This window comes from Pseudoliparis swirei, chromosome 2 (assembly GCF_029220125.1).
Source record: "Pseudoliparis swirei isolate HS2019 ecotype Mariana Trench chromosome 2, NWPU_hadal_v1, whole genome shotgun sequence".
Lineage (NCBI taxonomy): Eukaryota > Metazoa > Chordata > Actinopteri > Perciformes > Liparidae > Pseudoliparis > Pseudoliparis swirei.
This window is the reverse complement of record NC_079389.1, coordinates 1,291,251-1,808,148: the sequence shown is the minus strand read 5'-3', so window position 1 is coordinate 1,808,148 and position 516,898 is coordinate 1,291,251. Positions and strand designations below refer to the sequence as shown.

Genomic DNA, 516,898 nt, shown 5'->3' with positions numbered 1-516,898 from the left:
CATCTCTCCATTTTCTTTGATGCTGTTACATATTTTCTTTCATTTCTGAAAAAAATGGCTTGGGATCACAGGCAGAACGATAAGGCGCTTTCACTATTCTGTTGTTGTTGTTGTTGTTGGTGGTGGAGAATTAATTCATCTTTCCTCTCAATGTTGAGTATAGAGAGCTTGAGGAGCAAGATTTTCTCTTAATTTCTTCAATTTTCTTTCATTTTAATCACTTTTTCAAACTCTGAAGTCTGCTGCAGCCTCACTTCAAGCGTTGCTTTCAAATTTTCTTTGTATTTCAAAAGTGTTTCAACAAGAAATGCGTCATTGGGAAAAAACAATCTCCTTGGTTAGAGTCTCCTGGCCCAGACAGCAGCAGCACATTAAAACAACAGCAGATACATAATGTCACACCGGCTGTTTACCTCTTCTTTGATATTTTACATCTCATTTACGACGCTTCAGTTCACAGACTTGTGCCACGCCGTTCCCCCCAGGTCACAACTAAAACATTTAGTTTTTGTCTTTGATGGAGACATTTTTTGAGTCACAATTTATTTAATCCCTCAAGGCATCAATAAAAAAAGATTTAGCAATTATTCTCGACTGGGAATTAAATTAGAAAACGTGCTTAAATAAGACAAATAGCAGATTTCTGAAGTCGGTGTTAAAGCAATACAAACACGTATGTGTGTGTATTTGCAATGCCTCAGTTAAAACGCCTTTACATTCATGTTGTATGACTTTATATGTCATACAAATGGTCATGTTTCCTCACTCACCTCTATATATATATATATATATATATGGCACTCAGCATCCACAGTCCAACAATAAATAAATAAATAAACTTGGGTCCTTCTTCACACCAAGCCTCACACACTATCCGAGGTCGAGGAAACGGCGCTGCGTCATTGCACTTGTATAAAAAAATAAAAATGAATATAAAGATAACCTGATGAATCCTTTTTGGTGTGAATTTAGAATAAACTCTGGCTCCTCATGCACACACGGTCATAACTCATAATGACCACTTGTTAGCAGTGTTGCTCAGTTGTGTGGGCTTCAGCGAGGCACTGCAGTTCTGTCAGAACTGATTGATGCCTCTTACAATACGTACAATATGCAGACATGAAGGTGCTTGTGTTAGGAAACATCTATATCTGAATCGGCAGCAATGTTACAAATCATTCAAATGTCTTCATATCTCTTCACTGTTTATTCTGCGCATTCTGCTTGATTCTAGTTGAGCTCTTTTTAGTCTTCATTTCATTTGATCCTTTTTGAATCCTAATTATTGTTTTTCTTCTGGAAAGGTGGAATCTTGCAAATGCCAAAAGGGAGCACTAAGAGGAGGCAGAGGAACCGGCATAGTACCCGTCTCACGTTAGTATCCGTCGTCTCACGTTAGTACCCGTCTCACGTAACACTCTTTGACGCCAGTTTGAGCAAACGTAACAAGAAAGTTATTCTTATAAAATGTACCAACTGCAGTTTTAAGTTCATTTTATTTTTGCTAAACACAATTTGTCTGGTAACATTTCAGTTGTTTACTTTCCTCTCATCTTCTGGATACATTTCTAGGAGATGGACCCTTCATCTTATAAGTCCATGTACAACAAACCCAGAGAATTGTTATTCAAGACACCGCCTTGACCCTCTTGTCACATCCTCAATATTTGAAGCATCTTAAAGTCCCTGTTGTGATATGGGCTAACGGAGGAGATCAGAAGAATGCAAAGTGGTGGCGGAACAATTTTTAAAACCCGTAAACAGAATTTCGACAGACGCATGAATGAATCAAACATCATCACGAGGAAAAAACATCTTAAAATTGGCAAACTAGTCTAAGCCAGCCGCTGAAAGTATGCTTCCAATAGACGGGATAATTACACTAACAGCCTTTCCTGGGAGGCCTCTTTGGATGTTCTTCAAGGGTTTAAGTGCTGCTCTCAAGGTAGAGATAGAGCAGACCGAATAGATTCATTGGTAAATAGTAATAACAAACCACACCGCTTCTGTAGGGGCTTCTATTTACTCAGTGTCTCTGCTGTACATATCAATGTGTGGAGCTGGGTGAATAAACCTCACTGTGTGCGGGATCAATGGAATTCGAAATGACTTCTTTACATAAAAAGCTCCTCTCGGGCGTCTCCCCACTGGGGTTTATGTCTCTGTGTTTCAGAGAGAAAGAATGAGACGCAATGAGTGTTATCTTCTCGAAATATAGTTAATTAACAACCAACCAATTGTTGAAATGTGGAGAGCGGTCTGAAAGAGAAGTTATGCCCCCTGTGGATTTTCATGAGGAAAGACATTACGGCACAAGATAAGAAATAATGTAGAGCGAGCTCTTCATGTCTGTGTCAGGGCTCATTTCACAGCTACTCGGTAAAGAGATCAATTATTTGACACAACATATTAACTCTGGTGATTGATTTGATTTAGTATTGATCCTAAAGTGGTTTTATTACTTAGTCAAGTTAACATCGACTACGCTCTTAACCCTAACAAACTACTTTGGTTGCCTAAACCCGAGAAGGCACTACTCATGTCACAAGTGTCCAGCTGCGCTCGTCCAGCATTGTTGGCAAAACATGAGAACAAATAATGTGGCGTAATTCATAGATACATACGTCCACGATTTCGATTATTCTGGTATCCACGTTATCTTGAAGGAGGATGAATAAAGGCCACTAAAGCAGTGGTTCTTAACCTTATTGGAGGTACTGAACCCTGCAAGCTTCATCAGAGCATTAGCCAAACCCTGTTTTTTTGATGTAACGCATTTTTACTAAGCAACTCAATCATTGGAATCTAATGCTGCGTTCACACCTTCGCAACGCTTTAACCGCCTTGAGTTCATGCGCACGACTGGTTGTGATTTATTCGTGTCATTCGCGCTTTAGAGTGGGCGGGGCTTATCTCTGTGGCTGTACTCCGTGGAAACAGTTATCATTTCAGCCATCCACCATGGAAGAAGTAACCACTATTACTTCTTCATACTTGTTGTGGACATCCCACAAATGTCAGAACATCTAACGCCCTCGTGTCTGGGCTCACAACGTTAATATTATATATTTATACATAACATCACCCGTAGGCTCACACAGCTCGGTTAGTTTCACAGACTGTCTGGATAATTGCCGCTTCCAGTGGTACGAGAGTAGCAGCAGCCGGATTCACCAACGGCACAACGTCAGTGATGACGGGCGGAGCGCCTCAACGCTGATTGCGTTGGCCGTTTTTTCCACTTCGCTATATTTATTCTATTCACGTCTGTGCATGGACTTCACAACACTTCTGGTGTGAACGCAGCGTAACACGGCGAAGAAAAATGGTGTGTTGCCAAGATGTTTTTTTTTTTACGACCGACAAAAACGGCCCGAGATTGCTAGTGTGAACCAGGCTATGTGTGTATGTCTCGACCCCCACCGAACACCTGAGGGTGACTCGCCGAACCCCTGGTTAAGAACCCAGGTTAAGAACCACTGCACTAAAGAAAGGTGGAGGTGGAGGAGGGTCCAACGAACAACGATCCTTCAGCCAGGAGACGTTCTGTCACAGTTCTAGGGGTGATAGTGCAGAGACTTGCTTTAGTTTGAGGTCTGAGGGTTCTACCAGGGAGTGAACCTCCTTTCCTCACTGTGTGCTTCTTCAGAGGGGCTGTCGAGTCCAGTGTCATTCTCAGAGAGCCTGTGGCACTATCAACAAGATGATCAATCTGGGACGGACTAAAGTTAGACCAGGAGTCCTCCCTAACCCTAACCCAAACAAATAGTCTGGACCCTGGTTGACTAGCTGCTATCACGAAACAACACATTAATCAAAGACTTTCCTCTTGATGGTCTTATAGTTAGACCTGAACCAGGTTCACCTGGTCCAGACCTAGAGATGCTGCTATAGGCTGATATGCTGTTGGGGGACGCTTAGGATACACTGAGCACCTTCTCCTCTTCTTTCTCTCTCCTCTGTTCCTCGGTCTTTTCCCTTTTTTTCCCCCCTGAAAGGGTTTTTTCTATTTATTTGGGGAGTTGTTCCTGATCCGTTGTGAGGTCAGAGGTCAGGGATGTCACATGTGTACAGATTGTAAGGCCCTCTGAAGCAAATTCGTCATGTGTGATATTGGGCTATAAAAAATAAACCGAATTGAATTGAAAATGGAATCTCTTTGCTCCCTTGTTTCTTTCTTGCTGCTCAGATCTGTGATCTTATCCGTGAGTTTCATAATCCATTGCACCATTACCCTTCAACTATGTACGACCGGACTGTGAGATTACGTCTGAACAGATTGGCCACCGACATACACAACAGCAGCTCGTGTGTTGGCCTCCCCTGATGTCTCTCGAACGAGCCAATTATTTTAAGGCAAATTGAGATAGAACACAACGCGGAACATTTTCCATGTAACCCATCTATCATCACTTACACCGGTAATGGACAACCTCATGTTCACGCTCTCTCACTCCCACACGGTAGAGTTGGACCATTTATGTCCATCCATTGACTTTCCAAGCTTATGTCTGGAAACTGTGTCAACAGATAGTATCGATTCATCCAATTGAGTTGGGACTACTTCAGCTCCCTTTAACTCATCCAACTGTAAAATAGCCACAGCTGTATAAATCATTCACCCTGCCTGAAGGTCCCAGACCCCGCTCCAAGCTGTATAACACATCCAGACGTGTGTTGGTTTAGAATCCGTTCAAACAGTCTGCATAGGCCAGCGTGGTTGTATCAGTCGTACTCGTATAGCCAATCCTGTAGCCGGTGGTCCCTGTGGATGGTTTCTGGTCTCCACTCAAAGATGATTACCTGTTGGGTTTGCAAAATGAAAGGACAGAAGAGAATCAATAGAGAAGGGAGGGAGGGTAAACAGAAGATTTGATACAAAATACATTGTGTTATTCATCATAATGTGAAGATACATGTTTTGTTCTGTCTGTTTGCAAAATGAGTTCAATTATGTCTCATATGTGTTATTAGTTATAATTTCAACACAAGGGAACTGTTATGAATATGTTTCTTTTGAATGATGAAAAAAGAAAGAATATCATTTGTTCTCTTTCTCAAAGCCATCACCTGTCGGTGCCAAATGTAATTTTCTATTTCTCAGCAGCCTGGTCTCCTGTAAATAATATCTATTACGTTTCGAGAAAAACATATTTTTTCTCCTGAATTCTAGGAAGTCCAGGTTTTCTTATTTGTATTCAACATACTTATTTGAAGCCAAACCATGTTTTTACCGTCTTGTTACCGCCACATACAATGTGTTTAACCATTTTGTGTCAGGATGTCGTAGCCAGAGAGAGAGAGGACTCAAATGCCGACAATTCTTCCAAAGAAAGATTTAATTCTTTGCTTACAGGCTTCACACGCAACCTGTACGACAAACACGAACTAAACGGCACCACGCCACACTGGGGAATGTGAAAAGCAGGGTTTAAATACACAGGGAGGTGCAGGTGATTGGACACCGGGGAACGAGACACAGGTGGGCGGGGCCAGCAATCACACAGGTGGAAACAATCAGGACCAGGGCAGACACACAGGGACAGGGAAACAGATGACACTAGGACTTCAAAATAAGACACAAAACAAGACAGAAACTCCGGATCATGACAATTTGTTTAAAACTGTGATAACCCTGGAGAAAATACTGCTTGCTTAAAAAACCGGACAATTTTTAAGGATATTGACCGTTGTACATGTTCCTCCATTTCTCCAGGTTGTGGTTGTTGGATTTCTGGCAGTGTCAGATTATATCGTAAGCATCCGGCCCTCCAGGTGTGGTTTGGTTTCAGCAACAAAAGCACCTTGAACTAACGGTCAGGGAAACACTGTTTTCAGTCCAGTATTAAGTAAACACTTTGCTTTGTGAAACTACCAGAGTTCTTTGTGGCCAGGCTTGTTGCCTGTATACGGACAGAAGACCTCATCATCTTGTCTGGACGTGTTCGAGGCTGATTGTGAGGAGCTACTGGCAGCTGTGGGAGGAGTTTAGGTTTGGGGGCGGGAGAATGCAGAAAGGTGTCACGACTCAAAAAACAGGACCCAAAAGCACGACTCCAAAGTTCAGGGCAATCAAAAGGGTTTATAAAAAAACAGAAAATCACAGCTATGCTGGAAAAAGACTTGAACAAAGTACAAAACAAAATCACAACTATGTTGGAAAAGCAAACCAGGACAAAAGACTACACTATCAAAAACGATCAGGAAGAGACAAGAGACAAGACGATGGTAGACACAGGCTTAAATACAGGAGGAAATGGGGAACAGGTGGACACAATGAGGGGAGGAGCAGACAATCACACAAACGAGGAAACACCGGGGCAGGAAATAAAGTTTCTGAAAAAAGAGAGGACAGTTACTACAAAATAAAAGCGGACGTGGAAAACAGGACTAAAACTTAAAACTTAACATAAACGACGAGACACGACAAAAGGCGGCCATTTCTAAACAACAATGACGGCTCCTGGAGAAATTATATCCTGCAACAGCATCAATTATATCAGAACTGGAGAGTATTTCTTCATTGGAAGAAGAGCAAAGAATGAAACTGAAGATGTGTTAAAACTCCACCAATTTCAGATGATTGTGTGAAAGAAAGCACCTTGTGGGGAAGGTTATAACAAAGTAGGGAAACACATTAACCATATTGTGAGTGAATGTTTTGCTAATAAATTTAGAATTAAATCTGCTAGTGGATTTGTGAGTTGAAAATAATTCCTTGTTCCACTGATAAATAAAAATAAAATACCAATAACACAGAATATGGTCGTTACAGGAGCTCTAACGTACTTGATTTTAGGACAACAACCTTTTCCCAACCTAAAGAATACTTTATTATTAAGTTAGCTTTCAGCTGGATAAAAGCTTATTTCCCCCCCATTATTCTTACTGCTAAATAAATGTGCAGTTTCCTTGGGCCTGTCGTGAATTAGATCCAACATGACTTACATTCAGCACAACCACATATCATATCTCATCTTGGCTCAATCCCAAACCCCTTTGATCCGCCAGTTTGTCATGTTCTCTCATCAAGAACGGCACAGTTCATGATATTCAAACTCTTTCTATGGGGCTGAAATTCACAGATGGAGGCGGGCGCATGTCAAGATGTATCTGAGATTCCCATACGGGATGGACCTATGCAATATTTATGATTTGACTGTGTGTATTTGCGTGTATATGTGTGTTTGTGTGTGTGATTAATCCTGTGTGCTCGCCTGACAAAATGAGGCATGTGTAATGAGTGACTGCCCCTTGATTTGCTCCAGTTGTTTAATGTTAGGCAAACACACATAGAAACACATGCAACACATCTAACAAACTAGAATGGGCACTCGGTAGAGCGCATACCTTCGCATATCACAAGATTGGGCATTGAGTTATGAACATTTTGGCATTAGTTGCATGCCAATTGGATATAAATTGACCGCGCTATGGTAAAAAGAAGATGTTGACCTTTTCATGACCTTGACCATGACCTTTGACCCGATCGATCCCAAAATCTAATCAAATGGTCTCCGGATAATAACCAATCATCCCACCAAATTTCATGCAATTCAAGAAGATTTTGACCTTTTTCATGACCTTGACCTTTGACCCGATCGATCCCAAAATCTAATCAAATGGTCCCCAGATAATATCCAATCATCCCACCAAATTTCATGCGATTCGGTTTAATACTTTTTTACTTAAGCGAATAACACGCATACAAATAAATAAATAAATAAACTAGAATGGGCACTCGGTAGAGCGCACACCTTCGCATATCATAAGATTGGGCATTGAATTATGAACATTTTGGCATTAGTTGCATGCCAATTGGACACAAATGTATCGTGCTATGGTAAAAAAAAGATTTTGACCTTTCCATGACCTTGACCTTGACCTTTGACCCGATTGATCCCAAAATCTAATCAAATGGTCCCCGGATAATAACCAATCATCCCACCAAATTCCATGTGATTCAAGAAGATTTGACCTGTTCATGACCTTTGACCTTGACCTTTGACCCGATCGATCCCACAATCTAATCAACTGGTCCCCGGATAATAAACAATCATCCCACCAAATTTCATGCGATTCGGTTCAATACTTTTTGAGTTCTGCGAAAGATTTTGACCTGTTCATGACCTTTGACCTTGACCTTTGACCCGATCGATCCCAAAACCTAATCAACTGGTCCCCGGATAATAAACAATCATCCCACCAAATTGCATGCGATTCGGTTCAATACTTTTTGAGTTTTGCGAATAACACGCATATAAATAAATAAATAAATAAATACATGGCGATCAAAACATAACCTTCCGGCATTTTCAATGCGAAGGTAATAAATACACGGCGATCAAAACATAACCTTCCGCATTTTCAATGCGAAGGTAATAAAAAAAATGAATACTTCAAACTTTATTTAGCTATATTACCTTGATGTCCAACACACACTTTGGGTAGGAGTGATCAATCCAGGGTTGGACATGTCGTCCATAGAGACGTCTCCCTTCGAGATGATGGGACTATATGGCAGCTTGTGGCGATAAAAGCTAATTCATTTTTGATATTGGGGTGCACTGTCCCTTTAAGTGACAACAGATTTGCTTTGTGTTTTAATGTCTTGTACGTGGTGTTCTTCTGTCTTGATATTTAGAGCAAACTCTCTGGTATAGGAGCACTTCCATGGCGCTCTGGATCTCAGAACATTCGTTTTGAAGTCCTTAAAGTGAAATGTGTGGTCTGACCGTGGGCTTCCCGAGGCAGAGATCAGGCGATGAGACTGAACATGTCCGGCCCTCTCTGCGGGGGAGGTAATACACCTGCACTTCAGCCTCCGGCCTGTGGCTCGGCCCCCTGCTGTGCTTCCTGTTACAGCGATCCAGCCCCATCATCCGCCAGCAGCACACTGAACAAAGTCACCTCTGAAAACTATCCTGCTTTTGCTTTTTCTTGAATTATTGTTCTTGAATTCTCTTTACTTTCTAATTATTAAAGAATCAGCTGAACTACGGAGCCGATGCGTTCTCAGGCGACCTCCATTTGTGAGTGACTTTTGATAGCGGTATAGACCAGAAGGAAACATTACCGTCTAAATTGCCATCCTGCTGCCTGTATAGTAAATCATTTTCACATAATGGCCGAGGTATAGCTATTAGATGTCATTAATTAATGAAATAAATGGAGTTCAGTTTCAGTAAGTGTTCATTGAATCAACTGAAGATATAAAATATAACTTCATATTTACTCAACAAAATGTTTAAACGTTTCTTAAATATTCGTAAGTAGTCATGTCAAAAATAATTTACCAGTGTGAACTTATTCGGTTTAAGCAGATCCTTTACGAGTGGCGGGCGGGGCTACGGGCGAGGAGTCCTATCCCACAGGTTTCCACTCGCGTTCTCATTGGCTGAAGCTTCCCGACGGACGACATGCAGATAATTAGCATGTAGTGGAGTAGACGCAGTAGAGTATGATCTAAAATCTAGATTATATTGTTATCATACAGGGAAATACATGTATGAGAAACTGGTGCACATGCTGACACTCAGTCTTATCATGAGACAGAAAACAGGCTGCTAAGGAGTAAAGCACTAAAGCACTAAATTTATTTTCCATAAGTACATACATAACGTATACATACTGACAGACATTAACAACAGAAAAAATGTACGAATGGAGGACCGTCCAAAGACCGAGGTCTGTAGGCTCCTCTGAGATGAGGAGTTGAATGGCCCCGCCCCTAACCCTTTAACCCCCCCCTCCCAACTACTACAGGCACACAGACAGTACACACACATATGGATGAAAACATAAAATGTCGTACAAGCAACAACAAAAAAACCAGAACAGGAAAAAGAAAAAGAAAACCAAAAGAAAGAGACATAGTAAAAATAATAATAAAAGACAAATGTGAACGACTGATAACTTAGAAAAAAATAATAATATCACGAACATCAAATTATGTATATACATTTTATTTTAAATATTTTCCCTCTATTGTACTGTGCCGCCAGGCTGTATATCAATATTAATAACCTTCAAAATGAAGTGAGATGGCGTTTAAGTCGAGAACCAAATGCCTTGGTGGTGGATGCCGATTTGACCTTGTCCGGAATTTGTCTCCAGAGCTTTGGACCTCGACAGATGAAGCTTTTAAATACAATGTCGACTGTATGTTTATTTATATGAATGCCACCACGCAGCCGCGTGTTGTGGTCGTAGACATTTGTGTTCCTAGTGAACATACGTAACAGATTGTGTGGCAGATTATTATTCATAAATTTGTACATAAAAATTCCTGTCTGACACAAATGTAGATCTGTAAATCTCAGAATGCCCAATCTCTTAAAAAGCGGCTCAGTGTGTTCGTTGTTCTTCACGTTGCAGATGATCTGCATTCATATGTTTACAGTTATGTATTTGTGCATAACATGTCCCTCTCTCTCCCTGTTCTCCCGACACACAAAAACACATAAGCAAAACACACACACACACACACACACAACACACACAAAAACACTTTCAGGAAGCTTTCTGATCTCACAGGAGGCTGCTGATGGGTTTTCCTGATAACATATGATAGTGCCCTGAACATTGCTCAGAGGAGACATGCACAGATACAGAATTTATCAAATAATAATAACAACTCATAAATATATAAGAGGGATGAGACTCTTTAAAGTCTGAGGTCCCCCTTTCTGTCTTAATGTATGCAGCAGTCTAAAGAAGGAGAATGGCGAACGGTACTCGTCTGTTTATTACTTATTATATAACCGACATGTTGCAACTTTAAGAGCAAGAAAAAAAGAAAAAAGGATTCAGTGTTCCCTCTGGAAATAGTATTCCTGGTGGTGTGTATAAGGCTATCGAACAATATTTAGATCTTCATATAGGGAATTAAAGATTTACTGAAAATAAAATGTAAAAGCTGGATACATAAAATGTTAAAAAGTCTAGATTTGTATAGGATTTCATAGATTAGATAAAGTAGAATAGAACATAACATTCATACAGCGCCCCTTTGTCAGGTACAATAAACGGATGTGATGGACATGATATTGAATTCGACCTCACTTAGGACTTCCATTACAATAACAACCAGTATATTGAACATAAAGAATAGGAGAATGAAGATGATGTAATTTGAATTATATTGTGGCTCTAAGGGAGCTACTAGAAAGTGTTCAGATGTAGTGTGATACAAACACATTGGACTTTTCTTCATTCCATGCTGTAATAAATAAAAAATGAATATTGCATATCGCATATTGTAAAATGTTAATGTATATTGACTGCAGGCTATTTCAGTAAAAGCAAATATTACGCAGTAATGAATGGATATGTTTCAGAAGGCACTCGAGCCTGACTGATTGTTGTGGGTCTCACACGTGTTACTCTTTTTTTTTTCAGCATGACAAATGCAAAGCTTTACTTTGTTAACAGGGCATTTAATTATATTAGCATTGCATTTATTTAAAACAGGGGGCAACCACAAGCAACACATCACAAGTAAAAGAACAGGGCAGCAGAGGCCAAAAGACTTTTATTTTCTAGGAGTCAAGCTCCAAAATCACTGGATCCTACATTTCCCGTAATGCATCTCATTACCATCTTTAACAGTAATACCCTTTTTAATGTTATCTCAGTATCTCACACTGTTGGGAGGATGACCTTTGCAATTGAGTTTGTTCGGAGTGTTGTTTTCGGGGGATGGAGAACGTGAGAGCGTGTGGGTGCTTATGCTGAAAGGGAACGCAAATAATCCTACAAACCTAATTTTAGTCGAGTGACCTTCACAAAAAACATTAGATAGAGAGTTTGTTTGCAAACTGGCCAGTTGAGTTCCATGCGGTGGCTATGCCATTTTGCAGGACTTGGAGGGGCAGCTGGGAAGTTGGGACTTCCAAATCCATCCATCCATGTACTATCCAAACCGTTTTTTTTACGAAACGCGGGGATCTGGATCTGATCCCAGCTGACATTGGGCGAAGGCAGGGTTCACCCTGGACAGGTCGCCAGTCCATCTCAGGGCACATATAGAGACAGACAACCATTCACACCTACGGGCAATTTCGTCCTTGGACTGTGGGAGGAAGCCGGAGAACCCGGAGGGAACCCACGCTGCCTCTGGGAGAACATGCAAACTCGGGATAGATTGGGATCCGAACCCAGGGCCTTTTTGCTGTGAGTCGACAGTGTGAGCCACTACACCACCGTGCAGCTTCCAAATACAAGATTATTCAATTCAATTCTGTTTCTTTTCTACATCCCAAAATCATCAAATTATACATTTTCCTTTAGAGGTTCATTCATTATCCAGCGAAACTCCACAGTGATGCCAATACCTTCCCCAGGGCAACTTCTCTTCAAAACAAGCAACAATCTGATGAGGGAATTACAGGCTCAAAAGTGTGCGTGGAAAAAGAGGCCTTGCCTTCTATAGTGCCTCGTTAGGAAGAAGAGATAAGTTACAGGTGGATATTCAATTACACCTTTGCTATGCAGCCTTGGTCTTTCGCAGCAGTGTTCCTATTAGAAATCTCCTTCGTCAAAATTAGGCTGTTGCTGCCTTGCCTGTTATTCTGAAAAATGTAGGCAATTTAAAGTAATTTGCATCAATGCATAGTTATGTTTCTAGGTTTAGGGATGCATTCATATATCATAGAGGAACCAGGCAAGGGCTTCAGAACTACAGAGAACATCTTATAATCTTAGGGCCAACTTCCAGTATTCTAAAATAAGAACTAGTCTGGGTGCAGAATAAGGCAAATCAGTATGGGATTTAGAGCGTGTGTAATGGGTCCATTAAGAGTGACAAATGTGTTTTGTAATCTCTCGCCACTGGAGGAAGGCCAAGGTGTCCTTTCAATCAACTCAAACCCTTCACTTATTCTTTGGCAGTGTCATCAACTCCACCTCCAAGGGTCCAGAAGAGATGAACTGACCAATTCAATCAAGCCAAAGCCGGCCCCCTGGTTTCCAGTTTGGTCGCCAACCATGTTTGAAGGTATTCTCAATAAAAAAAGATGCTAGAAGAACTGTGAGAAGCCCACCAGGAGGCCCATCAGCCTTAAAATCAAACCTACCCTTAGAAGATATGACTCTACCTTTTGAAGATATGACCCTACCCTCTGATGACATGACCCTACCCTCTGAAGATATGACCCTACCCTCTGAAGACATGACCCTACCTTTTGAAGACATGAACCTACCTTTTGAAGACATGACTCTACCCTCTGAAGACATGACCCTACCCTCTGAAGACATGACCCTACCCTCTGAAGACATGACTCTACCTTTTGAAGATATGACCCTACCCTCTGAAGACATGACCCTACCCTCTGAAGACATGACTCTACCTTTTGAAGATATGACCCTACCCTCTGAAGATATGACCCTACCCTCTGAAGATATGACCCTATCCTCTGAAGACATGACTCTACCCTCTGAAGATATGACTCTACCTTTTGAAGATATGACCCTACCCTCTGAAGATATAACCCTACCCTCTGAAGACATGACTCTACCCTCTGAAGACATGACTCTACCCTCTGAAGACATGACCCTACCTTTTGAAGACATGAACCTACCTTTTGAAGACATGACTCTACCCTCTGAAGACATGACCCTACCCTCTGAAGACATGACTCTACCTTTTGAAGATATGACCCTACCCTCTGAAGATATGACCCTACCCTCAAAAGACATGACTCTACCCTATGAAGATATGACCCTATCCTCTGAAGACATGACTCTACCCTCTGAAGATATGACCCTATCCTCTGAAGATATGACCCTACCCTCTGAAGATATAACCCTACCCTCTGAAGACATGACTCTACCCTCTGAAGACATGACTCTACCTTTTGAAGATATGACCCTACCCTCTGAAGATATGACCCTACCCTCTGAAGACATGACCCTACCCTCTGAAGACATGACCCTACCCTCTCCACAACACCGGCCAGCGGACACCTTAGTGACTGAACAAGTCCCTTTTCTCAACAGGTGAGTAAATGAGCATGAATGTGTGACTGATTGCAAGCATGATACTTTGTATCAGAGACAAAAGACTGAGCAGATGGAGCATCTTGCAGCAGCTCAGCCTTCTTTTGGTAAATAAGTAGTTATATGCACAGCAAAATAGTTTCATAGATGATTAACTGCATTGAAAATAAGTTTGTGGAGAGAGGTCATTTATAAATAAATCACAAAATACATTTCTGAATCCCTCTGTGAGCAATTATCAATATTGAAACTAATCCGACCCAAAAAAGAAAAAGAACGTCTTCTTTCTTTCTGAGCTGCTTTTAGTGGTATGTACCATATGAGGTATCACCGTGTCCACGCATACACATTTTTTTGCATTTACCAAGAGGCTGGCTGTGGCAGCTGGATGCACTGACTGGACTTTAGGACACCACCATCCTCAACAAGCCGACAGATCATCCTTAGCTTAGGAAGGATTTGCAACTAACCCCAATTTTGTCTCACGCTGGAAATGTAAATAGCAGCTTTATATGAGTTGCTGCTGCAGTCCTGGAATGCTGACGTGTATCTTGGCTTACACCAGATAAATAAATGAAGACATACAGTAGATAATCAATTTTATATTCTGACTGATGCTAATAAAAGGACAGCGCATATCATTCAGGCTATTTTGGTGCAGTGTTTTCTTTCTTTTTTTCCAGCTTGTTTAATTGTCTCTGTGGATATATGACTTGACAACACACTGCTTACTGGATCTACTAACATGTTTTGCCACTGACGAGGATTTTGGGGTCTGCAGATGCAAGTATGACCTTCACGCTAATTGGCGGTAGTGCAGATGTATAATTAGAACAAAACAATGAATAAAAGTTATATGACGTGATCATTTTCTCTTTGCTAAAATAGCTTTCTCTACGAGCCCAACAGTACGTGTGGTAAGTGCTGATGCTGTGAGGGCATCGCTGCAGATATAAAGCGTCTTGGTAGATTACCGGGGAGTCGTAACAGTTTCTGCTCCAGCTGTTTCATTTTCCAGACAGAAGATGGATGGATGTGTGCCAGTGGGCACTGCAGATCAGCATCTGTCAATGGAAATCAAAGTCTCTGTGCATCAATTCTGGTAATTGCCCTTTCGGTCCAGATGACGGACATGGCCATTGATAACAATCTCGCCGAGTGCATCAATAATGCAACGTCTTATCTGCACTCTTGTGGGCCGGAGATAAACGGAGCAATGTGAGGGCCCTATTGGGCATTGAGAATTCTCTCTGAAGGTAATTAACTGAACCGACAGACATTCAATTATTGGCCGCACAGAATGACCAACAATTTATCATAAGATATGGAAATTGACAGGTATTATTCCTGTTAATACGTGTATCCTAAATCTGAGTACCTCTGCATTACGTTAGCTTCCAACAGGCTGTTATATGTATTTAATGAGAAGATTTGCACAACCTCTCCTTGCTTTACATCAGACGTGTACGACTGCTTCCCGTTTGTTCATTAGTCAAGACAAATCCTGATGTCTGACTCATGTCCTCCTAGGATATCTGCATTTTATCAGAATATACGTATACCACAGAACCTAATGGAGTATATTCATCTCCACAGTGTAACACATGTCCCTGTAAAATTACAGTACAGTACTGGTCGCTGTTTTTTTTTACGGTGCCGCTACTGTAAATGTATCCAACAGTGTATTACTGTTAATTGTACGACAGTATTCTACAGTATGTGATGCGTACATTGTAATACTATTAACTTGCTATGAATACACTATTTCTAGATAAATATAATAATCCAGCTACCCTAGACTTTTCAAATGTTACTGGACTGAATGGATCCAACTCTAATGAAAATAGTTTTTTATTGGATTTCAAGTATTCAAGGGATACAAGGTGTATTTTAATTATTCAACGGGGGGGTTGCGCGATGAAATGCAGTTGTAGCCCATTTACTAAACAAGAAAATCATGACTAACAAACCAAAATAAACAGTGTTCTGTTTAAAAAATAAGTTACACCAGGAGGAATGTTAATAGAAGCAACTAAATAATTTAATGGACGAATAAAATGGCCGGTATCATAATATTTAAAGGTTGACTTTAGGGAAACATTGTTCATCAGCTTTGACTGTTTGTCAAAACTGATGACTCAAAGTCCACCTCCTCTCGCCCAATCAGAGCCCTGCGTTCTGTCCTGTGGTCCACCCATCAAGAGCAGCTTGCTCCAGAACGCCACGATGGAGCGACTTCTCTGTAACGCGCTGGGTTAGCCTGAAGTCTTATTTCATCCATTTAATGTTCCTGCTCCCGGCCACCACAGTGGACCAGCCTCACATCCATAGCTGTGCTGGATGAGCTTCCATGTGGCCCTCCACCCGGGGTGGCATTCGGTCCTGCTGGTTTGGCTAGGTGGTCGGAGGATGCCGTGGGCGGTGATCGTCTCAAGGCTTCGCTGCACTTTATGTAATCCCCATGTTTCATTTACTCGTCAACAACGGAGAAGGAAAGAAGGCCACTAATCCGTGAGAAAGGATGCTGGTCAGAGGAAATGAGTGCTGTTGCAGACTTCCCTTCCAATGAGCCATGTGACTCGCTGTGACAACAGACACTGTTCACTTACGAGTCAAGCTAAGGCGTAATGTCTAACAACTTGCAGTCTTTCTCCGGACCTACAGGGGGTTACTCATCTGGTTGTATAGAAGTCTATGTTTCATGTTAAAGCTACATTCTCTCTCCTAACCTCCAGGGGGCCACTCCTTCGGTTGTATAGAAGTATATGCATCATGCTGCATTCTCTCTCCTGGCCACTAGGGGGCGACTCCTCTGGTTGTACAGAAGTCTATGATTCATGTGTTAAAGTAGCATTCTTTCTACTGACCACCAGGGGGTGACTCCTCTGGTTGTATAGAAGTCTATGCTTCATGTTAAAGCTACATTCTCTCTCCTAACCACCAGGGGGCTACTCCTTCGGTTGTATACAAGTATATGATTCATGTGTTAAAGGTACATTATCTCTACTTGTCACTAGGGGGCGACTCTTCTGGTTGTATAGAAGTCTATGCTTCATGTTAAAGCTACATTCTCTCTCCTAACCACCAGGGGGCTACTCCTTCGGTTGTATATAAGTATATGATTCATGTGTTAAAGCTGCATTCTTTCTACTGACCCCCAGGGGGTGACTCCTATGGTTGTATAGAAGTCTATGCTTCATGTTAAAGCTACATTCTCTCTCCTAACCACCAGGGGGCTACTCCTTCGGTTGTATATAAGTATATGATTCATGTGTTAAAGCTGCATTCTCTCTACTTGTCACTAGGGGGCGACTCTTCTGGTTGTATAGAAGTCTATGTTTCATGTTAAAGCTAGATTCTCTCTCCTGACCACCAGGGGGCTACTCCTTCGGTTGTATATAAGTATATGATTCATGTCTTAAAGCTGCATTCTCTCTACTTGTCACTAGGGGGCGACCTATCTGGTTGTATAGAAGTCTATGTTTCATATTAAAGCTAGATTCTCTCTCCTGACCACCAGGGGGCGACTCCTCTGGTTGTATAGAAGTCTATATAAATGACTTTTCTTCTCTCTTGATTCTCTCACTAAACATTGTAAACATGAGTTTATGTCTCAATCTCTAGTTTCAAGTCTTCTTCTATACAGCATGATGTCATCATTAATACGTAATGGTCATTTAGAGTCACACAGAGCCTAAAGCAGGGGACGCTCTCGGGCGAGCTTACTGTGATTGACGGGCCGTTACCAGAGTCGTATACGGCATTGCTACGTCACTCCTCCACATTCTAAATATGGTCCCTTCTGTTCATTGGTTGCAAAAAAAGCCAAGATAGAGACGAGGAAATCGCCACACTGGAGGCCTTTCCTTATATATCAGTCTTTTGTTAAACTGTGACTTTCCCAAATTGACCAAAATGGATTCTGCTAATTTCACGAAATTGGTCAAACTGGACGTTGTGTTGTTTTGTCCCCATATGAACGATGCAAACTGACACACACACACACACACACACATCCACTAATACACTAGTATTCAATGTTATTTCTGGGATCTTTTTAAAGAAACTCTTTTGAACCTGAAGTGTGTCACTTCCTACAAACACTTCCGATTTGTACAGTGCCGAGTTCGTCTTCAAAGGAGGAGACTGAAGGTCTGACTGACAGTGAAGAGGAACTTTCCCAAAATAGCAACTCAGTTGAACACGTTTTCTCACTGCAGGTGCATATCGCGACTGTATTTACACGCCGCGCCTGTGGGACGTGGAAGTGAACGGAACATGTGAGAAACAGAAATAGCGACAAGAACTGAGAACAACAACGGCGGCGCTTGCTGCGGGGCAGATTGAGGACGTCGGGAATTTGAAGCTGCAGAATTAATTTCACGCGTGAAAAAAAGGATGCAGATATCATCTTACAGGCTCTGGAAGCCGAGCTCGATTCATATAAAACGTGTCGATAAAGGGACATGCTATACATATATTACTACTAGAACTGGTTTTAAACAAGTGTGTTCAATATATTCTTTTGCTTCCATGTGAATTCGCTGACATTAATATCCTCTGAGGGGACACATCATGCATAAAGACACCAGTTTTGGAAAACTGTGCTTCACACCCATACAGCAGCTCCAGACCCAGGGTTAACACACCGTTTATTCTTTTTATAAACCGAGCCACACACACACACATCCACACACACATCAACACACACCCACATGCCCACACAGACATACACACACACATACACACACACACACCCACACACACGCCCACACACTAACACACACACAGACATATACACACACATACACACATCCACACACACACGCACACCCACACACACACACATCAACACACAACCACACACACACATGCCCACACACTAACACACACACACACACACAGACATACACACACATCAACACACATCCACACACACACACACACACACACATGCCCACAAACTAACACACACACAGACATATAAACACACATACACACACATACACGCATCCACACACACACATACACGCACACCCACATGCCCACACACTAACACACACACAGACATATAAACACACATACACATACACACACACATACACACACATGCCCAGACACACACACACATCAACACACAACCACACACACCCACACACACACACATGCCCACACACTAACACCCACACACACATACACACACATCCACATGCCCACACACACACACACATCAACACACACACATGCCCACACACTAACACACACGCACAGACACACATATCCACACATCCACACACACACACACACTAACACACACATACATGCCCCCCCCCCCACACACACACACAAGTTGCCCAGTGAACAGCTCCTCCTCAGACTGAGTCATGGCGTGTGTCCAGCCCGTTGGAGGACATCGTCACACACGCGGACCGGGTGCTGAGCCATTAGCAGAAGTGGGTCTGTGTCCAGTCACGAGTTGACCGATGAGCTCGTTACCCAAACAGAACAGCTTCATACAATAAAATGAAGCAAGGCTCCACTTCCAGTAGCTTTGCTTTCATTCAAAGTGAGCGTGTTTGACTGCGTGGGCGATCGATCGCGTTGAAGTCCGTCTGCCTTCTGCTAACGCGGCACTTTGTGGTCGCTCTTCTATTCCTGCTTTTCATTGGCCGGTAAAATGCCAAGTTGTTTTTTTAAATTATGACCATAATTATGAATACATGTGGATTTAAAATGGAGGGTGGGGGGCATTAGTCAGTGAACTCCTGCTGTTGGCCTCGTTGGACTTTTCGAGATCTGGTCCGCGCCCGAAGCAATCGTCACGATTCCTGTTCAGTATTGTTTGATGGAAGTAAAGCGATGAAGGAAACATGAAGTACACGCTTTAAAACAGATTTCCTGGGTTCCAGGGAGGTTTTGAGCCCCCAGGTTACACACACACACACACACACACACACAAAAACGACCACTATAAATAATTGACTGTTTTAAAACCTGGAGTTTGATATTTCTTTCGACGAGGAGGCGGAGCTTGAGCGGAGCGGGTCAGGCGAGTGTTTCTGTAGAGCACATTTCATCAACAAGGCAACTCAAAGTGCTTCACATAAAACCATTAAAACCAGAGACCAGTCCCAGACCACCTGAGGGGTCGGGATGGTTCATAAGCAGATCACACATGTCGGCCCTAAACCATGCAGTGCCTTATAGACCAGCTGCAGGTTCTTCTAGAAGCTAACTTTACCGTTAGCTTGCAAGCTAGCTGGGTTAGCATGGTGTAATTCACACTGACTGGTTTGAGTTGTGATGCTAACGCTAACATGCTGAAGAAATATCAGGAAAAGAGCACAACCCAATCTTCAGAGCAGCAAAGGCCTGTCTTCTTCTTCTTTTTCTTCTTCTTCTGTATTCTATCATCAATAACATTTAACCAGTAATATATATATTGCTATTAACTCATTTCCCACATGTATTCTTTATTATAAAACCTCAATGTTTCCCTACCCCGTGTGGTGGAGGAGATAAAAAGGTAGAACACATCCCGTCTCTCAGAACACCATCTAGTCATTTAATAGTCACAACACTGGGATTTGAATGAGACGCATTGAGGTTAAATAACGTATTTGACTCCCAGTGGGGTGTTCTTTTATTCTAATAAATTTACTATGGTTCTGAATAATATATATATATATATATTTATTTATTTATATATATTGCTTTCTTCAAATATGAGAACATTCCTCTGCGGTCCATGTGTAGCAGGCTCAGCTCTTAATTCATTACGTCTCACTGCGAGGGCTTTTCTCTTCATGGATTTAGGCTCTCTCCCTCTGTTCCTTCCATAATTACAAAAGAAAAGTCTGCAATAGAGCGGTGCATTAATAACTTCCTGTCCGCCGTGCACCCACAATGCACCCTGCAGCGAGACGCAGCCGAGGATCCACAGGAATGTGTAAAAGTCTCAGTTCAAGGTTGAAACTGTGGCTCTACTCTCACACAATGTGCACATAAAGAGAGTGGTGCACAGGGTTCATACACATGTTGACCAATAGATGTCCATGACCTTTACATGACCTTTACATGACTTTAAACCAAATTTCCATGACAAAACATTTTGTGAAATTTCCGTGTCTACACGAGTATACACCTTAAAAAAAATACATAAAAAGAGAATTAGAGTGTGCTGCTGCATGGGCTCGGCTCTGATTAGATCTCGAAGAGAAGCCAGAGAGGTAATCACAACGGAGGCCATCGGGTCAACCCACCTCGTTCACCGTTGAGCGGAGAGCGAGCGGTTCCCACGCGTCCTCTCACGCCAAAGTGGACGCTCACAAGTGGACGCTCACAAGCGGGCCACGCAGAACGCGGCCGGAGAGCAGAGAGGAACGGCCTCGCTCGTCGAACCATTTTTTCTCGGCTCATTTCGGTTGATTAGGAAAGCTACGAGCAGTTAAACGGTTTATATACTCCGAAATGCAGCAAATGTGTTTGAAGGGGAAACATTAGCTTGTTGGAGCATTTTGATGGAGAACCATTCAGGACAATCTTCACTGATATTGATTTTGCAATGTAATATCTGCCATTATTCAAACATTTTCATGATTGTGTTGAGACTTTTTCATCACTCGGTTATTGTGAGGGAAATACTGGACTCTGGACTGTGGGAACAGAATGAAAGTCAACTGGTTCGTCCCTTTTGTTCAGCAAATTCAAAGAGGCACATATTGTAGTGTCTTTCGTCGCCATCTTTGCAACCAGAAGTGACATCAGAGGGCGGAGCTAAGTACAACCAAATGCTGGATTGGACATTTTCTGGCGACCAAAGGAAAGGTCACGATTTAAGGTGCGTTCACACCAAAAGCAAAACAATTTTTTCGCACAACCGAATCCCCTGAAAAGTCAACGTACAGACGCTTGTGGCTGCAATGGACGCAATATTTTCCCGGGCGGGGCGTTTGGAGCGACGCGATGTGGCCGGCGCGTTTACAGCGGCGCAATTTTCGCCCCGAGTTGAAATATTTCAACTTTGAGGCGGTCATCTCGCAACTCGGGCCAATCAGCTCTTGAGTTCCGCTCTCGTAGCGCTGGAAGCGGAAGTCTTTCAGACGTAACGGTAACTTCATCGGTGAAAGTGACCGAGCTGAGTGAGCCTACGGGTGATGTCATGTATTAATATATATATTATATTAATGTCATCAACCCAAACACGAGGGCGTTAGTGTGTGAGATGTTCACACCAAATATAAAGCAGAACTAGTGGTTAGTTATTCTGGTGGATGAAGGAGATGATAACGTTCTTAACGGAGACGAGACGCGGGGATAAGCCCCGCCCCTCGCGGAGGATCTCGACGCTCATGGCGAGAACACGGCGAACGGTCGAGCGAGTAAACTCACGCGTTTTGGGCGACGCGAAAAATCGCTTCGCTTTTGGTGTGAACGCAGCTTAACTTTGATAACCTGAAAACACTTTGAGAGGGACGGGACTCCTGGACATCATTTCAAACGAGGACATACGATTACAAACAAATAAACAACGCTGCACCAGCTCAGCGACAAGTGTGGGAGTCCATCGAAGACCGGATCCGTCTGGGGGAAGAGCCGCATCCTCCTCACACTCATACGCCGCTGTGTTCGCGGCGAAAACACAAAAATAACACCGCGTGGCAACGTGTGGAGCGGAGGGGGAGATTTATTGAATGAGTATGCACAGCTGTCAAGCTGGCTGGCTCAAGTGGAACACATCAGATGTGTGTGTGTGTCCAAATATTATTTCCTCAGCTAGGGACTGAAACTCAGAGAAATTGAAAGAAAAGAGAGAAGAAGAAGAAAAAAGAAGAAGAAGAAGAAACGAATAAAGCGAATAAACCTGCGGACTCTCTGGGAATGGAAAGACGAGTCGGGGATGGAGAGATGCAGACCCGCCTTCGACTTCCCGATTAGAGGAGAGACAACGCATCACTGCGGTCTCTGATGGACAGATTGTGACTTCAGAGGGTCAGGTGACTTCACAAGCTCAGGTTTCTGCTGATACAGCACTGCCCTCTGACCGAGGCCCCGTCTCCTCCCGCTCAGCTCGAAGCTCCCGGCTGCGTCGGCGGGGAGCGATTCGGTCGTGCGGATCAAAGAGGATTCCATCATCGTAACCGCGAAAAACAAAAAGGAACACAGACGCAGGGTTTGAACGAGAGCAGAGCGGCACAGGGGGAAGAGACGAGACGCATTTGAAGGAATTTCTGAACATCATGGGAGGTCATTTAGCGATCCTCAATTTAGACTTCACCCAATGTCTAAAGAGGTCATAAATAACATATACCTCAGTCAGAAGAAGCACAAATAGAGAGTGTCTACAAGTGACTTAAAAGAGAAAGGTTGTTGCGTAACATCAGCATGAAGAATATGCAAGAAGAAGGGCGGGATGAGGGGCGGAGACAAAGAGAGGCCGATTCCTGGAAGTCTGCCTGTCGTCGAGCATCACTTTGTGAAGTGTGAAGGTTACATGATCCGTGTGACACGCAAGCTGTGAACGATTGCACACGCCTGTGCGTGCAACCACACATGTTCAACGAGGAAGTTAGGGGTTACATGGCAAAGATGCCGAGAGCCTATCCTGCACTTAAAAATGAAGATATTATTATTATGATCTTTATTTAAAAAGGGACCATGTACAGTTAAAACATAACCATTTGATGCTTTGTACCAGAGTGTAGCTACACAGCTCATTAGCATCTGTAGTCCCTTGACAGACCATAATAAATATAATACATAAGCAATAACAAACATAAAACAATAACAAATATAAACCATGCTCACTACATGTGGGGCTGATGGATCATGGAGGTCTGGATCGTGATCCATGCCGACTACCAACAATTCACACACTCTGTCATATTCATTGAATGTGTTGTAACTCAGTAATGCTTCATGTTGTACACATTACATCTATTGTTCTGTCCATCCTGTCCTCCTCTGTTCTCTCCTTATGGTTTCTCACCTCTTTTCCCCCTGAAAGGGTTTTTTCTATTTTTTGGGAATTGTTCCTGATCCGATGTGAGGTCAAACAACAAAATCTAGAAAAAGCCTTAAAAGACATCAATTGGGATGATCTTCATAAATGTGAAAATGCAGATATCTGCAGCGACTCTTTCCTCTCTCAAATCAAGGGGGTAATTTTCCCTTTCTCCAGACAAGGGAGCCGTAGGAGGAATAAAACCACCCTTCCCTGGCTCAACCCAGATTGTGTACACTTAATGAAGCGAAGGGATATGGCTCTCAAAAAATCCATAAAATCAGGGTTAAGTACAGACAGACATATTTTCACAGCTACCAGAAACAAAGTTACGCTGGAGCTGCGAAAGGCCAAAGCAGATTTTTTTATAAAAATTATTGAAAATGCTAGGGGGAACAGTAAAACAATCTGGCAGAATATAAACAAGCTAACAGGGAAACAACATAAGCAGGATAATAAAGGCCTAGAACTAAGAGTTGACAATCAGCTGGTGCGGGACCCCGTTATTCTGGCACAGGAATTAAACTCCTTTTTTATTAAATCTATTGAAGATATATCTAAACAGTTCATTTCACCCGTGTGCCCTGATAGTCCGGTAAATAGAGCTGCAGACAATTCACTGATAACATTTTGTATTCAAGAAATCACTGTGACAGAAGTCATTAATATTATTAATGCTTTGAACAACTCTAAAGCCAAGGATATCCATGGTCTCGACACCAGCTTTTTTAAATCACACAAGGAGGCGCTGGCACCCCCAATCATGCACCTAGTGAACCTATCTATTAGACACTCGATGGTTCCTGGAGCATGGAAGATGGCCTCAGTTATCCCTGTGTTCAAATCGGGGGATAGCTCCGATATGAACAACTACAGACCAATTAGTATTTTGCCTAGCATCTCTAAAATTATAGAAAAATGGATCGCTAAACAAATAATAGAATTCCTTAATAATGGTCAAACCCCCCTGCACCCCATGCAGTTTGGTTTTCGACCGCATCATTCCACGGAATCTGCACTGGTTATGCTCATGGAGAAATTAAAAAGTTTATTAGATAAGAAGAGCTGCGTAGGTGCTGTATTTTTAGATTTAAAAAGAGCGTTCGATACAGTTAACCATGATGTGCTACTAAGCAAACTGTTAGGCTTCAACTTCTCTGATCAAGCCATCAAATGGTTTGGATCTTATTTATCCCATAGAGAACAATGTACTGTGGTTGATGGTGTCAGCTCCTCTTACCTGGGCTGTCCAGTAGGGGTCCCCCAAGGATCCATACTGGCGCCCATTTTATTCTCTCTTTATATTAATGACTTACCTGACTCTTGCTTCAATGTGGATGTTCAGCTGTATGCTGATGACACGGTCATTTTACGGTGGCCAAAAATAGTGAGGAGGCAGCACGAGTGCTCTCTACTGCTCTGAGTCATATTCAAGGCTGGCTCACCAGGTCCTGTCTCTCATTGAACACGAAAAAAACAGTGTGTATGTTCTTTTCTAAGCAATCCTCAACTGTTGCACATTCTAATGTGTTTTTGGGAACTGAGAAACTGAATGTTGTTAATAAGTTCAAATACTTAGGCATTATGCTTGATTCCACACTCTCCTTTAGGAGCCATGTTAAAATGATGTCGAAAACCATAAACTTCCATATACATAATTTTAAACAAATAAGAAACTCTCTATCGACTAATGCCGCTTTGCTGTTTTTACACTCTATGATACTCTCACATGTGAGTTACTGCTTAACCAGTTGGTCTATGACAAGCTCAATAGTTATTAAACCGGTCGAACTACTCTATAAAAAAGCATTGAAAATACTGGATAAAAAACCATTTAAGTATCATCATTGCTATATTTTAACCAAATACAAAATGTTAAGTTTTAATAATTTTAGAAAATTCACTTCGGCCTGTTTGATTTTCAAAATACTAAATGGCCTAGCGCCACCCCCCCTTAAAACCTTTATCAAACATCGATCTATTAACTCCACTCTGTCCACCAGAGCTGTCACAAACAGGGACTGTGAGGTGCCATTTAGAAAAACCCTGTTTGGGCAAAATGTGCTGTCCTTCAAAGGATGCATGATGTGGAACAGCCTACCTCCTTCTATAAGGGAAAGCCCCAGCCTGGTCACCTTCAAAGGCCACCTGAAGGCATGGCTCAGACTTCATCAGCCCTGTGACCATTAGAGTTAATCCGCACGGTATCCAAATGTCTTGCATGCACCTTTTTATTAATCTTTTTTTCTTCTTTTGTATTACTGTACTGTCATGTGTGACAAAAATAAAACAATGACAAAAATAAAACAATGACAAAAATAAAACAACAAAAACTAAAACAAACATAAAAAATTACAAACATAAAACAATAAAAACAAAACAATTGCAAACATAACCCGATAACAAACAACAATAATTAAAAAAAACACACAATAACACACATAAAAGAAACATAAAACAATAACACACATAAAACAATAACAATCATAACACAATACAGACACATGTGCTTATGATATTAAATAATTATATTACACATTGTTGAACACTGGATTCAGATTGTTCAATTACAGCTGTATGCAGCGTTCTATAAACACAAAATCTATGAATAAATAAAAATAACTGAAGGAGTGCCGAAGTACGTAAGAAATAAATCCCGGTTGACTTCTCGCTCCTGTGGAACGCGCAGCGCCTGCTGGCTGAAGGTCACAGTGTGAAGCGTCCACTGCTGCGTTGGAGTTGAAGATTATTTTCCACCGTCTGATTTATTTGACGTATTTGCGGTCCAGAGAAACGTCTTTTATGAGACTGCCGTGTGTTCCCCGAGCGAAGCGAGAAGTTACGCTGCTGCATCCAAACTGCAGCCAGAGAAAATGTGTTTTGTTCCAAAGTAATTGAATATGTACTTTAGTGGTGTGGGAGACACAAAAGTCATGTTTCCATTCACCCAAGCACACACTGCGTGTATCGTCGATGTCTCGAAGGCACGAAATGTCGATTGCAGTCTGGAACCGGCCTTGTCGGAACCTTTGCTTTCGAGCTTTGCCGTCTTCTTCATCGCACCATAAAACAACTCTCCAGCTCACGTGTGCTGTGCACCGTGTCGTCCTGCTGCAGCCAGATGCTCGGCATCACTCCCGCTTCCTGCTGACATCCGGCCGTTCGGCCCGTCGGGCGGCGACACGCTTGCGGAGCGCCTTTCATGAATGGAAAGGTTGCATCTCCCGCTCTCTCAAAGTGGACACGGTGGCCTTCAAAGGATTCCGTGCTCAGAAGAGCTTTTTACTTATTGATGTGGAGATCCACGGGGGCGGCGTGGACCGGCAGCTGACGGCCGCTGCACCATCACCGCCTCACGGGGAGGAACACAGGACAGGTGGCACGACACGGCTCCTAAAAACAACACGCTATCTTGTCAAGATTATCTTTTTAAAATGTCCCTGCAGTCCATTTATTATTGTTTATTTAAACCTTTATTCAACCAGGTGATAGAAACATAAGAAACACATAGTTACAAACCAAAAAACACAGAATAAGACAAGTTAAAATTAAGAGACAGTGATATAACCAAATTAAACCCTCATGTTATGTTGCGGGTCATATTGAGCTGCTTCAAAGTTTGAAAGTCTCGGAGAATATTTGTAAGAACTTTTTCGATATAAAACTTCTTGTGCTTACCTTAATTAGTGTGATCAACGTAAAAATAAAATAAAAATAATATATATATATATAATGTATTTGCACCCCCCCCTTGCAGGTTTATATTACAGATTTGATGTCCAGTGAGAGTGATGAGGCTATGAGAGGTCAGAAGGGATATACAATGTTTTTATTGTTTTCGAAAGTTCATAGGTTGGTTCAATCATAAAGTGATTTTGTTCTGTAGTTTTGCTGCATATAACACATACGATAACACAACAGACCGAATGTTAGCATCATCGTGATATGTTATGCTCATTTGCACTTTATCACTGAGATAAAGACAAACTAGTTCAGTGTCAAATATACCATTCAATGGGAAACAATACAATAATAATATATATTAATGCAAAGAATAGAGATGTCGATAGTTATTAATTATATTTTAAATTCAATCATTCACACTCTCACTTACAGGAGACAGTTTATAACAATAGCTAGCTAATAATGCCCCTGTTTAGAAACAGACATTTTTGGGAAAGCTGCCTCAATTTCTTTCTTTTTATATATTCAAAAGCAGAAAGTGGTACCAGTTCTTTGAGTTTTAAATTATTCTGCAACGTATTTCAGAATAAGGCTGCAGACGACACCAAAGCGTTCGGATGTAGTTTGTGTTCTCATATAATAACACCACCACGAGACCGCCTCGAGTTATAGGGTGAGTACTGGACCAAGACCTTTTCTTTAAATGCCAAAGAACAGACTTCTCATCTGAGCAGGAAATTGCTAGTGACCTGGACGGAGCACTGGGAAGAGACGTAGTCATTCTAAAAGAACACATCCGGGTTTTGAATACAGTGTTGTTGTTTTTTATTTCTTTAAAACGGAACACTGCAATTGCTATTCATTGCTGTGTGTGCACGGTAATAAATGCGGCTGATGTTTTTTCTTCTTTTCTTAGCACGGTTCAGCAGAACTGTGTTATTCTGAGTTATTCTGTCTTTAGAATATGTCAGTTATTGTGGATTATTTACTGTTTTTAATTTCTGTTTTGTATTGCATATTTGTTTATTTATAATACTTGTTTATATCTTCTTCTTTTTAATATGTCTCTTGTTTGCACTTTACACTATGCTGCTGTAAATCCTGTAAATGCCCCCGCTGCGGGACTAATAAAGGGTTCTCTTATTTTAACTCTAGAGAGGTCCAGAGGATAAATGATCACAGACACAGCAACGGAAAAGAGCAACATGACTTCCAGAACACAAAATAATATGATGACATATGATTCTGTGGTCTTTTTGCATCGTTAATGACAGTGAAGCTGTTGTTCACCATTGGTCTGGGAACCATGTGGACTGAAGTGTATGGAGACATCCGGGAAGTCAAACAATGGTTTACCCAGCGTCTCGCCTTGAATCTTTTTTATTTTGTCACTTACATTTTTATTATTATTGTGTAATCTTCAGTTTGGCATCATGGCACTTACGCCATTTTGTTTTTTTGAGACAGAAGTGACCATATTTGGAGAACAGGGTGGGTCATTTACTGCCTGCAAAGCATATGCTAAGTCATGAGTCAACACTAGTGCTAGCTAGCTTAGTTGGTGAGTAAGTACATGCACGTTAACATGTGACATTAGCTCGGATGCTAATTGTGGCTAGCGGAAGATATCCTGGTGTACCACCCTGAAATATGTCAATTCTTATAAGTAATTTTGAATGTGTGTGTCAAGTCAAACATGATTTTATAGAAAAATATATAAAAACTAAGAAAAAGATATATTCAAAAAAAATTGTAAATTAAAGCAATTTGGAACGTAGGGAAATAATCGCAAATTAAAATATACAAAGCAGTTGGCAAAATACTTGAACTAACATCCAACATGGGAAACGGGGCAGAGCTAAGAAGCCACCGGAAGCAACAGCTCTACCTCAACAGTCTAGGTAGAGCGACAGATCAGGACAGGCAGAAGAGAAACGTCTACAAGTCCGGAGAGGCAGCCAATAAGAGCGGCTCTGTACTCTGCTGTTGGACGACTGTTAGCGCGAGTACTAGATGTGCCACGGGGCGCCGCAGCCGCTCACAGGACACAGGGAAGTGTTTGTTGTGTGTATGAAAGGTAGCTGGTTTGTTTATGGACTGATTGTGCAGTGAATTTGTATATTATTTGATAATCTCATGTTGGAGGCACAGCTGGGATAACGGTGGTGAAATATATAATATAGAAAGTCAGAATGCACTTTATCACAGATTAAGATGAGTGTTTTTGCTTTTTACAGTTAAATTGAAATGTGTTTTCTCTGTTTAAAGGTTTTTCACCTCATTCTAAATAATGAAGCTTTGCTTTGTGTTACGGATTGTCACATGACTTGGAGTGAACTTACCTAAATAAAAGGAGGAAAAAAAGAGCAAAATGTTGTGGTCTAAGTGGAATTCCAGTTTTAAATCTGTAGACGGATCTATTTCCTCTCAAGTGGGAAAGAGCAACAATCCAAAGGACGTAACTTGATAGTGTTGTTCCTATATTTAAGAGTGTTGATCAGTGTTGTTCCTATATTTGAGAGTGCTGATCACCTGTGCACATTCTAACTGTCACTTTGGAAAAGAGCGCTGTCTCTTTAAGAGAGGGGCGCTAGCTCTTTAAGAGAGAGGGACGCTGTCTCTTTAAGAGAGGGGCGCTGTCTCTATAAGAGAGAGGGATGCTGTCTCTTTAAGAGAGGGGTGCTGTCTCTATAAGAGAGAGGGGTGCTGTCTCTATAAGAGAGAGGGATGCTGTCTCTTTAAGAGAGAGGAACGTTGTCTCTTTAAGAGAGGCGCGCTGTCTCTTTAGAGCGCGCTGTCTCTTTAAGAGAGGGGTGTGAAGGGCAGGTGCTGTAAGCAGGCTGAAGACGAAACAACGTATGCTTGCTTTAACCGGGAAGTTGTGAAATAAAAGTTGCAAAACAGAAGAACGACGTGTTTCTGAACAGTTCATGTTTCGGGTGCAACACTTACAACACAACGTACTTAAAAAATTTAAAAACTACAACCGAACTCTGAACAACGCCCTGATAACAACATCATGGTTGTCATCTGTCGATCACACGGTACTTTACTGAGGCAATAAATCAAGTGAGAAGTGGGACTACACAGCTGGACTTGTCCTGGCAGAGGAGTAGCCCCCTGCTGGCAAGCCTTTGTATTGGCTTCACACAGACCCGGCGCTTGGGTTTGGGTTGAAGTTATAGATTGAGTTATGTAACAGGCTGTCATCACCAAAGGATCAGTAACAAGAGGGATATATATTAATATCTTTTATTATTTCCAGCCCACAGATTGTGTCTCTGCTCTCCACCACCTCTTTACTCAGTCCCTATTCAATTTTCAATTCAGTTTATTTGTATAGCCCAATTTCACAAATTACAAATTTGTCTCGGAGTGCTTTACAATCTGTACACATAGACATCCCTGCCCCAAAACCTCACATCGGATCAGGAAAAACTCCCAAATAACCCTTCAGGGGGAAAAAAAGGGAAGAAACCTTCAGGAGAGCAACAGAGGAGGATCCCTCTCCAGGATGCACAGAACAATAGATGTCATGTGTACAGAAGGACAGATTTAGAGTTAAAATACATTCAATGAATGTGACAGAGTGTATGAATAGTTCATAGTAGGCATATTCCACGATGGAGACCTCCACGATCCATCAGGCAGATGGCGGTAGAGAGGCGGAGTGGGCGGAGTCTCAACAGTGGGCGGAGTCTCAACAGGACAGTGGCGTAGTCAGGAGCAGGAACTCCACGACCCAGACCTCGATGCTCCATCAGGCAGATAGGATCTATGCCGTCTCATAGGGTCCGATGACCCCATGAGACGTGAAGTCAAAAGGACTCCGGGGAGAAAGCAGAGTTAGTAACGTGTGATTGAGAGATGAAAATTCATCCCTAAGGAGAGAAAAGAGGAGAGAGGTGCTCAGTGCATCCTAAAACGTCCCCCGGAAAGCTATAAGCCTATAGCAGCATATCAAGGGGCTGGACCAGGTGAACCTGATTCAGCCCTAACTATAAGCTCTGTCAAAGAGGAAGGTCTTAAGTCTACTCTTAAACGAGGTGACTGTGTCTGCCTCCCGGACTGAAATTGGAAGCTGGTTCCATAAAAGAGGAGCTTGATAACTGAAGGCTCTGGCTCCCATTCTACTTTTTAAGACTCTAGGAACTACAAGTAGTCCCGCATTTAGTGAGCGTAGCTCTCTAGTGGGGCAATATGGTACTACAAGCTCCTTAAGATATGATGGTGAATCACCAATCAAGGCTTTGTAGGTTAAGAGAATAATTTTAAAAGTGATTCTTGATTTTACTGGGAGCCAGTGCAGAGCAGCTTGTGCAGGAGTGATGTGATCTCTTTTCTTAGTTTTAGTGAGAACACGAGCTGCAGCATTCTGGATCAACTGGAGGGACCTAAGAGATTTATTAGAGCAGCCTGATAATAAGGAGTTGTAGTAATCCAGTCTCGAAGTAACGAACGCGTGAACCAATTTTTCTGCATCTTTTTGAGACAAGATGTGCCTGATTTTTGAAATATTACATAGATGAAAGAATGCAGTCCTTGAGATTTGCTTTACGTGGGAGTTAAAGGACTGCGCCTTTATGGAGACAGACGCACAGATATACACACATTGTCCTCAGCTGGGCTGATTACCAATCAGCCCAGCTGAGGACAATCAGACACCATTCCCATGACTACACCCCCGCGACCTCCACTTACATCATCATATAGCTGACCAGCATCATATCATCTATAATACTCTTTGTGCCCATATTTCCTGAGTCAAATGGTTATTGTCTGCTCAAAGTCACCCACTGGTTGAGCCGAGAGTCTCTGTGATGAAGACGTACAGCTTGATAACATCCGTGGTGTTTCACTGCGCTGTGGGTAAATGTTCTGATTCAAAGTTGTTGTATATGCAGAGGCATGTAATATTAATTAAATGCCCCTTCGTTAGGATTTTGTGGAAGTTCATGATCGAGAATGAAGGTAAAGTAAAAGAAAACTAGAACGGGCACTCGGTAGAGCGCATACCTTCGCCGCAGCCACGTTTTTGGTACCTTTTCATGACCTTGACCTTGACCTTTGACCCGATCGATTCCAAAATCTAATCAAATGGTCCCTGGATAATAACCAACCATCCCACCAAATTTCATGCGATTCGGTTTAATACTCTTTGAGTTATGCGAATAACACACAAACACACACATACAAATAAATAAATACACAAGCTTCCGCATTCTCAGAATGCAAAGGTAATGACTGTAAGTGACTTGATGGTGAGCATGTCAGAAGACCTAGTTCTGGACTCAATCTAAAATATCTATATCAATAAGCTGATTATCACTATAACATGTATGTAGCTAGATTCAGAAGACTTGTTTCTCTCTTTAGTTTTTTAGTATATCTGATTGTTGTTACAGTGTCTGTACAGGTCTCCGTAGAAAAAACAATCAGACAACTGCAGTTTATTTCCCTTGGAACCAACAATGTGGACCACATGCCTGGTTCTCAGAGAGCCTTTTTTACTGGCTTCCTGTGTCAAATTATTCATCTCAAAACATGATCATTGACCCATAAGAGCTGAGGCAGGCTTGCTCCCCGTCCCCAGGGTCCGGACAAAACATTCAGAAGAAGCTTTCAGTTTGATGCCACTGCTTTTCCTGAGGTCATTTAAAGTTATACTGTGAATATATATGTATATCTATATGTATATATGTATATCTATATATATATACACATATATAAACATATTCATATATATATACAAATATGTATATATACTTATATAAACATATTTATAAATATATATATATACATTTGTATATCTATATATACTTATATAAACATATTTATATATATATATACAAATATGTATATATATGTATATAATATACACAGGCACGTGCACAGATAGAGCCCTAGTGGTGCTCAAGCACCAGCCCCTTTGCCCTGGATGAGAAAAGTGCCCTTTTTGCTGGAGCCCACTTTTTTCATTCATCAGTATTTAAGAATAAAAGTTACTCTCTCTGTCATCAAGTCCCCCCAAATGTGTTTTAATATCCGACGGGGCATTTATTTGAGTTCCTGTGAGAATTTCGCCCCGACATGCTCCGCAGATCATGACGTTGTTTTGTGATAAATCAACCACAACATTAGCGCTGCTGAAAACATGACGCCACAACTGGTCCGACGTTTCCTAAAAAAATAAACAAACAAAAACTCAGTGATTTCAAAGCCTCGTCCAGCTGTTTACTGACGTTAGTTATGTTTAGAGAATAGAGAGAGGGAGAGAGAAGAGAGAAGAGAGAGAAGAGAGAGAGAGAATTCTTATTCCGTTCTATTTAAAGTAACATTATGCAACAATTGTACCTTAAAATAACAGCTTGAAAAAAATTGTGCCGCTACAATGATTTTTAATATGGCGATTTGTGCCTCCGCCATTGCCATCGGGGGTCTGTGGGGAAATAACTCTGCTATGTAGGATTCTGGGGCCGCCCGATCCGGGGCGGATGTACTTCGACCTGCTTTCTGGCAGTGATTACGCAATGTCATATAGTGCCACTCCACGCTCGCAGCTACAGTATAAAGGCGAAGCAAGCGAAGTCTCTTGTCATGAATTACACGTTCCAATGTAAATTATGTTTTTGGTGTTGTCAACAATATTGTATTCGATCACACGTACTCCACATTCAAACATTTAGAAAACAACGTATATAGGCTGAAAACGCGATCGTATTTCATCTAAACTAAATGTTGTCATTCTTTTGGTTATGTTAGCATTCATCTCCGATATCACAATGAATAAAACTATGCAGTCATATTTATGTAAAATCTTTGAATATTCTTACCTTATCGGTTGACATCATTTCTTGGTTTCTGACTTCGTCCGGTCATCAATACAAGTGTATGCGAGGCTGCATCTATCGTAACTGGGTATTTACGACACTGAAGTAAACGTTAAATACCTCCAAAACTGAAGGGGGCGCTAAAAGCGAAAAACTCCATTATGGGGCTTTAACAGGGGCTTGTCTAGGATTTGCGTGGCCAGACTGAAAACAAAATCATAAGGCCTCTCTTGTTCAGAGGGCCGGGCCAAATGTGGAGGCCCCTTAGTTTGAGGACCACTGCTCTTGGCTGTTGATGTCTATCAATATCGCTCATTTTGAAAATGAAGTAAGAGGGCAATTCGGATCCGTATCAGACCAGCGAGGAGGGCAATACGTGGCTGGCATGACGACCATTAGCCAATCAGAACGCTTGTACTGTTGTTGCTATATAATAATTCATCTTTATTCATAAAGAAAATGTAAGCTAGTGGTCTGATGCTGCCCAGAGGAAAAGAAGAGACGCAGGTCGAGGACAGCATCATCAGTGTATTGCTGCTTATGCTTCAACTCTGTCTGCATTTTTTTGGGGCATTGGGTGCCCTTTTTTTGGTTTGAGCACATGCCCCCCAAAATGTCTGTGCACGTGCCTGAATATACATATAGATACATACATATATATATTTACAAATATAGGTGCCTTGAACACTAAAAGTGATTTCTTATGAAAGTCAAAGCATTCCTCACTGATCAGGGATCAATAAGTTGTTTCTGACCCAGACAAAAGGCGCAGGGCCTGTTGAGGCTGACAGCTTGCTGCCTGTTTGCAGAGCTGCCTCTATGACACGATATCACTTAGATCCTGTTATGCAATCCGGTCTACACGGGAATGAAAGCAAAAGCGTCATTCCTGTGCCAGCATCTGTCCCCACGTGTCCAGATTATTTGAGGACACCTTCTTTGGATGCATCATTAACATTTACAGTTATTTAGTTTCATCACCGCATTGCTGACTGTTTATAATCTGCCCCGTCGAGGGACTCGGCTGCAGCGTTGCTGCCAGATGAATAAACCGCCCGCTCCGCGCAGCACCGGTCTCTCTCGCTCTCTCTCTCTCGCTCTCTCCATCTCTCTCTCTTTTTACGCGCGCTGGCATCATTGGCTGAGAAGCGCGCGCGAGTCACCGAGCACACGGACGCACCGGTAAACGGCTCCGTGACGGCCGCTCTCTGCTCCCCGGTGATCTCTCTCTCCGGCGGCTCGTTCTCCTCCTCCCCCGACACGGAGCTGTCCGCGGCGCGGAACCATGAATCAGAGCGCGGGAGCAGCGCAGCACAGCCGGCGCTACTCCAGCGAAGAAGACAAGGTGAGAGCGGCGCCGCCGCCACCACCAACACCACCACCACCCTGCATGCATCCATCACCACGGAGCCCGGCAGCTGTTTAGTGTGGCACCGTGGTGGCTTTTAACTGTGACACACAACTCTCAGAGGGGGATTAAAGTTGTCTGCAGCTCGGAGAAGTTGTGGCAGAAGCAAAACAACCACGTGGAGCGGAAGTTGTGAACATCTGATCTGTTATGGCACAATGCAGGACATCTCTCCCCCCCTCCCTCCCTCCCTCTCTCCCTCCCTATCTCTCACTCTCACTCTCCATCCCTCTCTCTCATACTTTTTATTTAATGATGTATGGTTTACAGAACGGCCCATATTAACCCTCCTATTACCTTTAGGGTCCATTTGACCCCATTCGATGTTTAACATCTTTAAAAAAAATGATTGACATAATTTTGTTTGCTTCATATTTAAAGACTTTTCCTGATTTATTAGGTAACAATTGGGTAAACAGAAAATGTACACAATGTTATGTTTTCAATGTCCTGAACACAACTTGTACGCATCGGTGTTCTTTGGGGTCAATTTGACCTCAGGCTGTTTTTCACTGTGTAAAACACAAGAAATATCAACTTTTTTATTCATTTAAAGGGCTGTTTAGGTCGTCAACAAACAAACATAACGGATACACCACACACTTAAACTTGAGGAAACAATATTAATTCTAATAATATCCTGTAGGTTTTAATTGCTGGGGTCAAATTGACCGCAAGGGTAAAAGATGTTAGTAAATTTGAAGGTAACAGGAGGGTGAACATTTGATATTCAATAATATCAATATAAAAGGTATTTAACGGGTGTGATGGACTCTGTTGCTCGGCTAGATGTGTTTGAATATAGCAGAGTGTGTAGCTGAGGCTAAAAGTGAAGGTCGTGCTTCCCATGGCACCAAACTCGATGGATGAGTGAGAACAGGTCTTATGAGCAGGGACGTCCGGCCTGTGGGTGGCGCTACTTTGTTCACAAGCGTTTCATGGTCTTTTTAAAGGTCAGCATTTCTTAACTTTGATGGGCTCAGTGGTGAGCGGGATCGTCCTTCACTCAGAGGGTCGGAGGTTCGACCCCCGGCTCCGCTAGCCCACGTTGACGTGTCCTGGTGGACAGGCGGTACCTTGTTAGCTCCTCCCATCAGTGTGTGAATGACGTCATGTGTCGTGTTAAAGTGCTTTGAGGAGACGGAAGACTCGAAAAGATCTCGACAGGTACAGGTCCATCAGTCTAAACTGAGTCAGCCAGTTAAAGATCTGCAAAGTGTCCCTTAAATTAGTAAAACCACAGCCAGACAATACCTTTTTCTCATTGAAATCCAAACTTTTCCCGCCTTTCTCCATATTGCCTTTTAGCTTCTACAATCCACACACAAGCGAAGTGTGTTGTGTCGAGTCTCATCTCATTTGATGAGTTTCTGGAGTGCAGGATGAGTCATCAAACATTTAAAACTGAATTTGTGACAAATATTTGGCGTACGATCACAAATAAATGAACATTGAACACAGGGACACAGGATTTAAACCGGGAACACGTATCTACTTCCTACTTTAAGGAGTGCCTGCACTGCACATGCTGATGGGATGATACCAGTATAGCAAACTAGGAGTAAACACAATTAGCATGGGTATTACCAACAACTGGGAATTATCACGTAGGCATTTCTTATGCAACATTTTGTGCATTACCATGTTTAGCTAGTGCAGTGGTCCCCAAACTACGGCCCGCGGGCCGGATTCGGCCCGCCTCCACATTTGGACCGGCCCCCTGAACAAAACCAGAGACGCGTTCCGATTTATTATTTTTTCCACCTGGCCCGCTGCCGTTGAGATTGCAGTGAGATGCGGAGAAAATGTGAAGTGGTGCTCTTCGCAATAAAACATCTTTGATGGACGTGTCGCGTCTCGGCCAATCAGCGTTCAGATGTCCACAGCGTTTGGGAAGTTAGGTTAGCTTGAATGTTAGTCCGCTACATCTGCTGCTGTCACGCTGCACGGTGTAGCGATACTAACAAAGTACCCGGACGTTAAAAACGATGTGATTTAGCATATTTTTAGTATCGATACTTCATTAAAAGAGCGATCAGAGCGCACGCACTGCTCCGTTAAATGCTGTCGCTGTGAGCGCTGCGCGCGCACAGGTGAGCACACTCTCACTTCTCACTAGCACCTCCCCCCCCCCCCCCCCCCCGGCTGGTCCTCCAGCAGACAAGGGAAACGTTATGTGGCCCTCTCAGGAAAGAGTTTGGGGACCCCTGAGCTAGTGCAACACGTCAACGTGTTACATGACGTTCAAAGGACAGCCTTCCTGCAGTTTGGGTAGTCTCATGATGCTGAACGAGAGGCCGAGTCGAGTGTTGGTGGCAGTCGATAGAAAGTCATGAGCTCTGTATGTTCTACATGTGATGCAATGTGTCTGAAGGACGGAGACTGATGTGGGTCCATTGGACCTGGCTGTGTCTGATGCCCCTCCCTCCTCTCTGCCTCCATCTGCCTGATGGATCGTGGAGGTCTGGATCGTGGTCCATGCCGACTACCAACTATTCATACATTCAGTCATACTCATTGAATGTGTTTACGTAACTCTGTAATGATTCATCTGGTCACATGACACCTATTGTTCCGTCCATCCTGGAGAGGGGTCCTCCTCTGTTGTTCTCCTGAAGGGTCCTTACCTTTTTTTCCCCCCTGAAATTTTGTTTTCCTATTTTTTGGGAGTTGTTCCTGATCCGATGTGAGGTCAAAGGTCAGAGGATGTCGTATGTGTACAGATTGTAAATCCTTTTGAGGGGAGTTTGTAATCTCTGATATTGGGCTGTGCAAAATAAAGCTGAATTGAAAATTGAATTGAAAATTGATTTGAAAATTGAATTGAAAATTGAATTGCCAGCCGAATGGACCAACGGACCGACCGACTGCTGTTTCTAGAGTTTATAGTGACAGATTATACTTTCTCAGAATTTATTTCAATCATCTGGGCTTCATGCTAGAGTCCGTGCGTGTCTCTCAGTACATCCAGCATTGTGTAGCCATTGAAACCTGCTGCAGAAAATGAGGACCCTTGTGTCACTGCCTCTGTGGGCTGAGAGAGAATGGTTGCTGGGGGCGACCCAGTTATTCATTTTCATGCCCCCTCCAGTTTATCCATTTAAGTGAGATTGTGAGCCGTAGAATTTTTCTTTTTAGACGAAAAACTTTTTACAACGACACTTTCTGAACAATCTGAGTACGAGAAACGTAGTTTATGAGTTTCTTACTTCATCACTGCCGTCTGTCTGAAGCACTCATTTTCTTCCAGTGTTAACCTGCGAAATGTATTTTTCTAAAAATAGATTAGTTTTCTCAATGTTTTAAGATAATTAGAGTTAAGACTTTGACACATTGGTGGTCTTTTTTTGTGTGCAATTAATTCACACGTCAATCCACTTATTGTAATGCGTGAAAGCAACTCGCTTCTTTTTTGGAACGAGGGAGAAAAGAGAATTTTTAAGATGTGTGCACTGCAAACCACAGTTATGGTCAAATAATTCGTACTGATTGGTAGATTGCTTTCATCCCACATCGCTTAGTTTCCCCAGCAGGAATCTTGTTATCCAAAGCAATATGTCATAGCAGTGGCGGCCGGTGACATTTTTCGGGGGGGGGGGGGGAGAATCCTTAAAGTTTGTAATTTCAGGGGTAGAAGTTTGACAACCTTTGGTACTGGTGCTCACGGTAGGATAATAGCACACAAAAAGTTGGTCTAAGCATCTCAATGTCGGTGTTTGTTCAGAGATCGCATGCCAAAAACAACCAGACGCCCCAGATGTTTGTTACATAGACGCATAAAGTGTCATTAGAAACTGTTATGCAGGTGATTATACCAAACATGTGTCGGCAGAAGAGCGAAAACATTTGTATACCAAGAAAAGCCTTCACTGCAATCTTTGCTCTTCTTTAAAACAAATAATAGTCTCTTTATTTCCGATAGAACTGATACTGTTGCAACAAATACCCCAAAGCCACACCCATCCTTTCAGGAATGACTGGTCCGTACATCGGCTTGCCCGAAAGGAAACGCATCACTTGACACTTCATGCGATGTGTAATCCTGCAATTCTCTTGGCAACGCGCGACATCGCGAGAATCAAAGTTGCTTTGCGATGTAAAGCCAAGACATGCCAATGCCACTCTGGCATGAGAGAGAAGAACGTATCCTGGACTTTGAAAGAGCATGTCGTGTGTTGCTGTACAAATGGAACATGGGGAACGGCAGCGCACACAGAGAGGGACGGCCTCGGGTGTGATTTAAGGGGAATTCCCTCGGTACATAAGTGCTCACCAGAGAGAGGCCCAGGCGCCACAGGGAGCTCCCACTGTGGGACAGATGGGGGACAGTCAGGCCTCGTGTTGCCCAACTCCCTGCAGAGTCTTCCCGAGGAATGAGACTAAGGCCACATTTACACATAGCCGGGTATTTACAGAAACGAATATTTCTGCCCCTCCGTTTTCAAAAATAACATACACAAGGGGTCGTTTTCAAAAAAGTTTCTGTTTATATGAACCCGCATAAATGCGCCATCATAACTATGCCAAACCTGTAGTCGGCAGTGTAACGAGAAGGATAAAGACATGCAAACCAATCAGAATTCTCAAAACCAACCAACTACGAAAAACACGACCAACTTCCTTTTCCTTTAGAGAGTAAATATGGCGCGAGGTTCATTTGTATGGACAGACAGCGAAGTGGAGCTGCTGCTTCAAGTCGCCTTAGATTATAAGGCAAATAAAGCACTCGATAATGTGGATTGGGAATCATGCCAAACTAAATATAGGGATATGTTGGCATTGTTCTTAGAACAGTACCCTTCCGAGACCTCCGAGGAGTATCCTCATGTCAAGGAGGAAATAACTCGGGCGCACCTACACTGTAAAATGTAATAGTAAAGTTTAGTTAAAAAAATTAGTGAGCTTTACTCATTTCTGCTTACTTTGTTGACCTTACTTTAAGAAACTTAGTAAAGAACACTTTTTGGTGAGCTTTACTTTAAAAAAATGAGTGAGGCGGACTCGGAAGAAACTCGGGTGCACTCGGCAGCACTCGGCTCGAATACACATGCGCAGTCGACCACTGAAGACGTTCTTTGATCGAGAGGGATTGGCGGCAGCGAGAAGGCAGTGCAGGTGTGCGAGTTACTTTCAGGAAAATGTCAGCGTCTCAATAACGTTTTGCCGTTCATGTCCGAAGTAAACATCGTCGTATCTTCGCCATATTGTTCATATGTATACTCGTAGTTGAATGTTAACTTTACGAAGCGTTTAATGTAAGCTAGCTCGACCGTCAAAACAAACGAGTCACAATGTTAATGGCGGACATCGTCGTGGCTGTCTCACTCGTGTGCATTAACGCAGCACTACGTCACACAACGCTACTGTCACTGAGTTAAGAGTGAATGCAATGTCAGGTTGAATGTAACTATAATGTAATGGTACTACTTTATAGACATGCGGAGTGATACGAAGGCATGTGTGATCAGAGGGGCGTGTACAGTCGGCAGTCCGCTCTTGGAGTTACCGAATCCAGTCAGTCACGGTGTTATGTATGGTTAAGCTAATAAAGATACTTGGAGATACAACGGGCTCAAAACCCTATTATTCCATAACACTACAGTAACGAGGAATAATTCAACCACAACCGTATGATGGAGAACTTCGCGGCCACAGCGAATGTGGTACAACGTTTTTTTATTTTTTACTTGAACATCATTTCTTATTTTGTGATATTTAATGGAAATGACATCCATTATAACCAATAGCAAGTTTGAAACTAAGCTCCCTGCCAACCTCCCTACAGACTATTTATGACTTCAATCTATCTATCTATCTATATCTAGGATAAGCATTTGTAATCATATTTGTCTGTGAAATCTTCCATTAAACTGATGGCTTTTTAGCCGTAAAAATGCATCTTGACGAGGAGTTATTTGCAGTTTGACTAATTGCTTTTGTTGTTTCTTTTGTAGGCTTTGAAAAACCTGGCAATGAATTGTAAGTATTGCTTATTTTCTTCTACACACTACTGCATAACACATGGAAGCGTTGCCAGATTGAGTCCATGTCTTCACACAGTGTCTCCTGAGACGACCATGAAGGGCCGATGAGGGGAGCTGATGAAATCTGTTCAATCTAGAAGCCACTAGTTTTCTGCCCAGTGTGATGTAGTATGTTGTAATGTGTTTACTGTAGGTCTAATATGACTACATCTTAATTTATTTCTCTTTCCGTTAGATTCTGGCTGAGTTCTGTCGCTTATCAAGCAAAAATCTGAGTTGCAATCAGAGTTCTTCAAAGATCTCGACAAATATACTCCTCGCTTCCTGGAGAAGTTCAAAACCCAGAGGGGGAAAGTGTCGGACAGAAACTTGAATATCTGCAACAAGTCACACCTGGGGTAAGTTTCTCAAGCAGTCATTTTCTTTATGTGGTTAATAAAGTAGTGTCACAGCATTGCATGCAGAGCTGTCAAATGATTGTCCTTTAACACTTGTGAATTGTGTGTGTTTAAAATGTTTTTTTAGAGTACAGATGTGACTGGGAGGTGAACAGCAGTCCTCCGTAGCTCTCCCTTCATCCTTGGAGATGACAACGCAGACTTCTTCAAGAATTTGTAAGTAGACTTTAGTCAAAATTATTTAATTCCACACCACAGGATGCCCAATCTATCTCATGTGTTCTGCCTGTTAATCTTTTGGTATTGGCTACTTCTCTTCCAATCAGTGCTTCTATACTTTTTGATTCACTTATCCCTGATTGGGGCCCTTTTAGTGGGATCTCCCGTCTTTCCAGTCGGGTCCAGTTGCAGCTCTCTAGTCGCCCCATTCAAAACCCAAAGGCCTTCAAAATAAAAAATTACAAATCATATCACACCTAAATGGGCATCTGTACACCTTCACATGTCTCCAATGGAGAACGTCGATGGCGCCGCGAAAGGTCGCCTCGGTGTGTTGGTGCGCGATGTTTTTTATTGTTTTCGTTTTAAATACTGTTTTCTGCTGGGATTCCCAGAGCTCTTTCACCAGAGAGGAGCTCTTGAATATCAGGGGAACAACTCCAGCGGATTTACTTCCAACGTTTTTAACTTCTGTGGAGTTACTGGACATTTTGTAAAAGGTGTGCTCACCTTCGCCACGTGGTGGCCGGCGGAGAGGAAAGCGTTCGGGCGCTTATGCCACGGAACGGGATCTCGTACAGCGCTGCCGGGCATATTTCTCTCCAACGTCCGCTCACTGTGCAACAAACTGGACGAACTCCAGCTGCTGGTGGGGAGAGACAGAGACTTCTCCTCATCCTCCGTTCTGTGTTTCACGGAATCATGGCTTAGTGGCTCGATACCAGACTCTGCGCTCCAGCTCGCTGGCTTCCAGCTATTCGAGCGGACCGGGTCTCGGAGCTCTCCGGTAAAAAAGGGTGGAGGAATCTGCTTTTACCTCAACAACGGCTGGTGCAACGACGTAACGGTGATTCTACAGCACTGTTCGCGGACCTGGAATCTTTATCATCCACTGCAAACCTTCTACTCCCACGTGAGTTCGCTTCATTCATCCTGGCGGAGTTTACATGCCGCGGGGAACGTGCACGAGGCACAGCGGACCTCGCTGAACAGATACGGCGTGTGGAGCGGACCTTCCCGGACTCTTTAGTTATTGTACTCGGGATTTTAACAAAGGAAACCTCAGCCACGAACTCCTAAATATAGACAGTTAATTAAATGCCCTACCAGAGAGAAGAGCATTCTGGACCACTGCTACACAACAATCAGCAGGGCCTATCACGCCGTCCCTCGAGCTGCACTGGGAAACTCTGACCACGTCATGGTTCATCTGATTCCTCATACAGGCAGAGACTAAAGCTCTGCAAACCTGTGGTGAGGAAGTTCAAGAAGTGGTGAAGAAGTTCAAGAAGTGGACCAGTGAGGCTCTGGAGGATCTGGGCGTGCTTTGACTGTACTGACTGGGATGTCTTCAGGACTGCTACCAACAGCCTGGATGAGTACACAGAGGCTGTAACTTCCTACATCAGCTTCTGTGAGGACAGCTGTATTCCATCCAGCTCCAGGGTGAGTTATAACAACGACAAACCCTGGTTCACAGCGGAGCTCAGGAAGCTAAGACTGCAGAAGGACCAGGCATTCAGGAGTGGGGACAAGGACCTGTACACAGAGTCCAAATACAGGTTTAGCAAGGCGGTGAGAGATGCTAAACGTCTGTACTCTGAGAAACTGCAACAGCAGCTCTCAGCAAACGACTCTGCTTCTGTCTGGAGAGGGCTCAGGCAGATCACCAACTACAAGCCCAAATCACCCCACTCCATGAACAATGTGCTTCTGGCAGACGAGCTAAATGAGTTCTACTGCCGCTTTGAAAGACAATGGAGCAGTCCTGAGACCATCCCACACAGCCCCACCAACAAGCCACAGACCATCAGCCCACCTCCCCAGCCCATCAGGGGCTCACACCTCTGGAGCACCCTCCATCAACTCAGCGACGCCTCGTCATCCTGGAGAGAGCAGTCAACAGGCTGTTTAAAAGCAGAACCCCGCATAAGCAGCGGGCCGGACTCCGTCTCCCCTCCACCCTGAAGCACTGTGCGACCAGCTGTCTCCGGTGTTTACCGACATCTTCAACACCTCCCTGGAGACATGCCACGTTCCAGCCTGCTTCAAGGCCTCCACCATCATCCCGTCCCAAAAACCCAAGATCACAGGACTCAATGACTACAGGCCCGTCGCCTGACCTCTGTGGTCATGAAGTCCTTTGAACGCTGGTCCTGTCACACCTCAAGACCATCACCGACCCACTCCTGGACCCCTGCAGTTCGCCTACAGAGCCAACAGGTCTGCAGACGATGCAGTCAACATGGCCCTTCACTACATCCTCCAGCATCTGGACTCCCGAGGAACCTCGCCAGGATCCTGTTTGTGGACTTCAGCTCTGCCTTCAATTCCATCATCCATCCCTGTTGCAGGACAAGCTCTCCCAGCTGCACGTGCCCGACTCCACCTGCAGGTGGATCACAGACTTCCTGACCGACAGGAAGCAGCACGTGAGGCTGGGGAAACACGTCTCAGGCTCCCGGACCACCAGCACGGGTTCCCCAAGGCTGTGTTCTCTCCCTCTGCTGTTCTCCCTGTACACCAACAGCTGCACCTCCAGTCACCAGTCCGTCAAGCTCCTAAAGTTCGCGGATGACACCACCCTCATTGGACTCATCTCTGGCGGGACGAGACCGCCTACAGGTGGGAGACTGACCACCTGGTGACCTGGTGCAGCCAGAACAACCTGGAGCTCAACGCTCTGAAGACAGTGGAGATGGTTGTGGATTTCAGGAGGAATGCAGCCCCACCGCCCTCTCATCCTGTGTGACTCCCCGTCGGCTGTGGAGTCCTACCGCTTCCTGGGCTCCATCATCTCCCAGGACCTCAAGTGGGAGCTGAACATCGGCTCCATCTCCAAGAAGGCCCAGCAGAGGATGTTCTTCCTGAGGCAGCTGAGGAAATTCAACCTGCCAGGGAAGATGATGGTACAGTTCTAGCCGGCCATCGTTGAGTCCATCATCTGCTCCTCCATCACCGTCTGGCACCCTGCAGCCACAGCCAAAGACAAGCGCAGGCTGCAGAGCATCATCCGCTCGGCCGAGAGGGTTATCGGCTGCAATCTGCCTTCCTCCAGGTCCTGTTCACTTCCAGGTCACTGAAGCGGGCCAGAAAGATTGTCGCCGACCCTCCCACCCTGGACACTCCTGTTCGAGTCCCTCCCTCGGGAGGAGGCTGCGTCCATCATGGACACGTCCTCCCGCCACACCAATAGAGTTTTCCCGGCGGTCGGCTCATCAATGGACCCGGGACTGACTGACTGTCACCCCCAGGACTACCACCTCTTCTTCCACCTTCCTCTCTCCTCCTTCTTCCCGCTCCTTCCTCTTCCTCCTCCTCCCTCTTCCTCCCACTCCTCCTCCCTCCTTGCGTTGATTGTTGTTTGTCATGTCCAAATGTTGCACCTTCCACCAAAAAAAATTCCTCGTTTGTTTGTGAAAACATTCATTCTTTGGCAATAAACCTGTTTCTGATTCTGATTCTGATTCTGATGGTTCTACTAATATCTCCTGTTACCAAAAAAGGGTTTTCACTTGTAACATTATCGCTATTTCTTTGTTGCTTTTGGGCAATATGCTCGCTCTCCTGCCACAGGAGGTTCAGGAGCAGTCAATATGATGCAGGTGTGACGGCTGAAGATGGCAGGTACCTGTTCAGCCTCCTGTGGTAGGAGCACATTTCCCAGAAGCAGCAGTGACAAAGAAATGTGGATGTTTACCACGAATATGGTTGGTTGCCCACGTATTAAACGTTGGTCTTTCTTTATTGAAGGTGTGAGTTTAGGATGGCATGAAGCTTCGACTTGACCCTATGGAAACAGCAGAAGCCACGAACGGGTCCTGATCGGGGTGTGTTGTGATGCAACTGCATCGACCTGTTCTCAGGCCCTTCTACATTCTGTTTTTTACATTTGCTCTATTATTGTTGTTCCATTCAAATATCCCTATTTGTAAATATGATAATTCATATTCTTTATTATTAGCTTTTGCAATCATTCAGTGAATCACATGATCAATGAATTAATCATCGCACTCACTCCTGAGAATCTTTCACTTGATTATCTAATAATATCAGAATCCAGGTAACCATTGTGTGTTCTACCATAGAAATGCAATGTGAAATTTGACATGTAATTGTGTTTTTTATGCTGCTCTTGTTATTAGGACTCTGATGACCTTCTGGATGTGTCCCACACCTCCATTGGGACCCTGACGGTGCTGAAGACATCGTGGCCTCCTCACTCGCTGAACCTGGAGTCTACAGCTACTGCCATCGTTTTGGGAGGAACAGTCGTGATGGGTGACCGTGATAATCTTCCCCGTGCCGTGTGGCTACTCTTCGGACTTATTTACCCCTGAATTCGGAGTATCCTCAACGAGTGAGGAACACCTTCTGAATTTATTCATAGAGTGCTTCTCACTTGGACCAAAAACCCTAAAATACAATCACTCAAAAATCTACTGATGCCATAAGGGACTGTGTTCATGATGTGCAGTCAGGCCGAGAACTTCACCCTTCTATCTCCAATTGAACTCTTTTCTAGAAAATGTCTGTTTTTGTTGTTTTCTGTCGTGAAATTTAGCAAATGCCGAAAACGCTGTGTTCATCATATTTCTGCGTTACAAAACCTAATCTGGCAACATGTTCAGCGTTTTAAGCACGTTGTTTGAGTTTTAAAACATGTGTTTTTCTTCTAAATAAACGTTGTCTTCCATTGTAACTGTTCTCCTTCTTTTGTTTCAACAACTTACAGTTTTTAGTTCAGCTTACTTGATCATTTTAAGGCAATCGGTTTCCTCACTATTTCTAAGTAATGGGATCTCATTGACTGGTAAAGTTAACTAGTTCTTATTAGTACTGTTTACTTAATATAACTTGGATCTTTTAAGTTAACCTAGTAACTAATAATTGTTAAGTTAACTATACTAATGTTTACTGCAATTACATGAGTTGCCTAAACTTAGTTTCTTTTAGCTTTAAGAACTTAAAATTATTGAGCTACTTTACTTAGAAATGTTGAGGCAATCGGTTTCCTCACCTTTTTCAAGTAAAGTCAACTTATTACATACTTAAAGATTTTTAAGTTACCTTCACTCGTATCTTTTAAGTTGTCTGAACTGACATATTATGAGTTGACTTAACTTATGTTTACTCCAATTACATCAGTTGCCGAAACTCATTTATTTTTAGTTTTAAGAACTTAAAATTATTGAGCTACTTTACTTAGGCATTTTGAGGCAATCGGTTTCCTCACCTTTTTCAAGTAAAGTCAACTTATTACATGATTAAAGATTTTAAGTTACCTTCACTCGTATCTTTTAAGTTGTCTGAAATGACATATTATGAGTTGACTGAACTTATGTTTACTCCAATTACATCATTTGCCAAAACTCATTTATTTTTAGTTTTAAGAACTTAAAATTATTGAGCTACTTTACTTAGAAAATTTGAGGCAATCGGTTTCCTCACCTTTTTCAAGTAAAGTTAACTTATTACATTTTACAGTGTAAGCAAACTAACTGTAAACATAGGACGCTCACATGACGTGAAGCATTTTTAGTCGCATACTGTGACGTTTGACAACCTAAAACTCTGTTTGACTTAGTTCACACGCAAACACAAAAACGGAGTGTTCAGAAATCTCCACTTTGGCCGGAGTTTTTAGAAATGATCGTTTTCCGTGATAAAACCTCAGTTTTTGTGTAAATGAAAGGCCAAAACGCATGAAAATATATGCATTTTCCCATCGTGTAAACGGGGTCTAAACCAGGACCTTTTTCTCAAACCGACATACGGAAATAAATCCCTGACAGCGTATCAAGTTGTCCAGGGGTTGCTCAGACGCTCTATCGAGCGTGAACACTCTTGTAGCTTTATTAATGTTGCTCGACCAGCATGAACCACGCAAGAGATCATTCTCGAAGCTATTCTGGAAATTAGTTAACTTTGTTTATCAGCTCCTGGAACTTGTCGAGCATTTAGATTTATGGGCGTGGAAATATATTCAAAGCTGTCTGGGAACTTTTTGTCTCTTTGGATATAGAAAAAGGACTTCATGAAACTAAAGTGCTTTTCACCTTTAGAGACAGAAAAGGCCTATAATTTTGCAAGCACTTTATGGTGTTTGTAGAGTAGCGGTGCTTCTTCATGTGAAATATATGTATGTTTTTAGATAGATGCCAGACATCTAATTACAATTATAAGACCACTGCTTACACAGCAGGACAAATCCAGCTGTCTGCTTTTTTTTCATGACGTTGGCTTTACTCCACAAATGAAATCATGAGAAAAAACCCTTCAAATTGGTTGGACTCTGACTTAACCTCTACCATCTGGACGCTTTGCTTGTTGTATATAAGCTTCTTAGATTGCATGAAGCTATTGTAATTGGACAAAACAATTAACAATTTTCAGTTCTTGTCACCAGATGAATCTAAACACTGAATTATCCACATTTCCATTTTTTTTGTTGCCTTTGCCATCTCCAAAGAAACGGAGGAGTATAAAAAAGAGATTTCTACTCTGATGACGTTCATGAAGCGCTTGAGGGAGGTGTCAAAGCAAATTCTAACAGCGTTGGTTTTTAATATTGCTCGGGTCTTTCGGTGTCGATGCCCTATGAAAGGGTAACGAGGGTGAAACAGCTGGAGAGCCGATGTGGGTCTGAAAAGAGATGATTGTGAATGCAGTTTCCCATCAGCTCGCGCCGCTTGTCTGTGAGGCGCATGGAGAGCAACGCTAACAAGACGGGTGAAAGGCAGACATGCTTTGCTGATCATTGTCTCATTGTCTCGAGTGCAGGTGTGGAGTGTTCTCATCATTGCATGTTGTCCACAGGATATAAATGCATACTCTTGGCTGTGTACAATTCCAGCAGTTGACATTTCTTGCATATAAGCGTTATAGGTGTTTTCCGGCTGGAAAAATAGGAGTCTATGAGAAAATGACTCAACTTCTCTCATGATTTATTCCCTCAGTAAACATTGTAAACATGAGTTTGTCTCAATCTCTAATTTCAAGTCTTCTTCTATACAGCATGATGTCATCATTTAGTACATTATGATCATTTAGAGTCAAATAGACCATAAAGAGGAGCTTGCTTTCGGTGATTGGCTCATCTCTGCAAAACTCCTCCGCATTCAAAATATGGTAACTTCTGTTCATTGTTTGTGAGAAAACAACAACAACATGGTGACGGCCCTTATCCAAGAAGGCCAAACGGATTGCAGAAGCTTCAAAACGCCAGTCCACAAACCAATGGGTGACATCACGATGACTTTGTCCGCTTCTTATATACAGAATATAGTTATGAGTAGAAATTATCTCGAGACAACAACAGCCATCAATGATTAAAAAACTCTTGAGACAAAAAAAAAAGAAATCCTTTTCAATCATTTCATCCGGGACTGATTGTACCGATGGACTCTGATCACTGATAGCAGCCGGCCCGACTCTTTGCAAGTCACCCTAAGTCTTGCACAAGCTGATAGCTCGATAGTTTTGAGTTCTAACAATATCCATGTGTGTTGTTTGTATTCATTATGACATTTTGGGGGAGTGGCTTTGGAGAAAGGTCGTCTGTTGTGTTAGCTTAATTAACTTTTGGTTATCTATTTTTACATCTAATTTGTGCTTTTAAATCACGGTCTTGTTGTTTATTGTTAGTTTCCCAAGATGACCAACCCCAGCTCTAATTAAGGACCCTAATGCATGCAAGTCCAATATTGACTTGTTTTGCTCTGTTTTTGGTCTTAGCAACCCTTAAGGAAATATCTTCTTTTAATGAAATTGCTGCTCTAATTATAAACTTTGGACTTTGAAAAAAAGTAAAAGCCCCGAACCCTTGCTTCATGAAATCTCCACAATGATTAAATCATCACATTTTGACTGCATTCTAAGCGGCTTTCCAAGAAAACACATCAACCGATCAGTTCAAGTTGAGTTATTTGCCTATTGGGGTGATGATCCATCCCAATATCCATTTCTCGCTTGGCAACATATTTCCTGACCAAACAATTCTATTTTTCAAAATTGTATGCCGAGTTACTCCACACTGCACTTTGACACCCACGGTCAGACAGAAGCGGTACATTACTGTAAGGACCAAAACTAGGTAATAACTAATTTAAGACTTTTACATTCACTCAGATCCCCTTCCTGTGTAACACAAGGATTTCTAACTCCAGCCGTGTCCATGGGTGCACTTCCATTTGGCTGCTACAGGGATACAACACATAATCGGCGACTGGATTTGCCTATAAATCCCAAACTTTTAATTACACCGGTTGCCGTTAGTGTGTTGGATCCCTTTTGCTTTCTCAATATTCTGCTTTTTTTCTCAAAAGGTGATTGAATTAAATCAAGAAAAGCTTATAGCTGCCAATCCCTCATATCCATCAGTATTTTCTTCTGCCCTTTTAAAGCAGTCAGTGAGGCGTGCAGAAATAATTGAGCGCTTTGCAGTTGCCCCCTCTGAAAAGTCCTGTGAGCCAAACTCGGCAATCATGCAAGCGTTCTACAAAGGACAGCACCTCTGCCTGTCAATCACAGGGTGTGCTTCTCCTCATGCCACGGAGACGCAGTTGAGGACGATTTCCTGATGAATGGTGATGGAGGAGATTATGTTCAAATGGAGTGGAAAGTGGTGGACAAGAGTCGCTGAAAATGTGAAGAAACTAACATTCATGAATAGAAATTAAGTCATGAATTAGATGTAAAGAGTTCATTCAATAATTGTCCCAACATGGACATCTCTGTAACTTCTTACTTTAGAGATATTCCTCAAGACTCTAACCCTGCTTTTGTTATTATTTTATATTATCCATATTTCTGCCTTTATCATGGCATATCCACTGACATGCGACATTCCCATCCCCCCCCCCCCCTCACCCCCTGCATGTGTGAGATGGTGTTAAAATGTGGTAAACCTACACTGACGAGGAACATTTTCACGTCAATCGGGATTACTGGCAGGCTGTGACGTACACGCATCACAGGAAAGAAAGCACGAGATGCAATGAGCCATCTGGTCTTGGGATATTTAATGGAAATGGACTTGTTTAATAACCTCTCATATTGGTCTGTGGCAATTTGGAAAATGTGGTTTCAATTATATTTCAAAGTTTCCTTTCATCAGAAAAAAATACCCCAATGCAAATTTGGAGAAACATCACAACTATATGTTTCCACATACGTAGGGCACAAAGGTAGAATGTGTAATAGCTCAGGCTGTTCCCATTCACCTATCGTAGCGATACCAATACACAAACAGTTTGTACAGTATGTAATCCATGTAATGGTGACCCAGGATGTAAAACGAGTGGCAAACTCCAAGTCCAAAGGGGTCCAAAAACACCGGTCACCCAGGAGACTGATGCTATTGTCCCGTATGAAACCAGAAGTCAACTTAGATTTATTTGAACTTAACTTGAGTTTAAGTAACCCCACTTCCATAGTTTAGTTTTAACCCAAACTAATCCTGGGAAGATGGACGTTTATTTTGATTGTATGCATGTGACGAGCGAACATTGGCCCATATTGCTGGAGATTCATAAGAGAAAAATTAACTTTTCGTAAGATACGATAGAAACTATTGTATTAAAATATGCTGACCCGCAAGCTGACTATCTGCTGTTTACCAACATGCTGATGACTCACAATGCATGATGTGATATATATATTCATTACTCTGTTAAATCTTTTTTAATCATACGTTTGAGTCAGTTTTCAAGTAAAATGTAAATTTTCAAGCAAATATTTTGAGCATTTATTTGGTATTTGCTGGAAAAGAGACCACTCTCAAGGGCCTTAAGTCAAAACCTCAGAGTATGATTAACCTGTTAACTCAAATATTATTTGAAAATGATCAAGGACAACATCCTTCTCAAAACATTACGATAACCAGTGCAATAACTAGTTTTTTAAACATAAAGCATTCGTTCAAGCCATAAGCAAAGAGTTATTTCAAAGATAAGGAACTTCAAGACATAAGCAGCATGAGGAACAACAGTACGTCCTTGCTCATACAGATTCTTACATTATTGGAGGGAAAAGGACGAGATCTCTTCGGTCTTTATGAGTAAGCAATTCACCTTTCTCAATTTCCGTTGAAATTGGTAAAAACTGATGCACTCTGGGAAGCACATGCGTTAATTGAAATCCCCTCAAAAAACATTCTTCAGGAGCGGTTTATTGTTCTCCCAAACAACATCCTTGAGAAACAACTTTAAAAACTGGGTCAGTCCAACAGTTTCCCCAACAAATTAATTATTCTCAGCTGTCGAAAAAAATGTTTACTTTGCAGATTCAAAAACGCAATTATGTTAATGTCAGGTATTTATACAAGACGTGGGCTCAATACAACATACATTTGCATTTCTTAAGAAATGCTGTATAATTCCTGAATGAGTTTATGTGAGTGAGACTAAACCTAAATATCATACTTGCAGCTCTGATGTTTATGGCAATGTTCTAATACCTTCTATGTACTGGATAGCATTGTATCAATGGCATTTAATATACACTGTTCAGAACAAATAAAGTTGAAAGGTTTTGTGAATTGTGAGGAATGCCAAAAGTATATTTATCTTTTTCTAAATTGTTTTTTACTTATCTTCTACCATTCCATAACAAGTTTCTACTAACGAGCTGATAAAGGAGGATAAATATCATCATTTTAAAAAAGGACAAAAAAGTATTGAGTTTTTTAGGGACACATTGAACGGGAAGTGGAAAGCATAAAAATAGAACAAAGCAGCTTTCTGCAATCAGGCAATTTCATCCAAACTTAGCGCGTTAGCTCGTGTGGGGAGGTAACGGAGCTCCAGAGGTTCTTGGAGGTTCCATCTTGGGGAAGGGGTCAGAATCTGAGGAGCTGAGTTCCAGAACCATGTATCTATAAATCCTTATGTAGAGTCACTTTCCTTGCTTTGAAATGACATACTGCATTATTAGTTGTCCAGTTCTTAGCTGCAAAAAATATCACCTATTAATGGGATAAATCTGGGCCAGGAGGAGTGGTGGCAGCAGTAGAATGATTTGTTAGGAAAGGTGAGTAATGAGCTGACAAACCCGCCGTGCACCTCCATTAATCGTGATCAAGGAGTCATATTCAGGTAAGGAAACACCAACGCCATCTCATTCCTCCTTTGTGACGCGATGTCAGATTCCTCAGCGTCACTTCTGAGCGCACGGGAAAGCACGGCGAACGGTCGTGGGAAAAAAAAGAGTTTAACATTGTGAATTACAATAAAAACAGTTGCTTAGGTTTCGGCACCAAAACCACTTCAGGGTTGGGCTTATTAGAATATGAATAAGTCAAACGTACCATAAGTACTGACATTGTCACAAATATTGCTAACGTAAAAACTAGAGTCTATAACTGAGACCATTTAGATTCAGTTGACCCAGTTGTAGCTGTAAGTTAAAATATGGCAAAGATGTTCTTCATTCAAAATAACTTCCTATCCTACTTCAAATAAATCCAACACACATAGATCAAAAAGCTTTCTACTGTCTTTCAGTCGGGGTTCATCTCGCATGAACAAAACACATTAAGTTAAAATGTTCCACCAACCTTAAGTATTTTGGAAAATGTCAAAGAAATAAAGACAACGCCAACTTTTCTGTTTCTCTTTTAACCTTTGCTCCGACAAAACATGCTGTAGTAGAATGTTATATCACACCGTGTGTGTCATGTTAACACACAACGATACATCATGTGCTCCCCTGTCTCCTAGAAATTATATGCTTTGAATTTGGAACAGTAGCTTTATGTTTAGAAATAAACCTGAATTATTGAGGAATTAGAAAGTTAAAGTTACACTCTAAAAATCATAAAAAGAGAAATATAATACTCTGGTCTTCACTGTATCCCATTTTGTAATGTACTAGATGTCTTTGTGTATTTCATAAATCTATATTGTGATGACGGTTATGCCACATAGTCTGTTTTGTGTAAACCATATAGCATTTTCAGTTGTGGAATATCCAGGAGTTGCTGACCTCTACATACTGTGACATGAGCTCTGTCGTCTAAAACCAGTCAAGAGAATAGAAGCAGCGGGTAATGATTCATCATCTACTCTCTAGAAGCACCAGATGGTGTCTTAACTGTTGAAATTGGAAGCAAATGAAAATTTCTTTTCAACTACAATGTTGGCTTCAAACCAGAAGAACAGATGCTTTGAGATCCTTCTTTCCATTTTACTAACTAATCGTAATATATTGTTGCATAGCAGACCAAGAATATGTTCACTGAGCCCTCTGTTCCCTCTGTCCCATGTTCCCTCAGCCAAATGTTCCCATCGCCAATATGCTACCTCTACCCTATGTTCCCATAACCCTATGTTCCCTCAGCTAAATGTTCCCATAGCCCCTATGCTACCTCTACCCTATGCTCCCTCAGCTAAATATTCCCATAGCCCCTATGCTACCTCTACGTTCCTTTACCTAAATGTTCCCATAACCCCTATGTTTACCTCTACCCTATGCTCCCTCAGCTAAATGTTCCCATAGCCCCGATGCTACCTATACCCTATGCTCCCTCAGCTAAATGTTCCCATAGCCCCGATGCTACCTATACCCTATGTTCCCTCAGCTAAATGTTCCCATAGCCCCTATGCTACCTCTACCCTATGTTCCCTCAGCCAAATATTAACATAACCCCTATGCTATCTCTACCCTATGTTCCCTCAGCTAAATGTTCCCATAACCCCTATGCTACCTCTACCCTATGTTCCCTCAGCTAAATGCTCCCATAGCCCCTATGCTACCTCTACCCTATGTTCCCTCAGCTAAATGCTCCCATAGTCCCTATGCTACCTCTACCCTATGTTCCCTCAGCTAAATGTTCCCATAGCCCCTATGCTACCTCTACCCTATGTTCCCTCAGCCAAATGTTCCCATAACCCCTATGCTATCTCTACCCTATGTTCTCATAACCCTATGTTCCCATAACCCTATGTTCCCTCAGCTAAATGTTCCCATAACCCCTATGCTACCTCTACCCTATGTTCCCTCAGCTAAATGCTCCCATAGCCCCTATGCTACCTCTACCCTATGTTCCCTCAGCTAAATGCTCCCATAGCCCCTATGCTACCTCTACCCTATGTTCCCTCAGCCAAATCTTCCCATAGCCCCTATGCTACCTCTACGCTATGTTCCCTCAGCCAAATGTTCCCATAGCCCCTATGCTACCTCTACCCTATGTTCCCTCAGCTAAATGTTCCCATAGCCCCTATGCTACCTCTATCCTATGTTCCCTCAGCCACATGTTCCCACAGCCCCTATGCTACCTCTACGCTATGTTCCCTCAGCCACATGTTCCCATAACCCCTATGCTACCTCTACCCTATGTTCCCTCAGCAACATCTTCCCACAGCCCTATGTTTCCCCAGCCTAATGTTCCCTTAGCCCTATGTTTCCTCAGCCAAATGTTTCCTCTGCCCTATGTTCCCTCAGCCCTATCTTTACTCAGCCCATATATATTGAAGCCCCTCATCTGTCTTGGGACCGACTCTTGGGAGAAATAGTACTAAAAATAGTTGATGATATCATTTCGATGCTAACAACCTCACAGGCGGTGGGAACACATTGTTCCATTACTCCGAGTTATGATGCCAATCACAGGGTAATGTATGGAGTGCTGAGATTAGAGGACACAATGTCGCAACGAGTTTTCACAGCCTGTTTTTTTTGGGCTTAGACTGCGAACAGTAAATAACTAACACAATTTGGTGAAAAATGGAGGAAGAAACCGTCTTGTATCTTCGTTTGAAGGCATCGTGGCGATGATGTGCTCCAGTAACACCGAGCAACTTGACAGATTATCCATTAACAGCACTCGAATGTCAGTCACTCAATGTCACAAACTGTTTCAGCCTCTTGAAACATTAACACATATGCTCTCTAGCTGCCTCGTAATTATATTTTATTAAAGTGGAGGAGAATTTTAATTTCTGTGCAACTTTAAAAGTTTTGATTTTATCGTTCTGTGAGAAATGGCATATTTCCTAGTCGATTGTTGCAAATCAATTTGTCTCGTTGTTCACAAAGTCAGGCAAACAACTCATACAGCTGCACACGACATGTTACAGTCCCTTCTGCAGCTGGCTGAGCCCAACGAACCAGAAGAAACAGATATCCGTGAACGCAACGCACAGAAAAAACCCACGTGCGCAAAATCAGATTTTGGATACCTGTCAATTCTAATCACACATAATACGATACGGCTGCTTTGTTATAATTCCAGTTGTTCCGTGAGAGGGAGCGATTTGAATAAGTCAGCCGCTGGAACGAAGGTGCCTCCTCCCCACTTGTTAATGGCAATTGTCAACCCATGAAAGGCTTTCCAGAACGGGGGAAATGTGCCGACGGCTTCCATAGCAACTCGGGAAAGGGAGGAGCTGTTGGAGCAGATCTGTGAAATGTGCTGGAGACACAAACAATGCCTGTAAACATATGGAAAACAGAAAGGGGGGATGACTGGAAGAGAATCTATGAAAAGGATTAGCTTCAGCCTCTTCTCCTGGTGGCAATTTAACAACTGTTAAAAAAATTAAAAAAAGATTCTCAACCACAAATAAACTGAAACAAATTGGCACATTTTTTAACGTGTGGAAATGAGGTTGACTGTATTTTGATGCGAATTGACAAAAAAACAGAAACCGTTGAACTGGAAATTATGTTCTTCTTTCTAAATTACTTTTGGATCAAAGATTTTGCCTTTAAGCCTACTTCCAAGAGATATTTATGAAAATATATGTATTTATGGAGAGGCAAGAAACGCTCACATGGATATAAAACTTTTAAGGTGGAGATTTCGATTTTTCCATTAAGTCGTTAGACCCCAGATACATCGTGATATAACTCGAAAAATCAGGAACAACTCCCAAACAACCCTTCATGGGGAAAAAAGGGAAGAAACCTTCAGGAGAGCAACAGAGGAGGATCCCTCTCCAGGATGGACAGGTGTAATAGATGTAATGTGTACAGAAGGACAGATTTAGAGTTTAAATACATTCAATGAGTCTGACAGAGTGTATGAATAGTTCATAGTAGGCATGGACCACGATCCAGACCTCCATGATCCATCAGGCAGATGGAGGTAGAGAGGATATACTCAAGATAAAGCAAAAGCTTCCGACATCGAAGCAGATCAAGCTTCCAAGCAACATGAAACAGCTGATCCGGGTGACATAACTAGGGAGATAAAAGAGCTAAGAAGTGATCTCAAGGGGGAGACAGGGAGTTAATCACATGGGTCAAGGGAACTCAGTAACACAGTTCATCAGGAAACTCCTCAAAAGTGAGCCGCCATTACCACAAGACCTGGATCTGAAAATACAGCGGGCTCATAGGACCCAGTCCTGAAACCCAACCGAGACCTATCATAATCAACTTCCCGGAGTTCACAACCAAGGACTTGGTACTAGAGATGCACCGATCAGGTTTTTTGGTGCCGATCACCGATCACTGAAATCAGTATCTGCCGATCCGATAATACCGATCACCGATCACGGTGTCGATTGAAGCATTCTATTTATTGTGTAGCATTATTGCCTAGGATTATGCGGAAATACATATATAAAGCACCTCAAACATTAAAGAAATTACCGATTTCTTTAAACATTTAGGACTTTTAATTTGAAAAATCTCTTAATTGCGACAGTAAATATGTTTGATTGCCAGGCTAGGGGAAGTCAGGGACGTCCTGAACACATCTGAATCAGTCGTTGCCTGGGACTCTGAAGGAAAACATATCTAGAGTGCCTCAAATATTTAAAAAATGACAGATTTCTTTTACCATTTAGGACTTTTACTTTGAAAAATGTCCTAATTGATACATTAACATTGTTTGATTGCTATTGTAGGGGATTTCAGATATGTATGGAACACATCTGCATCATTCATTTCCTGGAACTCTTGGGGAAATCTATATACAGGACTTTTTTTAACATACAAAAGTCTGACTTATTTTTATAAACTCTTCCTTGGTACAGTAAAAATGTTTTAATGTTAGCATAATTTAAGCTAAATCTCAGAAACGATCTATAAAGATATAAAATCAGTTCATTGTTTACTTTTATATGTTAGTGTATGATTTGTCGTCATCTTATTTTGAAAAATGGATGTTGTTTTACGTGGTTCTTTCTGCTAACTTTGCTAAACCGGATGTTGTTACGTAAATCCTTCTGCTAACTTCATCAAAACCCTCGCGCGCTCCCGTTCGAATGCGTTTACCGTCAACATCAGTCTTTAGGGGCTCAGAGCCTCAGACATGTGAGTGTCGGCTGAGTTGACCCAGAGATTCAACTCGGGGGACGGGGACGCCGCTCGGTGCGTGAGGATCCCCTCGTGGACCTCTCACTCTGCCGGCCCTCGCCGGGCGCATTTACTCCGTTGCAGTTCGCTGCGATTGAAACGTCTCTGATAGTTCTCGCAGATGTTACGTCATCTGATCGGCCAAGTTTGATCGGCCGTTTTGAGAACGCCGATCAAAACCGATAATGGGAATATCGGCCGATATGGATCGGCGCCGATCAGATCGGTGCATCCCTACTTGGTTCTGAGAGAAGCTTGGAAAAAAAGGGTAACAGAACCCTCTACTTCGATCATGACTATGCAACTGAGATGGTCAAGAAGCGAAAGGAATACAACGGGATGAAGAAAGCCTTAAGGGAAATGGGGATTCATTTCCAAACACCATACAGGAATATCTGGATCCACTGGGATATGAGGACCCGGACGTACGTCGGTGCACTAGAAGCACAGCGGGAGCTGAGGAGACGCGGATTCCCCATGGAAGAGCTTGAGAATACCGAAGGAAACACGGCTCCCGGAACTTCTGGATTTTCCATAGATGGAAAACACCTTGAATGACAAATTAGAAAAGAAACTGAGATTCACATGACAAACTTTGTATAAATCGAGCCCAACAGCAAAACAGATGTTAACAATGCGCCTCAGGAAGCAACAAAGTACCAGTTATAGAACACAGAGACGCCTTAACTAATAACATAACCTACAAACCAGAAGAAATGCATCAACTTTAACACAATGAAGATAACATGAAACAATACTTGTCATCAATACATCTTCCTTCCATCGGAAAAAAATACAAAATGAAGAATTAACAAAAAAAGATTTGGACTTGGTGATTAGTAAATTGAAAAGAAATGAATGCGACTGTTTTCCAAATGAGCCCCGGATGCCAGAATCCTTAAATTAGACACTCAGCAAAGCTGTGGCTCCACCATCATGGAGAGAGGCTCATTCATCCCAAAAGAAGGCACAAATAAAGAATGTTGTCAATCCAATCACCCAATTTCTATTGGATGTAGATTGCAAAATGTTTACAAATATAATCTCAAAAAGAATAGAACACTTTCTTCCCAAATTAATAAATGAAGATTAGGCAGGATTTATAAAAGGTCGACAAACACAGGCTAAAATTAGACAAACCTTATATATAATAGAACAGGCTAATAAACCATCTCTGGTCAGTCTCGATGTGGGAAAGGCGTTTGCTGGAGACGGCTTGTCGTTTCTGTACAGAGTGCTAGAAAGGCTGGGTTTTAATAACCAATTCATTAGGTGCGTCCAATCTTTATATATACCACTATACCACTAGAATAATAATCAATGGCCACATGTCAGGTAGTTTTAAGCTGTCAGACACCCGCCAGGGTTGCTTCCTTAGCCCCTCCCTCTTTGCAATATTCACATAGCCTCTGGCTCAAGCTATCAGACAAAGCTACGAGGTGAAAGGGATAAATATAGCAAAGAAGGAACATATAATAAGACTTTTCGCAGATGACATTATTACCTATCTCCAAAATCACAACTCTTCAATTCTAAAACTTGTGACAATTTTGGCTGATTATGAATTAAAAAGGGAATATCAGCCCAAGGTAATGAAGTGTTAATGGGTGCATACAAACAAATCCTCAAACTTGGTCTCCAAACTGAACAGGACTTTAGAAAAAAGAAACGGAAGAAACACACTATACGTAAAACTGGGAAGTAGAAGTGAACAATGAACTGTCGGAGGGTGATCGGCATTCCATGTGTAGAATGCAACAGACTTCCATCAGCTCTAGAAGATGGAGGGAATTTGGTTGGAAGAACTTAATCCTGTTTTTCATTACACCCCACAAACATAATCCACTGGGTAAAGAGCCGCCGTGCTGGAGAGAGATTCCCAGGGAACCACGGATTGAGTACCAGGAGTGATACCTGGAGACATAATCCAACGGAAGGACATCAACCTCTTTAAAATCCCGATACTCGGAAGCCAAAAGGCCGTCACAAGGAGCTGGATGAACAGTGACCAGTGGCTGGACAGTAGAGCGAATATACTCCATGGAGAAATGTACTCGGTTCCTCCAGATCAAAGGAGAGACCGCTGAACAACGCTGGGCAAACGGACTGTATACTAGGGAAAAGATGACCTGAAAACAACAGATCAAAAACTATAAAGAGCATTTGACGACACCCTATTAACTTACTTTACTTCATTTGTTTACTTTAATGTCTTTTTCCCCCCCTCTGTCATTTTCGTTTTTTTGTTTGAGTGTAAAAATACAAAAATCTATGAATAAAAAGTAAAAAAACACAAAAAACTAAAACTTACTTTTGTTCTTCACCTTCAAGTGCACTGCATGTACTCAGTGACCCATGTTGTGCTGTTGTTGAACCTCTGAACACTTTCCTTATTTTCCTCACACACACACTCACACACCATCTCATAAACAATATTGATTACGCTAAGCCTCCCCTCCACCCCTTTCTACCATCTACCATCTTGTCCTTCATTGCACCTCCACTCAGACACACCTGATTACACCGAGGTTTACATGCTCGCTGTGTGCACTCGCTGTCTGAATAATATATTTTTTTAAAACGCGTGTTATCCTCTGCCGCCGTCGGACGTCCCGCAGAGCGAGACGACGGAGGGCGGTCGTCCGGCCTGCGAGTGAAAATGCGACAAGCGGCGGTTTTAATGCGCCGCCTCGTTATGCTAACGCTACCAGGGAGAGAACTCCGTGGGACGAAGACACGCATGAGCTTCAGTCGGCTTTGAAGAAGCTGAACATGCTGAAGGAATGAATCCACAGTGGGGGCTGTGTTTCCCCTTAGGTCTAAATGGGTACGCACGGAATGAAGTGTACTGTGTGCATGCAGTATGCCCCTCTTTCACATCCCTCTCTCGCTCTCTTTTGAAGAAGCAGAGTGCGATGCATTGATGCTCACGGTGCGTGGCACATCCTCCGTGCTACATGTCACAATGTGTGAAGGAGTTGTCGAGATAAGACGGGTGTTGATACGTCTTCGACACGCGCATGGACTTTTTTTTAAATTATGGTATCTTAGACTCTGTCTTTCCATCCGTGTCTTGTTTTTCGTCGGGTCAATTATTCGTTAAAAAAAAGGACTTTGAATTTGATTTGATCGAATAAAACTCGATTGATTAATTGATTTTGATGTTTTCTGGCAGTGAACCACGGGTCAGTTTAGAGATCCACTGTGGTTTCAATGAACTAACGACAGCAAACTGCTCTACTATCTTTATTTGTGTTCCTGGAGTTTGTCATGGTACTACACCTACAATTCCCAGAATGCCTTTCAGCACAGTGTGAAGCCGCTGCTGTCTGCTTGTGCTTTTCAGGGGACTGGCTACCTCCCATTAGGGCAAGCCATGAGGAGACTGCATGATGACTGGATGGGGTGAGATGGAGTGAGACAGAGGCAGGGACGGGACATGTGGAGCTGTCGTCTTCATCTTTTTTAAATCTAAGTGCTAGCCACTTATATTGGCTGATTTTAGCTCGGTCTCCTAAAAACGTTCCAATGGGACAAAACTGAATTGTCAATTACATTTCCGGGGAAAAGTATTGTCTCCCAGATCAGGTTTGTTTCTGACGCCTCACAAATACATCGTGTTGGGAAGGAGGAGGTCGGGATGCGGCTGGCTGGGTCAAACAAACCTTTCACCGCGGAGACAGACAAATAGATAGACAAACTCCCCTCAGAGAGCTTTACAATCTGTACACATACGACATCCCTGATCTTTGACCTCACATCAAGAACAACTCTCAAAAAAACAGAAACAAACCTTTCAGGGCACATGGGAAAAAGATAAGACCCCTTCAGGAGAGCGAGAGAGGAGGATCCCTCTCTAGGATGGACAGAACAGATGCACAATAGATGTCATGTGACCAGATGAACAATAGATATCATGTGACCAGATGAACAATAGATGTCATGTGACCAGATGAAGAATAGATGTCATGTGACCAGTTGAACAATAGATGTCATGTGACCAGATGAACAATGACAAGATGAACAATAGATGTCATGTGACCAGATGAACAATAGATGTCATGTGACCAGATGAACAATAGATGTCCTGTGACAAGTTGAACAATAGATGTCATGTGACCAGATGAACAATATATGTCATGTGACCACATGAACAATAGATGTCATGTGACCAGATGAACAATAGATGTCATGTGACCAGATGAACAATAGATGTCATGTGACCAGATGAACAATAGATGTCATGTGACCAGATGAACAATAGATGTCCTGTGACAAGTTGAACAATAGATGTCATGTGACCAGATGAACAATATATGTCATGTGACCACATGAACAATAGATGTCATGTGACCAGATGAACAATACATGTCATGTGACCAAATGAACAATAGATGTCATGTGACCAGATGAACAATAGATGTCATGTGACCAACTGAACAATAGATGTCATGTGACCAGATGAACAATATATGTCATGTGACCAGATGAACAATATATGTCATGTGACCAGTTGAACAATAGATGTCATGTGACCAGATGAACAATATATGTCATGTGACCAGTTGAACAATAGATGTCATGTGACAAGATGAACAATAGATGTCATGTGACCAGATGAACAATATATGTCATGTGACCAGTTGAACAATAGATGTCATGTGACCACATGAACAATATATGTCGAACAATAGATGTCATGTGACCAGATGAACAATAGATGTCATGTGACCAGATGAACAATAGATGTCATGTGACCAGATGAACAATAGATGTCATGTGACCAGATAAACAATAGATGTCATGTGACCAGATGAACAATAGATGTCATGTGACCAGATGAACAATAGATGTCATGTGACCAGTTGAACAATAGATGTCATGTGACCAGTTGAACAATAGATGTCATGTGACCAGTTGAACAATAGATGTCATGTGACCAGATGAACAATAGATGTCATGTGAACAATAGATGTCATGTGACCAGATGAACAATAGATGTCATGTGACCAGATGAACAATAGATGTCATGTGACCAGATGAACAATCGATGTCATGTGACCAGATGAACAATAGATGTCATGTGACCAGATGAACAATAGATGTCATGTGACCAGATGAACAATAGATGTCATGTGACCAGATGAACAATAGATGTCATGTGACCAGATGAACAATAGATGTCATGTGACAGATGAACAATAGATGTCATGTGACCAGATGAACAATATATGTCATGTGACCACATGAACAATATAGATGTCATGTGACCAGTTGAACAATAGATGTCATGTGACAAGATGAACAATAGATGTCATGTGACCAGATGAACAATATATGTCATGTGACCAGTTGAACAATAGATGTCATGTGACCAGATGAACAATAGATGTCATGTGACCAGATGAACAATATATGTCATGTGACCAGATGAACAATATATGTCATGTGACCAGATGAACAATAGATGTCATGTGACCAGATGAACAATAGATGTCATGTGACCAGATGAACAATAGATGTCATGTGACCAGATGAACAATAGATGTCATGTGACCAGATGAACAATAGATGTCATGTGACCAGATGAACAATAGATGTCATGTGACCAGATGAACAATAGATGTCATGTGACCAGATGAACAATAGATGTCATGTGACCAGATGAACAATAGATGTCATGTGACCAGTTGAACAATAGATGTCATGTGACCAGATGAACAATAGATGTCATGTGACCAGATGAACAATAGATGTCATGTGACCAGTTGAACAATAGATGTCATGTGACCAGATGAACAATAGATGTCATGTGACCAGGTGAACAATAGATGTCATGTGACCAGATGAACAATAGATGTCATGTGACCAGATGAACAATAGATGTCATGTGACCAGATGAACAATAGATGTCATGTGACCAGATGAACAATAGATGTCATGTGACCAGATGAACAATAGATGTCATGTGACCAGATGAACAATAGATGTCATGTGACCAGTTGAACAATAGATGTCATGTGACCAGTTGAACAATAGATGTCATGTGACCAGTTGAACAATAGATGTCATGTGACCAGATGAACAATAGATGTCATGTGACCAGATGAACAATAGATGTCATGTGACCAGATGAACAATAGATGTCATGTGACCAGATGAACAATAGATGTCATGTGACCAGATGAACAATAGATGTCATGTGACCAGTTGAACAATAGATGTCATGTGACCAGATGAACAATATATGTCATGTGACCAGTTGAACAATAGATGTCATGTGACCAGATGAACAATAGATGTCATGTGACCAGATGAACAATATGTCATGTGACCAGATGAACAATAGATGTCATGTGACCTGATGAACAATAGATGTCATGTGACCAGATGAACAATAGATGTCATGTGACCAGATGAACAATCGATGTCATGTGACCAGATGATGTCATGTGACCAGATGAACAATCGATGTCATGTGACCAGATGAACAATCGATGTCATGTGACCAGATGAACAATCGATGTCATGTGACCTGATGAACAATAGATGTCATGTGACCAGATGAACAATAGATGTCATGTGACCAGATGAACAATAGATGTCATGTGACCTGATGAACAATAGATGTCATGTGACCTGATGAACAATAGATGTCATGTGACCAGATGAACAGTGATATAAACATGCATCAACATCAGTGGCCTCCTATCTTCTTGGTCTTCTCAGCTGACTCATAACATTAACATCCTCTTCACGCCGACAGCTTATCCCTCATTATAACTTTACTCATCGCGATGCTATCTGATGCAGCATATTTTGAAGTGTATTCAAAGTATGCCTCTATGTGTTGTTGTTACTTGACACTACTGTGCCATTCACATTGTAGAAGAAGACTGCAACATGAAACTCATCCTCATACAGCTGTCTTATGAATAGTCACTTTGTTGTGCTCCTCCTGTGTCTCAGCAAAAAATTAGATTTCGGCAAAAATCTACAGAAGTGATGTAAAATATGTGATATGTAAGCTAACGTTGACTCCTGGTTTCACACAGACATGGACGGCGGTCTCCTGGGTGAAAGCCCCTTCATCTCGTAGACCCCAGCCCTCTAACCGACTTGGCTTACGAGGATTATAGATACGTTGATGTGGGTTATATACATATGATTGTGCATTACTTTTAGTAGGTAAAGCTACAGCCTGAACCTGCTCGATTTTGGTGTTTCTCCGGTCTTCAAAGTTGAAAAAAGCTGGCAAGTTTCTGTCTCTGATGGAAAATGATGAGTTTAATGCCACTGTTTGCTTTTTGAGCGACGTTGTCCACCATTTGAACCAACTCAACTTGGAGTTGCAGGGCAGGGATAAAACAGCTTGTGGAGAAGCTTCATGCTTTTCAAAGGAAGCTCTCACTTTTCTCTGTTGATCTTTGTCCTGGGAGGATGCTCCACTTCCCCACATTGAGGAGTTCTGGCCTACAAATTACAGAAATGATGTCAGGCTTCATTGACTTGTTGAAAAACAACTTTGCCACAAGGTTTCATGATTTTAGCACCCCCAGTGGAGTTATGACATTTGTAAAGGATCCTTTCTCTGTGAACGTTCAATCTGACTTTGCATTGAAAGGAAAGGAACTTTTATCCTCTGTGGATGAGGGGCCTTTACAACTGGAAACCATTGACATTCAGTCATCAGGTGACTTGCGACAGTCATGGCAGCAGGCAGGTTTTGAAAAATTCTGGACCCATGAAGTCAGCCGAGAGAAATTTCCGAACTCAAGGGATCTTGCACTTTTTGTTCTGACAATGTTTGGTTCAACGTACACTTGTGAGTCATCATTCTCACACATGAATGACATTAAAACTCACAATCGCACATCTCTTACTGACCAGCATCTACATGACTGCATGCGCATTGCCCTGACAACTTATATACCTGACTTCACTGCTCTTGCCATGTCAAAAAGATGCCATTTCTCTCATTAGATGGATGAACAGTGACCAGTGGCTGGACAGTAGAGCGAATATACTCCATGGAGAAATGTACTCTGTTCCTCCAGATCAAAGGAGAGACCGCTGAACAACGCTGGGCAAACGGACTGTATACTAGGGAAAAGATGACCTGAAAACAACAGATCAAAAACTATAAAGAGCATTTGACGACACCCTATTAACTTACTTTACTTCATTTGTTTACTTTAATGTCTTTTTTTCCCCCCCTCTGTCGTTTTCGTTTTTTTGTTTGAGTGTAAAAATACAAAAATCTATGAATAAAAAGTAAAAAAACACAAAAAACTAAAACTTACTTTTGTTCTTCACCTTCAAGTGCACTGCATGTACTCAGTGACCCATGTTGTGCTGTTGTTGAACCTCTGAACACTTTCCTTATTTTCCTCACACACACACTCACACACCATCTCATAAACAATATTGATTACGCTAAGCCTCCCCTCCACCCCTTTCTACCATCTACCATCTTGTCCTTCATTGCATCTCCACCGAGACACACCTGATTGCACCGAGGTTTACATGCCCGCTGTGTGCACTCGCTGTCTGAATAATATATTTTTTTAAAACGCGTGTTATCCTCTTCATTGCCATCGGACGCCCCGCAGAGCGAGACGACGGAGGGCGGTCGTCCGCCCGCGAGTGAAAATGCGACAAGCGGCGGTTTTAATGCGTCACCTCGTTATGCTAACGCTACCAGGGAGAGAACTCCGTGGGACGAAGACACGCATGAGCTTCAGTCGGCTTTGAAGAAGCTGAACATGCTGAAGGAATGAATCCACAGGGGGGGGGGGGGCTGTGTTTCCCCTTAGGTCTAAATGGGTACGCACGGAATGAAGTGTACTGTGTGCATGCAGTATGCCCCTCTTTCACATCCCTCTCTCGCTCTCTTTGAAGAAGCAGAGTGCGATGCATTGATGCTCACGGTGCGTGGCACATCCTCCGTGCTACATGTCACAATGTGTGAAGGAGTTGTCGAGATAAGACGGGTGTTGATACGTCTTCGACACGCGCATGGACTTTTTTTTAAATTATGGTATCTTAGACTCTGTCTTTCCATCCGTGTCTTGTTTTTCGTCGGGTCAATTATTCGTTAAAAAAAAGGACTTTGAATTTGATTTGATCGAATAAAACTCGATTGATTAATTGATTTTGATGTTTTCTGGCAGTGAACCACGGGTCAGTTTAGAGATCCACTGTGGTTTCAATGAACTAACGACAGCAAACTGCTCTATCTTTATTTGTGTTCCTGGAGTTTGTCATGGTACTACACCTACAATTCCCAGAATGCCTTTCAGCACAGTGTGAAGCCGCTGCTGTCTGCTTGTGCTTTTCAGGGGACTGGCTACCTCCCATTAGGGCAAGCCATGAGGAGACTGCATGATGACTGGATGGGGTGAGATGGAGTGAGACAGAGGCAGGGACGGGACATGTGGAGCTGTCGTCTTCATCTTTTTTAAAACTAAGTGCTAGCCACTTATATTGGCTGATTTTAGCTCGGTCTCCTAAAAACGTTCCAATGGGACAAAACTGAATTGTCAATTACATTTCCGGGGAAAAGTATTGTCTCCCAGATCAGGTTTGTTTCTGACGCCTCACAAATACATCGTGTTGGGAAGGAGGAGGTCGGGATGCGGCTGGCTGGGTCAAACAAACCTTTCACCGCGGAGACAGACAAATAGATAGACAAACTCCCCTCAGAGAGCTTTACAATCTGTACACATACGACATCCCTGATCTTTGACCTCACATCAAGAACAACTCTCAAAAAAACAGAAACAAACCTTTCAGGGCACATGTGAAAAAGATAAGACCCCTTCAGGAGAGCGAGAGAGGAGGATCCCTCTCTAGGATGGACAGAACAGATGCACAATAGATGTCATGTGACCAGATGAAGAATAGATGTCATGTGACCAGTTGAACAATAGATGTCATGTGACCAGATGAACAATATATGTCATGTGACCACATGAACAATAGATGTCATGTGACAAGATGAACAATAGATGTCATGTGACCAGATGAACAATAGATGTCATGTGACCAGATGAACAATAGATGTCCTGTGACCAGTTGAACAATAGATGTCATGTGACCAGATGAACAATAGATGTCATGTGACCAGATGAACAATAGATGTCATGTGACCAGATGAACAATAGATGTCATGTGACCAGATGAACAATAGATGTCATGTGACCAGATGAACAATAGATGTCATGTGACCAGATGAACAATAGATGTCATGTGACCAGATGAACAATAGATGTCATGTGACCAGATGAACAATATATGTCATGTGACCAGATGAACAATAGATGTCATGTGACCAGATGAACAATAGATGTCATGTGACCAGATGAACAATAGATGTCATGTGACCAGATGAACAATAGATGTCATGTGACCAGATGAACAATAGATGTCATGTGACCAGATGAACAATAGATGTCATGTGACCAGATGAACAATAGATGTCATGTGACCAGTTGAACAATAGATGTCATGTGACCAGATGAACAATAGATGTCATGTGACCAGATGAACAATATATGTCATGTGACCAGTTGAACAATAGATGTCATGTGACCAGATGAACAATAGATGTCATGTGACCAGATGAACAATAGATGTCATGTGACCAGATGAACAATAGATGTCATGTGACCAGATGAACAATAGATGTCATGTGACCAGATGAACAATAGATGTCATGTGACCAGATGAACAATAGATGTCATGTGACCAGATGAACAATAGATGTCATGTGACCAGATGAACAATAGATGTCATGTGACCAGATGAACAATAGATGTCATGTGACCAGATGAACAATAGATGTCATGTGACCAGATGAACAATAGATGTCATGTGACCGGATTGAACAATAGATGTCATGTGACCACATGAACAATAGATGTCATGTGACCAGATGAACAATATATGTCATGTGACCAGATGAACAATAGATGTCATGTGACCAGATGAACAATAGATGTCATGTGACCAGATGAACAATAGATGTCATGTGACCAGATGAACAATAGATGTCATGTGACCAGATGAACAATAGATGTCATGTGACCAGATGAACAATAGATGTCATGTGACCAGATGAACAATAGATGTCATGTGACCAGATGAACAATAGATGTCATGTGACCAGATGAACAATAGATGTCATGTGACCAGATGAACAATAGATGTCATGTGACCAGATGAACAATAGATGTCATGTGACCAGATGAACAATAGATGTCATGTGACCAGATGAACAATAGATGTCATGTGACCAGATGAACAATAGATGTCATGTGACCAGATGAACAATAGATGTCATGTGACCAGATGAACAATAGATGTCATGTGACCAGATGAACAATAGATGTCATGTGACCAGATGAACAATAGATGTCATGTGACCAGATGAACAATAGATGTCATGTGACCAGTTGAACAATAGATGTCATGTGACCAGATGAACAATAGATGTCATGTGACCAGATGAACAATAGATGTCATGTGACCAGATGAACAATAGATGTCATGTGACCAGATGAACAATAGATGTCATGTGACCAGATGAACAATAGATGTCATGTGACCAGATGAACAATAGATGTCATGTGACCAGATGAACAATAGATGTCATGTGACCAGATGAACAATAGATGTCATGTGACCAGATGAACAATAGATGTCATGTGACCAGTTGAACAATAGATGTCATGTGACCAGATGAACAATAGATGTCATGTGACCAGATGAACAATAGATGTCATGTGACCAGATGAACAATAGATGTCATGTGACCAGATGAACAATAGATGTCATGTGACCAGATGAACAATAGATGTCATGTGACCAGATGAACAATAGATGTCATGTGACCAGATGAACAATAGATGTCATGTGACCAGTTGAACAATAGATGTCATGTGACCAGATGAACAATAGATGTCATGTGACCAGATGAACAATAGATGTCATGTGACCAGATGAACAATAGATGTCATGTGACCAGATGAACAATAGATGTCATGTGACCAGATGAACAATAGATGTCATGTGACCAGATGAACAATATGTCATGTGACCAGATGAACAATAGATGTCATGTGACCAGATGAACAATAGATGTCATGTGACCAGATGAACAATAGATGTCATGTGACCAGATGAACAATCGATGTCATGTGACCAGATGAACAATAGATGTCATGTGACCAGATGAACAATAGATGTCATGTGACCAGATGAACAATCGATGTCATGTGACCTGATGAACAATAGATGCCATGTGACCAGATGAAGAATAGATGTCATGTGACCAGATGAACAATCGATGTCATGTGACCAGATGAACAATCGATGTCATGTGACCAGATGAACAATCGATGTCATGTGACCTGATGAACAATAGATGTCATGTGACCAGATGAACAATCGATGTCATGTGACCAGATGAACAATAGATGTCATGTGACCTGATGAACAATAGATGTCAGGTGACCAGATGAACAATAGATGTCATGTGACCAGATGAACAGTGATATAAACATGCATCAACATCAGTGGCCTCCTATCTTCTTGGTCTTCTCAGCTGACTCATAACATTAACATCCTCTTCACGCCGACAGCTTATCCCTCATTATAACTTTACTCATCGCGATGCTATCTGATGCAGCATATTTTGAAGTGTATTCAAAGTATGCCTCTATGTGTTCTTGACATTACTGTGCCATTCACATTGTAGAAGAAGACTGCAACATGAAACTCATCCTCATACAGCTGTCTTATGAATAGTCACTTTGTTGTGCTCCTCCTGTGTCTCAGCAAAAAATTAGATTTCGGCAAAAATCTACAGAAGTGATGTAAAATATGTGATATGTAAGCTAACGTTGACTCCTGGTTTCACACAGACATGGACGGCGGTCTCCTGGGTGAAAGCCCCTTCATCTCGTAGACCCCAGCCCTCTAACCGACTTGGCTTACGAGGATTATAGATACGTTGATGTGGGTTATATACATATGATTGTGCATTACTTTTTGTAGGTAAAGCTACAGCCTGAACCTGCTCGATTTGGGTGTTTCTCCGGTCTTCAAAGTTGAAAAAAGCTGGCAAGTTTCTGTCTCTGATGGAAAATGATGAGTTTAATGCCACTATTTGCTTTTTGAGCGACGTTGTCCACCATTTGAACCAACTCAACTTGGAGTTGCAGGGCAGGGATAAAACAGCTTGTGGAGAAGCTTCATGCTTTTCAAAGGAAGCTCTCACTTTTCTCTGTTGATCTTTGTCCTGGGAGGATGGTCCACTTCCCCACATTGAGGAGTTCTGGCCTACAAATTACAGAAATGATGTCAGGCTTCATTGACTTGTTGAAAAACAACTTTGCCACAAGGTTTCATGATTTTAGCACCCCCAGTGGAGTTATGACATTTGTAAAGGATCCTTTCTCTGTGAACGTTCAATCTGACTTTGCATTGAAAGGAAAGGAACTTTTATCCTCTGTGGATGAGGGGCCTTTACAACTGGAAACCATTGACATTCAGTCATCAGGTGACTTGCGACAGTCATGGCAGCAGGCAGGTTTTGAAAAATTCTGGACCCATGAAGTCAGCCGAGAGAAATTTCCGAACTCAAGGGATCTTGCACTTTTTGTTCTGACAATGTTTGGTTCAACGTACACTTGTGAGTCATCATTCTCACACATGAATGACATTAAAACTCACAATCGCACATCTCTTACTGACCAGCATCTACATGACTGCATGCGCATTGCCCTGACAACTTATATACCTGACTTCACTGCTCTTGCCATGTCAAAAAGATGCCATTTCTCTCATTAGATGGCAAATGTAGGCGAATTACATGCAAGTTAATAGGCATATTAGTCAAGCAAGCAACTAAGGTTCATTTTTGTAACAAAGATGTAATTATGATGTTATTCACCTCATATATCCACTTAATGTTTTGCTTGATGTGGTTTGGTTCAGCTGGACTGAATATTGAGGTATCTGAGGCTATTTAATTATAGACAGATATGCGAAATGCAGTGTGTCTGCATTGTTTGTGTACTTTTGGCCACAGCAGATTAACTGATTAACCCTGTTATTGTTTAAAGAGGTGCACAATTGGACTGTTACAGTGATTGTTCCGTCAGTGATTATAGTTAAATGCAGTTTGAAACATTTTGATCTCATTAATTGTCATGCATTGTTATGTTATAATTCAATAGTTGGTACAGCTATGTACAATAAAGTGAATGTTTTTGTTCGTGAATTGCATTTCTCCAATGGCTTGGTTATTGCTCACCTGGTTTGATTTTTGAATCCTTGGGCCTATGTTTTTAAGCACTTACAAAATAGAATATTGACTCCTTCAGTATATATTTGTAATTTCTTTATTTGTTACCGTGATTACTCATATCCTCCGGCCCCTGACTTTGCCTCAGTTTCAAGAACCGGCCCCAGCTCCAAACTAATTGAAGAGCCCTGCTGTACACGTCTGTTTATCAGGCGTCCGAAGACGAGGCGGTGAAAACCTTCCTGCTGGTTTAATTATTTTGGAGCATCCCTTGTCTCACTTGCCCTGGGGTGCCTCTAGTAAAGCATGCAGAAAAAGAATCAATGCACTCATCTATGCTTTCCCCTGGTGAATGGAACCCGGAGGCAGAGGGGTTGGACCGTCTTCTTCTCCGAGGGTATCTCAATTAGCCGACGTTCACCTGACACTCTGCCACAGGAAACTTCCCCTCATGCTCTCCGACGCTGTCGAGGTTTAGACGGCACGCGGTCCTCCGTGGCATGGAGAGACCGAGACAAACAAATCACATACAAATAGTTGTTTGCTGCGGTTCGGAGGTTTGAATGCTAAACACACCTTCAACACACCGTAGACAAGGTTCATACACATGTTGACCAATCGACGACCATGACCTTTCCATGACCTGTCCACGACTTTAAACCAAATGTCCATGATGTGAAATATCGGTGTATACATGAGTAAATACCTTAAATGACAAATGAATGAGAGATAGTCTCATAGTTTGATTAAAGAATAAATATTCATATACATTTGTATTCTTTCAATCAAACTCAGCGGAAATTAACACATGAATAAAACACATTTCCAGGACTTTTCCAAAACTTTTGGGATTAAAATGTTTTTCAAGGACTTTTCCAGGCCTGGAAATAACCATTTTTAAATTCCATGACTTTTCCAGGTTTTCCATGACCGTACGAACCCTGCGTCCCTGGCTGTTGCGGTTCCGGTGAAAGCTATGAGACCGGGCGCTTTTCTTAGGGGGATGGAAATAAATCCCCCACACACACACATTTCACACCTGAAGGATCTATGATGTCAATCATAGACTGTCACATCAAAGCGGGGCCTTGGGGTGTATCCACACGTTGCTGGCCTAATTGATCTTAGCTCAGATTGAATGCAGTCGCTTTTAAAATCACTAGCAGTGACATGGAAGAAAAACACCTCCCTACAATCCACACATTTTAACGCAGAATTATAAAGTCACGTGAAGAGATCAGAACTAAAACACGCCGGTCGGTTTTCATACATGCGTGAATGCAATAGCCTGTTTTATGAATCCACAAAGAAGTGCTGTCGCCATCCGTCCAATCGGCTTCATTGCCATAATTCAGCCTGTTCAATCGTGATATTGAAGGTTCATCATGGAAGGAAAATAATACTGAACTTTTAGGAAGAAGAACAAATCATTGAGCAAATCTTGAGCTCAGTGATCATTGATATAGCAGTAAACAACTATTATCTACGTAAAGAGATAGTGGAGTAATGTCTACCTGGACAAACAAGAGTTTTATATAAAGACTTCTCTAGCTTGTCCCCAGAGGAGACATGCCAGAGAATATGAATTATATATATATATGAACATATATATATTGTAACACGGATGCTTTCAATAGTCCTTGAAGAATAGCTTCTTCCACAAAGGGCTCTTTGAGAAATGAGTTGTTAATGGAACCCTGAGTGTTACAAAGAGCCTTTCTTCCAACTAGTGTTCTTCAGAAGCCGAAAGGTTCTCGGCAGAACCTTTGTCTGACTCTTATGCCCGATAGGATCCAAGAGGTTCCTTTTGGTAAGAATTGTCTTCAGTTCCCGTGCTGCGCTGTCTCCACCTGTCGATGGCTGACCTGCAACCTTCTGTCTTCCTCGTGGGTTTCTTCTCTGAGCACTTTGAGGACTTCGAGGGTCCTTTTCTATTCTACCATCTAATGTACTGCAAGTTATTGTTTGGATAATTAATCATTCACTCAGTCTTGCACTGATTACTTAAATAATGCAAAACTGAATTTATTCCAGTGTGCATATATATACATGTGTGTGTGTGTGTATACTATGCCACTGCTATAGTGTATGGGGTATTTATAAACCACAGACTTGGTAATGGTTGGCCTTAATTCTTCTTCTGAAGCGTTAGTCTCCATGATCCCGTCCTTTGTGACACAACAACGTACGTTTTGCTGAAAACAGTTGCCTGTTAATCAGACGAGTGCAGCTGTTCTCCCTCAGACGAGCCTTTGCAGCCCCAGAGACCGGATTGACTCACTGGGATCTGGAGGGGAAAGTGCTGCAATGTCTAGTTACAACCAGTGTGGGGCGCTCTCACACTGAGAAAAAGCTTCCTCTGTGCATCGGAGTAAGTGATTACCTCTGCAATAAAAACGCTGTGGTTCCAGTGTGCATGTGGGACTTCTCAAGAGTGTGTATCAAATATCTGTAAAATGGTTACACATCATAATAATACATCCACTGTGTGAATAGTCGTGGTGTGTTCATGACCTCTAGTCTGTTCTCGGGGTCATGGAGCGATCTCCATTCACACACAGTGACCAACGTGCAGCCGTAGCCCGTGAGAGGCCGAACCGCGCCGTTGCTCGATGCCGGTAATACCTGCTGTCGGTTGTGGCGTCTTCCTTCAGGGCGAGAAGTTGACGATCAAAAGGTTGTTTAGGGCCCGAGGCGTGAGAACACGACGTCTCAGGCATCGAGACGGACGCCTCCTCGCTTGAACGCCGGCGAGCTCCCACATGAAGCCTCGTGCTGAGGAAAAGGATATCAGCAGCGTGTCGGTTCTGGATGGGTTTCTGCACTCGGGGCCTCGATTACCCTTCGCTCCAACCGCTCTCTTTCCTCTTGTATCTCTTTCCCGGAGAGCTTCAATTCATTGGCAGAGATATCAAAAGGCTGCATTCAGGAGATGTATAGCTGATAACATAACCCTCCGAAGGGAGCTCCATCACACCGGCTTCCAGCATATCATATCACGGAAAAACCCCGATCCTGAATACAAAACTAAAGGGAAGACGGCGTAAACAGGCAGGGGAGGTCGACTCGGCTGGGCTTCTGTAGTTCTTCTTTATCCGCGGCAGGATTAGGGTCCTTTCAACCACAATAACCACGGCTCTGAAAACACATCCAGGGATTGTAGGAACTTCCCCCAGCTGTTGTCTCTCCCTCCCCTTTCATGTACGTCAAATCCTTGATGGGAACGGGACCCCGATGGAGAGCATTGCATAAGGTCCTCATTAATTCATGTTAATAGTCTCAGCCCAGGCATTTAGGAAATCCTGATTAATAGTCAGACTATTCATAATGGGGGATGGTCAATTTGCCAAGCTGAATTAGATGTAATGTACTTAGTCTAGTGTCGTGAAAACGGATATGATGAGCGTCTCTGTACTCTACATATAAGAACAATGCAACTCGCTGACTCAACCGACTGTGACAGGATCAATAGCGTCGATCGGCTCAGCTCTTTGCAGCTTTCAGCCACTTTTCAGCTCCACTGTCTTGGTTCACTGGTCAGCGTGAGTCCAGAGCAGCTGTCACTGACTTCTCAGCTCTGGAAGTCACACACACACACACATGTCGGTTATACACCACCGCAAACAAAGAAAGAGGTCAACTATCGGCAGGCAGTGGCTGGTGAAGCCATGTGCAGTCACAACAAGCCAAAGGGAGAGCGCCCAGTTTGTGACCCACAAATGACGGTACTGCAGCGACCCTGTAAAGTGGGCTTTGTCTTTGGAGGGGTCGTCAACCCTCTCGCTAGCATTCACAGTAATGGTGCGTCCACACCAAAAGCGATGCGATTTTTTCACGCGACCGAATCCCATGTAAAGTCAACGTACAGACGCGTGTGGCTGCGATAGACGCAACATTTTTCCGGGCGGCGCGATTGGGGCGTTTGGGGCGACGCAATGTGGGCGAAGCATTTACAGTTGCGCGTTTTCAGCGGCGCAATTTTCGCCCCTAGTTGAAATATTTCAACTTTGAGGCGGTAATGTCGGTAATTATTGCGTGAACACGGCAAATGGTCGAGCGAGTAAACGCACGCGGTTTGGGCGACGCGAAAAATCGCATCGCTTTTGGTGTGAACGCACCTTTAGGCATGTGCACGCTGGTCGAGGTGCGTGCCTGTGATTGGTGGAGCAGAGGGGAGGCGGGGTTAACCCGTCTGTTAGACGAGTACCGTGTTGTTGCGCCTGTTCGTGCTGTAGAATAAGAGTTCCTCGTCAGTGTGTTGGAGAACGCGAACAATAAAATATTCCTTCAAGGACGTCAACCTGTTTCCTTGCCGCGAGCGAGTCAAACGTACCGAAGCGTTACAGTCCGTTTGTTTGGTACCGTGACCATTGGTCTCCACCAACTCTTGGGTATCTTTAGCTGCTGAATGCTCCACTGCGTCCAACAGCAATAGTTGCGTGAGTGACTTTGTATGTCTGACGTTTGGATCTTGGTGGTTTGTGTACGATGAGTTTAAAAAAGATGCTGCTGGTATCGTGGTTGATCAAAGTGGTGAGAGTGAACCACAAGAACTAAATACAACTGAGCCCTGAAGCCTAAACAAAGTGTCTAAAGGCACTGTAGCCCTCTGTAGAACCGTGGACTCGATATAAGAAGTGGACATAGGAACTGTGACATCGCCAATTGTTTTGTGGACTTCGATATTTAAAGCCTTGAGTTTGGAATTTTGCCCGTCGCCATCTTAGTTTTTTGCAGTTGCCATCTTGTTTCACCCAAGATGGGGAGCCAAGTACAACCGACGTGGTTCTCAAACTTTTTCTGTCATGCCCAACTTTGGAGGAAGCAAAATCTTCACGCCCCACCGCCCCAACTAAATTATCTATGTTGACTTTTTATTGAAATTACTTGCATTGTTATAACAACAAGTTAAGTTATACATGTGCAAATAAAGCACACTGGCGAAGAAATAGCTTATAGTGGCTGCAACTAACCTGGATATCTTTTCAAGATAATAACAATGTGTATAACAACCGGTGAAAAACTAAACAAAACAAGTTCAAATCTGAATTAATGACTGTACTTTGAACTTGTGTCATATGTAAAGTTCTCAATAAAAGGTCTTTCATCGTTTCTTCCTGCGCCCCACCTGTAGTACCACTGTGCACCACCAGAGGGGCGCACCCCACAGTTTGAGAACCACTGGTCTAAAAGGCACTCAAGCCCTCTGTAGAACCATGGACTATATAAAGGAAGTGGACATGACATCGCCAATTGTTTTGTGGACTTCGATTTTGAAGCCTTGAGTTTGGTATGTTGCCCGTCGCCATCTTGGTTTTTCACAGTCGCCATCTTGACACGTAAACGTGACCCAAGAACGCTGAATTGAAGAAGACTTGTCACGAGAGATGGAGACATACAGTAAACTCATGTTTACGATGTTTACTGAGGGAATGAATCAAAATAAGATAAACAAATGAGACAAACAGATTGTGCAGAGCATTGGAAAAATACTTTTATTAACTGAAAGAAAAATGATCTCTCTGCAGCAACTATGTGCTAACCCAGCCCTTGCACCCTCTCTAAGGGTCCTAATGCTATCCTGAAGTAGAGGTATTGATTTATAAAACCCCTCAGACATCTTTTATGAAAAGTTCCACGATTAGAAAAAAAACCTCTGACTGCTTTCCTTCCAGCGGAGTACCATGGGATGTCTTGGCATCCGTCGAGCCTTTCACGGACCGCCGTGTTTCTGAGCACATCTCTGACTCTCGGAGGCCCGTCCATGCGCCATTTATTTATCTATTCGCTGCACTCAGACATGTTTGGCCATCCACGTCTCCGGTGTGGGGGCCTCTCACCGAGTGTTTTACGCTCCTCCAGCACTGAGCAGCGCTTTTTCAAACTTTTCCTGATCCGATGTGAGGTCCCGGATCAGGGATGTTGTATGTGTGTACGGATTGTAAAGCCCTCTGAGGAGAATTCGTCATTTGTGATATTGGGCTGTATAAAATAAACTGAATTGAATTTAAAAGCAGCGCGAACATTCTAATAATAGCGTAAGAGCCACACGTGTGTTATATGATGAATCAGAATTTCAGGAAAGTTTATCATTTTATTTCTGAATTACAGAAACATTTATGTTAAAGACAGACGCTCCCTGGACAGAGATTTAATGACGTTATGACAGCAGCAGGTGGAAAGCAACAAGCTGAATTAGGCACTAGAGCACATCGTTTTTCTATCGTAAGATATTGTAACATACCGTGTCATATCGTATGATCGTAAGAGTTTATTTATTTTGTGTGTTTTTTTGCTACATCAAATACAGACAAAAGGAAAAGGATACGATCTTATGTTATTTGCGTCAGGAAAAGGAACTTTTCATACTCTGTCATATTCACTGAATGTTTATGCAACTCTTTTCCATCCGATCCCCTCAATGCCACTATGCTGTCTTCATCTCGGCACACCGTCATTACACTTCTTTTTCTTACCTATTTCCACTTGGAGCAAAAGGACTGAACCTAAGAAACTGGAGGTGGACCTCTTTGATCTGGAGCTGCTGATGGAAAACAGCGCACACGGCACCTCAAAGGAGCGCCAGTTGGTTCCATCCGTCCCTCTGATGATTATTTGCCCTTTATTTCCCCCCCACCAGTCTATTATTCATCTGGATGATCCCCCACGTATCTATTTCCAGCCACCAGGTCAGTCATATGCTGCTGATAATTGAATCCTCGGATGGAATGAGCATATTTACTGGGGCTGCTACGCCATCTGTTACACTGTCTCTCTAACCTTATCAAAATCAAATGGGCAGAGAAATATTCTGTGAAATATCAAATGCACCACCGGGGGGGCTTTGTCTCATATCTATGGAAATGTGTGTTTTCTGCAGTCAAAGTTGCTGCCCGGCAGCCACTGCATCCTCAGTGTCAGTGAGACAGGAGCCGTTTGGTTCCATTCAAACCACATCGGATCAAGACCTTTTAGGAAAACAAACACTCAGCCGGTCGGAAGCTTGTTTTCTGTCTTCCATATATTATTGTCGAAAAATACAGGGGACACATGGCAACAGCTGTTGAAGAAGCTGTTCTTCTTCAGCATGTCCTTCTGACGGTGAGCTGCTGTCAATGCAAATACACGTTATCCAGTATGTCCCTGAGAATACACACCATACTACTGTGAACTATTCATATACTGTCATATTCAGTCATATTCATTGAATGTGTTGCAACTCTGTAATGCTTCCTTCTGTGCACATGACAATTATTCTGCAGTCCATCCTGGAGAGGGATCCTCCTCTGTTGCTCTCCTGAAGGGTTCTTCACATTTTTACTCTCGTTTTTTTTGATCCGATGTGAGGTCAAAGGTCAGGGATGTCGTATGTGTACATCTTGTAAAGCCCTCTGAGGAGAATTTGGAATTTGTAATATCGGGCTCTACAAAACAAAATAAACTGAATATGTGCATTCTGGATATTGCACTGCGAGACAATTGATTGGGCTAGAGTTCCTAGGACTGTGGGTTTCAAATCCATTAGGAAATCTGCTTCGTAAAATTTTACGAGGACTGAAATGCTTTGAAACCATCCGTAAGTCTCAAAAGGACTTGGTTTTTTCACAGAAGAACTACTCAATGGGTGACCTTTAACTCCATGGGCTACCTTTTAACTCTCACTGGTGCCAGCTAGCCGCTGACTGCAAAAGTATTTGTGACCAAAGCCCACACTAACTGCAACATAGTCAGGTTTATTCATCTATAAATGCTGTTCAGACAACAAAATGAAATGTTCAAGTATGTTTTGAGGGAATCGTTCCATCTACTGCTGTATAGTCGTCATCCTGGAGGTTATAATGTGCCTGCTATCACTCGTATGTTAAGGAGTGACTTTTCTAAGGTGCAAAAATGCAGGGGTGATAATTAAAAATTTCGATTTTGTGAGAGAATAAGCCCATTCATGCAAAGTAGTGGCATGCATACTTAAATATCATATGACTATAGCATTTAAATAATATTGATACTACATCATATGCTCCAGCTAAAAGTTAGACAGGTGTGCTGTCGATAAACGGATGCGATCCAAGACGTAGTGGGACCTTTGCATACATGTTCCATGCGTTATATGAGAAACATCGTGGGCAAGTCGTCATTGGGAACACGTGTTGGCAGAAGTTATACATCGCAGACTCAAAGACAGAAGAAGATCCTGCCTTCACAGTCTATCTGGGTGATTATAGTCCATTGATCACTTAAACCATCAGACTGGAGTCTTATGGATTCCACACCTTGTTACACTCTATATTCTTCTTCTCAAAGGACTTCAGAGAATGCATTGCTGTAGATCCACATTCATGTCTCCAGAGTTGTGTATTGCATTATAAATGTTTGTTTTCTAGATCATATATCTTTTTATCTCACGTCTTTTAGGTCCAGGCTATAGCAAAACCGCCGTGTTATTTCGTTTGTGAAAATGCACTGATTGTCAGCGATGAGTTATATCATCGGAATTGAGATCAAGAAAATGCCAGCATGTTTTGTAGTTGAGTCCTCTCTTGGTTCCATCCTACCTCTCGCCAATCAGAAGTGGCGTTCACTTCCTGTTGTCTGTCAACTTCCTGTTCTCATTAGACAGACTCCTCGTAGGTTGTAGCGGTGGTCATGTTAGGAGACGAGCTCTCTGTCGGTCTCCTATACCTTCCATCACCTAACTGTTGAATCCTAATTAAGCAACATTCAGTTTCAATTTATTTGTATAGCCCAATTTCACAAATTTGTCTTGAGTGCTTTACAATCTGTACACATTGACATCCCTGCCCCAAAACCTCACATCGGATCAGGAAAAACTCCCAAATAACCCTTCAGGGGGGAAAAAGGGAAGAAACCTTCAGGAGAGCAACAGAGGAGGATCCCTCTCCAGGATGGACAGATGCAATAGATGTAATGTGTACAGAAGGACAGATTTAGAGTTAAAATACATTCAATGAATATGACAGAGTGTGTGAATAGTTCATAGTAGGCATATTCCACGATGGAGACCTCCACGATCCATCAGGCAGATGGCGGTGGGGAGGAGTGGGTGGAGTCTCAACAGTGGGCGGAGTCTCAACAGGACAGTGGCGTTGTCAGGAGCAGGAATTCCACGACCCAGACCTCGATGATCCATCAGCAGATAGGATCTATGCCGTCTCATAGGGTCCGATGACCCCATGAGACGTGAAGTCAAAGGACTCCGGGGAGAAAGCAGAGTTAATAACGTGTGATTGAGAGATGAAAATTCATCCTTAAGGAGAGAAAAAAGAGGAGATAGGTACTCAGTGCATCCTAAACGTCCCCCGGCAGCTATAAGCCTATAGCAGCATATCAAGGGGCTGGACCAGGTGAACCTGATTCAGCCCTAACTATAAGCTCTGTCAAAGAGGAAAGTCTTCAGTCGACTCTTAAACGAGGTGACTGTGTCTGCCTCCCGGACTGAAATTGGAAGCTGGTTCCATAAAAGAGGAGATAGGTACTCAGTGCATCCTAAACGTCCCCCGGCAGCTATAAGCCTATAGCAGCATACCAAGGGGCTGGACCAGGTGAACCTGATTCAGCCCTAACTATAAGCTCTGTCAAAGAGGAAAGTCTTAAGTCGACTCTTAAACGAGGTGACTGTGTCTGCCTCCAGGACTGAAATTGGAAGCTGGTTCCATAAAAGAGGAGCTTGATAACTAAAGGCTCTGGCTCCCATTCTACTTTTTAAGACTCTAGGAACTACAAGTAGTCCCGCATTTAGTGAGCGCAGCGCTCTAGTGGGGCAATATGGTACTACAAGCTCCTTAAGATATGATGGTGCATCACCAATCAAGGCTTTGTAGGTTAATTTTAAAAGTGATTCTTGATTTTACGGGAAGCATGGTACATGATACTATTGAATCAAACAATACCCATAATGCAATGGGAGAGTAGTGTGCCGGCGCCACTGGGAATCAACATTGCACTGCGTGGGGATCTTCAGCTCTGAGCTGCTCTCTGCTCATTGTCTTTGGTTTGCTGCTCAATGTGATTAAGTCCCAGAGGCCCTCACACACTCCTCGAGAACGAGATTGTTGTGTTGTCTAGCACACCCTGTATGAAGTAGCAGAGAGTAAAAAAGTGAGTGATGAAGAGTCAAACATGTAGCAAGCCAAAGAAACCTGAATATGTTGCTCTGCAAGCCGGCACTAAAAACTAATCACCAAAAATGTTGCGAAAACTCTGTGTATACATGAGTATGTATCTTAAATGACAATAGTTTGATTAAAAGAATAAATATTTATAGAAATGTTCATTCTTTTAATCAAACTGTCAATGAACATACAAATATGACACATTTCCATGACTTTTCCAAAACTTTTGGGATTTAATTTTTTTCATGTACTTTTCCAGGCCTGGGAATAACCATTTTAAAATTACACGGCTTTTTCAGGTTTTCCCATGACCGTATGAACCCTGATTTTAGTATTTATATGACATTGTAAATACTTCAGTTGAGCCACAGGGCTTGATGGCACAGAGAGAAACTGAAAGGGGAACACAGTGTGGTTGTCTGATTTCTACTGCATTGCAATTTCAAAATCTTCATTACGTTTATAAGTCTGCTCACTCTTCCCTCCTTGCACTCTCTGCTGCACTTTTATGGGCGCAGCGTCGGCTGTTGACTGATTGCCAATCAGCTAGAGCAGCTGGCTGATTACCAACCAGCCAGCAGCCGAGGCCAATTACAGACCCCACCCCCACAGCTGCCACAATCAGCAATAGTATTCTTGCATTGACCAATCAAGCACATGCACAACGTTGCTATTGGTTGAGGGTGGGCCAGTCAAAGTTCACGGGCGATGCAAATGAGATTTTGTCTCAGGATTCAAATGTTTCATTTGCCACTTTGTTCGCATTGAATGGAAGTGAATGGGTCAGCTGACTAATAAATGTTTATTATAAGTAAGGTTGGGTCCCGAAAACCGGACATTTCGGTGCTTCCTTTCGGTGCCTGAGCCGATTGAAATTGAAAAAAAAAATGCTATTGAACTTCTCTGGTGACTCCGCCCTGTTAGCGGGTTAAGATAGCCTATCATTTAACTTTGAAAGCAGAGGCATGCGCCGTGTGTGACTACGTGAGGCCGTGCGGAACACATCAGCGTCAGGCTGGGCGCGACGGGGAGACCGTCACCGGTCCCCCTGAACACGTGGAGACCGATGATGACGAGAGCAGCCTTGACTCAGAATAGTACCGTAACGTTGATTGCAAGTCTTGCATTCATAAAAGTAGGCCAACAAATAATAAATTATCCATTATAACCATGTTTAAGCTACGAGCACGACAGTCTGATATCCGTTTTTTATCAGTACGGCCATCAGAACGGCTTTTTAATGTCGTCATTGTCAATCATCATTTTGTGTTTTTTTTTTTAAAGTATCGTTTCAGGCACCGTTTAGGTATCGTTTTAAGAGTACCAGTTTAGCACCGGTATCGGAAAAAACCCAAACGATACCCATCCCTAATTATAAGAGCAGCTTCTTAAAAATGGTTAATCTTCTTTCAATTTCAAGTGGTGCTTTCCTATCAATGGGGACATCTGGGATAGCTAAGTAGGTTCTCAGGCATGAACTTTTTTGCAAACCAGAAAACCTGTGACTCATTTCCAGTCACTCTGAAGTGACATAATGTGGATTCCGTCCAGCGAATCAGAAATTTGGAATTGCAAGATCTCACCTTGTTAGCTGGAAGAAAGAGAAAAACAGAAAATACTAGTTTCCGGTGAGGGCACGAATATATAATTACTACATCTTAGCAAATATAACACACAGATGTGAATGTGGCAGCCAGAAGTCCAATCTTCATCTGCATGCATCATATGTCTGTGCCTTATGAAACATGCATGCACACACACACACACACACACACACACATACACACACACACAGTCTCTTGGGATGGACAGTGCTGAGAGCAAATAGACCAGAAGGGGTTGACAGTCTCGGATGGTCAAAGCTGAGATGGGGAAAATGTGCAGGACTGATGTACTCGAGCCCTGGGCATTGAACAATTACAAAGAGACTCCCCTCTTTGATGTGGGATCTATTAGTGGGCCCACAGAAGTATGCGTGCGTTTGCTGTCTGAGGGAGAGCGAGAAGCACCACTGCTGAGAAGCACCACTGCTGGCAGTGCATTGTTCCGCCTCTTTCCTTCAATTTTTTCCCTAATGAGCAAGGAGTAGCAAGACCTCGCGACTCACTTCTACCTCCTCAAGGTCTCCGCCTCCACATGTACGCAGCCTGAATTCTAATTTAATAAGGCTTAAGGCTATACGGCTCACCAGAGTAGAAAAAAACCCAAGCCAAGTATATTCTCACTCTGACAGACTTAACTTAAGTAAAACAACAACAACTAAACCCTGGCCATCGTTGTTTTTTATATCAAAAAATAAGAAAAGCAGTTTTTATATTTTTCTGTGATGACTCAAAAGACACAATAACATTTATGTTTTGTGATTATAAAAGGTACACATCCAACGTGAGCATGAATGTCAGAGAAACATAAATTGAAAATAGTAATACTGTATCTCTGGATTGCTTGAAACCTGGCTTATTGGACCATTGGGCAATAACAGTTAGTTGGCCCGACTTCAAAAAGAAAAATTCAGCATGTTACTACACGTGTAGTTTGAGCTTTGCTCCATCAGGTGGAACGGAGAGTAAAACACAATTAGAAAGTTTTGAAGAAATAATATGGATCTGTGCAAGCCATGAAATTGTGAGACGACATCAAAGCCAGTCGGTCAGTACGGGAGCAGAATTCCAATCCACGCTCAAGCCCAGAGCCCCAGTCACGTTCAACTCAAAATCGAATGAATACTGAGACCGGGATGCAGCCACTGTGGGCAACTGGCATCAGTTGTTAGAGTTTGTGGAGGTAGGTAGACTGACAGGCTTCTTACACATTTTGACCCATGTATTTCCAGGGCTTTTCCATGACTTTAAACCAAATTTCCATGAACAAACTGAAATCTCGGTGTCTACATGAAAAAGTGAGAAAATGTAGTATTTAAACAATGTGAATTCCAAAGCATACAGTATACCTTAAATGAAACAAATTAATGAGAGACAATACTTTGATTAAAAGAATAAACGTTTATATACATGTTTATTCTTATAAAAATGTATATAATGTTTTTTCTTTTAATCAAAATGTTCCTTTATATGCAAATCCATCTGTTTGGAGTGTAAATAGTGGTTCAGGCTTTTGTCAGACAGAAAGAGATCGGTCCTTCAACACGTTGACAACGTGACTCTTGAAGTGACGGAGACCCAATGAACAGATGAGCGTTTGCTTTCAACACAAGCGTCACATATCAGACTGGCATCTTCGGATGATTTAAAAGAACAATGTGAATTGTTAACCTTCAGTGGCCACATTACCACCACAGTTAGGGCGTCACTTTGTTACAGCATCGGGTATCCGCGCCTGCTTGTACCGGAGAGAGAGACGCGCTTCTCGGCGTAGCAGTTGCCCTCGCTGTGGTGAGCTAGCCGGTGATGGAGGAGCCGTAGCTCTGCTAGCCGTAGCTCCACTAGCCGTAGCTCCGCTAGCCGTAGCTCTGCTAGCCGTAGCTCCGCTAGCTCAGCGCTGTGATGTCTGCTTCCTTTAGCACGGCTTGTTAATGTCGCCTCTCTCATGTTTGACATGTCTAATGTGTTGCCACCACACTGAGTAGCCAACATTTAATCTACACTTCTCTGTATAGAATATCCAGACCTTTTCCCGAGCTATGGCCAGCGAACTTTCCAGTTAAGGTGCGTTCACTTGCAACGGGAAAAAAAATTTGCGCCGCCAGTAAGAGAGCGTATGCCGGTTTATATTTTGAGGGTCTTTCGTTCAAAAACAAATTAATTATTTCAAACTCGGCGTAAATGAACATGTGAATATAACAAATGTCCATGACTTTTCCCAAACTTTAGTGATTTAAGTTTTTCCATGACTTTTCCAGGCCTGCAAATAACCATTTTAAAATTCCGAGACTTTTCCAGGTTTTCCATGACCGTACGAACCCTGTAGAAAGGTCCACTTGGACATTTCTAGAAGGCTGTTGGACACGTTCAACTGTGTAGACTCTTTGCAAGCCTTGTTAGCTGTGGTGCAAAATTGGTTTCTTCCATTTTAAGGGGACTTAAACAAAAGAAAGAATAATCCAAGATGTCCGCCCAACATTGTGGCTCAACGCTCACCAGTGAGATGTCAGGTCGATCAGCCCTGTTTGCAAGTTCCAAATGGCCAGTGGTGGAAGAAGTGCTCATTTGACTCGTTATGCTCAAAGAGTGTAATCATGTGATATACTGTAGCTAATATATTATCTTAAAGCATCGTCAAATATAGTATTACTGCGTGATGATTTTCCATTCACATGTATGACATATTCTAAGCTGTCTGAGGCGAATATATCACAAATCTAGGTGTGTAACGGTCCGTATCATCGATGTAAAGCAAAAACATTGTGACATGTTATCATCTTTAAGATACGCCTTGGTTTAGAAATTTCCAAGCCACCTCGATGTTAATTCAATTACACTTATTTTATATAGCCCAATTTTATTTTTGTGGCTCAAGCTAGATGGGGCCAGGCCCTGTGGCCCTCTGTTGGCCAGACGCCACTGCTGACAGGTAACTCGCTCATCGCCGATTGTCATCCTGCATCATTCACGTCTACCACAAGGGGGACGCTCCTCAATGCTCTAGCTCACAAAGAAATCACTGATGATTGGCAATATTATAAGACCTCAAATCCACAAAATGTCATGAATAACATGGTAGAGACAGTCGCATGCTCCCGGGTGACTGGCGTGAACGTGGGGCGTCTGTACATTAATGGCTCAGGGTCAATTCCCGTGGGCGTACTGTTAATATTAATCTGATTTATTGAAGGGACCGTAATGTCTAGGTTCCGGCAAAGCATCAGAAGAGACGACACTTTGCCTGTGAGGAGACAGAGATATTGTGTCTGCAGCTCAAGGGCAGCTACACGCCTGACAGTATTCAACATTCACACTTGTTATCAGTATTTACACATACCAAGAGGGGCGCACGGCCAACAGACAGCCCCCACCCGGGGGTACGAGGGATGGGATATGCACCTGTGACGAGATCTGGGTATAAAAGATGGAATCTTGATGTGCTAGAAAAGGGTGTGGTTTTCGGGCCTCGACTTGCATGTTGAGGAGAGCTCCCCGTGGTTTGTACTTTGCTTTTGATCAGTGAATAAACGTCTCCCTAAAGGAGAGAACTATAGCAGACTCGGATTATTGTATAAGCTCTTCCAGGCGGTTCAATTCTGAATTACGTTACAGTACTGTCACACACTTTTTAACGGACTTAATGAACTGATAATGTGCACCGGGTTGGATACAAGCAATTTTAACAGGTTTGAATCAGCACAAATTCCAACGCTGATGTGCACACAAGCATATTTGTATGACTATTGAAATATTCAGCAGATGGGTTAGGGCGAACAGATTTCACGGTCAGCAGATGGATTTATTTCACATCAGCTTTTGAAATCAAGCTGAATCACATACTGTATGCGTAACATCCTGTGGTTGGTTTGTTTGCTTCCACCTTTTAAGGCGGTCTCACTTCGGATGTCTCACTCACGCCAGCCCAGTTAGGTCTGTTTTAACCGAAGCAAACAGGACAAGTGTGAAATGCACCCTGAAGGGACTCTACCACTTCGCTGAAGTCGTGGTGGCGCCCTTCGACTAATGGCTAGATTACCGATGTAAAGTGAAACATGAAGGTAACTGTGACGAAGAATTTACTCCGGAGATTAGAATAACAATACAACTCCCAACACTGCTATTTTTACCATTCAATCTATACGGAAATATACAAAATGGTTTTACAGTCCGTACACATGGGGGTTTCATTCTTTCTAAAAGTGGACCAATCTCATGTTGACATGTGAAATATTATAAAAGGTTGAAAACAGTCCGGTTACCATGAAAAAGCTGTTTGTTTCTCCATGTTTACCATCTATTGTGTATCAGCTGCCACTGGTTCCTATCAGAGTGACACATTGGCTCAGTCTGAGCTTCACTATACAGGACCGCCAACAAATATGTAGTTTACACCCTTCTGTGACACTTTGGCATTTTAAAGGGAATCACTTTGTTGCTTGTTATGAAACATTTTCATATCGACAAATATTCTCTCAGCGTTGATGACATTCTTCTTCTGAGAAGACAAAACAATTATTTAAATTGTCCCTGTCAGTGGTTATCACACTTTAATGCTTTCTAAGTTCTCAGCATCTTGGTCGGAAAAGATGAAAGCTGCAAGAACTAACAATATATTTTTCACAGCATGCCGGGTCAATGTTTGCCATTTACGGGGAGAGAAACCAAATAGAAGAAATGCCACTAAATAATTAACAACTGCATTTACAAACCAACTTGTGACCTCAACCTCTTTGCAAGACCCCTATTGAACGAAAGGGGAATACCACTCACGATGTGCATTTTAAATGAGGAATTAAAGAGCGGACGAATGTCTTTGATTGGGCGAGAGCTTAAACTGCTCCTCATACGTGAGAGCATTAGCATAATCTGTCCAGTTGATTATGTTTGGGCAGCGGTGACATACAACTCCGGCCCCTGTGATTAGGCTCTGAAGGGCTAATGGCCGACGCGGGGCGAAAAGCAATCAACGGAGCAGATTAAAATATGCGACAGCAAACAAAATAAGGAAGGTCGAAGACTACCGGAGCAGTGAAAGCGCCGCGTTCCCCCCTCTGTTTGCCAGGGTGGGTCGAGAGATGCCGAGTGACAAGTTAATAGAGAAGTCCATCACCCCCTTGTCCCCATTCTCCTGGCTGATGAGTTCCACGTTAGCTGGTGGACACTGTCCCGGCAGCGGAGATAACCGAAAGTGAAAAGCATCTGAGGCTGGGAAATTGTGTGCGAGTAAAAATTAATATTCACGGAAAACATTGACATCTGCCCGATATTGCAAAGGGCGATGAGTCACAGACACGCGTCTTCGTGGTCATGTTCCCTGAACGCATCCGGTGATAAATGAGGGAGGGTTCCATATCCAACCACATTTTTGCTCAATCCGCTTTCATCGCGCTGCGAGAAAACACAAATCGTGAAAATTCACTCTGAGCCGAGCCGAATCCGAAAACCGATGAGGCCGCGGACGCCCCCTGCTTATTGGAGACAAACGATGTAGCGGAGCCCGTCTGTTCACAGGGATCTGTGATGAATCAGGCCAATACCACGGGTGTTCTTCCGGCACCAATGGACCCTTTGAGGTCAATTGCTATTGAGCAGTTTGTGGCAGACTGTGCTGCAGTTTCTGGAAGGGTGTTTTGTGAATTTTAATTATTTATTGCTATGGTAACAGCCATACTGTAAGTTGCCAAACAGAGTGTGAGATAGCCTATGCCATTTTCCCCCTTGTCTTTTATGAACATAGCAGATGACCCCTAATCATGAAGCAGCTGCTGAGGCGAGCTGCCGTTAGCTAAACTCACTGGCCGCTTCAGCTGCATTACAGCTCTAAATCCTGAAAGTACCTTTCTCTGTATGTATTTCATGTGTCATAATCAAACGAGACATGTTTAATGACATGTGTGTACTAACTGAGAGGATAGTATTCCCATAATAACAGACAAATTGATCTTCCTTTCCTTTCCCTGTAACAAAACAAGACCACTACTCCCTCGGACATTGTCACATACAACACAAATATTTTAAAAGGAAATTGTCATCAATTATATTGCATTGTGTAATTATTTCCTGGCATGTATGTATATGTATGTATGTAAGTATGCATATATTCACCGTACTTTTTTTGTTGGTGTAAATCTTCTCCTAAGTTGAGAGGTCCGTTGTACTAGTCCATGGCTTCTTGATCTCTCCTGACACATTTATTGTTTTATATAAATAATGATCTGGATTTAAGCACTTATGAGTGTACAAAAAGAAACTTATATAATACCGTATTGCATTTCAGTATTGCCCGCAAGTTGGTGAAGCGTAGGCATTGACTTGAGTGGTTGGGTGGTCTAGGTCTTCTCTTGAGTTTTCTCCCGACACACTTCACCAACTCAGCAACCGACCAAAAGCTTCTCGCTTCGACTACGATAAACACGCTTTGATTACCAGCTATTACCCCCTGCCTTGCATCCTTTTAAGTGTTCCAAGAAACTCTCCTGACAATTCTGGGGTAAAATAACGTCTCCAAAGAATAACAAGGATGTATCGGCACTAATTCGTGCTGCAAACACTCTACCTCCCACACACTTAATTGTATCACCCAGCCTGAGATAGACCCGAGCGCTATCCCCCAGAGATAAATCAAGGCATGAAATGTAATGCAGTCCTAAGCACCTTGTAAATTACCCCCCTCCCCCCAATGCTATTTTACCAGAATTACACAGCAAAGTATAAGGTTCAGGAACATAACTAGATTGTTCACACTATTAAAGCATCAACAATAGTCTGTGCGGCTGTTGATACAACCATGTCCAATATGCATTGGATTTTATAGCCTTATCACTAAACCTCCAACGGGTTCAAACAGCTTGCTGCATTATCAGTGAAAATGGTTTATTTCCCAGTATGCATTAGTGCAAACGGAATGCGAACAGTCAAATGACTGTTTTCCTCATTTCAAATCATCAAACATGGTATATTGTATAAACCGCCGCCACGAACTCATTTAAATCCATCGAACGCTCTGAGGCAAAACAAAGCGAATGAGACGGTTTCCAAGGAGCATAGTGGCCTCGTCAGCTCTGATAGAATGTTCTGCTGCGGAGGTTAAATGTATTTAATTACTGTACATTTACTCCCTATGAGGAGCAAAGGAGGCAGTGAGGCCACTCACTAGGCACTAGCTAGGCACTAGGATGCTATTAGGAGTCTGGTGGACAATGCTCGAGCCCTTAGTGCTTTGAGTTATTGGCCTGCATGATATGGGGCTAGGTGTGAATGCTTTGATCTGAAACTAAGAAATTAGACATCACTGTTTTGACCTGATGGTGGTGCTCGTTCCTCTAAGGATGGACGTAGTGTTCATCTTCTGGGGCCAAGAATATCTGGGTGCATTTCAATGGGAAACATCCGTAGAGCGACAAGAAAGGTTTCCAAGAGTCACTGAGTGCACAGAATAAATATCTATATTTGTCCTTAATAAAAGTTGACATTTTTATTTGAAATACAGTTTGCAATCATCTTTCACCCCCATGAAAGTGGTTCTTTTGAGTACAGAGAAAGAAATAAATCAAGTCTTTTCCAGCTCACAGAGTTTGACACTGCATATCACAAGTGCTTAGGTTGAGGCAAATCAAAGGTTTTTTTTATGCGGCGGTTTTACTCAAGGATTAAAAATGTTTTGCAATGTGTCTTCTCATAAATAACCACGCATATATTGTAACAGGATACTAGCGGATTCTCACAGGTCAGGTCAACCTCTTTATGATTTAGTATTTTGAAATCAGTCTAATGCACTGTGCAAAAGGCCTCACAACCAAAGAAATATCACTTCCGCAAGTTTGGGGATCTAATTCTTCATAAGTCTTCATACGGCTGATGGAATATTGAGTTTTAGAACTGGTTCATTCAGCTCCAAGCTTTCAACAGCTGGCACAAATTGCGGAGCCATAACAGTTGGATTAGAGGCTATTGACTGGCTTGAATAGACCGGAAAACCAAGAGTTACGAGTCACACACAGCGGTGAGATATGAACGATGATTATACTTAATCATCAAGTGGCTGGAGAAAACCAAAGTTCATAGAAATATAAGTATTTTACCATTTTGCCTGTGATTCCTGTTTTATAGCACAGCTCCATGTGGATGTGATTTATTTCTCTCGGGGACGTCAAATTAATTTAATTTGACATGGTCAGTGATTTTTTTGCCAGCCCCTTGATAATTTAAGTCCCATCCAGAGAGAAGCTTTATATTTTAAAGGCTTATTTCTGTGATTTTGAGCATACAGAGCTGCATTTCGTTGAGTTGAATAAGCTTCAGCTATCTGAGACGACTGATGACGGAGAGAAGGATTTTGCTCTCCTGATGAATGACAATATTCAGAGAGTTATTGAATGGGCTGGTAAGATGTTACTAACATGTCGTGGTAAAACCTCTCGACTTGGGGTGCAACACCAAAACCAAAACCAGCCTTAAAATTACACCTCAGGGGGTTGTGTTTGGGTGTGGCATCTCCTCAGGACCAGACATGACCACGCATAGCAGCGGACGCACCGATGTCTAATCAGTAGACATCTAATCAGTTTATTTTATTTTATTGGCAGCTGGAAGGGTGTTTGCATGTCTCGGTTATGTGCCTGAAACCAAATGTTTTCACCATGCCAGAACAGAACCATAAAAACGGTTAATTATGTTTTTCGTTGCTTCAAGAGGATCGGAAAGGGGGGGGGGGGATGTTGTGAGCAAATGAAATATGAGGGACGATAAATGGTCGCAGATAGATAATAAAAACCGGCTAGCAGTTGTAATTAAGAATGTTTACTTACATTTCCCTTTCAAAACACATCTGTTGTTGCAAATGAGATGTTTATGAATCTAATTTGTAGACAGCAGACACACATTTTAATTTAGACTTATGATGAATCCAATAATCTTCCCTCAGTCCGTCTTTCTGTCCTGTTCTCCGCCACCTCTTGATAACAAATATCTTGCTCTTTAATTTCGACATGCATTAATCCCTTTAGTCACAAGCTAACCTAAGGGTGTCTTTCTGCTAGTTGGTGTTGGACAAGAAGCTGACAGTGGGTTCACCAGAGCTTTTGAGCTTCAAACAGCTGCTTGTTGCTACTGGAAACAGGGGTGAGGAGAGTGGTGAGACTGAGGGTGCTTTCACCCCCAACTTTGCTGTGAAAGCTGTCAATGTAACCCTGGAACAGACCAAACAACAACATTGGTCGACGTCCAATGACTGGACTTTATGATAGCAGATATGTGATTTCCGCATGATTTCATAAGCTAAACCACTCATAAATCCATCTGCTGATCGGGAGATTAGCTCAGCAGTTTAAAAGCTCATATCAAATGCAGCTTCTAATAATTTTAGAGACGTGCTGGTGATGTCGGTCGCATGATTTGTATTCTACTCATGTGCATTACCTTTGCAGATTCATGTCACACCAAAGCAATTCAGTGGTATGTGATGATGAATGTATCAATCACAGTAACTCACCGCATAAACGATGGTTATGGTCAAGGAAAAAAAAAGTGTAAGAATAGCCCTCGAGTCAATGATTTTGCTCGAGGGCGGCATGGAAATGGTTCATACACTGCAAAAATAAGTAAGATGAAATATCTAAAATCAAGACAATATATGCTTTTTTTTGACTGACAAGATATTTCTTCTTACCAGGAAGTTTTTATGTTGGAGCATTTCACTTGTTTCAAGCGTTTTAGTCCTTTTTTATACGGGATTAAAACTTATTAATTATTAATGTTTCTGAGCAAGTTAATGCTTGAAACAAGAATCAGCATAATCATTAGGCTGTTTGATCAACACTGACAAGTACAGAACTGCTTTGTTAAAGTCAGACGTTCTTATTTCAAGCTTCCCTTCCTTTCCATCTCTTTACAAATTAAAAACAGATAACGACTCAATGGAATTTATTGTTTTATTGCCAATGTTAAAACACAGCACAGCAATGATGTATTCTGAGACATAATACAGAACACAATTGTATATAATAGACATATCTGGGGAACACACTATGAGTCATTTGAACTGTTGTGCAATTCTATTATATCCCCAAGATGGTGTTTTACTTTGGCTCTTGCTGCTGATTGTGTAATAAGAGGTAAAGTCAACCCGCTCTTCAGCATCCACTAACTCAGTGGCCTGTGCAAGGTGTGCACCCAGCGCCGCCGCTCCCATAACGCGCACTACGTGCTGTGCGTAGGGCACCAAGTCCTGAAGGGGCACCACAAAATAGGCAACCAAAAAAATCCTCATAGTTATAATAATTATAATGCCGATATTATTTCAGTTTAGTAATATTAGGCACCTTTTAGGCATGTATATCACAGAACAGGCAGAACAAGAGATGCTTAGGGCACCAACATGGCTCGCGGCAGCACTGTGCACCTCACCTTGATAAGCCATGACGTTTCTATTAAAGCATTCAGTTTGAAATGGTTGATATTCCAAACATTAAAACCTAGAATCAACAACAAATCTGTTTTTCACCAGTCCAAATTCTGGCATATTACCATTCAGTACTTTGGTAAAGATCATGGACTTTTGAGTGATGTATTTATAACCATGTATCACAAGCCATTTGACTAATACAGCGTGGTTTACTTCATTGAAGCCGAGGAAGTCTCTAAATGTTCCACGTAAATACTGAAGATCTTCAACCTCAGATACAGTTACCCTGTATCACGAAAATTACGTTCCCCCAGAACCAAAACGTAATTTGCAATTACTTTTGACTGAAACGTATTTCTCTCCAGATTACGTTTGTATTTCACGTATTATAAATACGTCTCTAATCCACGTATTTTTGCCGTTTGTTGTCTCGCTTTTCTACAATGCTGTTATGAATTGAAAAAAAACTTACTCTAGACTTATTTATTATTACTTTATGTTGTATCGCCTGCGTATTATGATAGCAATAGGCGTGTTTACTTCTCATAAAACAAAAAAATCAGGTACCCGGAATAATCGAGGAAATAATTTGGGAATCATTAATAAAACATGACTTAAAACGTGATTCAAAAATAAATAATTGAACTATGAACTAATTGAGCTATGAACCTGGGACATGTGAGGCACAGTCTCCCTGCAACGGTAATAACTACCTGAACATATGTAAACCTCTATCCATAACGTCAGGTGAAAATCACCTGAAGACAAGCCAACCCTCGATGCTCAGTGAGCAGATGAGTCATAAATTCACCCTGCAATAAACGATGAATGTGAATTCTCAAGATCAGAGAAAAAGTGTGCTTTTTTCAATTCATAAAATGTAAATTTACTACAGTGTCAAATATTTGTAAACTTTCCTACATATTGAGAAAAAAAATCTTTAATATTTTCTTTCAAGACAAATGTACTTGTTTTTAGTGTAGCATTACTGATTTTAAGACATAGTGCCTATAACATATAGCTTTATTGCAAGATGATGGTACTTATTGCAAGATTATGATGGGCACCTTTTCCTACATATTGAGAAAATAATTCTTAAAATGTTTCATATTTTCAAGACAAATGTACTTGTTTTTCATCTGGCCACACTAGTTTTAAGATATTTTTGGGTTCTTCAAGGCTAGATATTTACCTTCGCATTCTGAGAATGCGGAAGGTTATGTTTTGATCGCTGTGTATTTATTTATTTGTATGTGTGTTATTCGCATGTTATTACAACTCAAAAAGTATTAAACCGAATCGCATGACATTTGGTTGGATGATTGGTTATTATCCAGGGACCATTTGATTAGATTTTGGGATTGATCGGGTCAAAGGTCAAGGTCATGAAAAGGTACCAAAAACTGGCTGCGGCGAAGGTATGCTCTCTACCGAGTGCCCCTTCTAGTTGTATTTGTTTTAAGAAAGTCAGATTTTCTCTTGGCAGATAATTTGCCTTATTTCAAGTAACATTCCCTCATTTTATTACTTTTTTTCTTGTTTTTGGAAGCTGAATTTTTGCAGTGTACACAAGATGAAAACATGAATGTCCTTCAAAGAAATAGAGCCGGTCCCAGTGGATCGACGACTAATTGTGTTCATGGAGATTCTTGACAGCGAATGGAGGAACAGGAAAGGCACCAGACTGACAGACAGTAGAGGTGACTGTTCTCATCCGGGAGAAAAGTGAAGCCAGAGAGCAGAACGCTGATGCAGAGTCTTTGTGTCGCCAAAAAGTAGACGAGGTTTGAAACTGGGCTCACAAGAAAACAACAGCACGGGTCCATTTGCCTGCAGAATCATGCAACAATGATGAGTGCTTGTTAGACTCTGGAAAAAACACCCCGGAATTCTTAAAAGTGCTTGAAAGAAACTCATTCATAGAAAGTGGTGTCCAACAATGTCTAAAGACGATGTATTTAGAGCCGTTCCCAAAGGCCACCCTCTAAAGGCCGTTTTTTTCTACACCGTGGTATTGTTACTCTTTACCTGCCAAATGTAAAATCTCTGAGTGTTTCTTCTGCCGAGATGCAGACAATGCAATGTCCTCGGTTCAAGTCCAGCCAAGAAACCTTTGTTGGTTTCCATTTCCTGCAATCGCTCTCCCGTCCACTAATAAAGTCATAAAATATCGGGTTTTTACGCCTGGCTGAGGTAGAAATGTTGGTACATCAATTAAAACATTTCAATGTACCTTAGTCCTTACATTCCTTAGTCCTCACATACGTTAGTCCTAACATACCTTAGTCCTCACATAACTTAGTCCTCACATACCTTAGTCCTTACATTCCTTAGTCCTCACATACCTTAGTCCTCACATTCCCTAGTCCTCACATACCTTAGTCCTAACATACCTTAGTCCTCACATACCTTAGTCCTCACATACCTTAGTCCTCACATACCTTAGTCCTCACATACCTTAGTCCTCACATACCTTAGTCCTCACATACCTTAGTCCTCACATACCGTAGTCCTCACATACCTTAGTCCTCACATACCTGAGTCCTCACATACCTTAGTCCTCACATACCTTAGTCCTCACATTCCTTATTCCTCACATACCTTAGTCCTCACATACCTTAGTCCTAACATACCTTAGTCCTCACATACCTTAGTCCTCACATACCTTAGTCCTCACATACCTTAGTCCTCACATACCTTAGTCCTCACATACCTTAGTCCTCACATACCTTTGTCCTCACATACTTAGTCCTCACATACCTTAGTCCTAACATACCTTAGTCCTCACATACCTTAGTCCTCACATACCTTAGTCCTCACATACCTTAGTCCTCACATACCTTAGTCCTCACATACCGTAGTCCTCACATACCTTAGTCCTCACATACCTTAGTCCTCACATACCTTAGTCCTCACATACCTTAGTCCTCACATACCTTAGTCCTCACATACCGTAGTCCTCACATACCTTAGTCCTCACATACCTTAGTCCTCACATTCCTTAGTCCTCACATTCCCTAGTCCTCACATATCTTAGTCCTCACATACCTTAGTCCTAACATACCTTAGTCCTAACATACCTTAGTCCTCACATACCTTAGTCCTCACATACCTTAGTCCTCACATACCTTAGTCCTCACATACCTTAGTCCTCACATACCTTAGTCCTAACATACCTTTGTCCTCACATATCTTAGTCCTCACATACCTTAGTCCTCACATACCTTAGTCCTAACATACCTTTGTCCTCACATAGCTTAGTCCTCACATACTTAGTCCTCACATACCTTAGTCCTCACATACCTTAGTCCTAACATACCTTTGTCCTCACATACCTTAGTCCTCACATACCTTAGTCCTCACATACCTTAGTCCTCACATACCTTAGTCCTCACATACCTTAGTCCTCACATACCGTAGTCCTCACATACCTGAGTCCTCACATACCTTAGTCCTCACATACCGTAGTCCTCACATACCTTAGTCCTAACATACCTTAGTCCTCACATACCTTAGTCCTCACATACCTTAGTCCTCACATACCTTAGTCCTAACATACCTTAGTCCTCACATACCTTAGTCCTCACATACCTTAGTCCTAACATACCTTAGTCCTCACATACCTTAGTCCTCACATTCCTTATTCCTCACATACCTTAGTCCTAACATACCTTAGTCCTAACATTCCTTAGTCCTCACATACCTTAGTCCTAACATACCTTATTCCTCACATTCCTTAGTCCTCACATTCCCTAGTCCTCACATATCTTAGTCCTCACATACCTTAGTCCTAACATACCTTAGTCCTAACATACCCTAGTCCTCACATTCCCTAGTCCTCACATACCTTAGTCCTCACATACCTTAGTCCTAACATACCTTTGTCCTCACATAGCTTAGTCCTCACATACCTTAGTCCTAACATACCTTAGTCCTCACATACCTTAGTCCTCACATACCTTAGTCCTAACATACCTTAGTCCTCACATACCCTAGTCCTCACATTCCCTAGTCCTCACATACCTTAGTCCTCACATACCTTAGTCCTAACATACCTTAGTCCTCACATAGCTTAGTCCTCACATTCCTTAGTCCTCACATACCTTAGTCCTAACATACCTTAGTCCTCACATACCTTAGTCCTCACATTCCTTAGTCCTCACATTCCCTAGTCCTCACATATCTTAGTCCTCACATACCTTAGTCCTAACATACCTTAGTCCTCACATACCTTAGTCCTCACATACCTTAGTCCTAACATACCTTTGTCCTCACATAGCTTAGTCCTCACATACTTAGTCCTCACATACCTTAGTCCTCACATACCTTAGTCCTAACATACCTTTGTCCTCACATACCTTAGTCCTCACATAACTTAGTCCTCACATACCGTAGTCCTCACATACCTTAGTCCTCACATACCTTAGTCCTCACATACCTTTGTCCTCACATAGCTTAGTCCTCACATACCTTAGTCCTAACATACCTTAGTCCTCACATACCTTAGTCCTCACATACCTTAGTCCTAACATACCTTAGTCCTCACATAGCTTAGTCCTCACATTCCTTAGTCCTCACATACCTTAGTCCTAACATACCTTAGTCCTCACATACCTTAGTCCTCACATAGCTTAGTCCTCACATTCCTTAGTCCTCACATACCTTAGTCCTAACATACCTTAGTCCTCACATACCTTAGTCCTCACATTCCTTAGTCCTCACATTCCCTAGTCCTCACATATCTTAGTCCTCACATACCTTAGTCCTCACATACCTTAGTCCTCACATACCTTAGTCCTCACATACCTTAGTCCTAACATACCTTTGTCCTCACATAGCTTAGTCCTCACATACTTAGTCCTCACATACCTTAGTCCTAACATACCTTTGTCCTCACATACCTTAGTCCTCACATACCTTAGTCCTCACATACCGTAGTCCTCACATACCTTAGTCCTAACATACCTTTGTCCTCACATAGCTTAGTCCTCACATTCTTAGTCCTCACATAGCTTAGTCCTCACATTCTTAGTCCTCACATACCTTAGTCCTCACATACCTTAATCCTAACATACCTTTGTCCTCACATACCTTAGTCCTCACATACCTTAGTCCTGAATATCTGTTTCTTTCCCCGGATGTTTAAAATGATGAGCTCAAAGGGAGTTGCAATTGATTTTTGCGAATTGATCACCCTCTGGCTACTGCCTGGCAAAAAAACGGAATATTTGTTGCCTGGGGAGACCGTACCTGGTGTTATTTTACCTGGTGTTATTGTTATTGTACCTGGTGTTATTTTACCTGGTGTTGTTGTATCTGGTGTTATTTGACATTCAAATTAATTGAGTGTGTTTCCATGCCTACACCTTTTCTCTATCGATTAAAGCTTAACAGTGGCCAGTCACTGGGGGTGGAGTTAAACTTGAATTTAATTTCTCCTCCATGATGTTGACGTCCTGCATGCCATTGCAGCACGGTTAGTACTTTCCTACTTCTGCAAGGCCCTCGGGACTCAAACCACCGAGCCCCTTGTTGTTGCTCTGCTCGTTATCTCCTTCCAGTATCAAAGGTCACCGGTTTCTCAACCTGCTATTAAACTCCGATGGATCCCGCTTTAACGCCACATCGGACGACATTGTTATCCACCCCGTCGGCCGCCCCAATCATTTAGCCTGGACGGCCCGGTGGCTCAATGAAGATTCATTATGATCCCGGAGCTGACAAAGGTCCACGATACCTCTCGTGGCAGCAAATGGCGAGGAGAGGAAGCACACGCCATCGGGAAACTCTAACTACCTCGACACGATGTCGGCGCAAAATGCTGGTTTGGTTTTGACGGGATTCATGCAGCATCACGCAGATGAAAGGTATTATTAAGGCTGCGAGGAGAAGGTGTTTGCTAGTCATTGCCGTGTTATGTTGTGAGGAGATGAAAGGGAACCCTATTAATGTCTCCTGGAGAAAAACATCATTTTCAGACGTTTTTCTTCTCCAAAAAGATCAGTTGCATAATAATCTGTGTCTTCACTCTTCAAACAGAGAAAAAAACCTTTTTATTTCTAAATCTGCTTTCGTGAAGTCTAAAAAATGAGTCAGCTGACCCCCCCTTACTGTAATAGTGCTATTATTTGTGTTATTGTGTTACTGCTCATCTCCTTTTCATGTGTTTTTATATAAAGGCTCTTGAACCCTTTTATAGGATAGCATATGGTTTTGTGGTCAATGATGCATATCGACACATACATTTAAATGTGGAAATTGCAAGTGTATTCTTCTTCTTTATTTGCATTCGTTTAGTTTTGTGGGAGCCCACTGGAAAATCGCTTTAGTACGATATTTAGTTCAGTAGCTGTGCTTCGACTTGAATAATAAAATAAACAAAATGATCTCCTCTTAAAGTAGCAGTTCAACTTTCCAACGTGAAAACCCGACATATCTAACTTCCATTCCTACTCGTCCACTAACTTCTTAACAAACTGACTCAGCGTTCACCTAACAGAGGAGAGGTATTGCAGTTGAGAAAAGTTTTCTTGAATTTAAGCATTATATTTGCTACATTCAACTCTACCTCCCATGAGCCAATTACTTCATCACCATTCTGTTGGTTAAGCAACTTTAGAAAAAAGTGCCAGAACGTTAGATTCCTTATGATGATAAAGTATGCTGTTGGGCTGTGGTCGGTGTTTGCGCCTAATGTCCACCCATTAATTGTTGATAAATTAACAACCACTGGGGGTGAAATTGTTTTTCAGAAGGTTTTAAATAGGTAATTTAACAAAGTTGGAATGATCTTCTGTCGTTACTTTGGGTGTACGGAGCATATTCTATCTAGTTTCTTGTAGTGTAGTTTAACACACACACACACATACACACACACACACACACACGTTGCCCTTCTATTAATTCATTTACTGGACTACAGCTGGACTCCAAACAATGAGTAACCTCCTGAATGGATGCACCTTTAAAACAAGCCTCACAGAAATATGGCTTCATGGACTTCCAGAAGGAATCCATTAGAGACGGTTTATTTTTCACCTTGAAACAAGCAGCAGTTCAATCAGAGAGAGACGGTTCCATGGACAAAGGATCATGTTTATTGTGAACAGATGATATGCAGTGATGAAGTCTCAGAGTCTTGGTCAAAGTCAAAGTCTCAGCGCTTGGACTCTACGGGGAGATTTGTAATTGAGGCTGATGAGCTGATGGAATGATGAGTTGAAGCTGATGGATCCGTGAAGACTGGGTGGCGATGTGGAGGTGGAGGGGTGCGTAGCAGCAACCTGAATGAACTGAAGGTAGAGAGACAGCAGCGAGACGATCGGCTCGCCATGTCATCGTTTCCCCGTGCTTATTGGATAGAGTGGACCAGCTGGAGTCATGACTGCCGGCGCCGAGCGATGCCGGCGAGTGAGCAATGAGTGAGCATGTGTGGGAAATGATTAGCAGACGTAGGGATAAAAGGCTGGCGTGAGGGGTGTGGTCTTCCTGCTAAGCTTCTATGTCACAAAACAATCTTAAATCGTCGTCAACATTGCTATTTTTTTGGAAAAAAACGTATCGAGAAATATATCGTCCGACAAGTTATGCAGATTGTCCTTGTCTTCCAACATGATCCATATTCACTTGAAGTCTGACATGATGTGTGATGGCAGCAGCATGTGGTGACCTCATCACTGTTAACAAGGCTTTCAACTAACAAGATGATCTCAACGCCATCTCAACGACGACACTGTTGCATGCTGGTTCATCTGATCGTTGCTCGAGGTTATGATGTTGAGGGTAGGCTTGACAAATTCTCTGTCTAGGTGATGTTTCCAAAGTCTCTGGGGTAATAACGATCCTCTCCAACATCTGGAGCGAGGACATTAAGTTGCCGCATCATTTCAAAGAGTCTGTTTTCACCGTGAGCGAACATCACAGGAAGTGATCTGAACAGTCGGGGGACGTGAGGGCAGCTTAGTGGAGGGTTTTACATGTTCTACTGGGTTTCACACGAGATATGTCCAGCAGTCTCCCATGGGGAACGTCCTGTATCTGTTTGGCCATCCTAAACGTCCTTTACTGCTCTTCATACTAATCCTGACTTCAATGGGTTTATACTGGAGTTAGTTAGCGACGCATCTCATACATATGCTAATGCTGCAAATATGATTTGAGATATGTTTGTAAGTTTACTGTACAAAAGGCTAAAAAAGGGATTAAAAGAAGATATATTTCTATTGTAGGGGTCCAATTATGGAATAATGTTAAAATGGATATAAGAATGGTGAATATATATACATATATATAAATATATAAATATGTATATATATATATATATTATTTTTCTTTGTTATTTTTCTTTATTTTATATTTTCTGATTTATTTGATATTAATTTAGGATAGGAATATATAAGCATTTTTTGCTTCTACCTATACCTTTTCAGTCTTTCTGTTTTGTAAATTATATAGAATAATATTGTATTGTATTTGATTGACTGAATAAAAACACACACACACCCAATGCATTGCGAATATTCCCAATGCTTTACTCGCGTAAGTTTATTCGCTTGACTATTTGTGGCTTTTCGCTTCATTCGCGCCTTAGACGGGGCGGGGCTTATGTCTGTGGCTTTACTCCGTGGAAACATCCCACAAACGTCTGAACATCTAACGCACTCGTGTTTAGGTTCATAACATTAATATCATATATTTATATATTCATACATAACATCACCCGTAGGCTCACACAGCTCGGTGACTTTCACCTCTATGTCTGAATAACTGTCTCTTCAGCTCCACTAGAGCAGCAGTTAGATTCACCATCGGCGGAGCACCTCAACGCTGATTGGCTTTCGCATCAAAATATTTTTTACTTGAGGCGAATATTCACAACGGATACTTCGCGTCAAACGCGCCGCCCGGCAACAATGTGCGTTTATCGCAACCACTCGCGTCCGTACGTTGACTTTGCATGGGATCTACTCGTGCTATAAATTCGTAACGCATTTGGTGTGAACACAGCTTAAAGGTGCCTCATGCACTGGTCTGGGGACACGAGGGCCACTGACCGAGCATGAGGAGCTAAGAGTGAGAACCGGTTGCGTTATATGACGATCAAGGCTTCAGACTACGAGCCACGAAGAAGGTTAACTAAACAGCAAGCAATATATCCTAATCCAACAACATGTCTAATAACATGTCTGACCTTATTTTCACAAGGCAAATTGTACTAATTGTAATTCTGCAGATACATCAATTGATTGCTTTTCAATGAAATGACAGCAAGTGTCCGGGATGGGGAGAATGCCTTTAACTGACTTTCCTTTACTTTCATTAAAAAGCTCATTGAAAGGAGACACATTGGCCGATAGCATCTCTGCCTTTTGTCTGACCTCAATTTGGCTCTGCAAACGAGTCTGGAGAAGCTGTCTGTGCATGAAAACTCACTTTGTTATAATCCGTCAGATTAATTCATTAAATCTGGTCCAGGGTTTTCTTTCCTTAATGTTCTGGATTGTTCTTGTGGAGCCGGTGTGGACTATCGGACACGGCCCGGAACACTTCTAATTAGTGTTAGCAGATTTCTGCGTGACACCATCTGACAGCCTTTTAGGACAGGAAACTAAAGCTGTTATACTAAAAGAACAGAGAATTAAATGCTCAGCATTTGTATGAAACATCTTGAAATAACAAGTACAGTTGTATTGATGGCGACCTCTGATCGGCTAGTTAGGTCTATGTTGGAAAAAAACGCATTTACGAATTAAGCCACGGCAGAGGAGTCTCAAAAACCCACAAACAAACAAATGCACTGCGATCCACAAATACACATATTTTAATTTATGTATGTGCATTGGGATGTATTTGTAAATCGTTCTGCATACATGTGTGAGTTTATTTATAAATCCTTCCGTGTGCATTTGTAAATCAAATATATTTGTTCTGTGTACATTTGTAAATTGAATACATTTATGAATTGTTCTCTTTGTGTTTGTATGTGTGAGTCTCTCTGTGTGCATTTGCGATTATTGAGACTGATCTGACCCCATAGATCCAACCCAAAGGCTTTGGGCCGTCCTTCATGTTATGTAAAACAAGCGGAAGACTTGGTGTTAAATATGAATTTACATTAAAATATTGTATAGATTGTACCTTTTGTTTATCCGTTGTTTGGGTTCAGCAGCATTTGTAAGAAAAGCTAGCCAACCAAAAGGGTAGATCGCAATGCAATATTTCAAGTGTTATTATTACTGAGCGGGTAGAAAACCAAAGTTTAGAGTAAATGCTTCTTCTTTTCCACACGCTGCCGTAGATAACGGCTCACGATGACATGAACAGAATAGTTGTCGAAATGTGTCGAGATGTTTCCGACACACTGACGTAACAACAGTCGCCGACTGGCTGACTTCACAAGCTATTGGCTCTGACTTGTTCTGGTTGGAGTTGATCAGCTTCAACGTGACGTGAGAGAACTTTGAACTGCAAGATGCCGACAACTGAAGACATACAGTCGATTCACGAGAGGAGACTCGCCCCTCTGACGGTCTTTTGAACTTCAGAAACACACATTCACTCCAGGGATGTTGCTTCTTTTTCTTTGCAAATGAGCTTCACTGAGTAGAGACAGCAACATGCAGAGTATTGAGACCAACGTTTGAATCAGGCTTTTGGGCAATTAAGAGCAATGCGCTCTGGCTGCTGGAGAAGTTTATCATTAAAACTATCAAAATCTGCATATTTGAATGTTTTTTATGTCCACATATAAAATGTGTTGGAGTGCATCGTCGAACGCATGTTGTGCAATGTGATTGGCCGGGTGCCTGTTGTTGGATTGATTTGAAGTATTTATTAACATCATGTTAATTATTTGGTCTTGGGGAGGATATCAAGTCAAACAACTTAGTCCAGTCTCCACCTGTGTAGTTACAAGTCTTTTTGGATGATGTCATATTGAGTCTAAACTCAATAATTCAGTTTATTGCATCATTACATCACAAACTCTCCTCAGAGGGCTTTACAGTCTGCACACATACGACATCCCTGACCTTTGACCTCACATCGGATCAGGAACAACTCCCAAAAAATAGAAAAAACCCTTTCAGGGGTGAAAAGTGAAGAACCCTTCAGGAGAGCAACAGAGGAGGATCCCTCTCCAGGATGGAGAGAACAATAGATGACATGTGACCAGATGAACATTCAATGAATATAACAGAATATATGAATAGTTGGTAGTCGGCATGGACCATGATCCAGACCTCCATGATCCAGGAGACAGAAGGAGGAAGAGAGGAGAGCTGCTGGCATGACTGCAATTATGCAATCATGTTTACTGAGGAATGCATTACTCCAGTCGACTGCAGCTACCGTCAACACTGATTGGACATCTGCGGCAGATTTCCCCTTCCATGATTTTTGACATGACACGCACATATGCAGAGCGTTAGGGGAAAAGAACGCCACCTATGGATTTACACCCAAAGAAATAAAAGTTTAACGATAGTTTGAGAATTGTTGAGGACGTAGCTTCATTCATGAGTAGGGATGGGTATTGTTTGGGTTTTTTCCGAAACCGGTGCTAAACCGGTACTTTTAAAACGATACCGGTGCCTGAACCGATACTTAGAAAAAAAAAAGCACAATGAGGGTATTAAAAACCTCTTCCGCCATATTCCCTGTAAAAGCCGTTCTCATGGAGCACTGACACACAACGGATATCAGTTTGTCGCGCTCGTAGCTCGTAGCTACGAGCTAAGAGCTAGCTTAAACATGTTTATAATGGCTAATTTATTATTTCTTGCCCTACTTCCCATATGGCCCTCGACACACACACACACACACACACACACACACAGCCCACCACAACCACCCGCTTTACCAAACAGGCCGGCTGCGCCGGCTCGATAACGCTCAAACACTGAGCGGCGAGCAGCTCTTCATGCGCGGAGCCTCCAGTGTTAATGTGACGCTTCCCTCCGGTATATCTTTTGCTTTTGGGGCTCCGCTGTGTGCGGAAGCTGCCTCAGATATACCATAAAATGAAAAACACTTGTGATCTACACTCAGTAAGAACGATACGTCATATTTATTTACACGAGAACACAAGTGCGTTGATCATTAAAGAGAGGTGGAAACATCGTGAAGCTTTTATTGCAATGTTTAATTTTAGCACCGTGGCCCAGCATCAACGTTTGACCATGTTTCCTAAGATACCTGCTGCAGATAACTAAAGTAGTGCTTTATTCATGACTGTTTATCATCCATCTTCAGCTCTACTCGTCCTGAGCCAGACTCTTAGATTAGATTAGATTAGACTTTATTCATCCCCAGGGTGAAAAAAAGAAGAAGAAGAAATTAAAGTATGTATACGGCGTGCAGGTTTATTAATGATCAACACAGATTTATTGATGAGCAGTTTGAGGAGGATTTGGCGAGAGGAGATTTATTATGAAGTCTAATAGCAGTGGAATGTTCTCCTGTATCCTCTTCAGGTTTTGGACACAGATAATAGAAAGAAGAAAATAATAGAAATAGATAACATAAACCAAGCTGAAGGAAGTCAGGTGCAGCTGTTAAAGAGCCCACCTAAAGAGGTTAGGGTTGATGTCTGGGTCAAACCAACACAGGACCCAGGGGACCACTGCTTCCAGTCCCACGTGAATCCAAAGGTCTCGTTGACTTAGTTTGACTTACTTTTCATACGTAACTTTGGAATTCATGTTCATGTTAATCCTAAAACAGCTCCAAAGAATCATAATTCCTAAATCTGAATGATATACCTCCCTTCACGCTACTCTCCACCCATCAGATCCTAGACAGTCGAACGCGGAGACATCTGGACGGATGTTGACTTCCATGTCTCTTCCTTTCATTTCCACCATCGTCCCGGTCCGGTGGTCTTCTTGTCCGGGTCTTTGAATGTCCTTGGCACCACGTCATGTTTGTCTCACGACTTATTCTTTTACCGGACGTGAACAAATCTCATGATGAACACTTATCACCAAGTCAGAACGTTTCAAAACAACTCATTCAAACCCAAACCAGTCTGTTGTGAACCTCACTGAGTACCTTTGTGAGTTTGTTGGCAAAACAACAGGTTCTTCACTTCAGGCGGTGCGCTGACGTAGTAATAACTACTCTTGATGGACAAATGCTCCGAGTACAGTTTGTGCAGTAATGTCGGCGCTAGTCCTCTCTTGCTGCGACAACTGTGACACCACATGACAGTTTCAGTGTTGAGAGCAGGACGAATGACTCTCGGCAGAGACTGTACGCGGTCTGCATTTTGTCCCTTTCGTTTCAGGTTCTGATAGAGCATGCATGGACGAGAGACACCCAACGCAGGGACAGAAGATCACTCAACACGAATAAGTAGATCAAGCAAAATGTATTTTTGTCTAATATATCAAGGTCCTACATGCTATAATATACCTTTGTTAGAAAAATTATGGTTTTAGTTACAGGAAAGTTATTAATTATAATTGACGTGCACATTATTCAATAGAAAATATGTTAAACTTCTGGAAAATATTTTCTGTTGAATAATGTGCACGTTCAATTTGATAATTGAGAGCTGATGACCTCACTGTGTGACATCACAGATGCGGCTTTGATCCCATCAAACTGTTTCACCCAAAGAGTGTGTAAGTAGGGACCACATCATCAGGTTCAGAGAGCAGGACGAGACGCCGCCCAATGGTGGGACAGAAGAATCGCCCAAACTTGACGCCATAAGGGTGGCAGGCACCGTTAAACTTTAACTGCAACGATCTTTTTCCTTTTCGCTTCAGTGTTGAGAGCAGGACGAATGACTCTCGGCAGAGACTGTACGCTGGTCTGCATTTTGTCCCTTTCGCTTCAGGTTCTGATAGAGCATGCATGGACGAGACGCCCAACGCAGGGACAGAAGATCACCAACACTAATAAGTAGATCAAGCAAAATGTATTTTTGTCAAATATATCAAGTTCCTACATGCTATAATATACCTTTTGTTAGAAAAATTATGTTTTAGTTACAGGAAACATAATTAATTAATTGACGTGCACATTATTCAATATGTTAAACTTCTGGAAAATATTTTCTGTTGAATAATGTGCACGTTCAATTTGATAATTGAGAGCTGATGACCTCACTGTGTGACATCACAGATGCGGCTTTGATCCCATCAAACTGCTCACTCCAAAGAGTGTGTAAGTAGGACCCACATCATCAGGTTCAGAGAGCAGGACGAGAGACGCCCAACGCAGGGACAGAAGAATCGCTCAACTTGACGCTATAAGGGCGCCCAGGCACCGTTAAACTTTAACTGCAACGATCTTTTTCCTTTCGCTTCAGTGTTGAGAGCAGGACGAATGACTCTCGGCAGAGACTGTACGCTGGTCTGCATTTTGTCCCTTTCGCTTCAGGTTCTGATAGAGCATGCATGGACGAGAGACGCCCAACGCAGGGACAGAAGATCACCAACACTAATAAGTAGATCAAGCAAATGTATTTTTGTCAAATATATCAATTTTCAATTTGTTATAATATACCTTGTTAGAAAAATTATGTTTTAGTTACAGGAAAGTTTATTAATTATCAATTGACGTGCACATTATTCAATAGAAAATATGTTAAACTTCTGGAAAATATTTTCTGTTGAATAATGTGCACGTTCAATTTGATAATTGAGAGCTGATGACCTCACTGTGTGACATCACAGATGCGGCTTTGATCCCATCAAACTGCTCACTCCAAAGAGTGTGTAAGTAGGACCCACATCATCAGGTTCAGAGAGCAGGACGAGAGACGCCCAACGCAGGGACAGAAGAATCGCTTCAACTTGACGCCATAAGGGCGCCCAGGCACCGTTAAACTTTTAACTGCAACGATCTTTTTCCCTTTCGCTTCAGTGTTGAGAGCAGGACGAATGACTCTCGGCAGAGACTGTACGCGTCTGCATTTTGTCCCTTTCGTTTCAGGTTCTGATAGAGCATGCATGGACGAGAGACGCCCAACGAGGGACAGAAGATCACCAACACGAATAAGTAGATCAAGCAAAATGTATTTTGTCAAATATATCGTTCCTACATGCTATAATATACCTTGTTAGAAAAATTATGTTTTAGTTACAGTAAAGTCATTAATTATCAATTGAATGCACATTATTCAATAGAAAATATGTTAAACTTCTGGAAAATATTTTCTGTTGAATAATGTGCACGTTCAATTTGATAATTGAGAGCTGATGACCTCACTGTGTGACATCACAGATGCGGCTTTGATCCCATCAAACTGCTCACCCAAAGAGTGTGTAAGCAGGACCCACATCATCAGGTTCAGAGAGTAGGACCCACATCATCAGGTTCAGAGAGCAGGACGAGAGACGCCCAACGCAGGGACAGAAGAATCGCTTCAACTTGACGCTATAAGGGCCCAGGCACCGTTAAACTTTAACTGCAACGATCTTTTTCCTTCGTTTCAGTGTTGAGAGCAGGACGAATGACTCTCGGCAGAGACTGTACGCGGTCTGCATTTTGTCCCTTTCGCTTCAGGTTCTGATAGAGCATGCATGGACGAGACGCCAACGAGGGACAGAAGATCACTCAACACGAATAAGTAGATCAAGCAAAATGTATTTTTGTCAAATATATCAAGTTCTACATGCTATAATATACCTTTGTTAGAAAATTATGTTTTAGTTACAGGAAAGTCATTAAATTATCAAATTGAACGTGCACATTATTCAATATGTTAAACTTCTGGAAAATATTTTCTGTTGAATAATGTGCACGTTCAATTTGATAATTGAGAGCTGATGACCTCACTGTGTGACATCACAGATGCGGCTTTGATCCCATCAAATTGCTCACTCTCGCTTCAACTTGGGACGCTATAAGGCGCCCAGGCAATCGTGTTAAACTTTAACTGCAACGAGATCTTTTCCTTTCGCTTAGTGTTGAGCAGGACTACCGACTCTCGGCAGAGACTGTATCATGTGGTCTGCATTTTTGGGTCCTTTGTTTCATAGGTTCTGATATAGAGCACATGCATGGACTAGAGACGCCCAACCAGGACAGAAGATCACTCAATACTTAATAAGTAGACTGCCAAATGTATTTTTGTCAAATATATCAAGTTCCTATTATAATATACCTTTGTTAGAAAATTATGCTTTTAGTCATATGGTTAATAAATTATCAAATTGAACGTGCACATTATTCAATATGTTAAATGTTATTTTCTGTTGAATAATGTTCAATTTGATAATTGAGGAGCTGATGACTCACTGTGTGACATCAACAGATGCGGCTTCAGGGCTTATCTCTGTGGCTTTACTCCGTGGAAACATCCCACAAACGTCTGAACATCTAACGCACTCGTGTTTAGGTTCATAACATTAATATCATATATTTATATTTATATATTCATACATAACATCCCCCGTAGGCTCACACAGCTCGGTGACTTTCACCTCTATGTCTGAATAACTGTCTCTTCAGCTCCACTAGAGCAGCAGTTAGATTCACCATCGGCGGAGCACCTCAACGCTGATTGGCTTTCGCATCAAAATATTTTTTACTTGAGGCGAATATTCACAACGGATACTTCGCGTCAAACGCGCCACCCGGCAACAATGTGCGTTTATCGCAACCACTCGCGTCCGTACGTTGACTTTGCATGGGATCTACTCGTGTTATAAATTCGTAACGCATTTGGTGTAAACGCAGCTTAAAGGTGCCTCATGCACTGGTCTGGGGACACGAGGGCCACTGACCGAGCATGAGGAGCTAAGAGTGAGAACCGGTTGCGTTATATGACGATCAAGGCTTCAGACTACGAGCCACGAAGAAGGTTTACTAAACAGCAAGCAATATATCCTAATCCAACAACATGTCTAATAACATGTCTGACCTTATTTTCACAAGGCAAATTGTACTAATTGTAATTCTGCAGATACATCAATTGATTGCTTTTCAATGAAATGACAGCAAGTGTCCGGGATGGGGAGAATGCCTTTAACTGACTTTCCTTTCCTTTCATTAAAAAGCTCATTGAAAGGAGACACATTGGCCGATAGCATCTCTGCCTTTTGTCTGACCTCAATTTGGCTCTGCAAACGAGTCTGGAGAAGCTGTCTGTGCATGAAAACTCACTTTGTTATAATCCGTCAGATTAATTCATTAAATCTGGTCCAGGGTTTTCTTTCCTTAATGTTCTGGATTGTTCTTGTGGAGCCGGTGTGGACTATCGGACACGGCCCGGAACACTTCTAATTAGTGTTAGCAGATTTCTGCGTGACACCATCTGACAGCCTTTTAGGACAGGAAACTAAAGCTGTTATACTAAAAGAACAGAGAATTAAATGCTCAGCATTTGTATGAAACATCTTGAAATAACAAGTACAGTTGTATTGATGGCGACCTCTGATCGGATAGTTAGGTCTATGTTGGAAAAAACGCATTTACGAATTAAACCACGGCAGAGGAGTGTCAAAAACCCACAAACAAACAAATGCACTGCGATCCACAAATACACATATTTTAATTTATGTATGTGCATTGGGATGTATTTGTAAATCGTTCTGCATACATGTGTGAGTTTATTTATAAATCCTTCCGTGTGCATTTGTAAATCAAATATATTTGTTCTGTGTACATTTGTAAATTGAATACATTTATGAATTGTTCTCTTTGTGTTTGTATGTGTGAGTCTCTCTGTGTGCATTTGCGATTATTGAGACTGATCTGACCCCATAGATCCAACCCAAAGGCTTTGGGCGTCCCTTCATGTTACGTAAAACAAGCGGAAGACTTGGTGTTAAATATGAATTTACATTAAAATATTGTATAGATTGTACCTTTTGTTTATCCGTTGTTTGGGTTCAGCAGCATTTGTAAGAAAAGCTAGCCAACCAAAAGGGTAGATCGCAATGCAATATTTCAAGTGTTATTATTACTGAGCGGGTAGAAAACCAAAGTTTAGAGTAAATGCATCTTCTTTTCCACACGATGCCGTAGATAACGGCTCACGATGACATGAACAGAATAGTTGTCGAAATGTGTCGAGATGTTTCCGACACACTGACGTAACAACAGTCGCCGACTGGCTGACTTCACAAGCTATCGGCTCTGACTTGTTCTGGTTGGAGTTGATCAGCTTCAACGTGACGTGAGAGAACTTTGAACTGCAAGATGCCGACAACTGAAGACATACAGTCGATTCACGAGAGGAGACTCGCCCCTCTGACAGTCTTTTGAACTACAGAAACACACATTCACTACGGGGATGTTGCTTCTTTTTCTTTGCAAATGAGCTTCACTGAGCAGAGACACCAACATGCAGAGTATTGAGACCAACGTTTGAATCAGGCTTTTGGGCAATTAAGAGCAATGCTGGAGAAGTTTATCATTAAAACTATCAAAATCTGCATATTTGAATGTTTTTTATGTCCACATATAAAATGTGTTGGAGTGCATCGTCAAACGCATGTTGTGCAATGTGATTGGCCGGTTGCCTGTTGTTGGATTGATTTGAAGTATTTATTAACATCATGTTAATTATTTGGGCTTGGGGAGGATATCTAGTCAAAAAACTTAGTCCAGTCTCCACCTGTGTCGTGACAAGTCTTTTTGGATGATGTCATATTGAGTCTAAACTCAATAATTCAGTTTATTGCATCATTACATCACAAACTCTCCTCAGAGGGCTTTACAGTCTGCACACATACGACATCCCTGACCTTTGACCTCACATCGGATCAGGAACAACTCCCAAAAAATAGAAAAAACCCTTTCAGGGGTGAAAAGTGAAGAACCCTTCAGGAGAGCAACAGAGGAGGATCCCTCTCCAGGATGGAGAGAACAATAGATGACATGTGACCAGATGAACATTCAATGAATATAACAGAATATATGAATAGTTGGTAGTCGGCATGGACCATGATCCAGACCTCCATGATCCAGGAGACAGAAGGAGGAAGAGAGGAGAGCTGCTGGCATGACTGCAATTATGCAATCATGTTTACTGAGGAATGCATTACTCCAGTCGACTGCAGCTACCGTCAACACTGATTGGACATCTGCGGCAGATTTCCCCTTCCATGATTTTTGACATGACACGCACATATGCAGAGCGTTAGGGGAAAAGAACGCCACCTATGGATTTACACCCAAAGAAATAAAAGTTTAACGATAGTTTGAGAATTGTTGAGGACGTAGCTTCATTCATGAGTAGGGATGGGTATTGTTTGGGTTTTTTCCGAAACCGGTGCTAAACCGGTACTTTTAAAACGATACCGGTGCCTGAACCGATACTTAGAAAAAAAAAAGCACAATGAGGGTATTAAAAACCTCTTCCGCCATATTCCCTGTAAAAGCCGTTCTCATGGAGCACTGACACACAACGGATATCAGTTTGTCAAGGCCAGAGCTCGTAGCTACGAGCTAAGAGCTAGCTTAAACATGTTTATAATGGCTAATTTATTATTTCTTGCCCTACTTCCCATATGGCCCTCGACACACACACACACACACACACACACACACACAGCCCACCACAACCACCCGCTTTACCAAACAGGCCGGCTGCGCCGGCTCGATAACGCTCAGACACTGAGCGGCGAGCAGCTCTTCATGCGCGGAGCCTCCAGTGTTAATGTGACGCTTCCCTCCGGTATATCTTTTGCTTTTGGGGCTCCGCTGTGTGCGGAAGCGTCTCAGATATACCATAAAATGAAAAACACTTGTGATCTACACTCAGTAAGAACGATACGTCATATTTATTTACACGAGAACACAAGTGCGTTGATCATTAAAGAGAGGTGGAAACATCGTGAAGCTTTTATTGCAATGTTTAATTTTAGCACCGTGGCCCAGCATCAACGTTTGACCATGTTTCCTAAGATACCTGCTGCAGATAACTAAAGTAGTGCTTTATTCATGACTGTTTATCATCCATCTTCAGCTCTACCTCGTCCTGAGCCAGACTCTTAGATTAGATTAGATTAGACTTTATTCATCCCCAGGGTGAAAAAAAAGAAGAAGAAGAAATTAAAGTATGTATACGGCGGTGCGAGGTTTATTAATGATCAACACAGATTTATTGATGAGCAGTTTGAGGAGGATTTGGCGAGAGGAGATTTATTATGAAGTCTAATAGCAGTGGAATGTTCTCCTGTATCCTCTTCAGGTTTTTGGACACAGATAATAGAAAGAAGAAAATAATAGAAATAGATAACATAAACCAAGCTGAAGGAAGTCAGGTGCAGCTGTTAAAGAGCCCACCTAAAGAGGTTAGGGTTGATGTCTGGGTCAAACCAACACAGGACCCAGGGGACCACTGCTTCCAGTCCCACGTGAATCCAAAGGTCTCGTTGACTTAGTTTGACTTACTTTTCATACGTAACTTTGGAATTCATGTTCATGTTAATCCTAAAACAGCTCCAAAGAATCATAATTCCTAAATCTGAATGATATACCTCCCTTCACGCTACTCTCCACCCATCAGATCCTAGACAGTCGAACGCGGAGACATCTGGACGGATGTTGACTTCCATGTCTCTTCCTTTCATTTCCACCATCGTCCCGGTCCGGTGGTCTTCTTGTCCGGGTCTTTGAATGTCCTTGGCAATTCACGTCATGTTTGTCTCACGACTTATTCTTTTACCGGACGTGAACAAATCTCATGATGAACACTTATCACCAAGTCAGAACGTTTCAAAACAACTCATTCAAACCCAAACCAGTCTGTTGTGAACCTCACTGAGTACCTTTGTGAGTTTGTTGGCGAAACAACAGGTTCTTCACTTCAGGCGGTGCGCTGACGTAGTAATAACTACTCTTGATGGACAAATGCTCCGAGTACAGTTTGTGCAGTAATGTCGGCGTTTGGGTCCTCTCTTGCTGCGACAACTGTGACACCACATGACAGTTTCAGTGTTGAGAGCAGGACGAATGACTCTCGGCAGAGACTGTACGCGGTCTGCATTTTGTCCCTTTCGTTTCAGGTTCTGATAGAGCATGCATGGACGAGAGACGCCCAACGCAGGGACAGAAGATCACTCAACACTAATAAGTAGATCAAGCAAAATGTATTTTTGTCAAATATATCAAGTTTCTACTTGTTATAATATACCTTTGTTAGAAAAATTATGTTTTTAGTTACAGGAAAAGTCATTAAATTATCAAATTGAACGTGCACATTATTCAATAGAAAATATGTTAAACTTCTGGAAAATATTTTCTGTTGAATAATGTGCACGTTCAATTTGATAATTGAGAGCTGATGACCTCACTGTGTGACATCACAGATGCGGCTTTGATCCCATCAAACTGCTCACTCCAAAGAGTGTGTAAGTAGGACCCACATCATCAGGTTCAGAGAGCAGGACGAGAGACGCCCAACGCAGGGACAGAAGAATCGCTTCAACTTGGACGTCATAAGGGCGGCCCAGGCACCGGTTAAACTTTTAACTGCAACGATCTTTTTCCCTTTCGTTTCAGTGTTGAGAGCAGGACGAATGACTCTCGGCAGAGACTGTACGCGGTCTGCATTTTGTCCCTTTCGTTTCAGGTTCTGATAGAGCATGCATGGACGAGAGACGCCCAACGCAGGGACAGAAGATCACTCAACACTAATAAGTAGATCAAGCAAAATGTATTTTTGTCAAATATATCAAGTTCCTACATGTTATAATATACCTTTGTTAGAAAAATTATGTTTTTAGTTACAGGAAAAGTCATTAAATTATCAAATTGAACGTGCACATTATTCAATAGAAAATATGTTAAACTTCTGGAAAATATTTTCTGTTGAATAATGTGCACGTTCAATTTGATAATTGAGAGCTGATGACCTCACTGTGTGACATCACAGATGCGGCTTTGATCCCATCAAACTGCTCACTCCAAAGAGTGTGTAAGTAGGACCCACATCATCAGGTTCAGAGAGTAGGACCCACATCATCAGGTTCAGAGAGCAGGACGAGAGACGCCCAACGCAGGGACAGAAGAATCGCTTCAACTTGGACGTCATAAGGGCGGCCCAGGCACCGGTTAAACTTTTAACTGCAACGATCTTTTTCCCTTTCGTTTCAGTGTTGAGAGCAGGACGAATGACTCTCGGCAGAGACTGTACGCGGTCTGCATTTTGTCCCTTTCGTTTCAGGTTCTGATAGAGCATGCATGGACGAGAGACGCCCAACGCAGGGACAGAAGATCACTCAACACGAATAAGTAGATCAAGCAAAATGTATTTTTGTCAAATATATCAAGTTCCTACATGCTATAATATACCTTTGTTAGAAAAATTATGTTTTTAGTTACAGGAAAAGTCATTAAATTATCAAATTGAACGTGCACATTATTCAATATGTTAAACTTCTGGAAAATATTTTCTGTTGAATAATGTGCACGTTCAATTTGATAATTGAGAGCTGATGACCTCACTGTGTGACATCACAGATGCGGCTTTGATCCCATCAAATTGCTCACTCCAAAGTAAAACAGTGAATATTTCAAGGGCTTTTATTGTGAAAAGCTAAGAATGAAGAGAGCGGATCTGCGCTGCGCTGCTTTTGTCAGGGTTGAAAAGAGAAATGAAGTTAGTGGTCTTGGCATGTTGATGACTAATACAAGTGTACATGTTGAATGGGTCCTGTCAGGAGCACTTTGTGTCTTGTTTCCTGTCTTATTTTGAAGTCCCTGTCTCTCGATTCCTCTGTTTCCATGCACTTCCTTCCCTGTGATTGTCTGTCTTGTTTCTGATTGTTTCCTCCTGTGTGAATATTTAGCCCCGCCCTCATTGTTTCTACCCGTGTCTCGTTCCCAGTGTATTCAGTCTGTGTCTACTGCTTGTTCGTTGTCAGATCGTTTTGGTTTCCTCCGGTTGCCAGACTGTGGTGCTGCTCGGCTTGATTGAAACCTCTTTTTTGACCTGAATCTGATCCTGTGTGCAGCTTTTGGCTCCACGTTTTGCCCTCACCCATAACCGAACGATCTGACCAAGAAGATGAACCCAGCAGACAAGATTTTTCCTGAACGATTCCGTCAGGCCTTTGAACACATTTCAAAGTGCCCGTTTTGCCCGTAACACGTCCATTCTGAACCACGTGTTGCCTGATGCTATAGGTCTATTCACAGTGATAACTCTCACCGAGAAACAAACTAGTTCCACAAGTAAAAAAGTACAAAAAACAAACAAAACAAATCGCACAAAACAATGTCCCCAAGCGGCGAAAGGCCTGAAGACGTATCACGGTCCACAGTCCACAGGCAATACTTGCTGCCTATGAGGAGTTAGCGGGTAGCAATCAGTGGTCATATTGGCCAATATCGGCCTAATGTATTACACCTGGAGAGTTATGATCACAAATGTGTCCAGCAGGTAGAAACAGGCAAACCATGAGCCTCTCAAAAGACCCATCACACAGTTAAAATAATCTCAATAACACAGCAGCTTCCCATATATAACTTGATGTCAGTCCTCTGCCTGTTTGCACACGGTGACCCTCTTTCTGTCTGAGATGAGTAATGAATCCGTCATCGCTCCACCTGCACCAGACTGCTTTACGTCCCTCGGTTTGTTTGCAAAGATTACATCCTTCACCTCGCAAGCCTTTTTATGCAAGCAGAGGACAATCTCCCCGGCCCGCTCTCTCTTAATATTCACCGTCCCAAATAACCGCTGAAGCACAGCATTCTTCCCTGCTTTTATGCCACAGAGATGTCAAGTGGTCGCAGCTCTACACTCAGAGCAAGGTGATGTAGTATCTCTCATATTCAGCCTTTGGGATATTTATTAGAATATCTCGATCTGCCAATTCATCATGTGAATGTTGTTCCCGTCTGCCAAAGAGCTCGGTGAGATGTGGAATGGAAATGGAGCATGAACTTTGCGTTGTCGATAGATGAGCAGACTAACATTTCATATAGCCAAGAGGCCGACACACACAAGGAGAAATGAAGGTGCCACCTGGAACCGAAAATAGTTCTTCAGAGTGATGCCATAGAAGAACCATTTCTGGTTCCACAAAGAACCTTTGAATCCAGGGTTCTCTAAAAAAGAACCATTTCCTCAGAGTTTTTTTAAATTTTTTTTAAATGGTTGATTTAATAAGGGACAGTGCACATTTATAAAAACATTGCAGTAAATGTGCCAGAGTTAGCCAAGAGGCTATTTTTCATCTGTAGTCCCAATGTTGCTGATGTTAAGAACAAACTTAAAAACATAAAATTACAAATACAATCTACAGATAAAGCAAATAAAATAAGAGAGAACAATGTTAAAATGGACAGAATAAAAACATATTGTCAGAGTTCTTCAAAGGACCTATAAAGGTGTCTCAAATAACCTTTAAAATGGTTCTTTAAGGCACCATTTCTGGTTCCACAAAGAACCTTTCAAACCAGGGTTCTTTAAAGAACCATTTCCTCAAAGAGTTATTCAAAGGACCTATAAAGGTGTCTCATAGAACCTTAAAAATTGTGCTTTAAGGCACCATTTCTGGTTCCACAAAGAACCTTTCAAACCAGGGTTCTTAAAGAACCATTTCCTTCAAGAGTTCTTCAAAGAACCTATAAAGGTGTCGCATAGAACCTTTAACAAATTGTTCTTTAAGGCACCATTTTCAAAATGGTTTTTCAGTAGGTGATGGTTCTTAGTAGAACCACAAAGCCTTTTAAAAGAAACATTCAAGAACCATTATTTCTCTGTGCGTATAAAGAGCATTCAAGACCACCTGAGGCTGGAAATCAAGCCAGCTTGGTATCACATCAGGAGGTGCTCGATTACAAATCTTCCTGTGGAGTCAAAGCACCAAAGATTCTGTCAAGACTTCATCATCACATATCATCTGTTCATAATCAACAATTATATGTACTTAATCTGATTTATCTCTCCTGATTAAACTATACAGAGGGAACATTTTTACATAACTCTCCTGATTAAATTATATTAAGACAAAGAATGATGGCCAATTAAGGGCACGGCGGCTTTAATGTGGCAGGTGGATGCCATCTCAGGTCGCTTCTCTGACAAGCTAGCAGTTGGAAATCGTTTCCCACCCCAGAATAACCAATCTCTGTTGAATCTGATCATTTGTACCTGCTGTTTTGGGTTAACAGCAATATCCCTCGGATTGCTTATCGGTCATGGCGATAACATTGACATCTGCTTTAAAAAACAGACTTCTGCCCAATACAAGCAAATGGCAGAGGTGCAGCAGGCAATTCGCCAGCGCAACATCAGAGTTGTGCCAAAAGCTTGGCTCAAGGCACTTGACATTGTAAATGTGGGGCTGTCTCACCAAATAGAAGCACATCCAAAACACCATTTTAAACTGTTCTATCCAGCAACTGACAGCCAATGACAGCAGCAACCAATGACATGTGATAATCCATAATTACATTCATCTCTAAGTTACCCACGGCCACTACAAATACATGCTATCCATGCTACGTGGGTCTTTTCCTGAATGGCCTTTTCATCATCAACTCAGAACATCAAGTGTCTCCACCTGAGATGTGGTTAACAAAGAGCTGGAGAAGAGAGGGTTCGTCCTGGCGTCCTATGCGATGGAGCATGACGGTGATACATACTCTATAACACAAAGAGATCTGAGGATATCCGTGACTAAAAATGCAATGTGTGCAGCAGGAACTCAACAGGCAGCGACTTCATATTGTTGAAGCTGAAAATGGCAAGAAATTGCAAAAGAATAAATAAATAACCACTGATTGAATAAAAAGAAGAAGAAAAAAACATGGCACCAACTAAACATACAGTCGGATGGGTGAAATGTGGCAAATTGGGTGCCACTGTGGGTCAGTGGACAGCAAGTCTGTCTTTCAATCAGGGGGCTGGCAGTCCAATCCCCGCCTTAGTCGATGTGTCCTTGAGCAAGACTCTTGACCCTGAGTAGCTCCCTGTAGATGTGTCTATGGTTTATGAATGTAACATGATTCTAAGTCACTTTGGATAAAAGCGTCAGCTAAATGACACATAATGTAACTTACCAACAGATATCTGACGATGTTCACTGAGAAGCAAATAAGAAGTAACCATACGTGTTTGGGCTTGTTGTAAGGGTTGAATGATGGAATTCTGGGTCCTGATATGCTGAAGGAATTCCTGTCAAAATCTGCCCTTGTTTCCAAGAAAAAATACCTGCAGGAACTTGGGGTTGCCACATATACAGTATACAGGACTGTCTCAGAAAATTAGAATATTGTGATGAAGTTCTTGAATTTCTGTAATGCAATTAAAAAAACCAAAATGTCATGCATTCTGGATTCATTACAAATCAACTGAAATATTGCAAGCCTTTTATTCTTTTAATATTGCTGATTATGGCTTACAGCTTAAGAAAACTCAAATATCCTATCTCTAAATATTAGAATATCATGAAAAAGTATACTAGTAGGGTATTAAACAAATCACTTGAATTGTCTAATTAACTCGAAACACCTGCAAGGGTTTCCTGAGCCTTGACAAACACTCAGCTGTTATAAATCTTTTTTTTTACTTGGTCTGAGGAAATATTAACATTTTATGAGATAGGATTTTAGAGTTTTCTTAAGCTGTCAGCCATAATCAGCAATATTAAAAGAATAAAAGGCTTGCAATATTTCAGTTGATTTGTAATGAATCCAGAATGCATGACATTTTTGTTTTTTAAATTGCATTACAGAAAATAAAGAACTTTATCACAATATTCTAATTTTCTGAGACAGTCCTGTATATATATATATATATTAGGGCTGGGCAACGATTACAATTTTTAATCGCGATTAATCGCATGATTTCCCTGATTAATCACGATTAATCGCATTTGGATACGCAAAATCCAATAATTAATTCAAAAGTAGTGTATAGCGCACTTCTATTTTAAATGATTAAACATCTCTCTTGTTCTGCCTGTTTTGTGATATACATGCCTAAAAGGTGCCTAATATTTCGAGACTGAAATAATATCGGCATTATAATTATTATAACTATGAGGATTTTTTTAGTTGCCTATTTTGTGGAGCCCCCTCAGGACGTGGTGCCCTACGCACAGCGCATAGTGCGCTATGGGAACGGCGGCCCTGGTAGTAGTTTATAGCATGCCACATTTTTTAGGTCTCAAAAGCAGGACATGTCCGGGGAAAACCGGACGTCTGGTCACTGTAACTAATCGGCCTGCAGTCTGTAGCTCTCCACTTCGCTGTGGCATTAGTTAGCTTCTCTTGCCTTTGTTGATCTCCTCCCTGCAGCGTCGTCTGCCGAAGCCTCGCTCCACTGTGTGTTTGGTTGTATGATTTGCTGGCATCAACGGTGTGTTTAGCATTTAAATGATATTTAAGACTGGAAGTACTCCGGTGATAAGACAATTCATCTTGGCAGTGTTACATATGACTTTGTTTCTGTCGACTCCGCCGTCTTTAAGAACTTTAAATTGAAAATGGCCATTTAAAATCTCCGTACTCTTCTCCATGTTTGTTAAACCGCGAATGACTTTCTTTTCCGGTTCCGCAGCAATCAGTAGCAGACTTTTACAAAATAAAAGCCTGTGAGGAACACACTTTTACAATAATAAAATAAATAATAAAACCTGCGTTAACGCGCGATAAAATAATTGTCGGCGTTAATTAATTGATGCGTTAACGCAAGATTAACGCGTTAACGTGCCCAGTTTTAAAAATTGTTGAAATAAATTCCCCAGGTCTGTAAATATGTATTTGTTTAATTCACATTTTTTATAATTTAAATGTATTTAACCAGGAAAAGCCTTATTAAGATTAAAAATCTCCTTTACAGTGTCCTGGCCAAGACAAACAGGAGCACACTAAACAAAGTTTCAGACATACAACATAAAATAGTCACAGACAATAAAAAAAGAAAAAAGAAAGATATGTTTTTTATATCACAGCATGAGTTAAAACTAAGACTCAAGTCATCATATCCCAGTTCACACAGGTGGACACACCTCAGTCAAAAAACAACATCTTCAACCAGATGTATACTTATATGTACTGAATTCAAGTTTCTCTCTTCCATTAAACTAATGTAAACTCACCGCCACACGCAAGTCAATGGTTGGGTTTCTGTTGCCATCGGAGGCCATTTTGAGCAAAGGAACCATACGTTGATGTTTGCCGTCAGATTCTGGAGGGTCACCCCCGGCAATCTCCTCCTCGCTGGAGCTGCCGCCTAGAGCCAAACGCACTGAAAAAAGAACCTCTTCCATCCGCGCTAATATTGTAGAATTCCATTTCCACCGTTGGGAACGCAACTCATTTTCTATTCAAGCAAACGCCGCCACGTTCACGTCACTGGATGCAAGAAGAACATACTTCTGCTTAGTTATACCTCAAATAAATGGTAGACCTAGTGAATATGAATGTCATTAGTTCAATCAGGAGAGACTTGTTTTTAGAGTTTAACAATAATTTATTACAATTGAATGGTGCCAAGTCTTTGGCGATTGGACTCCATCCTGAATTAGGATAAGCTATCGGGGTCGAGATGCTGATACTCTTCTTCTACACCACGGTGGATGATCAAAGAAGAGTCGCTGTAACCCGATGAAGAAAGAGGGGCAGGACTGAAGCTGATTGGAGGAGCCCGGTGAGGAGTCGGGTCTTTTCAGTTTGAGCTGAAACGACAACTGACAGCAGCAGAGGAGAAACTATTTTAAAAGATTGCCAACGACGCTGTGATTGGCTTACAGTCCTGCGCTGCCTCCGATTGGTTCATCCATCGTACCCGCCCCCAATCAGCTGACGGAGTAATTGCTGCAACACTAAGAGGCTGATTATGAGTGAACAAGAGTGCAAAGAGGGTCTTCCTTACAGAACTTCCGCTTGAGCTTCATGAAATGATTTTTTTTCCCCGTAGATATGTGTCTAATTTGTTCTTTTGTACGTGGGGATGAATCTCACTCTGTGAATCGCTTATTATGCTAAATTATGCCGGCAGTCACGCTTTCCGATTCGGAAGCTATCTGGTCTCCAAACCCAGTGAACCCAATCTCTGGGAGGAAGAAAAATAAAATCTGGAGGCTTCATTTCAGACAGAGATTGGGACTGAGATTAACTGATCCATAACGCCGCGCACTTCAACGCCCAACTTCACTTTTACAGCTGCGTATCTTCAAAACAGCAGCTGGCACAGTGCTTCAGATAGCTGAGAACATTTGAACTAGAAGTAAAAAAAATCACATTCCACCGTCTCAAAGACGAAGCGAGGAATCCAATGTGCACTTCAGTTTGTTGGAGCTCGTCGGGGGAATGCTTGGCCTCTCTCGACAGGTGAGCCGGCGATATACAGTATCGTCGTATTTGGTATCTGTTGGATGGCGTTGCCGTGTAACCGAGACGCCTTCGAGCACGCTGCTGACAAACAGCAAGACCTCGCCGAGACATTGTTCAGAAAGGCAAGACTTCCTGTCGGTAGCCCATGCACCATTTGCTTCATGTGAAAATAAAAAACTGGCTGACTCGATGTGGACAAGTGTGATGAAGTGTACCTATTCCGTGTGACATCCTCACCACTAAATGTGCGTCCCGTCATCCGCTTGAATGCATCGGAGCTATATTGACAAATGTTGAATCCAACCAACCTTAACCACACCTGTCCTGATCCGCTGTGAAGTCCTGGGACAGGGATGTCGTATGTGTAGAGATTGTAAAGCCCTCTGAGGCAAAATGTGGGCTGTATAAAATAAACTGAATTGAATTCTAACACTCCTTTTGAATAGAAAAAGGCAGCCTGGTTTCAGACCTCAATTACCAACCTCGCTTTTCTGTTTCATCAGCTATTCAAAAAGGTCTTTAGGGAGAGAAACCGATCATCACTTGGAGATAGATAGCTGGATAACTTGATACAACCATAAAACATGACAGGCTACTCTGCCTCACCACCGACGCATCAAGCCACTACGAATGTACCGATGGGAAACTAGCACCCAGTCTCTGGCAAGTTTAGAACTGACCCTAGAGGGGAGCCGACGCTTTAGGACCACTGACCGAGCGTTAAAATGGTTTCAAGGTGTCACGGTTTCAAGGCTTTATTTGACATTTTTGCCAAGACCAACAATCCAGACACATTGGAACTCTAGTCCAGGGCTCAGAGTCAACAGTTTAGAAATAACACTTAAAAAACAAAATATAAAGGAAAACACTATCCAGAAGTGCTAAAAAGGTGTACACGATGTTGGACATCATCTTGAGAAGTAACTGTTCGAGCGTCATATTTCTTTAAGCAATATTGTTCATTTCAAAACGCAATGAATTCACGTGCCAAACCCACAACCTGAGCCGGCTCTCAGCTTGAGTCTCACTGCTGAAGCCTGAGCTTAGAGCAGGATGACTATGAATTGCTGGAGAGCCAAAATAAACCAAAGCCTGCTCGCCATATTGATTTTATTACATTGATTACAAGTCAAATTAGTTTACAGCTTGTTCCAAGTGGTCGAAAATATATGAATTCAGTTTAAATGCTCCGTGCAGCAGCCTCTGTCTCAACTAAAAATGATGTTGGTGGGAGAGTTTCATTTTATTCACTAATGATTTGTTATGTTATGTGATTACAAATAAATGAAGATTATGGTATTTTGTGGTCAAAATGGTGCACGTCTTTAGGGTTTTTAAAGCGTCGGAAAGTTTTCTTTGAGTAACTTGAACCGATTTGGATCTAATTACATTTAGTTGAACTGATTTGTATTTGCTTTTTTATCGTCGATAGAACTACCTAATGGTTTCCTTTAGTGGCAATTCACATGTTTTTTTGTTGGTTTAATGGATACATAGCATCGTTCCAACGACTCTTTAATGGCACATTTTCACAGCAGGGGGCTGACGAGACTCACTGGATCCCAACACGCGGGAAATGTACACTATGAGGAACATAACGGGCCCTCAGCTCAGCGGATCATTGGAGGCCTATGAAAAATGATCTGATGAAGAGAAAAATCACAATGGCAAATAATGTTACCGGACGTGTAATGAGGGTTGCCCTAGTTAATGAAGCTAAAAGAGACAAAGGCAACACAAACAACATGATGTTGAATCTGGACTGGAAGAAAAGTCTTGTGTGTGGAAAATGACTTACACAATGTTAATATGGAGACGCTGCAAGGACTAGGTGTAAGGCAGAAGAGTGGTAGAGTAGAACTAGTCTTCCAATCTGCTCCCCCCACAATGAAAAGACTTGGAAAGCAAATAGATCCATAAATACACGGACAAGGTTTTCGGTAGCTTGGGGCTATGTAAGCAGATGGATTTATCTATAGCGCCGCTCTGTCACTGCAAATGAAATACGGCCTCATAATTGATGTCAGAAAGACAAAGAGCTTGATATGCGTCCAGAAATGGATCTGGTCTTCAGAGCATTGTTTGGTTTACTGAGAAACATTTCCTTTACTGTCTTAAATCACATGTACTAACCTATTTGTGGTAATATTCTAGATATTGGAAATACCTCTATATTAAAACATGTCAATTTTGCAATTACTGTCAATGATTTTACACATAAAGCATTTGGGGTCTGCGGGACATCAAATGATGAGAAAGTAAAACGAGTGTCAACAAAACACAACTAATGTCTAATGTCAGGATCACTACCTCAGTTAATATTGTAAACACAAGTTTATGGTCCCAATAGTTAGTTTGAGGATTTCTTCAACACAGCGTGATGTTCATTGAGTAAAGTATGGTCCATTAAGAGTCAAATAGAGCATAAATCAGGGTATGCTTTCGGGCGGGGCTACAAGGTGATTGACAGGTCTCTACCGGAGCATCGTCTCATCTGGGAGTTGTCTTGTTTGTGTCTAATAAGGTTAGTCCTTTCACTGTGTCGATTCAGTTCACATTCTAGTCACATGTGGTTTTACTTTGCTAGTGTGACACTTCCTGTTGAAGAAAAAACATTCTGGCAACAGTCAAACACCAAGATGGCAACAGGCAAATGCAATTTCGAGACTCTAAAACCCACAATCCACAAACCAATGGGTGACCCCACTGTGACTGTGTCCATTCCTCTACTGCCTAGAGATGGCACTGATTGGACCATTACATATATCCATTACAATCAAGCTATAGGACTCTGCAGCCATCTTCCCATGTCCACTCAGCTCTGTAGTTCCTGAAATATTATCATGATTCCGTAGCCAAGCCTGGTTTTCTGCTTTCTATCCTAGATTGGAACCATTTTTATCGTAGACCAATGAGCAGTCGACGTGCGTATTGATCCCTGAAGTCCTTGCAGCTGCTAATTTGTGACAAACAAATGCTCAGGTTGTCGAGCAGGACATTGAACCTTGGTGGTCCTTTTCATTTTATTTTACAGAGCATTGTCGCTGCAGCACTTTGCTTACTTCCTCATCATGTTCAACAATATCACGCTGAATGGTTTGATAAAAGAAGCGAGAAGAAGAGAAAGACCTTCAAGTGTTCAAACAAATAGCATTGAGCGGTTTTCTTTGGAAAGTGGCGGATTACAATGAAAGAACTATGGTAACAACTATTCAAAGGGTTGCTGTTAACTATTTTACAAAGTGTGATACCATCAAACAAGAATCAGCTCACAAACTGAAAAGTATTAAGTACCAATCTTTAGTTTGTCTTCTGACATAGCGATGGGTCCATTTGCATATACTGATACTTTTTTCCATATAATCTCCTTCTGTTTTAGAGTATCAAACAGTGAGTTCAGGGTCGCCAGGGAACAAACACTGTTTTGCTTCAACACATTTTTAGTCTTACGGGCGACTGTGGCTCAGCGGTGAGCGGGGTCTTCCTTCAATCAGAGGATCGGTGGTTCAATCCCCGGCTCCGCTAGCCCATGCTGATGTGTCCTTGGGCAAGACTCTTAACCCCAAACATTGCTCCTGTAGCTGTTCTACAGTGTGTGTAAATGTGACTTAGTCCTGATTGGCAGGTGGCTCCTCCCATCAGGGTGTGTTGGGTGAATGATGTCATGTCATGTAGTGTTAAAGCGCTTTGAGTGGTCGTAACACTAGAACAAGTGCTCTACAAGTACAGGTCTATTCACCATTTACGTACTTTATCAATGCCCAAAGGGGGAAGTTGTGCCCTCCGTGTCTCCTCTGATGCATTCATAGGCTCATCACTCAACCAGTGCACTGATTGGTGAAATGAGTCTTGACCAAGGACGCTTCAGCAGGTTGCCGTACTGGGGGATTCTATTTCCTTTGTGTGGCTGTTTTTGGCTTTATTTACATGATTGATTGATGTGATTTCTCTCCCTTGCTGTGTAGGACCTGGGACCTATTGGACCAGAAAGAAACTGGAAGGGCATCGGTATCTCCCTGCTGTTAATTGTGGCGGGGCTTTCTCTCATTGGTCTGTCCATCATTCTGCTGTCAAAAGGTGAGGCTGCCTACAGCTCCAGGGCCACAGAGTTTGTGAAAGATGAATGGAGGATTGTATGTAAGCGGTCCTTTAACTTGATATTCCAATCATTCATGAAACATGAAGCTTTCTCCAGATGCAGTAGAGCCACTTGTCTTTGTCGAGTCTAACCTATTCCTTCATAACATTACAGTTTCCTTGTGTGTGTTTGTATGTGTAAAAAGTGCTAATAATATCTGTTGTTTTGATTTACCCTGGTTTCAAACCTGTGAAGCTTGATTCTAAGACTTTAAAAAACACAGTTGGAGTGTATTGTTGTCGTTGTTGTATGATTGTTGAATAGTAATTGACAGAAAAGGAAAGGTGTTTTCTCTCCCTTCTGTAGATGATGATGGTAAACCCTTCGGTTCACAGTTGACACTGGATGACCTCTTTCAAAGAAACTTCCAAATACATGACCCCGATGCAAAGTGGATGAGTGGTAAGTCACACTCTAACACTGTCCATAATTATAAAGTCATATGAAACGTTGTCATGTGTGTTTTTTGTCTACATAAAAGCCGTGGTTGTTCATAGTCATGGTAAACAAACCTTCATGAAGGTATTTCATTCTTTACAATATGCTACGTTAGTTCAATGTAGCGGTCGCTGGGTTTCTTTTCTCACTTGTTCCCTCTGAGTTGAGGCAGGAGACAAACAAGGCCAGCGGTTTTGATATCAATATATATGATCTTTATACCAAGATGATTAAAATACACCTTGTAGTTGCAATGATATTTACAATTAATCTTCTTTCTGTGGATTTCTTAAAGTATGACTCCCAAGTATGTTCTTATTTCTTTATGGTCTTGTTTCTACATGTGATCACTCAAACATCTGAGCAATAGTCTGAAGTTAATGATTAGAATCACAAATGTTACAGATTGAATTAAGAGAAAACATTTTCAATGTGAACTGCAGTATGTAACCGATAGAAATATATCTTATCCGCCTCCATAACACCATGTGCCATCTTAACGCCGTGAGTGTTCAGAGAGCCCATTCATCAGTGTGTTTCCAGGCTGGGGCCTGAGTCCACGATTGGAAATGAAACCCAGAAGATGTGTGAGTCACCGTCTGTGGTCTGGGTTTCTCATCACAATGCTCACCCACACAACTCTTCTCCTTCAGACACCATGAATGGAATGGTGCTCGTAGTATCGGTGCTGTCAAGATTGGCAGGAGTGCAGAGGCCGGCTCCTCTTAGGCCAGCTCAGTTTTCCACTTCTGAACACTTGACCTTGCCCATGTGCTCCCCTCTTTCATGTCTCTGGAGGACCGGAACACACAAGTCCTTCGAGAAAAACTTCCAAAAGTTTTTTTCATATATTGGCTGGATTCTCCCAAACCATCTTTCTTTTTTAGTGTGCAGTTCATGAAAGGAATTAAATCTCTGAATGATCCTTACAGCACAGAATACAACCCAATTGGCAGTTTGATGTGATTCTGACATATACTAACAATCGGTGAGCCAACAGTTGTCGGTTCTTGGCAGTTTGATTCTTGAATAAGTATTTGATGTGAAGCGGGAAAAAAAGCTTAAACGCTCAGTTTATCTGCAGAATTGAGTGATGGATACCACATTGAATCATTAAAAAAAAAAGATTAATATTACAAATATTGATTAATACAGCTTTAGGTAAAAAATATATTAATATACCGACTCTTGTAAATTGTATAAATGAAATCACCGGAATACAATATTCTTATCGTTATTCTTTTTTCTGCTCTTGCATTAAATAAATACTTGCAAAGTATCCATCTGTATATTAGTTACTCAGCTTGTGTGATTTCATCACGCAATGAACGGGGAAAAAAGGACAAAAGTCTCGATGAATTGCAGTATAGGGATGCCGCGTTTCACAACAGCAAAACACACACACACACACACACCTACACACATTTACTTCAATTCACGAAGCCCTTTCTCCATTTTTGGATCCTTCGTTCTCTGTGGAGGCAAATTTGTTATCTGTGATATTGGGCTATAAAAAATAAACTGAAATGTATTGGACTGTTTTCTTGAAGAATTCAGGATATCACGGGGGGAGTAATGAAATGGTAATTTAGTGGGTGGCTTATTCCTACAAAGGGAGGGTTGGTTATCTTCTTCAAAAACATGTTTGCTTTTTTTGTTATAAAAAAATGACATCCTGAGAGCAATCAATGAATCAAATGCACAAAAAGTCAAATGGGTGCCTGTCTCATAAAGCCATCCAATCATTGTCAGCGCTGATGCAGCATTTATAGCTGATAACATCGTCCCAACCGAAGCAGTAGTGTGAACCCCCCTCCCCTCCCCCTCCCGCTGAACCCTGTGTGACTCGGCTCAGCCGTCGCCATGTTGAGAGCTGTGTGGAGTCACTGCTTGTTGCCTTGAATTATTTCCTGTTGAGCGACTCAAAGCTTCTCTCATCATACTTTCGGGGACGGCCGAATGGAGCGTTCAGGGCGGCTGTCATGAAATGACGGACAACCAAGATGCACCTCTGTAATAGCTCAATAATGAACCAGCTGAATTCACAGGACTTGAGATGTATCATAAACTGTAGCTTACAAGCAATAATTTACTTGCGTGCCAATCGACTGGCCTATTGGAGGACAGTGATGAAAGGGGAATGATTACCATCAGCTCCAAGAATCACAGGAACATACTGGGTTAAAGAGGTGCACTGGACTTATCACGACAAAATAAACAGCTTAAAAATAATAAGGGTCAGAACATAACTCCTAATTCCAATGTTCAAACCTGCAATCACACACCCACTCTAACCTAAGATTTTAAAGGGCCATAGCAATACTTTATCATCGCATGTCCACTAAGAGTTGGGAGACTCGCAAGAGAGAGTCTTTGTTTGACAAACTCCAAAAACACTGGACCATACAAGTCCCAGGATGCAACTCAGTGGCGTCTTGTTGTCGGTCTCCTTGTCTGGCCGTGCCCATCAGATATAACATCATTAGAGGTTATGGCCTGCAGAGTCACAGGAGACATTTCACATTGTGCTGTCACAGCAAATAACATAATCTTCATGTGTACGGACATCAAATATGAAGGTAAAATGTCCACTTATTTAATGCCTTGAACTTGAAATTATTGATACGTCTCTTTAGAGTCAAATAGACCAGGAAGCAGGGTATGCTTTAGGGCGGGGTTACCTTGTGATTGGCAGGTCTCTACAGCGATCGCAGTGGTGTTTCACCTCATAAAAGTTCATTGCAACGTGTTTGTCCCATTTCTGTACTCTGCTCAACGCTCTGGTGTTACTTCTGGTTACAAAACTGATGAAAACCGCTAACTCGAGGCTTCAAAACAGCTCTCTCAAACTCTTGTCTTCGTCCCACCCGCCCGTCAGTTGGTGTGAGAGCACCGGCATCGGCGTAACGGCGGATTTTCTTTCATTCTTGGCTTTACAGAACGGTGGCAAACCATCTGATAGCGGGGACACTTTTAATCACAGCTGAGATTGCGTTGTCACCTTTTATCCTCCGAGGGTTTATAGATGGAACTGTTGTCAACTCAGGAGGACAGTAGCCCCATTTTTCAATTACATTTGCCGTGAGATGTTTTATACAATCATCGATTTGACGCGTGCCCTGCATATACAACATGCAGAGGGGATGTGGTCTGTTTCACGGCGGGGACGGTTTCCAAATCACAATAACCTTTTTGAAGATTCCTTTTCTTATTGAAAACAAGCAATCCATCTGTCTATCATATTAATGTTCCCGTCGTTATAGTCTAAGTGTTTTCAGTGTGTGCTAGTCTATAGCCTTCTTGTCTGAGATTGATGCCTTTAGAGCTTAGTCATTGACATTTATATGAGATGGGGACCCTGGAATGATTTACACCTGTCAAATACATTAATGGGATTCCGGCCTCCCTGAACTGTAATGTTGTTAGGGGATTACATTAGAGACACTTCTGTCATTGTTTCCACTGTTGGAAGTTGAAGTGTAATCTCCCTGAGCCCAGCTGCCGGAGACGGATCCTCCTAAATGAGTCTTTATTGTTGTTGTTTTCGTCTCTCTTGTCTCACACTCTTCTCTCAGGGGCCATCCCAGGCATCGATCGCTCTAATCATTTTTTTCTTGCGTGTGTTTCTTTTGCGAATCAATTTCAACCCCTCCCAAGAATATTAAATGTTGGCTTTCAGTACAATCAACAGAGGAATTCTGTTTGGTCCACTTGAGGCGTCCTTTTCCTACGGAGGGAGCGATGTTTCCCAATATCCCAAATTATAATGTACATTTTGGTCTTGTAGCGCAAGGTGTGGGTGCAGAACGTAGTGCCTCTCTCCTCGGTGTCGGGACTCTAAAAGTAACGAAGAATAAGCTGGTGGAGGGGTTGAGTAGCAGAGTTTATCACAATATTCTCAAGCTACGTTTCCTTATCTGAACTGCTTTGTCTCTCATCCTTAACCATAGTCTGCCAGGACAGGGTGTCTAAAGGAATAAACCAGTGAAATGTAAGACTTTTTAAGACTTTTTAAGACCACGTCTAAATAAAATTTAAGACCTAATTTACGATGGAAATATACATTAATCTAAATTAATTATTCAAAGTAAACACACTGATGTCTGTTCAAAATTAACAGTATGGTGTAATGCAAAAGGATAACACAAATGTCATTGCTATTGTAAATTATATTTATTAATACATTTTCAGAACATTTAAGTCCCATGAACAAATTTCTCTAAAATTAAGTAAATATATTTAAAAAATACATGCAACATAGTTCCTTTTGAACAAAAAAAATCCATAAAATAACAAATAACATTTCCAGCAGCTTTTAAAATGCAAATTCATTTACATAATAGAATGTGAGTGAGTGAGTGTGAGTTCTCATGTCTCTATGTGATGGATGTTTGTGCACAGGTTCATGTCTACTCCTGAGCTTTTGTGAATATACTAGGAAAACAATCCTTTTCAAACTGTATTAATATAAAAATTTCCAGTTGACATTTGGTCCATTCTCCTGGAAAAAAGAAAGAAAAAAGGCAGACATTAGCCAAACAACAGTCACCACATCTCTTATGACACCACCACTTCAGATTAATGTCAGACTGGATAAATAGGAATGAATACAATTTTTACAAATTAAGCAACGTGAGCCATCCCTTGAGCCTAGTGAACACTATGTAGACATATTGACAGGTAAACACCACTCTACTTACTACCATTCTAAAACTATTTTTAATTAGTCTAATTAATGTGTAGTGCGCCTATGCATAGCTGTTATTAACTTGACATGAGTAAAGCTTAACTATATGAAACACATACTCATATACAAGAGGATAGTTAATACATATATTTATGTTAGACTTACTTTGAGGTGCTGAAGTAGGTCCTGGGCGGTGTCATGGCCCATGAGCTCCACAGGATCCTGACTGGACGTGGTCATTTCACCAATAACGCACATGAAGTCCAGCTGTCTGCTCGCGGTGGTCTGGTCCAGAGTCTCGTGGAACAGAATGAAGAACGCACTGCAGCGTTGGTCTTCGGTGATGAGCTCTTTGTTGCAAGGCGCTGGATTTCCTCCGGTGACCTCCAGCGTTGTAGTTGACGTCGTTGCGGGCGGCGGAGCAGCAGCTAGCGGCGGAGCAGGAAATAGCGGCGGAGCAGCAGCTCGCGGCGGAGCAGCAGCTAGCCCCGCGGGCTGCTGGCGGCCTTCGCTAGTCTCTGTGCTTCTTGCTCTGCACGTGAGATTGAACCGCTGGAAAGACTCGCGACACATAACGCAGATTCAGAAGCATTTCACCCACCGTGACCAGAAACACTCGTTCTTTTCAAGCCGTTGTTGAACTTGCATCCTGCCATGTTTTCTAAAGTAGCCGATGCTTCACGTTGTAGGGGATGGGACCGAATACGCGGTGCTCACCCGTGTGCGCGCATCACGGCAGCTTCGATGCCGGCGCGCACATCGCTCTGTCGCGCGAGCCGAGAATTGTTTGCGGGGGGTGGGATTTCACCCTGTTATAGGGGAAACACTGGAGTTGATAAGCGTGTCTTCTTGTCTGATCAATACGCAACTGTGAGGTGCGGGAATGGACCGAGCGGACAGCTGCTGATCACTCAACAGCCCGCCCTGCTGAAATAGACAGTGCGCGCACAGCGCGCCAACATATTTTTTGGGAGCACCGAAGACCCATTTTGACCCAGGAAAACCCCTGGACATGACACCCAAAAAATTGAAGACCAATCCAATCTGAATTTAAGACAATTTAAGACTTTTTAAGGCCTTATTTTTAGGAAAAGCAATTTAAGACTTTTTAAGACTTTTTAAGGACCCGCGGACACCCTGCAGGACCACCGTTTTTACAATCCCAGACTTAATTCAATTCAATTCAGTTCATTTTTATAGCCCATTCTCACAAATTACTAATTTGTCTCTGAGTGCTTTACAATCTGTACACATAGACATCCCTGACCTTTGACCTCACATCGGATTAGGAAAAACTCCCAAACAACCCTTCACGGGGAAAAAAGTGAAGAAACCGTCAGGAGAGCAACAGAGGAGGATCCCTCTCCAGGATGGACAGAAGAATAGATGTCATGTGTACAGAAGGACAGATTTAGAGTTAAAATACATTCAATGAATATGACAGTGTATGAATAGTTGGTAGTAGGCATGGACCACGATCCAGACCTCCATCTTCCATCAGGCAGATGGAGGTAGAGGTGGAGTGGACGGGGCATCAGCAGCGCCATGGCATCAGACCCTGCCAGGTCCAATGGACCCTATGAAACGTGAAGTCACAAGGACTCTGGGGAGAAAGCAAAGTTAATAATGTGCAATGAAGAGATGAAAATTCATCCATAAGTAAGTGAAGAGACCACGATGGTTGCAATGCACAGACATTGCAGAATATATTATGAAAATATTTACATAACTAGGCTAGTCTACAGCCATGCTAGCGGGTTCCTTGGGGCTGACTTTAGGCCAAACATTGCTTTGAGCTAAATGCTGACATGTACTCGCCAAACCAATGTTACATTATTGATGTTTAGCAGTGTGCTAGTGGTGTTAGGATCCGTGTCCGGCTCCTAGTGTGTGCTGCCTTATTCTTCCCCTCCTGTCTGTTGTGTTATTGCGGTTGTAACAGCTTCCGGGTCGTTACCCGTGGGTTAGGGTTAGGGTTAGGGTTAGGGTTAACCCTAACCCTAACCCTAACCCCACGAGCACAAAGGATACCCAGACCACGACAAGGTTCCGTTCGATACCATGTTTAATTGTCGGCACACAACACTCAGCAGACCGCAAGCCTGCGACTCTGCTCACTCTCCTCCCTCCCTCCAGCTCTGCTGCCCTTTTTATATGAGCAGCATTGGCTGCTGACTGATTGGCAATCAGTCAGAGCAGCTGACTGATTAGCAACCAGCCAGCAGCCGAGGCCAGATTGGGGACAGCTGCCACATATCCCCACCACTTGATTTAGGCCGGGGCTCCATCCAGGCTAACCTACTCCCCCTCCCCCCCATGAGAGCTGGGGCGGAGGAGGGGGCTCTGGGGAACCGGGCTCAGGACGTGGGGGCTCTGTGGGACCGGGCTCAGGACGTGGGGGCTCTGGGGAACCGGGCTCAGGACGTGGGGGCTCTGGGGTCGACCGGGACGGGGAGCTGAAGCCTGCCGGGATGGGGAACAGGGAGCTGGGACCGGCCGGGATGGAGACGGAGCAGGGGTAGCTGGCGCCGCCGACGGGGCCGGGGAACCGGGGCCGGCCTTCCACCAACTGGTCCAAGGGAACAGGGGTCATCGGCAGCGCCGACGATCCGCCGGGTCCTGTTCCGGTCACCAGTCTGGTTCCTGTGAGGTGGAACATGGAGTCCATGTTCATCCCGTTCGAGTCCAGGAACTTTGAGTTTGGTAGAGTTGCCCTCCCGACTCCGGCGAAGGAATAATTGTAGTCTTTGTTTTGTTTTACTGTTTGTTGGTTTTTTTTCCCTTGCTAATCAGGAAAATAAAGTCCTTGCTTTATTTTCAAAACTGCAGCGTGAGCATGCGTTTGGGTCCTCAACACCACACACTCTAACAAGTAGGTTAACATTTCCCCCGATTATGGCGCTCGATTAAAAGTTAAGGGGTCACCAACGGGCTTACACTCCATCCTGAGGGAGGCCTGGACGTGAGCACCAGATGTCAAACCGTCCAATAGCTGTTGATGTTTCACTCGAAAGCAGAAACGTCCATGTGCACAGCGGGGGATCGGCAAAGTCAGAGGGAAAATTCATGAATGTACAATATGTGAAACATTTGTAATAACCATTGAATGATGATGTCATTGAACACAATCCAGAGTTTTGAAGAAACATCTCAAAGGGTTTCTGGTGGTGGGGCCGTATAACGTGCGCAGTCTTTGGATGTTAAATGTGTGCTTCAATCTATCCTTAACTTAAGGTGATTGCCTATAGAATTGACTGAAAACACATCCTTGTTTACCCGTTGGTCTGAATTAGAGGGCCAGATGCTGGCGGTGGTCGGGGCTTTTTCGATTGTATGCAAATCCCATCAAGTGGCCTCGTAAATAATGCAAACTTTTGAGCCCCGCGCGACTGCAAATCCATGTGGCTGAGGTTGCCACGGCAACACATGCACTATATTGTGAATCGCTTAAAGTCAATTGAGGTGAATGCAGTGAAGACTGCTCATCCTTCGTGGAGATGGCCTCGCTGTCATCGCGCTCTTGTCGAGAAAATCTTTTTTTCAGCCAACTGAATTATTTAGAAAGAGTAAGTCCGTTTATTTATTTCAACATGCTTTGACGTCTAATAACATGTGATAGTGCTCCTCCAGAAACAATAATCACAGACATAATCTCACATCTAGAATTCAGTTGACAACAAATCAAGTTTCTTGGCACAGGGCAAATCTATTAGCAACGTTGCTGATTCAAATGCTCAAACCCTTTAGAAACATTTAAAACACATATGATGAAATGATCAACAGTCTGTTTGTACTTTCAGACGAGGAGATCATCTTTCGGAGTTGGGATGGAGACATTATGAAAATCAGCACGCAGAGTAACGAGACGGAGCTCCTGCTGAAGAACACCACGTTTGTAAGTGTTAACGTCCATCTTTGTTTCTTAACCCTTGTGTTGCCTTCTGGTCATTTTGACCCGATTCAATATTTAACCCTCCTGTCGCCTTCGGGTCAATTTGACCCGATTCAATGTTTAATGTCGGTGTTCTTTCGGGAGTCAACAAACAAACATAAAGTACCTCACACTTAAACTTGGAAAACAATATTAATTCTAATAATTTTCTGGAGATTTTAATAGCTGGGGTCATGTTGACCTCAAGGGTAAAATATGTTAGTAAATATAAAGGTAACAGGAGGGTTAAACATTGAATCGGGTCATATTGACCCGAAGGCGACAGGAGGGTGAAACATTGAATCGGGTCAAATTGACCCGAAGGCAACACAAGGGTTAAACCCTGAGACATGTTTCTAGTTTCCCTCTATTTCCACTGGGGTCCATAAACTAACATTAACAAGATGATATCAGTTTAGAAGATTTATATAATTTTTTATTAAATTGGCTTCATTAAAGCAGTGGTTCTCAAATGGGCGAACGTGGACCCCTTGGGTTAGTGAAAAGGCCCTCTCGGGGGTACGTGAGATTTGTTTAAAATGTAGTGAATGGGATATCATAATTCACCCTTGTTCCTGGTGTAGTTCTTTACACAGTTATTAATGTAATGAGTCACACACATCGGTGTGACTGTTCCGGGATCGCGGTCCCTTTAAGTGTTGTGTTGCTGTTTGTGACGTCGAGCCCCATGCGGGTTTGGGATCTGGGCAGCGCCATCTTGTGTTCATTCGTTTTGATATACGGAATAAACAAGACACACACTTGTGTGCTCAACTTGAGGAATTGTGTTTTGCGTTTTAATGCAACTTCCACAAAAATATATTTAAAATGAGCATCCAGTAAAAAAAGCCTTTGGAAATAGTTATATAATAAATATTCATTAAAATATAAGTAAGTTCATAAACTGAGTTGTATGTTATGATTGAATTATATTATTATGATATATTATATGCAAAATGCTGCACATTACATATTTTTTTCAAACCCAAAATGCTACATAACTCAAAAAAAGGTTGTGAACCATTGCATTAAAGAATATTAAATGACAATTATCAACAACAGAAAAACAATTGTTTGCAGAATTTTATTTTCTGCTTTCTAATCTTTTGAGAGCATGACTCATTGTTACTACGACAACTCAGCCTTTCCCCTCGGCAGGTGTTGACCCCGCTAAGGTCAACTCAACTTTCACTGTGAATTGTTTCGCCCCTCTCGGTTTTGTAGAACGACGTCAGCGTTGCATTGAGAACATGCTCCTTTTGTTTGTGTCTCGGGAATTATTGAATTTGAAGAAATCTCATCCAAATTCTTCCACACAGGCAACTTTTAAGGCGTCAACGTTTGCAGTCTCTCCAGATCTGAACTACGTTCTACTGGGATATGACGTCAAGCAGGTGAGAGCCTCTTATTATTATTCTGCCTTCATATATATATATATATATATATATACAGTATATATATATATATGTGTGTATACTGGTGTTTGGCTTGGGGACAACATGCACATAACCAATCTATCTCTGCCGAGTCAATGAGTTAAAGCCAACATTGACAGGAACAAGCGGACAGAAGCGTTTCCTGTGATGACGGTATTTGTCTGAAAATGGTGTATGCGCGTCAGGCTGAAGTTGACACTTGTTACGGCAAAATGTGTCCGCACCCAATTTTGAGTCTTTTTAAACTGAAATGACGAATATCAAAGAACCAGAACTTGTCTATGAAATCATTTATTCCTGCAAAAAGAATCACAGTTACACGGAGTCCCTCAGGAGTCTGCCAAAGGTGAACTGAAGAGTCACCGTTACACGGAGTCCCTCAGGAGTCTGAAAAGGTGAACTTCAGAGTCACAGTTACACAGAGTCCCTCAGGAGTAGGGTTGGGTACCGGAAACCGGTGCCAATGTGGGCACCGGTTCCAATACAACCGGTGCTACCCGGACCGAAACGCAACACACATTCCGGTGCTTCCTTCCGGTGCCTGAGCCGATTGAAATTGAAAAAAACTATTGTTGTGAACTTCTCAGTTGACTCCGCCCTGTCAGCAGGTTACGATAGCCTATCATATTTAACTTTGACAGCGGAGGCGTGGCCGTGTGTGACTGCGTGAACCTGTGTCGACAGGGATGGATTAACCAACGGGCCTACCGGGCCCAGGCCCAGGGGCCCATGAGCTCAGGGGGCCCCTGTGCCTGAGCCTCCGCGCGTGACATTGCTGTGATTAACATTGTATTGATATGAATATGATGATATGACACGATGCGCCGTAGCCGGTATATGCTGGGCTTAAGTCCTTCATGTCAGTAACAGGGCCCCAATAGTCCTAATCAGGGATGGATTACCGAACGAGCCTACCGGCACCAGGGGCCCCTGAGCTCAGGGGCCCGTGAGTTCAGGGGGCCCATGAGCTCAGGGGGCCCATGAGCTCAGGGGGCCCCTGGGCCTGAGCCTCCGCGCGTGACGTCGCTGTTATTAACATTGTATTGATATGAATATGATGATATGACACGATGCGCCGTACCCGGTATATGCTAGGCTTAAGTCATTCATGTCAGTAACAGGGCCCCAATAGTCCTACTGAGGGATGGATTACCGAACGAGCCTACCGGCACCAGGGGCCCATGAGCTCAGGGGGCCCCTAAGCCAGAGCCTCTGCGTGAAGTAGCTGTTATTAACTTTGTATTGATATGATGATATGACACGATGCGCCATAGCCAGTATATGCTAGGCTTAAGTCATTCATGTCATGGTCATATAATTCGCGTTATGTTGTCGTTGTTCCATACGGACTGTTTTGTTAGCAATGTTTAAAAAAAAAAGTATATTTAAATATATATATAGAATTTCTTTTTTACTTCTTTTTTTGTTTGTTTTTTTTTTGCGGGTGTGGGGGGGGGGGCCTTGACACGTCCAGGCCCAGGGGCCCGTGGTTTCTTAATCCGTCCATGCGTGTCGAGCACACCAGCGTCAGGCTGGGCGTGATGGGGAGACCGTCACCGGTCCCCCTGAACATGTGGAGACCGATGATGACGAGCAGCCTTAACTCAGATTAGTACCGGAATGTTGATTGCAAGTCTTGCATTCATAAAAGTAGGCCAAGAAATAATAAATTAGCCATTATAACTATGTTTAAGCTAGCTCGTAGCTCGTAGCTCGCGCTAGCTACGAGCTACGAGCGTGACAGTCTGCTAGCAGATGTGTTGATGTCCAGCGGTCCCGGCTGTATACCCGGTGTTACCGGGAATATAATGACGGAGGAATAAAGACCGTGGGGCGTCACTTTGTTTCAGTGTAACTCTCGCTGTCAGAAGCAAAACTTTATTTGTCACGTGTCATCTTCATTACCTCTAATTGGTTGTTCTCTTTGCCCATCAAAACAGTGACAGGATTAACCCTATAAGGTCTGCACATGACAATATATATATATACACACACATATCATATAATGGAGAACATATATTGTGTTTGTTAACAGTCTGATATCCGTTGTGTGTCAGTGCTCCATGATAACGGCTTCTAGGTCTACAGGGAATATGCCCAAAGAGGTTTTTAATGTCCTCATTGTGTGTTTAAAAAAAAAAGTATCGGTTCAGGCACCGGTATCGTTTTAAAAGTACCAGTTTAGCACCGGTATCGGAAAAAACCCAAACGATACCCATCCCTACTCAAGAGTCTGCTCCGCCAATGTACGTCCACTTAAAAATGCTTATTGCTACTCGTGATTGTCATTCTAAGTACCTGTTGTCGTATGAGTTTCACTCAAGGGAAGGTCTGAAATCTGTTTAGGTGACGAGTCGCTTGTGTTGGAGCACTGGAAGTGTAGCTGAGTGTTGGAGCACTGGAAGTGTAGCTGAGTGTTGTGTTGCCATGTCTGAATATTCATGAGCATTCTTTCCAAATTGATGAGGACTTTGAGGAGAGAGGGGGAAAGAGAGAGAGAGAGGGAGGGAGAGAGAGAGGGAGAAAGAGGGAGGGAGAGAGAGAGAATCAGCTGCTCCAAGGCCACGGCTCTTGGAGAAACTGATGTTGTGGGACTTATTGCTGCCTGATATTTAATCTTCCAAGCGAGAGTTAACCTTGAGCGAGACACACGATAACAAACTGTTTAAGCGAAATGTAAAGAAGAAAAAAAGCGTTAGATTCTCTGTAGGGTCCTTTCCATTATATTGTCAGTAAATTATAACAATCTTTTAGTGTAATTAAAGTTACTCTGCGAACACACATTTGGCCTTGCGGCTCGTTTAGGTCGTTCAAATACTGGACACATGTTTTTAAATTGTTGCCCGTATTGGTCATCTAGACACAAAAACATGGAAAAATAGGTTGAAAAAATATATAATTTTAAAGTTATAATGTGTAACAATGTCCTACAAAAATGTATAAATTGACACAAAGTAATGCCTCTCAATCATCACCTATGACCCTCTAGAACAGGGGTGGGAAACCTTTTGGCGATGGGGCCACAATGACTTTGTCTCGATGACACCACCCTGTCATACAAGTCCTCTCCTCGTGTTGTCCCCTTTAGAGATTTCATTGTCAGAGATTCTTCCGTTATCTCAAAATCTTAATTAATTCCTCTAATAAAAATCAAGAGCTGAGCGGTGTCTTATACGTTGTTACTTTCATCCAGTGCTAACGAATATAGCTTAAAAGACTCAGTTATTTTGTCTTACTCGCTGGCTAAGTCTTCGTCAATTAGTTATATACGCCGAGTCCTCCACTTCTTACTCTTTTTCCATTTCAGCTTCAGATTCTTCCTCATGTTCTTCATGTTCCTTCACATCAGACTCTTCTTCCATTTGTGCAGTAGGTGGTGTGGGGGCTTCTTCAAAGGAAGCATGTGGTCTGGATGTTCAGCCCCTGGGATGGACCTGGCCACCTTCCCAAAGGCCCTGCCTCCTCCTCTGTGCCTCCTTCTCTGTGGCCTCAATGTTCTGGCCTCTTCCGCGATGCCTCCTGTCATGGCCCCGCTGAGGCCCCCTCTACCCCTTCTACTCTCTTTCTCATTCTGTATCATCGATTGTGGAAATATGGATCGTGGTCCATGCCGACATGCCTCATTATTCATAATTAATATCATATTCATTGAATGTGTTTATGTAACTCTGTTCATCTGGTCACATGACATCTATTCTTCTGTCCATCCTGGAGAGGGATCCTGCTCTGTTGCTCTCCTGACGGATTCTTTACTTTTTCCCCTGTGAACGGGTTTTTTTCTTTTTTTTGGGGAGCTTCTCCTGATCCGATGTGAGGTCAAAGGTCAGGGATGTCGTATGTGTACAGATTGTAAAGCACTCTGAAGCAAATTTGTGATTTTGGGCGACACAAAATAAATTAAATTAAATGTTTGTCAACTGGCACAATAAATTCAAGATTCAAGATTCAAGATGTTTTATTTGTCACATACACACACAGGGTGTGCAGTGAAATGAAAGTGGCAATGCTCAGCAGGAATGTGCAAGGGCAACAAGTACACACTATTTACAAATAAAAAACAACACAATATTTACAGTAAGTGTGTGTGTGTGTGTGTGTGTGTGCCTAAGAGGGGCAGTTGTGTGGGTCTATGTGGGGGTCCTGGTGAGGTCGGAGTTCACAATCCTGATGGCCTGAGGAAAGAAACTCCGTCTCAGTCTCTCTGTTCTTGCAGCGTGACTACGGAGGCGCCTGCCTGACCGCAGCAGCTGAAACAGTCTGTTGTTGGGGTGGTGAGGATCCTTCATGATCCTGCCTCTGGTTCTGCACCTCCTGGTGTACAAGTCCTGCAGGGTGGGGAGTGTAGTTCCAATAGTGCGCTCAGCCGGACGCACTACTCTCTGCAGAGCCTTCCTGTCCTGAGCGGAGCAGTTGCCAAACCAGGCTGTGATGCTTCCTGTCAGGACGCTCTCTACAGCTCCAGAGTAGAAGGACTGAAGGATCCTCTGGGAAACTTTAAATTTCCTCAGCTGCCTGAGGTGGTAGAGCCGCTGCCTTGCCTTTCTCACCAGAGTGTCTGTGTTTGTTGACCATGTCAGATCCTCGGTGATGTGGACTCCCAGGTATTTATACCCGCTCACCCTCTCCACAGTAGTCCCGTTAATCCCCAGTGGTGAGTACGTCCTCTGTTGTTGTACCCTCCTAAAGTCCACAATCAGCTCCTTAGTTTTGGTGACATTCATGATGAGGCTGTTGTCCTGGCACCAGAGTGACAGATCAGCAACTTCCTCCAGGTAGGCCTTCTCGTCGTTGTCGGAGATCAGGCCCACCACCACTGTGTCATCCGCAAACTTGATGATGGTGTTGAGCTGAACCTGGCCACACAGTCATGTGTGTACAGGGAGTACAGTAGGGGGCTGAGGACGCAACCCTGGACGGATCCTGTGTTCAGGGTGAGGGATTTGGAGGTGTCTGCCCACCCTGACCACCTGTGGCCCGGCGGTCAAGAAGTCCAGGATCCAAGCACACAGGATAGTGTTCAGTCCCAGCTCAATCAGCTTGCCGGCCAGTCTGGAGGGGACTATGGTGTTGAAAGCTGAACTATAATCAATGAACAGCAGTCTCACATAGCACCCCTTCTGGCTGTCCAGATGAGAGAGTGTGGTGTGCAGTACCTGGGAGACAGCATCATCCGTGGATCTGTTTGGGCGATAAGCAAACTGCAGCGGGTCCATGGAGGAAGGAGGAAGGCGCAGATGTAGTCCTTTATCAGCCTCTCAAAGCATTTCATGACCACCGAGGTGAGGGCCACGGTCGGTAGTCATTCATACATGCTGGAGAAGCATTCTTGGGCACAGGGACTATAGTGGATCTCTTGAAGCAGGCGGGGACCACGGACTCAGCCAGGAGAGGTTGAATATTGTGGTGAACACTGGAGCTAGCTGGTTAGCACAGGTCTTCAGTACTCGCCCAGATATGCCATCTGGACCTGCAGCTTTCCTGGTGTTCACCCTCAACAGAGCCCTCCTCACACTGTGCTCGGTCACAGAGAGTGTGTGTTCATCCCCAGCGGTAGAACTCACCTCGGCTACGCTAACGGTGTTGTTGTTAGCTGGCGAGCTAGCGCTGTTGTTGCTAGCCTCAAACCGTGCATAAAATGAGTTCAGGTCGTCCGCTAGGGATGCGTCGGCACTCACCATTGCGCGGGGTCTGCTCTGGTAGTCTGTGATAGTCCGTAGCCCCTGCCATAGGCGCCTGGTGTCGCGCTGCTCCATCTGTGATTCCACTCTGTCTCGGTACCTCCTCTTGGCTTCCTTCACCGCCCTCCTCAGTCCATAGACCGCTGCCTTGTACTCGTCCATGTTGCCGGATACAAGAGGATAATATAAAACATACAGTTATTGATCAACACACCACCACAGGTTTTATAAAGTACAAAAGCCTGATATATTTGTAGACTTTTATTAATCACTCACTAATTCATGTGAGTGATATATATGCACCTACCAAGCTAAACCTGCAGTCAAACAAAACAATCTTTTTTCCCTCTTACATTTGCAAACGGGGGGGGGAAGAAGTCGACGGTCTGAATCAGTTGAAGCGATCAGTATTTGCTCTGCTTCAACTACTCCCATCTTCTCTTCGCAGAAACTTTGACCCTTCCTGCTGTCACACACAGCTGCACTCCCAGGCTGCTAGACTCTTAAACTAGCCCCTCCAGCCCAGCCACGTCTCCTGGGTGAGGTTTAGCTGGCTTACGAGACAAGTTGGCCACAGAAAAAAAAAATGATTCCATCACTGCATCCGAGTGTCTTGGATAGGGTTGGCGGCCACTCTTGGCTCCCAGCAGGTACGGCCAAGTGCCCACTAGACAACAGACATTTAATTTAGCCTTTCAGAATCTGTTAGGTAGGGTCATCACCAGGCTTGGATACCGGCAGAATATATAGCAGTAATAACCTAGGAACAAGTTATATCCAGACTTCTCCAGGCAAGAACAACATGCAATAGATCATGTGTGTGCCGAGAACTATAGAACAAAATTGCTAATTGTATTGTTTTGCTCACAGCCAGTCACCTCAAGCGTTGGTCCGTTTTATGCAACATAGTCCCGTAATGTAGTCATCGTGACTCACCCGTTGGTTTGTTGACTGCCTTTATGAAGCTTTGAGTTCGTAGTTTTGGCCGTCGCCATCTTTGATTATAGTCTTCACCATATTTACTTTTTGCAACCGGTGAACAGAAGTTTCCAGAGTTTGGAATGCGGAGAATTGACGTAACGACGCCATTTACAGCTGAGGTAGAGGCAGCGACCTGTCAATCCCAGTATCCCGGCTCTAAAGCATACTCATCTTCATGATCTGTTTGACTCTAATTGGACCATAATTTAAATGAACATCACGCTGTTTTGAAGAAGACTTGAAACTAGAGATTGAGACATAAACTCATGTTTACAATGTTTACTGAGGGAATACATCAAGAGAAGTACAGTCATTTATATAGACTTCTATACAACCAGAGGAGTCGCCCCCTGGTGGTCAGAAGGGACAACGTTCACACCAACGCAGCATACCAATAATAATGTTTGCATTACCTTACTTGCAGGATAATTTATGGTTATTCGTTTCATTCACTTAATCTGCGCCGGAGAGGAATGGTTTATCTCCATGGAAACAGTTATCAACTAAGCCACTGATTTCCACCATCAACTGTGGTAGAAATAACTACTATTGCTGCTTCATACACATTTTGGAAAACTCCCAGATATCACGGGAAAGTAAACATAGTCTTGTCTGGGTTCATAGGATCGGTGGATTTCAACCCAAAGTAAACATCATTTTGCTGTAATAAAAAGGATGCTGAAATATCTTCATAATGAGTCATGTATTAAGTCAGGAATTCATGTTTTCTTAGTTCTCTCCGCAATATGACAAGCAGACAACTTTTGAAATACTCGTTTTCTTAATGGAGCTGTGATCGGTCGGTGCTAGGCTACGCTAACATTGTGCTAACACTCCATCAACACTCAAAATAACGTCATGTAGGTGCAAAGACGACAGCCTGGTTATCGTTTGTACGCGGTGTCAGCGTTATTGTGGGACGTTGTACATTGTGTTGTTTACTTCCTTACTTTTGCAAAGGGGATAAACATGACATCAACCTTCAAACCCTTTAGAAGCAGAGCAGCCCCAAGCATCCCACTGTGATATGTGGATAAATCCCAAACTTGACAGGAATAATATTTCTTTTAGAATACAGTATAAATCACTTTGTTCCCATTCTTATGAGCCAAAATACGTTTGATATGTCCCACAGTGAATGCATACAAGTGAATGTATATCCCTTATTGGGATTCATTGGTTGGCAACACATGAATAAATCCCACCTCCATGGTGGTGGTGTCATTGAGGATCAGCACTCTGAGCCCAAACATGTCTAAAAATAGCACTAAACAAACAGTGAGTTTTGTTGCCCAGCAACTGCAGGTTTGCGTCAGCCTTTAACGTGGCGTTTAGCCTGTGTCGATGGAGATGGAGGATGGTTTCAATTCAATTCAGTTTATTTTATATCGCCCAATATCACACATTTTGAATTTGGCGCATCAGCAGGGCCGTGACAGGAGACCGGCCCACCAGGCAGGAGGCATCAGACCCAGCCGGGTCCAATGGACCCTCTGAGACGGGAAGTCACAACGACTCCGGGGAGGAAGCAGAGTTAGTAATGTGTGATGGAGAGATGAAATCTCATCCATAAGGAGAGAGGAGAGGAGAGAGCTGCTCAGTGTATCCTAAACGTCCATAAGGAGAGAGGAGAGGCGAGAGGTGCTCAGTGTATCCTAAATGTCCATAAGGAGAGAGGAGAGGAGAGAGGTGCTCAGTGTATCCTAGACGCCCATAAGGAGAGAGGAGAGGCGAGAGGTGCTCAGTGTATCCTAAACATCCATAAGGAGAGAGAGGAGAGAGGAGCTCAGTGTATCCTAAACATCCATAAGGAGAGAGGAGAGGAGAGAGGTGCTCAGTGTATCCTAAACGTCCATAAGGAGAGAGGAGAGGAGAGAGGTGCTCAGTGTATCCTAAACGTCCATAAGGAGAGAGAGAAGAGGAGCTCAGTGTATCCTAAGCGTCCATAAGGAGAGAGGAGAGGAGAGAGGTGCTCAGTGTATCCTAAACGTCCATAAGGAGAGAGAGAAGAGGAGAGAGGAGCTCAGTGTATCCTAAACATCCATAAGGAGAGAGAGAAGAGGAGAGAGGTGCTCAGTGTATCCTAAACATCCATAAGGAGAGAGAGAAGAGGAGAGAGGTGCTCAGTGTATCCTAAACATCCATAAGGAGAGAGAGGAGAGAGGTGCTCAGTGTATCCTAAACGTCCATAAGGAGAGAGGAGAGAGGTGCTCAGTGTATCCTAAACGTCCATAAAGAGAGAGGAGAGGAGAGAGGTGCTCAGTGTATCCTAGACGTCCATAAGGAGAGAGGAGAGGAGAGAGGTGCTCAGTGTATCCTAAACGTCCACAAGGAGAGAGGAGAGGAGAGAGGTGCTCAGTGTATCCTAAACGTCCATAAGGAGAGAGAGAAGAGGAGAGAGGAGCTCAGTGTATCCTAAGCGTCCATAAGGAGAGAGGAGAGGAGAGAGGTGCTCAGTGTATCCTAAACGTCCATAAGGAGAGAGAAGAGAGGAGAGAGGTGCTCAGTGTATCCTAAACTTCCATAAGGAGAGAGAGAAGAGGAGAGAGGTGCTCAGTGTATCCTAAACATCCATAAGGAGAGAGGTGCTCAGTGTATACTAAACGTCCATAAGGAGAGAGAAGAGGAGAGAGGAGCTCAGTGTATCCTAAACGTCCATAAGGAGAGAGGAGAGGAGAGAGGAGCTCAGTGTATACTAAACGTCCAAAAGGAGAGAGGAGAGGAGAGCGGAGCTCAGTGTATCCTAAACGTCCATAAAGAGAGAGGAGAGGAGAGAGGTGCTCAGTGTATCCTAAACGTCCATAAGGAGAGGAGAGGAGAGAGGTGCTCAGTGTATCCTAAACGTCCATAAGGAGAGAGGTGCTCAGTGTATCCTAAACGTCCATAAGGAGAGAGGAGAGGAGAGAGGAGCTCAGTGTATCCTAAGCGTCCATAAAGAGAGAGGAGAGGAGAGAGGAGCTCAGTGTATCCTAACGTCCCCCCTCAGCCTCTCAGCCTACAGCAGCATCTCTAGGTCTGGACCAGGTAAACCTGATTCAGCTCTAACTATAAGACCATCAAGAGGAAAGTCTTCAGTCTACATGAGGTGACTGAGTCTGCCTCCAGGACTGAAGGTGGAGCTGGTTCCATAAAAGAGGAGGAGCTTGATACCTGAAGGCTCTGGCTCCTTCTACTTTTTAAGACTTAAGGAACTACAAGTAGCCCCACATGTAGTGAGCGCAGCGTTTGTGTTTAGGGGATGCGCTCAGACACACGATAATCAGGCCGATCGGCTGGCGCTCTCCTGCTGATACGCAGCACTTTTCATTTCAATATTTCAGCATCTTCTATTGTTGTGAGCAGATTCTGGTACAGAGGTGGAATCGTTTGTTATCGATGTTACTCAGGCAGATATAATTCAAATGAATAACATGAGGCAGCATTTTTGAAGAGAGGGAGCCAATTTACACAAATTCAACGGGCAATACAAACTAGTAAATTACTTCTCCTATCTCACTATAATGGAACGAGTCTCGTCGGTCCTTTGACCCCCGTTCATCCGATCAACTTTACACCAGGCAGATGAGTTGTTGTGGACCCAAGGAAGTGCATAATAGAGAGCGAGCTCTTCAGACACCAGGATTTATGTGTTAATAGTATATTATTTCAGGCTGTTCTCAACCAGCATTCGTAGCTAAACCTAAAACAATAGTGTTGATATCCCTCTAAATAATTGTGTTGGTTATCCATGTAGTCATGAACCGGGAGATATAAAGTCAGAAGAACCTGTCGAACCTGAACAAGGTTCTGATCCTGAACCGTCGTCACCATCCATCAGTAACTCGTTGTGTCCTCAGAGGTAATCTCATGAAGATAAGGGCCTCTGGCCTCCAAGGTGTGGGTCCAGAGATAGAAGCAGGCAGCGTGGAGAGGGCCCCTGTTAGCCAGGGTCCCTCCAGTAAGGGACCGAGCATTGATTTAAACGGAGCACAAAGAGAGCTGTTGTGATTACGGGGAAACACACTTCTGATGCCATTTGTTTCTGCATTTAAAATCAGCTGGAATGGACCAGGCTCAAGCTGAGAATGCATCAGATGGTGACGATACGGCGCTGATCCGGGGCGGCGCTGCGTGATTATCATCATCATCATCATCATTGCACCTGGTTGTATGCATAGTGCAGCACAGTTCTGCCTCAGCTTCTGCAGAAGTTTCCACCCGGTGGAAAATCGTGAAAATGCAATTGCAAAAAGATAACGGAGCCAACGGGGACCTCGCAGAACGTTGATGGTTTTTAAAGGATTCAGTCAGATTTTGTCTTTTTTTCACTTCGCCTCCTGATGGTCGTTCAGAGTTTGGAACGGTTTTGAGAAATATGTTTTAGCAAGTTTTGGATTAGAATTAAAGTTTTGATTTCGACAGGTTGAGGTCACACACACACACCGCCGGCATTCACCAACCAAATGGTGTTAAATCATCTTTTGCAGCTGTTGCCCTAAAACATCTGTGTTGCCTTTAAGGCTTTTTCTGTTTGCGTTTAGTTTAATTGTTGTATTAATTCAAAGAGCTAATTAATATCCATACAATACTACGAATCTGTCTTCTGAACTGCGGTTTAACTGGGCGTTAAGTCAGAGTTCAGACACACGAGAACGCGACAACTGTTGTGCACCGACAGATATGCTAGAGAGGTTCATGTCATTTATGTTCGCTTTCTCTCATTCCAGGCTTCCTGATTGTTTTCACCTGTCATCACACCTGTTTCCTATGCTCATCAGTGTCAGCCCCGCCCCTGATTGGTCCCACCTGTGTCTTGTTACCATGTGCTTAAATTCCCCTGTCTCCCAGTGTTCCTTGTCAGTTCGTCTGGTCTTTTGCCATGATCAGGTCGGGTTAGGTTGTGCTCTTGAAAAGTTTTTGATCCCTCACTACGTGAGCGCTTTCATTTTGTTCACGGCAGAACCGAAAAATAAAGTACTTACAAATACTTTATCTCTGTCTCCCGGGTCGTGCAATTGGGTCCTACTTCCTAAGTGTCTGAGATCGTAACAGAACGAACTGACCACATTATGGACCCAGCCGACCCAAGAACGCTTCACGCCGCTCTGTCGGTACAGGGCGTGACGATTTTTCATCACGAGGAAAAACTGGACAAAGTCAGCCGGGAAATACAAGAGCTGAGAGGACGCCAGGCCGGGGTTCAGGAAGAATTATCTACACAGATGCAACAACTGGTTGCCCAAATGAATAATTTTTCACTCATCAACAGACTGCTCCTCCGGTGACGTCATCCACAGCTGAGAATTTGCCTGTCAATACTCCAGCTGACGACCCAGGTCAGGCTGTTTCCTTCCCGTTACGGCTGGCTCTTCCGGAGAGATTTTCCGGAGACTCTTCGAATTGCAGAGCCTTTCTGGTACAGTGTGATCTGCATTTTCAACACAACCCAGCAGCTTTTTATCTGAGCATGGTAAAGTGGCGTTTATTGTGTCTCATTTAACGGGAAGAGCTGCAGCCTGGGCTACTGCAGAATGGTCTAGAGACACCGAACTATGTTACTCATTGGCCGATTTCATAGAGACTATGAGGCGCATTTTGACCACTCATCGCCTGCTACGGAGGCCAGCAGAAGACTGTTTCAAATCGTCAGCTCAACCGTCAGGTGGTTGATTATGCCATCGAGTTTCGTACAGCAGCAGCGGACAGCGGATGGAATGTTCCGGCTCTTCGTGACGCCTTCATGACAGGACTTTGAACCGATAAAGGACCAGCTGGCTCCACTGGAGACACCCGGGATCTGGAATCCCTCATCGCTGTGGCCATCCGGATCGATAACCGTCTTCGAAAGAGAGAGGGCGTCGACGCAACCGAGATGTTATTCCCAGCTTCCAGAATTCGCCTCGGAGGGTCGCGCCGCCAGCGGAGGATTTCCAGCTCATGTTACCGGACCATCAGAGGACTACACTTCCGAATGACTCCGGTGAACCCATGCAGCTTGGAAGAACCAGGCTTTCTCTGGAGGAGAGGCAGCGCAGTCACGGGAGGGTTGCTGTTTCTACTGCGCCAGCCGGGTCATCAACTCGCTTCATGCCGGGAAAGATCGTGCTCACCAGTCAAAAGGAGGGCGCTGGTGAGCAAGTTTCCAGACTTCCTCCTCGACCTGTTACTCAGGTAGACATTTGTATTAACAATCAGACCATTGACCAGGGTGTGTTAATAGACTCAGGGGCTGACGAAAGCCTTATAGACTGGGGCCTAGTCAAACAGCTAAAATAAAAACTGTCCCGCTATCTCATCCTGTTAGTGCCAGTGCCTTAGACGGCCGCTTGTTGTTCACAGTTACCCATTGCACTGAGCCCATACGGATTACTATAAATAAGGACCATACCGAGAGCATGCAATTTCATATTTGAGTCGACTCAGCACCCGATTATTTTGGGGTTTCCTTGGCTGAAGATCCACAATCCTCACATAGACTGGCCTTCAGGGAAAGTTAAGGAATGGGGAGAGGATTGTAAGGGCAGGTGTAAACTTTCGCAACCTGTTAATGCACCAACAGACTCTAGTAGGATCATTATAGATCACCCTGACTATCCTGATCTACACAAGGTACCTTCCTGTTACCATGATTTAAAAGAAGCGTTTAACAAGTCTAAAGCCTTGTCGTTACCTCCTCACCGAGATTTTGACTGTCCCATTGATCTCTTACCGGGAGCCTCCATTCCCAAGGGGAGACTTTACTCGATTTCGAGACCTGAGAGAACAGCAATGGATGAATACATCTCCTCTTCACTCAAATCAGGGATTATCCGTCCTTCATCGTCTCCAGCCGGAGCGGATTCTTTGTGGGAAAGAAAGACGGGTCTCTGAGACCTTGCATAGACTACAGTCCACTAAATGACATTACGGTGAAGAACCGCTATCCTCTGCCACTCATGTCATCTGCTTTTGAACTGCTTCAAACGGCCAAGATATTCACCAAGTTGGATTTAAGAAATGCATATCACTTGGTTAGAATAAAACAAGGGATGAGTGGAAGACTGGATTCAACACTCAGAATGGTCACTATGAGTACTTGGTAATGCCTTTTGGACTGTGCAATGCACCGCTGTTTTTCAAGCTTTTGTGAATGGGGTTTGGTGGGAATTCTTGAATATTTCAGTGTTTGTGTATCTGGATGACATACTGATTTTCTCCCCAGACGCTAAATCTCATGTTAACCATGTCCGCCAAGTTTTGCAGAAACTACTGGATAATCAGCTATATGTCAAGGCAGAGAAGTGCGAGTTCCACACAGAAGAGGTGTCTTTCTTAGGATACATAGTCTCACCTAATCATATCCAAATGGATCCTGCGAAAGTCAGTGCAGTATCCCAGTGGCCCACACCAGACTCCAGGAAAAAGGTTCAGCAGTTCCTAGGATTTGCTAACTTCTATAGGAAGTTTATTAGGAATTTCAGTTCTGTTGCTGCTCCTCTGCATGTTCTGACTTCTCCTAAGGTTCCCTTCAAGTGGACCCCCCAGGCGGATCTTGCTTTCAAACTTCTCAGAGATAGATTCACCTCAGCTCCCATACTCACCATTCCAGATCCCCAGCGCCAGTTTATGGTCGAGGTGGATGCTTCCAATGAGGGAATTGGAGGAGTACTGTCTCAACGTTCTGCAGAAGACAACAAGATGCATCCATGTGCTTACCTGTCGCGGAAGTTGACAACGGCAGAGCGGAATTATGACGTGGGAAACAAGGAATTGTTAGCTGTAAAAGCTGCCCTCGAGGAATGGAGACACTGGCTAGAGGGTGCAGAGCAACCGTTTTAGTCTGGACAGATCACAAGAATCTAGAATATATAAGAAAGGCTAAGCGTCTCAACTCCCGTCAGGCCAGGTGGACACTTTTCTTTAGTAGATTCAACTTCACACTCTCTTTTCGTCCCGGTCTCAGAATCAAAAACCCGATGCTTTGTCTCGTCTTTACGATCCCGAACCACTTGCGGTAGAGCCCAAGACCATCCTTCCACTTAACCGGGTGATCGGAGCCTTTTCCTGGCAAGTGGAGTCAGACGTTAAAGAGGCAAATGTCATGAATCCAGCGCCTAGCGAGTGTCCCAACAATCTGCTGTTTGTTCCTGAGGCTCTTTACTCCAAGGTCATCCACTGGGCTCACTCATCTGTGCTTTCGTGCCATCCGGGAGTAGCAAGAACAATGTTCAGGATTCAACAACGTTTCTGGTGGCCATCCATGAAGAAAAGTGTGGCCGAGTATGTAGCGGCTTGTCCGGTGTGTGCGTGTAATAAGACCTCATCTCAAGTTAAGATGGGCTTGCTCCAGCCACTGCCGATTCCCCATCGTCCTTGGTCACACATTTCGATGGATTTTGTGACAGGATTTCCCTCATCCAGAGGCAAGACTACGGTTCTAACAGTGGTTGATCGATTTTCAAAGATGGCTCACTTCATCCCATTGACCAAGCTTCCCTCTGCCAAAGTCACCGCAGAGGTCATGATGAATCACGTATTCAGGATCCATGGATTCCCTAATGACATTGTTTCCGACAGGGGTCCACAATTCATTTCCGCCTTCTGGAAAGAGTTTTGTCGACTCATAGGTGCCACCGTCAGCCTGTCATCAGGATATCACCCTCAGTCAAATGGACAGTCGGAGCGTCTGAACCAAGAACTAGAGACTACGCCACGTTGTCTCGTCTCCCGAACCAGACCACCTGGGTGACCACCTCACATGGGTCGAGGTTGCCCACAATACCCTTCCCACGGCGGCCACAGGTCTCTCTCCATTCCATTGTGTCAATGGTTTCCAGCCTCCACTTTTCCCTAACAACGAGGAAGAGGTGATGGTTCCATCGGCACATGCCATGATCAGACGTTGTCGCAGAGTTTGGGCTGGTGCTCGCCAGTCTCTTCTCCAGTTCAGCTCGGATGAAGGCTGTTGCGGACGTTCATCGCAGGGTCGCTCCCTCCTACAGTCCAGGCCAAAAGGTTTGGCATTCTACCAAAGACTTACCACTCCATGTCGCCTCAAAGAAACTGGCTCCGAGATTTGTGGGTCCGTTTCCAGTGTCCAGAGTCATCAACCCGGCGCACGCTTGCAACTCCCAGGACCTTGAGAGTGCACCCAACGTTTCACGTTAGTAAAATCAAGCCGGTGTGTGAGAGCACACTTGTTCCGCCTCAAGCCCCTCCACCGCCCCAGTTCTTTGAAGGGGTGACGTTTACAAGGTCCGTAAGCTACTGGAGGTCCGTAATAGGGAGGGCAAGCAATTCCTGGTAGACTGGAAGGGTTACGGTCCTGAGGCTAGAAGCTGGATAGCTGCTTCATTTATCGAGACAAGACTCTTATCCACGACTTTACAATCAGCCTGGGCCATCAGGAGTTGGCCCTAGAGGGGTACTGTTGTGCACCGACAGATATGCTAGAGAGGTTCATGTCATTTATGTTCGCTTTCTCTCATTCCAGGCTTCCTGATTGTTTTCACCTGTCATCACACCTGTCTCCTATGCTCATCAGTGTCAGCCCTGCCCTGATTGGTCCCACCTGTGTCTTGTTACTATGTGCTTAAATTCCCCTGTCTCCCAGTGTTCCTTGTCAGTTCGTCTGGTCTTTTGCCATGATCAGGTCGGGTTAGGTTGTGCTCTTGAAAAGTTTTTGATCCCTCACTACGTGAGCGCTTTCATTTTGTTCACGGCAGAACCGAAAAATAAAGTACTTACAAATACTTTATCTCTGTCTCCCGGGTCGTGCAATTGGGTCCTACTTCCTAAGTGTCTGAGATCGTAACAACAACAGAGTTTATTTGCTAAAAAAAAAGAACTAAACTGTTTTGTTTGAACTTTTAAAAATGATTTTAAGATGTACAGAATGCTCAACCAACACAAGGGAAACACTTTATAACACTAAACAATGTAGTTTAGTTATCTAAACCTTGTGTTCAATTATTTAACCGAACAACATTGTGTTTGTGGTCATTAAAAAGAAAAAATTCAGACCCAACCAGGACCTGCTGCCCCTGTGTCTGCTACATCTAATTAGTGAATAACCAGGTTAACGACAGTGTTGTAAACTCAGCCGGCGGCACCGTGATAATTGAAGAACTTATTGCACCGGGAGAGTTGTGAATCAGCTCTGAATGTTGTGCTCTGCACACGGTGACGTCATGTACTGTAAGCCTAATTAATTATGGATTTATTGGACGGTAATTAGGGCTCTCCGGCTGCCGTCTGACTGCACCGGTGTCTGTCGAGGACGCAGAAACATTGGTTCACATACATCCTTAGTCTGTGGATATTAGAGCAGTGCAGAGATCGTATTTCAGTTATTCATGGGAATAATGAGAAGCAGATATAATTCTTTATTGACCATCAAACGGATTCAGATGGATGCATTAATGCACTGATAAAGGGGATTATCAGAGTTGGAAATCAACGTAAAGATGGAACATTTCTACTTAACGGTTCATTTTCACGTTGATTTGCTTCTCTCTGTTATCTCCATACATCTCATGTCTCTTCAATCCATGAAGTTCCATCACTTCCATCTCCCTCCAGCTCCATGCTGTCGTTCTGTCCTACGTCATACAACACGTTCTATTCAGTTTATTTTGTGTAGCCCAATATCACAAATCACGAATTTGGCTTTACAATCTGTACACATATGACATCCCTGACCTTTGACCTCACATCGGATCAGGAATAAAACTCCCAAAAAATAGAAAAAATAACTTTCACGTGGAAAGAAATGAGACCTTTAGGAGAGCAACAGAGGAGGATCCCTGGATGGACAGAAGCAAGAGAAGAGGAGATAGGTGCTCAGGGTATCCTTAAACACTTGAGAGGGGGGGGGGGGGGTAGCTGCTACCCACAAGCCCATTTCATCCCCCCCTCCTTGGTTAGAAAAAAGACTTTGTGATGCCATAGGAACCGGCACCAGACTTTGTTGGTATGTTTCACGGACGCAGTTCTAAATGTAGCGCGACCACATTATTGTATTATTGTCCCCGTGTCTAATACCGGGGAAATTGCTTCCCCCCCCTCCAGTTTTTGGTGTATGCGTAATGCGATTGGCCGCGGGAACAATTTGGGTGTCTGGCGAACTAAGCGGGCTTGAAAATGAGCTTCGAGACGGCAGGATTCAATCGAGTCGCCGGCAGACGCGTTAATCGTCAACGTGACAGCCCGGATCCACGGAGAGTGATGGCCGGCCGCCGCCGTCGCCGTCTCACGCCGTCTCGTGAATCCATCACAATCGAGCCGAGCTCTCTCTCCGTCGCACTGTACTGCCGCGTCGAAGCTTCACACGCATTCTGCCGCCTTCCGTCTTGCTTTCAGTGCAGAATGTAAAGAGCACTGCGAGTGTCCTTTCCATTCGTTCGGGGGAAAAAAAGCACGTTAATGCGGCCGCAGAGCGCCGGTATTCATCCAGGATGCAAACGCATTCAGGAGGATGGATGGTGAAACAGAAATGAATGAGCCGCACGCTTTGCCAATTGATTATTACTTTGACACAAGAGGACTCAGAACTCTCTCCAGGCCCACCGAGGTTCGAAAGGCGCATTGTGTTCTATAGGTGCGTTACGGTCTGTAAAGCACCCTGTGATGAACCGGAGCGAGGACCAATGAGACGACGGCTGTAACAGTATTAATGACGTCAGCGGCGTGCTAGAGGATGGAGGTGAGGAAGCGGTGGGGTTGGGGATTGGGGGGGGGGGGTAGTCGTGTCTTCAGGTCGGTCGGGGTCAGATGAATGAAGCGGCACCGTAGGTCATCCGTCCAGCTGTGAATGAACCCTCGGTGAATATAATAGAGTCAAATAGAATAGATTAGAAAATAATATGTTGTGTATTAAATTCATCTCAATTAAAAAAGACAATCACAGTTGTCTCTGTGACATTTAAGGTGTCACAGCTCGTACGTTGAGTAATGGGCAGAATACAGTTTTTTCGTAGTACGTCGATTAATTCCGAGCACACGGTGTTTAGGACTCTGCAGTATGGGATATCATGAATGCGTCACACTTGCATCTAGAGCCGGGAGGTGAGATCCGGTCACAGGTGGTCTCTCTGAGGCCAGGTGTGAACTGACGAGTCCCAGGAGGCCGATGCAGGGAGATGGGAGCGGAGAGTATCGCATGGGACTGGATGAGAGGGGATGACAGGAGGGAAGAGAGGGCGAGTGAATACCAATGAGCAGAGGGGGGGTGGGGGGTCGGGGGATGGGGTGGGGGGAGCTGAGGTGAGGTAGGATAGGTTGACCAGGTGCATAAGAAGTGGACCTCGCCACTGTGACGTCACTCATTGGTTTTGCGGACCGGCAATTTGAAGCCTTGAGTTTGGCGTTTCGGTCGTCACCATCTTGGTTTTTGTTGCAACCGGAGGTGACACGAGGGGGCGGAGCTAAGTACGACCGAACGCTGAAAAAACATTTACATGGACACCGACATTTTACAATGACCTTCAATGAAGTGAAAACGCACATCGCTGTGGGAGCAGCCTGCCAATCACAGAGGAAGCGCCCCGCCCCTAAAGCATGCCACGCCTTTTGGTTTGATTCTAAATGAGACCATGATCAGGGTCAGACGATGAAGATGATGATGATGATTTAATGATGATGATGAAGATCATGCCGATGATCATGATGACGACGTTGATGACGATGAAGATCATGACTATGATGACGATGATGATTTAATGATGATGAAGATCATGACGATGATCGCGATGATGATGATGAAGATCATGACAGTGATCACGATGATGATGATGATTTAATGATGATGACGATGAAGATCATGACGATGAAAATCATGACGATGATCACGATGATGGTCATGACGATGATTTAATGATGATGACGATCATGACAATGATCACGATGATGACGATGAAGATCATGACAATGATGATGATCATGACGATGATTGAGAAACGTATGCATCTGCCCGCCTCTCACTCTTTTTCTCTCTCTCACTCTCACTCTCTCTCTCTCTTTCATGTCATTTCAACAGCTGAGATCAGGCGAGCTTTGTTGTCCCTTCATTCTAAAATCCAAATCGGTGCTGTGTTATTGTTATAACTGTCCAATTAAATACAGAGAGCCTCATTTCGCTACAGAGCGGAAAACTGGAAAAAAATTAAAATAAAATAACACCGAGCTGGTTGAGGGAAGGAAAACAAAAAAAGCTGGCTGGTACCAAAAGAAACATCACAAAAAAACATGTTTACCCTCAGAATGCTTTTTACTTGTGTTATTACTTTGAGAGAATATCTATTCTGGTGTCTATTCTATACACACATATTTTTCTTCTTCTGATGTGTTTTAGATCTTCCAGCACTCATTCCTGGCCTCGTACCTGATCTACAACCTGTACACACGGTAAAACACCACCACAGCACGGCAGTGTGAATAATACAGTGACACACAAAGACGTCGCCGTGACAACGTCATGCTGCGTTCACACCAGAAGTGTTGGGAAGACTCGCGGGAGTTTACCTGCTTGACCCTTTGTGGCTTTTCGCGCACGTCATTCGCTTTTCGCTAAACTCACGCCTTAGAAGGGGCGGGGCTTATCTCCGTAGCAACAGTTATCATGTCCTTCATGAAGAAATTACATTACATGACAATTAGCTGACACTTTTATCCAAAGCGACTACCAATCCTGTTACAATCAAACACCGTAGACACAGATACAGGGAGCACTTCAGGGTTAAGTGTCTTGCTCAAGGACACATCGACTAGGGTGGGGATTGAACCACCAACCCCCTGATTGGAAGATGGACCTGCTGACCACTGACCCACAGTCGAAGAACTAACCACTAGTTCTGATTTATACTTGTTGAGGACATCCCACAAACGTCTGAACATCTAACGCCCTCGTATTTGGTTCATAACATTAATATCATATATATATATATACACTACCGTTCAAAAGTTTGAGATCACTTAGAAATGTCCTTATTTTTCAAAGAAAAGCATTGTTTTTTTCAATGAACATAACATTAAATCAATCAGAAATACACACTATACATTGTTAATGTGGTAAATGACTATTCTAGGTGGAAACGTCTGGTTTCTAATGAAATATCTCCAGAGGTGTATAGAGGCCCATTTCCAGCAACTATCACTCCAGTGTTCTAATGGTACATTGTGTTTGCTAATCGCCTTAGAAGACTAATATCTGATTAGAAAACCCTTGAAAACCCTTGTGCAATTATGTTAGCACAGCTGAAAACAGTTATGCTGGAGATATAAGCTATAAAACTGGCCTTCCTTTGAGCTAGTTGATTATCTGGAGCATCACATTTGTGGGTTCGATAAGACTCTCAAAATGGCCAGAAAAAAAGAAGTTTCATGTGAAACTCGCCAGTCTATTCTTGTTCTTAGAAATGAAGGCTATTCCATGCGAGAAATTGCAAAGAAACTGAAAATTTCCTACAGCAGTGTGTACTACTCCCTTCAGAGAACAGCACAAACGGGCTCTAACCAGAGCAGAAAGAGAAGTGGGAGGCCCCGGTGCACAACTCAGCAAGAAGACAAGTACATTAGAGTCTCTAGTTTGAGAAATAGACGCCTCACAGGTCCTCAACTGGCAGCTTCTTTAAATGGTACCCATAACGCCAGTGTCAACGTCGACAGTGAAGAGGCGACTCCGGGATGCTGGCCTTCTAGGCAGAGTGGCAAAGAAGAAGCCATATCTGAGACTGGCCAATAAAAGAAAAAGATTGGTATGGGCAAAGAACACAGGCATTGGACAGAGGAAGATTGGAAAAAGGTGTTATGGACAGATGAATCCAAGTTTGAGGTGTTTGGATCACACAGAAGAACATTTGAGATGCAGAACAGGTGAAAAGATGCTGGAAGAGTGCCTGACACCATCTGTCAAGCATGGTGGAGGTCATGTGATGGTCTGGGGCTGCTTTGGTGCTGGTAAAGTGGGAGATTTGTACCAGGTAAAAGGGATTTTAAATAAGGAAGGCTATCACTCCATTTTGCAACGCCATGCCATACCCTGTGGGAAGCGCTTGATTGGAGCCAATTTCCTCCTCCAACAGGACAATGACCCAAAGCACACCTCCACATTGTGCAAGAACTATTGAGGGAAGAAGCAGGCAGCTGGTATGCTGTCTGTAATGGAGTGGCCAGCACAGTCACCAGATCTCAACCCCATTGAGCTGTTGTGGGAGCAGTTTGACCGTATGGTCCGCAAGAAGTGCCCATCAAGCCAATCCAACTTGTGGCAGGTGCTTCAGGAAGCGTGGGATGAAATTTCAACAGATTACCTCAACAAATTAACAGCTAGAATGCCAAAGGTCTGCAATGCTGTAATTGCTGCAAAAGGAGCATTCTTTGACGAAAGCAAAGTTTGAAGAAAAAAATTAATACTTCAAATACAAATCATTATTTCTAACATTGTCAATGTCTTGACTATATTTTCTATACATTTTGCAACTCATTTGATAAATAAAAGTGTGAGTTTTCATGGAAAACACGAAATTGTCTGGGTGATCCCAAACTTTTGAACAGTAGTGTATATTTATATATATATTTATACATGACATTGAGCTTTGCATCTGCCCGCCTCTCCTCTTTTTCTCACTCTCACTCTCTCTCTCTCTTTCATGTCATTTCAACAGCTGAGATCAGGCGAGCTTTGTTGTCCCTTAATTCTAAAATCCAAATCGGTGCTGTGTTATTGTTATAACTGTCCAATTAAATACAGAGAGCCTCATTTCGCTACAGAGCGGAAAACTGGAAAAAAATTAAAATAAAATAACACCGAGCTGGTTGAGGGAAGGAAAACAAAAAAAGCTGGCTGGTACCAAAAGAAACATCACAAAAAAACATGTTTACCCTCAGAATGCTTTTTACTTGTGTTATTACTTTGAGAGAATATCTATTCTGGTGTCTATTCTATACACACATATTTTTCTTCTTCTGATGTGTTTTAGATCTTCCAGCACTCGTTCCTGGCCTCGTACTTGATCGACAACCTGTACACACGGTAAAACACCACCACAGCACGGCAGTGTGAATAATACAGTGACACACAAAGACGTCGCCGTGACAACGTCATGCTGCGTTCACACCAGAAGTGTTGGGAATACTCGCGGGAGTTTACCCGCTTGACCCTTTGTGGCTTTTCGCGCGCGTCATTCGCTTTTCGCTAAACTCACGCCTTAGAAGGGGCGGGGCTTATCTCCGTAGCAACAGTTATCATGTCCTTCATGAAGAATTTACATTACATGACATTAAGCTGACACTTTTATCCAAAGCGACTACCAATCCTGTTACAATCAAACACCGAAGACACAGATACAGGGAGCACTTCAGGGTTAAGTGTCTTGCTCAAGGACACATCGACTAGGGCGGGGATTGAACCACCAACCCCCTGATTGGAAGATGGACCTGCTGACCACTGACCCACAGTCGAAGAACTAACCACTAGTTCTGATTTATACTTGTTGAGGACATCCCACAAACGTCTGAACATCTAACGCCCTCGTATTTGGTTCATAACATTAATATCATATATACAGGACTGTCTCAGAAAATTAGAATATTGTGATAAAGTTCTTTATTTTCTGTAATGCAATTAAAAAAACAAAAATGTCATGCATTCTGGATTCATTACAAATCAACTGAAATATTGCAAGCCTTTTATTCTTTTAATATTGCTGATTATGGCTTACAGTTTAAGAAAACTCTAAAATCCTATCTCATAAAATTTTAATATTTCCTCAGACCAAGTTAAAAAAAAGATTTATAACAGCTGAGTGTTTGTCAAGGCTCAGGAAACCCTTGCAGGTGTTTCGAGTTAATTAGACAATTCAAGTGATTTGTTTAATACCCTACTAGTATACTTTTTCATGACTGACTGTCACCCCCAGGACTACCACCTCTTCTTCCACCTTCCTCTCTCCTCCTTCTTCCCGCTCCTTCCTCTTCCTCCTCCTCACTCCTCCTCCCTCCTCCTTCTTCTTCCCTCCTCCACACACGTCACTTTAACATGCACTTTAACAAAAACACACCACTTGAAGCACACACCCAAACACTTCACATTATTTGTTGTCTTTCTGTCGTGTTGATTGTTGTTTGTTTGTCATGTCCAAATGTTGCACCTTCCACCAAAAAAAATTCCTCGTTTGTTTGTGAAAACATTCCTGGCAATAAAACTGTTTCTGATTCTGATTCTGATTCTGATTCTGATTCTGATATTTCTGCATTACAGAAAATAAAGAACTTCATCACAATATTCTAATTTTCTGAGACAGTCCTGTATATATATACACTACCGTTCAAAAGTTTGAGATCACTTAGAAATGTCCTTATTTTTCAAAGAAAAGCATTGTTTTTTTCAATGAAGATAACATTAAATCAATCAGAAATACACACTATACATTGTTAATGTGGTAAATGACTATTCTAGGTGGAAATGTCTGGTTTCTAATGAAATATCTCCAGAGGTGTATAGAGGCCCATTTCCATCAACTATCACTCCAGTGTTCTAATGGTACATTGTGTTTGCTAATCGCCTTAGAAGACTAATGGATGATTAGAAAACCCTTGAAAACCCTTGTGCAATTATGTTAGCACAGCTGAAAACAGTTATGCTGGAGATATAAGCTATAAAACTAGCCTTCCTTTGAGCTAGTTTATTATCTGGAGCATCACATTTGTGGGTTCGATAAGACTCTCAAAATGGCCAGAAAAAAAGAACTTTCATGTGAAACTGGCCAGTCTATTCTTGTTCTTAGAAACGAAGGCTATTCCATGCGAGAAATTGCAAAGAAACTGAAAATTTCCTACAGCGGTGTGTACTACTCCCTTCAGAGAACAGCACAAACGGGCTCTAACCAGAGCAGAAAGAGAAGTGGGAGGCCCCGGTGCACAACTCAGCAAGAAGACAAGTACATTAGAGTCTCTAGTTTGAGAAATAGACGCCTCACAGGTCCTCAACCGGCAGCTTCTTTAAATGGTACCCGCAAAACGCCAGTGTCAACGTCGACAGTGAAGAGGCGACTCCGGGATGCTGGCCTTCTAGGCAGAGTGGCAAAGAAAAAGCCATATCTGAGACTGGCCAATCAAAAGAAAAGATTGGTATGGGCAAAAGAACACAGGCATTGGACAGAGGAAGATTGGAAAAAGGTGTTATGGACAGATGAATCCACGTTTGAGGTGTTTGAATCACACAGAAGAACATTTGTGAGACGCAGAACAGGTGAAAAGATGCTGGAAGAGTGCCTGACACCATCTGTCAAGCATGGTGGAGGTAATGTGATGGTCTGGGGCTGCTTTGGTGCTGGTAAAGTGGGAGATTTGTACCAGGTAAAGGATTTTAAATAAGGAAGGCTATCACTCCATTTTGCAACGCCATGCCATACCCTGTGGGAAGCGCTTGATTGGAGCCAATTTCCTCCTCCAACAGGACAATGACCCAAAACACACCTCCAAATTGTGCAAGAACTATTTAGGGAAGAAGCAGGCAGCTGGTAAGCTGTCTGTAATGGAGTGGCCAGCACAGTCACCAGATCTCAACCCCATTGAGCTGTTGTGGGAGCAGCTTGACCGTATGGTCCGCAAGAAGTGCCCATCAAGCCAATCCAACTTGTGGAGGTGCTTCAGGAAGCGTGGGGTGACATTTCAACAGATTACCTCAACAAATTAACAGCTAGAATGCCAAAGGTCTGCAATGCTGTAATTGCTGCAAAAGGAGCATTCTTTGACGAAAGCAAAGTTTGAAGAAAAAAATTAATACTTCAAATACAAATCATTATTTCTAACCTTGTCAATGTCTTGACTATATTTTCTATACATTTTGCAACTCATTTAATAAATAAAAGTGTGAGTTTTCATGGAAAACATGAAATTGTCTGGGTGATCCCAAACTTTTGAACAGTAGTGTATATTTATATATATTTATACATGACATCCCCCGTAGGCTCACACAGCTCGGTGACTTTCAGCTCTCCGTCTGAATGTCTCTTCAGCTCCACTAGAGCAGCAGTTAGATTCACCATCAGTGGAGCAGCTCAACGCTGATTGGCTCTCGCATCTCGGCGTCGGGCGAATTTTTCGCCAAAATTATATGTGTTAATATTTCAACTTGAGGCGAAAGAGGCACATTTTTCACGGCTCGCAATTCGCGTCATTCGCAACCATTTGCGTCGCAACTTTGCTCATGGGATCTCCTGAATGCAGCTTTAACTCAAAGAATCCATCCTTAGAGGATTTAGTGTCAAATTCCAATCCTGTTTTTGAATCACTTAAGATGTCGCGTGTTGTGCTTCGTCCTCAGAGAGGTGCGGGAGCTGAATCCTCCCGAGGTGTCGGATTCGGTCCTCCAGTTTGCCTCGTGGGGCGTTCAGGGACAGGACCTGGTGAGTTTACGGGCCCCCGGACGACGGCAAGTCGGTCTGAAAACGATGACTCTTCCTCTTCCTCGTTTGATCCTGGAGCAAAGATAGTTCATATAAATTTGATATTATAATTAAAACATATTCACATTTTCAACAATAACACACTAACTTCCATACATCTCCACGCCAAGCAGAGTTTTAACTCATTTCCAACACGGAAACCCAAAGCACAGTTGATACCGACCCACAATCCTCCTTGTTTACAAGTTTAATGGGTGTAATATTCATAAAGGAAGTCACTCAGTAAACCTGCATCATGCAGCGATCATGCACAAATTATCCAGGAATATGTTCGACCAATATGAAACGTGAACGAAAAGCTGACGCGTTTCTGAGCATTCATTGGTTGGAGGATCTTTTCGGGATATTGAGGCCAATAATGAATCATTAACGTGGGTGTTTAGTCTCGGCACACTGTGGAGCTGAAACGATTTGCTGACTCATCAATTAATCGATGGACAAAAAAGTATTCAGCAACCATTTTGATTGTGTTTGATTATTCAAGCAGAGATCTCAATATTATATATTATATAAGCAACTATTTAAATAGGTCAGTTTAATGTTGATTTCTCATCTGTTTCTGCTCCAATTATTGAGAAATAATAACTTGGGCTACAAACTGCTGCATGCGGAAAGGTGAAAAGGACGTTGTGTTTGATTCTGTAAAATAATTCACTCATAGAACCCGTCCTGCTGCGAGGTAAAGGCTCATTACTATTCCGTTGTGTCGAGGAAACACAAACCACGACGTCTCGTTGTGACCGTGCGGCCCGTCGACCAGAGAATAATCGCTCCATTACTTCCTCCGGCGCAGACAGGGGAAGTAATTAACCGTTTGATAGCGCGTGTATCTGCTTTCCTCGGCGTTCCTATACCTCCGCGTTATCACCGGAGACGAGACACCCGGCCGACGCGTCTCCCATCAGTAAGAGGGTCCTCTCTTTGCTCGGCGGAGACGTTCCGCCTCCTCCGTCCTTGAGCGCCGCGCCGTTAACTTCAAGAATAAAAATGCATTAACGGTTCCTTCTATGTGCAATAAGGTGTATAGGTGATTTGTACTATGTGTACATGAATGGTTTTTATACACTATAATGCAGTACTTATCACACATAAATATATATATATGTATATAAATTGTCTACTTGTTCCACAGATATATGTATTTGAAAACAACATTTACTACCAAACGGATGTTCAGAGCAGCTCGTGGAGGCTCACGTCTTCTGGACAGGAGGACGTCGTCTTCAACGGCATCTCAGACTGGCTGTACGAGGGTGAGCCGTTCAGAACTCATCTGTGTTTATGATCTATAGGCACACCGCAAAATGTTCTACGCCTTTTTGTATGACAATTGACAAACGTGTAGGACAATACATTACATTACATGTCATTTAGCAGACGCTTTTATCCAAAGTGACTTACAATAAGTGCATCAACCACGAGTACAAACTAAGAACAACAAGAATACAGAAAGTAACATTTCCTCAACATAGTCAAACAACAAAAGTACCATAATAAGAGCCATTTAAGTGCCACTGAAATGCTAATCTGTGTTTTAATCCAGATATAGTCGGAAAAGATGTGTTAGTTTTCGGCGGAAGATGTAGAGACTTTCTAGTACAACCTTAAATAGTATGTAATCAACAGGGCTCTGTGTTCTGACCTTTGCTTGTGGGGTTAAGGCAGACGCTAACACTGTTAATACAGCTGTGACCCCTCATGGGAGGTCGGGATGGACGGGGGGGGGGGGGGGGACCACAGTTCACAATCTGTTCATGGTGATACATCGAACCTCTGTCGTGTTATTGCTCAGTGGAGTAACGAAACAGGGAAAGTAATAACTTTTTCACACAAGGGTTTCCTAAATGTGACCCTCCCAGTCAAGAACACTGTAGTGTCATTACTATTTTTCGAGGGAAACATATTTTCTCAAAGATTTGATTTTGGCGTATCACACATACGTTTCATTAAAGTCTGAGGTCGAGGCAGACGGATGGATCGGACACTTTCACCCAGGAGACCGACCTTTGTGTCCTGTGTGAAACCAAAAGTAACAATATATACATTTACTAAACCTATCCAAGTAGATCTGTTGCCTAAACATTAGCCATCACTGAGAATGTACTTTTGAAATGGCAAAAGCTGGTGAAACACTATAACTCTGAAATGCACTAATGCAGACATGTTGCGAAAAAAACCGTTTCTTATCAGAAACAGAAGTGTGTCGAAAAGTTGTGAAAACATACTCATTGTTCGCAGTAACGTTCAATGCCAACATTTTATTCACAGAGCTGTTTGTGTTTTCTCCTGCTCTAAACAGAAGGTTATACCTCAGGCATCTCTTTTATGATTCTTGTTTATTGCTACTGTAAAAACTCCCCCGTTGGATAACATCTGGACCAATATTTTATTCCCCGACACGTATAGAATAACCTGGGATTAAAAAGAGGAGCGTGGACTAACTTTGGCATTAATCAGCAGGAGCACTGAGTCCCTCTGACGTGGTCTGATGTGTTTTTCTCCTGGGGTTCCAGAGGAGGTGTTGCACACGCAGGTTGCCCACTGGTGGTCACCTGACGGCTCCAGACTGGCCTACCTCACCATCAACGACTCCCTGGTTCCCAACATGCGGCTGCCCCGGCTCACGGGCTCCCTCTACCCCCGGGGGAAGGAGTACCCGTACCCAAAGGTAACGCTGACGCTGCGTTCACAACCAAAAGCGTTGCGTGAGTTCACTTGCTCGGCTTTTCGCTTCATTCGCGCCTTAGAGGGGGGCGGGGCTTATCTCTGTGGCTCACCCGTAGGCTCACAAAGCTCGGTGACTTTCACCGACTACGACTGAATGACTTCCGCTTCCAGCTCCTTCAGAGCAGCAGCAGTGAGATTCACCAATGGCGGAGCAGCTTAACGCTGATTGGCTTTCGCAACTCACCGTTGGGCGAATTTTTCGCAATTCGCGTCATTCGCAACCATTGTACCATCGTACGGAAACTTTGCTCACGGGATCTACTTGCGTGAAAAATGTGCAACGCTTTTAGTTGATTGACCCTGATTGGCTTTCGCAAGTCGCCGTTGGCCGAATTTTTCACCAAAGTTTCAATATTTCAACTTGAGGCGAATAAGGCACATTTTTGGCGCCGCGCAATTCGCGTTATTCGCGCCTCATCGAAAATGTGCGTCATCGCAACCACTGACGTCTGTACATTGACTTTGCATGGGATCTACTCGCATGGGAAATTTCTCAATACTTTAGGTGTGAACGCAGCATTAGAGCACTAAAAGATGAAAGTACCTCTCCATTCAATTGGGTTATGACACGGTTCTGATGATGATGCAGATTATTAAAGGTAACAGTTCACTGTGGAGTAGAGCAGCACGAGAACATGCTTCAGCTCACTGTGGACCTTTGGTGGCCCGCTGCCCATTTTAAAAATACAATACGAGCATGTTTTAAATAAATTACGCCGCATGCATGGCCTAGTTTGGAAAATTTGATTTTCAACTTCATCAAGCTAAATCATCTTCACTCCTGTTAATCTCAATTTTAGATTTACATATTTACAGCAAACATTTACGGTTAATTTATTATTTAGTGGATGCCATCGAGGCCATGAACATAAAAGCAAGTGTTGTCAGTTCTCTGCCTGTTTTAACTTTACTTATGCACATATTTACACATAACATCATCATTTTCTGTGGCACATGGAGTTTTTCTGCTCTAGAAATATTGATCATTTTACGGAATAACGTTCGAGAAACAACACAGTCACTAATATTTTAATATTATAAATCAAAACTGTTTGGCCTCCACAGTGGAATTAGTGCATTCCACTTAAAAGCTGAATGCACTAAAACCTGCAACTCCATTCAACCAGCTCCATGAAAAAACACCATATAGTCTCAATCTTATCAGTCTAATCAGTCTCAATAATTGAAAATGCACACAGAGAGACTCACAAAAGCAAACACAAAGATTCACATATGCGAACAGAACAATTCACAAATAAATTCGATTTACAAATGAGGGCGACATCTGATTGGCTACAGAGAGGTCTATATTGAAAAAAACGCATTTGTGAATCGAGCCTCGGCAGGAGAGTCTCGACAACCCACAAACAAACAAATGTGTAGCGATCCACAAACAAACAAACGTATAGCGATCCACGAACATTCTGTGCTTTGTAATGTTTTTGTGAATTGTTCTGCGTGCATTTGTTCTCTTTGTGTGCATTTGCAATAATTGAGACTGATCTCACCCTATATACCCAATAAGGTTAGTAAATCCTGTCCTTGTTTAATTCATGTGGCTTGGCTTGCTTTGAACAGAGATGTGTGGCACTGGGAGGGATAGACATGTGATGCATGCACGCCTTCCTTTGATGTGCACTTTCAGCCCTTCAAAATGTCTCCCAGGCGGGAGATGGGTGCTGGGAGAACAGGGCAGTGAGGGTCATCGGGGAAAGGGCAGCCTCAAGTGTCGCTTCAGGCGCCATCGATGGGGGAAGGGGCTTAGGATAGGAAGGCATCTAATTCATGAAGCACTTGATGTTCACCTCCCCAACGCGCACACACACACACATACACACACAGAGGAGGGTTGGTGTTATGACATCATTTGATTAAATGAAGCAGAGATTTTAAACTCTCTGAGGACACGATGCTGTGTGGCAGATAGACTTCGGCTTCAGTCACATGGGGCTGATGCAGAAGTACCTGAGAGAGTCGGCCTACTCTTCACGAGTATCCAGTGTCTGAACATAAATAAATACCTCATTACTGTCACCTGCAGGACTGCTGACAAGAGGAAACACGAGCATGTTTACACATGAACCACGTCGGTGTTCATGGCTTCCTTCATGTTAGCATGTCATCACGTTGCTGTTAGAATTGAGCTAAAGGCTATTTATATATTTTAAATAGGACCCTTGAGAGTTTAAAGCAAGGGAGGACAATCTCTTGTCCTCATTGGCCACATGAGAAGAACAGTGTTTAGTCTGAAAAGTGTGTTTCTCTTGTGGTGATGGCCACATAGCGGCATAGAGATGGTTCCCATGACAACCACCTGATTCTTTTGTTTGAAGTTTGAAATGTGTACAACTTTATATATGAGGCTGTGAACAGGTGTGTGTGTGAGAGAGAGAAAGAGAGAAAGAAAGGGATTAACCTCTTCCACTCCACCCCCATTTTCGAGCAAAAACGCCTAAAATGATCTGACGAAATTAAAATGGCTGTAGTTTCTGAACCCCTCTGAATAAATTTATCAATGAAGGCTTTCTAGAAAGATTACCCTTGTCAATACTTGTGAAAGTGTCAAAAATCCTTTAGGTCATACAGAAACAGAGCAGTGGGCCTTTGAAGTCAGTAAAAATGTAAGATTTTTGTCCGCCTAAAATAATAAAGTATATTTCAGTATAAATAACTGCCTGTGATTGTATCTGTATAGGAAAAGGACAGTATAGGTGTGTAACTGCACTAGTACTAAACACCTGCTTCAAATTTGAAGAGGATAGGACAAAGTATGACAATCCTACATTGTTTTTCATGAAAAGATCCAGGCGGAGCTCCAAAAAGGACATTTGCAGACTCCAAATGCACACATGGTACCCAAATGATATTATAAGACACTGAAGGTGTTTTCCTTTACATGTTGATATGGAACAACATATACCAATGTAAAGAACTGTAATATCACTGCAAAATATAACTTTTACTCCAAGTAGAGCAGATGTATTGCTAAATAATATATACATATAAATATATACTACATATATATATAGATATATATACACACATAGTGACATATATATGTAGTATATATACGTATATAGTACATAATATATATACACACACAAATATATATGTATGTATAAACATATATATTTCTATACATGAACATATATATTCTGTAAGGAGAAGACTGGCTGCGCCCACGTATTTCAGAGGAGTTCCGTTACGTGTGACTCAATTTGCATATGCAACACGTCGTTAGAAAGCCGTAAGTCTCCTCTAGAGTAGACGAAGGGATTGACAAGTCTAACCTAACTTTTACTTAAAAAATGTAGTCAAACAAAAACGGAGCAAATCACCGTGTTCATGGCCTGGCAAAGACAGCGCGGTCTCCTGGCTTCAACACGTTACTGTCAGGGAAGACACAGCGCACCAAAAAAAAAGTTTTTTTGGAAAACTTTTTACCATTTCTGATTCCGCTAGCTCTTTGCTAACTTCCGCTAGTACTTCCGCTAATACCTCCGCTAATACATCTACTTAGAAAGTGTATTCTGTATATTTTCTCCGTCGAAATGTTGCAAGACCCGACTTGCTGCATTTATCGCGACTTTAGACATTGTGTGTTTGGGCTCCTCTTGTGAAAAATTATTACGAAATAAAAGAAAATGTATATGTTCTTTGCAAAGATGAGGATGTGTTGAATGCTGGGATACCAAACATGCCCATGTTTATTGACGTGGTCTGCGTGAGCAAGCCGTTTAAAGGGAAGGGGAGGGTCTTAAGGACGCCGGCGTCCTCAGTGGAGTGGAAGAGGTTAAGAAAGACTGTCTCACATTTATAAAGAAAGAAATGGTCTAAACTTGACACTTCGGATCTATTAGCCTCCACTCCCACTGAACAGCATCCTTGTAATATACATTTGTCTTTATGTTGATTTCAGTAAATAAGGTAAGCAGAAGAAGTTTTATCCAGAAAAAGTACTTTTAAACTTTTAACCGGTTCAATTTGACCCGCAGCATAACAGGAGGGTTAATAGATATCTGATCAGAATGATCAATGAAACTTTGAACCACAACGTTGTTTATTTATTTCTCCAGATTGAACCATGACAGACATTTTTCAAATATATTATTGTATTAATTCAACATTCTTTTGATTTCTATGAGAAGGCATTATCGTGGGATGTTTTTTGGGGAGGTTTGGATATTTAATGGCGCTCGTAAATTAAGTTAAGATTGTAATGAAATCACTTTTAACTCAATATTTTCTGTCAAATGATTAATTACCACTTGCCGAACAGGTAAATCATGCAAACATCTGGAAACACTCTGGCTGTAGGGTAGTAAAGGTAAAGTATCGGGGAAGCATATGTACATTTAGCACGTCGTCTGCTCTCGGGTGTGTTTCATCCGTCAGATTACTTACGTGTCACGTAATGTGCGGCTAATGGCGCCGATACAACAGAACGGAGACGCTCCAGAAGGCCATCGAGACGGGTTGGAGAAGACCGGAATAACAAACAGTACGGATAATGTGGTCATGAATGTGCAATACATGCTGTCATCCTAGATTTCCCTTGTCACGTAGACTAATGAGCTCCATTTTTTGGAGCGAGGTTTTAAACGAGTGACTGGCCCCGGGGCCCGCGCAGCGCACAGCAACACACTTTGTTTTCATATTCTCATCATATTCTCTGTATGGAAGCATGAGAAAGAAAAATAGAAAAGCCGGTCGCCGGAGTGCATTGCAGTATATTAAATCAGATTAGTGAAGGTAATGGCACATTTGTGGCGTGTTCGCTCCAGATGGGACAAACCAACCCGACGGTCAGACTCTACGTGGTCACTCTGGACGGCAGCGCCCTCACCACGGAGCTGACGCCTCCCGGCAGTCTGGAAAAGAGGTACGACTTCAACTTTTTAAGGGCTCGATCACACCAGACGCGCCTCTCAAAAATGCGTAGCCCGTAAAACCGTTGATTCCCTACGGTACGGCCTTTCAGACGCGCCTTTTAAACGCCACGCGGCGCGTTTATCTTGCGTTTTTCAGGCGCGCTTAAAAGTTAAAGTATTCTCAACTTTAAGCGCGAGGCGCGGAAGCGCACCGCTCATCAATGTCACACTCGGCCAAGGCGGCCAATGGGATCAAGCAGGAGGCCCAAGGCAGCCAATGGGATCAAGCAGGAGGCCCAAGGCAGCCAATGGGATCAAGCAGGAGGCCCAAGGCAGCCAATCGGATAAAGCAGAAGGCGGGCTTTCCTTCCGGTTTTCCCGACAAGAACCTCATATTAGCGGTATTTAATGAGGAGGGGCTATATCATTCTAAATCTAAACATGACTCAAACTGACTCCTGCTCGGTCGGAAGTGCAACTGAAAGCTCGTCATCGAGACACAATTCGCGGAATAGATGGTGGTATTCGCCGTACTCTTTCCTTTCTTTTAAAAAAATATCTTGAACCCCAAATCAACGGTTGGTTGCGCACGCAGCTCCGCTCCACAGGCGCACCGTTTTGCCCGGCGCATTTTTGCCTAGGTGTTTTTGGTGCGGCTGCGCTTGTAAAAGTCGCGTCTGGTGTGATCGTGCCCTAACGTGTGTTTTATCGTGCGCTCGCCACTCACCGCGACTACGTGTTCCTCAGTGAGTTCTACGTCACCATGGTGAGCTGGGCGGCGCGGGACGGGCTGAGCGTGCGTTGGGTGAATCGAGCTCAGAACACGTCGGTGCTTTCGCTGTGCGACGTCACGACGAGCGACTGCATCCAGGTGGGGCCGGTAACGGCGAGAAGTGTTTCCACGATTTATATATGCGCGATGTTCTGACTTCATCTTCCCGACTCAGAAACACGTGATGACGTCAGAGACGTGGCTCGATCGTCAGGTGAGTGTGTCGGTCCATTTTCATTCATGAGCTTATCCATACCAGAGAGTGTATGTTAGACATGGTCGACGGGGTTTTCTTTGGATGTCGCCATCAAGTTTTTTGGAACCAGAGTGAAGGCGGAGCTTAGTCCAATCTATTGCTACATAAGACATTGATCGGCGACGGGTTAAAGTTGTCATCAACCTGTCAATTACAGTAAAGCCATAAAACATCCTCTATTTTATGATCTGTTTGACTCTAAATGACCATAACTTAATAAATGATGACATCATGCTGTATAGAAGACTGGAAACTAGAGATTGAGACATAAACTCATGTTTACATGTTTACTGAGGGAATACATCAAGAGAGAAGTAGAGTCACTATATAGACTTCTATACAACCAGAGGAGTCGCCCTCTGGTGGTCAGGAGAGAGAGTGCAGCTTTAACACATGACTTATTGACTTCTATACAACCAGAGGAGTCACCCCCTGGTGATCAGGAGAGAGAATACAGCTTTAACACATGACGCATCGACTTCTATACAACCAGAGGAGTCGCCCCCTGGTGGTCAGGAGAGAGAAGGCAGCTTTAACACATGAATTATAGACTTATATACAACCAAAGGAGTCGCCCCTTGGTGGTCAGTAGAGAGAATTCAGCTTTAACACATGAAGCATAGACTTCTATACAACCATATGAGTCACCCCCTGGTGGTCAGTAGAGAGAATGCAGCTTTAACACATGAAGCATATACTTCTATACAACCATAGGAGTCACCCCCTGGTGGTCAGGAGAGAGAATGCAGCTTTAAGACAAAGCATAGCCTTCTGTACAACCTGATGAGTTGCTGCCTGGTGGTCAGTAGAGAGAATGCAGGTTTAACACATCAAGCATAGACTTATATACAACCAGATGATTCGCCCCCTGGTGGTCAGGAGAGGGAATGCAGCTTTAACACATTATGCATATACTTCTATACAACCAGAGTAATAATAACCATGTTGACAGTGATGAATTATAAAGGGCAGAGAACACATCATATTTATGACCTACTACTAACTATTAATGGCAGTGTCTATATGTTTTCTGTCTGCTTCCCCAGAACGAGGAGCCACTCTTCTCCAAGGATTGCACAACGTTCTTCATCACTTCGCCCTTAGGACACGGTGGTCGCGGGACATTCAACCATATCACCATGATCTCTAACCAAGTACAACCATTATAGTTCAATCAAATGAACACATTTAGTTTGATTAATGAGCTGCATAATTGAAACTCCTTGTTTAGATTTATTCGTGTAACCCTCTTATCAGTCCTGAAGCCATTCCAATTATTCACGCCGCTCATGTGATTCCATTTGGAGTCTCAATTCTCATCATTTTAAACTATATTCTTACTACATTTCCTGAAACACCAGAGAATTAAGAATTGCATTCGGTTGAATAAATTACGTAGAGTACCGTAGGTGCACCGGGGGCAACGGGTTCTGTTCCAGATGAATTCAGTTCCTGGAGATAATAAGTGGAGCAAAGGTTTTAGAATGAAAGGCAAAATGTATTTACGTGACACAGTTCAGCAAGAAGGCGATTCAAAGTGCTCGACATGAAACACTGAAAGTGCAAAATAAACGCATTATAAATAAAATAGATAATCAGGGAATTAAAGTCTGTATGAACAAATATTGAATATATTGCAGCGGCAAACCGAACAGTCGACAGCCTTGATCTGGAAGAAGTGAGAGTTCTCTTTGTGGGAGTTTGTTCCACATTGATGGAGCTCAGAAACAGAACTCTGCTTCTCCAGCTTCAGCTCTGACTCTTCGGGGACGGACCCGTCCCGGACTACCTGAGACGGCTGCATTGGTGCATAGTGTAGCAGAACATCTGGACTACACCATTCACATCTGTGACAGACAGGGAGACCTCAGAGCTGGACTCATGTGATCCACTTCATGGTCCTCAGGGAGGACTCGAGCAGCAGCGCTCGGATCCAGCTGCAGCGCTGCAACACGTTTCTTTAACGGAGACCTGTGAACACGCTGTTGCTCTAGTCGAGACCAAATAAGGCCGCACACACTCAGCCTCAAGGAGTGCTGAGCAGTAAATAAGCATTAAGAAACGTAGACGCTAATCTCCCCATCTTAGCCTTCAGAATCCTTTGGAATCACGTCGAAAAGCGTTAACTTTTGAAAAGTTGCAGTCATTTGAATTTGACATGTCACTTTCTGTGGCCGGAGAAGGGGTTCTACTATAAGAGTTTGAGCGTTGTAAGATGAACTTCCAGCTGCATCCAGAGTATCGTTCCTCGGCATGAGGAGCATCAGACCCACGTGACTGCAGCGCCCCGCACAGGGACGCCGTGAGGCCTATTGTAAGGGGGCTTCAGCGCCCCTTAAGCTAGCTGTTTGCTATTTTGTTAGAAACTCTCTATTATTGTAGTAATATTTGTTGCCATTGAATGGTATATTTGAAACTGAACTAGTTCATCTTTATTTCAGTGAACATATCCAAATGAGCATGAAATATGAGTACGCCCCTCAAATTCTGTCTCTAACAACGGAAAACATAATGGCAAACATAAACAGTCATGGCTCCCTTGGGGCTCAGCCCCCCCTTCTTTGAATCCTACAAACGCCCCGGTCCTCACGCTCATGTTTTGATCCCTTCTGTAACAACGAGTGGACCAAAGAAAATACAAGTCGACACAGTGTCCCGAGTGTTTAATGAGGAGTGGACTGTTAAATATCACACAAACGCTCTCACCATCTCATACTGGCCCGGCCCGTCCCTCAGTTGCCCCCACGTTATTTGGCTATTGGCTATCGGCCCGGCCCTCCACAATATTTTCTGTTCCTCATGTGGCCCCCTGGGAAAAATAATCGCCCACCCCTGAATTAAGGTGATATAAGGGCGACTCTGTAATTGATGTCTGTCTCGGCCTGTAGTTACTAACGTTACGGATTAGAGGGCGCTGACTTGTATCCAAAGACAGCCCCCTCCGTGTTGTCTTTGTTTAATCCACATGAGCTGCTCGCTGCTATACTCACTACGAGGTGTATCCCTTTAAGACCGCGGCGGTTATGTGAGGTTGGCGGAGCGGTCAGTAAAATCAACGCGCATTCTTTTCGTGGTGTCACATCAATACTTTCTTTTCTTGAACAGCAACGGCAACATAAATTCAACAAAAAAATCCTCGCCTAATCCTTCTATTCTTAATGTGCGGTTGAACAATAGTTTTCCCTTTCGCTCTCTTGCCAAACACACCTGGCTGAACTCGGTTGACGTCTGCATGTAGAGTTCACGCCCCCTGACGTCATCATCTGCATCATCGTCGTAATCATTTCAGCAATATGTCAACATGATCACCAGAAGATCATCATCTATGATCTATGGGCAGTAGCACGATTACAATGGGTGAGATATCGGTGAACACCGATCAGTGTGAGGCTTCTGCAGAGGTCGTGTCGACTAGTCTTCGTCTGCTCTTTCTCGTGCTTCTCAGTCTGAGGGTCAAGAGGTCAACCTCCGCCACCTGACCTCAGGAAGCTGGGAGGTCTCTCAAATTGTGGCCTACGATGAGAGCACAAACTCACTGTAAGCACGAGTTATTGACACCATGCAATATTCACACCATATCATATGAGACACGATGTGAACAATATGAACTCTCCAATAACGTGTTTTTCAGTTATTTCCTCAGTACGGAGGACGGCTCAACACAACGGCAGTTCTACAGGTACCACGTCCATGTGTCTTATAGAAAGGGATGGGTATCGTTTTTTTCTTCTTTTCGATACCGGTGCTAAACGGTGCCTGAACCGATACTTTAAAAAAAAAAAGCACAAGACGACAATTGACAATGAGGACATTAAAAACCTCTTCGGCCATATTCCCTGTGAGAGCCGTTCACATGACAAAAAAACGGAGAGCACTGTCGCGCTCGTGAGCTAGCGCTAGCTACGAGCTAGCTTAAACATGTTTATAATGGCTCATTTATTATTTGTTGGCCTACTTTTATGAATGCAGGATTTGCAATCAACGTTCCGGTACTAATCTGAGTTCAGGCTGCTCTTGTTATCATCGGTCTCCACGTGTTCAGGGGGACCGGTGACGGTCTCCCCATCGCGCCCAGGCTGACGCTGATGTGCTCCACACGGGTTCACTAGTCACACACAGCGCAGCCTCCGCTCTCAAAGTTAAGTGAGAGGCTGTCGTAACCTGCTGACAGGGCGGAGTCACCAGAGAAGTTCACAACAATAGTTTTTTTCAATTTCAATCGGCTCAGGCACCGGAAAGAAGCACCGAAATGTGCGTTGCATTTCGGTCCGGTCCTATAGGTTTCGGTACCCAACTCTACTCATAGAAGAGGAGAGGTTCATTAAAGTCACTGTGAGGAACTTTGAGTTATGAAACAATTTAAATCTGAGGCCTCCACATGACCTCGAAAAGTGAACGAGACCATCAGTGAGGAGATGCTTATTTCTATAAAGTTAATGCTTTTGGCACAACAGCAGATTAAATCATAGATTTAGAGAATCCCCTGAATCTAAGATGCAGAGATTTACAACATTTAATAGCATAGTCCACTGGAGTGAGTCATGCTGCTCAATAGTTAAGATTCATAGCAAACATTTACAGAACATTGGTAAAAGAAAAATGCTTATTAATGTTATGAGAATATGAGAAGTTTGTTCCAGTAGAACCAGAAATGGTGCCTTAAAGAACCATTTTTTCAAGGTTCTTTGAGACACCTTTATAGATTCTTTGAAGAACTCTAAGGAAATGGTTCTTTAAAGAACCTCGAGTTGAAAGGTTCTTTGTGGAACCATGAATGGTGCCTTAAAGAACCATGTTTTTAAGGTTCTTTGAGACACCTTTATAGGTTCTTTAAATAACTATTTAAGGAAATGGTTCTTTAAAGAACCCTGGTTTGAAAGGTTCTTTGTGGAACCAGAAATGGTTCTTCTATGGCAGGGGTCCCCAAACTTTCTCCTGAGAGGGCCACCTAACGTTTCCCTTGTCTAATCTCAGCAACAGCGGGCCAGGTGAAAAAAATAATTAATCGGAACGCGTCTCTGGTATTGTTCAGGGGGCCGGTCCAAATGTGGAGGCGGGCCGTAGTTTGGGGACCACTGTTCTATGGCATCACTCTGAAGAACCATTTTTGGTTCCAGATGGCACCTTCATGTTTGTGTGTGTAGAAACAGGGAGATGTGAAAACCCATTTAATGCGTTTAAATACAGTCAAGATGTATCCAGTACTGCAATGCATCAGGGGATATTTCTCTTAACAGTTCTTCAAGTGTATCTTTTGTAAATCCTCAACCAGAGTCTCCACCCTGGATCCATCCCATAAAGAATGCCTCACCTGCTCGCTCTTCCAATCGAAGTGCACCTCCGACGACGCCGTGGTCAGCCCCGACCACCAGCACGTCATCCTCAGCTGCAGAGGTAACGCCACCGAGGCCTCGTCCCCGAGCGGGGAATTCATCCACAGCACGTTTCAGCACCTGGTTCAGTCGTATCACATATTCATCACATTGAGATATTGTCAGAGGGTTAATTATTATTGAATAAACTCTGTGTCTTAATTATGTTCAGTTTGAGAGTTCCCAATCTTCCATTTCCCGCTAAATTGAGATTTGACATTTATTAATTAACGCCAGCTGAACGAATAAATACACACCCAATATTCATCTTAAAAATCGATGTAGCATTTCATTATGAGAGAGTGATTACTGTACTCAAGGGATTACAGTTAATTGTCAGCTATTACCAAAACTATGTATATTCAGCTTGGGTGTTTTCGGGTCTCTTAAAGGAACAGTTGACCTCGAAATGAACGTTACATATTCTCCTCTTACCTGTATTTGTAAATCTATACAGTTTTGGAGTGAGTTGACTAGTTTTTAGAGATATCTGACTCATCTCTAATATATCAGCTGAAAATGTACTATATTGATATACAGCACGACAGGTAAGAGGACAAATATGTATTTTTGTGGTTGACCTATCACCTTATGGTTACATGTGTGATAAAGCTGACCTGAAGCCCCTCCCCCTACAGGTCCTGGAATACCCCAAACTACTCTTCACAGACTAAGTGATATGACCAGTAAGTACTCCTTCAATCAAATGCATCATTTATATCCATTAATTATGTTTTGGGTAGATGTGGATTTTCTAAATGTGTGCCTGAAAGGTGCGTTAGTCAATGGAATGAAATCAAACTAATTTTTATTTAAGTAACTGAGATCAATAAATATGTTGCATGTGAGAGTTTTCTTTTCCTCTTTTCTTTTTCTTCTTTTCTTCTTTTCTTCTCACAGAGCACACGAGCGTGGAAACAAACTCGGCACTGAGCGCCGCCCTGCTGGACAGGAGGATCCCCGAGTGGAAAAGAAGAACCGTCCTAATCAACAACTTTGGTACGACAATCCTCTCCAGCGAACATTATCTAACCTCTCATTCTGTCCTGGTTCAGTAATGAGCAATAATAATCAGAATTGAGAAAGCAGTGCAACCTTTCTCATGATGTGTCTCCATGCACACAATAAACTGGGTGACTCAGACGAGTCATATTGCGTATGCGACCTGCTTCCTGTTAATACATTTTTATATTTCTCCCTTATTTATTTTGAATAACTTACTTACGTGAACGATAGTGGTCATGAAATGATCTGCCCTTTTATGTTGTTGCACTAGAAACATCAATGTGAGTCAGTCCAGCACTTTATTTCAAACTGAAATATCTGAAGTATTAAACTATCGGAGTTTTTAATTTAAGGTTCATGACCAAAAAACATGCAACACTCGTGAATTAGCAATCATCAGCATGTTAGCAAGGTACCATGATAGCTTCATGGTAAATGGACCTGCACTTGTTTCTCGTCTTCCGACCACTCAAAACGCTTTAACACTACATGACATCATTCATCCATTCATACCCTGATGGGAGGAGCTACGGTTCCACCTGCCAATCAGGACTAACTAACATTCATACACTGTAGAACGGCTACGGGAGACATTTTGGGTTTAAGTGTCTCGCCCAAGGACACAACGACGTGGTGTTGACGGAGCCGGGGATCGAACCACCGATCCTCTGATTGATGCCCCGCTGAGCCACAGTCACCCAGTAAATAGCACGCTGACGTCAGCGTCTAGCTTCAAATGGTCAAAAGCTCCAAACTGTTCCCACCTAAACGCACGGCTGGTGGTACACACCTCGAGCAAACAGGTGCACAGCTTTTTGAGCTGATTACGAAACTCCCCCGTAATCAGAATTGCCCAATTGTTTAAATTAGAGGCTTGCAGCTCACCATAAGGCTGCCTCTTTCTAGTCTGTGTTTATCATTAGTGACGCTGTGAAACACATTAAAGGCCTTTTAATGAGAAACACAGTCAAATGGGAGCTCTGACATCAAACGTTGAGTGCACAGAGGCCTATTTTGTTTTTGTGTTTATTGCAGCTTTATTTTGGGAGAACGTTTTGATTCATTCGGGTAAGTTCAGGCAGTTTGGCCCCAAAGACAAAACACTCGTTTTATAGGCTTTGTTTTCAATTTTCCAGTCCATTATTGTGTCTGATAAGTGATATTCTCACTTATCCTTCAGTAGCAGTGCCATGACTGCCTCTTTATTTGACATCACAAAGGTTTCTGAACATGTGTGTCCATCTCCAGAACCGTCCCATCTTCTTCACACTATTGCCGGTGACCCCGAAGGAGGGCTTTGTCGAAGTTGGTGCAATTTTGGACAAAATATGAATAAACTTGTAATATAGAAGCAATCAATGCTCTGTGCAGCCGTCCCCGACAACGCCGCAAGCAGCATCTTCCGGAAGCCGAGCAATCGGCCCGATCCAAGTGGGCCCGGACCCCCGTCGTCCTGAGCTACTGTGTTGACCCGACCGTGCATGTTGTCAGAAGGATACACAATGTTCATTGCAGGCCAAAATTTCCCAACCTGACTCATCTTTACCGTAAAAATCTCTGGCCTGAATGTTAAAATGAATGTTATTTTCTGGAGGATATATATATATTGTATGTATATGAGAAAAAAAATTCATAATATAAATAACATGACATTGTGTTTTGCAGCACTTCGGCTGGAGTTGATTGTCCCAATAGGTTTGGATGAAACAAAGGAGCACCCGCTGTTACTGATTCTGTAGGTGATTTTTTTTCTTATACATAATAAAAATAAATCGTTAATGTATTAAATGAAGAAGCTGAGAATCAAATACTTTCTGAATGAGATTAAAATGTGTGTCTTAAATCAGACGTTACTAACTTCCAACCAACTTTAAATGTTTGAGTCATGTGACCTAATGTTTTGGTGTCACTGGACCTACTGACCAATATTATGTTATACAAATGAACCAACGTGTATATATATTCTGGGTTTATTTGGATGAAGAATGTTCATGGAATTCTTGGACTAAACTCAGTGTCCTCTCACAGTGACAGCGCCCCCGGTGGTCAGGCTGTGACGGACCGCTTCTCTCTCAGCTGGGACTCGGTGCTGGTCAGCTCGGACGGCGTCCTGGTGGCTCGTCTGGACGGCCGGGGCAGCGGCTTCCAGGGTCAGAGGGTCCTGCACGAGCTCCACCAGAGACTGGGAACTGTGGACGTTCAGGACCAGATCCCAGCGGTGGAGTGAGTTTTTCTTCTGTGAAAAAACCTGAGAACAAACCTTCAACTGTAGGTTCTCCAAATGTGGCTGACATTGATGCTTCCTGTATATGTGTGTATGGAAGGGCCTTTTTATGAGTGGATAGTGTGCATTTTAATAGTTTTATCCGTGCCGTTTCCCCGTAGCTGTGCTCTTATGAAATATGATACGCCTTTATTGATGCCAGGAGGGGAAATGTGGGGAAATTACAGCCGCACAATGAAACAAAGAAGTAGAGAGACGTGGAACAAGTAGAAAAGGAAGAATAAGTGGTATAAGAAAATGTATTAGGAATGGAAAAAGAAAAATATATAGAAACTATAGAACGAAAATAAAGACAGAATTCTGAAGTAGTAATAGTGAAGTGATATTCATAATCATATAATATGAAGTGATTTAATATTTTAAAAGATGTCTAATTCTGTATAATTATAGCAGGCTGACATACGGGGAGTGTATATATTTCCGTTTTAGTCTGTCATTTTAGTTTGTCATACATTTATATCTTCTGGGGAATATTGCTGGATTTAATACTGATAAAAAAAATTGTAAGTGAAATATAGTGTTAATTGCAATAATTTTCCCTTTTAAAGTACGATTTAATAAGTGGTAACACAATTGTTAGCTTTGACACGACATCCAACTATAATGTAAGGATTCTGTCTGTATGTCTTTCAATTATATAATAATATACATAGTGTTATTCATGCATATAGACTCAAAATAGTCTTTCCATGTAGGTTTAGTTAGTTGTGAGGTTTACCTTGGTTTCCTAAAAGTAACCGGCTTAGCTACGTAACAAATTTAGGTTAAATAAGTTCTTGTTGACTTGTTTTGACACGGGACAGAAGGACAAGCGGTGGTCTTTGGACTCATTGGGATTGATTGAGAACAAGTAGCATCTGGATAACTATAACGCTAAATAGCTAACTATGAAGTTAAAGAGCTAACTATAAAGTTAAAGAGCTAACTATTAAGCTAAAGAGCTAACTATAAAGCTAAAGACCAAACTATGAAGCTAAATTGCTAACTATAAAGCTAAAGAGCTAACTATGAAGCTAAAGAGCTAACTATGAAGCTAAAGAGCTAACTTTGAAGCTTATGAGCTAACTATGAAGCTAAATAACTAATTGTGAAGCTAAATAGCTAACTCGGAAGCTACAGACCTAACTATGAAGCTAAATGGGTAACTATAAAGCTAAAGAGCGAACTATGAAGCTAAATAGCTCATTATGATACTACACAGCTAATTATGAAGCTACATAGCTATTTATGAAGCTAAAGAGCTAACTAGGAAGCTAAAGAGCTAACTATGAAGATAAAGAGCTAACTATGAAGCTAAAGCGCTAACTATAAAGCTAAAGAGCTAATAAAAAGCTAAATTAGCAACCATTCAGCTGAATCTCTAAGGTCAAGGATTTCTGCCGCGTCTCCTCATTAGAAAGGGATCACTTCATGTTTGTTTTCTAGTTAACTCCCTCTACATTCTCAGGCACCTAGTCAGACTACCCTACATCGACGGCAACAGAGTTGGAGTTTATGGAAAGGTAACACAACCCCTGTATCAATGACTACTGTTTCGTACCCAACAATCTCTAAACGCCGCCATGTTCTGTTGGTTCCAGGCGTATGGAGGATTTATTTCCATTCTCCTGCTCCTGTCCCACAGCTCCTTGTTTCCGGTGTGGCATCGCTGTGGCCCCCATCACAAACTGGAGACTCCATGGTATCATAGAGCCATCGAGCATCACACATACTTCCAACATCACACTGGTCTGAATGTGTGGCCTATGTATCCAAAAAATGTGACAAAGACATTCAAACAGCCAGTAACCAATTATTCAATTATTATCAGTGCTGACGTATATTCTTTATCCCATTTAAGCTGCACGCCATGGTGATGGGATTTGATTTAAGAGCAACGCTAAACCACCGATTCAGAATGTCAAACAAACTCAAAAAAGCAAATAAATGGAGCGACATTAATAATCAATGGCATGTTCTAGTTTAGTGAAGAAGCCATTCTGAATCCTGAAAGGCATCAGAAGTGTCGTCGTGAATGAATAGTGAGTGAATTAAAACAGCTACTCACAATATCTCTGTTTCCTTTTGTCATCCTGTCAAAGGGTCGGCCTACACGGAGAAGTACTTTGGCTCCGCGGCAAAAGAGGATCACAAATACCAAGTAGGACACCAGTCATTGTTCATGTAGAAAGTAAACAGCTGGAATGCATGTTCATTGTACTCTCTGTTTGACTTTGAAAGAGTTGAGAACTTACTGTGCCTGAATGCAAAACATGAGAAAAGAGACACAGGAGTCGATTTTGTTTCCACAACCAGCACAAAGCCCCCGGTGTCATTTCCATTCATATTGGGGGTATTGTGCAGAGCGGCTAGGTGGAAAAGGAATCCCAGAAAACAATTGTCCTTTCGGCCAGTCACATTTCTCAGATCATACCTCTGAAACAGGTCAAATATTTCTCAACTAGAGAGGAAGGTTCCTCCAGAAAATAGGTGTGTTCCCATTCAATCAATCAATCACACTTGTATTACAGACTCAAGGTCCAGATAGTACAACACATTAAAATATAATAAAATACATAGAAAATCACAAGTAAAAAACAAACAAAGAACTACACATGCTTTATAAATAAACAGCTGTACCAGTGTCTCCACAGCTGGAACTGGTATTGTGTAGTGCTGAATTTTATATTTTATAAAAACATGATGATCTCATTTTCGGAGTCATCAACCCGGCAGATAAATGTGTACATTAGGTTTCTTAAAACCGCTTTGAAGGTCTTGACTCCTGCAGCCACAAACATCTCACTTCAACAGTATCCTCATGGCATCATTTACCATTCTATTGTCACACTACTAATTTTAAGAAAACTTTAGATACTTAGATGCGGCACATTTCCGTAAAACAGAAGTTGGCACCAGAGGCTATGCAACGGCGACAGTTCAAAACAATGCACATTCAAATATGTGAAATTCAATTCCACGTACATGCATACGCTCATACATACACATTTGCCATCATCAATGTATTTTGTTTCTTTAAATAAAAAATTTAATAATTTTTAAAAAAGCTCACACTCACATGTACACATTAATTTTTATTTCTTTCTTTTTTTTTCTTCTTTTTCCTCTGACTTTATGATGTTGTGTCCACTGTTTGGTCGTCCACACTGTTTCGTCATCCTCTAGTGTTATGTCAATGTATTGTCTTTTGTCTTATAATAAAAAATGAAAATAGGCTCAAACCAGGTTGTTGCTGTGCACCTCAAATCTGCAGCCGCAGATACGTGGCATCTTTTATCGTTACGCGTGTTTGTTTGCTTGTGGAGAGATTGATAGTCCGTTCATGGGTGGCCTTTTATGAATCAATCCCTATGCCAGTCGGAGCATCATTTAATTGACGTGCGGTTTTCATAAAGACATGAGCAAAACTCTCAGTTCACTTTCAGCTTCTGACTCAACGGAAGAATTTGAAAACACTGATATTGGCCTCTGGCTTAATCCCAAATGGACCTTTTTTCTCATTTCCACCTCATAGCAGAAGAAGCCGCGGTGTAACTATTAATCATGGCCGCATGCCGGCTGCATGGAGCAGGTTGAGCCCATGCTGGCTCACCGGCATGACTTACTGAGACACTGTCGACGTGATTCATTCTTCTGCTGTTACAAGTCAACATGCCTGCTGTGAGACAGAGCTACAACAATGACCATCCATTTTCCAATTGAGGAGATTACATTGATTCACAGCACAGCGACTGAGGCTCATGGGTATTAAAGCGCTCAGAAATGTCTGCTGTCCCAAACCGGAAGAACAGAGATGATTTCTTAGAAGCAGTGTTGACATGTTAAATAACGGCAATAACTTAAACCTATACCATTGTGAATACTCCTGGAGCTTAAATATCATTGATGGATGGCATAATTCAATTAATAGGAAAAGGGAATTCATAGCATTCGAGTATTTTTTTGTAATTGTAATTCCCAGTAATTAAAAAAATACATAATAACAAATAAATAGTCCCAGTGTCCCTCCAGTCCCAGGGTCCCCCCAGTGTACCCCTAGTCCCAGTGTACCCCTAGTCCCAGTATCCCCACAGTCCCAATCTGCCTTCAGTCCCAGGGTCACCCCAGTCTCAGTGTCCCCCCAGTCCCAGGATCCCCCCAGTGTACCCCTAGTCTCAGTGTACCCCTAGTCCCAGTGTACCCCGAGTCCCAGTGTCCCCCCAGTCCCAGGGTAACCCCAGTCCCAGTGTACCCTCCATCCTAGTGTACCTCCAGTCCCAGGGTCCGCCCAGTCCCAGTGTTCCCTTTAGAGCAGGGGTCGGGAACCTATGGCTCGCGAACCATATATGGCTCTTCCGGTGACGGCATATGGCTCCCAGACAATTTTGAGTTGAAAAAAAAAGATCTCCCGCCCGCCCCCCTGTAATTTTCTCTATCGCGCCAGATTACAGCAGAAGTAATTTAAGGTCCCTTTTCTTAAAGAGCACTTATTTGTTCTTTTATTAAAGTTAACGTCTGTTTTTGATCGTATCTACACACCAGCATGTCATTTCTGTCTCTACGTGTCGCGTTATTTAAGGTCCCTTTTCTTAAAGAGCACTTATTTGTTCTTTTATTAAAGTTAACGTCTGTTATTGATCAGCAGCATGTCATTTCTGTCTCTACGTGTCGCGTTAACACTTCTCGGCTCTCCCTCACCTAGCATCATGCAGCACCAGAAATCGCATTCAAAGCAAGACATATTTAATTTATTATACGTAAAAAATACGATATGGCTCTCAATGAAATATATTTAGAAATATTTGGCTTTTATGGCTCCCAATCAAAAAGGTTCATGACCCCTGCTCTAGGGCCTCAAACCCTAAACCCTCTGGGACTTATGAGGTCACCTGGTAAATGGTTGAGTGAGAGACGGTGAGGGATTAAAATAGTGTAAATATGAACAGCACTTTACTGCAACATATCACGTAACCGTGACAACGTTAAAAAAAAAAGATGTACTATTGTGTGTATTTATTTTAGATTTGTTTACTCCCTGATTTGAAGGGACATCAAGGAGATGAGGTTTATTTTTTAATAATCTATTCATTAGTTTGTGTCAAAACATCCTCAATGGAAAAATGAAATGTTAAATAAATCAGTTTCATAAAGTTTCTGCTGGCTTTGCTCAGATTTCGTGTGTCTTTACGTTCCATCTTGTTTCAGTGTATTAATATGCCAGGTGGAATACACAGGTGTCGAGTTGGTTGTTTCACTTATTTTGTTGCGTCGCCATGCTTCCACTGGTAGAACGGTGCCACATTGCAATGAATTGTGGGTAATTCCCTTGGGCAAAAAGTCTAGAGAAATGCTGACTCCCAGAAAGGGTTCATAAAGAGCTCTAAATGTCTGCCACAGAATCCTCGAGGATTTGACCGAGGGACAACTCAACCCTCACGTACTTTACGGGACTTCACTGTAAGTCTGTGAGTCTGTGAGGGGGCGGAGCCTGGGAATACCTTGAATAAGATCTTTGTTTAGACCAGGGGTGCTCACACTTTTTCAGCATGCGAGCTACTTATTATGTGACCAAGTCAAGGCGATCGACCGACGGGGTGCTAGTGAGTCGCGCGAGCCGAGAAGGATTGTTGACGGGGGGTGCTAGTGACTTTTTTTTTGCTCCGTCCCAATGCGCGCAAACCGGTGTCGGAGCTCCGCGGCGCACGAGACGGCGGGCAGAGGACTGTTAACGCGACACGTAGAGACAGAAATGACGTGCTTCTGCTGTAATGTGGCGCTATAGAGAAAGTGACGGGGGGGCGGGCCAAATTTTTTTATGTCATGCGATCTACCATACAACGCCGCGATCGACTGGCAGGTCGCCGCGATCGACCGGTCGATCGCGATCGACGTATTGAGCACCCCTGGTTTAGACGATGTTACAACTCGTGCTATTTCTGTCCATGGAGGCTCATGCCAGCTTCTGTCTCCAGCAGATTTCCAGTCTGCTCAGAAACATCACAGCGCCGAGTCCTCCGAGCCTTCGGATCATCCACGGCACAGCAGACGGTGAGTGTACATGTCGGCTCCGGTACGCACAACAAAGCGGACGCCATGTTAGCGGGCGTATTGGCAGCTGGCAACATTTTAGAATGAGATTTTTTTTTTCTTCGTCTTAGCAGCTGTATTGAAAATTGACTTCAAAGTACACCACACACACTATGTGTGCTATTTGGTTGTGAATATTATCTTCGTGTATCTTCCATTTGTATCACTGCTAATGCTGCGTTCACAACAAAAGCGCTGCGGATATTCGCAACGCTTTACTCGCGTGAGTTTACTCGCTTGACCATTTGTGGCTTTTCGCTTCACTCGATTCGTTCGCACCTTAGAGGGGGCGGGGCTTATCTCTGTGGCTTCACTCCATTGAAACAGTTATCATGTCCTTCATCCACTAGTTCTGATTTATACTTGTTGAGGACATCCCACACACGTCTGAACATCCAACGCCCTCTTGTTTGGGTTCATTACATTAATATCATATATATATATATATATTTATACATCACATCACCCATAGGCTCACACATCTCAGTGAATTCCACCTCTAGTCTGAATGTCTCTTCTGCTCCACTAGAGCAGCAGTTAGATTCACCATCGGCGGAGCAGCTCAACGCTGATTGGCTCTCGCATCTCGGCGTCGGGCGAATTTTTCGCCAAAGTTAAATTATTTCAACTTCAGGCAAATTAGACGAATTTTCGCAACGCTATTGCTGTGAACGCAGCTTAAGAATGCGTAGTAATGAATTTGTACATGCAGTCATGTTTATGTGCTGTCACATGATATGTGTGCATGGGTGCTTCAGTGAGACTTGATGCTACCTGGTCACAGACATGTGCTTCTCAACATCACGGCTCGATACAGAGTTTAACGATACACGTGATGAATTATGATCAGCTGAGCGTGTGTTTTGGCTCGACAGTTGAGTTTTCATTAAACGCCACGCGGTTCATTTAATTGAACTGCTCTCTTTCTTTTCAGCCTCTGTTCATTTCCAGCATTCTGCTGAGTTGGTCAAACTGCTGTCTGCGTCCAATGTGAACTACACTCTGCAGGTGACGGCGGATGTTTCTTCTCTGACTATATTTTATTAACATCATGTGTCAAAAGGGTTAAAGCAACAGCTAGTAACTTAAATAAGAAAATTACTCTTTGTCATATTTGCTCATATCCAAATACCGCAGTATGGACGTGTGATACGACTCACAGATTTATTCTTCAGTGTCTGACGTGTGTGAAAGTCAGAGGAATTGTTGATCAATTTTGTCACTTCCGTCGATACTCACGTAATAAAAGTCACATGAACCACTCATCTTGTCCAAACCCTTCGTAAGTGGATTTTTTTCTTCCTGTCAAGACAAATGATTATTTTTTTAAATACATTTTCCATGTAACAATCGACACGTCCAAAAGTGACACGAGAGAGATGCCTGGAGTTTGAGTGAGGTCATCTCTAATGGATGAGTTGGGAGTCAGAACGTGTCGATCCCGACTCGCACAGGAGTCGCTCTGTGAAATCCGTGTCCTCCTAAAGTCATTTGCAATATATCACCTCGCTCAAAGGAAAACAACCAATGAGAGCAGAGGAGTGTCTGAGGTTGGTCACTGCTAGTGAAGCTTGTGAACTCAAACTGTCAATAATCTGTCACTTTATTCTCTAGTTTCATAAAGTTATTTTGAATAATGTTTAGCTGTGAGATGAGAATCTTACTCGTGCCATTTGGAAGAAACTAAACAAAGCCGAATAACCAGATTTGGATACATATAGTATATATATATAAAATGAATATATAGATATCTATATATATATATATAGATATATACACAGTATACATATTCATTTTGTATATATATTCGTTCATATATATATATAATACATAAATATATATATATAACACATATAAATAATATATATACATACAAAACGAATATATACACTGTATATATATATATTTGTATATTCGTATATTTGTTTTATATGTACCCATCCATTATTACCCACTTGATCCAGGGTTTTATATATATATATATAAATACACTACCGTTCAAAAGTTTGGGGTCATCCAGACAATTTTGTGTCTTCCATGAAAACTCACTTATATTTATCAAATGAATTGAACATTTCATAGAACATATAGTCAAGACATTGACAAGGTTAGAAATAATGATTAATATTTGAAGTATTAATTTTGTTCTTCAAACTTCAAGCTCAAAGGAAGGCCAGTTGTATAGCTTATATCACCAGCATAACTGTTTTCAGCTGTGCTAACATAATTGCACAAGGGTTTTCTAATCAGATATTAGTCTTCTAAGGCGATTAGCAAACACAATGTACCATTAGAACACTGGAGTGATAGTTGATGGAAATGGGCCTCTATACACCTATGGAGATATTTCATTAGAAACCAGACGTTTCCACCTAGAAAAGTCATTTACCACATTAACAATGTATAGAGGGTATTTTTGATTAATGTTATCTTTATTGAAAAAACAGTGATTTTCTTTGAAAAATAAAGACATTTCTAGGTGACCCCAAACTTTTGAACGGTAGTGTATATATATACAAATATATATATATATCTATATATATATAGATATATATATATATATACATATAGGGACAGTTTGAACAAACATGACAAACAAGTTTAAGGACTAACTAACTAACGTGGACATGCTTTAATGGACGTGGTTTCATCAGACATGTTTGCGTATGAAAAAGAGAGAACGTCTGATGTGATTTATGATCTGGTCATCTTACGGTTCAGGATCAGATGGTTCCTGATTTAAATGGGCGCTTAACATTTCATCACTTGTGCGCCTTAAATGACATTATGGGGTGGAAAGTCAAAGTTGGTTGAGAGTTTAGTTGTTCCCAATGCTCAGGTACTGTGTGTAGCTACTGTGATGGAAACATTCTTCATTGATTGTGTTGTTACTGTGTTTTAATTTGTGTGTAATGATTCCTTCTGTACACATTACATCTATTGTTCTGTCCATCCTGGAGAGGGATCCTCCTCTGTTGCTCTCCTGAAGGGTTCTTCACTTTTTCCCTGATCCGATGCGAGGTCAAAGGTCAGGGATGTCTGTCTACAGAATGTAAAGCACTCTGAGACAAATTAGTAATTTGTGAAAATGGGCTATACAAATAAACTGAATTGAATTGAATTATTCTGAAGCGAGATGTGAAGATCAAGTACATTTGTTACACGTTAGTTTAGCTGAGCATAACAACAAGACCCTGTTCCAGCTGGTCTGTGACCCAAGGCAGTGAGTCAATCAGAATGATCCTCATCCAGCAGGTTGCACGTTGCTAGTTTGCTGAGTTTGATTGCTATAAACAGATAAAAGAGATTTACAACAAGTGTGAATTCCTGTTTGTCGGATGCGTATACACACTCATACCTGCAAACTCATGAGGGGTGAAAAAGGTGACAATGGGGTGGGGGGGGGGGGGGTGCAGACTTTTGTTGTTGTCACCACACCACATCCACGTTGTTTGAAGCCTCAAAGCTTTTAGAACCACAACTACAGTCATTTTATTGTTCTGACCACAAATCTAAATAATGATAATAAACAGTTTAAGAACAAAAGGTCCTCCGCTCTGACTCAGCCCTGTAATGATGGTAATAACAAATATACATTGTCATTATATATAATATGGTTAAAGTCATTCATGAACCAACTTCCTTTTTTTTGCCTGAACAGTCCTCATGGACTTCTCCCTGAATCTGTTCTGTCTCTCCCTGTTTGTCACGATACTCTTATTATAACTTCTATACATATTACATACCTGCCATAAATATCATGATACCCGATACCAGAATTCAATACAATACCATAAAAACAATATGGTACCATAAATACGATACTGGTATATTTATCTATAATAGTAATAAATAAAACATCTGTATGGTTCACTTTTTACCAACTTGTTCAACACTTAACAAATGACAGTAATATTAGTATTAATACAGCCAGATATGAATGAAACTACATTGTTCTATCATAGCATTGATTATACACTATGAGGCCGTTAGTCTCTGACCAGATGATACACAGTTCATCAGGATGAGCAGCTGTAGTTACACAACTTTACAGACTGAAACATTTCACTTCTGGCATCTTTTTATTTGTTCAGCCGAAGTCGGTCTCTAAGCTGCGCCACTTCTCTCGCTGTGAGCTGCGCAGCGCAGTGTGCGCAGACAGCTCGACACGGAGCAGTGCGTGCGCTCTGATCGCTCTCTTAAAGAAGTATCGATACAAAAAATATGCTTCATCACATCGTGTTTAACGTACGGGTACTTTGTTAGCATCGCTACACCGTGCAGCGTGACAACAGCAGATGTAGCGGGCTAACATTCAAGCTAACCTGAACCCCCAAACGCTGTGGACATCTGAACGCTGATTGGCCGAGACGCGACACGTCCCATCAAAGATGTTTTATTGCGAAGAGCACCACTCCACACTTTTCTCCGCGTCTCACTGCAATCTCAACGGCAGCGGGTCAGGTGAGCCCCCCCCCCCCCCCCCCAAAACAAAAACTCTTCGGATCTCCACGATTCACGTGGATGACCTATTTTGAGTTCAAAACGGTAAATTTCACCGAAAGGTGACAAGTTTGCAGGTATGCACACTTGTTCCCTGAATGGAGTTACAGTCAACACTTAGGCTGCGCTAACATTACAGCTGTTCCATCAACACTCAACATGACATCATCTCAGCATGATTTATTTGACCATAGACCACAGGTATCAAATACAAGGCCCGCCGCATCGCTTTATGTGGCCCCTGGCGGCTTTAAAGACACGTGATCACCTTTTCTTAAAGAAATTGAAGAAAAATATCCCGTGCTTTTATTTTGAAGGTTTTAGATTAAATGGATTCATGTTGTAATATTAGAGACATTTTCTTATGTACAATATTTCTCCACTCAAATAAACAATAATCCAATGCAAAGAGAGTTATTTAACAATATGTTCGAGGAGTTTATAAAGTGTTTCCGGCCCTTTAAGAGGGCGGCCATGATGCTCATTTGGCCCACGGTGAACATGAGTTTGACGCCCCTGCCATAGACCGTCTTTGGGTCGTACACATGTATGCATATGGTTTCCTCTGGTCCCCGTACAGATAGTTGCTGCTGTCGTAGAGCTCTCGCTGACTACAGGCAGCGACCATGTCTTCTTCCCCCATTTCTGATTCAACGACGTTCGATTTGAGACGCGGAGTTGAGGGCTTTGCGTTTTGGTGTCAACTCGCCTCGACCCTCAACAAGAAAGTCGTGGCGTCGACACCGCAGCGCAAACACTGTTGAAATGGTGAAATACAGGGGCATCGATAGGCCTGTTTTAGGGGTTGTTAATGATTACCTGCTTATATTTAGCTTCACTTGAGGCAAATTAGAAACTGTCTCCAGTGAGAGAGACTGAACGAGCGAATTCGAAATACAAGAAATAACTATCAACATCTCTCTATTCTTTGTATTAATATATATTATATGTTTTATCCATTGAATTCTATATTTGACACAGAACGAGTTCATCTTCATCTCAGTTATTGTGTCCAAATGAGCACAAAATATCTCTGACCCTGAAGTTCTGTCTCTTGTATTATAATGGAAGGCAAGAAAACTACAGAACAAAATCACTTTCTGATTGAACCGATCTATGAACTGTCTGAAACGATGGATATGAAACAATGGATATGAAACAATAGATATGAAACAATGGCTATGAAACAACAGCTGTGAAACTGATTATGAAACAATATATATATCAAATAATGTACTGTATATGAAACAATGGCTATGAAACAATAGATATAAAACAATGTACTGTATATGAAACAATAGATATGAAACAATGTACTGTATATGAAACAATTATATGAAACAATGTACTGTATATGAAACAATGATATGAAACAATACTGTATATGAAACAATGGCTGTGAAATAATGTACTGTATATAAAAGAATGGATATGAAACAATATACTGTATATGAAACAATGGCTGTGAAACAATGGATATAAAACAATGTACTGTATATGAAACAATGTACTGTATATGAAACAATGGATATGAAACAATGTTCTGTATATGAAACAATATATATGAAACAATGTACTGTATATGAAACAATATATATGAAACAATGTACTGTCTATGAAACAATATATATGAAACAATGTACTGTATATGAAACAATGGATATGAAACAATAGATATGAAACAATGTACTGAATATGAAACAATGGATATGAAACAATGGTTATGAAACTATGGATATCGGGGGCCCCAAACATACCCAAGCGTACTGCTGCCCTTGGGGTTTAGCCCCCCCTTTCTTTGAAACATACAAACGCTCCTGGTGGAATATACAAGTTTAAATGAATGACACCTTGTTTCCTATTTCCTGCTGCCTAGATTTTCCCAGACGAAGGACACAGCATGGCCTCCACCAAGAGCCAACACTACATGCTCAACTCAGTGCTCACCTTCTTCAAGCTCTGCTTCGACGAGGAGGAGCAGGTTGTCGGCCCGGAGAAATCAAAAGGGGACGACTGACGCCTGGAAGCTCCTGGAATGAGACTGAGAGGCTGAGGGGTTTCCAGAAGCTTCCGTGTGTAGATGGATTACACCTGCTGGGACCAGCCTCTGGATCCCAGGGGTTGTGATGAATACTTGTTGATAATAATGTGTCAGATTACACTTCTGGTTTGTATCATATTACTGAGTCAGGGAATCCCAAAAAAAGATTATTTTTCCATTTTACAGTATAGTTTTTGCTAAATGCTGTAATCTACTGTGAATATTTATATTTACCGCAAAGGAAAGTATGTAACGTAACATTAGAGATCATATCACAAAACAACTTCTGCAGGTGCCTTTCCCTCATAAGTCATCACGTTAGCTCAACCGTATAGCCAACACAGAGTTCCCAGACTAAACATGATATATAATCAAATAATGAGAATTAAACTGAGGATTACAGAGACTGGTTCCTCCACCACATCCCAGTCTGCCGTATGGTGGTTTTATTCACCTCCAGGAGACCTCAGCCCCATTGGGACTGCATCTATTTCTCATGCTATGTATTGTTTAATCAGCTCACTTTAACTTTTCCAAATGAAGTTTAAAAAAAGGGTTTTGCTGCTCTGATAGATGCATGCTTAGAGTTGGAAAGGTTCTCACTTTTTCATGTACTGTATCCAGCGAGATTGGTCAAAATGTATATGAACCCTGCTGTCAGCAGACCAAGACCCAGAAGAAGCTTTTCAAAAACCATCTACAGGCTGTTGTTGCTCCATTCTGAGTTCACATATCTGGGTAACACTTAACAATAACCTTCACAGATGAATTGTAAACTGATGATGTTATTTCATCTTTATTATTTTCTCCGCCGGGAGGAAGATACTTGCTCTGTGTGTGTGTTTGTTTGCGTTTCTATATCCCGGTGGGGTCCACCTTATCACTCACACTGTGGGGACCAATTTACCCCGGTCCCCACGGGGTGATACAATCAGGTATGTGTGTGTTTGAAGACGGCCACATACTACAACACTGCTTTAACCCTCCTGTTACCTTAGGGTCAATTTGACCCCATTCAATGTTTAACCCTCCTGTTAGCTTTATATTTACTGACATATTTTACCCTCGGGGTCAATTTGACCCCAGCAATTAAAACCTCCAGAAAATTATTAGAATTAATATTGTTTTCCAAGTTTAAGTGTGAGGTACTTTATGTTTGTTTGTTGACTACCTAAATAGCCCTTTAAATATATAAAAAAGTTGATATTTCTTATATGTTTGACACAGTGAAAGACCTGGGGTCAAATTGACCCCAAAGAACACCGACATTAAACATTGAATGGGGTTAATTGTATAATCATCCATTGCAACTTTATAATAGCATTAAGGAAATGGTTATAGAAGGTTTCTAAACTAATTATTAATCATTAACAAAGTTGCATAAATACCTGATCCATCTTTATATGTGATGTTTATAGGCGGTTTCCCAAGGTTTATAAATCCTTTTGTTATCATGAACAAATACGCATTACAGTATATGCGATGAAGTGCAACAATAAACTGTTGTAACTAAAAAAAACATCACATAATTACTAATTGTCAGTGTTTGTTAACAGTCAAATAACCATTATCTAACGTGATCAACTATCAATTTATCTTTTATTAATAATAGTTCATAGAACGTGTGATTTCACATGAACTATTCACAGTTCCCACGGACGGACGATCACCTGATTGCTTTGAACTAAAGAAGCATCATTTACAAAAGAAGCATCATTAACTAAAGAAGCACCATTTACTAAAGTAGCACTATTTACTAAAGAAGCACTATTTACTAAAGAAGCATCATTTACTAAAGAAGCATCATTTACTAAAGAAGCACCATTTACTAAAGAAGAACTATTTACTAAAGAAGCACCATTTACTAAAGAAGAACTATTTACTAAAGAAGCACCATTTACTAAAGCAGAACTATTTACTAAAGAAGCATCATTTACTAAAGAAGAACTATTTACTAAAGAAGCACCATTTTCCGTGATTTCTGAGCGGATATATGGACGTTTATTTCCAATAATGACTCTTTGATATTTCCCTGGAATCAGAAACTCCACCGCAGTAACACTGATTGGAAGACCTTTCTAAAGGATTCCAATCAAAGCTGAATGTTTTTTCCCCCCAGAATCCCACTCTGTTGCTTTGACTGTTTATGGCCGACTGGATTCTTCACTGTTACCGGCAGCGTTCACCATCCCAGAATATGAAAAAGTGTTTCAAACGGTGCGGAAAGCGAAGACACATAAGTTGTATTAATACCGGTGTATTGTGTACAGCGTGCTTTGTCTCCATAACCAGATCACGCCTCTCGAGTAGGATAGCAAACTGACCATGATCCTGTGCTGCTTACACTTCTGCACTTGCTTGTTTCTGTCATATTTACTGGCATTTGTATCCTTGGGGAAAATGTATACGCCAAAATAAATTGCTAAACAAGACAGCGTTTCCTTGCCTTTCATCGTCTGCCGTTGTGATCAGAGGACGAAGCAAAATGAAACAGAATGTCATTCAAAGCCCAAATCACCTGATGTGGATTAAAAAGTGCTGACGGTGCACTGCTGACCTGCAGAGCTTAAAGGAATCAGCCGTGACAGACGGTATGTTACTGTTGCTGTAATAAACAGCCGAGTGTCAACTCTGAGTATTGTATGGCTATAATTTATGGTCATTATTGACGATACAGTACTGTCTCTAGTACCTTATTGCTTTTATAACACGGTTGCATGTGATATTATGAATAGTAAGTCAATAGTGAGCTGCCTTTCAGCACAGAATAGTTGTCGCCACCAAACGTTGTGTATCGCATTTCAGTAGCCGAGAGAAAATAGTCCCAGAAGTCCGAATCTGTGAATATCTTTCCAACTTTACCGAACTTTGTTTTGTCGTGTCCCTGACGCCTATGGGTTTTTACAACGCCAACAAAAACATTGACACCAGCACCGACTCAACGTTCCGACGCAACTGCTGATCCCTAGTGGTCACCCTTTGCATTGCACACAGTGCCATAGAAATCCCACAGTATTTCATTCATACCATCTCTGGTTCTGGTCTTCAGGTCTACAGTATTTCATTCATACCTTCTATGGATCTGGTCTTCAGGTCTACGGTATTTCATTCATAGTGTCTATGGTTCTGGTCTTCAGGTTTACAGTATTTTATTCATAGCGTCTCTGGTTCTGGTCTACAGTATTTCATTCATACCTTCTATGGATCTGGTCTTCAGGTCTACAGTATTTCATTCATACCTTCTCTGGTTCTGGTCTTCAGGTCTACAGTAGTAGTAGTAGTAGTAGTAGTAGGAGGAGGACATTATAGATGAATAAAGTACACCTTGTGAATCACTCTCAACCGATCAGAATGCTTGATTTCATCTACCTGTATAATAAATATATATATATATATATATCCGCCAACATTACTCGATGTAACATGTATTATTGAGGTTTTTGAGGTACATTATATATATGCCAATATTACTAGATGTAACATGTGTTGTTGAGGTTCTTGAGGTTCTTGAGGTGATGGTGATTGGGGCACCAGAGTGAAGGGCAGACAAGATCTTAAGACTTAAAATGTTCTCCAAAACCATCTGTTAAACCCTGGCTTCCAATGCCAACACATGGTCAAATCACCAACATACTATAATCAAGAGAGGAAAGACTCAGCCGAATGCGTTGATATGCTCGTTCTGTTTGTGGAGAACATTTTGGTTGTCTAAAAATGTCTCATTCAGCTTTAGGTTGTACTGAGCTTCATCCTCGTTTCACTTCTGGTTCCAGAAAAATGAGATGCCGAGGTTCAAATTACCGATTTCCATTACAAAGGTCTACTTGATATGAAATACCTAACCCTATTATGTCATCAAATGAGTTTATTGTTATTGCTCCATTTCATTGTATTCTACTTTTACTCCTCACTCACATTCTTGCCAATAGGTTGTGTCATTGAAGAGTGTTTTCACCACAGGTTGACGAATACGTCACCTGCTCAGCCATCGAGGCCAGTGATTGGAGGCACAGGTTAATGCGGTATTGAGGCAGCCATGATATTAAAAAGTAAATCAAATAGATATATTATATTATCAAATAATTCTTAAATGTAGGAGTCCCAATGCCATGATGATGCCTCTACTCTGTAATGCAAGTCCCAAGGTGAAGAGACAAATGAAAGTTACTGTGAAAAGCTTTTAACTGGTTATGAAACATTCTCTTTCTATACGAGTAAACCAGAACGTTGGTGAAACATATTACAACTATTCTTATATAGTTGTTAAGAATATAAAAATACATACATAGTACCCGATGTCCCTCACATTGTATTTAAGGCCCCGAAGCACCATACATTGTGTCCTTCTATGGCAGTGTGGCCCTGACCAGAGAGAACAGCACATGCACATGCTCACCCACATGCTATGAAACATACTGACATCGCCTCATAAGGAGCACAGACAGGTACAAACTCTTCTTCACCTTGGCCAGAAGATGACACATCCACACAGGGAGTAAAATTAGACACGCTGGGGAATACTAGGCAAGAACTATGCACAACCCCCCCCCCCCCCCTCCACACAGGGAGAATAACTAGGAACCCCTGGCTCTGACCTCACCCTGACCGCAAGTCAAAGAACTTGTTTGTGTAAGCAACAGATAGTTTCAAAGCCTTTTTAGTTTCTATTATGTTAAAGAAACCAGCACCTCCTTAGTAGAAACTGCACAGCTCCTGCTTTTGATGGAGAACAACATACACACACACTGATTATGACGATGGCGAGAAGATCATGACCCAGAGGGTGGGACCACCCTGAGCTCCATCAGAAGGTGTTCAAAGTCTAAACCAGGAACACCTCCATCTGTTTAACCAACCACTGCTGCTGTCGTGAGTCTGAGCTCCACCGATGAGACGGACACAGTTTAAACCGAGTGACGTCATCTATATTATCCAATCACGCTTGCTCTTAAAGATTATAAAGAGTCACGTTCTCCATGAGAACTTTAGTCTGTTATCGAACGATGCTTTTAGCTGACTTCATCCAGTCCCGTGCTGCACGTTAAATATTTTGTTGTCTTCTGACTTTATGTTCTGCCACACTTGAATAAATCCACTTTTTTATTTTATTTTACTTTGCCGTCCCGGTCATCTTTTCCCAACCTTCGACATAGTTATTCTCATTCTTAAGGTGCGTTCACACCAAAAGCGAAGCGATTTTTTGCGTCGCCCAAAACGCGTGAGTTTGCTCGCTCAACCGTTTGCCGTGTTAACACCATAAGCGTCGAGACGCTCCGCGAGGGGCGGGACTTATCTCTGTGTCTCGTCTCTGTAAAGACCGTTATCAACTCCTTCATCCACCACGGAATAACTAACCACTAGTTCTGCTTTATACTTGTTGTGGACATCCCACACACTAACACCCTCGTGTTTGGGTTCATGACATTAATATAATATATATATTAATACATGACATCACCCGTAGGCTCACTCAGCTCGTTCACTTTCACCGATGAAGTTACTGTTACGTCTGAAAAACTTCCGCTTCCAGCGCTACGAGAGCGGAACATCTAAATGCTGTTATGGTGGTCATAACATTATAATATATAATATTTGTTATTGTGTTCATGACATTATTGTCCGTCTTGTTCTGATTCAACAGCGGCGGGACAGCGATGACGCGCGGAGCAACTAGAGAGCTGATGGCCCGAGTTGCGAGATTACCGCCTCAAAGTTGAAATATTTCATCTCTGGGTGAAAATTGCGCCGCTGTAAAAGCGTCGCCCACATCGCATCGCCCGGAAATATATCGCGTTTATCGCAGCCACAAGCGTCTGTACGTTGACTTTTCATAGGATTCGGTCGTGCAAAAAAATCGCTTCGCTTTTGGTCTGAACGCACCTTTAGGCTTTATGGAGGTATTCCAGTGCTTGAAAACCACTTACCACGTTTGGCCAAAAGGGGCTCCAACAGCAACACTATTAGAAGGTTCCTTAACATTGCATCGAAATCCAGAACAATCAATATTGCAAGAACAAGTTACCTGATTCAGTTATCTACTCTTTAGCAGCGTAACTCATTGCTTTTTTCATAGTCTTTTTATTTATTTATAATCATCACTAGAGGACAAAAAGCTCAACCCCTTTCCCTTTTGAAAACAGCAAAAAAGAACAAGAACAAGCATTACAAAATCCATCCGAAGAAGAAAAATCAACAGCTGAAAGGAAAACAGGAACATTAAATGGTACACAACATCCGGGTCAAATGAATCCATCCCCATAGACTAAACGATCTATGAGATCTGACGTCTCAAAAATATATTTATGTACACACTCTGCTGTATTGGTACTGTACAAAATGTGACAACACTTGACACGTTTCCCTGTAGACATGCAAACACCTTACTGACACTGTAAAATTGTTCGTCTTAGGACACCCATTGGCGTTAATAACCACCGCGGTTCATTATTATTATCTTCTTAAATACGAGAATATCCAGAAATAAGGAAAACGTCTCTCGACTTCAAGAAAGCTCTTTAATCTTAGATGAATCTATGAGAGAATGTTACGAGGAAAAAAAAGATTTAATGACGTGTGTTCCTCAAACTGAAAATGACTATGGCCAATATCCATGACCTTCATATAGAATGAATAAGTCAGTCATGATACAGCTCATGTAGTGTTGTTGATATCAAACTGACTGCAACGCTGTGTCTCGAGAACCTGAGTGGACATCGGTTAACATGACACTGCTGATGGATGAAGTACGATTACAGTAAATTGAACCTCATAAGGCCGTGTCCATGTCTACACGAGACCCTCTGCACGATAAAGTGTGACCTAGAAAGACTGTTGTTCATTCAGGGGCGGAGTGTTTCAGCAGGAATAGCACATATTCAGGAATCAGCTTTGCTTTAGCGGTTAACTAGCATTTCCTTTGTGCGAGAACACAACAACCAAAAGGAGAGGTGAGATCCTCCCCCCCCCCCACCGAGTCCTACCACATACGGGACTAACGTGGGCAGAATGAGTGAAGCCAGCGAGGTGGGGGGAAAAAACCATGCACTTGTGGATGACTGCAAAAGAGATTGAGGCCGGTCTTCCGTGCGCTTTGCCAAGAGACGGAGCGTCCCGAAATCGAAATGACTCAATGCTAGAGGGCAGTTCCCGCCTTGAGTCCCGGCCTATGCGAGTGTCACTGTTTGTATCCTTCAGTTATCTTTTCAACACATCTATGCACAGTCACACACTGGAGTTCTCTGTCTCTCTCACACGGCCACACACACACACACACATAGACTTGAGCATGAGCAGCTCGATCCCATTGTTCAAGTCCCGCAAAATACTTGGTCCAAACGTTAAAGGCCTTGACGGATTTTTAGCTAAATTCTTCAAGCTCTGCCAAAGGTCTGGCCCTCAAAAAAAAGCCTCCCGCCTACTCCTCCTCCTCCTCCTCCTCCTCTTCCTCCTCAGGCAGCGGTAGCAGCTCTTCCTTCAGACAATCCCTGTAGAAGCTGGTCAGTGTGGCGTAGAGGTGCTGGCGACTCTGCTGAGACAGGAAGTGGCCCTCATCCGGGTAGATCTGGCGGGTGAAAGGTTAATGTGTAAATTACTGGACAGAGGTCTGCGGACACACAGACTGCATATGTTATCGAGGGAGTCTTGAAAACTGCTGCTGTCTGTATTTACTGATACTAGCCAAAACGGCTCTAATCTAGGCGGCAACCTTTGTTTCTGCCGAGTGAAGCCAGTGTCTTAAAACTTCCGTTCTCTCTACTGGCAATCAGACCACGACTCCTCTGGTTGTATAGAAGTCTATGCTTCATGTGATGAAGCTGCATTCTCTCTCCTGACCACCAGGGGGCGATCAGAACAAGACGGAGGACACACATCGTTGTGGTTTGCGGGCACCCAGAGCTCCTTAATACCTCTTATGAGTACCGGAATCGCAGAGAATGAAACAGGCACGGGTGATGTTATGTATAAATATATATATATATGATATTAATATTATGAACCCAAACAAGGGCGTTAGATGTTCCGCCATCGTAGCTCTGGAAGCTGAAATGTTTTTAGATGTAGTCGGTGAAAGTGACCGAGCTGTGTGAGCCTACGGGTGATGTCATGAACCCAAACACAAGGGCGTTAGATGTTCCTATGTTTGTGGGAGGTCCACAACAAGTATAAAGCAGAACTAGTGGTTATTTCTTCCGTGGTTGATGAAGGACAATATTACTTTTCACGGAGTAAAGCCATGGAGATAAGCCCCGCCCCTCGCGGAGCTTTTGGTGTGAACACGGCAAATGGTCGAGCGAGCAAACTCACGCGAGTAAAGCGTTCCGAAGATTCACAACGCTTTTGGTGTGAACGCGGCATCATTAACGCGGTAAAAAGGATCAAATGATGATGTGGAATTTAAAAGTTGTTGCTTGTGGCGACAAACCCACAGAGACGCACGACGGAACTTTACTGATTGCAAACAGGATGTTTTTGTTCAGTCTCACATTGGTTTTTTTTAACTTTTAAAAGCTACTGTACACTTCGTGCGTAGCACTGGTGAACATAGTCGAGCAATTATTGTGAATGGAGACCAAGACAACGCTTAAAGAAGAGTAAATATGAGATATTAATCAAGTTCATCTTTATGTCACGAGTTGCTTGTTTATAAAACCCGTAAACCATTTCTACCTTCTCTTAATAATCTACTCGGTCGCTGGGCGACCTGGTAGTTCATTGATTAGTTTAATGTACTTATTTTATTAGTCAGGGGTCACGCACAAAGCACATTAGTCTTATAAAAGGAAAAGACGTCGCACACAAGATTTAGCTCCGAGCTCATTTGCATCGGCAGTTGCTGGGCAGAAAGTATTAATCATTCCTCCCCAGCCCCCTTCACACCAATTGTCAGCATATTTTAATAACACCACAATGATGATAGTGTTGGGGTTGCATGTGTAGAACTCAAAATCAGGTAAATAAATTAATTATTAAAATGTATTTTTACCATTAACATTAATAGTTAGCTTTTGTCTGTGCTTATAGACATTGTTATACATTGTTACACTTTTCTCAATATTCAAAGAAAGACAATAAAAGACAATTTGCAAAATGTTCCATTGTCTAATGACCAATGCATGTCAACGTAAGTAGTAGATGTTGTTCAATTGTCTTTGTACATTTGAAAGAAAAGTCTAAAACCATCTCTTGCTTTTGAATTGTATGAAAATAAAATCATTATTTTCAACTCAATTAAAATGTAATGCAGTTATATTGTTATATAAACCACAGGAATCTCGAATTCTCTCATTGTTATACAATCATCCTATTTATCTTAAGTTATGTAGCTCCACATTTCTACCAGAAAATTTGTCAAATATCTCTTTCATTGTTTCCGTTTTCCCATTGAAGGGGTTAACAAAAGACCTTTTATTTGGCCTTCCTGAGTTGCATTGTACGCTTGTTTCTATCCACTCATCAGTTGCTTTAGAAATATTTGTCAAGGCTGCCGCTCGTGTCTTCATTAAATGGCAGCGGATTTCATTCAGCTATGATAAAGTGTTTCTATTGTGTCTCTGGGGTATAACTTCAGTGAACGTCGATATAGGCTGTTCAAATGTTTATCACATGCGTTCTCATTACCAGAAGTTGTATAAGTCCATTTAGTTTCTTTTTCAAAATAACTACTTCAATTTCTATACTTTGACAACTTTCCAATTTGACACCATTTTTCTAATTCTGCCTATTTACACGACTGCAATGTATTTGAGATAAAGCAATCAATGTGGTTGAAGGTTTGGACATTCAGCTATATTTCAATGGATATAAAAACAATATGGCATTAAATGTTTCAGAGGCTCAGAAGTAATTGGACATACTGATATTTTTTAAGTCTTCCAACCATAGTCATCACCAAACCCTGAGTTTCCTCCCTAGAGATGTTTTGCAGGGCTTTACTGCACTACACTTCAGTTGCTTCAGACCTTGCTCTCTTGGGTTGAGATCAGGTGACTGAGTTGACCATTGAAGAATACTCCATTTCTTTGCCTTAAGAAGCTCTTGGGCTGTTTTCACAATGTTAGTTTTGCAGCATTTTGGCTGAATCTGAGTAGATAGTAAAGCCTCATCCTGCTACTTCTATCAGCTGTGACATCATCAATGAACACCAGTGGCCCAGTTCCATTGGCAGCCATACCAGCCCATGCCATAGCACCGCCTACAGCATGTTAACCTGAGGATGTGGTTTGCTTCGGGTCAGGATCCGTTCCTTTTCTTCTCTAAACTTTTCTCTTCCCACCATTCTGGTACAAGTTAATATTGGTTTCATCTTCCAAAGAACCTTCGTGGAAAGCAGATCAGGCGCAGTCAGATGTTTCCTGCCGGAGTCTAATCTGGCCTTCCTGTTCTTCAGTGTTTCCGGTGGTTTGTTGTAAACCTTCTGTATTCAGGTTCATGAAGGCATCTCTTGATAGTAGACTTTGACTTTGAATGTCTGAACTGCTTTATTTATGAAAATTAGCAAAGTATAATACATGTTTGTCATTCCTGTTGCACTCTATATAATTGGGGTCAACTAAGACCTGCTAGTGATGTATTTCTATTTTTTTTTAACATGTTTTATTTAACCTGCACATTAAATTGCACATACATCAGATAAATAAGCAAATAAAACATTCTTTGCAGCTGTTGATTTATTACAATTACAATAGAGAACATTGTAAGCCATTTCAATTTCAGGGATTTTAATTTGATTACACCGAATGCTACCTTTAAAAAAATCTTGACCGTCGTTAGACAGCATTTAACGGAGCGGAGCATTGCGTGTGCTCTGATCGCTCTTTTAATGAAGTATCGATACTAAAAATATGCTAAATCACATCGTGTTTAACGTACGGGTACTTTGTTAGTATCGCTACACCGTGCAGCGTGACAGCAGCAGATGTAGCGGACTAACATTCAAGCTAACCTAACTTCCCAAATGCTGTCGACATCTGAACGCTGATTGGCCGAGACGCGACACGTCCCATCAAAGATGTTTTATTGCGAAGAGCACCACTTCACATTTTCTACGCGTCTCACTGCAATCTCAACGGCAGCGGGCCAGGTGAAAAAAATTATAATCGGAACGCGTCTCTGGTATTGTTCAGGGGGCCGGTCCAAATGTGGAGGTGTAAAGAATATATATTTTAGCTTAGCACAGCCTAGTATTGTTTGCATAAATATTATGTGTAAGATGGAAAACACTGAATGGAAGTTAAAATCTCCAGCAGAGCACTCTGGCGCCTGACTGATCTAAAGAAAGATAACAGTGACACTTGGTGAGGTTTTGTGAGCCCCCCTCCTCCGCACCCACACATTCCGGAGGTGATCACATACAAAGAGCTCTCTATACTCTCAGAGCAGGGGAAGGGAACAGAGACATTTACCTCACCGGACCAATAGATAAGGAAGGGTCCAGATGTGGCCATTATTCTCCTTTAGACACTTGAGGCCCCTCACTGACCCCCTCACTGACCCCTCACTGATCCCCCTCACCGACTCTCTCACACCCTCACACTCGCTCACACACTCACACATGGGAAGAGGCCCCCCGGTGTATGGACGACCTTCTGAGTAGATCCAGGCCTCATCCCTGCACAGATAAGGCCCCGAAGGGAGTCTTCTTTAAAGACAGGAACCGAGTAAATCAACTCTCCTTCTCACACTTTCTTTCACAAACATGTGTACTCATTGGCAGACGAGAAGAACCAATGAAGGAGCGACAGCGATGGAAGCAGAGGAACAAGAACCAATGAGAAGACACCTTCCTCTTTACCTCCTGACCAATCAGAACTGGTCATTACATTACATTACATGTCATTTAGCAGACGCTTTTATCCAAAGCGACTTACAATAAGTGCATTTCAACCTAGAGTACAAACTAAGAACAACAAGAATACAGGAAGTAACATTTCCTCAACATAGTCGAACTACAAAAGTACCATAAGTAAGTGCTATCTAAGTGCCACTGAAGTGCTAATCTGTGTTTTAATCCAGATATAGTCGGAAAAGGTGTGTTTTCAGTCTCCGACGGAAGATGTAGAGACTTTCTGCTGTCCTGATGTCGGTGGGGCTCGTTCCACCACTGAGATCGTACGCCACCGTGTTTCGGACGGGTGGAAACGAGAAGATCAGTTGGGTGTCATCAGCATAGCTATGGTACGAATGACAGAGCCGAGAGAATTTGTGTACAGAGAGGAGGAGGGACCAGGACGGAGCCTTGAGGAACCCCAGTAGTGAGAGGACAAGGATCAGACACAGATCCCTGAGATCCCAATAAAGGGAGAGGAGAGAGGCTGCTCTAGCAGGTGAAGCTGCTCAGAGACAGCAAGGAGGGCGCCGTCTCTGTCAGTGGCCGGCCTTGAACCAGACTGGTGAGGTCAGAAGGTTGTTACTGTGGAATAGGTTGTGGTTGGAAGAAAGGTTGCTGACTGTAGTTTGGTTTCTTCAGGAGGTTTGACTCCTTCACTTCAGAGAGAGTTGGGAAACAGAGAGTTAGAGAGGGCTGTTAATAAGATGGGTGAGGAAGGTCAGAAGGTCAGAGAGGGAGGTGTGGAGAGGGAGAGAGGGAATGGGTCAGGAGTGAGGAGGGAGGGTGAGAGGGGGCGGAGAGGTCAGGGGTGAAAGAGGTAAGAGGAGAAGAGAGGGGGGGAGAAAGAGAACAAGGGGGGATGAAGGATGAAAGGAGGGTGAGAAGAGGGATAGAAGATGTATTTGTAAGGAAAGCGTATGCCTGTAATCTTGTTTGTAAAGACAAAAAGGAAGCGGGTGTGAGGAGGAGGAGGAGGGGGGAGGGAGAAGGAAGAGGGAAAGAAAAAAGAGAGAGAAGGTTTTAGGAGGTTAAGACTGGATTTGAAGAGAAGAGGGAGAGCAGAGAAGCTTGAGAGAGAGAGGATAGAGAAGAAGAGAGGAGAGATGATGAAGAGCCCGCTCGACTTGTTTTTCCTCTCGATGTTTTCTTTCATTGGCTTCCAGGGGGGGCTCTCCTCGCCGCACCGGTGTCCACCAAACCACGGAGCCGAGATTTTTTAAAAGAGGTCTAAAAACAAAGAGACAAAGAGAGGAAGAGGAGAAGGGAGAAGTGAGGGAGAGGAGCAGGGAGAAGGAGTGAGAAGCAGTCAGCAGAGAGGAGGGAGGACAGAGGGGAGGGACAGAGGGTGCAGGAGGACAGGAGGGCAGATGAGTATGTTCAGCAGGTGCAGAGATACAGGTGAGGGGTCAGAGAGAGAGAGCGAGAGAGTGAGAGAGGAAGAGAGAAGGAGAGGTGGAGAGAGAGTCACAGGAGGTTAGAGGTAGAGAGGGTAGAAGAACAAAATGTAGTCAAGGTGGTTGGGTGAGAGAGGAGGGAGGGGAGAGAGGAGGAGAGGGTTAAGGAGAGGTTAAAGGTAAGAGATCATGTCTTTCATGTCGGATGGGACAGTAAAGGAGAAGTTGAAGCGGGGCCGGAGGAGAGAGGAAAGCTGGAAGTCAAAGTCTAGCTCGTCCAGGAAAGAGGAAAAGTGAGAATGACAATGCAGAGAGAACATGGATGAGTGACCGATGAGTAAAAGATGAAAGGATGAAGCTCAAAAGTCAGTGGAGTGGGGGGGTGGTAGGAAGGGGGACCAGGTGAGGGATGGTGAGAATGTGAACCCCGACAGAGACCTGTGGTGTGTGTGGACCAGAGGAAGGAGAAGGAGGAGAGCGAGAGGAGATGGTTGGTCAGGCAGTGATCCTCAGTCAGTGAGAGAGAGCAAAGTCCTGCTCCAGCCCCAGCAATCGGCTGAGATGAGCGTCGGGTGTTGGGTTGGCTGACTGACCAAGCAGGAGGCCTGAGTGGACCAGGTGCTGTGTGTGTGAGAGGAAGGGTAGGGAGGGAGGGGAGGGAGGCACATGAAGGAGTAGTAACAGAGAGAGTACTAGTAGATACACTGGGACATACAGGTATGGAATTCACAAAATAATTCACAAATGAGAACCCCGCGGACTCCAACGGAGACAACGGAAGATGTGTTCCTATGTCTTTGTCCTCCAGTCTTGATTTGTCCTCAGTCTCCCGGTCTCTCGTCACACTGTAGCTACAGCTGGTCGAAAACCCCTGCGGTTAAAACCCCACCAGTTATGAGTTTACCTCAGCCCGGCGTTCCAGCCCCTTGGCTTTTTAGCTTTTTTGGTATCAATAATGACCACAAAATGAAACCAGGACGATGACAAGTCAATGTGTCAAATCCAAAGACACGAACACAACACAACACTCTCACAACACCCAAAACCCAAAAACAGACAGACAGACTAACAATCAGCTTTATAGCAACACATACAACAGTAACTTTATAGATAAAACTAGTTTAAAAAAAGGACTTAAGTAGAAGTAGTAGTCAGTAGTCTCGCCTCACAGGTATGCATGATGATTATGACCGTTATAGCCTCTGCTAAGGCGCGCCTCTGGTCTGAATCTGAATACTCTGGTCGGACTGGGGGGAGGAGGGGCATATGTGTATCTGTATCCTTCCTTTCTGAATAATAAAATAATAGTAAGTAAAGTAAGTCTACTTTGTTTTTTCAGTGAGTACCGTCCAGGTGGTGTGTCGCTGTCCAACTCCAACAAAATGGTAGCAAGAGAATGGTTGTGAAAGCCGGTCCAGAGACCTGAGGAGGACAGCACCTGAGATCCCAGACGGACCACTTGATCTAAGACCCGCTCCAAGAAACTGATCAAACTGCGCGGTGTCCAAATAAGGTAAGACTGAACCTGTTTATTTCAAAATCAGTCAAATTGAACACTTTAAATTTGATCAAGAGTATTGGATGTGAGTATTGGAACTGCCAAATTTTTTGACTTGATCTAAATAAGATAAAGCGTAAAAAGGGAAATCACGATACAGCCTGGCATAAAAAGTCCCCAATAGGAGGCCAGTTTCATTAAGCTGGAAGCCGAGTTCGACGAACAGAACCCGCATTAGAAGTCCTCAAATTTACTGAGGCCGGCCACAAGGCTGGAAGTCGACCCCCCGACGAAGTGAGGGCCGCATAGTGAGTCCTCAAATTTACTGAGGCCGGCCACAAGGCTGGAAGACGACCCCCCGACGAAGTGAGGGCCGCATAGAAGTCCTCAAATTTTCTGAGGCCGGCCACAAGGCTGGAAGTCGACCCCCCGACGAAGTGAGGGCCGCATAGAAGTCCTCAAATTTTCTGAGGCCGGCCACAAGGCTGGAAGAGCAGAGAGCAGAATAACAGAGCAAGAACAGTGACGGAAGAATTCTTTTTGAAGATAACTATTAATTAGTAGAGTGTGCGACCATCTTTTACTTTTTGAAATGATGTTTTAAAGAAATGCATTGTTTTGCCAAATTTTTGATTTTCCTTTAAATTAACTGATTAATTGCCCGGCTAGTTCAGTCGGTAGAGAATGAGACTTTTAATCCCAGGGTTGTAGGTTATTCATTTTTAAATTGATCCTCTTTATTTTATATAGTCATCTATTTTATATTTTTATTATAATTTCCCCTCAGTCTCTCTTAAAGATTTGACCCCTTTCAAGGTATCGGACTGGAGGGGGCCCATGCATGATGTCTACTTGTATCCTTATTTCTGAATAAAATGCTAATAAATGTAAAGTAGAAGTCTACCGCTGTTTTTCCCAGTGAGTACCGTCCAGGTGGTGTGTCGCTGTCCAACTCCAACAGAGGCGGGCCGTAGTTTGGGGACCACTGGTCCAAGGTAAACTCCTCAAAAGTGATCACAACCACTCACTGTGTGAAGCAATTTGCCTTTATTGTGTGTTGATCAAGTTATCTTCTGTCCCTTCGTTTGAAGCATACATTTGAGCTCCGGCATTGGTCTCCCATTATTGATCACTTCACGTTTGGATTGAAAGTCCAGTTTTGAGAAATGTTTGATCGTAACGGTGTTATTTATCGGAGGGCGTGTGTTATCAGAAAACGTTCAGGTTATCGTGTTAACCCATTATTAAACTGAGCATATCGATTTTTAATCCATTATTAAATTTAGCATATAGCTACGCTAGCTTAGCTATAGAATCTTCCATTTTCAGCCCCCTACATTGAGGCAGAGGTTGTGTTTGCCTCCCCTCTTAATGTGGCTTTATGTCAGCTCAGCAAATTCAGCGATTAGTGCCATTTGTTTCATTGTGTAAACCAGCTTTCACTATATAAATAATCTCCATTGCCATCCAATTTAGCTGATGACGTTCAGAGTCAGACCGGTTCAGAGGCTGGTCGTCTGTCTGGGTCACAGGCTACAGCTATCACGGCTTGTACACCTCCTCATATCTTTGTGTTCAGGCATCCTCCACCCCATCTGAGAGTGTTCTCCACGGCTGGAGACACAATAAGTCCTGAGAGATCGCGTATCCTCCCGGAGAAAGCAGACATGCTTATTTTTCTGCACAAAAATTGTTGATGATCCATACAATTGATGGTTGCACACTTGGTATTTGCCACTGCTAGTTTCATTTTTGGCAGCTCAGTTCATATACCCTTTAAAAAAAAGGAAGGAGCACTGTAATTTCTAGGAACATGTTTAAATTAAACAGAATACATTTTATTTAAGTTATGTAAGTTTTATTTTAAGTTCAAGAGGAAAATGTATAAATGTTTTTGGTTATTTAATTTTTTAAAAATGTGTATGTATACATACTGTGTGCAGCATTATAGAAAATTATTGAAAAGAAAATTAATGTAAATAAACCCATTTGTGCTCTTTTTTTCACCCCTTGCCCAATAAGAATCGATAAAAAAATCGATATCGAATCGATAAGCAGGAATCGATAAGGCATCGGAATCGTTAAAATCGTATCAATTCTCATCCCTACTACCAAGTACTGTGTATCGAGTACCGTGTATCGAGCACCGAGTACCGAGTATAGTGTATCGAGTACCGTGCACCGAGTACCGAGTACAGTGTACAGTATACCGAGTACCATGTATCGAGTACCGTGTACCGAGTACGGTGTATCGAGTACCGTGCACCGAGTACCGAGTACAGTGTACAGTATACCGAGTACCATGTATCGAGTACCGTGTACCGAGTACGGTGTATCGAGTACCGTGTACCGAGTACCGTGTTTCTAAAAGACACAATTAATCAAGATTAGAGTTTATGAACAATTACTAAAGCTGTGCAGTCGATGACACGATGCTCCTCGTGCACCAAAGATCCTGGAAGTTTTTACTAGTATTTCAGTTTTTTAGTGTGAATCATTCTGCTCTGATGTTTTATCGCTTTGGTCTTGGTGCAAGCTGTGTGAGCCTCCAGCAGCTTTCCCAAATGAATACATTCCTATATAAATCACTTCATACCGTCAAGGAGAGATCCACAGTTTGGAATAAATCAGAATGATCCTTTGATATTTTAAGTGGATTTCTCCTCCACCAAATTGCCTGAATTTAGATGATCAAGTCCAAACAGTTAAATGACTGCTGTGGAAGATGATCACCCGGTTCTTCACACTCTATCTCTTTGTCTCTCTCCAGCCTGTGATTACTCAAAGCTCTTATAGAAGAACATTCAATTGACTGTGATGGTCTGTGGTGATTATGACACGTCTGGCACCCCAGTAGCAGTGTTTGCACATATTCTGATTTGATACATTTGGACCCTTAAGAATAGTGTTATTTACATGATCTTGTATGTGTGACATTATACAATACATGCTTTAACTTTATCTGGTCACATGACATCTATTGTATTTCTGTCCATCCTCTGTTGCTGAAGGTTTTTGACCTTTTTTCCCCCTAAAAAAGTTTTTTAAAGAATTTTTTGGGAGTTGTTCCTGATCCGATGTGAGGTCAAAGGTCAGGGATGACGTATGTGAACAGATTGTAAAGCCCTCTGAGGGGAGTTTGTAATTTGTGATATCGGGCTGTATAAAATAAACTGAATTGAAATACACGTCTATCACAATTGCATTGTAAAGATCGTCTCTGCGATACACACCTGCATCGAGTAGTTTGCTCCAACTTTCACAAGGTTCTTGACGAGCTCAGCAGTATGCTGGAAGTGGATGTTGGCTGCGAATAAATAAATACAAATGCAACACGTCAGCAAGATTCAGACTGAATCTTTACTGGGAAAAAAATACGAGACAATCATATTGCAGCAGGATGGAAATACTTCAACAAACATGCACTCAACATGCATGGCTCACCAACCACGGTTGTTGTCCTCTGGATATCCCAGCATCAATTTAGATTACCCATCTCCCCTTTTTATATCTTTTGATTAGAAACCATTGGCCTCTTTATGTCCCAGGGTTGCATGCGTCTTTGTGCTCAGAGCCAGACGCAGCCTTTTCATTCGATCTATTTCCTCTTACCGTCTGCAGTGCCGTGCACCAGCATCAGCTTCTGCTCCCGGAGAGCTTGAACGTTCTGCAGCACGCTGGAAAACTACAGGGGGCGGGGGGAATCAGAAGTAGAGGGGAGATAATAATACATTTGTTTATATGCTAACTTAATATTGAATAAAATGCAAGACAAAAAAAGAAGTATGATTCAATTCAATTCAGTTTATTTGTATAGCCCAATTTCACAAATTACAAATTTGTCTCGGAGTGCTTTACAATCTGTACACATAGACATCCCTGCCCCAAAACCTCACATCGGACCAGGAAAAACTCCCAAATAACCCTTCAGGGGGAAAAAAGGGAAGAAACCTTCAGGAGAGCAACAGAGGAGGATCCCTCTCCAGGATGGACAGATGCAATAGATGTAATGTGTACAGAAGGACAGATTTAGAGTTAAAATACATTCAATGAATATGACAGAATGTATGAATAGTTCATAGTAGGCATATTCCACGATGGAGACCTCCACGATCCATCAGGCAGATGGCGGTGGGGAGGAGGAGTGGGCGGAATCTCAACAGTGGGCGGAGTCTCAACAGGACAGTGGCGTAGTCAGGAGCAGGAATTCCACGACCCAGACCTCGATGATCCATCAGGCAGATAGGATCTATGCCGTCTCATAGGGTCCGATGACCCCATGAGACGTGAAGTCAAAAGGACTCCGGCGAGAAAGCAGAGTTAGTAACGTGTGATTGAGACATGAAAATTCATCCTTAAGGAGACAAAAAGAGAGGAGATAGGTACTCAGTGCATCCTAAACGTCCCCGGCAGCTATAAGCCTATAGCAGCATATCAAGGGGCTGGACCAGGGCAAACCTGATTCAGCCCTAACTATAAGCTCTGTCAAAGAGGAAAGTCTTAAGTCTACTCTTAAACGAGGTGACTGTGTCTGCCTCCCGGACTGAAATTGGAAGCTGGTTCCATAAAAGAGGAGCTTGATAACTAAAGGCTCTGGCTCCCATTCTACTTTTTAAGACTCTAGGAACTACAAGTAGTCCCGCATTTAGTGAGCGTAGCTCTCTAGTGGGGCAATATGGTACTACAAGCTCCTTAAGATAAGATGGTGTATCACCAATCAAGGCTTTGTACGTTAAGAGAAGAATTGTAAAAGTGATTCTTGATTTTACTGGGAGCCAGTGCAGAGCAGCTAGTGCAGGAGTGATGTGATCTCTGTTCTTAGTTTTAGTGAGAACACGAGCTGCAGCATTCTGGATCAACTGGAGGGACCTAAGAGATTTATTAGAGCAGCCTGATAATAAGGAGTTGCAGTAATCCAGTCTAGAAGTAACGAACGCGTGAACCAATTTTTCTGCATCTTTTTGAGACAAGATGTGCCTGATTTTTGAAAGATTACGTAGATGAAAGAATGCAGTCCTTGAGATTTGCTTTACGTGGAGTTAAAGGACAAGTCCCGATCAAAGATAACGCCAAGATTCTTTACAGTGGTGTTGGATGCTAGGGCAATGCCGTCTACAGAAACCACATCACCAGATAATTGATCTCTCAGGTGCTCAGGGCCGATTAAAATTACTTCGGTTTTGTCTGAGTTTAACATCAAGAAGTTGCAGGTCATCCATGTTTTTATGTCTTTAAGACATGCTTGAATTTTACCGAGTTGGTTGCTCTCCTCTGGTTTTATCGATAAATATAGTTGAGTATCATCTGCATAACAATGAAAGTTTATGGAGTGTTTCCTGATAATATTGCCCAAAGGAAGCATGTATAAGGTAAATAAAATTGGTCCAAGCACAGAACCTTGTGGAACTCCGTGATTAACGTTGGTGGTTATCGAGGCGTCATCGTTTACAAATACAAACTGAGATCGATCTGATAAATAGGATTTAAACCAAATTAGTGCCGTGCCTGAAATGCCAATCGACTGCTCCAGTCTCTGTAACAGGATGTCATGGTCAATGGTGTCGAATGCAGCACTAAGGTCTAAGAAGACCAGGACAGAGAGGAGTCCTTTATCTACTGCCATTAAGAGGTCATTTGTAATTTTCACCAGTGCTGTCTCGGTGCTGTGGTGTTTTCTAAATCCTGATTGAAATTTCTCAAATAAACTATTATGATGTAGAAAGTCGCACAACTGATTTGCGACCACTTTCTCAAGGATCTTGGAGAGGAAGGGGAGGTTAGAGATCGGTCTGTAGTTAGCCAACACCTCTGGATCCAGAGTGGGCTTCTTCAGGAGAGGTTTAATAACAGCCACTTTGAAGGAGTGTGGTACGTGGCCTGTTAGCAGAGACACATTGATAATATCTAATAGAGAGCCGCCAATTAAAGGCAAAACGTCTTTAAGCAGCCTCGTCGGGATGGGGTCCAAGAGACAGGTAGACGTGTTCGAAGTAGAAACCGTTGAAGATAATTGGTCACGGTTGATGGGAGAAAAGCCCTCCAAATATACACCAGGGCATACAGCGGTTTCCAAGGCCATTCCACTTGAGGACAGATTGGCACTGGTAATGGGCAAGAGAATATTAATCTTGTCCCTAATAGTTACAATCTTTTCATTAAAGAAGTTCAGAAAGTCATTACCACTGAGGTTTATAGGAATGCTCGGCTCCACAGAGCTGTGACTCTCTGTCAGCCTGGCTACAGTGCTAAAGAGAAACCTGGGGTTGTTCTTATTTTTTTCTATTACTGATGAGTAATAGGCTGCTCTGGCATTACGGAGGGCCTTCTTATAAGTTTTAAGACTATCTCGCCAAACTAAGCGGGATTCTTCGAGTTTAGTTGAACGCCATATGCGTTCAAGCTTTCGTGATGTTTGCTTCAGTTTGCGGGTCTGAGGGTTATACCAGGGAGCAAACCTCCTCTTCCTCACTGTCTTCTTCTTCTGAGGGGCTATCGAGTCCAGTGTCATTCTCAGAGAGCCTGTGGCACTGTCAACAAGATGATCAATCTGGGACGGACTAAAGTTAGACCAGGAGTCCTCTGTTATATTGAGACGTGGTATCGAATCAAATACAGAAGGAATCGCTTTAAATTTAGCTACAGCACTGTCAGTTAGACATCTGGTGTAGAAACTTTTGACTAACGGAGTACACTCCGTAGTATAAATTCAAAAGTTATGAGGTTGTGGTCTGACAGAAGAGGATTCTGTGGGAAGACGTTCAAATGCTCAATGTCAACGCCATAAGTAAGAACAAGATCAAGCGTGTGGCCAAAGCTGTGAGTGGGTTTCTGTACTCTCTGATAGAAGCCAATCGAGTCCAACAAGGAGATGAATGCAGCACTAAGGCAATCATTATCAACATCCACATGGATATTAAAATCTCCAACAATAATAACTTTATCAGTTTTAAGAACCAAACTTGATATAAATTCTGAGAATTCAGATATAAACTCTGAATATGGACCTGGTGGGCGGTACAGAATCACAAATCGAATTGGCTGTAGTGTTTTCCAGGTTGGATGTGAAAGACTAAGAACAAGGCTTTCAAATGAGGTGTAGTGTAATTTTGGTTGAGGATTAATTAATAGGCTCGATTCAAAGATGGCTGCTACTCCACCTCCTCGACCGGTGCCTCGAGGAATGTGAGTATTAATATGACTTGGAGGAGTCGATTCATTTAGGCAGACATATTCTTCATGGCTCAGCCAGGTTTCAGTTAGGCAACATAAATCAATGTGATTATCTGATATTAAATCATTTAGTAACACAGCTTTAGATGACAGAGATCGAATATTTAGGAGACCACATTTAATAGACCTGTTTTGTTGCACTGCTGAAATAATGGTGTTAACTTGTATAAGGTTATTGTGTACGACTCCTCTTCTGCTTACTTTTGATTTATTTAATTGAAGTGGCCGTGGGACAGACACAGTCTCTACTCTAAAGTCATGGGTGGGTAACTGCTCGAATGGAAGAGTAGAGAAGGGTGTTAAACTACAACTCTGCTCCCGGTTCCTGATCTGAACCCTGGGTTGTCATGGATTAAGTCCGGTGATCAACTTGGTCATATTCGCAGAAATGAGACGCGCTCCGTCCAACGTGGGATGGATGCCGTCTCTCCTCATCAGATCAGGCTTTCCCCAGAAAGTCTTCCAGTTGTCTACGTAGCCCACATTATTCGCTGGGCACCACCTCGACAGCCAGCGGTTGAAAGACGACATTCGGCTATACAATTCGTCTGTCTGCAAATTTGGGAGAGGGCCAGAGAAAATTACGGTGTCCGACAACGTCTTGGCATAAGCACACACCGATTCCACATTAATTTTAGTGACTTCCGACCGACGGGCTCGGGCGTCATTACCACCGGCGTGTATTACAATCTGACTGTATCTCCGCTTGTCCTTAGCCAGCAGCTTCAAACAAGACTCCACGTCGCCCGCTCTGGCCCCCGGGAGGCACACGACTCTGGTCCGCGGCTTCGCTATTTTCACGTTCCTGACTATAGAGCTCCCGATAACCAGGGTGTGTTCCTCAGCGGGTGTGTCGCTGAGCAGGGAAAACTGGTTCGAAACGTGAAGTGGTTGGTGCACAGCGGGCTTCTGTGTAGACTTACTACTCCTGCGAACAGTTACCCAACCACCCGGCTGCACGGTTACCGCCGGAACAGCTATCAGCTGACTGTAGCTCAGCGCCGACTACGGGAGAGGGCGGGCTAACTAGCATAGCTGTCTGAGCTTCGATAGCGCGGAGCCGTGCATCTAACCCACTTAGACCTGCCTCCAACCTAGCAAATAAACTACACTTGTTGCATGTATCGTTATCATTAAGGGAGGCAGAGGGATAACTATACATGAGACACACTGAGCAAGAGGGAGCGGGAGGGAGAGAAGAAGAAGTCATGCTCGCTGCTGAGCTGGCAACCAGAGCTTACCGGAAGAGTGAGATGATGCGTTCATGTCACGTTAAAGACATTGTGGTACGATTGCATCCTGCCCTGATGACATGTCACCTACAGACACAGTTATTCAATCCAATTAGAGATCTTCCATTGATAAAGTGGCTCCCGTTGACATTATTTTGTCTACGCTTGGAACAGCACGGTTTGCAAAAAATTGTGAGAAAACAAACAAACTGTAAGCAGTGGATTTCTTGTTGGGGAGAGATTTGTTGGTTGGTTGTTTACAACATTCTCAGGGGGGAAAAAAACATCCCTTTTGTTCTCCCTCCCTCTTTCCTATCGCTGTGATATGGAGACATGGAAACATCTCGTCTGAGCAGGAATCCAGAGAAAAGCCGGGGAACACTTCTATTTTTTTACGGCGGCTTATAAAGAACATGTGGTGAGACACGGCCGATGCTCAGTTACTAAAGAGAGACGAGTGACAACGTCCCATGGAGCATTGCATTGTTATACATAATCCTCCTCGATTGTGTGTGTGTTTGTGTGTGTGTGTGTGGGGGGGGGGGGGGGAGGGTAGGGGACACACTCAACAAGTAGCCTGGATGAATTGAAAATAAAACAGTGGCAAGAATGATGTAAATACATTTGTTATTTTAGGTTCAATGTGGAGGATGATGATTTATGTTTGATTGATGTCCGTGTTTTTTTGTCCTTGTCTGATTGTTAATATAGTTGGTTATTATTGTAGTGTCATTTTTATTTATTTGTTGTTTTTTGCGATCTGGTGATGCGTAACTTGTGAAAACTTAAATTAAATCAATTGAAAGAAAGACAGAACATGTGGGGCATGGCGGCACGCACCTCATATCTGCTGTCATCCCGTAGCGGCAAGCCGAGGTACCTCTCGGAGAACGCCGATGCTGCAAAACGAGAAGTGAGAGAGTCTTAAGGGGGGCGGGGCACCGAGACCCGAATGAAAGGGTTGGATACCTGTGAGTCCTCATAGTCCACATGACACCTGTGAGTCCTCATAGTCCACATGACACCTGTGAATCCTCATAGTCCACACAACACCTGTGAGTCCTCATAGTCCACATGACACCTGTGAGTCCTCATAGTCCACATGACACCTGTGAGTCCTCATAGTCCACACAACACCTGTGAGTCCTCATAGTCCACATGACACCTGTGAGTCCTCATAGTCCACACAACACCTGTGAGTCCTCATAGTCCACACAACACCTGTGAGTCCTCATAGTCCACATGACATCTGTGAGTCCTCATAGTCCACATGACACCTGTGAGTCCTCATAGTCCACATGACACCTGTGAGTCCTCATAGTCCACACAACACCTGTGAGTCCTCATAGTCCACATGACACCTGTGAGTCCTCAGAGTCCACATGACACCTGTGAATCCTCATAGTCCACAAGACACCTGTGAGTCCTCATAGTCCATATGACACCTCTGAGTCCTCATAGTCCACACAACACCTGTGAGTCCTCATAGTCCACACGACACCTGTGAGTCCTCATAGTCCACAAGACACCTGTGAGTCCTCATAGTCCACATGACACCTGTGAGTCCTCATAGTCCACACAACACCTGTGAGTCCTCATAGTCCACATGACACCTGTGAGTCCTCATAGTCCACATGACACCTGTGAGTCCTCATAGTCCATATGACACCTCTGAGTCCTCATAGTCCACACAACACCTGTGAGTCCTCATAGTCCACACAACACCTGTGAGTCCTCATAGTCCACATGACACCTGTGAGTCCTCATAGTCTGTAATACTGATGGTAAGATGTGTTATGGTTCTATGGGTTGACTCGGGTATTGCTTTTGGGACGTAGGTTTCCTTTCAGAAGCAGCTGTTGCCAGGCGGAAGAAGCTTTTATTTTGAAGCCACGAGAGGACAGGAAACAAAACCCAAGACTGTGACAAACATTTTTCTTCCTGACACTTGGGTTGAATAAATGAAGCGTGAATTCAACATGATGGTGGACTCGTGGAGGGACCCTGAACTCACCGTAGAGCTTCCAGTCCGTCACCGGTGACATGGCACACGCACATTTGAAGAGGCTGTCAGTGGACTTGAGCATCATTAGTGTGACGTACGCTCCATAACCCTGAGCAGACAGACGGAAAACACATGTCACAAACAAGCATTTTAAAAATGCATAAGTTATATACTGTCATAAACAGATGTACAAAGTCTTCAACCACCTTCAACACAGGCTCACCTTTCCAAACACTGCTATCCGTGTCCGATCAATATATGGCAACTTCATCATGAATCTGGAGGAAAAAGTTAGTCATTGATTTAATTATATTACCTGTTATGTATGTATTTTTTTCAGTTTACTGTATGGTTGCACTCAAAACTATACAAGTTGTGCAAAGTAATGAGCAAATATAGTTAGATGAGAGAAGTAAAAAAAAAAAAATGGTTGCTGTAATATCTGTGGCATATAATATATAATATCTCTTTGAGCTGTTTCTTGAGGTTAGCGGAATAAAAAAAAAGAAGTTATTTGTTTAAAAACCCCCAGAAAAAAACACATTACACTTAAGTGTATGTAAAAAAGCAAAACATTACACTTAAAAAAAAATAGATTACACTTAAAAACCATTACACTTAAGCTCTCCAGTGATCATGTGATTGATCACGTGGATAGTGTGAGGAATAGCCAATCACACACCAGGTTTCACCCCCCTATGTCAGTTTAATATATTTTAAGCAAATGCATTGGTCTGAAATATTGAGCAATTAACAAATCAAATTAACGATGTGTCCGTGTCAAACAAAAGGAAATTGACGGGAAAATGAAAAGAAAGCCCAGCTGGAGAAACACTTCCTGTTGGTAGACGAAGGACATCGGAGCAAAAGGAAAACACTCAACACAAAGTGGAATATAATACCGCGTTGACAAGTGCAGACAGTTAAGATGCATGAAAAGAGATCCCAAACAAATGCAACGGCGGCTTTATTCCTCTTGTTTGCACTTCCGAGGAATGAAAAAATAAAATGAAGCTGTGTAAATTCCAATCAAAAGTGTGTATGGAGCAGCAGCTGCAACTGGTATCCGTAGTAACTGTTCATCCGCCAGTGCAATCACGCTCAAAGTTCATCACAAGTGACATTTGTGAAGCTATTCTCCAAGGGATTTGCATGTTGTTGTTAGAGAGGAAGTCATTCAGTTTGTCCTTTTTGAAAGTAAAACCGGGTTTAAAGTTTGTTACGTTACAATGCGTTCCAGATCTATTCTGCATTAATGACTGTTTTATGATATGTATCATAATGTTGTTGTGATGCGTTCAAATGCAATCTTGGAAAATGACGAGAAAACCTGAGGCGGATCATCAAGGGTTAATAATATGTTTACATTAAACAGTATGAAAACATTAATAATGGAGCGTGGGTTGAAGTGCATTGGGTTCTAGGTTGTGTATTAAGCCACGTTGATGGGCTAGCGTGATGTTGATAACCCCAAATGGCTCCCAGTAGCTGTGTCTACGGCGTGTGGATGAGTTTGAGATCAAACGTACTCCACCGCTGCGATCTGGTCCTGAACGTCCACAGTTCCCAGTCTCTGGTGGAGCTCGTGCAGGACCCTCTGACCCTGGAAGCCGCTGCCCCGGCCGTCCAGACGGGCCACCAGGACGTCGTCCGAGCTGACCAGCACCGTGTCCCAGCTGAGAGAGAAGCGGTCCGTCACAGCCTGACCACCGGGGGCGCTGTCACTGAACAGGGTGCAGGACACGAAAGATCAACAAAAACTCAAGAGAAACCCGACGAGTGAAATCAAACAGCTGGAGCGGAGAGCGATCGCTCCAGAAGCTCTAGGTGAGTTTGATGGAGATTGGTTTGCGGGCTCACAGCAGCAGCTGGTCTCCATGAATAACTTAACTCATGATTGCCTCGTGACTTTAATTTCAAAGCTCATTTTACTTCTTGTTAACAAATCACAACCAACACGTAATTGGTCCGTCTCTCAATGATCTCTCATCCCTGCACATTGGTTCCTTCTGACCACATAAATCCTCACAAACTGCCCACAAACGTATTATTTCATTTTGTAATAAAAAGCTCAAATCCAAAAACATCCAGGCACCAAAGTTTTGAGTAACTGGAACACACAAAAAAGGAGGAAGTGGTTAGTTGTCTATTTGTTTGGCACTTTCTGCTGCGGATGAATACACATTTAGTCCTACAATGACACTGAAGAACAAGAAGAAGAAGAAGAAGGAAGAAGAAGGAAGACAAAGAACAAGAAGAAAGAAGAATGACAAAGAAGAACAAGATGAAGAATAAGGAAAAAGAACAAGAAGAACCAGAAGAAGAACAAGAAAAAGAAGAAAAAGAAGAAGGAAGTAGAAGAAGAACAAGAAGAATGAATAACAATAACAAGAAGGAAGAAGAAGAAGAAGGAAGAAGAAGAAAAAGAACAGGAAGAAGAACAAGAAGAAGGGAGAACAAGGAAGAACAAGAAAAAGAAGAAGAAGAAGAAGGCATAAGGAAGAAGTAGAAGAAGAAGAAGAAGGCATAAGGAAGAAGTAGAAGAAGAAGAAGAAGGAATAAGGAAGAAGTAGTCGTATCTGCTCTCCCCTCAACTGACTGCTTCTCACTCATGCATCCTAACTCTGCCGCAGACACTCTCCTCTCTTCCCTGTCTTCATCTCTTGATTCTCTTTGTCCTTTTAAGACACGACCGGTTCGGAAATCCTCTCCTCTCCGTGGTTGTCTGACTTGGTGCGCGCCGAGAGAGCCACCCTGCGAGCGGCGGAAAGAAAATGGCGCAAATCGAATCAAGCGGAAGACTTGCTCTTCTATCAATCTCTCCTCTCCTCCTTCTCTTCCTCTATCTCTGCAGCCAAAAGCTCGTTCTACCTGACCAAAATTCAGTCTTCCTTCTCTAACCCCAAAAAACTCTTCTCTATCTTTTCCAACCTCCTTGATCCCCCCTGTCCCCCTACTCCTTCCACCCTTTTGCCGAGCCACTTTGTCGACTACTTTACAAACAAGATAGACGACATACGCTCCTCCTTTACTAATCCATCTTCTATCACCTCACCAACACTAACTTCTTCATCCCCCTCTCTTTCCTCTTTCACCCCCTTGTCTCCCAATCAAGTTCTTAGCTTGGTGACCTCCGCCCGACCGACCACCTGCGCCCTTGACCCCGTCCCGTCTCCCATTCTCCAGGCTATTGCTCCTGACCTTCTGACCTTTCTCACCCATCTTATTAACAGCTCCCTCTCAACTGGCTGTTTCCCTAACTCTCTGAAGGAGGCGAGAGTCAACCCTCTCCTGAAGAAACCCACGCTCGACCCGTCTGAAATCAGCAACTACAGACCGGTCTCTCTTCTTCCTTTTCTCTCCAAAACTCTGGAGCGAGCTATCTTGAGCCAAGTGTCCTCCTATCTCCACAGTAACAGCCTTCTTGACCCTCACCAGTCTGGATTCAAGGCCGGCCACTCAACAGAGACTGTCCTCCTTGCTCTCTCTGAGCAGCTTCACACTGCTAGAGCAGCCTCTCTCTCCTCTGTCCTTATCCTTCTCGACCTTTCTGCAGCATTTGACACCGTGAACCACCAGATCCTGATCTCTTCTCTTCAGGATCTGGGGATCTCAGGCACTGCACTCGCTCTGTTCTCTTCCTACCTTAAAGACCGCACCTACCGGGTAACTTGGAGAGGATCTGTGTCTGATCCTTGTCCTCTCACTACTGGGGTTCCTCAAGGCTCCGTCCTGGGTCCCCTCCTCTTCTCTCTGTACACAAATTCTCTCGGCTCTGTCATTCGTTCGCATGGCTTCTCCTACCATAGCTATGCTGACGACACCCAACTGATCTTCTCGTTTCCACCGTCCGAAACACAGGTGGCGGCACGAATCTCTGCCTGTCTGACTGACATCTCTCAGTGGATGTCTGCTCACCATCTGAAAATCAACCCTGACAAGACCGAGCTACTATTCCTTCCAGGGAAAGGCTCCCCCACCCACGACCTGACTATCAACTTCAACAGCTCTGTGTTGGCCCCTACCCTGACTGCCAGGAACCTCGGGGTGACACTCGACAGTCAACTCTCCCTGATGGCCAACATCACTGCGACGACGCGTTCCTGTAGGTACATGCTGCACAACATCAGGAGAATACGTCCTCTTCTTACTCAGAAGGCGGCGCAGGTTCTGATCCAGGCTCTGGTCATTTCACGCCTTGACTACTGCAACTCCCTCCTGGCTGGTCTACCCGCTAAGGCCATCCGACCTCTGCAGCTCGTCCAGAATGCAGCAGCTCGACTGGTCTTCAGCCTCCCGAAATTCACCCACACCACTCCGCTCCTCCGCGCTCTCCACTGGTTACCGGTGGCTGCTCGCATCCGCTTCAAAACACTGGTCCTGGCGTACCGTGCTCTAGACGGATCGGGCCCCGTCTACATCCGGGATATGGTCACACCGTACACCCCGGCACGTTCGCTCCGCTCGGCAACAGCCAACCGACTTGTGACTCCTGCACCTCGAGCTCATCACTCTACATCCAGACTGTTTGCTGTCCTGGCTCCTCAGTGGTGGAACGAGCTCCCCACTGACATCAGGACAGCAGAAAGTCTCTACATCTTCCGCCGGAGACTGAAAACACACCTTTTCCGACTATATCTGGATTAAAACACAGATTAGCACTTCAGTGGCACTTAAATAGCACTTACTTATGGTACTTTTGTTGTTCGACTATGTTGAGGAAATGTTACTTCCTGTATTCTTGTTGTTCTTAGTTTGTACTCTAGGTTGAAATGCACTTATTGTAAGTCGCTTTGGATAAAAGCGTCTGCTAAATGACATGTAATGTAATGTAACTGGAACACACAAAAAAGGAGGAAGTGGTTAGTTGTCTATTTGTTTGGCACTACTTTCTGCTGCGGATGAATACACATTTAGTCCTACAATGACACTGAAGAACAAGAAGAAGAAGAAGGAAGACAAAGAACAAGAAGAAAGAAGAATGACAAAGAAGAACAAGATGAAGAATAAGGAAAAAGAACAAGAAGAACCAGAAGAAGAACAAGAAAAAGAAGAAAAAGAAGAAGGAAGTAGAAGAAGAACAAGAAGAATGAATAACAATAACAAGAAGGAAGAAGAAGAAGAAGAAAAAGAACAGGAAGAAGAACAAGAAGAAGGGAGAACAAGGAAGAACAAGAAAAAGAAGAAGAAGAAGAAGAAGGCATAAGGAAGAAGTAGAAGAAGAAGAAGAAGGCATAAGGAAGAAGTAGAAGAAGAAGAAGAAGGAATAAGGAAGAAGTAGTCGTAGAAGAAGAAGGAATAAGGAAGAAGTAGAAGAAGAAAAAGGAAGAAGAAGAAGAATTGTACAAGATAGTATTTTAGTTCAGAAGAAAATAAAAAGAGTTGATCAGTATGTGTGTGTGTGAGTGTGTGTGTGTATCTCTGGTACGTACATCAGCAACAGAAGTCCATAGTGACGGGACTCGGAGAAGTCCGGTGGGTACGAGATCTTCAAGGGTAGATCTGAGAGAGACAGATACACTATTGCGTCACCAAGTCACCGTCACTCCTAACATTGTGGGAACCGATCAAACGCCTGGAAACGCTCACCGAAATGTTCCATCTGCACGGTTCTGAAGTCGGTCATCTGGATCCGCTTGAGCATCAGAGCCGCCTTCAGCACCGAGTTGTTCTCCAGGATGTAGTAATCTGAAGAAGAGGAAGGGAACGGCTTTGAAGGGCGAAACCAGAGCAACACCTTGCTTCTAATAATCAAAGTGTCATTCAAATGACCCGTGATGACCCGTGATGACCCGTGATGACCCGGGCTTTGTGTCTGGGGGGCTGTAATGAGACGGAAGGCGTCGCTGAGCCGCATCCTTACGGACATCGTTTCATTTTGGTGGTCAATACAAAAGGTTCGGGGAGCCCAGAACATCCCTGGATTGGAGACAGTTCTAAATTGTAATGAGTTATAAGATTATCATATGAAATATGCAATCAAAGACTTTTCTATCCCAGAGCGTTACACGAGAAGCTGAATACGTTTTGTCACCAGCGTAATGGAGCTGACCTGTATGCATCTTTCTAATCGCCACCGTTCCCCTTTCATTGCAGCGCGGTGATGACGGTGATTCCAGTTAAACTTGGACGAGCACAATGAAACCCGATCGCTGGGATCCACTCCCAGAGCCCAGCAGCTCGTGCTGTCCTCCACAACAAGGGGGAGCCGGCATTTTTCTCCACATGTAAATAAACAATGACTCTATGGTTTTCAGCCCCGCCCCCATTCAAGCCATCTGTAGGAGCGGCCGAAATGAAATTGAATTCATCCAGCACTTCTAATGGAAAAACCCAAAATCAATAGGCGCCTCATTATGAAACCCGCCGGGGGCCTCGAGTTCCCAGCTGTGTGGATGCAGAGGCCCTCTCTAAATAACCCCGGGCAAATTGCTTGCTTTTCTGCGGCACAGCTGTTAACATTTGGGGGGGTACAAAAAGAAAAATCCGCTAACAGATAAGCAGCCATGGGTAACAAGAAGTTGTACTGTACGTGTGCTAGGGTTGTCACGGTACCCACAATTAGAACTTTGATACGATACCTGCCATAAATATCACGATACCCGATACTTACGATACGATACCACAAATACGATACGATACTCGTATATTTATCTATAATAGTTATAACTAAAACATCTCTATGGTTCCCTTTTTTCCAGCTTTGACCATTTGTTTATTTGTAGATGTGAGTCTTTCTTACTCCATCCCACCATGTTTCACCACATTTCTCTCTCTCACACTCTCACACATTCACACACACAAACACACACACACTCACCTGTTCACACTCCCATATATAAAGTTGTACACATTTCAAACCTCAAAGAATCAGGAGTCTTTTTGCTTGTTTCACTCCTTCTGTTCCAGCTGGACGCAAAATAATTCACAATCACACACACTAATACTTTGTTTTGCACAGGAACCTCAGATTAAGGTGTTGAGTGAAAAGTTAGCCACAATAGGCACATTTTTGGGAAATACACCAGTTAGACATGAACTGTTTGTTAAATCATAAATGATGCCCGTCATGTCTCGGCACACGGAATGGATTCCTTACTTGAGTCATTGAGGCTGTGTAGGATGACGGTCGGTTCTCCGGGGCCTGAAAGGAGAAGTGAAAAGCCTGTGAGTGTCATTCAATCGTTATCCTGTTGCTCTAATCCCCAGCGAAGGATTACCTGTGCTATGCAGATAGTGGAGGACAATTCAAAAAGAGAGGAAAAAGCTTCAAACATCGAAGACGTTTGCTCCCATAAAGCAGCCACACACAAAGTCAAATGCAGGCTGACGTGTTCTGGTCACCTTCCATGCTTTACCCGCATCAAGTAGGGGTTAAAGGTCACTCACATCGCCTCCATTACAGCCCCGCACTGTCACGTTTGGTGAATTCTCTTCATTGTCTTTTTGTGACATACTTAAGTCTCTTCTTAAGGTGCGTTCACACCAAAAGTGAAACTATTTTTTCGCGCGACCGAATCCCATGAAAAGTCAATGTACAGACGCGTGTGGCTGTGATAGACGCGATATTTTCCCGGGCGGCGCATTTGGGGCGTTTGGGTCGACGCGATGTGGGCGACGCGTTTCCAGCGGCGCGTTTCCAGCGGCACAATTTTCGCCCCGAGTTGAAATATTTCAACATTGAGGTGGTCATCTCGCAAGTCTGGCCAATCAGCTCTTGAGTTCCGCTCTCGTAGCTGGAAGCGGAAGTCTTTCAAACGTAACTGTAACTTCATCGGTGAAAGTGACCGAGCTGTGTGAGCCTACGGGTGATGTCATGTATTAATATATATATTATATTAATGTCATGAACCAAACACAAGTGCGTTAGTGTGTGAGACGTCCACAACAAATATAAAGCAGAACTAGTGGTTAGTTATTCTGGTGGATGAAGGAAATGATAACGGTCTTTACGGAGACGAGACACAGAGATAAGCCCCGCCCCTCGCGCAGCGTCTCATGGTCTGAACACGGTGAATGGTCGAGCGAGTAAACTCACGCGTTTTGGGTGACGCGAAAAAGAGTTTCGCTTTTGGTGTGAACGCACCTTTAGGATGGCAGGTTTCCCTCAGCAGCTGCGGAACAACTGGACTGGAACTAAAGCTGCGTTCACGAAAAAAAACGTTGCACAATCTTCACGGGAGTAGATCCCATAAGCAAAGTCAACGTACAGACGCGAGTGGTTGCGATAGCCGAGAATTTTTCGCCGGGCGTGGCGCCAATAAAAATTTGCAAATAAAGCAGAACTAGTGGTTAGTTCTTCCGTGGTGGGTAAGCAAATTGATAACTGTTTCCACGGAGATAAGCCCCGCCCCCTCAAAGGCGCGAATCAGAATCAGAAACCGTTTATTGCCAGGAATGTTTACACAAACGAGGATTTTTTTTGGCGGAAGATGCAACATTAGACATGACAAACAACAATCAACGCGACAGCAACAGTGCAATGTGTGTATTAACTTAAGTATAAGATAAGATAAAGTGCTCGGACAACAAATAACGTTAAAGTGTTTAGGTGTGTGTTTCAAGAGACATGTGGGTTTAAGTTAAAGTGTATGTTACATGTGACGTGTGTTTAAGTTAAAGTGCATGTTAAAGTGTCATGTGTGTGGAGGAGGCCTCCAGGAGGGGGGAAGAAGAAGAAGAAGAAGAAGAAGAAGAAGAAGAAGAAGAAGAAGGAGAAGGAAGAAGAGGAGGAGGAGGAGGAGGAGGAGGTAGTCCTGGGGGTGACAGAGTCAGTCAGTGGGGGACCCGGGCTCCATTGATGAGCCCGACTGCCGACGGGAAAAAACTTTTGGTGTGGCGGGAGGTCTTTGTCCTGATGGACCGCAGCCTCCTACCAGAGGGGAGGGACTCCAACAGGGAGTGTCCAGGGTGGGAGGGGTCAGTGACAATCTGAAGCGAATGACGCGAAAAGCCACAAACGGTCAAGCGAGTAAAGTGTTGCGAATATTGGCAACGCTTTTGGAGTGAACGCGGCATCAGGCCGCGTCGCTCTCGGCGTGGCCTCTCCTGGACTTCCTGTCGGAGGGCTGCGTTAGCCTCGACCTTCTCGTTCCTTCCACCACTCGCATGTCACGTTATCCATTCATGGAAACGTACATGTAAACGTATATATCAATAGAAATAAAAGTCCTGTGTCAGGCCCGACTCATCAGGGTCATGTGAACTGGACCCCCCTCCTTCAAGCTTCCTCCTTTATTTTGTAATGCTCTGGGGGAAAGGAGCTGTGTTAATATCCAAAAAGTCGTCATGTGAAAAACCCAAACGCTTCTGAACACGAAGCACCTTCGTCTGCCGGAAAAAATAAATTGAAAGCACAAACAATATGACGAGTCACCCTCTATTAAACCAGCCGCTCGTCGCCGCGTTCACGCCACCGAAAAGTAATTATACACAATAGAGCGGCTGTTTAATTTTATGCCTCTCAATTGGAACTGATGAGAGATTAATTGATGACAGTTTGCAATGAGCCCGACATCTGCTGGATGGGTTCAGACGGAGCAACTGATGAATAAATTAGGAACATGAAACACGGAAGAACACAACATCCCAAAGACTTTTACGACTCATTTAAGTGCGACCATCTGCAGGCGTGTGGTCCTAAACTCTGCCTATTTTAGACAATTTTTTCATTTTGAGGTAAAAAGCTGAGGGAATTCGAAGCTCCCCAGCATGTCGAAAGTGTCACCTCCGGAATAACTCCTATTAATATTTCACTGCACACACCAAAAAATTAAAAATTTTGAGAAAGAAGAAACAGAAGCTTCTCTAAATTGTAAAGTTAACCCTAAATAAGAAATAAGTTGACAAAAGGAGGTGACAGAAGGATGTCGAAGACGATGCAGTTGGCATTCAGACGTCATCATTTCCAGAAGAGAAATGTGATATTCTATCAAACTTAGATGCAGGGTTCGTACGGTCATGGAAAACCTGGATAAAGTCATGGAATTTTAAAATGGTTATTTCGAGGCCTTAACAAATCCTTAAATTAAATCCCAAAAGTTTTGGAAATGTCATGGAACATTTGATATATTCACATGTTCATTTAGGCCGAGTTTGAAATAATGAATATGTTTTCAAAAGAAAGACGCTCAAAATATAAGCCGACATACGCTGTCTTTGCCACTCTGCGAGTGAACGCACCTTAACTGAAAGGTTCAGTAGCCATAGCAACAGGAGCTCAGGGCTAATCTACTATCACGTATTCACCGAGATTTCACAAAATCTCGTAGAAATTTGGTTTAAAGTCCTGGACACCCATTAGTCGACATGGCCGTAGGATCTACGGGCGTGCTTGGACTGTACTGACTGGGATGTCTTCAGGACTGCTACCAACAGCCTGGATGAGTACACAGAGGCTGTAACTTCCTACATCAGCTTCTGTGAGGACAGCTGTATTCCATCCAGCTCCAGGGTGAGTTATAACAACGACAAACCCTGGTTCACAGCGGAGCTCAGGAAGCTAAGACTGCAGAAGGACCAGGCATTCAGGAGTGGGGACAAGGACCTGTACACAGAGTCCAAATACAGGTTTAGCAAGGCGGTGAGAGATGCTAAACGACTGTACTCTGAGAAACTGCAACAGCAGCTCTCAGCAAACGACTCTGCTTCTGTCTGGAGAGGGCTCAGGCAGATCACCAACTACAAGCCCAAATCACCCCACTCCATGAACAATGTGCTTCTGGCAGACGAGCTAAATGAGTTCTACTGCCGCTTTGAAAGACAATGGAGCAGTCCTGAGACAATCCCCACAGCCCCACCAACAAGCCACAGACCATCAGCCCACCCTCCCCAGCCCATCAGGGGCTCACACCTCTGGAGCACCCTCCATCAACTCAGCGACGCCTCGTCATCCTGGAGAGCCGTCAACAGGCTGTTTAAAAGCAGAACCCCGCAGCAGCGGGCCCGGACTCCGTCTCCCCTCCACCCTGAAGCACTGTGCTGACCAGCTGTCTCCGGTGTTCACCGACATCTTCAACACCTCCCTGGAGACATGCCACGTTCCAGCCTGCTTCAAGGCCTCCACCATCATCCCGTCCCAAAAACCCAAGATCACAGGACTCAATGACTACAGGCCCGTCGCCCTGACCTCTGTGGTCATGAAGTCCTTTGAACGCTTGGTCCTGTCACACCTCAAGACCATCACCGACCCACTCCTGGACCCCTGCAGTTCGCCTACAGAGCCAACAGGTCTGCAGACGATGCAGTCAACATGGCCCTTCACTACATCCTCCAGCATCTGGACTCCCGAGGAACCTCGCCAGGATCCTGTTTGTGGTCTTCAACTCTGCTTTCAATACAATCATCCGTCCCTGCTGCAGGACAAGCTCTCCCAGCTGCACGTGCCCGACTCCACCTGCAGGTGGATCACAGACTTCCTGACCGACAGGAAGCAGCACGTGAGGCTGGGGAAACACGTCTCAGGCTCCCGGACCACCAGCACGGGTTCCCCCCAAGGCTGTGTTCTCTCCCCTCTGCTGTTCTCCCTGTACACCAACAGCTGCACCTCCAGTCACCAGTCCGTCAAGCTCCTAAAGTTCGCGGATGACACCACCCTCATTGGACTCATCTCTGGTGGGGACGAGACCGCCTACAGGTGGGAGACTGACCACCTGGTGACCTGGTGCAGCCAGAACAACCTGGAGCTCAACGCTCTGAAGACAGTGGAGATGGTTGTGGATTTCAGGAGGAATGCAGCCCCACCCGCCCTCTCATCCTGTGTGACTCCCCCGTCGACGCTGTGGAGTCCTACCGCTTCCTGGGCTCCATCATCTCCCAGGACCTCAAGTGGGAGCTGAACATCGGCTCCATCTCCAAGAAGGCCCAGCAGAGGATGTTCTTCCTGAGGCAGCTGAGGAAATTCAACCTGCCAGGGAAGATGATGGTACAGTTCTACACGGCCATCGTTGAGTCCATCATCTGCTCCTCCATCACCGTCTGGCACCCTGCAGCCACAGCCAAAGACAAGCGCAGGCTGCAGAGCATCATCCGCTCGGCCGAGATAGTTATCGGCTGCAATCTGCCTTCCCTCCAGGTCCTGTTCACTTCCAGGTCACTGAAGCGGGCCAGAAAGATTGTCGCCGACCCCTCCCACCCTGGACACTCCCTGTTCGAGTCCCTCCCCTCGGGGAGGAGGCTGCGGTCCATCATGACTAAGTCCACCCGCCACAACAAAAGCTTTTTCCCGTCGGCGGTCGGGCTCATGAATGGACCCCGGGACTGACTGACTGTCACCCCCAGGACTACCACCTCTTCTTCCACCTTCCTCTCTCCTCCTTCTTCCCGCTCCTTCCTCTTCCTCCTCCTCCCTCTTCCTCCCACTCCTCCTCCCTCCTCCTTCTTCTTCCCTCCTCCACACACGTCACTTTAACATGCACTTTAACTAAAACACACCACTTGAAGCACACACCCAAACACTCTCACATTATTTGTTGTCTTTCCGTCGCGTTGATTGTTGTTTGTTTGTCATGTCCAAATGTTGCACCTTCCACCAAAAAAATTCCTCGTTTGTTTGTGAAAACATTCTTTGGCAATAAACCTGTTTCTGATTCTGATTCTGATTCTGATTCTGATGTGTCTGGACCCTGAGGCGACTCATCGGCTCAATGGGTGGTCCTCTAGCGTTGCCCAGTGGGAGGTTCTATAGAGTTGCCCAGCGGGAGGTCCTCTAGCGTTGCCCAGTGGGAGGTTCTATAGAGTTGCCCAGCGGGAGGTCCTCTAGCGTTGCTCAGTGGGAGGTTCTATAGAGTTGCCCAGCGGGAGGTCCTCTAGCGTTGCCCAGCGAGAGGTCCTCTAGAGTTGCCCAGTGGGAGGTCCTCTAGCGTTGCCCAGTGGGAGGTCCTCTAGAGTTGCCCAGTGGGAGGTCCTCTAGCATTGCCCAGTGGGAGGTCCTCTAGCGTTGCCCAGTGGGAGGTCCTCTAGAGTTGCCCAGTGGAAGGTCCTCTCGTTGCTCAGTGGTAGGTTCTATAGAGTTGCCCAGTGGGAGGTCCTCTAGCGTTGCCCAGTGAGAGGTTCTATAGCGGTGCTCAGTGGGAGGTCATCTAGAGTTGCCCAGTGGGAGGTCCTCTAGCATTGCCCAGTGGGAGGTTCTATAGCGGTGCCCAGTGGGAGGTCCTCTAGAGTTGCCCAGTGGGAGGTCCTCTAGAGTTGCCCAATGGGAGGTCCTCTAGCCCAGCGGGGCGGTGACCCTCCTCAGCTCTGCTGTGCTCTATGTGTCGTGTCCCTGAACAATATTTTACAAACAGCATTCCCGTGACGGTTTCCATAGCCGTTAACGAGGCGGCCTACCTTTGCAGCGCAGGACGATGTGCTGGTGGGCGGGGCTGATGTCGGCGTCGAAGTACTGACAGTGAGCTTTGTTCAGCTCGCACGTCAAACACCAGCGTGGGAACAGGCCCACCGTCTTAACGCTGAGGACACACGGGGGACACACATTGTAAGAGAGACGGGAGGAGGAAGCTGGCATTGCTTGATCTTCTCATCGCGGTCAAACTGTGACCAGAACCAGCGATAACATATCGGGCTAAAGGCCACACCAGATGCAGGTCACCGCTCTCATCATCAGAGGAACTATTGAAATGAGTGTAACCTAGAATTATGCTGCAGTCTACATCCATGTTTTTCCAAAATAATGATATCCTTTCAGACATTTGTGTTGAATTGTCATTATTAACGATTGAATTCTTGAGTACAATTTTTTTTAAAAACTGCTTTGTAAAATCAAAGTGACCTTTGACCTTCAAATTCAAATCCAAATCATCCTTTGGATACGTCGGTGCTAAGTTTGAAGAGATTCCATGCCGGAGTGGGGTCATAGTGACCTTTGACCTTGTGTTAAATTGTCATAATTAGCATGTGTATTGATGAGTTATGGTGAAAAACCTGTTTTATGAGGTTACGTTGACCACCAAATTATCATCATCTCAGACATTTGTACCAAATTTGAAAAAAATGTCACGCTGATTAGAAAACAGGTAAATATATAACGCCTCCATTACCGGCTGAGGCATAAAAAACACTTTCTATGACTCCCACGTCTATAATGCATTACACAAATATGTTTTTAATGTGTATTAAAGTGCTAATAGCACAGCGTGTATGAAAACAATCTCAACACCGTATAAACTATTACAAAATGACCTATAAGTCAAGTATCATAATATTTCACAATTGCTGGTGACTCACTGACATTTTTGTTGTTGTTATTGTAATAATCACGATGTTATCCAACATTATAATCCTGTGTGATACTTTATAATCACTGGCTAAACCCACCTGAACAGTTGGCGTCCCCGTGGAGAACCTTCTGTGCTCAGGAAATACCTGTAAAGAGAACACACACAAACAGGCATGATCAATCAAACACGGAGCACCGTTATCTACTTCTTTAGGTTGAACTAATACATGTGTGTGTGTGTTTCGACTGAGCCAGGTATCCATGGAGATATGAAGGGAAAACATTCATGTTCATGTCTCCAATGTGACCCATTAGTGGAGAGACGGTGGATAATAAGAGAACAGACGGCTTATTGTGTGTTTTTTCTAATTTAGTAAACGCGTCGGACTCACAGGTTGTCAGTGTTCTCGTCGTAGGCGAGGATCTTGGTCACCTCCCAGTTCCCTGAAGTCAGATGTCGGACTTCGTTCTGATCGGCTCTGAACTGAGAGAAGCGCAAGAAGACGAGTGTTCAGGAGTCTACAGGTTACTCGTAGAGACGTGGGGAACCTACAGTGTTCCCCACGTCTGTTACACAACATGAACCACTTGTTATGCAACATGAACCACTTATTACGCAACATTAACCCTGTGTTACAACATTAACCACGTGTTACAACATTAACCACGTGTTACGCAACATTAACCACGTGTTACGCAACATTAACCATGTGTTACACAACATTAACCATGTGTTACGCAACATGAACCACTTATTACAACATTAACCACGTATTACACAACATTAACCACGTGTTACACAACATTAACCACTTGTTACGCAACATTAACCACTTGTTACGCAACATGAACCACTTATTACGCAACATTAACCACGTGTTACACAACATGAACCACGTGTTACACAACATGAACCACTTGTTACACAACATTAACCACTTGTTACGCAACATGAACCACTTATTACGCAACATTAACCACGTGTTACTACATTAACCATGTGTTACTACATTAACCATGTGTTACTACATAAACCACGTGTTACGCAACATTAACCACGTGTTACACAACATTAACCACTTGTTACGCAACATTAACCACGTGTTACAACATTAACCACGTGTTACACAACATTAATTATCTTTGATCGGGACTTGTCCTTTAACTCCCACGTAAAGTAAATCTCAAGCACTGCATTCTTTCATCTACGTAATATTTCAAAAATCAGGCACATCTTGTCTCAAAAAGATGCAGAAAAATTGGTTCACGCGTTCGTTACTTCGAGACTGGATTACTGCAACTCCTTATTATCAGGCTGCTCTAATAAATCTCTTAGGTCCCTCCAGTTGATCCAGAATGCTGCAGCTCGTATTCTCACTAAAACTAAGAAAAGAGATCACATCACTCCTGCACTAGCTGCTCTGCACTGGCTCCCAGTAAAATCAAGAATCACTTTTAAAATTCTTCTCTTAACGTACAAAGCCTTGATTGGTGATGCACCATCATATCTTAAGGAGCTTGTAGTACCATATTGCCCCACTAGAGAGCTACGCTCACTAAATGCGGGACTACTTGTAGTTCCTAGAGTCTTAAAAAGTAGAATGGGAGCCAGAGCCTTTAGTTATCAAGCTCCTCTTTTATGGAACCAGCTTCCAATTTCAGTCCTGGAGGCAGACACAGTCACCTCGTTTAAGAGTAGACTTAAGACTTTCCTCTTTGACAGAGCTTATAGTTAGGGCTGAATCAGGTTTGCCCTGGTCCAGCCCCTTGATATGCTGCTATAGGCTTATAGCTGCCGGGGGACGTTTAGGATGCACTGAGTACCTATCTCCTCTTTTCTCTCCTTAGGGATGAATTTTCATCTCTCAATCACACGTTACTAACTCTGCTTTCTCCCCGGAGTCCTTTTGACTTCACGTCTCATGGGGTCATCGGACCCTATGAGACGGCATAGATCCTATCTGCCTGATGGATCATCGAGGTCTGGGTCGTGGAATTCCTGCTCATGACTACGCCACTGTCCTGTTGAGACTCCGCCCACTCCTCCTCTCTACCGCCATCTGCCTTATGGATCGTGGAGGTCTCCATCATGGAATATGCCTCCTACGAACTATTCATACACTCTGTCATATTCATTGAATGTATTTTAACTCTAAATCTGTCCTTCTGTACACATGACATGTATTGTTCTGTCCATCCTGGAGAGGGATCCTCCTCTGTTGCTCTACAGAAGGTTTCTTCCCTTTTTTTCCCCCTGAAGGGTTATTTGGGAGTTTTTCCTGATCCGATGTGAGGTTTTGGGGCAGGGATGTCTATGTGTACAGATTGTAAAGCACTCCGAGACAAATTTGTAATTTGTGAAATTGGGCTATACAAATAAATTGAATTGAATTAACCACGTGTTACACAACATTAACCATAGAGAAGCTAGAGAAGCTTTTAAAAACTGGGTTTTATCAGGAAAAGCAAGACATGGTCCAGAGTGCGAACACAAGAAACACACAAATGCACGATTTAAATATGCTGTGCGCTTCATTAAAAGAAATGAACAGGCCATGAGCGCAAAGTCCATGGCCAAACATTTTCAGCAGAATAATGCCCTTGACTTCTGGAAAGAAGTTAAAGTTGTCAATAACATGAAGACGCCTCTGCCATCCAGTATTGATGGGGCAGTTGGTTCGGACAGTATTGCAGATCTGTGGAGTAAACACTATAGGGACATTTTCAATAGTGTTAAGAGTGACACATTTAATATTGGTAATGTTCCTAATGATGCTGGTGTGTGTAGTAGACCTGATGAAGTGTTGTATGCTATTGAAAAATTGTCATTAAACAAAGCATGTGGCCTTGACCAAATAACAGCAGAACATCTGAGGCATGCTAGCAATAGGTTGTCAGTGTTACTTGCTGTATGTTTTTCTGTTTTTTTAATGGACGGCGTACTTCCTGACTCTTTGCTCACTGTGTTGTTAGTGCCAGTAATCAAAAATAAAACCGGTAAAATATCTAGCATTGACAATTATCGACCAATTGCTCTGGCCAGTATACTTTCTAAAGTATTAGAACGAATCCTCTTAGATAGGCTTCAAGATTACATCTTAACCACTGATAATCAATTTGGTTTTAAAAGTAAACATAGCACAGACTTATGTATATATGCACTGAAGGAAGTTGTTAGTAAGTACAGGAGACATAACACCACAGTATTTATGTGTTTCCTGGATGCATCTAAAGCTTTTGATCGAATTAATCATTCCAAATTGTTTGTTAAATTACAAGAGCGAGGGGTGCCACCATATTTAATTAGGATTTTGCACTTTTGGTATGCACGTCAAACCATGCGAGTTAGATGGGGTAAGAGTGTATCTGCACCCTTCCTAGTGACAAATGGTGTCCGACAAGGTGGAATACTGTCCCCTGCACTGTTTAATCTCTATATGGATGACCTCTCTAAGGAGTTAAAAAAGTGTAAGACAGGATGTATGGTGGGAGAAAGTCTCATTAATCATCTCATCTACGCTGACGACTTGGTGGTCCTGTCACCCTATAGTGCTGGCTTACAGCAATTGCTCAGAGTGTGCTCAAGGTATGGGGTGCACTATGATATCGAGTTCAACTCCAAAAAGAGTGTTATCATGATGGCAAAAACCAGGGAGGATCAGAAGCTACATTTTCCTTCATTCTTTTTGGAAGACCAGGAGCTAAATGTGGTTCAGAAATACAGGTATTTGGGTCATATCATCAGGAACGACCTCAGTGATGATGACGATGTGCAGCGACAGTGTTGCAGACTGTATGCACAAGCCAACATGCTGGCACGTAATGTCACATGTGTCCAGAAGATGTTAAAACTGCTCTGTTTCGAGCCTACTGTACTCCTCTGTATACAGCCCACCTGTGGTGCAGTTATAGTAAAGGGAAAATGAAAAAGATGCAGGTGGCTTTCAATGATGCCTTCAGAATCCTGCTCAAGCTTCCGAGATGGACAAGTGCAAGTCAGATGTTTGTGAGCCGGAATGTTCCCACTTTTCATGCTGTTTTGAGGAATTTCATGTATAAATTTAAATGTCGACTAAATGTTTCAGAGAATGTAGTTATAAAAGCCTTGGCTGACGCAGCACTGAGTGATACCAGGTATTCGTCTTGTTTCTGGAAGCAATGGAACAAATGTTTGTATGTTTTTTAATCCCGAGTGATTTTTTTTGGCTGCAATGGCTGGACTGGTGTCCTCGTATTGTATTTTATATATTGTTGTTGTATTTGTGTTTGTTGTTTTATGGACCCATGAGTCTGGAATAAAGATATATATATATATATATATTAACCATGTGTTACGCAACATGAACCACGTGTTACACAACACTAACAGCATCATGACTAGTCGAGGCTCAGGGAGGACCACCGGCTGCACACGGCACTAAAGCGGTCCAGCCAGGTCCATGCTTGGTCTCCATGCTTGGTCTCCATGCTGGATCCGGTGACCGGGCCGTCACCTGCGTGGTGAACATGGCGATGTGATGGAACTCTCCTCGCCCTCCTTGTTTGACCGGGACCGTCAGGAAGAATCTGCTGCCGTCTCTGGAGAACACGGGTTCTTGGTTCTGCAGTAAAGCAAAGAGATGAGCGGCACCGGTCAGCGTGGTCCACAGAACATCACATTCCTGGAAGAAGAGTCCTAAACAGCATGAATTAAAAACATGACGACATGACGTGTCGGACCACTTGTTCAGAGAGTAACTACTACGTTCTTATGGTAATACATGTCTCTTCTGCTGTGAACCTGACCAGACTCGGACCCGGCAGGGAGGGAACAATCAAAGCTGCATTGTGGATAATTTTAGATCCACCATCTTTGCAGCTTGACTGATAATGGAGAATAAAAAAATCTGGATTTCCAGACGTCTGGTGCATACATTTTGTTAATTTTTTTCTTTTTCTTTTCATCTGGTGAGTCTAAAAGTTCACGTTTATGTTATTTAATAATAATAATAATAATACATACAATTTCTATAGTGCTTTTCAGAATACTCAAAGATGCTTTACAACACATTATTACAAAATCCTAAAAGCTATGCATTAAAAATAACTAAAATTACAATAAAAACAAACGATAAAAGCAAATAAGAACGTAGAGAGCACAAACTTCCAAACTTCTAAACTCAGTACAGATGGAGTGACTACAAAACGACACGTACTACAAAAGAAGGACAACATAATAACACAGTACAAACTCCACACGCAATCACAGCGAGGTCTCGGGGAAGAAGCTCCGGCTCTGGTGTAAACGCAGTCATGGAAAAGAAACACTAAATTGTCGGCGTGGCCCTGAAGCCCACGCACTTCACATCCATATTTACGTTCCCTCGACCTCTCCATTCAATGTGCTCCACCACGGAGGTTCTGTGAGCATCGACACGCCGCCGCCATGTTGAGAGCTGCGTAGAGGCAATGGAAACGCTTCGGATGCCGTATTGAGCAGAAAGAGGAAACACTGCCTTCAATGAAGTGACTTCAACGAGAACAGATCCCACGACCTGGATGCACAATAATGAACCCCTGACAACAATCTAGCGGTTACAGGGGCTAGTCGTAGTTTTCCTCTTTTATACATGTATACTGTAGTCTTATAGTTGGACCTGAACCAGGTTCACCTGGTCCAGACCTACAGATGCTGCTATAGGCTGATAGCTGCTGGGGGACGCTTAGGATACACTGAGCACCTCTCTCCTCTTCTCTCTCCTTATGGATGAGTTTACTTCTCTCCATCACACATTACTAACTCTGCTTCCTCCCTGGAGTCTTTGTGACTTCCCGTCTCAGAGGGTCCATCGGACCCGGCTGGGTCTGAAGCCTCCTGTCCATGCCTCCACATATCGCACTCAGAGAACACATTCTGTCTCAGATGGAGAGCGTTTACCCAGAGTGAGACAATCTGACGTCAATAAGCTGTTGCGTAAAGCCTCCAGAGCAAATTGGAAAAAAAAGAAAACCGACAGTCGACCGCACTCTCTTATTCTTCTTCTTCTTCTACGTCTTCTTCTTCGGAGGAGGAGGAGCCAAATGGTACAGTGCCATGTTTTAACCTCGCTGGCGTGTATTCGATGCCGAGTTATTGAATGTCAGTCACGCTTACCAGAAGTCCATTTTCACGAGAGGGGTTTTCAAATGTCTGTTTTTTTTTTTCCAGTGAAAACATTCCAAAAAAGCTCATTTCATGGATGACCTACACCAACCGCATGGAAACACGGATTTAAAATTGCGGCTGCTTTGATGTTTCAACCTGTCCTCATCCCCCTAACAGCTCTTCATTATCTCCGGGGGAAAGCTCTATTATTCTTCTGTTCCTGAACCCGACAGTTGGAGATGAAGTGGCAGGTCGGACACGGAGCGCTTCATCGCCGCCACTTATCCCGTGTCGGCGTCATGCGGTGAGAGCCTCAGACGGGAGATGGGTAATTGGGGAAGTTTTCCTTTTTGTGTGGAATATTTTTTAAAAGATACTGAGATAGAAATTAATGACATCAAGTGAAATTATAGCAGTGGAGCGCATGCTTTCAGAAAATATATGAAGTGCAAAGCACGACACGGAGAGCACTTTACCTGCTTGGAGAGCCAGAGGTCGGAGCTTTCTTCATGTCTCTGGGAAAAGAAGACGCCACAGCAAAATGTCAGTCTGCACTTAAAACACCAGATCATCAGAAACCTCCTGTGTTCACTCCTCCTCCACTCCTTCACTCCTACACCCTTACACTTCTACACTCTTAAGGTACACCAAAAGCGAAGCGATTTTTCGCGTCGCCCAAAAAGCGTGAGTTTACTCGCTCGACCATTTGCCGTGTTCACGCTATAAGCGTCGAGACGCTCCGCGAGGGGCGGGGCTTGTCTCAGTGTCTCGTCTCCGTAAAGACCGTTATCATCTCCTTCATCCACCAGAATCACTAACCACTAGTTCTGCTTTATACTTGTTGTGGACATCCCACACACTAACGCCCTCGTGTTTGGGTTCATGACATTAATATAATATAATATATATATATATTTATAAATGACATCACCCGTAGGCTCACTCAGCTCGGTCACTTTCACCGATGAAGTTACTGTTACGTCTGAAAGACTTCCGCCTCCAGCGCTACGAGAGCGGAACATCTAAACGCTGTTATAGTGGTCATAACATTATAATATATATTATATGTTATTGTGTTCATAACATTATAATATATATTATATGTTATTGTGTTCAGAACATTATATAATATGTTATTGTGTTCATAACATTATAATATATATTATATGTTATTGTGTTCATAACATTAGAATATATAATATGTTATTGTGTTCATAACATTATAATATATATTATATGTTATTGTGTTCATAACATTATAATATATGTTATTGTGTTCATAACATTAAAATATATAATATGTTATTGTGTTCATAACATTCTAATATATATTATATGTTATTGTGTTCATAACATTATAATATATATTATATGTTATTGTGTTCATAACATTATAATATATAATATATGTTTTTGTGTTCATAACATTATTGTCCTACTTGTTCTGATTCAACAGCGGCGGGACAGCGCTGACGCGTGGAGCAACTCAAGAGCTGATTGGCCCGAGTTGCGAGATGACCGCCTCAATGTTGAAATATTTCAACTAGGGGCCAAAATTGCGCCGCCCCAAACGCCCCAAACGCGCCGCCCGGAAAAATATCGCGTCTATCGCAGCCACAAGCGTCTGTACGTTGACTTTTCATGGGATTCGGTCGCACGAAAAAATCGCTTCGCTTTTGGTGTGAACGCACCTTTAGACTCTTACACTTCTACTCGCTACAAATATATATACTTACATATATGTATATATACATATATGAAAGTATATATATATATATACGAATATATATACGTATATATAAGTATTTATAGAAATATATATATATATACACACATATATATTTATATGTATATATATTCATGAATATATATATATATATATATACAGTATATATACACATACACTACCGTTCAAAAGTTTGGGATCACTTAGAAATGACTTTATTTTTCAAAGAAAAGCACTGTTTTTTCAATAAAGATAACATTAAATTAATCAGAAATACACTCTATACATTGTTAATGTGGTAAATGACTATTCTAGGTGGAAGTGTCTGGTTTCTAATGAAATATCTCCATAGGTGTATAGAGGCCCATTTCCATCAACTATCACTCCAGTGTTCTAATGGTACATTGTGTTTGCTAATCGCCTTAGAAGACTAATGTCTGATTAGAAAACCCGTGCAATTATGTTAGCACAGCTGAAAACAGTTATGCTGGTGATATAAGCTATACAACTGGCCTTCCTTTGAGTTTGAAGTTTGTAGAACAAAATTAATATTTCAAATATTAATCATTATTTCTAACCTTGTCAATGTCTTGACTACATTTTATATTCATTTGATAAATAAAAGTGTGATTTTTCATGGAAGACACGAAATTGTCTGGGTGATCCCAAACTTTTGAACGGTAGTGTATATATAATTTTGCCCTGTTTTATCGTATTTTTTTATGTTTATGTCTGACAGCTTAGCAACCTGCACAACTACTTCCAGCATGTGTGTGTGTGTGTGTGTGTGTGTGTGTCAGTGATTGGTTCGTGCAGGCCACAGCAGAGGTCACTATATTATAATAAATCGGGTGAGAATGATGAAACGTGGTGGTTTTGGACACGCTGTGCACGCCGACCCGCCGGATGCTGGCGTCCACACTCAAAACAAGACTTAGTGTCTCGCTCCAGTAACAGATGGCACTTTTCTACCTTAGATCCTCCAGAACTCACTGCAACACGGCAAATGGCAACCACTCAGAGAGGGAGAGAACTCTCTGAAGGTAGCGCGGACGTATTGATTCTATATTCAGAAGCCCGGTACCCCGATACAAAGGTTTTCATTTGCACCGGATCGGCTCGGACTCTTTTCTCCAGTTAACAAAAGTGATTCTGGTTCTCTGCATTTCTTCAGGCAATAGATTAAAAGTCTCCTTTTTCACCCAAAGACAATTATTTTTCTCTCTCTCTACACACACACGCGCTCACCGTGATGCAGGCCCCGGTGGTGGTGTCGCACACAGTCAGGATGGAGATGTTCTGGGCCCGGTTCAACCACCGGACCGATGTCTTGGTCCTGCTGATCCATTTCACCATGGTCACATAATGTTCACTATGAGGAAGAAAAACATACACCGGAACAACGGCGGTTATTTATCACCTGTACGTTACATTCCGGTTAAGGTTATTATCATTGTGTTCGTTGTGAGAACCATTTCAAACCGTGACGCTCTAGTTCCCCCTCTAGTGTCAGTGTCTGCTCGTTGCAAACATACAAATGTTTTATTAAATAAACTTGCAAAAACCCTATTTGTTTCACAAGCTTGTTACGTAAGCGGCATGAATAAAATCACGTAACTACGTAATTGCATTGTGAATACGTAATAAAACTCCAGTGCAACAAAGAGAAAGTCCTATTGGTTGGACCCACCGCCCTCAGACTTTGTCCCTCTCTGTACTTCCTGTGTTCCTGACCACCTTTAATAACTCGGATTGGTTTGCGTTGACGTTATTCGAATGCTAAACGGTGCCTCGAGCTTCGGTATCAAACGACTTTTGGGGTTTTACCAACAGTCAGTTGGTGATTGAACCACGGATGTAGGTCAACACATGTGGAGGTTGAAGAGACGTCTGTTTTTGAAAGATCTTGACATCGAGTTAGAAGGGTTTTGGGATTTCAGTGATGGAAACCTGATCTGAGGTTTGTAAAATACATTAAAATGACAAATGCATATTAATTTACTATATATATTCTACTTATGTCTGTCAGATCTTTATTTGTATTTAAATGTTTTAACTTTTCTATTTATTTTCTTTTTTCTTTTTGTCATTTACAATGTTTTCTCGCGTTCTGTAAAGAAAATATCAAAAAAGACAAATGCAGCTGCATGCATTGTGAAATAATAAAACAATAGAACCGTGGAGGCTGGTATTTGCAACACACATTGTTCTCCCATAAGTAAAGGTGCAAAGTGCCGAGTAAGCAAAAAAACTGACCATGCGATCTTTTAAACATAATGTCCACGGTCTCCTACGGCCGATGCAAACAGTCCTCTCACCGTAGCTTGAGCGTCTCCGGAGGCATGAGCTCCAGCGTGTGCGTCGGCCCGTACAGGTTGACCACGTAGAGCTTCACCGCCGGGTTGGGTTGGCCCGCCTGCGCAACAGAACCAACAGACGAAAGCCCCGCGTCATCAAAACGCTCCCCGAGATCGGTGATTGGGAAGGAATAACTCAATGAGAACATCATGTAAACTCTTTGAAATGTAGTTAAGACAACCGTGCATGTGCAGTGGACCTTCACAGCAGACTTATACTAGCAGTGCATTGGAGAGACCGTCACTGACGCAATAGTAAGCAACGGCAGTAAATAACTTTTTCCCTCCACCTGCAACAAATCCCCCTCTGAGGACGTTTCTATCGGAGCCTTTTCTTTACAGGAAGCACAGGATGTCAGAACAACAGGCGGCGATGGCCGCTGCACGACTGTGTATTATGTGCGGTGCGTCGCCTCCGATGGAGCGAGGCTTCTGTCAGTGGGGGCGTGGGGTGTGTGTGTGAGGGGTGGGGGGGTGTGATTGTTCCTCTTCTCTGACAGTGGGCAGCCTCCCTGTGTGATGGATTTGAGGCACCGGCTGGTTTTCTTTCGGCTTCGCCGATTTCAAATTGCGTAAAAAAAGAAAGAAAGTAAAGCTGAGATCTGAGAGTGTTCCAATACAAAGCGAAACCACTTGATCCACAAGTATTGCAGATGTTTTCATGAATAAAATTCCCTACTGGCTTTGTTCAGGGCTATTTGGATTTGAATTATTCTATGAACATGTGTTATAGAAGATAACTGAGGACACAGAGATAGCAACCTTAACAAGCCTGTCTAAAAACACAACGATAACTGTGTTTGTCTACCGTCTGCAGATGGAAATAAGATCTTAATCTGGAACAATACACACCTTTTCTTTGTGTACCTTTTTATCTCTCACAAAATAAATGTAAGAAACTCAACATATGTGAAAACACAATGTGAAAGGGTTCAATTAAAACACGGACAACTCCCACTGTTAAACAACGTGGTCTCGACCTGTCAATCACACGGTAGCCCCGCCCTGAAAAATACCCTGGTATTATGGTCTATTTGACTCTTATTTACTGTCACAGTTCATCTCCACACCTTCCTTTATGAGTAGTTTTCATCCTGTCTGTCTCACTTAGGCCACGTTTACACATAGCCGGGTATTTACAGAAACGAATGTTTCTGCCCCTCCGTTTTCAAAAACAACGTCGTACACACATGGTCATTTTCAAAAAAGTTTCTGTTTATATGAAACCGCATAAATACGCCCCCGGGCGCCATCATAACTATGCCAAACCTGTAGTCGGCAGTGTAAAGAGAAGGATAAAGACATGCAAACCAATCAGAATTCTCAGGACTCGAGACCTCCGAGGAATATCCTCATGTCAAGGAGGAAATAACTCGGGCGCACCTGACAACGAAAATGAAGGCAGTCGACACTGGACGTAGGAGCCAGTGTTGCCAGGTTCGCGGTTTTCCCGCAGAATTGGGCTACTTTTGAAGTGTTGCCGCGGGTTGAATTTGTTGTCCGCTGGTTCGGGTAGACCTATTTTGCATGCAAATTACATGAATATCTTTAAATAAAAATCCATATTTTAAATGAAATAATTTATTTATACACAAATCCTACCAAACTGACTCCAGATCAGTACGTACACACATGGACATTGGACACGTCCACATACACACACTTTAAAAGCAGTGTATATGGTTTGGCACGGGCATATTTTGAGTTCTGATATTGGGCTGGTTTTGTCACAGACCTGGCAACCCTGGTAGGAGCAGCCAAACTAACTGTAAACATAGGACGCTCACATGACGTGAAGCATTTTTAGTCGCATACTGTGATGTTTGACAACCTAAAACTCTGTTTGACCTAGTTCACACGCAAACACAAAAACGGAGTTTTCAGAAATCTCCACTTTGGCCGGAGTTTTTAGAAATGATCGTTTTCCGTGATAAAACCTCCGTTTTTGTGTAAATGAAAGGCCAAAACGCATGAAAATATATGCGTTTTCCCATCGTGTAAACGGGGCCTTAATCTCACGTCGTTCCAGATCCTGCTTCCCACCTCGTTAGTCCAACTCCCTTCACCTGTCCTCTCACCTGCCTCTGGCCACTCCCCCCTCGTCAATCCCTCATTCCCTTCACCTGGTCCTCATGTCCGTCTCACCTGTTGCCCAATCCCTCGTTAGTCTCTGTCTCCTCAGGTCCCCTCACTTGTCCTCTCTCAGATTGTCTTGTGTTTTTCTGACTAAGCCCTTTAGCGTTCCACATTGTGTTTATATATTTCCGTCTCTTCTGTTCCTGATGTGACTGAGTAAAGATCATTATTTGCAGTTCTGTCTCCCGAGTCGTGCTTCACCCTCATACTCCCGGGACATTTACTAAACAAACACCACTCAGTATTGAAGAAGACTTGAAATTAGAGATGGATTTATAATGGGAACAAATCAAGAAAGTTATTTTCTCATAGATGTCTATACAACCAGAGGAGTCGCCCCCTGGTGGACTTTAGAAATAATTCACTTTTTCCTGGGAAATCGTGTTCACAAAAATAGACCGGATGGATGTATGTGCGGCAGAAGCGGGCATCATGGCCACGCCCACAAGGAGGTTAATAGCTTTATTGATAATAGCAAGTTGAACACTGATTAGCTGGTGCTATTTAATGTGTGGCTGCTACCTTCTTATTGGACCAGCAGTGCAAGGATCGGGTAACCAGAATTTTGTTTGCAAACAAGAGTATCTTCCAGAACGGTTCCAGATATGTTATTCACATTGCTCTGGAAGCATGGCTCAGTGTCTTCACAATAGTGTTTACCTTGGGGTACGGGTATTGCTTCCCTTTGGGGTAAGTCACGCCGGTGAAGCGAGGTAAAGCCATGTTGGGCACCAGGCTGTCATTGAGGACCAGGAAGGCCAACCTCTCTCCGTCAGGTGACCACCAGTGGGCCACGTGGGTCTGGAGGATCTCCTCTGTTTGGGAAGGAAACACAAAATGAGCTGTTTCATCAAAACCCATCTTGAAATGTAAAGATCAGATAGAGTGCCATCGCCATAAAACACAAATCATTTCGACACATAATCACCGAATTCAAGCTGCCAACGTTTAAAAAAAGGGTTCTCTCTAAAGCCGGTGTTTGGTGTGTCCTTTCTGGGCTCCTGTAGAAACATGGCCGACTCCTTACAGAGGCGTCCCTGTGTGGTTATGAAGGGCTCATTCTGAGCTCACGAAAACCCAATGGTTGTTAGTTTCAGTAGTTATGAATATTTCCATTTCTGCTGGTCCTTTAAAGCTGGCTTCACTATGTGTGGAATCGTTATGTAATTTATGTATTTATTTGACCCGACCACTGGGGGGCGCCAATGACGAAGGCTCTACTTACAGCAGCTTTAAAACCTAGGACACTTCGGCCGTGTACATTGTCCATGTGCATATTTGAATATCTGTTATTGAAACGACATTTGTAATAATTATTAATTAGCCTCAGCACTGAGGTTGAAATGTAAATAAAGTGTCAGCGTATATGTAAGACAATAACGTCGACGCATTGCACTAAAAATATACATAAAGTATCCATCTGTGTCGACACTGAATATTGTAATGGCAGTGATTATTTTAATTAAAATAAGGAGGACACTCATTATACATAACATTGATGACCTCACTCATTTTGGTGACAATCATCACTGCTACATTATCATACTTCAAAAATACAACAAAGAATAAAAAGTCAATAAGAAGAAGAAAAAGAAAACAACGGTGCCGCCGCTAGCCTTTTTTATTAGATTTACATAATATCCATCTCTCCCGAGAGGTTGGCCAGACTGGCTAAGTGCTTAAAGCACATAAAGCGACTCCTCACACCCAGAGGGGAGATATCTGCACAGGAACAAACATTATGAATATTTAATCACTGCCTTTTTATGAGGTAATGTTCCTGAACTCGGGCATTTACGGTTTAATGAGACAAGTCTGCCAACACTTTAAACCAGAAGTCATCCGCGTTGCACTGTGGGAAATGTTGTTTTTCAACAAGTCACGCCCGGACATCGCGTTCCCGTTTGTCAGGTTCCAGCAAACAGCGACCAGACAAAAGGTTTTAGGGCTAGTTTGGGTCGCATGTACCTTCGTAGAGCCAGTCAGCGATCCCGTTGAAGACGATGCCTTCCTTCCCGGAGGACGTGAGCCGGAGGGAGTTGCTCTTGACGTCCGATTGGTAGTAGATGTTGTTTTCAAATATGTAGATCTGTGGAACAGACACAAAGCCACGACTTCAAAAGACAAGGCAGGAACGGGCCAGTGAGGAACAGGAGCTCAGCTGCATGGCTGGACAAGTCTCAAGTAGAGCTGCTTCGCAACTTTAACAGCGGTTGTCTGGAAAACACCCGATACCTGCTGGAGCAGCCAGACTCTTCTGTTCGGATGAAAGGAGTACGGCAGTGAGCTGTATGAGTGGGAATAAGTCCAGAGGCCTAAACCCAAAGTCTGACACAGGTTCAGGTTACTTTATTTGTCGACTTGGTTCGCAGTGGAAAGTGAAGCATTCACCTTGACAGAACAATACAATCGACACAAAAAAAACAAGGCAGCCATGATGAGAAGAGAACCCAGAGCCACCAATCAGTGCAACAAAGCTGTCGTTATAGCGCTTTGTTCTGCACCGTGGTTCTGAATGCCTCCGACTCGAGGGAAGAAGCTGTAAACTCCCCGTGCGATGGGTGGGAGTCGTCCTTTTTTGTTGTTTGGGCCCCCCCTCAACATCCTTCACCCCCCCAACGCACCCCGCCTCCACTCTAATTCAAGTACGTCCACAGTTTTCCATCACACAAATGTGTTTTCTAATAAGCACAGGAGGGTGTCGCTTCCATCGATATAAACGTCTTACTTCTCTATCGCTCAATATTTGGAATTACAGTTCCTATGATGCTTTTCCAGGATGTGAAAAAGATTTTTAATTCTGCCACACAAACAGTACAAACACAACTATGCTTAGCGTAGCGTATAAATGTAAAAACAAAATCCAACTCCAACTAGTCAGACAAACACTTGTTGGCGTTACACGGACCACAGTCTGTCTCAGGAACTGGAAATAGTTTCTTAGGCTTTCCAAGGAGGCAGAAGTCTGTGGTCATGTGATCTTACATCCAGTATTATTGAATCCTCAGTCAGCAGGGCCTCCTGCTGCCTGGCTGGATAGCATCAAGGTAGCATCCGTCCAGAGAGGTGATTGTCTATCAGCAGAGTTAGAATCTATAATGTGAGGGGCTCATTACTGCCATCAATTCTCCAACTGAGAGGCGAGAGTGTAATCAGGCGTTTGAGTCTCACTGCAGGTTTGATCAAATGATAGAAGTCGGGCTGTGATTGAAATGTAGGTGTTGTTGGTTTTTATATACCGACACACAAAGACAGTGAGCATAATGTTGGCATTGCTTTCAGTCATAACCGTCCTACAAATCTAAAAGCTTTGGGGGGGAAAATGGTTTGTGAAAGAAAAGCAGTTCCTTTCCGACATTATTTGACTTTTCTTTTTTTGATTACTGTAGGCCTTTACACGGAGGAAGCGCTCAACACTCGAAATGTTACACGACAATCTCAAAGCTCTGGCCATGTACTTCTAGAGACACAAGTAGAGCTGGCATAGTGCGAGTCGTATGAAAAGACCCCAAAACCAACAATGTCCCCTGGCGGCTCTCAGCAACCCACAGAAAGACTTGTTGTTGGGAAGCGGTAGGATGGAGCCAGAGCCTTCAGGTACCAAGCTCCTCCTCTTTTATGGAACCAGCTCCACCTTCAGTCCTGGAGGCAGACACAGTCACCTCATGTAGACTGAAGACTTTCCTCTTGATGGTCTTATAGTTAGACCTGAACCAGGTTCACCTGGTCCAGACCTAGAGATGCTGCTATAGGCTGAGAGGCTGCTGGGGGACGCTTAGGATACACTGAGCACCTCTCTCCTCTTCTCTCTCCTTATGGAAGAATGTTCATCTCTCCATCACACATTATTAACTCTGCTTCCTTCCTGGAGTCCTTGTGACTTCTCGTCTCATTGGACCTGGTGGTGTCTCATGCCTCCTGCCTGGTGAGCCGGCCTCCTGCCACGGCCCTGCTGATTACAATTGAAATCAAACGGTTCTGGAAACAGAATAGGCAAACCATGAAACCTTTCGCCATGATTTCAAGATGAAACAAGAGCACTCCTTTTCATAACTCATTCATATTATACTACTTGTTTAGATATAGAGGGACTTACACTCTCTGATGCATCTGATACCCAGTGAGCCAATGACAACTAACCACCCGTATATCTGCTTTCAAGATCTTAATATCTCCAGGTTGTATTCCTTAGTATCAAAGTCATCCAGTGATAGTTGTCTGTGGTGATATTGCATAATTATGGATGAAAGCCAATTCTGCATAGATGTAATGAGTCAATTTGCCAATGTTAGCAAATATGATCAAAAGAAGGGGTCTCAATTACGGCACAAAAGGCTACTCACTGAATCCATGGCAACATGGCTGCATTGGGGGACAAATGCATTCACGAATGATCAAAGACATTCAAATAACACCTAATTGGAAAATGTGTGTCCATCCCACCGCTGAAGGCGTGATGAATGGCATATTCCAAACGCGAAATTTCCGGCATCCTAATGAGGATAATAATAATAATAATCATCAGTCTTATATAGCGCTTCTCTAAGTACCCGAAGTCGCTTTACAGAGTCCAGAGTCCAGTAGTCATACACACACACAGTCATACCGGTGGTGGTAAGCTACATCAGTAGCCACAGCTGCCCTGGGGCAGACTGACAGAAGCGTGGCAGCCAATCAGCGCCTACGGCCCCTCCCCCCACCACCAACATTCATTTATATCCATACGATGCTGTGCATGTCTTTATGATGGTGGGGGAAACTGGAGTACCCGGAGTAAACCCACGCAGACACGAGGAGAACATGCAAACTCCACAAAGAAAGGACCTGGAACGACCGGGATTCAAACCCAGGGCCTTCTTGCTGTGAGGCGACAGTGCTAACCACTGAGCCACCGTGCTGCCCCCTGGATGCAACAAATTCCCAAATAATTGCTCGGCGGCACACAGCGACGTAATGTCATTGTTTCCAAAGATGCACTTCTGGCTAATGATGCCGTGTATGCTACTCAAGAGCTGAGCTTTCACATCTGTCTAGGAGCTCCCACCTCTTTATCACCATAATGACTTCCTAACGGAGTCGTGTTTTGATTTATGCTCAAATATTACACGCTGAAATGTGCAAATATGGACAAAGCTGCTCTGCTTTTCTTCTTCTTTTTCTGTCAACGAAAAAGCCTCCCCATCTGTCCAGTGTAGATACGTAAAAAAGGTATGATGGGAAAAGACGTGCATCTTATTGGGTTCCCACATAAATCTTCGCACATTATGAGCAGAGCGGGCAATTCTGAAGTATAAGGGCATGGCACTAAAACCATTTATTGTGTGTCCTCGCAGTCTGAATGCAGTAACAGCAGACACTATGACATGGCCTTCAAATTGCTGCGTTTTATTTGTGTTTTTCTGGAGAAAATTTGACGTCAGATAAAGCCAGCAAAAAATATGCTGGAGCTGAAGGCTACATTATGAACTAATGATTTTCTGTGCTGGACTATTTCATTACATAATGAAAGGAAAACAAGCGCATGTGTGCTTACTGCTGATTCAATGCGTTGTCATTATATGGATGGTAATTGCCAGCCCAGTGGCCAGGAAAAAATGTAGGCCGTGTGCAAACAACGAATCATACTCTCTCTCACTCTTTCTATCTCTCACTCTCTCGCAGTCCGAACTCTTCTGTGCTGTCTTTATACGGCCTTTTGGTGCATGTGGGCGTGCCCCACCGGCGAGCTCTCTACCACCGCTTAGCACGGTGCTGATACAGGAGATACAGCTGATAACGCCATCACGACCAACAGCTTCCTGGTGGAGTCTTGGCGCCCACCAATATCAGATCAGCACTGTTACCACCATTTGCGCTGTTACCACCATTTGCGCTGTTACCACCGTTTGCGCTGCTACGACCGTTTGCGCTGTTACCACCATTTGCGCTGTTACCACAGTTTGCTTCTGTTGCCACCATTCGTGCTGTTACCACCGTTTGCGCTGTTGCCGCAGTTTGCTCGGTTACTGGCGTTTGCGCTGTTACCGCAGTTTGCGCTGTTACTGGCGTTTGCACTCTTACCGCCGTTTGCGCTGTTACCGCCGTTTGCGCTGGTACCGCCGTATGCACTGTTAGCTGCGAGCCGTGTGTAGGCTATCCCAGTCATAAATATGCTATGTGTTTCCTGTTGAGCACCTTTAACCAAGTAACTGAGTTTCCTAAACCTAGCAAATCAATTCACAACGTTGACCCTCTGTTATTGTGTGTTTCTGCAGCTGAGACATGAGGCTGATATGAGACGTATTGATGACAGATATATTTTGTTCAGAAAATGACGACACTCCATGAAATCGTAGTTTTAGGTTGTCATTGCAGTCTAACATGGTACAGTTAACTTGAAACCTGTTGACTTACAAATAAACATGTATCTACAGTGAATTACTATGAGACACAAATAAGTAACTTCATAAAAAAGTACGAGAGTTTTAATCTTCACTACTGTCTTTAAAGGCAGTGTGAGGCTGGAGAATGTGACCTCACCAGTTGTTGGCCTTGCACTCCCCAGGCGGCGTACTGCAGGACCGAGTTCACCACCTCAGGAGGGTCCAGCTCCCAAACCTCCCTGAAGAAGAAAGACGACAAGCAATGTCATCACAAACATCTCGTGGCTTGGAAAAAAGTGTGTACATGTTTTATCGACCAAAATATTAATCAATAAATAGTTGGCAGACTAATGAGTAACAAAAATAGTTGCAGCCATGAAATCCACACAACACTATGGCCTGTAATATGAACACAGAAAGGCCTTTAATACTATCTCAGACCATCTATACAAATACATGTGGGTGCAGCTACTGAGTGTTTTAAGAGACAAATGGGGGATTTGTTCACACGCTGTCAGTTTCTCTTGTTCCAAAAACAACGAGGCGCAAATTTAAATCTGCAACGAGTTGGCGACAGACTCAGAGTCTGATGTCAGCAGCCAGACGACCACCATGAACAGAACAAGATACCATGATGCGCCGGGATGGCACAAATATCTGAAGAATCTATCACAAGGCTTTGTAAAATAACACTTATATTTGAAAAGGCAAACAACGTTTGAATCCTCTCCGATTAGTGGTGGGAATCCTGCCCGCCCCCGTAACTGACACGGCAGGAAGTCTTACTGCTAGCTTGTCTGGGATCAGCGCTTTGGACAGCAATGTTGACACTTTGTGTGGGATGAAGATCCAGCTGTAAATCAGCAGGCTGCTACAGACTACTGGCAGTCATAACTGCGCATGCATATAGTTCACACTGCTGAAGTTCACAGGCCGTATGATCTCACTTCCCGACAAGAGAGATCTTCAATGACGTGTATGGCAAATAAATGTCCATACATCCACTTCAGAAATTAACAGATCGCAGACCAGCCAAAGCACAGCTCTGAGGATACCATGAAAGAAATGGTTTGAGATCTGATGGAGGACCTGTTCCTTTTGAACCAAAGCCAGACTTATTCCTGCTAGTTCGACTCACATTAATGTATACGGTTCCATCAATGGCAACTTATGCTAGGCTAACGGCTAAATGACCGGGGTCCAGTACAAACAGTAACTGTGACTGTAGCCCCTAGTTATTTGGGCTAACTGTAGCCCCTAGCTCTTTGGGTTGACTGTAGCTCCGAGCTTCTTTGTGCTTACTATAGCCCCTAGCTCTTTGTGCTTACTATAGCCCCTAGCTCTTTGTGCTAACTATAGCCCCTAGCTCTTTGTGCTAACTATAGCCCCTAGCTCTTTGTGCTAACTATAGCCCCTAGCTCTTTGTGCTAACTATAGCCCCTAGCTCTTTGTGTTAACTATAGCTCCTAGCTCTTTGTGCTAACTATAGCCCCTAGCTCTGTGTGCTAACTGTAGCCCCGAGTTCTTTGGGCTAACTGTAGCCTCTAGCAAAGGAATAAAGCAACCAACAACTGCATAGCTTGCATGATAATAACCCTGCTTTCAACATCTGTAATCAAAGTTCTCCAGGTGAAATTGTCCAAACATCAAACATAAACTACAAATAGCTAATAGCACGAACTGTGACCACTAGGGTGACCAGACGTCATCTTTTCCCCGGACCTGTCCTCTTTTTTGGAGCTGTTCCTGTTCCGATGTGAGGTCAAAGGTCAGGGATGTCGTATGTGTACAGATTGCAAAGCCCTCTGAGGGGAATTCGTAATTTATGATATTGGGCTACAGTGGAACTTATTTTTGGTATAGGGCCATCCAATCATTTTCAGCTAACATCCCAGTATGACTCAATGCAAAAGACGTATCAACACGCATTTCTACTTTGTAGTTAAATATTTAAAATGTATTTCAACACTGACATAATAAGGACATCTTATTCAGACAATTCAGTGCATTATTATAATATATATATATATATATATATACAGAATGAATAGCTTTGAATATCAGTGTTTCCCTAGGTTTACAGCTTCAGGGGGGGGGGATGCTAGGGGGAGTGTGCTCATCTGTGTGCATGCACGTGTCTGCGCGCATCGGGCCGGAGCGCCGATGTGCGCAGACACGCCAGAATCGGAATCGGAGCTCTGCGGCGCGCGAGACGGAGAGCCGAGAAGTGTTAACGCGACACGCAGAGACAGAATGACATGCTGTTGGTTAGATACGCTCAATAACAGAAGTTTAGTTTAATAAAAGAACAAAGACATCTTTAAGAAAAGGGACCTTAAATTGCTTCTGCTGTAATCTGGCGCTAGAGAGAAAATTACAGGGGGGCGGGCCGCCACCCTGATAGAATGGTGGGGGAAACACTGTGTATATATATATATATATATATATATATCATATACATTTTTTGGGATACACTGAGCACCTCTCTCCTCTTCTCTCTCTCTTTATGGATGAATTTACATCTCTCCATCACATGTTATTAACTCTGCTTCCTCCCCAGAGTCTTGTGACTTCACGTCTCTGAGGGTCCATTGGACCCGGCTGGGTCTGAAGCCTCCTGCCTGGTGGGCCGGCCTCCTGTCATGGAGCCAATGTGTGTACCCCGGGCTTGCGGCTGCATTCTGTACGTCAGCACATTGCAACACGTGAACGTCATAAACTCCCATTGAACTTAAGCCTTTACTAATTGTATCTTTGTCAGTGTTCGCCACCCTTGTCGTCTCGCTGATGACAGCGTTTGTTTTGGTTGTCACCACACACACACACACACACACACTGAGGACGGCAATACCTACCGTGTGTTAAGATTATAGATACTGTAGGAGGCCATGGAGGAGTGACGGTACACCTGCAGCAAAACGAAGACACACAGAGAGAGAGAGAGAGAGAGCGTGATTAAAAGATGACTGTCTGGAAACATTAACGAGAGAAGCGGCGGTGTCACGGATAATGACATCATGACAACAACAACAAAAGAAACGAGGAGGAAGAAAGCATCGGGCAAAAACACACTGCTGGCTTTTTTTTCTCAGCGATAGAACATGTAGACAATGCAATTTGCATGGCTGACAGCTGTGGGACGAGACATTTTAATTCCGTCTGAAAAACCCATCATCGGCTCGAGCGCCTCTGTGCCGAGAGCCTGGGAGAGAGAGGGAGAGGCATTCAAAGTGACAGCGAGGTGCATGTAAAGCTGCCCCCCCCCCCCCCCCCAACCCACATGGAGAAGCTGTGGCTGACATGATAATAGACCTCTGACCGTGGCTTGTGCTCGGCTACAGGAACAGCCTATATTTTTGCATTTCATCACGAGGATGACACTCGAGTATTCGGCCCAGACACAGAGCAGCGGAATATATTACACAAGACGATGTCGTACCGCTAATGTGAAAAAAACTCAGAGATACACTTGACAAGACAATGAGCGTAACGGGGGCATAATCACATTCATATAATCAAAGTAACTGAAGATAATAAGAATCCATTTAATTTATCTCGTGCTTTTTAAGGCACTCAAAGACACGTCACATGTTACATTCCTACACCGTAGACACAGCTACGGGGAGCAGGATTCAATGTCTTGCTCAAGGACACATCAACTGGGCCGGGGATTGAACCGCCAACCTCCTGATTGAAAGACAGACCTGCTAACCACTGACCAGATGTTTAATGTGTAGATCATGTCTATTGCACATTACTAACTGCTTCCTCCCCGGAGTCCTTTTGACTTCACGTCTCAGAGGGTCATCAGACCCTATGAGACGTCATAGATCCTATCTGCCTGATGGAGCATCGAGGTCTGGGTCGTGGAATATGACTAGGACCAACTATTCATACACTCTGTCATATTCATTGAATGTATTTTAACTCTAAATCTGTCCTTCTGTACACATTACATCTATTGTTCTGTCCATCCTGGAGAGGGATCCTCCTCTGTTGCTCTCCTGAAGGTTTCTTCCCTTTTTTCCCCTGAAGGGTTATTTGGGAGTTTTTCCTGATCCGATGTGAGGTCAAAGGTCAGGGATGTCTATGTGTACAGATTGTAAAGCACTCCAAGACAAATTTGTAATTTGTGAAAATGGGCTATACAAATAAACTGAATTGAAACTGAATAGATTCAACATGACTCTCTTTGTGCAGTACTATCTGGTCTCTACAGCGTGGCCAACCCCCTGGTTTGCTTGATTTTCGCAGCATTTCTTTATTTTGATCACATTTCTTTAACATTCTTTACGTCACATGCATAGTATCGTGATTTTTCCCCCAGCACAAATGAAGATCTGACTCCATCAGTCGATGGCGGGCACGATGAACGAACAAATCGGAGGCAGCGCAGTTCTTTAAGCCAATCACAGCGTTGTTGGCAATCTTTGTATTTATCTCTGCACAGGAGCGTTGTCATGTTGAACTGAGACTTCAAAGGTGGTCTCACAATCGTCATTCATTCTCTTCTGTGGGTCCTTTTCAGTCAAGAAAGGAACATTTTAAGTCAGGGAAATAGTCGTAGAAAAAAAAACGTGATCGGGCCACAGATTGAAGAATGACAAGCGAACACGGCGAGCTCAAGTCTCAAGTCTCTGATGACGATGTAAAATCCTTGTTCTCCATACAGTGAGTGTACCAACCGATTATGAAGGCATTAATGCTGCGTTCACATTAAAAGCGTTGCGAACATTCGTGAGTTTACTCGCTTGACTATTTGTGGATTTTCGCGTCATTCACTTCATTCGCGCCTTAGAGGGGGCGGGGCTTATCTCCGTGGAAACAGTTATGTCCTTCATCCACCATGAAGAACTAACCACTAGTTCTGCTTTATCCTTGTTGAGGACATCACACACACTTCTGAACATCTAACGCCCTTGTGTTTGGGTTGATGACATTAATATCATATACAGGACTGTCTCAGAAAATTAGAATATTGTGATAAAGTTCTTTATTTTCTGTAATGCAATTAAAAAAACAAAAATGTCATGCATTCTGGATTCATTACAAATCAACTGAAATATTGCAAGCCTTTTATTCTTTTAATATTGCTGATTATGGCTTACAGCTTAAGAAAACTCTAAAATCCTATCTCATAAAATTTTAATATTTCCTCAGACCAAGTAAAAAAAAAGATTTATAACAGCTGAGTGTTTGGCAAGGCTCAGGAAACCCTTGCAGGTGTTTCGAGTTAATTAGACAATTCAAGTGATTTGTTTAATACCCTACTAGTATACTTTTTCATGATATTCTAATATTTAGAGATAGGATATTTGAGTTTTCTTAAGCTGTAAGCCATAATCAGCAATATTAAAAGAATAAAAGGCTTGCAATATTTCAGTTGATTTGTAATGAATCCAGAATGCATGACATTTTTGTTTTTTGAATTGCATTACAGAAAATAAAGAACTTCATCACAATATTCTAATTTTCTGAGACAGTCCTGTATATATATTTATCCATGACATCACCCATAGGCACACACAGATCGGTGACTTCCCCCTCTACGTCTGAATGTCTCATCAGCTCAGCAGCAGTTAGATTCACCATCGGAGGAGCGTCTCAACGCTGATTGGCTTTCGCAACTCGGCATCGGGCAAAAAGTTGCGTCAATAGCAACCACACTGCATCTGTACGTTGACTTTCCTCACGGGATCTACTCGCGCGAAAAATTCTCAAACACTTTCGGTGTGAACGCAGCATCAGGCACATTTATTCCCCAGCGGGACTACAGATGAAAAATAGCCTCTTGGCTAACTCTGGCACATTTACTGAAATGTTTTTATTTATGTGCACTGTACCTTATTAAATAAATCCAGTGAAAAAAAAATGTTTTAAAAACCGTGACGTTTGCATTGGTGGTTTTCTCCTTCTAGCACGTTGTTGGTTGAAACTATCCGAGACACGTTTGACAGCCTGATAACGTCGAAGCCATTGAGCGAGGGAGGTGGCACATCCTCAGCCATGCTCTGAGACGCAACGGCCCCGGCGAGACACTCAGAACGGAAACGCCGATCAATCCGGAGAAACAGCCATTGGCACCTTTTCGTTTTACTGAGGCTGTTACGCCAAGAGGTATTGCGCAGCCCGACGGCACAAATGAGAGCTTTCAGCGCTCCCCGGCTCGCCTTGAGGGGGGTCAGCCACAGGCTACAAGTGTTCTGCATCCTCTTGGAAGGCGGCGAGTTCATTTCGGAACGTTCCCTCAAGGCTTTTCGCCTTTTTATTGCTTTCCTTGTGCGTTATGCCTGTCGGCAGAGCGCACTGGCCGGAACACGACTTCCTCGATGAATCGTAGGACCTGGTTTTTCACAATGACGGATAAATGGGCAGGAAAGAGGTTCACACCCAAAGGGAAACATTTCATTTCCTTTATTAATATACATCACTGAAATATACGGATAGCTGCAATTAAACGCACCATGGTGGGGAAAACAATAGCAAAGAAAGGGCCATTTTTGTGAGCCCACAGAGTTCCCAAGGCTTAGTAGTAACCGTGTTATTATTGAGAATAATACGTCCTGAAGTTTCTATCACGGTTGATGTACGAGTGCGGTTGTCTTTGTCACTTCAGCCATGTTATGCTCATCTAAAGCCTGCAGCGTGCTAATTGTTCATCACATGAGCTAATGAAGGGCCAGATGGGCCTCTCTGTGGGGGCCAACCTGCCCCCTTATTGTTGAGAGGCAGACACATCATTAGCGGCTCCCTGTATTTATGATTTCATTTATCCAACACGAGTCATCAGGGCAATCACTCGAGTCAGATGAGTTAGCGCTTTACCTTACGAGCCGTACAGGTCAGCTGTGCCGGGAGCTTCTCACAACCCAGAGGTCAGACTGCTGTCAGGCGGCCGTCGTGATTATGACGTGAGAAAAGGAGGAAGTCAGCTGACGTATTATTTTGAGCAATACACGCAAACCCCAGGAAACCGGGTTCCTGCGTGACGTGGTGAAGAGATGCAGCTCTATCAGCACTTTACAAATACTCTGAAAAATCAGTTGAAAGCTGTCAGCGCTGTACTCATTATTATTATTATTAACGTTATTATGGCTCGTATTACTTCCTTTAAATGTTTTTTATTACTTCTAATGGTTTTTATTACTTACTTTTAATGGTTTTACGACTTAATTTTAATGTGTTTTATAACTTACTTTTAACGTTTTTTATTACTTATTTGTAATGTTTTTTATGACTTACTTTTAATAGTATGTATTACTTACTTGTAATGTTCTTTATTACTTACTTTTAATGTTTTTTATGACTTACTTGTAATGTTTTTTATTACTTACTTTTAATAATGTGTATTACTTACTTTTAATGTGCTGTGCTGTAGCTTCTCATTGTGTGTATTTTGTGTTCTTCTTACCACATATACTGTTGTAGTGCGTCTTATCCTGTACTGTTTGCTATTGTTTTATGTGTGTTATTGTTTATGTGTGTTGTTGTGTTATGTTTATTATTGTTTTATGTTTCTTATGGTCTGTCAAGAGACTAGATGCTAATGAGCTGTATCTACAATCTGGTCCAGAGCATCAAATGGTGACATTTATGTTTTAACTGCACATAGTCCCTTTTAAATAAATAATAATAACAATAATAATAATAATGATAATAATAATGTCCCATGTGAAACCAAAGGCAACACTTGGGTATTTTAAGTTATGTTATTTTAAGTTATGTTGCTAAATACGTTAGCACTGAACCACGTCTCGGACGTAATGCAATAACGACGTAACATGCCACATAACAACATGTAGTAGTTGTAACCCAACTTGTGCGTTTTTTTACGATTTCAGAGTGATGAATAAAACATTCACGTGTTTCAAGCTGCCGCAGTGCAAGGTCTAAATGCCATTAAATAGTATCGTCGTGTTTTAAAAGAGACGGTTGCTCAACGTTCAATAGATGACCGTTTAGGAGTCACGTGATTTCATCCAGACACCGGGACACGTTGGATGGAAACTGGAGTCTTTCTACCTGCTGAGCAGCAACAGACCAGATTAGCGACGAGCTAACATACACATCGTTTAGCATTTAAACGTCACACCAGTGTGCTGTACTCCCCTTTCATGTTGAATACTACAGAAGATTATAGGTTGATGTACGTAAATGTTATCTACCCCCTACAGAGAACAGAGTACAGCATGATGTTTTACTCCAAATGACTATATTAGGAAACCAAAGAGATGTTAATGAGGCTTATGGCAGTCATAAAGACATTAAACCAAGTATACCCTAAAGCTGTGGGTATCAGCCTAAGCATCCATGAACGGCCCATAACAATAAGCAGGAACATCAATATTGCACACTCTTGCATAGTGAAAATAAATGAGTGTTTCGAGAGAAGAGGATCCACTGAGCTCCAAGTGACTCACATGGACTTTATGCACAGTGTGGCTCCTCAGCGCATCCCAAGTGTTCTGCAGTGGACACAGGGGTCGACTCACTACAAACGTACGGCAGTGTTATGAATATCTCTCTCTGTGTTGTGAGGAACTTTGACTGATTAAGTACACAGTGATTCTCAGAGCTGCTCACACAGCTTTACTTTGTTGAAACTTCCAGATTTTCCGCCACGGGGCCAGAAATGAGCCCAATATTTGTTTGGTGGAACACACCTTGAGACTTTGTCCAGGGCTCATTGGGCACGGTGACCTTGACCTTTTGTCGCTGGCTTCAATCATACTGCGAAAGAAAAGTCGTGACATTTTTAACTCTGTGGCTGTGAGGAAGCATATAATGTCCCGAGAAACAAAAAGGCATGGGCGCCGATGCAACAAAATGGTATTAATATGACGAAGTTGATCTTTGCAAGCCCTTAATGACCATCACAATATGACAACCAGGCTCAGTCTCTAACTCAGGGTCAAAGTCCAGTGAGAGCATCTTTAGCGTCTCAACTGTGACATATTCCTCAGTGAAATGGAGTAGAATCAAATCCTTCTCATTGGATTGGTCCTCTAAAAAGTAGGGGGCGGGGCATAGGCACACATCTCCTTTGTCGCTAAAATATGCAGATTGATTGATGATTGATGGACGGAAGCTAGTTGACACTAGCGTACGTAAGCACACGTCCGAAGAAAATCTTTTTTTTCATTTCTTTAATATATTCTTGAATAGGTGCATGTAAAAAAAATATTGATCTAAATGTTAAGGGTCTTTCCCCAAAGGTTATGCATGTTCCTGGGATTTATTATCCATATTCTGTGATGAACCAGTTCTGAAGTTGCTCTTATAAATTCAAACCGTGTGGATTTTAATTCAAACATTGATGAATTTATTAGCATTCATACCGATCCCATGAGATTACACAACTGTAATTTATTTTCGACATCTATTCTCATCTTTTTCCTCTGGGATTGCCTTTGGAAAGACAAGTAAAGAACAACCCCCGTCCTCACTTCAGCTCACTGCAGAGGAGAGCTTGTCAGCGCATCGACTCCCAAGAGACGTCATCGTATGACGTGGAACTACAACATCGGAGTAACGCACGGAGAGAAAATAAACTGCACGGACACTTAAAGGGTGTCTTGGGAGGAAGTGTAACTACTCGCTTCCCATTGTAACGGGCCCCTTCAGAGACTCAGCAGGAACACACATCGTCTGGTTCTGAGATAATAGGCAGAACTATTCCACTGTCACACTTCCATGTTCTGAACCTGCTTCACCCTCTGCTCTGATTTGAAAACCGTCAATACTTGAACAAAAGGACAAAGACAAAATGCCACTAAAGATTGGTCAGAGAAGTCTAATTAAATAATAATAATAATAATATTTAAGGCACTTCTTGCGACACCATTCCAATTAGGTCCAAAAGTACAAAACACGAGAGCATTCAGACCATCAGACCAACTGAGTAGGCCCGGTTAAAAAGAGACAGCAAAGACCAACGATACAGTCATCCCTCAGAGTGCCTCAAGAAAAGCTTTCCGGTCTAACCTTTACCGAATGACGTCCTTGTGGTTGTTATGTGCAGTGAGGGACTGCTTCGGACTTTACTGGTGGACTCACTTTCAGTCTTGGTAGATCCACTCTGATCTCCTCTCAGACTTCTCTGAATATGCGACGTGACCTGAAAACCTCCTCCTTCGATTCCGACAGGACAAGGTCGCCCATTTGAGGTCGCCGCCTAACAGCGTTAAACCTTAGTGCTGATAAAGGACTCATCTCTGTACTGGTCTTGTTAGAACTTAGTGCTGATAGAGGACTCATCTCTGTACTGGTCTTGTTAGACCTTAGTGCTGATAGAGGACTCATCTCTGTACTGGTCTTGTTAGACCTTAGTGCTGATAGAGGACTCATCTCTGTACTGGTCTTGTTAGACCTTAGTGCTGATAGAGGACTCATCTCTGTACTGGTCTAGTTAGACCTTAGTCCTGATAGAGGACTCATCTCTGTACTGGTCTTGTTAGACCTTAGTGCTGATAAAGGACTCATCTCTGTACTGGTCTTGTTAGACCTTAGTGCTGATAGAGGACTCATCTCTGTACTGGTCTTGTTAGACCTTAGTCCTGATAGAGGACTCATCTCTGTACTGGTCTTGTTAGACCTTAGTGCTGATAAAGGACTCATCTCTGTACTGGTCTTGTTAGACCTTAGTGCTGCATTCGACACCATTGACCATGACATCCTGTTACAGAGACTGGAGCAGTCGATTGGCATTTCAGGTACGGCACTAATTTGGTTTAAATCCTATTTATCAGATCGATCTCAGTTTGTATTTGTAAACGATGACGCCTCGATAACCACCAACGTTAGTCACGGAGGTCCACAAGCTCCTCCTCTTTTATGAACCAGCTCCACCTTCAGTCCTGGAGGCAGACACAGTCACCTCATGTAGACTGAAGACTTTCCTCTTGATGGTCTTATAGTTAGACCTGAACCAGGTTCACCTGGTCCAGACCTACAGATGCTGCTATAGGCTGATAGCTGCTGGGGGACGTTTAGGATACACTGAGCACCTCTCTCCTCTTCTCTCTCTCCTTATGGATGAGTTTTCATCTCTCCATCACACATTATTAACTTTGCTTCCTCCCCAGAGTCTTTGTGACTTCACGTCTCAGAGGGTCCATTGGACCTGGCTGGGTCTGATGCCTCCTCTCATGGCCCTGCTGATGCCCCGCCCACTCTTCCTCTACCTCCATCTGCCTGATGAATTGTGGAGGTCTGGATCGTGGTCCATGTCTACTACCAACTATTCATACACTCTGTCATTGAATGTGTTGTAACTCTGTAATATTTCCTTCTGGTCACATGACGTCTATTCTTCTGTCCTCCCTGGAGAGGGATGCTCCTCTGTTGCTCTCCTGAAGGTTCCTTCATTTTTTTCCCCCCTGAAAGTTATTTTTTTTCTTGGGAGTTTTCCTGATCCGATGTGAGGTCAAAGGTCAGGGATGTTGTATGTGTACAGATTGTAAAGCCCTCTGAGGCAAATTTATAATTTGTGATATTGGGCTATACAAAATAAAGTGAATTGAAATTGGTACCTGTGTTGTTGATTGAAATAATGTAATTTGCGCGCTAGGAAACCAATTAGAGGCAGTAATGGGTTTGGAGAACATCTATAGAATACAACAGTATGATGCAACACCTCTCTGTCAACGGCAACATCTTCACCAGTCCAGAAAGTCTACGTTCCGAATGCCAAAGGTCTTCGGGAAGCAGTCAAATTGGCTTAAGTATGTGTTTGTGAAATGGAAATAAGTCAACGTTGGCTTTTTAAATACTTGGAAACCTATTTATTGCAATCAGGATGCAAACTGTGCCTCTCTGCTGCTCTTTTACGGGCGCAGCGTTAGCTGCTGGCTGATTGCCAATCAGCTGGATGTTTACCAATCAGCCAGCAGCCGAGGCCAATTAGATACCCCACCCCCTTAGCTGCCACAGAGACGTATTTCTGAAAGCAGGTTTCCCTTTAAACTCAATGAGCCCCCATGAGTCAGTGAGTCCTTCCTGTCGCAGCCAACCACGGAATACATGCTGGATTCAGCCCCCGCCCCCTTCTGCACAGCGCCCTGCATGTTGATTCAAAGTTTCTTCATATTGAACATGTCACATGTTCACATTGCACTAACGTGGACGCGGCATGTCGTCGCGTCCCCAGTAGTACACCCATCCAGTGTGAAGTAGATCGGATGAGCTGCAAAGGACACGCGCATGCGGAGGCAGATGTGGACTCGATGTTTCATAATATTCTGCACGAGTACATGAAACACGTCCTTTAGCATCCAGGGGCACAACATCACAAAGGCGTACGGTTTGCTTTGTGTTGGATTGAAAGGGGAAATGTGGATGTGTAATCGTCGGGCGTCACCATTCAACAAACTCATTTCACATGTACTTACAGACGGAGGACCAGCGGAGACGCAGCTGCTGTTCTTCCACCGCACAATGAGAGCGAGACATTTGTTCCTTTCTCTAATATAGCAGGCTCAGCCGAGGCATCTTCCTCGTTTTGTTTTCTGGCATTACACCTGCGACTCCCCACTCGCGTTCCCCATTTAGCCCATTTCTTCTTTCATCAGCAATTTAGCATCGAAGTGGCACACCGGAAAATAAACTCATCTCTTTTTTTCCGAATGAGGAATGAATGATTTTGAAGAAGAACTCCGTCGGCATTATTTCCGAATGCTCTCAAGAGAAAGTTGGGGAACCGACAGCCCGTAAAATAAAAGCAGACACCTTATGATATGCTTTTTACTTTTAACATACAGAACAAACGCTAAGCACACAATTCCAGTTACGCCCTCGACACGCAAACAACGACGACTGTCACTCTGAGTCCCTCAGCGTCAAACCCACACACATCTGTGCCTTCACAGCTCGAAGAAAACTAAATCTTTTCTTTTCATTTTTTTTCCTCCCCTATTTTAGTTTGAGTGGAAAAAAGGAACAGCATGTAGCGAGAGAGAGAGAACATGTACAAGATGTCTCCCACTACATATATGACTGAATCCACCGGTCCACATAGGTGCCATAAGATCACGTTTAACCACCGAGGCTGAAGGGATTCGCGCTGACAATAAAATAATTCTGGCAAGGCAAAAAATAAAAAGAGAAAAAGAAAACACCGGCCTGTTATCAGAGATTATGAGCTTCTATCGAGCCTAATCACCCCACATGCCGTGAGATAACGGGATGTAATCCGACGGAGAGGTGACGCTCAGAGAGCTTTGTCAGGAGACTCCTTCACTTAGTCTGAGCCCATCGATACGACCAGCTGGTGGCGAACTGTTGCTTCTGAAAGACTGTCACACACACCACTGGAGAGGGACACACACACCGCCCTACAACACGTGTGAGGGTGAACTACCTTTGAAGAATACGACCATGTATCAAGGATATTTACCTAAAACGTTGTCAAAAAGAGACACATATTTATTTATTTTTCAAAATGTGTTTATTTGGTTTTTCTTTTTTCTTTAAAAGGAGGAACAAGTTACAAATACAGTAAACATAAAAAACATGCTACCAAAGAGACACATATTTATTAAATGTCAGCATCCTCTACGGCTCACCCAACAAAATCATCAATAAACTCCAATGTGTCCAGAACTCTGCCGCCCGACTGCTCGCCTCCACCCGACGCTACGAACACGTCACCCCGGTCCGACAACACCTCCACTGGCTCCCGGTCGAGTACAGGATGGACTTCAAACTTCTACTCATCACCTACAAAGCACTAAACAACCTGGCCCCTCCCTATCTCCCTGACTCCTCCCCCTCCATGCTCCAACCCGTTGCCTCAGGTCCGCTCTGAAGACCATCAGGACCAAGCGCCGGACCTGGGGTGACCTGGGCCGGGCCTTCTCAGCAGCTGCACCCCCCCTCTGGAACGCTCTACCCATCCACATCCGTCAGGCTCCCGCCCTACCAATATTTAAGCCCTCAAAGCGCACCTCATCCAACTCGCTTTCTCCTGCTGACCCCTGACCCCGATACGACCCACACAGCTCCTCCAGTCTGCTTTCCATCTCAATGTTACCATACATCCTGTTTGTTTGTTTTGCCTGCTTTCTTTTTGTTTTGTTCTGTTTGTCTCTTGTCCCCTGTGAAGCGTCTTTGTGTTCTAGAAAAGCACTATACAAGTCTAAATTATTATTATTATTAAATGTACTTATGGTGGCAAAACGACTGTCACCAGTAAATGATTATCACTTAAAGTCCTCCTCTGAATACATGAAGGACGTTTACAACATGGAGAAGATGATCCGTCTACTAACTGAACAGTTTGTGACATATTGGGAAAAAAGGGTTACGTACATAACTCCTCATAGACCTGATTTTATTTTCATAAATCAATGAATGTAGATTAATGAATAGAAAATAGATGACTACCTAGTTATACATTGTTTTCTTTGTTTCTTTTTTGTTGTGTATTCTTTGTTTTACACTTCTTGCTATAAATATGTATAAGTCAAATGAGCATCCTCTAAAAAGCTGCACATGTTAACTGTCTGAAAGACATTTTTAAATGTCTTAATTGATGCCTACTTAAAATTTTATTTTTAAAAGAAGAAAAAAGAAAGGAAGACGTTGGCGTAAAGCGCAACGCACCGACTCAAAGACTTCACGGGATCAGAGGGACTCGTTTAGCCATCTGAGATCAGAGCCACATCCCTCTGTTACTCCTCTTCATCATTCAGTACAGGGTTTGAGATTAACTGCAGGCGCAGACTCCGAGGAAGAGTTCATAGATCAAAGCCGACGAACCCGCTTTAAAGCCTCTTTGGGCAAAAAGGCAAATCCCTAAAAAGCATTCATGGCATAAAAAAAACAAATCCATATAGCATTCTTTCTAAAATAAGCAAAACACACTGTTTCAGAAGCTACACAGCAGCCTGTGGCGTTGACACGACTCACATGTCGAACGTTTAGCTGACGTCACGCACATCACGACCGGTAACACGCGATAGCAAACAACCATGTGCAGTTCTATCAGGAGAGACGGGTATTTAGAGTTTAACAATCATTTATTACAATAGTATATTGCTATAGTGCAAAGTCTTTTTGACTTTTGGACTCCATCCTGAAGTCGGATAAACTCGGGGTAGAGACGCAGGCAGAATCCCCCCATGGAGTCGAGACACTGGCGGTGGTGGAGAAGAAGAGGCATTGCCATACTGCCGATTGGAGGAGCCGGGGGTGGAGGAGGGTCGCAAAGACCAGAGCTGAAGCGACAACTAAAGGTGCGTTCACACCAAAAGCGATGCGATTTATCTCAGTGTCTCGTCTCCGTAAAGACCGTTATCATTTCCTTCATCCACCAGAATCACTAACCACTAGTTCTGCTTTATACTTGTTGTGGACATCCCACACACTAACGCCCCCGTGTTTGGGTTCATGACATTAATATAATATAATATATATATTTATAAATGACATCACCCGTAGGCTCACTCAGCTCGGTCACTTTCACCGATGAAGTTACTGTTACGTCTGAAAGACTTCCGCTTCCAGCGCTACGAGAGCGGAACATCTAAACGCTGTTATTTTGCTCATAACATTATTATATATAATATATGTTATTGTGTTCATAACATTATAATATATCCATCCACCCATCCATTATCAATACCGCTTATCCTCATTAGGGTCGCGGGGGCGCTGGAGCCGATCCCAGCTGACACAGGGCGAAGGCATAATATATATTATATGTTATTGTGTTCATAACATTATAATATATGTTATTGTGTTCATAACATTATAATATATATTATATGTTATTGTGTTCATAACATTATGATATATAATATATGTTATTGTGCTCATAACATTATAATATATAATATATGTTATTGTGTTCATAACATTATAATATATATTATATGTTATTGTGTTCATAACATTATTGTCCGTCTTGTTCTGATTCAACAGCGGCGGGACATCAACTCAAGAGCTGATTGGCCCGAGTTGCGAGATGACCGCCTCAATGTTGAAATATTTCAACTAGGGGCCAAAATTGCGCCGCTGAAAACGCGTCGCCCCAAACGCCGGAAAAATATTGCGTCTATCGCAGCCACATGCATCTGTACTTTTCATGGGATTCGGTCACGCGAAAAAATCGCTTCGCTTTTGGTGTGAACGCACCTTTACAGCAGCAGAGAACACATTTTAAAGTGTTACCACCGACGCTGTGATAGGCTTACACAACTGGGCTGCCTCTAAATGGTTGGTTCATTCCTCGGCCCCGCCCCCAATCAGCTAATGGAGTAATCGCTGCAAGACTGAGCTTGTGAATGAACCAGCTGTAACGAACGTCTTCCTGTCTGCACTTTCGCTGAGCTACATATCCGTAATACAACTGCGTGAGTGCGGTGCAAAGGTCCTTTAAATGGTGTTCTCGAAACACAGTTTTGGGAATGAAGGCCACGCCCAGAACTCCGCCGATCACCGGAGCCCGAAGTACTTAAACGCGTCCAACCCGTTCACTCCCTGTTCAACTCAGTTCCGACATCCCTCCCCCCACAACCCCGTTCTTGTCTTCCCATTTCTGTCCTTTAGGACTACAGGAGCCTCGGGGGACTCTGCACCGCCACAGCTCATACACTTGCACACCAAATAGAGGCAGCGATTTTTTCTTTGCTTCAATTCAGTTTATTTGTATAACCCACTTTCACAAATTACAAATTTGTCTCAGAGTGCTTTACAATCTGTACACAGACGTGACGGCTTCGTGGAACCGCCATACCGTCATACTTCGTTAAAACAAGGTTTTACTCCTGTAAGTATGTTTGTCAAGTTGTTGAAGTTTCCCAGGAGACCCTTACGAAGGTCTCCTGGGTGAAAGACCTGTGTTTGACCCATCCATCCCAAACTATGATTTGAGATTTCTGACAGAAACAAATGTAATCTGGGTCGGGTAGTTTCTCTCAACACTTAGACTCCGTTTACACGATGGGAAAACACATATAATTTCATGCGTTTTGGCCTTTCATTTACACAAAAACGGAGGTTTTATCACGGAAAACGATCATTTCTAAAAACTCCGGCCAAAGTGGAGATTTCTGAAAACTCTGTTTTTGTGTTTGCGTGTGAACTAAGTCAAATGGAGTTTTAGGTTGTCAAACGTCACAGTATGCGACTAAAAATGCTTCACGTCATGTGAGTGTCCTGTTTACCGTTAGTTTGCTTAGGTGCGCCCATGTTATTTCCTCCTTGACATGAGGATACTCCTCGGAGGTCTCGGACGGGTACTGTTCGAAGAACAATGCCAACATATCCCTATATTTAGTTTGGCATGATTCCCAATCCACATTATCGAGTGCTTTATTTGCCTTATAATCTAAGGCGACTCGAAGCAGCAGCTCCACTTCGCTGTCTGTCCATACAAATGAACCTCGCGCCATATTTACTCTCTAAAGGAAAAGGAATTTTATCGTGTTTTTCGTTGTTGTTGTTGTTGGTTTTGAGAATTCTGATTGGTTTGCATGTCTTTATCCTTCTCGTTACACTGCCGACTACAGGTTTGGCATAGTTATGATGGCGCCCGGGGGCGTATTTATGCGGGTTCATATAAACAGAAACTTTTTTGAAAACGACCTTGTGTGTACGACGTTATTTTTTTAAACGGAGGGGCAGAAATATTCGTTTCTGTAAATACCCGGCTATGTGTAAATGTGGCCTTAGTTGACAGAGCGGTTATTAACAATAGCAGCAACGTTTGCATGCATCCCATGTGTTGATAGGCAAAGAGCAAATCAAGTCTTACAATAAAACTGCAGTTTGGGCCACTTGTAGAAATCACTGCATCCTGTCTCCTATTCCAAATTTAGGAGTAATTACTTTTTCAATCTGATAATTCTCTAATCTTACCCACAATGCATCGAGTTGCCTGAGTTTTTCTTCATATAAACAGAATATTTCTGAGATCTGGCCACTAATTCAATTACAGCATCGAGGCAGCGAGTGCTCTGTTCTTACTTCGGCAAGTTCTCACCAAACGGTTGACAGCCGGGCGGCTTGTTCCAGTGTTTTGTTTTACTCTGGAGGAATTAAACATTCAACACGTTGTGCCTTTGTTTGTATCTCTAAGGCCTTTGTCATGAATAAAAAAAGAACTGAAGCTCCATCAATTATACTGACAGCAGGAACCGCCCGCTACTCACCGGTGTCACCAGAAATGTCCATCAGCTGTACTCTGATTATTAAAGAAGTTGAATACAGTTATAATATTGTTCTTTCATCACCATTAGTAAAAATAGCTGAAAATGAAACCTGAGGAAACAATTGTTTGGGGATTTAAAAAATGCTCGGGCCCATTCCCAAAGCTAATTCATCTTAAAAAATTAAAAACCAACAATTAATTGATGATACCAAGTAAAGTAGTCATGTATATGTTTATCCAAAAGCCTGATATACGGTCTAGTTCTAGTCCAGTAGACGTATCATGGAGCTCAGCGATGGCTGCCATTCACTTAAATATAAAGCAGCAACGTTTATGGGCACGTTGCCTATAAACTTTACAACAGGACATCACACAACTATAAAACTTTCATGGATCCTAATTCATAAAGCAGAGAACAATAAGTGACCCTGTTTGCAGGTTGATGCGCCCCATCAGCAGTTTCTATCTTTCATAATGGTTGGGTGCACCTTATTCACCTCCTTTAATACATCTATGGGCCATTGTGAGCAAGTGTTACTTTTTGAGTCCCTCCTAGTTATTCTTTTGTAAGAACACATTTCAGCGGAAAAAGCCCACAATGCATTGAGACGTGCTAGGAATAGTAGGTATATCCACCTGCAAGGCTCATGTCTGGAGAAGCGCCAATGGGGATCTGGGTGAGGTCTACTGTCTGGGTTTTTCCGATTTACGTGAATTCAGTTTCTATGGTAACGTGGCAATATTCCATACCTCACTTGTACAAATGCTGTAGATTTCTGCGAGAAAAGCGCTGACAGGGCGCTTTATCTGCAGTGATGTCACCGGCGCCTTTCCGTGAAAAAGTTTTTCAACCTGATGCACTTTTTAGTGGCTTCATGAGAAAGTTGGTGAACGAGTGGGTGATATTTCGCTCTTCAGCCACTTACACACTCACCTCGTAAAAAACTATTCAAAAAAAGACTGGCGCTCAGAAAATATTGCTGTCGCAGGGCTCTCAAGTCTCACGCATTGAGCGTGAGACTCACGCATTTCGGTCTTATCTCACGCACTCCCGCCACACATCAAATTCCTCACGCTGAAAAAACCTCTCGGCTATTTAATGCTTGAATGCAGGGGTGCTCAATACGCCGATCGATTGTTTCCGCTGCAGAGCTCCGACGCCGGTCTGCGCGCATTGGGATGGAGCAAAAAAATAGTCACTAGCACCCCCCCCCGTCAACAACTCTTTTTGGCTCGATGCCGGCGCGCGCAACGGTCAGCTGTATCGGGTGCTGATGGAAATCTAACGCTTGCCTGTCTTCAAAACTTGAGAGCCCTGCTGTCGGACATTATTAGTGGGGATATGAAAATGCATCTGTTGGTATCCTGATCATTTACTGCCGTTTGAGTGCAAAAAATTCAAAAAAACTGTGTTCGAAGTGCGCCACTGAAAAAACCAGCAGAATTCAGTGCACTGAAAGTACCCGGATGGTGCACTGCAAACGGGCAAAACATGTCGTGTAAAACGATGGACACTACTCGCCCTAAACGGCCGCCATCTTGGCGACGTAGCGGAAGAGGAGGAGCCCTTTCGCCAGCTTTTCATTTTATTTCTAAAACAATGGCGGACAGCACAAGCGGTAGACCACGAAGCTACAGACCGTAAATGTAAGTATCAGCGGTAATTACACATTGTACTGGTATTACAATGTACTACTAACATGCCATTCTCAGATTAGTGAGCATACCTAGGTAGCATTAGATGCCATTGGCTCTGCATGGCAGTTATGATAAACTAGCTGGGTAATCCACCACCCGGCCAGTCCGACGAAGGTGCACTTTTATCGGACACTTTTCGCTTGACGAGCGGGGGCAGGTCGGCTCCAGGCGCTTGCTCCAGCGGCATGTCTGACGACAGATAGCTATGTCAGTCATCGGACAGTGTTAAACAACGGCTGTTCTGTTAACCAATCGAAATAGCAATTTAAATAATGGATTAACAATGGATATGCTCAGTTTAATAACGGGTTAACATGACACCGCAAACGTTTGCCCACACGCCGCCCGATAATTAATACCGTTACGATAGCTATCTAAGCTTGTCCTTCTAGAAATAATTGTAGCTTTCAATCATCGTTGTGTTTTTTTTTTAATGTCGTGTATGTATTAATTTAAATGTAATCGTGGTCTGGGACAGAGCACTGAATGGCTATCCTATTTCTGTTTCCTGCCCCAGAGACGTTTCCTGGAGGTGCTGGTGCTGGTCCTCTGCTGCCCTCCCGACATCTGGCTCCAATGACCTCTGGCACCTCACATCCACCTCCAGGGCCTTTAAGAAGATGGACCTCCATCGCGTCTTCAGTATCCCGAAGGACCTCTGCACAACACAGCTGGCCTTTGACAGGCAGCAGTTGTAGCTTGGAGGTGGACAGGCTGCCTGAAGGGGGTCATGAGGCAGATGGGTTGGGACAGGCAGGGGGAGCCACCATCCCCAAGGATACAGTATCCTGGTGGAGGGTATGACTGCTCATAGAAGATGGGGCTGTTATTCAGGACCCTGGCATCATGCACTGAGCCCGGGGCCTGTTGAAGGCCCTGGCCACCACCCGATAGGAGGTGGCGCTGGCAAGCCAAAAAATAAAAACTAGACAGGAGATCTCGGGGCCCCAACCGTGGTCAGTCAGTGCCCAGCACAGCCATGAGGGCATTGAATGACTCTCGGGTGAGCCTGAAGTCCACCCTCATGTCACTGTGGCCATCAAAATACAACGCCAGCAGTGGCATTGCAACATTGATACGGCAGCGCCGCCTGGGACTGGGTGGCTGCTGTAGAGTGGGGAGGGAGGGAAGGAAGATTATATTAATATGTAAGTCATTTTATCAATAAAATGTTGTCATTGAGGTTTTGTAGTCTTTTATTGCGTTTTCTGATTTATATTAGAATTGATGCATGTTTGTAACAATAATTAATATGCCTGTGTGTTCAATTGCTCATTGATTCCTGTATCAGGGTGAACTTCACTACAACAGAGATATGTATAAAAGTAGTCAGTCAAAGTAGGCCTATTACTGTGTGAATTCAAGCAGATGATGCCTATCATTTCAGTGGATAATTCTTAAAACTAATTGGAATCTAGGGACAAACATGTACAGATTTGTCATGTTTTATTTCCATATGGTGTGTATGTGGATTGCAAAGAAGAAGGCTACTTCTGACAAAGATAATTGAGAATTTAGCATACCTAGCTAGGAGAATTTAATTGCAACTACTACATGAAGCTATGCTGTGAAGGTAAGGCAAAATCACAATTAAATTTACATATACCATCTCGACTTCAGCCAGAAGGCGGAGGCTCCTGCCGCGATTGTGGAGGTATCGCAGTTTCCACATGGGGTGGAGAAAGGTAAACAAGGGACAACAAGAGGGCAAGAAGTGCATTCATTTTGTCACTTTAAGGGTTAGGGTATCGCAAGCAGATTTGCATACGTCACTCCCGGCTTAATTCCGCGGGTGCCGTGAACAGATTTGCGTCCGTCACTTCCGCCAAGTGGTTAACGTAAGTGTTCCATTTGAGACAGCACTTCATCAGCGACGCAGTGCACTGAATTGCAGTGCACTGCATTGCAGTGTGCGGTAGTAGACACAGCCTATATGTTTGTTTTTAAAGATCCACATCTTTATTGGCCACTGACGGGGTCGGACCTGGATGACATATCTGGTATAGTCAAAAAGTTGGTGTTCGGTATTTTTATTTTTATACGACGTCTTAACAATACCGAGACGATAAAATAACACCTGCTTTATTCCTTCATCCACATCTCTTACATCTGACGTGCTTTCCTTTGAAACGTCGTGAGGCACGATGCGGACAGATCAACAACTGACCAACATTGTTTTTCTGCGTCTATATTTCTGTTTCACGGTGGACAAAACCACCGTCACGTCACAGAAGAGGTGATGGTTGTCCAACGAAACTTACAATCATGTGACATTCATACATGCCTACTACCAACTATGCCATGGCCCTGTTGAGGCTCCGCCCACTCCTCCTCTCTACCTCCATCTGCCTGATGGATCATCGAGGTCAGGATCGTGGAATATGCCTACTACCAACAATGCCACTGCCCTGTTGAGACTCCACCCACTCCTCCTCTCTACCTCATCGTGGAATATGCCTACTACCAACTATTCATACACTGTCATATTCATTGAATGTATTTTAACTCTAAATCTGTCCTTATGTACACATGACATCTATTGTTCTGTCCATCCTGGAGGGATCGTCCTCTGTTTCTCGACAGAAGGTTTCTTCCCTTTTTTCCCCGTGAAGGGTTGTTTGGGAGTTTTTCCTGATCCGATGAGAGGTCAAAGGTCAGGGATGTCTATGTGTACAGATTGTAAAGCCCACTGAGACAAATTAGTAATTTGTGAAAATGGGCTATACAAATAAACTGAATTGAATACACCGTAGACACCGCTATAGGGAGCAACTCAGGGTTAAGTGTCTTGCTCAAGGACACATCGACTAGGGCGGGGATTGAACCGCCAACCCCCTGATTGAATGGACCCACAGTCTATTGTCTATGAGAGACTCATCCATTCCAACCTCAGCTGAGCCTCTTGGACACTGTCGTAAATTCCTGTCATACACGTAGTGAGGATGCGGCTGTGCTGAAGCTATATCTTTGAAAATGTAAAGAACTATTATTTCTGCTGATATCGGATCATTTTCGTGGTGACGCATCCAGAACGCCGTGCACTATTCTTTTTCTTTTCCTCATTACGTCTTCTCAATACAATAAAACCCTCACGTAATGTCAGATCCAGAACAAACAATCAACTGTAAGAAGCGGGGGATGAAGACAGGAATCAAACTTACACGCCGTCACATCCCTACCGAGGCGAAGAAATGTTAATGAATGTTTTATTTCACTCAGCGCACCGGATATGAACCTATTAGAAAAGTAATTTATTTTTCTGAGAAGAACTGCTGTTATTGTCATCAAACAGGTGTCGAGGTCAGGGCTGTTGCTTTGTTTCACGGCGGCTCGCTGCAAGCTGGGAAACAAAACAACGAGAACATAGAGGATAGAGGATGAGCTTTAATGTGGAGAGGACGGAGCTTTGAGTCTGATGGATCCAACTCAAGGTGCCAGCGCTTTGACACGGTGATCAATCGGCATGCAAATTGTGAGAGCACTCGGCCCAAATAAATCAGAATAAAATAATAGAAACAGAAAAGGGCACATGATGGGTCTTTGTTTGTTAGGACCAGCGGTTCTGAACCTTATTGGATGGACTGAACCCTGAAGGCTTCGTCAGTGCATTAGCCGAACCCTTCGCAATTGGAAAAACTAAAACATTATTTGTTCAAAACATAGTTGTATTTGTATTGGTGCACAAAGTGAACCATCAGTTCTCCACAAAATCCCTGAGTTCAAAGCATAAAACCAACCAAACATACAGTAACTCAATGAATGCTGCAGATCAATGGGACTTTTGCTTTTGCCTTTTAGATACGAGTTCACCACTCTCGTATCATTTTCGTAACAAAGTCTGTTTCTTTTCTTAGTTTTCATGTCTACCATCCTCCAAACGATTGGAAAAAAGAAAATGTTGTGTTGCCAAATTGTCGGCAGCCAATTTTTTTTGACGACCGACACTGGTTTAGAACCCGCTGGTTTGGAACCGCTGGTTTAGAACCGCTGGTTTAGAACTGCTGGTTTAGAACCGCTGGTTTAGATCCACTGGTTAAGAACCACTGGTTTAGATCCACTGGTTTAGATCTCGCTGGTTTAGATCCTGCTGGTTTAGAACCACTGGTTTAGATCCCGCTGGTTTAGAACCCGCTGGTTTAGAACCACTGGTTTAGAACCACTGGTTTAGATCCCGCTGGTTTAGAACCCGCTGGTTTAGAACCCGCTGGTTTAGAACCACTGGTTTAGAACTTTGCCATTTTTCTGTTCATCTCCACAATCCCCTGACCGGTGCTTTGTCATATTGCTCGTACTCTCACTCTCTTCACTTCCAACGTTGACATAGAATCCATTCAACTTGTAATTTTGTTTGAATTCTGCAGACAATGTGTTCAAGTCAACGTCCGGCGCGTTGGTTCATTCCCGTTGACCAAACTGTTTGAACTTATTGCCACATCCGGGGTGGGGGCAGTCTTTTGTGTCGCTCCTTATTATTCAACAAAGAGCAGACGTGTACAAAATTGGGGTATCTATTCAACTATTTGTAACACGTTAATGAGATGCAAAAAAAACAACTAACTCCATTGAGCTGATTGCCACTGAAATTAATATTCTGAAGACAGACACATTTGATATCTCAGTAATTAATGATAATATGATAATATGATGATTTCTACAATGTTTATCCTCTCACGAAGCATTGTGTGAACCAGGTGCTGTAAGCTCTTTAACTTCTATCTCCTAAAGGCAGTGGCCATTGCTGCTTTTTCATTTGAGAAAAATAATCAATAAGATGGTTTCAACATTAATGTGTTATAAATGTATTATAAAAGAAGGACACTATTTGAAGAGATTTAAAAAAGGTATCTGTGGGAGCAAATGTTGCCTTGTCTGATGACGTCCGATCTCGGAAGCTAAGCAGGGTCGGGCCTGGTTAGTATTTGAATGGGAGACCTCCTGGGAATACCAGGTGCTGTAAACTCTTTAACTTCTATCTCCTAAAGGCAGTGGATGTTACTGCTTTTTAATTTGAGAAAAATAATCAATAAGATGTTAAAGATAAATATGTTTTTCAGATTAATATATAATGTATACTGTATATATCATCAGTTGCATGTGTGTGCCTTCAATGTTTTCTTAAGAAAACCAAACAATCTCTTTGTTTTACATCAACACAACTGATGGAGAAACCAGACATTAAGCCTCATCCCAGGAGTGTGTAGAACCATCTCCCCTCTCCGGTCCATGGTGAGAATGATACACCGTATAGAAGGATATACATTCATGTCAGACGTATATGCATGTCACTTCATATTTTTTAACTGTCAGATTTAAATCTGCTCTCAACCTGTGATGCAATAACATGTTTTTGTTTAGGTTATTACTGTTATGATGTCATCAAATTTGAGTACCTTTTAAAGCATCATACAGAAAAATGGCATTATTATTGTTAATATATATTTCATAAAAATAAGAAAGCTACCTAATAACTAAAAGCATAAATTAGAACATATATATGGATCCATGTGTCTGAATCATTTGGGGAGTAGTCGATGCTGGATTTGAAAGTAGTAAACTATTACACTAGTCATGTTTATAGGCTCATTCATTTAAAAATGAAAGGCTAATTTCCCTTATCTAAATTTGATAATCTAATTTTTCCTCTGGCACCAGCAGCCATAGACATGAATGTGTATTTGGCATTCATTTTATGAGATCAATTATTTATGGCACTTGGACCCTACAGCAACGCTCTTTAGCCGTCCTGTAGACGTGGCTCTAGAGATGGCTCGTCTGTTAGTAGCTCCACCGTCCACAGTGACATTTATTTTAACTACTGGATGGTGTCTCATGAATTTTGAGTATGCACCCTGACAACTTTGTTGATCCCTTGACTTTTCCTCTCACATCACTAAGAGTTTTATCATGTCTCATATCCTCTAAACGTCTCTCAACATTTGTTAACGACACTCCTGACGACGATAAATCCTGAAGACTAAATGCGGGGCTACTCGTTGTCGCTAGAGTCTTAAAGAGTAGGATGGGAGCCAGAGCCTTCAGGTACCAAGCTCCTCCTTTTTTATGGATCCAGCTCCACCTTCAGTCCTGGATGCAGACACAGTCACCTCATGTAGACTGAAGACTTTCCTCTTGATGGTCTTATAGTTAGACCTGAGTCTGGTTCACCTGGTCCAGACCTAGAGATGCTGCTATAGGCTGATAGGCTGCTGGGGGACGCTTAGGATACACTGAGCACCTCTCTCCTCTTCTCTCTCTCCTTATGGATGAGTTTACATCTCTCCATCACACATTATTAACTCTGCTTCCTCCCTGGAGACTATGTGACTTCACGTCTCAGAGGGTCCATTGGACCTGGCTGGGTCTGGAGCTGGTCCTGACTCCTTGCCCCTGCTTCCTGCATTCAGCCTCTGTCCTGGACGTGGCCTCCTTCTCTGTATCTCCTGCCTCAAAGGCCGAACTCACTGGTCTGGCCTCTTTCAAGATTTTTTCCTGATCCGATTTGAGGTCAAAGGTCAGGGATGTCGTATGTGTACAGATTGTAAAGCCTTTTGAGGGTAGTTTGCAATTCGTGATATTGGGCTGTGAAAAAGAAACTGAATTGAACTTTGGTGATCCCTTAACTCTCTCTCTAGTGCCACCATGAGGTTGACATTTATAGTTTTGAGGTAAATGTGTCAACAATAATTGGATGGACTGCCATGGAAGCTGATACTGGACACAAATAGATGAATGATCACTTCTCCCGCACCATCATCAGATCTACAATTTTGTCCAATAGTTTCTGACTAAAAGTCGGCCTCAGCCATACTGAGCTGTGCCAATTAGCAACCGTTCGCATGTTAAGATGTCAAACTAGGCTGATGAACACTTACATCTACTTGGCATCGGCAAGTTCATACAACATCGGCATTGTGGGCATGTTTCCATGCCGATGTTAACATTTTTCTCGAAGCACTGCTGCACCGACACTTTTTCACTCCCAACTCATCAAATACTGTCGCTTGGTCAGTAGGTCGTTGAGTCACATCACAACAATACAGTCCAATAACTCAACAACTGTCACCTGGGGGAAAGTCCTGTGTTTATTTAACCTATCCATCTTCAGCCTCTTCCTGCTCTACTCGGAACATATCGCCGTTTACACTGCATCAGTTGCTCTAGCTAATAAAGACTTGGATGGTTTTACATGCGAGGTAGTTGAAAGCCCCCCAACGTCTAAAGGGTGTCTCAGTGTCAGACCTTCAGGGGTACTGACCAAGCTGTGGTAGTTGACAACTGCCACGACTGGGTTGGCAGCCTCACAAAGCCTCATGCGTGACTGGACTCTCAGAGTCTTGTTCCAATATTTATGAGTTACCAAATCAAGTCTCCTCAGTTGTTTGCGTTCTAGTTTTTTGAAAAAACAAGTCTCAAACAAATCAAGCGCACCGTCCATGTCTTCGAGACCAAATCAACAAGAAAGTCTCTCCAGTAAAGTCTTCAATCTCAAATGTACTTCTCTGGTTGAAGCTCCATTTGACCAACACGTATACTTCCTTCAACATTACCATGTGCTAAAAATAGAAATGAGCTGGTGGGTATCGGCCACATTGTTCCAAATTGTAAATCTAACCCTTCATGCAAACTGCAAATCGCTTGTGATTAATCACCTTGTCACTAGTCCTCACCGTTGATCGCTTCCAAAGTGGAGGGTTCAATTTGCATATCTCATTTAGCATCCACTCTTTTCTGATAGAAAGCTGGTAATTATGGTTCAGGGTCCCCCGCTGCGCCCTCGTCAAAATGTATCAAGCGCGACAGGACGATGGTGGAGATGTGTATTCAACGCTGACAACTGACTTCAGAATGGGTTTGTCTTACAACGCGGGATGCCATTTCTTACAAACCAGTCAAATGAAATATGAGAGTGAAAGGAGAGTTTGAGTCAGCTGGGTGGCTTTTGATACCACATCTCGTCAAGTCAGGTGTGTAAAAATTGTGTATTTGGTCACAAATATCACACCTGCTTTCCGGTACAAGTGGATATGAATTCCTTTTCAGAACACAAAAACCTGGTTGAATAGAGGGCTGACACATTGAGTACTTGTTAGATTTTTTTAAAGGTAATTAGAAACCCTTTAGATTCCAGCAGGTGCAAATATTTAGTACGGCACTCTCAAAATAAGAGGATACTTAAATCCAGTTAATTTACCAAATTGAAAGACTGACTTTATTTAAAGGAACTGCAATTATTAATGACACTGAATATGCACATGTAAGAGGATAAGTTAGAAGAATAGAAACCCTTCTACCTTCTATTAATGTTAGCATGTGAAAAGATCCTTACATATTGCTATCAAATATACCAATTCCTTTCAACTCATTTTGTACAGCCCAAAATAAGAAATTACAAATTTGCATCAGAGGGCTTTACAATCTGTACAAATACAACATAATATATATGTGCCTGACACTGCATATATGCTAGACGTGTTACAAGACTGCAACAACTTCAATTAGATCATATTAGAGATGAATCATTGTGATTTTGGGATATCTTAACGCTGATTGGTCAAGACTCGTCACATTGCGAAGATCACAACATCAGCTTTTCTCCTTGCCTCACTCCAATCTCAGAAACGGCAGCAAGTTGACCCCCCGAAAACAAAAAACTCTTCGGATCTACACGATTCACGCGGATGACATATTTGGATTTAAAAACGGCGCATTTCGCCGAAAAGCGACAAGTTTGCAGGTATGCGAGACAAATGTCAGCCTGATATCACACGGTTATTAGCGTTCATCTTGGGATATTGAACAGTACTAGAATATAAAATTGTTCAGAGTCATTACTTTTGTGATGTATGCAGTTCAAAACTCAAGTTGATGTCCTCATAAGCTCTCCTTCCAATTCAGTCCACCCAGAATGAGAAAAAAACTACATGAAAAACCAGGTGATGAGATTCCTCGCGAATCGTCTCGCAACGCCGTTTCATGGCCGTCTGAGTGACACATTCCCGATACGATGAGCAGCAATGAGTGGACGGTATGAGACGGATGAAGATGAAGAAACGTACCTGTTTCACGTCATAAGCGAAGAGAACGTATTTCAGATCGGGGGAGACGGAATACTTGGCCACGTTGAAATTGACCTAGGAAATAAGTGACAGAGATATCAACACCGTTTGCAATGTCAATCATTGTCGTCTCATTTTTCATTGAACAGCATGAAAACTAATGTACTTACAAATATAGAGTTGGTCAGGACAATCTCTGTTTCGTTTTTAAGGATGTTGAACTTGATGACGTGGCCGTCACTGTTTCTGTAGATGACTTCGGAGTCTGTGAATAGAAACAGAGGCTTCAAAGAAAAGAAGAATACAAAATCTGGATGAAGAACATTTTAATTTGGAAAAGACAATACAGATGAAAAACATTGAAGCGAAAACCAGCAGACTCTTCTCAGAACTTCGAAGATGCCTCTGCAAACAAATGCTTTCCTAGCCTCACCCTTCACTCAAACTAAATTGCCTTGACGAGACAGCGTTGTTGGTTTTGAGTGAAACGTTCACACTCTACTACCTCGAATGTCATGGCTTGAGGGATTATCTTGATAATACCTTTGTGTCGACACACTTGTTTTCTGGTTTCAGCTCGGACGGTGGACCCAAAAGCAAGACACCAGGCAGCCAGTTAAAAAAAATGAACACACAGGAGCTTTAATAATGCCGAAGCCGGATGAGGCGATACGAAATACAAAGGAAAAACCAAACAAATAGCGGTCACCATGACTCAAAATCTGAAATGTATGCATGTAGACCTACACACACACACACACACACACAAGTTAAACAAAAAACTACTCGGTATGAGTAAGTAAACGTGTCCCTCTCACACGATTAAGCTGTCCTCAAGCTCAACGTACCGACTGAAAACAGAAACACAGACAAGTTAAATGTCCACATTGAAACCCGTTACAGCATAACGTTGTTGCATTCTTTTATGTCGGGAGCCTGGAGCCGGTCCGTGGGTCCTTGGTACCGGCCGCACGGAAAGTTTGCATTGTTTTATTTAAAAAAATTACCACATCAATCTACCTGTGCGTCTGAGCCTCTTGACACGTGTCAAAAGGTTCCGTGATAAGTTACCCCAAAAATGAAGCTCACATGGAGTGACTGACGGTGGTGTCAAAAGTCTGTTTCAGAGAACAACTCTGGTGGTGTTCTGGATTCAAACCAAGGCAGAATATCTGAGATCGCCAACAAAGCTCTGAAACCTGCTTCTATTTCCAACATCCTGTCTTTGTGAAGCGGCTTTCTGCAGTGACAGAGACCAGAACTCAGTTAGGGATCAGACCGGGCATGAAGAACACACTTCGAGTGTCGTTGTCTCATCACCCCGAGGTGGGACCGGCTCGTTGCAGAGAAACAAGCTCAGGGCTCCTAGGAACTCGGCGTAATGGTGAGTATTTTTGGACCATTTTATTACTTCAGAATTTTTACGTCATAATTATTACGTCCTATTTATTACTTTGTATTCATTACGGCATCTTTATTATGTCATATTTATTATGTCATATTTATTAGGTCATCTATATTACATCAGCTTTATTATGTCAGGTTTATTAAGTCATCTTTATAACGTCACCTTTTCACGTTGTGTTTATTACGTCGTCCATATGTGGTATTATTATCACCCACGAGAAAATGACACAAAACCGGTCCGTGGCGCAACAAAAGTTGAGGACCTCTGCTTTAGAGACAAGAAAGACACATTGAACACAGGATGAAGCAGTCAAATAAAATGAAGACCAAGTGGAAATATCATGAAAACGTGAAGAGGCATCGCTCGGCGACAGAGATAAACTTCGTAATCTTAAAACCTGATTCAGTTTTTAACAATTTTAAATAAGTGGTAGACTTGTGATATTAAAAAAGCGTGTGTGGTCAACTCTAACAAAGTAAACCTTTCAATCAGAAGATTGATTCTCAAAGAACGAGCAACATGAGCCTTGCTCGTCACATTCATCCGAACTGAAGCTCAGCAGGGGGCCGTTACCTGGATGATTGGAGTCTGATACAATACTTTTTGGAATACAACATGATACTCTTCCCCCTTCTTCACATGCAGGATGTGGTCCACGTCCTCCTGTACCATGCTGTGGCTGTATCAGCCGCGGTACTGAGACTACTTACAGCCCAACACCTGTTCTTTCTAATATTATGGGGGCTTTCTTGTGAAGGCGGGGCATCAACAATTAGTCATCTCAGCCAGACACGAATATTTTGTCTGTAAAGTAGAAACAGAAGCAGGCTACTCGACATTAAGGAGTGTTTGAAAAAATTTGTTTCTTCCAGCCTTCATCACATCTTTTTTAAATGTCCATGGAAGCTGTACCTCTGTGTTAATGTCTGCTGCTCTGGATGGCCGTGTACGGGCAGCGTTGTGTGTGCAGTTGTATTCCAACCCAATAGCGTGTTACGCAGACATTTTGAAGCTTCCATGATAATCTGTCTTCAAATCATCATCAAATAATGTGTACATTGACTAGAAGGTCCCCACTTGGTAGACGTAGCATGAAGGACCCCAGTTGGGCTACTAGGAAAGTATGTGTGTGTGCATGTGTGTGTGTGTGTGTGTGTGTGAGGGTGATGTCTGGGTCTTTGCTGTTATCCAAATGCCACCGGGACTCATTCATTTTTAAAGAATGGCTTGACAAGAAAGCACAGCTGTCTTTAATGAACACATCTGGTTCTTCCTATACACCTGAGGAGAAAGCTTCCTCTTTATTTACATTGGTTCAACAGGTCAAGTTCCTCCTCCTACTGTTATGAAATCTGGCAGTTGAATTATCATTTTAGCTGTTGCATAAGAAAAATAGTAAACTAATGATATAGGAGAACAAAAGAGGGAACAATATAGCCCTCTAGGACTTCAGTCTTAATGGATTTCACTGGTGGTTTAGAGCTCTCCACAGACTTGTATGTATTAAAAAGCATTTAACAAAACTTTTAAAATATCTCGATCATAAAATATAAACAAGATCACATAAAAAACATCCACAGGCAAAAACTGCCAAATGTGTCAAAATTTGTATCCCTCCAATGACGTCTATTCAAAAGCATCAAAATCATTTTTAATTTGATGCCCAGCAGCGATAAACCTTATATCAGTGCATGAGAGAAAAAAAACTATATTTAGAGGTGATGAAAAAGAAAGTTATTCCTGTGATCTTTAAAACATCACCATAGGTCTTTTCACTGCTCTGAGCTTGTCTCCTTAAATAATGAAATGTTCGTAGCTGAAAAAGAAGACTGATTCAGCTACGAACATTTCATTATTCAAGTAGCTTGCTACGCCTCAAATGTATAAGTAATGTCCTACATCTGCAACCCCATGAATTATCAAATGCCTTGAATATTTTTCCTGCTGTGCCTGACTCCGCAACTTCTAAAGAGTTAGGGTCACCGTCCACGCTTGTGTGGGTGTTCATATTTTAGGCAGGTAAATACAACGTTTTCCTGATGAAAGGCTCCTTACAGCTTAAGATCAGAACATCAATATTTGTCAATATGTTATCTAGACTCATGTTAGCCACAGATATGATTAACATGTAACTGGGGTTTCTCAAAGTCTAGGATTCTTCTACATCTCCTTCCATGCTGGGTCCTACAGAGGCTCGGCAAGACTGCTACCTAGCAGTGGATGTTAGATGAATTCACTGCATAAACCTTTCAAGTGGGAATATTTATTTAGCATAACTCCAAACAATACACACAAATCAATAAAATATGTAGACCTCTTGTAAAATAAATAAAATCAACAGCAATTTTGGCAATTAAAATATTGTTCACATTTTTAAATGTGTACAGAAGATACAACAATAGTTTCTCCTCAAAGCCACAAGACAAACTAATTATACCTAGCAGATTGTAATTTCATTAAATATCAACAGCAACACAATAAAACGTGTCGAAACCGTCTTAATTCATTGTTTGTTGGTTATTTAGGAGCATGGAGGGTAAACATACGCATCCTTGAAAATCATCTGGTCTACGAAAGAATTTCAAGGACGCTTAAGATTGGATGAAGTTTGGCCGTTGAAGGATCCTTACCCGCCCAGCTTGACAAATTTAAAATAACGTGAGCAATAAAGTGTTTGTGATAGCTTTAGTCATGACCAACAAAACCATCTCCTGCTCCATATTTACCTTCGCATTGAAAATGCGGAAGGTTATGTTTTGATCGCCATGTATTTATTTATTTATTTATTTGTATGCGTGTTATTCGCATAACAAAAAAAGTTTTAAACCGAATCGCATGAAATTTGGTGGGATGATTGGTTATTATCCGGGGACCATTGGATTAGATTTTGGGATCGATTGGGTCAAAGGTCAAGGTCATGAAAAAGTCAAAATATTCTTGAATCGCATGAAATTTGGTGGGATGATTTGTTATTATCCGGGGACCATTGGATTAGATTTTGGGATCAATCGGGTCAAAGGTCAAGGTCATGGATAGGTCACAATCTTCTTTTTACCATAGCACGGTCAATTTTTATCCAATTGGCATGCAACTAATGCCAACATGTTCATAATTCAATGCCCAATCTTGTGATATGCGAAGGTATGCGCTCTACCGAGTCCCCATTCTAGTTTTAAATGTATCGATACTCTTCCAGCTTTTGTTGATAAGGGAAAGTAGTTCAATGTGACAATGTGGTTTCATTTAGCAATAAGGTACTCGAGGCAGTACTGTACCGTCAATAATGTCCGCTTCAAGGGTGTCGGCAAACTTTTGAAGGCGCTTCATCAAACAACAGCACCGACTCCTCGTTCAGACGCTGCTAAACACAAACGGTGCGGCTGTATAACAAAAAGCCAAATCTGTTTGCTTCCTGTCCAAAACCAGCAGTTCCAGGAACAGTTTAGTTCTAGTCCTTGGAAGAGGCAGCCGCCAACACAACGCCCCCTGCTTACCACATGGAGCACGGAGACTGTTCATTGAAGATCAAGGACACATGTCGCCAAGTCCAGCCGGCTATCACATCCACATAAATCTTTGCTTCCACAGCAGCGTTGCTACCGAGACAGTCACGCACATCATGTCCTCATAATACTAAAAAAGCAAGAAAAGCACGAGTGAAAATAAAATGCCATTTCACCCCAGGTTGTCAACCGCAAATATACTTATAACTCTTGAAAAGATGTCAGGTGAGTATTTATTCTTGTGTAATTGGTAAACAGCCATACACAGGACTCCTTAAAGATATAAATGAGGCTGGGGTGATGATGTCACCCTTCCAGGATTTGTACTCGGTGGTCCACGACACACATTGTAATTGTCTTTTGAAAACCTTTGAGATTAATTTGGGTTTTAACTGTCAAATTCCAGACTCTGCTGCCATAACTGTCGGGAAATGAAGGATTAATTCTGCCCGCTGACTGGAGGAAGCAGTAAGGAGAAACCGCATTCAGTACTAACTATAGCAGCCGGTAATTATGTGTCACATTTCTTCATGGTGAGCCTAGTTATGACCACGTGAGGAAACGATAATGACACAGTAGATATCAAATGTACATGGTGTGTACACGTAAGGCCTTTAGACAAAGGCGGTGTTTTCTTTGTGCAATTACTTCAAACAATACTGAAGAAAAAAACACCTTATGTGTGTATATATATGTACATATATATATATATATATATATAAAAGAGAGTATTTGATCGTACATAATATCACGTTTAATGATACTCACTTATAAATATATAGACAAGTAGAAAAGCGAGTATTTCATCAATAAACTTGATATATTTAGATATATATCACGTTTAATGATCAAAATACTGATTGGTGCCAAGTAGACATTGTAAAAGGTGTGTGTATTCAATGTAATATTGTCAGGAGGCTGTTGTAGCCAGAGAGAGAGAGGACCCAAATGCCAACAACGTTCCACAGAAAATGTAACCTTTTGCTCAAAACAGGTCAAACCCAAACCAACACTGGGGAATGAGACAAACAGGGTTTGAATACACAGGGATGTGGAGGTGATTGGACACCGGGGAACGAGACACAGGTGGACACAATGAGGGCGGGGCTAGCAATCACACAATCAGGACCAGGGCAGACACACAGGGACAGGAAATACAGGGAAACAGAGGACACGAGAGACAGGGCCTTCAAAATAAGACACAAAAACTCCGGGTCATGACATATATATACATAGCAACAATTACATGTAGTTAAATGTAATTATGGTATACATGGTTGCAACTGCTGTTGTATGATACATGTATTCAGTATTTATACAGGTTTTTAAGACAACTAATACCGTTGTTTAGAGATTGTTATTACGGTTTATAAAAAAGAGTTGGGACAAGACCCCGACTCTAATCACCTGCATCACAAACAGATGTGCAACACACCCATGCTCCAACCTTCTGCCAAGCACCCTCCAGGGCATGCTATGGCCCAGATTAGCACTGAATGTTGTTTACGTGTTCACTTCCCAACAGATACCAAAGACAAACAGCTGCAACACAATAGTTCATGCGTTGCCATGGACACTCATTACTGAGACCCTATTTTGAAACCTTTGCTACACGGCTACAGCTACTGGCTGCAGCCTGCAGGGAGGTGTGTGTGTGGGTGTGCTGGGGGGTGGAATGCACTGAGGAGTGAATTTTAGCTTAACTGAGAGCCCTTCCACTGGCAGAAGACTATACACAGCCAATGGAGTACAGAGTCTGAGGACAAGTGGGAACTCACAATGTAATATGCATAGCACACACTGAATTATTTAGAGGCGGTTGCGTAACGCGTGTCGGCGGTCCCTACGGTTCCACCGAGTGTCACAGCTGGTCAAGCTCAAAGCCAACTTGTTAGAAATAGAACAGGAGTGCTCGGTTGTGCGGAGGCTGACGGTACAATATGGTATCATATGTTGGGGTGTAAGGACTCAGCGCCAGCCACTGCTCCTGGTAAAGGGATTCATTTAAAACGGCATATGTGGTTTGCTGCTTGGACACTTTAGTTTTCATGTTGATGAAAAAAAGAAGCAGAATACGTTTTGTCAGCACTTGCAGCCCATGGACAGGATATTGACAGCCCTCTGTTGGGCCCCTGCTGTACCACAGTACAACCAGTACAACCACAACCAGCAGCACAATTAGACTAACTATCGATGAAGTCTAACGAGAACATAAACACGTCAAATCATTCAATTATTTCTACATTCTTAACTCACACAATCCAAAACAGCAAATACGAAAGCCATAGATTTGAATTTAAATAAATGCCAAAAAACATGAATCTTATCACATCACTTGGTAGGATTGTAATTCATAATCTTGAGAGATTTTTGTCCTAAAACTGGTGGAATAAATTAACCCTTTGGGTGAAAGACTCACAAGCAGATTAATGACACATTTAGAGCTGCATGACACATTATGAATACAACAGACACTCAATACAACACACTATCTGTTGGTGAGGTCCAATGAGTACACTCAAAAAATGATTCAAGCCCTTCTTAGAGGTGACACATTTAAATATTGTTTGATACATTTAAATAAATCAATTACAAAATGAAGATATTTATATTGAATGGGTGTAACACAAAATGTATGAATACTTTCATTTATTAGATTTATTTAGGTTACACTCACAAAAACGATTCAAGCCCTTCTTCGAGGTGACACATTTAAATATTGTTTGATAAATTTAAATAAATCAATTACAAAAATAGATATTTATATTTAATGGGTGTAACACAAAATGTATGAATACTTTCATTTATTAGATTTATTTAGGTTAGATGGTGTGCATATCAACTCAAAATAAATGTGTTTCATTGAGGACTACCCTTTGCGCATGCGCCAGCTGAAAATCAGTTGTTTGCATGAGGTGAAGACACTTTTAGGGCTGTACGGTAGTGTAGTGGCTAGCACTGTCGCCTCACAGCCAGAGGCCAGCAGCAGCACATATAGTAGGAGACTTTTCATGCTGAGAGCCGAAGGCGCGCAATTCCCACCTTAACTAATTTAATAAGAGTATTTTTTATTTTTAAATTATCCAAAATGTGAGAAGACACCTACATTTAATCTCAATAATAAACTTTCTTTATTTGTTTAGCATGCATCACTTACTTAAAATTAAAGAATCGAAATAGAATCATTTATAGCCCTAAAGTAATAATGCAAATAATATTAAACTTTAAATATAATGCTTCAGATGTACTTTTATTAGGGCACAACATGTTTATTTTACATGTTTATTGTATACATGATTAAGTATACAGCTGATCATATCTAAATATTGTATTATTTATTTTTCCATGTATTAATTCCACGAAAGTGAAGACAGTCAAAGGGATGATTTTAATATATTTTATTGAAAATACACAGCTGAATTCTAAAATGAACACAATTAAAATCCTCTCAAAGAATTAATGTAAAACAAATGAAATGAATAAAAAAGTATTACTCGAACTATATATATATGTGTGGTCACTGTAGATTCGCTCTCGCAGAAGAGGTGTGGGACGCTGGCTTTGTATGTGCTTTGTGTCGTATCTCTCCGGCTCTCTGCAGAAGAGGTGGGATTGCTTTGCATGTGCTTTGGAACAAAGTTTGAACAACAGATGTGAAAAACTAATTGTTAACAGCAGATGTTATCAATACATGATTAATATACACTCTATAACACCCTGCGAGGCGAGGAGCGACACAACACTTGGACTCAACACCTGGGCTCCTCTTCCTCCCCCTCCTGAGCAAGGCTGGGGGCGAGCAGCAGGGAGGGGGAGGGCAGGCAGCAGAGTTCGCTGTGGGAGAAAAAAAAAAAAGAAAAAGCGACACGTTGAGAACGACGTTCAGGATGGTGGAACGTGAGGAGCAAAACTAAATAATAACCTTTACTGAAGCTTTAGCCACAGGGAAACAGTCGCTGCAGCTGGTGACTTGGTCCGTGGGCTGGAACAAAACAACTCTTTGTCATCTTCCTTACACAAAGTGTGTTAATGCTTCTCAGTGTATATTTTACCTGCTGCTTTTTCAGACTTAAAATACCCTTTACTTTAATTCTAAGTTGCTATTTTGTTTGTCAGGTAACGCAGAGAAACAATAGCAATATATAGCACACAGCCTGTCAATCAAAGATGTGGCATGTATGAACGTTTTTTGTTCACATGCCACATCCTGAGAAAGGACAACCTAGAGCATGCAAAAAAGAAAACACTTACCATCATAGGCGACATGTTAAATCCTTCAGTTAGTAGGAGAGTAAGAACACATCAGAACAGGCCAGAACACGGCCACAATAACAAACTATTTCAAAGAATCGTGATGGCAGGGAGGACTCTGGTGAAACTGAATCCTCCTCCACACGGGTGGGAAAACCCTGTTGGTGAAGACACATCCGGGGCTCTGGAGACTGCTGCTGGGGATGACCCACAGGCGATGACATTAGATTGTTACCATGTACAGTCTGATTTAAAAAGCTCCGTTTGTTAGAGTAGATCCACTTAGTCTAGTGTCGAACTTGAGGAGACAGATTCAACATCTCTCTCTCCAGCTCCTCCTCCATCACTGGGAGATGAAACATGAACACGAGGTGTGTGTGTGGTACATGGTCACTACAGAGCTGTATGTGTTAGCGAGCTGACCTAGAGTTCTAGATGTGGCTGCAGGGGGTGGACTCCCCCCCATCACCTCCTGCCGGTCGGACACATCTCCTCCCCGCTGAAGGACCGCGGTCAGAGCATTGGTGCTCACGCGATGCTGGCTGAGCAGGACACTCCTCTGAAAGCGAGGATCGGTTTTCATCCTCCATCCTCATCGGAGGGATCCTGCCGCAGATGACCTGATGGGCCCTTTCTGAAGGACACCGCCTTCCTGCCTGGGAAGAAGTTGGTGGTCTTCTTCATCATCTCCTGTGCACAGCAAAACACAAACAAAGCGCATAGACAGAGTCCCTCACGTTAACAGTGATGAGCATTTGTAATAACTAGGTAACAGCTTCATTTATTACACAGATATAGGCAGACGGACAAACAAAACTAAGTGTTTTCCACCTTATTATTCTTTATTCTGCTTAAGCATTGTCATAGAACTTGAACCCATCTTAAACGTGGGGAACTGTAGTAATTACCCATTCAAACTAATATTATTCATAAAGACAAGTCAATGAGTTCCTGTTGATGTTGACCACACACACAACAATATTCATTAAATACGCCCCATTCAATATACTAAACCGATGGTGCTAACAACACACAGTGTTACAATGCTAACCAACACAAGTAAAGTAAACTATAGAAGCAGTTGACCAACATATACAACTGAGAACCGTTCATGAAGTAACTTCATTAACAAAATCGTGCCGACTGTGTGTTTGGGTGAAAAAGAAAGATGAAAGAGAAGCCGCGAGCCTCAGGTGCTGCGCTGCAGGGTCTGTCTCACTCAAAGAACATACATACGGTCTCTTCTCCTCGTGGGGAAACAAGCGCCCCAAAATCCACGTGTGGCGTATTACTGTTTGGTAACTGAAAAAAAGAAAAGAACTGTTGCAAGGCGCCGAGCCCCAGTGCTGCTGCTGTGTGTCCTCACTCAAAAGGGAAACATACGGGTCTTTTTGCGTGTCCAGGGGGGAAAGCGCCCCCAAAAAATCCCACGTGGCCAAAGATATATCGCATCGGTAGTGATAAGCACTACCATAGAGAATGAATGGGAAAAGTTAAGGAAAGTTAAGGACTACTATACACGGCCGTGGCGCCAGAGGGCCGTGGGTTCAATTCCCACTCGGGGTGTTCCTTCTGTGTGGAGTTTGCATATTTTGTTAGTTAGTTCGTTTATATTTTGAGTTGGACAAACATAAATTAATTTAATTTAATGAATATCGTTGTTTTATTTTAGATGTATTTGATACAAATGAGTTGGACTAACTTAATTACATTTTATTGCACTGATGTGCTAAATTTGAGTTGGAGTTGCATATAATTATTGGATGGAAATCCTGCCAACAATTTAATTGAGTTCATCCAATGAGTCATTTCTTTGAGTGTAGGGAACACACTCACTTTTAATGAAGATAGGGTTTTGTGGCTGTGAGCGCATCCAAATGGGAAAACTAGTCAACTGTGACCTTACCTCTGAATATTTCTATGGCCATGTGTTTGTCCAACACACTGATACAAACACTTAAAACCAGTTTTCACTTAAATTAGCAAAATTCAAGAGCAAAAGCTGTCGATCCCCTGACACGATCGCATCACTTCTCTTCATGTTTTGAGAGTTGGGCCGAAGCCTTTGGCATCACTATAATGAGCCTTTTGCCGAGTATCTTGATGTTGAAGGCCACTGTAACAAGTGGTGAACTTTGTGAAACGGCTGTAATTGCGGTTGTTGAGAACACACTCACTCTCAAATCGCCGATGCCCATTGGCATCAGAGATCAACGCACTGGGTACCATCTAACATTTGTTGTGAATGCATCGAGACGGTTGTTGCATTTTCAAAATAAAGTTCTGTTTTCACTGGTGAGTTGGGGAACATCCAAGCCTATCTTTCTGCGGTCAGTCCGGACCCCGCTATCATTTTCGGGATCTGTTCGGATCCTGCAATACTTAGTGCTGTATATCTAGATCGGCAGGATTAGCTTTGTGGTCGATAGAAGCCCCCGTATCCTTGTCTGCAGTCCATCGAGGCCTTCCTCTCTATTTTTACCAGACCCTTTTCACTCTGGCTTGATATGTACTCCTGCTGCTCGCCCTAACATATTCTAACCATCATAATTTGTGTCATGAAATGTTTCTTTGGGTACCTAGGAAACATATGCGGCTTGGTACGGTTTGAATTTATTTCATCCAGATAAAATTATTCCTTTTGGAGTTCAATATGCAATTGTAATAAATTATTGTTAAACTATAAATACCAGTTTTTCCTGATTAAACTAATGTTACAGGAGGGTTTATAGTAGAGTTATTTGAAAGCCTGGCGCATCACTGTGGCCAACCATCGGTATTTGATGCCCCTGGAGTGAGACCAGGCTGCACTACATTAACCCCTGGATGTCTTCAATTTCTCGTTCATGTTTTATCCTAAATGTAGGCGAGGGAGAAGGTGAATTATGAATGTAAAATGTTCATACGTGTACTTCTTTTAAAGTGTAATGTGATCCCTCGTGAGCATTTCAGTAATAATAATGGCCAGAGAAAAACCATACTTCATATCCACTTGTCCTGGTTTGAGGATTCTTAAATAGCCCATTTCCACCAGAGGGACTCTTTCAGGGACCGAGGCTCCCTTCAGGAACTCAGGAACTTAACATGTGTTCCACCTGCACAAAAAATTTGTCTAAATTTAGTTCCTGACCTTAAAAAGTCCTCTGGACCAGTACTTCAAGAAGGCCTAGAAACCTTTAGGCTTGAGTCACTGCCCAAACAGAAACCTACAACTTGATTACAACATGTATTTACACACATAGGAAGCAAGCACTGGCCGGCTCTAAAATATATGTTAGTATGAGGCATGACTTATTAACTTTCACAAAAAAAATGTGGAATACAGAAAGTGTAACTTCGTGTTATCTTAAAGCAACACTATGTAACTTTTGGACCTTAAAATAACAGCTTGAAAAAAATTGTGCCGCTACAATGACTTTTAATATGACGATTTGCGTCTCCGCTACTGCCATCGGGGGTCTGTGGGGAAATAACTCCGCTATGTAAGATTCTGGAGCCGCCCGCTCCATCCGGCGGATGTACTCGACCTGCTTTCTGGCAGTGATTACGCAATGTCATATAGTGCCACTCCACACTCGCAGCTCCAGTATTAGGGTAGCTTTTTTATGTAGCTTTTTGGTGTTGTCAACAATATTGTATTCGATCACACGTACTCCACATTTGCAGTCCCCCAAAACAAAAGTAAATGACTGTGTGCGTCACCTCCCCCTCGTCACCTTTTATAACCCGTGACACGTACAAATAATAATATTATAATACAGGACAACACATGATCCCAACTCAATACAAGTGTATGCGAGGCTGCATCTATCGTCACTGGGTATTTACGACACTGAAATCGATACCTAATTACCTAAAAACCTGAAGGGGGCGCCAAAAGTGAAAAGTTACATAGTGTTGCTTTAAGGATTTTCGACGTCTTATAACTGAATATTAAGCTTTAGTTGACAATATGGATGGGACACCGAAATTCATAACGAGAAGTCTTATTGAGGCAGACTTGGTTCGAGACAGTAAGGAACCCACGGGATCAAACAAAGAGGAACAAAAAGGTGAGTTCTGCTCACAGCTCGTGGCCACTGCTTTGAACGGCGTTTATACAACGGTTACAGATCATAACAATTGTCCTTCTTTCAGCGTTATTTTTAGGGACTCTTTTAGCTACTGCTTCAGAGTAGGCACTCTCCCCATACAAGAGGGACAAAGGCTAAAGATAGTAACAGGGCTCTCACATTTTGAAGACAGGCAAGAGTTTTTTTCAGCGTGAGAAATACGATGTGTGGCGGGAGTGCGTGACTAAAGACCGAAATGCGTGAGTCTCACGCTCAATGCGTGACACTTGAGAGCCCTGTAGTAATGTTAGCACAAAGGCAAACCCAGTAGCACAAACCCAGTAGCACAAAGGCTAATCCCAGTAATGTTAGCACAAAGGCCAACCCAGTAGCACAAAGGCTAATCCCAGTAATATTAGCACAATGGCTAACCCAGTAGCACAAAGGCAAAACACAGTGATGTTAGCACACAGGCTAACCCTGTGATGATAGCACAAAGGCTAACCGCATTAATGTTAGCACACAGGCTAACCCAGTAGCACAAAGCACACCCACTGACCCGGAGTTGCCAATTTGAACTAAAAATGCGACATTTTCATGACGGCTATGTTGCTCGGGGCAGTATGATCGTGGCGTGTAACAGAGATGTCTATTAATTCACATATAACTAAGAAAAGCTTGAGGCGCACAATCAACAAACTCGCCGACCTCCCAGCTGGAGCCGTGTGAGCGGTGGCAGCCTGCTGATGTCACTTCCAAGCGTCGCTGTCAGCCGTGCAAGTACAAACACAAACAGAGTTATTTAGGGTACAGGCCATGTGGTTCTTGGGGGAGCTCCTCAGTGGGCAACCGACAGCTGTCAGCGCTGTTGCCGTTAGCTCTGCTTGCCCGGCTGACGCCATCTTGAGCGCCGTTGAAAGGCAACACAAATACTCCCAATCTCATTTGTAGCTCCGGTAATGCGCTCAGAGGAGTGACTATTTGTACATATATAATCCTATGACAACCTTCATGATTCTACAGATGCATTGCCATGAAGTATTTGCTTAAAAATGTTGATTATCAGTCGCATCCAGGTTCAATTGAAGCTGCTGCAGCCTTGTTTTATGAGATCTGTGTATAGGGTGTGTAACACTACATCACAGTGCAATGCCACTCTTGAGTTTCTACACCTCTCCTGTTTAGTTTAGTTTAGTTTATTAAGGATCCCCATTAGTCTACACCGTAGTGGAGACTATTCTTCCTGGGGTCCAGGCAAAAAACATTACAATACAAATACATAAAATGCAGTACAGCATGATACATTTTCACAAAAACACAGACTTAGAAAACAACGTTTACATTAAAAGTAAAATAATAACACCTAAATACCTAAAATAATAACATAATCTACTATAATTTCCTTTCCGATTATTGCTGCCTTAAGTTTCCTTTTGAAATCACATTTATTTCTTGTTAGTCACACTGTACATTACTGTTTTCTTAAGTGTATTAGTTCTTGGTAGAGGAAAAGTAAAGTGACCATTTAGTGCCTGTCTAGTATTATAACCATGTCTCTCATTTGCAGGTGATAGCTGTAAAGACAGACTGACAGGTTTCTGTGAGGAATACACATTTTTTTTAAACAGAATAAGGCTACATGCCAGTCTTTCATCCATGACAGCCTGGCATGCATATCATCCACACTACTCCTCACTGAGCAGTGAAGTGCTAGTCTTGCCGCTCTGTTCTGAGCAAGTTGAAGCTTACCGAGATCTTGCTTTGATGCTCTAGACCAGATAACAGGACAGTAGTCCAGATTCGACAGAACCAGAGATTGTATAACGAGTCTAATTGTCTTATTAGTTAGCAGATGAGCACTTCTTCGAATGGCATAGATACTATTAATCATTCTTACCACTGTGTTATTAATATGTGTGGACCATGATAGCGTTTCGTCAATGGTGACACCCAACAGTTTTACTTCTTTAACCTGTTCTATAGTAGCCCCCTTTAAAGAGAGGATTAATTTATTATCTGTCCTGAGAGCATATTTCGATCCTATTATCATGTATTTAGTTTTTAACACATTCAACTTCAGCTTATTTTCCATGATCCATTCAGAAACCAGCTTTAACTCTAGTTGAAGCACCTCATTAACATGTTCAATGCTCTCTGACGATACATACATAGTCGTGTCATCCGCATAAATCCCCATTGCAATCCTGTGTGTGTGTATCAGAAGGGATCACCGACAGTGGCTCAGCACAAGCTGCGTCCAATAACGTGCCGCCCATCGCCCGCTGAGCAGACAAGTGTTGAACATTGGATCACGGCCCGCAGCCTCTGACTATTTTTTTTCCCCACCAGAGATAAACGAGTAACATTCTCTCATTAGATTAGCAGATTTAGAGATAGGTGAGCACCACACTATACTCTGCAACGCAAACCTTTTTAGACGTCGTCAATAAGGAGATTTAATCAATGCCTGAGCCTTATTCAACAAGTTATCCTGAATCATTGTAATTGACTTGTTGGGGTCGTGCGAGTGGGTTGGAAGTTCCCGGTACTCCCACAGTTCAGAGCCGCTTCGGTGACGCCTACGGTGCGGAAAAAGAACATTGGCCGACGCTGCTCTCGCGTTGGTTCGTCCATCACGGCGAATGCGCGAACACATTACGGCGCGGCTCGTTTTCTAATTCCTCCACGCCACGAAACGCGCTAATTAATTTTCATCAGAACTGCTGATTATTTATGGATGTGCAGAAGAGCCGGACAGCAAGTTTCCTCTTCTGTGCGCTGAGCATTCCCGATTCACTGCTGGACATGCACGCTCGAGATGCAGTGGGAATTGCTCTCCATTTAGCAACGGGCACGCTACTAATGTGTGCGATGAGGCTCATGAAATATGAACATATTTTAATAGTGTAAAAAGAGAGAATCCACGACTGCAATATCCACAGCAGCGTTGTTTTTCACCCACCAGCAGCTCCACCTTGCGCTTTGCATCTCCTTCCCGAGATCATTGTTCTCCTCTTCCTCACCACCAGCATCACCATCCTCTAAAACATTGTCAGCAACAAAAGCAGGTGAACATAACACCGGCTTCTCTGGAGGATAATGTAACTGTTCCACCTCAGGGAAGCAGCAGAGTACTCTTCAAAGGGGCCTGCACCTGGATGCTGTATTGTTCCCTGCAGTCAGCAGTTCTGCCTCCTACCTGCTTTTCCTCCCCTGAGCCTCCGACGGGGACATTTCCATTACCTCAAGGTCCTTTCATCACGAGGTCACCCCACCGGAACTCTCCAGATGCAGTTGTATCACGTGTACAGAAAAACTATTTGTGCTCAATGACAACATAAAGAAAAAGAGATTTCAACGACACTTAGAACTACACTGAACCTTTTTTGAGGGCGACTCAACTTTTAGGTAACGAGTCACACGCAATATGTCCAAGTTGAATCAACGTGAGGGGCTGCACGGGGGCGTGGTGGATAGCTCCGTCGCCTCCTGCTGCGTTCACTCGCGTGAGTTTACTCGCTTGACTATTTGTGGCTTTTCGCGTCATTCGCGCCTTCGAGGGGGCGGGGCTTATCTCTGTGGCTTTATTCCATGGAAACAGTTATCATGTCCTTCATCCACTGTGAAGAACTAACCACTAGTTCTGCTTTATACTTGTTGAAGACATCCCACACACGTCTGAACATCTAACGTCCTTGTGTTTGGGTTCATAACATTAACAATATATATATAGGCTCACACAGCTTGGTGACTTTCACCGACTACGTCTGAGTAACTGTCTCTTCCATCACTACTAGAGCAGCAGCAGTGAGATTCACCAACGACGGAGCACGTCAACGTTGATATGCTTTCGCAACTCGGCGTCGGGAGAATTTTTCGGCAAAGTTTAAATATTTCAACTTGAGGCAATTTTTTTTCGTGCCAGGCAATTTGCATCATTCACGTTGCCCGTCGGAAAAATGTTGTCAATCGGAACCATTAGCGTCTGTACGTTGACTTTGCTTATGGGATCTACTCACGCGAAAAATTCTCAACGCTTTTGTTGTAAACGCAGCATCCCTGTTGGGCCCTTCTTCGTGGAGTTTGTGCATTGTCAGTGTAGGTTCTCTCCTGGTTCTCCGGCTCGTGTGTGTTTGTCTGTCTCTATATGTTAGCCCTGCCAGAGGGTGAGCCCTGTCTTTGCCCCAAAGTACAGTGCCCTAGCAACCTAGAAGGATAAGCGGTTAAAGATTTTAGACATAAGTCATATTACTGAAACTTGTTTAACCCTTGTGTTGCCTTAGGGTCATTTTGACCCGAATCAATATTACACCCTTCTACCCTTTCCGCTTTTTATTCATTGACCCGATTCAATGTTTCCCCCCTATTATTTTTATATTTACTAACTATATTTTTTCTTTGGGTTAATTTTTTCCAGCCAAAAAAAAAAATTAAAATTATTAGAATTAATATTGTTTTCCAAGTTTAAGTTTATGTTGTTTGTGTTTTGTTTGAAAGAAGACCATCGAATTTAAACATTGGACGGGGTCAAATTAATCCTAAGACGGTGGCGTGTGGATTGATTCTCAAAAAAAATGACCAAAAACAACAAAGGGTAAATCAAGGCAAACCTTTTTAGCAGATGTGGGGATGGGGGAAAACAGATAAATGACAGTTTAACAGTCATAGTGTCAAATAAAGTGTAACTGTCGATCGTTATCGGACGATAGTCAGTAAAAGGATACAATTGGGACATCAGCATCATTGCTTTCTAGTAACCGGTCGTTGATAATGTGATATTGTGAACATCAAATCTGTATTGGAATCAGCAGGAGGAGAACTAATACCGTTAGCAGCTATAGGGAGGTTCCATTAACTCCATCATGAAGCGTTCGAGCTCTATTCAGCTGAAAGGACTATTTAGTAACATTATAACGCTATCATGATGCGTTTCAAGGATATCTTGTAAAATGTGGTTTTCGACAAGAAGATATGTAAAGAGCCATTTAAAGGAGATGCAGAAGTCTGAAGCATCGGGTACCAGCTGCTATAACAAAACAACAACAACAAACATCTGTATACTGCTGACCGACCCGTGACTGATCGTATCCCATTTAAATATGGGGATACGATCAGTCCCTCCGGCTTTGGATTGATTTACTTCACTATAGACATCACTACTGACTGAATCTAAGATCACTTTCTGAGCTCAACGGCTCCTGCTGTATTAAAACATTCTGTCGTTGCTCTACTTGCTGTAAGGTGGCCACGACGCTTCAGGTCGATGGAAATGAAAACGGTGTGGCTTCTGTTCTCACCCTTTTATGTGTGGATGGGTATTATAAGCTAAAGTAAAGGGTGCTGTGTGGATCGCTTTATTTCACTGAGAAAAAGCAGCATTTCAAATTGGTTTTGGAAGTTTATTTTGTATTCACTTCCATCAAAAAACTCAAAGTCATTGGAGCATTCATGAGGAAAATCAAGCACTTTGTTTTCATCCTGGTCCCAACTGGACCAGAAGGAGACGTTTTTGTCTCCATGATATTTGATTGGCTCACTGTCAGTTTATGAGGCCGGGTGGTGCCTGGTAATGTTCCTGACTTGTTTGATATAGCACCTGCTGAACGTCTATCTGGTTGATGAACATAGACCCTCCATCTCAAGCAGTCTCAGTCCTGTTGTTTGGTTCGTACCGGGGTTCAATGGACAGCTTTCAAAAACTGCCGTTTTAACCAAACTGTTGGGAAAATAACTATTTCCACAGGACTGTGAGCTTGCAAATGACAGGATGTTGTACTTTTATGGTCTGAAGGTCTTGCTGGGAGAGGAGGGCAACAGGAAGTCCAACGCTGACGGGTATTCTTCTTCAATCATTGATAAGAAGTTGATCACAGGTACTTCTAAGAGAGGAGAACTCGTCGGCTCATCTGGAGCCCCTTCTCAAAGACAATGAAGGCCTGTTTCTGGAGATAACAACCAGCTCTGGTCGGGTTCGGACCACATCCTGTTCCTGTCTGTCACACTGTATGAATGACAGAGGCTCAGAGAGCTTTGAGCAGCGTCTTGGAAATATGACTTTTCAACTATGCTCCTTCTTGCGAGAATAAATTGCCTGATTGTTGATTTTACACTTGATTTAGAGTCCAATTTTCGTAACACAACCCGACGAGGTTATTGCCGTGAATCGGCACTTTGCACGTCTTGGTCTCAAATAAGCAAACGTGAGATTGGATGGGATTGGATGGCTAACCAGATGATTAGATCATGTAAATGCATCGTCTCTCCGAGACGCACACGTAACCTTTTCTCGCAACCTAATGGGACAACATTGGAACCGTGTAAACTGGTAAATCATGTTAAAAAACACAATGCAAAAACTTCATTACACCAGTAACAATGCAGGTACATGCATCAAAATGAGAAATATGTGCCCGAGTCTGCATCCCTGGAAAGCTGTGAGGTTTCATTGCGCCTCGAGTGTGTTTCAAAAGACAGACGCAGATGAAGTTTAATTCAGACCCAGCTGTCTCTGCGGAGTTTCTATTTTGTTAACATCCTATCACAATGTGGAATTTCTTTCAATATGGTGGTACCACACCGTCTTCCTTCTTGAGATGAAAATAATTCCTACTGAGCCGTATTACGAGTAAGAAAAGCTCTCCGTACTGTGTGTAACCACACACACACACACACACACACACACTCACATCCTTCCTGCACACGGCTCTGCAGATACTTTTATATTCCAGTGCATTGGGGGAAACGCAGAGTCGGCCAAGTGGATGACTGCAGGCTGTATGAGTGCTGGTTATGTGTATTTTTCTATTTAAATTGTACCCACGGCATGCAACAACCACTTCCTGGAGATGGACAGGTGGTACTGGCACGCTTCACTGACTCACTGTAATTGGCATCCGCTGTATGTTGTAAGGAAGCGCTACCTTTTATTTGCTTAAGTGGCTGAGAGGAGCTTTAAAGGTTTCTGAGACGAGCTGTGAGGTAAATAATTACTTCAAGGTTTTTTTTTTCGGAATGAGGGAAAACCCTGCTCAAAAAGGTGTGATAGCACATGTTCCCATTGCCAGTAGGTGCCTCTCTGTTTGTTTTTTCCTGGACGGAGGGGTGACTTGGGGTGACTGTGGGTCAGTGGTTAGCAGGTCCGTCTTTCAATCAGAGTGCTGCGGTTCAATCCCTGCCCTAGCCGATGTTACCTTGGGCAAGACACTAAATTGCTCCCTGTGGCTGTGTCTACGGTGTATGAATGTGACATGTTAAGTGTCTTTGAGTATCTTAAAAATCACTATATATATGAAATCGATTATTATTATTAAAACGCTTAAAGGGGGTATGTATCGTCTCTACCCAGCTGTCAGGTTTTCTCCTAAAGTCATTAGTTCAAGGAATTAATTACTGCAGATTGTAACCTTTCTCACTGAAGACAGAATTCTGATGTTAGTTTTTTTTCCAGTAGGAAAGAGGCTTTATCATGTAAAAAAAAAAAAAGAAGCTTTCTGAACTATGGAGCTGAGTAACTGCAGCTCATTGATTCCTCTTATTCATTCCTCTTCATCGACTGCTGCCCGATACCATCCACATGTGATTTGTATTGCTAACCAAGTGTGGCTGGCACGCTGCACATTATTGAATGTGTTAATCAATGGCAGGAGTCCACCAGTCCTTTCATTAGCAATATAGGACGCACATTAAACTGCAGTCCAATATGCCAGTTAACCCCTTAATTACCTCTGTAAGATTGAAGACACACACTGTTAACGGCTAAATCTACACTTGATGTCACCGTGTTACGAATAACCACTGCAGCTGTTTAAGGTGTTGCGACACTCGATGATGTAGTGCATTAGATTGAATCACATCCCACCCATTTGAATATCTATGTGAAAATGAGGTCTAATAACTAGCATTCTTCAAGCTGCACTGATGTATACTTCCATATAGAAATGTCCATGAATCAGATGACGTTGTGTAATCGTTCAGAGAGATGGACTCACGGAGAACCATTTAGCAACCGTTGTAGGGCGTATTAGTGACAGCCAGACATCTTACTGTTGGCTCAGTCTCGCCGGTCTCATCAATCTTTTCCATCCGCAGCTTGGACGCTGAATTTAACAGAGCGTAGATAAACCCAGTGTACGCTACGTAGAGAGACACATGTGTTTCTCTGTGGCTGGTGGAGAAAAAAACAGAGCGAAAATACTGGGCTGGCATTGATCGTGTAAGGGGAAAACAATCCGAATGAATGGTTAAGGCACTCGTTGTCAAACAGATGTTTAAATCGGCAACTGACCAACTTCATTTAAATCAGGAGAGACTTATTCCAAATTCAACAATAGTCTTTATTACAGCGGTATAACAAAAATGGAATCGTGCATAGTCTTTGGCGTTCGGACTCTCTCCTGAACCAGGATACACAAGGGGGGGTGACCCCGAGTTCTGACCTCACACAGTGCCCCCTGGTGGAGAAAAAGTGAGTTGCTGCCTGGAGGTGGCTGGGGCGGAGGAGGGTCGCCTTCAGGTTCGAGATGAACGACAACAGGCAGCAGAGCAGAGAACTCCTTTCAAGTTTGGCTTAGAGACATCGTGCCGCATCTAATTGGTCGCTTAAAAGTAGACCCCCCCCCATACACACACACACACACACTGGGAGTAATAGGCTGAGACACTTATGCATGACCCACCGCGTCAAGAGTCTTCCTTCCTGAACTACTGCACTCAAAGAAATGACTCATTGGATGAACTCAATTAAATTGTTGGCAGGTTTTCCATCCAATAATTATATGCAACTCCAACTCAAATTTAGCACATCAGTGCAATACAATGTAATTAAGTTAGTCCAACTCATTTGTATTAAATACATCTAAAATAAAAAACGATATTCATTAAATTAAATGAATTTGTGTTTGTCCAACTCAAAATATAAACTAACTAACTAACTAAGAAAATATGCAAACTCCACACAGAAGGAACGCCCCGACTGGGAATTGAACCCACAGACCTTTGGCTTTGAGGCAACAGTGCTAGCCACTAGACCACCGTACAGCCAAGAAAGTGTCTTCACCTTGTAAACAACTGATTTTCAGCTGGCGCATGCGCAAAGGGTAGAGCTCAATGAAACACATTTATTTTGAGTTGATATGCACACCATCTAACCTAAATAAATCTAATAAATGAAAGAATTCATACATTGTGTTCCACCCATTAAATATAAATATCTATTTTTGTAATTGATTTATTTAAATGTATAAAACAATATTTAAATGTGTCACCTCGAAGAAGGGCTTGAATCGTTTTTGTGAGTGTAACCTAAATAAATCTAATAAATGAAAGTATTCATACATTTTGTGTTACACCCATTCAAAATAAATATCTTCATTTTGTAATTGATTTATTTAAATGTATCAAACAATATTTAAATGTGTCACCTCTAAGAAGGGCTTGAATCGTTTTTTTGAGTGTGCTTAAGCTCCATAAGGTGATGGTATCGTCTTCAAAGATTGGCCTGAAAGTCGGTTATTATTAGTTATTGTCAAAAAAATCCCACAAAGACTATATTTCAGTGTGTTTCCCTCAGCATCACCCCAACTCTATGCAGGCATACATCTTTTATATAATAACTAATATGCTTATACAGCTGGGCTCTTTAGTTGTTGGCAAACAGTACTATACCAGGAGTATTATGTGCATGTTTGAGAAACTATTGTCCCTCGTGGATTCATATGAATTGGGTGGTGGTATATGTGTGGGATTGAGTCAAAACATATACTGCAGTATGGATGTTCGTGGCAGACGAGGGAATATGGCAGCCGGTGCAACAGTGTGGCTCACGGATATTTTGGATAACAATAGAGATACAGCAGCATAAGTTACAGCTACACACATCACACAACAGTTCAATATATTATCAGATTTTGTCTTTTTTTTCGGTGGGATTTATTGGCCAATAAGCGAAGGAGAACACCATTTAAAATGCAACGCCATCGGCCAGGCGATGATGTCAGGGGACATGAGGGGGATGGGGAATGAGGGACTATACTGCCCCCTTTGTCCCAAGAAGTCTATATTTAAACCCGCCATGTTTAATTTATCCTTTCACACGGGCCCTGTATCTGGGACCAGAACATCAAGTGAACCCAGGACTTAATGAAGTGGATTGTCACCGCCCTAAGGCAGGGTGCTGCAGGTTGAAGATGGGATATGAATGCCACTCCATAATGCATTGGCCCCTTGGGGGGGAAGGGGGGGGGCAGCAGCACCAAGGTCTGTGTGCCAAGGAGCATGAACTGCCATCCATTTTTGTATGAACTTCCGCAGACTTGAAAATTCAAAATCAGAACCGATTAATGAAACCATTTTTTACCCCCAAATTAATTTAACATTTTTTTTTTCATATTCACAAACGGATATGAAACTTTTTCATCTTCACGAATAAATATTTACAAAAACGTAACTGTGTGTTGCTAAAGATCTTCTGGCTTGTATTAACTTGTGACCGAGTTGAGTCAACCAATAACAACCTCAGTTTTGAAATGTATTCTTGTGACACACAGGGCATGTTACTGGATGAACATACTGGAGGAGGTGGCGTTGCTCTTCAATCTCTGAGGATTACATCATATTGGCTCTCTTTAAACCCACACCAATTTTGGTTAAATGAATGTGCTTTATTTGTCACATTTCCTTTAGATGGTACGCAGAAACATTTCCATTAGATTTTCTTGCTTTCCTAGACGACCCATAACGACTATTCGAAAATAATTCCTACTTTGTTGAGTTCTAGTCAGCTTCTTCTAAAGTGAAGTAGTTTTTGCTACTTTCAAGTGACAGTTCACCTCCAATATCAAAAATACATATTTCTCTTCGTAGTGCTATTTATCACTCTGTATTTGTGCAAGTTGCATAGTCTTGGCGTCGTCTGCCGTCGGGATGTCGGTCTTCTTTACACTTGATTGGGACGATATGTCACTCGGCTTGTGCCACACAAATAAAATACATTTGTAGAACTCAACAGCAATGAGTCTTTTCAGAAATCATAACTGTGGTTCAGGAGAAAGTCTACAGACCTTGATGAGAGCCATTTCACGTGGGAACTATCGTCTTCCCCCTTCGCTCATCACCGTAGAAGGAAGCTTGAATCGAGCTGCTGCCGTCCCACTGTGTGCTGCTACTTGATTATGGGAACTGCAGTATTGAAGTGCACTTATGATATCACCAGTAACCAGTAACATCAGTAACATCAGTAACCTTGACGCCAAACCAACCGGAACAGAATTCTTTAAAGTCGAGACTTTATACCACACCATTGTCGGCGTAGAGATAGACGATGATGTGCTCTCTTTGAACATGTCGCTGCGTGGACATCAAAATCTGAAATGAAAGATCATTGGCTGACTGCGCAGGCAGAGGCTCCTCCCTCTGGAAGACTAACTTGCTGCAAGAGAGAACACATTTATATATTGATCCGCATACTTGTTTATTATATGTTTAGACTGTAGAATATGAGTATCAAATGTTAATCAGGTCTTAATTAGCTTTTTTCTAAGATGAAATATAAGATCTTTAAAGTCATTTTTAGTTTAAAAGCCTTTAATTTAATTCTGTAAAAATATATTTGTTATGATTTAATGATTAAAAACTGTTTATTCTTAAAATTACAAAAATAAACTTGATTGGCTTTCGCAACTCAGCGTCAACTTGAGGCTAGTTTTTCACTTGGCTCTATTTGCGTCATCGGAAATATGAGTCATTCGCAAACCATTCGCGTCTGTGCATTGATTACATCTGCAACGTTGAGCCTTTTCAGTCAGCTGGAGGAAAAAACGCCTTGAGAGAATCTGAGGTACTTAAAGTTCAGCCATAAAAATAACTAATTTTAGAGAGCAAAGGGGCCATATAGCTGCTGAGATGGGTCAGAAATAACCTTTTCCTAATATAAAATGTACTCTGTGTGTGAATGGACTGTGATTGGTGCTTTCTAACCGTCTGCAGGCCTGCTGCTGAGATCGGCCAGCTCTTCTCCGTGACCCAATATTTCTCCGTCTTCCCTCCGCAGGCAGGCGCGAGCCAATCAATACCCTCTTGAGTCACAATCCCACCGCCTGGCCTTCACAATTACAATCGCCATCGGGGCAAACACACCCGATGTTATTATTACAGCAACGAACCGTATTTGGCTCAGAACTATGTTTTATTGTTAATGTGTATTTTTAAAATAGTACAGTATGCAGCATGGTGACATCATGTCATTCCCAACATGAGGTCTAAGTGCCCACATGGGCCTTCAGTATGAATATAAGACAGTCAAATAAGATGCTGCATCAATATATTTTAATAAATCAGCATAATTGATGACGAAAAAAATACCAGAAATACAAGAGGGAATATCCAGCCAAAATTGTTGAATAACTAGGATAATAAATAGTATTTGACTCCAATACAAAGGACTTAAATATAAATCCAGTGTCACAAACAGCTGAGGCGCTCTTTACTGACTTGATGCCTCATATTTTTAAATCCATTTTCTATGTGTTGGTTCTTTTATCTCTTGGTATATGGCCAATACCTTTTTATTCTAATTATGATATCATACTCGCTCACTTTTACAATATTTTTGAGGATTATATTCCATATGCACGTTTGCCTTTTTTCCAATTCAAGGTAATATGGGGTGATGAGTTGATCTCACCCAACATATAAAACCGCCCACATTATGAGAGCAAGTTTGTATCTCAGTTGTTGTTCACTTGCTGGTCAAGAAGCTGACGGTCTCTTGTGGAAACACAAGTTTGAAATGGAAGTTGAGACTCAGTTTCGTATAACGGCGTTTGAAGGTATACGAAACCTAGGAAGACGGAGCCACGGCATTCCTAGACCTAAACGCAGAGAGATCAGATATGATGCAATCACATCATTACATCTTCTAATAAGCAGGCTCAATTAGTTCTGAACGTCCTTATTCCTAAACGACCAAAGACTCCAGAAAACAACGTATGCTATATAACCGTGAGTACCAACGGCAGATGCGCAATGTGAAATGGTCAAAAAATATGGTCAACTTTATGAATTTAAACCAAAACCCTGTTTTAGATGATGGATCGTTCATAGTTTGGGTTAAAATAATATGTGTGAGTTAGTGTTACGTACATTAGGGTTCAGATAAATCAATGTTGACTTCCGGTTGCACGCGGGACACGAACAGCGGCCTCCTGGGTGAGTGTGCGTTGCATCAATCCAACCCCACCTCCCTACGCAGACGGCGTGTCCCGTTGTACTCCGTCACTTCCTCCCTTCGTGCCGACATAACTACTTCGGCCACTAAGAGTCATTACCTTCCAAAAAAGACTGAATATGGCCTGGAGTAAAGGAACATGGCTGAGAAAACTGAACATAAACAAGGTGGACAATGAAAACAGGACGAGGTAAACCTCTTTTGGTTAAATCATGTTTCTCTCACACCAATAATCGATTCATGAAACATGCTTAGTTTAGCTGTGAAGTAGAGAACAAGACAGATTTAACAAAGAATGTTGATCAAAGACCAGATTATGGCTTCAATGTTGATACTAGTACATGGTAAATGGACCTTTCCTTGCATAGGGCGTTTTCTAGCCTTCCGACCACTTGAAGCTCTTCATCACTCCATCATTATTCACCCGTTCATACACTGATGGGAGGAGCTACCATGCAGGGTGCCACCTGCCCATCAGGACTATCTAACCATTCACATCCATTCATACACCGATGGAACAGCCTGAGGGATCAATTTGGGGATAAGTGTCTTGCCCAAGGTCACGTGGACATGGACTAGCGGAGCCGGTCGAACCGTCGATCGCCTGACTGAAGGAGCACCTCGCTCTGCGGAGCCATGGTCGCCCACTCCCACTCTGAAACGAGATAAAGTCACCCCTCTACTTTAATTCTCTCACTATATTGTAAGTGTTGTATATGTACATTCCCACAGGCTATGATTGGATGTTCTGAAGCGGTATGAAGCATTATGAATATCTTATGTCTACCACTTATAATACTTTATAAAACTTGTTATTATATGTTGTCATGATTATGAACATTACAGAGGTTTATGAAGAATATACTTTACATTGGTATTGTTTTTGTGTTCCCAAAATAACTTAACAGACTCTATTAATATGTGGGAAAACTGATTGTCTTATCTTTGCAACATTGCTTTTTTACAATTAATACATTTTTACCTTCGCATTCTGCGGAGGTTATGTTTTGATCGCTGTGTATTTATATGTTTGTTTGTGTGTTATTTGCATAACTCAAAAAGTATTAAACCGAATCGCATGAAATTTGGTGGGATGATTGGTTATTAACCGAGGACCATTTGATTAGATTTTGGGATCGATCGGGTCAAAGGTCATGAAAAGGTCAACATCTTCTTTTTACCATAGCACGGTACATTTTTATCCAATTGGCATGCAACTAATGCCAAAATGTTCACATGACAGCAAGCTCCCCACACTCATGGCAAGTACCAAAGGTATGCACTCTACCGAGTGCCCGTTCTAGTATATTTAGCTTTTGGTTGGGTTCAAGACTTCATCATTATTTATATCATATTGGCTGTTTGTGTTCGTTTTTGGAAAATATGCAACGGCTCTCATAGAGGAAAATAAAGAAATGTCGAAGAAACATGAAAAGCTACTCCTGTGGAAAGGTTCTCACGTATCACATTATTATAATGAGCCTGTGAACAATAGTAGGGGAGAGGTGTGGCCCACTCAGAGGGCCCATTAGCACCGTTTCTGTTGACGATCCCACATGATGAGCAATGAAAGAGCAATCCCTCCCTTTTAATCAGCGTCCCTCACTGCTCTGGCCGACGGGCGCTAAGGGGAGCTTATCGGACGATGGAGAAGAGAGTGAGAAACGGAAGGCTAAACGTAGGGTCCATCGACAAATGAGGATGATTTCCCCCAACCCCAGATACGTCGTCCATGAAAGGATGAACAGACCGAAGAGGGCCATGGACCATGTACACCTTGATATCCGTCTGTGTACTCACAGATGTCCGGTTGCTTTCAGCTCAGGAGCTGGCGAGCCGTAGCACGCCGCCATTAACAACCTTCACGCTCTGACAGCCCTGTGTGTATGTGCTACATGCATCTAAATGCCAGCTAAGACCAACACACATGCACACACACACACACACAAGCAGTCTTTTCTTGCACTGATGCTTATGCGGCAGTCCCCAACACAGCGTGGGAAGTCTCTAATGTTAATTAATGGGAGGCACCAGAGCATGCAAATCCTAATTAACCCCGGAGAACGATGGTGCGAAAGGCATGCGAGTGGAAAAGCAGTCGGGGAAAAAAAGAATGCAATTTGCTTTTTTTCCAAGACCCCAGCGATCCATCTGCAGCAAACCACTCGGCGGATCGTTTGCCGGCTGACAGCAACGTGGCTGATCTTCTGGGTTCCTCGGCCACCACGCTGAGTGGCGGGGGAATGGAGATTAATTGGCGTAATCATGTAGCCAATTAGGGAAAATGAAGGAAAATCAAGGTGGGTTGATTGCTCAACACGAGAAGACCAAACCGAGCTGAACCTCCGAGTGATCGGTCATCCGCTGGAGAAAACCAGTCCGTTTGGAACCAGACCATAATGTGGCACAACGTGATCCCACAGAGGTACGTGAAATACCCAAAACCTCGCACAATGACAACGCACTACGAGGGGGGGGCACTGATGTGCTATTGTTTCATCCAATCAAATCATGCAAGAGACAGGCTTTACTACTTCACCACAGAACTCCTGTCGTGTCAATGTGCTAGCGCTAGGTAGCCAAGTTGCTAGTCAGCCGAATGGCTATGAGAGAGCTACGGAGTATAGATTAGAAAACTTTAATAATCCCCAGTCGAGAAACTCATTTGAAACCAAAAAATCATACATAGCAAAATGTATTTGGTTCAGCAGTCAAAAGTAGAAATAGAAACGCTCAAACTAGTTACAGAGGAAATAAACAACAAACACATGTCACGTGTCGTAGAGGAACAACACGTGAGGCTCTGGGATGATCGGGAGGTCGTGAAATGCCCTTCACCTGCTTTTAGTCGCGATGGTTCGTTGGACCAAAGTTCGACTCCAAAAAATAAAATCTAATTTAAATCAGGAGAATTCAATGTTAATTTCCCCCAAAAATGTTACACAAAGCACAACAGACAAGAAAAACACAACAAGGAACAAACAAAACCAGAAGATGCCCCTTAAAACAGGACCTTCAGAAAGATGCTAAATCTAAAAAAAACGTAAAGGTTTTCATTAGAACATTCTAACTGCTGCTGGAACCAAAGACCTTCTGAGGTTCAGTAGAACACTGAGGCATCAAGAGTCGCTCACTGAATGAACTTCTGAGTCCATAAAAACACGGTGTAGTGGACGGCCTTCAAACAAAATGATTGTTTTTAACCTGGCCCTCGTCCTCTTTTGTATAGTGACCTCATGTAAGTAGAAAAGGGGGAATTCATATCTCATGTTGCAAGAGTGTCGGCAATTAAGTGAGGAAAGAGCAGCTGCATTGTTACCTTTTCCTTACACATACAGCCGGACGATAGTGAAGTAACTGATGTTTATTCACGTTCAACCATGAGCCGTGTTGATGACCACACATTTAAGAGTTTCTCTTTTTCATTTAACTTCCAGAAATCACCATAAGATCAAATAAAACAGGAATGAGCTCCTATGAGTGTAAACATTAATTAGATGATATTCATAAGTACATTCTTACATTAATCACAACATGTTCTCGTTCTTAAAGGGAACACACGGCTAAAAACTAGCATTAGCATCTTATTACAATTCATTTTACAATACTCATGAACACCTTTACCTTCAGTACGTCAACTAGCTAACGTACTTTTTGCGAAGTCATGTTGCGAGATTTACATTTACTTCCGGTCTCGCCGGAAGGGCTTAAAAATAAAAGGACCTAAAACATACAAAAAGGCACTCACAAAATAGAGGCTTAAGGGAAATAAATCGTCACCATGTCAACAGAACCGTTTCAGTCAATTGCACACAGCACCTTTACGGGCGCACCACGCAACCACGCCAAAGAATCCATGTTGCCGGAACGCAATTTTGAACACATGACGCACCCCAATCCACCTAATAAGCTGTGAAGTCGTCATGGTGATTTCATCAGGTCACGCTGTGTAATTTAATTTACACTTATTGAGAAAACTAGTGCCGTGGCCCTTGGAGGGGGGGGGGGGGGGGGCGTTGCTGGACAAAATGCTCGAACCCTGCAAAGCACTCCCTGCTGCCCAGAGCAATACCGCTAGTAAAAGGTGACATGTCGCACGTCTAAACTTGCACCAACTTCTTCAAGATACACTTTGCTTTGTAGCTCTACGTGCACCATATCTGTCCACTTCAGGGTTCAGACACATGTTGGCCAATGGGTGTCCAGGACTTTAAACCAAATTTCCATGACCAAACATTTAAGGACATCTATACATGAAAAAGTGAGAACATGTCGTATTTAAACCAACAATGACAATTCAAATGCATACAATATTAACCTTAAACGGCACAAATGATTGAGAGGCAATAGTTTGATTAGAAGAATAAACATTTATGTCTTTTCAGTAAAGACGCGTTCAATCGCAGCTCAAAAAATGTGCGCTGCGAGTGTGAAAGAGCGTATGCCGGCTTATATTTTGAGCGTTATTCTTTTAGAAGCATATTAATAATTTAAAACTCAGCGTAAATGAACATATAAATATAACAAATTGTCAGGAGTTTTCCAAAACTTTTGGGACTTTTTTTCCCAGAACTTTTCCAGGCCTGGAAATAACAATTTACAAATTCCAGGACTTTTCCAGGTTTACTCCGACGTATGAACCCTGCCACACGCCCGTAAGGTACCAACCAGAATACAGTTTCTGTTGGAGAGCATCAGTGCATCCACACCTCACTGCATCTTGGGTCGCAGCCCGTTCATCGGCGGTCTGGCCGAGAGCTTCGCACCGCATGCCAAATCCCTGATTCAGAATAAAAGGTGTGACAGGGGGAAACCACGCACTGCCCCACGGTGAGAGTAATGGGATGTGTCAGTGCCAAGGTAAGTGGCTCACCCGAGGGAAAAGAACGTGACGACGTCATATGCTGCTCATGTGCCGATACGGATGAGAACGGGTCTCATTTCCTGTTCCTCGAAGGCAAGTTCAAGGGTGTACTTTCCAATAAGGGTTGAGAACAAATCCCCTTCATTATGCTCTCAAAATACTATTTTTGGCACCCCAAAGAGTTTCATATAGTTTCAGTTTGATACACCCTGTAAGATCTGACTGTCCAGCTCCCACGATTCTTATAAGAAAATGTCTGTATTGATGAAAATGTTGATATGTGTCTACGTTGCCTTCAGTTATTAAAGCCGTATCTCGGCACCGTGGAAACGATGCCGGTGGATGATTGTCTCGGAGCAGACTTGTGTATTCCCAGGTGCAAACAGAAATATGCTGTAATCAAAGTGGCAGACGCATCGATCGAACCATAGGCTTGAGGGCCGCCATTCACAAGGTATTCAATATTGATTAATCTGCCAATTGATTTCCAAATTAATCAAAAACTCCTCTTTCAAATTTAAGAAAAGTAGATATATACATTTTCATCAACGGACCACTTGTGAAACCAAAGCTATGCCCTTCTTTCACTCTTATGCAAGTTGTCAAAGTTCCATACTCCCTCTAAAATGAAAGAAAAACATTAAATAATATATGATGTAGACACACATATTTAAATATATTGTTTCATAATGTGTAGAAGACATGCACATCAGAACAAACACTGGACTTTATTCAGAGAATATGAGCAGGGATGATGCTCTGACAGACGACGTGCTGGCTGAGAATCGGTTTGTTCCATTAGCAGAACCAGCATTAGTCGTCTTATGTCATTAATTAGGCCACAGCATCATCGTCAAGGACACAAGGCTCGATAGGTCTCTTTCAGCAGGTGTCAAGTGCATATACACCTTGAAGCATCATTATCCTCCCACATTTCACCTGCTAATAATATATCTCGTAAGGCTATCATGTATAAGGAGAGCCATGGCTCAGCATGACACGTCATTATATGAAGTATTCTGAAGTATTGTCAGATAGATCTTACATTAATATATGGTTTTGTTAGAAAACCACTTAGCTTGGAAAGATTACGGGTAAAAAAACGCGACTAGCATTGGTCTTTCATAAACTGCAAACAGACAGTGAATGGGTTAAAGTTCTAGTAGAAAAACACAGACAACTCCTAGAACGGACATGGCAGAAACCTGTCAATAACAAGGTAGCCCCGCCCTCAAGGGTCCCCTGCTTTTTGGTCTGTTTGACTCTGAATGGACCAAAATCTACTCAATGAACATCATGGTGTATAGAAGAAGACTTGCAACTAGAGACTGAGACATAAATTCATGTTTACAATGTTTACTCAGGGAATAAATCAAGAGAGAAGTAGAGTCATTTATATAGACTTCTATACAACCAGAGGAGTCACCCCCTGGTGATCAGGAGAGAGAATGCAGCTTCAACACATGAAGCATATACTTCTATACAACCAGAAGAGTCTCCCCTTGCTGGACGGTAGATAGAATGCAGCTTTAACACGTGAAGCATAGACTTATATACAACTAGTGGAGAGTCGCCCCCTGGTGGTCAGGAGAGAAAATGCAGCTTTAACCAATGAAGCATATACTTCTATACAACGAGAAGAGTCTCCCCTTAGTGGACGGTAGATAGAATGCAGCTTTAACACATGAAGCATAGACTTCTATACAACCAGAAGAGTCACCCACTGCTGGACGGTAGATAGAATGCAGCTTTAACATATGAAGCGTAGTTTTCTATACAACCAGAGGAGTCGCCCCGAGTGGCTGTTAAAGATAATGCAATTTTAGGCACTTCCAGGTAGGGATGGGTATCGTTTGGGTTTTTTCCGATACCGGTGCTAAACCGGTACTTTTAAAACGATACCGGTGCCTAAACGTTGCCTGAACAGATCCCTTTTTTTTTAAACGCACAATGAGGACATTCAAAACCTCTTTGGCCATATTCCCTGTAGAAGCCGTTATCATGGAGCACTGACAAACAACGGATATCAGACTGTTAACATACACAAAATATGTTCTCAGGGCTCTCAAGTTTTGAAGACAGGCAAGAGTGACATATCTATTCCCCCCCCCCCCCAAGAACGAAACTTTCGGATATCAGTCGCGCGCAATTCCAGGATGCTTTATTTTCATTGGTTGTTGGATTAAATCTTACCCAGATACAACATACGTTTTTTTTCTGATTGGCTATTGTGGAGCCCATTTCTTTTTTTGATTGGCTAATAAGTGGCACCTCACAGCAGAACTCCAGGGGAGCGCTTGATTCCTCGATGGTGAGGGCAGCGCGGCTCATGTTTGCGCGCTGCGGCACATTAAAACATTAAATAGCCGAGAGTTGTTTTTCAGCGTGAGAAATACGATGTGTGGCGGGAGTGCGTGACTAAAGACCGAAATGTGTGACTGTCACGCTCAATGCGTGACACTTGAGAGCCCTGTGTTCTCCATTATATGTGTGTGTGTGTATATATATATATATTGTCATGTCCATACCGTATAGGGTTAATCCTGTCACTGTTTTGATGGGCAAAGAGAACAACCAATCAGAGGTACTGAAGATGACACGTGACACATAAAGTTTTGCTTCTGACAGCGAGAGTTACACAAACAAAGTGATGCCCCACGGTCTTTATTCCTCCGTCATTATATTCCCGGTAACACCGGGTATACAGCCGGGACCGCTGGACATCAACACATCTGCTAGCAGACTGTCACGCTCGTAGCTAGCGCTAGCTACGAGCTAGCTTAAACATGGTTATAATGGCTAATTTATTATTTCTTGGCCTACTTTTATGAATGCAAGACTTGCAATCAACGTTACGGTACTAATCTGAGTTCAGGCTGCTCGTCATCATCGGTCTCCACGTGTTCAGGGGGACCGGTGACGGCCTCCGCGTAGCGCCCAGCCTGACGCTGGTGTGCTCCACACGGGTTCACTAGTCACACACGGCGCAGCCTCCGCTGTCAGAGTTAAATGATAGGCTATCGTAACCTGCTGACAGGGCGGAGTCACCAGAGAAGTTCACAACAATAGTTTTTTTCCATTTCAATCGGCTCAGGCACCGGAAAGAAGCACCGGAATGTGCGTTGCGTTTCGGTCCGGGTAGCACCGGTTGTATTGGAACTGGTGCCACATTGGTTTCCGGTTCCCAACCCTACTTCCAGGTTGGCTTCACTTTTTAGAACCCTCTGGTACAAAGCAAATATTAAACTGTATATCACTTTACAATTGTGAGCAATGCAGAGCACATTTCACGAGGAGTCATTCAGACTGATAATGTGCGAGGGAGATAGCGTATTTTTTCCGTCTGCTACAGAAAAGGAAATCTGCAACACTAATGCGCTGCATTCCCTGGAACACTTCATTAATGTAGCAGATCTTTTCAGCAGCACCGACTTTAATTTTCACATAATTACATGTCTTTATTTCCGGGAGCTGCTCAGTGCTCTGTGAAATTATACAGCAAAGCAGTACGTACATTTTTAAAAAAAAATAATAATAATTTGACTGCAGTGAACGAAGAGAATTGACCGACTGTGCAGCTGACCAATGGTGAGCAGTGTATGAACAGGGAGGTGCAAGCAAAGCTAAATACTCATGTGCACAGTTTGACTTTGTATCTTAAAACTATGTTTGTTTCAACCTTGTGCTAAAATATATGTTTCTTCATAATTCTGTGCATATTTTGTCTTCTCTTTTCTGAGGATTCCTGTCATATATGAATGTTTTAATCCAAACAACAACATAAACCCAACGTAATGTCAATACTATTTAGAAATGGATGATAGTAGACTTTAGGGATCAATGAACTGGAGGGACAAATGAGATTTCAGATGTATTCAAATATTCTGCTTTGAATCATAATTTGTCTCATACGAGTTTGTTTTATTCTATCAAAAGAATTAAATCACCCGGTTCAAAATCCAAACAGGTTAAAATATGAAAACATTCTCATGCTCACTCTCAGACCTTGAGGTCTCCAGTTTACACATGACATTTTTGTTTGCTGCATATTGGGCCGTGATTGGCTTCCAAATGAGCAGTGACTACAATTAGAATAGAGAGACATTATTTAACGTGAGCACCGTGAAAATTTCTCTCTGCAGCAGATGAATGAGGAAACAGGAATGTGCTGTCAGACACGTGCATCGCTCTGCACAATGAGGGTTAAAGGTCAATGGGGTTGAACAAACATTGTATTTATTTCTCTTCTCCACAATTTGGCCAGCCGTAAGATTGCGGCTGAGAATGTGAATTTCCCTCAGATGTAATCCAAAGAACAGCCACGGTCAGACCTGCTTCTGTGGACGCATGTGTGCTCTGAGCATTGCAATGACCAAGCAGTTCATAAAAATGAAACGCAAAACGCTGCCGTTGAAGTTAATGTCTTTCTTCGGAGAGAGGATGAAAAGGTGGAATTGGCTGATTAGAAGGGGAGACTGCGGGAGGCAGAGCGGGTCGTCCACTAATGGCCAAAGAAGAAGTGGACGTTCACTCCCCGGATCCACCTGTCAACGTGTCCTTGGGCGAGCGACTGGACACCAAATGGCTCCTGAAGACGGAGCGTTAGTGTGTGAGTTTGTGGGAATGAATGGATTAGCAGGTTGCTCCTCGTGTGGGAGCCTCTAAAGTCATACCGATGTGGGAATGTTGAGTAGTGAAGGGCTTTGTGTTGAGTCGGAAGACTAGAAAGGTGTTCTGGAAACGAGAGTCCATTTACAACGGTTCTCACCAAATAACAAGTGCATGAAATACTGCAGGCTATTGTGAAAGGTAAACACATTGGAGTAAAACGTACAATATTTGCTTATAAGATATATAGGAGTAGGACATTTTTTTTTTTTATACTTGAGTAGCTCAAAGGTGAAAGTATATTGGTCTAGTAAATGTAATTACTTACATTGCACCACTGTTCAAAAGCCAGTAAAGCGTCGGCACTCACCATGGCCCAGCGGGGTCTGCTCTGGTAGTCTGTGATAGTCCGGGGAGCCAGCCCCCTGCCATAGGCGCCTGGTGTCGCGCTGCTCCATCTGTGATTCCACCTCTGTCTCGGTGCTCCTTTTGGCTTCCTTCCCACGCCCTCCTCAGTCCATAGACCGCTGCCTTGTACATGGCCCATGTTGCGGATACAGGGCCGGAGTGCCATATATAAACGCAGCAGCATACTGGCGATTCACAGCTTCCACGGATGGATTCTTATCAGCCCACGGCTTTTTGGTTAGGAAAGACCCTAACTTTTACCGTGGGGGCGATGGTGTCCGTTAAGCGTTGCTATGAGGGCTCATTGCTACTTCCGCAAACTCGCTGGCGTCACTGGAACTGGATTGGATCATGTCCCAGTCGACGGCGACCACGCAGAGCGATCCTGTAGCTCAGCCTCTGATTGGTCAGACCACGCTTCAACGTTCCTCGTCACTACCGCTTCCCGCTGGGCGATCTTTTGCCGGTACTCCGGAAGCAGAAAAAATGGCGGCATGGTCTGATTTTTCGAGCCGGAGGGAGAGAGACAGCCTTGTAGCCTCTCTTGAATGGCGTATATGCAGTGGTCCAACGTTCTTTCCCTCTGGTAGCACACGTAATGTGCTGGTGAAAGTTCGGCATGACTTTTTAGGTTAGCCCTATTAAAGTCTCCCAGCCACCACCACAGCCAGCGTCGGGATACTTGTTCTGATGCCGACCTTAACACATCATGTAAGGTCCGATGGTGCTACGTCGGTGTCCGCTTGTGGTGGTATGTGAAGACGGCTGTGGTGATGACGAGCTGAACTCACGGGGAAGGTAGAATGGATGACATGAGATGCGTCAGATGTTCCAGGTTCGTGCGAGCAGGAGCGAGGAAGAAGAGTCTTAATGTTCTTGGGGTCGCACCTCACGTTGTTAGTTATGAAGCAAACCCTCCACCCTTAGATTTACCAGACTCTTCCGTTCTGTCTGCACGGAAAACAGAGAAGGACTCGGGTTGGGCATATGACTCGATCCGCACCAGCGGGTCAGCCATGTTTCCGTCAGACAAAAGATATTACAGTCCCTCATGTCCCGTTGAATCTGATGCAAGTTCTAACATCATCCATCTTATTTTCCAGAGACTGGACGTTAGCAAGAAGGATGCTGGGCAGAGGTGGGCGAGTGAGCTTGAACTCTCAGTCTGTTCAATTCGCTCCGTTTCCCTCGATGTTTCCGTCGTCTCCCGTAGTAGCGGCTCCACTGTTGTTGATGTGGTTCGCTCGTACGATCTCTGCCGGCCACGCTGGATCGATGGAAAAAGTGGACAAAAACCCTTGTTTTGCGCAAAAGTTTATGTCCAAAAGTGTGCTGTGGTCGTATGCTGTTAGTGCCGATGTGTTTGTGGCAAAGAAAACATTAAAAATAAACACAAAAACTAAAAGAGCGCACAATCTCCGCGGAGCTACCTCGACGGCGTCTGGACACAGCCGCGCCATCTCTCGGTCCCGGTAATACCGGTTGTATTGGAACCGGTGCCACATTGGTTTCCGGTTCCCAACCCTACTTCCAGGTTGGCTTCACTTTTTAGAACCCTCTGGTACAAAGCAAATATTAAACTGTATATCACTTTACAATTGTGAGCAATGCAGAGCACATTTCACGAGGAGTCATTCAGACTGATAATGTGCGAGGGAGATAGCGTATTTTTTCCATCTGCTACAGAAAAGGAAATCTGCAACACTAATGCGCTGCATTCCCTGGAACACTTCATTAATGTAGCAGATCTTTTCAGCAGCACCGACTTTAATTTTCACATAATTACATGTCTATATTTCCGGGAGCTGCTCAGTGCTCTGTGAAATTATACAGCAAAGCAGTACATGCATTTTTTTTTAAAAATAATAATAATTTGACTGCAGTGAACGAAGAGAATTGACCGACTGTGCAGCTGACCAATGGTGAGCAGTGTATGAACAGGGAGGTGCAAGCAAAGCTAAATACTCATGTGCACAGTTTGACTTTGTATCTTAAAACTATGTTTGTTTCAACCTTGTGCTAAAATATATGTTTCTTCATAATTCTGTGCATATTTTGTCCTCTCTTTTCTGAGGATTCCTGTCATATATGAATGTTTTAATCCAAACAACAACATAAACCCATCGTAATGTCAATACTATTTAGAAATGGATGATAGTAGACTTTAGGGATCAATGAACTGGAGGGACAAATGAGATTTCAGATGTATTCAAATATTCTGCTTTGAATCATAATTTGTCTCATACGAGTTTGTTTTATTCTACCAAAAGAATTAAATCACCCGGTTCAAAATCAAAACAGGTTAAAATATGAAAACATTCTCATGCTCACTCTCAGACCTTGAGGTCTCCAGTTTACACATGACATTTTTGTTTGCTGCATATTGGGCCGTGATTGGCTTCCAAATGAGCAGTGACTACAATTAGAATAGAGAGACATTATTTAACGTGAGCACCGTGAAAATTTCTCTCTGCAGCAGATGAATGAGGAAACAGGAATGTGCTGTCAGACACGTGCATCGCTCTGCACAATGAGGGTTAAAGGTCAATGGGGTTGAACAAACATTGTATTTATTTCTCTTCTCCACAATTTGGCCAGCCGTAAGATTGCGGCTGAGAATGTGAATTTCCCTCAGATGTAATCCAAAGAACAGCCACGGTCAGACAAGCATGTCTTAAAGACATAAAAACATGGATGACCTGCAACTTCTTGATGTTAAACTCAGACAAAACCGAAGTAATTTTAATCGGCCCTGAGCACCTCAGAGATCAATTATCTGGTGATGTGGATTCTGTAGACGGCATTGCCCTGGCATCCAACACCACTGTAAAGAATCTTGGCGTTATCTTTGATCGGGACTTGTCCTTTAACTCCCACGTAAAGCAAATCTCAAGGACTGCATTCTTTCATCTACGTAATATTTCAAAATCAGGCACATCTTGTCTCAAAAGATGCAGAAAAATTGGTTCACGCGTTGGTGCCTTGAGACTGGATTACTGCAACTCCTTATTAGCAGGCTGCTCTAATAAATCTCTTAGGTCCCTCAGTTGATCCAGAATGCTGCAGCTCGTGTTCTCACTAAAACTAAGAAAGAGATCACATCACTCCTGCACTAGCTGCTCTGCACTGGCTCCCAGTAAAATCAAGAATCACTTTTAAAATTCTTCTCTTAACCTACAAAGCCTTGATTGGTGATGCTCCATCATATCTTAAGGAGCTTGTCGTACCATATTGCCCCACTAGAGCTACGCTCACTAAATGCGGGACTACTTGTAGTTCCTAGAGTCTTAAAAAGTAGAATGGGAGCCAGAGCCTTTAGTTATCAAGCTCTTCTTTTATGGAACCAGCTTCCAATTTCAGTCCGGGAGGCAGACACAGTCACCTCGTTTAAGAGTAGACTAACGACCTTCCTCTTTGACAGAGCTTATAGTTAGGGCTGAATCAGGTTTGCCCTGGTCCAGCCTTGATATGCTGCTATAGGCTTATAGCTGCCGGGGACGTTTAGGATGCACTGGGTACCTATCTCCTCTTTTTTCTCTCCTTAAGGATGAATCTTCATCTCTCCATCACACATTACTAACTCTGCTTTCTCCCGAGTCCTTTTGACTTTACGTCTCATGGGGTCACCGGACCCTATGAGACGGCATAGATCCTATCTGCCTGATGGATCGTCTGGGTCGTGGAATTCCTGCTCATGACTACGCCACTGTCCTGTTGAGACTCCGCCCTCCTCCTCCCCACCGCCATCTGCCTGATGGATCGTGGAGGTCTCCATCGTGGAATATGCCTACTATGAACTATTCATACACTCTGTCATATTCATTGAATGTATTTTAACTCTAAATCTGTCCTTCTGTACACATTACATCTATTGCATCTGTCCATCCTAGGAGAGGGATCCTCCTCTGTTGCTCTCCTCCAGGTTTCTTCCCTTTTTTCCCCCCTGAAGGGTTATTTGGGAGTTTTTCCTGGTCCGATGTGAGGTTTTGGGGCAGGGATGTCTATGTGTACAGATTGTAAAGCACTCCGAGACAAATTTGTAATTTGTGAAATTGGGCTATACAAATAAACTGAATTGAATTGAATTGTGGACGCATGTGTGCTCTGAGCATTGCAATGACCAAGCAGTTCATAAAAATGAAACGCAAAACGCTGCCGTTGAAGTTAATGTCTTTCTTCGGAGAGAGGATGAAAAGGTGGAATTGGTTGATTAGAAGGGGAGACTGCGGGAGGCAGAGCGGGTCGTCCACTAATGGCCAGAGAAGAAGTGGACGTTCACTCCCCGGATCCACCTGTCAACGTGTCCTTGGGCGAGCGACTGGACACCAAATGGCTCCTGAAGACGGAGCGTTAGTGTGTGAGTTTGTGGGAATGAATGGATTAGCAGGTTGCTCCTCGTGTGGGAGCCTCTAAAGTCATACCGATGTGGGAATGTTGAGTAGTGGAGGGCTTTGTGTTGAGTCGGAAGACTAGAAAGGTGTTCTGGAAACGAGAGTCCATTTACAACGGTTCTCACCAAATAACAAGTGCATGAAATACTGCAGGCTATTGTGAAAGGTAAACACATTGGAGTAAAACGTACAATATTTGCTTATAAGATATATAGGAGTAGGACTTTTTTTTTTTAATACTTGAGTAGCTCAAAGGTGAAAGTATATTGGTCTAGTAAATGTAATTACTTACATTGCACCACTGTTCAAAAGCCAGTAAAGCAAAAGGAAAAAGGAAAATGTTCCCCTGACATCGTGCCTAGAGTTTGGGTGGACATGCTGAGCTTGTTGGGCCGATTGGCCGATAACTATGGGACGGGCAGTTTGATGGGCAGCTTCTCTTGTCCATAGGCTGAAATACACCATGTTAGTCACATTGGACCAGAAATCATCCGGCTGTAATGTATGGGCCAGTCAGTCTGCTGAGACAGAGACCAAGTCCAAAGTCATGTCTCAAATCTTCTGATCTGCTGCATGCCATCTGGTCTGTAGAGTAAGCTATTCCTTTTAGGATCACTTTAAAAAAACAATGAAAGGTCATTGTTATTGCAACTTAAGTTCAACTTGAGTCGTAGTTGGTAGGTAGGTTGGTAGATAGATAGTTGGTAGGTAGTTGGTAGTTAGGTAGGTTGGTAGGTAGGTAGTTGGTAGTTAGGTAGGTAGATAGGTAGGTTGGTAGGTTGCTTTATTCAACCCGAGGGAGACATTTCTTTGAAGCAGCAGCAATCATGTATACAATATATACATTAAAATCAAATAGCATGAATGTAAATTTAAAGTATAATATTACAATATTCCCAGAAGACTCATTACACTCACAAGCATGCAGCTTGGAATGAGAGGTGTAACAGGTAAACTGTTCCACAGAAAACAGAGGACACCTCCATACCGTGTCCAAGTTTGTCCGGACAAATGTCAATGTCTTTTGCAAGACAATAATGTAACTGTGTTCTGACAATATTCATAAATATGTGTTTTTACCGTTTACCGTGAGCTGTAACAAGAGAGCAATGATAGCCCTGTGTGTGTGTGTGTGGGGAGAGTTCTTGTTCAACAGATCACCTCTGAACTGTATAACCATGTTCAACCTATGTGCCCCGCCCACTCCTCCTCTCTACCTCCATCTGCCTGATGGATCATGGAGGTCTGGATTGTGGTCCATGCCGACTACCAACTATCCATACACTCTGTCATACTCATTGAATGTTTATGTAACTCTGTATTGATTCATCTGGTCACATGACACCTATTGTTCTGTCCATCCTGGAGAGGGGTCCTCCTCTCTTGCTCTCCTGAAGCTTTCTTCCCTTTTTCACCCTGAAAGGTTTTTTTCTATTTCTTGGAAGTTGTTCCTGTTCCGATGTGAGGTCAAAGGTCAGGGATGTTGATGTGAACACATTGTTAAGCCCTCTGAGGAGAGTTTGTAATTTGTGATGTTGGGCTGTACAAAATAAACTGAATTGAATTTGAACCTCCAGGTCTCTCTCGTTTGTTCCCTCTGCTCCTAACATTTATGAAGTCGAGTCATGCAGCCACAGGAGGATTCAAACATTCTTTTAACTCGAGTTGAAATATTTTATCCTGGGCTTTGCTTCAATTTGCTTGGGAATGTTTATTCGCTCACCTTTTGCATGGACTTCACACACACTGCCTCTGAAATTCAATTCCTGCTCAACGTGAGTGCACCTTCAGGCATAAACAGTCGGAGGAAAGGCGGTCCGACTCATCTTCAGCTCCAGGTGGGGGACAGCGAGTCAGATCCCACTTGTTGCATGCATAGTTTGCAAGTATCAAGATGCCGAGGGCCAGTGACCAAATGTCCATATTTGATGCCGTGGTGAGTGAGAGCAGGTTACACTGAGCACCTCTCTCCTCTCTCCTTATGGACATCTAGGATACACTGAGCACCTCTCTCCTCTCCTCTCTCCTTATGGATGTCTAGGATACACTGAGCTCCTCTCTCCTCTCCTCTCTCCTTATGGATGTCTAGGATACACTGAGCACCTCTCTCCTCTCCTCTCTCCTTATGGACGTCTAGGATACACTGAGCACCTCTCTCCTCTCTCCTTATGGACGTCTAGGATACACTGAGCACCTCTCTCCTCTCCTCTCCTCTCTCCTTATGGACGTCTAGGATACACTGAGCACCTCTCTCCTCTCCTCTCTCCTTATGGATGCTTAGGATACACTGAGCACCTCTCTCCTCTCCTCTCTCCTTATGGACGTCTAGGATACACTGAGCACCTCTCTCCTCTCTCCCTTATGGATGCTTAGGATACACTGAGCACCTCTCTCCTCTCCTCTCTCCTTATGGACGTCTAGGATACACTGAGCACCTCTCTCCTCCTCTCTCCTTATGGACGTCTAGGATACACTGAGCACCTCTCTCCTCTCCTCTCTCCTTATGGACGTCTAGGATACACTGAGCACCTCTCTCCTCTCCTCTCTCCTTATGGACGTCTAGGATACACTGAGCACCTCTCTCCTCTCCTTATGGACGTCTAGGATACACTGAGCACCTCTCTCCTCTCCTCTCTCCTTATGGACGCTTAGGATACACTGATCACCTCTCTCCTCTCCTCTCTCTACTCATGGATGAATTTACATCCCTCCATCACACATTATTAACTCTGAGTCTTTGTGACTTCACGTCTCACAGTTTGTACAGATTGGAAAGCTTGCTGAGGGAAATTAATAATTTGTGATCTTGGGCTATATAAAATAAACTGAATTGAATATGCAACATGTTTTACTTCACTTCACCAACTGTCTGTTGAGTCTCTGGCTTCGAGAGCTCAACGTGAGCCGACCGAGTTACTTTCTGCTGTCTGGGTCATTGTGAACACAAAGCGATGGTCTTCTCTCAGCAGATTGTCAATGACAGGCTGAGGGAGGAAACAGACGCTCAGTGGATCACGTGCGGCGGCTGAATGTTACTTTCTCAGTCACGTGCGTCGGTGTGAAAAACACACACACACACACACACACACACAGCAGCTGGAGAAGACGCTGCACGTCTTTTCTTGCATGCGTTCCCGTCGTTAACCAGCTGTCTCACAGCCGTACCCACATCGGAATGACGACGGTTGTCACGTCACGCGGCAGACGGCGCTGCAGTGACGCTTGGTGAACACGTCCACGTACACGGTACTTTTCATTATCTAGCGTCATCTGTGGTGTGATTTATTTAATGGCGCATGATCCAATCAGCAGATGTGCGTTAACCAGTCCAAACTATGGGTAATTGCCGGGTTATAGTCGCCATCGTCGTCCCTGTGTTGAAGAGACAATGTCCTGTGAAAAAGGGGAGCAATTACCAGAGAGATGGCGATGGAGCTGATGGATCACAGGGCACAGAGCAGCAAATGTAATGATGCAGCCCATTTGACTGATGTCACATTGTGGCCCATCCATCTGAAACTTTATGTGGGCGATCATTTCATTGAGAACTAGTCCCCGGATGTTTATACTTCTCCTGTGGGCACTTTCAAATCAGTAGTTGGTTCATTATTAGTTCATAGGTACTACTTACTTATGCCTCCTACCAACTATGCCATGGCCCTGCTGAGACTCCGCCCACTCCTCCTCTCTTCCTCTATCTGCCTGATGGATCATGGAGGTCTGGATCGTGGTCCATGCCTACTACTAACTATTCAAACACTCTGTCATACTCATTGAATGTTTATGTAACTCTGTGATGATTCCTTCTGGTCAGATGACATCTATTGCTTCTGTCCATCCTGGAGAGGGATCCTCCTCTGTTGCTCTCCTGAAGGTTTCTTCCCTTTTTTCCCCCTGAAGGGTTTTTTCTATTTCTTGGGAGTTTTTCCTGATCCGATGTGAGGTCAAAGGTCAGGGATGTCCTATATGTACAGATTGTAAAGCCCTCTGAGGGGAATTCATAATTTGTGACATCGGGCTATTCAAAATAAACTGAATTGAATTGAAACTTGTTCTTAGGAGCCAGATTCCGTTGCCCATCTATTTTGGGGTTCTGCACGTCTGATTTAACTTTTACTTGAATTCACCTTATTTATTTTTTCTGTGCAACTCAAAATAATGTCATGCTACTGCACCCTATTTGCACTTGAGTACTCATTAGATTACAAAATATACCCGTTCAGATGTTCTCTAATGGAGACAGAGATGAAAAACTTTCAAGCCCAACCCTCCAAAGCCTCCGACTTAGGGAAAAGAAATCTCATTTTGGCTCCAAATCCTCGTGATCAATCTTTCCTCCCTCGCCCGTCTGTCTGTTATCTTCTCCATTTGTCTGGGGTCTATTTTGCCCCATCCATCCACAAACCACCCCATAAAGCTGACTTTTCTGGGCGCCTCGTCGCACAACATTGGCGCTCCCTCCATCTAGCCTGAGGTCAGCTCTGGGAATGAGACGGAGCAGAAAAAGATAGTGGAGAAATGTCACCTCGGGAATGAAATATTGATGGACGGGAAAAGGCCTTGCCTGATTCGCCCTTGCCTGTGGGCGTGGCACGCAGTTGATGGGCAACGGAGAGGAAAGCCAAAACAAATACTCTAATCCTGAGGAAAGGAGCCAGACGGAGAGCAATGCGGGAACGCGGAAATCCTATCCAACCTTTTCCCTCAGCGGTATCGTTATCTCCCTCCCCCCCCACACCCCCCTCCCCATTCGGCCAACCATAATCAGATTCCCTTGCACTTCACTTGATGTGGTTTATTTCCAGCCCAAAGCCCTCCAGGCTTAACATATGATCCCTTTCTGCCAAATAAGGGAATCAATACAATGTAAACTAGAACGGGCACTCGGTAGAGCGCATACCTTCGCATATCACAAGATTGGGCATTGAATTATGATCATTTTGGCATCAGTTGCATGCCAATTGGATAGAAAATGACCGCGCTATGGTAAAAAGAAGATTTTGATCTTTTCATGACCTTGACCTTTGACCCGATCGATCCCAACATCTAATCAAATGGTCCCCGGATAATAACCAATCATCCAACCAAATTTCATGCGATTCGGTTTAATACTTTTTGAGTTATGCGAGTAACACGCATACAAATAAATAAATACACGGCGATCAAAACATTACCTTCCGCATTTTCAATGCGAAGGTAATAAGGCGAGGGGAAAATGAAACCCAACATCTGAATTTGCATAATCACGTCGGGCCCGGCTGAAACGCGTCCGCCTTGTTGAGGGCCGAACTGTCAGATCGCGGTTGCAATATGAAGAAGGGCGCGGCTGATGTCGTCAGTTCTTCAGGCTGTCACTCAAGCGGCTTTACGACTCAGCTGTAATAACGACTGCGCCACATGTGTGCTGATCCCGTCACTCCGACGGCAGCTTCGTCTGCCGTGAGAAAACAATGAATCCTTATTGGACCCAAATGCCTTCCAATCAACTCTCCTCCAGACCGACGTATGAAATGAACCGTGTGCATTTCCCTTTGATTCAGTGGCCCTCTCATTCCCATACGTGGCTGAAGGAATGGAGCAGACTGCTCTGGACGCCAGACGGTGACAGTGAGCGTGCTGGATGACTCACCATTGATCCACTTGGCCTCCGGGTCGTGGACCTTGAACTCGGGTTTGAAGAGATCCTCCACGGTCAGCTTGGTGTTGCTCCAAGCTTGGCTGTCAGCTGAAAGAAACAAGCCGTTCGTTGTGAGTCGCCTTGCGGTTCATGTGAGATGTGGTGTTCCACATCGGGGTGACACTCAAACATCGGTTATATCTGTTTTTCTAGCATGCACAGTTTGAAATCCGTCTCCAACGTTAGCTGACCTACTTCCACCTCTCTTCTGTTTCTTTGTACATGCTCTACTGGCATCAAAACACAAAGTTTGTGTTTTCAGGGAAATGCACATATAGATGCAGGGTGGTTTATACAAATGCTTTTCTTTTTTTTTGGGGGTATGTATGTATGTGTATATATGTGTATGTATGTGTATGTGTATATATATATGTGTATGTAAGTATTTGTATATATGTGTATGTATGTGTGAATGTATGCATGTATGTATATATATGTGTGTATGTATGTATGTGTATATATGTGTATGTATGCATGTATGTATGTATATATATATATGTATGTATGTGTGGGTGTGTGTGTATGTCTATGTGTGTATATCTATTTTTATGTCTGACATTTTTGTTCTTGTTTTATGTTTATATTAGGGCTGTGAAACGATTAAACATTTTAATCGGATTAATCACAGGTTTTTGTGGATTAATCATGATTAATCACATATTACCGATATTCTCGGTATATTTTGTGAGAACATACAGATTTATGACAAAAGACGGATATATACATTTATACATTCTTCTAAACAATGGTGCTGCAACTCAGCAGTTATTTAGCAGTTTTCTTCCATATGGAACATTAATACATCTTCATCCTAAACAGAATGTTTAACCCTCCTGTTACCTTTCGGGTCAATTTGACCCCATTCAATGTTTAATGTTGGTGTTCTTTGAGGTCAATTTGACCCCAGGCTGTTTTTCACTGTGTCAAACATATCAGAAATATCAACTTTTTTATTTATTTAAAGGGCTATTTAGGTAGTCAACAAACAAACATAAAGTACCTCACACTTAAACTTGGGAAGCAATATTAATTCTAATAATTTTCTGGAGGTTTTAATTGCTGGGGTCAAATTGACCCCGAGGGTAAAATATGTTCGTAAATGTAAAGGTAACAGGAGGGTTAAACAGAACATTTTTCTCTTGTTTGTCAACCATTAATTCCACCATGATACAATCTAAAGGTGGACAGATTGACAAGTGACTTTTTTTTGCTCGGTCCCGATGCGGCGCACGGAGCTCTGTGGCGCGAGACGGAGATCGATAAGTGTTAACGCAACGCGTAGAGACAGAAATGACATGCTGCTGTGGAGATACGATCAACAACAGACGTTTAGTTTAATAAAAGAACAAAGACGTGCTCTAGAGAACATGTCAGGGGGCGGGCCAATCTCTTTAATGTCATGCGATCTACCGACACTACGCCGCGATCGACTGGCAGGTCGCGATCGACGTGTTGAGACCCTGATCTACAGGAAGTAAAAGTCGTAACAAGGTTTCCGTAGGTGAACCTGCGGAAGGATCATTACCGATGAACAGCACGACCGTCTGCATGAGAGCGGACAGAGTTCAGATTGAAGTGGTGTATTGGAAGCTCATTTTGCAAGTGACTTTTTTTTCGTCCCGACGACCAACAACAGACGGATTGGAAGCTCATTCTGCGCATGCGTTAAATGCGTAAAAAAAAAAAAAAACTAGTTAAACCTGTAATTGGATTAACTGAGTTAACGCGTTATTTTTCACAGCACTAGTTTATATGTCTACAGTACACAATGTTATGTCTGACAAAAAAACTAAAAAGTTGACCCTTAAAACGTACAACAGTTTCTCAGAAAGCATCCTACACGTTAAACATATATGTTCCCCCACTCTGGTCCATCGGTCCACTGGCCGGGCCGTATTACTTTCTTCTTTGTGATTCCAGACGACCTGGAACCTACACCTGAACCTGTCTCAACATCTGCCTCCTCGACGGTTTACCTGTATACCATCCACCACTTCAGACCTTCTGCCTCTGCCTGTTATCTCATGCATCTTCCCTTCTGCGGGACATCACAGACCTGATCCTGCGTGCTGCGTTCCACGGTATTAGAGTCTCTTTTCCTTGTTGTGTCGCTCAGCAGCCTGGAACTTTAAGCTCCATTGATCAATGTTTGTAGAGCAACCATCAATCAGTGGTGCCTTGTAGTGGCACACCCAGAGAGAAGCATCTCCCAATTCTGCACTTGTACAACACAACTGACTTCTTATTGTAGTGACTTCAGTTTTTATATATATTTTTAGCCTATATATATATACATACATATACATACATACATTTATCTATATCTATGTATATATATATATAGTCCACTGTATGCAACTTGGCCCACAAAGTTAAGAGCTAACATTTTCACATATATATTTATATGACTATATATATAGATATATATAGGCCACTGTATGCAACTTGGCACACAAAGTTAAGAGCTATTACCTTCACTTCACTTTCATTGTAAATAAGTCTGCCCCCTAGTGGCCAACATCTGTTTGATGTAGCTTTAAGGTTTTGGTAAATGGATAAAAGTATCAGTTTAGTCCTACAACCTACTCACAACTAAAATTGAAATCAACTATTCTCATTGGCAACACTGTTTTAATGTTTAATACAAGTTTAACATTTGTTTGGCAGACAGATGTGTCGAGTGTCCTTTTATTCCAGAAAGGTACGTACAAACACAAAGAAATCGAAGTGTAACATTTTTTCTTTTCACAGAATAATTAATAACACCATTACTTGGATATAAATGCCTTAAATTATGTTCTGAAAATGTTCATCATTTTTAATGATGAAATGTTAGTTCTCTAGCAGGAAGACAACGCGCCAATGGAAAGCTCGTCCTGAATAGGACAGCTGCCGATAGCGAGCAGAATATCAGGGCCAAGTCATTTTGAATGTCAGCCACTTTGGCTTTCCTTCATAACTCCACACAGCATGTTTGTTTATGGAGGCAATGGAAGTCTAACCAACCGTGAGACACACCAGGGAAGAGCACGCTGCGCGGCCATTGGATTGGGATGATTTTTCTTCTGTGGATACTATTGTGTGATATCGGGCGGTTGAAGGGATTAAGGGGGGGTCTCACATGTCCTGACACAGTTTTGAGGAGTGGGGGTACGTCTCATCAGGCGGCGACCTCCGTGTCTGAAAAGTAAAGCCAACGCAGAAGTGCCTCAAATTTGCATTCTTTCTAAAGGCCACCAGGGGGAAACTCCTTCGGTTGGGAGTTGTCCGTGTTTAACCCTTTCACAGTGTGTTTTCAGTACATGAGTTATTACCTTCGCATTGAAAATGCCGGAAGGTTATGTTTTGATCGCCGTGTATTTATTTATTTGTATGCGTGTTATTCGCAAAACTCAAAAAGTATTGAACCGAATCGCATGAAATTTGGTGGGATGATTGTTTATTATCCGGGGACCAGTTGATTCGATTTTGGGATCGATCGGGTCAAAGGTCAAGGTCATGAACAGGTCAAAATCTTTCGCAGAACTCAAAAAGTATTGAACCGAATCGCATGAAATTTGGTGGGACGATTGTTTATTATCCGGGGACCAGTTGATTAGATTTTGGGATCGATCGGGTCAAAGGTCAAGGTCATGAACAGGTCAAAATCTTTCGCAGAACTCAAAAAGTATTGAACCGAATCGCATGAAATTTGGTGGGACGATTGTTTATTATCCGGGGACCAGTTGATTCGATTTTGGGATCGATCGGGTCAAAGGTCAAGGTCATGAACAGGTCAAAATCTTTCGCAGAACTCAAAAAGTATTGAACCGAATCGCATGAAATTTGGTGGGACGATTGTTTATTATCCGGGGACCAGTTGATTCGATTTTGGGATCGATCGGGTCAAAGGTCAAGGTCAAAGGTCATGAACAGGTCAAATCTTCTTGAATCACATGGAATTTGGTGGGATGATTGGTTATTATCCAGGGACCATTTGATTAGATTTGGGGATCAATCGGGTCAAAGGTCAAGGTCATGGAAAGGTCAACATCTTTTTTTTACCAAAGCACGACACATTTTCTTCCAATTGGCATGCAACTAATGCCAAAATGTTCATAATTCAATGCCCAATCTTGTGATATGCGAAGGTATGCGCTCTACCGAGTGCCCATTCTAGTTTATAATATTTTGGTCACCTAAAAATCATACCTGCAAACTCCTAAGGGTCGCCACACCACATCCACGTTGTTTGGATGAAAGCTTAAGATTTTATAACTGCGGTCTTTTGATTGTTCACGCCTAAATTCTAAATGGATCTGATTAACCTTTTGAAAACCGCCCGATTGTTTAAGGTTTCTGCTCGAAATAACATACCCTGACTAAATAGGGTTTAGCTCTGCAACCAGGAAGGCTATTTGAATAATGTTGGTGTTATAATAAAGGCAACATGTGAGCTTTTGTTCAGATGTGTACATATTAGTATATATGTTAAGAGTAAATAAAGATGAAACACAGCAAAAATAAAAGTTTCAGGTTCGCCATAAAACAATGAAGCACTTTCAGGATGAATATCTCTTGGAAGGATGTACAGCAAAATACTCTCAAAGTTTCAGCATTTTACTTGGATTTTGTATATTCTTGCCCTTCATAAAGATATGTGAGTGAAATGCTGGCTCCTATTTCTCTGAAGCATGTGGCCAGGGGTGACACAGTGGACCTTTGAGGAAGTCTTTATAAGCGCAGCGATTTAGTTCATAGTTATTTTGGTGAATTTCTTGGTGTGCAGCTCAGTGGGGTGAGGGGGTCGTCCTGCAACCCCAAGGTCGTCGGTTCGATCCCCGCTCTCCCCATTAGTTGCAAGTCGAAGTGTCCATGAGCAAGGCACTGAACCCCCAGTTGCTCCCCGGGCGCATCACTGCAGCCCACTGCTCCTTCATAACTAAGGATGGGTTCAATGCAGAGGATACATTTCGTTGCCTGTGTACCTGTACTCTGTGCAATGACAAGAGATTGAATCCAAACCAATCCAATCTTGGAAGGTGCAGCAACAACGGCCAATGGAGCACGTAAAAACATGTGAAACCGGAGCAAATATCAGGAGCCGAGTGTTACCTGGTGTGAGGAGGATGACCGACATGGTGATGAGGGAGCAGACCACCAAGATGACCAGCAGAGCGATGGCAATCCCTTTCCAGTTCCTCTGAGAAGGACTCCCCCCACCCAGGTCCTGCAGAGCAAGAGACATGGAGGTGAGAGTGGAACAGCCAATACAAAGACTTGAGTACCAATGCGTCTTGTTCACATTGCTGAAGTTTAAAAAAACTTTTCGATGTTTAACAACTTGATTTTTGCCACAAACTTGAAATGTTTGAATTAAAAAAAAAAGCTAGATATTTGCTCAGAGGTGAACATGAATGCTAAACCACCGAGGCTAGGCAACACGCGACCGTCCCAATAATTCAACTGCAGCAACTCACAATAACAAGAGTCACATTGAGGCATTGCTTTTTCAAGTCTATCCACTGCACAGTGAAGGAGATATAATTGCTATGAAGGGCTTTGCATGAGCCACACACTGTAAGCCTGGAAAGACGAAACTCGCTCTTTCGGTGCTAGAGTGCTTAGTATTTGCACGGTTGTGTCATTGTTCGGCCGACCGTCCTTTGAGTCAGACGTTCTGACCGGTGGGAAACACAAACGCTCTGCTTGGGCAAAGGGTCGGTGTCAGGGATGCAGCATCCAGCTGGGTTTTGGTTGCTTTTATAATTTTCTTCTCTGTGTGTGTATCAAATTGCCTTGTTGTATATTTGTTTTGTGAAAGGGAGGGGAGGGGGGCTGTAATGTGTATCCTCACCATGTGGCTGTCTGATATGTTATCCTTTCACTCCTTATTTGTGAGGTCTATTGTATATTAAGTCTCGTTTTGAAATTTCTACAAATAAATCATATATTAAAAAAAGGAATACAGCTCCATTTGCATTCAGGAGCTCATACTGACTGCCGAAAGACTTGGTTGGTGCAACTTTAGGAGCAACGGAAGTCAAGGCGGTGGCGGCTGGCGGCGGCGGCGGTATACACTCGGAGGATCACGTTACCGCGGTTTCCCAAGCGGCCTGTAGAACCACGGTGGCCTTCAAGTTATGTCAAATGAGAAAAGGTTCTCCAGTGCCTATGATTAGTTTTTCCCACTCTGGGCTCCTGTGGAAACACGGCCATACAATATGGCGACTGTAAAGAACATCCAACCCGATTTAAAACAATACTTGGCAGGTGATCGGATGAACCGTACGTCAATCAAAATCTTGCCTAAACGAGCCAGGAGGAGAGCGTAGAAACTAATTTTCCTTCGAGAAATTTCCTTTGCTCTTCTTTCAATGAAGAAACAGCTTCCAGTTCTGATGGGGCTGATGCTGTTGTGACCCTCACATAGATTCTGTTTGGCAGGTTAGGAATTAATTTGCATTTAAGGGCTCCATCTTAAACTGGCTGCAGAAATATTTGGCTCGGGCGATCTGAGTGACTGCAAAGTACACCGGGTGTGATATTATCTACAGGGAAATGGCCATCCAGGAGAGTTTGTTAAAGATTCCGCCTGCAACTTTATCTCTTGAGTCCTGGTATCAGAGGGTCTTAAGCGGGGTCTTCCACCACATCTGCAACCTCTGATAAGATGCATTAAGCCCCCCCCCCCCACTATACATTTCTCTCCCTGCCCTCAATTACCCACAAAACCCTGCTGGTGAAATACAGTGTTCACTGACCACCAACTGCATCTTGATTGGCTGGAGGGGAGGCGGGAAAATAAATGATTGCCAATTAGAGCATGGTCTCCGCATCCGTCTTACACTTTCTCTCAAATATTTTCTTAGTGCTCGGTGGTTTAAAAACACCGTAGCTCACTTTTTTTTCCTTCCGATAGACTAGGAATGCCACTCATATTGACTCATGAGGCAATTATGAGTGAAGTACATCCAGTTGTCATTTTCTCACAGACCATATAGTAACAGGACTTTAGCGGTTTAGTGATAATTTTCGACAAACTTTCTTGTACTTGAGTATCAGTTGGACATGGAGCATTAGAGTACATTGCATTTTACAGCCACTATAATAGCAGACACACAGTCCATGGACGCAGTGTTACATCATCCACAGCCCCCTCCGGACTCATAAGACTATTATCAGGACTTGGGCCGCTGCTCATTTCATTAATACCACAAAAAGCTGACGTGTCCTTGAAAACGGACAGAAACTCTAAATTGCCTTTGTGCCTCCATGCATACGATTCTCACTCTCTTTCTTATTCACTTTCTCTCTATCTCATTTGCTTCTCACCCAAATTTCCTATTTAGCCACATTTGAATAACTCAGTCTCAGTTTATTAACTCAATTACGAGGAATGATAGAACCACCGAGAGAATGTTGACCCGCTGAGTCCCTCCATTACCATTATTATACATCTTGCAAACCTATTTGGAGAAATGAGACAGCAATCCTTTATCTCGATCACTGGACCCTCATCATAGGTAAATACATGTCTTCATTTCAACTCTAAATCCATGTCGACTAGAGGACAAGCTGAGGCCTTGGTGCAATATAGTAACTTTCAGTAGGTTTTAATATAATTTAGCTAAGCCCGATGTTGCTTCGGGTCAATAGGACCATTAACTAGCATAAAGCAACCTATATATGCTTTTCTTCTTTTGTTTCTATTTCATTTCTGATATTAGAGGCTGAGAGGAGGGAGGAAAAAGTTGGTGTGGCTCGGACAGACTTCAAAAGAGCAAACACACCACTGATGTCTCGCTTTGGATGTGAAGCCCCAGTAAAAGCTTTTTTTCTTTCCATCCCTGCCGATGATCTTCACACTGACTCTCACCACATGGAGGCACAGGCGGAGATTTATGTTTCTATGTGCCTGAGCCCAGACACACCTTGGTAAATGTACAGCTACAACCGACTCGCACACACACAAACAACACAATTAGGATACACTGAGCACCTATCTCCTCTTCTCTCTCTCCTGATGGATGGATTTTCATCTCTCCATCACACATTATTAACTGTCCTTCCTCCGCGGAGTCTTTGTGACTTCACATCTGAGAGGGTCCATTCGGACCAGGCTGGGTCTGCTGATGCGTCATTTTTTATATTGGGCTATACAAAATAGACTGAATTGAATAATTACAGGGATTGAAAATCAAAAGTTCACCGATACACACGATGAAATGAACGGACACGGCAATTATAGTAAAGAGGCTCTCGTCACATGAATATAAATCATAGGCGTGTGAAGACAGCAACATAAGAGCATAACAGTGCTGCAGAATTGAGTCATAAAACCCTAAAATGCAGTTTTTTTTGGGATGTGGGTGCTCGCCCATTTGCAGAGTGTGCTATATGGATTACAATAATTAAAGGAAAATAATGATAATGTATTTGCTGAGTGTCCTGAACAAAAGTGAGTACTACATGCCTGAATGTGTAAAAAAAAAAGTTTAATTAATTAAAATCCGTAGCTCTCATTTGACTTCCATCAGTTATTATTTATTTATTCAACCCCAGACAACAATTAGAACCCTCATTTAATTAAACTGACTGGCTACAGACGCCATCACACTCAATCAATACGATCAATTATTCATCAGGTCAAGTCGACCACAGAAAAAGTAATGGAACACATTTGTTGTTGGCGGTAGAGCTGAGTGAACAGTGATGATCAGGGTGACTCAGAGGACATGCTATAACTGTTTTCACACGGGGAGTGGTAGCTGCAATGACAAGTAAAATGAGCTTGAAATATCATTTTTTATATTCAAATCATGCTATTTCCCCCCCCCCCCCAGAAATTAAAAGCTTTTTCCATCAGTTGACAGTGTGTCAGTCGTGGTGAGATTATTCCATAACATGTTCAATGATCAATGTCTGGAAGGCATTTAAATCAGAAAAGCAAGTGATGGAGGAAAACCATTGTAGAATGCCTGAAAGCAGTCCCTCGGCTGTCATATGGCTTAGTTGTGTGCTATCGGAGGCCATTTTCTAAAATCACATCATCTGTCTTAGAAATTGCGAGGATTGCCTTCAAAACCGAGAAAACAACTCAGTCTGAAAAAAATACCAACGACTCAAATTATCACAGGAAGCCTTGAATAAAAGTAAAGAGAAAGCACAACCGAAGGGAAGCGGAAACATTCACTATATTTATAGTATTTATGCTGCATTGTATATACATAATTATGTATTGTATGCAGGCCAAGTGAAACGCATCTTTCTCTTCTTGACTGAGTGTTCTTCAGTGAAACAGAATATTTGGTGTACAATTCAAATCCGACAGTTTCCACCGTGTCTCGGTGTGATTAGCAGACTTCTTAGTCACGGAGAAATGTCCTCTTGTTGCATGGCTTCCCTTCCACTGGAAAGCTTTGCAGGTAACACTTTATAATAACCATTATTCATTATAGTAAATTGGTAGTTTATAAAACTTTAGTTCATTGATATTTTACTGTCGACCAATAATTCTATAATAATAATGTTTAGTAATTATATGTATGTTGATAACCGATGTTTCACCAGTTTATTCTTGCGTGCATAATGACTCTTTGTGCTATATTAAGTATATGTTATGGATTTGGTCTGGATGACCCTTACAAAGTTACAACAGCTGATCGTAATACTGTGAAATGCACTTATTGTAAGTCGCTTTGGATAAAAGCGTCTGCTAAATGACATGTAATGTAATGTAATGTGTTGATAAAAATGTATTGAAGTATCTTCATACATAGATAGTTAAAACCTCTTCACTTGTTATCAATTGGTTTCTTGTTCATCATTCTTTGTCATGTTTAAAGATATGTAAATGTAATCAGGTTTACAAGTGTTAATCATTAACACATATGATGCATGTATAGTTCACTAGGTGCGACTGCGCTTCATTAGATCGGTGGATCAATCCCCTACCAGCAGTGGCGGCTGGTGAAATTGGGGGGGGGGGGGGGGGGCGCAGTTGGGCAACACGGTTTAAATAGCACTCAACAATGAGAAGAAAAGAGGTTTTGAGTAGAATATAGTAGAACACAAAGCTTTATTTCAAGAACACACCGTGCTCAACACTGTCCAATAACAACTATCAACACATTAACTTTGGGCATGAGAGGTTCAGAGCAGCTTTAAGAAACATTGGGTTGGGTTTCAGAAGTTTACAGAATAAAAGAGTTTCACCCTCACATGAAAGAGGTTCAGAGCAGAATAGAGTCAGAAAGAGATCACATGTTACATTGGGTGACAGAGCAGACCCACTACTGTAAAGACAAGTAGCCTCCTCTCTTTAAAGTTGGCAAACTTCTCAATAACTCTCTGGTTAAAGTCAATCATGTCTGTAACCAGCCTGTTTCCATTATTCTGGAGGGAATGTGTCTGTTTTTCAGAACTTCTTCGTTGTGTTTTCGATGCCAGTTCGGTCTCCTTCTGCTGCTCTGCAAACAGGGTTAGCTTCATGCTGTTAGCGAGTTAGCTCCATGCTCTTAGCTAGATAACTGCGGCAAGATTCGTGCTTTACACTTGTCTGAAGCTCTTTAGATCCCTCCCCCCGTTGTAGTCCAGAGAGTTTCAGTCCCAGGACTTTGGAACAACAGACAGGGGAAACTAAACAGCGCATGACTCACTGAGCCTCCAGCTAACCAGCTCCGTAGCTCCGTGGAGCTCTCTGGGCTGAGGGGACGATCCGACTCTGATCTGCCGAATAGTCCAATCTCGTGAAATAATAAAACAATGTCATTGGCCAGAGCGCACATTTTTGCGCCCCAAGATTCACGTTTCATCCGCCAATGAGACGCCATCCTTGCCGAAACGACTGTGAAATGTTTGCTCGCTGCCGCACACACAAGTTGGGCCGGTGCCCCGGAAATGGGGCGGGGCTTCTCGCCGTGATAATGAGTGACGATAAATTATATGTTTTCACATTAATTTAAGTGGTTGTTGACAGGCTGACGGTCTCCCACACACACATTTAGCGCGTCAACGCGGTATATTTACTATTTAAATGATTTGGCATATAATGTTTTTGACAGGATGTATTTTTTTATTTTCTTCTTCTTTTTTAATTTCATCTCAAAATTTTAAGAGAGGCGTCACCCTAGCGCCCTCTATGGACGCACCGCCACTGCCTACCAGTCCAGGTCGATGTGTCTTTGAGCAAGAACATCAACCCCAAAAAGTGCTATAAAATGACCATTTAACGTCTCATTATATATACATAATCTATAAACCAACAACATTTTACATAATAATAACACATTATTTATTATCCTTTTATATTTCGTACAATGTCAAATAAGTACAAACTAAAGTGTAATTGACTATTAATTAACAGTGTTTTAATGGTGGTTATTGTAACAATCAATTAGTCGTGTACAGACGTACACAACAGTTTAATGTTGAAACAACACATTTCTTATATCTCCCGCCGCCCACTCATCCCCTACACCAGGGGTGCTCAATACGTCGATCGCGATCGACCGGGGCGACCTGCCAGTCGATCGCGGCGTAGTATTGGTAGATCGCATGACATTAAAAAAAATTGGCCCGCCCCCCTATCACTTTCTCTATAGCGTCACATTACAGCAGCAGCATGTCATTTCTGTCTCTACGTGTCGCGTTAACAGTCCTCTGCCCGCCGTCTCGTGCGCCGCAGAGCTCCGACACCGGTTTGCGCGCATAGGGACGGAGCAAAGAAAAAGTCACTACCCCCCCCCCCGTCAACAATTCTTCTCGGCTCGCGCGCGGTAGGTGAACACACTCTCACTAGCACCACCCCCCCCGTCAGTCGATCGCCTTGGTCACATAATAAGTAGCTCGCATGCTGAAAAAGTGTGAGCACCCCTGCCCTACACACTTCCCTGCAGATTTTCTCAGAGTGAGAGAATGATAAGACATTTAATAAAAATGTTAATGCTGCCTTTGAGATTTGTGATTAAGACCCCGCACATCTTCATCAAACTCCAGCTAATAAGCTTATTCCCCACTGGCTTCCTGTGCACGTGTGTGTGTTGTGTGTGTAGGCGTACATGCAAGAAGCCTGCTGTCAAGTGTCGGGCTATTTATAGAGTCGTCGCCTGGACTCTGACCTTGGAGAGGGTGTGACAAATGACAAGCAGCATTTCGGTCGGAGCCAAAGCCATTTAAACAATGGCAGCGGGTCGGAGAGGGAGAAGAAAAATAACGCCATCTGCAGCGGCTTATTTTTGTTTACCCATGAAATACCATTTCTCACTGCCTTGTGAATCATTGACAGCCACAGCCAAAGCTACGCCGGGGTCGTGAGGCTTAACATGTGAAATTGATCCACTGGCTAACAGGAAACGGCAGGCTTAGCTACCTGTTGTCAGCGAATTGTATTTAGCATTGTCAGCCTTGCCCTCAAGGACACTTCTATTGGCCTTTAGTCCATGTGGGATCATTCTCAATTAGTCACTGTCCCTGCCGTATTGGTTTCAGATACACTAGGTTGTTGACTCGCACGGGGTCGTAATGGCATCAATGTATATTTATTTGAACCATGACCTTATAGCAACAGAGACAGAACGAGTCTCTGGAAAGCGCAGGGACTGTGCTTCAGGGGATTATGCCGCACAGATTTATTTTATTTTAATGAACTCTAAAGGGTGGAATGGTTTGGATTTTTGACGAAATCGCCAGACTTTATAATGCAATCCCCAAACCAATGGGGGACGTCACAATGACTATGTCCACTTCTTAGAGAGTCTTAGGATTCGACACGTATTCTATTTCTGTGTGCAGGACCTCTGCATCTGTTTCTGCAGTAAAGTTGTTTGAGGATGATAAAATACACTTTGCTCGATTAGATAAACCGTAGCCTTACGCACTCTGGGATATGCATCTAACAGTCATATTAAAAAGTGACGGCAAGCGGTATCTCGGCAAATTGAACCATTATTCCCCAACCATCAGTTAGTGTGACCCCGAGCAGACTCAGCTGCTGCCCATGTTAAGTCAATGCCATTGATATAAGCAGTGGAAGGGGAACCGACCTTCAAACAAACAGTTAAAAATACAGAGCGCAGAATGGTCAAGGCAGAGTTAAGCCCTTTCCGCTTTGGCAATTCAATCATTCATCCAAGGATCGGGGGGAGGGAGGGCGGGGTGAGGAGGACAGTGCACAACAGTGAGGTGGCGGAGCAGGAATCCCAGATTCCCCCACCCAGTCATCAAAATTGCCATATGCCAGATAGTAGGCTCATGAGATGGGATGGAAAGTCAAAAAGGACTTCAGGGAGAAAGCAGAGTTAGTAGGATGTGATTGAGAGATGAAAATTCATCCTAATAGAAAAAAGAGGAGAGGATAAATTAGCATCCTAAACGTACCGCCCAGCTATCGGCCTATAGCAGCATAGCAAGGGCTGGGGGGCTGCAAACCTGATTCAGCCCTAACCATAATAAATAAGCTCTGTCAAAGAGGAAGGTCTTAAGTTCACTTAAAAGAGGTGTGTGTCTTCCTCCCCGGACTGAAAAAAGAAGCTTCCATAAAATAGAAAGCTTGATAAAACCCCAAAGGACTCCATTCTACTTTTAAGACTCTAGGAACTACACAAGTTCCGCATTTTTATTTAGTGAGTTCTAGTAAGCAATATGTGCATGACAGCAATTATAATCCTTGAGATGATCATCAGCATCACCATCAAAGGGTTTGTAGTTAAGAGAAGAATTTTAATTGATTTTTTGATTTTACTGCAGCCAGTGCAGATAGTGCAGGAGTGATGTGATCTCTTTTCTTAGTTTTAGTGAGAACACGAGCTGCAGCATTCTGGATCAACTCAATTCAGACTCACCATTGATTTTCTTCTGAAGCTTTATAAAGTCTATATATTTGATTCCCGTCAATAGCCTTGAAAGCTGTGCTCAATAACCTTTTCAGAGTGTAAGGTGCTTTTTTGGTTGAAAAAGAGATGCCAAGAATTCAGTGTGCATGGCCAACAATCCCTGACGTGATCCGAATGCTCCTTTTTTAACCTTAAACTGTACATTTGGTACAGTAGGAAAGAATCACTTAAGGTACGTATCCCATTGATGTGAATTATAATTGGGTTTATCTCTTAAAAATTGGAGCCTGCATGTGTTTGCAGTAGCTTGATGTTGAGGTCCTCTTAAGGATTCAGAGAAAAGTCAAATGTCGTTAATATATGTATACTTGACATTATAACAATATTCAAATAATCATGGCATTTAAAGGTGCCATATTTAAATTAATAACAGCTGGCAGGCCGCTATTTTAAATGGTATTTTGACTGACTACCCTGGGACACTGTTAGCTCGCCAAAGCTGCTTAAGCTAACATTAGCTTGAGGAGAAGCCTTAGTTCACAGAAATATGTAAACCAGTGACACAACAGTCTCCCACACCAATGCGTAGAAATAATGTCCCTTGGTCAGTGGCAAAAGCTTCAAACGATGACGCTCTACGTAGCCCAGGAAATTAGCTAGTGTTAAATTATTCCTGTGACTAGCGACAATAACAACTTGTGTGATTAGCGAGTGACAAACGATTCTAATGACTAGCGACAATAACGACTTGTATGACTGTCATACTTTAAGACCTCTTTGGGACCAGTCACATTCTCCCAGTTCAGAGATCCAGATTCCTGTTTCTGAGTGACAGTCGATTCTTGTGACGAGCACCAATAACGACTCGCGTGACTAGCTCGTGGCAAACGATTTTTTGACTAGCGACAGTACCGACTCACGTGACTACTAGCTCACAAGTTCATTTACTATAACTTGTTAAGACTACTATGTAAGGTATTATTAAATGGTTTCTAGTTTTGAAAAATATTCGTAATTTAGCAGATACTATACACAATATGAGGCACAGCGGGTTCTTTTACTTCATACTGTATATACAATACCTGTGTAGCGTATGTCAATTAAAACAATAACATTGATATTCCATTTCATTAAAAAATGTACACAAAAAAAAACAATGACACTGTCCTTCTTGCTGTGAAAACACAATGATTGTATTCCAATGCTGTAGATTATTTACATACGCTAAATGTAACACAACCATTGATACTCAAAGTTCAACCCAAGGCACAGCGGAGCTGTTATGTCTTGTGTGTAAGTGTCTGTCGTTTCAATTTATATAACGGGAGCTTACTTCTATTATATATTCTCGATGGGCTAGGCATGTGGCAGAAGTGATGCAAACGTGACGCAGTGAAGCAGATCATTCTGCATCCGGCTCGAAATGTTAATTTGAACAGTTGAACAACGGGAGCTGTCAGCCACCAGCTCCTCTGAATTTAGTATTCTAAATACAGGATCAGTCCAGATTGGGGCACACAATTTATATTCAATTTGTTCATCCTCTTCATTTCGCCTGAAGACATTTTTATCTTATTTCTTGTATTAAAGTTTGCTAATTCCAACGGTCGCCTCATTGAAGTTATTGACGCTCAAAAAGAGACTACCGCCTTCTTTTATTAGACAAAGGCCTGCAGAGGATTGAATGAGATATATTCATGTGCGGTCGACCATTAAAGTGGACCTACAGTATGTATAGGGAACAGGGTACCAAATTAAATTCCATTAATCAACCTTTACTTTAAATTTTCTCTGCACATTTAACTGTGATATTACATCATTAACACGGCGGGCGCCGGAGCCTTTTGTCCGTCCCCTGCAGTCAAATCTCTGATTTTAACGCAATTAGACACAGTTGACCACATTCCTTGGCAAATTACACTCCAGGCGGTGGATAACATTATAGGCATTTCCTCTCAATATAAAAACAGATCTCATTCATCTAGAGAAATACAAACTTAAAGGCGAACCCGACATCAGCAACAGCAACAGAAGGCTCACCGACACAAAGCCGAATGGGTTTGTGTGAAGGCAGGAAATTGTCTGTGTGGTTGGAAAGTGGAGCTGTGTAGTTTTTTTTTTTTTTTTACACGTAAGTGACGGTGGAGGATTCAGTGGGCACTGAGCTATAAAATTGCTAGTTGAGAGGGTATTAGTGGGGAAGGAGAGGAAAGAAGGCTGGTTAACGAGGGATTCTTGAGTGGACCCGACTCGGGTAGAGTTCTGACGACACCTTATATCCTAACTAACAAGATAGATTGCTCTTAATCAACTTCCAAAGACACACATTTGAGCATTTTCTCGTCTGAGGCTCAAGATGTCACAAAAGACACTTTCCTAAAATGACTAGTGAGCAGTTTCTGATTTTGATTTTGGGATTTCTGGCTTCCACCAGGGGTGCTAGATCATGGAAAAAAAAAAAATCATAATCACGATTATTTTTTGGTCAATATTGAGGTCCTAGATTATTCCACAAGATGAAATACTGAAAATGAAATACTTTGAGAGATAAATTAAGAGATTCATGAAGAATGTTGTGTTCTTGTAAACACGTGTGCTCCTGTATCCACTTTGAATGTCAAACACATTGTTTGTATAGATGTGAAAGAGGACAATAATGTCACGCCTACAGAGCGAAGGGAGACAAATAGGGGGCCGTGTTTAGCCCCCCCCCCCCCCCCCCGCACCACTGTGCTTATCATACAACTTAGTTTGAACTCCATAGAGTTAGCCAGCAGAAACAACTACGGGACTTCTTATGATTATTGGGGTTATGTAACAGATGTTTCCTGAAACTGGGGAGTTGGGTAACAATAGAAGGAAACTGCATCATAAGTGGGTTCTGAAAATGGTCATCTCGACCCAACCGGAGTAAATCGTGTGCAGGGTTCTTTCAGTAAACTCGGTCCAGAGGAACGGCCGAAAGAGAACTCAACATGTTTGGGAAGCAGGAAGGGTCTGGTTACTGGCTCTGGTCACTGGCTCTGGTCACTGACTGGTCACTGGCTCTGGGCCTGGTCACTGACTCGAACAACCGATCCGATTGGTGACAGGTCTGCAAATATATGCTCAATATGCTAGAAAGCCAAATCAACGTCTCTCTGCTCGTCATTCAGCCACAACAGGCGTGATGTCATGGATAGTTCCAGGGAAAGTCTTGTGCACAGCCACCACAGATTGAGTTTTCGGAGCTCGCCCGTTAGCTGTTGAGACGCTAACCCTAAAAACAACATTTTACTTTCTACGACAATGTGTCTTCTCTACGCTCTGTAGAAATCAGCCAAATTCATTGTTCAGTTTCTTCATGAAAGAAGAGTTCACACGAGGGTAATGAAGGCGCTCTTCGGTAGAGAGGGAAGAGTGCCTTGGACCTTAGTTCTAGTCTGATCCATTGTCGAGCTCACACAATGCAGCAAACGAGAGGTTCAAGGTTAACGGGAGAAAGAAAAGAGAGAAAAGTGGAATACTGTCACATGGAAATATTCTTGTACTTGTTAATTGTGTCGGTGCCATGGTGACAGTCAAAGTACAGCAACACACACACACAGATTCCTGATGCATAATGCGTTAGAATCAGTTATACATGTGTGTGTCATGGCTCAAGTGCAGGTTATTTGTGGGAGACAGAATTGTCAGAAATTGTGTACGACAGCCCAGATTATGTTTAATCAACTTTACATGTGATGTGGTGACGTATCTATCTGTAGAGTTCTATCAATATCACGGCCGTTCCAGATGAGCCTTTGATTATCTGCCCCGGGGGAGAGGAATCGATCTGCCGGCCCTCGCTGCTTACCAGAAGTCCTACAAGTGCAGAAAACCGTGTTTGCTATAAGAGGAACTGAAACTGGGCACTTGGCAGATGATGGACATCAGGCTCCGGATGCGCCCTAATTAAGTTTCACAACATTTAATGGCAAGAAGTGTAGAAACAAACAATTAAGGCTCAGGATCGTGGGTTTCGTGGTGATCCGGGCTCAATGGGAACCAGCTTGAAGCACCCGGGTCAAGACGAAAGAGGACGATATTTCTCCAGTACAGAGTGTTAGTCCCAATATCAGCCAATCACGTACTTTTCAAAGGTTAGTGCATCTTTTAACACCTTTCGGTTGGCTCAAAGTCCTGCTATCAAAATGGAGGGGTCAAATGTCATGAACCCCGGGTCAAAACGTCACTTCCGGTCAAGTCGCTCGACAAGTATTTTCACAATAAAAGTCCCGTCTGTTATTGTCCGCATTAAAGTCACTTCACGGGTTTCAACCGGCTTCGACAATCTGAAATACTAACTAACATTCACTCTCATGCAACATACATTAATTCTTGCCGTTTACATCTGCATAGAGTAGACAGTACCTCTATGCTTCATAACAATATCAATATTCTCCCGAATATTTCCCTAATATTTCATTTAAAGCTCAAGACTACAGAATCAAAATAAACTATTACAACCTAACATTAGAAACAAACTTCATCTGAGCCGAGCAGATGAACGAGGGATTAAGACCCGGCAGGAGGCAACACGTCAATAATAATAGAGTAAACTTTTTCAATATTGGGCAGAAAATGTACAATGGCAAGTTAATTAAACATGTAAATACATCGATGAGATTTAAATAATGAGCATCTGTGTACCGGGCCAGCCAACGGTATGTAGTGTTCCTCTCTATGGACACAACGATGGGGTCACTAGACCAGAATAACCTGTTGTTAGTTTGTTTTGGGGATACAAATCTAAAATCAATCTATCAAACCATTTCAGTTAGAAAGAAGAGGAAGATACCAACACGATCCGAAGGTAAAAAACAATAAAAATCTCGGTGTCATAAGACATTCCAGGCTTCACGCACCGCGGCGAACATGGGAAACACTGACATTAATCGGTGTTCTCGCCACCACATTTCCATAAGACAAAGTACATGTGTGTATGTAATATGTATTGTCACGTCACGGGCTGTCCCTAGTGCCGTCTAGGGTGGGGCAGTGCAAGGGAGGAGTAAAAACTGGCAAACGGGTAAGGTTTAAAATGAACGGGAAGGTTTATTCATTCAAACAAAATTAAAAAAAGTCCATTCCTCAACAAAAAGCGTCCCGGGGGAGAAAAAGGTTCCTTAACCCCCCTGTTACCTTTTAAATTTGACCCCATTCAATGTTGGTGTTCTTTCGGGTCAATATGACCCCAGGCTGTTTTTCCACTGTGTCAAACATAAGAAATATCAACTTTTTAAAATATATTTAAAGGGCTATTTAGGTAGTCAACAAACAAACATAAAGTACCTCACACTTAAACTTGGAAAACAATATTAATTCTAATAATTTTCTGGAGGTTTTAATTGCTGGGGTCAAATTGACCCCGAGGGTAAAATATGTCAGTAAATATAAAGGTAACAGGAGGGTTAAACATTGAATGGGGTCAAATTGACCCTAAGGTAACAGGAGGGTTCAACAAAAAACTTATCTTAAACAAAGTCCTCCTCTGGGTGGTTCTCTTGGGCTTGTCTTCATCCTGGAGGCCCGTCCACTCCTGGCTTATCCAGCTCCTTCCCTCCTTCTGCTCTCCCCTCTGTCTCCTCTTAAGCTTCCCAGCCCTGCCTCAATTAGCTGTCCTAAACACCTGCAGCTGGGTGAGTGGTGAGGCAGTCTGGGAGCTGTAGTTTCCGCCCGAGCGGCCATTTTGACCTGTGGCCGCTGTAATTGAGTGGGAATGTAGCGTCCCTCCACTACCTGTCCCCTTGTGATGCCACGGTATATATAGGTATGGATGTCATGTTTGAATGTACACGGTACATGTTATTGACGTAACTTTATTTTAGTTTGAAAAGCATTTTGAAACAATCTTTTTGAGAAACGCCAATATTTCCCCTTGGCGTATGTTATTTTCACCAAAACAGTTTGAGCCAATGGGAGGTCAGAGTGAGCCTCAGGGGGAGGAGTCACCATGTGTGTGACTGGGGGAGCTCTGACTAACATTAACACGTACATAAGATATTCATAGAGCAGCCACGGCATTATCCATGTAACTGCCTGTATAGCATGGAGCTCTTCAGAAATGTGAATATTGATTAATATTCCACTTTTTTTTACCATTAAAATGTATTGTTGTTGTGTATTTTATTCAGTCAATCATTGCAATACAATACAATAGTATTTTATATAATATTCAAAACAGAGAGACTGAAAAGGTAGAAGCAACAAACGCTTGTATATTCCTATCCTTAATTATTATAATCCAAAAAATCATAAAATGTATATAGGATAAAATAAAATATTAGGGAGGTTTCTGTTATTTTGAACTTGCTATATGGATATGCATAGTGTCTTGAAGTAAAACTCAACATGCATGTAAGAATTAAACATTAGGACTGCCTCAACTTTAATTAATCTTGTGTTTCACATTTTCATCAAGTTCACCGTCCCAGTTGTAGCAAAGAGTCGATAAAACTCTCAGTTGCGTATAAAGCACAAAAGACTATCCTTAAATCCTGATGTCAGACTGGTGATGTGCGAAGGTGTTATTTACTGTGGTTTTTGTAATTATTTTGTATCTATTTATTGGTCTTTTTTGTTGTTGTTATTTACCCCTTTATTCCTTCCGTCCCTTTGTATTGTATCCTTAAAGTTCTGTCTTGTTAATTTGTAAAATCATAATAAATATATATATATATATATGTATCACAAAAATTTAAAAAACTCAGTTGCATCAAGAGCCATAGATATTGGTTCAAATAATGATATCCCATTTCAAATTGAGATTATATAGAAGAGCAGTATTTTTCACTTTACCTTTTCCACTTAATTATTTTTATTTAATTAATTAACTCTGGTATGGTAAAATAAATACTAATTTACTGCCAATAGATTACAATTCTTCAGCATCAAACCTTACAACTGAGACAAGAAATATGCATATAATACGAATACATATAATGTAAATCCACAAGAGAGAGAGAGAGAGACGGTACTATTTAAAATCTTGTTTCAGTCTAACAAAATCCTGGTCCAAATATCCCTGAGCCAGAGGAGAGGTTCTGTACCCGCGGCTCTGGACTACAACGAGAGGCAAATGTTTGAAAAGCTCAACACGAGACGACAGTGCAGCGCACACAGAAAGTGTGTGTTTACCGGGCGCTGTGTGCTTTGGAGAAGAGAATACACAGCAGCAAGGAACACGTCGGAGAGAGAGAGAGAGAGAGAGCATCTCTCTGGACTCTTGATTCCTGCTGTTGTCCATGAGACCGGTACGAGGTTCACTGGGAGCCGGTGTATGGTCCATGTCCCGGCGTTAGAGCATCGACACAGCGAAGGAAAGGCATCCCTATACATGTCAATATGTGTGAAGCCAGTTTGGGGGAGACGTCACCACAGGGACTACGGATCGCTAGAATGGAAGGACTTGTGATCGTAGTTTACCCCATTATTATTGACGTGTTGCCCCCTGCCGGGCCTTCATCCCTCGTTCATCTGCTCGGCTCAGATGAAGTTTGTTTCTAGTGTTAGGTTGTAGTAGTTGATTTTGATATTTTGATTGTAGTCTTGAGCTTTAAATGAATACATATAGAAAGATATTATAATAGGAAATATTAGGGAGAATATTATTATTATGAATGTGTTATGAAGCATAGAGGTACTGTTTACTCTATGCAGATGTCAATAGCAAGAAGTAATGTTATGTATGTGCAATGGAATGTTAGTATTTCAGATTGTCGAAGCCGGTTGAAGCCCGTGAAGTGACTTTAATGCGGACAATATCAGACGGGACTTTTATTGTGAAAATACTTGTTCAGCAACTTGAAGTGACAGTTCACCTCCAATATCAAAAATACATATTTCTCTTCGTAGTGCTATTTATCACTCCGTATTAGTGTAAATTGTGTTAGGTTGAAATAGTTTATTTTGATTCTGTAGTCTTGAAGTTTAATTTAATACATGTAGAAAGATATTATAATAGGAAATATTAGGGAGAATATTGATATTGTTATGAATGTGTTATGAAGCATAGAGGTACTGTCTACTCTATGCAAATGTAAATGGCAAGAATGAATGTATGTAGCATGAGAGTGAATGTTAGTTCGTATTTCAAATTGTCGAAGCCGGTTGAAACCCGTGAAGTGACTTTAATGCGGACAATAACAGACAGGACTTTTATTGTGAAAATACTTGTCTAGCGACTTGAAGTGAAGTTTTGACATTTGACCCCTCCATTTTGATAGCGGGACTTGTATCCAACAGGAAGGTGTTAGAGGCTTGTCTAACCTTTAGAGGAGGTGATTGGCTGATTATCGACTAACACTCTGTACTGGGGGAAATCTCTCTTTCTTCTTGATGCCGGTTAGACAGCAACACCTGTTCCATTCGAGCTCGTACCTGTGGAGCCGGATCACCACGGAACCCACGATGGTGGGCTTTTGGTTGTTTGTTAAACTTTTGTTTAAACTCCTTGCCATTAAATATCGGTCAACTTGATTCATCGCATTCTAGTCCTGACATCCATCGAGCGCCCCGTCACAACTCTCTCTTTAGAGTCTACATCTGTCTGTTATTTCATAGTATTAATTTTCTTGAGAACTGTCTCTCCATACGTCTTCACGCTGTATCTCTGGAGGCCAAAGGAAGAACCGAGTATGAAGGATGTTCCTCAGAAGAAGATGTTGACCAGGCTGCAAACCTCCAGGCCTGGGAAGTGAAACGAATGCGGAAGTACCTTCAACATGCCTTCTTTCAAATGGCCACCGGGAGGCCTTGCCTCATGTTCGACACTCACATTCACTTCTACAGGCAATGTAGCTATTAACTATTCACTTACACTGCCGTTCAAAAGTTTGGGGTCACTTAGAAATGTCTTTATTTTTCAAAGAAAAGCACTGTTTTTTCAATAAAGATAACATTAATCAAAAATACACACTATACATTGTTAATGTGGTAAACTAATATTCTAGGTGGAAACGTCTGGTTTCTAATGAAATATCTCCAGAGGTGTATAGAGGCCCATTTCCATCAACTATCACTCCAGTGTTCTAATGGTACATTGTGTTTGCTAATCGCCTTAGAAGACTAATATCTGATTCGAAAACCCTTGTGCAATTATGTTAGCAGGTAGTGTGTCTTCTCTTTTCATAACTCGTAAGTCATAACATCGGTCCTCAAACCATGGCTGACGCCACGGTGACCACGTCCACTTCTTATACGGTCGTCGTTGGTTACTCCTGAACCAATCGCAATGGATAAAGGTCACACACATACACACACACACACACACACACACACACACACAGGGTCCGACTGATCCTCCTTCCAAATTCCCACCACCTCAGGTTCCACTCCGGTCCGTCCCTCCTCTCCGTGCCACAGCTGGTGTCTAACATTTTTGTAATTGCCTTTTAATCCTGCTGAGGAGGGAACACGTGTCGGCCTCGGTTAACTCGGGGCCGCCGCTCGCCTCGGGATGCGGAGAGCTTATGACTCGAAGCTCGCGAGTGTGAATCACCGAAAATCAAGCGTAAAGAAATTAATCCAAAACCTGAATCCGAACCACGGATGGAAATGTGAACTCTTTTCATACGTCTAGGAAGCAGGAATACATCCTATCCCTGTAGGTCTGATCTGCGTCAGCACGTCAGTGATATTTCCTAAATGTGAACGACAGCTCAGTATTCAGAGAGCCGAGCCGACGGGGCTGGACATTCATCGGATGACCTTTCCCCACTAATAATTATAACCGGCACGCTGCAGTATTTACAGCAGCTTTTCCCTTTCGTGGAACTGAACACAGGATGAAAACAAAGATGGGCGTTCAACATGTGGGTCAGGACCAGCGTCCTCACCAGGAACACATCAAGATGTGTTTTGATATTTTCTCTGACAGCCGTTCTCCTCTCAGGAAACAAGAGGCCTCCTTACACTTATATTTTGATCTGTTTGTTGTTGTTATTTACCCTTTTATTCCTCCCTTCCCTTTGTATTGTATCCTTAAAGTCCTGTCTTGTTAATTTGTCAAATCTAAATAAATATATATATATATATATATGTACAAAATTTAAAAAACTCTCAGTTGCATTAATAGCCAGAGATATTGATTAAAATAATGATATCCCATTTCAAATTGAGATTACCTAGAAGATCAGGATAGAAATCTAAATTTGACATTACCTTTTTCACTTATTTTTTTAATTTTATTAATTAACTCTGGCATGGTAAAATAAATACTAATTTACTGACAATAGATTAAAATTCTTCAGCATCAAACCTGACAACTGAGACAAGAAATATGCATATAATACAAATACATATAATGGCAATCCACGAGAGCGAGAGAGACGGTAAAAAATTGTAATCTCGTTCCAGGCTAACAAAATCCTCCTGACAGCCGTTTGTGACATCACAAGCGACACATGTAAATTAAATGATATACATAAGAAAGATGTGATAATTAATAAGGGATATTCTGAAGAATGTATTAGGAAAACATAAGAGTAAGTATGACCACTGTATGAGTATTATTATTGTAACGTAATGCTGATTGTAAGATGTTTTGTGGGGTTTATAACTATAGGATGACTCAGGTATGAATGAAATGTATTGATTATGGGACGTAGTAGGTTTCTCTCAAGACATCGTAAAAAAAAACAGCCGTTTCCAGCCGGAAGTAACTTTCCTAAGACCGAAAGTTGTAAAGCTATAGCGATCTTTTTGGGGAAGCCTCTCCTCCTTGGAGCCGGTTAGCCGGCAGCATGCTGAGTCATGGTAAGGTGCCTGCAGGCGGCCTAAAGCTAACCGGATGCAGCCGCATGCTGCGCTCACAACAAGAGGAGGTTCACTCGCGGGAGTTTACTCGCTTGACTCTGCGTGGCTTTTCGCGTCATTCCCTTCATCCGAGTTTATCTCCGTGGAAACAGTTATCATGTCCTTCATCCACCACGAAGAACTCACCACTAGTTCTGCTTCATACTTGTTGATGACATCACACACACATCTGAACATCTAACGCCCTTGTGGGTTCTTAACATTAATATTATATATACACTACCGTTCAAAAGTTTGGGGTCACTTAGAAATGTCTTTATTTTTCAAAGAAAAGCACTGTTTTTTCAATAAAGATAACATTAATCAAAAATACACTCTACATTGTTAATGTGGTAAATGACTATTCTAGGTGGAAACGTCTGGTTTCTAATGAAATATCTCCAGAGGTGTATAGAGGCCCATTTCCATCAACTATCACTCCAGTGTTCTAATGGTACATTGTGTTTGCTAATCGCCTTAGAAGACTAATGTCTGATTAGAAAACCCTTGTGCAATTATGTTAGCACAGCTGAAAACAGTTATGCTGGTGATATAAGATATACAACTGGCCTTCCTTTGAGCTTGAAGTTTGAAGAACAAAATTAATACTTCAAATATTAATCATTATTTCTAACCTTGTCAATGTCTTGACTATATTTTCTATTCAATTTTCTATTCATTTGATAAATAAAAGTGAGTTTTCATGGAAGACACGAAATTGTCTGGATGACCCCAAACTTTTGAACGGTAGTGTATATATATATATATATTTACACATGACCTCATCCTCGTCCTTCAGCCACGTCCTGGTCACGTTCTCCTTCAGTGTGAACGACAGCGCTGCAGGCCAGAGGATCACAGCTCCTCTTCCTCACAGTGAGGCCGGCGTCCATCGGTCCCAGACACAACGGCCTCTCTTGGCAAAGGGCGGTGGGACGCTCCGGCGAGGTCGAGCCCTCGCTCAGCTGGCGTCCCGTCTGCCGCTACAGGGGGCGGCGACCGGCTGGAGACCGGCCAATGACAAACAAGTCGACCTGCTCTCGGGTTTTCCTTGCAGGGAAAGTAAAGCCGTGTGTTTCAGAGAGAGCTCCAGGGCTCAGAGCTGTTCATCCCGAGGAAACAGGGATCGGCAGCCATCTTCACCTCTTCCTAGGGCCTGTTTTTCATGATCACTGTCAGGAGTCACTCTCAAATAGGTCATGGATTCATATTCTACCGTCACTTTAGGTCTGAAGGCTCTAGACTTTCCACATGAGCGACCTCGTCTTTGGACCCGCTCCGTTTGGTGACCTCGGACCCAGAACCTTCAGCGCTCCAAAACCGCTGCTCCACCGGGGCGCTGCACACAAATGAAGGTGTCATCTGGAACCGAAAATGGTTCCTCAGAGTGATGCCACGAAGAACCATTTTTGGTTCCACGAAGACCTTTCAAACAAGGGTTCTTTAAGGAACCATTTCCTTAAGTAGTTCTTCAAAGAAACGATAAAAATGTTTCAAAGAACCTTAAAAAATGGTTCTTTAAGGTACCAATTCTGGTTCCACGAAGAACCTTTCAAACCAGGATTCTTTAAAGAACCATTTCCTTAATTAGTTCTTCAAAGAAACGATAAAGATGTTTAAAAAAACCTTTAAAAAATTGTTCTTTATGGCACTAATTCTGGTTCCACAAAGAACCGTTCCTTAAATGGTTATTTAAAGAACCTATAAAGGTATCTAAAAGAACCTTCAAAACATGGTTCTTTAAGGCACCAATTCTGGTTCCAAAAAGAACCTTTTCCAACCAGGGTTCTTTAAAAAAACATTTCCTTAACTAGTTTTTTAAAGAACCTATAAAGGTGTTTCAAAGAACCTTCAAAAAATGGTTCTTTAAGGCACCAATTCTGGTTCCACGAAGAACCTTTCAAACCAGGGTTCTTTAGAGAACCATTTCCTTAAATAGTTCTTCAAAGAACCTAGAATGGTGCCTCAAAAAAAATGGTTCTTCAGTCGGTGATGGTTCTTTATAGAACCACAAAGCCTTTAAAGAACCATTTAAGAACCTTTATTGTTCCGTGAGTCCAAGTGAATCGTTCAGGATGGAATGGTTACGGCGCGTTACCATCAGTGCATTTGTTCACACACACACAACCTGGTACCTACGTTACCCACAATGCAACAGCAACAGTTTGGTCAAACCCTGTTCGTGTGAAACCACATCATCGTTGACTGCGTAACAAGCGTCGTCATTTCCCCAGTAAACATTCTCCTCCTCACACACAGGACGTGTTCCTCGAGCTTCCCGAGTTCCTCTGAGCGCCGTGTGACGTCACACGAGAAGTGATGTAACCACCGCGGTCGCCCTGGAGTCAGAGCTCAGCTGCTGCCAGAGCGACAAACAACTCTCACGTTTCTTCAATACGTCGGACAATCGTTTTCTTTTAGGATTTTTTTTTTTACGAGCCGACTTATTTGAGCCTCTTGGAATGAAATAAAGAATCTGATCGAGTAACACATCTGGAATTCATACGGCAAATATCCATCTTCACTTTCACAATGGTCATCCTGAAAAAAGACAAATCTTAATGCAATAGTCTGTTGAATGTTGTCATGTTGTGATCTAAAGAGACAGAAATACTGGAGAGCGTGGAGCCGCGGAGGATCTTCTGTTCCTCACAGATCACCATCGATGTCACGTGTCCTAATAACCGCCGACTAACCTTAACCACGGACTGCCCAGCAGTGGCGTGTGTCCACTGAAGGCTCCGGGTCCTTCAAAGGACCCTCAGAGTTTCCCTCAGCGACCCCGTTGAGAGCCAGAGAGGCGGCGTGGGGGCGTGGCGGCGCTCTCCTCCCGATGCCCGAAACCCTGACGCCGAGCGGTTTCCAGTCATCGTACTTTGTCGTCTTTAAATATTTGAAATTGTCTCCATTTGTTGTTGTCATCGACTCCTCAGACATGTAAACATGTTGCTGTCCTGCAGCCCGTGTTGCACTGAACACGCCAGATCATTGAGTCCATAGTCACACACACACACACACGTAGAGAGAGACACACAACCACCATGTGACATCAGCTCCCCACGCTGCCGGCCCACAGTCCTACAGCTGCTAATCAAGTCGAATCACACATCAATCAGCACAACTTTTAAAGAGGCCCGGGCCCCCGGGGGCCACTGGACTGCTGAGAGCTGGACTACTGAAAGCTGGCTGAGGTTTTTTTTCTTCTTCATATTTTATTTCCTGGTGTCGTCGGGCCACGGGTTCTGAATTCAACGAGGCGCCCCGCGGATATATCTGGCAGTCTCTCTCCGAAAGGGAAACACGTTCACAGAACCGGCTCCGAAGAGAGAGAGAGAGACGCCATTCGGACCGGACCGCGGGCCGGGCTCCCAGAACACGCTGGAGAGAAGTGATGGCGATGGGGATGATGATGATGATGATGATGGAGAATCAGCCGTTTGTCGCAAAAAACACAGGCGCACGATTGTCAAGTTAAGGGGCGTATGGGGGGGGAGGGGGTATGAAATCAGGGTGAGTTTTATCTGGAAGGAAACATGCGCATATAGAGTGTCCTTTTATTCCCCTCTTAGGATACAAAGTGATTTTTCAGCCACTTTCCCCCTTTCAAGTCCCCCCCCCCCTCCTCCCCACCCCCTGACGGTGCATGTGCCCGCCGGCGTCCAGCATACCTATGGGGGGGGGGGGGGGGGTGCTGACAGCTGACACAATGAGCATCTCCGCGCGCACGGCTGATTGTATTTTTTTTCTTCTCACGTGCAGCCTGACTTGACTCAGCCTCCCGGTCTCTACTCGTCACCGCCCGCCCGCGACGCCCCGCGCCGGGGGGCCGGGGGGCCGGGGTGACCTTGCGGGAGCAGCGGCTGCTCAGAGTTGATAGCGCCGAACCCAGAGGAGTGCAAAGAGAAGCCGGTACCTCGTCCTGCTGCTGGCTCTGGCTCGGCCGCGGGGTCGGCAGCTTCTTGGTGGCCGTCATCGTAAACTCCGCGCGGGATTACAAACTTGGCTGAATCCGAGGGAACAAAAAAAAAAAGGAAAAATAAATTCTCCCAGATACCCCGTTTTCTTCCGCGAAAAGACAAAAAAAGTCAGGAGGACGGAGGACGAAGGAAGGAGGAGAGGAGGACAGGAGGAGAGGAGGATAGAGGAGAGGAGGATGCGGCGAGCAGAGCGCCGTCTTGTCAACTGCGGAATCTTAAACAGGAGTGTGAGCGGGTAAGGAGGCTAGGAGAGGAGGATGGAGGAGGAGGAGGAGAAGAGGGGGTGAAGGGGGTGTGCGCGGATCCGTCACGATTAAATATCTGCGAGGTCTTGGACGCGCGATCGTCTGACGAGAGAGAGAAGCCAACGGAGCGCGTGCGATCACATCAGCCCCCGGACCCGGGGAGGAGGAGTAAGAGGAGGAGGAGGGGGGATAAAGGGGAGGAGAGTTTCAGACACGCTCCTCGTCACGGAACCGAAGAGAGCAGAAGTGTTCTCACATCTCTCCCTCCGCCACTTCTTTGTGCGCGGCTGGGTGGTGAAGGAGAGGAGGAGGGGGGGGGGGCCACCCTGTCTGCCCGTCTGAGTGACGCTGTGACAGTTTTATTAATGGGTGCTGACTTCGCCCCGAGTACCGGAGCCCGGAGCTGTCCGCGGTGCTGAACGCTCATCTTCGCTCCTCGTTGGGCGCGCGCGTACCCAACTCTGCCTCTCCTTTTTTTTTCACCCACATGCTATACATGTCGGCCGTGTTCTCAGTTAGCCTGCTTCTGTTTCTCCACTTAATAATCATGCTGTTGTTGTTGTTGTCGTTGTTGTTGTTGTCACACAGGAGCCTTCACTCGGCGCTGTGCTTAAACGGCCAATGGGAGGAGATTCATAAGAGACGGATAAATACGCGCGAGCCAGAGCGGCAGTCTGAGTCCTTAGCGGGGACGTGACGCCTGTGGCCCCGCTGGCCCTCACCACGGAGCGGCATGCAGGTCCCTGAACCATCGATATCTGATATCTGCATTTGACTTTTGACTCTGAACCACTGAGCTTATTAAGGACTGGGAGGGGCAATAACTCGCGCACACACACACACACACACACACACTCTGGCTATTGCCATACAAGACAACACACAGTGGTGGACAATCAATGTTAAAGATACTTGTACTTAACCCTATATATATAGATATATATTTGTGTGTGTGCTATTGGCCTTTCATTCCTCAGATGGCTGGAAACGAGGAGTCATCACCACTTTAACTCTTTTTAATTTCCAGTGATGCTGGAATAACAGGTGTAAATACCTGAGCCACTAAAGAAGTATTGTTGATCGTTTGCTTCGGTCTGAGCCCGAGATGCATCGATCAGATAACTGTGATGTCACTTCCCTTGTTGCTCTCAGTAATGTTCCCTGGACCAAGTTGTTTCCTGTGAAGATGAACGTTCTTTGAAAGGCTGACTGCACGTCACGAGCAGACGTGGACGTGTTTTGTTTGACGTGTCGGATGCGTGGAAGATGAGGACCTGAGAGACATCGTCAGGCTTCACGTTGCATACGGTGAACAGTTGGAGGATGAAACACTGACTCCAAACGTTCTGCTAGAACTACGGAGAACAGCAGAGCATCAGATCCACCGCCCACTGAGCCAGATCCTCGTTAAGCTTTCCACTGTAGGGAATGTTGGAAATCAGCTCCATGGGACACTTTAAACCAGAGCCTGTACAACAAACTCAACAACTCATAACTGATCACTAAATCAACAAACCAAATATTATTTTGAAAAAAAAATGTTTTCCCAGGATGGTGGTCTTTCTAATCCTAAAGTCCCGTAAATGTAGACAGTTTAAATAACACTGTACACACAGACAAATAAAGGTTCTCAAATGGTTCTTTAAAGGCTTTATGGTTCTACGAAGAACCATCACATACTGGAGAACCATTCTTTCATTTGAGGCACCTTTTTAGGTTATTTGAAGAACCCTCTAAGGCAGGGCTCGCGAGCCAAATATGGCTCTTCCGGTGACGGCATATGGCTCGCAGACAATTTTTAGTTAAAAAAATATATATATCTCCGCCCGCCACCCTGTCATTTTTTCTATAACACCAGATTACAGCAGAAGTAATTTAAGGTCCTTTTTTTAAAGACGTCTTTGTTCTTTTATTAAACTAAACGTCTGTTATTGATCGTCTCTACACAGCAGCATGTCACTCTGTCGCTACGTGTCGCGTTAACACTTCTTGCATGCGGAGCAAAGAAAAAGTCACCTGCAGTAGCAGCCAGAAGCAGCAACAGAAGTCGCAAGCAAGCAGTTTATATATTTTTATATAATATAAAAATACTAAATATCTCAATAAAATATATTTTTATTATATGGCTTGGCTGGCTCTCCAGTCAAAAGGTTCCTAACCCTGGGGAGTGTGGGTTGTCGAGAGAAGAGAAGAGAAACCCAAATAGTACTGTAGTACTATTTATTATTTATTTAACACAACAAAACCACACAAAACCAACGATGACCAAAACAGTCAAACACTGGAATGAGAATGAGACACACAGGGTTTCATATACAGGCAAGGTGAGAGAATTTGGACGGGGGGGACGAGACACAGTGACACAATGAGGGCGGGACAGCAAATCACACAGAAGGAAACAATCAGGACCAGGGACAATCACAGGGAGACAGACGACACAATTCAAAACAAGACACAAACTACAGATCCTAACAGTACCCCCCCCTCAAGGGACGAATTCCAGACGTCACAAGCGTTCCACATGGGTGGGTGGAGGGGAGCCGGAGGAGGGACCAAGGCTGCAGAAGCAGTCCGGGGGGCGGGCCGCAGGACGATCGCCAGGCCAAGGGGCGCGCTCTGGAGGGCGGGCCGGAGGACAAGGGCGGGGAGCTAGGGGACCGGGCTCAGGAGAGGAAGTCACAGGGGTACCGGGGTCTGGGGATGGAGGCTCTGTGGGACCAGGACCAGACGACGAGACATGGGGAACCGGGGATGGACGGGACGGAAGACGGGGAACTGTGACTGATCTGGACGGAGGCGGGATGGGGAGAACCGGGGCCGGGCGGAACGGAGGCGGAACACCGGGGACTGGAACATCGGGACTGGAACCGAACATGGGGCTGGAACGGAACACCGGGGCCTAGAACCAGAACATCGGGGGCTGGAGGCGGCGGAACACCGGGGACTGGAACATGAACATCGTGGACTGGAACCGGTGACGGAACTCCGGGGACTGGAACCGGAACATCGTGGACTGGAACCGGCGACGGAACACCGGGGACTGGAACCAGAACATCGTGGACTGGAACCTCGGGGTCTGGAGCCTGTGACGGAACCGGAACATCGTGGACTGGAACCGGTGATGGAACACCGGGGACTGGAACCGGAACATCGTGGACTAGAACCGGCGACGGAACACCGGGGACTGGAACATCGTGGACTGGAACCTCGGGGTCTGGAGCCTGTGACGGAACACCGGGGACTGGAACCGGCACATCGGGGACTGGAGCCGGTGACGGAACACCGGGGACTGGACCCGGCACAGGGCCAAGGGCCCGGAGGGACTCCCACATCATGGGAGGCTGGCCAGACCAGAACCGGCGACGGAACACCGGGGACTGGAACATCGTGGACTGGAACCTCGGGGTCTGGAGCCTGTGACGGAACACCGGGGACTCGAACCACCAACATTGACTGCAGGGCCCGGAGGGACTCCCACATCTCCTCAAGAAGTACCTGAGAATTAGCTGGCCAGGCAGGAACCGTGCAGCGGAAACTGAAGGCTGGGTCCATTATTGGTGGCTTCGTTCTGTCGTGGGGAGTCCGGGTTGTCGCAGCGAGAGAGGACCCAAATGCCGACAGTACTGTACAAACTATTATTTATTTCCAACAATCACAGACCAGAACAGGACGACAAACACGCGGACCAAACAGTACGAAGCCACACTAGGAATGAGACGAACAGGGTTTACATACACAGGCAAGGTGAGAGGATTGGACAACGGGGAACGAGACACAGGTGAACACAATGAGGGCGGGACCAGCAATCACACAGAAGGAAACAATCAGGACCAGGGCAGCCAATCACAGGGAGACAGACGACACAAGGACTTCCAAACAAGACACAAACTACAGATCCTAACAACCCCTGCTCTAAGGGAATGGTTCTATAAAGAACCCTGGTTTAAAAAGTTCTTTGTGGAACCAGAAATGGTGCCTTAAATAACCATTTTTTAAGGTTCTGAGAGACACATTTATAGGTTCTTTGAAAAACACTCTAATTAAATGGTTCTTTAAAGAACCCTGGTTGAAAAGGTTCTTTGTGGAACCAGAAATAGTGCCTTTAAAGAACCATTTTTTAAGGTTCTAAGACACAATTATAGGTTCTTTGAAGAACCCTCTAAGGAAATGGTTCTTTAAAGAACCCTGGTTTAAAAGGTTCTTTGTGGAACCAGAAATAGTGCCTTAAAGAACCATATTTAAGGTTCTGTGAGACACAGTTCTAGGTTCTTTGAAGAACCCTCTAAGGAAATGGTTCTTTAAAGAACCCTGGTTCTTTGTGGGACCAGAAATGGTTCTTCTATGGCATCACTCTGAAGAACCCTTTTCGGTTCCAGATGGCACCTCCGTGTTTCTGTGTGTATCTACCAACGTAACGTCTAATGGAGAGAGGAAGCCGCTCCTCTGATTTGACCCCGTGACCCCTCCTGCTTTGTTTGGAAGCTCAGTCACAGAGACGAGTCGGTGAAAAACAGCGCGCTCGTATTATCCTAGAAGCCCAGATCGATCCGCGGGCTCCGAGTTGTAGACGAGGTGATCAATCCCACTCTGAAAAGTTAGCCGGTCCGTGTCGGCCTCCGGGCAGCACGGCAGCTGGTTCTGAGAATCACGCGGGCCCATTATTTAGTCATGGCCGCTCCTCTCTGACAGCAGAGTTTCTGTTCTCAGAGGTTTTATCGGTTTTACTAAATGTCAGGTACTGCTTTAAACTCGTTGTACATTTAGATTTTAATGAAACTTCTGTAGTTTTGTTGGTCATGGTCGGATGAATCTGACACAGGGACAAAAGTCAGATGTATTCGGTGAAATAATGCCAACCATACTTCCAACTAAGAGCCCAAATTAAGAAGTTTGAAGTTGTTATCACAATGTCTCTGGATGAAAGTGAACATTTAAAAATCATCCATGGACACCGAGTGGGTCCATTGGTCCATAAAGAAAGTAAATGTGTGTGAATGAAAAGAATACGGAAGCCCTCAACGGACAACATTTTACAATTAGATGTTATACGTTTTCCTGGGAACACATTAAATTATGTCGATAACTAAAGAAAACAAACTTTGTTATCTTAAGATTACCAGATAATAAACCCGTTATCGGGAGAAAACACAAGGTCCTTTCCTCCAATTATTCACAATTTATATTTACCGTCTCATCAGCCCACGGTAAATGCATTTATATGGCCCGGTAGTGACAACACGTCAAAATGAGGACGCAAACTGAGCTGATGATGCAGTAATTAGTAATTACCTGAGTAATTTGTATTTTAGTGGTCTCAGAATCCCTATATATTGATCACTAAAAACACTTGTCATGAAAGAAGCTTTATTGTTATTTATTTTTCATCACGTTTGCCCCCTTGGGCCGAGGACCTTGGGGCAGTTGCTCTCGTGGTAGACCCCAGTCTGTACGCTAATAACCATTTTGAAGTGGATCCCGGACCTATGGAAGCTCGCTACCATCACTGTGAGAAGAAATTAGGACCCTGTAAGTCAGAATTATGACATATTATCTCATAATAATAAAATACTATTTAATAATCATAAAATACTATTTAATAATAATGAGATACTATTGCATTATTTTGACTTATCTCATACTAATGAGATAGTATCTCTTTATTTCGACTTATTATCTCATACTAATGAGATAGTATGTCATTAATACGACTTGAATGTAGAACCCTGGCAGTTATAATTATGACATACTGTCTCATAATTAGAACTTACTATCTCATTATTTCGACTTACTATCTTATAATTATGAGATAGTATGTCATTATTTCGACTTATTTTCTCATACTATTGGGATAGTATCTCATACTAATGAGACATTATCTTATAATTTCGACTTATCTCATAATTTTGACTTATTATCTCATAATAATGACATAGTTTGTCATTATTTGAACTTATTATCTCATACTAATGAGATAGTATCTTATAATTTCGACTTATTATCTCATAATAATGACATAGTATCTCATAATTTCGATTTATTATCTCATAATAATGATAGTATTTTATAATTTTGACTTTTTATCTCATAATAATGAGATACTTTCTCATAATTTCGATTTACTATTCCATAAAAATGAAATGTAATCTCAGTAATACGACCGACAGGTTCTCACAGTGTCGGCACTGTGCTTCCACACTGATCCTCCACAGAGTGAACCTCCTGTCAAATATGTCAAGGATTGGGGAGAGCTGCCAGCGGAAGACCTTCACACTGAGGGCAGACGGAGCATCCCTCTCCACACCCAAAACACTGACGCTCAAATATTGACATCCTGTGTTTGACCCGCTGTACCTTCAGAATGTCAACGACGTGAAAATATTATGAAGTAAACACGGCGTGTAACAGATGTGCAACGAGCACGCGGCGGTTTGTCCTCGAAGGTCAACGGAAGTGTTTGAATTTGAGGTGAAAAGCAAGAGAAAGAGATGTGTTCTATGTGGGCGTGTCAAGTGCATTAGCAGAGCTCATTAGCATAAATCCCTCTTAACCTTTTGCTCGCATTCGCCACTTTCCGAGAGAGGCTAATGGTGTTTGCCTATTTGCAAGAGAGAGTGTTACACACGTTGGACCTGCCCGGATGATGAATCCATGTGATAACCTTTCGATTGTTTCCCTCCCGAGGTAAAGGTTGTTCCTACATGAAGGGGGGGCTCGGTCGGACCACGCACTGTTCTTGAGACTACCGTCGCCGTGCGGCATGTCGCTCCTTGTGTCAGATGCAGGTGCCATTTAGTTTTTAAGGAAATGTACCATTTCTATAGGTCAGTGGTTCTCAACCTTCTTTCAGTGATGCCACCTGTGAAATTATTTCTCAGTCAAGTGCCCTGTGACCAGTGCAACGCCTTTAACTACTAGCACCATTAGCTACTTGCACTGTTAACTACTAGCACCGTTAGCTACTAGCACCATTAGCTACTTGCACCGTTAACTACGAGAACCATTAGCTACTAGCACCGTTAGCTAATATCACCCTTAACTACTAGCACCATTAGCTACTTGCACTGTTAACTACAAGCACCGTTAACTACGAGAACCATTAGCTACTAGCACCGTAAGCTACTTGCACTGTTAACTACTAGCACCGTTAACTACTAGCACCATTAGCTACTAGCACCATTAGCTACTAGCACCATTAGCTACTTGTATTGTTAACTACTAGCACCGTTAGCTACTAGTACCATTAGCTACTAGCACCGATAACTACGAGCACCATTAGCTAATAGCATGATTAACTACTAGCACCGTTAACTACTAGCACCATTAGCTACTTGCACCGTTAACTACGAGAACCATTAGCTACTAGCACCGTTAGCTAATATCGCCCTTAACTACTAGCACCATTAGCTACTTGCACTGTTAACTACTAGCACCGTTAGCTACTAGCACCCTTAACTACTAGCACCATTAGCTACTTGCACCGTTAACTACGAGAACCGTTAGCTACTAGCACCGTAAGCTACTTGCACTGTTAACTACTAGCACTGTTAACTACTAGCACACTTAACTACTAGCACCGTTAGCTACTAGCACCCTTAACTACTAGCACCATTAGCTACTTGCACTGTTAACTACAAGCACCGTTAACTACGAGAACCATTAGCTACTAGCACCGTAAGCTACTTGCACTGTTAACTACTAGCACCCTTAACTACTAGCACCATTAGCTACTTGCACTGTTAACTACAAGCACCGTTAACTACGAGAACCATTAGCTAAGCTACTTGCACTGTTAACTACTAGCACCGTTAACTACTAGCACCATTAGCTACTAGCACCATTAGCTACTAGCACCATTAGCTACTTGTATTGTTAACTACTAGCACCGTTAGCTACTAGTACCATTAGCTACTAGCACCGATAACTACGAGCACCATTAGCTACTTGCACCGTTAACTACGAGAACCATTAGCTACTAGCACCGTTAGCTAATATCGCCCTTAACTACTAGCACCATTAGCTACTTGCACTGTTAACTACTAGCACCGTTAGCTACTAGCACCGTTAGCTACTAGCACCCTTAACTACTAGCACCATTAGCTACTTGCACCGTTAACTACGAGAACCATTAGCTACTAGCACCGTTAGCTAATATCACCCTTAACTACTAGCACCATTAGCTACTTGCACTGTTAACTACTAGCACTGTTAGCTACTAGCACCCTTAACTACTAGCACCATTAGCTACTTGCACTGTTAACTACAAGCACCGTTAACTACGAGAACCATTAGCTACTAGCACCGTAAGCTACTTGCACTGTTAACTACTAGCACCCTTAACTACTAGCACCATTAGCTACTTGCACTGTTAACTACGAGAACCATTAGCTACTAGCACCGTAAGCTACTTGCACTGTTAACTACTAGCACCGTTAGCTACTAGCACTGTTAGCTACTAGCACCGTTAACTACTAGCACCATTAGCTACTAGCACCATTAGCTACTAGCACCATTAGCTACTTGTATTGTTAACTACTAGCACCGTTAGCTACTAGTACCATTAGCTAATAGCATGATTAACTACTAGCACCGTTAGCTACTAGCACCCTTAACTACTAGCACCATTAGCTACTTGCACTGTTAACTACTAGCACCGTTAGCTACTAGCACCCTTAACTACTAGCACCATTAGCTACTTGCACCGTTAACTACGAGAACCATTAGCTACTAGCACCGTTAGCTAATATCACCCTTAACTACTAGCACCATTAGCTACTTGCACTGTTAACTACTAGCACTGTTAGCTACTAGCACCCTTAACTACTAGCACCATTAGCTACTTGCACTGTTAACTACAAGCACCGTTAACTACGAGCACCGTTAGCTACTAGCACCGTAAGCTACTTGCACTGTTAACTACTAGCACCGTTAACTACTAGCACTGTTAGCTACTAGCACCGTTAACTACTAACACTGTTAGCTACTAGCACCATTAGCTACTTGCACTGTTAACTACTAGCACTGTTAGCTACTAGCACCCTTAACTACTAGCACCATTAGCTACTTGCACTGTTAACTACTAGCACCGTTAGCTACTAGCACCATTAGCTACTCGCACCGTTAAATACTAGCATTGTTAGCTGCTAGCACCATTAACTACTAACACCGTTAACTACTAACACCTTTAACTACTAGCACCATTAGCTACTAGCATCGTTGGGAGCTGTGTTTGAAACTGCACTAATGAGTATTTCATGTTTCATTTCCAAATGGCATATGGTGTATAAATCATACATTTGAAATGAATTGTAATCTCAATAAATCCCCTTCCATATCAACACTGTTGATGAACCTTTGTTTCTTCCCTTGCTCTTCCTCATCCACCCAGTGAGTCCACCCAGCCCCCAGAGAGCACCGGGAGACACAGAACACCTTCTGTTCACAGCCCAGGACATGAAAGCCGGTTGGAACAATCTGTATTTCCTGATGATTTCCGACTGATGACCTGCTGCACATTCACAGCTGCTTCCATGTGTGCTCACACAGCCGGGCTGCAGACACACTGATTGCAGGAGCGTTGCTGCGGGATCCGTTACTTCTCAGAGAAAATATCTGCCCCGACTCGTTCTCCAGGCTATAGGAGACTTGCTTTGCTGCATTGCATGTGTGTGTGTGTGTGTGTTTTCTTTCTCAATAAATAGTGAAATAAGACTATTGACTCTTTTTTATTGTTCATGCTGCACCTCTCTGCATTAGACTGTGATAACTGCTCAGGTGAGGTGTGAATTATATGGTCGAGACCGTGACTAGCTGCGCTGGGTGAAATACTTTAAAACGCAGTGGTGGTGGTGGTGTGTGTGTGTGTGGGGGGGGGGTAACAGAGTGGGAGTGAGAGACCCCCCGGGGAGCTGTTCTGCTGAGGCGTCCGCTAGTATTTATGACCCTTGGGCAATTTGGTGGAGACAACCAGGAAGTCCATGAAACCTTCATGGCCACGGCGCCATGCGGCCGAGCCGGAGCGAGGTGAATACAGATTAAACATTAAAGCAGGCTGTCCTACTCTGCTCACACTTTATAATAAAAAAAAACCACATGAATTAAATGTTAAATTCACGGTTAATTACACATCGGTTAATTAGTTAGTATACTGTTGCATAATGAAACATTACTTCATTGTGATTGATTTTTATATTGTTTAATAGAAAGTGATACCAACCCTTCGCATTATAAAAGTACAAAACCGTTCTACATGATCCAGAGCTGAGAACAAAAAGGAGAACTAACTGGAGCTGAAAGTACAACGAGCCCCTAATAACTTTAATATATTTAATTGTCTCATTTGTGTCCCAGTTTTTGACTGTGCATCAAAGTAATGGCTCCAATTATGTCATTAGACAGGATGGATGCGTGTTGACTTTATTTTGGGGCGAAACGCGTCACAACGAGCTGCAGCGAGCGCACTGGTCCAGTGTGACGCGTTCAGGTGGCTCAACCTGCTGCAGACAACATGATGCCTTCAGGTTGCAGTCAGCGCCATTTATTCACCTCTGTGCCCTGGAGGTAAATGAAGGACGCCTGGCGATGTGCACATCCAGGTGCTCTGCAGGTGAATATCACTCCACGGTCTGAGTTATTTCGCTGTTATTCGCAACGCTTTACTCGCGTGAGTTTACTCACTTGACTATTTGTGGCATTTCGCGTCATTCACGCCTTAGAGGGGGCGGGGCTTATCTCTGTGGGTTTACTCAGTAGAAACAGTTGTCATGTCCTTCATCCACCATGAAGAACTCACCACTAGTTCTGCTTCATACTTGTTGATGACATCCCACACACGTCTGAACATTTGACGCCCTCGTGTTTGGGTTAATAACATTATCATATATATATAAATTAGTGCTGTGAAAAATAACGCGTTAACGCGTTATGATTAAATTACAGGTTTAATTCAGGGTTTCTTTTAACGCATTTAACGCATGCGCAGAATGAGCTTCCAATACGTCTGTTGTTGGTCGTCTCTAACCAGCAGCATGTCATTTATGTCTCTACGTGTCGCGTTAACATGTCTCGGCTCTCCGTCTCGCGTGCCGCAGAGCTCCGATGCCGGCGTGTGCGCGCACATCGGGACGAAAAAAAGTCACTTGCACCCCCCCCCCAACAACTCTTCTCGGCTCGCGCGCGGCAGAGCTCCGATGGACGTCACAAAAGCTGACGCTTCATATGGAGTGAGTACCAAACACCATCTCCCGGTACTCACCTGAGTAACTCACTGAAAGAGTTATGTGCACCCCTGTCAGTCTTTTATCAGAAATCTTTATGTTCTCACAAAAATATACCGAGAATATTGGTAATATGTGATTAATCATGATTAATCCACAGAAACCTGTGATTAATTTGATTACAATTTTTAATCGTTTCACAGCCCTAATATAAATATTAGGGCTGTCAATCGAGGTTTTTTTTCTTCTGAAGACTAAATCTTCTAAATGAACGACTAATCACTTCAGACAGCGTGTATTTTAGACACTTGTTTAATTGTATTCTTTTTTAAAGACAAAACTTCACACAGAGCTGTGTTTTCAGAGAGGCTTATACCTATAAAGTGTCAGCGAGGTATTTAATATCGTGGATGATAAATTGTTTCTTCAGTGAAACATCCAGATTAGTAAACAAAGGTGTATTAGAGACCCCATTGGTCCTGTCATCTTTAACACTGAACAGCAGCAGAACCAGTGGCCTTGGTAAACTGACAAATATGTCACGTTAACCCTCTGGAGTCTGGGCTCATTTTCTCGATTTTACAAATCAATGTAAATTCACCTTTTAAAGGCTTTTGCATGTGACACATCCCAGTGTTTCCCCCACCATTCTATCAGGGTGAGGCCCTGCCCCCCTGTAATGTTCTCTATCGCGCCAGATTACAGCAGAAGTAATGTACGGTTCTTTCCTTCAAGACGTCTTTGTTCTTTTATTAAACTAAACGTCTGTTGTTGGTCGTCTCTACAGCAGCATGTTATTCTGTCTCCACGTGTCGTTCACTCTTCTCAGCTCTCCGTCTCGCGCGCCGCAGAGCTCCATGCCGGCGTGTCTGCTCGCGTATCGGGGCGGAGCAAGAAAAAAGTCACCTGCACCTTCCGCCCCGCGTCACCGACACGTCGTCCTCTGCTTCTCTGTGAATATCGAGGAGCAGACGGGAGGAAGGAGGCGGACTGCCGTGGTTTGACACTCACAGGAGTGCAACAACTTCAACGACACCGGAAGTAAACAAAGTTGCGTTAAAATATTTTAGTGCGTTAATCGCGGCCAAATTAATCGCGTTAACGCTGACAGCCCTAATATATATATATATATTTAATAAAAATAAAAAAATATATATATATATTCATGACATCCCCCGTAGGCTCACACAGCTCGGTGACTTTCACCTCTAGGTCTGAATAACTGTCTCTTCAGCTCCACTAGAGCAGCAGTTAGATTCACCATCGGTGGAGCAGCTCAACGCCGATTGGCTTTCGCAACTCGCCGTTCGCCGAATTTTTCGTGCCACGCAATTCGCGTCAAACGCGCCGCCCGGCGAGAATGTTGCGTCTATCGCAACCACTCACGTGTGTACGTTGACTTTGCGCGTGGGATCTACTCGCGCGAAACATTTGCAACGCTGTTGGTGTGAGCGCAGCTTTAGAGCAGCGTTGTTAGAGAAGTCTGAACGTACAGCTGAGGTTCATGGCGCATCGTTACAGTCGGCGACGCACCGGGCTTTTAAGCTATACACACTTTCAAATAAAGTGGGATGATGTAAGGCTTACGGTTTAATCTTTCCTGCAGCACTTTTACATCCACAAAGTCACACGGAAGATGTTCTTTTCATGAAAGCCTGAATAACCAGTTTGAAACAAATGTTCTGAGAAAGAATAAAGACCTAAACATTCTACCGTCAGTGTCAAACTCGTTGAGTGTACGAGTCTAAGTCGACAACTGCCTCCAATTAAAGTGTTTTGCTTTCGCTCCGTCTATTTACCTTCATGGAAAAGCACTTATGTGCTGTATTTCTTATATGAAAGGTGGTATGGAAATGAGGCCATTTCTTATTTATTTATCAGCAATCATATTATCTCCTCCACAAAATGATAGTCGATAGGCTCAGAGATTGAAAAGTTATTCACTTTGTAGTGTGTGTTGAATGGTATCGTAATTATTTCCTCCAGAGCTGAAGGGCCGCCATTTCACAGTCGATTATAACAATGCACCAAACTGTAGCGCATCTGTAGAACCTTAGTTGTTGAGGAGGAGGAGGAGGAGGAGGAGGAAGAGGAGGAGGAGGAAGGCTCAGCCTCATCGTACATTCTCAACTGGTTGAAGCCTGCAGCCGGTCGATGTCAGTGCCAAAGGACTAAGGGCCGTCTGAGGAGTCTCAACAGACGTGGAGTGGGCCTGAACAATCTAATGGGGGAGTAGCTGAGCGGTCGTCCCCTGACCACAAGGTACCCGGTTCAATCCCCGCTCTCCCCATAGTTGCATGTTGAAGTGCTCTTGAGCAAGGCACTGAACCCCCCCCAGTTGCTCCCACTGCTCCTTAATAACTAAGGACGGGTCCATGCAGAGAAGAACTTCCCCACGGGGATAAATAAAGGATATACTGCTCTCTTCTTTCCAAACACATGGGCCAGCGATGATAAAAGTCCCAAAAGAAGAATTATGCAACGGCATTCACGGTGTACATTCCCCTCTTTGCTCTCTTTCTTCCTAACCTTCTCCCGTGAAGAATAAAACACGCTCCGGAATACCAGCAACAACAACAACACAGACGTGTGCGTAATGAAGACACATTATGCATGGATGCAGCGAGAGGAGACACGCAGCATTATTCAAAATCAATACAGCCTCTGGGTCTTTGCACAGGGAGTTTGGGTGGGGGGGGGGGGGGCTTTCGGATCAAAGGCAGGGGCTGAAGCTCAGAGCGTTTTCGCTTCTCAAAAAGCTTGTTTTCTGCATTCTGTGCATCGTGGATCAGCAGAGGGCTGTGTTGGCCCTCGGGCGTCCTCCGACGCCGGGCGCGGCGCTTCATCGCCAAACAGAAGGATGCTTCATTAAAGCCCCTCTGAACCCCCTGATTCATCCCCAAGGCCCATTGCATGATGGGATACCTTTTGGGATCTCAACACTGACGGTGAAAATTGTTCCTGTGAAACTTTTTTTCTTTTCAAATTAGAAAATCGATGGAACATGTTGTATCTGACTTGGTCCATGTTGTCTATGAATGTATGAATAGGAAGTGTTTGAATATCTCATCAGAGGCAACTGTAACACGGGGTTCAGACACATGTTCACCGGGACTTTTCCAGGACTTGAAAACTAATTTTCGTCACCAAACATTTTGTGAAATCTTGGCATGTACATGAGTATGAACGCAAATGACGCAAATGAATGAGACGATAGTTTGATTAAAAAAAATATTTATTTAAATGTTTATTCTTTTAACCAAACTGCATAAATGAACATATGAATGTAACACATTTCCAGGACTTTTCCAAAACGTTTGTGATTGGAAACAAAATTCAAGGACTTTTCCAGGCCTGGAAATTACCATTTTAAAATTCCATGACTTTTCAAGGTTTTCCATGACCGTACGAACCCTGGTAACACATTGAGTTGTGGCCTCAGGGTGAATAAAAACCCACAGTGGGGATGAAATATCAGAGGTATGTGCTGTCATCAGTCAGATACAGCATGAGCGACATATAGAGATATCAATATGCTCCGTCTTAAAATGTATTGCTTCAACAGTCTCATAAAGTCCCGGAGTCGTCCACCAGGGCTCTGGACCGCCACACCGTCTGAGGACTCTGGACCGTCACACCGTCTGAGGGCTCCTCGACGTCAGGACCAGACGGGTCGTCAGAGCGCCGCCTTCTCATTCCGCTGATTGGCCGGAATCGGGCAAATGTTGAAGTGAGGCGAGACAAAGAATGAGAGGGGAAGAGCTGAGAGGAGCTCAGAGGGAGGAACGCCCTGCAGGAAAGGGCACCTGAACGCAGCACAAGCACAGATAGATTCAAGAGCAAGTCAAGTGTGTCGAACAAAGAGAAGCTGGAGCGGTCTGACCCGCAGGCTGAGGAAAGAAACGACTATCTGGTAGTGATTTAGCTTTTTGTGTCATTTTTACGCCGTTTATTCTGTACTGACTGCAGTGGTGAATGAATATTACCTAACACACAGTGATGGAATGGAGATCGACGGGTCGACATCCTTCATGGTCCCGAGTGTTTTGCTGAAGCCATTTCAAGGTAAAGATGGAGGTTAAAATCCTTAAATATGTTATCAAGACACACAGGATGTCTTTAACGTGGGATTTCCGGTGAGATCAGGTTTAGTCTTGATGTCACTAACTCACTGTGTAATAACCTCATTGAAGGTTGATTGTTTTGTGTCGATTGCCTGTTTTTGTATCTGCCCTATTGGTTTTGATGTATGCTTTTTATATTGTATTGTTTGAATAATTCATTGACGTTTTAATCTATTTCCTCCTTATAGTTAAATCTGACTTTTATTTTGATAGGTTAAAAGGAAAAGCACTTTTATTTGATGTTGAAATGCAAACTTGACCGGCTACGGATGGACAAATGCGCATTTTATTTAAAGTTGAATAGTTTTAATGGACCCGTCTGAGGCTAACGCTCTTACGGCGGTGACAAGGTGGTGATTATTTAACAGTTTTAATTCATGTTTATTCACCTAAAGAGAGAAAATAATGAAGTTTTACTAGCAGTAAGTTTCTCGCTAATTCATACACGGGGATCTGTTACATACTGAGTTCATGATTTCTGGAGCCTCAATAATAAAAGTGAATTGACAAACTCGACTGACGTCACTGGTTTTGAACCAGTGCTGGTGGTTTTTCTTACATTTTGTGTGTAGTTAAAAGATCTGTAACGGACATATAAAGCCTGTTGCATCACACGTGTGAAGATTGTCAAATCACAGTTTTATTAAACTGCAGGCAACATGGGAGGCTTGTTGTTGAGATATGCTCTCATATTGTGTACTATTTTTATCTCTATTTCTAAATAACATTTGACATTGGACAACTTGAACTGATTGATGTGACCGATGAACCTGATTTGAGCTGTGTGTGTGGCGTGAACTGTTTATTGAGTGTCAAAAAAAGCCTCTCAGGTGAGGGTGGGGTGCCCCCTTTGGCTGTGTACAACACACAGATCTCTTGTGTGTGTCTCCATTTTAATTCTCCGTCTAGTAAGTCTTACCGTTGGTGCTATTTGTGTTATGTTTTATCCACTGTGCTCTTAGCTCTGCTAAGACTTGTAATTCACTTGCCAAAAAAATGATGCAGACAAAGTCCAATCGGTCATTTGAGCTCTTGAATTGTATCACACTGCACCCATGGGTGCCCCTTCCAGTAGCTTTCTTTATGATGCGGATAAGCCATTCATGAAGAAGTAGGTCAAATAAAACACACCCAGTCTAAATTAACAGCGTATTGGTCACGCTTCTGTTTTGTCTGGTTACCTGTAGAGGCAATAAAAGTACATTATTATTAGTTTGAAACTAGCCTCCTGTATTTAGTTTAACCACCTAACGTACTTAACGAGGCAGATGTGTGTGACCTTTCGGCTTCTGTTGGGCAGATCTGTCCGTCAACCGTTGAGGTTGAGGTCTGACTGATGGATCATGGAGGTCTGGATTGTGGTCCATGCCTTCGACCAACTATTCATACACTCTGTCATATTCATTGATTGTGTTGTTACTGTGTTTTAATTTGTGTGTAATGATTCCTTCTGTACACATGACATCTATTCTTCTGTCCATCCTGGAGAGGGATCCTCCTCTGTTGCTCACCTGAAGGTGTCTTCCTTTTTTTCCCCGTGAAGAGTTAATTGGGAGTTTTTCCTGATCCGATGTGAGGTCAAAGGTCAGGGATGTCTATGTGTACAGATTGTAAAGCACTCTGAGGCAAATTTGTAATTTGTGAAAATGGGCTATACAAATAAACTGAACTGAATTGAAATCTCGCTGCATTCGGCAATTATATCTTGCATTTTCCCATTTTAAGAGATCTAGATTGAGGTTGCATGGGGATACTGAATGTAAATTGTGAGGTAGCGTCAAGTCATGCTCCCATGCTGCAAATATGTTCTCCGTATTTTAAGCGCTTCAATGGAAGCCCATGATGAGTTCAAGCCCGGTGTTTCCTGTTTCCTCCTGGTTGACACCACCAGCGAGCGAACAGTCGGCCAACAGCATCACTGATGAGACTGTGGAGTCCTGACGCTAAAGATGTGCCGTCCCCTAGTTTGACAATCACACACGACCAGACGAAAAGGAATCGAAAGCATTCCTGAAAACTCCCCTGACGGAATCTCAGTGAAGGTTCAACGTGAACGGAATAAAAATGGCTTAAACAAACGTGTACAGACTCTATTGAATGATGCCATCACAAGATGCTCGCGTTCAAGCCGGAGTCAGACGCACAATCATAAACACACACGATCCTCGGAGGAGTCGGAAGTTTTGAGCGAACAGCGGTTCTCAAAAAGGAGGACTTTACAGAAGCAAACTTCTTTTCCACTTGGGGAGAGAGAGAGAGAGAGACTGCAGATGAGGTCACTGAGGGTCTGTGTTGTTAACTTTAAACTAGCTAGAGCTAGCTCAGACATTAGATTGCAACTGCCTTGTGATCAACGATAGCCCAGATAGAAAACCACCAGTGGCCTCTAAGTGGGCCAGAGACTGCAGGAGCAGCAGGAGGAGCAGCAGGAGGAGCAGCAGGAGCCCTCCGCCTGACCCTTCAGAGGGAATATCAGTCCACCCGGTGGTGTGAAATTTAGTCTGGGCTCATTTATTCAAGGTCACAGGGTTCTTTCCAATGAATTTTCTGCCTCATCCCTTTTCTTCGATCCCATCTCTGTTCTCGCTCCTGAGATCGTCCCGCGGCTCCGATTCGCTGGACGTTCAGCCAATGGAAAGAGTCGCTCAGGAGGCTGAAGACGAATCAGCCGATTGGTCGCTTCTCTGGCATCAGCTGCATTTACAACGGCGGTATTTACTGTGTTTCGACTCAACGCCATGCGCGTCATCTTGTTCTGTCGACATTTGCTTGATGATTAAAAGATAAGAGGAGATATAAACTATCAGTGTATTGGTTTTGTCTGGTTGTCTCCTGAAGAGGCAACTATCGTCAGATTAGAAATACATTATTATTAATTTGAAACTAGCATAAAACATATAAAAAACGTCAAAAACATAAATATGCTCCGACAAATAATAACAAGGTAACTAGTAGGGTATTTAAAACCTCTCCGTTAAGCCTGTTATTGATTAGATTGCACAGGAAATATGTGTTTCCAAAAATGTATTTGTATTCATATTATTTGCGAATACCAATCTATTGTAAAGACCTTGAATGCAACTGGAAAATAAAACAATATTTGGATAATATTGGAGCAAAATCTTCTGTAATTGTGTAATTTAAATTAAAGCAATCATGTGATATATGTTGAGATCTAAAGGGATTCATGGAGTTTATGGATTACGGATAATTATATATTCTGCAGGAAACAACACAAATGTCCCAGTCCATCACAATAATATCTATTGACTTCAAGCTTCGATATACACTTTGTGTTATTTACTGCATCATTACTGACTGTGTGATTATGGGAAATTACATATACAACAAACACAAATCACACTGTCATACCCCAGAGGGAGAACAACAACAACAAGTGCCCACATGACTAAGTAGCTCAATGTTTGGGAAATTAAAAGCATTCAAATGTATTGACTTCATGTTTGAGCTCAGAAGCACATTACTGCCGGAAAGTATTCAAAAAGTCAATATGAGCATAACACCTTTCAGTGTGATGCACGGGCTTGTTATGGAGCCAATACCTATGAGGTGTATGTAAATGTGTATATATTGATGTAATTGATCAATCCATTGGGGTCACATATTGAATATTAAATTAATGTTAATATCAATAAATGTTCTTTTTTGGGACCATCTATTTAGGGAGCAGACCACTCCCTTCTTCTCAGAGAACACATGGACACTGACTTGATCATTGTCTTTTTTTTTTATCTACAGGACTACTTATGAATATGTGAATATGTGAAGATGTGACGCCTCTGGCATCTCTCGTGGTGGAGTCTGGGCAACGGATGCAGATGACTGTATGACTTTGTGTTTTGGTATGAGCTTTTATTTCAATGTGTCTACTGATTCGTGTGCATTAGTAATCGTTGATCTTTGTGGAAGTCTAATATTGATTTCTGTTTTCTAGTTGAAGTAATGAAAGACTATTTAAGAGCTTCTAGATTTAAGTCATTTAGCTTTCTCACTAACTTAACTGACAAAGATAAACCCACAAAAACATGTTGAAAAATTAAGTGATTATTGTGTATATCGATTAACACTTCTGATATCAAGGGGGCATGATCCCTGGTCACATGACATCTATTGTTCATCTGGTCACATGACATCTATTGTTCAACTGGTCACATGACATCTATTGTTCATGTGGTCACATGACATCTATTGTTCAACTGGTCACATGACATCTAGTGTTCTGTCCATCCTGGAGAGGGGTCCTCCTCTGTTGCTCTCCTGAAGGGTTCTGACCTTTTTACCCCTGAAATGTTTTTTTCTATTTCTTGGGAGTTTGTCCTGATCCGATGTGAGGTCAAAGGTCAGGGATGTCGTACATGTACAGATTGTAAAGCTCTCTGGGGATAGTTTGTGATATTAATCTGGCTTGAGGATTATGAATTGGCCTCGGCCGTGATAGACACGGGGTACACTCTAGCCTAGGCCCTTTAATCCCAGAGAGCACGGTGGGATGCGTCTCCTCGGAAAAATGAAAATAGCGCCTTTGAGTTAAAATGATCAAATAACTTTGGCGGGAGGAGAGAGAGATTTGTCGTTAGTGGTTTGACAGGAAAAGGAGAGCAAAGACAGAAAGAACAAACGATGAGCGGGGAAAAAGACAGAGAGACTACAGGCTACAGAGCTTAGTCTCTCTCTCTCTCTGAGGAAAACAACAAAGCTGAAGTGAAGACAACAGCCCATCCTGATGGATGGCCATTGTGTGAAGTGCAGGCCAGCGCTGCAGTCTCTCGCCCAGTCAGGATTGTTAGCCACCTGTTAGATGCTATCATCACCCCCCCCCCCCCCCCAAAAAAAAAGGTTTATCAGGATGCACAGAGGTGTGTGCGTGGAAAAGATGATTGTTCTATTGATCCATTCGCCGTCCATCAGGTCGTTCTCAGTGGAGAGCGGCGAGGGATGCCGGTCTGCAGACGGTTGGCACGCGGCCGACACTCTGACAGCTGTTGCGTTTTTGTTCTTCTTTTTGTCGAAAGGAGAAATAAATGTTGACTAATGGTCGGGTCAAACGCCGCGATTCAGGCTGCGGTCCAGCAGGTGCGTCAGTCAGCCAGTTGTGATGGAGGGCCTCTTTGTGCTTTAGAACCAAACGATTGTCACATTGTAGCCGCTGAGTTGTAAATCACCAGGAAACCTTCCAGGGGTCTCGGTGCCGGGGGGGGGGGGGGGGGGGGGCAACGTGTTGCTGTGTGCAGCCGACGGCGTCCGGCCCGCACAGCGGGGCACGCTTGTGCAATCAGAGCGTCGAGTCCTCAAAGTGCTGCGCCACAGGAAGTCACACCAACTCATAGCAAAATTACATCGTCGTCGTCGTCCCCCCCACCCCCACCTTCCCGAGCCGTTTTCGTGTTTTACCTGCGAGGTTCATCGTTTTGAGCGTTTTGAGCGTCTTGAGCTTTTTGAGCGTTCGGAGTGTTGTCACGCTGGCGGAGTGTCAGGAGGAAAACACAAAAGAGAACGCCACAATTACATTTCAACGTCGGCTGAGTTTCACATTCTGGGGTTGTGTTTAGGGCGTGTCTCCAGTGGACCAGGAGGAGCCAGAGCGGTCCACAGTGTGTCGCTCAATCACCACACAGGCAGCAATATTGTGGCTTATTTTCTCCCTTTTGTTTTATTGACTCGTAAAATGTTGTATTTTAATCTGTAAAAAAAATCCTTTGGATCAAGTTGAAATCAACAATCTGAATATTTTATTTCCAAAAGAAAGAAGACATTTCACAAGAATGTTCCTTTCATCTTCAGTTGTTTCTTAAATAAAAATCTAACCTGAATTAAGAGACTTGTTGTGGAAAATATTTAGTTTTTTTACACACCGAGTTTAAAAGAAAATCTAACTAAATTCCTTCATGACGTTGTAAAAAAGTGTCATTAAAAAAGGGCAAGAGATGTCGAGACTAAATCAAACAAGAAGTAGAATCTCATTAATGAGACAATTTAGCCGATACGTCTGCAGAAGAGTGGACAGCTTAAAAACATCTCATTAGCTGCTGCAGGAGACGACACCCAGACCTTGAGCGTCTGAAGAAATGAAATGCATCTGGGAGCGGGCTCCGGGAGTTCAGCTCCACAGATCTAACTTTTAATAGGACTGGCTGCGTGCTGCTCACTGTGCGCCGGGCTTATTCTGCACAGAGCTTATTAAAAACCCATTTGGGAATATGAACATGCTTTGACCAGTTTTCAGCTTCGTATGAGAGACATGACGTTCTGCTCCTCCCCGGGCCGTAAACAACGAAGACCTTCTCCAGGACCGTCTCAGCCCTCTCCACCAGGACCCTCTCCAGCCCTCTCTAACCCTCTCCAGCCCTCTCCAGGACCTTCTCCAGGACCGTCTCAGCCCTCTCCACCAGGACCCTCTCCAGCCCTCTCTAACCCTCTCCAGGACCCTCTCTAACCCCTCTCTAACCCTCTCCAGGACCCTGCATTGCCACTTTCATTTCACTGCACACCCTGTGTGTGTATGTGACAAATAAAACATCTTGAATCTTGAATCTTGAATCTCCAGGACCGTCTCAGCCCTCTCCACCAGGACCCTCTCCAGCCCTCTCCGCCAGGACCCTCTCCAGCCCTCTCTAACCCTCTCCAGGACCGTCTCAGCCCTCTCCACCAGGACCCTCTCCAGCCCTCTCTAACCCTCTCCAGGACCGTCTCAGCCCTCTCCACCAGGACCCTCTCCAGGAGCTTCTCCAGGATCCTATCTAGTCCTCTCAGCCCTTTTCCAGCCCTCTCCAGGACTGTGTCCAGAACCTTCTCCAGCTCTCTCCAGGACCGTCTCAGCCCTCTCCACCAAGACCCTCTCTAGCCCTCTCAGCCCTTTCAAGGACCGTGTCCAGGACCCTCTCTAACCCTCTCCAGGATCCTCTCTAACCCTCTCCAGGACCCTCACAGCCCTCTCCTCCACATCCATTGTCATCCTTTGATAGCCTCTAACTTTCCATCCAGGCCCTCAGCGGACTTTAAACACAGCGCAAAACCTTTGACCTGTATTATTCTTCTTCACACCGTTTTTTATTCTCGTCCTGTCCATTATTATCTGCTCCAACCATCTCCTCCTCTCGGCGCTGCATCCCTGGTGATCCATCACGCCCCCCCTCCCCCTCGCCAAACGGCCTCCCTCGCCTCCCCTGCTGTACCTGAGCCACTATCGCAATGAAATCTAAATTGCTCGCTGCTATTCGTCCGTCCAGGTTTAGAGCCGCCTGCTTCGCGGTTGCCCCCCCCCCCCCCCGACGCCGTTATGCTGGAAACGAGACATTTTGTCTGCGAGGCGGTAAAGAAAATAAATGGGGTGCGAGGAGGGGGGGGGGGGGTTCAGGCTTGGATGTAGTTAAGGTGAAGGTCACAATGCTCAGTCATGGCTGACAAACCCTCTGTGTGTGTGTACATTATGTGTGTGTGTGTAGGTGTGTCTGTACATATGTGTGTGTGTGTGTGTGTGTGCACTCAAAAAAACGATTCAAGCCCTTCTTCGAGGTGACACTTTTAAATATTGTTTGATACATTTAAATAAATCAATTACAAAAATAGATATTTATATTTAATGGGTGTAACACAAAATGTATGAATACTTTCATTTATTAGATTTATTTAGGTTCGATGGTGTGCATATCAACTCAAAATAAATGTGTTTTATTGAGGACTACCCTTTGCGCATGCGCCTTCTGAAAATCAGTTGTTTGCATGAGGTGAAGACACTTTCAGGGCTGTACGGTGGTGTAGTGGCTAGCACTGTCACCTCACAGCCAGAGGGCCGTGGGTTCAATTCCCAGTTTGGGTGATCCTTCTGTGTGGAGTTTGCATATTTTTTTAGTTAGTTTATATTTTGAGTTGGACAAACACAAATTAATTTAATTTAATGAATATCGTTATTTTATTTTAGATGTATTTGATACAAATGAGTTGGACTAACTTAATTACATTTTATTGCACTGATGTGCTTAATTTGAGTTGGAGTTGCATATAATTATTGGATGGAAAACCTGCTAACAATTAATTGAGTTCATCCAATGAGTCATTTCTTTGAGTGTGTGTGTTGTGTCTGCTTGTGTGTTGTGTGTGCGTGTGTTTGTGCTAACGGTGCTCACAGCTAACGGTGCAAACAGCGCTAACAGAATTTACAACAAAATATATAGCAGTTGTGTTGTATGAGGATAAGATTGTTAACGGTGGGGCTGCTCCAACATGAAAATGAGACTGAGGATGGGTGGCAGTGACCTACACATGTGTTTCTACCACCAACCAACAATGGCTGCTTGTTGTTCCATCTCCTGAGAGGCTCAAAAATACATCCTGGCATGGTTTAACAGTCAAAAGGAGGAGGAGGGGGGGGGGGGCTGGGGGGGGGCTCCGTGCACAATGGAACCCTGAGTATATGTCTGAGGTATTGCAGCATTGAGATAAGTGTAAGAGCCAAATGCATGATTTCATTTGTTATAATAATTTAGTTTAAAAAGATTAAAAAAGGTAACTGAATATAAATCCTTCCTGTACTGTTTTAATTTTGACTTTTGCTTTTCAGTGTCCTTTTCAGATTGATGGATTGTTTGTGAAAACTCTTTTCTTTCTTCTTTCAGTTTCAACAGAGTTTCCTTTACTTTCAAAATCCAGGCTACTGATCTATTCAATTTATGCCAATCTGAATGGTAGTTTATCAGTTCGTTCAATGGTTCCATATCTTCTTTGACTTGGATTGCGTTGACTGTGACTTTGTTCTTGGCTTCCAGATCGTTTGGAAGGCTTTCTTCTTTTCTGTCTGGCTGCTCTGGCCAGTCACTTTCACTGTTCAACAAAAAGCGTGGCCCGTTGATCCAGGTTCTCCCTTGGAACAAGTTATTTGCCTTCAGGCCTCTGCTGGCTTGATCTGCATGTTTCTTCTGTAGCTTTCTTCGCAGACAGGTTATGCGCTGTTCAGCAACGCATCGGTTGTTGGGCATTTTGACCTTCTCGTTCCTGAGTGGCAATCCAACACAGTAATGACCACTCTCGAATGTTCTGTGTCTTCTGCACAGAATGCAAAAACTGCTTGTCCTCCTCGGACATCTCTTCTTTGTCATCGTACTTCCGCTCTGTAAAATCAGTGTTGTACTGTTCGACTAGAAGTTTCTCTATTTCCATCACGGAGATCCTATTCACTGAAAGACGAGGTAACTCACTCTCTTCGTCTTTCAGTTCTTTTCTTATGGGTCCGTTCACCACCCAGCCAATGGCGGTCTTGACAGCATACGGCCCTCCATCTTGACTGTTGATGATGTGCCATGGCTCCATTGCTCTCGAACAGTTGGTGCCAATAAGTAGGCCTATGTCAGCTTGTATCTCTGGCAAACTCACTTCTCTGAGGTAAGGCCACTTCTGGATGTCTGACTGCTTCGGTATGTTTCCAGAGTGCACAGATATGTTTCTGTGTGTGAACACCTTCGGCAGGTCAATGAAGCTGGTGTCTTCCCATCCGCACACATCAAGGTCTGAGATAGCTAAACTGTTCATGAGCTTTGGTTCTTCAGGTTTGTTTTGTCCCATGGTGCTGAGAAGTATTCGTGTCGGTTTTCGTTGTAGGTCTTCCGTACAGAAGGTTGCTGTGCTTCCTGGGTCTAAGAAGGCGTATGTGAAGAGAGAAGATACTAGTTTAATAGTTATGGACATTTGAAGTATTGTGGCTCTTGTTTGTTGTTATAATGTTTAAGTATAATTGCTTAGTCCTCCCGTCTAACCAATTAGGGGCCGGGTAATGTAAGAGCCAAATGCATGATTTCATTTGTTATAATAATTTAGTTTTAAAAGATTTAAAAAGGTAACTGAATATAAATCCTTTTCATTATGATTTGAAATGAAAGTTTTAACATATATATATTTAGTATTGTATTTGAAAGCTAATAATTTTTGTTCTATGTAAGCTTTCATCAGAGATCGCCACATCAGTATAAACAGCTGTGGTGTGACTGTCAGTCGTTGTGAGCTCAGAGTTGTTGTGAGCGACATTTTTTTTGACCGTGTGACCATGTACTATACGTTTTTTAGTAAACATCATTTTGTATGAAAGAACTACTTGTGTCACTCGCGTGTCAATTAATAGCTTTTAAGACTGATCTCAAAATAGTGTGGTACAGAAGACCCAGAACTAGACGGAGTGCCACTACAATAAGGTTATGGTGTATGGTGGTCCGCGGTGACTTTCAACCTTTATTCAGAAAATACGTCTGAAAGGACAAATTTCATACTGTACACCACAGCGTATTTTTCATTTAAGCTCATTTATTGTGTCAATCAATCATGACCAAAGTGTGTTTTCTTTGCCCTCACAGTTATTGCTAACAGAGTAATAAACACTACCTGATATATTTTAAGTGGAAAATAAGAATAATGAAAATCAGGAACGTACAATGATTTGATGAGTGAACACTTGCATTCCAGATTGTTAAACGGTTCAGTTCTTCTTGACTGTTTCCCAAATGCACACCGCCTTCAGTTTTCACACCGTGCTGCTGAATAACACGACACACGCAACGGACACATCTTCTATTTTGAGACGGCGTATCGGGTGTTCCTCCTCTGGCTCCTGTCAGCCGCTCCGGGTAAATATTTGTTTGTCTCACTTCGTTTTCCTGCTACACTACACTGTGTTATCAGGATCTGTCTACCATGGTCAGACTGTGTGCTTGAACGTGTACTGTGTGTGTGTGTGTGTTATATAAAGGCACATGTTGCACCCTTAACATGAACTGTTCAGGAACACTTCGTTCTTCTGTTTTGTCACTTTTATTGATCAAGTTCACGGTTAAAACAAGCATATGTTTTGTCTTCAGCCTTCTTACCCTTCACACCCCTCTCGTAAAGAATCAGCGCCCCTCTCTTAGAGAGACAGCACCTCTCTTAGAGAGACAGCGCACCTCTCTTAAAGACAGCGCCCCTCTCTTAAAGAGACAGCTCTCTACCAAAGGGTCAACAAGCAGTTTCCTCGCTTCACAGATAGTACATGCACAGGTGATCAACGCTCGCAAATATAGGAACACATGAATAAACCTTAAACAGACATTCAAAGTAAATTATAAGAAATGGACATAGTTCTATTAAATCGGTAAGATATATGACATAACATATTTAAGGGTGCTACACAGACGTATAGAGGTAAAGGACTATATGGTTACATTATATAATCAGACGGATTAAAGGGGGATTATTGGGAGACACTATAACAGTGTGTAGCGAGTTACTCATCTCCGTGACACGGTGTGCTGCTTAACCTCCATCAGACAGAGGTTGAAGGGAGGAGAATGACTAGAGATACATGCTCACGCCAACGGAGGTTTAGGAAACATGATTATACAGTTAGGATTAAAAAAATAGCGTTGACATAAACTTGACTGATTTACACGTGATAACAGAGTGACTACCGAGTCACGTGAAAACAGAGTGACTACCGAGTCAGGTGACAACAGTTACTACCAAGTCACGTGAAAACAGAGTGACTACCGAGTCACGTAACAACAGTGACTACCGAGTCACGTGAAAACAGAGTGACTATCGAGTCACGTAACAACAGTGACTACCGAGTCACGTGAAAACAGAGTGACTATCGAGTCACGTAACAACAGTGACTACCGAGTCACGTGAAAACAGTGTGACTACCGCGTCAGGTGACAACAGTGACTACCGAGTCACGTGACAACAGAGTGACTACCGAGTCATGTGACAACAGAGTGACTACTGAGTCACGTAACACAAGGCTGACTTCACAAAACAGGTCAACCTTTACTTTTAGCTTCACGCTGGACACAAACAGCTGTCACTTGGGTGAAAGTCCTGCGTTTGTTAGACACATCCGCCCCAAGTAGACTTTCTCACTCACAATGTTCTATATCCGTGGCCCTGAGTGTCTAATGATGACGTGGATGGGCTCACAATGGAGTCTCATACCGACTAAACGGGCGTCTGATACTGACACCAAGGGACCAGCCTCGCTATTCGACGAGTTGAATGTGAGAAGGGGTTGAGATACTCGACTAGAAACCTTTTGTATGTATTAGCTTTGAAAGTGTTCGCTCAATGAAACCAATTACTTCAACTCCTTCACACAAAGATTGACAATGTGCTCTAAGAAAACCCAGTACAAACACACTGAGGCCTGGAAACCCCAAATGATTCACCTAAATCAGATAATACTCATACTCGTAATGTATTATAATTGCGTTATGTATTATTTCTAGGGCTGTCAATCGATTTAAAAAAATTAACTAATTAATCGCACATTTTGAAATTGCGATTAATTAATCGCAATTAAAAGTTAAAAGTTAAAAGTTCATTCTTTTTAAAGACAAAACTTCACACAGAGCTGTGTTTTCAAAGTGGCTCCTACCTATAAAGTGCCAGCGAGGTATTTAATATCGTGGATGATAAATTGTTTCTTCAGTGAAACATCAGATTAGTTTTAAAAAAAAGAAGTATATTGAGACCCCATTGGTCCTGTCATCTTTAACACTGAACACAGCAGAACCAGTGGCCTTGATAACTGACTGACATTTAAATATGTCACGTTAACCCTCTGGAGGCTGGGCTCATTTTATACATTTTACAAAAAAAAATTAATTCACCGTTTAACCCTTGTGTTGCCTTCGGGTCATCTTGACCCGAATCAATATTACACCCTCCTGCCGCCTTCGGGTTAATTTGACCCTATTCAATGTTTAATGTCGGTGTTCTTTCGGTAGTCAACAAACAAACATAAAGTGCCTCACACTTAAACTTGGAAAACAATATTAATTCTAATAATTTTCTGGAGGTTTTAATTGCTGGCATCAAATTGAACCCAAAGGGTAAAATATGTTAGTAAATATAAAGGTAACAGGAGGGTGAAACATTGAATCGGGTCAAAATGACCCAAAGGCGGGGGAGGGTTAAATATTTAATCGGGTCAAAATGACCCGAAGGCAACACAAGGATTAAAAGTGTTTCCCTTCTTTTTAAAGACAAAACTTCACAGAGCTGTGTTTTCAAAGAGGCTCCTACATATACAGTGCCAGCGAGGTATTTAATATCGTGGATGATAAATTGTTTCTTCAGTGAAACATCAGATTAGTAAAAAAAAAGAAGTATATTGAGACCCCATTGGTCCTGTCATCTTTAACACTGAACAGCAGCAGAACCAGTGGCCTTGGTAACTGACTGACATTCAGATATGTCACGTTAACCCTCTGGAGGCTGGGCTCATTTTATACATTTTACAAAATAAATTAAATTCACCGTTTAAAGTCTTTTGCATGTGACACACCCCCACGTGTTATACATCAAACATTCCAGAACAATCTCAGCTCTGAAATGAGCCTCATTGTCCTCGCGCCGTGTCCTCTGGTTGTCTGACTGACAGGCTGCTAAATGAGCCTCACCTGTGAGGTGGGAGGTCCTTTGTGATTTACTTGGTGTTCATTGGTTTGACCAATCACGTTGAAGGTTTCGTGTGTCGCGTTCTTTCCGCGCCGCGTCACCCGACATGTCGCCCCTCCGTTCCTCTGTGTCTCAGAGGGGGAGACGGGAGGAAGGAGGAGCAGGAGGAAACCCGACTGATTCATCCACGAGTTAAACTGATTTCTGCTCCTTATTTTCGCGGAGAAATGATTGTTTTAAAAACGGAAACAGTGTCAAACCGTACTGCCGCGGTTTAAAAAAAAAAAAAAAAAAAGTGCGTTAATTGCGTTAAAATATTTTAGTGCGTTAACGCGGCCGAATTAATCGCATAGATTAACGCGTTAACGCTGACAGCCCTAATTATTTCACTTAATTCCTCACCTTAAAAAGTATCCCTCAACTTCATAAGGTAGATATAGGGTATATAAAAATATATGTTTCTCCCCTACCATTAACTTTCTCCAGTTGAAAGACCACAAAAGAGTACTCTGACAAGCCGTGGAAGTGATAGTTGGTACGTGCCAACCAAGGGAGGGGCAGGGATTCTCGCCTGGAAAGTGCCATGTTCTGTTCACCCTGCCCACACTGAATTCAGCTTTATATAGAAAATAATGGGGTCTGTCTGGATGCACATCACACAGTGTGTTTTGCATTTAGTCCAGTGGCCCTACATCACAGTAAACATTTGGACAACAACCAAAGACTGCTGACAGGTCAATTAAAAAAATGTAAATAGTCTATGTAACTTTAATTCAATAAAATATTCAAGTCAGTCAATCTGTGACTTTTACTATCCGTGTAATGTAGCACCACTTAAATAACCACTTACAACTACAAGCCCCAGCGGGTAAAATCTATCCCAAGAGTGGCGCTATACATTTGAAAATAAATATTGAAATAAACATTGCGTAATGCCTTTTGTCTACTGTGTGTAATAGAGCTGTGTCAGAAGTCACAGGCTAAACTTTCAAAGGAGAAAAGAAGGAGATTCATGAAGGCATGAGACGCGCTCACAGCATTGATGGGAGAAGAGCCTGATTGTGGGAGGTTTCAGGGGTGTCGATTAAGTGATTACAACTATATCATTTTGTTATGCAACCCTGTGTTCAAGAATAAATGAACCTTGTATCCCTGAAGATCGATGCCTTCTAATAGTGTGTTTATTTTATCCGTTGGTGGTTTTAGGTATACAGCAAGCCCTCTTGGTTACTCGTGTTAAACACCTGGCAGAGCAAACATCTGCATTCCGGCACTAAAGGGACCAAATATAAGAAGTGATTAGTCCAAAATATTGCTGCCATAAGCTGAGATATTATGTCAAGTTGTCCTCGGCCCACATGTTTACTTAATGGTCTCTTTCCACTAGGGATGCCTCCAGAAACGTGGTCCTAACTGGGAACTGGTTCAAAATGACTAAAGCCAGTATTGATAAGGATTTGCTATCGGTACTTTAGGAGTTAAGGGGTGAGATCTGTTGTCACAGATGGAACGAAAACCCTCACAAGTAAGGGAGGAAATACCATCATTTATGAAAATATTTGGCCATAAATTTGCAGATGTGCTCAGTTTTCTACCGTTTGTCGAGCACCGTCCGTCCTCGTCCACTTGAGTTAACGTGAGTGATGTCGTGCAGTTTGATGAAAATAGGCTAATCAATGAAAGATAATCACCTCGCTAATAGTTTTTGCTCCGACTGTTTTTAAAACATTTTTGAACAAGAATGTTTACAAGAATAAAAAAGCAATATTGGTTCTTTTCCAAACGAATGTCTTTTCTTCTCACTAAATAATAAAAAAGAACCGATAAGAGTATCGATAAGGAACCTGAACCGATAAGCACAATCAATAAAAAATATATATATATTTCCCCTATGTAGGCGAGTCGCTGTATTATCACTTATGATTATTCACGCAAACATCAAACAGCCTCGGCCCAACGCCGGCTCACACAGGCGAGCTAAAGGCAGTCAGGTGATCTCTGGACCCACGACTTGAAACTGTCCAGGGACTCGTGCATCAGGGCACACGTTACACACTGAAGGATGACCATTGTGCTCTGTGAACACACCAAGACAGTCTCACATTAATATCTGCGTCACATATTGACTGTCGGTGTTATACTGGTCTAATTTATTTTTTTTAGGCAATAATTACATTAATTGTTAACAGACAACCAAACACTATACATCCTCACACACTACTGTTGATATCTGTCATAAACACCTGTCCTATGTTTACAGATTGTAAAGCCCTTTGAGGCAAATTTGTAATATCGGGCTATACAAAATAAACTGAATTGAAGATAGAACACTTTCTTTTCTATATATCATAATTCATCTGAATATCATTTCTCTGAGGCTAATGTGCCGGCTTATTTTTGTTCATCTATTGAAACGTGGCGTTATTCATGGTGAAAATACCGTTTTGCTCCTCTCTCTCTCAGCAGAAAAATGGCAATAATTAATCTCACAAGCCTCCTGAACCAGCCACCAGGGGTTCATGTTCCACAACCTCATGAACGCTGGCGCAGCACCGACGGGTGGAGCGACGGGTGGAGGTTATGGTGCGGTTCGAAGTGACATTCATAACCGGAGACCGTGGACATTCGGTACTGGTCCGAAGGTCCCTTCAGAATAAAGACACTGCTACGAAAGAAAAGACAGCTAAATATGATGGAAATGCTGATGTTAAAGGTCAAGATGCGCATATTAGAGTTGTAAGGAATCTTTAATACTTTAGTCTCAAAGCTGCTATATTTTAAAAGTCAAGATCGTAATACAGATGTCTGGTTTAGACGCATCATTTGGACTCATTTTAGAAAATAAGCCTGAAACCACTACCCTGTTATTATTAACATTGAAATGAAACGTTGCATTTCCACTTCAACTAATTAATTTTCATTTGATGAGAGAAAACTTTTTTATATTTCAAATTCAAATGCAAAACCAATATTTCACATCATTTTTGAAGGTCGTGTCCAACATTTTGTCACGGAGCGTTTTTTTATTTTATTTCAATCTTACACTGAGACAAACGATCTGGTCAAGACTCAGTCAGCAGGATTTAAATGGCTGATTGAAACAATATTTATTGTTGTTGTTTCTAGACAAAACTAGGAGAGGACAACAACGTCTCAATGATGTCATTTCATTAGAGCCAATCCGGACAGAGGTGCCCCTGAACACATCGCAGCATGGCTTTGCCGACTCGGGAGATGCTCTTGACATTTTAACCAATAGGATGTTCAACATGTTTATTGTGGACGTGTTTGTGTCGTAAACAACGTGCTGTTTCTCAGACAAATGCCTTTTTTATTCAAAACTAGTACAACACAAAAGCACTACAAATAATATTAGTACGCTAATATCTCAAGCTAGCTCGGGTTTGTGACCACAATAATTCCAATAACTCCCGTTCACTGATTTAATCGTTTCTTTCACATTCTTTTTTTCATTTTTATCTCACAACATATTTTACTTCAATTCATATTTTTTGGCACTTAGTCTTTCAAAAACGTCATTTTCCGATGGGGTCCCGTCGCAGCATTATGATCACAATGATTGTTATGACTGTGTTGCTCGGCTCTCTGGTTGAACTGCGCTCATTAACTCTGTGCACACACACACATCATACACAATCCTCACTGAAAAGCATATATAGCACATACAATACTCTGGACAATTATTATTTAAATTAATTATTTAATTTTTATTATTTGTATTTAATATTTTTTTGCTTCTCTTTTCTTTCTTGGAGTGAGCACCATGTGATGTGTGTTGTTCTTTGTGTGTCCCTTTTTTTAGCACGTGGCCGCACGGTTTGTGAACGAGGCCCAACGCGCGGCGCCACGTCCGCAGACCAGCGAGGACGCGGCGCGCCGCCGGTCTGCGAGTCAGAACGACCGCGGCTAATAAGCGGCGTCTTTCCACCACCCGTCAGCCACCAGGACGTCCTCCCGGCCCTCATTACCGCGGCGGCGCAGCTGTGAACGCCGCGTGTCATCTCACTTCAGACCCATTGACTGACGCCGGCGCCGTACATACAGGTGAGAAGAGGCACCACCGAGGTGCTTTAATTAGTCCAGGCAGAGCGGTGACGGTCTGATGGATGAAAGGTGTTGATGAACATAAACATCAATACATGCGTGTGTGTGTGTGTGTGTGTGTGTGTGGTTTGGGAGGAAGCGAGGGGATAAAAGGCCTTTGATCAGGATTAAATAATGTCAGTTATTCATAATTACCTGGATCCTATTTCAATAAATATGTGTTGAGAATGTAACCACAGCAGCCTTTTATCCTCGTGTCCCGGGGAAATATATATATATATATATATTTGTGTGCTAGTGGACTTTCATTCCTCAGATAGCTGAAAACGAGGCGTCTTAATGAGTTTCCACACAAAGAGTGTGTGTATATATATATATGTTTATATATATATATTTGTGTGTATATGTATGTGTGTATATATATATATGTATTAACATATACATTATTACAACCAAATCATTATTGCCTGCTTCTCTGATTTTTATTTTATTGATTGGCTTACAGCTAAGAAGAAAACCCAAAATCCTATCTCAAAATTTTAATATTTTTCAGACCAACTCAGGAACCCTTGGCAGGTGTTTAGTTTATTAAGACAATCAAGTGATTTGTTTAAACCCCCTAGTATATACTTTTCATTTTCCATAATCAGCAATATTAAAGAATAAAAGGCTAATAATATTTTGCAATATTTGTAATGAAAAAATGAATGCATGACATTTTTGTTTTTTGAATTGCATTACAGAAAATAAAGAACTTCATCACAATATTCTAATTTTCTGAGACAGTCCTGTATGTATTAACGTGTCCGTAGGAACGAGAGAGGAGTGTTCTCACTAACTTGACATGTATCACAGCGTCACACGAGGAGTCCGACAGGAGGCGGTTCTGTGTCTCCAGGAGCTGCAGACTCTCATTTCCTGACGTCCTCGAGTCCACAGCACTGGTGGCAGTCACAATAAATCCACAGCCTCCCTTTAAATGTTGCTTTTTATTTCGCTTCATTATCTTTTTGAAAACAAAAAACCAAAGCGAAGGGGAAGTGGCGTGTGAATACGAGTCAGTGTCCCCGGCGTCAGCTCTTCAATCGTCTGCCACCAGCGTGGTAAACCATGGATCGGGCTTTCAGCCTTCTTTGCACATGGATGGCGGACGGGTCCGTGACGCCACACCGGCGGATGGGTAGCATGCATGTTGCCTGCATGAGTATCGATTCACAGTCGATCTGGTGTACTTCAGCTTTCAGCTGATCGATGCTCTGCTGCAATTATTAAAACATGAAACATGGCCGGTTCCATGTATGTTCAGAAAAACGTCTGAGGCGGTGGGACTGGAGGGTCCAGCTCAATTAACCATAATCTTTGACCTTAACGGTGACATCTCCCCCCCGCCTGAGGAAGGAGAGTGCAGGAGCGGCACAATTAGACGCTGTTGAAAGACGATATTCACGGCAGACATTACAGTAAATGTAAGTGTTGTGAAAAGACTAACTGCAGCCGAGCCGCACAGGTAGTCACTTAGAAAACCAGATAGTCATGTGAACCATAGAAAGTAGATAATGAAGAGGACGCCGTCATCGTGACGTCATCTGCTGGTTCCTGGGCTGACGCTTTAAACTTTTTAAAGCCTCGATTTCACCGTCGCCCTCTCAGATTATGGCCGTCGACGTCTTTTTTTCGACATGTTGGTGACCTGTCAATCACAGTAGCTCCGCCCCAAATCATACCCTGCTTTATGGTCGGACTATAAATGACCAAAATGATGACATCATGCTGTATAGAAGAAGACTTGAAACGAGAGATTGAGACGTAAACTCATGTTTACTGAGCGAATAAATAAGTCTTTTCTATAGACTTCTATACAACCAGAGGAGTTGCCCCCTGGTGGCCAGTAGAGAAAATGCAGATTTAAAACATGAAGCATAGACTTCTATACAACCAGAGGAGTCGCCCCCTGGTGGTCAGTAGAGAGAATGCAGCTTTAAGACATTAAGCAAAGACTTCTATACAACAAGAGGAGTCACCCCCTGGTGGTCAGTAGAAAGAATGCAGCTTTAAGACATGAAGCATATACTTATATATAACCAGAGGAGTCGCCCCCTGGGGGTCAATAGAGAAAATGCAGATTTAAAACATGAAGCATATACTTCTATACAGCCAGAGGAGTCGCCCCCTTGTGGTCAGTAGATAGAATGCAGCTTTAAGACATTAAGCAGACTTCACTCTTCAGAGTCCGGTTGCCGCCTGACGTTAGTTGTGCCCTTGTACTTCTGGCTATAAACGATGTGAAAGTTAATGTCAGTTTTGCCAAACTGCACCACAGAGACGAACGGACCAATTGGAGAATAGTTTATCAGAGCCGGTAGAATAAGAACGGACTTCTATTCTGCTGCTGAAGCGACCTCGCTCCAAATGTCCTGAAAGGCGGCATAAAAGAATATCGCTCTCCTAACTTTCCCAATAACAATAACAACAACTGTGTAGGAAATAGCCGCCGATAATATTCATATATATTCATACGCGGGGCGGGGGTTGAAGAGAAGACGTATTCCTCTGCGTCTGTGTTCTGGCTGATGGAATGGCTTCCAGGGCCGGGTGAAATATTACAGCTGTCAGTATTCCTGACAGAGCCTTTATTCTGGTCGCCGCTGTTTGATGGAGGACTCCAGCGAGTCTGACACCGTGCTAAATGTCTTCGCCGAGACGCCGGTGGAAGCAGCGCTAATGGCACGCCGGTGTTTGGCCCATACAAGCGGCGGGCGTCGCCCCCTAGCACAGACATTAGATTTTTAAGCCGAGGGATGCAGGGCCAGAGCCATCGGTTGGCCCCCAGTCGGACCGCCGGAGGCGTCCAGTGGTGGTTTCTGGTGGTCACAGCATCCAGTCAGCGGACTCTGAGCTCTGGGTCATCACGCGGCGGCAATCGGCCAATGCCATACCTACAATGTCATTGAGCATGACGACGCCTGGGTGAACGTTACCACGGGATTCGGTGCTGGATGTCTTCTAAATATTCGTCAAGTATGACGTTAGCGTGAGCGTAGCATCTTTTCTTATTCAGAAGACGCAAAGCTAACGAGACTGAGCTTCATTTTGCGACTGAGGGTCAGAGGTCAGCAGGTCCGTCTTTAAATCAAGGGGTTGGCGGTTCAATCCCCGCCCTAGTCGATGTGTGCTTGAGCAAGACTTAACCCTGAGTTGCTCCCTGTAGCTGAGTCTACGGTGTATGAATGTCACATACAAGTCAGCGATAGGACATGTGATGACACGTGATGACACGCAATGACACGCGATGACACGTGATGGCGCGTGATGACACGCGATGACACGTGATGACACGTGATGACATGCGCGTGATGGCACATGATGGCGTGTGACTACGTGTGATGACATGCGCTGACACGTGCTGGTAATCTTCGGTGCTGCACTGTAACTCGGCTGCATAATAGCCTTATAAATCTGAAAACTTCTTCCACAAAACAAATGTTGCCCGAAAATGGACTTGCACTCTTCCCATTTCTCAGTCAGAGTTTCAGTTAATTTCCATCTGCTTTCCAATCATCTGTCCAATCATAATATTTGATGACATCACATTCTCAGTGAAATTCTGTTGCATCCACTCGTTTCCAGCCAGCGCCGCGCGTCCCGGTGCTTCTCCCGCCGGTCGCTCAGTAATTGCCCCGTGATGAATGGCGTCTCCTTGGCCCACGATGAGACATGTCCTTTGCTCTAATAGGGAGGCCTCCAGCGGTGATGATGGACCGTCTCCGCTCCAAACCGCTTCCCGTACCGTGGTTCTGGATAAGCGTCTCTCGGCTAATCCCGTATTCGCACTAAGTATCGAAAGGAAATGTCCTCATTAAGCAGAGTATCACCACAAAGACTGTTGAGAACATAACCTGTTTTTAAATTAGTACCAACACATAATTCACATTATGTATTGTGGAGCTTCCACTCCTAACTACTTTATAGTGTGATTGACAGCAACAGCAACTAAATCCTATTAAGTATATTATTCAGTTTTTTCAATTCAGTTCATTTTGTATAGCCCATTCTCACAAATTACGAATTTTCCTCAGCGGGCTTTACAATCTGTACACATAGACATCCCTGACCTTTGACCTCACATCAGATACACATACATCAGTGATTACATATATAAACAAGCTTCTTTGTGCTGGGTGGGGTTGTCACTTTGTATCACACACTTGAACCGTAAAGAAGTTTAATGACCTAAAATGAAGAGGCACCTGTGTGACCCCACAGGGGAAACTCTCCTGTACCCGACAGATGGACATCGTCATAACTCGTCATATTTCAGACTCATGTCTGTATGATATTATGAGATGTGTTGGAATTCCTTTGAATGGATCAAGTGTTTGAATTTGTTTTTGAACTTAAATCAAAAAGCATGCCCTATCCATGAAGCCACTTCTTTGTCTTTGTTGTCCCAAACCAAATCTTTTGCCTTTAAAATCTATTTTTCATTCATCAAAGTCATATAGTCAAAATAAAATAATTTACCAAAAAACAGGGTAAACGTTCATGTAAACAAGGTCTAGTGCCCCTCAATTCCCAAAAGATGGGCACCAATGAGTGTTGATGGGTTGGACTGAAGTAAGACTAAAGGTGTCAAACAGAATTGATTTATAATGTTTAATATCTGCTTCAAAAACTGTCAAACCAGGCGGGGTCCTTTTTGACGCCAGGGGACAACAGGTGTACGTCAATCAGGGGGACGTGACGAGGGTTTTAAAATGAAATTTTGCCAGACAGATTAGTTGGACCAGTTAGATTCACAATGTAATGTGTTTCAATAACCTTTTAGAAATGAGTATAACAGTCCTGAGAGAATAATAAAGAACAATTAAGAGAATAATACAGAGCCCCCCCCCCCCCCCCCCAGGGGGCGATAGATGGTTCCCCGCACAAAACATTAGCCGAACTGTTTCATGAATTTACTGTTTATCAGATCACAAATGAACCATAAACTAGCTCAGTAGATAGCACCATCCCCCGCTGCAGGAAACGAGTCAGCTGGGAGGGGAGCGTCCGGACCGGCCTGCAGCTGGACGCTACAGCACGTTGAAATACACCGGCTCCCCTCCTCTGGGGATCGCTATGCTGGAAGCCATCAAACATGAAGTAGAAAAGAGCTTTGCAGCACAGCAAGCGAGTTACAAACGCGTTGCTCCTCATCAATGTTTGATGGCGAGTTCATGGACAGAATCAGTTTGCTCTCGAACACACTCCTAAAAAGCTGCATATATATCTTGGAGAGTACCTTTGCTCCCCCACCACTGAGCTCTCATTGGTAATGCATGAGGCTGAGGGGACGACGGCCTCCTCTTGCTGCACAGGGAAGCGCCGGTGTTAAAAATGGATCCCTTAATTACAACCTGCGTCTGACTCCAGCTTATAGAGACGAGGTTTTAAGGACTGCTTCTCTCCACAGGGCCAGGGCTCAATGAACTGCCCGCACACTTTAAAGTGTAAAGAATGTTCCAGTGGACCAAACTGGAGCCTGAACACACCACGTGTTTGCACTGCATGGTGGGTTCAGTGTTCACCTGTATAACTATTTGTGTTTGTGGGCTTTTAGCATCTGAACTTCTGTACTTGTGTGTACAGAGAGGAGTCATGTTGGTGGTGAGGACTTAGGAACCCAAGATTCTCTCCTTTCCTCTGACTGAGTCTTACTGAGTCTCCTCTGATGCTTTTCCTTCTATTTGTCGAACATGATCTGCTGAACTATTTCATATTAGGAAAAAACTGTACAGCTTGGATGTTCTTGATTTACATATCCTGAACGTCAAAGTCTTGGTAGTTATTGGAGGCATTGAGGAAGATAAAGAAAGTCTCCTTTTGACCAATACAACCATCTCCACTGCAAACCCTCGGCTAACCACGTTTACGTACATCTACATCCATTCATCTCGCTTTAACCCTGGTGTTGCCTTCGGGTCATTTTGACCCGATTCAATATTTAACCCTCCTGTCGCCTTCGGGTCAATTTGACCCGATTCAATGTTTAATGTCGGTGTTCTTTCGGGAGTCAACAAACAAACATAAAGTACCTCACACTTAAACTTGGAAAACAATATTAATTCTAATAATTTTCTGGAGATTTTAATAGCTGGGGTCATATTGACCTCAAGGGTAAAATATGTTAGTAAATATAAAGGTAACAGGAGGGTGAAACATTGAATCGGGTCAAATTGACCCGAAGGCAACACAAGGGTTAAGGTGCGTTCACACCAAAAGCGGAATTTTTTTCCGCGCGATCGAATCCCATGAAAAGTCAACGTACGCGTGTGGCTGCAATAGACGTGTTTTTTTTCCGGGCGACGCGTTTACAGCGGCACAATTTTCGCCCCTCGTTGAAATATTTCAACTTTGAGGCGGTCATCTCGCAACTCGGGCCAATCAGCTCTTGAGTTCTGCTCTTGTAGCGCTGGAAGCGGAAGTCTTTCAGGCGTAACAGTGACTTCATCGGTGAAAGTGACCGAGCTGAGTGAGCCAACGGGTGACGTCATCAACCCAAACACAAGGGTGTTAGTGTGTGGGATGTTCACAACAAATATGAAGCAGAACTAGTAGTTAGTTATTCTGGTGGATGAAGGAGATGATAACGGTCTTTACGGAGACAAGACACGGAGATAAGCCCCGCCCCTCGCGGAGCATCTCGACGCTTATGGCCTGAACACGTTGAACGGTCGAGCGAGTAAACTCACACGTTTTGGGCGACGCGAAAAATCACACTGAACTAACGAACAAGTATAAATTAGTGGTATCTGGACATTAACCCCTTGTCTCCTGTACAAATCCATTGTCCTCCTGTGTTTGGCAAAAGCAACGGTCTCTACCGTTTTGACTGATCATGAAACTCCAGAGTCATATTTCCCTTTGCATAGAGAAAAAAACATCAATAGAGCAAACGCACTGAACTAGCGTAGCGCACCTCTGCTCACCCCTCGCTGTATTTTCCACTTTCTTATTGAATTAATAATGTCGACTCCAGGAGATCGATATCAATCCCACATCCATTTGGCCACAATACCAACGCCGCGACCTCGGCTGGAGGTGCAGACGGATTGATCCGTGACAATCACATCGGAGCTCGGTTAATTCACCGAGTGCAGGAGGATCAATCCCTGCCGCTCTGGAGTGGCTCCGTGTTTGCGTTTCGACCGGACAGGAATTGGAGCGGACGGAGAAGAACGGTGAGTACGTTTGGCTTTGTGCGAGAACGCTCATGGTTTATTAAAGTCGGGCAGGCCGAGTGATGAATCACTTCATCGCCCACTGCTGTGGAAAGCTGTGCGTCATGCACCGCGACGACTGCTCCCATCAGTCTCATCTGGTAACGCCATGCTATATGGCGCTCTCTTCCTATTGGCTGTCGTTTGTCTATGTGTGTGTGTGTCTGTGGATGTGATACAGCTTAGTTATTGCTACTAGGGATGCACCGATCTGATCGGCGCCGATCCATATCGGCCGATATTCCCATTATCGGTTTTGATCGGCGTTCTCAAAACGGCCGATCAGATGACGTAACATCTGCGAGAAAAACTATCAGAGACGTTTCAATCGCGGCGCACCACAACGGAGACGATGCGCCCGGCGAGGGCCACAGAGGTCAGAGGACCACGAGGGGATCCTCATGCAGCGAGCGGCGTCCCCGTCCCCCGAGTTGAATCACTGGGTCGACTCAGCAGACTCTCACATGTCTGAGGCTCCCGATAGACTGATGCTCACGGTAAACACATTCGATCGGGAGCAAAGAGGGTTTTGATAAAGTTAGCGGAAGGATTTAAGTGACAACATCCGGTTTTGCAAAGTTAGCGGAAAGAACCACGTGAAACAACATCCGTTTTTCAAAATAAGATGTCGACAAATCATTCACTAGCATATAAAAGTAAACAATGAACTGATTTTGTATCTTTAGAGCTCATTTCTGAGATTTAGCTTAAATTATGCTAACATTAAAACATTTTTACTGTACCAAGGAAGAGTTTATAAAAATAAGTCAGACTTTTGTATGTTAAAAAAAGTCCTGTATATAGATTTCCCCAAGAGTTCCAGGAAATGAATGATGCAGATGTGTTCCATACATATCTGAAATCCCCTATAATAGCAATCAAACAATTTTAATGTATCAATTAGGACATTTTTCAAAGTAAAAGTCTTAAATGTTGTAAGAAATCTGTAATTTCTATAATGTTTGAGGTGCTTTATATATGTATTTCCTCAGTCCTAGGCAATAATGCTACACAATAAATAGAATGCGTCAACCGACACCGTGATCGGTGATCGGTATTATCAGATCGGCAGATACTGATTTCAGTGATCGGTGATCGAAAGCGATTCCTTCTGTATTTGATTCGATACCACGTCCTGACAGAGAGTCACTCTGTGGGAGAGCATTCCTATAAACCTTAGTAGTAATAATGACTTTAACTTCTTTAATGAAAATAATCTCTGCCCATAACCAGTGCCAATATCCCGACGAGGCTGCTTAAAAGACGCTGCCTTTAATGGCGGCTCTCTATTAGACCACTGATCCAGAGTATTATTGAACTACTACAGACGATCTAACCTCCCCTTCTTCAGAAACACTCCATAAACGACAAAAAAGTAATTTTTAATCGCCCTGAGCACCGAAAAAATTGTTCGCCGCGCTCGTTACTCGAGAGCCCCTTGATTGCTATAGGCTACTTATAGCTGGGGGGCGTTTTAGATACTGATTTCAGTGATCGGTGATCGGCACAAAAAACCTGATCGGTGCATCTCTAATTGCTACCTATTTTCGGAACAGAGTTGCAAGTCCTGCAACCCCAAAGTCGTCGGTTCGATCCCGGCTCTCCCCATTAGTTGCAAGTCGAAGTGTCCATGAGCAAGGCACTGAACCCCCAGTTGCTCCCCGGGCGCTTCACTGCAGCCCACTGCTCCTTAATAACTAAAGATGGGTTAAATGCAGAGGATACATTTTGTTGCCTGTGTACGACAATAGATTGAATCCAATCCAAGAGGCATGATTAAAAAAAATACATGCATACAGAAATGAGGAGCAAAGAACATTTGGACCAAAGACCAAGGTAAAAGGGACTTTAAGATCACATCTCGGGTTACATTGGGGACCTTTTTTAAACTTTTCAACAATATATGCAAAGAAAATTACAAAGAAAACATGTCTTTTTACTTTTGTTATTTCAAAATCCAATCATCTTCTCTTCTTGTTCAACCTAATTCGAGTGCTTAGGCTACCTACCTATGCCATCCAATAATAACGTGCCATCCATAATTCAACCTGCAACAAGAGGTTGGTTGTGTGGCCACGGTCCTCTGTAGCCTGTACCACGTCTAAGGACTCTCAAACGCAAAGGAGTTGGTTTGAATCCCTCTCGTATCCGTTTCACTGGGGAACAGCTCCCAGCACCGAAGAACAAGAAAGACCTTTATCGTCATATTACATATAGTTATATACATATATGAAATAGTTCTCTGCATTAAACACATCCTTAGTCATTAAGGAGCAGTGGGCTGCAGCGAAGACCGAGGAGCAACTGGAGGTTCAGTGCCTTGCTCATGGACACTTCGACATGCAACTAATGGGGAGAGCGGGGATCGACCCGACTACCTTGCGGTTGGAGGACGACCACGAAGACAAAAGACGCTCTAACTTCTTATCGGACCTTGAAGATCCAGGTGAAAGATTCAAGTCAGTCGGCATCGCCAGGAAGACTGTTTCACGTTAGTCCTTCAGGTCTCCGCTCGGCTGTCGTCGCACTCTTCTCAATGCGACTTCTGGGATCCGGTCCTGTAAGGACCCGTTGGCTCTCAAAGATGGTCTCTGACACGCATCGGGATCCGACCGACCGACCCCATGCCGCGGTGGCCTGGCTCGTACCGTGCTCCGAGGTGAGGTCAGCTCAATACAGATCATTTTATCACGCCATTCAGACACTTGTCAACAATGTCAGTCATGCCTCACATGGGAAAAACCCGCTTGCTATCAGACATGTGACACCCTGCTCCTCCTCATGTGGTTCACCTCCCACGCTACTTCATCATATGGAGGTGTAACCACCAGAACATGGAAGACGCACGTCAGTGAACACCAGAGAGGACCGTGACTCTCCGGTGGCAAAGCAAAGCGAGACGTCTCTTCAGTGCGAGTTCGAGGCGCCACCTAGAGGTGGTGACCACGAGCTGAAGAGACTGACGCTTTTGGGGGTCTTCATCTTGTCCCCCAAAGGTCTGAACGATGAGTTGCTCCTCACTGTGAAGATACAATGTGTCTTTCTAAAGACTCTTATTCATTTCCTATTTGATTGAATATATTTGCATATGTATTATATATTTGCATACTATTACCCAGAGATTGACCATATCCAACTATTATTATTATTGTCATTGTAGATATTATTTGTACTAAAATTATATTATTCAATGTACAGATTGTAAAAGGTCCATCCTTGATGGTGGGAGGTGACCGCTGGTGGCACCTTCCATCGAGACAGCGAGCCAGTTACCGCTCCTTTCAAAATAAAGTTGCACAGGAAACATACACTTTCTGCACGTTATGGGCATACTGTGTAATTTCAAAATAAACTTACGTAATTTGCGTAATTTACAAAATTTGCGAAATTTAAGTAACTTGCGTAAGATAGTAGATGTTCAAGGGCACCATGCACACACATATCTAGAATGACAATAATCATAATTGGATAATGGTAAATCTCGGAGTAATAGAAGTCAAATTGGCGACAGACTATTTATTACTATTATGTTTGTCTATTTAAAAAAAATATTTGTATTTATTATTCTATTAACCTGTGTTGATTTTATGTTGAGGTTCTCCTTTTCTGTTCGTATTTCACAGCATCCTCCACTTTACCAAATATCAATCAGTGACTTGTGTGTGTAAAAAGTAAAAATTTCTATTGGCAAAGTTGAAAAATCATTCGTCGGACAAACACAGATAATGATGGACGGAAGGTTCTTCAGATCTCTCTCAGGCCTCAGTGTGTTACAAGTGAATGTGTTATTCACATGGGGCTGACACCTGATTCCAGATGGAAAGTTATTGGGGATAGACTGCAGCAACAGATCGGTATCCATGGACATTATCAGAGCTGAGGCAGAGTGGTCTTATCTCTGCATGGCAGGACTCTCACAAGATGCATCCACCCACCCACACACACACACACACATGCTCAGCAGTGATCCTCGTCATCGTCAGGCTCTATACACGTCTGACAGATGAGAAGCCGCAATAGATAGCGATGTACAGTTTGTGTGCCGTCTGAAAGGTTGAGGGTTTTATCACTGTAGCCCCCCCTCCACACACACACACGCACACAAACACACACACGTGTGTGCAATCAATAGATAAAAGATTTAGGAGAGGGAAGTCATTTCTTGTTTTCTCTACAACTTAATGTTTCACAGATCTTTGGTGGACCGGCCTCCTGCCGTGGCCCTGCTATTGTTCATCTGGTCACATGACATCTATTGTTCTGTCCATCCTGGAGAGGGGTCCTCCTCTGTTGCTCTCCTGAAGGGTTTTTAATGTTTCTTGGGTGTTTCTCCTGATCTGATGCAAGGTCAGGGATGACGTTTGTGTACAGCAGGGGTGCTCAATACGTCGATCGCGATCTACCAGTCGATCGCGTGACATAAAAAAAAATTGTCCCGCCCGTTATTTTCTCTATATCACGTCTTTGTTCTTTTATTAAACTAAACGTCTGTTATTGATCGTCTCTACACAACAACATGTCATTTCTGTCTCTACGTGTCGCGTTAACACTTCTCGGCTCTCCGTCTCGCGCGTCGCATCGGGACGGAGCAAAAGAAAAGTCACTTGTGTGAGCACCCCTGGTGTACAGATTGTAAAGCCCTCTGAGGAGTTTGTAATTTGTGATATTGGGCTACATGAAATAAACTACAGTTCAGTTATGGTTGAGTTTCAAACACCTAATTGGCTTTAAGTGCAAATGTTTAACATGTTAACAACATGTATCTAACCACTGGGTCACTAGGTTTTAAATTATAATTTGCGTTTATTTCATTTACCTCCAAAGAATAAATCTTTGGAGGAGAAATCATTGTGCATTTATAAAAGAGCTGCTGTAGACCAGAAACCAGAACATTCTACCGACCTCTACAGACTGTTCTCCCCAACTAAACGAATACGAGCCTTTTATTATTATCCATATTTATGTTTTTTATTTTCGATATTTATGTTTTTTATTATCCATATTTATGTTTTTGTGTCCACACCAACATCCTCAGAAAACTGATTCACTGCCTTTCAAGAGCAAAGAAGGACGTCGGCTGACGTAATTGAGCGGCAATGGAAGGAGGTCGGGGTGGAAGGATGACCAAACAAGGAGCTTCTGCTTAAAAAATCTACTTTGATTCCTAACTTGACGTGGCCTTCTCAACGGCAATGCACCGATATGATACCGGACGTCTGGCCGATATCGACTTCAATAGCACGATCAAATTTGTAGAGCACATTCCAACAAGGCAATTCAAAGTGCTTCACATAAACCATTAAAAGCATCAAAACGTAATGCACAAAGGGGCCGATATAGTCAACTCAATTCTTAGTTTGTATACTACATACATCAAATACAGGGATTTGTTATCTGCAACACAGAGGAAGTTGCTGTATTGACAGAAAATGGAGTAACAAGACATTAGGACACACACACACACAGAAATATAAAGTTGCCATCTGGAACCGGAAATGGTTCTTCAGAGTGATGCCATAGAAGAACCATTTCTGGTTCCACAAAGAACCTTTCTAGCCAGGGTTCTTTAAGGGAACCATTTCTTTAAAGAGTTCTTCAAAGAACCTCAAACGAAAGAAATGGTTCTCCAGTAGGTGATGGTTCTTCCTAGAACCACAAAGTCTTAAAGAACCATTTAAGAACCATTATTGTTCTGTGAGCAGAGGATCTTAACCAGCATCCCCTCCCTGCCTCCAGCTGTCTGACAGGCCGGACTGAGACCGGCTCTCTGATTGACGGGCACGACGAGCCGCCTGTGGTACCGGCGGCGGCGCTCCACTCGAGGTTAGGAACCTCGTAGCTCACGGATTCTGAAACAAGTGCACCAGAGGTTGAATATTTCATTCGGAGCCACCGATATTAAGCCCATGTCAAGAAAGCATCCGTGCAGGAAATTCCCAATAACCTTGAGAAGCTTAGTGGAGCTTATGACGAATAGACACACCGCGTGAGACGGGGCACAGCAGACACAGCACCGGTCAACGCGCTGCCTCCACATACACCTCCAGCCGGTTGTATTGTCCATGTAAACAATTGGAATAGAGCACACATTTGTCCTTTTTTTTTACTATCTCAGGCGAGTAAAGCGTCGTCAGTTCTGTTTGTGACCAGGTTCATACACACGCTGACCAGTGGATCTCCAGGACCTTTCCAGGACTAAATGTCCATGACCAAACATTGTGAAGACCAGTGTATACATGAAAAAGTGAGAAGATGTAGTATTTAAACTAACAATGAGAATTCCAAAGCAAACCGTAGATATACCGTCTAAATTCACATTTTGAATATAACACATTTGCATGACTTTTACAACATTTTTGGAATTTTTTTTTTTAATGACTTTTCCAGGCCTGGAAATAATCATTTTAAAATGCCATGACTTTTCCAGGTTTCCCATGAGCGTACGGACCTGGTTTTGAATAAATAGTTGAAAATTACAGTTTTTTTTAATTATCCGATTAATCAAGAAAATAGTCAACAGATTAGTCGATTATCAAAATAATCGTTCGTTGCATTCCTACTCTAAACCATGTTGAATGTGATTGCACTTGTGATTGTCCATTTGTGTGTGAAACGGTGAATACAAAGTGGAGTGGAAGATGTTCTCTGTTAATCTGGAAAGAAGGAATAAAGTCTCTGAATCAAAATTGCCTTCATCCGTTTTATTCCTTGCAAGGAGAAAAAGTCCATCACAGCTCTCGAGGAACTCTGACACGAGAACGAACAACAGTCTCCGCCTCCTTTATACACATTCAGGTTACACCTCCTGGACCCGGTCAGACAAACACAAGCGTCGATTCTAAAGTATATGACAACTACAAAGAAGAAGTCCTCTCTCCTACACCCTGAAAGGTCAGCTCCTCATCTTCATCAGGCACAAGAGAACTTGCCCACTTAAGCTACGTCTATGGCATCCACCAAAGGAGTGGATCTCAGAGTGTGAAGCAAAGGTCAACCGTGGGTGAGATGAACTCATGTACTGCATCTTTTCAAGTATTGTTGTTTTCCAACCTCCAGCGCCGACATCCTCCGTTGCGTTGGGGTTCTATTTCCATCGACAATAAAACACCCGGTGCCACACTGAAACGCTCTGATGTTTCTGAGCTGTGCTCCTGTCAGCCGTCGGCAAACTAATCACCGATCAGTCGAGCCAGACCACGCCAGCCGAGCAGCAGATGATTGGGCTGGCTGTTTCCGTGAGCAATGGACCAGAACCGCATGCGCTGGGTCCTGGATGACCATCAGCATGCGTGTGTATATATATATATATATATACATGTACATACATACACATACAGTTATAATGCATCATTGGTTTCCTCAGTCCATGGCTGTAGGCCGTATGTTAACACGACAGCGTGTCGTCCAGGTGGAAAGACGAGGTTTCAGCTTCAGACGTGTTTTCATTCTGCTTCCTCCAGGCGGTCCACGGCGTATCGCCGCCCGGATCAAAGCACGCCGTCCCCGCTGACCTTCAGAACACTCAGCTCGCCCGAAATAGCTCCTTCGTCTGGCTTCAGCGAGGGCCGAATGAAAGACATTCAATTCAATTTGTTTAGTATTATTGCCCATACAAAAAATTGTCCAAATTCTTTGTCTAAGTTACAATCTGTACACACATCCTGCCCCCCCACCCCAAACATCGGACCAGGGAAAACAAAAAAATAACCCTCAGGGGAAGGAAAAAAGAAACCTGGAGGAGAGAGACAGAGGGAGGATCAGGATGGACAGATGCAATAGATGTAATGTGTACAGAAGGACAGATTTAGAGTTAAAACATGGCGAGCATGAAGGCCCTTCTCAGTCACTTCCTCGGAGACGTTTCAGAGGGGCTCGGGTTCTTTTATGCCCGGTGTGTATGAGCTTCCTGTTAGTAGCTGGGGTTGGAGAGTGTACATCAGCACTCACCCAACTAACCTCTTGCTGCCGCTGAGCATTGAGCGTGAATATGAACAATGTGTGCTGCACGAGACTCCAGGAATTTACCCAAATCCAGGACTTGTCATGGGATTACTAATAATGGAACACACTAATACATTGATTAGCTTCATGTCCAATCTAATGAAAACAAATTATGTCAGAGGCAATGACCAAAGACAACCTGGTGGTGGGGGGGGGGGGGCACTTTGATGTTCAAGAGCAGTGGTCCCCAAACTACGGCCCGCCTCCACATTTGGACCGGCCCCCTGAACAATACCAGAGACGCGTTCTGATTTATTATTTTGTTCACCTGGCCAGCTGCCGTTGAGATTGCAGTGAGATGCGGAGAAAATGTGATGTGGTGCTCTTCGCAATAAAACATCTTTGATGGGACGTGTCGCGTCTCGGCCAATCAGCGTTCAGATGTCGACAGCGTTTGGGAAGTTAGGTTAGCTTGAATGTTAGTCCACTACATCTGCTGCTGTCACGCTGCACGGTGTAGCGATACTAACAAAGTACCCGTACGTTAAAAATGATGTGATTTAGCATATTTTTTAGTATCGATACTTCATTAAAAGAGCGATCAGAGCACACGCGTTGCTCCGCTCCGTTAAATGCTGTCTGCACGCGCAGTGCTCACAGCGAGTGGCGCGCGCATCGCTCAGCCGTGATGCGCGCACACAGGTGAGCACACTCTCACTAGCACCCCCCCCCCCCCCCGAAAGGCCCTCCAGCAGACAAGTGAAACGTTATGTGGCCCTCTCAGGAAAAAGTTTGGGGACCCCTGTTCAAGAGGCTTGAAGCTGAGGTCGCAGAGAAGCATTAAAAGGAGAATAAATCACGTCTCGTACCATTTGTAGATGTACTCTATTTAAGTGCCTATTTTACCAAATGAACCGGTGGGTTTCAAGAAAGCCTGCGTGAAGGAAACCAAAAGACTAATTAGTCCTAGTTTGTTATTTTATAATCAGGAAATTAGATTTCAAACACGTGATTAAAAGCTTGATGGGGTCTCCTTTCTACATGGAAGATGGGTGAGCCGTCAACGTGCTCCGACATCGTTAACACGCCACACAGTGTGTACGATAAGCACTTCAGAAGGCTCACTGAGACTGCTTCCACTCAGCCCGTCCTCTGGACTGATGCCATTACTCTTCATGTAAAGTTTACTTGCTTCCATAGAGCATCCATAAATTAAGATCATCATGTGCCATGTTGTGTCCCAAATCTAAACTATAGGCCCACACCGGTATTTGAGCGTACATGTTGGCAGTCTTTGTCAACCCAAGGAGCATGATTGATATGTAAATGCAAGTTTATTGGAAAACGTCATTGAAGACGACTTGTGTATCTGTTTGGACGTACCAGTCAGATCATCCTCAGTCAATTATCTTAATATTGTTCTTAATATTTCTGAATTAAAAGCATTGACGATCTCAGACTGCCTGAAACGGATCAATTTATTCTGCTAACACTACAAGCTGAATCAGGGATGCATAATAATCAGCCTTTGTTGTAGCAGATGGCCCCAATGCCATGCGCTGCATCCCTAATAGAAGAGAACACTCTTTGTCTCCCGAGAATAAATGAATGCAACATATTGTTTTTATTCCCTGGCGGTTAGGAGCCTCTGGTCGATCGATCGAGTCAACATTCAAACACTCCGGCCAATGCCGATGGAAACAATAGGCAATTTAAATGTGCCGTTACATCTGACCGGCTACACAAACGAAGCGCTGCAGTGTGCCGTGATGAACGGACCTCCGTCCGCCGGCTCTCAGGGCAGCATGAAGGTCAGGGACGTAAGGCTGATTGTCGCGGTTTTTAAAACGACGCTTTTGGACTCAAATATGTCCTCGCGCTTCCTCCGAGCCGCCACCGAAAGGTCAAGCTCTCACTGTTCCTGTGGCTTAGCACTCAATTAGTTGAAAATTGCCTTCCTGTCTGCTGGGAGCAGGTGATAATTGCCGGCGTACCCCTCCGAGCCGCCGCATATTAAAAATGAGTTATTTAAATCGCATCACCTTTGGAGTGCTTCTCTCTCTTTTATTCATGTCTGTAATTGGGAGGGGGGGGGGGGGGCAGATTTCTAAAAACTTTCCATCACCTGATTGGCTCAGACCATCAGGGCTGTAGTGAAACGCTGGTCGCACTGTAAGAGTTTTCCCATCGGATCACGCGTCTACTTCCAGAGAAACGCACCACGTGTCACATTTAAGTCAAACAGATCGGAGGGGGGGGGGTGGCTGACATCGGCTGCGACCTTTCAAAATCCTGCCATCTCCTGGTCTAACCCGTGCAACGCCTGCAACAGAACGTCGGCTGATCGGCAGGGAGTCGGGGAATCAGACCCCCGAGGTTTTGCTCCGGCTGAAGTCAAGCTCAGCAATACTGAAGGTTGTCATGGTAAAATGTAGTCCTGTCATGTGGAAATGGAGCCGAGGTGATCAGGAGTTGTAGAGTGATTTAGTGTAGCGGGAAAATACGGGGTGGACCAGCCTGCTCTCGTAAAATGAATGGCCTTCCACACGGGGGGGGGGGGGGGGGGGGAGCAGAAGGTCTCAGGGTCTTGATCAAGAGAAGGAGCTAGCCCTTCAGGACAAAGGAGAGGAGACTTCTCCTTTGAACTCGTCTTATATGATCGACAATAAACAGATTTGGATTCAGAGACTTCATTCCTCCTTTCAAATAACCTTCACCTTCAGGGAAAAACTCTCCAGGATGGACAGATGCAATATACATTCAATGAATATGAAGGACAGTACTATAAGCTCTGTCAAGAGGAAGGTCTTAAGTCTACTGCTGGTTCCATAAACAATCAAGGCTTTGTAGGTCAAGAGAAGAATTCAGCTAGTGCAGGAGTGGCATTCTGGATCAACTGCAGCCTGATAATAAGGAGTTGCAGTAATCCAGCTTTACAGTGGTGTTGGATGCCAGGAGACATGCTTGAATCTCCTCTGGTTCCCAAAGGAAGCATGTATAAGGTAAATAAAATTGGTCCAAGCACAGAACCTTGTGGAACTCCGTGATTAACGTAAACCAAATTAGAAATGCCAACCAGTACAGAGATGAGTCCTTTATCTGCTGCCATTAAGAGGTTCAAATCCTGATTGAAATTTCTCAAATAAACTATTATCTGGATCCAGAGTCATGCAAAATTTGAATATTGAGTGCGTGAAGACCTGAACGAAACCGTAAGTGGTTCCAGAAGTCCGGTGACGTGACCGAGCTACTCGTCCCAACAACTCTTCGTGCTTCTTCCTATGTTCTCTTCCTCAGGACATTTTCATCTCATTCTCAGGACTCAGTTTAATTCTGTCGTGAGTTCCTAGATGGAGCAAGGTAGTTCGATCAGGAGAGACGGCTATTTAGAGTTTAACAATAACTTATTTACTATTGCATATTGAAATAGTGCAACGTCTTTTTGGCGATTGGACTCCATCCTGAATGAGGATAAGCTATCAGAGTAGAGATGCTGAGGGAATTATTAGGAGAAGAGTTTCTGTAACGCCGATTGGAGCAGCCTGGGGGGAGGGGGGGGGAGTCTGGTGGGATGGGGGGGTCGCATCGATTTGAGCTGAAATGACAACTGACAGCAGCAGAGGAGAACATATTTAAAAGATTGCCAACGACGCTGTGATTGGCTTACAGAACTGCACTGCCTCTAATTGGTTGGTTCATTCATCGTACACGCCTCCAATCAGCTGTTGGAGTAAATCGCTGCAAGACTAATGCTGCGTTCACACAGCAAAATTTCCCGTCTATCGCAACCACACGGGTCTGTACGTTGACTTAGTATGGGATCTCGTCGCTTTTGGTGTGAACGCAGCATTAGAGACCGAATGTAACGTGTAACGAGTGTCTTCCTCACTGAACTTTAGCTTGAGCTACATTTAAAGTAGCTCATCGTTTATTCATTTATTTACAATATCAAATGGAAATCTTTGGATTTGGTTTAATAACCCACGAAACTCAATTTTTGACTGTTAAGTTATTATGAATAACAGAATTTGTGACGTGGCCATATAATTAACAGAGGTGACAGTAAGACTGATTTAGCCCCCCCCCCCCGGACGTGAGCCATCCTAAAATAGGACTCATTTACTCATCGCGCAGTGACACGGAGAGGGAAGGCCGCAGGAAAGTAAGGGAGGAAGCGAGGTTAGGTGCAGGAGAGAGGAATAAAGGAGCAAACAGTCATCAGGGCAATTAATTGTGGTCTTAACAGCCTTGAGAGCCACGTTCTGGGGACAAGTGCCAAGTCAGCCTTTTCTAATTATCACCGCTTTAAAACAGGACATCTAATCTGTCCACCATCCACCCTCATAAGGGGTTTCTCAATATGTGGCTTATGACCCAGAAGGAGGCGTTATGTGCTACCACTTTAATTACTTGGACAGTACGGCACCAGCGCTGGCTTCAACCCCGAGTACAGGACCGTGTCTAAAAGTTAGCCTGTTTGTTTATAAACGGGTCTTAATCCAATGCATTTATATGCAAGACGTACCAGGAGTTAGTTCATGGTCACTGTACGCACTCCTCCTGTCCAGGATGATGAATCCTTCTTTGCATTACTGCACTGTAAAAACGCAACGTTTGGGTGCCTAGTTCCAAGGATTCAAGGACCATCATAATAAATGGTTCTTGAATCCTTGAAACCAGGTCCATTAATTATCATTATGCAACACGACAAAATGTAGACACAACAAACACGATAAAAGTGCTTTATTTTTTGATGTGCATCGTTACGTTGCATTATCCAAACCGCTTATCATATTCAGGGCGCTGGAGCCGATCCCAGCTGACATTGGGCCAAGGCAGGCAGACATTCATACCTCACACTCACCCCTACGGGCCAGTCAGAGCCCGGTGAGCCTGAGCTGCAGGTCTCTGGACTGTGGGAGGAAGCCACGCTAACAAGGGGAGAACAAACAGACGGACCCCCCAGACCGGGATCCGAACACGGGCCCCTCTCGCTGTGAGGCGGCAGCGCTAGCCACTACACCACTGTGCCGCCTGATTTGCATCATGAGGAGGCCGTGGAGGTAACGGAGCAGATCAGGAGTCTAGGAGAGATTCAGATGAAGCTTCATTTATTTTTACAGTTTAACACGACAGCCAAGATTCACCATCACCGACCAGTTCCCACCAGTTTCCCGAGAGCCCCTTATACACACCATCTCCTCCTATTGGCCCAGACATACCATCTACAATATATGTACACCCCCGTATACCCGCTTCCTGTGGTTGGTACTGTCCGGTACCAGATATTAATACAATCAGGTGGGTTCAATCTTTCGCTCATAATTGTCTGTTTGTTCCCATGAAGACAAAGAGGAACAACTTCCAGCATCCACAGTCCAACAATTAATATATTCAACAGGGTTGTGTGTGTGTGTGTTCTCATTAGTACCTTCATCACATCTCAAATACCGTCCTCAGCTTAGCTAACGGCGGTGCATCCTTACAAACGGCGAAGTGTGATCTGTCTCCGATTGAAGAGCACCGTTTCTTTTCTCAATTGTCTGTCACTTCATACAGGGACTGCCCCAAAGCACACAGTACGATGGAAAGTTAGTCTTACTAGTGCAACGTTCTGTGTCTGGAACTGCAGTCACGTTCAGTTAGAATAATTACGTCTACTTAACTGCGTCTTATGGGGATCGTACTTCTCACATTTATTCATTTGTTTATGTTTTTTAATGGTGTGAGGTTCTGGCCCAGGGGTGTCGTACGTGGACAGATTGTAAAGCACTCTGAGGGGAGTTTGTGATTTTTGGGTTGTACAAAATAAAGTGACTCGTGAAAATCTCAGACTCAAATGAACCTTTTCTGGTATTTCTCTTTTCTAGTCTTCAGACCTCCGACATGACATCATAATTTACCCATTCACACACTGATGGGGAGGTGCCAGCTGCCACTCTTAACTAATCATTCACACTAAGCAATGGGAGAAGTTTGTGGTTAAGTGTCTTGCCCAGGACACATCGATATGGCGGAGCCGGTCGAACCGTCAACCCTCTGATTGAAGGACTCTACCACCGAGCCAACGTCTTCTCTCTGTTATAACAAAGACGTGAATGAAATCAGGGGCAAACCACGGTGAGATCGCCTCCGTTTATCCTACTTCTCAAACCTTGTCCAACTGATTATCTCAATACAACTTATCTTACCCAAGTCAAGTCTCTTTATGCGTCTCTTTTTCATTTCTTTATCGTCAGACACAAATACGCATGGAAGGATTAGAAATGAGAAGCTCCAGTTCTCAAGAGGACAGAATGAAATACAGATACTTTCATGTGGAAGACATTGTTTTGATTAGCAGCCAACAGCTTGACTGACTGACTGATGGATAACTGATAGACTTTATGAGCCATGACTAAATCTATTTCTAGCAATTAAAAGCATGACAAGGAAATTCACCAGAGAATCCATGCTCTCAGAGAGCAGGAGGGAGCCTGATGGAGGCTTGACGGCGGTTTCACGGGTCGAGGCTGTGTCGCAAGTCAAGAAGCAAACCATTTCTGTTAGATATAGTATAGAGGGTTACAATTGTTCACCACGTAGCAATGTAATGTACGTGTTTTGATATTTCCCGTTTAGCTTCTGGCCGAGAACACAGCCATGTGATCCAAGCCGTGTGCAGGTACTCGATATTCCAAGAATTACGTATTGAGAATCTTTCAACACATATCAATGGGGTTGGGAGACATAAGTTCAGTAACAGCTCAACCTGTGTGTCTATAGAAAGATGTGCTCCATGAATGAAGATATCCACGCTGACAGCTGTTGGTAAACTGTGCTGGACTTTTGCGAGACCTGATCCTCCACCAGCGAGCGGGTCAAAGGGTTAGCCTTAACGTAATCCTTTAAAAAAACATCAAGGCTGCTTCTTACTGGAGTTGCTTTGTAAATTATGTCCAGGGTCTTTATCTTTTGGCTAACCTTAACGGGCTAACCAGTGTATTGAATTCAGTTGGGATATTTTACACACAATGGGATCCATTCTCAGTCATCATGAGTGGATGCCTGCTTTGCGGGGACCGGGGAGGTCCCTGATTCGATGGCTCTGACACTACTGCCTCCTCGAAGTCCACATAAACCAGTAAAATCTACCAAAACGTGGTATGTGGGGACTTCCATTAAAGTGTTATGATTATAAAAGTCTTCTGGCAAAATGAACCAGCTCCTGCTACAATAGTTGTCTCCAGGACGACCGTTTGCCGCGATGAAGAACGGACAGACTTCACAAGGCGGAAAAACGAAACCAGCGCAGCGGCGGCTGTCGCGGCGGCTAATGACAGTGTGCCGCGTGGTGGCAGAGGAGTTCACAGGGGAGTCATCAGTGTGCATCCTGAGCTCTAAGATCAGAGGAGCTGGATCACCGGTGTGAAGACGCAGGAGGCATCAGATGCCGGGACGACAAATGCAGCCAATAGTCAGGACAGCGGCGAGGACCAATCAGAGAGGAGCAACCGTGGCTGTCAGAGCAATACTGTAACAATATCGCAGCAACGGGCTCACAGCACTGTACGAACTTGTGACAGCTGAGGAGGATTGTGTGTGTGGGGTCTCCAATTGGCCTCGGCTGCTGGCTGATTGGTAATCAGCCGATTGGTAATCAGACTGAAGCCGAGGCCAATTAAAGACCCCACCCCCACAGCTGCCACTGAACTCAATGGAATGCAGCGTGACACTCGCTGTGTGTAAGGTGAGTGCCCCCGACATGTCATATTGTAAACTGTGCTATGGGCACAGCTGAGACTTTTCTTTACACTCGGACAGGGCACTTGTAAAGGCCTCCGCTTGGCCGCTCAGTGAGCCAGACACTGCAGTCCATGAGACTCAAGTAGTCGCAGCTTCATTTTCACCGGAGCCATAAATCCATCTGAGACGACTATGAGTCACAGACACAAAACAAATTAGAGGTGCCAGTTAAAAGAAGTGTTTGGGAATCTTAAATCCAATGGAAACGTCTGTTTTATTGCTCTCACTTATTTAAAGTGACGGATCATTTACGAATGAAGACACAACTAAGCACAGATAATGTAAATGAATAACTGGATTTAACTTAACGCATCGAAACACGACAGACTTTAACTCCACCAGTGTTATAAACATGACAGACTTTAACTCCACCAGAGTTATTAACATCACAAAGAAATGTAGTTTACAGTAACTATATTCTATCCTTTTTAATTAGTGTGGTAGAGTGTTTCATAGTCAATCCCATGGATTACACCAAAGGAGGTTGTTTTCTTCACTCTAAAATTGAAAAGTTATCCCACCCCAGGTGTGGTTAATGAGGCTTGAGTTGATAAGGAAGCTCTTCAGAATTTGAGAGAAAAGTGTACTCCTCTTTTCCCATGCCTTTCTCCCGAAGCAGTATGGTGAAGTATATTGAAGGAACATTTGATGTTTCAACAATTCACCTGAAACCCACCAACATACTCATCAGCAGAAGGTAACACTTAATAAACTGCATATAACACGTCAACCTAAGAAGGTCTTATCAGCCTTTGGTTAAGCCTTTACTCATAGCTCCAATCTCACTCCTTAAAACCAAGATGGCGACGGCCAAAATACCAAACTTGAGCCTTTCAACCAGTCGCCCACAAATGGTGACATCCACTTTAAAGTCTATGATCACAGAGATTATTTTCGGAGCATCCACCTGCGTGAATGCACTAGCCGACACTGAACCACTGCTCAGAACCCTGGTAGTCAGTGACCCTGTGAATCCCACCAGAACGCCTGTTCCTGTGCCAAAACAAACATGGACGCCGACCAGCAACATCAACAGTTCGTACGCCGTGAACACGCAACTGATAAAGCTTAACATTATGATGAATAGCACTTTAAAATAGTTGTATATTGCCTTACCACTACAATTGTGTGTCGAGTACGTGTCATTCATGAATAGAGAGGAGGGGGCTAAAACAAACTGTTAACATGTAAACAATGAAGACAAGCCATGCCTTAATCACAAGCCACCGTACGGCATGTGCTCAATGCAACACTGCCCCCCGGTGGCTCCCCAAAGCGCTGCAGCTCCTGTGATTCTTATTCCGCCCAGCGTCTCGCTAAGTAAGACTGTCAGCCAATCTCTCCGTCGTCCACTCTCTCTCTCTCTGTCTGTCAGTCAGCCGTGTCCCATTCCCTTATTCAGTCAGTCCCTCGCCTCCTCAGTCTGTCAGTCTCCTGCTCACACGGTCACTCCATCCCTCGCTCCTTATTTGCACACCTCGCTTCCCGCTCTCTCACTCCGCTGTACTTTCTCCCAATCCATCAAAGTACTCGTCTTTGTTGCTTTTTTTGTTTTTTTTGGGCTGTCAGCAGCCGGCTTTGGTGACCTTCTCTCTCTCCCAAAGACATGTGTTCTTCTCTGGAAGCCCCTCTAGTCTTTTGTTTATTGTGTTCGGCACAGCCTTACCGAGCTACTTGGACTTCGCATCTATTCCGGGTTTAATTCTCCTCGGCCTTCGAGCATGTCATTAAGTTCCTTCCACCCATCACTACCTCGTCTTGATGAATGCCACCTCCAGCTATCGAGTCTCCTTCCTCTCTTCCTTTTCATCCATCTCAATGGTCCGTGCTATATCATATTTCTCTGTCCAACATCCTTCATAATTATTGTTGTATTGACTGATTCCACATTCATGTTTCAGTAAGAGCGTGCAGGTCGGGGTAGGGGATTCAAACTAAGATGAGTACCATGGGAAGAATGTTAGCATTGTCAGTGGGAGCTTGTCAGCCTGCTGACGTTAGCCTTTAGCCTCACCTGGCTGTAGACTCTCGGCTTAAAGCCCCTTTCCCATGCACACATGCTGGCTGGGTATCAGCCCGGCAAGGCAGGGATTTGCATCTCCATTATCACACGGCTACCAGCTTGAAGGTGTATGTGTGTGTGTGTATGTGTAACCATGGCTCTGACGGGTGGTCAAAGGAGGTTCTGTGAAAGGGAGGATTGAGGTATACTTTGAGACCTTAAACTCATGTTCACAAGTACCAGGTTCAGAGGGACTGAAGGTGGCTGCCCGCGTAAGACATGAGTTGAGTCTCAGAACATGCGTTTGTTTGAGAGGTATAGAGGAGGCGGGTCGTCATGGGTTAGAAGTAGTCTGCGAGACGTCTGTCACACTTTGGCCCGACTACTCGAGATAGATCTCGAGAACAACTCGACGTGCTCAGTCTGGTAATTGCGACACAATTCAGTACAAAAATAGTTCGATTGCCAATGGAAAAAAGGCCAATAAGTCTTTCAAACCGCGACATCAATCTTTCCTCAACCTCAGACCACATACCATATTCACAATGCTGAGTCACCGAAGAAGTCGAAGAGATTTGACAAACATTGAATGTAATCCAGGGGGGTTTCGATGAAATCAACAATCTGTCTAGCAACGGGGTTGATGTCTGCTTCTTTAACCCCCCTTTCCTCAACAATTCTCCCCTTATCTCCTCCTATCCTCCACATTTGGCTCCCACTCTCTTCCCCCTCTTGATCCCCTATCTCCCTCCACCGCCTTTCTCTAATCTCTCCCGGTGTTCATCCCCCAGGACCCGTGCAGAGGGAGGGAACGCTGCCATAAACATTGGCATTCAGACCAACGCCGCTCATGAATTTTAATACGACACACCGGAGCATGGGGGGCAGCGTTCAGAATCCCCGCATCTGTTTTTTCCGCGCTCGCAGCGAGGGGATAATAACACCTCTCTGACGTCACGGCCCCGAGGTTGCTCTCTCGCAGCGCAGTCCACGGGTGCTCGGGGGAATCAGGTTTTTATCACGCCTGTTTGGGCTTATCTCTGCACAGGGCCTGCCGGGCCAAGGTCAATTTCATGCCTGGGCAAGGGGTGCTGATGCTGCGGTGGAGGATGGATCGCTGCTGTGGGTGGCCCAGCCGATCCTCTCTCTGGCTGCGGGTCAATAGCAGCAAAATATGAACTATAAATGGACCAAATTAAATAGTGTGCCGCTAGAACAGGCAGCACAGTGCAGCGGTGCTGCTGAGGCTGTTCTCCTCTGCTGGGCTGTACGCTGCAGCGCTGGCAATAGAACATAAAATGAGCTTTGTTTGTACAGGAAGCATCCTGGATTAAAGAGGCACACCAACACTTTTTATACATAAGGTCAGTTTACTGAGCACGGGGAGTGCCATTCAGACTGTGGAAACAGCCGTACACTTCTTTTGAGGCTTTCTTCATTCTGAAAAAGATTACATTCGCGTTCATTCGGTCTGGGTTTACCTTGAACCCAAAGATGTCAGATTTAAAGCAAATGTAATGCCGGCATTGCAACCTGGACATGTGAAGTCTGAAAGATGCTATTGGTTCGCATTATAGGACCAGGTGTGTTTTGTATGTAGGGTGTTTGCGTAGTAGTAGTAGAAGGAGGAGTCGCAGTACTAGTGTCGATATAGTAGTGGTCGTCGTAGGAGTCGCAGTACTAGTGTAGATGTAGTAGTCGTCGTCGTAGTAGTAGTAATAATAATAATAAGTAGTCGTGGTAATAGTAGTAGTCGTGGTAGTAGGAGGAGGAGTCGCAGTACTAGTGTAGATGTAGTAGTGGTAGTAGTAGTAGTAGTAGTAGTGGTGGTGGAAGTAGTCGTGGTGGTATTACTAATAGTAGTAGATGTAATACTAGGCACTGTCCAAAGGAGCAGACATTTATAGACACACAGACAAATCGAATAGTCGACTATTTGGAAGCATGTCACTTTGTAGGAATTACCTATGTTGACATTTTCGCAATGATCTTTTTTAGTTGTCAAAATCCTGCTTTCTGACGTATTCTTCATTCATCAGGTGTCACACAAAAAGCTGTCGGACTTCACTCATAACTTTCTGTTCGGCTCCGGTGACTCCACTCTCATAAATCCCCTGTTACACTCATCCTTTGATGTTCAGCTTTAAATTACACACTAATCTCTAAACATTGGCAAAAGCAAAGGAGTCTTTTAACAGGACCTCGGGCCCCGTTCTGTCATCGACCCCTCGAGAATTAGATTCCCCGGCCTCCGACGGCAAAGAGGATGAAGGGGAATCAAGTTAGAGAGCGAGAAGATTAAATGAAGAGAGTGCTGGTCTCAAAAGGTTCTCATTGGTTTGGGCGTTTAGTGTAACTGCTGTTGTGGTGCACCAGAGGCATGTTGTTTGTTATCCTCTACCATCACATTGGACTTTAGGGGGGTACAGTTATCTACATAATTCTATATTCCTGTGTGTCTAGTTTTCAATGCACAATTTTCTATTGCACATGAGGACTGTGTACGTTTGGCCTTTAAAAAGTCATGAAAAAAGATGTTCCCACATAATCCTGTATCCTGGTGTTTAATAAATAATGGTTTTACTTTCTTTTACAGATTTATACATGAATTACCAAATCCTGCATATAGTCAATATATACAGGAGCAATGTGTTTATGTGTGCTTATTTCTTTTGTGGCATTATTGTCCTGACTGATCGCAGTATGAGGCCAATATACACCCATTAAAAAATGGCTGCAGACATGTAAAAGTCTTTAAGGGCAATTAGAGGGGACACGTAGATCAGGGGATCCGCTGAAGTACAGCAGTCCCGTGACTCATGTAGCTGTAATGAAACATGCCCGATTCTTGACGTCACTTGTCAGCATTGATATTGCTGTGGGTTTAGATGTTTATATTGATTGAATATATTGGTTTGTTTAAATATAATGATTCAAGGTTCTGAGAGCGGGCTAACTCACACCTGCTCACATACGGTGGTCACGGCTATTAACGCCATGCCAACTGACGGCAGGATGGGTCGAATGTCATGTATGTAATGTACAAATGACGATTAAAGTAAAATTTGAGTGTAGCACCCTCCCATCACTCGAGCTACCACTGGCTCTAATGTTGAGGCACACCATAACTAGAAAGTTTAGGTACAGTGAATACAATTTTTAAGTTGAGCATCAAGCTTATTCTTTATGAATTCATTGAGGAATACTTTGTGATTGAACTGTCAATGAAATGAGCTGCATCTCTAATTGTTTATTCGTCGGTCACTGCAGAAACAACGGATTCCTTTATGAACAAACTACTGTGAGCTCATGCTAAAGAAGCAGCCTCTTTATCTGATCATGAGGAATTATTCATGAAAGCTGCAACGTATGTAATAACAACAGAGTGGATTACAGCCACCTTGAACCGTGATAAGAAACAAATTACTGCAAACCGTTGTGAAAAGTTCAACGAAATTCCTCTTACCTTTCAAAACTTTAATGGGTACTTTTTTTAACTGCCAGAAGAATTACGACATCAATGATCTCAATGGGTCTTCAGTTCTGGAAGTGGATTCAATTACCTTTCTTTAGCCAGGCTATCAATGAAACCATTAATAATGTCCATATCTGTACTGGTCGGGGATAAATGCTCAAATCAAACATGATTGCTTCACTCTGTTGTGCACGAGTAACCATTTCTGCATAAACGCATTCCTCCACAACGGCGGGCCTGTCCTCTGATGGTTACTGTCATGCAAGATGAGAATTTCAAACAGATGCAACGTTACAGTATACAGTATGTGTAACCAGCATCCTATACTCCTTTCGGACGGATGTAAAACAGAGAAAAATAACTTTACAGACACAACATATTCCTTCACTCATAAATGAAAAAAAAGACACAATTTAAAGATCTCTAATTTCCAAGGCAGTGGATTAGTGGCTTTCTTGCACCGATAGGCCTGGCACTACTCATCCGTCTGTACTGTATTATACTTAACCCTTGTGTTGCCTTAGGTTCATTTTGACCCGAATCAATATTACACCCTCCCCCCGCCTATGGGTCATTTTGACCCGATTCAATGTTTCACCCTCCTGTTACCTTTATATTTACTAACATATTTTACCCTTTGGGTTCAATTTGACGCCAGCAATTAAAACCTCCAGAACATTATTAGAATTAATATTGTTTTCCAAGTTTAAGTGTGAGGCACTTTATGTTTGTTTGTTGACTACCGAAAGAACACCGACATTAAACATTGAATGGGGTCAAATTAATCCTAAGGCGGGGGGAGGGTGTAATATTGAGTCGGGTCAAAATGACCCTAAGGCAACACAAGGGTTAAGCTAACGACGATTAGCGTGTCATTGAGACTCCGTGAAACATTTCTATCTAATGATGCATTCACGTGGAAACAGACAGACGTGAGCTTAACAAAAAAAACACCTTCTGGAAAGAAGCAACTGCATTCAGTGAACTTATTTGACGTCTATGTTGTCACGATTTCCCCACCTTCATAGTTATATTCATCCTGCCTGCATGCTTAATGAACTCTCCTGTCATTCCAGATCCGGTCATCCTCACTTGATTGTCTTGTTCCCTTCACCTGGTCCTCACGCCCTTCCCACCTGCAGCCCGTGCTTTTGGGTTCCAGTACCTGTAACACTTACAGTACAATCTGGCACCACTGTAAGGGTTACAGGTACTGGAACCCAAAAGCACAACACAAAAACAGGAATGTAGGAGGAGGCTCTTCACTTAGTGATTCAGGCAGGATCAAAACCGGGTGGTCCGTCAAACAAGGCAACAAATCTCAAGTCGGGTCAATAGGCAAACAGGGTTGTAACGGGCAGATCAGAATTAGTATTTAGGAATTCTCTGGAGAGTTTGGCAACGACACACAAGACAATCTGGCAGAGGACAAGTGGAAGTGAGGCAGCTAAATAGTGAGGGACTAATGAGGGGAGGGGCTGCAGGTGAGAAGGGCGTGAGGACCAGGTGAAGGGAACGAGACAATCAGGTGAGGATGACAGGATCTGGAATGACAGGAGAGTTCATTAAGCATGCAGGCAGGGTGAATTTAACTATGAAGGTGGGGAAATCGTGACAGTTATCTAATTATGTAGCTACGTTAACATGTAGCAATGAAATGCAGCTTGATAAGTTATTGCAAACATTAACAAATTTCTCCGCATGAGCAATATCTGGTCGTAGATTTGGCCACGAAGGCAGGGTTTTCCTGGGTCAAAATGGGTCTTCGGTGCGCCCCAAATTTATTTTTGATCAGACAAGAAGACATGCTTATCAACTCGAATACTATTGATCAAAGCAGAACGAGGGTTCGGCTGTAGCCTACTTGAAACATACTATTGAGAACATATTCGCTGACATGCACGTGAGGAACAGTTTTTTTTTTTTTTTTTCCATCGCAGACTTTTTTTTGCCTTGAGGCACAATCACACCAGACGCGACTATAAAAAACGCAGCCGCACCAAAAACACCTTGGCAAAAATGTGCCGGGCAAAACAGCGCTGTGCGCCTGTGGAGCGGACCTGCGTGCGCAACCAACCATTGATTTTGGGTTCAATATATTTTTTTTTTAAAGAAAGGAAAGAGTAGGCTACGGCGAACACCACCATCTATTCCATGAGTTGTGTCTCATGGCGAGGCTTCAGTTGCACTTCCGACCGAGCAGGAGTCAGTTTGAGTCGTGTTTAGATTTAGGATTATAAAGCTCTTCGTAATTAAATACCGCTAATATAATATATAATATGAGGTTCTCCTCGGGAAAACAGGAAGGAAAGCCTCCTGCTTGATCCGATTGGCTGCATTGGCCGAGTGTGACATTGATGAGTGCCGCGCCTCGCGCTTAAAGTTGAGAATATTTCAACTTTTAAGCGCGCCTGAAAAACGCAAGAAACCCGCCGCGTGGCGTTTAGAAGGCGCGTCTGAAAGTCGCGCCGTACCAAAGGGAATCAATGGTTTTGCGGGCTACGCGTTTTTGAGAGGCGCGTCTGGTGTGATCGAGCCCTTAGGCGCTCGGGATTTGTCATAGGCGTTCGGGAAAACGGCCTAGGCGCGTGCCCACATTTTCTCTATGCAGGAAAAACCCTGCGAAGGGAAGTCCCACTTTGGCACTGGTGTCTGATCCCAACCCCTGCCAACTTCCCTTTGATGAATAAAGCAATAAGGCTCCCTCCTGACACTGGCTGATCATACTAATATACAATATTGTAATGCCTCACTTTGTAGACACTATAGCCCTTCTGGCTCACTATCCATGTACTAATCACTCGTTCAGACCGGTTTCATATTGGCTAATGTAGAAGTCTTTGGAGAAAGGAATCAATGGATTTGTTGGTGCCATCATCTAATTGCAAGTTTTTTTTCTATATCCACATTAGCTATTCTGACAATGGAATAGGAAATTCCCTCAATAAATATATTGCACTGACCTCGGGTCCACAACATACTTTGTACTCTCAATGGGGAGAATGTCGCCAATCACTGTAATTAGGAAAGTCAATACGGTTTCAGATTTCTTTTTAATACTGACTTTTTCAGGTCAATTATCTTTTTCATCCAATTGGATGCCTCAAGGTTTCATCACATCGACACAGAGCCTTCAGTCTGCTGGATGTGTGAAAGGGCACCATGACACGGGAACTAATGGGTTTACTGATGGTTCACAGGCTACCACATCAGTAATGTTAGGAGGTGTACACGGCAACCATGAATAGAAACATGATCAAGACCAAGACTGCGTCATCAAATCATTGTTTGGATGGCAGCATTAGCTCTGCAGTCAAGGTACCCAATGGAGGGTACAGTTACATTCAGTGTTTCTTTCAAAGATCCTTTGAAAGATAAGTTATTCTGTATTATTTATTTGTTCTGACTGAAGATGTACATTTTTTTATTTTTGGGCACTGTAGATCTTAGAACACTCTACTTAGTCGGACGAGGATAGGGCTTTCGTTCGGGACTATTTTCAGCGACGGATTAATCCGCATTTGGTGCGACAATGATTTTGTATTTTGGGCAGCCCGATGTGTGTGTGTTGGCGTGAGTCAGTGTGTATGTGTGTATGTTCGTGGTGATGAAGGAACATGTTATCCAGTACAACAGTGTGTGGCTCACTGATGTGTTTCTAATAGTCTTTGTACAACATTTTGATGACAATAAGAACAATAAGCAATACCCCCAACCATATTCATATTCTTTGCATCGACTGAACAGATGTGCGGGGACATCTTACTCCAGCTTCTGGGTAAAACAACGACGTCAAAAAGGAAGGACAGACTCCAGACACGAGGAGCGCCACCGAGAGAAAAGCCCCGTGTTGTGTAATAATGAACGACAATGCGAGCCTCGGAGCGTTGTTTTGTATTCATGCTCGGTGAGATTTAGTATGCCGAGGAGTCCCCACCGTCTCACTGTCAAGGCTCCGAATGTCAGTGTTGTGCTTGCTGATTACACTGATACGTGAAAGATGAGAGGTGGACCGGAGCGCGGGGGACTGCCGATAGGTACTCATTCTGAGAGATAGCCTTATAAAAATTCATAACATTATGAACGGGTCAATTGAACGCACACAACGGCCCAGTCAGATACGAGAGGAGCCGCAAATGAAGATGGAACCTTTTTATCTCGTCTTTGAGATGCAATCTGAGGGGCCGTGTGAATATCCGAGCAGCGATGCCTGCACTTTGATCGCTAGAGGGGAGTGGAACCATTTCCATTCATCACGCCACCTGGCATCGAGACTCCCAGCACCCTCCGTCTCGCTGCATCGGGTATTGATTTTTGCTGGGGTGACTAGTGGGAGTAATGATGAACCCAGGAGGCGTGGCCTCTCATTAGACCTGCCCGCTGCTGATGAATCCTCTGCACGCTGACAGTGTGAGATTATACCGGCATAAACTCTATGTGTGTGTGTGTGTCCTCAGAATGTGTTTAGTTATATGAAATGTAGAAGCAACAACCAGGTCAGTGAGATGGCAGGAAGGCAGTCAAGGGAAGACATCTGCTCTCTATTAAAAGACCCCAACAATTGCTTACATGTATGCTACGTTGGGCAGAGTGTGGACCTTTGATAACTGTTTTATTTAGATTATATATTTAAAGTATTATTGGTGCTAGGGATGACAAATCCATGATCTTTTTCTTCTGTCCAAGTGCACGGAAACTAAAATATAACACTTTTTTCCCCCCGAACTTTAATATGTCTTAGAAATTGAGTGATAATTATATTTTTGCTTGTAGAGCATACAAATAATAATAATAATAATACACTGTTACCGTGTGGCTGTGGCTCAGTGGTAGAGCAGGGTCAGGTACAAGAGCTTTGAGTGGTCGTAAGACTGGAGCAGTGCTATATAAGTATATAATATATAAGTACAATCCATTTACTATTTAACTGTGTGACTGAACCACTCATGTTAGTCACTCAGCAATACTCATCTTCAGTTTGCTTGCATTAGTGAGTATTAGCTGCTATAAACCGGTCATGAAAGACAGACCATGGCATTTTTTAATGTTATTCCTTGTCTCGTGGAGGTGACAAATTGCTAGTTTAGCATCTCACTATGGTGCATTAGTTATGGCTATGCTAGCTTCGAATCACACGTGTAAAGGCATTCAATTGGTAGTGATCTTCATTTACTAATTGGAATAAAGGCGACATATTTTATATGTAGTCACAGGGCAAACCACACATCAATGAAATCCCTATGAACGATACTATACAACTGTTAATAATCCTAATAAAGTTTACTCCACAAACGAGTTGTAGTGGGCAAGAGAGCTGAGGAACACATCGGCACATACAGCATTTGCCCCCTAGGGTTGTCAAAAAATAACTGCATATATAACTAGAGTAATTTAAATGGGTAATACTGTATCACTGTATCAAAAGGTTTTAAACGAAGGCATGACAGCCTCTCCATCCATCACCTCCCGTTCTGATATGTAGAGCGATGCTGACTTCTGCTGGCCAGTGGAAGGTAGTGCATATGCCCCCCCCCCCCCCCCCCCACTACTTCCAAATCCCTGTGCACAACATCCTGGCAAACAGAACAAGCTCCAACAGATCCTTTGGCAGCCGGTGACGTGTGAAGCCTGGAGACGTGGCACATGGCCGCTCTCCGGAGACGTTCCCCTCCGTGTACACGGCGGTATCTGAAAGGAAAGCCCTCCACCGAGGGCGCGCTCATTGTGCGTGTGAATCTCACCTTTTCACGTCAACTGGTCCAGAAGTCCAGAGGAAGTTGCACAAGGGGTGGGTGGGTGGGGGGGACGGCTCATTAATGAAATAACCATGTGGGTATTCCGGGCACACGACTCTGAGGAGGGACGAAGTATATTTGATAGAGTCGATGTCAGCGGCAGTTCGGTGGATGTTAGAGACGCAGCTCTACGGTCCCAACCGGCTATGCCGTCTGTCTCACCACCGGTGGAGAGCCATTGGAAACACTCATTAGCGCCTCCATGTGCTCTCTGCATTCCATTTGCTTGGCTTGGTGACCAGCGGTCCAGGAGGAGGCCGATTAGCGGCGGCCAATCCGTCTCTGCCCGGTCCCCCGTATCGAGTGTCAAGCGGCAGCGACAACAGACACAATTGACATTCAGAACAAAGGGACATGGAGGCCAACTTATTCTGGGCAGATATTGGAAAGAATGGGTTGTGTCCCTTAATGGAACTATCGCTCCATTCTTCTCACTCCTTCAAGAGAGAGATTGAGGTGTTATCCGAGCAGAGTTAGGCGTTTTTATTTTCCAGGGCCAATATCCGTCCCTCAGCCGTTGGAATTGCCAATCAGGTGACCATTTGTCAAGCAGCTTCTCCGCCCCGACCCCCACGGCACCTTTCAGGTTTACCAGCAGCTCGGAGAATATACATTAATAAGTCACGAATCTAGTGTAAATCACAGAGTTGCAGGCAGGAGGGTGGCAGATGGCTTCTCTTGGACATCTAGTTCACAACGTGTGAGTGTGACTGAGTCGGTGAGATGTGGGAGTAAAAGTTTAGATATCTTCATGTTATGACACTGAACCACAAAGTCTGCTCAATTTTTACTTTGAATCTGCTGAATCTTGCTTCTGTTCACCATCACATCTTGACATAAAACTGTAAGAAACATTACTTAAAACGTGCAATATGCTGTTGCATGATTTTATTTTAGCTCTCTTCATTGCTCTAGGGCAGGGGTGCTCAATACGTCGATCGCGGCGACCTGCCAGTCGATCGCGGCGTAGTATGGTAGATCGCATGACATTAAAAAAAATTGGCCCGCCCCCCCGTCACTTTCTCTATAGCGCCACATTACAGCAGAAGCATGTCATTTCTGTCTCTACGTGTCACATTAACAGTCCTCTGCCCGCCGTCTCGCGCGCCGCAGAGTTCCGACGCCGGTTTGCGTGCATCAGGACGGAGCAAAGAAAAAGTCACTAGCACCCCCCCCCCCCCCATACGGGCTCCGGAGATATATAAATATATATACATAAATATATAAGATAAAAAGATGCCCATATGAAATATTCATTTCTTCTCTACAGAACTTATCTCGTTCCGAGAGCAGCGGTTCTGGAGCCCAGTCGGGCATGCAGCGTACATCAGCAGGTCTTGTTGGTACCACAGGGTACTCCAGTGATTTAGAGCCCGACTTGATTCCGTAAAGTCAGGCTTTGTTAGATTTCCCCTTAATGCAGCCTCAACTGTTTTCACTCTGCTTGTGACACCTTTCCCGTTAGCTTCTCTCCGAGGGTCCACGTTACATCATCCGTCTATGTTTGAAGGGACACACAATCATCGAATCCCTCTATTCTTTGCATTAATATATATTAGTATATGTGTTTCCATTGAATGGTTTATTTGACATCATTATCTCAGTGATAGTGTCCAAATAAGAATTAAGTATCACTATGACCTTGGAATTCTGTCTCTTGTTTTATTATAGACTGAATGCAGCAAAACTACAGAACAAAATTACTTTATTCAATTCAATTCAGTTTATTTGTATATCTCATTTTCACAAATTACAAATTTGCCTCAGAGTGCTTTACAATCTGTACACTTAGACATACCTGACCTTTGACCTCACATCGGATCAGGAACAACTCCCAAATAACCCTTCACGGGGAAAAAAGGGAAGAAACCTTGAGAAGAGGAACAGAGGAGGATCCCTCTCCAGGGTGGACAGAAGAATAGATGTCATGTGACCAGAAGGAATCATTTCACACAAATTAAAACACAGTAACAACACAATCAATGAATATGACAGAGTGTATGAATAGTTGGTAGTAGGCATAGTCCACGATTAAACCGATCTATGAACTATCAGAAACAATGGATATCCGGGGGCGCAAAAAGAATTGCGACACGCAAACATACCCAGAGGTGCCGGTCCCCTCTGGGCTTAGCCCCCCCACTTCTTTGAATCCTATAAACGCCCCTGGCGTGAACAGACTTGTGCATGCGGACAGACAATATCAAATACCATGACAGTGTAAGTCCAGCCTTTTACAGTATGCATATGCCAACACCCAATGTCCTTCTACAGAACAGAAGATTTACAGAACAGATCCACAAAAGATCTGAAGAGCAAGTGAAACCACCGTGCAGGGTTCCTACGTGGTTCTAGCAGTCACCTTGGAGCGAGTGGTGATAGCAACTTCAACTGGAAGAGATTTAGAAAGCCGTGGGCCGGTTTTTAACAATGGATTATTTTGTATAATCTAGTGCAATTAACAAACAAAACTCTCAACATGCATCTGAGTAGTAGCACTAGTTTAAATGTCAAATCCATGGGAAGCACCTTTGATGTCTGAATCTGAAATTGCTTCCCAACATTGCTAAACAGCAATAAGGTCGACAACATCATGATCTCCAGCGGCCTTCCCGAAGCCGGGCCATGATGAAGACCTCCAGATCATAGTTAATGTCCACATCACGTCTAACAGTGGGCAGCCCATCCTATGCTTCGTCCATAAAGCTTTACAGCCGAGAACAAACCGTCTTTCCCCTGAACTGGTTTGGCATCGCTGGCGTTCAACAGACTGAAATCTGCAGGAAAAGCTCCTTTCTACACGTCATGCTCACCGACTATGAACCAATGCTGCAATGAGAAAGACTTCAATTCATAGACTCTACGCTCAGATATTCTTTTTATTGTATTTCATATTTGAGCAGCGCTTCCCAGCTGCGGTGTATCCTTATTAAGGTCAGCGCCACAAGGAGGGGAGAATACTGGAGCAGTGTTCACATTTCCGAGGTTCCTCGCAGGGGTACAGAGAGGAAAAGCTGATATGACGAGATGAAGACGCCGTTGGCGGAGAGCGTCACAAACCGGCCGTGAATAATCACTATCCTCTGCCTTTCTTTAGACGCTTTTAATTATCGGTTGTGTGAGACGTCACCACGACTGAGGGTATCCTTCCTCCACACAAAGTAGTCCCGCTATGTCTTTGCACCCGATTCTTCTGAGCCGCGTGAGGACTGTCGTAAAAAACACACACACACACATCTCCACACGCAGAGTGTGTGTACACACGGGCCCCAGGCAGCTCCATTAATCTTCCAGTTTAGAAGACTAAATGATTATATGACTAAGAACTGATGTATATTCATCAGCTACTGTACACAGAGTGCAATTAAGCCCTGAGGTTTCCAAAGTCTGACCGTATAAGAGGACCTGAAAGATTAGAATCCAGATAACTGTGTGTGTGTCGTCCCGTCGTCAACCCCCCCCCGTAGCGAATCCCACAATGCTTTGGGACGTGTAAGGATTCAGGATGCCGTGTGTCGGTTAATTACGCTGTGGGATCCAACTGGAGACCCATTCCTGTCTTTTAAAAAAAATATTTTGGCAAAGTGGCTCCATCAGAAACACGCCGAATGATCTATTAGTCGTTCCCGATCGACAGCAGCATCCAGACATCACCCTGACTCGCTCTAACACCGAAGAAAAACTTTAAAACGGAACGTTTCTCAGTGAAGTTCTGGATTTATAATTGATTTTGGACTTTTATGGATTTATTCACAGAATCCATAGCGGTAATACCTATGACATCTGAATACTTGTATCCTTTCAGATTTAGTTAGGAGTAGGATTTCGTTACCCAAATTGTGGCAATTCAAGAGCTAATTGATTTAAAGCGCCTTAATCGTCTCCTCGAGCAGCGTGTCACGGCGACCGCTGCAGCGACCGTTTACGGCGTTGATTTGGGGGAACTTGAGAACCTGATCAGCGAGCCAAATTACAACAATCACCTTCCCATCGTCCCTTTGTTGCATTTGAAGCATCCCCTGGTCCCCTTGGGGAGGTGCGCCCCGCGGTTTGAGAAACGCGTGCGTGTGCATACACCCACGTTTTCACTCGGGCGCCGTCGGAGCCATGGGCTCCGGCTCAGTGATGGAAACGCATGCTTCATCAACTTTGTCACAAAGACTATGCGTCCCAAAGAACGGCGAGGCTCCCGCATACCAATGAACGGCCGGCGTCCCCGTCAGCCCACCAACGCGTCCCGGAGCAGAACGCCGGCAGACAAAATCCTCTGATAAATTTACATTACCTTTCAGCACACGGAATTATCTCTTTCCGAGTAAATAATTTGCAGAGCAGCCTGTCATAGCAGGTCGGGCTTTGAGCTACAGGATTCTGTCTTGGTCACCGGGATTTAAGCATAGCCCGAGCTTCACATCCTGTTAAAGCAGATTAGAAGAAAAAAGCAAAAGCCCAGGAAATTGCATCACCTGTCGTGTTTGTGCCGCAACAGATTATTACCGCCATTGAAATCCCCGCCTCGTTTTCAGGGGGGGGGGGGGGGGGGCAGCGATTATCTTGCTCGGGGATGGAGGCGAGCGAGTTCCTCGGAAGTTTTGTAGAGAAAACATACAAAGAACCAAAGAGAAAAATTGAGACTCCGATAATGTCAACCGAGAGGTCTGAAGTGCAGTGAACGAGACCAAAGTGTCGGACCGAACAAACACCACGCTGAAGGTGTTGCTATTTTTAGTCGCCTTAGAAACCGATTTGCCTTCAAAGCCAACCGATCAAGCGGCGCGTGTCGCCTCGGTGAGTTGCACATCAGCGGGGAGGAGTTGCTCGTGTCAATAACTTCAATGAAGACATGTTAAGGGAGAGCGCTGCAAAGAAAATTACACATAATTGTAAGCAATTTTCTTTTACTCTGTTAGAGTTTTGTATTGGAGGAAATGTCATTAATAACCCCCTGAGAGGCACCAGTGGATGTTACCAAAACAGCAGGAAACAGACCGGCTTCAATCGATCAAATATTTGAGGATTATAGGAGTCAAGCCTTAGAACCGGATCAATCCAGGGCCCATAAACATTTCGTCAGCGGTGGCGGTAAATGAGAACGGCTAATAGCTAACTAGCCAACGGGGTCAGGATTTTCATGATTCTGATTCTAGTGTAAAAAAAAAAAAAAAATACATGGTCAAACAATAAGGAGGCAACGTCGTCCCACAATTCCTTGTGGCGACGCACCTTTCAGTGGCGGCGGCAAACGGGAACGGTTAGCAGCTATTTAGCTAACGTAGTTTTATGATACAGATTTATCAGTGTAAAAAAAATATACCGTCTGGAAAACAAACATGGCCGGATAATAAGGAGATAATGCCGACTGACAATTCCTTGTGGGAATACATTCATTTCACGGTGCAGCGGATATCCACTAAATGTATTCTCCATGCAGGTGCCTCGTAGCTCTGGAAGTCCAGCTCCGTTATCACGTTGACAATCTGAGACGAGACTTCCATTAAACTGCCAAACGATTGGGAGGCGTTAATATTCATTAGGCCGAAGGTTTCGTCGAGGTGGTCCGTCACAAAACCTACGGGTGAGTCCTCATTCTGTGAGGCCTTTTGGAATTTAGACATTACAATTAAAATGGAGGATAGAATTCTCTGAATATTCATTTAAATTTTTATAAATTACATTTGAACCAATGATTTAGAAAACGTTTAGATATGAGCCATGGTTTCATGTGCTACTGATCAGAAACCTGTTTCACACGTCTCTCGAGGCAGAGCCGTCAATAACCCACTGGTAATGGGCCAGCTTTTCACAACATCAACACCTCTTTCATACATTACATTACATGTCATTTAGCAGACGCTCTTATCCAAAGCGACTTACAATAAGTATATGTATGTATATACACAGTATATACATACATATATATCTATGTATATATATACATATATATATAAATTCATAGATGTATGAGAGGTGTTCATATAAATACATCATATATATGACATATACAGTATATATGAGAGAGAGAGGTATTGAGGAAAATGTAAGTAATGTATTTCAAAAACAGTGAAAAAAAGTAAAGTATAGTCACTATTTCTTTTTAAGTATAGTATTTTAACAAATGTCATGCAAAACTCAAGAGAGAAAACAAGAAATGTTATAGTATGCTCTAAAACATATATATATATAGATATACTGTATATGTATACTGTATATATATATTAAGTCAAAGAAATCTTATAAATTACACATAGTATATATTAGGACTGCAATTAACGATTATTTTAATATTCGATTCATCTGTTGATTATTTTCTTGATTAATGGGATAAAAAAAACTAACAACGCTTTACTCGCCCGACTATTTGTAGTTTAATCGCGTCATTAGCGTCGGTGAGGGGGCGGGGCTTATCTCCGTTAATTTGCTCCGTGGAAACAGTTATCACGTCCTTCATTCACCATGAAGAACTAACCACTAGTTATGCTTCATACTTGTTGAGGACATCCCACACACGTCTGAACATCTAATGCCCTCGTGGGTTCATAACATTAATATATATATATATATATTCATAACATCCCCCGTAGGCTCTCACAGCTCGGTGACTTTCACCTCTAGTCTGAATGTCTCTTCAGCTCCATCAGAGCAGCAGTTACATTCACCATCGGTCTCAACGCTGATTGGCTCTCGGAACGCAGCATTCTGGTCTGTCATCTACCTCCACTCTTATATTTGTTGATCCCCTCTGCGCTCAACTCAACTTTTTTAATACTCAAACATCTCCGTGACTTATTGAGTGGCGTAATAATCGCGCGACACAACGAATCGATAATGAATCTCATTATCGATTCGTGCCAACTATTTTAATAAGCCATTTTATCGATCCGTTGTTGCAGCCCTATAGTATATCATAAAAAATACATAGTAAAGTATGTAAAGATGTAATTGAACATCAGAGTATATTACGTGGAAAAAAATATCATAAAGAAGTCAGAGTACAGATGCTCGTAAAAGTCATGGTCGACTCCAGGGGAGGGCACTCTTTGGCTCAGGGGCCACAATGACTTTTAAAATGTGACAGATGGGCCGTGCCAGTATCAGATGGAGAGAGTGTTTGTGTGACTAAGACCCCGTTTACACGATGGGAAAACGCATATATTTTCATGCGTTTTGGCCTTTCATTTACACAAAAACTGAGGTTTTATCACGGAAAACGATCATTTCTAAAAACTCCGGCCAAAGTGGAGATTTCTGAAAACTCCGTTTTTGTGTTGGCGTGTGAACTAAGGCCACGTTTACACATAGCCGGGTATTTACAGAAACGAAGATTTCTGCCCCTCCGTTTTCGAAAATAACGTCGTACACACAAGGTCGTTTTCCAAAAAGTTTCTGTTTATATGAACCCGCATAAATACGCCCCCGGGCGCCGTCATAACTATGCCAAACCTGTAGTCGGCAGTGTAACGTGAAGGATAAAGACATGCAAACCAATCAGAATTCTCAAGACTCGAGACATCCGAGGAGTATCCTCATGTCAAGGAGGAAATAAATCGGGCGCACCTGACAACGAAAATGAAGCCGGTCGACACTGGACGTAGAAGCCAGTGTTGCCAGGTCCGCGGTTTTCCCGCAGAATTGGGCTACTTTTGAAGTGTTGCCGCGGGTTGAATTTGTTGTCCGCTGGTTCGGGTAGACCTATTTTGCATGCAAATTACATGAATATCTTTAAATAAAAATCCATATTTTAAATGAAATAATTTATTTATACACAAATCCTACCAAACTGACTCCAGATCAGCACGTACACACATGGACATTGGACACGTCCACATACACACACTTTAAAAGCAGTGTATATGGTTTGGCACGGGCATATTTTGAGTTCTGATATTGGGCTGGTACACACAGACCTGGCAACCCTGGTAGGAGCGACCAAACTAACTGTAAACATAGGACGCTCACATGACGTGAAGCATTTTTAGTCGCATACTGTGACGTTTGACAACCTAAAACTCCGTTTGACCTAGTTCACACGCAAACACAAAAACAGAGTTTTCAGAAATCTCCACTTTGGCGGAAGTTTTTAGAAATGATCGTTTTCCGTGATAAAACCTCCGTTTTTGTGTAAATGAAAGGCCAAAACGCATGAAAATATATGCGTTTTCCCATCGTGTAAACGGGGCCTTATCAAACGGAGTTTTAGGTTGTCAAACGTCACAGTATGCGACTAAAAATGCTTCACGTCATGTGAGCGTCCTATGTTTACAGTTAGTTTGCTTAGGTGCGCCCGAGTTATTTCCTCCTTGACATGAGGATACTCCTCGGAGGTCTCGGACGGGTACTGTTCTAAGAACAATGCCAACATATCCCTATATTTAGTTTGGCATGATTCCCAATCCACATTATCGAGTGCTTTATTTGCCTTATAATCTAAGGCGACTCGAAGCAGCAGCTCCACTTCGCTGTCTGTCCATACAAATGAACCTCGCGCCATATTTACTCTCTAAAGGAAAAGGAAGTTGGTCGTGTTTTTCGTAGTTGTTGTTGGTTTTGAGAATTCTGATTTGGTTTGCATGTCTTTATCCTTCTCGTTACACTGCCGACTACAGGTTTGGCATAGTTATGATGGCGCCCGGGGGCGTATTATCGGTTCATATAAACAGAAACTTTTTTGAAAACGACCTTGTGTGTACAACGTTATTTTTGAAAACGGAGGGGCAGAAATATTTGTTTCTGTAAATACCCGGCTATGTGTAAATGTGGCCTAAAAAATATGTAACAGTCCACTCGGCACTCACTGTTAACTTGTATTTTCTTTGGTCCACTCGTTGTTACAGAAGGGATCAAAACATGAGCGTGAGGACCGGGGCGTTTGTAGGATTCAAAGAAGGGGGGGCTGAGCCCCGAGGGGAGTGCATACCATTCAATGGAAAACATATATATTATATTAATGCATATTAATGCAAATAGAGAGATTTAAATAGTTATTTATTGTATTTAGAATTAGCTCGTTCACACTCGCTCAATGGAGACATTTTCTAACAATATAACAGCTATTTTAGGGGGGGCTGAAGCCCCCTTACAATAGGCCTCACGACGCCCCTGTGCGGGGCGCTGCAGTCACGTGGGTCTGATGCTCCTCATGCCGAGGAACGATACTCTGGATGCAGCTGGAAGTTCATCTTACAACTCTCAAACTCTTATAGTAGAACCCCGTCTCCGGCCACAGAAAGTGACATGTCAAATTCAAATGACCGCAACTTTTCAAAAGTTAACGCTTTACGACGTGATTCCAAAGGATTCTGAAGGCTAAGACGGGGAGATTTCCAGTGGTATTCGTGAAAAAACATGTCAAGCTTGCCTGGTAGGGAGAGAGCACGGCCCGCAGCGCTGTACCGCTTCTCCGTTACCGAAGCAAAATGACGGCATCAGACCGGCGTCTGTTTCTTGAAGCTTATTTGCTGCTCCGCGCTCGTGGAGGCTGTGTGTCGCTCTGCTGCAGCTGAACGCGTTATAGCGGTCTGTGCGTGGCGTGCGGTCGGAGGACAGCGCGCTGCCTGTCGAGTTCTGCTGCAGGAGAGCGACACACACAGCCTCAAAGAGCGCTGAGCAGTAAATAAACATTGAGAAACATCGATGCTGGTCTGATGCCATCATCGTGCTTCGGGAACGGAGAAGCGTGACAGCAGTCTTTACTGTAATGTATAATAATTATAATACTCGGCGGGCCGGATTAAAAAGCCCAACGGGCCGCAGTTTGCCCACCCCATGTCTACTCTGTAGTGTCAAAAAACATTGTGAAAAAAGACAGTGGACTATGTTATAAGATCTCATTAAAAAAGTCACAAATTCAGTTTCTCACAGTATACGTGAGAGCGTTGAGAACATTACTGTTGCACAACATTAGGCTTGATTCAAATATTACTTTACTTACTTTTTAAAAACAAAATGTAAGAAATAAATGGAGTGAATTGTTATTTCTTCAAATAATGGTATCTGATTTTAGATCGCCCCATTGTCACGACACCTGGTCCAGCTGGTTGAGTCAGTATGGGACCGATACCAGTACAGGTACCGGTCCCATACCAGTACTGGTACCGGTGCATCTCAACATTCACCGAGGACACTGGCGTGTGTGTCCTGTGTGAACCAATGACTTTTGTTGAATTTTGTTTTATTTTAATTTTTCGTAGCCAACTCAAGACATAACCGTGAAGCTTTTTGAATAATCCTAATCGAGTGGTTTTAGTTGCCTGAACCTAAATAAGTAGTCTTGTTGCATTTTTTAATTTTAATTTACAATGTTGATGACAACATTCAAACTTTGAACCAGAAATAAATGTAGAAAACCATGTATATATACATATTTAGATGGATTAGCTGTTTGAATTTTACAGCCAATTGTAAGCAATACATTTAGTCTTTTAGCACAATACTGAAACCTTTTGACAGATTTTAACGAGGTATTTTCCTTTTGTTATACTTACATTTGCTTGTTTTGGCTTGAGGCCAACAGTGTTACATTCATTACACTTGTTAGGTCATCTTTCAGTGTTCCACCTTCGATAGATCACCGTATGCAGTACGTACTTTTTCTTCATGAAACCAGTGAGCAATACATTACGTCCTTAATCTGCACCACGCATTACAAGTAGAGGATGGTGGAACACAGATCCAAACAGGTGCAATGAAATGATGAACTATTGGTTTTGTGCTTGGAGCTTAAACATAATCAGTTAACAGCTTGTAGACTAAATATCAGCATCACGCATCCTTAAACCCGACAGCAGGAACAAGGAGAGGATTAACGGGCGACTCCTGACTGCTGTGTTCTGAACAGGTAAATGGACTAAGCACTTTCACCCATTCATAGACCTACCCATCAGCACAATCTCATCATTCATACCCCATGGTCATTTCAGGATTGTATCTTTTCTTATTTTAGACTTTTGATGCTGGTCAGGATGGGTGTACATATGGTTTAACCATGAGCATGACATGTGGGTTATTCAGAGGCCATTGCTTCTTCTTCTTCCTCCATTCCGAACCACTTGACAGGAGTTGAGTTAACCAATCAGCTTGCTTGACGAGCAGGTCGGCGTGACACCGTGTCGAGGTTTGGGAGGTGTGTTTCAGCTCCTCTGTGAGTGTGGTCTTTCACTGGAGGAGGCACACGTCTGTAATCACTAAACCAGACCGCTCAAAAGTCCAAAAAACACGATGCTGAGGTTTGCTTCCCTCCCTGGAGGGGATACAATTCCCTCTACCCATTCTGCTGCTTCAATTTCCATTCAAATACATTTCTACTTTAATACAGAATAAATTAAAAAGGGGTTTTACACCTGGCCGAGGTGGAAGTGCAATGGAAACAGACAACGTGAATAAATGCGGACGGACAGGTAGCAGGTGGCGTCCACTGAATCTCCCTCTCCACCGGACGGACGAGAGATGCCGGTGGACGAAGACATCAGAAGACTTCAACGTTGCTCACGTTAATACAGATATATCATCTGCGTCCCTCACTTTCTTACACTGCTCTGAGTCTGACCGACTCTCCTCCTGCCAACAGCAACACGGGAGCAGAGATGTATGTGTGCTGTGTGCGCAGTACCATCACCGGCCACCGAAACTGCAGAGATGAGCTGGTCACACCCATTTGACCGGGCGCCTGCGCTCCCCTCTGCGCCCACGCTCAGGCCAACGCCGCCCGCTGTGTTCTCGGAGAGATGGAGACGCTTTGAAATGAAAAGTTACAAGTCGCTCCAGGACATTACTGATGTACGCTGTTTGCAGCCAGCTGTGGGGCTTCTAGATGAGATCAATGTCAGGGCGGGGGGGCGTCCTGAAGGGCCCACCTGACATTTAAGATTAGTCTTTTTTTTAATCACTGTGTATTGGATTTTTAATCCATCTGTTTTTTAGATAAAGGGATAGGAAAAAAAGAAAGAGAGACCATGTTCCACCCCACACAGCTTAGTAAAAGTACAAAGGCAAATGGAAATGTCAAAGCATGCCTTTTAGTCGCACACTAGCACTCTGAGTTAAACGCAAACGTCTTGTGATGTCATTGGAACGCCAAAGTAGCCTCTCTGGCTTGTTACCTGCAGTATTCCAACACAAGATAATAACTCTATCCACTGCCTCCTCTCACTCAGTCCATGTACTCACGGCGTTCTGGTTGTTCGCTAATAGTGACGGAACAATGCGTTGTGTCCCCGCATGAATCCTGAGAGTGTGTGTATTTGGTGTCGTGATTTCAGTTGTGCGTACCGTAGAGCAGGAGACGCGCAACAGGACGTGTTTGAAGGTGGTGCACGGGAACGTGTTTCCATCATGTGTTTGAAGGCGAGGGCTGACCTGTCTATTGTGTAAAGGATGAGATATTTACATAATGCCGCCGCTCACACGAAATATTTAAGGATCCAAGCTCCTGTTGGAATATTCATGAGCATTAAAAGTGGAGTACTTATGAAAGGTTAAAGGACAGTGGATGATTTACTGTGTCACAACTGGATAAAGGAGAGGGAGACGGAGGAGACTTTCTATAATCTTAATCCACCTCTCTTTCATTTGAAAAAAAGAAAAGAAAAAAGGAATTTAACATGACTGCAACCACGTTTAGGGCAAATAGAGGTGTAATGGTTTATGTATTCACTGTGCCAAGGTCCGCCTTCGCTTTCAGACCTGCGGAGGCAAGAAGCCGCTGGACAGACTGCCGGCGGTGGGACGGACGGCTTTCTGCTTTCTAGTCGTTGTAAGAGCCTAATGTGGGGATGAAAATATGTTACGACATATGGGGAAAAGATTTCGGTTGTTTTTGGCGGATCATAAATATGTATGGAATGATATTCTGAAAAAGACAGAAGAAAGAGGAGGTTGGTCTCAGAGGGCAAAAAAACCCCAGGACTTTCACCCTGGAGATCAACATTCTTAAAAATCAATGTTCACTCATTTTAAGTCATGTTGATTTATATGTTTTTGTGTCCACTCGTCACTCTTCTATATCGTCCTGCAGAAAATAGCTACCTTTTTATTTGCTAAATGTTCCTCCACTAGCTAGTACTATGATCAGAGGCGGCTGGCCAATTGAGGGCCACGGGGCCTGGCCCCTCCCACCTTGAGCCACAACAACAAAAACAACGCCCCTCATGGGGAAAAGTATTGGTTTTACAGATTTCGGTTGTTTTTGACGTATCATAAATATGTATCCAATGATATTCTGAAAAAGTCAGTAGAAAGAGGAGTTAGGTCTCAGAGGTCAAACAAACACTTTCCCCCAGGAGATCAATGTTCTTGAAAGTTAACGTTCACTCATTTTAATTCATGTTAATTTACATTTTTTTGTGTCCAATCTTTAGAAAACAGCGACTCTTTGAATCGCTAAATGTTGGTCCACTCGCTAGCTGCTAGCTCTGTCTGTAGCGGTAGCCTCCAGCGTGCTCATGGTGGCATTTTCACTCTAACACTTGTGTTAATTAACACATAATCACTGCTGGGGCCGTTTCCACTGACATTGTCTTTATGTGATATTTAACTTTCACTTTCAAACAAGAAGAGGTCGCAGTACAGTGCTGCACATTTAAAACCAGGCATCCATTCTTGCTCATAGAAAACCAACTTCATTACATTAACTGTGCTTTATCTGAATACTGAACTCTAATCATAAGTGTTATTAGTGTCTGCTGTATCAGCATGGATGGGCTTGTACTTCTATATATTCCTCTCTCGTCTAGTTTTGCAGACCATGCAAGGTGCAAACTGCCCATCACTCAACATTCATACACCGTGGAGCAATTTGGGGTTAAGTGTCTTGCCCAAGGACCGGAGGAGCCAGGGGCCGAACTTTTGATTGAAGGATGGTTGAACCCTCTGAGCCTCAGCCACAGATCCACTGGCCCCACTGGCCCGTTAGACTAGATTCCCCTCCCCTGCACGTTTCACTGTTAGCCTTCCTTATATTTAACGTGTTAGAAGGGTTATTTGGGAGTTTTTCCTGGTCCGATGTGAGGTTTTGGGGCAGGGATGTCTATGTGTACAGATTTTAAAGCACTCCGAGACAAATTTGTAATTTGTGAAATTGGGCTATACAAATGAACTGAATTGAATTGAATTGAAATGTCTTGCCGATCTCTTGAAATGGTTGCCAATGGCAACCTGGCAACCATTACTGTGGAGCCCTTCAGTAATTATAGTTATTGTTCCTCCCAAACAAACTGCTGATGAGCTAACGTGCTCATAATAATGGAGGTTTTTAAATATGTTCTCCCTCAAACATTTTTCCATCAAAGAATGTCTGTAGCATGCCTAACATCTACTACAAAGGTTCCTTGATGCTACTGACTATGTTTGCGTTCATCTTGAAAAGGATTACATGTATAACTGAAATAACACTTCAAAAATAGTGATGCAAGAATAATATCCTCAGAAACTTTGGTGGCAGCGTTCTCTGAAGTGTCAAATCTCACTGAAGTCCATTGTGTCAACAACAAATATGTGGATGTGAGGCTGCAGGTTGCTGTAGCGTAGGATTCCTCTCACCCGTTGTTAAGCTAGTTCAGCAATAAGAGGTTTTGTCTGGCTAGCTAACTCCTCCACTACAAAAGGTACAGATCAAACACAAGAATAGAATATAGAATATACACTTTTATTAATCCCCAAGGGGAAATTAGTTCTCTGCATTTAACCCATCCTTAGTTATTAAGGAGCAGTGCGCTGCGGTGAAGCGCCCGGGAAGCAACTGGGGGTTCAGTGCCTTGCTCAAGGACACTTCGACTTGCAACTAATGGGGAGAGCGGGGATCGAACCCACAACAAGGAAACACAAAACACAACCAGGAATACAGTTTCATTCAGTTTGAGTCTTCCTCGGGTTCAAAATACACCAGGACCAGTCTACACAACCACTGGAGCACACACACTGTCCTCTAGCCAAAAGAAGCTCCAATAGAGTCTGGAGACAACACAAAATGTCTCTGCACACGTTAAATTTATAAAAGATAGCTACGAGCTAGCGCAACCTACGAACTACAAGCGCGACTATCTGATATCCGTTGTTTTTTTTGTCAGTGCAGCCATTTTAAGTATCGGTTCGGGCACCGTTTAGGCACCGGTATCGTTTTAAAAGTGCCGGTATAGCATCTGAAGAAAAAAAAACATACCCATCCCAGGGCTCTCAAGTGTCACGCATTGAGAGTGACAGTCACTCATTTCGGTCTTTAGTCACGCACTCCAGGCCACACATCGTATTTTTGATGCTGAAAAAAAACGTGGCTATTTAATGTGTCGCAGCGTGCAAACATGAGCTGGCCGCGCTGCCCTCACCGTGGAGGAATCAAGCGCTCCCCTGGAGTTCTGCTGTGAGGTGCCACTTATCAGCCAATCAAAAAAAAGAAATGGGCTACACAATAGCCAATCAGAAAAAAAACGTATCTGTTGTATCTGGGTAAGATTTAATCCAGCAACCAATGAAAATAAAGCATCCTGGAATTGCGGGCGGAATGGGGGCCGGGAGGGGTATGTCACTCCTGCCTGTCTTCAAAACTTGAGAGCCCTGCCCATCCCTACGTCACAGGTGTATATGGTTATAACCAGGGGTCCCCAAACCTTTTCCTAAGAGGGCCACATAACGTTTGCCTCGTCTGCTGGAGGGCCAGCCGGGGGGGGGGGGTGCTAGTGAGAATGTGCTCACCTGTGTGCGCGCATCACGGCTGAGCGATGCGCTCTGATCGCTCTTTTAATGAAGTATCGATACTAAAAATATGCTAAATCACATCGTTTTTAACGTACGGGTACTTTGTTAGTATCGATACACCGTGCAGCGTGACAGCAGCAGATGTAGCGGACTAACATTCAAGCTAACCTAACTTCCCAAACGCTGTGAACATCTGAATGCTGATTGGCCGAGACGCAACACGTCCCATCAAAGATGTTTTATTGCGAAGAGCACCACTCCACATTTTCTCCGCGTCTCACTGCAATCTCAACGACAGCGGGCCAGGTGAAAAAAATAATAAATCGGAACGCGTCTCTGGTATTGTTCAGGGGGCCGGTCCAAATGGGGAGGCGGGCCGAATTCGGCCCGCGGGCCGTAGTTTGGGGACCACTGGTTATAACCATTTAGGCTCCACACACTTTTCCTGTGGGGGAGGGAAAGGCCGGTCCTCTGCTTTCCCTTTCTGCTACATTGCGCTCCATGAGAAGTTTGTGTTTAGGGTTGGGTACGGAAAACCGGTGCCAATGTTGATTACAAATCTTGCATTCCTAAAAGTAGGCCGACAAATAATAAATTATCCATTATAACCATGTTTAAGCTAGCTCGTAGCTAGCGTTAGCTACGAGCGAGACAGTCTGATATCCGTTGTTTGTCAGTGATCCATGATAATGGCTTTTACAGGGAATATGGCCGAAGAGGTTTTTAATGTCCTCATTGTGCTTTTTAAAAAAAAGTTTTGGTTCAGGCACCGTTTAGGCACCGTTATCGTTTTAAAAGTACCGGTTTAGCACCGGTATCGGAAAAAACACAAACGATACCCATCACTAGCTGTGTTATCATTTTGTCACAATACTTTTACTCCTCCTTAACTAATGCATCCTTTTCCACACCAGACGTCTCCTCTAACCTCTGCTATGTTCTTAAACCACTGCTGACATGCGACCTGTCTATATACATTTGGGATTCCCCTGAGACCACAAGGAAAGCTTGTGTTCTGTAAGTGGCTTCTGAAGAATGGCATTAAAGGGATATTTAAAGGGGTGGTATGAGGTACTTCTCTATAGTCAGTGTGTTCCTACCGTAGACCACGGTCTGGACAGGTAGGAGAAACAGAAATACCAGCATTGGAGCAGAGGATTGTACCGCTGTGGACGGGGCAGCAGCTACACATACAGAGACACCTCAAATATAGGCTCATCTAATTGGACACCACAATTAAACTGCTGACGCTTTTTTAACTGGCAGAACCTCCATCGGTTTGCTTGTTATTGTGTGACTTTGGTGAAACCGAACCGACACTTTAAAACATCAAAGCCACTCAATAAACCAAAGTAATCCGATCGATTAGGAGACCGGCAACTCCCGAGGTCTGTGAGGTAAAATGACAGTTTTTTGTCAATGGAGTCCGGTGGCTTTGAAGAAAGCAAGCCGTAGAGATGCTAATTAGCTCGACCGCCGTCTCCTGCAGGTGGTAATACACTGATGTAACCCACTGATTGGCTCAGGGAGGAAAATCTTTTAATTGGCCAATCCAGGACCCGAGTCCTTATAAATATCCGGGTCAAGGGAGGTCACATCCTGTTTCGATTGGGTGCAGACAGCGGCGAGTGTACCTCGATTACTTTTAAGTGAATTTGGTGTTGTGGACTGTGCAATGTGCAAAGTATATTTCGTATCAATGTTAGACCTCCATTTTGTTATATTACATGTTTTTTTTCTTTTCCTTTGTATTTCCCTGACTGTCAGCGCTTTTGGTTACTGCTGTTAACATATTTTGGTGTTTTGAATTAACTGTTTTTATGTGACCTTTTGTATAGGTCAGGTTTTTGAGCCGATACAAATTTGTATTAGATGAAGATGGCGAGCTACCCACGAGTTGGATGAACAGGATGAATGCCCAATAAGACAACGTTTCTTTTTCTTTATGAATATGTGTACTTGATTTATGTTCTTTATGTTCAGGATTTTGTGTTTTTCACACACAAATTGAGCTCCATAGCCGAACCTGGGGACAACGTCTATAGACTTTGGTAAAAAATCGTGAAATTGAGCAACAGGTTACACTGACTAGTGAAGAAGAACCTCAGACAAACCCACTGCAAATACATACCTTGAGACAGAAGTTGTTTCTTCAGTCAAGACAAGCAGATAATACAAAGACATATGGCATGTCCATATGGAAACAGCATGAAAGACGAAAATAAAGCAAATCACGACAACTACAAACAACAACTGTGGGGTATAAAGTCCATTTTATGGGGGAGGATTTTAAAAAGCACCAAACATTAATGTAATCTTGTTTGGATATGCTCAGATTTGTCACTTATGAGTGCACCCATATCGCTGAATTGTTGCGCAACATCCCTCCTGTCGATCTCGCCGTCTTATTCTGCAGCTCCGGTCTCCACCAGCCCTCTGTGGTCCAGTCAGCCTGAATAATGTGACCGCACAGCGGGCTCTGAAGCCCGTTCGGCGGCGGCATAATCTCTCGTGACGTTCACACGGCATAATTCATCAGACTTCTCACCAAATGTTCGTAACGGCGACGAATTAAGACTTCGCTTCCCTCCATTTGTATTTTAATTAACTCTAAATTGCATCTAAATGGCGTCTTTTCCTGCGTCTGTCGAGACGCCGTCTTTAACAGAGTAAAAACAAGACGAGACGAACTCAGCAGAATGTGAAGGAACTCATCAATCTTCCTGATTGTGTTTTCAAAAGAGAGATTCCTCTTATCGGCAGTCTTTTGAGCCCCTTTGGTAAAATGCAGAAATTATCCACTTTCTACCCTTTGAGTGTCTGATTGCTTCTTTTTTTTCCTCTCACAGCAGAACCAATTTCCATTGTGTCCTCTTTATATCTTCAAAGTGGGAGGTCTAAAGGACAACAACATGCATGGCTTGGCAAACGTTGCATTGTTTTTTACAGGGACAGATAAGCTTCCTCCAGAGGAAACGCTCTCATGCAAATGAGTGGCAGACACGTCTCAGCACTAAACTAATTAGCGGAGCATCTATAACGCGTTCCTGGCAGAGAGAGCCCTGTAATTTATAAAGTCAGCGACCGGAGAGCCGATGCAATCATTCTTATGAGGCTGATTCCCGCAATACATCAGTCGCAGAGCGAGCCGTCCAGAGCAGTTTTAAAAGACTGTTTATGTGATGGATCTGGGGAACAGGGGAACGCCTCGCAGCTCCAATAACCTGCCGGGCCGGAGTCATCCGGCATCCAGAGCGCTGAGTTACGGACATGAGGGCGGTGGCTGCTGGCAGAGAGATTGCAAACAATCATGGCCTCCCACCGGCAAAAGGAGACAACTCAACTGGAAGGGAACGTGTATCTGAGCGTCTGTGTCCGAACGAGAAATATGATTAAAGCCGAGATGTTTGAGAATTCAATATTTGTCTTTATCCAGACAGCATATGCTGCTGATGGTCGTCTTTATGAAAATGTTTCATCTTCTGTCACAAACACATCACGCAATACAGAGCAACGAGCATCAATATAGAGCAACGAGCATAAATACAAAGCAACGAGCAGCAATACAGAGCAACAGGCATAAATACAAAGCAACGAGCAGCAATATAGAGCAACGAGCATGAATACAAAGCAACGGGCAGCAATACAGAGCAACGAGCATCAATACAGAGCAACGAGCAACAATGCAGAGCAACGAGCAGCAATACAGAGCAACGAGTAGCGATGCAGAGCAATAAGCATCAACACAGAGCAATGAGCATAAATACAGAGCAACACACATCAATCTAGCTAACGTTGCTAGAACTGTTGAGTTCGTGGCTTTTCTGTTGGGATTTATTTCCAGTTTGAAGGCGAACACTTTTAAAGATTGGCACATCGAACCGTTTAGACCTCACTGAAGCTTCGGAGGCGGACGTGACCGTCGATTTGAATCCACACGATTTGTCTGTCCCCCCCCGGCTCAGGACGGAGTTTGATTGTAGATCTGCGTCGTCCTCATTACTTACCTTTGAAAATACGAGAGGCTTCCACTTCAACCGCGACATGAGGACTTGTCAAAGGCCTCAGTCTGAAGTGAGCCGGATCAAAGTCACTGTTCCAACTCCGAATATATCTCCAGCGACCAAATTTAAAAAAAGACGCTCTATTTTGAGAACAGGCGGTTCTAATGGACTCCATGACAGACAAGCCCATGCAATGTAGATTAAGTAATCTGTAGTCATAGTTGTGGGTTTTGAGATAAGACTCAGCATTAACTCAACCTGCAAATATTGATAAACCGGGATGCAGTTATCTCTCAGACAAGTTATCTCACTGAATTTGCTCTTCAACATAATAATAATTATTAGCCAAGAAAAGGCGTAGAGATAAATGGCGTGACGTGAAACTAATCCCAGGGTTTTTCCTGCATAGAGAAAATTTGGGCGCGCGCCTAAGCCGTTTTCCAGAGCGCCGATGACAAATCCCGAGCGCCTAAGGCAAAAGAAAGTCCGAGATGGAAAAAATAATAAAAATCACCGCTGAGCGAGGCGCACACCGGCATCGGAGCTCTGGCGCGCGCGAGCCGAGAAGAGTTGTTGACGGGGGGGGGGGGAGAGATGAAAATTACAGAGTGGCGGGTGGAGATTTCACCCTGTTATAACAGTAGGGGAAACACTGGAGTTGATAAGCGTGTCTTCTTGTCTGATCAATACGCAACTGTGAGGTGCGCGAATGGACCGAGCGGACAGCTGCTAATTACTCACTCAACAGCCCGACCTGCACGAATAGACGGTGCGCGCACAGCGCGCAAAAAAAAAATTGGGAGCACCGAAGACCCATTTTGACCCAGGAAAAACCCTGAATCCACTGATGAGGTCCTTGTCTTTGAAGTATGAATTACATGTGTGTGAGAATGATGAATAAAGATGTATCACTACTCTCCATCTTTCAACTCATTCAGTTCGGCTGAGGGATAATTTCAATGATTAGTTGCAAGTTGCATTTCAAGTCCACACAGTGATCTGTAATGTGAGAGCTCAACATCATAGTTTTAACTTGGCCACATTTAAAGCCTCTTGGAATTGAGCAATTTAATATGATTATTTATTTTTAAACCCGTTATAAGGTGTTAAATCCAAAATTCTGAAAATATCTATCGCCTCCACGGGGATCTCAACATGGCGACGGCTGAGGCTCGCAGCTAAAGGCGCTTACGATTCTAACAGCGCTAATGCAGCTAACAGTGCTAATGCAAGTTATAGTGCTAATGGCCCTATCAGTGCTAACGCAGCTAACAGTGCTAATGCAGCTAAAAGTGCTAATGGCTATAACAGTGCTAACGCAGCTATAACAGTGCTAATGCAGCTAACAGTGCTGACAGATCTAACAGCGTCCTCAGCTGTAACCTGAATACCGTTTAGTGAACTTTTAAAAGCTGCTGCTGTAAACTAGATAACTGATCACTGATCAGAAGTTTGATAATCATGATAACACATGAATGAATGATCAATAAATTACAACCAGTGCGGTGTGTGATGACTTCCGCTCTGGCCACTAGACAATCAATGTGACGCTCCCGCTTTGTCATGTTGATCATTGAAAGGTCTGAAGCTGACGGAGTGGTATTGGTGAGCAAACAGCTGATTACGGCTTCTGTGCTTCACATCTTTGGAAGCGGTCCAAATCCACAATTCTTCCGTTTTGAGTCCATCCGGCATGCGAACCTCATCAGGGCGGAGGTCCTGAGACCCTCCAGTCACGGTCGGGTAGTTCCTAAATTGGGGCGAGAGGGGAATTGCATTCTCTTGAACTGTTTTAGTTTTTTTAGTTTTATATGTATTAGTGTAATTGTGTTTTACTCTCATTCCAAACTGTGTAATTTGTAATCTTATTTAATTACACTTTTTGTATGTGCTTTCGGAATCATGTTATTATCATTATTAATACGCAGCGGCCTAACTGCCTGCAGTCTAGTTGCATTGTGCTCAACGCAGAGGCCAGTTTATGACGGGGTGAATAAATGGATGCAATAATGTCTCTGGTTCTGCAGAATTAATTTTCATACTTTTCTTAACTGCCCATTGAGTGTGATGGCAGAGCAAAGATAAATCAAGACTCCTCTGGTCAGTGCAATATGTGCAGCAGGACAACAACGTCTGAGGGATCAGAGTGCCGATGCACAGCTGTAACGCACAAAGACAGAAATATGCACTCACAGCTTATCCAACACAAAGTTGTGTGTTTGTCGCCTCTGGTGCAGAAACGATACTCGTCCCCCTCCTGTGGCCGAGATGTTATCTTCACGACAGACACGTGTCATTTTTTAGCCGCGGGCCTTTTGTCACTCCTTAAACGCGATGATGTTACTATAAAAGTCTCAGAGGCAGTGGGAGTGAGATGCAGCCGCACGCTCAGATCTTGAAACAGGATCCTACAATTTGTATTTTTTTAAAAAGAAGGAGGTTCAGTTTTTGCATAAGTTTCACATCAGAAGAGCCTCCTGCCGCGTGCGCTCGCTGTGAAGCCGCGATGAACTACTGACGCCTCCCAAACGCGCCGAGGAGAGACGTCACGGGACACGGCTCTTCGCCGACGAGTCGGTACGAATAATTCTGAAAAGCCGGCGGCGCTCGTTACGTCACGGGGACGACAGCAAATGTATTTGGAACGCGTGGCGTTGTCATGGTTTTTAGAGATACGTGCACATGTAAATGAGAACGTCTGTTTTAAATGAATGTATAAGAAAGATATGATGAAGAATGTATTAGGGAAAACATAAGAGGAAGTGTGATCACTGAGTATTATCATGATTACCTTCGCATTCGAATGCGGAAGGTTATGTTTTGATCGCTGTGTATTTATTTATTTGTATGTGTGTTATTCGCATAACTCAAAAAGTATTAAACCGAATCGCATGAAATTTGGTGGAATGATTGGTTATTATCCGGGGACCATTTGATTAGATTTTGGGATTGATCGGGTCAAAGGTCAAGGTCATGAAAAGATACCAACAAAGTGGCTGCGGCGAAGGTATGCGCTCTACCGAGTGCCCGTTCTAGTTATATGATGTTATGATGAGGCCAGTATTTGATCATAACCTGTATGTTTATTGATTTTTTATAATGTTTTTGCGATAACCGTTTTCTCCATTAGTACAGGCTCCTAGCATCTGGCCACAGGGACTACGGTTGAAATGTAGCGTTAGCTAGGACTGACACATTTACCCCTGGGTTGATTAATGTGTACATACATTAAATGAAATTGTAACTGTAAGATGTTTTATGGGTATTATAACTATATTATGACTCAGGAATGAATGAAATGGGACGATGAGATCGTAAAAACAGTTTTTCTATATTTTGAATCCATCTCATTTTGAAAAAGCCGGAAGTAGTTTTCCGACAGCCGGAAGTTGGAAAGCTAGCGATCTTTTTCTGGAAGCCTCTCCCCCTTGTAGCCGGTTAGCCGACAGCATGCTGGCTCATTGAAAGGAACAGGCACTATAACAAGAGCTGACAAAAAGCAGCGAGCAAAAGGTACTAAAGCCGATCATGTTGAAACACGTGGAGAACCCAAACCAGTTCAAACCGGGTATCGTTAGCTTCACTCAAAATTGGAGGACTGGTAAAGTAATAATTCAGCCAACGACCTTCTCTCGGTCTCTCCTTTCCAACGGGAGGATTTATTCTCTGATCACAGGTAAAATACAAGCTTGATGTGATTGCATGTGTGTGTGTGTGTGTGTTGCTTTGGGTGAGGCGGAGTAGCTAACCTTCAACAGGCAGACATAATACTTCAGCTGCTACGTGTTGTTTGTTCTGAGGTCTGAAGGACCTGGACAGGACAGTCCAATTCAATAATGCAGATTAATATTATCAGTATCCAGAACCCCGACATGTCTCTGGTATTGGTACCAATGACTGCATTTCTAACATGAGGACATCTCTCACAGCTACGATCTGCATGTGGGTGGACCTGACCCGTCCGAGGACACGAGCCCCGGGCTGCGTGCCGCCTTGTTGAGCTCAGGCGAGACCCCCTCGGACCTCAGGCCATGGCTATGGTATTTGAGAGGATAACAGCGATCCGTGTAAGACCTCAGCGCCGGACAATGGGACGGTCGGACACACACACACAGATTAGAGGTTCTTTTTTTTGACACAAGTTTTGAAGTATCTCTGCTTGATTCATTGATTTCCCGCTCAGGTCCGCTGTGAGCTGAAGGGAAAGCGCTGCACGGCGAGCTGCAGCAGAGCCACGGTGTCGGATCCCCGGGGTTACACATTACGGGAGATCTTCCACAATGTCGATGTCCGAATGCAGCGAGTTTGTAGTTAGTTTGATCCTAATAGTGCAAAGTGAAAGAGAAAAGGGCAGCACACACGGACTCAGAGCATTTCTCTTTGCTCCGGGCAGCAGGATATGAGGCTGGAGATTATCAAAGAATGAGATTCAAGCTGTTTATTGCCACCGGAAAACCAATTAGTCTCTGCATGTTTGCTGCTGTGGAATATTGTGTTCCAGGGCTCAGAAGCTGCAAAAGCATCTTTCAGAATGTTTACGTGTGTTTGCAGAATCGCTCGTTCTTTTGATTTGGCAATGTGTCCGTATGTCTCTGGTCCGCGGGGTCGGATCAGTCTCACAAAGGCAAACACTCACATTCACCAATACACACAGAACGATTCACAAATACATTTCAATGCACACGTAAATAAATTAAGATTATATAAATGTATAAGAAAAATCACAAATATATTTATGCATGTCTATGTGGATGTGTGTTTGTGGATTGAAACACACTTGTGCACAGATTCATGAGACTCCCCCGCTGTGGCTCCAACCGTAAATGCGTTTTTTAACACATGGACCTATCTGTAGCCAATCAGATGTCATCACGCCTTTTAGGGGCGGGGCTTATCATGTGGGAACAGTTATCATGTCCTTCATCCACCATGAAGAACTCACCATTAGTTCTGCTTCATACTTGTTGATGACATCACACACACATCTGAACATCTGACACCCTCGTGTTTGGGTTCATAACATTAATATCATAAATATATATATAATACATAACATCACCCGTCGGCTCACACAGCTTCGTGACTTTCACGACTCGTCTAAATGACTGCCGCTTCGCACTCAAACCTACGGAGATAAGCCCCGCCCCTCTAACCCTCTAAGGCAGGAATAAAGTGAATGGCGCTCATGTGATTGGTTGAAATTTCCGATCCACAAAATAATACAGTGCGATCCACAAATAAATACATATAAGTCCACAAACAAATAGACAAATCCATAATGTATTTGCGTGTGCATTGGAATGTATTTATAAATCGTTCCGCGTGCATTTGTACATTTAATATATTTTTTAATTGTTCTCTACACATTTGTGAATCTCTCTATTTGCAATTATTGAGACTGATCTGACCTCGTACTGGTCCACTTCCTGTTCCTCTGTCATTTGAGCCAACATCATGACGGACATGTGACGGTGCGGTGCTAACGGGGCGTTCAAAGCCTTTTATTCGATCCGTGCGACGTTGATTCAAAGTCCACTAATCGCCTGTCAGTGCTGCCAAGTCTGCTTCCTGTCCATCGGCTGCTCGAGCCAATCAGCTGCCTTCTCTAATTGCATTCATTTATCCTCATTGGTTGAAAGCAGTAACACCCCCCCCCCTCCCTACACACACACACATATCCCTGCCAACAGTGCAAAATCAAACTGTCGGCAGTGAGAGGTGTGATGGGACACGTTGAGGTGCTGATGGTGCCTGCTTCTGTGCAATCAGAATGGGGCGTTCCAGGATTAGAACCTCATGGGTCTTATTCACAGCGTTTTGATCGGTTTACAGACTTCCTGTTTCTCTTTGACTGCAGTTCCTGTGTGGCTGTATTAAGGTGCGTTCACACCAAAAGCGAAACTATTTTTCACGTCGCCCAAAACGCGTGCGTTTACTCGCTCGACCATTCACCGTGTTCAAGCCATGAAAGAGAGCTTCCGCGAGGGGCGGGGCTTATCTCCATGTCTTGTCTCCGTAAAGACCGTTATCATCTCCTTCATCCACCAGAATAACTAACCACTAGTTCTGCTTTATACTTGTCTAGGACCCCACACACTAACGCCTCGTGTTTGGGTTCATGACATAAATATTATATATATATGACATCACCCTGAAAGACTTCAACTCAAGAGCTGATTGGCCCGAGTTGAGATGACCGCCTCAAAGTTGAAATATTTCAACCGCAGCCACAGCCTGCACGTTGACTCTTCATGGGATTCGGTCGCGCGAAAAAATAGTTTCGCTTTTGGTGTGAACGCACCTCTAGAAGTGTTCCTTTGCAGTGGAGGATTCTGACTGATGTGTTCAGGTTTCTATAATCTAGTTAATAATGATTCACGATGATGATTAAAACTATGGCGCTCCGGGTACTCGCATAAACATATACACACAGATCTGGGTTGAGATGAAGATCCAATGATCAACGATAACATGTCATCAATTCGTCAACAAAAACACGTCATCATGTTTAAGATCTGTATATTTGAAAAGCTCCACCTCCACATTAACCAATCACAGTTTACTTGAATATAACAGATTGTGTCATATATAGTTATGATAATGTCTTAAAGGCCTCTGAATTTAATCAAATCTAAATCGTATCATGACTTGGATAGTTATTAATATATTAGCTAATATCATATTGGAAGGAATCAATATAATATTGCTTCGTGATGAACACTCCAGTTTTTGGACGTGTTTGTTTCTGCTCATTTCAAAATAAACCGCTTCACTTAGTTTCAGGTTTATATGGATAAGGAACAAAAGCACGTGGGTAGCTTTTGGAAGAGGAATGTGTTTGTTACATACACTGTTAATAATAATGTTGTTTTCACAGTATTATTACTGTCTTCTCACATTCTCCTGACTGGATCACATCGTTTCTCGTGTGGGTTTCCACTGCGGCCGAGACCGAAGCGGATTCATCCAGAATGAGAACGTAAAAGGGCAATAAATAGAAAAGGTGTGATTTATGAGTCTGGGGTGCGTCCAACACAGCCCCATCCTCTGAGCCGCTGCTCGGTGGCTTCAGCCCGTTGACAGCTGACGGGTGAAGAGAAGGCTTCGGGGGGGCAGGGGGTCACGGAGGAGCACCTGGCATCAGGAGCGGGGGGGGGGGGAGCTGATGATGTCTCAGGAGGAGAACACCACATGCTCACTTAAACATGTTCACATTCTGATGACTGCCCAGAATAGTGAAAGAGCTCCAGAGTTACACCAACAAAATACTAATTAAAAAGGCCTCACGTATCTTATTAACCAATATAACATGTAACATATAACTCTGTTTCTAAACATTCAGCCTGGTGGTCCAACATTGATGCTGAGTGTGATTGTTGAGTCACGCGCACACACGCCCGGCCGCACACCTCCTCCAGCCCCGGCATGGAGTGGACACAATGCGGATGCTGCCTCCACCGTGACTCGGAACCACACACACACACACACACACCACGGCTGCGTCCCCACGTCCACTTAGCGTGATCTCACGTCAACACACACGCGCAACACCGTGCGCCTCCTTCGCGGATCTCTCTACTGAGGTGAGACTTCTACGGCAAAGTTGAGCAAGTGCTGCGCCACAGAGTCCTCTCTGCTCCGCAGCCACAGCGCGGCCGGTGCACGTGAGAGCCTCTTTCATTCAGGCTCAGCCGCCGACAGATAATATAATTATGATGAGGAGCGCGGCGACGTGACGGGAATGAAATTCACGCCACTGCGCCAAGTGTGTGTGTGTGTGTGGGGGCTCCTCATCCAACACGCGGCACGCGGCACGCCGTGGAGCACAGCCCGCTCATCCAAACACGGCCACAGGGGGAAGGGTCGAGAGCTTCAGTTTGGAACCGTGTTGCGGTGTACGACAGGGGGACGTTGACCCCCCCCCCCCAAAACCATCTCCAAAGTGCTGTGCGTCAATGCGCCACGGACCCGCACAAGTTCGGAGCGGAGCCCGCTGCTGATGATGCGCAGTCACATGGAGACACCGGCAACTTCCCTCCAGCGGGGACTCAACGGGCGCGCGCGCGGCTTACCTTGATGGTCTTGGTGGACTGGCATTTGACTTGATGCGACACGGTGGCGGTTTGGTTCATCTTGGGACGCCGACACACGCACACTGTGCTCCGTATCCAAAGAGAGGCAACGCAGCCGAGAGAGAGAGAGAGCGAGAGAGAGAGAGAGAGAGAGCTCTACAACTCTGCAGCGCGGGATGGAGGCTCGGTGCGCGTCTTCCTGGAGGAGAGCGCGTCTGACAGATCCACCGTATGGTTGCCTCGCGCGGTGTGTGTGTGTGTGTGTGTGCACTTAATGACCGGTGATGATCAGTAACCAGGGGCGACCGCAGACATTCTCTGAACGGTGGCCACGTGATGGTGAATCCCCAAACTGTCCCAAACAAACACGTCATGCAACAAATGAGCCTTAATTGTTTTTTTATTATTATTTATTTTATAAAAACACACCGGGATGGAGCTTTACTGGAGACACACACACACACACACAGAGATGTGTGCTATTGTGTATATATGTTGTTCTCATTCTATCTGATAGGCAGCATTTCTTAAACAACAATTCAAATCAATACTATCGACCCGAACACAAATATAACAACATGAAATATGGATGCAGGTCTGGATTCATTTAGCGAGGAGGCCGTGGGGCGGCTACGAGGCTCGGGTACTTTTGGCCCTCTGGTGTTTAAACAATTGACCAAATGTCAGAGTGTGATTACGGGTCACATGTCGACACCTGGCCGGGCCGATACAGAGGTGCACCAGGCTTTTATGGGTCTCCAACGTCGACCCGCACGCCTCGTTACTGAGCCCGGTATCAGGACCCTGGGGTCAAGTGGGGTCACGTGACCTACGTGGGGGGGGGGTTCAACAAACACAGGATTTCCAACCACACGTCTTAAAATAATGTTGCTTCAACCTTTAGTATGTGATGTTTATTCCAAAACCTAAATATGATTTTAAGCCTATTTTTTGATTCTTAATGTATTTTATGGAGATTATATGTTGTGACTATTTCATGAACAGCCTTGAGACCGAGCTCTCTGATTGGACCCTCAGAACAGGGATGGGGTGGAAAGAGGAGAACAAGGTCAACGTTGACTTATTTAGCTTTATTTAGTTGTTTTTTTGTGACTAACTAACCGCAAATAGTTAAATTACATCTTACTGGAAGTTTATCTTGACCAGACCCTGGATGGCAGTAGCGAGCGGGGCGGTTCCCTGTGGAGCCTTTAGGGTCTTTAGCAGCGGCTGCTGGACGGACGTCGCTCCATGTATTTAAATAGAACGATTACAGAAATATTATGAAGAATAAAATATGATGTATATATGTTCCTCATTATATCTGATAAGCAGCATTATGTATATAATGAGAAAACATACATACATAATAACAGGGGCGTCGTTATGCCTATTTTAGCGAGGCTTCAATTATAAAAAATTGTCTGTGATGTCATTAAATTAAACTAATGTTTCAAACATAGACACGTTAATATTCTTGCCATTAATATACATTATTATAATTTTTTTTAATTGAATGAGGTGGAAATATAAGTAATGATGTGGCCCCCAAAAAAATAACAAATAATGGGGGGCCCAAAAAGAAATTGTGCAAACACAACCATTCATACCTTGGGGCTAGTACCAAAAAAAATAATTTATAAACTGCTTTCAATTGTTTTAATATATATCACAAATTGACCTCTTGACCTCTTGGCTTGGATGCCCAACACACATAGCGGTGAGGCGCTTTACGATGAGACTCCGCCCACAACGCCTTCTGCTGCCACGTGCCGACGTTTGCTGTGCGATTAATTTAAAAACATTAATGTAGTCAGATGCAGTTTATACACACACACACACACGCACCATGTGAGGGGAGAGGGGGGTAATGAAATCAGATTAGATGACTTCACGGGGCCTCACGAGTCTCCTGAGGTGCTTATCATTTCGGTTTACACGGTTCTTTAGTGGCGCAGATTACCAAACCTGTTTTAAAGAAATCACTAAACACAGGTTGATACACTGAACCCGTGAGGCGTTCAGGGTCCCTGGTGTCTGGGACCACAATACAGAGAGATACACAGACTTCAGTATATACACTAGGCATGTCTACCGGGAGCAATGTGCAGTTACATCTCGTCACTCAGCGGCAGCAGCAAGGAATCATCATCATTATGGAGCTCTTTCCTGCATGTTGGAGTCTGTTGTTTTGTTGGCATGTTATTCTGTTGTTCTGTTGTTATGTTCTGTTATTATGTTGGTATGTTATTCTGTTGGTCTGTTGGTCTGTTATTCTGTTGGTCTGTTGATCTGTTGGTCTGTAGTTATGTTGGTCTGTTGGTATGGTGTTCTGTTGTTATGTCGGTCTTTTGGTCATGTTGGTCTTTTGTTCTGTTGTTCTGTTCTCTTGGTCTGTTGTTATGTTGGTCTGTTGATCTGTTGTTCTGTTGGTATGCTGTTCTGTTGTTCTCTTGGTCTTTGTGTGTTTTAAGGAGGAACAACACAACAGCACAGGGACACACACACCTGGGATAATGAAGTGATTACACAATAAGTGCAATAACATACAAACACACACATGCACATACATACAAAGACACACATACACACAATCATACTCTCACATACACATGCACAAACACACACTTACTCACACATACATTTATACACACACACACATTTACACATACAAACACACACATACGGTAATGGTAAGCCCCTCAAGAGTGCTGCCTGTAGTCGTCGTGCTTGGGAAAAAAACATTAGTTCCATGAACTGGGGGTCATGTTCTTCTACTATGAGAACCATGAGAACCATGAGGCAATGAAAACCATGAGAATCATGGGAACCATGAACACCACGAGAATCATCAAAACCATGAGACAATGAGAACCATGAACACCACGAGAATCATCAAAACCATGAGACAATGAAAACCATGAGACAATGAGAATCATGAGAACCACGAGAACCATGAGAACCATGAGGCAATGAAAACCATGAGAATCATGGGAACCATGAACACCACGAGAATCATCAAAACCATGAGACAATGAGAATCATGAGAACCATGAAAACCACGAGAACCATGAGAACCGTGAGACCCATGCAAACCATGAGAACCATGAAAACCACAATAACCATGAGACAATGAGAATCGTGAAAACCATGAGAGCCATGAGAACCATGAGACAATGAAAACCACGAGACAATAAGAACCATGAGACAATGACAAACATGAGACAATGAGAACCATGAAAACCATGAGAACCGTGAGACCCATGCAAACCATGAGAACCATGAAAACCATGAGACAATGAAAACCATGAGAACCATGAGACAATAAGAACCATGAGACAATGAAAACCACGGGACAATAAGAACCATGAGACAATGAAAACCATGAGACAATGAAAACCATGAGACAATAAGAACCATGAGACAATGAAAACCATGAGACAATGAAAACCATGAGACAATAAGAACCATGAGACAATGAAAACCATGAGACAATAAGAACCATGAGACAATAAGAACCATGACACAATCAAAACCATGAGACAATGAAAACCATGAGACAATAAGAACCATGACACAATGAAAACCATGAGACAATGAAAACCATGAGACAACTAGAATGGGCACTCGGTAGAGCGCATACCTTCGCATATCACAAGATTGGGCATTGAATTATGAACATTTTGGCATTAGTTGCATGCCAATTGGACAAAAATGTATCGTGCTATGGTAAAAAAAGAGTTTGACCTTTCCATGACCTTGACCTTTGACCCGATTGATCCCAAAATCTAATCAAATGGTCCCCGGATAATAAACAATCATCCAACCAAATTTCATGCGATTCGGTTCAATACTTTTTGAGTTCTGCGAAAGATTTTGACCTGTTCATGACCTTTGACCTTTGACCCGATCGATCCCAAAATCTAATCAACTGGTCCCCGGATAATAAACAATCATCCCACCAAATTTCATGCGATTCGGTTCAATACTTTTTGAGATTTGCGAATAACACGCATACAAATAAATAAATAAATACACGGCGATCAAAACATAACCTTCCGGCATTTTCAATGCGAAGGTAATAAGAACCATCACACAATGAAAACCATGAGAACCATGAGAATCATAGAAACCATGAGAACCATGACCGGTTGCAGAGTGAACTATTCACGTTCTGTTTCTCTGTCATCCGACAGAAGTCGATCCAGACACACAACGTTTAACGGATGAAGTCAAATGAGCTTCTGAATACGTAGAATATGACGGAGCTGAAACAATGCAGTCCTTGAGATGTTCTCCATGTGGAGTTAAAGGACAAGTCCCTCAAACTGAGTTTCTTTACAGTGTGTTGATGCCACGGCGACGCCGTCTACAGAAACCACATCACCAGATCAGTGATCTCTGAGTAAAATAACTTCAGTTTTGTCAGTTTAACGTCAATAAGTTGCAGGTCATCCATGTTTTTGCTGAAGTTGACTGAGCTGGTTGCTCTCCTCTGGTTTGATCCATAGATATAGTTGAGTATCATCTGCATAACAATGAAAGGTCATGCAGTGTTCCCTCATAATATTACCCAAAGGAAACATGTATAAGGTAAATAGAATTGGTCGAATAATATCAGTCCTAGCACAGAAGCACAGTCAAGCCTTCTCTGCTCCCCCCCCCCCCTCCCCCTCCCCACACACACACACACACACACACAAAGGGCACCGCGGCCGAGCGCTGCCCGAGACGATTGAGATTGGGTTAAAGAAAGTCAAACAAGCCAGAGCAGTTTTTCCCTCTAGCAGAATGATGGATGTGTGGAGCCGGATGTTTCCTCTGATCTGGCTCGTTGGGATCGGGCTCGAGCATTTCCACCCAGCTGCTCTCTTCTCTCTTCCATCTCGTTCTGCTTCCACTGACCTCAGAAAGGATTAAATTGCCAAATTTAAATCAAATTCATCTTCATTGCTGCACCCATTGGCAGATCTCCAACGCCCAGCAGTATGGGACCCGTCCGCCATGTTGGTGTGTCTCTGTCGTCTCCACCACCCTCCACCCCGGCTCCACTACCCTCCACCCCGTCTCCACCACCCTCCACCCCGTCTCCACCGTCTCCACCACCCTCCACACCCCCTTCACTACCCTCCACCCCGTCTCCACCACCCACCGCACCCCCTTCACTACCCTCCACACCCCCTTCACTACCCTCCACCCCGTCTTCACCACTCTCCACACCGTCTCCACCACCCTCCACACCCCCTTCACTACCCTCCACCCTCCACACCCCCTTCACTACCCTCCACCACCCTCCACACCCCCTTCACTACCCTCCACCCCATCTCCACCACCCACCGCACCCCCTTCACTACCCTCCACACCCCCTTCACTACCCTCCACCCCGTCTCCACCACCCACCGCACCCCCTTCACTACCCTCCACCCCGTCTCCACCACCCTCCACACCCCCTTCACTACCCTCCACCCCGTCTCCACCACCCTCCACAACCCCTTCACTACCCTCCACCCGTGCCTCCACCACCCACCGCACCCTTTCACTACCCTCCACCACCCTCCACACCCCTTCACTACCCTCCACCCGTCTCCACCACCCTCCACACCCCTTCACTACCCCCCCCCACCCTCCACACCCGCTTCACTACCCTCCACCCCGTCTCCACCACCCACCGCACCCCCTTCACTACCCTCCACCACCCTCCACACCCCCTTCACTACCCTCCACACCGTCTCCACCACCCTCCACATCGTCTCCACCACCCTTCACACCGTCTCCACCACCCTCCACACCGTCTCCACCACCCACTGCATCGTCTCCACCACCCTCCGCACCGTCTCCACTACCCTCCGCACCGTCTCCACCACCCTCCGCACCGTCTCCACCACCCTCCGCACCGTCTCCACCACCCTCCGCACCGTCTCCACCACCCTCCGCACCGTCTCCACTACCCTCCGCACCGTCTCCACCACCCTCCGCACCGTCTCCACCACCCTCCACACTGTGTGCATCAACAACAGGTTTGAACCTTGACAAACGGCCTCATCATGGACGGCCTGGCAGACAGGGACACAATCTTAATACTCTGCCACTACGAGGTGAGCTGATTCCGCGGGCCGGGGAGAAAAATATTTCTCCGTGACACGGTGAGTAAATATGTCTGCGGCGGCGTTCAGACGCTGATAAATTACAGCGGCGCGTCCCCCCGGTGTCACGGACCTTCAGCTCTGCTTCTTTGTCTTTCGGGTTTAAACTCTGCCCCATTTAGGACTGGAGACAAGGCATGAATCCGGGTGGGGTTTTGGTTTCATAGTGGGGCAACGTATACTAAGGATGGGAATAACACTTGGTTCCTGGATGTATAAACAAATAAAAATGAATTGGGGGGTATCTTGAGTAGATCGACCATCCATGAATAGTTAAATGACAGGATTGTTGATTATTTGTAGTAAAAACTAAACTCTGTACCCTTTTGGACCTCAACTACTACCTGGGGCCGGTTCCGTTCAAAAGCACATTCACGAGTCGAAGGGTAGTGGGTTTGAAGAAGATCTACCGGACCGAGGCATGTCTAAATAATATTAAGCTGGCTACGTGCCTTTCCTTCAGTCTCCATTAACAAGAAAGCCTTGAGGTGGAGGCGTGGGGAGACTCATGGTGAATTTTTTCTCCAGCTGACCTTAGCCAGTGCCTTCGGACTTTTAGGTGTCGGGCGGGGCACGGGGATCATAGAGCCCTCCCTCTATTTTTCCTACGCGCCGCTGGGGGTTGGGGTTAATTTCGACCCCCCTCTCGGCGGTTTCACTTGCATTGGGGGTTTGGGGAAGGGGCTTGGTGCTAACCTGTTCCTCCCCTTCTCCGCTCCCCCTCCACATATTAGTGAAGAAATTGTGTTAGTGAGGGTTATACATCTGCTTGTTCAAAAGGAAACCTGGTGGTTTATTATGAATAGGTTGGTGCTGGAGATTGGCGTGGGCGGGTCGGGGTGCCTGTTTTTCTTAGCGTTGTGAGGATGGTTCATGTTGGGTCTAAGGATGGGGTTACATGACTGGGGCTGACCTGAGTAGTGTCAGCACCCAGGACTAGTGATGAGGGGTGGTAGTTATTTTTAGCAAATGGAAAAGTATTTAAGTTGGTTCTTGGGAATTTACGGCAGATGAGAGAAAAGCGAAGGGGTTTCTGGCGTTGTTAAAGTACACAATGATCAATAATAGCAGGGCAACCCAGCGTCTGGTTTCGGTCTGCCAAAGCCACCATCACCTTAGCTTAAAATTAGGAGGGCCTTACCTAATCAAATAGTAGCCCAGGGTCCTGGAGAACAATACGGAATTATCTTCCAGTGATTATTCCCCGCTTACAACTTCGTGGATCTTTTGACCCTTTTAGGGGAGGGCGGTTTCAGAGTCTAGTTGATTAGAGTTCAGGTCTGGTTGACTTCATTCAGAGTTTTGTTGGCTTCATTCAAGGTCTGGTTGACTATATTCAGGTCCTGGGGGGCTTCATTCGGGTCCTAAAGTTTGACTATATTTCAGGTCTGGTGGACTATATTTAGGATCAGGTTGACTTCTACATTCAGGTCGAGGTTAACTTCTAGATTTAGGTCGGGGTGGACTTTGTTTAGGTCTGGTTGGCTTCATTTTAGGATCTGGTTGATGAGATTCCCAGGGTCTTGTGGACTATATTTAGGTCTGGTTGACTTTTGGACAGGTCTGGTTGACGATATTCAGGTCTGGTGGACTTCATTCAGGTCTTGTTGATTTCATTCGGGTCTTGTTGACTATATTCAGGGGCTGGTTGGCTTCATTCAGGTCTGGTTGACTATATATCAGGTCTCTGGTGGGCTTCATTTAGGTCTGGTTGACTATATTTACAGGTCGGGTTGGGCCCGATATTCAGGTCTGGTTGACTGCAAAGTTAGGTGGGATTGACGCTATATTCAGGTCTGATGTGGACTATTCAGGTCTGGTTGAAAACTTCATTAAGGTCGGGTGGACTAGATTCAGGTTATTGTGAACGATATTTAGGTCTGGTTGACTCCAGTTAGGTCTGGTTGACTATATTTAGGTCTGGTTGGACTTTATTCAGGTCTTGTTGACTTCATTTAGGTCTGGCTGACTATATTCAAGGTCTGGTTGACTTCATTCAGGTCTGGTGGACTAATATTCTAAGGATCCGGTTGACTATGTTTTAGGTCTGGTTGATTTCATGGGTCCTGGTGGATTTGGTGCAGGTCTGGTGGAAGCTTCATTTTAGGTCTCTGATTGACTTCCGGTGGAACCTAATGGACGATATAACAAGTCGGATTGGACTAGGTTCAGGTCTGGTTGATTTCATTTTACAGGCTTGGTTGACTTTATTCAGGTCTGGTTGACTTCATTTCAGGTCTGGTTCGACTTCATTCAGGTCTGGTTGACTGTATTTGGGTCTGGTTGACTTCATGAGGAGATCTCATTGATGGGATACAGGTCGGAGGGACTATATTCAGGTCTGATGGACCTCATTTGAGTCCTGATGGACTATATTTAGGTCCGGTGGACTTTCATTCCAGAGTCTGGTTGGCTTCATTGAGGTCCTGAGTGACTGTATTTAGGTCCTGTTGACTATAGTTGAGGCCTGGTGGACTATGCTTAGAGCAGGTTGACTTTCATTACGTCTGGTTGACTTCGTTTAGGTCTGATCGAAAACTTCATTTCCAGGTCCGTGTGGACTTTATTTAGGTCTTATGGACTATGCGTATGGGTCTGAGGGGACTATAGAGTAGGTCTTGTTGGCCTCCTATTATTTAAGTCTGGGGGCTGAGATTTGGGTCAGGTTGAGCTTTATTCAGGTCTGGTTTGACTTCATGTGAGTCTTATGGACTTTATTTAGGTCGGGTGGGCTTCATTTGGGTCTGAATTGACTTCAGAGGACTAGATTCAGGTCTGGTTGACTTCATTCAGGTCAGGGTTGACTCCATTTAAAATCTGGTTGACTTCATTGGGTCTGGTCGACTTGGGTTAGGTCTAATGGTAGGCTTTTTTCATTCAGGTCCGATCGTGCTTCATTTAGGTCTTATGGACTATCGCATGAGTCCTATGGACTATATAGGTCTGGTGGACTCTATTTAGGCTGGTTGCCGAGATTTAGGTCAAAGTTGAGCTTTATTCAGATCTTGTTGACTTCATTCAGGTCTTATAGACTTTTATTCAGGTCGGGTGGGCTGACTACATGCAGGTCTGATTGACTGTATTTAGGTCTGGTGTGGACGATACTTAGGTCTTATGGATTCAGAGGTCAGGTCATGTGGACTATGTGCAGGTCTGAGGGGAGGTTATATGCAGGGCTTGTTGACTGCATTTAGGTCTTGATTGATTCCAATTCCAGGTCTGGTTGGCTCCATTTGGGTCGGGGTTGACTTCATTTTTAGGTCTGAGTGGACTATATTCGGGTCTTAGACTTGGTTTAGGCTGAACTTGTTTGAATTTAGATTAGATTTCACTCCTATCCTGGCTCTCCCTGGGAGAGGGACAGGCAGGTATGCAGAACTGTAGCCTTAAACCCAGGGGAGGAAGGGTTCTTGGTGCAATCGTACACGCCCCTTTCAGTTCTGCTTCTTTCTTTCCCCCTCGGAAAAAAAAAGGAGGGATGAGACCTAACCATAAAATTAGAGACACAGTTGAGGCCCACATCCTAGAGAAACAAAAATGTAACAGAGACTTGGGTCGAGATCTTAAAAACTCTGGTCTGGAGGATGATTCTAAAAAGCCTAAAATGATACGGGTATCCTAAGCTGAATCACTTACCCCAAAATGAGGACGGTTGTGTGTCTCTCTTGTTGCAGAAAATCGAGGCTGAAAGGCAACGATGCCAAGGCCGTACACAGCATTCCAGGCAGAGAGTCAGTTGATGTTTTCCCTATTGAGGAGCACACCACCACTTGGACTATACCATGGGAAGGGGCCCGGATGGGCGGTCCCAAGGCGTTGGTAGCCTCAGGTGAAGGAATATCTGAGGTGGTATGTCGGCCTCCCCAGACCAGCCCGGCAATGGTCCTGTTGGAAGAGCGCCCGCGCATGTAGCCTACACGAGCCTGCACCGGATCCTGGAGGGACATTATGTGCCAACGTGATAGGGAAGTGAGGGAAAGGACCTGGGGCAGATTTGGGGAGAGAAACCTGGGAGGCAGTGGGGAGGTGGCAGTAAAATGGTTAACAGAAAGTACAAACCCGGGGTGAATCGGAGGAGGTGTTTGGGAGAGCAAGGGAGGTGGTGAGGGGATTGGGATGGGAGGTGGGTGAAGTGATATTCCGGGGAGGCGGATGGAGCCGCCTCCGCGCCCCTCGGTTGAGGTCCTCGATCCGGGTTCCCAGTGGTGGGGTCTCCAGGGGTGAGGTCCGGAGGAGTAAGGGATCCCGGACGTGGAACAGATGGGCAGGCAACACCAGGGGCTCTCGGGGGGCTATCTGAGGGGACCTGTGCTTGGCTGCGAGGTCCTCCCTCCGGATTCTCAGGGGAGGGCTCCGCGGATGCGGTCGAGGGGGCAGTTGGGGCGGTGGGGGCACGGGGTGCTGGGAGGAGAGGTCCAGGCCCAGCGTTTTCGAAAAAATGATGGATAAAATAAAAGAAGATGATGATGATTTGGACAAAAAACAGAAAATAAATAAAAAGTGTTTTGCAAAGGCAAGTCTTAGGCGAGGGTTTGTTGAAGATGGGAGGAAGACGGTTTTAGGGGTTTGAACCAAAGGTTGGGAGAAGCGAAGCGTAAAGAGATTGGTGGGTTTAAAGGATGTGGTTGGAAATTGAGCAATTTCAAATAGAATACCTTAGAGAGAATAGAATTAGGGCATGGCGTCAAAACATTTTATTTGGTGACCCATTCAGACTTTCATTGGATAAACATAATCCCGGGACTTGCATACCTGGGAGGGGCCAACTCAAGGGAGAGTGTCTAGTGAAGGCGCTGGTACCTTTCGAGAACTTGAGATCACTACTGATGACTTGTTCCCTTTGGGAAGTCTGAAAAGAAACGAATTGGCCTTCAAATTAGCTTAGGTTGGGGCGATTTATTGTTTCTTCAAAAATAAATTAATAATAGAGGCTCAGGAGATGGACTAATGCTTATAGACCTGTATTTATATATTCTCTATGGTTGGCAAACCAATGTGGTAGCATGATACAAACAAACAAAGGTTTACCTGGTGGGCAGGTTAATTCAAGGCTGTTGGGGAGAGTTGGGAAGGCGGCGGCGGTGACACGCGGAGTTACAGGTTGGTTTCCCAGATCGAGGTTTTTGAATTTTGGGTTTGGTTTGTGTGGTTTGCATGTGAGTAGATGTTGGGGTTAGTGAGGGCGGTCTCCAACTCTTTGTGTACGGACCTCGACCTATATCTGGACAGTTCCGTTAAAGCACACATTCACGACCGGGTAGTAGGTGAAAAAGATCTCAGGCGAGGGCATGTCATCTTCTTCGCTGGCCCGTGCATTTCCTTGATCTCATGGCAAGCCGAATTTGGACGGGGGACTCATGAGTAGTTATTTCTCATCTCAATAATGGTACTTGGACCTTTTAAATTGTCAAGCTGAGCCCACAAGGATGTAGACCCTCCTCTAGCTTTATCCTCGTAGGATGGGGGTTGAATTTTTGGCCCCCTCTGGGTTTGATGAATTGGGGGTTTGGGAGGCAGGTAACATTCTCCCCCTTCTCCTTTGCCACACAGTTAGTGGAGAATTGTGTGAGTGAGGGGATGCATCTGCTGATTCGAGAAGGCCTGATGGTCTTTTGAATGGTTGACTCTGGGTTGTTAGGCCGGGTGCTGTTTTCTTGGCGTTGAGATGGTTTCAGGTTGGGTCGGGAGATGGGGTTCCATGACTGGGCTGACCCGGAAGAGGTCAGCACGGACTGGTAGTAAGGGGTAGGGGTTATTGTGTTGTAAATGGAAAGGATTTAAGTTAGTTCTTGGCAGTTTATAGCGTGGGAGAGAGAAGTAAATTGGCGGCGAGGTTGGGTACACAATCCAATAGCGATCGTCTGGTTTTCAGAGTTTACTCAAAGCCACCACCTTGCTTGGGTTAGGAGGGCTTACAATCAAATGGGCCCAGGGGCGGGAGAACAAGACGGAATTATCTTCAGTGACTATTCCCCGGCAACTAAATGGGATCTTTTTACCCTTTTTAGGAGGGACTGATTTCAGGTCTAGCTGACTAGGTTTCAGGTCTGGTTGACTTCTATTTCAGGTTTTGTTGGCTTCATTCAGGTCTGGTTGACTATATTCAGGTCTAGTGGGCTTCGTCGGGTCTGGTTGACTATATTCAGGTCTAGTGGACTGCTGTTTAGGTCGAGGTTGACTTCATTCAGGTCGGGTTAACTATATTTAGGTGAATTGGACTTTATTTCGTTGGCTTCATTAGGTCTGGTTGATGCAGGTCTGGATATCTTTAGGTGGTGACTTCAGTTAGGTCTGATTTGTGATATTCAGGTCTGGTGGACTTCATTTCAGGTCTTGTTGATTTCATTCGGGTCTGGTTGACTGTATTCCAGGTCTGGTTGACTTCATTTAGGTCTGGTTGACCTATTTAGGTCAGCTGGACTACTCTTCAGGTCTGGTTGACTGCATTTGGGAGTGAGTTGATTATGTTCAGGTCTGTGGACTTCATTTCAGAGTCTGGTTGGCTTCATTCGAGTCGGTGGGCTAGATTCAGGTCTGGTGGACTATATTTAGGTCTGGTGGACTTCATTAGGGTCTTATTGACTTCATTTAGGTCTTGCTGACTGTTCAAGTCTGGTTGACTTCATTCAGGTCTGGTTGACTGGATTCAGGTCGGTTGACTATATTTAAGTCTGGTTGGCTATATTTAGGTCTGGTTGACTTCACTTGGGTCTGAATTGGATTTGGTGCAGGTCTGGTAGGCTTCATTGGAATCTGATTGACTTCCGTTAGGGGCCTGTGGACAGATATTCAGGTCTGGTTGACTAGGTTCAGGTCTGGTTGACTTCATTTGGGTTTGGTTGACTTTATTCAGGTCTGGTTGACTTAATTGAGGTCTGGTTGACTTCATTTGGGTGGTTGACTGTATTTGGGTCTGGTTGACTACTAAGTCTCGTTGATGGGATGCGGAGTCGGGTGGACTATGTTCAGGTCTGATGGACCTCATTCGAGTCTGATGGACTATATTTAGGTCCGGTGGACTGTTCTAGGTCTGGTTGGCTTCATTGAGGTCTGGTGACATATTTTTTAGGTGCCTGTTGACTATAGTCAGGCGGTGGACTATGCTACATGAGTTGAAAAACTTCCATTTACGTCGGGTTGACTTCGTTTAGGTCTAATTAAAACCATTGGGTCCGGTGAACTTTTATTTAGGTCTTCTGGCTGGACTGTCATTGGGTCTGAGGGGACTATAGGTAGGTCTTGTGGACTCTATTTAAAGTCTGGGGAGCTGATATTTAGGTCAAGTTGACTTTATTCAGGTCTGGTTGACTTCATGTAGGTCTTATGGACTTTATTCAGGTCAGGTGGGCATCATTTAGGTCTGATTGACTGGGGACTGGATTCAGAATCTGGTGAGACTGGGTGAGTCTGGTTGACTAGATTTGAGAATATAGTTGACTTCATTCGATTGACATTTAGGTCTGTGGGCCGGTTGATCTGATGAGCTTCGGTTGAGTCTGGTAGGCTTCATTCCAGATCCGATGCGTGCCATTTAGGTCTTATGGACTATATGGTTCTTATGGACTATACTTAGGTCTAGTTAAGACTCTATTTGGGCCTGTTGCCAGTTTAAGTCGGAGATGACTTTATTCAGTTACTTGTTGACTTCATTCAGGTCTTATAGACTTTATTCAGGTCAGGTGGGCTTCATGCAGGTCTGATTGACTGTATTTGGGTCTGGTGGGCGTGCCAGGTCTTGTGGATTAGGGTCGGTCATGTGGACTATATGTAGGTCTAGGGGACGCAGAGGCCCAGTGACTTCATTTAGGTCTTAGTTGACTTAATTTAGGTCACAGTTGGCTCCATTTGGTCGGGTTGACTTCATTTAGGTCTGAGTGGACTATATTCGGTCTTAGACTTGATTGGAAGCTTGTTTGAATTTAGATTAGATTTATCTATCTCTCCTGGGAGGCAGACAGTACAGACTACATGTAAACAGGGGGAGGAAGGGTTCTTGGTGCAATGCATTACACCGCCCTTTCAGTTCTGCTTTTCTTTTTTTCCCCCTCCGGAAAAAGGGGAGTATGCAACAGAACCTGAATTAGGCCCACATCCTAGAGAAACAAAACAAAAGGGGACTTGGGTCGAATCTTAAAACTCTGGTCTGAGGATGATTCTAAAAAGGCCTAAAATGATGCGGGTATCCTAAAGCAATCCTTACCCCAAAATGAGAATAGTTGTCTCTCTTGTTGCAATCGAGAAACAAAGGGGCTGATCTTAAAACCATATACAGCGTTCAAGCGGAAGTCAGTTGATGTTTTCCCTGTTGAGGCACACCACCACTTGGACTATATGAAAGGCCCGGATGGAAAGCGGGTCCCAAAACGTTGGCGGAGTGAAGGAATATCGGCGGTGGTATGTCAGGCCTCCCCAGAATAATGACCAGCGGTCCTGTTGGAAGAGGCGCCGCGCAGTGCTTACGAGCCTCGCGGATCCTGGAGGGACATTATGTAGCAATGATACAGGAAGTGAGGAGGGACCTGGGGCAGTTTGGGGAAAGAAACCACCAGGAGGCGTGGGAGGTGGCCGTAAATGGTTAAACCAAGTACAAACGGTTGAAATGCCTTATTGCAAGTAAGCTTTGGATAAAAAGCGTCAACTAAATAAAACATGTAATGTAATGTAATGTAATCGAGGAGAGTGTTCGGGAGGCAAGGGAGGTGGTGAGGATTAGGATGAGAGGTGGGTAGTATTCCCGGGGAGGCGGATGGGCCGCCTCACGCCATCGGTTGAGAGTCTCGGTCAGGTTCAGTGAGTGAGGGTCTCCGGTGAGTCGAGGAAGAGTGAGATCAGACGTGGAACAGAGGGCAAGGCAGCAACACCAGGAGCTCGAGGGCTATCTTGAGGGGACCTGTGAAACAAGGGATCCTCCCTCCGGATTCTCAGAGGAGGCTCAGGTCGTCGAGGCAGTTAGGCGGTGGGGAAGAGTGCTGGGAGGAGGGTCCGACACGCGTTTCTACCAAAAAAAATGATGGATAAATAAAAGATGATGATGATTTGAACCGTGAAAAAACCGAAAGTTTTTTTCCAAACAAGTCTTGAGGCGTTTGTTGAAAAATGGATGAAAATTGAGCAATTTCAAATAGAATACCTTAAAGAGAACAAATTGGGCATGACGTCAAAACATTTTATTTGGTATTACATTCAGACTTTCATTGGATAAACATAATGCGGGACATACATACCCTGGGAGGGGCCAACTCAAGGGAGAGTGTCTAGTGAGCCGAAACACTCGGGAACTTGAGATCCACTACTGATGACTTGTTCCCTTTGGAGATCTGAAAAAGAAAGCAGGTGGCCTTCAAATTGAAAAGCTTAGGTTGGAAAGTTAAAATTATTTCTTCAAAAATAAATTAATAAAATAAAGGCTCAGGAGTAGATATGTAGATATATATGTATACGCATATATAAATATCATGGACAACAAACCAATATGGTAACATGATAAAACAAACAAAGAGTTTACCTGGTGGGCAGGTTGGAATTCAAAGGCTGTTGGGGAGAGTTGGGAAGGCGGTGACACCTTGAGTTACAGGTGGAGTTTGAATCCCGAGGTTTTGAATTTTGGGGTTTGGGTTTCATAGTTTGTATGATGGGATGTTGGGAGGTTGAAATTGAGGCCGGTCTCAACTATTTTGTCTGTCGGACCTCGACCTATATCTGGACCCGGATTCCGTTAAAGCACACATTCGACTGAGGTAGTGGGTGAAAAAGATCTACCGGACGAGCGTAACTCTAAATAATATTAAGCTGGCCGTGCATTTCCTTGAGTCTCCATTAACCAGCCTTGGTGGACGAGAGGACTCATGAGTAGATTATTTCTCATCTCGTACGCCAGTGCCTTGGACTGCGGTGTCAAGCGGGCCACAGGATCATAGACCCTCCCTCTATTTTATCCTACTTGCGTCAAGGGATAGGTTGAATTTTTTAGCCCCTCTCGTGATTTCAGATTGAATTAGGGGTTTGGGGAGGGGCTTGGGCTAACCTGTTCTCCCCTTCTCCTTTCCCCGCCTGATTAGTGGAGAAATTGTGTGGTGAGGGATGCATCTGCTGATTGAGAAGGCCTGATGGTCTTTGAATTGGGTTGATGGAATTTAGGTGGGCGGTGCCTGTTTCTTGGCATTGAGGATAGTTTTCACAGAGTTGGGTCCGGAGATGGGGGTTCATGACTGGGGCTGACCCGGAAGAGGGTCCAGCACGGACTGGTAGTGAGGTAGGGGTTATTGGTAGCAAATGGAAGGATTTAGTTAGTTCTTGGCAGTTGCCGTGGGAGAGAAATGGGGTGGCGGCGGGTTGGGTACACAATCCAATAACTTGGGAAAAGCGTCGTCTGGTTTAGGTTTACTCCAGCCCACCACCACCTTAACTTAAGGTTAGGAGGGGCTTACAATCAAGTAGGGGCCCAGGGGCCGGGAAGAACAAAGGCGGAATTATCTTCCAGTAGCTATTCCCAGCTTACAACTAAATCGGATCTTTACCCTTTTTAGGAGGAGGGCAGATTTTCAGGTCTGGCTGACTAGGTTCAGGTCAGTTGACTTCATTCAGGTTTTGTTGGCTTCATTCAGGTCTGGTTATTTATATTTCAGGTCTGGTGGGCTTCATTGTTCGGGTCTGGTTGACTATATTCAGGTCTGGTGTGGACTATATTTAGGTCCAGGTTGACTTCATTTCAGGTCGGGTTAACTATGGCTGAAGGAATTGGTGGACTTTATTTAGGTCTGGTTGGCTTCATTTAGGTCTGGTTGACTAGATGCAGGTCTTGTGGACTATATTTTAGGTCTGGTTGACTTCAGTTAGGTCTGGTTGACGATGTTGGTCTGGTGGACTTCATTTCAGGTCTTGTTGATTTCATTCGGGTCTGGTTGACTATATTCAGGTCTGGTTGGCTTCATTTAGGTCAAGTTGACTATATTTAGGTCGGGTGGATATTCAGATTTGGTTGACTGCACACATTTAGGTGGGTTGATTATATTCGGGTCTTGTGGACTTCATTCCAGGTCTGGTTGGCTTCATTCAGTTGAGTGGACTAGATTTGGGTCTACAATTGGTTATATTGGGTCTGGTTGACTCCAATTAGATGGTTGGCGATATTTTAGTGCAGGTGGACTTCATTGGTCTTGTTGACTTCATTTAGGTGCTGACTATATTCAGGTCTGGTTGACTTCATTCAGGTCTGGTTGACTGGATTCAGGTCAGTTGACTATGTTTGGTCTGGTTGACCACTTGGGTCTAGTGGATTTGGTGCAAGGTCTGGTGGAAGCCATTTAGGTCTGATTGACTTCCGTTGGGGCCTGTGGTGATAGACTAAGGTCTGGTGGACTAGGTTCAGGTCGTTGACTTCATTTAGGTTTGGTTGACTTTATTCAGGTCTGGTTGACTTAATTCAGGTCAGTTTGACTTCATTTAGGTCCTGGTTGACTGTATTTGGGTCTGGTTGACTTCGCAAAGTCTCGTTGATGGGATGCAGGTCGGGTGGACTATATTCAGGTCTGATGGACCCTCATTCGAGTCGATGGATATATTTACAGGTCGGTTTTATTCAGGTCTGGTTGGCTGTTGAGGTCTGGTGACTGTGTTTGGGTCTATTGTTATAGATCAGGCCGGGTGGACTATACTTACGCGGGTTGACTTCATTTTCGTCGAGTTGACTTCGTTTAGGTCAATTCAAACTTCATTCCAGGTCAGTGGACTTTATTTGAGTCTTATGGACATCGTAGGTCTGAGGGACTATAGGTGGGTCTTGTGGACTCTATTTGAGTCTGGGGCTGATGTTGGGTCAGGTTGACTTTATTCAGGTCTGGTTGACTTCCGTGTAGGTCTTATGGACTTATTCCAGGTCGGGTGGAAGCCATTTGGGTCTGATTGACTGGGGGACTGGATTCCAGGTCTGGTGGACTTTGGTCAGGTCTGGTTGACTAAATTTGGGGTCTGGCTGACTTCATTCAGGTCGGGTTGACTCCATTTCAAGTCTGGTGGGCTTGGTTGGGTCCTGTGATGCGACTTGGTTGAGTCTGGTAGGCTTCCATTCAGGTCCGATGGAGTACTGGTGATCATGGTTCTCATGGGTCCTATGGACTGCTTTAGGTCTGGTGGACTCTGTTGAGCCTGGTTGCGAGGGGTTGGGTCAGTTGAGATCTTGCCAGCTGTTCAGGTCTTATATAGACTTTGTTATTCAGGTCGGGTGGGCTTCATGCAGGTCTGATTGACTGTATTTGAGTCTGGTTGGACGATACTTGGGTCTTGGCTGGATTCTGGAGTCGGTGTGATTCATGAGTTGGGGACTATATGCAGGGCTTATTGACTTCATTTTAGGTCTTGATTGACTTAATTTGGGTCTGGTTGGCTCCATTTGGGTCGGGTTGACTTCATTTGGGTCTGGTGGACTATATTCGGTCTTAGACTTGGTTAAGGCTTGTTTGAATTTAGATTAGATTCCTCCTACCTCCTGGCTCTCCCTATGAGGAGAGGGTGAGCAAATATGCAGACTACGCCTTAAACAGAGGGAGGGGAAGGTTCTTGGGTGCAATGCGTACACACGCCCCTTTCAGTTCTGCTTTTCTTTTTCCCCTCCGGAAAAAAAGGGGGAGGAAGTGAACCTAGCCATAAACTTAGAACCTGATTAGGCCCACATCCTAGAGAGGAAACAAAAACAAGGGGACTTGGGTGGATCACTTAAAACTCTGGTCTGGAGGATGATTCTAAAGGCTAAAATGGTACAGGTATCCTGACTTAATCACTTACCCCAAAATGAGGGCGGTTGTGTCTCTTGTTGCAGAAATCCCGAGGGAAACAAAGGAACACCGCAGCGATACGGAGCCATATACAGCGTTCAGGCGGAGGTCGAGTTGATGTTTTTCCTATTTGAGGCACACCACCATGGACTGTATGAAGGGGCCGGACGGGGTCCCAGGTGAAGAATATCTGGCCAATTGGTATATCTGGCCTCCCCAGATAATGACGGCCAGTCCTATTGGAAGGGGCGTAGCGCAGTAGCTTCTACCTGAGCCTCTGCGGATCCTGGAGGGACATTATGTAGCAATGATTAGGAAGTGAGGAGGACCTGGGGCAGTTTGGGGAAAGAGCCACCAGGGGCGTGGTGTACGTCAAAATGGTTAAACCAAGTACAAACCCGGTGAATCCGGAGGTGTTTGGAGGCAAGGAGGTGGTAGAGGGGATTGGGATGGGAGGTGATCGTGGCCGGGGGCGGATCAGGCCGCCTCCGCCCTTATCCGGTTGAGGTCCTCGGTCGGGTTCCAGTGGTGGGGTCTCCAGAATTTGAGGTCCGGAGGAGTAGGATCGGACGTGGGACAGAGGAGCAGGCAGCACCAGGGAGACTCTCCCTTTGGAGGAGCTGTCTGAGGACGCAAACTCTTGGTCCTCACCAAGTTCTCAGGAGGGCTCCCAGCGGATGCGATGAGGCCGGTTAGGCGGTGGGGGCGGGGGTGCTGGGAGGAGAGGTCCAGGCCCGGGTTTCCAAATGATGGATAAAATAAAGAAAGATGATGATGATTTGGACAAAAAACAGAAAAAAAAATAAAAGTTTTTTGCAAACAAGTCTTGAGCGTTTGTTGAAAAATCAGTTTAGAAAATTGAAACAATTTCAAATAGAGACCTACCTTAAAGAGAACAAATTAGACATGGCGTCAAAACATTTATTTGGTGACATTCAGACTTTTCATTGGATAAACATAATCCGGGACACATACCTGGGAGGCCAACTCAAAGTGTCTAGTGGTATTTTCGGGAACTTGAGATCCACTACTGATGACTTGTTCCCTTTGGAAGTCTGAAAAGCAGGTGGCCTTCAAGGTAAGCTTAGGTTGGGATTAAAATTATTTCTTCAAAATAAATTAATAAAATAAGAGCTCAGGAGATGGATATGTATAGATATATGGATATGAATATATGTACATATATGCATATATAGATATACATGGACAACAGAAACCAATGTAGTGACATGATAAAACAAACAAGGTTTACCTGGTGGACCGGGTTGGAATTCAAGGCTGTTGGGGAGAGTTGGGAAGGGGCCGGCGGCGGTGACACAGCAGGTTACAGGTTGGGTTTGAATCCCGGGGTTTTGAATTTTTAGGTTTGGGTTTCATGTTTTGTATGATGGGATGTTGGGTTGAGGTGAAACCGGTCTCAGCTATTTGTCTGTGCGGACCTCGACCTATATCTGGACCGGATTCCGTTAAAGCACACATTACGACCGGGTAGTGGGTGAAAGATCTACGGACGAGCATGTCTAAATAATATTCGCTGGCCGTGCATTTCCTTGGGTCTCCATTAACCCAGCCCGAATTGGACTGGGGGACTCATGAGTAGTTATTTCTCGGCGCCTCGATAACCATAGCATTAATCGGGAGTTCCTAAGGTTCTGTGCTTTAGTAATTTATTTACATATACATGCTTCCTTTGGGCAATATTGTCGGAAACACTCCATAAACTTTCATTATTATGCAGATGACACTCAACTATATTTATCGATAAAACCAGAGGAAACAGCCAACTCTGTAAAATTCAAGCATGTCTTAAAGACATAAAAACATGGATGACGCACAACTGCTTGATGTAAACTCAGACAAAGGCAAGTAATTTTAATGGCCTGAACCTCAAGTTCAGTCTATCTGGTGATGTGGATTCTGTAGAGCTGACATTGCCCTGGCATCCAACACCACTGTAAAGTCTTGGCGTTATCTTTGATCGGGACTTGTCCTTTAACTCCCACGTAAAGCAAATCTCAAGGACTGCATTCTTTCATCTCGTAATATTTCAAAATCAGGCACATCTTGTCTCAAAAGATGCAGAAAATTAGTTCACCCGCGTTGAATTACTTGAGACTGGATTACTGCATCTCCTTATTGTCAGGCTGCTCTAATAAATCTCTTAGGTCCTCAGTTGATCCAGAATGCTGCAGCTAAGTGTTCTCACTGAAACTAGAAAAGAGATCACATCACTCCTGCACAGCTGCTCTTTTCAGCTCCCAGTAAAATCAAGAATCACTTTTAAAATTCTTCTCTTACCCTACAAAGCCTTGATTGGTGATGCTCCATCATGTAAGACTTGTAGTACCATATTGCCCCACTAGAGGCTCGCTCACTAAATGCCGGGACTGCACCTTAGTTCTAGAGAGTCTTAAAAAGTAGAGATGGGGAGCCAGAGCCTTTGGTTATCAAGCTCCTCTTTTGTGGAACCAGCTTTTTCTTCAATTCCAGGAGGCAGACACAGTCACCTCGTTGATGTGAACTTAAGACCTTCCTCTTTGACAGGAAGCTTATAGTTTAAGGGCTGAATCAGGTTTGCCCTGGTCAGCCCCTTGATATCTTTCTTTATGAAACACATAGCTGCGGGGGCGTTTAGGATGCACTGAGTACCTATCTCTCTTTTTTTCTCTCCTTAAGGATGAATTTCATCTCTCAATCACTGCGTTACTAACTCTCTGCTTTCTCCCGGAGTCGCGCTTTGACTTCCACGTCTCCTTGGGGTCATCCAGACCTATGGGGCGGCATAGATCTATCTGCCTGATGGATGCGTCTGGGTGGAAATTTCTTAACCACAACTCGCCCACTGTCCTGTTGAGCCTCAAACCCACTTTCTGTTGAGCCTCGCCCACTCCCCTCCCCGCCATCTGCCTGATGGATGGTGGAGGTACTCCATCGTGGAACCTGCCTACTATAGACTATTTCGCCTGGCTGTCATATTCGTGAATGTATTTAACTCTAATCTGTCCTTCTGTACGTACATCTGTGCATCTGCCATCCTGAGAGGATCCTCCTCATTTGCTCTCCTGGGTTTCTTCCACCACCTGGAGGTTATTGGGAATTTTTCTGAAGGTCGATGTGAGGTTTTGGGGCAGGGATGTCTATCAATAGCCTGAATTGTAAAGCACTCGAGACAAATTTGTAATGTTAGGCTATACAAATAAACTAGATGAATTAGTTAGGCTTCATTTAGATGCTTGTTATTATATTTATTCAGGTAGTTAATTATATTCAGGATTCAAAACTAGGAACAGTACATCCACAAAAGGCTTGAATAGGAGATGAGGATTGGGGGCCGTTTGGGTGAAGGGTGATTCCTCCCTGCTCATGACATACAAACCCTAGGCTCAAATCCTAAACCCGGATTGGGAACTAGCCAAAAATTGTTAGGTTTTAGATTGGGCCCTCCTACTCCTGGCTCTCACAGAGAGGGCAAAACAGGTATGCAGACTACGCCTCAAACAAGGTGAGGAAGGTTCTTGGTGCAATCGTACACCTCCCCTTTCAGTTCTGCCCCCCTTTTTTTCTCCCTCATTTTAGTGGAGGGGAGGGTAAGATCTAACCATAAGATTAAAACCTGATCAGGCCCAAATCCTAGAAAACCTAAAAACGGGACCCGGGCCTAACCTCAAACTCTGGTTTTGACCATAATCCTAAAACCTAACCCTAAATTGGTACTTTTATCCTAAACTTAACCACTCACCCCAAACCCTAACCCTAGCCCTCATCATTATTTAATGATCCACGGGGGGGTGGTGGGTGTTGTGGTGGTGGTGGTTGGGGTGGTTATGAGGACGGATGTGTTTCTCTTGTTGCAGAGAATCGGGTTAAAAAGAGCAGCAGGACGACAATGCCGAGACCGTATACAGCGTTCCAAACAGAGGTTCGGCTTATGTATTCCCTGCTGAGGGCACACCATCACCTGGACTACGCCAGGAAGGGGGCCCGGATGGAGGCGGTCCCGAGGGCTCTGGCCCGTGTAAAGGAGTATTTGGCGGGGGTGGTTTGTCCAGCCTCCCCCAGACCATCCACGGCGGTCTTGCTGGAAGGCGCCAGACAATGGCGGGGTTTTTTCTTTCGGGTTTAAACTCTGCCCCATTTAGGACTGGAGACAGGCATGATCCGGGTAGGGTTTTGGTTCACTTAGTGGGGCTTGACGTATATAAGGATGGGAATAACACTTGGTTCCTTGAATCAACATAAACAAATAAAAAATGAATTGGGGGGGTATCTTAGTAGATACGACCCATCCATGATAGTTAAATGACAGGATTGTTGATTATTTGTAGTAAAAATAAACTCTGTACCGGACCTCAACCTATACCTGGACCGGATTCCGTTAAAGCACACATTCACGATCGGGGTAGTGGGTTGAAGATCTACCGGACGAGGCATGTCTAAATAATATTCGCTGGCCCGTGCCTTTCCTTTAGTCTCCATTAACTTCGAAAGCCTTCGGGTGGACGTGGGGAGACTCATGAGTAGATTTTTTCTCAGCTGACCTTAGCCAGTGCCTTCGGACTTTTAGGTGTCAGGCGGGCCGCAAGGATCATAGACCCTCCCTCTATTGTTCCTCGCCGCTAGGGGTTGGGGGTTGAATTTCGACCCCCCTCTCGGCGGTTTTCACTTGAATTAGGGGCTTGGGGAGGGGGCTTGGTGCTAACCTGTTCCCCCCCTTCTCCGCTCCCCCTCCACATATTGGTGGAGAAATTGTGTTAGTGAGGTTATACATCTGCTTGTTCAAGGAAACCTGGTGGTTTTATGAATAGGTTGGTGGAATTGGCGTAGGCCGGGTGCCTGTTTTCTTAGCGTTGAGGATGGTTCATGTTGGGTCGGGGGATGGGGTTTCATGACTGGGGCTGACCTGAGTAGTGTCAGCACCGGACTAGTATTAGGGGGTGGTAGTTATTTTTAGCAAATGGAAAAGTATTTAAGTTGGTTCTTGGGAATTTACAGCGGATGAGAGAAACGGGGTTGCGGCGTTGTTGGGTACACAATCCAATAGCAGGGAAGCGACGCGTCTGGTTTTCGGTCTACTTAAAGCCCACCATCACCTTAGCAAAATTAGGAGGGCCTTACAATCAAATAGTGGCCCAGGGTCCTGGAGAACAATACGGAATTATCTTCCAGTGATTATTCCCCCGCTTACAACCAAATCGGATCTTTTGACCCTTTTAGGGGGGAGGGCCGGTTTCAGGTCTGGTTGATTAGGTTCAGGTCTGGTTGACTTCATTCAGGTTTTGTTGGCTTCATTCAGGTCTGGTTGACTATATTCAGGTCTGGGGGGCTTCATTCGGGTCTGGTTGACTATATTCAGGTCTGGTGGACTATATTTAGGTCAGGTTGACTTCATTCAGGTCGGGTTAACTAGATTTAGGTCGGGTGGACTTTGTTTAGGTCTGGTTGGCTTCATTTAGGTCTGGTTGATGAGATTCAGGTCTTGTGGACTATATTTAGGTCTGGTTGACGATATTCAGGTCTGGTGGACTTCATTCAGGTCTTGTTGATTTCATTCGGGTCTTGTTGACTATATTCAGGGCTGGTTGGCTTCATTCAGGTCTGGTTGACTATATTCAGGTCTGGTGGGCTTCATTTAGGTCTGGTTGACTATATTTAGGTCGGGTGGACGATATTCAGGTCTGGTTGACTGCAGTTAGGTCGGGTTGACTATATTCAGGTCTGGTGGACTTCATTCAGGTCTGGTTGGCTTCATTAAGGTCGGGTGGACTAGATTCAGGTTTTGTGGACGATATTTAGGTCTGGTTGACTCCAGTTAGGTCTGGTTGACTATATTTAGGTCGGGTGGACTTTATTCAGGTCTTGTTGACTTCATTTAGGTCTGGCTGACTATATTCAGGTCTGGTTGACTTCATTCAGGTCTGGTGGACTGTATTCAGGTCCGGTTGACTATGTTTAGGTCTGGTTGATTTCACTTGGGTCTGGTGGATTTGGTGCAGGTCTGGTGGGCTTCATTTAGGTCTGATTGACTTCCGGTAGGGCCTGTGGACGATATGTAGGTCGGGTGGACTAGGTTCAGGTCTGGTTGATTTCATTTAGGCTTGGTTGACTTTATTCAGGTCTGGTTGACTTCATTCAGGTCTGGTTGACTTCATTTAGGTCTGGTTGACTGTATTTGGGTCTGGTTGACTTCACTGAAGTCTCATTGATGGGATGCAGGTCGGGGGGACTATATTCAGGTCTGATGGACCTCATTTGAGTCTGATGGACTATATTTAGGTCCGGTGGACTTTATTCAGGTCTGGTTGGCTTCATTGAGGTCTGAGTGACTGTATTTAGGTCCTGTTGACTATAGTTAGGCCTGGTGGACTATACTTAGGCCAGGTTGACTTCATTTACGTCTGGTTGACTTCGTTTAGGTCTGGTCGGCTTCATTCAGGTCCGGTGGACTTTATTTAGGTCTTATGGACTATACGTAGGTCTGGGGGACTATAGGTAGGTCTTGTGGCCTCTATTTAAGTCTGGGGGCTGAGATTTAGGTCAGGTTGACTTTATTCAGGTCTGGTTGACTTCATGTAGGTCTTATGGACTTTATTTAGGTCGGGTGGGCTTCATTTAGGTCTGATTGACTTCAGGGACTAGATTCAGGTCTGGTTGACTTCATTCAGGTCGGGTTGACTCCATTTAGGTCTGGTCGACTTCGGTTAGGTCTGGTAGGCTTCATTCAGGTCCGATCGTCTTCATTTAGGTCTTATGGACTATACGCAGGTCCTGTGGACTATACTTAGGTCTGGTGGACTCTATTTAGGCCTGGTTGCCGAGATTTAGGTCAGGTTGACTTTATTCAGGTCTTGTTGACTTCATTCAGGTCTTATAGACTTTATTCAGGTCGGGTGGGCTTCATGCAGGTCTGATTGACTGTATTTAGGTCTGGTGGACGATACTTAGGTCTTGTGGATTAGAGTCAGGTCATGTGGACTATATGTAGGTCTGGGGGACTATATGCAGGGCTTGTTGACTTCATTTAGGTCTTGATTGACTTAATTTAGGTCTGGTTGGCTCCATTTGGGTCGGGTTGACTTCATTTAGGTCTGGTGGACTATATTCGGGTCTTAGACTTCGGTTAAGGCTTGTTTGAATTTAGATTAGATTCCTCCTACCTCCTGGCTCTCCCCTGGGGAGAGGACAGGCAGGTATGCAGACTCGCCTTAAACAGGGGGAGGAAGGGTTCTTGGTGCAATCGTACACCGCCCCTTTCAGTTCTGCTTCTTTTCTTTTTTTCCCCCTCCGGAAAAAAGGGGGGGGGAGGGTAAGACCTAACCATAAAATTAGAACCTGATTAGGCCCACATCCTAGAGAAACAAAAACAAGGGGGACTTGGGTCGAATCTTAAAACTCTGGTCTGGAGGATGATTCTAAAAGGCCTAAAATGGTACGGGTATCCTAAGCTTAATCACTTACCCCAAAATGAGGACGGTTGTGTCTCTCTTGTTGCAGAAAATCGAGGAAACAAAGGAACACGACGATGCCAAGGCCATATACAGCGTTCCAGGCGGAGGTCCGGTTGATGTTTTCCCTGTTGAGGGCACACCACCACTTGGACTATGCCAGAAAGGGGGCCCGGATGGAGGCGGTCCCAAGAGCGTTGGCGCGGGTGAAGGAATATCTGACGGGGGTGGTATGTCCGGCCTCCCCCAGACCAGCGACGGCGGTCCTGTTGGAAGGGGGCGCCGCGCAGTGGCTACACACGAGCCTGCGGATCCTGGAGGGACATTATGTAGCAATGATACAGGAAGTGAGGAGGGACCTGGGGCAGTTTGGGGAAAGAAACCACCAGGAGGCGTGGGAGGTGGCCGTAAAATGGTTAAACCAGAAGTACAAACCGGTGAATCCGGAGGTGTTTCGGGAGGCAAGGGAGGTGGTGAGGGGATTGGGATGGGAGGTGGGTCGTATTCCGGGGGAGCGGATGGAGCCGCCTCCGCCGCCCCCTCCGGTTGAGGTCCTCCCGGTCGGGTTCCCAGTGGTGGGGTCTCCAGGGGTGAGGTCCGGAGGAGTGGGATCGGACGTGGAACAGAGGGAGCAGGCAACACCAGGGAGCTCTCGGGGGGCTATGCGAGGGGGACCTGTGCGGCTGCGAGGTCCTCCCTCCGGATTCTCCAGGGGGGGAGGGGCTCCGCGGATGCGATCGAGGGGGCCGGTTAGGCGGTGGGGGGCGCGGGGTGCTGGGAGGGGAGAGGGTCCGACCCCGCGTTTCCAAAAAAATGATGGATAAAATAAAAGAAAGATGATGATGATTTGGACAAAAAAACAGAAAAAAATAAAAAAGTTTTTTTGCCAAACAAGTCTTGAGGGCGTTTGTTGAAAAATCGGTTGAAAATTGAGCAATTTCAAATAGAATACCTTAAAGAGAACAAATTAGGGCATGACGTCAAAACATTTTATTTGGTGACCCATTCAGACTTTTCATTGGATAAACATAATCCCGGGACTTGCATACCCTGGGAGGGCCAACTCAAGGGAGAGTGTCTAGTGAAGGCCGAAACACTCGAGGAACTTGAGATCCACTACTGATGACTTGTTCCCTTTGGGAAGTCTGAAAAGAAACGGGTGGCCTTCAAATTAGCTTAGGTTGGGGGGGATTAAAATTATTTCTTCAAAATAAATTAATAAAATAGAGGCTCAGGAGATGGATATGTATAGATATATATGTATATCTATACATATATAGATATACATGGACAACAAACCAATGTAGTGACGCAGTAAAACAAACAAAGGTTTACCTGGTGGACGGGTTGGAATTCAAGGCTGTTGGGGGAGAGTTGGGAAGGCCGGCGACGGTGACACGCGGGTTACAGGTTGGGTTTGAATCCCGAGGTTTTTTGAATTTTAGGGTTTGGGTTTCATGGTTTGTATGATGGGATGTTGGGGTTGAAATTGAGGGCCGGTCTCAACTATTTTGTCTGTACCGGACCTCGACCTATATCTGGACCGGATTCCGTTAAAGCACACATTCACGACCGGGGTAGTGGGTGAAAGATCTACCGGACGAGGCATGTCTAAATAATATTCGCTGGCCCGTGCATTTCCTTGGGTCTCCATTAACTTCGAAAGCCTTCGGGTGGACCGGGGGGGGACTCATGAGTAGTTATTTCTCATCTCGGCTAGCCAGTGCCTTCGGACTTTTAGGTGTCAGGCGGGCCACAAGGATCATAGACCCTCCCTCTATTTTATCCTCGCCGTCAGGGGTTGGGGGTTGAATTTTTGGCCCCCCTCTCGGCGGTTTTCAGTTGAATTGGGGGTTTGGGGAGGGGGCTTGGGGCTAACCTGTTCTCCCCCTTCTCCTTTCCCCCGCCACAGATTGGTGGAGAAATTGTGTGAGTGAGGGGATGCATCTGCTGATTCGAGAAGGCCTGATGGTCTTTTGAATGGGTTGATGGAATTTGGGTAGGCCGGGTGCCTGTTTTCTTGACGTTGAGGATGGTTCAGGTTGGGTCGGGAGATGGGGGTTCATGACTGGGGCTGACCGGAAGAGGGTCAGCACCGGACTGGTAGTAAGGGGGTAGGGGTTATTGGTAGCAAATGGAAAGGGATTTAAGTTAGTTCTTGGCAGTTTATAGCGTGGGAGAGAAATGGGGTGGCGGCGAGGTTGGGTACACAATCCAATAGCAGGAAAGCGATGCGTCTGGTTTTAGGTTTACTCAAAGCCCACCACCACCTTGGCAAGGTTAGGAGGGCCTTACAATCAAATAGGGGCCCAGGGGCCGGGAGAACAAGACGGAATTATCTTCCAGTGACTATTTCCCGCCACAACTAAATCGGATCTTTTTACCCTTTTAGGAGGGAGGGCCGTTTTCAGGTCTGGCTGACTAGGTTCAGGTCTGGTTGACTTCATTCAGGTTTTGTTGGCTTCATTCAGGTCTGGTTGACTATATTCAGGTCTGGTGGGCTTCATTCGGGTCTGGTTGACTATATTCAGGTCTGGTGGACTATATTTAGGTCGGGTTGACTTCATTCAGGTCGGGTTAACTATATTTAGGTCGGGTGGACTTTATTTAGGTCTGGTTGGCTTCATTTAGGTCTGGTTGACTAGATGCAGGTCTTGTGGACTATATTTAGGTCTGGTTGACTTCAGTTAGGTCTGGTTGACGATATTCAGGTCTGGTGGACTTCATTCAGGTCTTGTTGATTTCATTCGGGTCTGGTTGACTATATTCAGGTCTGGTTGGCTTCATTTAGGTCTGGTTGACTATATTTAGGTCGGCTGGACTATATTCAGGTCTGGTTGACTGCATTTAGGTCGGGTTGATTATATTCAGGTCTTGTGGACTTCATTCAGGTCTGGTTGGCTTCATTCAGGTCGAGTGGACTAGATTCAGGTCTGGTGGACTATATTTAGGTCTGGTGGACTTCATTCGGGTCTTGTTGACTTCATTTAGGTCTTGCTGACTATATTCAGGTCTGGTTGACTTCATTCAGGTCTGGTTGACTGGATTCAGGTCCGGTTGACTATATTTAGGTCTGGTTGACTATATTTAGGTCTGGTTGACTTCACTTGGGTCTGGTGGATTTGGTGCAGGTCTGGTGGGCTTCATTTAGGTCTGATTGACTTCCGTTAGGGCCTGTGGACGATATTCAGGTCTGGTGGACTAGGTTCAGGTCTGGTTGACTTCATTTAGGTTTGGTTGACTTTATTCAGGTCTGGTTGACTTAATTCAGGTCTGGTTGACTTCATTTAGGTCTGGTTGACTGTATTTGGGTCTGGTTGACTTCACTAAAGTCTCGTTGATGGGATGCAGGTCGGGTGGACTATATTCAGGTCTGATGGACCTCATTCGAGTCTGATGGACTATATTTAGGTCCGGTGGACTTTATTCAGGTCTGGTTGGCTTCATTGAGGTCTGAGTGACTGTATTTAGGTCCTGTTGACTATAGTCAGGCCGGGTGGACTATACTTACGCCGGGTTGACTTCATTTACGTCGGGTTGACTTCGTTTAGGTCTGGTCGGCTTCATTCAGGTCCGGTGGACTTTTATTTAGGTCTTATGGACTATACGTAGGTCTGGGGGACTATAGGTAGGTCTTGTGGACTCTATTTAAGTCTGGGGGCTGATATTTAGGTCAGGTTGACTTTATTCAGGTCTGGTTGACTTCATGTAGGTCTTATGGACTTTATTCAGGTCGGGTGGGCTTCATTTAGGTCTGATTGACTTCAGGGACTGGATTCAGGTCTGGTGGACTTTAGTCAGGTCTGGTTGACTAGATTTAGGTCTGGTTGACTTCATTCAGGTCGGGTTGACTCCATTTAGGTCTGGTCGACTTCGGTTAGGTCTGGTCGACTTCGGTTAGGTCTGGTAGGCTTCATTCAGGTCCGATCGTCTTCATTTAGGTCTTATGGACTATACGCAGGTCCTGTGGACTATACTTAGGTCTGGTGGACTCTATTTAGGCCTGGTTGCCGAGATTTAGGTCAGGTTGACTTTATTCAGGTCTTGTTGACTTCATTCAGGTCTTATAGACTTTATTCAGGTCGGGTGGGCTTCATGCAGGTCTGATTGACTGTATTTAGGTCTGGTGGACGATACTTAGGTCTTGTGGATTAGAGTCAGGTCATGTGGACTATATGTAGGTCTGGGGGACTATATGCAGGGCTTGTTGACTTCATTTAGGTCTTGATTGACTTAATTTAGGTCTGGTTGGCTCCATTTGGGTCGGGTTGACTTCATTTAGGTCTGGTGGACTATATTCGGGTCTTAGACTTCGGTTAAGGCTTGTTTGAATTTAGATTAGATTCCTCCTACCTCCTGGCTCTCCCCTGGGGAGAGGGCAGGCAGGTATGCAGACTCGCCTTAAACAGGGGGAGGAAGGGTTCTTGGTGCAATCGTACACCGCCCCTTTCAGTTCTGCTTTTCTTTTTCCTCCGAAAAAAGGGGGAGGGTAAGACCTAACCATAAAATTAGAACCTGATTAGGCCCACATCCTAGAGAAACAAAAACAACAGGGGGGACTTGGGTCGAATCTTAAAAACTCTGGTCTGGAGGATGATTCTAAAAAGCCTAAAATGATACGGGTATCCTAAGCTGAATCACTTACCCCAAAATGAGGACGGTTGTGTGTCTCTCTTGTTGCAGAAAATCGAGGAAACAAAGAAAGACGACGATGCCAAGGCCGTACACAGCATTCCAGGCAGAGGTCCGTTTGATGTTTTCCCTGTTGAGGGCGCATCACCACTTGGACTACGCCAGGAAGGGGGCCCGGATGGAGGCGGTCCCAAGAGCGTTGGCTCGGGTGAAGGACTATCTGACGGGGGTGGTATGTCCGGCCTCCCCCAGACCAGCGACGGCGGTCCTGTTAGAAGGAGGCGCCGCGCAGTGGCTACACGAGCCTGCGGATCCTGGAGGGACATTATGTAGCAATGATACAGGAAGTGAGGAGGGACCTGGGGCAGTTTGGGGAAAGAAACCACCAGGAGGGTCTGCTAAATGACATGTAATGTAATGTAATGTAATCCGGAGGTGTTTCGGGAGGCAAGGGAGGTGGTGAGGGGATTGGGATGGGAGGTGGGTCGTATTCCGGGGGAGCGGATGGAGCCGCCTCCGCCGCCCCCTCCGGTTGAGGTCCTCCCGGTCGGGTTCCCAGTGGTGGGGTCTCCAGGGGTGAGGTCCGGAGGAGTGGATCGGACGTGGAACAGAGGAGCAGGCAACACCAGGAGCTCGGGGGCTATGCGAGGGGGACCTGTGCGGCTGCGAGGTCCTCCCTCCGGATTCTCCAGGGGAGGCTCATGGATGCGATCGAGGGGGCCGGTTAGGCGGTGGGGGGCGCGGGGTGCTGGGAGGGGAGAGGGTCCGACCCCGCGTTTCCGAAAAAATGATGGATAAAATAAAGATGATGATGATTTGGACAAAAAAACAGAAAATAATAAAAAATGGTTTTTTGCCAAAGAAATCTTGAGGGCGTTTGTTGAAAAATCGGTTGGAAATTGAGCAATTTCAAATAGAATACCTTAGAGAGAATAAATTAGGGCATGACGTCAAAACATTTTATTTGGTGACCCATTCAGACTTTTCATTGGATAAACATAATCCCGGGACTTGCATACCCTGGGAGGGCCAACTCAAGGGAGAGTGTCTAGTGAAGGCTGAAACACTCGAGGAACTTGAGATCCACTACTGATGACTTGTTCCCTTTGGGAAGTCTGAAAAGAAACGGGTGGCCTTCAAATCAGCTTAGGTTGGGGGGGATTACAATTATTTCTTCAAAATAAATTAATAAAACAGAGGCTCAGGAGATGGATATGTATAGATATATATAGATAGATATATACATATATAGATATACATGGACAAACAAACCAATGTAGTGACGCAGTAAAACAAACAAAGGTTTACCTGGTGGACGGGTTGGAATTCAAGGCTGTTGGGGGAGGGTTGGGAAGGCTGGCGACGGCGACACGCGGGTTACAGGTTGGGTTTGAATCCCGAGGTTTTTTGAATTTTATGGTTTGGGTTTCATGGTTTGCATGATGGGATGTTGGGGTTGAAATTGAGGGCCGGTCTCAACTATTTTGTCTGTACCGGACCTCGACCTATATCTGGACCGGATTCCATTAAAGCACACATTCACGACCGGGGTAGTGGGTGAAAGATCTACCGGACGAGGCATGTCTAAATAATATTCGCTGGCCCGTGCATTTCCTTGGGTCTCCATTAACTTCGAAAGCCTTCGGGTGGAACGAGGGGGGACTCATGAGTAGTTATTTCTCATCTCGGCTAGCCAGTGCCTTCGGACTTTTAGGTGTCAGGCGGGCCACAAGGATCATAGACCCTCCCTCTATTTTATCCTCGCCGTCAGGGATGGGGGGTTGAATTTTTTTAGCCCCCCTCTCGGCGGTTTTTAGTTGAATTGGGGGTTTGGGGAGGGGGCTTGGGGCTAACCTGTTCTCCCCCTTCTCCTTTCCCCCGCCACAGATTGGTGGAGAAATTGTGTGAGTGAGGGGATGCATCTGCTGATTCGAGAAGGCCTGATGGTCTTTTGAATGGGTTGATGGAATTTGGGTAGGCCGGGTCGGGTGCCTGTTTTCTTGACGTTGAGGATGGTTCAGGTTGGGTCGGGAGATGGGGGTTCATGACTGGGGCTGACCGGAGGAGGGTCAGCACCGGACTGGTAGTAAGGGGGTAGGGGTTATTGGTAGCAAATGGAAAGGGATTTAAGTTAGTTCTTGGCAGTTTATAGCGTGGGAGAGAAATGGGGTGGCGGCGAGGTTGGGTACACAATCCAATAGCAGGAAAGCGATGCGTCTGGTTTTAGGTTTACTCAAAGCCCACCACCACCTTGGCAAGGTTAGGAGGGGCTTACAATCAAGTAGGGGCCCAGGGGCCGGGAGAACAAGACGGAATTATCTTCCAGTGACTATTCCCCCGCTTACAACTAAATCGGATCTTTTTACCCTTTTAGGAGGGAGGGCCGTTTTCAGGTCTGGCTGACTAGGTTCAGGTCTGGTTGACTTCATTCAGGTTTTGTTGGCTTCATTCAGGTCTGGTTGACTATATTCAGGTCTGGTGGGCTTCATTCGGGTCTGGTTGACTATATTCAGGTCTGGTGGACTATATTTAGGTCGGGTTGACTTCATTCAGGTCGGGTTAACTATATTTAGGTCGGGTGGACTTTATTTAGGTCTGGTTGGCTTCATTTAGGTCTGGTTGACTAGATTCAGGTCTTGTGGACTATATTTAGGTCTGGTTGACTTTAGTTAGGTCTGGTTGACGATATTCAGGTCTGGTGGACTTCATTCAGGTCTTGTTGATTTCATTCGGGTCTGGTTGACTATATTCAGGTCTGGTTGGCTTCATTTAGGTCTGGTTGACTATATTTAGGTCGGGTGGACTATATTCAGGTCTGGTTGACTGCATTTAGGTCGGGTTGATTATATTCAGGTCTTGTGGACTTCATTCAGGTCTGGTTGGCTTCATTCAGGTCGAGTGGACTAGATTCAGGTCTGGTGGACTATATTTAGGTCTGGTTGACTCCAGTTAGGTCTGGTTGACGATATTTAGGTCTGGTGGACTTCATTCGGGTCTTGTTGACTTCATTTAGGTCTTGCTGACTATATTCAGGTCTGGTTGACTTCATTCAGGTCTGGTTGACTGGATTCAGGTCCGGTTGACTATATTTAGGTCTGGTTGACTTCACTTGGGTCTGGTGGATTTGGTGCAGGTCTGGTGGGCTTCATTTAGGTCTGATTGACTTCCGTTAGGGCCTGTGGACGATATTCAGGTCTGGTGGACTAGGTTCAGGTCTGGTTGACTTCATTTAGGTTTGGTTGACTTTATTCAGGTCTGGTTGACTTAATTCAGGTCTGGTTGACTTCATTTAGGTCTGGTTGACTGTATTTGGGTCTGGTTGACTTCACTGAAGTCTTGTTGATGGGATGCAGGTCGGGTGGACTATATTCAGGTCTGATGGACCTCATTCGAGTCTGATGGACTATATTCAGGTCTGGTTGGCTTCATTGAGGTCTGGGTGACTCTATTTAGGTCCTGTTGACTATAGTTAGGCCTGGTGGACTATACTTAGGCCAGGTTGACTTCATTTACGTCTGGTTGACTTCGTTTAGGTCTGGTCGGCTTCATTCAGGTCCGGTGGACTTTATTTAGGTCTTATGGACTATACGTAGGTCTTGGGGACTATAGGTAGGTCTTGTGGCCTCTATTTAAGTCTGGGGGCTGAGATTTAGGTCAGGTTGACTTTATTCAGGTCTGGTTGACTTCATGTAGGTCTTATGGACTTTATTTAGGTCGGGTGGGCTTCATTTAGGTCTGATTGACTTTAGGGACTAGATTCAGGTCTGGTGAACTTGTCAGGTCTGGTTGACTAGATTTAGGTCTGGTTGACTTCATTCAGGTCTGGTTGACTTCGATTAGGTCTGGTAGGCTTCGGTTAGGTCTGGTCGGCTTCATTCAGGTCCGATCGATTTCATTTAGGTCTTGTGGACTATACGCAGGTCTTGTGGACTATACTTAGGTCTGGTGGACTCTATTTAGGCCTGGTTGTCGAGATTTAGGTCAGGTTGACTCTATTCAGGTCTTGTTGACTTCATTCAGGTCTTATAGACTTTATTCAGGTCGGGTGGGCTTCATGCAGGTCTGATTGACTGTATTTAGGTCTGGTGGACGATACTTAGGTCTTGTGGATTAGAGTCAGGTCATGTGGACTATATGTAGGTCTGGGGGACTATATGCAGGGCTTGTTGACTTCATTTAGGTCTTGATTGACTTAATTTAGGTCTGGTTGGCTCCATTTGGGTCGGGTTGACTTCATTTAGGTCTGGTGGACTATATTCGGGTCTTAGACTTCGGTTAAGGCTTGTTTGAATTTAGATTAGATTCCTCCTACCTCCTGGCTCTCCCCTGGGGAGAGGGCAGGCAGGTATGCAGACTCGCCTTAAACAGGGGGAGGAAGGGTTCTTGGTGCAATCGTACACCGCCCCTTTCAGTTCTGCTTTTCTTTTTTTCCCCCTCCGGAAAAAAGGGGGGGGAGGGTAAGACCTAGCCATAAACTTAGAACCTGATTAGGCCCACATCCTAGAGAAACAAAAACAAGGGGGACTTGGGTCGAATCTTAAAACTCTGGTCTGGAGGATGATTCTAAAAGGCCTAAAATGGTACGGGTATCCTAAGCTTAATCACTTACCCCAAAATGAGGACGGTTGTGTCTCTTGTTGCAGAAAATCGAGGAAACAAAGGAACACGACGATGCCAAGGCCATATACAGCGTTCCAGGCGGAGGTCCGGTTGATGTTTTCCCTGTTGAGGGCACACCACCACTTGGACTATGCCAGAAAGGGGGCCCGGATGGAGGCGGTCCCAAGAGCGTTGGCGCGGGTGAAGGAATATCTGACGGGGGTGGTATGTCCGGCCTCCCCCAGACCAGCGACGGCGGTCCTGTTGGAAGGGGGCGCCGCGCAGTGGCTACACACGAGCCTGCGGATCCTGGAGGGACATTATGTAGCAATGATACAGGAAGTGAGGAGGGACCTGGGGCAGTTTGGGGAAAGAAACCACCAGGAGGCGTGGGAGGTGGCCGTAAAATGGTTAAACCAGAAGTACAAACCGGTGAATCCGGAGGTGTTTCGGGAGGCAAGGGAGGTGGTGAGGGGATTGGGATGGGAGGTGGGTCGTATTCCGGGGGAGCGGATGGAGCCGCCTCCGCCGCCCCCTCCGGTTGAGGTCCTCCCGGTCGGGTTCCCAGTGGTGGGGTCTCCAGGGGTGAGGTCCGGAGGAGTGGGATCGGACGTGGAACAGAGGGAGCAGGCAACACCAGGGAGCTCTCGGGGGGCTATGCGAGGGGGACCTGTGCGGCTGCGAGGTCCTCCCTCCGGATTCTCCAGGGGGGGAGGGGCTCCGCGGATGCGATCGAGGGGGCCGGTTAGGCGGTGGGGGGCGCGGGGTGCTGGGAGGGGAGAGGGTCCGACCCCGCGTTTCCAAAAAAATGATGGATAAAATAAAAGAAAGATGATGATGATTTGGACAAAAAAACAGAAAAAAATAAAAAAGTTTTTTTGCCAAACAAGTCTTGAGGGCGTTTGTTGAAAAATCGGTTGAAAATTGAGCAATTTCAAATAGAATACCTTAAAGAGAACAAATTAGGGCATGACGTCAAAACATTTTATTTGGTGACCCATTCAGACTTTTCATTGGATAAACATAATCCCGGGACTTGCATACCCTGGGAGGGCCAACTCAAGGGAGAGTGTCTAGTGAAGGCCGAAACACTCGAGGAACTTGAGATCCACTACTGATGACTTGTTCCCTTTGGGAAGTCTGAAAAGAAACGGGTGGCCTTCAAATTAGCTTAGGTTGGGGGGGATTAAAATTATTTCTTCAAAATAAATTAATAAAATAGAGGCTCAGGAGATGGATATGTATAGATATATATGGATAGATATATATGTATATATATACATATATAGATATACATGGACAACAAACCAATGTAGTGACGCAGTAAAACAAACAAAGGTTTACCTGGTGGACGGGTTGGAATTCAAGGCTGTTGGGGGAGAGTTGGGAAGGCCGGCGACGGTGACACGCGGGTTACAGGTTGGGTTTGAATCCCGAGGTTTTTTGAATTTTAGGGTTTGGGTTTCATGGTTTGTATGATGGGATGTTGGGGTTGAAATTGAGGGCCGGTCTCAACTATTTTGTCTGTACCGGACCTCGACCTATATCTGGACCGGATTCCGTTAAAGCACACATTCACGACCGGGGTAGTGGGTGAAAGATCTACCGGACGAGGCATGTCTAAATAATATTCGCTGGCCCGTGCATTTCCTTGGGTCTCCATTAACTTCGAAAGCCTTCGGGTGGACCGGGGGGGGACTCATGAGTAGTTATTTCTCATCTCGACGCCTCGATAACCACCAACGTTAATCACGGAGTTCCACAAGGTTCTGTGCTTGGACCAATTTTATTTACCTTATACATGCTTCCTTTGGGCAATATTATCAGGAAACACTCCATAAACTTTCATTGTTATGCAGATGACACTCAACTATATTTATCGATAAAACCAGAGGAGAGCAACCAACTCTGTAAAATTCAAGCATGTCTTAAAGACATAAAAACATGGATGACCTGCAACTTCTTGATGTTAAACTCAGACAAAACCGAAGTAATTTTAATCGGCCCTGAGCACCTCAGAGTTCAATTATCTGGTGATGTGGATTCTGTAGACGCCATTGCCCTGGCATCCAACACCACTGTAAAGAATCTTGGCGTTATCTTTGATCAGGACTTGTCCTTTAACTCCCACGTAAAGCAAATCTCAAGGACTGCATTCTTTCATCTACGTAATATTTCAAAAATCAGGCACATCTTGTCTCAAAAGATGCAGAAAAATTGGTTCACGCGTTCGTTACTTGAGACTGGATTACTGCAACTCCTTATTATCAGGCTGCTCTAATAAATCTCTTAGGTCCCTCCAGTTGATCCAGAATGCTGCAGCTCGTGTTCTCACTGAAACTAAGAAAAGAGATCACATCACTCCTGCACTAGCTGCTCTGCACTGGCTCCCAGTAAAATCAAGAATCACTTTTAAAATTCTTCTCTTAACCTACAAAGCCTTGATTGGTGATGCTCCATCATATCTTAAGGAGCTTGTAGTACCATATTGCCCCACTAGAGAGCTACGCTCACTAAATGCGGGACTACTTGTAGTTCCTAGAGTCTTAAAAAGTAGAATGGGAGCCAGAGCCTTTAGTTATCAAGCTCCTCTTTTATGGAACCAGCTTCCACCTTCAGTCCAGGAGGCAGACACAGTCACCTCGTTTAAGTGTAGACTTAAGACCTTCCTCTTTGACAGAGCTTATAGTTAGGGCTGAATCAGGTTTGCCCTGGTCCAGCCCCTTGATATGCTGCTATAGGCTTATAGCTGCCGGGGGACGTTTTAGGATGCACTGAGTACCTATCTCCTCTTTTTTCTCTCCTTAAGGATGAATTTTCATCTCTCAATCACACGTTACTAACTCTGCTTTCTCCCCGGAGTCCTTTTGACTTCACGTCTCATGGGGTCATCGGACCCTATGAGACGGCATAGATCCTATCTGCCTGATGGATCGTCTGGGTCGTGGAATTTCTGCTCCTGACTACGCCACTGTCCTGTTGAGCCTCCGCCCACTGTTGAGCCTCCGCCCACTCCTCCCCACCGCCATCTGCCTGATGGATCGTGGAGGTCTCCATCGTGGAATATGCCTACTATGAACTATTCATACACTGTCATATTCATTGAATGTATTTTAACTCTAAATCTGTCCTTCTGTACACATTACATCTATTGCATCTGTCCATCCTGGAGAGGGATCCTCCTCTGTTGCTCTCCTGCAGGTTTCTTCCCTTTTTTCCCCCTGAAGGGTTATTTGGGAGTTTTTCCTGGTCCGATGTGAGGTTTTGGGGCAGGGATGTCTATGTGTACAGATTGTAAAGCACTCCGAGACAAATTTGTAATATTGGGCTATACAAATAAACTGAATTGAATTGAATTGTGGGCTTCATTTAGGTCTTGTTGACTATATTCAGGTCGGGTTAATTATATTCAGGATTCAAAAACTAGGAACAGTACATCCTAAAGGCTTGAATAGGAGATGAGGGATTGGGGGCCGTTTGGAGTGAAGGGTGATTCCTCCTGCGTTCCATGACCTTACAAACCCTGGCTCAAATCCTAAACCCGGATTGGGAGACTAGCCAAAAATTGTTAGGTTTTAGATTAGACCCCTCCTACCTCCTGGCTCTCCCCTGGGGGGAGAGGGCAGGCAGGTATGCAGACTCGCCTCAAACAAGGTGAGGAAGGGTTCTTGGTGCAATCGTACACCTCCCCTTTCAGTTCTGCCCCCCTTTTTTTCTCCCTCATTTTAGTGGAGGGGAGGGTAAGATCTAACCATAAGATTAAAACCTGATCAGGCCCAAATCCTAGAAAACCTAAAAACGGGACCCGGGCCTAACCTCAAACTCTGGTTTTGACCATAATCCTAAAACCTAACCCTAAATTGGTACTTTTATCCTAAACTTAACCACTCACCCCAAACCCTAACCCTAGCCCTCATCATTATTTAATGATCCACGGGGGGGTGGTGGGTGTTGTGGTGGTGGTGGTTGGGGTGGTTATGAGGACGGATGTGTTTCTCTTGTTGCAGAGAATCGGGTTAAAAAGAGCAGCAGGACGACAATGCCGAGACCGTATACAGCGTTCCAAACAGAGGTGCGGCTTATGTATTCCCTGCTGAGGGCACACCATCACCTGGACTACGCCAGGAAGGGGGCCCGGATGGAGGCGGTCCCGAGGGCTCTGGCCCGTGTAAAGGAGTATTTGGCGGGGGTGGTTTGTCCAGCCTCCCCCAGACCATCCACGGCGGTCTTGCTGGAAGGGGGCGCCGCACAATGGCTGAAGACAAGCCTACAGATCCTGGAGGGGCATTATGTGGGAATGATTGAGGAGGTGAAGAGGGACCTGGGGCGAGTCGACGGAGGGGACCACCAGGAAGAATGGGAGGTGGCCGTCAAGTGGATGATAAAAAAATAAAAACCGGTGAATCCGGAGACGCTTTGGGAGGCTATGGAGGTGGTGAGGGGGATGGGAGGTGGGTCGTCTTCCGGGGGGGCGGATGGAGCCTCCTCCGCCGCCCCCTCTTGAGTTCCCCCCGGTCGGGTCCCCCGTTGTGGGGTCTCCGAGGGTGGGGTCCGGAGGTGCCGGGCCTCCGGCCGTGGAGCGGATGGAGCAGGCGACACCGGGGGGCTCCCGAATGGCTCCGTGGGGGGGACCTGTGCGGCTGCAGGGTCCTCCCTTCGGATCCCCCAGTCGGGGAGGGGCTCCGCGGATGCGGTCGCGGGGGCCGGCCAGGCGATGGGGGGCGCGGGGCTCCGGTAGGGGGGAGGGTCCGACCCCGCGTTTTCGGAAGAAGTAAATTAGGGGGGGCTATGAAGCATAGGGGTGGGGGGGAAGGGGTTGAGGGGTATTAGTGTGACGGTTTAATTTTATTATTTATGATTGAGATTATGGGTTGGGGGTATTTCATGGGAAGGGAGGGGGGGAAATACCGTTTTTTTTATAGTGAGGTTAGGGATGATTACCGATTTGGTTTGGAGGGCAGGTGGGAAATTATTAAATGATTTAGTTTTAGGTTGTCATTTGTTTAATGGTAATTATTATTATTATTACTATTAGGATGATTATTATTATGGTTTGTGTTTTGATTGTTATTATGAGGAGTATTAGGAGGACTATGGGGATGATTATCATTATAAGGATGATTATGATTTTTACAAAACAAAAAATAAAAGATAATATTTTTTGGCAAGAAGGTCTCTGGGTAGGGTATAGGGTTGGGATGTAACAACAAAAACCTGGGTTGTTGGCCCATTTTTTAAGTGTTCTGGGGAATAATTGGATTGATTTCCAGGGAGGCGGACATTTTGGAGGCCAGGGGAGAGCAGAATCAAAATGGCTGACGCTGATTTGAATAAACCACACCCAGTATGGGGATTAATATATTGGATTCCCTGAAAAGGTTGCTTTGGATTGGACAGGGTTTAAGATACATCTCCCGGGTGGGGAGGTTAAAGGCCCCTTTCCCACTATAGATAGAAAATAAAAAAATGAATTGGGGGGGTATCTTAGTAGATACGACCCATCCATGATAGTTAAGTGACAGGATTATTGATTATTTGTAGTAAAAATAAACTCTGTACCGGACCTCGACCTATACCTGGACCGGATTCCGTTAAAGCACACATTCACGATCGGGGTAGTGGGTTGAAGATCTACCGGACGAGGAATGTCTAAATAATATTCGCTGGCCCGTGCCTTTCCTTGGGTCTCCATTGACTTCGAAAGCCTTCGGGTGGACGGGGGGAGACTCATGAGTAGATTTTTTTCTCAGCTATACAAATAATCTGAATACACACGTTGACCAATGACAGGGGTCATACACATGAACAATGACAGGGTTCATACATATGTTGACCAATGACAGGGTTCATACACATGTTGACCAATGACAGGGTTCATACACATGTGGACCAATGACAGGGTTCATACACATGTGGACCAATGACAGGGTTCATACACATGTGGACCAATGACAGGGTTCATACACATGTGGACCAATGACAGGGTTCATACACATGCTGACCAATGACAGGGTTCATACACATGTTGACCAATGACAGGGTTCATACACATGTTGACCAACGACAGGGGTCATACACATGACCAATGAACAGGGTTCATACACATGTTGACCAATGACAGGGTTCATACACATGTTGACCAATGAACAGGGTTCATACACATGACCAATGAACAGGGTTCACACATGTTGACCAATGACAGGGTTCATACACATGACCAATGACAGGGTTCATCCACATGACCAATGACAGGGTTCATCCACATGTTGACCAATGACAGGATTCATACACATGTTGACCAATGGATTTCCAGGAACTTTCCAGGACTTTAAACCAAATTTCCATAATCAAACATTTTGTAAAAATCTCGTATATACCTTAAATGACACGAATAAATGAGACATTAGTTTGATTAAAAGAATAAATATGTGTATTCTTTTAATAAAACTGTCAATGAACATATGAATGTAACACATTTTCCAGGACTTTTCCCAAATACAATCTTGGAATCAATTTGAAAAACGAAAATGTTTTGCTTCTCGCTTCATTTTATTTGATGTTACGAACAGTATTTGGACATATGTCCAGATGAATATACACCTTCTGTCAATTTTCTTTATTAAAAATAAAAAAAGCAGATTCCGAATCTTTTCTTCAAAAACACTGCGTCCTCTGAGGAGATATCTGTCTTGTTTTGCACGTTTTGTTCCAGCATTTTATTTGAGTGAGCGGCCTCCTTCCCTTTGATCTGATATTCCCATTGAACTTCAATCGGGATGGTAAAAACTCAGGTGTCTTTTTGACAGCTCCAAATCCCTGGGAACACCACAGTGACCTGGTTACTGAAAACCTCTCCAGAAAAGTAATTTTTTGTGTGATCTTTAAGAGCAATAGTAAGTACATATTCAGGAGGTGTAACGGATGGATTTAGCAGTCAGAGAGTAAGAGACGTCAACTCTTTAGTTCAAATTCACACCGATCACTTGCAAATGGGAGAGAACGCACCTGAAAGCTACCCGTGGATTCGTCGTCCCTCTTGTATCACCTCTGCGGATGACTAATAAAAACAATTAATCATTCAGATGACCCTTCCTTGCAGTCCAGACAGTCTCTTTTTTCCACCCTGGTCATCGGCAGCGTGCCCCCTCGCAAGTACACAGATCTGCCATGATTTATGCCAGGTAGCCTGCTGTGAGCAGTGCGTGTACTGACAGGGTTATCGCTCGCCTAGCTGATGAATAGACCGTATCCAGTGTTCCATTAAGACAACCGGGTGAGCCCCCAACGCCCCCCGAGTGTGCACCAATCGTCTCTGCATAGGGATCAAACTGTAGCTCACGTGAACTGCACTGGTCACAACTTCTTACACAAGTTTAAGAAGTTTATTAAATTCAGTTCATTTTATCTAGTCCAATATCTAAAATTATGAATTTGCCTCGGAGTGTTTTACAGTCTGTACACCCCTGACCTTTGACCTAATATCGGATCAGAAAAAACTCCCAAGAAATAGAAAAAAAAAACTTTCAGGGGTAAAAAGGTGAGAGCCCTTCAGGAGAGAAACAGGAGGATCCCTCTCCAGGATAGACACACATGAACAGTACATAAACATTCAATGAATATGACAGAGTGTATGTGTGTCTTGTTTGAAAGAAGTAGCCATTTTTGTCTCCTGCTGGTTTGTTGTCTTTAGTTCTGTCTTCCTTGTGCCCTGTGGATCTCTGACCTGCCTGTATTAACCCTGCCTGATCTGACCTCTGATTCTCTGCCTGCTCCTTTTTGGACTTTGTTTTTTTTGTGGAACTTTTTGCCTCATTAAAAAGAGTTTTTTGATATTCATATTGAGTCCTGTTTCTCTGCACCTGATCCTCACCCCCTGACACACCTGTGACAGTTAAACATGTGTTGATTGTGTCCATAATGCAGATATTCTAAAAGTATTATTGTTTTTGTCAAAGAATTGAGTCAAATATGGTCCTAAAATGTGTGTATTCTGTACGAGTAAGGGATTGAATCCACCAAGTCTGGCTTATGATTCAATGAATATCATAATAAACTTTTATTTAACCATTTTGGTTCATTCAGAGCTGAATTAAGATCAAAGGTGAGTTTAGAATGTGGATCTGTGAAATGGAACCATAGAACGGAATGTAGAACGCCCAAGCTGGAGGGTCCAATGTTGTGATCAGACCCTTCAGAAACCCAGAGTGAGAGCAACAACCTTTTACCTGAACCTTCACTCTTGAACTTTGAATCTTCAACCAACTTTCATCCGTCGCAACTTGTGATATAAACGCATTTATTTCCAACATTTGCCAGAGAACATCCCAACAAATCCCAGTGACGACATCTGACAAACTCGGTGAGTACCTTTACTTTGCTGGTTGTTCTCGTTTCATAATCTTCATCGAAATGTTACCGTTGTAGTGTTACTTTGTGGCTAATTGTTGTGTGCACATCTGCATTGCTATATTTGGAGGGATTTTCTCCTATCAACCGTGACCAATTATTTTCAACGGTTTCTACTTCGAACACGTCTACCTGTCTCTTGGACCCCATCCCGACGAGGCTGCTTAAAGACGTTTTGCCTTTAATTGGCGACTCTCTATTAGATATTATCAATGTGTCTCTGCTAACAGGCCACGTACCACACTCCTTCAAGGTGGCTGTTATTAAACCTCTCCTGAAGAAGCCCACTCTGGATCCAGAGGTATTGGCTAACTACAGACCGATCTCTAACCTCCCCTTCCTCTCCAAGATCCTTGAGAAAGTGGTCGCAAATCAGTTGTGCGACTTTCTACATCATAATAGTTTATTTGAGAAATTTCAATCAGGATTTAGAAAACACCACAGCACCGAGACGGCACTGGTGAAAATTACAAATGACCTCTTAATGGCAGCAGATAAAGGACTCCTCTCTGTCCTGGTCTTGTTAGACCTTAGTGCTGCATTCGACACCATTGACCATGACATCCTGTTACAGAGACTGGAGCAGTCGATTGGCATTTCAGGCACGGCACTAATTTGGTTTAAATCCTATTTATCAGATCGATCTCAGTTTGTATTTGTAAACGATGACGCCTCGATAACCACCAACGTTAATCACGGAGTTCCACAAGGTTCTGTGCTTGGACCAATTTTATTTACCTTATACATGCTTCCTTTGGGCAATATTATCAGGAAACACTCCATAAACTTTCATTGTTATGCAGATGACACTCAACTATATTTATCGATAAAACCAGAGAGAGCAACCAACTCTGTAAAATTCAAGCATGTCTTAAAGACATAAAAACATGGATGACCTGCAACTTCTTGATGTTAAACTCAGACAAAACCGAAGTAATTTTAATCGGCCCTGAGCACCTCAGAGTTCAATTATCTGGTGATGTGGATTCTGTAGACGGCATTGCCCTGGCATCCAACACCACTGTAAAGAATCTTGGCGTTATCTTTGATCGGGACTTGTCCTTTAACTCCCACGTAAAGCAAATCTCAAGGACTGCATTCTTTCATCTACGTAATATTTCAAAAATCAGGCACATCTTGTCTCACAAAGATGCAGAAAAATTGGTTCACGGCGTTTCGTTACTTGAGACTGGATTACTGCAACTCCTTATTATCAGGCTGCTCTAATAAATCTCTTAGGTCCCTCCAGTTGATCCAGAATGCTGCAGCTCGTGTTCTCACTGAAACTAAGAAACGAGATCACATCACTCCTGCACTAGCTGCTCTGCACTGGCTCCCAGTAAAATCAAGAATCACTTTTAAAATTCTTCTCTTAACCTACAAAGCCTTGATTGGTGATGCTCCATCATATCTTAAGGAGCTTGTCGTACCATATTGCCCCACTAGAGAGCTACGCTCACTAAATGCGGGACTACTTGTAGTTCCTAGAGTCTTAAAAAGTAGAATGGGAGCCAGAGCCTTTAGTTATCAAGCTCCTCTTTATGGAACCAGCTTCCAATTTCAGTCCGGGAGGCAGACACAGTCACCTCGTTTAAGAGTAGACTTAAGACCTTCCTCTTTGACAGAGTTTATAGTTAGGGCTGAATCAGGTTTGCCCTGGTCCAGCCCCTTGATATGCTGCTATAGGCTTATAGCTGCCGGGGACGTTTTAGGATGCACTGAGTACCTATCTCCTCTTTTTCTCTCCTTAAGGATGAATTTTCATCTCTCAATCACACGTTACTAACTCTGCTTTCTCCCGAAGTCCTTTTGACTTTACGTCTCATGGGGTCATCGGACCCTATGAGACGGCATAGATCCTATCTGCCTGATGGATCGCCTGGGTCGTGGAATTCCTGCTCATGACTACGCCACTGTCCTGTTGAGACTCCGCCACTCCTCCTCCCCACCGCCATCTGCCTGATGGATCGTGGAGGTCTCCATCGTGGAATATGCCTACTATGAACTATTCATACACTGTCATATTCATTGAATGTATTTTAACTCTAAATCTGTCCTTCTGTACACATTACATCTATTGCATCTGTCCATCCTAGGAGAGGGATCCTCCTCTGTTGCTCTCCTCCAGGTTTCTTCCCTTTTTTTCCCCCTGAAGGGTTATTTGGGAGTTTTTCCTGGTCCGATGTGAGGTTTTGGGGCAGGGATGTCTATGTGTACAGATTGTAAAGCACTCCGAGACAAATTTGTAATTTGTGAAATTGGGCTATACAAATAAACTGAATTGAATTGAATTGAATTGCTCTCAGCTTTGACCTAGCAGCAAGTGTCTCATCTGATGGCTTTAACCATGGCTGACGCCCCATCCCATCAGAACCGGGTAGTCGCTGGAAAATTAATTGGTTGAAACTCGCTGACCCCGTTGTGACTTGACGTTGTGTTGTATCTTCAGATGAGGTATGTAGAAGCCATAATGTGATTTGTGTTTACCTGTCTGTTTTGGTCACGTTTTGATGACGCAATTATAAAAGCCCGGCACCTGAGTGCCGGCAGGTGTTTTTGTTTGAGAGAGCGGAAGGGAAACTATTTTTAACCGCACAAGCGCACGCTAAGATATCGCCCTTGGAAAGGCATTTAGAAATAAGATGGTTTATTTTCTGTTAAAGAGTTTTACTTTATTTTCTGTGATACAATAAAATGATTGAAAGTGACATTACGAATACTGCGCGTTAATTCACCGACCGCCTCTACACTAAGTTAAAAATACCCATCTGAATGCCACAAAGAACGCCAGCAACGTGGATCTGAGTGAAGCCCGGAGTCGCTGTCGCTTCGGATTCATCTGAACTGCAGCCAGAATCTGATCTCACCGGTACCGTGAGTAACGAGCAGACGCGCCGTCTTCTGAACCTGGTTACGATCAAACATTAAAACGGACAAAGGAAATGAAAGAAGTGTTTGATGGACAGACAAATGAATCCATAAGCTGCCTATAAATTACGGAATCAATCAAACTATAGGTCCCAGGACACCGCGGATCAATATCGCTGCACGGAAACAAAGCGCGGACATGCGCATGAACGAATATAAATAAATAAAGAAGCCACAAAATACTTACGAATATTCCAACAAAAACATTCCGAGTTACTTGGAAAAAACCTGCACAAACGAAAATTAAAGGCTGAGAACGAAAAGTGAAATAATGGCGGAAGGATCTGCATCGGGACTCACTGAAGCCGATAGTATTGAGATGGACGCGGCGCAACAAAAGAAAGCATTTAAATCACTCAGCGCGACACGGAGAGGGAAACTCTCACACTGCACACGGAACATGAATGAAATAAAAACAATGATGAGAGAGTGTGCTGATGTTGACGTTGTGAAGAAAGCTGCAAATGAATTTCTAAAACTGCTGGATGAATTTAAAGAGTCATCATTCTGTTCAGTTATTGCTGTCTGAGGATGTGAGAATAAATGAAAACTTGGACTGGTTAGAGCCCAAAATGGCGGATTATGAAGCTTTTATGTCTGAGATGGATCAATGGTTAAAACTTCAGCCTGACCCACAACATCTTGTTGATGCTGGGGACAGCGTCTCACAGACCAGCTCAAGGAGTTCTAAAGGTTCTAAAGTTTCCAAAGGTTCCAGATCTTCTTCAGTGGTTTCAGCACGAATTAAGGTAGCTGCAGACAGAGCTGAAGCTCTGAAAAAGAAACATGAACTGGAAACGGAGAAGCATCAGCTGAGATTAAGAATGGAATCCCTGGACCTGGAAGCAGATCTTGCAGCAGCTGATGCAAGGCTAAAGGCCCTAGAGGAATTTGAAAGTGGAGCCTCAGAATCTGGAAAAGAAACTAAAAAACGGAGATATGCATCTGCCAAAATGGAAGAAAGTCTAACACAACTGGAGTTTGCATGGATAGGAACCATACCTAAAACCCCCTTACAAAGAATGATGTACACTCAGCACCGACCAATAACTGAGCAACCACCGAGGGCTCCGACAAACCCTCCCACACGTAGAGCTGTGGTTTCTGATGGACAACCCAGACGAGGAGAATCCACTCCCAGATGTGAAATAGCTCAGAGCATCGATCTCACAAACATCATACAAAGACAGACGGACCTGCTCGTGATACAGCAGAAAGAATCTAAACTGCCAAGAAGGGAAGTGTTGATGTTTGACGGCGATCCTCTAACTTTCAGGCCATTTATGAAGGCTTTCGAGCACAACATCGAGGACAAGACCAAGAGCAATGAGGATCGACTGTACTTCCTGGAGCAGTATACGGTTGGACAGCCTAAGAAACTCGTCCAAAGCTGCTTTCACATGAACGCCACCACTGATTACCAGGAAGCAAAGCACCTACTTAAATATCACTTTGGCAATGAATTCAAAATCATATCTGCATACGTCGAAAAGGCCTTGAACTGGAACCAAATACGCACAGATGATGGAAAAGCACTTCATAGCTACGCCCTCTATCTGAGAGGCTGTGGTAATGCAGTTCAGGACCTACCATACATGTCAGAGCTGGACTCACCATCCAACATGAAAAGACTTGTTTTCAAACTTCCATTTAAGCTTTGAGAGAAATGGCAATCTGCTGTATGTGACATCACTGAAAGAACACAGCAGAGACCTACGTTCCATGATCTGGTTCTGTTTATGGAAAGGCAGGTCAGAATCATTCAAGATCCCGTCTTCGGGGATATACAGGACCCAGCCGGAAGCACGAGTGGGAGAATATCCAGACGAGACGTACAGTATACGAGACCTAGCAGCAAGAAAAGCTTTGCTACGACTGTTGTACCCAACACAGAAACCTACCAGAACACTAAGGCACAGGAAGGGGCAGACAGGCCAGAGGGCATCTGTACAGTTATGGACGCTTTCTGTAAAGTGTGGTGGAAATAAGTGTTCCTTTACCGTGTGAGAAATCAAAAGTAGTTTAAGCATGGTTGACCCATAACACTTTATTATAGGAACAAGTTTACAAGTCATCAACCAAACGCTAAATAACAAACAAGTCATGAAAACATTCAGCTGAATGGAGCAGAATCCCTGAGGCTTCTCTCGAAGCCGTCAGAAATAACTGCTGCCTCCCACTTTTTTTATTCATCAGTATTTAAGAATAAAGGTTACTCTCTGTCATCAAGTCCCCCCAAATGTGTTTTAATATCCGACGGGGCATTTATTTGAGAACTTTGCCCCGACATGCTCCACCCGCCGCGCCCCTCCCTCCTCCACTTCCTCCTCCGCGCAGTGCTCCTCGTGCCACTAAACGGGTGCACCTCCTTCTCCTCTGACCCGCAGCATCAGACACACAGGTCATGACGGTGTTTGTCTCCTGACGTTGTTTTGTGATAAATCAACAACATTAGCGCTGCTGAAAACATGATGTCACAACTGGTCCGTCGTTTCCTAAAAATAAAATTAAAAAAACTCACGAAATCCGTGATTTCAAAGCCTTGCAGCTGTTTACTGACGTTAGTTATGTTTAGAGAATAGAGAGAGGGGGAGAGAGAGAGAGAAGAGAGAGCATTCTTATTCCGTTCTATTTAACAGGGGCTAGTCTAGGATTTGCGTGGCCAGACTGAAAAAAAATCATAAGGCCTCTCTGGTATTGTTCAGAGGGATGTCTGTTGATGTCTATCAATATCGCTCATTTTGAAAATGACGTAAGAGGGCAATACTGATCCGTATCAGACCAGCGAGGAGGGCAATACGTGGCTGGCATGACGACCCATTAGCCAATCAGAACGCTTGTAGGCCTACTGTTGTTGCTATATAATAATTCATCTTTATTCATAAAGAAAATATCAGCAAGCGGTCTGATGCTGCCCAGAGGAAATGCAGGTCGAGGATGTATTGCTGCTTATGCTTCAACTCTGTCAGAATTCTTTTTGTGGCATTGGGTGCCCTTTTTTTTGGTTTGAGCACCTGCCCCCCAAAATGTCTGTGCACGTGCCTGAGAGACACATCTAGTAAATAAAAAAGTGGTTAAAATAAAGCCAAATGATGAATTTGTGATAGGTGATGAAAGATTTGTAGAAGTAAAAAAGGAAAGAATTTACATTTTGGAAGGAAGATATATGTTGATAAGATATAAATACACAAAGGACCTGTGAAAAGACAAATACAGACATATATGTATATAAAACAATAAATGAATAAATAAATAAAGAGCAAGGGACCAACCAGGTGTGTCAAGCTGGAGGTTAAAAGGCCCGATGGGAACCATCCGAAGAGGGTACATTTAAAAGGGGGGGGAGGTTTAAAATTTCTCATTCAGCCCGTACGGGTCTATAGTCCCCAGCCTGTAAATCCACCTCTTTTCCACCGCTGGGCCCTGCTCCACTGCCCTCCAGGCTCTGGAGGCCGTGGAGTTGAAAATGTGCATAGAGGACGCTGGTGCCCTTCCCACTGTTTATCATATACAGGTGCTGCCTGATCCTCAGCTGGTTGCCCGTCTCCCCCACATATAGTTAGCGGCAGGTCCTGCACCGGACAGCATAAATGACGTTACTGGCTGTCGGTAGTAGGACCTGGTCCACATTAAAAGCAATTCTAGATTGGGGGTTAAAAATGTGGGAAAGACGAATAAAACCGAACTCTGATACCCGAAGCGCTTCCCTCCCGGTCTCTTTTTTATTTAAATCCGTATGGACCAGGATATCCTTGAGATTCTTGTTTGTCCTGAAGGCTGAGATCACCCGGCTGGCCCCCAGGGCGGCGCAGTGTTCCCTCGCCCCGTTGAAGTCCTGTTTAACCTTTTTAATCAAATCATGGATACATTCAGAGAATGTTAAGACCAACGGGACAAGGGAGTGGGCCGGTGGTTGGGCGGTGTAATTGCCATCCCTGAAGGGTTAGGATTAGTGTTAGTCGTTAATTTTCTTCGTCCCCGTAGTGGCGGACAGAAGTGATGCACGGGCACAAGAGTTGTAGACCATCCAGGAGTTTAGTGTAACGAAACCACACATTCCGTGAAGTCTACAGGACCTCGTTCAAGCCAGATGGCGTTGCCGTTCCCAGCCTCTGGATCCACTCCCTTTCGACTCTCAATCTCTGGAACCCGGACCATCCCATCCGGGACTCCAGGCCTGAGATCTCCAGGATTTTTTTTTTTAAAAGGGAGGTTCAGGAAAGGTTTTCTCTGATGTGGGTTTAAAACGAGGGGAAGGCCCGAGAACAGTGCCTGTTCCGGTCTAATTCATATGGACCTAAACAAGTGGTGGAAATCAATAAAAGGCCAATAAAACGAGCCCCTCAGCTCCCCGAGGGTCCAAGAGGCCCCGGAATTGGTCCGTGTGGATAGGATAAAAAATATATATAAATATCATGCATGTTATGGTATTCACTTAAAAACACTAAAAGTGCCCCAAAGAGGACACAATGTCACTTAAAAATCCACACTTTATAAAACCAAGTCCGATAATGACCACACTTTAAAAGATAAATAAATAAAAGTCCAACTTGGACCAACCAAGTCTATTCCCACCCACAGATGCCCAATACGGAGTCCTAGACCCTCACTAGGGCACCGAGGTGGCTGAAGTTGTTGGGCCAAGCAAAACCGTAAAATCACTGGACGCACACACAAGAGGTCTAAAAGTGACGAGTGGCCTTTCCCTCAAAAGAACCCCAGGATAAAAAACCTCAAATAAAAGTAACCCTACGGTCTGCGCAAAGCAACAAACAAAAAAACTAAAAAATGTTCAATTCCTCCTAACGTTTCGACTCATTAGTCTTCTTCAGAGGAGTTGTGGAGGTGAAATGACAAAAGGTTCTTTTTTATATGAGGAACACCTCCATGTGTCAGGTCCTCTGATTGGTGGACACTAATTTTCCCACCTGGAGGGTCAAGTGACAACTGGGTGTCATCTCCTCTAATTGGTACCTGGAATTGATTATGGCTTCCAGCTGGGACTCATTTAATTCAAATGTTTGGTCCCAAGTACCGAAAAGGTAGAACAAGAAATAAGAGAAAAGAGAAGAGGGAAATAACAAAATAATACAAAGATGAAGTAATAAAAACATGAGGAAAGAACCAAAGAAAGGGGTAGAAAACCCAAGCTGTGGAAACCCAAGCTGTGGAAACAAACAATTGTTACCACCACAAGAACTACCAAAACCAAAAGCAACAGACGCTTTTCGATTTTGGGCATGTTCCCAATCCTGGATAACCAACTCTTGGCACTGGCTGGTTAGGATTATTCGTTAATTTTCTTCGTCCCCGTAGTGGCGGACAGAAGTGATGCACGGGCACAAGAGTTGTAGACCATCCAGGAGTTTAGTGGAACGAAACCACATATTCCGAGAAGTCTACAGGACCTCGTTCAAGCCAGATGGCGTTGCCGTTCCCAGCCTCTGGATCCACTCCCTCTCGGCTCTCAATCTCTGGAACCCGGACCATCCCATCCGGGACTCCAGGCCTGAGATCTCCAGGTGTTCCCTCCCATGTTCCCGAAAGTGGGTGTATAGAGCCTGGGGCCTCCGGTTTATTTCGTATAAATGTTGTTTGAGGCGGAGGTGGAGTGTGTTTTTAGTCTGTCCAATGTATATATTTTTGCAGGCCGCACAGCGAATCGCGTACACCAGATTGGCCTCTAGGTTCTGGACCTCCGTCCTGATGGAGCGCAAGAAGGTCCTGCTGTATCCCCTCGTCCTCAGTACTCTGAAGAGGATCTTGGTGGCCGTCTGCACATTGTCGATCCTCGTACAGATTCTGCTGAATCTCAATATCTGGGACTTCACTATTCCCCTATATGTATGCCTCGGGTGATAGCTCGTCCTGTGAAGCAGAGCGTGAATGTCGGTGGATTTAAAAAACACTTTGGTGGCCAAGTCTCAAGCTGTATGGATTTTTGCAGAGGGATGTAATGTTGGGTGTTTTGGAGTTGCCTCAGTGCCTCTGTTGAGTACTGGGCTTTATCCTGGATTACTATTTTTGACCCCTTGTCCGCTGGTTTTAAAACCAGATCCGAGTTCCTTCTGAGCCTTGCCAATGCCCTGCGTTCTTCAGCCGTCAAGTTATCCCTCTCCCCGGAACCTTCCTCAAGGCCCGTAGATCCCCCTCTATTGCCTCCTTCACTGGGCCCGCCAACCGGTCCCAATTGGGTTCCCAGTTGGAGGGCTCAGTGAACAGCCTTGATGTAGAGCTCCCAGCGAAGCCAAAGTAATTTAGTAACTAGCCTCCTGTGGTAGTTGTAAACGTCTCGTCTCAGCTCGGCCGTGTCCATTCCCAGTGGAGTCGGGATAAAAAATAGTCCCTTCTACAACAAGGTGAGTTCCGGACCGGAGAGGGTGTATGAGGGACAGATTGAGGACATTGGACTGTGTGGGGGTTTGAGGTCTCGGTCCCCCCATTGTTAGTTTAACTGGGTCAACCAGCTCTCTAAGATACGAGAGGCGGTGGCCCCAGTCCAATGCACCAGGCCGTTGCGGTTCACCTCGAAGAGCCTCTCCAAGGATCTATAGCTGTTTCTGATGATGTTGTTAAGTTGGTCGAGACGGTGTTGAGCGGCAGATGGAATATGGCTAGAGTACTGAATGATAGGTATAAAAATCTCCGCTAGAGGGAATTTCCTGTGCGTCTCTGCTGCGAGTTGCTGCAACTGTTTGTTGATAGTTGCGACCTCATTCACCCTAAAGGTGCGTTCACACCAAAAGCAAAACAATTTTTTCGCGCGACCAAATCCCATGAAAAGTCAATGTACAGATGCGTGTGGCTGCGATAGACGTGATATTTTCCCGGGCGGCGAGTTTGGGGCGACGCATTTACAGCGTTTTCAGCGGCACAATTTTCGCCCCGAGTTGAAATATTTCAACTTTGAGGTAGTAATCTCGCAACTCGGGCCAATCAGCTCTTGAGTTCCACTCTCGTAGCGCTGGAAGCGGAAATCTTTCAGATGTAACAGTAACTTCATCAGTGGAAATTACCGAGCTGAGTGAGCCTACGGGTGATGTCATGAACCCAACACGAGGGCGTTAGTGTGTGGGATGTCCACAACAAGTATGAAGCAGAACTAGTGGTTAGTTATTCATGGTGGATGAAGGAGATGATAACGGTCTTTACGGAGACGAGACACGGGGATAAGCCCCGTCCCTCACGGAGCGTCTCGACGCTCATGGTGAGAACACGGTGAATGGTCGAGCGAGTAAACTCACGCGTTTTGGGCGACGCGAAAAATAGTTTCGCTTTTGGTGTGAACGCACCTTAAGGCAATTGTTGAGGCCCACAGCCAGAACCACTTTCTGAACCCGAGGGTGGGTGCCAAGTTGTTTCATTCACCCCCCAAGGTGGTGAAGCTGCGCCCCATGAGAACTATGGATCTTCACCAACACTCGGGGATCCTGGACAGGTTGGAGTCCCTCAGCATGACCACCATCCCCTCACCCAATTCCAGCGTCCAGGCGGCAATCTTTTGCCTTTCCACTCGGTACCTAATGGGTTGCTGCAGTGGGGGCCTTGTAGGACCCTCCGAACCCGAGGGTGAGACCGTGTCACCCAGGGAAGCCTCCCCCCGTCGGACTGGGCCAGTCTCCTGCTCATTAAGTAGGTCAATGAGGACCCTCATGATGTCATTGGTCCCTAACGAGGAAGAGGGGAGAAGGACCGGTAGGCCCCGGCCCCAACCCAGGAGGCGACCCGCTGGAAGACGGCAGTAACCCTTGTGATACTACAGTGGAGGGCCCCCCCTCCTCCCCCAGAAGGCCGAGGAGCATCTCCATATTCAATTCAGTTTATTTGTATAGCCCAATTTCACAAATTACAAATTTGTCTCGGAGTGCTTTACAATCTGTACACATAGACATCCCTGCCCCAAAACCTCACATCGGACCAGGAAAAACTCCCAAATAACCCTTCAGGGGGAAATAAAGGGAAGAAACATTCAGGAGAGCAACAGAGGAGGATCCCTCTCCAGGATGGACAGGTGCAATAGATGTAATGTGTACAGATGGACAGATTTAGAGTTTAAATACAACCCAGAGTAGAAGCGGGAGGGGAACCCGCAGGCCTCGATACAAACCCCCGAGGCGGCCCCCCAGGTGGCGCCCGTCCCCCAGTTGTGATCTCCCCAATCCGGGAGTCCAGCAGGCTCTCATCCCCCGCCACCAGGTCGAAATTGGAGCACAGGTGGAAGGGCATAGGGCCCAAGGGGACCAAGGGTCGAGTGGGCCGGGGAGGGGAACCCGTAGGCTTCGATACAAGCACCCGAGGTAGCCCCCATATAGGCGGCCGCCCCTCAGGTGTGATCTCAGCGGCGAGCTCCTCCTTCCCAATCAGAGAGTCCAGCAGGCTCTCATTCCCGGCCACTAGGTCCATACCAGTGCCCCGATGGGAGGGCGTAAGGGCGAAGGGAGTCGAGGGCCGGACGGGCAGAGCCGACACCGCCCCCTCCGGGTCCAAATGAACCAGCGTTTCCGTAACCACGATGTGCCGAGCCCTCTGGGGCTTGGGGAGTGGCCAGAAGGGAGGCCGAGTCCCCAGTGGGGAGTAAGTCCCCTGGTCCGGGACGGGGAAAAACCATGGTTTAGAAGTCTGTGACGCCCGCTACCGGGTCGCCCGGGTGCCCGACCGAAGTGGTGCACTTGGGGAGTGGTTGTGTTTAGGATTAAACACAGGGCCTGGGACACCATTAGACAGTATCACGGGGCCAGGGTCCAAGAGGAAGTCAGCTCCTGCTCCCAAGTCCAGATCCTGTGCCGGATCCAATAGCCCCCCGGCATTTGCCGGCGGTGGTAGAGGGGGCCACTGATCTCCCTGTCCTAGCAGGCCAGCCGGGGCCATGCCAGGGTCCGCAACATTTGGACTTCAGGTCAACATGGATGTTAAGGTGGAGATGGACCGTACGGTGAGTTTTTTCTTGAATCCCTTCCTCCCAAATAACAGAGCTCTATCTAAGGGGCTACCTGGCTAAAGGGAGGAGATCCCTCCAATAGGAGGGTAATCACCCGGTCGTAGTGTATTTTTAGGATATTCATGTTGGCCTCCATCCATTGGTTGGTATTCGATCTGACCCGAGCTGTAGTCTCCTCATTGGGGGATGAGGGTTTAAAGAACTGGGTCAATTTGTTGACCCGTCTCATCATCCCCAACGGGAATCTATGGGAGTGCAGGGTCTCCTCCACCACCTCTGCATGATGTATAGCTTGTAATAGTTTAAAGTATTTCTTTTCCAGCCTATCCCCCCCATCTCCTCACCCCGGGCCAAAGGTCCGGTGTCCCTCCCATTCCCATGCCCTGGGTGGAAGCGGCGGCCGGATGGAGGCCGGTTTCGGCCCCTGCCAGTCATGGCCCGACTCTCCAACCAGGTCACGTAAGTAGGTATACGTTTGTTTTAATGATGTGTTACAGTATGAGCAGTCTGAGACAAGTATAAGATATTCTGAGCGGATGATTAAAAAATGAAAGAAAAAATGAAAAAGGAGAAAAAACAAATAAAAGGACAATGGGGGGTCTTTTCCTAAATCAGTCGGCTGTTTGGTTCACCAGTTAGTCTTTCCAGGGTGGAAGGACTAATTAATTCCGCGTTAATCTCTCTCCATACACCGAATTGATCCAAAATATACAAACACAAAAGGATATTTTTTGAAATTTGTTTAAAAGTTGTGCTGAAAAGCACAAGGAGGTCAATCCCTCCAAGGGTATATGGGATATTGTGGCAGCTGTCTCCAATTTGGCCTCGGCTGCTGGTGATTGGCAATCAGTCAGCAACCAAGGCCGCCTTCATAAGAGCTCTCAGTTGAGAGTGGGTATGGGAGTGAGCAGACGCGTTGTTGTGCGGTCTGCTCTGTGTGGTGTGCTTGTAAATTAAACAATGTTATCGAACTGAACCCCGTTGTGGTCTGGTAATCCTTGGTGCTTTTGGGGGAAACCCACGGGTGACGGCGAAGGAATCGTCACATATGTTTTTTTCCAAAGAGATTAAATAAATTTTAAAAAAGGTTCAGGAAGGGTTTTCTCTTGTGATGGTGAGATGAAGCCTAATGAGGCATTGAACCACTTCAGCCAATTGGTTCGAGAAAGTGTTCATTTCTCGAAGCTTCATGTGCTCACGAAACCACCTACTGGCCAAGTGCATAATCACAGGCAGCTGTATCTGAACCACATAATGTGATGCATTGAATGTGTGTCTGTTATGGCTGTTGGGAATGACTATGAATTACAAAAATGTATGACTAAATCATTTCTGTACATAAATTATCACATGTGCATCATAAAATATTTTTTGAATGTATTCTGTGTGTAAATGTCCCCAAAATGGTAGTATCATATGACATGGCAGGTTGTGTAATGTTATTATGTCACTTTAGGAAAATGACATGGGCTTAAGCAGGCAGAGGACAGTGAACGTGTGTAACTAGGATGAGGGGACTGAATATGCTTGTGTAACTTGGACAGTGATGTACAGGACAGGGGACATTTTATTCAGAAATAACAGTTTCTCAACAGTTCCATCTTATCACCTATCCTTCTCTCCTAACTCTCCAAAATATCTCCCTCTCTAAACTCTCCAAACTCTCAACCCACATTTTGAATGGAGCCTGAGGGGTTTATATTGCTGTCAAACCTCCCGGCAAAATCTGAACCACTTCACGAAGCAGTCACGTGGGCAGCGAGGCTTCGGACGTCATCATTTTTGGCTCCTCACCTAAATGAAGCAAGCCTCGATACGCGCTTCGAGTTAACGCCCCCTCCATTACTCGACACACGCTTCGAAGCGTCGGCACATCTCGTAACAACACTAGTTTTCTCTGATATTGGGTTTAAAAAGGGAAGCCCCGAGAACAGTACCTGTTCAGGTCTAATTCATAAAGACCAAAACAAGTGGTGCAACTCAATAAAAGAGCCCCTCAGCTCCCCGAGGGTCCAAGAGGCCCCGAAACTGGTCTGTGTGGATTGCGTAAATAAAAACCATGCATGTTTGTGGTGGTCACTTAAAATCACTAAAAGTGCCCTGAAGAGGACATAATATTACACTTAAAAATCCACAATTTAAAAAACCAAGTCCAATAATGACCACACTTAAAAGACAAATAAGTAAAAGTCCAACTTGTACCAACCAAAATTATCCCCACCCACAGATGCCTAATATCGGAGTCCTAGACCCTCACTAGGGCACCGAGGTGGCTGAGGTGCGTTGGGCCAAGTAAAACCATAAGATCAGTTGATATGCACACACAAGAGATCTAAAAAACGACCGAGTGCCCCTTCCCTTAAAAAAACCTTAAATGAAAGCAACCCAACTGTCTGGGCAAAGCAAAAAACCCATAACATTTCTAATTCCTCCTAACGTTTTGACTTTTCTTCTTCTTCAGAGGAGTTGTGGAAGGGAAATGACAAACAGGGGCATATATATGAGGCGCATCTCCAATGGGTAGAATCCTCAGATTGGTGGACACTTGATTATTCCACCTAGAGAATTGAGTGACACCTGGGTATCATTTCCTCTTAATTGGTACCTGGAGTTAATTGTAACTTCCAGCTGGGACCCATTTGAGGATATAATGTTTGGTCCCGAGTACAGAATAAGGTAGAAAAAGAAAAAGATGATACAAAAAAAGAAAATAAATTAAAAAATGAGCAAAGAATCTGAGAAGGGGGTAGGAAACCCAAGCTGTGGAATCAAGCAATTGTTACCACAAGAAATACCCCAACCAAAAGCAATGTTCACTTAGATTTTGGGCATGTTCCCACTCCTGGATAAACAACTCTTGGCACTGGCTGGTTTGGATTATGTGGTTAGTTTCCTTCGTCACCGTAGTGGCGGACAGAAGAGGTGCACGGGCACAAGAGTTGCGGACCATCCAGGAGTTTAGTGTATCCATCTATACATATGTGTGAAAACCCACATCTATATAATAGGCTTAATAGAAATAACAAACGAGTCCGAGGAGTCTATAGAACCTCGTTCAGACCAGCCGGTGTTGCCGTTCTTAGCCTCCGGATCCACTCCTTCTCTGCTCTCAGCCTCTGGAAGCCAGACCATCCCATCCGGGACTCCGGGCCGAGATCTCCAGGTGTTCACTCCCATGTTCCCGAAAGTGGGTGTACAGCATGGGGCCTCCGGTCTATTTCATATAGGTGTTGTTTGAGATGGCGGTGGAGAGAAGAAAAAAAACTACTTATGAGTCCCCCCACGTCCACCCGAAGGCTTTCGCAGTTAGTGGAGACCCAAGGAAATGCACGGGCCGGCGAATATTATTTAGACATGCCTCGTCCGGTAGATCTTCAACCCACTAACCCCGATCGTGACTGTGTGCTTTAACGGAATCCGGTCAAGGTACAGGTCGAGGTCCGGTACAAGGTTAGAGTAAGGGCTAGAGTCAGAATTGCTATAGTAAACCGAATAAGAACACCCACACACCACCCCCTAAAAACCAATCGTAAAACAACCAGGATCGAAAACTCAAAATTCAGAACTCTAGATTCTAAACCTCAAATTTAAGATTCCAAACTCCAACATCCAACCTTCAAATTCCAAACTCCAAATCCCAAAACGAGAATTTTGAAATTCAAAACCTCAGAATTCAAACTTAAAAACTTTTACCCCTTCAAACCAAAAAGAAATTTGAAATTCAAACCGTCCGCTTCAAGCTAAGTCTCCGTTTGTTCTGATGCGTCATTGTATATTTTTATATTGAGCCTCTGGCTTGTTAAATTGCAACATTTAATGGTGTTTGATGAACATCTAACCTAAGTAATTAAGAGTAACCCTTTTCTTTTTCAGACTTCCCAAAAGGAACCAGTCATCAGTAGTGGATCTCAAGTTCATCGAGTGTTTCGGCCCTCACTAGACACTCACTTGAGTTGGCCCTCCCAGGGTGTACAAGTCCTGGAATTATGTTATCCAATGAAAAGTCTGAAAGGGTCACTGAATAAAGTTTTTTTGACGTAATTGTTCTAGTTTATTCAGATGAACCTGTCTAAGGTATTCCGCTTGAAATCGCTTAAATTTCAACAAATTTATGTTTAAGCCAAACCATTCCACTTGCAATAAATATGTTGGTTCTTTGGTCCTCTTTAAATAAGTCTTAAAATATATAAGAATTAGAGAGTTAAACGGGAAAGTAAGATACTCCATTTAACCTCTCATATTGAACCAGTACTTGTGTCCCATACAACGCACAACTCCAAGACTGGTCTTCCTGTATAACCTATTTAAAGAAACCTCATAAATTAAGGGTCCCTCACCTAAATACCAACAAAATGAAAATCCCAGAACCTTACATACGACTGTATTCCAAAAGGAGTTCTCCGTAACCCATATACTTACCAAAGAAGGACTTCAACGAAGAGCAGATCGACCTGTCAAAATTCACCTCCACCCCATCCCCCGCAACGCCCTGTTCACTCATGGTTCTCCGAATAATCAATATTTATTTTATTACTACCCCTCCACATCTCTCCTTCTACGGTGGGGAGGGGGCCCCACCACATGGAATCCTAATCATAACAACAACCACACCACCCACCACCCCTCCCCCTCCCACTGCCCTGGCGCTTTATGGTCCCGATTTCTTTAAGGGTCGTGGGGTCGAACGCTCTCCCCCGAACGAGACCTGTGACCCCAACCGCCCGTTGGGTCTAAGGGACCGTATCAGATGGGAACCTGCCAGGAAAGGGGGCCCGAAGGGGGGACCCCGCAGCCGCACAGGTCTCCCCACCGGTCCCCTGGCCTTCACCGGAGTAACCCGGGCGTGCTTCGGTGCCTCTAGCTCCATAGCCACCGGCTCCGAGGCCGGAGGCTCGGTCACCCCCGACACTACCGGAGGCCGGGCAGGGGGGGACCCGAAAGGAGGGGCGGGGGGGGCCCGGTCCGCCTCCCCGGGAGACGACCCAACCCCACCTCCTCCAAAACCTCCGTGGCTTTTTTAATGGTCTCCGGATCCACCGATCTGTATTTTTTTTTATACAGCCACTTGGTGGCCACCTCCCATGCCTGTCGGTGGTCCACCCCTTCCACCCGCCCCAGGTCCACCTTTACCCCCCCGATCACCTCCTCATAGTGACCCTCCAGGATCTGCAGATTTGTCTGCAGCCAATGCATTGCACTACCCCGTAGCAGAGTCGCCGTGGTCACCTTGGGGGAGGCCGGGCAGACTACCCCCGCCAAATATTCCCTCACACGGGCCAGGGCCCTCGGGACCTCATCCGTCCTGGCCCCCTTCCTGAAATAGCCCAGATGGTGATGGGCCCTCAAAAGATCAAACATCAGCCTCGTCTCCGTCTGGAAGGCTGAATATGGTCTGGTCATCGCTGTGGCCCGTTTTAACCCAACTATCTGTGGAAGGGGAAACAAATATATACTCATAATAATGATATGACGATAACAATAACCACCCCCACAGAAATACGGAAATAATAATCATCATCCTAACCAATAACCACCACCCTCCCCAGCCTCAAACCATCCTATTGGGGTAAGAGTTAGGATTTTTTAGGCTCAGGGTTTAGGATCCGGATTTAACATTTGGAGTTTTTTTAAGGGTTAGGGTTAGGTTTTACCCTTCCCTCTGTTTAAAAGAGGGGAAAAATGGTGCAAACCAGCAGGGAGCAGAACTGAAAGGGGAGGTGTATGGTTGCACCAAGAACCCTTCCTCACCCTGTTAGGCGAGTCTGCATACCTGCCCGTCACTCCACCCCGGGGAGAGTCAGGAGGTAGGAGGAGTCTAATCTAAAGCTAAACCTTGAAAGGTTAGGGTTATTCGTTTTTTTCTTCGTCCCCGTAGTGGCGGACCGAAGTGATGCACCGGCGCAAAAGTTGCGGATCATCCAGGAGTTCAGTGTACAAAAACCCACAATTCCGAAAATTCTATGGGATCTCGTTAAGGCCAGACGGCATTGCCGTTCCTAGCCTCCAGATCCACTCCCTTTCGGCCCTCAGCCTCTGGGGGCCAGACCAACACATCCGGGACTCCAGGCCCGAAATCTCCAAATGTTCTCTCCCATGTTCCCGAAAGTGGGTATTTAGGGCATAGGGCCTCCGGTCTATTGTATATAGATGTTGTTTAAGGCGGAGGTGGAGTGGGTTTTTTGTCTGTCCAATATTATTATTTTTGCAAGCCGCACAGCAAATAGCATACACCAGATTCGCCGACTAAGTGGAAGAGTTGGCGAATCGGGGCCATACATCAAGGCAAGGGTTGAAGAGGAACTTGGAAGTTCGAAAGTGAGGGTTCCTGGTTGCTGGCCTTCCACCCTGGAGTGAGGCATGGACCAAAAGGTCCTTTAGGTTTGTATTCCTCCGGAATGCTATGATGGTTTTATAGTTTTGCAATGGCTCGATGGCCTGACGGAGTTCCTGAAAGTGTTTCCGTATGGCACTGCCCATGCTCAAAGAGGCTGGTGTGAAGGTTGTAACGAAGGGGACCAGGGAAGGACCTGGTTGAGCTCCACCAGGCGGTCGGCCCAGTCCCTCTAGGCTCTGGATCTCTGTCCTGATGGAGCGCAAGAAGGTCCTGCTGTATCCCCTTGTCCTCAGGACACTGAAGAGGATCTTGGTGGCCGTCTGCACATCCTCGATCCTCGTACAGATTCTGCTGAATCTCAATAATTGAGACTTCACAATTCCTCTATGTATGCCTCGGGTGATAGCTCGTCCTGTGGAGCAGGGCGTGAGTGTCGGTGGGTTTAAAAAACACTTTGGTGGCCAAGCCTTCCTTTCCCGGGTCCGTACCTACTATAAATATCTTAAAAACCTGTCCAAAAATTCGATTCGTTCTGGCTGCAGGTTGTCCTTTACTGAGATACTTGGATGATGCTGGTTCAGAATCTGGACAAACTGGCGGAACTCCGTCGCCGAGTGAGTCCAGACTCCGAACACATCATCCAAGTATCTCAGGTAGACGAGTGGTTTCTTGAGGCATTTGGGCAGCACCGTAAGCTCCCAGTCCGCCATGTAGATATTGGCGTACGAGGGAACGAACCTCTTGCCCATCGCAGTCCCATGCGTTTGCAAGTAAATTCTGGAGTCAAACTCAAAATCATTACACCTAAGTCCCAATTCCAGAGGAGTCATCAAGGCCTCATCCGGTCTGGTAAGATGTTAGGCGAGTCTGCATACCTGCCCGTCACTCCACCCCGGGGAGAGTCAGGAGGTAGGAGGAGTCTAATCTAAAGCTAAACCTTGAAAGGTTAGGGTTAGGTTAGGAAAAAGTGGGGTTCCCCAAGGAGAACCAAGAGAGGCACTGGCACTAGGGGGCTCAAGGTTTGTTAGAAGAGGGGGGGGGGGAATTGTTTATAAAAGGACAGGGCCGGGCCCAGCTCGGCAGCAGAAGAGGAGGAGACCAGGGAATATCTTAAAAGAAATGGATGCCTCCCAGCCAGTACCGACATTTAATGAGAACCTGTGGTGGGGATAAGAACCTGTTAGAGGATATAAAAAGGACAAGAAATAAATATAGATGGAAATAAAGGAATCCAAGAGAAGGGACCCGACAGGTGTGTAAGAGTGGAGGTTGGAAGCATCCGAGGTAAAAAAAAAAAAGGGGGGGGGGGGGAAGAGAAGGGAGTTTATTTAAAATTTCTCGTTCAGCCCGTCAGGGTCTATAGTCCCCAGTCTGTGGATCCACCTCCTCTCTGCCGCCTGGCGGTGGGCCCTGCTCCACTGCCTGTTGCCCTCCAGGCCCAGGCTCTGGAGGCCGTGGAGTTTAAAATGCACATAGAGGACGCTGGTGCCCTTCCCACTGTTGATCATGTAAAGGTGCTGCCTAATTCTCAGCTGCAGCTGGTTGCCCGTCTCCCCCACATACAGTTTGCGGTAGGCCCTGCACCGAACAGCATAAATCACATTGCTGGCTGTCGGTAGCAGGACCTGATCCACGTTAAAACCAATTCTCGATTGGGGGTTAAACATGTGGGGAAGACTAATCAAACCGATCTCCGATACCCGAAGCGCTTCCCTCCCGGTCTCTTTTTTATTTAGGTTTGTGTGGACCAGGATGTCCTTCAGGTTTTTGTTTCTCCTGAAGGCGGAGATCACCCGGCTGGCCCCCAGGGCGGCGCAGTGTTCCCTCGTCCCGTTGAAGTCCTGTTTGATATTTGTAATAAAAGACTGGATCCCTTCGGAAAATGTTAAGACCAACGGGACAAGGGAGTGGGCCGGTGGTTGGGCTGTGTATTTGCCGTCCCTGAAGGCCACGGCGACCTCCGCCTTGATTGTTCGGAGGAAGCGCCTCGAGTATCCCCTGAACCTTAACGCGCCAAACAAGGTGCTGGTTGCCTCCTCCACGTGGAGTGGGAGGGTGCAGATTCTATGGAACCGGATCAGCTGGGACTTGATGAGGCCTCTGTAGGTGTGTTTGGGGTGATAACTGGATTTGTGTAAAAGGGCATGTCGGTCGGTGTTTTTGAAGACCTTGGTGGCCAAGGTCTTGCCGAGGTCGCTGGATTCCTGGAAGAAGACCCTGGTGTCGAGGAACTCAACGGACAGTGCTTATAGATTATGTTTTATTTTGATGTGGGGGTGGTATGTGTTGAGGATGTTGAGAAAGGTGTGGAAGTGGTCCACCGGATGGTCCCAGAGGCCGAAGATATCATCCAGGTACCGGCAATAGAGAAGTGGTTGGTGGATGAGTTTGAGAAAAGCCGTCCTCTCCCAATGGGCCAGATAGATATCCGCATAAGCGGGGGAATACTTCCGGCCCATGGCACACCC

General features: G+C 43.6%; 1 protein-coding gene, 2 long non-coding RNA genes and 1 pseudogene across 6 annotated transcripts; 3 read left to right on the top strand and 1 right to left on the bottom strand.

Annotated features, from left to right (window-relative positions):
• Positions 1 to 41,579: 41,579 nt before the first annotated feature.
• LOC130205067 (uncharacterized) lies at positions 41,580 to 47,002 on the top strand. Of its 3 annotated transcripts, XR_008833877.1 has the most exons (5): positions 41,580 to 41,902; positions 42,143 to 42,305; positions 42,433 to 42,521; positions 46,278 to 46,354; positions 46,670 to 47,002. It is a non-coding gene; the product is annotated as an uncharacterized LOC130205067 (long non-coding RNA). The 3 variants fall into 3 exon arrangements; XR_008833874.1 differs by lacking the exon at positions 46,278 to 46,354 and having other exon boundaries at positions 41,584 to 41,902; XR_008833875.1 differs by lacking the exon at positions 46,670 to 47,002 and having other exon boundaries at positions 41,584 to 41,902; positions 46,278 to 46,661.
• Positions 47,003 to 124,570: 77,568 nt separating this feature from the next.
• Positions 124,571 to 195,115, top strand: LOC130201621 (inactive dipeptidyl peptidase 10-like; annotated as a pseudogene).
• A 6,520-nt stretch (positions 195,116 to 201,635) lies between these two features.
• LOC130208247 (inactive dipeptidyl peptidase 10-like) lies at positions 201,636 to 357,324 on the bottom strand. Of its 2 annotated transcripts, none has more exons than XM_056437272.1 (26): positions 357,077 to 357,324; positions 333,629 to 333,743; positions 328,487 to 328,582; positions 282,321 to 282,415; positions 282,151 to 282,225; positions 256,101 to 256,153; positions 253,403 to 253,484; positions 248,852 to 248,972; positions 247,544 to 247,698; positions 244,709 to 244,806; positions 243,639 to 243,762; positions 241,141 to 241,179; positions 239,034 to 239,141; positions 234,933 to 235,024; positions 234,639 to 234,686; positions 233,652 to 233,773; positions 227,425 to 227,469; positions 225,915 to 226,013; positions 225,758 to 225,827; positions 221,855 to 222,049; positions 220,549 to 220,603; positions 220,335 to 220,434; positions 219,161 to 219,219; positions 213,471 to 213,543; positions 213,092 to 213,165; positions 201,636 to 202,700 (listed from the first exon to the last, which is right to left on the bottom strand). In XM_056437272.1, exons 1-26 carry the CDS (start codon positions 357,134 to 357,136, stop codon positions 202,554 to 202,556), a joined length of 2,400 nt encoding a protein of 799 aa, XP_056293247.1. In that variant the 5' UTR covers positions 357,137 to 357,324; the 3' UTR covers positions 201,636 to 202,553. The 2 variants fall into 2 exon arrangements, with proteins under 2 accessions (XP_056293247.1, XP_056293256.1); XM_056437281.1 differs by having other exon boundaries at positions 221,855 to 222,001.
• Positions 263,884 to 490,635, top strand: LOC130208262 (uncharacterized). Its single transcript, XR_008834395.1, has 2 exons — positions 263,884 to 264,056; positions 489,582 to 490,635. It is a non-coding gene; the product is annotated as an uncharacterized LOC130208262 (long non-coding RNA).
• The last annotated feature ends 26,263 nt before the right edge of the window (positions 490,636 to 516,898 follow it).

Excerpts from the sequence above, each read along its gene's own strand:
- LOC130208247 (XM_056437272.1), bottom strand. The coding sequence starts at position 357,136 with ATGACGGCCACCAAGAAGCTGCCGACCCCGCGGCCGAGCCAGAGCCAG. Across the intron at positions 247,699-248,851 it reads CGCTGACTGGCTCTACGAAG|AGGAGATCCTCCAGACCCAC; the intron begins GTACATGCGACC and ends CTTCCCAAACAG. Across the intron at positions 202,701-213,091 it reads GAGCAAACTACTCGATGCAG|ATCTACCCGGATGAGGGCCA; the intron begins GTGTGTATCGCA and ends TTCACCCGCCAG.